Source organism: Elephas maximus, chromosome 26 (genome assembly GCF_024166365.1).
Source record: "Elephas maximus indicus isolate mEleMax1 chromosome 26, mEleMax1 primary haplotype, whole genome shotgun sequence".
NCBI lineage: Eukaryota > Metazoa > Chordata > Mammalia > Proboscidea > Elephantidae > Elephas > Elephas maximus.
In genome coordinates, this window is record NC_064844.1 from 28220559 (window position 1) to 28797274 (window position 576716).

The 576716-nt window shown below is 39.2% G+C and overlaps 1 long non-coding RNA gene across 1 annotated transcript; it reads left to right on the top strand.

The window, feature by feature from the left end:
* Positions 1 to 714: 714 nt before the first annotated feature.
* LOC126068081 (uncharacterized) lies at positions 715 to 282606 on the top strand. Its single transcript, XR_007515541.1, has 3 exons — positions 715 to 777; positions 279654 to 280076; positions 282524 to 282606. It is a non-coding gene; the product is annotated as an uncharacterized LOC126068081 (long non-coding RNA).
* Positions 282607 to 576716: the final 294110 nt, after the last annotated feature.

Consider the following 576716-nt stretch of genomic DNA (forward strand, 5'->3'; position numbering starts at 1 on the left):
AGAGAGATTTATAAACAATTCCAATTGTCTGTTAAACGCATTGAGGGAAGTGCTATACATACAGTATGCTACAGGGATTGAAGTGATGCATGGCTGAAATGTTTGTTTTTCTGTGGGGAGGAACACTGAATGTATCACAGAAGAGGTAGCGACTGGGCTAGGATATTGTTAGATGGGCAAGGAAATTTTGTTAGCATGAAAGAGATCACTGCCTATTGTATTTGCTTCAAGAATCCATGTGAAAGGGCAGTGTTTGGAATTTTCAGAGCTGGTTCCTCTACCTATGTATTTTTTTTCTTGGAAGGAACATGGGCTAGAAGAGGGAGTTGAGCAACATTGGAAGGTGTTTAGTTCTAACTCTACTGTTATAAAATTCCCCATCCCAAACTTAACATACTAGGTCCATATGCAGGTGTGTATCTATGTATGTGTGTTTGTGTACATGCAGGGTAATGCTATCCAGCTATATGCATCCCCTCCCTCATAGAATCAGCTTTGTTCTTCCCCGAAGCATGCTGGGGATGAATTCAGAATCGACTTGGGCTAAGGTACAAGGCCACAAGTGGCATGACTGGGCCAGTGGCCTTAGCAACAAGAAGGAAAACATCTGGGCCTGAATGTGAAGTCCCTGGGAACACTGACTGCCCAAGGACGTGGGAGAAAAACGATGAGCCTTGGTCCCAGCTGGGATGGTATATAAGCTTGGGTCCTCTGCTAGGTGGTTGCAGAAAATACTCCAGCCGGCCGCCACTGGAGAGCAGCTGCTTGCCCGTGTCAGTAAGTTTTCCCAAATAAACTCATGAATCTGGAAAGGGCTACATGTTAGTCCTTCAGATTAACTGCCAGGACACACAGTGAGGGTCTTCTGTTGCTGGGGCTGTCCCTCGACAAGTGGCATGATCGGCAGGATTCTGGGGAGCACACCCGGCCTTCCCAGATGGGTGGGGAAAAGCGGGCTCCGCTGGCGGAAATCCCAGGGTGGCCAGGGACGCATTCCCTGGGACCACTAGCCCAGATTGTTGATGTCTGGGGACCTGTGCGTGAGTACTGGAACTCCCCGAAAACGCCACAGGGATTGCTGCATTACTACAGTCTTTGCATGTTGAGAAAGAAAAGAAGGTTGTTCCTGTTTTGGTTGCGGGAGCTGTGTGGCCGCTGCTGCGGGCATGGCGATATTCATGGGAGGCCCCAAAGCAAAAGCCAGATTGCGGTGCTGAGGCGGCTTGTGTGGGGTGGCTTCTACTGGCAGCATTGAGAGGGGCGTCCGATGCGGAGCCAGCTGCTAGGGCCCTAATTAGGCAGCTGGAAGCAGAGCGGCAGCTGGAGGATTTGCGCGCAGCATATTCCTCCTCCACTGAAACATTGGTACCCCGTTTGCGGAAGCAAGAGCCATCTTAGGGGGAAATCCCGGGGTGGCCAGCGACCTCTACGTGGGGTGGCCTGGCCCATATGCTTTTCTGTGGGAGAAATCCCAGGGTGGCCAGGGAAGCCTGGCTAGCTCAGTCAGCAGAGCATGGGACTGGAGCTAGTTGGAGGGGATAAATAGGTCCCTGGTGCTGAGAACACCCTGTAACACCCGGTGCAAAGCAAGAGTTAAAACAGCAGGGAAAAAAGAAATGAAAAGAAAAAAAAAAAAGGAATAAAAAGCCCTTCAAGATAGTTTGTGTTGAGCGACCTTGAAGAGACCTCAGAATCTCTGATAGCTGCCCTGGCCAAGATAACTGAACAGCAGTCTAGCTGCAGCTGCAATGGTAAGGGGAAAACTAAAAGAGGGGGGCCCACCTCCAGGTTACCAGGCAACTGGGCTGGACACATGCTTGTGCTTGGTGTGGTGGAGGCATGACTCCACAAATGAGTGAGGGCTCTGCCAACTTTTCCCAGATCTTTCAGAAATAATTAAGATTGAGGATTAAGCCTATTTTCTCTGTCAGCACAGAGGAGCAAAGGCCATGTGTTACAATTAAAGTCCAATGAGGTATACTTTGGGTCTGAGGTCACCATCATTGAGACACTTGCCCCAGCCTGACTACGGATAAGTCCCTTGGGGCCCCTACAAATCCTTATTGTATGTACTAATGATGTTGATGTATTAATGCACACCTTTGTCAACTTTTGCCTCCAAGTCCTGATGGGAATTGCTGCAGTTAGGGCCATTTTTAGAGGGGCTCAAGGAAATTGTGATGCAGGCTTATAGCTAATAGCCTGGCCACTCAATCTGGCCACTGACAACCCTCAGACTGATATATAAAGCAAGCCCCTATAGAAATGAGACATCTGGACAAAAAAAAAAAAAAAAAAAAAAAAAAATCAGCTCTGCTCCTGAGAAGCTTTTGTTACTTGTGTGCATCAAAATCAAACCAAACCCAGTGCCGTCAAGTTGATTCCAACTCATAGCAACCCTATAGGACAGAGTAGAACTGCCCCATAGAGTTTCCAAAGAGCACCTGGCAGGTTCAAACTGCTGACCCTTTGGTTAGCAGCCCTAGCACTTAACCACTACGCCACTAGGGTTTCCTTTTGTGTGGATAGTCATCAGAAAAGCCCCTATGCTGAGAGTAGAAAACAGCCAACGAACAGACCAGTCTTACCAGCTGACTGCAGAGGCTGAAGCATTGTCTGCTCCAGAGCAAAGAGATGTGCAATCGACCACCTCCTGGGTTTAAGAGAGGACTGTCCAGGGAGATTCACATGCTATCCTAGACTGGGCCTACATGCGTGGACTGCCACTGTCATCAGAAAATGCTGGATGGCACAGGAAAGCTGACCCGCCTATGAGACCCTGGCCAAGGCTAAAACCTGTGCAGGGACAGATTCCCGAGCCAACAGGCCAGAGTGTTCTCGGCAGGTAAATCGTATCAGGGTTTTTTTATCCTATACAGAGGCTTCCACTGGATCTTCAATGAACTCTTCACACTCTTTATCACCCCAAGACCTAGGAGCAATTGAGCACTTCAGTGGACAGGTTTAAATGACTGATGGGAGGGCACGAGACAAGACCAGCCTGGACCATGCATCTCAGACAAGCAGTCTGGGGTCTCAATGCAGCAGTTCCCTGCAAGGGCATTTCTTATTTGTGCCATATGTTTGATCAAGCTGTCTATTCTATAAAATATGTTTCTTTGATGTAGAATTTTTCCTAACAATAGACCTGGGTTCCACAAAGGCACTGACCTGAGCCCACAAGAGGAGGCCAAGCCTATGGCTCCCTCGCTGAGGGGTGGGAGTGTCCCTCACCCCTCAACTAAGGGGTGTGGCCAAGGTGCACAATAGGTGCAGAAAGCCCTCGGCTGGGTAACAGGGGACCGGAGGCCACACACTAAAATGATCATACACTGGACCCCCACTAACAACTATTGATGGGTACAGGGGTGGGGCCATCAGGGTGTGCCAAATCAAACTAGTGCTGCGGATTGGAAGGCTATCCCCAAAGGCCTACCAAAGTATACCTTGCCTCGATACTGGAATACATTCTGGGCAGAGATATCTTGTTGGGGCTGGAGATGCAGACCTCCAGTGAGTTCCGACTGCAGGTGAAAGCCATAAAAACTGTAGTACAAGGTAATGCTGAATGGTCCTCTGTGCAGTTCACTTCCCCAGCTCAGGTCATGGCCCTTAAGCAGTACTGCCTCCCTGGCGGGCACCAAGAAATCACTGAGGGTGTGCAGGAGATACACCAAGTGGGGATTCTATGACTGGCCAAGAGCCCCTTCAATAGTCCTGAATGGCCAATGTGCAAACCGGATGGCTCCTGGAGAATGATGGTAGAGTACTGGGAATTGACTAAGGTGACTCCCCCCTTGTTTGCAGCTGTACCCAACATCGTGCCGATGATGGGGCAAATGGGGGAGGCATTGGGCACTTACCACTTGGCTAATGCTTTCTTTAGCATCCCTCTACACTCAGACAGCTAGGACCAGTTTGCCTTCAGTTGGGAGGTGAGGCAGTGGACTTTCACTGTGCTCCCACAAGGGTACCTGCATAGCCCCACCATATGCCATGGCATGGTTGCTACTGACCTCAAGTGGTGGATTCCCCCTGCTGAGGTGGCCATATTCCACAATGTTGATGGTGTCATGCTGACCTCTGACTCGTTTGCTTCTATGCAGACTGCAGCTGGTGAGGTAGCATGCACCTCCAGTCACGGGGATGGGCAGTGAATGGGGGAAAAATGCAGGGGCCTGGTTTGTTGGTCAAGTACTTGGTTGTTATCTGGTTGGGTAAGATCCAAGTGATGCCTGAAGTGGTGATAGATAAAGTCCAAGCCTACTCCCGAGCAGAAACTGTGAAGCAACTACAGGCAATTGTCAGGCTCCTGGGGTACTAGCACCCCTTCATACCCCATGTAGCCCACACCCTATAGCCCCTATATAAGTTAGTGAAGAAAGGAGGTGAGACTGAAGGAGAGAGAAACAAAAAGATTAGATGAGAAAGTGATACAGGGGGCTAGAGGGGAAGAGAATGGGTGAGAGAGAGAGAGAGACAGGTGAAACTGGGGAGAGTTCTAGAAAGTGAGGGTATAAGAAGAGAGACAGAATGAGAAAAAAGGAGCAGTGTGGGACTGAGAGGCAAAGGAAGAGGAGGCCTTCCAGCAGAGAAGGTAGCTGTAAAACAAATAACGGGCTTTAAGAGTGTTAATACAAGGTCAGCCGTGCCAATTGGACATAGCCTGTTACCCCGAGGGGTACGGGTGAGGCCTGTGGCCACAGCAAAGCAACGAGAGATTGCCACTGGGATTTTGGTCCCAGTTGTGGCAAGGAACAAAAGAGAGGTACAGCATGTTGGAGAAAGTCATGCACAGTGTATAATGCCCGACTGCAAGTGAAAGCAAGTTCTTATTAAGGGCCAAGTCCCCTTTTACTGGGAGCGTCGGAACAGAACTAATACCTCTTGTCCCCTCAGAGTGATGGGTTGGACCCCCAACAACAGCGTGCTAGGACACTGCTAGTTGTTGCCAATAGTTGGTTAGGGAAGCAAAAGCAAAGCCTATGGGCAGGGGCATACCCATCACCCAATGGGTGGCTTTGGACATGTGGTTTGCATGGGTGGCCAGCTGGGTGGGGCACTGCACCTGGGGGTGGCTGTACATAGTGGCTAATATTTACACCACCCTCCCCAGTGTTCCCAGCAATTGGTAAAGTGTAACAGCCCAGCACAGATACCAGCGCACATCATGGTGGTTTTGCTCCTTGTCTCTGTTTTTGCCCCAGGCCACCACTATAGATGTGGAGTGGCAGGTAAAGGCGCTAGCCAGACACACCACAGCTGCCCTTAACAACCCCAGGTGGGCTATCACCCTTCTGAATGGGGAGACTCAACAAATACGGAAGGTTGTCCTTCAGAGTAGGATGGCCCTTGACATCCTAACCGCCACCCAGGGTGGCATCTGTGTCATGATAAAAACTGAATATTGCATGTGTAGCCCTGATGCCTCTAAAAATGTGTCTTTGGCTCTGCGGGACTTGCAGCAACACATCACTGCTATCAAACATGATGCCGCTGACCCTGTCTCCAGCTGGCTGCAATCCCTCCCATCTGCCTGGCAGACAGGCTTCTGGGTGATATTGGGGCTCTTCTTACTATGTCTTTTCCTGTGTTGCTAGTTATACTGAGTATGTGGTCTGGTTTTGCAATGCTCCTCTGCATACCAAGTCCGAGGGCTATCACGGAAGAGGGGGCGGTAAGATTTTAAGGCCATTAGGAGAGTATGCAGAGGTGGACTGTAGGGTAATGCTATTCAGCTATATGCATCCCCTCCCTAATAGAATACGCTTTTCTCTTCCCCGAAGCACGCTGGGGATGGATTTGGGATGGACTTGGGCTAAGGTACAAGGCCACAAGTGGCATGACTGGGCCAGTGGCCAAGGCCAAAGAATGCCTTAGCAACAAGAAGGAAAATATCTGGGCTTGGATGTGAAGTCCCTGGGAACACTGACTGCCCAAGGACGTGGGGGAAAAACGATGAGCCTTGGTCCCAGCTGGGATGGTATATAAGCTGGGGTCCTTTGTTAGGTGGTTGCGGAAAATACTCTAGCCAGCCGCCACTGGAGAGCAGCTGCTTGCCCGTATCAGTAAGTTTTCCTGTACTTATGATTCTGGGAAGGGCTATGTGTCAGTTCTTCGGATTATCTGCCAGGATGCACAGTGAGGGTCTTTCCTTGCTGGGGCTGTCCCCTGACAGTGTATGTCTGTCTAGATCAGGGGTATATGACCCAATAAGCAAGATAAGCATGGGCTTAGCGCTTACCTTGCTGATTGGGTAATCCACCCTGTCAGGGATTGTAAATTTGAAAAGAGACTTTGATTCTGTAGGAAGGTGCTGTGGGTTTGGGAGATAGACAAATGCCAGCCATACCTAAAAGCAGAATTTTGATGTGGTGAAAAATATGTGAAATTGTTCACTACAGATGGCCTGGTAAGCTAGGTAAGAACCGTGCTTAGGTTGCCTATTGGATAATCCGCCCCTGGTCTAGATTCATCTTGTTTGGGCTTTTCTTCGGTCTGCTATTGGAAGAGCAGTCACTGTGACACTGTATAATCTGATAAGGCACCTATTATACTTCTGATTGTATTTTTTATTTTCTTGTCTCAATAATGAGCATTACATTAGTATCACATGATGTGTGAGGTACTTTTATACATACATCTTTGTTTACATGTTTAGCTTCTGTACTAGCTGTGTGTTCTTTGAAAATGCATTGTTCACTTTTTTGTTGTTGAATTATTGTGGGACAATTGGTTGTTGAACAATTGTTTTCAGATAGAAACAGACACCATCAAAACACTTTATTAGAAATTTTAATTTGGTTGTGGATTTCACTAATCAGTAAAGGATCAATTAATATTTGACAATTTAACAGTAATTGTGTAATTGCACTGAAACGCTCGGAAATATTGTGTTGATACTATTAGCGCTCCAATAGTAACAATATATTATTGTCTATTTAGACATGGAGCTGTTAAGTGGCGTAAAATATCTAGAACAATGGCATAAACTTTGTGAACACTCAGATTTTCCAGGTCAGGGAGAGCATCCCCTGAAATATTGATTTAACATGATGTATTTTAATAAATACAGTAACAATTGGTGACTGAAGAGCAAGTGGATTGATTTGTCCATTTGTCCAACACATCATGGGGCAGACTACTAAATGCATATAGATCACGCATTGACAGAGACAGGGTGCTCTTTCAATGTAAAGTTATATGTGTTTTGGCCGGTATACTCACATTGGGAACTGTACTCTGAAAAGATAACTGAAGTCATTGGGAAATGTTATTAGTTTTTTTTAAGTAATCAATTTACATAAAGTCTCAGGAAAATACTGAATACCTAATGCTAAATCAAAGCGGAAGTGATGTTAAATGTGAACAGCCTCTGGTAACTCAGTTCACAATAAGTTAAACCTTTGATGCAAAAAAGACATCAGGAAAACCCTATGACTCTAATTTTAGATCATAAAGGAATACAAACTTTAATTGGTAAATAAAAGGAAGATCTGGGGACACCTCATGGTCATTCCAGTCATTCTGTGAAGAGCTGGTTATGTCAGAAGTCTTCCATTTCCTTAGAGCACTGTGATAAAGAAGAAGGCATTACAACACATTTAGAACTTAGCGGATTTTATTTCATCCCACATCAACGAGAAGTGGTTACTGGCTTAGTATCTATCTACCTGGGTTGACACTGTCAGTGGGTGATACTGGATTAGTACTTAATTTTTTTATTGCTAACTTGAATAATGCAATTATGGACATTATCAATTTTGCAGACAGCGCCAAGATAAAAGGGCTTAACACCTCGAGCTCACACACAAAGAAAACTGCCTAATCTTTTGAGTCAAAAAGCTTGAGAGCAATTCCAAATCCTCTTCAATGACCTGACGGTGGTCTGTGGCTTATCATTAAAATGAGTTAGTACCTTCTGTAGGGCCTGTTGAGTTGTGAGAATTAACTGGATATTGTTCCGACTCGACAGCTTTGCTCTAGCTAACGTAAGAGACAATAAAGCATTGTCAAAAACTCTTGGACTGGCTGTATGATCTCGGCTGTGTTCTGGTCGGCCTATGAAGATCTTTTTATCACTATTCATTTTCTTCAAAGCACTTTGTCTTAATTACTACAGTCATGCGTTGCTTAACTTCCATGATACGTTCTATGAAATAAGACATTATATCATTTGGAAGTTGTGCGAACATCATATTATATACTTAGCAAAGCTATAAGGGGTATCTTTTTTTTTTATTGTACTTCAGATGAAGGTTTACAGAACAAACTAGTTTCTCCTTAAACAGTATACTTATTGTTTTATGACATCGGTTACTAACCCCAGGGCATGTCAACACTCCCTTCTTAACCTTGGGTTCCCTATCACCAGCTTTCCCATTCCCTCCTGGCTTCTAGTCCTTGCCCCTGGGCCCTGTTAGTATCATTTTATTTTATGGGCCTGTCTAACGACGGCACTGGTTTTTTTTTTTTTTTTTTAAATATTTGCCTAAAGGGAGAACCTTGGGAGTGACTTCATTCCTGAGCTAAAACTGTGTTCAGGGGCCATATTCTTGGGTTTCTCCAGCCTCTGTCAGGCCAGTAAGTCTGGTCTTTTTTTGTGAGTTAGAATTTTGTTCTACATTTTTCTTCAGCCCTGTCCAGGATTCTTTATTGTGATTCCTGTCAGAGCAGTCAGTAGTGGTAGCCAGTTGGATAGCCTTTCTTGGGAATAGGCATAAATATGGATCTCTTCCAGTCAGTTGGCCAGGAGGCTGTCTTTCAAATTTCTTGGCATAGACTAGTAAGTACTTCCAGCACTGCATCCATTTGTTGAACCAGCTCAATTGGTGTTTCCTTCAATTCTTGGAGCCTTGTTTTTTGCCAATGCCTTCAGTGCAGCTTGGACTTCTTCCTTCGGCAACATCAGTTCCTGATCATATGCTACCTCTTGAAATGGTTGAAAGTTGACCAATTCTTTTTGGTATAATGACTCTGTGTATTCCTTCCATCTTCTTTTGATGCTTCCTACATCGTTTAATATTTTCCCCACAGAATCCTTCACTATTGCAACTTGAAGCTTGAATTTTTTCTTCAGTTCTTTCAGCTTGAGAAATGCCAAGCATGTTCTTCCATTTTGGTTTTCTATCTCCAGCTCTTTGCACATGTCATTATAATACTTTACTTTGTCTTCTCGAGCAGCCCTTTGAAATGTTCTGTTTAGTTCTTTTACTTCATCATTTCTTCCTTTTGCTTTAGTGGCTCGACATTCAAGAGCAAATTTCAGAGTATCTTCTGACATCTATTTTGGTCTTTTCTGTCTTTCCTGCCTTTTTAATGACTTCTTGCTTTTTTCATGTATAATGTCCTTGATGTCATTCCACAACTTGTCTGGTCTTTGGTCATTTGTGTTCCATGAGTCATACCTATTCCTGAGAAGGTCTCTAAAATCAGGTGGGATATACTCAAGGTCGTACATTCCCTCTCATCGACTTGTTCTAATTTTCTGCTTCTGTGATACTACCTGTACTCACAGATTAATGCGGCCTGGAGAGGCTTAGGTTACGTTACATACCTTGCTAGTGCATTGTTTGGCAACCCTTAGTTAATATGGCCAACTGACATCATTGATTGGTTCTAGTTGTGTCTCAAATATGTACTTCTGATCAAAAAAATTTCTGGGCTGGAAACTGCATGAATCAAAGCAAATCCATTCGTAACTCTCCATGTACATGTCCTGAAAGGAGAATCAGTGGTCTTCCCTTCTTATGCAAAGAGACCGTAGATTCTGAGTGTGAACTCCTATCCTAGCTGGGAATCTCTAGGAGGGCAAGGTTTGCATTTTATTCATTTCTGTGTTCTCTATACCTAGCCTCATGCCTGGCACAGAGGAGATGCTCAGAAAACATTTGTTGAATAAAGTTTTATTTGACTTAACAACCAGCACAGAGCACAGTACATGTAAGTTGAATGTTCAAAGAAAATAATTATTTTCATGAAAATAGAGAAAGAAAAAGCAAGTGAGGGATTTAATAGATCCCACAATGCAAGGTTTCCGAGTCCTTAAAAAAAAAAAAAAAATTCCTGCCTCTCTTCTCTTTCTAACAGCTGCTTCTCTGACTTCCTCTTATCTATGACTTTGAAGACTCCATGCTACCCGTTAGCTGGGGTTGTGTCATCAGGCAATGCAGCCCATGCAGGGAACATTCCAAAACGTGTTCCATGCCTTCTACCTCTAAGCGCCATTCCTTATATGGAGTTATTTTATGTTTAAATTGAATTGTGTAGGACATAACTCATTGAGATTTGTAGACAGATATTCCTGGCTAGGAGGTGGGAATAACCCCTAATACTACCTATCTTCCCTCTGCACCCTTCCCATCTGCTCTCAATAGGGACCTCTTGGTCTGCCTGATTCTAACTGATCCTGTGACCTGTAATTAAGATAATAATTGCTGGAAAGAGTAAGGCCTGAAATAACTACACAAAGAACTCCTTAGGTTCTTGTGCCCTTGTTGAGCCTCTAGTATCAGAATAAGAAAGGTGTCAGTCTCCTGCCAAAATTGTAACAGTGTCATTCTGCCAACGATTTTTGTCAATGGGAAGGACAACCTAGGCTGTATGCTCCATTGGAATGGAGCACACTTAGGCAGTCCTTCCAGAAGGAAAACACCATTGGAGGTTGACCCAGAAATCAGTGATGGACTAGGAACCAGTTTTATTTTCTTCTCAAAGATGTTATCAGTATCCAGGCAGTACCAAGTTACAGGTGTCAAGCCTCACTCTGAGCCAAAGCTTTGATGAAGACTTTTTTTTTACCCTCAGTGTTACAGTTTCCTGGTTTATTTAAATTGAAAGTTCCTTGTTACATTTTTAATTCTATTTATGTTTTAACTAAGAATTCCATCAAGTAAGAAGGTCCTTGACCAAGATATTTAAATTAATCCAACATATCATTTGTCCAGTCCACATAGTTTTTGAGTGCCTCTATGTGACAGGCCCTCTTCTAGAAGAGCCCTGGGAGTACATGGTTGAATAGGTCTTTTAATAGTTCAGAGTTCTTCAATTCAGGCTTTATTTCATGAATGTTAAGTTCCCACTATTTTAAGGTTATGGAAGCTCTAAGATGGCAGGATCTTATATTGTAGTGGGGTTTTTGGTTTTGTTTTTTTATTGTTTGCTGTTCCTGTAGGCAGTTCTACTCTGTCCTGTAGGGTCGCTATGAGTCAGAATTGACTCAGCATCAATGGGTTTGGTTTCTTTTGGTTTTGTTCCTGTAGGAGCATCAACTCAATTATTTCTCAAGGTTTCTCCTCTCCTCTCCTCTTTTATTCTTTCCTTTCTCTCTCTCTCTTTCACTTTCTGTCTCACTTGCTTTCTTTCTGGCAATTCTAGTCTAAATGTTACAAACGAATAAAAGACCAAGTGAGCAACAATATAATAACAGAAAATTAAGACCTTGGGATGTCACTAGGAAGGAGAAAAAGAGGAAGCTAAAGCCACAAATGCACCACTGTCTAAGAGAGAGCTCTACCTACATCCACCTGCACTTGTTACTTTTTTTTTTTTCCAGCAGTTTGGTGACCTGTACATTCAGAAAGCATTAGGGATATGCTTATTATATTAGCTAAATGACAAATGGTCTCGGTGATGAGGTAGCCATTAAGTGAAAGGGCCATCAGATGCTTCCTTTCTGAGATTCTCCTATCTTAAATCTAACTGTCAATTAACATCTACAGACACATGCATCTGTCTTGACAGAGAGCATGTTATATGGGAGACAGCTTGACAGCGACCTGGCCTGACTTTATTTATAGATGTCACTTTTGTGTAGACCTCTCCTGAGGTAGGCGGAAGCAGCACTGCAACAATTTACAGTATCTATTGACTCTGAGAAACCACTAAACCATTCCTGACTACACCGGTGGCATGCAAAAACATTTTGTCTTGATTTCTAATTCCAAGACGTCATCCTTTTCCACTCAAAACACATTCATTTGGTTTCCTTATTACCTCTGAAGTCCATCCACAAGACCGGTCAATTGCTTTGGAGGAGGATGAGCTGCAGGATGCGAGGTCATGGTGTTTGGCTTCTTAGGAGATGTGGCCTGTGAAGGAAAAGGGTCCTGACAGGAATGAGTTCAACTGCACTGTTGGCCCAGAAGGATCCAGAAGCTCTGCCTGCTCTGCTTGCAAGACCTTGTCCAGATCCACATCTCCCATGCTATCTCTCCTAACTTGAGTTTTGGAGGCCCTGTGACAACATCAGCTCAGCAGAAATGAAGCAGGATTTGCGTACACTATTTGTGATTCTTGGCTATTTTTATATTCCTTTATGATCATATATTTCTTTTGTACCTGTCTTCTTTTGTCCCCATTTAGTTTGTATGCTACTTCAGCTTTGGGGCTGTATTTTTAAAATTTTTATTGTGCTTTAGGTGAAAGTTTACAGCTAAGTTAGTTTCTCATACAAAAATTTATATACATATTATTATGTGACCCTAGTTGCAATCCCTACAATGTGACAGCACATGCTCCCTTTCTGTCCTGGGTTTCCTGTGTCCATTAAACCGGCTCCTATCCCTTTCTACCTGCTCATCCCACCTCTGGACAGGAGCTACCCATTTAGTCTCATGTATCTACTTGAACTAAGAAGCACACTCTTCACAAATATTATTTTATGTTTTATATTTCAGTCTGATCTTTGTCTGAAGACTTGGCTTCAGGAATGATTTTAGTTCTGGGTTAACAGAGAGTCTAGGGACCAAGTCTTCCGTGGTTCATCTAGTCTCAGTCAGACTATTAAGTCTGTTTTTTTTTTTTTTTATGTGAATTTGAGATCTGCACCACAGTTTTCTCCTGCTCCATCAGGGACTGTCTGTTGTGTTCCCTGTCAGGGTGGTCACTGGTGGTAGCCAGGCACCATCCAGTTCTTCTGGTCTCAGGTCGATGGAGTCTCTGGTTTATGTGGTCCTTTTGTCTCTTGAGCTAATATTTTCCTCGTGTCTTTGGTGTTCTTCATTCTACTTTGCTCCAAATGGGTTGGGACCAATTGATGCATCTTAGATGGCTGCTTGCAAGCTTTTGAGAACTCAGACACCACACGCCAAGGATGCAGAACATTTTCTTAAAAAACTTTGTTATGCCAGTTGACCCCCCACATGTCTGTCGGTTTGTCGTACTGTGGGGGATTGTGTGTTGCAGTGATGCTGGAAGCTATGCTGCCGGCATGCAGATTCCAGCAGGGTCATCAATGGAGGACAGGTTTCACCTGAGCTTCCAGGCTGAGATAGACTAGGAAGAAGGACCCAGCAGTCTACATCTGAAAAGCATTAGCCAGTGAAAACCTTATGAATAGCAGTGGAACATTGTCTGATATAGTGCTGGAAGATGAGCCCCCCAGGTTGGAAGGCACTCAAAAGATGACTGGGTAAGAGCTGTCTCCTCAAAGTAGAGTCAACCTTAATCATGCGGATGTAGTAAAGCTTTCGGGACCTTCATTTGCTGATGTAGCATGACTCAAAATGAGAAGAAACAGCTACAAATATCCATTAATAATCAGAACCTGGAATGTATGAAGCATGAATCTAGGAAAACTGGAAATTGTCAAAAATGAAATGGAACGCATGAACTTTGATATCCTAGGCATTAGTGAGCTGAAATGGACTGGTACTGGCCATTTTGAATCAGACAATCATATAGTCTACTATGCTGGGAATGACAACTTGAAAAGGAATGGTGTTGCATTCATCTTCAAAAAGAACGTTTCAAGATCTATCCTGAAGTACAATGCTGTTAGTGATAGGATAATTTCCATACGCCTACAAGGAAGGCCAGTTAATACGACTATTATTCAAATTTACGCACCAACCACTGGGGCCAAAAATGAAGAAATAGAAGATTTTTAGCAGCTGCTGCAGTCTGAAATTGATCAAACATACAATCAAGATGCATTGATAATTACTGGTGATTGGAATGTGAAAGTTGGAAACAAAGAAGAAGGATCGGTAGTTGGAAAATATGGCCTTGGTGATAGAAACAATGCCGGAGATAGAATGATAGAATTTTGCAAGACCAACGACTTCTTCATTGCAAATACCTTCTTTCACCAACATAAATGGTGACTATGCACATGGACCTCATCAGATGGAACGCACAGAAATCAAATTGACTACATCTGTGGAAAGAGACAATGGAAAAGCTCAATATCATCAGTCAGAACAAGGCCAGGGGCTGACTGGAACAGACCATCATTTGCTCATATGCAAGTTCAAACTGAAACTGAAGAAAATCAGAGCAAATCCACGAGAGCCAAAATATGACCTTGAGTATTTCCCACCTGAATTTAGAGACCATCTGAAGAATAGATTTGACGCATGGAACACTAGTGACCGAAGACCAGATGAGTCGTGGAATGACATCAAGGGCACCATACATGAAGAAAGCAAGAGGTCATTGAAAAGACAGGAAAGAAAGAAAAGACCAAGATGGATGTTGGAGGAGACTCTGAAACCTGCTCTTGAATGTCGAGCAGCTAAAGCAAAAGGAAGAGTTGATGAAGTAAAAGAACTGAACAGAAGATTTCAATGGGTTAGAGAAGACAAATTAAAGTATTATAATGACATTTGCAAAGAGCTGGAGATGGAAAACCAAAAGGGAAGAACATGCTTGGCATTCCTCAAGCTGAAAGAAATGAAGAAAAAATTCAAGCCTCGAATTGCAATAGTGAAGGATTCTGTGGGAAAATATTAAACGACTCAGGAAACATCAAAAGATGGAAGGAATACACAGAGTTGTTATACCGAAAAGAATTAGTCAATGTTCAACCATTTCAAGAGGTAGCATATGATCAGGAACCAATGGTACTGAAGGAAGAAGTCCAAGCTGTTCTGAAGGCATTGGCGAAAAACAAGGCTCCAGGAATTGATGGAATATCAACTGAGATGGTTCAACAAACAGATGCAGCACTGGAGGTGCTCACTAGTCTATGCCAAGAAATATGGAAGACAGCTTCCTGGCCAACTGACTGGAAGAGATCCATATTTATGCCTATTCCCAAGAAAGGTGATTCAGCCAAATGTGGAAATTATAGAACAATATCATTAATATCACACGCAAGCAAAATTTTGCTGAAGATCATTCAAAAACAGCTGCAGCAGTATATGGAAAGGGAACTGCCAGAAATTCAGGCTGGTTTCAGAAGGCATGGAACCAGGGATATCATTGCTGATGTCAGATGGATCCTGGCTGAAAGCAGAGAATACCAGAAGGATGTTTACCTGTGTTTTATTGACTATGCAAAGGCATTCGACTGTGTGGATCATAACAAATTATGGATAACTTTGCGACGAATGGGAATTCCAGAACACTTAATTGTGCTCGTGAGGAACCTCTACATAGATCAAGAAGCAGTTGTTTGGACAGAACAAGGAGATACTGATTGGTTTAAAGTAAGAAAAGGTGCACATCAGGGTTGTATTCTTTCACCATACTTATTCAATCTGTATGCTGAGCAAATAATCCAAGAAGCTGGAGTATATGAAGAAGAACAGGGCATCAGGATTGGAGGAAGACTCATTAAGAACTTGCGTTATGCAGATGACACAACCTTGCTTGCTGAAAGTGAAGAGGACTTGAAGCCCTTACTCATGAAGATCAAAGACCACAGCCTTCAGTATGGATTGCACCTCAACATAAAGAAAACAAAAATCCTCACAACTGGACCAATGAGCAACATCATAATAAATGGAGAAAAGATTGAAGTTGTCAAGGATTTCATTTTACTTGGATTCGCAATCAACAGCCATGGAAGTAGCAGTCAAGAAATCAAAAGACGCATTGCATTGGGTAAATCTGCTGCAAAGGACCTCTTTGAAGTGTTGAAGAGCAAAGATGTCACCTTCAAGACCAACGTGCGCCTGACCCAAGTCATGGTATTTTGAATCGGATCATATGCATGTGAATGCTGGACAATGAATAAAGAAGACCAAAGAAGAATTGACGCCTTTGAGTTGTGGTGTTGGCGAAGAATATTGAATATCCCATGGACTGCCAAAAGAACGAACAAATCTCCTTAGAGGAAGTACAACCAGAATGCTCCTTAGAAGCAAGGGTGGCGAGACTGCATCTTACATACTTTGGACATGTTGTCAGGAGGGATGAGTCCCTGGAGAAGGACATCATGCTTGTCAGAGTACAGGGTTGGTGGAAAAGAGGAAGATCCTCAACGAGGTGGATTGACACAGTGGCTGCAACAATAAGCTCAAGCATAACAACGGTTGTAAGGATGGCTCAGGACCGGGCAGTGTTTTGTTCTGTTGTGTATAGGGTCGCTATGAGTCAGAACCAACTTGACAGCACGTAACAACAACAACAACACGCCAGTTGACCTAGATGTCCCCTGAAACCATGATTCTTAGCCCCACGCCCCTGCTGTTCTGTCCCTTGAAGTGTTTGGTTGTGTTCGGGAAACTTCTTAGCTTTTGGCTTAGTCCAATTGTGCTGACTTCTCCTGTATTGTATGTTATCCTTCCCTTCACCTAGATAGTTCTTGTCTACTATCTAGTTAGTGAATTCTCCTCTCCCTCCTTCCCCACCCTCGTAACCATCAAGGAATACTTTCTCCTGTATTTAAACCTTTTCTTGAGTTCGTATAACAGTGATTTCATACAATATTTGTCCTTTTGTGACTGACTAATTTCACTCAGCCTAATGCCTTCCAGATTTATCCATGTTGTGAGATGTTCCAAAGATTCCTCATTGTTTTTTATCGTTGTGTAGTATTCCATTGTGTGAATATACCATAATTTGTTTATCTATTCGTCTCTTGACAGGCACCTAAAAACCAAACCAAACCCACCGCCATCGAGTCAATTCCAACTCATAGCGACAGGCACCTAGGTTGTTCCTATCTTTTTGCTATTGTGAACAGTGCTACAGTGAACATGGGTATGCATATATCTATTTGTGTGACAGCTCTTGTTTCTTTAGGATATATTGCAAGGAGTGGGATTGCTGGATAACATGGTACTTCTATTTCTGGCTTTTTAAGGAAGTGCCAAATTGATTTCCTAACTGCTTGTACCATTTTACATTCCCACCATCAGTGTATAAGTGTTCCAGTCTCTCCACAACCTCTCCAACATTTATTATTTTGTGTTTTTTTGGGTTAATTCTAGCCTTATTGGGGCGAGAGAGTATCTCGTTGCGGTTTTGATTAGCATTTCTCTAATGGCTAATGATCATGAGCATTTCCTCAGGTATCTGTTAGCTACCTGAATGTCTTCTTTGGTGAAGTGCCTGTTCATATCCTTTGCCCATTTTCTTAATTGGGTTGTCTTTTTGTTGTTGAAGTTTTGCAGTATCTTGTAGTACCTTGATCAGATATGTCACAGCCAAAAATTTGTTCCCAGTCTGTAGGTTGTCTTTTTACTCTTTTGGTGAATTCTTTTGATGAGCATAACTGTTTGTTATCTAGTTTCTCTTCTAGTATTTGTGCATTGTTAGTTATGTTTCGTATTCTGTTTATGCCATGTATTTGTTTAGCCTTGTCCCTATTTTTCCTTCCATGATCTTTATCACTTTCTATTTTATAATTAGGTCTTTGATCCATTTTGAGTTGGTTTTTGTGTATGGTGGGAGGTATGGATCTTGTTTTATTTTTTTGCAGATGGATATCCGGTTATGCCAGTACCATTTGTTATAGAGACTGTCTTTTCCCCATTTAACAGACTTTGGGCCTTTGTCAAACAACAGCTGCTCATAGGTGGATGAGTTTACGTCTGTATTCTCAATCCTGTTCCATTGGTCTATGTATCTGTTGTTACACGAGTATCAGGCTGTTTTGACTACTGTGACAGTATAATAGTTTCTAAAATCAGGTATTCTGAGGCCTCCCACTTTGTTCTTCTTCAGTAATGCTTCACTTATCTGGGGCCTCTTTCCTTTCCATATGAAGTTGGTAATCTGTTTCACCACCTTGTTAAAAAATGTCATTGGAATTTGGATTGGGATTGCATTGTATCTGTAGATTGTTTTGGGTAGAACTGAGGTTTTCACAATATTGATACTTCCTAAACACGAGCAAAGTATATTTTTCCACTTATATAGGTCTCTTATGATTCTTTGCAGTAGTGTCTTTTAGTTTTCTTTGTAGAGGTCTTTTACGTCTCTGGTTAGATTTATTCCTAAGTATTTTATCTTCTTGGGAGCTATTGTAAATGCTATTGATTTGGTGATTTTCTCTTCAAAGTTCTCTTTATTGGTGTAGAAGAATCCAACTTATTATTGTATATTTATCTTGTATTCTGATGCATTACTGAAATCTTCTATTAGTTCCAGTAGTTTTCTTGTGGATTCTTTGGAGTTTTCTGTGCATATGATCATATCATCTGCACATAGGGGTACTTTTACTTCTTCCTTACCAATTTGGATGCCTTACTCTTTCTAGCCTAATTGCTCTGGCTAGGACCTCTAACACAATGTTGAATAAGAGTAGTAATAGAAGGCATCCTTGTCTGGTTCCCATTCTCAAGGGAAATGCTTTCAGACTATCTCCATTTAGGATGATAACGGCTGTTGGTTTTTGTATAAATGCCCTTTATTACGTTGAGGAATTTCCCTTCTATTCCTATTTTGCTGAGAGTTTTTATCATGAATGGGTGTAGGACTTTGTCAAATGCCTTTTCTGCATCAATTGATAAGATCATGTGATTCTTTTATTTATGTGATGGATTACATTGATTGTTTTTCTAACGTTGAATCATCCCTGAATAAATCATCCCTGAATACCTGGTATGAATTCCACTTGCCCATGGTGAATTATTTTTTCGATATATTGTTGAGTTCTATTGGCTAGAATTTTGTTGAAGATTTTTATGTCTATGTTCATGAGGGATATTGGTCTGTAATTTTCTTTTTTTGTGGTGTCTTTACCTGGTTTTGATATCATGGTTATGCTGGCTTGATAGAATGAGTTCAGGAGTACTCCATCCCTTTCTATTCTCTGAAATACCTTTAGTAGTACAAGTGTCAACTCTTCTCTGAAAGTTTGGTAGAATTTTCCAGTGAAGTCGTTAAGGCCATGTTTTTTTTTTTTCCTTTGGAGTTTTTTAAAATTACCTCTTCAATCTCTTCTTTTGTTATAGGTTTATTTTGTTGTTCTACCTCTATTTGTGTCAGTTTAGGTAGGTACTGTGTTTCTAGAAATTTGGCCATTTCCTCTAGGTTTTCAAATTTGTTGGAGTACAATTTTTCAAAGTATTCTGTTATGATTCTTCAGTTTCAGTTGGGTCTGTTGTGATATCACCCATCTCATTTCTTATTTGGGTTATTTGCTTCCTCTCCTGTTTTTCTTTCGTCAGTTTGGCCAATGGTTGATTAATTTTGTTAATCTTTTCAAAGAACCATGTGTTGGTCTTGTTAACTCTTTCAATTGTTTTTCTATTCTCTATTTCTTTTATTTCTGCTCTAATTTTTATTATTTCCTTTCTTCTGGTGTGCTTTTGCAGCTTTCTTACTATTTGTTCAAGTTGTAGGATTAATGTTTTGATTTTCACCGTTTCTTCTCTTTGGATGTGTGCATTTATTTCTATAAATTGACCTCTGAGCAATGTTTTTGCTGTGTCCCAGAGATTCTGGTGGGGTGCGTTTTCATTCTCATTTGATTCTATGAATTTTATTCTATTCTTAATTTCTTCTATAACCCAGTTGTTTTTGAGGAAGGCATTGTGCGGTTTCCATGTATTTGATTTTTTTTTTTTCTTGCTTCTTCTGTTATTGATCTCTACTTCTATGGCTTCATGGTCAGAAAAGATGCTTTGTAATATTTTGATCTTTTGGATTCTGTTAAGACTTGCTTTGTGGCCTAAAATGTGGTCTATTTTGGAGAATGTTCTATGTGCATTGGGAAAGAAAGTATACTTGGCTTCTGTTTGGTGGATGTTTTGTTTATGTCTATGAGGTCAAGTTGGTTGATTGTGGCTTTTAGGTCTTCCATGTCTTTATTGAGCTTTCTTTACTGAAAGTGGTGTGTTATAAAGTCTCCTACTATTATTGTGGAGCTGTCTATCTCTCTTTCAATGCTGTTTGTTTTATGTATTTTGGAGCCCTGTCATTGGGTGTGTAAATATTTATTATGGTTATGTCCTCCTGGTGTATTGACCCTTTAACTTTTATACAGTGTCCTTCCTTATCCTTTGTGGTGGATTTTGCTTTAAAGTCTATTTTGTCAGAGATTAATATTGCCAATCCTGCTCTTTTTTGATTGTTGTTTGCTTGATATATTTTTTCCATCCTTTGAGTTTTAGTTTGTTTGGGTCTTCGAGTCTCTTTTAGGCAGCATATACAGATAGTATATTTTTTTTATCCATTCCACCACTCTCTGTCTCTTTATTGGTACAGTTAGTCCATTTGTATTCAACGTAATTATTGATAGGTATGAGTTTAGTGCTGTGATTTTGATATCTTTTGTGTTGTTGACAGTTTCTTTGTTCCACTTAATTTTCTGTGCTGAATGATTTTTCTTTATGTATTTTCTTTGCATCCTTTTCATCATTGTTGATTTTGTATTTGCCGATTTTTTATGTTTTTCTTGTTCCTTAGTTTGATGGGTAGTTTTCTTTGTGGTTACCTTCGTTATTTACCTCCATTTTTCTAGGTTTAAACCAATCTTCTGTTTTCTGATGTCGACTTGACTTCTCCATATGAAAGTTCTACATTATTTAGTCCCTGTTTTTGTTTTAATGTTGTCATCTTTTACATATTGATGTCTCTGTTTTCCTATTTTCAGTGTATTAGCTTAGATTTATTTTTGTGACTTCCGTATGTGGGTTGATATTCTGTTGTTCTGTCCTGTGTTCTAGCCTTTGGTTGTTACCTGATGTTATCGATTTTCTAACTGGAGGACTCCCTTTAGTATTTCTTTGTTATTTTGGTTTGGTTTTTACAAATTCCCTTAACTTCTGTTTATCTTGAAATGCCCTAATTTCACCATCGTATTTGAGAGACAGTTTTTATGTGTGTGTGTGTGTTTAATTGATTAATTAATTAGTTGTGCTTTAAGTGAAAGTTTACAAATCAAGTCAGTCTCTCATACAAAAAGCTATACACACCTGCTATGTACTCCTAGCGGCTTCCCTCCTAATGAGTCAGCAGATTCCTTCTCTCTACCCTGTATGCCCCGTGTCCATTCAACCAGCTCCTGTCCTCCTCTTCCTTCTCATCTCACCTCCAGACAGGAGTTGGCCACATAGTCTCATGTGTCTACTTAAACCAAGAAGCTCACTCCTCACCAGAATCATTACCTATCTTATAGTCCAGTCCAATCACTGGACTTGGCTTCAGGAATGGTTCCAATCTTGGGCTAACAAAGGGTCCGGGGACCATGACCTCTAGGGTCCCTCTAGTGGAGAAGCAATTTTGCTGCATATATAATTCTTGGCTGGCAATTTTTTCCCTTCAAGTCTTTATTTGTGTCATCCTATTGCCTTCTTGCCTGCATGATTTCGGCTGAGTAGTCAGAGCTTAAATGTCTTAGGCTGGGTTCTCTAGAGAAGCAAAACCTATAATACCTATAAATATATATATAGCAAGAGGTTCATATCAAGGAAATGGTTTATGCAGTGTAGACCCTGGAATGTCCCAAGTCTGTGGGTCATGATGGAAGCTTCTTCTGATTCAGGTAGCTGCAGGGCCTACCAAACCCAAGATTGGCAGGTCAGAGAGCAGGGCTCTTTGAAACAGGCTGTGAAGATTGATGAGCCTCAAGATTGACAGGCAAGACTGCAAGTAAGCTGCTATCTCAAGTCCCAAGAACCAGAGGTCAGGCAAACAAGAGCCAGCTGCAGGCTCCAGCATGAGCAAAAAGCACCCAAGCCTTGCCAGACTATCCACTTATATTCAATGCAGGCCACACGCTCAAGGAAACTCCCTTTCAACTGATTGGCTACTCACAGCAGATCCCGTCATGGAGGTGATCACATAATATCAAATCTCTTCACAGAAGTTACTTACCATATGACTGCCAAACCACTGAGAACCATGGCCCAACCAAGTTGACACAGAATCTTAACCATCACATTAGTCTTATGGACTTTCCTTTGTAGAGGACTTTTTGTTTATCACCAGCTGCTCTTAAAATTCTCTCTTTATCTTTGGTTTTGGCAAATTTGATTATAATGTGTCTTGGTGACTTTCTTTTGGGATCTACCGTGTGTGTGGTTTGGTGAGCTTCTTGGATGGGTATCTTCTCGTCTTTCATGATATCAGGAACGTTTTCTGCCAACAAATCTTTGACAATTCTCTCTGTATTTTCTGTTATCCACCTCCCCATTTTGGTACTCCAATCACTCACAGGTTATTCCTCTTGATAGAATCCTACATAATACTTAGGGTTTCTTCATTTTTTAAAACCTTTTATTTGATTTTTCCTTTAATAAATTGGTGTCAAGAGCTTTATACAACCTCATTAATTCTGACTTCCATTTTGTCAGTTCTGCTCCTCTGACTTCTATTGTCTAATTCTGAAATTTTATTATTAGTCTTTTGGGTTTGTTTGCTGTCTCTCTATGGATTCTTGAAGCCTGTTAAATTTGTCATTATGCTGTTATATAACCTTCTTAAGTTCCTCTCTTGCTTTGTCTGTGTGTTCCTTGACTTGGTCTGCGTTTTGCCTGTTCTCCTTCCTGATCTCTTGAAGAACTCTGTATATTAATCTTTTGAATTCCACCTCCAGAAATTCCAAGACATTCTCTTCCTCCGGGAGGGTTGTTGGTTCTTTGTTTTGGTCACTTGCTGGAGCCATCATGGTCTGCCTCTTTATGTTATTTGATATTGACTGTTGTCTCTGAACCATAAATAAGTTATCATATTTATTTATTTTATGTTTGCTTACTGTGTCCCAGCTTTTTTTTTTTTTTTGATATGCCCAAATAGGTTGGTCACACAAGCTACTTTGATTATTGGTGTCTTTGAAGCTCTCATGTCCTGTCACCAGGTGTTTAGAGCTGTTACTAGGTATGTGAGCCCAGGAGTCTGTTTACTTTTCTTGTATGGATTCAGCTCAGGTGTCCAGGTAGTTGGTCATTGAGTGTGTGGTGCATGCTCCCACCTACAGTCCTAGATGGGCAGGGGTGATTGGAGTAGGCACAGGTATCTGGCTGCAGTAGGAGGTTATATGCAGAGCAAGGTAAGGGGCTGAGGCTGCCGCTGAGTGGCTGGGTGGAAGGTGTGTCCCTGTTCCCTAGAGTACATAGGCGGGTGGGTTTTATGGCTGGACTTTGGGCACTCAGTGCTGTTGGCTGTAAGGACTGGGAGTACCACTTATTCTTGGACCCCTGTCATGGTGGGCTAGGTGGAGTGGGTGGAGCCACCAAACCTCAGGATCCTGATGTGGGTAGGTGAGGACCCTGGATAATGGGCAGGACAGTGTCAAATATCACAAATATGCCACTCCCCCTTAGCTGTTGCAGTTGAATATAGGCTTCATGTCTATACCCTGTTGTACTGTTCTAATGAGGGTCTATGCTGTTGAAATGGGCCCACACAGGTCTATGCAGGAGTGAAAAGCGTTCAAAGTCAGTGCCTAGGCAAAGGGGCTGTGCCTGCCCTGAATTTCTGGCTTTGGGGAGCTGGCAGGTTATTTTTCCCCATTTGTTAATTTGTTCCCTCTGCAAAGCCAGAAGAGTGGTTTGGTGCACATGATGGGTCCTACTTCCATCCCAGTGGTGCAGCAATCACTGAAGCCAGACTGGGACCCAAAGCAGAGCAGGGGTAGGAGGCAGATAAATGGGAGAGAAGTATTTCACAGAGGGGGGAAGGGTTTCTTTTTCTAATTCGTTTGGTACATCAGATGCTTGTACTTAAATTTGCCAGTTTGATGCTGCTTTTTTTTCTCCCTGGTTCTGGAGGCTGGAGCAGGCTCTCCACCTCTCAGTTTCTCCCCGTGTGGAAAACTCATCCCGAGTGCTACTGCTTGCCTCAACCCATGCACGCTAGTGGATCCAGGCTGCAGAGTGCCGGCAGGCAGTTTTGGCAAATTCTCACTGCTTCTGAACTGTCTCTCCCTCCCCTTGCTGCTCAGTCTGACTCCTCAACTTTGTCTTTAATGTTCAGGGCTCCTAGGTTGTCATATGTAATCGATTCACTTGTTTTTTTTTTCGTTCTTTGTTGTAAGAGGGACTGCAGGAAGCATCTGACTACTCCACCATATTGGCCATGCCTCCTGTCTTATGTTTTGATATTTTAATAAAAAAAACTAAACATTTACCAAGTGTCAGGCTCAAGGGGAAAAACGAATCAGTTCCTGAATTTACTTGTTCATTTGTCAATCATTAAGTCAACAAGTATTTATTGGACACCTACTGTATGCCACATGTTTTAGGCATGGAAATATAGCGTCGAACAAAATACAAAACCTTTCTTGTTTTGATATTCTAGAAAGGGGAGATAAACAACAAACAAACACATGAGATGTCATGTAGTGATAAGTACTTTGGAGAAAAATACTGTGGGAATGGCAAGGTTGCAATTTTAAATAAGGCGATCAGAGAAGGTGATATTTGTGCTTAAAAGTTGAATAAATAACTACATTATTTTTATTTCTCCTTCTGCCTGGAATGTCCTTGCCTCCAACCTCCATAGCAATTCACATCCTACCCTCCTTACAAAACCAAGCCTAACAGTTGCCAGATTCAGCAAATAAAAATACTGCATGAGGCATTCTTGTACTAAAAATAACTGGTTGTTTATCTGAAATTCAAATTTGTTTGGGAATTCTGTGTTTCATTGGGCAACTCTAGCACCCCAATGGCACCTCCCTCAAGCTGGAAACATTCCATCTCTCTCTCTTTTTAATTATGGTAAATATATATGTAACCAAACATTTACCATTTCAACATTCGTCACTGCCAGGCCACCCTCTTCCTCTCCTAAGGCACCAGTCTCATTGTTATGTAGAGACATAACTATATAGTATCGCCCCTTCTATATGGTAAGCACAATGAAGTCAAACCTTACCTGATGCATCTCTTTTTCTTCACAACACGTAGCAAAGAACTGGCACTAAGTAGCTGCACAGATATTTGTTAAATAGATGTAGAGTATGTTTATATCAACCTTGAGATGAGAACGTCTTCCAAGATAGGCAGGGTCTTCAGGGCTACAGACTTTTACCTGAAGACAGAATTATCTGCCACCAAAATTTGTTTCCCACTATACTAAATAGGCTCTTAAGTGTCTCAATCATCTGTTTTAATATTCTCTTGTATTGGAGCATAAGTTACGCTTGCTTGGTCCATAGTTTTTAGGCTGTTCTTGCACACAGTGGACACTAACGTAGTCACTCACTCACTCCCAATGCTGGATGCAACTAGATACCCAGATGGATGCTCTGTGATTGATATGCATCCCCCGGGTACTCTGAAAATGGCAGCCTTTAGGGCCTCTTTGCAAACCACAAGGATCTTGACCTGGTTGTAATTAGACAGTTCTTTAAAAATCATTTTGTGCTCAACTACTACCTGAAAGGTTGACCATTTGAACCCACCCAGAGGAGCCTCTAAAGAAAGGCCTGGGTATCTGCTTCTCACGGGGTTGCCATGAGTCAGAATTGACTCAATGGGAACTGGTTTGATTTTTGGTTTTAAGGGTCATTAAGTGCAAAATTCTCACCATTTGCTGGGCTCCCCTCTATATTGTCTTTATCTAGTTCTCAGTTAGCTAGCAGATGCCAAGTATTTCTCATGATTTGAGCCACTTGACTTTCCCACTATTCCTTATACACAGTTTTCAGTTCCTTTCCCCAAACCCTCCACAGTTCTCATCTTCTCTGAGTGCTGAGTCTCCGGAGGGCTCTACCGGGTGGGCCAGATTAGGTTTCCACCCTAGTCCCTTCTGCAATTGTTCCTAGGGCAACTTCCTCTGCTCCATGGTAGCCACCAGTCACCACTCCATCTACTTTCTGTGTCGTGGAAATTGGTTAAAATCTGTCCTCCTCTGATGGCTTTCATTCCCTTGTTTCTTGCTGTGGGATTATACTTAAAAAAAAAAAAAAAAACTTTTATTTTTTAAGGTGCTCCTTGGAGGGAGAAGAGTTAAGCATGCAAATCCTGTCTGCCAACTTTCAGAAGTCCTCACTGCATTCTTAAATATTCCGTAAGACCCCTTTTGCTCTAAAATATTTCTTAAACCAACCAAACCCAGTTGTGATATTCTGACTCTTTGGGCCTAATGATACTTCTTTAGCAAAGCATTGTAAATTATATAATATTCAGGGCTGTGTAGGACTTTGGTCATACCAGTTCACAAAGGCTGATTCTGGGCATCTCTTCCCCACTCTGCCCTGTTGGTTGCATGAAGTTGGCCATGGTGGGAGTATTTACTCCATAGAAATTGGCAGGTGCTACAAATCAGGACATTTTTTTCTTCTGGAGAACTGGCCTGAATATATTTTGTGGGAAGAGGGTAAGTTTGAGATTAAGCCCTTTTCCAGTAACACTTGGGCATTCATTATACCTCAGCAGAATTACTTCATCAGCCTAGCTGAGCTTTCCATTGAAAACAGGGATTCTAACCAGTTTGGTTGTGTCCTATCTCCTCCTAAGAATTTGCATTTCTAACAAGTTCCCAGGTGATGCTAATATTGTTGGTTAGGGACCAGTTCTGAGAACCACTAGTACAGCAGAGGTTCTCAAACTTTATCATACATAAGAATCACCTGAGGCTTTTGTTAAACAGTAGATTCTGATTCAGTATATCTGCGGTGGAAATGCAAATTCTCAGCAAGGGTTCAGACGGGAACGAACAGGTTAGAAGCTGTGCTTGAAAGTCAGGGAACAGGGTCTGAAATAGCATGGCAAGATTCAAGACAGGAGTTTTCAATTGTAGAGAGTCAGGTCATAAAGGCCCAGAGCACAGCAAAGTCCAGATGAGCTGTTTGGAGAGAGCCCATTGCTAAACGGGAGCAGGAGAGAGTGCCAAAGGCAACTTGAAAATGAGCTGGCGGTTTAGAGAATGAACAATGATAGTGCTTGATGCAGAGACGGAAAGTTTGCTTTTCTTTCTGGAAGAAGCTGACTTTACTGGAGCTGGGGTGAAGCATTTATTTCACCCACTTTCTCCCCCCGACAGGGACTTGACACATATGCTCAAATACCAGGAACAGCAGCAAGTGCAAACACCTGCTGGCACTGCTAATTACCAAACGTCCCCCAGGATGAGAGCCATGGTTTAACACCTGGGCAGAGGTAGCTGACTCTGTTAGAACTGGGGAATGTTGGCTTTGTAGTTATTGCACATACCTGGATCATTAATCAGAAAAATCGTTTTCGGTACCTGGGAAGCAGGACCAGAGAGTCTTTTACTTGCAATTAGCGGGTGTTTGTTACAAAAAGAGGATAAATAAATTCCTTAGCTTTTCTGCTGCAGAGAACCTTGACACACTGAAGAAACCCGATGTGAACTCGTTTGTATTTAGGTAAAATTCGTTGTCTGAAACGTTAATAAAAGATATACTCACCAGGCTGCGTCCTCTATGAATGACTTTAGTACTTCTATATGATCAGATTGTGCATCCATTTATTTTAAATCCAGGCTATTTGATAATGTGGTCAATATAGTAACTGTTAACATGCTCTTGGGGAACACTAACAATTTCCCTTTCCTTCTTACTATGCCCTGCAGCCTTTTTAATATTTCTAACTTATTTATTGTTGGAGGAATAGTAATGACAAATGCTTTTTGAGTATTTTTTAAATATTGTTGAGCTACACAACGTGTTAAGGGCTCCATAAAAATTCTCTCATTTAATTCTTTTAACAACTCTATGAGGAAGGACATTCCTCTCACCTTCCTCCATATACATACATCAGCTTTATAGATAAGAAAACTGAGGCTTAAAAGGTTATGATATTTGACTAAGGTCTTGCCTCTTTTCACCTGTCTGGCCTGCCTGCCTATTTTGAGGTTATGCCGAGGTAACTTGCACGATGGGAGCTCTCTTGGCACTTATCTCAGGGTGAAGGTATCCTGACGTTCCTCCAGTTTTGACTGTCTGTAACCCCTCAAGTTCTTTTGTCACTCACCTGACTTATGACCAGGGTCTCCTGTGTTTTCTTGGGGCTATGGGTCAGGCACGTGGTCTATGTATGTCTCTTAGGATGAGAACAAACGTTTAGTTCCCTGGAGCAAACATTATCAACATGCACAGGGAAATCATGTCAAAGTTGGGTTTGGATTTAGAGACTAAACGAAGTCATGGTTCTTCTGCTTTCATGCATATATTCATTTATTATGCTCATTTTTTTTTTTAATAGGGTCACTATCAGTCGAAACCAACTTGACGGCAATGGGCTTAGTTTTTTTGGTTTTGGTGTTTTAAGTGTTAATAATTTTCTATTTGAACTGCAGATGCTTAGGGGATTTTTTAAGTTATTTTTAGAATAAAGAACAATAGGAAAATCTGTTTCTTCCATTCATGAACCTGAATATAATTTCCACTTTCAAGATAATGTAAAAGGAAGTATATTTCATCTAGACACCATGGCTAGAAAACAAAAAGCAACAACAGCAGCCCATTAAAAACAATTAATCTTCCTTTGAGTAGTGTCTCTACTGCAGATACAATCCAAAAGGAACCTTGGTTATTTATCTGCTGCCATTTGGGGGGATAACAAAAGTTAAGATTTCTTTAGAACAAGTGCTAATCACACAATTTTAAATTTATTCAAAAATTTAAAACTCAACATAGAACTTTCATTTTAGGAAATATTTGGGACTTATTTAAACCTCTTAATATTCACTAGGGTTGAAGAGATTTAAAACCAAGGTGAGACAAATTGTACTGAGCAGTGCTTCCCAAAATGTTGGCTAAGACCACCTGTTTTAGAATCACATGGGCTGTCTGTTATCAGCGCAGATTTCTAGGTGTCAGGCTTGACACAGTGGCTGCAACATTGGGCTCAAGCATAGCAACGGTTGTGAAGATGGCGCAGGACCAGGCAGTTTTCGTTCTGCTGTGCATTGGGTCGCTACGAGTTGGAACTGACTCAACAGCACCTACCAACAACAACAAGGCCTCAGTCAGGCCTAGTGAATCTGAATCTTTGTTTTTAAGGCTCAGGAATATGAATTTTAAAATGTTTTTCGGATTTTTTTTTTTCTTAATTAACACACACCTTTGGGTTTTTTAATGTTTGAGGGCTACTGGAGTAGAGAAGGAAACCCTGGTGGCATAGTGGTTAAGTGCTATGGCTGCTAACCAAAAGGTCGGCAGTTCAAATCCACCAGGCACTCCTTACAAGCTCTATGGGCAATTCTACTCTGTTCTATAGGGTTGCTATGAGTTGGAATTGACTTGATGGCACTGGGTTTGTTTTTTTTGGGGTTTGGAGTAGAGAAAAAGGCTTTATTGTCTGACAAGCTTGAATTTGGCTCTGTCATTTCCTTGTTGTATGTCCTTGAGCAAATTGCCTCACTTCTTCATGTTCTAGTTTCCTCATCTATAAAATGGGAATGATACTATTTCCCTGAAAAGGGTAGATGTCATGTATAAAACCACTGGTACAGTACCTGCCGTATGGAAAACTCCTAACACATAACAGCTATTATTATTATTTATACTTCATCATGGTGAAATAGTCTCTCCTATGCCAGCAGAACTGGAAGTCACATAATCTATCGTTTAATGCTTTCTGTCAATTAACTTTTCAAAGGGTTACTGGAAATGGAAGGAAGAAACTGATTGGATGAATGAGTCACTTGGGAAAGGTCTTCTTTGAGACTGTAGTCACCTCTGGCTTGAGAGGCGCTCTATCCCAGGGCAGTGGTCACTAAACCTCAGAAACTCATGGCATTCTTGTTATACGTACAGATGTTGTGGCTCCAGACCGTGCTAGTCTAATCATATCTTTGGTGCAGGGAACAATAACCTGTATATACAATAAGCTCCTAAGCTGATTTTTAAGGCGCCCTGGTGACAAAGTGGTTAAGCTCTCAGCTGCTAACCAAAAGGTCAGTGGTTTGAACCCACCATCCACTCCCCGGGAGAAAGATGTGGCAGTCTGCTTGCATAAAGATTACAGGCTTGGAAACCTCCTGGGGCAGTTCTACTCTGTCCAGTTAGGGTTGTTATGAGCCGGAATCGACTTGATGGTAATGGGTTTGGATTTGGGTGGCGTAGTGATTAAGAGTTCGGCTGCTAATCGTAAGGTTGGCACTTTGAATCCACCAGGCACTCCTTGAGAACCCTATGGGGCAGTCCTACCCTGTCCTACACGGTCGCTATGAATTGGAATCGACAGCAATGTGTTCAGTTTTGGTTAGGTATTCTTAGGAAGTGAACCAGACTATTGATCGTAGACCAACTTTGGGGACAAAAGCCCAGACAGCCTAAGTGTTTGGTCTTCCTCATATTGTATCTATCACTCCTTTCTTCCTTCCAATCCGAACACTGAACCCAGGGAATATGATTTCTATTGAACATGGCAATACTAGTAGTAATAATAACAGTAGTAGTAGTAATAGTAATTAAAAAAAAAAAATCTATTGCCATGGATTTGATTCCAACTCTTGGCAACCCCATGAATTACAGACTGGGACTGCTCCATAGGGTTTTCTTGGCTGTAATCTTTAAGGAAGCAGATATCCAGGCCTTTATTCTGTGGTTCTGCTGGGTGGGTTCAAATCTCCAACCTTTAGATTAGTAAAAAAAAATTAGTAGTTGAGTGCAAACGGTGCCACCCAACAGCTAATATTTATTGAGCGCTTTCTGTGAGCCACTGTTCTAAACTTTAAATGCATTAACTCTTTAATCCTCACAGCAATTCTCAAATATTATAAGTAGCTAAATTTACACATGCAGAAACTGGGGAGACTGTGTTCTTATCTACTAGTCAATACTGCATCTCTCCACACACTTAAAGAGAAGGTGAGTTTGAAAGTGGATGAAAACATAATTTAAAAATTATTCACTATGCATCTCCAAAATGAGAGGGCTTTACCTCTTCAGTTTAAATAAGCCTCAGATTTTGCTATTTGGGAGGAGGAGGCAGTATCTAGCACTAGGTCGGGCCCTGGGAAGGTTGGTGAGGGCGTGAGAGGCCCAGCAAACTGCACTTGTGTCCCAGATACATCCCCTCAGGTCGATTGCCCTGGATGGCAGTTAGACAGAGGCCCTCTCCCCAGCTCCCTGTGACGTGCTGGTACAGAGCAGGAATGCCATGGTGACATCTAGTCTACACTGCGTTTGGTCCCTAAGCATGACTGTGAGCTGAGAGAAGATAGTCTCCAAGGCCATGCACCTACTCCTGTTAGGGAAGGCAAAGGTCTTTCTGCTGGGAATTCCCCGGGGCTCACCCAGGAGGCCTTCTTTACTCCAGGGCCCATGGCTTCATTCTGATTTCCAATTTTTTTTTCTTTTAAGTGTCTCTCCCTTCAAGACTGACTAGTATTTCTACCTTCAGTGTCCCTGAAGATAAGCATGCAAGCTGTTTTCATTATAACAGTTTTATTAATAACTGCTAGGGGCAACTAAGAAATGGCAACATCCAAACCTTAGGAACAAAGCAACATCACAAACGGGATGAGATTCTCAGTGTTTTCAACACAGTTGCTGTACCTAGGACTGTTCCCAGTTCCCTTTATCATATGCTCCCCAAATCAAGCTCTCCTTTTTTTATCTGTTTATTCATCAAATCCATCAGTCTTCAGATGCTTTGGGAAAGTGGCTTTCCAACTTGAGTGTGCAACAGGCTCTTAGGGAGGGCTCATTATAGCAGATTGCCGAGCCAACCTCCAGGGAGGGGGTCTGAGGTGGGAACGAGAACTATCATTCCTCACAACCGCCCAGACAATGCTGATGTTGCTGGTCCAAGAGCCACACTTTGAGAACTACTGCTTGGGCAAACCCAGACCTAAAGATGTAACTCACACTGAAACAGTAGTTGTTTCAAGGTGGGGTTGCCAGATAAAATACAGAATGAGCAGTTAAATTTGAATTTCAGATAAACAACAAATAACTTTTTCGTATGTCCCATGTAATATTTGGTACATACCTATATTAAAAAATTATTTGTTGTTTATCTGAAATTCAAATTTATCAAGGTATTTGGGTGTCCTGTATTTTTTGCCTGCTAAATCTGGCAATTTATTTTAATGGCATATTTGGGAGCCTTTGACAGAATAAGATCTATCACAGTGACTCAGGCTATCTCCTCAGATATTTTCCTTCTACTACCTACCTCTCCGGCTTCCGTCAGGGATTTTCCAGCTCTGATATGGGTCCTCTATGCCCCAAACATCTACTGAGACACACTTCTGGAACCTACCTGCTTGTTTAGTGTTCTAGGACTTACTCTCTACCTTAGTCCTCTGTAGCTCACTATTGTCAAACATCCCTAGCAGAACATTCGTGTTGTATCTGAGTCTTTGAATAAGCTGTAAAAATGGGGGATTTCAGGCCAAGGCAGAGCAGAAGATAGAACCCATAAAGGAAACAGCTTCTTAACTTTGCTGGTGATAAGACTGGCCAAGCTGGTACATTAGGGAGGACTCTGAAGCAAGCTCAGAGAAGGGCATTGTGTCTACCTGCTGAGCAAGCAATCCTGGAGACTTTACTGTGGGAAATAAATGTTACTAATAGTGTTTAGTGAAGGTTGTTTCTAGACAAGTAAAGGATTGTAATTTGTGTTCAATTTTTAAGCCTGGTTATTTCTACTGCAGATGCATTTCTGAAGTTTGACAAGTTCATGTGCTAGAATGCATCAAATTCAGAATGTATACTTGTTCCTAAAAGTAGCAGGAGGTTACTTTGACACTGACTATAATTCTAACAATAATGAGGCAGCGAAATTATAGAATGGACATCAAGTTTATGAGTTTAGCTAGAGTTTAATGTCCCAGAGTTTGTCCAAAAGGAGCATTGTATTGGAACTCACAACTCAGCATCATTGTAAAGACTGCAGGGTTTGGCTCTTGTAATTTTCTGCAAATTTCTGGAGTGAATATTTAGAAGGACAACATGATTCTTTTCCTTCAGATACTAATGATTCTGTTTCAAAGAGCAGTAATTCAAAGCATTTTTCCAGTAATGCAGTCCTATTTCTGGATACTAGTAAAGCTAATTGAAACGTTCAGCCTTTTTGCCCCCCTCTGAGGAATACAGTTCTGTTAAGTATTTATATTACCATTCTAAAACCAATCCCTCTTTGAGAGGCAGATGTTAGAAGAGAATGCAATCAAAAGAAAGAAGAAATGTCTGTAGCTGGGAACAAAGTGCTGTATTTATTTTTGCATGTGATGGCCATCTATCCAGTGGCTTTCCATAATAATTCATCGATGAATGAAGAGTCAAATAATAAATGTGTCTGTTGTTTGTGCACAACAATGTTATTACTAACCCGCCATCAGAAGTGGCATGCATTTTGAGTGTTTCCACTAGTCCTGATGTATTCGGGCAATGTCACTTGTAGGCTTTTGCCTGATCACACTGGTAATCAGTAGCAGGCATCTGCAAAGGAGATGGCCAAGATTTTCTGCTGTTTTCTGTGGTCAAGGAAAAGGGCCAAGTTTCTATTCCTAAGAAGAAGTGAGTCAAGTTCCCACCCCAATAACATTGTGCTTTTGAACCACACAGTGTATGGCTGCAAGGCCATATGGCAGTAGATGTGGATGGAGCAGATTTGAAGGGGTCAATAAAAGTCAAAGTTGAAAGGTAACATACGTTTTCCTACCAGGAAAGCTAATTGATCCTATTCTAGCCATATACTCTATGTGCTAACTAAAGGCCAAAGCTTGTAGCAGGAAAACACAGAAGTTGGCTAATGATTTCCCTGTTTACACTCCAAACAAATAAGCTAATTTCTTATTTGTTTATTTGGCTTAACAGATGGTGTTTTCATTACAAGTCATTTAGCCAGTCATTAATAAATGAAATAGTTTGGATTTCATGAATATTTGTGAATATCACACAACTTATTTAACATTTTAATATACAGAAATAATGTTTTAGGTGAAATATGTGATATAATTAAGATCAAGTTTTCTGTAGATAGTTCAGCCTTTCTGGACCAGCAGAGCAGTTAAGGGGTACCGGGCAGGAGGCGGGGGGACTGGAGCCTGACTGCTTTCATTCAGCTCCTGACTCTGCCACTTACTAGTGTGTGATCTTGGGAAACTCCTTAGTTCTTCATGCCTCAGTTTCTTCATTTGTCAAATGGAGGCATTGGTATTACTAACCTCCATAGGGTTGTTTCCAGCATTAAATGAGATACTGCATGTCAAGTGACTAGCACTGAGCGAACACTCAAGAAATATTAGGTAAAAATAGCATAAAGTCAAGTAAGATTTAAATTCTGTCCTTAGCTATGCCTAGATGGATCTCTTACTAAATTTTGCAGTTATCCCATGAAGTGGAGACTATATTGGCTCTCTAATGAAATTCAAACAATAAATATTCCAGTTTTGGAATAAATACAACTTTTATACTGATTAGAGATTCACTGGCTAGCAGCAGTAATGTATTAATGGTGTATATACCTTTCTTCTTGTAAAAGCTCCTGTAAGTCCGGCCCTCTTCTACTGTGTCCTTCAGTGTCAAGAGCATCAGCCCACTGACTATAACACTGGGAATTTTCATAGTCATTTTTCACCCCTGGCACATGGTACTTCATGCAGCGTTTCAAAGTTATTCTTTTTCTTGACATATAGTTTCTAGATCTATGGTTTTGGGACTTGGGTTATAACAGATAAGCCACTGGAAAACCAGTGAACGGAAACAGTGCTTTCGTCAAAGATGTGGTTTCTGTGGTCTTGGCTCTTCCATTGCAGCAGTCATAATGTGGTGGAGAGGGAAGGAGCAAAGGAAGGGAGTCAGCAATGTAGGTGAGGTGGCCTCAGTGGTTATCTGGGTGGTTAGACCACTCAAAACGTAAACACTTAGCATCAGGATTCCCTGGCTGCAAATATTTTCTTTGCTGTGGTCCCTAATTTCCATGACTAGAGGCCCTAGAATCAACAGAATGGGGTGCTGGTAAGGAAGGGTGTAAGCTATGGGCACATGCAGAGCAGTGAGTCTTCTCTGTGCCCTATTGACTGTCCTGCTTTGCTCTAGGGGAGTCCCGGGTGGTGGAAACGGTTAATGCGCTGGGCTGCTAACAAAAGGTTAGCAGTTCGAGTCCACACAGTGGCTCCTAGGAAGAAAGGCTTGTCGGTGTACTTCTGAAAAATCAGCCACCTAAACCTTATTTTTAAACCTTATGGAGCACAGTTCTACTCTGACACATATTGGGTCACCATGACTTGGAGTTGACTCAGTGGCAACTGGTTTTTTCTCTAGAAATGGGGGCTGTTTTTGTTTTGTTTTGGGCTTTGCTTGTTAACTGTTTCGATGTTGCTAATTAGAACAGGCACTCATCCTCTCTGATCATAGATGAAGACCATGCCTTAATGGCTACTGCTTCCATGAGGGACTCTGCACAAGATATGAATGTTCTCTGCCAAAGCAGAATGCACGTTTGCTGGTTCAATTATTCTGTGAATTGATTTGATAAAATTGATAAAATGTTTTGTACAAGCTAGAAGAAGGGGCTGAGAAGCATTCCGTCACACCCAGCACACAGATTTGGGGTTCCCCCCATATTCCTGAAGGCACCGGTTTATTGTAAAAAAAGGTTTATTGTGGCTCATATTAACTCACCTTGTCTCTTTTTGTTCAATTAATTGTTGATGTTATCTCTTTTTGACTCTTCCAGAAAGGATAACTAGGCTTGCTTTGTTTATTTTTTTTTAATATACAAGCATGTATCAAGTCATATTTGACAGAACAATCTTAAGCCACCACCTGTCTGTCAGCTTGTGATACTGTGATGGCTTGCATATTGCTGTGATGCTGGACTCTATGCCATTGGTATTTCAAATACCAGTGGGGTCACACATGGTGGACAGGTTTCAACAGAGATTCCAGAGTAAGACAGGCTAGAAGGACAGGCTTGGTGATCTACTTCTGAAAATTAGCCAATGAAAACCTTATGGATCACAACAGAACATAGTCCAACTTGCTTGTTTTGGACACATCATCAGAAGGGAGGAGAATATCATGCTTGGTGAAGTAGAGGGACAGTGAGGGCGAGGGAAACCCTCGGTGAGATGGATTGGCACAATAGCCACAACAATGGACTTGAGCTTGTTGGCAATTGTGAATATGATGCAGGACTGGGCAACATTTCATTCTGTCCTAGATAAGGTCACCAGTCTACTTGATAGCAGCTACCTACCAATATAGAGTATAGAGCACCTCCATATATGCTGTATATGCTGAGCCCTATTTGTGATGCCACATATATGCTACCTCATTTTGGTCTCACCTCAGTGCTGCAAGGTAGAGATTCCTTCCATTCACAATTGGAGAGTCTGAAGCTCAGAAAGTTTAAATAATGTGCTCAAGGTTAAATGTCTAGTGAATGATAGGACACATACTCAAAACTTAGTTCAACTCCAAAGTCCATGCTCCTTCACTAGGTGACAAAGATCTTTACCTTTTGAGTTCTGGATTATTTCATATCAAACTGAACACTGTTTCTACAGTATTTATTTGTCTTTCCAGACAATGTTATCTTTCCTACACTCTCAATTACAACATTCCTCAGCCTCCTGCACAAATTGAGATTCTTTTTTCTATAAAAAAAAAAAAAAAAATTTTTTTTTTTTTTTATATAATATATAGTGTTGAAGCATACTATCTTCAGCACAGTGCAGGGCACTGCAAGGAGTACAAAAAATAGATGAGACATTACAGATAACCTTAGGAGCTTCCATTTTAATGGGAAAAAGGATGAACATGATAAGTCCTGCTATGCCTAGATGGATATATCCATAATTCGAAGCAGACTAGAAGCACTGTTATTGAGACGCAGCACACAACAGGAATTTACAAGAAAAAGAAGGCAAGCACAGAAGACCCTTTTCTTTGGATCTTGGTTTAAATTTGATGTTTTTGCTGAGGTGTTATGGGACGGGGAAGCAGAGAGAAAGGCTGCTGGCCACAATTGTATGGTTCGGGATCAATGACTACCAGTTCGTACAAATAGCTTATTTATTTTTCAAACAGCTTATTTTTGTTGTTGATTTTGTGTTTGGTTTGTGACTTTGGAGGCTAATGAATTACAGGGTTTTCTTGGCTATAAGTAGATCTTCAGGCCTGTTTCTTCTACTGGAGGGCTCAGGAATGACTGCATGAAAAAAAAAATTTTTTTTTTTTGAGGTGGTAATTAGTATTAAGAGGTAAATAGCCTCTAATAATTGCTAACCAGGTACTGGCTTAGTATTGTCTTAAGCATGTATAGACTTACTTAATTTTTACAAAAACCCTATGAGGTAGATACTATTATCTCCAGCCCCGTTTTTCTAGAAGGGGAAACCAAGGCATAGAGAGGTTAAATAACTTGCTAATAAGTGGCTTGCAGTTTGGCTCCAGAATCTGGCCATTTAAACCCGCCACCCCCCAAAACAAAAACAAAAATATCAAGCTCATTGCTGATGAGTTGATTCCTGCCACACAGCTCTATTTTTACCAGGCTGGGCCATGAAGGCTGGATAGAGGTGAGTTTCCTACAGAGTTAACAGGACAACTAAAGAGACAGCGGCAGGAAAGAGTGAGAAGAGCATGGAGAGTAAGACCATGACATTCAGGAAGGCTGGAGCGTGAAGAAACAATACTGTAAATAATGAAAGGGAAGGTTAAAATGGCATGTTAAAGTCTGGCCAGGGAGGGCATTCAGTAGCTGTCTAAAGGCGTTGTACTTTGCTTTTTATCATTTACAGTTTTTGCAAAGCCTCATCATACGGCATAGGTGGGCTGCAGAAGAACTAACTGGAGAGCCATGTACAAGATGAATACGAAGGTTATCTAGGGGCAGGAAGACCATTTAGGAGGTTATGATCAATAACAGGTGGGGCATGAATTAGGGAGACCGAAGTGAGGGTGACAATGAAGAATAGCAAAATTGGAAGTGAGGGGTTACACATGGAAGGAACGGAAGTGCGGAAATTGTGAGGTAGCTCTTAAGGCATGAGAAAGAGAGGAGTCAAAAGATATGCTTGAGTTTGAGTCAGAGTTATTGTAAGGATAGCACAGCTTTGAAACATGGGGGTTAAGAGATTTGGTAGAAAATGGTGGACTTAATTGTGTATATAGAGTCATATCAGTGAAGTTGTCAGCTGGTTAACTGAGTGACACCAAGTCTGATAATAAGTGGATGTTTGACTTTGTTCTACAGGGTTTAACCTTTTTCCTCCAAGCCAAAGCCTGGGGTTCATAGGGAAAGAGTGTACACTGAGATTTGGAATGGGTATCTACGTAGATGCGTGAGACCTGTTGCTGTCGAGTGGATTCCGACTCACAGTGACCCTATAGGACAGAGTATAACTGGCCCATAGGTTTCTAAGGAATGATTGGTAGGTTTGAACTGCCAACCTTTATAGTTAGCAGCTGTAGTTCTTAACCACTAGGCCACCAGGAGCTTCTTTAATTGCCAGATTTCCCTGACCCTCTGGGCCTTCCTCATTTTTGAATTAAAAAAAAAAAAAATCCAAACCCGTTGTCATTGAGTCAATTCCAACCAATAGTGACCCTAGAGGACAGAGTAGCACTGCTCTATAGGGTTTCCCAGGAGTGGCTTGTGGATTTGAACTGCTAACCTTTTGGTTAACAGCAGTATTCCTTAACCAATGCACCACCAGGGCTCTTTTTGGGTAATAGAGCCCTCCAATCCCTTTACGTAAAGATGCAGAAGCCGAAAATCAAGTAGGCTCTTTACAAGACAATGTTGACTTCCTCAAGATCTGCTCCACCTCTGTCCTGGTCTTTCAACCAATTATTAGGGCCATATCTCAGCTGGATCCAACTGGGACGCCACTGGGATTATAAAGGGAGTAAAGAAATCATATGTCAAAGGAGTTACATGACCAGGTTAACCTGTATCAACTGGTACCAGGGAATATTCCTGGGAGTGGATCCTAAGAGTGCTGCATCAAGGGGTGGAGTATGAAGCTGGATAAGAGAAGTTGTCAAAATGGTGGCACTCTCTCAAGATAGAAGACTTAACCCCCTGGCAAGTGACCCAGGAGATGGTTTCTAATATGCTGCTGGGATAGCTCTTAGAAGCTTGAAAAAAGTGATGATCCACAGTACATGAAGTAGAGATGCCAGAAGAGCCATGGTGGAGTGTGGATGAAAGGATCAATGCCCCCAGAGAAGTGAGCATACTAGAATGACTCTAATTTTAAAGACTAGAAAACTCATCAGCTGTCTATGTTCCTTGGGAGGGTCTGGAGGACTCTCTACAAGGTGATAAGGAATGCATGAGTGCAGGGGTAACATCAGCATTGTTAAGAAGCTTATACAGGCTGGACTGACTGTAGGAAATGCTCTTACAGAACTTAGCAGAACCAGTGCAAAGTGAAAATGCAGGGTTTTTGTAAAAAAAAAAAAAAGCAGAATAAAAACTTTTTTTGTTCCTTCCATGGTCTATTTCTTGACCTGCCATATTTTTTTTAATTTGTTAATGTTGCTCTCCCTTGGGCACTGGATACTTGTAGAGGAAAGGAGACCCTTACAGGTGCATGGGGGAGTGTGACCAACACTGAGCCCCATCCCTGTGCTCAGGTCCCTGCTGGGGGTGGAAGGTGGTAGTGGCCACTGGGTGGGGAAAGAGGAGTGGGCAGTCAAGAACTTGTTCCAGGATGGGAGAACCAGAGGGAGGTGGGGCCACACACGAGCTAAAGTTCCAATTCCCGGGTTCATGTTCCATTGTCTCATTGTACTTCACTTACGAAACACAAAGATAAAATTATTAAGAATTTCAAGATGGTGACCACAGAGCATTAAACCCAAGTGTGGGGACCCTTCTGAGCACAGAACCCTGTGTGACTGTACTGGTCACATACCCATGGAGTTGGCTGTATGTAGTAGTAACGGAGATGACAGAAGCCCAGAATAGCAGAGGCCAGATAGCAGTACTTAACTCTGAGAAGGAAGGTGGGCTTAATTGCCATAATAGATAATAAAGTTGGAATGGCAGACAAAATGCCTGACCCAAAAGGATCTATTGAGATGGTTAATAGAGCTTGGTATCTATAGGGAAAAAATAGATAGGCAGGCAAAAGGAATACTGCTTAATATACAGTCAGAAGAGATAAAGAAAGGATGAGCAGAAGGCAGGGTCAGTCACCTCAGTGAAAAAGTCACAATCCCTTGTCCTTCCCAGACCTAAGCCAAGTCTCAGATCCAGAATTCATCTACCAAAACATGGAGTGAGTTCTCATGATGAAGGGCTCTGTATTTGCTATTGATTCCCCGATTAGTTGGAATTGGCTCGATGGCAACACAAATGTTTGAGGTGTATATGTGTGTGTGTGTATTGATTCCCATAATCCTTCCCTAAAGAGACTTATGACCATTTACTCTGGTAACCATGCACCAGGGAAAGGTGAGTACCCAAATCTTTGCAGGGTTTCTAGATCCAGAGTTCGAGTTGATGTTGATAGTTTAGAAAAGCGTCATTATGGTTCCACTCTTAGAATAAAGGCGTCTAGGAGTGAGGCCATGGAGTTCTGGCCCAGTTCATTTCTCAGTGGGTCCACTGGGTCTTTGGATCCACCTGGTCATCATTTCCCCAGTTCCCAAATATGTCATTAGAATGGACATAATTATTAGTTGCAGTAGCTGCATGTGCTATTTGCCCATTTATTCAACAACCTGGCCCCTGCTAAAACCAAATAGATCGTGGTGGATGAGAGTGGCCTACTATAAACTTAACAAAGTAGTGAGTACATTTGCATTTTATTTGTGCTAGATGTGCTATTTTTTCTAGAGCAGATTAACAGAACCTTGCATACATAACATGTAGTCATTGATCTGGCAGATGTGTTTCCTATACTGATCAGGATGACTTATGAGAAGCAATTCACATTTATAACATTATACCATCAGGATCTTGCCCCTGGGCTTTATGAATTCTTCTATCATAATATGGTCCAAAGAGACCTGGACCATTTGGACATTTCATAGAAAAATCACGTGGTTCCTTTATATTGATGACATCATATAAATCACATGTGGGGAGCTAAAAGTGGCAAGAACTCTGGAAACCTTAGGAAGAGATGTATGTGCCAGAGAGAGGAAGATAAACTCTATAGATTCAGGAGGCCACCGCGTGACTAAGGAAGGAGTATAAAACTTGGTGAGCATCCTCAGGTTTTGGAGGCAGCATACTCTGTACTTGGAGATACTACTCCATCAATTTAGTAGGTGATGTGAAAGGCTGCTAATTTTGAGTGGGGCCTAAAGCTGAGTGCCTGACTCATCAACGTGGAACCTGGCAAAATATCACCTTAGACAAAGGACCCACTTTACAGCAACAGACCAGCATTGAGGCTGTGGTACAAGCAGTTCTGTTGCTTGAACTAGATGATCTGGTAGACCCCACAGTACTAGATGTACCTGTGGGAGTAAAGGATGCTGTATTAGAGCTCATGCCAAACCCTAAAAGGAGAGTCTTCAAGTTGACCCCTTGGATTCTGGTGCAAAGGCATGTCACCTGCAGCAGAGAACTAAATAGCACTTGAAAAACTGATCTTGTCATCTTACTGATTCTAGTAGAGGATGTTAAGTGACACCCAGAACTGCACATCATGAGCTAGGTACTGTCAGACTCGCTATTGTTGGGCTCATCAAAAGCCCATAGTAAGAGGAAAGTAGTACATCTGAGACTGAGTTTGAGCAGGCCCAGAGGCTACATACAGGTAAACTGCATGAACAGGAAGCCCAAATTCCCATGTCACCCACTATAGTTGCAACAACACCTCTCCCTCGACTCACGTCTAGGTCTTATGGGGAATTCTCTATGACCAACTGACAGAAGAGGGAAAAAACTCAAGCCTGGTTTGTGAGTGGGCTGGCTTGGTATGCTCGTAAAAGCCAAAGTGGACTGCTGCTGCACTATAGCTTGGTTCTGGGTGGCCCTGAGAGACAGTGGGGAGAAGAAATTCTCACAGTGGGCATACCTTTGGGCATTGTACTTGATAGTCCATTTTGTGTAAAGAGACAATTTGTCTGAGATAAGAATAAATGTAAACTGATGAACAGTGGCAAAATGGCTTAGCTGGTTGATCATGTCCTGTAGGGAACAAGATTAGCAGATTGGAGACAAAGAGGCTGATCTGGGTACTTCTGTTGCTGAATGCTGACTATATCAGCAAATAAAATTTATGCTGACCTCTCTGATAAGTTATGATCCCTCATAAAGACCACCTAGTCACTTTGTGGGTTTTATCAGACCTCCTTTATCTTAGAAAGTCATGATTCATCCCGATCATGACTGGTAGATGCTCCAGGTTTAGGTTTGCCTTTTCTCTCTGCAAGGCCTCAGCCAATGCTACCATGTGAGATCTCCCTGAGTGCCTGACTCGTCAAAGTGGAACCTGGCAATGTATTGCCTTAGACAAAAGAGCCACTTGACAGCAACAGAACAGCTTTCATAGGCACGTAATCAAAAGATCTACAGTTCCAACTGTATTCCATGCCATTCAGAAGCTGCTGGCTTGATAGAGTGGTAGGAAGGCCTCTTGATGATGAGGTTGAAGTGCCAGTTTGGAGATGACACCTACATGGATGGAGCACTATCCTTTAGGATGCTGTATACTCTCTCAATCAATGATTGTCATATGGTGCTGTGCCCCAAAAGGCATAGGAGCTAGGAGTGGAAGTAGACGTGGTCACAATTACTATAACTTCCAATGTCCAAAAGGGAATTTTTGATTTCTGTTCTCACAGTTTCAGACTCTTTTTGTTTGGCAGTCCTAGTTCCCAGAGAAGGGGCACTTCCGGCAAGGACACTAAAAAAGTCCCATTAAGCTTGAAGCTATGCCAGGTAATACTCACCTTGTTCTGCTTGCACCAACTGGCAAATAAGCACAGAAAAGAATTATTAAATGATAGGAGTAATTCACACAGTTCATCACACAGATGTAGGAGTGCTGCTATGTAGTGGGGCCAGAAAGAATATGTTTGGCTCTCAGGTGTTCCCTGGGGTTTCTCTGCTATGCCTGTGCCCAGTTTTAACTATAAATAGGCAAGTCCCACAACCACACCCTGATAAAGACATAGTAACCAGGGCCTCAGGCAGCTTATGGATCTTTGTCACCCCACCAGGCAAGTCACCCAGAGGAAAGAGAGGTGAGTATTAATGATGGTTTCAGGACCAACTAAAGCAGTAAGGACAGTCTTTTCACTAAACCTTCTATTATAAGTTTTCCCAGGGATTATGACCTAAGAATTTTGGAGTAACTGTGTCTGGATAAAGTGAATTTAATATAGGAAGGAAGTGAATCTGTGTAGTGCAAGGAGTGGACTACAGTAGATGCTGCAGTGCCCCATTTAGATCTCCTTTACCAGGCCGGCACACCCACCCTCCAGCTGCTGGGGATGTTGACTGCTAATGATTCTTCTCAGAGGTTTCTCTCTCCAGTGAATTGCTCTCTGTTTCTGGGAGCCATCTTGACCAGAAAGTTACACCTCATCAGGGGTTGCTTATGATCGAGGACTTATAAGAGAACACAAAAACTGGACCCCTTATCTTATCTTCATGAGGAACCCCTTTGCAGTGTGTTTTATGCTCCAGAACTCTTCTGTGGGTCAGACTAAGGCTAGGTATTAACCACAGATCTCATCTTTGCTGGTTGTTTCTTCTTCCTTCTTCAGCCTTACTACTTCTTCTTCTTCTTTTTTTTTTTTGCTTAAGAGAACTCCCTTAATAAGTAATGTACATCCAAATCTTTGTCTCAGGCTCTGCTTCTAGTGAACCTGACCTAAGACAAGAGGCTACTTAATAATTGGTGTGAGAGATGACATAGAGTCGAACTAACCAGCATGATAAAATAGAGGTAGTGAGAAAACGTCTGATTTGGGACATATATTTTGAAGTTAGAGCCAAAAGAATTCCCTGAGGGACTGGACATAGGCTATGATAGAAAGAGAGGAATTAAGGATGACTCCAAAGTTCTGGCCTTGTATGACGAGTTATGGCTTTTGAGTCGTGAGAAAACTGTCATTTCTGTCCTGAAGCTTTTAATTTGTGGCACAGGACCCTCTAATGCTCTCTCTTCCTTTGCTGTAGTGAGCATGGAAGCGTGTGTGGAGAGGAGGGTGCCTCAAAATGGAAGTAGTCAGATTGCTGAGCCATGACTGAAGACTAGCAGCCCTGGATTTTGCCTGAACATGCACATTTTGTGTTAAACAACTGAAATTTTGGTATTGCTGGTTATTGAATTATAACATAATCTATCCTGTTGTTGGTAGACCTGTGACAGGGGTTTGTGGAAAGAAGCAGCTGACCCTTAGAGTAGAAGGTGTGGTAAGAAGAGGAAGAGTCTAAGCATCATAATTTTTCTCAAAGATATCTTCTCTCCCATAAATGTGCTATTATTTTCAAATTTTATTTTGGTTTATATATTGTTTCTCAATTATATCTCTCTCCATTATTTTCCTGTATGCTGCTGTAGAGAGCCATAAGGCTTATTTTGTTGACAATAAATCTATACATATTTACAACCAGCCTTCACCAGTTTTAATCAGCTGGGTGATTAGAGGAGACTCCTAAGTTCTTTAAAGATACCACTCAGAGTGAAGGTTAGCCTACTGAACAATTAAACCACAGATGGTTAATGGGATTTCCAGTGTACCTAACTAATGTTTATTAATGAAAATAATAGAGTTGTGAGTTTATAGCTTGTCAATTAGATTTAAAATATACCACACACATCTCTGTCTCAGTCCTTTTTGCCCTTGATGGGCCAGGCCTGAGAATAAAAATTTGTATGCATTTGGTGGAAGGAATAATTTTATGATACATGGCTTCACTCGTGTGGTAATTTATGCTCATTTGTCATTTGTCTTTCTGTAATGTTGTAGGGGGAGTATACCACTGAGGCTTAGGCTAAATAAGTTAAAATACAACACTTTGTGGAGCTCTTATTTGATGCATGGTGAATATTGGTCTGAGTCCCATCCATATAAAAGCTCAGCAAAAACAATAAAACAAACAACAACCACAACAAAATGCAACCACAAAAAATCCACTTAACACGTTTTTAAATGAAAAAGAATTTTGGCACTAAGTTAAAGACTGAAACAATATCATCTGCATTTGCTAATATTTCAACATTAATAGCTACATTTTCTTTGAAATCTATGAAATTGGCCAATTGATAATTAAAGAAAGTTCATTGCCAAACAAATTTTAAAAAAGCTATTCACCTTTGAAAGATAGCATTTTCATTACAGAAACAGCAGAAAAGGACTTAGGAAAGTAATGAAAGAACATAAAAATGCAAATGACTGCAGCTAATTGGTTGTGTCTTCAAACACATTCTGAATTATTAATTTATAAAAAAAAAGTAGATCTCTTCCTTTAAATATAAGATAAAGAAAATGGTATTTCTCCCCCAACCCCTGGTTAGCACTAAAATGATAATGTCTCACTCTTTTTGTAATTGTATAAAATTTTGTTGAGGGGACATAGAGGAGAACAAAAGAGTTCCAATTTTTTCCCAACGTTCTAAACTCTTTGTTGAGTAGTTACTTACATGTAAATTATCAGTTTCTGTATGCAGTTAATAAAGAACCAAGCTGAGGACAAATTTTTATTAGACTGTAAACTCCAAGAAGGCGGGTGTTATCACATCTGCTTTGTTCACTGCACATACCAAGCATTTTTCAGAGTATCTGTCACAGAGCCATTCAAACAGCTCCTATTGAAGTAATCAATGATTTCTGTCTTGACAAATCAGTGGTAAGACCTCCCCCTACATGATATTTGACACAGTAGATCATTCTTTGCTTTTTGAAATGCCATCTCCTCTTGACTTCTGTGTTATCACTTATTTTCTTCTTACTTCACTATTTTTTCTCAATCTCCTGCCTCCTCTACCTTTTTCCAATATTTACAGGGCTTGGTTCTTCACGCTCCTCTTTGGTGGTATCATCTAATCCCATGATTTTAAATACCATCTAGAGTTCAAAATTTTTTCTCCAGACCTAGATCTTTCCCTTGGGCTCCAGACTTGTATATCCAACTGCTGAGTCAACATTGGCTGTTAGATGTACAATGGGATTTCAAAGTCAACCTGACCAAAATAGAACATGGACATAGCTGCACACAACTGTTCCTTTCTCAGTCTTGTCCATCCCATTTATCTCATGTATGCTCTTGAAGAGATTAAAAAAAAAAAAAAAAATCCTGTGACTCATTCTTGGTCCCCAATCCACTCCACCAGTGGCCTTATTGGTAATATTTCTAGAAGGTACTTCAAATCTGACCTCTTCTTACTATCTCCACATAATCTCACTTTCTAATAGCTAACTAATGGGACTTCTATTTTTCACATAGTTACTAGAATAGTCTTCTAAAAATATGAATTAGATCATGTAACTCTCTGGCTTAAAAGCCCTTCAATGAAGTTGAACTTCTGTTTAGATAATATAAAGCCACGGAGAACATCGCTTCCACCCCACAAAACAGAACAACCTGATAATTCACAAAATAATTTCTTTAAGCTGTCAGAGAGCTAGAGTCACAACGAAAGTAGGTAAACTGAATTCCAGTGAGTAATGAGCCTTATCCCTCTCTACTCCTGCCCCCCCCCGCCAAAAAAAAAAAGAGAGAAAGTGAGACTAGAGACAAGAACTTTGGCAGAGCATGGGAGGAAGATGTAAAAAAAAAAAAAAAAAAACTGATAAGAAAAAAACTGTTGATATTTTTAATAAATTCTAAAGATCAAGTGTGAGCTAGCGTGACAATTTAGAATCTCTGAATTCCTGAACATAGGGTTCCAACCACAGGCCAGTCATTTCACATGGGCCTCAATGAGTGTCCTCAAGAATGGTCAGGGACAGGGTAGGAGGCCTGAAAGAGGTCATCCACACCACGCCCCACCCCTTTGGTGCAGGAGGCCTGCAGAGGTTGCTAAGTTTGAGAGTGTTGCAGGAGAACTTGGAGAAGGCTCCATCCTTGTTCTGGGACCTGCCACTGGGGTACAGGCAGAAAATCCACCTCTGACCTGGGTCCTCCTCTGATATAAGGTGTGGTGCAGAATTTTGGCTCCCAAGATCATGTGTTACTCTCATGAATATGTTATGTCACATGGCGTATGTAATTAGGCTGTTAATCAGGTGACCTTAAAATCGCAAGATTATCATGGATTGAATGGGTGGCTTGATGTAATCACATGAGCCCTTAAAAGCAGAGCTTTGTCCCACCTGAGACCAGAGGAGGACTTCAGAGAGATGCAGAGGGATTTAGAGCATGAGAAAGACTCGTTGCACCACTGTTGACTTCCAACCAAGATGAATGGGGCCATGAGTTAAGTAATGTGGGTGGCCACAGATAACAAAGAAATGGGGCTTAGCCCTGTAACTGCAAGGAGCTGGATTCTGCTAATAACCTGAATGAGCTCAGGAGAGGAGTCTTCCCAGAACCTACTGTTAAGAGGCCAGCTGGCTAACACCTTGATTTTGGCCTTGTGAGATTCTAAGCAGAGAACCAAGCCAGGCACAGCCCAGATTTCTGAACTACAGAACTGTTAAATGATAAAATGAGTCTTGTTTTAAGGCACTAAATTTGAGGTGATTTGTTACAACAGCAATAGAAAATTACTACACAAGGCAAAAAACGTCTGCCACCGAAGGAGGGGCAGGAAAACCACACACACTTTGAACTCTGTTCTGATACCAGGCAGAGGTTAGTTGCCCATGGGGGAGGGGATCAGAATTGCCTGTTCTGAAACCTTCACAGACTTTAGGAAAATGATGTATGTTTCTGGGAGAAGGCAGGAAGTCATCTCATGCCCAAGACTTCCACCAATGTAAGGTAGAAATTGGCTTTCAGTGAGGGAAAGACAGGAAGTTGGCTTGTGGCCATGTCCCTGCAGTGAGGTCTGTAGCCACTGGGGGAGGGGCAGGAAATCTGTTTGTGCTCTAGACTTTGAATTGAGTAATAGGCAGAAATTGTTTGCCATTATGGAAAAGGGAGGACATGCTGTGAAAATCCACAAGAGGCATATGTGCACAGGGCTCACACAAGACTAAGGAAAGAGTAGGACAACCAAGAAACACTCCCAAATCCCACCATGAACCTTGCTGCTGTTGTTAGTTGCCGTACAGATGGGTCCAGCTCAGGGCAATCTTACGTACAACAGAACTGAATGTTACCTAGTCTTGAGCCATCCTTAAATTCATTGCTATGTTTAACCCCATTGCTGCACCACCATGTCAATCCATCTTACAAAAGGTTTCCCTCGTTTTCTCTGACCCTCTACTTTACCGAACATGATATCCTTTTTTAGCAATTCGTCTTTCCTGGTGACGTGTTCAAAGTAAGCAAGTAGTCTTGCCCTCTTTGTTTCTAAGGAACATTCTGGCTATATTTCCTCCAAGACAGATTTGTTTGTTCTTCTGGCAGTCCATCATATATTCAATATTCTTCACCAACACCACAATTTGAATGGGTCAATTCTTCTTTCATTGTCCAGCTATTGCATGCCTATGACACAACTGAAAATACCGTGGCTTGAGTCAGGAATATCTTAGTCATCAAAGTGATAGCTTTGCTTTTTAAAACTTCAAGAGGTCTTTTGCAGCAGATTTGCCCAACGTAATACATCATTTGATTTCTTGACTACTGTTTCCATGGCATTGATTGTTGATCCAGAAAGAATGAAATCCTTGACAACTTCAGTTTCTTCGCCATATGATCATGATGCTGTCCAGTTGTAAGGATTTTCATTTACTTTATGTTCAGGTGCAATCCATACTGAGGGCTGCAGCCTTTGATTTTCATCAGTAAGTGCTTCAATTCCTCTTCACTTTTGGCAAGCAAGGTTGTGTCATCTGCATATCTCAGGTTGTTAATGAGTCTTCCTCCGATCCTGATGCCTTAGTCTTCTTCATATAGCTCAGCTTTCAGGTTATTTGTTCAGCATAGAGATTCAATAAGGTGAAATAATACCCTGCCACACTCCTTTTCCAATATTAAACCACATATTATCCCCTGTGCTCTTTGAAGGACTGCCTCTTGATCCATGTACAGGTCCCACATGTGCACAATAAAGTGTTTTGAATTTTCATTCTTTGTGATGCTATCTGTAATTTATTCTGATCCACACAGTCGAATGCCTTCATGTAGTCGATACAACATAGGTAAATATCTTTCTGGTACTCTCTGCTTAAGGCCAAGATTCATCTAACATCAGCAATGATATCTCATTCCATGTACTCTTCTGAATCTGGCTTGAACTTCTGTCAGTTCCATGTCAATGTACTACATCTGTTTTTGAATTATTTTTAGCAAAATTTTATCAGTGTGTGATATTAATGACATTGTTTGATAATTTCCCAATTCTTTTTGATCATCTTTCTTTGGTATTGGCAGGAATACGGATTTTGTTCAGACAGTTGACCAGGTAGCTGTCTTCCAAATTTCTTTTTTTTAAATTGTTTTTTAGCTAAAATTAGTTTTCCATCCAAAATTTTATACACAAATTATTTTGTGACATTGATCGCAATCCCCACAATATGTCAGCACTCTCCCCCTTCTCCTTTTCACCCTGGGTCCTCCATGTCCGTTCATCCACTTTTCCTGTTCCTTCCTGCCTTCTCATCTTTGCTTTTGGGCAGGTGTTGCCCATTTGATCTCATATACTTTGTTGAACTAAGTATGTTCCTCATGTGTGTTATTTTTTGTTTTATAGGCCTGTCTAATCTTTGGCTGAAAGGTGGATTTCAGAAGTGGTTTCAGTTCTGAGTTAGCAGGTGTTGGGGGACCATAGTCTCTTGGTTTCCTCCAGTCTCTGTTAGACCACTAAGTGTAGCCTTTTTGTGTGTGTGTGAATTTGAGTTTTGCTCTGCATTTTTCTCCCTCTCTGTCTGGGATTCTCTATTGTGATCCCTGCCAGAGCGGCTGCTGGTGGTAGCCGAGCACCATCTAGTTCTTCTGGGCTCAGGCTGGTGGAGGCTGTGTTTCATTAGTCCTCTGGACTAATGTTTTCCTGTGTCTTTTGTTTTTGTCATTTTCCTGTACTCCAAACGTGATGGGGGCAATACATGCATCTTAGATGGCCACTCCCAAGCTTTTAAGATCCCAGATGCTAGTCACCAAAGTAGGATGTAGAACATTTTCTTTATGAACTATGTTATGCCAGTTGACCTAGATGTCCCCTGAAACCATGGTCCCCAGCCCTCAGCTCCAGTAACTAGGTCTCTCAAGGTGTTTGGATGCGTCTGGTAAGCTTCCATGACTTTGCATTTGTCAAGTTGTGCGGATTTCCCCTATATTGTGTGCTGTCTTTCACTTCACCAGAGTTAACACTTTTCTAGCCAGTCAGTGATTCCTCTTCCCCACCTCCCCTGCCCCTCCCACGCTTGTAACCTTCAAAAAATTTTTTCTGTGTGTAAACCTTTTCTTGGGTTTTTATAATAGTGGTCTTATACAATATTTGTCCATTCGTGATTGACTTATTTCACTCAGCATAATGCCCTCCAGATTTGTCTATGTTGTGACAAGTTTCATGGATTCATCATTGTTATTTATCATTATATAGTATTCCATTGTGTGTATGTACCATAATTTATCTATTCATCTATTGATGGGCACTTAGGTGGTTTCCTTCTTTTTCTGTTGTGAATAATTTGTTGCAATGAACATGGGTGTGCACATGTCTATTTGTGTGATGGCTTTTATTTCTCTAGGATATAGTCCTAGAGCTGGGATTGCTGGATCATATGGTATGTCTATTTCTAGCTTTTAAGGAGGTGTCATATAATTTTCCATAGTGGTTGTACCATTTTCCATTCCCACCAGCAGTGCATATGAGTTTCAGTCTCCCTCCAACCTCTTCAAAACTTGTTATTTTCTGTTTTTTGAATTCACACCAGTAAAGTTGGAGTGAGACGGCTGCTCATTATAGTTTTGATTTGCATTTCTCTAATGGCTGATGAATTGGAATAGACACCACAGCAATGGATATGGTTTTGGTTTTAATGGCTAATGATTCTGAGCATTTCCTCAGGGGTCTGTTAGCCATCTGAACACCTTGTTTGGTGAAGTGTCTCTTCATATCTTTGCCCATTTTTAAATTAAACTATCTGTCTTTTTGTTAATGACATGTTGAAGTATTCTATAGATTTTAAAGATTAGACCCTTGCAGAATATGTCAAAGCCAAAAATTTTTTTTTCCAGTTTGTTGGTTCTCTTTTTACACTTTTGGTAAAGTCTTTTGATGAGAAGTGTTTAATTTTTAGAAGATCCCAGTTATCTAGCTTATCTGGTAGTGTTTGTATACTGCTAATTATGGTTTGTATCCTATTTATGCCATATGTTAAGGCATCTAATATTGACCCTATTTTTTCTTCCATGATCTTTATAGTTTTTGGTTTTATTTTTACGTCTTCGATCCATTTTGAATTAGTTTTTGTGTATGGTGTGAGGTATGGATCCTGTTTTATTTTTTGCAGAGGGACATTCAGTTTTGCCATGGCCATTTGTTAAAAAGACTGTCCTCTCCCCATTTAATGGACTTTTGGACTTTTTCGAAGATCAGGTGACCATAGGTGTATGGATTTACATCTGGGTTCTTGATTCTGTTCCATTGGTCAATGTGTCTGTTGTTGTACAAGTATCAGGCTGTTTTGATTACCATGGCTGTATAGTAGGTTCTGAGATCAGGTGGTGTGAAGCCTCCTACTTTGTTCTTCTTCTTGGATAGTACTTACTTATCTGGGGCCTCTTTCCTTCCCATATAAAGTTAATAATTAGTTTTCCCATGTTGTTAAAGAATGCTGTTGGTATTTGGATTGGGATTGCATTGTATTTGTAGATTGCTTTGAGTAAAATTAACATTTTCACAATGTTGAGTCTACCTGTCCATGAGCATGGTATGTTTTTCCATTTATGTATCTCCCTTTTGGTATCTTGCTGTAGTTTTTTGTAGTTTTCTTTGTATCCATCTTTTATGTCCATGGTTAGATTTATTCTTAAGTATTTTATTCTTTAAATAGGGGTTATTATAAATGGTATTGCTTTCCTGATTTTCTTTTCATAGTTCTTTCTATTGGTGTATAGGAATTCAACTTATTTTTGTATGTTTATCTTGTATCTTGCTAATCTGCTGAATCTTTCTATTAGTTCCAGTAATTTTCTTGTGGAGTCTTTCAGGTTCTCAATGTATAGTATCATATCAACCATGAATAAGGATAGTTTTACTTCTTCCTTAACAATTTGGATGCACTTTATTTCTTTTTTTGCCTTATTGCTCTAGCTAGGACTTCCAGCACAATGTTAAATAGGAGTGGTGCTAAAGGGCATCCTTGTCTTGATCCTGTTCCCAGCAGGAATGCTTTCAGCCTCTCTCCACTGAGAATGAAGTTGGCTGTTGGTTTTGTATAGATGCCCTTTATTACATTGAGGAATTTCCCTTCTATTCTTATTTTGGTGAGAGTTTTTATCAGGAATGGGCATTGAACTTTATTAAGTGTCTTTTCTGTGTCAACTGAAATGATTATGTGAGTTTTTTGCTAACTTATGTGGTGGATTACATTGATTTTCTAATATTGACAATCCTTGAATACCTGGAATGAATAGCACTTGGCTGTGGTGTATTATTTTTTGGTATAATGCTGAATTCTATTGGCTAGAGTTTTGTTGAGAATTTTTGTCATCTATATTCATGAGGGAAACCCTGGTGGCGTAGTGGTTAAGTGTTATGGCTGCTAACCAAGAGGTCGGCAGTTTGAATCTGCCAGGTGCTCCTCAGTAACTCTATGGGGCAGTTCTACTCTGTCCTATAGGGTTGCTATGAGTCAGAATCGACTAGACAGCAGTGGGTTTGGTTTGGGTTATATTCATGAGAAATATTGGTCTGTAATTTTCTTTTTTCATCAATTCTTTTTTTGTCAATTTTTTGCCTGACTTTGGGATCATGGTTTTGTTGGCTTCCTAGAATGAATTTGGAAGTATTCCTTCTTTTTCTATGCTCTGAAATCTTTTGAGTAGTACTGGCATTAGTTCTTCTCTGAATGTTTGGTAGAATTCTCCAGCGAAGTCATTCAGGCCAGTGTTTTTTTGTTGGGAGTTTTTTTTTTTTTAATCTCTCCAATCTCTTCTCTTATTATGCGTCTGTTTGGATTTTCTATTTCAATTTGTGTTAATTTATACAGGTAGTGTGTTTCTAGAAATTTGTCCATTTCCTCTGTTTGTTGTCATTGTCGTTGTTAGGGGTTGTCAAGTTAGTTCTGACTCATAGCGACCCCATGTACAATAGAATGAAATGCTTCCTGGTCCTGTACCATCTTCACAATTATTGTTATGCTTAAGCCCATTGTTGCAGTCACTGTGTGAATCCATCTCATTGAGGGTCTTCCTCTTTTTCATTGACCCTCTATTTTACCAAGCATGATGTCCTTCTCCAGGGACTGATCCCTCCTGATAACACGTTCAAAGTATGTGAGACGTACTCTTGCCATCCTTGCTTCTAATGAGTATTCTGGTTGTACTTCTTCCAGGACAGATTTCTTTGTTCTTTTGGCAGTCCATGGTATATTCGATATTCTTTGCCAATACCACAATTCTAGGGTGTCAATTCTTCTTTGGTCTTCCTTATTCATTGTCCAGATTTCACATGCATGTGAGGTGATTGAAAATGCTATGACTTGGAACAGGCGCAACTTAGTCTTAAGGTGACATCTTTGCTTTTCAACACTTTAAAGTGGTCCTTTGCAGCAGATTTTTCCAATGCAATGTGTATTTTCATTGCTTGACTGCTGTTTCCCTGGGTATTGATTGTGGATCCAAGCAAAATGAAATCCTGGACAACGTCAATCTTTTTGCTATTTACTATGCTCTTACTTATTGGTCCAGTTCTGAGGATTTTTGTTTTCTTTGTGTTGAGGTGTAATTCATACTAAAGGCTGTGGCCTCTGATCTTCATCAGTAGGGGCTTCAAATTCTCTTCACTTTTCAGCAAGTAAGGTTGTGTCACCTGCATAACGCAGATTGTTAATAAGTTTTCCTCCAATTCTGATGTCCTGTTCTTCTTCTTATAGTCCAACTTCTTGGATTATTTGCTCAGCATACAGATTAAATAAGTATAGTAAAAAGATACAACCCTGTCGCACACCTTTCCTAACTTTAAACCATGCAGTATCACCTTGTTCTGTTCAAACACTGCCTGTCGATCTATGTACAGTTTCCTCATGAGCACAGTTAAGTGTTCTGGAATTCCCATTCTATGCAATGTTATCCATAATTTGTTCTGATTCACACAGTAGAATGCCTTTGCATAGTCAATAAAACACAGATAAATATCTTTCTGGCAGTCTCTGCTTTCAGCTAGGATCCATCTGACATCAGCAATGATATCCCTGGTTCCACGCCCTCTTCTGCATCTGGCTTGAATTTCTGACAGTTCCCTGTTTATGTACCACTGCAGCTACTTTTGAATGATCTTCATCAAAATTTTAATTGTGTGTGGTGTTAATAATATTGTTCAATAATTTCTGCATTCTGTTGGACCTCCTTTCTTCAGAATAAGCATAAATATGGATGTCTTCCAGTTGGTTGGCCAGGTAGCTGTCTTCCAAATTTCTTGGCATAGAAGAGCAATATCTATTTGTTGGAACATCTCAATTGGTATTCTGTCAATTCCTGGAGCCTTGTTTTTCGCCAATGCCTTCAGTGCAGCTTGGACTACTTCCTTCAGTTCCATTCGTTCCTGTTCATTTGCTACCTCCTGAAATGGCTGAACATCAGCCAATTCTTTTTTGTATAGTGATTCTGTGTATTCCCTCCATCTTCTTTTGATGCGTCCTGCATCGTTTAATATTTTCCCCGTAGAATCCTTCAATATTGCAACTCAAGGCTTGAATTTTTCTTTAGTTCTTTCAGCTTGAGACATGCTGAGTGTGTTCTTTGCTTTTGGTTTTCTATCTCCAAATCTTTGCACATGTCACCATAATACTGTAGTGTGTCTTCTCAAGCCAGCCTTTGAAATCTTTGTTCAGCTCTTTTACTTCTTCATTTCTTCTTTCATTTTAGGTACTCGACATTCAAGAGCAAGTGTCAGAATCTCTTGTGACATCCATTTTGTTTTTTTCTTTCTTTCCTGTCTTTGTAAAGACCTCTTGCTTTCTTTATATATGATATCCTTGGCGTCACTCCACAACTTGTCTGGTCTTCAGTCATTAGTGTTCAGTGGGTCAAATCTATTCTTGAGATGGTCTCTAAATTTACGTGGAATATACTCAAGGTTGTATTTTGGCTCTCATGTGGACTTGTTCTAATTTTCTTCAGGCTAATCTTGAACTTGCATAGGAGCAACTGACGGTCTCTTCCACCATCAGCCCCTGACCTTGTTCTGACTGATGATACTGAGCTTTTCCAGAGTCTCTTTGCACAGATGTCAGTTTGATTCCTGTGTATTCCATCTGCCAAGGTCCATATGTATAGTCTCCATTTATTTTGTTGAAAAAATGTATTTGCAATGAAGAAGTCATTGGTCTCAGAAAATTCTATCACCAAGGGCATATTTTCCAACTACCAATCCTTCTTCTTTGTTTCCGACTTTTGCATTCTAGTCACTGGTAATTATCAATGCATTCCGATTGCATGTTTGATCAATTTCAAACTGCATAAGTTGGTAAAATCTTCATTTTCTTCATCTTTGGCCTTAGTGGTTGGTGCGTAAATTTGAATAATAGTCGTGTTAACTTGTCTTCCTTGTAGGGGTATGGATATTATCCTATCACTGACAGCATTGGACTTCAGGATAGATTTTGAAATTTTTTTTAGCAATGAATGCAATGCCATTCCTCTTTATGTTGTCATTCCTGGCATAGTAGGCCATGTGAGTGTCTGATTCAAAATGGCCAATACCAATCCGTTTCAGCTCACTAATATCTAGGATGTCAATGTTTATGTGTTCCATTTCATTTTTGACAATTTCCAATTTTCCTAGATTCATACTTCATTCATTTCCAGACTATTAATGGATGTTTGCAGCTGTTTCTTCTCATTCTGAGTCACACTACATCAGCAAATGAAAATTCGGAAAGCTTGACTCCACTGATGTCATTAAGGTCCAGTCTGCTTTGAGGAGGCAGCTCTTTCCTGGTCATATTTTGAGTTCCTTCCAACCTGAGGGGCTCATTTTCTGGTACTATATATCAAACAATGTTCCATTGCTATTCATAAGGTTTTTCACTGGCTAAATCTTTTCAGAAGTCAACTGCCAGGTCCTTCTTCCTAGTCTGTCTTAGTCTGAAGTGGCAGTGTGTTGGAGGCTCTCTAGCCGTGGCAGCACAATAGCCTGTGGGAACAGGTGGAGGTGGAGTACTGGGATAAGTAGGAGGGAAAAAGAAAGGGAAAAAAGGAAAAAGAAAAAACATGGCATGGTAGCAGCCGTTGGATGGGGTGGACGTAGGGTGGCAGCAAACCAAAGTGTCTTTAGCTGTGGCTGCATCAAGGGGTCCAGCAGCCTGGGGATGAGGTGGTATACTGGGTTAGGTGGGAGTGAGAAAGTGAAGGAAGAAAGAAAAATGAAAATATAAAAAATAGTAAAAAAACTGGTGGTGTGTTGGGGGCCAGCGAGTGGTGGTGGGGTGGACTAGAGGGCCGATTAGAAGGGAGGGAAGGTGATATATGGAAGAGAAAGAAAGAAAGCTAAAAAAAGCAGGATTGCAGGAGCTGGTGAGAAGGAAGAAAGTTGTCGTATAGGGCTGATTGGGAGGGAGAAAGAGAAGGAAGAAAGCAAAAAAAATTAAAAAAAAATGGCATGACAGGAGCTAGCAGGCAAGGGTGAGGTAGACCCAGGGCAACAGTGGGCTGGTTGGTGGTTCTGTAGCTGTGATTGTTTGGTGTGGCCTGGTGGGAAGGGGGGCAGGTAGCATATGGGGCTAGGTGGGTGGGAGAAAGAAAAGAAGGAAAGGAAAAAGAGAAACAAAAATGGCATGGTGGGAGTCACTGTGTGGGGGCAGAGTGGACCTGAGGTAGTGTTGGACTGGTGGCTTTCAGATACAGTTGTGTGGTGTGGCCTGCTGGAATGGGGAGGTGGCATATGGGACTAGACAAGAAGGAGAACAAAAATGGAAAAAATGGCATGGTAGGAGCAGGCAGGTGGGGGGCAGGCAGATCTTGGGTGGCAGTGGTCTGGTGACTCTCTACCTGCAGTGATGTGGCATGGCCTGGCAGGAGGAGGTAGAGGTGGTGTATGGGGCTAGGTGGGAGAGAGAAAGAAAAGGAAGAAAGGAAAAATATTAAAAAAATGGCATGGTGGGAGCTGGTGGGACGGGGCAGGGGAACCTGAGGTGGTGACAGGCTGGTGGCTCTCTACCTGAAGTGGTGCAGCACGGCCTGGTAGGAAGGGGTAGAGGGGGCATATAGGGCTATGTAGGAGGGAGAAAGAAAAGAAGGAATGGGGAAAAGATGGCGTGGCAGGAACTGGCAGGTGGGGGTCGGGCAGACTCAGGCTGGTGTAGGCCGGTGGCTCTCTAGCCAAGGTAATTCAAATGGCCCAGCAGGAAGGGGTAGAGGTAGTGTATGGGGTAGAAGGGTGAGGGATTGGAAAACATGTTTCTTTGGTTGCTGCGTGCTCTGTTTCCTGTTGGGAGCCTTCCTGTACTCACTGTCCAGGGTCATTGCTGGATGTGCTCCAAGACGGTAATGCTGTGCCGTGTTAGTTGGCAGGGAACCTCCACTCCATATCTCTCCTTGTTCTCTGTTTTTCATCTGTTTTTTTCTCCCATTCACTGTTTGATCTAGTTCTTTACCCCTTCATTTGGTGCCTAGGTTTCTAGGATTGACATTTGTATCTGTTTTACTTGGTTTTTCGAGTCCTTGCTGCAGGGGGATGCCATAATGGATATGTCTAGGGTGCCATGTTGGTTCTGCCCCCCAAATTTCTTGACAGAGATGAGGAAGTGCTTCCAACATTGCATCTTATCACTACCTTGGTGATAGGAATGATGCTGAAGATCACATGATAGAGTTCTTCCAAGCGCAGTGAATGGTAGGATGGGAGAAACTGGCATATACAGTTGTAAGATTCTTAGAGTGCATTTGAAGAGGCATAACATTATTTGAAGATATACTTTGATAAGTTAAAATGTATATTTAAAACCTTATGAAAAAAATAAAAGAGGTTTAGCTAATTAACTAATACCCAAACCAGCCAGCTTCCCAGAATTGATTCTGACTCACAGCTGCTACATATGTTGCAGAGTAGAATTGTGCTCATAGGGTTTTTATTGCTGTGACCTTTTGGAAGCAGATTGCCAGGACTTTCTTCTGAGGCACCTCTGAGTGAGTTCCAACTGTCTATCTTTTGGTTAATAGTAGAGAAGTAGATGTTGTCATGGATTGAACTGTGTCCCCCCAAAATATGTGTTGACTTGGTTAGGCTGTGATTCCCAGTATTGTGTGATTGTCTTCCAGTTTGTGATTGTAATTTTATGTTAAAGAAGATTAGAGTGTAATTGTAACACCACACTTACCCAGGTTGCCTCCCTGATCCAAGGTAAAGGGAGCTTCCCTGGACCACCTTTTATCTCTCAAGAGAGAAAAGGAAAGGGAAGCAAGCAGAGAGTTGGGGACCTCACACCACCAAGAAAGAAGCACTGGGAGCAGAGCGTGTCCTTTGGACATGGGGTCTCTGGGTGAAGAAACCCCTAGTCCAGAGGAACGTTGATGAGAAGGCTGACAGAGAGAGAACATCTTCCCCTGGAGCTGATGCCCTGAATTTGGACTTTTAGCCCAATTTACTGTGAAGAAATAAATTTCTCTTTGTTAAAGCCATCCACTTGTGTTAAGAACAGCACTAGATAACTAAGACAGATATATAATAGAATTATAAAAATCTCAGTTAACCCAAGAAACACAGAAAAGGATGAAAAAGGAACAAATGAGACACATAGAAAACAAATATTAGAATGGTAGATCTAAATGTTACTACATCTAGAATTTTATTAAATGTACCTGGTCAATAATGACTTTAAATGAAAGATTGGATGATAAAAGCAAGGACCAACTATATGCTGTCTACAAGAAACACCCTTTAAATATAATTACAAAGTGAAAGGATGGAGAAAGCATCAACCAAAGTAAACTGGAGTAGGTATATTATCCAGACAAAGTACATTTCAGAACAGGGAATATCATCATGGGTAAAGAGATAAAGATGGGCAATTCATAATGAGAAAGGGATCAGTCCATTGAGAAGGCTAATGATCCTAAAAGAGCATAAAAGAGCTTCAAAATACACCAAAGAAAACCTCGTAGAAATTAAAGAAGAAATTGAAAAATCTGCAATTATAGCTGAAGATTTTAATAATCTTTTCTAAGTAATTGACAGAGCATGTAGACAAAATTTAGTAAGAGTATAGAAAACTTAAACAACACTATCAGTCAACTTTCCCCAAATGACATTTATAGACCCACCCACTGCAAAACAGCAGAACACACATTCTTTTCAAGTGCAAAGGGAACAACCACCAAGATAAGTTATTTTCTGGGCTCTGAATCACTTCTTAATGTATTTCAAAGGATTGATATCATACAAAGTATTTTCACTGACCACTAGAAATTAATCATAGAAAGATATCTGGAAAATCCCCAAATATTTTGAGATTAAACAAAATACTTCCACTTTCTAATGGGCAAGAGAATAAAACACAAAAAAGTAGAAAATATTTTGAACTGACTGAAAACACAATATAAAAAAATTGGAGGGTGTAGCTAAAGCAGTGCTTTGAGAAAAATTTATAGCATTTAAGACTTAGAAAAGAAGAAAGGTATATAAACAACAATCTAAGTTTTCAGCTTAAGAAAGCAGGAAAAGAAAAACAAACTCGATGCAAGCATATGGAAGGAAATAATAAAGAACAGGAATTAATGAAACAGAAAATGAACAAAATTGATAAACTTCTAGCCGAATTGATTAAGAAAAAAATGGACAAGATGCAAATTATCAATATGAGGGATGAAAGAGGATATATACACCATACATATCCTAGAGACACTGTAAGCATATTAAGGAAATGTTATGAACAACTTGCTGCCAATAAATTTGACATCTTAGATGAAGCAGACCAATCTCTGGAGACACACAAAATAGCAAAGATTATTCAAGAAGAAATACATGGTTTAAGAGCCTTGTATTTGCAAGCTGACTTATATTAAAAACTTTGTTGTAAGGACACTCCAGACCCGGATGTATTCACTGGTATTTTCTAAAAAACAAACAAACAAACAAACAGACAGACAACAGAAACAAAAAACCCTCAAGGAAGAAGTATTTTCAGTCCTACACAAGCTGTATAGGAAAATAGAAGAGGATGGAATACTTTACCATTCATTTTATGAAGTCATTATTGCCTTGATACTAAAACTAGATAAATACATTAAAATAAAAAATTTAAAAACTTATGCTCTCAAAATGGCAATTGTTAAAAAAAATGAAATTAGAAGCCACAAACAGGGAGAAAGTATCTGCAAAACATGTATGAAAAACAATTTCTGCCTTGAGTATATAAAGTACTCGTACAATTCCATAACAAGACAAGCTAATAAAAAAAAGGACTTGAACAGACATGCCACTAAAGAAGTTATAGAATAACCAATAAGCCTATGAAAAAATGCTTACCGTTTTTAATCGTCATGGAAATGCAAATTAAAATCACAGTGAGGTAGATACCATTACACATCCAGGAGAATGGCTAAAATTTAAAAATGACTGACAATACCAAATATTGGGGAGGGCATAGAAAAACTGGAGTTCTGTTACATTGCTGGTGGGGGTACAAAATGGGACAGCCACTTTGGAGAACAGCTCGGATGTTTCTTTTAACGTTACACATTGATGTATAATTAGACCAAGCAATGCCACTCTTAGGTATTTACCCAATAGAAGTCGCCCCCATGAAGACCTATATGTGAATGTTCATTGCAATTTTTCCCTAAAACTGGAAACACTAAAATGTTCATCAGTTGTTGAATGGATATCTATACTGTATTAAGAAACAATGGAATACTGTCATTGTTGTTAGGTGCCATCAAGTCGGTTCCGACCCATAGTGACCCTATGTAGAACAGAACAAAACACTGCCCTATCCTACACCATCCTCACAATTATTGTTTTGCTCGAGCCCATTGTTCCAGCCACTGTGTCAAACCATCTTGTTGAGGGCCTTCCTCTTTTTCGATGACCCTCTACTTTACCAAGCATAATGTCCTTCTTCAGTGACTGATCCCTCCTCATAACATGTCCAAGATATGTGAGACCTAATCTTGCCATCCTTGTTTCTAAGGAGCATTCTGGCTGTACTTCTTCAGAGACAGATTTGTTTGTTTTTTTGGCAGTCCATGGTATATTCGATATTCTTCACCAACACTACAATTCAAAGGCAGCAATTCTTTGGTCTTTCTTATTCATTGTCCAGCTTTTGCATACGTATGAGGCTATTGAAAATGCCATGGCCTTGGTCAGGTGCACCTTAGTCTTTAAGATGGCATCTTTGCTTTTCAACACTTGAAAGAGGTCTTTTGCAGCAGATTTGCCCAATGCAATGAATCTTTTGATTTCTTGACTGCTGTTTCCACGGGTGTTGATTGTGGATCCAAGTAAAATGAAATCCTTGACAACTTCAATCTTTTCTCCATTTATCATGATGTTGCTTATTGGTCCAGTTGTGAGGATTTTTGTTTTCTTTATGTTGAGATGTAATCCAAACTGAAAGCTGTGGTCTTTGATCTTCATCAGTAAGTGCTTCAAGTCATTTTTACTTTCAGCAAGCAAAGTGGTGTCATCTGCATAATGCAGGTTGTTAGTCTTCCTCCAATCCTGATGCCCCGTTCTTCTTCATATAGTGTAGCTTCTTGGATTGTTTGCTCAGCATACAGATTAAATAAGTATGGTGAAAGGATACAACCTTGACGCACAAGTTTCTTGACTTTAAACCATGCAGTATCCCCTTGGTCTGTTCGAAAGACTGCCTCTTGATCTATGTACAGGTTCCTCATGAGCATGACTAAATGTTCTGGAACACCTGTTCTTCACAATGTTACCTACAATTTGTTATGACCCACACAGTCGAATGCCTTTGCATACTCAAGAAAACTCAGGTAAACATCTTTCTGGTATTCTCTGCTTTCAGCCAGGACCCATCTGACGTCAGCAATGATATTCCTTCTTTCATGTCCTGGTTCTGAATCCTGCTTGAATTTCTGGCAGTTGTCTGTCGATGTACTGTTGCAGCTGCTTTTGAATGATCTTCAGCAAAATATTACTTGTGTGTGGTATTAATGATATTGCTTGATACTTTCCATGTTCAGTTGGATCACATTTCTTTGGAATAGGCATAAATATGGATCTCTTCCAGTCAGTTGGCCAGGCAGCTGTCTTCCTTTCTTGGCGCAGACAAGTGAGCACTTTCAGGGCAGCATCCATTTGTTGAAGCATCTCAGTTGGTATTCTGTCAATTCCTGGAGACTTGTTTTTTGCCAGAGCCCTCAGTTCAGCTTGGACTTCTTCCTTCAGTACCATGGATTCCTGATCATATGCTACCTCCTGAAATGGTTGAAGGTGGACCAATTCTTTTTGGTATAGTGACTCTGTGTATTCCTTCCATCTTCTTTTGATGCTTCCTGTGTCTTTTAATATTTTCCCCATAGAATCCTTCAATATTGCAACTTCGGGCTTGAATTTTTTCTTTGGTTCTTTCAGCTTGAGAAATGCTGAGCGTGTTCTTCCTTTTTGGCTTTCTATCTTTATGTCCTTTCACATCCCATTATAATACTTTGTTTTCTTACGCCGTCCTTTGAAATCTTCTGTTCAACTCTTTTGCTTCATCATTTCTTCTTTTCGCTTTAGTGACTTGACATACAAGAGCAAGTTTCAGATTCTCTTCTGACATCCATTTTGGTTTTTGCATTCTTTCCTGTCTTTAAATGACTTTGTGCTTTCTTCATGTGTGATGTCTTTGATGTCATTCCACAACTGGTCTGGTCTTCGGTCAGTAGTGTTCAAAGGGTCATATCTGTTCTTGAGATGGTCTCTAAATTCAGGTGGGATATACTCAAGGTTGTACTTTGGCTCTCATGAACTTGTTCTAATTTTCTTCAGCTTCAGCTTAACTTGCGTATGAGCAATTGATGGTCTGTTCCACATTTGGCCCTGGCCTTGTTCTGACTGATAATATTGAGCTTTTTCAGAGTCTTTTTACACAGATATAGTAGATTTGATTCCTGTGTATTCCATCTGGCAAGGTCCATGTGTATAGTTGCCATTTATATTGTTGAATAACTTATTAGCAATGAAGAAGTCATTGGCCTTGAAAAATTCTATCCTCTCTGGCATCATTTCTATCACCACCGCCATATTTTCCAACTACCAATCCTTCTATGTTTCCAACTTTCACATTGCAATTCCCAGTAATTATCAATGCATCCTGATTGCATGTTCGACTAATTTCAGAAGCAGAAGTTGGTAAAAATCTTCCATTTCTTCTTTGTTGGCCTTAGTGGTTGGTGCATAAATCTGAATAATAGTCATATTAACTGGTCTTCCATGTAGGCACATGGATATTTTCCTATCCCTGACAACGCTGTGCTTCAGAATAGATCTTGAAATGTTCTTTTTGACGATGAATGAAACGCCATTCCTCTTCAAGTCATCATTCCCAGCATAGTAGACCATATGATTCAAAATGGAAAACCAATTCATTTCAGCCCACTAATATCTAGGATATCATTGTTTATGTGTTCCATCTCATTTTTGATGATTCCTAATTTCCCTAGATTCATGCTTCATACATTTCATGTTCCAATTATTAATGGGTGTTTCAGCTGTGTCTTCTCATTTTGAGTCATGCCACATCAGCAAATGAAGATCCCCAAAGCTGAACTCCACCCATGTCACTAAGGTCAACTCTGCTTTGAGGTGGCCCCTCTTTCCTGGTCATATTTTGAGTTCTTTCCAACCTGAGGGGCTCATTTTCTGGCACTGTATATCAAATAATGTTCCTTTGCTATTCATAAGGTTTTCACTGGCTAAATCTTTTCAGAAGTTGACTGCCGGGTTTTTCTTCCACTGAAACCTGTCTGCTGTGGGTGACCCTGCTGGTATTTGAATACTGGTGGCATAGCTTCCATCATCACAGCAACACGTAAGCCCCCACAGTACGACCAAATGACAGACACTTGGAGGAAATACTATGCAGCAATAAACATGCAACCACATGGGTGGATTTCAAAAACATTATGCTAAGTGAAAAAACCAGAAACAAAAAATTGCAAACTCTATGATTTTTTTTTTATTTGACATTATGTCTGAGTCCATTCATATGACATCCCTGGGTGGTGGGTGGCAAACAGTTTGCACTTGACTACTAATGTAAAGGTTGGCAGCTTGAACCCACCCAACAATGCCATGGAAAAAAGTCATTGTAATTTGCTTCTATAAAGATTATAGCCAAGAAAACAATATGGAGCAGTTCTACTCTGAAGCACATGGGGTCATTGTGAGTTGGAATTGACTGGATGACAATGGGTTTGGTTTGTTGTGATTCCTAGTGGCTCATGGTGGGGGAGGGGATTGACTACAAATGGGTCTGGGGCAACTTTTTGAAGTGATGGAAATAGTCTATACTTTGATTATGGTGCTGGAGTAGTGGTTACATGACTCATGTATTTGACAAAACTCATTGAACTGTACACTTAAAATGGGTGAACTTTTATGGGTACAAATTATTCTTCAATTAACCTGATTAAAAATCTTGCTCAGATGTCTGTCATTGCATTAGGATAAAATTAAAATACCTATCATTCTTCTTCAGCCATATTGGCCTCAAAGTACCTAAGCTCATTCCCACTCTCCTGCCTTTTCCCTGTCTGCCTGGAAATTTCTTTGCCAGATATTTGAGGAGGTAACTCCATTTATTTCAGAAACTGACCTTTCAGAGACTTTTATCTTCAGTGTTGAAAGTTGGTCTTTCCTCTCTCTCTCCCAAATTAAACTCTACCGTATGTTTCCTTCATAGCACTTAATGTTACTTGAAATGTCTTATTTATACAGTTATTTGCTTTCTTGTTTATTTTCTCTTTTTCCTCACTCGTCTGCAAATTTCTGGAGGAAATGGAAACTGTCAATTGGATTCATTGCTAAATCTCCCAAGCCAAAGGCAGTGCCTAGCTAGCATGTTTTAGGCTTTCAATAAATATTTGTTGAATGAATGAACAAATAAATGAATAGCAGAAACTTAGTTTCATGTTTGTTGACTGGATGACTGAACATTAAGCCCCAGTTGTAAAACATGGGCACTTTATGTTTAACTGAAGCATTAAGATGTATAGAATGTGGATCAATTATCTTGATGTACTTAAAACATACACATTCATCAACAGGCATTTATTAAGGACTTTCCGTGTGAGTGGCACTTATTTTGAAGTAAACATTCTGTCAATCATTTTCACTCAATTGTTCAAATTTTCTCAACTAAATAATTTTTAGGGAAAGTTTGTTTACTTCTAACTTCTCCAAGAAACCTGTGGGAAGTATGAAAATAAGTTATTTTAATCAAATAATTATTTTTTTTTTGGTTTGCTTGTGTGTAGAATTTTTTTCTTAAACCAGGTGTTTGGATTATTTTATAGATATCTTTGTTAGATTTGAGAAACTCTTATCCAAGTATTATTTTCTCTAACAAATCACTCTTGGTATAATAAAAACATACTTCCTTTTTGTAAATAGGTATATTCTAAAAAACAATAATGTATTTAATTCTATTTTTAGGAACATAGAGGGTGGGCCCACCTTGATGTCTGAAAGCCATGAGCAATCACTCCACTGGCACTTATGTGGGCTATCATATCAATAATGCTTATTATAATATATCACGAATTACTATGTACACATGTTTTATGTTTAAACAAATTATAACCCAGAGTAGATAACTCTGTGGGAACATAACTGAATGAGCAGTACTTAAAGACAGAGGAAATACACACACACACACGCATGCATGCACACACACACACGTACACGGTGGAAAACTGAACTCTTTTTTATGGATACCTGTGGTTTAGTATTGATTCTAGGACCTTATGTTGTTTCTTTGTTCTTTTTCTTTTGATAGGCATATTCAGTATTTGGCCGAACAAATCAATAAGGAAAATGGGTCTTCACAGAGTTAGGGGTTGTGCTACATGGAGCCCAAACGATTCACTGCAGCGACATCACTCCTTTCTGGAAGGACAGTGTGGGGCGGAGGCAGGTGACAGCACAGTGTAGGGGACAGGGGTTCACTGAAGCTTACTGTCTGTCATCCCTGCTCCAGATCCCCTGACTCCTCTTCTCAAAATGCAGCAACTCTATGTACCTGGCTGGTGCAAATGGTTAAGCTCTTGGCTACTAACCAAAAGGTTGGCAATTTGAACCCATCCAGAGGTGCCTAGGAAGACAGGTCTGGCGATCTACTTCCAAAAAGTCAGCCATGAAAACCCTATGGCGTACAGTTTTACTCTACAACACACAGGTCTCCATGAGTCAAAATTGACTTGATGGCAACTGGTATAATATGGTATATGTACCAAAAGATAGCGTGTCAATTAAAGACCTGAAGCGTCAAACCCTAATCTTAAATGTTTTGCTATAATTTCATATTATACTGTTTTCCTACAGTATCCAGGATTTAGCTTCATTTAGTACCATTTGAAGAGAAACAACTGTGTGGTTTAATTAAACAATTAACATTGGGTTATTTGGGAATTGGTTAATACGTATCATTTTCTTTTTAAATAACAAAATGCCATGTGTTGACTCTATGCTTTATGCTGAACCCTTTATGAGGGGACAGCTTTAACATACTGATGCTCAATGCTCTTGGATCTAAAATTTGTAGTAACAGAGAAATACTTTTTCTACTTTTTCAAGCAATCTTCTCTTGCCTCCTTAACTCTTAGAATTATCAACACCCAATATAAAACAAATCATTATAAAAATTCCTGCCATTATTTTATATAACGCCCCAAAACTAAGTGGGCACCGTTCATCCATTTTGCTTCATGACCTTGATTGCAGGAGTTCCTTTAGCTGGATTTATGAAGAAAACATAAGCATTATTTGAAAGTAACTGAAGTCACACTACAGAATAAGAACCAAGAACAGTTGTCCTACTCATTTGACTTAAAAAAAGAACAATACCTAGAACAATGACAGCAAGAAGAACAATAACAAAATTAGTTACTACTTGTTGTGCACCTGCAACCTATCAGTTACCAGAACAGGTGCTTTGAAATAATCTCCTGTAATTTTCATAATGGAGTTCCTTGGTGGTGCAAATGGTGCTAACTACGGGCTGGTGGTTCAAGTTGACCCAGAAGCACCTTGGAAGGAAGGCCCGGAGATGTACTTCCTAAAAATTAGCCATTGAAAACACTATGGAGCGCAGTTCTACTCTGATACACATGGGGTTGCTATGAATTGAAATCGACTTGATCGAAATTGCTCTGGTTAAGTTTCACAACAGCATTCAAAATGCTACTGAGACCCAGAATGGCTAGTTTCATGTTCCCAGGATCAAATAGTTAGAACGTGCTGGAGCCGGGAACTGAGCCAAGTTTGTCTGCTCAGTCTACTGTACTACAATACTTCAGCTTCAGAATACTTATGTATGGTGTACAATGGTACTCTTGTCCTAATACCCTCATCTGTTTTCTGGTCGGCTCAGATTTGTGTCTCTGTTTTAGCTGATCTGGCTCTTAGGATTGTCTTCAGCCATTCCATCTTTCGTATTAGGGCTCTTATTATTAATTAAGGAAACCTGGTGGTCCAGTGGTTGAGGGCTCAGCTGCTAACTAAAAGGTTGGTGGTTTGAGCCCATCAACCACTCTGCTGCTGAAAGATATGGCAATCTCCTTCTGTAAAGATTTACAGCCTTGGAAATCTTATGAGGCTGTTCTATTCTGTCCTAAAGGGTCGCTATGAGTAGAAATCAACCTTGACAGCAGTGGGTTTTTTTTTTGCTACTAATTGCAGAAAATTATTAGCTTATGGATCTGCAATAGCTTAAAATTCAGATTGTAAATGTATTGCTTACCAATCTGTTTGAAGGGCACACTTGCTGGCCCCAACTTACTTACCACCATGGGAGTGACTTCTCCTCTGGGTTCAAGGCTCTGGAGTTGTCTGTGCTTCTGAGCACCCCACTTGCTGTCCTTGGATTCTTTGTGGTCAGCACTGCCTGACAGGAGAGCTGGGAAGGATTTTTTGAAGACAGAGGCACTTCTATGTTGGGTTAGAGCTGAAATGAATGGTTGCCATTTTGTCTGTTGTGTGATGCAGTTAAATTCCCTGACTGGATATAGCAGCTCTTGGTTCTATGCTTCAGTCATTTTATGCCCACTACTTATGTGATCTGCACAATGAATGTTGTTGTTTTTAAAATGCAGACCACCCAAAATGGGCTGGCTATAATTTTTAATAAAGTGTCCTTATTACTTAATATTTCTGTTTTCTTAGGGTTGATAACTAAAAATTAAAAGCCCTGAGATCTATTCTATAATGAAAATAAATACCTAAGGCATCATCTGACTAACCAAGATTAAATTTAAGCTGCTATAGTATATCGAATTTTACTTTTCTGAGAATTAGATTTCCTGAAAGGCATTTTTGATAACTTTCATCTGATTTTTTAATAGTCAAAATTTAATTTAACAAATATTTTAAGACTATCTGCTATCCACTTTGCTCTGCATGGAAACTAGCATATGCAAAATAAGTATACAAATTGTTTCTCCACTGGGGGAATTTAGAATCTAATTAGAACGTACTTTTTTTAACATATAGGTGTATGTATGTGTGCATGTGTGTGAAACAATTAGATAAAATTCAGGATAAAATATGTTTATGTTTTATAATAAAATGTTTAGACAACAAGTGCAATCGGAGCTCCTAATAGTGATAGCATTTTGAGCAGTTTCTTCAATGTGCTAACCCTTCTTTTATCCTTTTTTCTCAGCTTTGAGGCTTTGACTACGTTCATAAAAAAAAAAAAAAAATCCTCAACAAAACAATTTTAAACCTACAGCTTCTTGGTATCCTCTATTATTTCTTTTCTGTCCATGTAATAAAGGGGCAATGTGTTCCTTTATTCTCCTCTTGCTGTGGAGTTGCTAAGCCACTTTTTTACTGTCTTTTCTGTCTTCTTGCTAGTTCCATCTCATTTCTTATTTTGTGTTTCCTGGCTGTATTCCAAAAGACTGACCTAAAGTCAAGTCATCTAGTGTCCTGGGAAAAGTGGTTTCTTTCCTACTCTGGTCATTTGTTTTCCAGATTTAAGTTTAATTTTTAATTCACTAATTTGTATGTTAGGAGCCCTAGTGGCACAGTGGTTAAGAGCTCAGCTGCTATCCAAAAGGTCGGCAGTTTGCATTTACTAGCCGCTCCTTGGAAACCCTATGGGGCAGTTCTACTCTGCCCTGTAGGGTCTCTGTGACTCTGAATCAACTCAATGGTAATAAGTTTGGTTTGGATTTTGGGGCTGCACAACGGTTAAGTGTTCAGCTGCTAAGGTCTCCATTCGAACCCACCCAGAGGGTCCCGGTGAGAAAAGATCTGCCTATATGCTCCTGAAAAATTACAGCCTTGGAAATCTTATGGGGCAGTTCTACTCTGTCACATAAGGTGGCTATGAGCTGGAATCTACTTGATGACACTCAACAACCACAATGTTTGCATTTTCCCATCATGTCCCCACTTAAGGAAGGAACAATGTAGCACATACATCTTTTCTTCAAAAATATCTTTTTCATTTCATAAGTTTAGAATTGTAAGCTGCCAATATTACTGTGTTACAAATTTCTTTAAAATAAAACACACATAAGGAAATTTGACACAAATCTACAAATACAACATTCAAAACATATACTATAATAAAAACGGAAACTACATCTTCAGCTGAAAATTGTTATTTTTTTAAAGTCACTAAACTCCATCTCATGCTGTATTTAATGTTTTTGTGAAGAGTAAACTTTGGATAAAGAATCTGAAAATGTGCTTAGCTGAAATAATGGGAAAGGAGTATGGTATATCATGAATCAATATAAACTTATTTTGGGGGAAAGCAAAATGACTGGCATGGACAATGAAATGTTTCAAGCACTATAAAATGTATTGAGTTCCAGAAACCAGATGATTTTTTGTAAAATGCCTGTCAGATCCATTTTCTCCATGATGATAAACAGTAGAAAAATGTACTAAAAATACAGAAAAAACTATATTCTGAGAAGCATATTAAATCAGAGAAATGATAGTGCCATAATTGATTCCATTAACAAAACAAAACAAAACAAACAAACCAACACCCTCAGGAAAGTAAACTTGACACAGCTAGTATAAAGACTAAAATGACGGTGGAAGAGAAACAACTGAAAATTTGCATCAGGAAGTCTGGAGAAAAACTTCTAAATACAACTCCTAAAAACAAAGCCCCAAACCACACTGGATTATGTGATTAAGATGAGCGTTCACACTGCATGTCCTTATTTTTCTGATAAGGTGCCTGCTGATGGTCCAGATATCCTTTGTGGCTTGGCTCAAAAGAGCCCGTTAAGAAGCCTACAAGCTTCTACTTTTCACCCAAGTTTTGATCTTTTATTCTAATTTAGATGTTCTTGACCTTGATATTTTAAAAAAAAAAATTGATATATTAAAATTATTGGTATTTTTTCCTGAAAGCTGTTTTAAATCTTTGCAGAATAAGGCAAATATGTATGAATAAATTTTAACATACATAATTTATACAGGTTAATTAGTCTGAGGATGATGATGTAGGGATTATGGTCTAAAGGGTAAGAGAGATCTATGCCATTCAAGTTGTGCCTTATCTAGCAAAATAAACTTCTAATTCAAAATTATAAGATTAAAACAACTAATAATTATACCCAAGCTATTAATTTAGAATATGATTTGAAATATTTACAGACTAAAACCCCAAAAAACTAACCCATTGCTGTCCAGTTGAGTCTGACTCATAGCGACCCCATAGGTCAGAGGAGAACTTCCCCATTGGGTTTCCAAGGAGTGGCTGGTGGATTCAAACCGTGGACCTTTTTGTTAGCAGTCATAGCTCTTAACCACTGTGCCACCAGGGCGATGTACAGACTAACAGATTCCAGTTTGAATCAATTAACCTAAGAACCTAAGGTAATAATTCTGAGGTTAGGTTTAAAAGTTTTATTTGGAAATTTTGTCTCTATTTGAAGGGTGGTTTGTCCACGTGTTAGTTTTGTGCAATTATTTAATCCATGACTAATTTTTACTCATCTGAAAAATGGGGAAATAATCGTGTCTACCTCATGGAATTGTTATGAGGGATAAATGAGTTAATTTTTTAAAAGTACTTAGAATAGTAAGCAAGTACTTAAACATTACTGAAGTGTTTGCATGTTATTATTCATTTGTAATTCATTAATTGGCTCTCCACCTATGTCAAATATGCTGTTAAACACACTAAGTTTTAGATTTTGATGATTAACTTTTTCATTTATAGAAATTTTATTTACTTATTTTCAAATCCCTTTAGTCACTTTTTTCTTTTTGCTCATATTTGCAAAATTAAAATAATTTCTTAGCTATATTAAGCAAAATTATTTTACATTCCATGTTCACAAAAATCCTCAAGTCTGAGCCCACTTGAGTTTAAATTCTTGGCTTGATAATTTTTGGATCGTCTAGGAAGAATGAATATAGCCCGGGGTCTCTTCCAGGGGCTAAATATTGGTTGAGGACTTGGAAGCAAAATTTTCTTTCTACATATTCCTTTCCACCCAGTACCAAGGTTCGAGGTTGGAGGTTTAACTCGCTGTCATTTGGAGCTGGGGGCAGGCGTAGATTTATTTTTACTTCACACTTTCTCTAAGGTTTGAGGCTATAGTTCCTTATACAGGGTCTCCTATTAGAAATCCCCTCCCTTTGGGTTGGCTTCATCTCCCCTCAGCTCTGGGAGGCCTTGAAAACAATCAGAGCTCAAGCCCTCCTGGATTCACCGTATGCTCTCAGAGTTTCAGCTGGCTTTAGTATTTTACTTACCTCTCCAGGTTCCTGCTCTTGCCTAGTTTTCAACTCAGAGGAATCCTTACTTTCTTGCTACTTCAGTAAGAATTTAAAACAAATGTATTTGATAACTTATCTAGCATTTTTATTGTTTTAAGCGGGAGAGTTGGCCAGGATATCTACCCCGTCATATTGCTGGAAATGAGTCTATTCACTCTTTAATACTTTTAATGAAACTAACGTGAGCAGAATTGGGTTAATTCTAATTCTTGGTTCATGGGAAAGGCATTAGTGGCTCATGCATTGTTCTCTTTTGGCTTAGGTATTTATTCATTCACTGTTCCATGTACTTATTTTTAAATGATAAAAAACAAAAAACAAACCCATTGCCATTGAGTTAATTATGACTCATGGTGATCCCATGTGTTATAGAGTGGAACTTTTCCATAGGATTTTCTTGGCTGTAATCTTTATGGAAGCAGATTGCCACGTGAAATCCTGTGGCTGCCACTTTGTGGGTTCGAACTGCCAACTTTTGGGTTAGTAGTAGAGAGCAAACCATTTGTGCCACCAGGGACTAATGATACAATAAAGAGCTGTTAATTCTTCCTCCAACATGAGGACTAGAACACTGACCCAAATTTACTTATCTCATGGCACAGACTCTTTTTGTTTTATTGCTCGCTTTTTTTTTTGTTTTATATTCTTTCACGTATATAGATACATGAAATATATGTATGTATGTATTTTTTTCTAACTGCTTTAGACACATACATTAAATTCATTCTTTTTAAAGTGTACGAATCAATGATTTTTGAGATATTCACAGAGTTGTGCAACAGTCTAATTTCAGAACATTTCATCATCTCAAAAGTAAACCCTGTACCTGTATCCATTAACACTCGCTGCCATTCTCCCTCCCTCAGTCCCTGGCAACTACTAATTCACTGTCTGTCTCTATGAAGTCTATTCTGGCCATTTCATAGAAATGAAATCATGCAATATGTGGACTTTTCTGAACGGCTTCTTTCACTTAGCATAATGTTTTCAAAGTTTTTCCTTGTCGTTGCGTGTATCAGTATTTCATTCTTTTTTATTGCCAAATAATATTCCATTGTACTGATATTTGACATTTTATATTTATCCACTGATAGGCATTTTGATTGTTTTCACTCTTTCGGCTATTAGGTATTACGATGCTATGACCTTTCTTGTACATGTTTTTTGTGTTGACATATGTTTTCATTTCTCTTGCATGTATAGCTGGGAGTAGAACTGAGGGGTCATATGGTAAATTTTGAGGAACTGCCGAACTGTTTTTCCTGAAGTAGCTTCGCTATTTCACAATCCCATCAGCAATGTAGGGGTGTTCTAATTTTACACACTCCTACTTCTTATTGTTTACTTTTGATTTTTGTCATCCTGGTGGATATGAGGCTGTATAACATCTTGGTTCTGATCTGTATATTCCTCGTGACTAATGATGTTGACATCTTTCACATGCTTGTTAGATATTTGCATATTTTCTTTGGAGAAGTGATTATTCAAATCCTTTGCTGATTTTAAAATTGTGTTGTCTTTTATTGTTGAGTTGTAGGAGTTCTTCAGACATTCTGGATTAAAACAACAACAAAAGAAAACCTGTTGCCCTCGAGTCAATTCTAACTTAGAGTGACTCCATAAGATCCTTATTAGATACATGATTTGCAAATATTTTCTCACATTCTGTGGGGTGTCTTTAAATGCACAAAGTTTTTCATTTTGATGAAGTCCAATTTACCTGATTTTCTTTTATCAAGTGTGCTTTTATCATTTGTCACTGTTCTTTTGGCCTAAATGTCCAAGTCCTGGCTCGTGGCTTTTCTTCTTTTAGTGAACGGGCAACTATGGAATGTCTCTTTTCTTTATGTATTTTTTTTTTATCTTTTTCATTGTTGTTGATTTTGTATTTGCTCAGTCTTTACGTTTTTCTTTTTTTATTTTGAGGTGTAGGATTGTTAGTTTCCCTTGTGGTTACCTTAATATTTACCTCTGTTTTTCTTAAGTTTAAACCAATCTTTTATTTCTTTATATCACCTTGGCTTCCTCTCCATATGAAAGATCTATGACTATATTACTTAGTCCCTCTTTTTTGTTCTCATGTTGTCATCTTTTACATACTGACATCTCTGTTTCCCTATTTTTGGTGTTCTAGCCTTGATTTATTTATAACTTCCCTATCTGGGTTTATATCTGGTTGCTCTGTCCTGTGCTCTAGTCTTGAGTTGTTATCTGATGTTACTGATTTTCTACCTGGGGGACTTCCTTTAGTATTTCTTCTAATTTTGGTTTGGTTTTTGCAAATTCCCTAAACTTCTGTTTATCTGGAAATGCCCTAATTTTGCTATCATATTTGAGCAATTTTTTTCCTTCAAGACTTTATATATGTCATCCCATTGCCTTCTTGCCTGCATGGTTTCTGCTGAGTAGTCTGAGTTTAGTCTTATTGGCTCTTCTTTGTAGATGGCTTTTTGTTTACCCCTAGCCGCTCTTAAAATTCTCTATCTTTGATTTTGGCAAGTTTGATTATAATATGCCTTGGTGACTTTCTTTTGGGATCTACCTTGTGTAGGGTTTGATGAGCATGCTGGATAGATACCTTCTCATCATTCACAATATCAGGGAAGTTTTCACCCAACAAATCTACAACAATTCTCTCTGTATTTTCTATTATACTCCCCTTTTCTGGTATTTCAATCACTCATAGGTTATTCCTCTTGATAGAGTCCCACATAATTCTTTGGGTTTCTTCATTTTTAGAAAAATTCTTCTATTTGATTTTTCCTCAGATAAGTTGGTGTCAAGTTCCTTATCTTTAATCTCACTAATTCTGACTTCCACTGCCTCAATTCCACTCCTATGACTTTTTATTGAGTTGTATAATTCTGAAATTTATTTGTTAATCTTTTTGATTTCTGTTTGCAGTCTCTCTATGGATTGTTGCAGCCTGTTAAATCTGTCATTATGCTCTTCTATAACCTTCTTAAGTTCCTCTATTACTTTGTCTCTGTGTTCCTTGGCTTGTTCTGTGTTTTGCCTGATTCCTGAAGAGCTCTGCATATTAATCTTTTGAATTCTACCACCAGTAATTCTAAGATTTATCTTCCTCTGGAAGGTTTCTTGATTCTTTGTATGGTCACTTGATGAAGCAATCATGGTCTGCCTCTTTATGTGATTTAATATTGACTGTTATCTCTGAGCCATCAATAAGTTATTATATCTATTTATTTTATGTTTGCTTACTGTGTCCTAGCTTCTTGTTTTGTTTAGATATGCTCAAATAGGCTGCTTGTATGAGCTAGCTTGATTATTGGTAACTTTGAAGCTCTAACATCCTGTCACCAGGTGGTTAGAGCTGTTACTAGGTATGTAAGCCCAGGAGTCAGCTTACTTTTCTTGTATGGGTTGAGTTCAGGTGTCCAGGTAGTCAGTCACCAAGTGTGTGGTGCAGGCTCTCACCTACAGTCCTAGATGGGCAGGGGTGATTGGGCTACGGGTATCTGGCTGCAGTAAGGGGTCATGTGCGGAGCAAGGCTGGGGCCTGATGGCTGCCCCTGTCTGTGAGGAAAGTATGTCCCTGTTCCCTACTGTGCGTAGGTGGGTGGGTTTTGCAGCTGGACTATGGGCACCCAATGCCGTTGGCTATAAGGACTGGGAGGCAGCACTTATTCTTGGACCCCTGTCACAGGTGGCTGGGTGGTGTGGGTGGAGCCACCAGTCCTCAGGCTCCTGATGTGTGTAGGTAAGGACCCTGCTTAATGGGCAGAGCACCGTCAAATGTCATGAATGTGCCACTTCACCTTATAGCTGATACAGTTGAAAATAGGCCTCAGGTATATACCCTGTTGTACTGTGCTAATGAGGGCCTATGCTGTTGAAATAGGCCCAAATAGTTCTATGCAAAGGTGTAAGGCCTTCAGTGTCCATGGACCCCTTATGCCTGTGTCTAGACAAAGGGGCTATTCCTGCCCTGAGTTCCAGGCTAGGGAAGCTGTAGATTATTTTTTCCTGTTTGTTAATTTTCCCCTCTCCAAAGCTGGGAGAGTGGCTCAGGACGTGCAATGGATCCTATTTCTAGCCCAGGAAACATGGCGATCTCTGAAGCTGACCTGGGACCTGTGGCAGAGTGGGGAGGGGGCAGGTAAATGGGAGAGAGATTCTTCCTAAATGGGGTGTTTTTTTGATCTGTGCAGTAGGTTAGACACGTTACTTATCTTTTGCTAATTGAGTGCCACTTTTTGCTCGTTCTGAAGACTTAAACAGACTCTTCATCATTCAGCCTCTCCTGATGTTGAAAACACATCCCAGGCACCACTGCTTGCCTAACCGCATACGCCAGCTGATCCAGTCTGTAGGCTGACGGTTCCTGCTGGGTCAGGTCTGGCAACTCCTAGCTGCTCCTGAACTGTCTCTCCCTCCCACTGCCACTCAGTCCAATTTCTCAACTTTGCCTTTGATGTTCAGGGCTCCTAGATTGTCATATATAATTGATTCACTTGTTTTTTCAGGTCTTTGTTGTAAAAGGGATTACAAGAAGTGTCTGACTACTCTGCCATCTTGACTCCACCTCTAGGAATGTCTCTTCTCTATATTTAATTTTTATTCTTCTCTCTTGCCATTGACAGATTTTCCCACATGTGTGGAAATATGGTGCTGATAGTTTCTATCTCCTGAAGTGCCTCTGCTCTCTCTCCCGTTCGAAGTTCAAACATCCAGGGAAAGAATTCATTGGCCCAACTGGCTCAGGTAGCTATCCTTGAGCTAATCAATAATGGCCAACAGAGTTGTGTAAGCACACAGACACTCTTGTGGGAACCATGTGAATTCAGGGGGTGAGGAGAATTAGGAGGTCATAACACATTCTATAGTAGGTATCTACCATATGGGCACTGGAAAAAGGAGAAAAGAAAATCACTCTCCACAGACCAGCGCTATTTGGTGATGTTCACTTGATCATGTTTTGGGTGGAGCATATACACTCATAAAACTTAACTTAATACTATAAAGTACTAGGGAGTGCTTGCCTTAGCACTTTCAAGAGCCATAAAGTACCCTTTTTGTGTACTGAAGTCTGGGATGAATTGTATTTTCCAAGTTAAGGCACATAAAATATTTTATTTTCCTACATTATGATTGTCCTGTATTCTTCGCCCTTAATTTTTGATATATAAAACCAACAAAAAATGAAACTCAGATATAAGTTAATATGGTAAAATGCCATCTTGCCACAGCAGGAAATTGTCAGTTTGCTCTATAGAATATGGATTTTATATACTTCCCATTACTTATATGAGGAACCCCAGGGTGCTCCACATCCCTCGTTCCAGTATTATGTGCCCGTCATTACCCCCTCCTCTAAAATCTTATTCATTTTACTTCAGGGAATGTTAGATAATTTTTTTGATCCAGGACTCAGCTGTGCATTGATTCACTTGGGTTCTCATCCCACCATTCCACCAGGATTAAATGAGTATAAAGATGATGATGACACTTAAGAAGGAAAATGAAAAGATAAATTGGTTATGACTAAGAAAAAAAAATTGAAACACAATTGCTTGAGTATAGATGATTTAGGGAAAGCCAATTATCCTATTTTGAAAGATTATGGGAAGATTTTTAAAAGCTCTTCTATTTGCATAATCATTTTGCATTAGTGTAGAATGGTTTCTCTCTTTACATGCTCATATTGATAAATTTTATGTATTTGATATCATTGTATTTCCTACAATACTGACACATATGAAATATCTTTCTTTTTCAAGTAAACAGTGTTTTATAACTTTTAAAAAGGTTAAAAGGGTTAGTTATATAATCTTTTGCTTTGATTTTTAATTACATGTTTAACTCATGTTTCTATTGAGTTATGTCGTCTTTGTGAAAATCAAGGTGATATTTGATATATAGGAATATTGAAACCAAAGAGATAAAAAATATCTTGTGGTTTAGAAAAATAGAGTGGTAGAATAGGTATTTTAAGCCCTTTGAGCTATTTTGTTCTAAATTATAACAACTCTTAACTAGACATATGATATGTTGTAATAATGCTGAATCACAAAAGAAAGGAAAACCATTAGGTAGGATTACTTTGGTACTCTCATTTCATCTAGATATTTTCAAATACCAGATTTCAGTAAGATAAGCCATAGCTCACATGTCTCTATCACTCTCCTACTTTTCATTCACTGTAGTTACAGGGACATTTTGAGCCACTATTCTCCTAAACATTTTTTTTTTTTAAATTATCTCAAGTTAGAAGCAATATTTAGGCTGAGGAGAAACTTGTAGACTCTGCTATTACTGTCCTTTCATAGGTGCTGAGAAGAAGATGATAATCTCAAGAGGAGAGTTTCAATGAGAGGAGAGAGTCATTATATATATATTTCTGACTCTTCATGCTTTAATTCTACCACTCATTCATTTGTTCATTCTTCAGCAATTATTGAGCATATATTATGTTTCAAGGACTGAGAGAATACAAGGAAATATAATCATCATCCTTATGGAATTTCTAGTAATTATGAAGGAAAGATATGTAAGCCAGGTATTACAATGTAGTCCATGGGGTAGAATGTCAAGGCAGAGCAGGGGCTTGTAAGCATTCTGGGGGATGAGGAGATAAGAGTCGAGGGGAGTATCTTGGGAAAAGTATCACCGGAACTTAACATTGAGGGATGAGTTGCTATTTGAGTGTGTGAAAAGGGCATGGGGTCATGTAAGACCTCCTCTTACTTCACAAGGGGGAAGGAGAATCAAGATCAACAGCCCAAGGGTGATTCCTATGAGGTGGAGGTCAGACATGCCTACTCTCTCCACCATCTTTAGCAATTCTAATACCAACCATCCCTCCCCGACACTCCACTTCTCTGCTGGGTTCGATAGTTTGTTGCAATAACCACACGAAATTCACAGACAATACTCACGATTATAGGATTCATTAGGGAAGTAACAGGTTATAATTCAGGCTCAGGAACACTCAGGATACAGTTCTTCCATCAGGATAGCCTCTTTTCAGCAGTTTTTGCAGGTACATCTCTCTCCGGCTCAAGGCCTCTGCCCTACTCAGGGAAGTGTTACAAAGCTCCTTTAGCCTCTGCCAATAAGTTCCCAGAGGCACCCCACTCTGCTGTGTGGTCTCCTGCTGGTCTCTCCTGCCACAGTTTCTCTGCCACCACTTCTTGCTGTCTTCAGGTCTATAGCTCTCTTTCTGTCTCCTGGGTCCAGGAGCTTCTCAGTGCAGAGATCCTGGGTTCAAAAGACGTGCTGTCTATTCCGGGCCATTCTTCCTTGGTGGTGGTGGTGGTGGAACCCTCCCTCTGTTCTGGAATCGGCTCTCTTTTAATGCAAAACTGATCAATCCCCCTGGCAGGCCACAGTTGCCTTATATGCGCAGTCCCACCCAATCACTTGGATAGTTGCGGCAAGACTGTGGCTGGACAGGCCACACAAAAGCGATCCATTGGACCACAGAGTGAAACAAGGAGAAAGGGTATTTCAAGAGGAATAGCATGTACACAGGCATGGAACATCTAGGCTTATTAGAAGCAACATGCAAAGCTTTCTGTGGCTAGATCCCTGGGTGCCTGTAAAGGGGTAGCCAGTGACACTGGAGAGGAAGGCAGCAGCCCCAGAGTGATTCTGAAGATTATGGGGAACAGCCTTTCTGCCCTTACCATGAATGCTATTTTTATTCATTTCTTAATTCTGTGAAATCTTCCCCAAAGCAATTGCTACCTTGAAACTCATCATAAGCTAAATCTGTGAAGCTTTGATTGTCTCTATTAATGATCAGCTCTCCATTTCACTTTGCAATGTATAGGCTAGGCCCAAGTTTCATAACTATTTCTTTACGTTGATAAGCCAAATATAACTCCTTTTCTTTAGACTTGAGTATCAGACTGGGCTGTTGTGAATTGATGAACCCGTTATTTATGAAATTACCTTTATTGTTACAGTCTGACAAATTACTAACAGATACACATCACAAAAATGCCAGGCACTTCGGCTCATTTAACTGCTTTCTTTGGCATTTTATTCTTTCCCCTCCATGATTACCATCATTTTTTTTTTTTTTTTAGCTCTGGCTTAAATCACCATCGAATTATGCATCATCACAGCAACTCATAACATTTGAGCATGTCTCAGTCCTAAATTCTAAAAGCAGCTCTGTTGAGCCAGGCTCATGATGAGAGTGTTGTCACTTCTCTTGACCTTGCTTTATCTGCTGAGTGTTTGGGAATTTTGAATTCCTTGAATATGGTGAGAACCAGCTCAGAAAGAACAATGAACCTTGGAAAAATTCATTGGTCACCTGGGTAAGATAAGGAATAAAGAGCAAAGAAGAAACCATCTTCTAGTTGGTTCATTGCCAAATTCAGATGACCTGATTTATTTTTCACTTCTAGCATACATTTCTAATAAAAAGGCATTGACATCTGATGGAAAATTGTCAATGAATTTTGAGGTTTTGGCCAATTATGATCATTTGTGTCAAAATGCTCAGTACAGTTAAGTGTCAATTACTCTGTTTCTTTACCTGTCAAATGAGCAAATCCCACCTTCCTATCTCATAAAGATGCATAAGAATAAAATATCCTAAGTTGTTTCTACCTGTTAGAGATAAGACTGTTCAACTTCACTTTCATGGAATGGTGTCTTTTCTTAATTATAAGTAGTTACAATTGGAATTTAAGTCTTAGAAATTGCTCTGTTGCTACTCATTAGGAAAATTTCAGGTGGTAACTTTAGGGAGTCCTGCAGAAAGAGTACTGGTTTTGGTCTGGTGGAATCCCACTTAGAATGTGGAATCTAAGTTGAATGGGGCATGTGAATGAGTCACTCCACCTTCCATGGTCCCAAGGTGTTCCAGGGCCTCTATGGCCTCCTTTTTTATTTCTCATATATTTTTATTTTATTTTTTTTTTATAAGAATATACAAGAATTTCAATAGGTTCATTCGTAACCACAGTCTCTTCTGGGATCATCACCTGTTCCCATTTATCAGCATTGCCAAGGCAAATTGCTACATTTTTACTTGTATTTAATGAAGTACCAGCTGCTTTAACAGATGTTTCATAAATTTGGAAGATGCCCTGAACTTCTTCATCAGTGAAAGCACACCTAAATGCTCTCTGCATATGCAACATCTGACATTAGTGCTTTGCTTTGTTGACCATTAAATTCCTCGGAATAAATAAATTTCAAATTACTCCACATCCCAAATCAGTAATCAGTATACAATGACAGGCTATATGGGTATATATGCCTCTTCCTTTGCGTTTTATCTTGAAGACCATTATTCAAAAAGAAAAGGTTCTAATGTATGGTAGTTGTTGCTTCCGTAGGCTAGCTTAATCTGCAAGCCATTAATACAAGTGTTCTTTTCTTCATTTAAAGACTCAGAGATGGTAAGAAAATTGTCTAAGGCCATTCATCTAGAAATAACAGAGTCAAGGTTCAAACTCAGGTCTCTATGACTTCTAACACGTTCTCTTTTCATCCCCATTTACTATGCCAGCCAGGCATAGTTTCATGCACATTTTCTAGTGACTGCACACAAGAAATATGTTGCTGTTGTTAGGTGCCTTCAAATCAGTATGGACTTATAGTGACCCCACGTGATAGAGTAGAACTGCCTCAGAGGGTTTTTCTAAGTTGTAATCTTTATGGGTGCAGATTGCCAGGTCTTTTTCCCATGGAGCTGCTGGGTAGATTTGAACTGTCAACCTTTCAGTAAGCAGTCAAGTGCTGCTACAAGAAATATCTCTTTGCAATTCTCTGGAGATAGGCCATTTAAGGGAAGTCCCTCTTAATAACCTCAGGATATTGGCATTGATTAGAAAAAGGAAAGAATTAGGGCTTATACAGAGAGAAGCAAAGTGGATTTTAGACTGTAATGTAGTCTTAGGAAAGGTAGTACGGAGTCAGAACACATTCTCCTACCCACTGTATCTTTTTTTATATACTTTTAGTATTCCTCTGTATTTCTTCGACATGTATCATTTTTTCTTTTAAGGAGGAAGAACATGAAATGAACTGGTTGGGGTGACCAAGTAGTACCAGAGTGTTCTGCCATATTCTAGAATGATTGCCCATGGATTTGAAACATTATCCAAGATGCCTATGGAAATATCTCCCCTTATTAGAAGAGTTCACTATGCTAAAGTTTAGACCTTGATTTTTTTTTATCCAAGTCTTCCAAGTCACTCCGCATCTCTTAAGCAATGACTATACTGGGAGCTGTGAGTTTAGCACATGGTTTACAATTTAATTTCAGAAACTTTGCCAGTAAGCCTGACACAGACACTTGTTTTATTCAAGCAATATGAGTGGGTTTTTTTTTTTTTTTATGAGAAGGGAAGCTTTTGTTGATGCATCATACATTCTAATTAATTTTATTCTCTTGAAATTAGTTAGAAAAGAAACAAAATATGATTTGCAATTGTTTCCCTGGATGAGGTTTTTTTTTTCCTGTCAAAGTCGAGTTACTTTTCTGCTGCTGCTGTGATCATTCCTCAGAACCTTGTTTTCCCATTTGTACCCCTCACCTATTTGACACCTGGAAAGTATCTGTTGTCAGTTGCCACAGGGCTGATTCTGACTCATGGCAACCCCATGTGTGTGGAGTAGAATTGCTCCATAGGGGCTGTGACCTTTTGGAAGCAGATTGCCAGGCTTGTCTTCTGAGGCACCTCCCTCTGGGTGGGTTCGAACCACCATTTCTGCTAGTGGTTGAGCTGAGCACTTACATGTTTGCCAGGAATACCCTGGCAAGTATCTAGTCACTTAATTTTCCTCTTTCCATCCATCTATCCATCCATCAACTAAATGCATCCAACTACTTGTTTATTCATCAATTCTATCATTTATCATTGAACTCTCACTTCTCTTTTGCTCATTGTACTTATACTTTATTGGCTTATTTTTTGTGTGTATATGTTTCTTTTATTGTAATAATAGGATATTACAGGAAATTCATAATATACAGGTATACACACACACACACACACACACACACACACACACACCTTGAGAGTGTAAATTGATGCAAACTCCTAAAAAGCAATTTGGTTATGTCTTCACAATTTCAGAAGTATATACTCTTTGACCCAGCAAATTTGCACTCAGTAATTTCATTCTACATTTGCAAGCACATATAGGCAAAGATACGAATAAAGTTGGAAATAGAAAAGTTGTTAACTTACATGTAAGCTAAATATCCACCAATAGAAGTCTGCTTAAAAATAGCTACTTATGTTCTTTCAAAATACATTTAAATACTTTTAAATCTTTCCCCTGTCTTGCCCTTTCAATAGTTGTGTAGGTGAATTAAATCTAACAATAAATAATGATAATAGCAATGACTTCTCATATTTGATAATCAATTCTACTCTTTCCAAACAGAATGCCTTTCGGCTTACTCTTAACACAAATTCATATATCAATTTAATGCTTACTATGTGGCAGCCAATGTTTTAGATGCTTGAAGATAAAAATTCCTTCCCTCATGGAACTTACATTATAAGAAATGTGGACATAAATTTTGCAACAAACATAATAAGCAAGCAAATTATGTAGAAGATAATAAGTGGTTTGCAAAAAAAAAAAAAAGAGCAAGGCCAAGTGTATCTGGAACACTGGGGTAGGAGGTAGATTGCAGTTTTAAATAGAATTGTCAGGTAGGTTTCATTGAGAAGATGATATTTGAGCAAGATTTAAAGAGAAGGAGTTAGTTAAGTAGACATCTGTAGTGTGTGAAGTCAGCGTGGCTAGACTGGAAGGACGAGTGAGGAATAAGAAGATATGAAGTCAGATGACTAATGGAAAGCTAGATCATATGGGGCCTTATAGAACATTAGAAGGACTTTGGCTTTTGTTTGAGTGAACAGAGGAAGGACACAATCTGACTAATATGTTAAATGGGGGCTGTGTTGAAAAGAAATTATAGTAGGAAATCCAGTTAGAAGTTGATTGCAGTCATCCAGGTCAGAGATGGTAGTAGCTTGAATGAGTGTAGTCTGAAGATGGTAAGAAGATAATGTAGAAATTGGAGGTGCTGTATCTGCTAACAGATAAGATGTGGGATTTAAAAGAGAGGAGTCAAGGGTGATTTTCCATTACCTGAGGTGAGAAAGACTATGAGTAGAGCAGTTTGGGAAGAAAGATTAGTAGTTCAGTTTCGGACATATTAAGTTTGAGATGTCTATTAGATGTCCAGGTCCCTTGGTAGCACAAGTGGTTTGTGCTTGACTACTAAAACGTTAGTAGTCAACCTATCCAGTGGTGCTGCAAAAGAAAGGCCTGGCAATCTTCCATAAAGATCACAGCCAAGAAAACCCTATGGAGTAGTTCTACTCTGTAACACATAGGATGGCTGTGAATCGGAATTTACTCAATGGCAACAGGTTATTACATTCCAACTGGAGATACTAGCTAGGCAGTTAGATATACCAATCCGGAGTTCAGAAGAGAGGTCTGGGCTGGAGATTTAAATCTGAAATCATTAGATAATCAAAGCCATGATACCAGATGAGGAGTGGGTGTAGGTATTCCGACAGTGGACATGTAGAACTAGCAAATAGCATGACGATCCACTAGTGAAGGAGGAAGAGAACAAATGAGTATATCCTGGAATCTGAGTAAGGAAAATGTTTTAAGGAGGAGGGAGAGAGAAACTTTACCAAATGCTGTTGATCAGTCAAGTAAGTTAAGGACTGAGAAGTCATTGATAACCTTGCAAAGAGTAAAATGCTGCAATCATTAATGCTGATTATGAAATAGCTTTTGTTTTAAATTTGAAATTGAGAAATGTATGGCTAAAGCAAGTATTAAAGAGAATGTATTAGCAGGATGTCTTAGTCATCTAGTGCTGCTATAACAGAAATACCACAAGTGGATGTCTTTAACAAAGAGAAATATATTCTCTCACAGTCTAATAGGCTAGAAGTCTGAATTCGCGGCGCCTGCTCCAAGGCAGGATTTCTTTCTCTCTGTCAGCTCTGGAGGAAGGCCCTTGTCATTAATCTTCCTCTGGTCAAGGATCTTCTCAGTGCAGGAACCTTGGGTTCAAAGGACGTGCTCTGTTCTTGGCATTGCCTTCTTGGTGATATTAGGTCCCATGTCTCTCTGCTGGCTTCTTTTATATCTCAAAAGAGATTGGCCTTAGACACTATCTAATCTTGTAGATCTCATCCATATAACTGCCACTAATCCATCTCATTGCACCATAGTGGTAGGATTTGCAACATTTAGGGAAATCACATCAGATGACAAAATGGTAGACAAATCATACAATACTGGGAATCATGACCTAGCAAAGATGACAGATACTTTTGGGGGACAGAATTCAATTCATGACACGGGATACTTTTAGGAAAAAAAACTTTAGAGCCCTTCTGAGCCAACAGATGTTTAAAAACTTTCAAATAATAAAACAAATCAGAATAACATAGATTATATTATGTCATAATTCCTTTTTTAATTTTAATTGTTTAAAAAGAACATACCATGCTTAGAATTAAAAACTATATAAAAAGATCTACTTTTTAGCACATTCTTTTTTTTAATATAAAGACCTATTTAGCACATTCCCCTATGTGCTGTATATTTTTTGCATATACTTTTAGTGTTTCTTATAGCAGATATTAGCAAATGAAAATATATATTCTTACCTTCCCTAAGTTTTTACTCAAAGGGTAAAAAAAAAAAAAACAAAAAACCTGTTGCCATCAAGTCCATTCCAACTTATAGCAACCCTATAGGACAGAGTAGAACTGCCCTATAGGGTTTCCAAGGAGCCACTGATAAATTCAAGCTGCCAACCTTTTGGTTAGCGGCTGCCTCTTAACCGCTGTACCACTAGGGGATAAAAAAAAAAAAAAAATACCATTGCTACCTGCCTTACTCCCATCCTCTCTTCCTTTCTATCTACTAGACATTATTATATGGAGGTCTTTCTATAAAAATCTAAACAGAGCACTCTCATACCTTTTTTATGTTGGATAGTGTTTCCCTGAGTAGATACATCATATTGTTAGGTGGCGTCAAGTTGGTTCCGACTCATAGCGACTCTATAGTACAGAGTAGAACTGCCCTCATAGAGTTTCCAAGGAGCGGTTGGTGGATTTGAACTGCTGATCTTTTGGTTAGCAGCCAAGCTCTTAACCACTATGCCGCCGGGCTCCAGATACATCATAGTTTATTTAAATAGTTTTCTTCTGATGGGGACTTAGATTTTTTTCCCCTAACTTCCCTAAGTAGACACTGCTATAACTTTACACATTTCATATGTGTCCATGCATAACTATAGGATACATTCCCAAAAGTGTGATTGCCTGGTCAATATCTTTTTGGAAAACTTATATGCACTGTCAAGTTTCCCTCCATTGAGACTGTACTATTTCGCTCTCCCACTAGCGAGACACGAGAGCACCCATTTTCTAACATAATATGTTGTTAAATTTTTGACAGTATTATAGACAGTGTCGGATTACCCAATAAGCAAGGTAAGCACGGGTTTACTTGTTCTTACTTGCTAATCTGTAGTGAACAATTTCACCACATCAAACATTCTGCTTCTAGATATGGCTGGCATCTGTCTCTCTCCCAAGCCCACAGCACCTTCTTACAGAATCAAAGCCTTTTTTTTTTTTTTTTTTTACAAATTTACAATCCCTGACAGGGATGGAGTACCTGCTTACTTGTGCTTACTTACTAATTTGTAGTGAACAGTTTCACGTTTGATGTGGTGAAACCCGCATGAAATTGTTCACTACAGATTTGTAAGTAAGAACAAGTAAGCCCGTGCTTACCTTGCTTATTGGGTAATCCACCCTGATTTTAGACAAAAAATGCTATTTCTTATGGTTGAGGTGGAGCACATTTGTATATGTTTAAGGACCATTTGTATTTTTTTTTTTTCCTGTGAGCCTGCCAATCATATCTTTTACCCATTTTCCATTGGAGTTTTGATGTTTTTCTTCTAGATTTTTTTTTAAAGGCTTCTAGATTTTAAGTCATAGTTAGAAAAATCTTCCCTGTCTCAACATCGAAAAGGGATTTGATATGTTTTCTTCTAGTACATCTTTGATCCATTAGAGTTTTCCCTGGTGTGTCATGTAGGGTGTGGAAATAATCTGATCTTTTACCAGATGGTTATCCAGATGTCCCAACTCCATTTGTTAAAAAGTTCATGTTTACTCCCATTGATTTGGGATTCTACCTTTAGCACACATCAAATTCCCTTATGTATTTGGGTCTATATTTCAACTTTCTATTGTATTCTGGTGGTCTGTCTACATAGCCCTCTGCTACTATCCCACTGTTTTAATTATTGAGACTTTAGGGTATATTTTAATTTCTGGTAGTACCAGTTCATCTTCATTTGTCTTCCAGGCTTTTCATGACTGTATGCCATAATTTGAATATTGTGAAATCATTTGATGTACCAGCATTCATATCATTAAACCAAATAAGCTTTAAGAGCTGTTTTTAGTTGGTAGTTATTTAAATCTGTTTAGTCTATCATTTATTCCATGAATATTCATTGAGCACCTATTATGTGTTCAGCACTTTCCTAGGTATTTGGGAAACGATGAACAAAACAAATTTCTGTTCTCTTGTAGTTTTCTAGTCACATACATTAGTCCTGAGTCTTTCAAGAAAATATTTCATTTGATTATTCTTTACATCTTCTGAGATTGAATTAAAGCAGAATGTCAACTTTACCATCTCAATATTTTATGAGGAAAAACCTTTAAAATCTTGTGCAACATCTATAATAAATCATCTTTGATCTAGACTCATAAGGAATATAAAGTATAAAGAAGAAAATGCTAGAGAAAATTGAGATACCCAAGAAATGTCTTGTTCTTTCACTTATCCCAGCTGAAATTAAGCATCCATTTAGTATCATAAATTTTCAGTACAGTGACCACAGGAACTTTTCAGCAGTTAACAAGGCTAAGAAATTATTGTTACTGTACTATATCAAGTTTATAAAATTTGAATCCTAAACCATTAATAAAAAAATTGAAATAATTTTTTTTTGTTAAAATTCAAGATTTATTTTTCAATCCAGAAGCTATGATCAGATATTTGACATCAGCCTCAGCTTTGGCTTAATATTGCTTTTAGCACTTGCCCATTTAGTATTACATAAAAAATTATATTCGATTATGTGAGTGAAATAAGCCAATCACGAAAAGACAACTATTGTATGAGACCACTATTATAAACAGTCAAGAAAATGTTTACACACAGAAAGAAATATTTTTGATGGTTACCAGGGATAAAGATGAAGAGGGAGAGAAAATCACCAACTAGAAAGTAGATGTGTGTTAACTTTGGTGAAGGGAAAGGCAGTACTCAATATGGGGGAAGTCAGTACAACATAACAAAGGCAAGGGAAGACACTGAAAGGTACACAAGAATAAAAGGCAATGGAGATAAATACTACAACATACACAATTCTGCAACAACAGTAATAACAAATAATAATTCATGAGTGGTTACATAAAAAACAAACAAAAATGAGTCAATTCTGACTTATCATAGTGACAGTACAGGACAAGAGTAGAACCACCCCAAAGGGTTTCCAAGGAGCGGCTGGTGGATTCAAATGTCAGCCTTTAGGTTAACAGCTGTAGCTTGCTGTAGCTCTTAACTACTGCACCACCAGGGCCCTGAGTGAGTACATAGGTAGATATACATGCTGAATAGGTGTAGGGGGCATAGAGGAGTACCCCAGAAACCCAGTGCCGTCGAGTCGATTCCAACTCATAGCGACCCTGTAGGACCGAGTACACCTACGTGTATATGTAGGTTTGACTCCGGCTAGTTCTACATACATACTTGTATGTGCTGTTATGTATATTCTGATACATAATAGAGCACACAGGGGGCACAGTCATGGAAACAGCCTAGAAAAAACCAAACACCTCACAGGACTGAGTTTTTGGGCTTGAGGGCTAAGGATCATAGTCCCGGGGACATCTAGGTCAATTAGCACAATAGTTCATAAAGACAACATTCTACATCCTACTTTGGTGAGAAGTGTCTGGTCATAAAAGCTTATGAGTGGCCATCTATGATACAACTTTTGGACTCTTTCCATCCAGAGCAAAGAAGAGTGAAGAAAACCAAAGACTCAAGGAAACAATTAGTCCAAAGGACTAGCGGACCACAGGAACCATAGCCTCCACCAGCGTGAGCCCAGAAGAACTAGATGGTGCCCGGCTTCCGCTATCAACTGCTTTGACTGAGGTCACAGTAGAAGGTCCTGGTTACAGTTGGGAAAAAAAAAATGTAGAACAAAATTCAAATTCATAAAAAAACCCCAAAACAAAAACAAGTTTACTGTTCTGAGAGAGACTGGAGGAACCCCTGAGACTAAAGCCTTAGACACCCTTCTAACCTGGAACTGAAGCCATACCCAGAGATCGACCTTCAGATAGACAGTCCTATAAATAAACAGTAACACACATGAGGAAAATGCTCCTTAGAATAATCATCTACATGAGACCAAAAGGGCAACATACACCCCAAAACAAAAATGAGAACGCAGGAAGGGGCAGGAAAACTGGACGAATGGAAATGGGGAGCTCAGGGTGGTAATGGCAAGAGTGCTGACTCATTGCGGGGAGTGCAACCAATGTCATGGAAAAATTTGTGTATAAACTATTGAATGGGAAACTAATTTGCTCTGTAAACCATTATCTAAAGCACAATTATATATCTCTATCTCTCTTTTTTTTTTTTTTCTATCATCTGGAAACCCTGGTGGCGTAGTGGTTAAATGCTACAGCTGCTAACCAAAAGGTCAGCAGTTCTAATCCGCCAGGTGCTCCTTGGAAACTCTATGGTGCAGTTCTACTCGGCCCTGTAGGGTTGCTGTGAGTTGGAATCAACTCGACGGCAGCGAGTGTGGGTTTTGGAGCATTGTGACCACCTCACAGTGCTTGTATTAATACCCCAAAACCAAACCCATTGCCATAGAGTCAATTTCTACTCATACAGAAACAACAAGACGGAGTAGGACTGCCCTCATGGGGTTTCCAAGAGTGTAATCTCTATGGAAGCAGAATGCCACGTCTTTCTTTAGTGATGCATCTGGTGGATTAGAACCCCTAACCTTTCAGTTAGCAGCCAAGCGCTTAACTACTGCAGCCAAAGAGTTCCTTTGTATTAACACAGTTGTTTCTCAAATTTAGCATCCATCAAAATCACCTGGAAGGGTTGTTAAGACATAGATTGACATTTGTGATTGAGTAGGTTCAGGGCAAGGTCCAGAAATTTGCATTTCTAACAAGTTCCCAGGTGATACTGATGCTGCTGGTCCAGGACATACTTTCAAGGCTACTGATAAATTATTGTAATAATGGTTTAACTTTCTATGTCTCCATTTGACTATGAGTTCATTGATAGCTGATCATATTCAATTTCATGTCAATATTTGTTGTTGTTGTTAGATGCCATTGAGTAGATTCTGACTTATAGCATCCTTATGTACAACAGAATGAAACACTGCCTGGTCCAGTGCCATCCTCAAGATTGTTGTTATGCTTGAGCCCATTGTTGCAGCCACTGTGTAAACACATCTCATTGAGGGTCTTCCTTTTTTTCGCTGACCCTCTACTGTACCAAGGATGATGTCTTTTTCCAGGGGCCGGTCCTTCCTGATAACATGTCCAAAGTATGTGAGACAAAGTCTAACCACCCTTGCTTTTAACGAACATGCTGGCTGTACTCATAGGACAGATTTATATGTTCTTTTGGCAGTCCATGATAAACTCAATATCCTTCACCAACCTCGCAATTCAAAGGCATCAATTCTTTGGTCTTCCTTATTCATTGTCCTGCTTTCATATGCATATAAGGCTATTGAAAACACCATGGCTTGGGTCAGGGGCACCTTAGTCCTTAAAGTGACATCTTTACTTTTCACTTTAAAAAGCTGTTTTGCAGCAGATTTGCCCAATGCAATGCATTGTTTGATTTTTTGACTGCTGGTTCTATGGGTGTTGATTGTACATCCAAACAAAATGAAATTCTTGATGACTTCAATCTGTTCTCTGTTTATCATGATGTTGCTTATTGGCCCTGTTGTGAGGATTTTTGTTTTCTTTATGTCGAGGGGAAACCCTGGTGGCGTAGTGGTTAAGTGCTACAGCTGTTAACCAAGAGGTCAGCAGTTCGAATCCACCAGGAGCTCCCTGGAAACTCTACGGGGCAGTTCTACTCTGTCCCATAGGGTCGCTATGAGTTGGAATCAACTCGACGGCAGTGGGTTTGGTTTTTTTGGGTTTATGTTGAGGTATAATCCATACTGAAGGCTGTGGTCTTTGGTCTTCATCAGTAAGAGCTTCAGGTCCTCTTCACTTTCAGCAAGGAAGGTTGTGTGATCTGTATATTGCAGGTTGTTAATGAGTCTTCCTCCAATCCTGATGTGGCATTCTTCTTCATATATTTCAGATTCTAGGATTATTTGCTCAGTATACAGTTTGAATAAGTGTGGTGAAATGATACAACCCTGATACACACCTTTCCTGACTTTAAATCACAAAATATCCCCTTGTTCTGTTCGAATGGCTTCCCCTTGGTCTATGTACAGGTTCCTCACGAGCACAATTAAGTGTTCGGGAATTCCCATTCTTCACAATGTTATCCATAATTTGTTATGATCCACACAGCCCAATGCCTTTGCATAGGTGATAAAATACAGGTGAACATCTTCCTGGTATTCTCTGCTTTCATCCAGGATCCATCTGACATCAGCAATGATATATCTTGTTCCATGCCCTCTTCAGAATCGGGCTTAAATTTCTGGCAATCCCCTGTCAATGTACTGTTACAGCAGCTTTTGAACGATCTTCAGCAAAATTTTACTTGTGTGACATAAATGATATTGTTCTATAATTTCTGAATTCTGTTGGATTCCTTTCTTTGGAATGGGTACAAATATGGATCTCTTCCAGTTGGTTGGCCAGGTAGCTATCTTCCAAATTTCTTGGCATAGATGAAGGTACACTTCCAGTGCTGCATCTGTGTGTTGAAATATCTCAATTGGTATTCTGTCAATTCCTGAAGACTTGTTTTTCACCAATACCTTCAGTGAGCTTGGACCTCCTCCTTCAGTACCATAGGTTCTTGATCATACGCTACCTCCTGAAATGGCTGAACACCAACCAATTCTTTTTGGTACGGTGACTCTGTGTATTCCTCCCATCTTCTTTTGATGCTTCCTGAATCATTTAGGATTTTTCTTGTAGAATCCTTCAATATTGCAACTCGAGACTTCAATTTTTTTTTTTTTTTTAGTTCTTGTTTGGTTTTCTAACTCCAGGTATTTGCACATGTCATTATAATACTTTGTCTTCTGGAGCCACCCTTTGAAATCTTCTGTTCAGTTCTTTTACTTCATCATTTCTTCCTTTTGCTTTAGCTACTCTATATTCAAAAGCAAGTTTCAGAGTCTCGTCTGACATCCATTTTGGTCTTTTATTTCTTTCCTGTCTTTTTAATGACCTCTTGCTTTCTTCATGTATGATGTCCTAGATGTCATTCCACAACTCATCTGGTCTTTGGTCATTAGTGTTCAATGGGTCAAATCTATTTTTGGGATGGTCTCTAAATTCAGGTTGGATATACTCAAGGATGTACTTTGGTTCTCATGGACTTGTTTGAATTTTCTTCAACTTCAACTTCAACTTGCATAGGAGCAATTGATGGTCTGTTCCACAGTCAGCCCTTGGCTTTGTTCTGTCTGATGATATTGAGCAAGAAGTAGCTGGCAGATAGAAAAGATGTTCAATATATTGTTGTTCATTAAATGCTTAGAGAGCTATGATCAATAATACTAGTTTAATTGTATATACTCCCACAATTTTTGTACTTGTAAACTACTTTTATTTCTGATGGCCACCAGCTACTTTCTGGAAAACTAAAATTTCAAAAGTTGCTGATATCTTAAATATAAAATCTAAAGTACTTACGAAGGAAATTTTGGGTTATTTAGTTTTTAATCCTTTTAATCATTAAAATCATTTAGCTAATATCAAAGATAGTTTTAAATTAGTGTTTTATTTATAAAAAAAAGTAGAAGTAATTTTTTTCATTAGTGTCTTGACCTTGAAGATACTCTTAAAAGAAAATTCAGATGATAACAATTAATTTTACCATTGCCTTAAATTGAAGTTGAATAGAATGCCTGAATAATACTACTCCTTGATGCCAAGTACTGAAAACCTAATGTATTGTTACTATGGGAAAATGATCAAGTGATTTAAAAAAAAAAAAAAAAGAGTTCCTTAAATAGAAATAATAAAGGATAAACATGTAAGTAGTTCAAGTAGACAAATATTATCAGTTTTTGAAATTGCCACTGACAACCAAAACCCTCCAAAAGGAAAGTCATATGAATCTAAACAGAAAAAAAAAAAAAAAACTAGTACATTTTTTATAAATTTTACATGGAGGAGACTGAAGGAGAGGAATACTCAGCAGAGTGATGACATGAACATATGTCACAATAGACAATTTTATGTCATCTAAAAGCAGCACACTGCTTTGGTATTGGTTAGCAGAGTCATAAGGCCCCAGCTGATGTCTCCCACTCCCACCCCAAGGCAACCTGAATCTCAGCCATCTTTTCTGGCTTAGGTCTTCCTTCCTGAGGTAGGTTGACTCCAAAGTTCCCTTTCCCAAGTGGAAGTGAAAAGAAGCTGAGGGTAAATAAGGCTGTGTGAAAATGTGGCCTATTGTCCACTGGGTCAAAATACGCCTTGGGAAACAAGATGCTCACCACAAATATGTTGAAATAAATCTGAAAGCTAAGGTTAAAAACATTCATAGCAACTTAAGGCTTTAGCTTTACTATTTCCATTTCCTGTTTTAAAAATTGTCCTATTCTCTGCCCAGATATTTGTTAACTTGGAGGCTGATGAAAGGACAAAGATTAAATAAACCTTTTTCTGTGACCTTACTCTTTGGCTTATGTTCATTAAAATGATAAAAATGAATGGGGTAATTTTTATTCTTTTAATTTATTTTTTACTCTATGTTCTACTTTCAGATTGCTCTTTCCCTTCTAGCCACCTTACTTCCCTAGATGCATCTTCTATTGTTAGCACTATCTGTAGTTCACAAGTCTTTTCATATGTAAAATTCTCTGCATTTATTGTCTGTTTTTTTTTATTTTTTTAATGTCCTTTCTTTTCTACTACACCTACTACTTGCATTTTTCTTTTCCGTGAATTTGATCTCCTTGGCAGCTGGCATTGTCTCCATTATTTCATCCTGCTCACATAAATATTGTCAGAGAACTCACCCATATTCTACCTCAGAGAAGGATCTAGTGGATAAAGAATATGGTTATGCTACCCCTTTTCTTTCTTTCAAAGAACAGAAAACTGTTTCTCATGAGACGTCTTCCTTGTAAATTTCTTTGTATTTCCCTTTAATAAATAACCCAGTCTTTTTTATTTTTAAAAAGCAGCGTCATCATCTTCTAAAGATTTAGTTCTAAATTGGAATCTAATGAATTCTTACCACCTATAAAAACCAAAAACCAAACCCGTTGTTGTCGAGTCGATTCCGACTCAGAATTAGGGCATTTATATAAGATTTTAAATCTTATACAATTTTCCTAAATAAAAGAAGAAACGTAATAGGTTAAACGGTGTTCTCTTCCTCACTTTCTGTGTTTTTTCACTTCTTATTATTTTCCTTTCCTGTGGGTAGTAGTGAGTTATCTATATCTACCTATCCACCTGTCTATCTACCTGTCTGTCTGTCTGTCTATCTGTCTATCATCTCTCTCTCTCTCTCTCATCTCTCTCTCTCTCTCTGTCTGTCTATCTGTCTGTCTCTCTATTTCTCTTTCTCTCTCTCTCTATCACCTCTCTCTCTCTCTCATCTATCTATCACCTATGTATGTATCTACCTGTCTGTTTATCTATCCACTGAACTACCTATCTACCTATCCCTCTATCTCTGCATTTAACACTAGGTACCTGAGCCCAACTCTCAGAAATTTGACCTCGATTATTCAAAGATGGGGCCCAGGAATGAATATTTTTTTAATTTTCTGAGAGTTGGGGCCAGTGACTTATAATGAGTTTGATAAACTGTGGATATGCATACCAGTCTGAGGGCATCTTCACGGCACCAGGGAAAACATGATCTCTCAACATGTGTCCTTCTTTTGGTATTTCCCTTGGAGTCTTAAAAGATGGCTTAAACCCTGGTCCTGCAATGGCTAAGTTGTCCTCTGCTTTTTCTTTTGCAGAGTTAGTATATGCCATTCTTTCAAGAATAAAAGTAAATGTCCAAATTATTGCTAAAAATCAGAGTAAGGGATTAAAGAGTGGGAAATACTGAGCATTCTTTACAATGTGGGAACAGTGAAAGAAAGCACATGTACTTTTGTTTCTAGATCGGGCAAAGTGTGCCACTAATCTAGTTTTATCCATCACGTCAACCTTAGCTACAAACTTATTGTTTTCCGTCTATAGAGATGTGACATTAAGTAGCCCATATACTGTGTTATTTATTTGTTTATAGGTTAATTCTTCAGAATATTGATCTCATGGGCTCATTGCCCATTCTTTCTCAAACACCCTTTCAAATCAACAAACATAAAACAGGACAGATTCTTCCACACAAGGGACTGTTAAATGATGCAGATTCTTTCCATTTGGTGCCTTAAAATAAAAAAAAAAAAAATTACTCTTGCAAGAAAGTATAGATATTGCTGCCACTTTAGAAATGAATGCAAGGGATTAGGCTCCTACTTTTAGAGGGATCCAAGAAGCTGATTAGGATGCACTAAAGTTTTGATCACTTGTCCTTCTGGTTAACTTAGCAGTGAGTATATGTAGAGGCCTTTAAAATTCTATAAATTTGAATTCAGGACAATTACTTAAAGATGAGTTTCTCAGCTACGTCAGAGCTGCTTATATTAAAATATTCTGCCTGAAAAGATACAATGAAAAATAAAAATATGAAAGCTGAATTCTGAGTGGTGGGAACACAGTCTGTCAGCTACACCATTTTCTACTTCAAATAGTGGCAATTACACAGTAACCTCTGCTTTAATTTAGCACTGCACTCATTTTCTAATTAATGAGAAGTGAATTTAAAGCCTGCTTTTTGACTATGGAGTGGATATGTGAAGAGAAGCTGGGCCAAGGGCTCAGCAAGGGAATTTTAATTCCCTTGGTGGGTTGCATGTAAACTACTGGGAGACTCAAGAGGCTGAAGCTTAAAGCACTGTGAGAAGGCAGCACCCCAGGCAGAACCAGGAGGGAGTCTATCTTTCGGTTTCTGGTTTAAAAGAACTGGGGTGGGAACCAGGCGTCTCTGTTTTGAACAACTCCTGGTGACTTTGTTTTGAACAACCACTCCTGGTGACTTTGGTGCTTAGCCATACATTAAAAGCCCTTCATGAGACTGTCATTCCTGTAGCATGACCAGCTCCAGGACCCTTTATTGGGGAGAGAATGGACTGGAGGAGTGGCTGGAGAAGGCTGCCTCACATCTCAGGAATGCACTGGAAAATTTTAAGTTACCTGCACATTTAAGTCCAGTCCTTGATCTGGAGCACCTTTTAAGACAGAGGAGAACTGAGATCGTGAGAACCTCCAAATTTTGAGTCAAATTCACCATTATTTAACAAAAGAGGTCTTTAATCTCTTGTGTTCAGTAAGTGGTAGTTATATACTAAAGGGAGTGTTGCTTTTTTTTTCTTTCCTCATTCAGAAAGATTGTTTTTTATTTCCACCGAGGAAAGAAAAAGAGAGGATGTGGTTAGGTTATATGACAGAAAGAGTTTTCTTCTGGCTAAGATTTCTTTTGTGGTTTTGAAGTCTCTTTTCCACAAGGGAAGTGGTTTTCAGAGTGTAGAAGCAACTACACTCTTCCTCCAGGTGATCTAAATGCTGTTTTATATGTAATATGAATGTTTCTTGGGTTCAGCTATGTGTTTATAATCTAGTTACAACTTTTCAAATTTATAACTCTGGAAAAATTTTGGTAGGGGATAGATAACCTATAGGGCCTTTGAGATCTTTGATGACTTTAATGAGGCCATAGTCCAAAATATGATGAGGAATATTTCCTTGAAGTGTTTCAAATTTCTGCCTCAAAGTGAGATTATAAAATGGATTTTACATAGGCTAAATTCTTTGTAGAAAATTCAATAAACAATAAAGCTGTACATAGTACACGTAAGAGTTAGTAAAAATTTTGTTCCAGAAATCACATGATTCTCCATGCTGGGGCCGAGGACTGGAGTTCACTAGGAACTCAATTTCTTCAAGTGCTATGTGTCCCACTGTATCAGTCATGATTCTCCGCAGAAACAGAACCAATAGGGTATAAATATACATACAGTCAGCCCTCCATATCCACGGGTTCTGCATCCATGGGTTCAACCAACTGCAGATGAAAATATTGGTAAGAGGGATTTCCAAAAATCAAAAAGCTGAACTTGCTGTACACCAAGCACTACACTGAACCATCCTGAATGAAATGATGTGTGGGCATACCCTGCTGTAGCCTCCCACCACTTCACAGACCCTCAGTCTCTCTCCAGCACTCTTTGTGTAAGCATTTTTCGCCTAGTGTCTTGCCATTATTCCCTGAACAATACAGTGCTGTATGACAACTATTTACATAGCATTTATGTTGTAATAGGTATTATAAAAAAATATAGGCAATTTAATGTATACGGGAGGATGCGGGTATGTTATATGCAAAAACGACATTATTTAAAAAAAGGGACTTGAGCATTGGTGAACTTTGGTATCCGATGGGGGTCCTGGAAGAAATCCCCCGGAGACACTAAGGGATGACTGTATCTATCTTTATCTCTGTCTCTATCTATCTATCTAAACAGAGAGAGAAAAATATTTATAAAGATTTATTTTAAAGACTGTTGTGGGGGCTGGCAAATCTAAAATCCATAGAGCAGAGAGAGAGACTAGAAACTCAGGTAGGTATTGATGCTGTAATCTTGAGGCAGAATTTCTTCTTCTCCAGGAAATTTTGGTATTTACCCTTCAGGCCTTCAACTGATCAAATGAGGCCCACCCACATTGTCGAGGGTAATATCTGTTACACAAAGGCAAATAATTATAGATGTTAACCACAGCTACAAAATACCTTCACAGCAACACCTAGACTGTTGTGCTATCAAGTCGGTTCTGACTCATAGTGAGAAAACAAAACACTGCCCAGTCCTGTACCATCCTCACAATTATTGATATGTTTGGACCTATTGTTGCAGCTACTCTATCAATCCATCATGTTGAAGGTCTTCCTCTCTTTTGCTGACCCTCTACTTTAAAAAGCATGATGTCCTTTTCCAGTGACTTGTCACTCTTGATAACACATGTCCAAAGTATGTGAGGTGAAATCTCAGCATCCTTGCTTCTAAGGAGCATTCTGGCTATACTTCTTCCAACACAGATTTGTTAGTTCTTCTGACAGTCCCTGGTATATTCAATATTCTTTACCAATATTCTTTACCAATAAAAGTCATCAATTCTTTGGCCTCAATCATTGTCCAGCTTTCACATCCATATGAGGCAATTGAAAATACCATGGCTTGGGTCAGGTGCATCTTAGTACTCAAAGTGACAGCTTTGCTTTTAACACTTTAAAGAGGTCTTTTTGCAGCAGATTTGCCCAACACAATGTGTCTTTGATATCTTGACTGCTGTTTCCATGGGCATTGATTTGTGGATCCAAGTAAAATGAAATCCTTGATAACTTCAATGTTTTCTCCGTTTATTATGATTTTGCTTATTGGTCCAGTTGTGCGGATTTTTGTTTTCTTAATGTTGAGTTGTAATCCATACTGAAGGCTGTCACTGTTCATCTTCATCGGTAAGTGCTTCAAGCCCTCTTCACTTTCAACAAGCAAGGTTGTGCCGTCTGCAACACCTAGATTAGTGTTTAGTTGAATAACTGGGTACTAGAGCCAAGTCAAACTCAATGGCAATGGGTTTTAGAGCCTAGTCAAATTGCCACATAAAACTAACCATCACACCCAACTTGCTAGAAAAAAACTGAGTGGCTGTTGACCCAAGGGTAGCTCATCTTGGCTTGGCTGTTTTCACATGGCCTGGAGCAAAAACATCAACCACTATAATCCTCTCACTTGTTTATATGAACTAAGAGATGTGAAGGGAAGTGGCCAGTTAGTGGTGGCACCCGAGGTCAGAATCAGGATACTGGGAATGGTAGGAAACTGATGAAACTGTATAACCCATTGTCTTAGTTATCTGGTGTTGCTATAACATAAACACCACAAGTAAATGGCTTAAACAAAGAGAAATTTATTTTCTCACAGTCTAGTAGGCTAGAAGTCCAAATTCAGAGCACCAGCTACAGGCGAAGGCTTTCTCTTTCTGTTGTCCCCGGAGGAAGATCCTTCTCATCAATCTTTCCCTTAACTAGGAGCTTCTCTGTGCAGGAAACCCAGGTTCAAAGGACACACTCTGCTCCTGGCACTGCTTTCTTGGTGGTATGAGGTCCCCTTGTCTCTCTGCTCGATTATCTTTTATATCTCAAAAAGAGATTGCCTCAAGACACAATCCAATCTTGTAGATTGAGTCCTGCCTCTCTAAAAGAACCGCTGCCTATCCCACCTCATTAGCGTCACAGAGGTAGGATTTACAACACATAGGAAAATCACATCAGATGACAAAATGGTGGACAATCACACAATACTGGGAATCATGGCCTAGCTAAACTGATACACATATTTTTGGGGGGCACAATTCAATCCATGACAACCATGGAAGCTTAAGATGCTCTTCAGTGAAGAGCCAAGATTGAACCAAGCATTGGGAGAGAAATTGGGATGCTCTGAAAGAGAGAGCATAGGGCTTCTCTGCTTCTAGTTTCTTGAAGTCTCTTGAAAACACATCTCCAGTTCTGAGATTTAAGATGCCTATTGTATCCTTAAAATACATTCTATTTTACTAGAGATTTTATTTATTCTCTCCTTGCAGACAAACTAGCCATACTAAAGCAATAATAAACACAAATAATTTTTGTAGGGATGTGGTCAAGGAGCAGTATTTTTCAAATTATTTATTTCATTGCTTCATTTCACTTCTTCAGCAAATATATATTTTTCTGAACTGCTGTATTTATTATTGATGTGAATAATTTTAAGGATATGTTAGTAACATTTTTGGAAATTAAAAATGAAATAGATTTGAATATTTTGATCCAAACTGATTAACTAAAATAAATTTTTTAATTTTAGTGACTCCAACATATGCTGTGTGCTTTTTTAATGAGTTACAATAAGTTGTATTCAATGTATAACACAGTAATGATGACTAACAATTTAATCAAAGGGGAAATATGCCAACTAACTATATGGAAGTAACCAGACATTTGATGCAAATTTTTAGTTTCTGTGTATAGGTATTTTGCTGAGTTGCTGCTGTTAGATGCCACTGAGTCTATTTTCAACTCATAGCAGGCCCAGGTGTCAGAGTAGAACTGCCTCATAGGGTTTCCTAGGCTAAAGTGTTCATGGGAGCAGATAGTCAGGTCTTTCTCTGAACCGCCAATCTTTTGGTTAGCAGTTGAGTTCTTAACTGTTGCGCCATGGGCTCCTTGTCTTGTTCTGTTAATGATCTCAGTTTAAGGCTTAAATGTGTTTATTTTTACTTTATTCTTACTCTTGATCCAATCCCATCTCCTTCCCCCCAGCTGTGGCCATGGCAGAGGTATGTGAATGAGGCGGGAAGAGGTCTGGTTCTGAGACTCCCTATTTCCTAGGCATTGACTTCTTTGGTGTTGTGAACAAGGAGGAAGCATATGGTGAGGCAGAATCATTTTATGTGACTTCCCATCTGTCAGCTCTGGGTTCCTTTAGATCCAAACTGGTTCTAGCTGATGCTCGTGGTCTCTGCTAGCAGACAGGTTTCCATTCAGATGGTGTGCTTGGTTTTCTTTGGACAGCGTTTACCTTTACCCAGCCCTCTTTGCCATTGAGGCATCCCATTAGAGGAGCAGATGTGTCTCCCCTTATTTCCCCGTCAGTACCTACCCCAGCTCCTTTGCTGGATTGGCCATAGCAGTGATTGGTCTAGAAACTGCCTGGGCTTTCTTAGCACATCTCTATATTCTTTTCTGTGGAGATGGGATGATTGTCTACATTCTGAGGGCTGTGGAGATCTGGGATAGGGTGCCCTAACACCTCACTTTTTTTTTTTTTAATATTTTTATTGTGGTTTAAGTGAAAGTTTACAAATCAAGTCAGTCTCTCACACAAAACCTTATATACACTTTGCTATACAATCCTAGTTACTCTCCCTTAATGAGATAACATACTCCTTCTCTCCACCCTGTGTTTCCATGTCCACTAAGCCAGCCTCTGTACCCCTCAGCCTTCACATCTCCCCTCCAGACAGAAGCTGGACACGTAGTCTCATGTGTCTACTTGATCCAAGAAGCATGCTCCTCACCAGTATCATTTTCTAATTCTATAGTCTAGTCCAACCCCTGTCTGAAGAGTTGGCTTCGGGAATGTTTCCTGTCTTGGGCTAACAGAAGGTCTAGGGACCACGACCTCTGGGGTCCCTCTAGTCTCCATTAGACCATTAAGTCTGGTCTTTTTTACAAGAATTTGGGGTCTGCATCCCACTGCTCTCCTGCTCCCCCAGGGGTTCTCTGTTGTGTTCCCTGTCAGGGCAGTCATCGGTTATAGCCAGGTACCATCTAGTTCTTCTGGTCTCAGGCTGATGTAGTCTTTGATTTATGTGGCCCATTCTGACTCTTGGGCTCATACTTACCTTAACGCCACACTCTTTAAACTTCTCTGGCAGGGCTGCTCCAGGGATGTCCATTCTTCATAAATTTATAGGTCAGAAGCAAGCACTGTACTCTGTTCAAAAATGAATTTTAAGGGAAACCTGTCAAGCACCTGCTTCATCCTCTCCATAGTGGGGGAAACAGACCAAAAAATGAAAATACAACATACCTTCATTGTCCCAGAACTCTCCCCAAGAATCTTTTCTTATATTCCTCAAAGTGTATCATTAGTGTGTGTCAGAGGGTTCTGCAGCTCAGTAAGCCCCTAGTCAGGGAGACATATATCTATTAGTAATTCTATCTTTCTAGAACCTCTAGTCTTCACAAAGATTTATCTGTGGCTTCAAGTAGGGGAAGCATGCTCTATCCCTTATGTCTTAGTTATCTAGTGCTGCTGTAACAGAAATACCACAAGTGAATAGCTTTAACAAAGAGAAATATATTCCCTCACAGTCTAGGAGGCTAGAAGTCTGAATTCAAGGTGCCAGCTCCAGGGGAAGGCTTTCTCTTTCTGCAAACTCTGTAGGAAGGTCCTTCTCATTAATCTTCTCCAGCCCAGGAGCTTCTCACCCCAGGACCTGGGTCCAGTGGATGCGCTATTTTCCTGGCTCCTGTTTCTTGGTAGTATGAGGTCCCCATGTCTCTCTGTTCACTTCTCTCTTTTATATCTCAAAAGAGATTGGCTCAAAACACAATCCAATCTTGTAGATTGAGTCCTGCCTTATTAACATAACTGTCACTAATCCCATCTCATGAACATCATAGAGACAGTATTTACAACACAGAGGAAAATCACATCAGATGACAAAATGGTGAACAATCACAAAATACTGGGAATCATGGCCTAGCCAAATTGATACACATATTTTTGGGGGACACAATTCAATCATGATACCTTATCTTCACAAATGCTACAGTACCACCTGATCTGGCTCCTTCCTCATCTTTTTGGATGGGGGGATGAGTGAGAATTGGCCAGTTGGTGGAAATTCTGCACTGTCTTTTTTAACAAGTTCTGCAGGGAGGTGCTGGCACCAGTTCCAACCAAGGCAGTTTCATGTCAATGTGGGATAACTTGGGCCTTGTGTCCTCAGGTTCTGGCCTCATTTCTAATTGCAAAATAAAGAGAATCCCACTTTGCCTATAAATCAGGCACTATATTGTTGCCACCTCCCAATGCTTTATTCAGTGCTTTTCATATTAGTAGGAACTCAATAAACAATTATTAAAGAATAAAGGTAAGAACAATTTGGATAAACTTAACTTTAATTTCAAGAAAAAATTTGAGAAGCTTCCAAGGGAGGTGGAAAATGCCTGATAGAATGAAAGGCTATATAGAGGTTAGAATGGATTTACGAGAAGAATCAAGTCCAAGTAAACTGACATAATTCCCTGCTGACATTCTCTAATGGAAATTAATGATTGGAAGATGATGCACTAAGATATTGCATGCGATTTAACTCAGGCAGAGTTGTACATTTTATAAAATAGTAGAGAAAAGAGATTTGAGATTGAGTATTAAAGCAAACAGCTTATTAATAGAAATAAATATTGTATTTTAGGCTGTGCTTATAGGGAATGAAGATATCAACTTTTTTTTTTTTTTAACCTATTTGTCTTGTTATTTGACTAACTTGATCAAGTTGATTTGCTGTTTTGAAGCCATGGAAACAGAGTTGTAACGTGCTATTGGGTGAGAGAAAATAAACACAGATGGGCTTGAGTGTTTATGAATTTTTTTTAATGTTTCGTATGGCTATTTGTGGGATTGACTTCTGTAATACCTCTACTAGCTCACATTTTTCTTAAAGTTTCTCCCACTCTTTTTTTCAATACCCCACCTACCCCAGTGCCCTCACTTATATTTGGAGCAGGGCAGATTTTAGGCAACTTTGGGAAAGAGTTATCACTTTTAGCTTACTGTAGATACTCATGCCCTCCAAAATCCAGGGAGATCCTCACTCCTTTTCAGAAGCATTCCCTGCTGAAATTCATCACATTGACTCTACTATCTCTCTCACTAGGCTTGGCAAACTACTTAAACGTTACATCTTGTTTATCTTTGTATTACCGGCAACTGTCACACAGCCTGGTATACGTTGTTGTTGTTGTTAGGTGCCGTCGAGTCGATTCCAATTCATAGGGACCCTATGCAAAACAGAACAAAACACTGCCCAGTCCTGCACCATCCTTACAATCATTGTTACGCTTGAGCTCATTGTTGCAGCCACTGTGTCAATCCACCTCGTTGAGGGTCTTCCTCTTTTCTGCTGACCCTGTACTCTGCCAAGCATGACGTCCTTCTGCAGGGACTGATCCCTCCTGACAACATGACCAAAGTATGTAAGACGCAGTGTCGCCATCCTTGCCTCTAAGGAGCTTTCTGGCCTGACTTCTTCCAAGGCAGATTTGTTGGTTCTTTTGGCAGTCCATGGTTTTTCAATACTCTTTGCCAACACCACAATTCAAATGCGTCAATTCTTCTTTGGTCTTCCTTATTCACTGTACAGCTTTCACATGCATATGATGTGATTGAAAATACCATGGCTTGGGTCAGGCGCACCTTAGTCTTCAGGGTGACATCTTTGCTCTTCAACACTTTGAAGAGGTCCTTTGCAGCAGATTTGCCCAATGCAATGCGTCTTTTGATTTCTTAACTGCTGCTTCCATGGCTGTTGACTGTGGATCCAAGTCAAATGAAATCTTGACAACTTCAATCTTTTCTCTGTTTATCATGATGGCAACATTGGTCCATTTGTGAGGGTTTTTGTTTTCTTTATGTTGAGGTGTAATCCATACTGAAGGCTGTGGTCTTTGATCTTCATTAGTAAGTGCTTCAAGTCCTCTTCACTTTCAGCAAGCAAGGTTGTGTCATCTGCATAAAGCAGGTTGTTAATGAGTCTTCCTCCAAACCTGATGCCCCGTTCTTCTTCATATAGTCCAGCTTCTCGGATTTTTTGTTCAGCATACAGATTAAATAGGTATGGTGAAAGAATACAACCCTGACGCACACCTTTTCTGACTTTAAACCAATCAGTATCCCCTTGTTCTGTCCGAACAACTGCCTCTTGATCTATGTATAGGTTCCTCACGAACACAATTAAGTGTTCGGGAATTTCCATTCTTCGCAGTGTTATCCATAGTTTGTTATGATGAACATAGTCGAATGCCTTTGCGTGGTCAATAAAACACAGGTAAACAACCTTCTGGTATTCTCTGCTTTCAGCCAGGATCCATCTGACATCGGCAGTGATATCCCTGGTTCCACATCCTCTTCTGAAACTGGCCTGGATTTCTGGCAGTTCCCTGTCGATATACTGCTGCAGCCGTTTTTGAATGATCTTCAGCCGAATTTTGCTTGCACGTGATATTAATGATATTGTTTCATAGTTTCCACATTTGGTTGGATCACCTTTCTTGGGAATAGGCATAAATATGGATCTCTTCCAGTCAGTTGGCCAGGAAGCTGTCTTCCATATTTCTTGGCATAGATGAGTGAGCACCTCCAGTACTGCATCTGTTTGTTGAAACATCTCAATTGATATTCCATCAATTCCTGGAGCCTTGTTTTTCACCAATGCCTTCAGAGCAGCTTGGACTTCTTCCTTCAGTACCATCAGTTCCTGATCATATGCCATCTCCTGAAATGGTTGAATATCAACTAATTCTTTTTGGTATAATGACTCTGTGTATTCCTTCCATCTTCTTTTGATGCTTCCTGCATTGTTTAATATTTTCCCCATGGAATCCTTCACTATTGCAACTCGAGGTTTGAATTTTTTCTTCAGTTCTTTCAGCTTGAGAAACGCTGAGTGCGTTCTTCCCTTTTGGTTTTCCATCTCCAGCTTTTTGCGCATGTCATTATAATACTTTACTTTGTCTTCTCGAGCGGCCCTTTGAAATCTTCTGTTCAGTTCTTTTACTTCATGAATTCTTCTTTTGCTTTAGCTGCTCAACGCTCAAGAGCAAGTTTCAGAGTCTCTTCTGACATCCATCTTGGTCTTTCCTTTCTTTCCTGTCTTTTCAGTGACCTCTTGCTTTCTTCATGGGTGATATTCTTCATGTCATTCCACAACTCATCTGGTCTGCGGTCACTAGTGTTCAACGGGTCAAATCTATCCTTGAGATGGTCTCTAAATTCAGGTGGGATATACTCAAGGTCATATTTTGGCTCTTGTGGAGTTGCTCTGATTTTCTTCAGTTTCAGCTTGAACTTGCATATGAGCAATTGTTGGTCTGTTCCACAGTCGGCCCCTGGCCTTGTTCTGACTGATGATATTGAGCTTTTCCATCGTCTCTCTCCACAGATGCAGTCAATTTGACTTCTGCGTGTTCCACTGGCGAGGTCCATGTGTATGGTCGCCATTTATGTTGGTGAAAGAAGGTATTTGCAACGAAGAAGTCGTTGGTCTTGCAAAATGCTATCCTTCGATCTCCGGCATTGTTTCTATCACCAAGGCCATATTTTCCAACTACTGATCCTTTTTCTTTGTTTCCAACTTTTGCATTCCAATCGCCAGTAATTATCAATGCATCTTGATTGCATGTTCAATCAAGTTCAGACTGCAGCAGCTGATAAAAATCTTCTATTTCTTCATCTTTGGCCCTAGTGGTTGGTGCGTAAATATGAATAATAGTCGTATTAACTGGTCTTCTTTGTAGGCCTATGGATATTATCTTATCACTGACAGCGTTGTAGTTCCGGATAGATCTTGAAACGTTCTTTTCAAAGATGAATGTAACACCATTCCTTTTCAAGTTGTCATTCCCAGCATAGTAGACTATATGATTTTCCAATTCAACATGGCCAATACCAGTCCATTTGAGCTCACTAATGCCTAGGATATCGATGTTTATGCATTCCATTTCATTTTTGATGATTTCCAATTTCCTAGATTCGTACTTCGTACGTTCCAGGTTCCGATTATTAATGGATGTTTGTAGCTGTTTCTTCTCATTTTGAGTCGTGCCACATCAGCAAATGAAGGTCCCAAAAGCTTTACTCCATCCACGTCATCATGTCTGTCAGTTTGTTATACTGTGGTGTCTTGTGTGTTGCTGTGATTCTGGAAGCTATGCCACCGGTATTCAGATACCAGCAGGGTCACCCATGGAGGACAGGTTTCAGCTGAGCTTCCAGACTAAGACAGACTAGGAAGAAGGACCAGGCAGCCTACTTCTGAAAAGCATTAGCCAGTGAAAACCTTATGAATAGCAGTGGAACATTGTCTGATATACTGCTGGAAGATGAGTCCCCCATGCTAGAAGGCACTCAAAAGATGACTGGGGAACAGCTGCCTCCTCAAAGTAGAGTCGACTTTAAAAAGCCTGGTATATAGTAGGCACAAAATAATGGCTGAATGCATAAAGACTAATTATTAAGTGCCTGCATCAGTCCTACAACCGTAATTCTGGTACTTGACATATTAGAGTGGGTTCCCAGTTACCCATATGCTCCTGAAATTGCTGATTTTTCTTTCCCCTAGCCCCTTATGAGAATACTGAGTACATTGGATTGAGAACCTACTCTAGTGCCTGATTGATGGACTAGTTCCTAATAGGACTTAGAATACTCTCTTGAAATACATATTTATTATCGGAGCATTGGTAACTTCCCAGGCCTTGCCAGCCCAAAACCCACAAAATAAGTCTTATCACCACACATAGACACCTCCCACTAGCCCCCAAATGTGGAACCACTTCAAACTGAACATGTCTCCTGGGAACCATCGTAAAAAGTTTCAATGTGACTGTGACCACTGTCTTTTCATGTTTGTGTCTGGAACCTCAACCAATTCAGAATCTTTGAATATTAATGTCAACTCAAAATTGGTTCAGTCTTTCATGCTGCATTGAGTACTGTGATTTTTACTGCTGGGCTCAATTTCGGATTGTAGGAGGCTAGTCCTTAGTTCGGTTGGTCCTGTGGTTCCAGAGCAACTTGTTTCTGGGATCCTCCCTTTCCCACAAGCAGACGGGCAGATGAAATAATGTTCAAGCTACACTGAAGCTGAGGCCGCTCTGGGGTAGGATAGCCCTTCCTACCCTGCTCTTATCCTTAAGCCACCCTTTTTGTCCACCAAGAACTTGCATATCAAGCTGGTCTCAGGAGGCTGAGTGACCTCTAATGTTCACTAGTCTTGTTGCCCTATTTACTAGAGTCTTCCTCTCAGATCCATTATCTGCCTCTAACTCATCCGCTAAGGAACATGCCCTCTACTACTTGAGTCAATCAGGTAAATTGAATAATGTGATCATTAAAATTTTGTGTCAACTTGACTGGGCTGTGATTCTCGGTGGTTTGACAGCCATGATGTAGTTTGGCAGTTGTGTAATGGTATGATCAGTTCCGTGATAAGAATTGATATAATGTGATCACCTCCATGAGAGGATCTGCTGTGAGTAGCCAAGTAGCTGAAGAGGAGTTTCCTTGAGGGTGTGGCCTGCATCCAATATAGGTGGACTCTCTGGCAAGGCTTCTGGGCTTTTGCTTGTTCTGGATCCTGCAGCTGGCTTTTGTTCATCTGACTTCCAGTTCTTGGGACTTGAGCTAGTAGCTTATCTGCCATCTTATTTGCTGATTGTGGAATTCGTTGGTCTTCGCAGTCTGTGAGCCAAAGCCCTGCTGTCTGACTTGCAGGTCTTGAGTTTGATTTTGAGTTCTCTCTATATATTTATATGGACTTCAAAAGAATCAACAAACCTGTTTTGGAAGAAGTACAGCCAGAATGCTCCTTAGAAGCAAGGATAGTGAGACTTTGTCTCACATACTTTGGACACGTTATCAGACGGGATTGATCCCTAGAGAAGGACATAATGCTTGGTAAAATAGAGGGTGATCAAAAAAGAAGATGGGTGTCAATGAGGTGGACTAACACAGTTGCTACAGCAATGGGCTCAAGCATAAAAACAATCATGAGGATGGTGCAGTACTGGGCAGTGTTTCATTCTATTGTACATAGGGTTGCTATGAATTGGAGCTGATTTGACAGTACCTAACAACATATATGTTTATACACTTTACTGGTTTTTCTTCTCTAAAGAATCCAGCCTAAGACAGACAATAAATGATTGTATTGTATTGAACTGTATCCCCCCCAAAACGTGTGTCAACTTGGCTAGGCCATGATTCCCAGTATTGTGTGGTGTCCACCATTTTATGATCTGATGTAATTATCTTATGTGTTGTAAATCCTAACCTCTATGATGTTAATTAGGCAGAATTAGATGCAGTTATGTAAATGAGGCAGGATGCAATCTACAGGATTAGGTTGTATCTTGAGTCAATCTCTTTGGAGATATAAAAGAGAGAAGTGAGCAGAGAGGAGAGGGACCTCATACCACCAAGGAAGAAGAGCCAGGACTGGAGCATGTCCTTTGGACCTGAGGTCCCTGTGCTGAGAAGCTCCTAGACCCGGGGAAGATTGATGACAAGGACCTTCCCCCAGAGCGGAGAGAGAGAAAAATTCTTCCCCGGAGCTGGCACCCTAAATTCACACTTCTAAACTCCTAAACTGTGAGAGAATAAATATCTGTTTTTTACAGCCATCCACTTGTGGCATTTCTGTTATAGCAACACTAGATACTAAGACAATGATTAATAAGCATTGTAAATTTTGCAGGTATCATATAGTATAATGTATTGGAACATTCCCAGGATCAATAAATACAGTCCCAGAAATTACTGATGTGAATGGAATTCTTCTGACTAAAATACACAGCAACAAGAACAAATAAAAAAAGTTTGGCTTCGCATAATTGATGAAATCCATTGGCTCATCTGTGTGAAATGGTTGATAACTTGTGATGAAGCACACACATCTATTATGGGAAATGTTTAAAAAATGAAAGTCAACCTGTTTACTTGAGAAAGAAAAGGGGTAGTAGAGGGCTTAGGGTAACTTTAAAAATGTGTGTTTATCTCCTAGTGAGGACTTCGTGGTCATCTCTGGATAATGTGAGATCTTTGAAAGTAAAAAGATATTATAAGTTTGATGAAATTAATGTTTCTACATCCAAACCGTCCTATCCCTGCCCATTCATCTATGTTATACTCACATCAGTGGTTTGGTGGCTACCAAAAATATCACCTGCTGCTACTGACTTATTTTATTTTCTGATTGTGTTTCCTATGATGGTTGTCTCAAACTTTCCCCATTTTATTTACTACTTCAAACACACTTTACTTACATCATTAAATCATATATTACTGAAATGATTATGATCATTTGATGAACTATATATCAATAGTTCTTCACATTTATACCAAAATTTCCTGTTTACTTAAGGTTTTGGAGGAAGAAATATCTTTTATTGGCAAGACTAATCCTCTATTTGTGCACAGAATCTCACCCCCCCAACTTCCAATGAGACAGACCTACATCTCAGGTGCTATATCATTACATACATCATGGGGTCTCTTGTAAAAATAATTACTCGTTTGCCCCCTTTATCATTTAAAACTGTAGTCTTATACCTCTTCTCTTTCATTGTAAAACTCAGTAGGATAGCTTTTGATTATCGCTTGCCATTCCTTACAACTTAAACCTAACTATTCCTTAACAAATTGCCATTAGTCTAGGAGGCTCACCCTTCCACTGAAACTGTTTTCTTTTTTTATCTCCAGGATTAATAATGATCTCTTAATTAGCTCTATGCTTTCTTCTTAGGCCTCATCTTCTTCGACTTCATTGCAACACATGGTGCAGTTAACCTACTTTCTTTTCTAGAATATCTCTCTTTACTATGTTTTGTTTTGTTAATAGCTTTACTGGGATATAAATCACATACCATATGAATTAGTTCTCGCCAATGGAATGTAAGTGGAAGTTGTGCATGCCATTCTAGGCTGCTCCATAAACACTGGCAAAGCTGTTTTCTATGTTATTTTCCATTTTGGCTTGATGAGGCTTGGTAAGTCACATGTTAAAGATGGTGGAGATACCAGATAGAACGAAAAGGGGAAGGCGTCTGGGTCTCTGAATTATTGTTTGGAGAAGAGCCTACTGCCCATCAGGAACACTTCCTAGGACTTAATATGGGCAAGAAATACACTTATTCATGTTTAAGCCATTGTTCATGTTTAGATTTTTTGTAATAGCAGCTAGTTTACTTATGTTTGTACCAACTTATACACCCTCTACCAACCTATGAGAGTCAGCTGTGCCAACATTGAATATTATTAATATTTTATTTGCCAAATTCACCACTGGAAAACAATCTTTCTTCAATTTTCATTACTAGTGTGACTAAATGCTTTTCATATATTTGCTAAGCATTTGTCTTTTTTTTTTTTTGTAAATTGCCTAATTGCTTTTTTGTTAATGTTTCTCTGAAGGTATTTGGATTATCCTTTTAGATCTGAAAGTGCTCTTTGCATTTTAAGGACATAACTTGGCAAGAACTTTTTCATAATTTTGTACTTTGTTGCAATTTTTTTTTTGCTGCATAGAAATTTAATAATTTTATATAGAAAATACTACGGATATTTTCCTTTATGGTTTCTATCTTTAGTGTCATTTTTAAAAAGCCCTTCCTCACCCTGGGATTATATTTTAGCATTTTCATGAATTTTTTAAACATCTAAATCTTTAATCATTTTAGGATTTAATTTAGTATAAAATTCCTTTTTGTCTCTAATATTCAGTCTAAAATTTTACTCATAAAAAAAATAGCAGGTGCTTAATAAGTATTTGTTAAATATAATTAAATATCCATTTAAAAAATTAGGATTGGATTAGATCAGCCATTCTCACAGTGTGGTTCCTGGACCAACAATATCAGCTTCACCAGGAGACTTGCCAGAAATGCGAACTCTTGTGTTTCATCTGAGACAAACTGAATCAGACGTGCTCAGGGTAGGGCCCAGCGGTCTGTGTTTTAAAATGCCCTCGAGGTAATTCTGATGAAGGTCAAAGTTTGACAACCCCTGGGCTAGATAATAGCGAAGGCTACTTCCAGCCAAAATCTCTTAGGAATACATGGTTTTTCATGCTAACAAACCCCATTGCTGTTGAAATATGATTCTGCCTTTATTTTTAGTCAAGAAAAAATTAAGAAGAACATATGCAAGCCTAGCCTTACTCACACAAAATCCTGACTGCGATGAAAGTACATTTATTTCTTGGGCCTCAGCCTTCCCTCTCTGTCCATCTACACAAGGCTGTTTGTCTTTCACTCGGATGTCCTGATTTCTCAGGGAGCTTCCTCTAGAACATCCCAGCAAACCTTTTCTTCCCATGTAAAGAATTGCTATGAATGTTTTCCAGTCCTCCTTCTCCATCAAAGCTCCTTGCCTCCAGCATCCTGGTCCCAATCTAGGATCATAGAAGAAAGAGTGCCGACTTCCCTAGGGCTTTTGGTACAGGTGTGCCACACGAAGACTGGACAACTCTGAATGACTGGCCAGGTCTCTGCTCTCTCTCTGGGCATTCACACAGTGCCCCTCGCAGCAGTCCTTTCTCAGTCCTCTTGTCCTTCTACTGGCGCCCTTGGGACCTGGAGCTGCAACTCCCTGAGGTTAAAAAAAAAACCCTTTTAATCATGTTCCAGTGATATTAGACCTCTTACAGTCGAAGTGTCATAGGTTGAATTATGTCCCCCCAAAATATGTGTTGTAAATCCTAACCTCTATGCCAGTGGTTATAACCCCACTTGTGAGTGGATTGTCTTTGTTATGTTAATGAGGGAGGATTAGTGTATCTTCAGTCAATCTCTTTTGTGATATGAGGGAGGTCAAACAAACAAGTGAGCAGAGATGGGGGAAAAGAGATGCTAAGCAACATGAAGATCGCCCAGGAGTAGAAATTAAAAAAAGACAAGGACCTTCCTCCAGAATCGACAGAGAGAGAAAGACTTGCCCTAGAACCGGCACCCAGAATTCAGACTTCTAGTCTCCTAAACTGTGAGAATATAATTTCCTGTTTGTTAAAGCCACCCACTTGCGATATTTCTATTATAGTACTAAGACACTAAACAAGTACCCTTCATTTACTTTCCTCCAATTCCTCCCTGCATTTATCCACCAATGTAAAAATATTATTCTTTCCTTTTTCCATTGTATCCCTGGAAGACCCATCAGGAAGGGTTTAATAGACTCAGACTGGAATTCCTGCGTGATGCAAATGATTAAGTATTCAGCTGCTACCAAAAGGTTGGTGGTTTGAGTTCACCCAGGGGCACATCAGGAGAAACTCCTGTTGATCTTCTTCTGAAAAATCAGCCACTGAAAACACAGTGGGGCACAGTTCTATTCTGACACACATGGGGTCACCATAAGTCAGAATCCACTCAACGGCAATTTAAGAATTTAAGAAGAAGGAGAGACAGTATTTATTCTGTCCACCTCAAGGTTAAAGACAATCAGTTTTTAGAAAGGTCTCTTAGTTTTCCACCTCCTTTCTAGCAGTTGGGGAGATATCTCAATCCCATCCTGGGGAAGTGGGAGGGTGGGGGTGCTTGCGGGTCACATTTCTTGAAGCATGGGCTAAGGAGCTTCTTACGCAAAAAAAAAAAAAAAAAGAATTCTCATCAAAAACAGGAGGGTTGACTTATTTCATTGAGCATAACGTCTTCAAGCTCTATCCACACTGTAGCATTTATCAAGACTTCGTTTCTCTTACTGGCCGAATTGTCTTCCATTGTATGTACGTACCACATTCTGTATATCCATTCATCTGTTGATGGGCATTTAGGTTGCTAACGCCTTTTGGCTATCGTGTATTTTGCTGCAATGAACATTGGTGTACAAGTATTTCTTCGAGTTTCTGCTTTCAAGTCTATTGGGTGTATACCTAGAAGTTGAATTGCTGAGTCATATGGTCATTCTAAATTTAGTTTTTTGAGGAACCACGACACTGCTTTCCACAAGGCTGTATTATTTTGTATTCCCACCAGCAATGGAGAAGCATTCCAATTTTCCCACATCTTTGCCAACATTTTTTTTTTTTAAATCTTGGCTATCCTAGTGGGAGTGAAATGGTATCCTATTGTAGTTTTGATTTGCATCTCTCTGATGGCTAAAGACATTGAGCATATTTTCATGTGTTTGGTGGTCATTTGAATGTCCTCTTTGGCGAAATCTCTGTTCATGTCCTTTGCCCATTTTATGATTGAGTTTTTTGTCTTTTTGTTGTTAAGTAGTCAAAGTTATATACACTTTTGTTATTAGGTTCTTATTGAATATGTGGTTTCCAAAGATATTCTCCCAGTCAGCAGCTTGTCTTTCACTTTTTTGGGAAAGATTTTGATAAATGAATGTTTTTAATTTTTATGAGATCCCATTTTTTAAAATTTTGTCTTTTGCTATTTGTGTTTTTGTTATTAGATAATCCATTGTTAAAAGCTAGGCTTGACATTTAGGGCTTTAATCCATTTAGAATTTTTTTTTTTTTCCTATGTGGTGTGATGCATGTATCTTTTTCCATTTTTCTGTATGTGAAAATCTAGTTTTCCCAACACCATTTATTGATAAGCCAATCACAAGAGGACAAATATGACCTCAATTATATAAAAAGACAAGAACAGGCAAATGTAGAGAGACTAAAGCTTAATAGTGGTTACCAGGGATGAGAGAGAAGGAGGAAGGGGGAGTTATTGCTCATGGAGTACTGAGTTTCAGTTTATAGTGATGGAAAAATTGCAAATTGATTAAGGGTAAGATTGCAGAACCAATTAATGTAATTGTAAAACTTGTAAAAAATTGAATTGTCAAAAGTGTGACGGATATATCTACAAAAAAAAAAAAAAAAGAGTAGCTGCTGAGACTGCTTTTGTACGACCAAACACTTCCTGGAATTTGGTTCCTTTTTTGGAGGTTTAGAGTCACGGCTTCATGGGACATATTAGATAATTGACTTAATAATGGCGTTAGTGCTTCTGTTCTACCTCTTAGTTCGTTGTGTAGTGTCTGGGGTCTTCAAAGCTTGCAAGTAGACATCTAAGGTAGAAGAGTTGATTTCTATTTTCCTGTAGCAGCAACAGAAGAAGGAGAGTTAGGAATAGAAGGAGAACATGGAATGTGTGGCTAATTGCCTCCATGAACAACTGCTTCCTTTGCCATGAGACCAGAAGAATTGGGTGGTACCTGGTTACCATTGCTGATTCTTTTGAACAAAGATTCTATAGAAGAATCCTGATCTAAGTTGGGGCAGGAGGATACAGAAAAAAAATTCAAATTTTCATGGAATCCAGATTTTTGGAGCCGTGGAGTCTTGATGAACCCCTGAAACTATTGCCCTGAGATAATCTTCAAACTTTAAACCAAAATATTCCTTGTGTCTTCTTAAAACCAATAAAGAGTTTAGCTTAACTAGTGAAGAATGTCTGCCTTGAGTATTGTGCTCTTTTAAGAACTATCCATGTGGGAGCTAAGTGATAACAGCAACTCAAAAGATAGGAAACTTAAGTGGCAGTGAGTTTATTTTAATGGGGGAGGAACAACTCAGAAAGGAGGGAGAGAATGTTTGTACAACTAGAAAAGTGTAATCAATGCCACTGAATTGTACATGTAGAATTGTTGAATTGGTGTATGTTCTGCTGTGCGTATTCTCAACAACAGTTACATACATATGAGTTGGTTCTGACTCGTAGCAACCCTATAGTGACCCTATAGGACAGAGTAGAACTGCTCCACAGGGTTTCCAAGGAGCGGCTCGTGAATTCAAACTGCCAATCTTTTTTTTTTTAATCTTTTGGTTAGCAGCCAAGCTCTTAACCACTACGCCACCAGGGCTCCATATACATATGTATAAGTGAGAGTTGAAGCTTTTTCAACAAAAGTCATGCTGATCCTGGGCACATATTCCTGTGATATCAAAACTGATATTAACCATGTCAAAGATATTAAGTGGGTTTGTATGGAGGGACATTGTGAGTGAGGTTTGGGTAATAGGTGCAGGGATTCAGTCAAGAGAAAGAAGAGAATACCATTCAACCCATAAATCAGGCCTAGTTATTTCCCACGTGTATGTGTGTGTATTCATTCTTTGACTGTCCCAGGATGGCTTATTGGGAAACCAGAAATGCCAAGCCCATTTCTTGAGCACAGGACACTGCTGCAGAGTTGCTGGCCATGGAGAATATTGTGGCCCAGGAGACAGCAGGGGCAGTGCATTGGGTCTGGTTTGAAATCCAAGCTCACATTTGGAAAGTAACGTTGGATTTCAACCTGACATCACGCGCACTGCTGCAATTTCTGGCACTGTTAACATTAAGGAACTTGTGTTTTGGGGGTGGGGGTGGACAGGGAAGAAGATAATTGACAGGCCAAATATGCTGATCACACTCATCTCTGGCGTCCTTTGCGGCAGCTTGGTTTGCTGATGCGCGCTGTCTGCTGCACGTCTGCTGCACATGTCAAAGCTACGTTGCACAGGCAGCGGCGCTCCCCTCCTTGACATCTCATTCCTCATCCTTCCTCAGATCTAGTCAATCTACACGGTCTGCTCCACCAGCAGCTAATAGCCAAGCAACTGCAGGACAGGCAATGACAGGAATAGCTGTTTGGCATTTATTATACGTTTGGTTTTTGCTGTACAGAAAATGCCAGGACTGATGAAGTTTGAGCTGTGGAGGAGACAGAGAAAGAAGAAAGTGCACTGGGTTTGGAGGAAGGAGGAAGTCTCTGAAATTTACTCTCTCTCCTCCTACAATTCAATGTCATTTGGGCAAAGCGATCTCTGGGGGTGATTTAATGCCTTCTTTGTTTGGACCTTTGTCCATTACCATAGCAGGGTTGACAGTGTGAATCGTGATTTGTCTACAGTCACTAAAGCTCAGAGATGATATATTTCTGTTTCCCGCACATCATTCCCAAGACCTTTCATAAATTCAGGAGCAAAACAGGGAGCTGGGCTCCTATCATCCACTCTATTCCGGCTTCTTCACTTTTCTCTTTGCCAAAATGAAAATCCTGTAGCACCTGCTCACACAGCCCAATGCTAAACAAGGAGGACCACATAGCAACATATGCTGTCCTGTTCTCCAGAAGCTTGCAGTCCAAGACATACGCCCAGGGAAAGACAAATGTGATTTCTGTATCCTTTTCTTCTCTGTTACCTGGCATGCAGCTTGTCATAATGGAGGGGATGGATGGACTTTATACTCAGACCTAGGTCCCAGTTCTGTGTGACTTTGGGGAACTCATTTAAGTCTCCCAAGTCTCAACTTCCTTGTCCATAAAATGGGTACAACAAAGCCTATGTTATGAGATTGTTAATTGGAATTAGCTTTAGTGTTTATAAACTAAGCTGGTCTATAATGAGTGTTCTCTTCCTGGTTGATATTTTGGAAAATGAATATAAGGATATGTGTGTGGAAATGACATTTCCTGTGATGTGTTTGGGTGGAATCAGGGCCCTGAATGAATAAAAAATGTTAAATTCTTGATATTTATTTCTTCATATTAGCCATCCTCTCTTCTTACTGCCTTATCTATATTCCTTCTGCCATGGAGTCAAGCTATAGAGTTAGCATGAAATGCTTACCGATTTATCCTCATAGATATAAAGGCATCTGAATAGGTTAGTAAGGATACAACATCTCAACTAACCAAATTCTGCTGCTGCGTGATTGGCAGGATAGTGGCCTTTTAATTGATTGCCCTAACTGGGGTTAGTAATTGCTGCAGTTATTGCGTTGATATAGCCCATCGAGAAGGTTCCATATGGATACCCTTCTCTATTAACAAATGCTGTGGCTTAACTATCATGTTGTTTGGTGCATTTATGTATGTAATAATTTAAGTTGATAATTTGTTCATATATACTAGGATCATCCATTATAATTAAATTGAAGAACACTGTTAGGGATTACATGATAATTATGTTTAATCAGGAGCTCTGGTGGCACGGTGGTTAAAGTGCTCAGCTGCTAACTGAAAGGTTGGTACTTTGAACCCACTAGGCGCTCTGTGGAAGAAAGATAAGGCAATTGGCTTTCATAAAGATTTATAGCCTTGGAAACCCTATGGGGCAGTTCTACTCTGTCCTGTAGGGTTGCTCTGAGACATAATTGACTCAATGGCAGTGGGTTTGGTTTGGTTTGGGTATGTGATCATTTTGCTTAACCAGTTAGTAGTGGTTATGCTATCAGGCTGCTCTAAGTCAGAATTGACTCAATAGCAATGGTTTGGGTAGTTGTTTTTTTTTTTTTTTTTGGATGCTTATACTAGGTGTAGTTCAAATAGAATGATCGATGAGTGAGATTAGATTTTTTTTTTCATATCAAATGTTTCACCAATCTTGTAACTCTATAGTGCAGTTTTCCATTGCAGGCTTGGGTAGGTGCTCCTCTGATTTTTTTCTGAGCAAGGACATGAGCCTTCTGATGTTGCCCTGGCATTATTGCCTTCAGACCTAACAGCCTCTTATACTTGTATAGCTCTTTGGACTTTTCAAACTCCTTTCAACTGAAGTTCATGATAGTGACCGCCATTTCTAGTTTCTACCTCCTTACCTCCATATATGAAGAAAGATGCCAGCTACACAATGATGTGATGAAAAAGTGGGGATAATTCTTTAGAATGTTAAGCATTTTTCCTTGAGTTTGAAGGTCCAGTGTATTGTGAAAGTATAGAGCCATTTTTGGAAGAAGAGAGGGAAGATGGAATTCATAGTCTTGGCATTCTTTCACATTCCAGAGGCTGAACTGTGTGTGTGTGTGTGTGCGCGCGCGCGTGTGTGAGGGTGGGGATTTCTTGGTTATATTAATCATATTCTATCTTCTTGTGTTGTTTGCTAATTAATTTATAAGTTACTGCAATAAGATTATAAGTAACCTGAGGCACAAGAATCTTTTTTAGAGCTTTATTTTCCTCAAAATGCTTAGCACAGTGTAGGAAAGTTGTAGGTACGCAGCAAATTCCTGATGAATGCAATTAAGAGGTGCTTTCTACTCCTCACGGTTTACCTAACATTAGGTGCATGAAGCTGGCTCATGGGAGCTTATTTGTCATACCTGCTCCATGTAGAGTAAGGAAATGCTTACTGCAAGGAGTGTCAATGAGATACGAATAAATTCAGATTGGGATGAATGAAGCATGTCCTTTTTGATACCTAGTGACTTCAAATTAGCTTTAGTTTTGGGAGCCCATTAGCTTTTTCACAAAGTGGTAATGTGAAAGCTGCTCCAAATATGTGAATTACTTAAAGATGGTGGTTCACAGAAGTTAAACTGAAAACATGGAACATTCCTTATTCAGAACTGATGTTTGTTTGTAGTATCATGGGCCAGTCAGGAACTATTTCAGGAATGGAGACCCTCCTTACAAGAGCTAGGGTTGGGAATAAGTAGAATTGGCAGTTACCCATGTATATGCCTGAGAAACATGCTTTGACACTGGGAGTTCGGAATATTTATTGGAGCCCTGCTATTGTTAAGGTTACTACATAACTGGTTTAATTAAAGGGTGCTGATAAGCAAGGGACTATGGGGAAACACTGTGTTTTTTAAAATAAACACAATATCCCATTACTAAATATATTATATCCCTATTTGTTGGGCCAAATTCTCCTCTTTAATCCAGGGAAAATCAAGGACATTACGGTTCCTCTTAAGTCCAGGTGATTTATTTCTACTGTGCTGCTTCAGTTTCTCTCAGGTAGTCTGGGATAAATCTCATCACCTGCTGGAATTTGCTAGAAGCAGCTGTTGCCTTAGTCATGGAGTGAATGAGGAAAATGACAATTTGTTGTCTGTTTCAGTGGGCTTGGCACAAGATCATTAAAGGACTGTGATCCTTGATTCTACCTCTTTTGATGCTTTGTTCATGCTAGGATCCTGGGAGTCTGTTTTTCTGGTGCCACTCACCATGACCATGGAGTCTCTGGTTGGCCCAATGGTTAAGCACTTGACTATTAACCAAAATGTTGGTGGTTTGGCTCCACCCAGAGGCACTGCAGGAGGAAGTTCTGGTAACCTACTTCCAAAAGATCACCAAACCCACTAAAAAAACCCCACTGCCATCGAGTCGATTCCGAGTCATAGCGACCCCATAGGACAGAGTAGAACTGCCACATAGAGTTTCCAAGGAGCGCCTGGCCATTGAAAATCCTATGGAGCACCATTCTAGTCTGACACACATGTGGTTGCCATGGGTTGGAGTCGACTCCATGGCGACCGGTTTCTGTTTATTTCACCACCACCTAACTGCAGTGGACTCTTATCTTCTAGTGAAGGCAAAGGCAGAGAAATTCTCCCCCTGTACGAGGAATGAGGATGCTTATGGAGATTTGTGGGAAACTCTGAAATGTCACATGTTAATTACTAAAAATCCCATGCTGGCAAAATTATCTCCAGAATGGGAAAGTTTTATTTTATAATTTTCATAACTCAGAAGACTTGGTAATTTTTACTGTAAGTTCTATTTTATTTTACTCTATACCTGCTTGTGAAATGCTAACCTTCTGAGAAGTATACTTTGATGCCTACAGACAGGTAAAAAATAGAATTTATAATTTTCTAAATGAAAAAAAAAAAAAACCCAAACCAGTTGCCATTGAGTCAATTCTGACTCACGGAGACCCTGGTGGTGTAGTGGTTAAGTGCTATGGCTGCTAACCAAAGGGTTAGCAGTTCAAATCTGCAGCAACCTTATAAGACAGAGCAGAGCTGTCCCATAGAGTTTCCAAGGAGCACCTGGTGGATTCTAACTGCCAACCTTTTGGTTAGCAGCCATAGCTTTTAACCACTATGCCACCAGAATCTTAAAAATCCTATATTTATACAAGGTTATAAAGGAACAATATACCAAAGTACCAAGAACCTGGTGACTTCATAAGTGGGGGATATAAGTGATGGTTTAGGAGCCCTATAAAATCAGGGCCTTATGTTGGGGTCCCTTGAATTTGCTGGTATATTTGTGTGGTATATTTCACATATTTGGCAAAATTTGCCTGTTTGGTTTAAATATTGTCTCAACATATATATATATTTTTAATTGTGTACACCTGATATTGGAACCTGATTATAAGTTTTAACTTTTGACTAGAAAATAACATTCACTAAAAAGATAATGGTTTCAAAATTATTAAATCTAAAATACCTCCCCTCACATTTAACAACTTTCTTAAAAAATTTAAACTTTTAAACATATAAAGCCAACTTAAAAATTCTGTTTAGAGGATCTAGGTACCAGATTCTGTAATTAATTTTGCTTATAAAACTTCGATAAGATATTTTGAAATGTTTCTCTTCAAAATATTTTAAATGAATTAGACTTATTATCTAATTTTCTTAACTTAAAAAGCTTGTATTTTTAATCTTTAATATTCCACACTAATAAGCCATTAGTCAAAACTCTCATTTTCTGGAAAAATCCTAACAACAGTCAAGTAGGAGGAGACACAGTTGGAGATTTGTACTATGGCTAGCGGGTTTGTTTAGTTTACCAATAAATTTATTAGATTGACTGTAATTTTGTCATACTCTTTATTGTGATTATTTTCTACTAATTCTTATTAAAAAAATTTTTTTGAATGCCAGATTCCATGATATCTTGGCCATTTCTTATAAATTTTCAAAACACAGAAATATGAACTGATTTATAAATGTTAAGCAGTAAAGTCATGCATGTAAATATAAAAATAAACCCTGATCTCTAAAGTTGCACAGTATTAATATGTTTGGCCTCAAGAATTTCAGATTTCTGCAAGGACTCTGTGGGGTAATAGGTGTTAACCCAATAGCAAGCCTATTGTTGGAAAGGCCCCCAGCAGACATGGGCACAGGTACGTCTTTGAGGATCTAAGACACTCCTCTCTGTGGACGATTTGCTCCGTTTTTACTTTCTTCTTTCCGAAGTTTTCCCATCACTCCTTAACTTCACTCCTGTACCTCTGACCTTGGCTTGGTGACCTGACTCACACTTCCTAGGTGCCAGGACTAGCCTTTGAGCTACTGCGTCCACCACACCCTGAGATCCTGAAGGCCAGGTTTTCCAAGTCAGGAGGTAACTTACCCTGAACTCTTTATTGCCTCTGCTCGACTTGATTGAACTTGAAGTTTGAATCTGGTCTGAGTCCTAATTTCACTAAATTCCATGAAAGCAGGGTCTGACCCCTTTCCAGTAGTAGTCTAGCACTTTCATATATGAGCTATGGAAACCAGAGCAGGGAGGTTCCCAAGTGAAAACTTTAGCTTAGAGTGAAAACTTGAGTATAGTTAATAACACCTCAATTTTCTCATTCCTCAATATAAATATTTTCTACTGGGTTTACTTAAAGAGAGTCATAACTTCTTTCCCAATTTTCTTCTAGGACTCAATTTGCAGGATGTAATAAGACATTCTTGCTTTTAAACTTTTTTGGAAAGAATGGAATACAGAGGTTGAATGAAAAAAAAAATCGTTGCGAGGTAACTTGATGATTTGAATTCATAGAGCTTTGATCGAGCCTGGCTTGAAACAGAGTGACTTACCAAGTACTATAGGCAAATCAAACTAGTGGGCATTTCATTAATTTGGTTCATAAAAAGGAATCAATCAGTATCCCATCTCAGGGAATATTCACCTAAAATCAGGCAGAAAATGACTAATTAAAAGGAATTTCCAAGAGTAACTTGGCAAATTCCGAATTAAAGAGCAATGCACCCAAGGAGCTAGAAGCAATAAGAGAAGCTTAGAGGTTTGTTAGGAGAAAGCTATGGCTAGCACCTGAAGAGACTTGGGGAATGAGACTCAGGACCAGAGAGTAGAAGCAGGAAAAAAATAGATGAGTTTCACTAGTCCCAAAGGAAAAGTCTTGAAGAATTCCACTGCCAACAAGTTGATTCCAACTCCTAATGATGCTGTAGGACATTAGAAGCAAGGGTGGCAAGACTTTGTCTCATATTCTTGGGACTTGTTATCAGAAGGGACCAGTCCCTGGAGAAGGATATCATGCTTGGTAAAGGAGAAGGTCAGCCAAAAAGAGGAAAACCCTCAATGACATTTATTGACACAGTGACTGCAACAATGGGCTTAAGTATAACAACGATCATGAGAATGGTGCAGCACTAGGCAGTGTTTTGTTCTGTTGCATATAGGGTTGCCATGAGTCGGAACCAACTTGATAGTACCTAACAACAAGGAGAGGGTAGAACTGCCCCATAGGGCTTCCAAGGTTGTAATCTTTAAGGAAGCAGACTGCTACATCTTTCTTCTGCAGAGCGGCCGGTGGGTTTGAACTGTTGACCTTTCAATTAGCAGCCAAGTGCTTAACCAGTGAGCTATCAGGGCACCTTTCTCAAAGAATACAGGCTCAAAATCAAGACGAATAAGAAAAAGATGTACGAAGAGTGCCCTACGAGTCTGAGTTCTGCTCTCAAAGATGACGAGGTGGGAGCTACCTGAGGGTAGAATATGGGAGAGGAGGACCTGGAAGCCACAGAAGTCCAGGAAAGGAGGGAGAGGGAAAATTGCAGCCAGGAGAAGATTCTAGTTTGAAAGCTAAGAGGAGTTGGATTAGGTGGCAAGCTGACAGCACTAGGAGATATAAACAGTCGTTGAGTAGTGATGTTAATAGTCAAAGGATTTGACAAATGTAGGGTAAGGTTTGAGTGAACTCTGAGATGAATCTTGAAGGAAACATCAGAACAGAAACTGAAAATGAGTGAAGAGTATGAGTGAAAACTATAAGTAAAGAGCAAATTACTGGTTCTGTTTGGAGCATCTACCATGTGATCCACTCTATATTTGACATTCTAGGGGAACACAGAGGTAAATGAATCACGTCTTTTGTTCCTAATTTAGTCAATATGGTCAAGGTATAGCCTGGTACCTAAGACATATTTTCAATTGTCTTCTTTTGTGTATTGGTCAAGATGGAATGCCAGAACCAGCTCATATTGGCCACAAGAGCCATTTGTTAGCATCTTTTCCCAGCTCAGTGCTCAGTGAAATCATGTCAAAAGCTTGAAATCAGCCATCGTGGGAGTATTTATTTCACAGAATTCGGAAAACATTACAAATCGGGACTCCTCCTGTTCTCCTACTCTCCATCTGTTAAACTTTTACCAGCTTACTGGTACTGGATCAATTTAATCTTTCAGTTTAGTTCAACAAACATTAATCGAGGACTTCATAAGTGTAAATTCCTGTGCTGGGTTATAAGTTAAAAAATATTTTGGAAATTCGCCATTTATAAACAACTTAATTATTTAGGTGTTTTGAAGCTTTCCTTACTTAATCAGTTCCATATTTTAGATTGATGATTTGCCTTCACTTACCTATGGAATGAGAATGTCAAGCCTACTAAAGTTGGTGAGTTTTCTTTCTGCATTTGGAGTGTTAGCAATACATCCTATGGATGTGCAAGGGTTTCTCCTATTCCCTGCTAGAGATTCAGCTCCTAGTAGGAATGTGCTGTTGTTGTTGGGTGCTTCAAGCCAATTCCAACTCATAGTGACCCCCTGCGACAGAGTAGAACTTCCCCATAGTATTTTCTAGGGTGTAATCTTTATGAGAGCAGAACACCAGGTCTTTCTCCCACGGAACCTTTAGGTGGGTTTGAACCCTCAACCTTTGATTAGCAGCCAAGCCTTAACCATTGTGCCAACAGGACTCCTTGGTAGGGATGTATTTACCTTAAAAATGCTGAGAAATACTGTTCTTTGATTGGAAATTCTGACAATGATGCAAGATGGAAATTTGGGATCAGTGGTTATCTAGGAGTTAGGGACGGACATTTCATTATATTTCCTCTGAGAAGTGAAAGAATTGTGTTTCTTTCCATCCATAGTAAACTTATAAAGAATTTCCTTCATGCATCTATGCAAGCTGGGCCTCAGCCTCACCACTTGTCAGGTTAGACACTCAGGGCCATTTTATAGCTGTAAATTTAGATATACTAAGTCACTAACGTTGAGATTAGAGTGGGAATTGACTCTGAACTCTATTAATGCCAATTACCTCTGAAACAGCCAGCCTAGAGATAGATGAGTCCCCTGATGACTGATTAAAATATGGTAACCTGAAAATTAAGTGTCTAGTTTTAAGTGCATACGTAGCACAAAGATTTATCTGAATTGACTCAGATTGAACGCTAATATTGTGAAAACTCACTAGGAATAATGTTTAAATGTTGTATTTCCCTAGTAGGAGTAAAAAGGGGAGAACTTCACACTTGTGGGGAGTCTTAAAGTTGGGAAAATTGGGATAGAAATCTTTTATGGTAAGCTTTTAAGTCATAAAGTCTACTAATGTGGAGGCAGAAGTCGAAATAGCAGAACTAGGGATGATATAAAAATGTCAGTGATGATACACCCTTAGTTTAATTTTACCATTTGATCTGTGCTTTTCGAATTATGTTATATATAACTCAAAAATTTCCTAAGAGAGCAAGAGGGCTTTCTGTGGTAGGATCCTTTCATTCTGGCCTATGCTTCTATCTCCTGGTACCATGCAGAATTTGAAGAATGACCTCTTTTTGAAGAGTAAAATTGAAGAAGATTTCAGAAATGAAAAAAATAATTGGTCAAATGGAACTGGTTTCAGACTTGGAGGCAGGCTTTAAAAGTTCCAAAATCTATTTTAATTAATGAAAAATCAGAATATGGATGATGTTGAGGAATGAAATGAAAGAAGCTGGAAAGGCGTTTTAAATTGCCATTTGTTTATTGCTTCTAGCTCTTTGAATGCGTTGCTCAATCAGAGATGATAAATGTAGAAAATATCTGTATTCCTGGAAGGTTAGGATGATATCAATGCATTTATTTACTTTTTAAAATTAAAGCAGTATTATATTTTAAATTTGTTGTTGTTAGTTGCCATGGTAGCTCCTACTCATGGTGACCTTATTTGTAACAGAACAAAATGTTGCTCAGTTCTGTGCCATCTTCATAATTTTGAGTCTATTATTGTGGCTACTGTGTCATCCCATCTTATTGAGGGTTTCGTTTGTTTTCCTTGGCCTGCCCTCAACTTTTCCAAGCCTGATGTCCTTTTCTAGTGATTGGTCTTTCCTGATGATGTGTACAAAGTAAGCAAGTCAAAGTCTCATCATCCTCACTTCTAAGGAGCATTCGGGTTGTATTTTTGCTAAAACTGATTTATTTATGCTTTTGGCACTCCATGATATATTCAACATTCTTTGTGAACACATTAATTTTTCTTTTGTCTTCCTTTTTCATTACAGAGCTTTTGCATACATGTGTGGTGATTGCAAAGACCATGGCTTGAGCTAGGCTACCTCTGCTTTCTTCTGGTCCAGGAACTCTGCGGAATCAAAGATTCAGTCCTTATTGTTTAGTGTTTTGGGCTTTTTCCTGGGCACTCTTCTTCTATCTCTGTTATCTTCCTTTCTCTGTATGTGTGTATATATACTCACTATGAATGAGGGTGTGTATGTCTATATAACCAGATGTACACGAACAGTGATACAGTATTGTTTTGATCTTTTTTCATTTTCTCTTTAAAATTTTATATGCAATCAATCATATAAATAAAACAAAAGATAAGAACCACATAATCTTATCAATTGATGCAGAAAAGGCATTTGACAAAGTTCAACACTGATTCATGATAAAAACTCTCAGCAAAATAGGAATAGAAGTAAAATTCCTCAACATAGTAAAGGGCATTTATACGAAGCCAAGAGCCAACATCACCCTAAATGGAGAGAATCTAAAAGCATTCCCCTTGAGATCAGGAACCAGGCAAGGATGCCCTTTATCACCGCTCTTATTCAACATTGTGCTGGAGGTCCTAGCCAGAGCAATTAGGCCAGATAAAGAAATAAAGGGCATTCATATTGGTAAAGAAGAAGTAAAAGTATCTCTATTTGCAGATGACAGGATCTTATACACAGAAAACCCTAAAGAATCCTCAAGAAAACTACTGGAACTAACAGAAGAGTTCAGCAGAGTATCAGGATACAAGATAAACATACAAAAATCACTTGGATTCCTCTACACCAACAAAAAAAACACTGAAGAAGAAATCACCAAATCAATACCATTTACAGTAACCCCCAAGAAGATAAAATACTTAGGAATAATCTTACCAGAGACATAAAATATCTATAGAAAGAAAACTACAAGACACTACTGCAAGAAACCGAAAGAGACCTACATAAGTGGAAAAACTTACCTTGCTCATGGATAAAATAGCTCATGGATAGGGAGACTTAATATTGTAAAAATGTCTATTCTACTGAAAGCCATCTATAGAAACAATGCAGTTCCAGTCCAAATTCCAAGGACAAATTACAAGAGAAAGAGGCCCTGAATAAGTAAAGCATTACTGAAAAAGAAGAACAAAGTGGGAGGCCTCACTCTACCTGATTTTAGAACCTATTATACTGCCACAGTAGTCAAAATATCCTGGTACTGGTACAACAACAGATACGTAGGCTGATGGAACAGAATTGAGAATCCAGACATAAATCTATCCACGTATGAGCAGCTGATATTTGACAAAGGCCCAAAGTCAGTTAAATGGGGAAAAGGCAGTCTCTTTAACAAATGGTGCTGGCATAACTGGATATCCATCTGAAAAAAATGAAACAAGACCCATACCTCACACCATGCACGAAAATGAACTCAGAATGGATCAAAGGCCTAAGTATAAAATCTAAAATGATAAAGATCATGGAAGAAAAAATAGGGACAATGTTAGGATCCCTAATACACGGTGTAAACATTATACAAAACATTACTAACAACACAGAAGAGAAACCAGATAACTGGGAGTTCCTAAAAATCAAACACCTATGCTCAGCCAAAGACTTCACCAAAAGAGTGAAAAGATTACCTACAGACTGAGAAAAAGTTTTTAGCTATGACATTTCTGGTCAGTGTCTGATCTCTAAAACCTACATGATACTGCAAAACTCAACTACAAAAAGACTAATAACCCAATTAAAAAATGGGCAAAGGATATGAACAGGCACTTTGCTAAAGAAGACATTCAGGTAGCTAACAGATACATGAGGAAATCCTCACAGTCATTAGCCTTTAGAGAAACGCACAGCAAAACTACAATGAGGTTCCATCTCACTCCAACAAGGCTGGTATTAGCCCAAAAAACACAAAATAATAAATGTTGGAGAGGTTGTAGAGAGACTGGAACACTTATACTCTGCTGGTGGGAATGTAAAACAGTACAACCACTTTGGAGATCGATTTGGCGCTTCCTTAAGAAGCTAGAAATAGAACTACCATACAATCCAAGAATCCCACTCCTTGGAATATATCCTAGAGAAAAAAGAGCCTTTACAGGAACAGATATATGCACACCCATGTTTATTGCAGCATTGTTTACAATAGCAAAAAGATGGAAGCAACCAAGGTGCTCATCGATAGATGAATGGATAAATAAATTATGGTATAGTCACACAATGGAATACTACACATCGATAAAGAACAATAATGAATCTGTGAAACATTTTATAACATGGAGGAATCTGGAAGGCAGTATGCTGATTGAAATTAGTCATTTGCAAAAGAAGAAATATTGTATGAGACCACTATTATAAGAACTCTTAATTTAAACAGAGAAGAAAATATTCTTTGATGGTTACGAGAGGGGGGAGGGAGGGAGGGAGGGAGAGCGGTTCTCACGAATTAGATAGTAGATAAGAACTATTTTAGGTGAAGGGAGACAACACACAGTACAGGAGAGGTCAGCATAACTGGGCTATACCAAAAGGAAAGAAGTTTCCTGAATAAACTGTAAGCTTCGAAGGCCAGCGTAGCAGTGGTGGGGGTTTGGGGACCATGATTTCAGCAGACATCTAAGTCCATTGGCATAATTAAATTTATTAAGAAAACATTCTGCATCCCACTTTGGAGAGTGGCACCTGGGGTCTTAAACGGTAGCAATCGGCCATCTAAGATGCATCAATTGGTCTCAACCCACCTGGAGCAAAGGAGGATGAAGAACACCAAAGACACAAGGTAAGTGTGAGCCCAAGAGTCAGAAAGGGCCACATAAACCAGAGACTACATCATCCTGAGACCAGAAGTACTAGATGGTGCCTGGCTACAACTGATGACTGCCCTGACAGGGAACACAACAGAGAACCCCTGAGGGAGCAGGAGAGCAGTGGGATGCAGACCCCAAATTCTCACAAAAAGACCAGACTTAATGATCTAACCAATGATCTATAAAGACCCCAGAGGTCATGGTCCCCAGACCTTCCGTTAGCCCAGGACAGGAACCATTCCCAAAGCTAACTCTTCAGACAGGGATTGGACTGGACTATGGGATAGAAAATGATACTGGTGAAGAGTGACCTCCTTGGATCAAGTAGACACTTGAGACTAGGTGGGCAGCTCCTATCTGGAGGGGAGATGATAGGGCAGAGGGGGCAGAAACTGGTTGAATGGACATGAAAATAGAGAGTGAGGGAAGGAGTGTGCTATCTCATTAGAGGGAGAGCAACTAGGAGTATATAAAATATAGTAAGGTGTATATAAGTTTTTGTATGAGAGATAGATTTGGTTTGTAAGTTTTCACTTAAAGCATAATAATAATAATAATAAAACTATTTTTTGACATCAGTCTCTTTGCCCAGTTTTGACTTTTAACTCCTAAAGGTTAGGATCTCATGAGTTAAATTCACTCATCTATGAACTTTGAGCACATAGGTCTTAACAGAGCGCGTGGAGTCAAGTAGCCATATATCAAATATTTATGGGTCTGAGACTGACTGCATGTATTATAATCCCATTTACTTACTTATCACAGTAAAATTTTTACACTATTATAATGTTTTCCTGAAAGAGTGTTTTCTTTGTTAGGCACTGTAATCCTGTGTTCCACTAAAATTATACTAAAGCAAATTTAATTTAATGAAGATAAATTTACGTTGGCAATCCAAACTCCATGCTTTGGCTTCAAGTGAATTAAAATGGTTGTGCCAGATTTTCAGGATTCTAAACAGAGTCTGAAAGAACCAATAAAGATAGTAAAGAGCATACTTGTAGGATAAAATTTCGTTTTGGGGAAACATGAAAATATATTTGTTTAGGGAATCTTTTTAATGAGTTTACACTAATGTGTTCATAGCTAGCAACCATTTTCCTGGATATCTCAAAAATATGGAAAAACAACAATTAATTTACAAGAAAAATAAAGGGAATGATGTCAGAAAAGGAAAATTATATTTTTGAAGCCATGAATTTTACCCTACGCATATTTTTTATAGTAGGTAGCATTACTTATTTTTGCATATTGATTTAAAAGTAAATTTAGTTTTTACTTTGAGCATATGGACCTTTATATTTAATAAGTTTCCAGAAAAAATTAGAAGAATTGAGGACAAGAAGATGGTGAGGGTCACAGGTAAGCTCATTAAGATACCACAACTCTCCAATAATTAGTGGTGCATGAGTTTATGAGTGAGTTCAAGTAACATGTTTATCAGTAACACTGTCAGAAAAAGAACAGATATTTCCACTATAATCATAAATACAGAATATTTTGTAGCCAATTAGAAACTCTCCACATGCTAAGAGCTATGAAGAAATCGTTGTATGAAAACCAAGTAAAATATTTAACTTTCTATTCAAATCTTTAAAAAGATTGTTAAATATAATCCAAAATGCTATACTCACTATGCAGGTAAGTGTAATGCATTAAAAGGATACTCTCCTCAAAACAGCTAAGATTTCAAAGAAAAAGAACTTTATTAAGAGTTGCTGACAAGTAGAAAAATCACTTTCATGGAATAGTCATTTCTCAGTGAGGCAAAATTAAATGCAATGTTAGCATATTAAAAAAATCACTCTGAGTTTTATTTGGGAATGTTTTAGAAAACTCTTTCATTTATGGATTTATTGACAGATTTGTGAAGATTACAATAGAAAAGAATTTTCCCTTGGTTAAAGGAAAACATGTAATTTAGATAGAGGTATATTCTATACCATACAGAGCAGTTGCCTCACTTAAATGAAAAAGTAATTACTTTTCCTGGGAATCACCCCAGCCCTCGATAATTTGCTGCAGTGAGATGCCAGGCAATGGCTGTTTTTAGAGATATGGCCAAACTCACATCTATAAGCATAAATAGGTTGTTTCTAGGCACTAGTTTTAATTACAAAGAAAGTGAACTAATGTTAATATACAGATTCTCAGACATATATCATGCATGGCACCACAAACTCTATACCAGGGCATTTAAGAACATAAAAATTAAAGTTAAAAAATTCACAGATGGTCCCTTGTCTTGCCCTTTGCTTCAGAAAAATCAATGCTTGCCCCATACTTCATCCTACTGCAGACCTTGAGCTCTTCTACGTCTTCTATCTGCAATGCTTCCACATTTCCCTTCCATTTCCTATCCATGCGATCCTTCCATTTATCTTCAGAAACATGGGTACAGGACGGGGTTTCAAGTACAGCAAGAACTGTACTGGGTTGAAGAATGTCTCTGAAAAGTCAAGTCCACCTGGAACCTCAGAATGTGAATTTATTTGGAAATAGGGTCCTTACAGATGTAGTTAAGATGAGGCAAAAATACTGAATCAAAAATACTGAATTAAGCTGGGCTTTAATCAAATGACTGGTGTGCTTGCAATAAGAGAAAACAGAGATACAGTCACACACAGAAGAAGGCCATTTGAAGATGGAGGCAAAGATTGGAGTGATGCATCTACAAACCGAAGAACACCAATGATTGCCGGAAACTGCCAGAAGATAGAAGAGGCATACAAGGATTCATCCCTAGAAATTTCAGTGGGAGCATGTTCCTGCAGATACCTTGATTTTGGACTTCCAGCCTCCAGAGCCGTGAGAGAATCCGTTTTTGTTGTTTTAAGCCATCAAGCATGTAATACAGGCCTAGGAAGCCCCAGGAAGCTAATATAGAATATGATCGTGGTAATTTGAATCCATAAAGAAAGTGGACCCCAAATAAAATTTACTAGAGAAAGGAGACTAGCCATTATATAGTTAGTACAACCCCAAAGCACACAAATTCTTTTTTATAGCATTTCTGTCTAATGGTCATCTAGCTCCATCCAGAAACGGGGAGTTGATTGCCCTACAGTGAAGCACACTGCATTTTGGAGGCAGCACTAATTGTTAGAATTTTGGATAAAATCCATTGCCGTCAAGTCAATTCCGACTCATAGCGACCCTATAGGACAGAGTAGAGCTGCCCCTTAGAGTTTACAAGGAGTGGCTGGTGGATTTGAACTGCTGACCTTTCGGTTAACAGCCAAGATCGTTAACCACTTCACCACCAGGGCTCCAGAATTTGCAATAGTAACCTAAAATCTACCTCCCTGAAGGTTTTGCTGATTCTAGTTTTGCCCTCTAGTTAAGATTTTTGACCCCTTTGTTTGGTGACACTTAAAATATTTGCCAAGTCTTAATCACCTCTCACTTTGGTCTTCTCTGTGACAATCAGTTCCATTTCTTCCAGTATGTGAAATGGATTCCAAGCCCCTAACCATTACTGTTTTCCTCCTTGTATGCATGCGCTCTATTTTGGCAAACGTTCTTCTGAGGATCAAATACATTTTTCCTGACGATGTTTGACCAGCCCAGAGAATAATGGGACTGATTCTTCCTGTAACTTGGGCACAAGTTTTAAGATTTTATCTTGAAGTCTAGGTGAAAGTCAAGGTTCTTAGCATGCACTTTATATACTTAATTGATTAATTTTTCATTATAGAATAAACACACGAAAAATTCTTTCTGTCAAAGTTTCATGCCATATATAAATATGTACATAGTAAAGTAAGAGATTTCTTCATCTCATCCTACTTTCCTAAATGCTCCTCCTAGAGTTAAGCACTTAACAATTTAGTGTTTATCTTTTTGCATTTAAATACACATATAAGCACCCACAGCCTTGAAGACTAAGGTGTGCCTGACCCAAGCCATGGTGTTTTTAATTGCCTCATATGCATGTGAAAGCTGGACAATGAATAAGGAAGACTGAAGAAGAATTGACACCTTTGAATTGTGGTGTTGGAGAAGAATATTGAATATACCATGGACCGCCAAAAGAATAAACAAATGTATCTTGGAGGAAGTACGTCCAGAATGCTCCTTGGAAGCAAGAGTGGAGACACTACGCCTCACATACTCTTGGACATGTTATCAGAAAGGATCAGTCCCTGGAGAAGGATATCATGCTTGGTAAAGTAGAGAGCGAAAAAGAAGACCCTTAACAAGATAGATTAACACAGTGGCTGTAACAATGGGCTTAAGCATGACAGTGATTGTAAGGATGGTGCAGGACCAGGTAGTGTTTAGTTTTGTTGTACGTAGCGTCACTATGAGTCGGAACCAACTTGACAGCACCTAACAACAACAGTCTTTTATAAAAATAAATTGTTGTTTATTTATTTATTGTTGCAATATTGAAGGATTCTACTGGGAAAATATTAAAAATATTAAATATTTTTGAAAAAATATTAAAAAATAAATAGGGTATTGCTTTATATGTTCTTTGCATTTCAGTTAGTTCCTTTATACTTTGATCAGTTAGATGGTTTACCTTGAGCATTTTAAAATCACATGTATCGCCATTGGAGTTTTGATCCTAAATTCAAGATTTTGTTACTGAATTTAGGAAAACTTAAAATCTTAACTTTTTGTGTTTGTATTCTGCATTATTTAAGACCATTTCCAATTTTAACTCTTTTGTCTGACATATCGATTATCTCTTTCAGTTTTATGCCTCTTAAATTTAAAATGCATGATTCCTACATCTTCCTACATGTAGGAAGACCATCTGGTTGAGGGTCTTCCTCTTTTTCTCTGACTCTCTACCAAGCATATCCTTCTCCAGGGCCTGATCCCTTCTGATAACATGTCCAAAGTACGTGAGACATAGTCTTGCCATCCTTGCTTCTAAAGAGGATTCTGGTCATACTTCCTCCAAGATTCATTTATTCTTTTGGCAGTTCATGATGCATTCAATATTCTTCACCAAAACCACAATTCAAAGGCACCAATTCTTCGGTCTTCCTTATTTTAGGTCACTGAAAAAAAATACTGAACAGGATCTGACCGAGGAAAGTGACCTTGTTAGAGATTTATTTCTAGGTAGCACTGCACCGTGCACCATTAGTCAAGATTACTAGCATATAATTACTTAAGTAGTACCAAATCCAGGTAACATGCAGTTAGTTGTGTCAACTAAGGTTCTTGAGACAATGCGATTTTGTGTTTCTGGGCTCTGGCCTATGGAGTACTGCAGAAAGAGGTCTGTTTCTGTCCCTCCTTCTCTGTACATGGATAGAAGACCTGGGCCATAAAAGCACTTACTCAAATGCCACATTGAATTGTGAAATGCCTAGTCAGTCACTTTCACAGTATTTACCTGTGACTTGCTAAAGTCAAATTAGGTAGAAAGCAAGGGCAAACTGTATTAAATTTTTAGTTTATAAGAAATGTTTAAAAATTAAAAAAATCAGGTATGTTCTGAATAACCTAATATTTCTGGGAAAATCTCTCAGTAATATTGCCTCAAAAACTGCTTCTTGAACCACTGAAAAAGGCAATTTGATACCTACCTTCTGGAGCATTTTTTTAGAGGGGGAAAGTTAAATGATAATTTTATATGTTTGTTTCCAACAACGAATGGTGTCTTCATCCTAAGTTTTGCTGCCAAATTGGTTTATTTTCTAAAGAAAAAACTTTCTGTATCAGTTGAGGTTCCTGGTTGAAAGCAACTAAATCAGACCTTGACTGGGAAATTTACTGGAAGGATATATGTGGGATAGGGAATACTTACAACAAAGGGAGGAAGTGACAGATGAGGAAGCTTGTCTACAGAGTCAGGATGCATAGTGGGCTGTTCATAAGGATCATAACCTGACCGGAAGGCTGAGGCTACTTCCACCACTGTAACAGCCATGAATGGCCTCCAACTGTCCTCTGGCTTTCCTCCCCGAGATGTCAGCTCTTGACAGTGGACTTCTGATTGGCTGAACTTAGACTATGTGCCTGCCTTTCAGCTATACTAGGGCTGTGAGGGAAAGGTCTATTCCTCTCTTTCTTCACAGTGAGAAATAGAAATACTGACACAATACCATGCACAGGAGAGGTGATCTCCCCAAAGAAAAACTGGGGTATTCTTACAAACAGGAATGGATTCTGGGCAGCTAAAAGTGATAAATTTCACTCTACTTTTATAGACAGTTAAAGTGGAGTTCTGCCACTTAAATCTATCTTCAAGAAAGAATTTTCCATTCAGCTGCAAGGAGCGGTTAGCTGACCATTTCTTGCTGTTAGCACCTTCAGGATCCACCTCAGCTTTGAGTCATGATCATACTCTCTTTGGGTAGTGTCTTAGTCATCTAGAGCTGCCATAACAGAAATACCACAAGTGGATGGCTTTAACAAAGAGAACTCTCTGCTTGCTTCTCTTTCCTCTTGAGAGATAAAAGGTGGTGCAGGCCACACCTCAGGGAAAATCCCTTTACATTGGATCAGGGAGGTGACCTGAGTAAGTGTGGTGTTACAATCAGAACTGTAAAACCACTGAGAACCATGGCCCAGCCAAGTTGAGACACAACCTTAATGATCACAGCAAACTTATGAGCAAAGGAAGATGTGCAATGAGAAAGAATAATCAAGCAGATAGAGAAAAACAAAAATGAGTAACTGAGAGAGAGCTAGAATTTGTTTTTAATTTCTTAGCAAAGGACTATTTGGGCCAGTCTGTTTTGGGAGAACACTCCAGTTCCCAGCTCCTTTCCTGAGATTGGGTTGAACCTTTTGCTCTGAGTTTGGTGTAACCGTTCGGACGCCTTCCAATGAATTCCCTTAAAATTTCTTATATTAATTTAAGTTCGGTTCTCATTATTTACAGCTCAGAAAGTTCTCACCGTCACAGCACATAAAGCATTTGGTACAGCATAGTAGGGATTCAGAAAATTTATTAAAATCTGCATCTTGTTAAATGTTTTAGGTGTCTTTTAACTGTTTCTTCTCAGTGGTTATAAGACCTCTTTTATTGTTTGAATTTGCCATGGAGTGCCAAAAGCAAAAATAAATCAGTTTTAGCAAAAATACAACCAGAGTGTTCCTTAGAAGCGAAGATGATGAGACTTTGACTTGCTTACTTTGTACACTTTATCAGGAGAGACCAATCACAAAACAGGCCATAATTGTTGTTCTTTTTCAGGTGCCATTGAGTCAGTTCTGCCTCACAGTGACCCTATGTGCAAAGAACAAAACATTGCCCTGTCCTGCACCATCCTCATAATCGTTGTTATGCTTGAGCCCATTGTTGCAGCCACTGTGTCAATTACTCTTATTGAAGGCCTTCCTCTTTTTCACTGACCCTCCTCTTTACTGAGCATGATGTCCTTCTCCAGGGATTGGTGTCTCCTAATAACACATCCAAGATGAAGTCTCACATACTTTGGACATGTCTGTCTTCTTCCAAGGCATATTTGTTCATTCTTCTGGCAGTTCATGGTGTATTCTATATTCTTTGCCAACATAATTCAAAGGCGTCAATTCTTTGGTCTTACTTGTTCATTGTCTAGCTTTCACACGCATATGGAGTGATTGAAAACATCATGGCTTGGGTCAGGTGCACCTTAGTATCCATGAATAATACTAGAAGCAAATTTCATAAGAATTAAAACTGGTAGATATGGATGAATCCCTTCTAAAAATAATCTAAGGGCTCAAATATACAAAGCAAACCTGGACCCCTGAGGATAAAAGGGCTTAGTTTGACCTCAGACACCATGACGGTAACTTACGTCCTAGGCAGCAATCCAGGGTATCTTTCCTCCCATAGCTGATACACGCTTGATTTCCTTTTAAGTAAGAGACATGCTTTGATTTTTGCCTTACATTTTCCATGTGTCTCATACTCTTTAGCCAGCCTGGGGCCTTCATGTGGGCCTCATCTCCACCTGGACTAGGATTGAAGGAAGCCTATGTTCTGACCATATGTCTTGGGGTCACCTTCCAAGTTCTTGGGGATAGTTCCTTTTCTTGGCAGCAAGGCTTTTGTTGTTGCTGTTAGTTACTGTTGAGTCAATTTTTGACTCATGGTGACTCCACGTGTTGGAGCAGAGCTGCCCCATAGGTTTTTCTAGGCTATAATCTTTACGGGAACAGGTCTCCAGGTCTTTCTCCCTTGGGCCACTGGGTGGGTTCAAACTGCCAACCTTTTGGTTAGCAGCTGAGGTCTTAACTGTTTCCCCACCAGGGCTTCTTAGCTAGGTCTTATCCTTTGTTAATCTTGTCATGCTGTGGGATAGGGCATCTCAGAAAATTGGTCTTATGATCATTTTGTTGCCATTTGGAAATAAGTGAGTTTCCCTTTTTGGCCCTTTTCTTTTATCGTTTTTAATGATTCCAGACTTTCTCTCTGATTTGGAGCCCTTGAGTGGAAAATGTTAAGAGGACAGGGAACATAAGTTGCAGGTGTTTTCCAACTGTGCATACATCCTGGACTATATTTCTTCTATTAATTCATGATGATGGTGCCCACAAAGTCCAGAAGGTCTTCACATCATCACCAGGCCTTATAAGAAGAGCTGACAAAAAAACAGACTTTGTAAAGAACAAGGAAGATGTTGTTAGTTGCTGTCAAGTCAATTTTCACTCATGGTGACCCCACGTGTGTAGAGTAGACCTGTTCCATAGAGTTTCCAAGGCTGTGGCCTTTCAGAAACAGGTCACAAGGTTTATCTTTCAAGGTGCCTCTGGGTAGGTTCGAACTGCCAGCTTTTCTGCTAATAGTCCAGTGCTTAACCATTTAAACACCCAGGAACTCCTAACAAAGAAAATACGGCTTTCCATACACAGCTGGCTAAGCAGCTGAAACACAAGGGCCCATGAGATTTTTGTTGGATTAATCTTAGTTTTTATATTGAAGGCACAGTGTTAACGCTGTCACTGGGCCATCAATAGAAAAATGTATATTGATTGGACTCCTAAGTGTAATGTCTGTTGTTGTTTGGTGCCGTTGAGTCAACTCTGACTCATAGGGGCACTATGCACAACAGAGCAAAACACTGCCAGGTCCTGCCCCATCCTCGCAATTGTTGCTATGCTTGAACCCATTGTTGCAGCCACTGTATCAATCCATCTTGTTGAGGGTCTTTCTCTTTTTCGATGACCCTCTACTTTACCAAGCCTGACGTCTGTCTCCAGGGACTGATCCCTTCTGATAACATGTATAATGTCTAGGACAAGATAATTGCAAGGAAATCTTACTGATTCTTGATTACCTATTAATGAAACAGAACAAATAGTTGACTTATTTTGGAAAAAAAAAGTGAGTAATGCAGCATCTTGCAGTGCCAAAATCTCACAGAAGCCAGTGGAGAATAGTGGCAGACACTGAACTTTGGGGTTTCTTTCATCTGGACCCTAGATCCTGTTCTGTCCCTTTCTGGTTGTGTGATTTTGAGCAAGTTACTTAACCTTTCAAAACTTTTAATTATAATACTGCCTGGTAAGGCTTTTTTTAAAAATTAAATGTGATAATCTTTTTAATATTTTTAATGCTACCTTATAAGTATAAAACATTAAGCATAATGTTTGGCACCTTATAGAGGTTCATTTATTCACATGTACTTCTTGAACACCTAGTATATGCAGACACTATGCTAGGTGATAGGGATAAAAGGACGGGTAAGTCAAAGTTCTTCTTTCAAGGGAATTAAATATAGTGGAAGAAATAGGAATAAAAATAAATGTTTTTAATGCAATGCGGTTAAGGGCAATTACAGAGAGAAGCGTAAGAAAGTATAGAAGCACAGCGGAGAGACACAGAACGAGCCAGGAGTGCTAATGAGTGGGATCAGTGGGATCAGGGAAGGCTTATGGGAATAGATTATACCCAGGCTGAGAATGAGCTGGAAAAGAATGAATAAAAATATGTGATGCATACATTTTCAAGATAATGTGACTTTCAATATATATGCATTTGCTTTACTTATTCTTTTCTTTAACTCACGTTGAGTTTCCAATGATTTTTTTATGTTCTTGGTCAGTTATTGGTGGTTTCAGGATTCAATTTGTTGGTGGTTGGAAAGGAGGAACCAAATTTATGGACCATTGTTGGTTTATAATTGCTTATTAATATTCCTCAGATTGGCTGCTAAAAGGCTAAGAAAGCAAATAAATAAGACTAGGAAGACATTAAAAGTGGGAAATATCAGTGTTATAGAATTATGTTCTGAGAAGTGTAAAATAGAGGGAAAATTAAGGCAGTAAATATTACTGACGTGTCCACATGTTTTAACTCTTGCTTTCCTGAGGTGGAAACTTGCTAGCAACAGAGCCTGCATTGGGCCCACTCCCCATCGACTCTCAGCTCTGCAGGGTGTGGAGGAGGTGAGATCAGGGGTTATGGCTCAGGAGGGCCCCAGTTTAGAGCAGTTTAGGGATCAGGATATTAAGTCTCTGAAAGTCCTGAGACTGGCTGGGCCTAGAAGGCTTGAGGCAGAGCTCTGAGGGTCCATTAATAACATGCAGCTATGTTGCCAGTTTAATAGATTTTTGTGGGCTGGTCTGGGAACTTTATCATCTTTTATAATCTTGTGCTAATGAGTAAGTTTATTCTACCTATCAACTGGGCATTCATAACGCAATTCACCCATAAGATAGAGTAACTCCACCACGTCTTGTTCAGGCCGTGAGTGAGGTGACTATGTGGAAGTCTGGAGTCTGTAGTAGAAAGGATAAGTGCCCTTTAGTGGATATTTGTTCATTTTTGTCCTAGCATCTCTAGAATCCTTTCAATGCCTTTTTAATTAACATTGTGGCTGGATAACAAATCAAGTAGCATTTATAAGATTAAGTGCATAGGGCATGTTGCCGAGTAGGTTTTTGATGCAGGGTTCTGAATTTCAAGATGCTCACACTGTAATGTTTTTCCAAGAACAAACCAACATTGGGCTGGGCCTCCAGGAAATCTAAACATCTGGATTTTAAAAATGACAGGAACAATCAATCATCCAGTTTTGTCAAAATCATGCCAAATACCTAGATAGTTGGAAAGGTTTCTAACCAGGTGTTATACATCCTGGGGATGTATTTAAAATAAAAACTGCCCAAACACTGACCAAGGAATAAAATGCATCAACAGTTTTGCATTTGAGTCTCTTATATGTATTTTTGGTTTTCGAATAGCTACAAGCAGGAAATAAGTTCAGAGTCTGTGCAAATAATGGAGGTTTTCTCCTTAGAGTAACCTGGTAAGACAACCATTAAAAAATGACTAAAGAATGACTAAAGATAGCATATTGAAAACATACTAGGTGCTAGCAGAAAGCTATGCAGAATTTTGTTGACTCTGTAGTATAGCCCACTTATTTGGGATCTTGCAAACTAAGAAGCATTCAGTCTTTTCATGTAAATCAGATTCAATTTTTTATTATCCTAGTTAAACAAATTCCTACTTTTGAAATGTTGTTTAATAAACTTATATTACTTCTGTAATAAAGAAAAATAAGTATATGCACTAACAGATAGGTAAATAGGTAGCTGCCATTGAGTTGATTCCAATTCATGACAACCCATGTACGACAGAATGAAAACTCGGCCAGTCCTGTGTCACCTTCACACTTGCCAGCATATTCAAATCCACTTTTGTGGCTGTTGTGCCAATCCATCTCACTGAGGGTCTCCCTCACCGTTGCTGCCCCTTTACTTCACCAAACATGCTGTTCTCCTCTACTGATTGATCCCTCTTGATGACATGTCCAAAACAAGTGAGACATTCTCTTTGGGTCCATAGGTTTTTGTTGGCTGATTTTTGGAAGTAGATCATCAGGCCTTTCTTCCTAGTCTGTATTAGCCTGGAAGCTCCACTGAAACCTGTCCACCATGGGAGACCCCCCCAATATTTGAAATACCAATGGCATAGTGTCCAGCATCACAACAACAAGCAAGCCACCACAGTGTGACAAATTGACAGATGAGTGCTAATAAAACAAACAGAAAAACTCATTGCTGTTGAGTCGATTCTGACTCATAGTGACCCTATAAGAAAAGAACTGTCCCATAGGGTTTCTAAGGAACGGTTGGTGAATTTGAACTACTGACTGCTGACCTTTTGATTAGCAGCTGCAGTTCGCTGTAGCTCTTAACCACTGCACCATCAGGGCTTTAAGTGTTAATTGTTGTTGTCGTTGTTAGGTGCCTTCGAGTCAGTTCTGACTCATAGTGACCCCATGCACAGCAGAACGAAACACTGCCCGGTCCTGAGCCATCCTTACAATCGTTATGCTTGAGCTCATTGTTGCAGCCACTGTGTCAATCCACTTCATTGAGGGTCTTCCTCTTTTGCACTGACCCTGTACTCTGCCAGGCATGATGTCCTTCTCCAGGGACTGACCCTTCCTAACAACATGTCCAAAGTATGTAAGATGCAGTCTCGCCATCCTTGCTTCTAAGGAGCATTCTGCTTGTACTTCTTCTAAGACAGATTTGTTCGTTCTTTTGGCTGTCCATGGTATATTCAATATTCTTTGCCAACACCACAATTCAAAGGCGTCAATTCTTCTTCAATCTTCCTTATTCGTTTTCCAGCTTCCACATGCATATGATGCTATTGAAAATACCATGGCGTAGGTCAGGCACACCTTAGTCTTCAGGGTGACATCTTTGCTCTTCAACACTTTGAAGAGGTCTTTTGCAGCAGATTTACCCAATGCAATGCATCTTTTGATTTCTTGACTGCTGCTTCCATGGCTGTTGACTGTGGATCCAAGTCAAATGAAATCCTTGACAACTTCAGTCTTTTCTCTGTTTATCATGATGTTGCTCATTGGTCCAGTTGTGAGGATTTTTGTTTTCTTTATGTTGAGGTGCAATCCATACTGAAGGCTGTGGTCTTTGATCTTCATTAGTAAGTGCTTCAAGTCCTCTTCACTTTCAGCAAGCAAGGTTGTGTCATCTGCATAATGCAGGTTGTTAATGAGTCTTCCTCCAACCCTGATATCCCATTCTTCTTCATATAGTCCAGCTTCTCGTATTAATAGAGCACTTACTAAATACATTTATTGAGCATTTACTAAGTGGCTGGCACTGTACCAAATACATTTCCTGTACTAATTCACAGAAACCCAGTGAAGTAGATAATCTTGTTTTCCTTCTTTTGAAGATTAAAAAATTTAGACACTGAGAGGCTTAACAATTTACTCAAGATTTCACAACTCATAAGTGCAGGGTTGGGATTTGAAGCCAGGCTGCCCATCTCCAGCGCCTGACTTATCCACTCAGCTAGACTGTTCCCATTATGGGAGCCCTGCCCTGGGGACCAGAGGCAAATCTGAAATAGGTTAAGAAGACCTTCAGTAAAACAACCATAACAGGTAACAACAATAATGGTAACCATAATGGCTAATAAATATTGAGGATTTAATTATTTTCACTTGTAATTTTCAAAACTCTATTGTGTTAATGCATTGTACAGATGCAGTGACTGTGGTTTGGAGAGGTTAAGTAATGATCAGCATCACAAAGCTTGTCACTAGTACAGCCAGGAGTCACTCCCCATCTGCGGTTAGATCATTCCAATACTAGATTCACCCACCTCTTGCCTTCCTTCCCTGAAACCCTCACCAGTCTCTTGGGGTCCCTTGTGGCCTAGGCACTCAAGGGGCATCCTGGGCCTCTCTTTCTGGGCTCTTCTCAGCCCTCCTGCACCTCATTTTTCCAGATCTTTCTCTGACCACATTCACATTCCAATTTGTAGGAATGCCTTATCCCACTTTCTCAAGGCTCTGTTCTTGAGAACACAACTGTCGTAGCCTTGCAGATGCTGGGTTTGGATTTGCTTCCAGAAAGAACTTACCATTCAGTTGTCAGGAGTGCAGTTAGCTGACAACTTCCAGCTGTTAGTGCCTTCAAGATCTGCCTCAGTTTCCCAGCTGAGACCATGCTCTTCCTGGGCAATAATCAGCCAATGACTGAGCACAATGAATGGCACTAGGGCCTGGCCATCTCAGCTCAATAAATGATTGCTCCAGCTCCCCATTGGGTTGGCAGAGACTTTGTCAGATCAACATGGTGGTCTGGTTCTCTTCTTGTCCAATCCTGCTTCCTTGCCCTTTTTGTCTTTCACAAGCATTACCCCCACCCCATACATCTCTTGCATGCTGAACTCCATCTCATTGTCTGCTTCCAGAGAACCTAAAAGACACCACAACTAAGCAATTAAGCTACCCAAAGCTGACGATGGGCTTAAGAAGCTTGTGTACTCCTCACCTCTGGTAACATTACTGTTTGATAGGAGGGTTTTTTTTTTTTTTTTTTGGTGGTTAAGAATAGAGTAGGAAATATGAATGGAAACCTTAGAAACCATGTTAGGAGAAAGAAAGAAAGAAAGAGAAAGTGGGGAGGGGTGGCAATAAAAAAGTACCACAAATTCCCTGGCTTTAAACAACAGAAATTCAGGTATTCATTGTCTCACAGTTCTAGAAGTCCAAATCAGGGTACCATCTCTGTTGACTCCTTCTGAGTGGCCTGAGAAAGAACTGTTCCTTGCCTTTCTCCTAGCTTTTGGTAGCTCCAGCTGTTCCTTGGCTTGCAGCTGCAGCCTTCCATGGTATCCTTCCTCTGTCTCTCTGTTTCTGTGCCCCTTCTCTGTTTTTGTAAAGACATCAGTCATATAGGATTAGAACCTGCTCTTTTCCAGTATGGCCTCATGTTAACCTAACTGGTAACATCTTCAAAGACCCTCTTTCCAAATAGGGTCATGTTTAGAAATACAAGGGTTAGGACTCCAACATGCTTTTTCGGGGGACACAATTCAGTCTAAAACAGGAAGGATGGGAAGCTAAAAGGAACACTTTTATGTAGCTATCTAATCTATTCTACTTATTCATTGGTCTGTCATGTAACATTAAAGGCAATAACTTTAAAGAATATTGTAGCGTATTGATTAAATAGACAAAAATACATTAAAATACATATGAACAATTTTACTGATTTCTGTCATTTTACTATCATTATACAGTGAATTTTTAGTTATTCAAAAAGTATGTTAAACGATACCTGACATACAGTAGTGAACGCTCAATATTTGTTGAATGAATAAAATTAAAAATTTTTTTTAGCACGTTATTACTTTGAAGCGGTAGAAAACAGTTTTCCACTGAAACGCATTCCAACATGGCTAATCATGATGGCTAGCAATGGATAGAAATGTTTCAGGCTGCATAACACAAAACATTTTTATTTTTACACAAAACTATTGGTTTATCCTAGCGAGCCAACATGCCCCAGGTAGTTTAACAGCTGTAAGCCTGTATAACAGAAGTGGACTCAATTCCTGCCCTTGCACCCTTCCACTGTAACAGGAATTTCTGTTCAAATAAAAAGTCAAGCCACTGTTGCAGCCAAGGAACCAAGAGGTGGCTTATGAGGTGGGGCATCTATAACCCAATTCAAATACTCATACAATCTAACAAAAGGAGAAATCTTGCTAGGTATACCAGCCTAAAGTCCCTTTTCTGCCGCCAGAAACTTCTCCTATTTAGAAAATCTGGAAATGACACTGCATTCTTCTAAAAATTGCATGTAACCTGGATGGGTCAGAGGTTGTGCTGGTAGATTAGAGGACGGACAAGGAAGTACCCTGGATTATCAAGGGGAGGCAGTTATGGGATTACGAGGGAAGAGCTCTGATGAGCTCGATTGGGAGATTCAGAGGGTGCTGGACTAAGTTCTGAGTCATGGCAGTTATTAATGCCCCTCCTAAATTATAATTGGCATAGGAGCAAGAAGCCTTTTCTGCTTCTGCTACTGCCAAATTTCATATATAATCCTATTTTCATATTGATGTTTTGTGATGTAACTTGGTGATGCAGTAGAAGATATAACATCCTAATTAAGACATAATTTTGGATAAAAAAATCAATTTTGCTAAAAATTGGAGCAAATTGCTGCCAGAGGATACCAATGTAATTCACATAGGGAGTAAAAGATGTTGCTGTTGTTGTCATGTGCCACTGAGTCGATTTCAACTAATAGTGACACTATATGACACAGTAGAACTGCCCCATAGGGTTTTCTAGACTATACTCTTCAGGGGAACAGATTGCCAGGTCTTCTCTCCCACAGAGCCGTTGGTGAGTTCCAACCACCAACCTTTTGGTTAGCAGCCTAGCACTTAACCATTGTACTACCAGGGCTTCTGGAGAAAAGATAATGGTGAGTAAAATAAAATGGAACAAATTTTTCACTACAAAGTACTATTTTCCCTTCTATAATTAAATACAATACCTTTATGCTAACTTATTAAATTGCATTACCTGCAATCATGAAGATGGCACAAGACAAGGCAACTTTTATTTCTATTATGCATAAGGTTACCTTAAGTTGGAATCAACTTGATGGCAACTAAAAACAACAACTAATTGCAAGATGACTTTATTTTATGTAGTTTGAATAAAAGTGAAAGGTTTCATCATTGAGAAAAAATGGAGTGTTTCAATGGAAAAAAATTGGCTAAAGAATGTATAAAAAGGACTTGTGAAAGGTAAGAAGGTGGGAATAGTTAACTATGGCAAATATTTCATCCCAATGTAATATAGCAAAATCAATTCAAAAGAAATTGATATGGACAAAACACATTTGGATCTCAAACATCAATTTTTAAACACTGTAATTTTCAAAGTAATGCCAACTAAATCATTCGTTACTGTTGTCAGAACACTCAGGTATTTGGGGAAAAATGCTGTTTTAAAAATTAAGCTTCTACCACGTACTGGCTATGAATTATTCAGTAAGTATACGGGGGTAATATTGTTGACAACACATTTTCTGCCAACTTCTGTTTTTCACTAAATGTTTAAAAAGAAAAAAAAAAAAACTTGTGGCCATTTTACCATCTAACTGGTAATAGAAGCAGGTGGCACTTCTTTGATCCTTTATTTTAGCTTGTAGGCATTTGCAATCAGTTATATACAAGATATGGGGACAGACAATATACATTAAAATTAGCCCCATCTTTTTTAGCTGTCCAAAAGTAGACTTGGTCATAAAATTTGAAAGTAAAGAACCTGAGAGATCATCTAGTCCAATTCTGGTGTTTTACAGGTGAGAAAACTCTTGGTCAGAGAGGCAGTAAATTGACCAGCTCAGGGTCACATAGGAAGTAACTGGGACCCTTGACCCTCTGCTTCCATTCACAGCATGAAGGCTATCTTTCTTTTTGGAAAGATTAGAATATTTATAGATTATTTAAAACTATGAAACATTTCAAGCATCCTGAAAATTAATGAGAATAATATAAATCTGGAGTACCTTTCTCTCTCTGACAAAATTTAAAAGATTGCCATATTTACATCAGATTTAGTTTAAAAAATTGCAATGCAGTTAAAGTCTTCTTTAATAGTTCAGAATCATTACATTCAATTTACACTGGATTGTGGATTCATTTACAACTCTAAGTCGATTACATGAATACTCCCAATACCTTGAAAACAACAACAATAATAAAATATTGCCACCAGTAAAAACAAGTAGCCATCATTGTGCCTACTATATGACGTGACATTTTTTTGTTGTTGTTGCATGTTTTGTATTATACAATATCATGCTTTGTTATTGTACGAGAGTTCAACTCATTTTCTTTGAACAAAACTATCTCTATTTTGCCATTATTCTTTTTGGCTGAAATAGTAATGTGTTACATAGGCCTTTTTTTTTTTTCCCTTTATGGTGGGCCAAAAGACCTCTAACAGCCTAAACCATTTCTTTGCACGGAAAAATAGATGCTTGTTTTCTTTGGGCTAGATGCCACCTCCTGTTAGGCTCTACAACTTTACAAGCAGAGCTGGTGCTGGGTTTCAGTCTCGACTTGTCCCTGCCATTGGCACCCCTGTTTAGGGCCAACCCACAGACCTCATTCAGGTGGCCCTGATGACCAAAAAGAGATAACCGTCAAGTCCAAATGAGTGAATGAGATCAACACATGGCCAATCTAAAATGAGGAATAGTATAAAAATATTTGAATTTGGACTTTGATGAGTTTATTGAACTTATGACTGAATACTGTTTATACTTGATATTCTGAAAATTCTTACCAAACAGAATGAAGGAAACCACACTGTGAAGGGAGCCTGGACTGAGGAGAAGCTGGAACCCATCTAGGTATTCCTCCCAGAAATTAAACTTTCTTTGGAAAAAGATCCTAAATTGAAATGATTGAATTTCAAAGCACATTCCTTCGGAGAAAGAGATGGACTGCGAAGCTCAAGATGCTGACGGGGAAAGGAGTGTGAATTGAGGTACAATATAAAGGTCCTACTTGCTTCCAACCATTTCTACATTATTGCTCTCCCTGATCTGAAATTTCTCCCACTGAGTAAAATAAAGATGGAGAGTTTGTTATCTCCCTACCCACCCACCTTATGTTCCTCCCACCTTGCTTTTCTTAAGTTTCTCCAAGAGGGTGGAGATCTTTCACAGTTCAGGATGTTTATTCATGCCATTTATGTCTTTACCCTGGAATTACCTTCCCTTCCTCTACCTGAAAACTTCCACTATAAACAAGTTTCAGGAAACACATTTCAGGAAAATGGGTAGTTAAAAATAGGTACAAATCTGAACAGATGAACATAAATACATACTTAAACTATCAAAAGTTGCATAAAATCTCAAAACTTTGAAGCTGAAACATTATCTGGCATACAGCATGTACTCAGGAAATATTAGTTGAATGAACGAAGTAGATAATTTTGTGTATGTTTAAGGGTCTTGATGATTTTGTTGGACTGGAAGGCCTTCTTCAGCAGTACTTTGTCTGCAGTTAGGTCCTTATATGTAACTCCAGCCAGAAACTCTTGAGATGTTGTGCTCAGTGTCTTATATGAAGCAAGATTTATGGACCTGTGGAATCACAGAGGACTGGCATGCCTGGGAGGAGCCTTTCTTTACTCCTAGGGGGCTTATTTATTCCTATGATGTGGCCTCAGCCTCTGTTTCTTCCTTTAGCATTTTAGCCCCTGGCTTGAATTGGGAATCTTCTTTGAATCTCAAAATCCCTACCTGGGGCCTGGGCACATTTGATTTTGTCTTGCTGTCTGGAGGGAGCAGAGATCCTGGCCTTTCTACCCAGCCATTAGCTAAAGATCCTGCTCATACAGACTGGCCACTTACTATTGTGATGCTCATGCCTTCTCTGATGTGGAATGTCCCTGTCCTGCACCATAGGCCAGTGGCTGAGGGCATGGACCCTGAAGTCAAATAGACCTGGATTGGGTTACAGTTCCTTTGTACCTAACCTGGTCAAGATTATCAAGCTCTTCATTTGTAAACTGGAGCTAACAATAAATCCAATGAGGATTAGGTAATAATGTGGACAATACAATATGGTGCACATGTTGTTGTTAGGTGTCCTTGAGTCAGTCCTGATTTGTAATGACCCTATATACAAAAGAACGAAACACTGCCTGGTCCTGCGCTATCCCCCCACATGCCTGTCAGTTTGTTGTACTGTGGGGTCTTGCCTGTTGCCTTGATGCTGGAAGCTATGCCACTGGTATTCAAATACCAGCAGGGTCACCCATGGTGGATAGGTTTCAGCTGAACTTCCTAACTAAGACAGACCAGGAAGAAAGAGCTGGCAGTCTACTTCTGAAAAGAATTAAGCAATGAAAACCTTATGAATAGCAGTGGAACATTGTCTGATATAGTGCCAGAAGGTGAGCCCCTCAGGTTGGAAGACACTCAAAAGATGACTGGGGAAGAGCTGCCCCCTCAAAGTAGAGTTGTCCTTAATTATGTGAATGGATTTGAGCTTTTAGAACCTTCATTTGCTCATGTGGCATGACTAAAAATGATAAGAAACAGCTACAAACATCTATTAATAATTGGAACATGGAATGTACAAAGTATAAATTTAGGAAAATTGGAAATCAGCAAAAATGAAATGGAATGCATAAACATTAATATCCTACGCATTAGTGAGCAGAAATGGATGGTATTGGCCATTCTGAATCAGACAATCGTATAGTCTACTATGCCAGGAATGACAACACCTTAAAGAGGAATGGCATTACATTCGTCATTAAGAAGTACATTTCAAGATCTATCCTGACGTAGAAAGCTGTCAGTGATAGGATAATATCCATACACCTACAAGGAGGAGCAGTTAACATGCCTACGCATGAACCACTAAGATCAAAGATGAAGAAATTGAAGATTTCAACCAACTTCTGCAGTCTGAAATTGATCACACATGCAGTCAAGATGCATTGATAATTACTGGTGATTGGAAAAGCTGGAAACAAAGAAGAAGGGCTGGTATTTGGAAAATACGGCCTTGGTGATAGAAAGGATGCCTGAGATGGCATGATAGAATTTTGCAAGACCAACGACTTCTTCATTGCAGATACCTTTTTTTCAACAACATAAATGGCAAGTATACATGTGGACCTCTTCAGATGGAATGGTGCGTATAGAACTGCTTAATACTTCTTTAACTACTGAGGATAAGAACAGTGGTCCAAAGCCAAGAGAACACTGGCTATTAGACTGAATATATTGGCCTGCTTGGAGTCTGGTTATTAACCCTTGGGGGTCAGACTTAGTGCTGAGTGAGCAACTTTCCTCCTAATCTTTCTTCCCTTTGTTCTTCTGTTTCCCTCTAGCCAGATTCTAACAAAGATGGAATGGGAGGAACATGAAAACATCTATCTGTCTCATAATTTTTCCTTAGTGTAGGCCTTGGTAAGACAAAAGAGATTGATTATTTCAGGACACAATAATTAAGTACGAAGAATAAAAACTGCCAATATCAACAAAGCAATTCATTAACCAAAGCAGGTGCTGTTGGTTAATAAACTGACTTTAAACAAAAGTTTGCCAATGGTAAGCCAAAATTATGCAAAATTCACATAAAAAAGGAGCGTTGGCTATTTTTCAAGTGTTTTTAGATACCACTCAGAGATGCACATGGAATATTCTTGGAAATGAATCAAGGTATTTCTCTAGAACCTTGACCATTAAAATGATGCTCAAATTCTAGTAAGATTGCACTTTGTTCAACATATTTCATTGTCTCATTCCAGTGATGTGGTAAAATAAGCATAGACTTTGGAGTTAGACAGACATAGTTTTGAATTCCACTCTAATATTTACTTAATGTCACTGAGCTTTAGTTTTCTCTTAGGTGAAATAGCCTTAGTTTTAAGATGGCTATAAGGATTAAATATGATAATGTATGTCAGGTTCCCTGTGTCATGAAAGGTCAGTTTCTACCCTTAGCTTTATCTTCTAAACCTATGTGGGGGACACCCTTCTATTGAATGAACTGAGTGAGAATGCATATTTTCTCATCTGAAAACTACTCTGTCTTCATTCCCTCATATAATAAATGTCAAAATGATCAAATGTTCTAAGGTAGTACTTGCCAACTTTCTGGTTTTTTCCTCCTCTTTTGGGCAGTGCGGCTCAGATTTTGAATAAGGAAGAGGATAGGAGAAATGAAGTGATTAAATTCATTGACCTGGATATATGTGAAAAGGAGCATTACTGAGCAGGTGTTATTCTGAGTAAGGTTATGACTTTACACTATTCATTCCACAAATAATTGTTCAATGTCTCGTACACACTGGGCACTGTGTATGGTACTGAGATTATAACAGTGAACAAGATAGGTAAAACCTTTGTCCTCATGCAACCTAAGCGCTAATGAGAGGATACAAAAAATAATTAAAATAATTAGTACTATAGACAGTGATCATGATGTTAAGAAAAATAAAACACAAGACACAAGAAGTTTTGGGGTGGGACTTTGATTTCTATCTTATACAGAGAGGCCAGGGAAAGACATTTCAGCAGGGACCTCACATTTGATCAGGGACCTGAAGGCAGTGAAGGAGAATTTGGAGCTATTAAGGGAAAAGTATTCCATGCAGAGAAACAATAAGTTACAAAGGCTCTGGAGGAAAGATGGAACATGGACTATTTAAAAACACCAAGGAGATTAGTGTGATTGGAGCAAACATAAGAGTTTAAAAGACAAGATCAAAGAAATAAGGCATGAGTGGACTGTTGTTCCAAGGTGGGAAATTTGTAAATTTACAGGTGTTTTTGGTATTATGGGAGGAGGCCAGGGTTGCTAGATGTGTTGCAATAGATGGGATAGTCGTGCACAATGAATTGCCCTACATTCCACACAAACTTTCAAAAGATCTGGATGGAATTTGAATTGGTAGCATGTCCACATATAGTTGTGCAGGTTGTGGGCTGCAGAATCTTTGGAAGTACCATTGATGTGGACTTTCTGGGCATGGTGGTCCCAGAGAATTTTGTTGTACATATTCTGTACAGTTTTAAGTGGCATCCCTGATTAGAGTAATCTGAGTTTAGGACATAACACCATTTTTCACATAGGCACAAAGATTTTTTTCCCCTCACTGTTTTTTAATCACTAAATTTCTTAGAAATGCAACTACTATGTAAATGAGAGAAAATTGCTTTCCTTTGTCAGGAACTTTACCAGTAGTTGTTCACCATTGTATCAAGTCAGGGTTCAATCAGCAGAGAGAGATGACACTGTAATTTGAACAGGGAAAGTTTAATATAAGACATTATTAACTATAAGCGACAATTAGAATAATGAGGGATTAGCTAGTAAGAAGTAAAGAGAATATTAAAGAAAACAGGAATGACATATATGAAGATCAGGACTTCCCTTAGAGCTAAGAAAGAGCATACGAGAAAGAACTACGGCTTCTGGGATGGGGGCTTGTGGTCTTTAAGGTTGTGTGTCAACTTGGCTGAGCCATGATTATCATTGGCTTGGCAGTTACAGTGTAGTTTGGTAGCTATGTAACCATGTAATCACCTCCATAGTAAGATCTGATATAGTGTAATCACCTCAATGATGAGATCTGCTATGAACAGCCAATCATTTGAAAGTAAGTTTCCTTATGGGTGTGGCCTGCATCCAACATATGTGGACTTTCTGGCAAGGCTCCAGGGCTTTTGCTCTCTCTGGATCCTGCATCTGACTTCCAGTTCTTGGAACTTGAGCTGGTAGCTCAGCTGCCTATCTTCAGTTTGGCAGCCCCTGCAGCTATGTGAGTCAGGAAAAGCCTCCAGGCTGACTCATGGACTTGAGACTGTCCTGCCTCTCTCTACAACTCTGTGAGCCATTTCCTTCATGTAAATCTGTCTCTTTCTTTACACATATATATGTATATATATAAAACCAAACCAAACCTAATGCCATCGAGTTGATTCCAACTCATAGTGACCCTATAGGACAGAGTAAAACTGCCCCATAGAGTCTCCAAGGAGTGCCTGGCAGATTCAAACTGCCGACTCTTTGGTTAGTAGCTGTAGCACTTAACCACTATGCCACCAGCGTTTCCATGTATATATATACACACAAAAACAAAACAAAAACAGACCCGTTGCCGTTGAGTTGATTCTGACTCATAACAACCGTATAGGATAGAGTAGAACTGCTCCATAGGGTTTCCAAGAAGCAGCTGGTGGATTTGAACTGCCAACCTCTTGGTTAGCAACTGTAGCTCACCATAGCTCTTAACCACTGCTCCACCAGGGCTCCGTATATATACATACCAGTGAAGTGTGTGTGTATATACATATATATATACCACTGATTTTGCTTCTCTAGAGAACCCAGCCTAAGACATTTGGTACCAAGAGTGGTTCTAGACAAACAAAATTGTAATAATGAGTTTTCTAAATTTGTCCTCAAGTCTGGTTAGTCTTAAAGATTTTGATGACTTTGCTTCTAGTAGTAAAGACAGCACTGCTAATCCATGGTGTGAGATGGCAATAGAAATATGCAAAATATCACCACCAATAGATAAGGTATTGTGAGAGGTGAGGCTCTGGGTGATCGCATGTTTGATACCTTTCTGCGGTTTTGTCAGAATGAGAAGTGTAAGGAAGCTGTTTGGTTGGTCCTACTTTTGCTAGACAAAGTGGTGAAAGAAAGAGATGATCTCAGGACTTCAGAGTCACAGCTCAAGTGCAGCATAAATGACCTCAAAGTTTCCACTTGTGCCTTGAAAGAAAGCCTTATTTCTTGTAGTAACAGAGCTGATATTGCCTAAAACCAAACCCAGAGTCTTACTGTATGAGTGGCTAAATTACAACACCACTTGAATTCCCAACCTCGAATGGTGTCTGAAATTAAAGTGAGGGCACTGATTGGGATGAAATAGGATCCTGAAACTTGGGATGCAGGCATGCGGGCAGATAATCAGGAATCTGGGGTCACTGAGCCTCTAAATTCCATTGAATCACTCCTATCAACAGAACCAGCCCTCTCACTCCCACCTGAAGAGATTACCCCATCTTTGTCTGCTAAGCTACCTTCCCCAGTAAAATCATTAGTCCCACACACCCATCTGATGAGATTAACCCAGCTAAGTCTGACGAGCCTTTGTCTAAGTCATCCACTGGGAAGGCATCTGAATCATTGCCTGGGGCATCTCCTGAGGGAGATGCCTTATGAAACATTGCTGAATATTTTCGGAACACATTCTGACCACCAATTTTTGCTTCTGGGCCTATAGTTAGACTTAAGCTGCAGAGAATGCCAGAAGTTGAAGTAAAAAGAGTGACTCAGGAGGAGGTACACTACACTCCAAAAGAATTGATTGAGTTTTCTAATATGTTTTGATGGTTAACGTTGTGTGTCAACTTGGCTGCCATAATTCTAAGTGGTTTGGCAGTTATGATATAATTTGGCAGCAAAGGCATTCAACTGTGTGGATCATAACAAATTATGGACAACATTGTGAAGAATGGGAATTCCAGAACACTTAATTGTGCTCATGAGGAACCTGTACATAGATAAAGAGGCAGTCATTTGAGTAGAACAATGGGATAATGCACAGCGTAAAGTTAGGAAAAGTGTGAGTCAGGGTTGTATCTTCTCACCATACCTATTCAATCTTCATGCTGAGCAAATATTCCAAGAAGCTGGACTAAATGAAGAAGAACAGGGCTCAGGTTTGAGGAAGACTCGTTAAAAACCTGCATTATGGAGATGACACAATCTTGCTTGCTGAAAGTGAAGAGGACTTGAAGCACTTACTGATGAAGATTAAAGACCACAGACTTCAGTACGGATTACACCTCAACGTAAAGAAAAGAAAAATCGTCACAACTAGACCAATAAGCAACATCATGATAACCCAAAACCAAACCCACTACCGCCAAATCGATTCTGACTTGTAGCGACCCTGTAGAACAGAGTAGAACTGCCCCATAGAGTTTCCAAGGGGTGCCTGGTGGATTCAAACTTCTGAACTCTTGGTTAGCAGCTGTAGCACTTAACCACTATGCCACCAGGGTTTCCAACATCATGATAAACGAGAAAAGATTGAAGTTGTCAAAGATTTCATTTTACTTGGATCCACAATCAATACCCGTGGAAGCAGCAGTCAAGAAATCAAAAGACGCATTGCATTGGAAAAATCTGCTGCAAAAGACCTCTTTAAAGTGTTGAAAAGCACAGATGTCATCTTGAAGACTAAGGTGCACCTCACTCAAGCCATGGTGTTTTCAATCACCTCATACACATGTGAAAGCTGGACTATGAATAAGGAAGACCAAAGAAGAGCTGACGCCTTTGAATTGTGGTGTTGGTGAAGAATGTTGAATATACCATGGACTGCCAAAAGAATGAACAAATCTGTCTTGGAAGAAGTGCGGCCAGAATGCTCCTTAGAAGCAAGGATGATGAGGCTACGTTTCACATACTTTGGACATGTTATCAGAGGGATCAGTCCTTGGAGAAGGATATTGTGCTTGCCTCATGATCTTGGGATTTGTCAGTCTTTGTCTGTGAGCAAGAGCCCTAGTGTGTGACCTGCTGGTCTTGAGTTCCCTAGCCCCTGTAGCTATGTGAATCGGGAGAAGCCTTCAGCCTGATTCAGTGTTCCAGCCTCTCCAACTGCGTAAGTCATTTCCTTGATGTAAATCTCTCTCTCTCTCTATATATACTTATATGCTTTCCTGGTTTTGTTTCTCTAGAGAATCCAGCCTAGGACACAGCATTAGGTAACTAAGACATATATATGTACAAACAGAAACCTGGGGAATATGTGTGGAAATGGCTATTAAGTGTGGTGCAAGGAACATAAAGTTGAATCAGTCTGAGCTTATTTATATGGGCCCACTATGCACAGATTCTTCACTCAATGTTTCAGCTCAAGAGGTTGGGAAAGGATCTGATGGTTTATTTGGTTGGTTTGCTGAAGCATGGATTATGCAGAGGCCTACACTAAATTAAGTTGAAGTACCAGACCTGCCTTTGTATGTTATAGAAGAAGGAACCCAAAAGCTTAGGGAAATTGGCATGTCAGAGTGGGTTTATCAAGTTAGCGCACAGATCCACACATGAAGTTGCACAGAGGACGCACCACAACTCAAACCCCGTTGCCGTCAAGTTGATTTGTCAAGGGAGTCCCAGCATCCTAAAGGCGGCTGTGATTGCTATTTTATGTAAGTCAGGTTTGGCAGTGGAAAATGCCCAAATTGAATTAAGTGGGAAATGCATCTAAGTACAATGGGGCCAGTTGGACCTTATGGTGGTAGGAGCCAAGTGGCAGCACTCAGTCAACAAACACAAGGTGGGTGTGGTTGCTGTAAAAGACAGCAGTGTCAAAGCAATAATCAGAACCGTCTTAACTTGCATGGACTTAGGGCTTTGTAAAAACAGCTTGGGGGCAGCGTTTGACTTCCCCTAACTTCAGAAGAGGAAAGGAGAATCAAGACCAACAGCCCAAGGCTGATTCCTGTGAGGTGGAGGTCCGATATGCTTCCTCTCTCTACCATCTTTAGCAATTCTGACACCAATCATCCTTCCCATGGCACTCTCTGCTTCTCTGCTGGGTTTGACAATTCATTGCAATAGCCACGCAGAAGTCACAGACAACACTCACAATTATGCGGTTTATTAGGGAAGTAACAGGTACAATTCAGGCTCAGGAGCACTGAGGATACAGTTCTTCCATCAGGACAGCCTCTTCCCAGCCATATACACACATATATATACACGGAAACCCTGGTGGCGTAGTGGTTAAGTGCTACGGCTGTTAACAAAAGGGTTGGCAGTTTGAATCCACCAGGTGCTTCTTGGAAACTCTATGGGGCAGTTCTACTCTGTCCTATAGGGTTGCTATGAGTTGGAATCGACTCAACAGCACTGGGTTTGTTTTTTTTTTGGTTTTATATATACACATATATATACACATATGTATACACACATATATATACACACACATATATACACATATATATATGCACCAGGGAGAGGTATGTGTGTGCGGTTTTATATATACACATATATATATACACACATATGTATACACACACATACCTCTCCCTGGTCCATGGCCTCTGCTCAAAGTCACATAGCTTTCTATCTCTGTAGGCCGGGAGTCTCACCACGCTGTCTCCTGCTACCAGGCCACTGCTGCTGGATCGATGCTACCACCACTTCTAACTGTCTTTAGGGTTACAACTCGCTCTCTCTCTTGGTTTCCTGCTTCCGGGAGCCTCTGAGCACAGGGATCCCAGGTCCAAAAGATGTGCTGGCTCCTTGCTCTTCTTCCTTGATGGCAGTCAGATCTTCTCATTCCTGCCTCTGGGGTGGCTCATTTCAAGCCCAGCAGGCTGATAAAGCTGACCAATCCTTTTGGTGGGCTACAGTTACACTATCATACAGTCCTGCCCAATCACCTGGGTGGGAGTTACAAGACAATGGCGAGAAAGACCACATTAAGGAATTCATTACACCTTAGGTATTGACTACTTAGTCGTGGTGTTCCTAGGAATGAAATAGATAGGAAATCTACTAAATATTTACTTGATCTGTACAAGTGGAAGAACTGTAGTTCAAGGGAACAGCAGTCTAACATGAATTGCCAGCAGAGAGTCATGGCCCCTTAATCAATTCCCAGACTTGAGCCAGTTTACAGACCCCCAACCCACTGAATGAAGGGGAGGCTGGGTCAACATGAGGAAGGACCCCACTATACTGCCAAAAATTTATATTGTTAATCTTTTTCCCAGCCTTCCCCAAAGTGATTTACATCCTTTTATGAGAGTGACTGCCCACTAGGGAAAAGGAAATAATCAGAATTTTGGGGGATTACTGGGTACAGGCTTTGAACTGACACTAATTCCAGAAGACTCAAAATGTCATCGTGGCACACCAGTCAGAGTGGGAGCGTATGGAGGTCAGATTATTAATGGAGTATTAGCTCAGTTTCAGCTTATAATGGGTCCAGTGGGTCCCCAAACCCATCCTGTAGAGATTTCCCTAGTTCCAGAAAGCATAATTGGTAGGTATACCCAGCAATTGGCAGAACCCCCACATGGAATCTCTGACAAGTAGAATAATGGTTATTATGGTAGGAAAAGCCAAGTGGAAGCCATTAGAACTGCCAATACCTAGGAAAACAGTAAGCCAAAAACAATACTGCATTCCTGGAGGGATTACAGAGATCAGTGCCACCATCAAGGCTTGAAGGATGCAGGAATGGTGATTCCCACGACATCTCCATTCAACTTGTGTATTTGACCTGTGCCAAAAACAAATGGATCTTGGAGAATGACAGTGGATTATAAAAAAAAAAACAGTTGCAGCTGCTGTTCCAGATGTGATTTTTTGCTTGAGAAAATTAATACATCTCCCGGTACCTGGTAGGCAGCTATTGATCTGGTTAATGCCTTTTTCTCCATACCTGTTTTGAAGAACCACCAGAAGAAGTTTGCCTTCAGCTGGCAAGGCCAGAAATACACCTTCACTGTCCTATCTCAGAGGCTTATCAACTCTTCAGCCTTATGTCACAATTTAGTCAACAGAGACCTTGACTATCTTTCCCTTCCATAAGACATCACACTGGTCCATTACATTGATGACATTATGCTACTTGGACCTAGTAAGGAAGAAGTGTCAATGACTGTGGACTTATTGGTAAAACATTTGCATGCTAGGGAGTGGGAAATTAATCTGACCAAAATTCAGGTGCCTTCCACCTTAGTGAAATTTCTAGAAACCTAGTGGTAATGTGGTGCTGTAGTTAAGAGCTATGGCTGCTAACCAGTCAGCAGTTCAAATCCACCAGCTTCTCTTTGGAAACCCTGTGTGACAGTTCTGCTATGTCCTATAGGGTCACTATGAGCTGGAATCAACTCAACAGCAAAGGGTTTGGTTTTTTTCAGTGGTAATGTGGGGGCATGTCGAGATATTCCTTTTAAAGTGAAGTGTAAGTTATTGCACCTGGCCCCTTCCACAACTAAAAAGAGGCACAACACCTGGTAGTCCTCTTTGGATTTTGGAGGGAACATTTCCAGGATTTGGGTGTGCTATTCTGGCCTATTTATCGAGTGACTGGAAAAGCTGCTAGTTTTCAGTGGGGCTCAGACCAAGACGAGGCTCTGGAGCAGGTTCAGGCTGCCATGCAAGCTGCTGTGCCACTTGAGCCATATGGCCTGGCTGATCCAATGGTGCTTGAAGTGTCAGTGACAGACAGAGATGCTGTTTGGAGTATTTGTCAGTCCCTTATTTGTGAATCACACTGCAGACCCTTAGAATTTAGGAGCAAATCTCTGCTGTCCTCTGCAGATAACTACTGTCCTTTTAGAAACTGCTTTTTGCCTGTTACTGGGCCTTAGTAAAGGCTGAATGCTTAACCATGGACCACAAAGTCACCATGCAGTCTGAGCTGCCCACCATGAACTGGATGTTTTCTGGCCAACAGAGTCATAAAGTCAGACATGAACAGCAGCACTCCATCATTAAATGGATGCGGTATGTAAAAGATCAATCAGGTCTGAGCAGGATCTGAAGACACAAGTAAGTTGCATGAGGAAGTGGACCAAATGCTCACGGTCTCCACTCCTGTCACATTAACTGCCTTCTCCCCGTCTTCACCTATGGCCTCGTGGGGAGTTCCTTATAATCAGTTGACTGAGGAAGAGAAAATTCACGACTGATTTACAGTTGGTTCTCTGTGATACGCAGGCACAACTTAAAAGTGGACAGCGGCAGCACTACAACCCCTTTCTGGGAAGTCCCTGAAGGATAGTGGTGAAGAGAAATCTTTCTAATGGGCAGAACTTTGAGCAGTACACCTGATTGTTCACTTTGCTTGGAAGGAGAAATGGCCAGATATGCAAATGTATACTGATTTATGGGCTGTGGCCAATGATCTGGCTGGATTGTCAGGGACTTGGAAGGAACATGTTGAAAAAATTGGAGCCAAGGAGGTATGGGGAAGAGGTATATGCATAAACTTCTCTGAATGGGCCAAAGAAGTGAAGATATTTGTGTCTCATGTGAATGCTTACCTAAGGGTGAACTTGGCAGAGGAGGATTTTAACAATTAAGTGAATAGGATGACACATTCTGTGGAAGTTAGTCATCCTCTTTCACAGCCATTCCTCTCATTGCCCAATGGGGTCATTGACAAAGTGACTATGATGTCATGGATGGAAGTTATGCGTGGGCTCAGCAACATGGACTTCCACTCACCAAGGCTGACTTGGCTACAGTCACTGCCGAGTGCCCAATCTGCCAGCACCAGAGACTAACACAGAGTCCCCAATATGGCAACATTCCTCAAGGTGATCAGCTAGCTAGCTGATGGCAGCTTGATTACATTGGACTGCTTTCATCATGAAGAGGGCAGCATTTCATTCTTACTGGAATAGACACTCTAGATATGGATTCACCTTCCCTGCATGCAATTCTTCTGCCAAAACTACCATCCGTGGACTTACAGAATGCTTTAATCCACTGTGATGGTATCTCACACAGCATCACCTCAGATGAAGGGACTCACTTCACAGCAAATGAAGTGTGGTAATGGGCCCATGTTCATGGAATTCACTGATCTTACCACATTCCTCATCATCTGAAATAGCTGGCTTGATAGAACAATGGAATGGCCTTCTAAAGACATAATTACAGTGTTATTTAGGTGGCAGTACCTTGCAGGGTTGGTGCAAAGTTCTGCAGGAGGCTATATATTCTCTAAATAAGCAACCAATATATGGTGCTGTTTCTGCCATATCCAGGATTTATGGGTCCAAGAACCAAGGGGTGAAAATGGGAGTGGCATCCCACTCACAAAATTTTTCCTTCCTGTTCCTGTGACCCTAGGCTCTGTGGGTTTAGAGGTCTTAGTTCCAAAGGGAGGAATGTTCCCACCTGGAATCACAACACCGATTACATTGAACTGGAAGTTAAGAATGCCACCTGGCCACTTTTTTTTTTTTTTTTAATAACTTTTATTAAGCTTCAAGTGAACGTTTACAAATCCAATCAGTCTGTCACATATAAGGTTACATACATCTCACTCCCTACTCCCACTTGCTCTCCTCCTCTTGAGTCAGCCCTTTCAGTCTCTCCTTTCTTGACAATTTTGCCTGCTTCCCTCTCTCTCTATCCTCCCATCCCCCCTCCAGACAAGAGTTGCCAACACAATCTCAAGTGTCCACCTGATATAATTAGCTCACTCTTCATCAGCGTCTCTCTCCCACCCGCTGACCAGTCCCTTTCATTTCTGATGAGTTGTCTTCGGGGATGGTTCCTGTCCTGGGTCAACAGAAGGTCTGGGGAGCATGGCCGCCGGGATTCCCCCAGTCTCAGTCAGACCTTTAAGTTTGGTCTTTTTATGAGAATTTGGGGTCTGCATCCCACTGATCTCCTGCTCCCTCAGGGGTCCTCTGCTGTGCTCCCTGTCAGGGCAGTCATCGATTGTGGCCGGGCACCAACTAGTTCTTCTGGTCTCAGGATGATGTAGGTCTCTGGTTCATGTGGCCCTTTCTGTCTCTTGGGCTCTTAGTTGTCGTGTGGCCTTGGTGTTCTTCATTTTCCTTTGCTCCAGGTGGGTTGAGACCAATTGCTGCATCTTAGATGGCCGCTTGTTAGCATTTAAGACCCCAGACGCCACATTTCAAAGTGGGATGCAGAATGATTTCATAATAGAATTATTTTGCCAATTGACTTAGAAGTCCCCGCAAACCATGTTCCCCAGACCCCCGCGCTTGCTCCGCTGACCTTTGAAGCATTCGTTTTATCCCGGAAACTTCTTTGCTTTTGGTCCAGTCCAATTGAGCTGACCTTCCATGTATTGAGTGTTGTCTTTCCCTTCACCTAAAGCAGTTCTTATCTACTGATTAATCAATAAAAAACCCTCTCCCACCCTCCCTCCCTCACCCCCTCGTAACCACAAAAGTATGTGTTCTTCTCAGGTTTACTATTTCTCAAGATCTTATAATAGTGGTCTTATACAATATTTGTCCTTTTGCCTCTGACTAATTTCACTCAGCATAATGCCTTCCAGGTTCCTCCATGTTATGAAATGTTTCAGAGATTCGTCACTGTTCTTTATCGATGCGTAGTATTCCATTGTGTGAATATACCACAATTTATTTACCCATTCATCCATTGATGGACACCTTGGTTGCTTCCAACTTTTTGCTATTGTAAACAGAGCTGCAATAAACATGGGTGTGCATATATCTGTTTGTATGAAGGCTCTTGTATCTCTAGGGTATATTCCTAGGAGTGGGATTTCTGGGTTGTATGGTAGTTCTATTTCTAACTGTTTAAGATAACGCCAGATAGATTTCCAAAGTGGTTGTACCATTTTACATTCCCACCAGCAGTGTATGAGAGTTCCAATCTCTCCGCAGCCTCTCCAACATTTATTATTTTGTGTTTTTTGGATTAATGCCAGCCTTGCTGGTGTGAGATGGAATCTCATCGTAGTTTTAATTTGCATTTCTCTAATGGCTAATGATCGAGAGCATTTTCTCATGTATCTGTTGGCTGCCTGAATATCTTCTTTAGTGAAATGTGTGTTCATATCCTTTGCCCACTTCTTGATTGGGTTGTTTGTCTTTTTGTGGTTGAGTTTTGACAGAATCATGTAGATTTTAGAGATCAGGCGCTGGTCGGAGATGTCATAGCTAAAAATTCTTTCCCAATGTGTAGGTGGTCTTTTTACTCTTTTGGTGAAGTCTTTAGATGAGCATAGGTGTTTGATTTTTAGGAGCTCCCAGTTATCGGGTTTCTCTTCATCATTTTTGGTAATGTTTTGTATTCTGTTTATACCTTGTACTAGGGCTCCTAGGGTTGTCCCAATTTTTTCTTCCATGATCTTTATCGTTTTAGTCTTTATGTTTAGGTCTTTGATCCACTTGGAGTTAGTTTTTGTGCATGGTGTGAGGTATGGGTCCTGTTTCCTTTTTTTGCAAATGATATCCAGTTATGCCAGCACCATTTGTTAAAAAGGCTATCTTTTCCCCAGTTAATTGACACTGGTCCTTTGTCAAATATCAGCTGCTCATACGTGGATGGATCTATGTCTGGGTTCTCAATTCTATTCCATTGGTCTATGTGTCTGTTGTTGTACCAATACCGGGCTGTTTTGACTACTGTGGCTGTATAATAGGTTCTGAAGTCAGGTAAGGTGAGGCCTCCCACTTTCTTCTTCTTTTTCAGTAGTGCTTTGCTTATCCGGGGCTTCTTTCCCTTCCATATGAAATTGGTCATTTGTTTCTCTATCCGCTTAAAATATGACATTGGAATTTGGATCGGAAGTGCGTTAAATGTATAGATGGCTTTTGGTAGAATAGACATTTTTACTATGTTAAGTCTTCCTATCCATGAGCAAGGTATGTTTTTCCACTGAAGTATGTCCTTTTGAATTTCTTGTAGTAGAGCTTTGTAGTTTTCTTTGTATAGGTCTTTTACATCCTTGGTAAGATTTATTCCTAAGTATCTTATCTTCTTGGGGGCTACTGTGAATGGTATTGATTTGGTTATTTCCTCTTCGGTGTTCTTTTTGCTGATGTAGAGGAATCCAAGTGATTTTTGTATGTTTATTTTATAACCTGAGACTCTGCCAAACTCTTCTATTAGTTTCAGTAGTTTTCTGGAGGATTCCTTAGGGTTTTCTGTGTATATAATCATGTCATCTGCAAATAGTGATAACTTTACTTCTTCCTTGCCAATCCGGATACCTTTTATTTCTTTGTCTAGCCTAATTGCCCTGGCTAAGACTTCCAACACGATGTTGAATAAGAGCGGTGATAAAGGGCATCCTTGTCTGGTTCCCGTTCTCAAGGGAAATGCTTTCAGGTTCTCTCCATTTAGAGTGATATTGGCTGTTGGCTTTGCATAGATGCCCTTTATTATGTTGAGGAATTTTCCTTCAATTCCTATTTTGGTAAGAGTTTTTATCATGAATGGGTGTTGGACTTTGTCAAATGCCTTTTCTGCATCAATTGATAAGATCATGTGGTTTTTGTCTTTTGTTTTATTTATGTGATGGATTACATTAATGGTTTTTCTGATATTAAACCAGCCTTGCATACCTGGTATAAATCCCACTTGATCAGGGTGAATTATTTTTTTGATGTGTTGTTGGATTCTATTGGCTAGAATTTTGTTGAGGATTTTTGCATCAATGTTCATGAGGGATATAGGTCTATAATTTTCTTTTTTTGTAATGTCTTTACCTGGTATTGGTATCAGGGAGATGGTGGCTTCATAGAATGAGTTGGGTAGTATTCCGTCATTTTCTATGCTTTGGAATACCTTTAGTAGTAGTGGTGTTAACTCTTCTCTGAAAGTTTGGTAGAACTCTGCAGTGAAGCCGTCTGGGCCAGGGCTTTTTTTTGTTGGGAGTTTTTTGATTACCGTTTCAATCTCTTTTTTTGTTATGGGTCTATTTAGTTGTTCTACTTCTGAATGTGTTAGTTTAGGTAGGTAGTGTTTTTCCAGGAATTCATCCATTTCTTCTAGGTTTTCAAATTTGTTAGAGTACAGTATTTCATAATAATCTGAAATGATTCTTTTAATTTCATTTGGTTCTGTTGTGATGTGCTCCTTCTCATTTCTTATTCGGGTTATTTGTTTCCTTTCCTGTATTTCTTTAGTCAGTCTAGCCAATGGTTTATCAATTTTGTTAATTTTTTCAAAGAACCAGCTTTTGGCTTTGTTAATTCTTTCAATTGTTTTTCTGTTCTCTAATTCATTTAGTTCAGCTCTAATTTTTATTATTTGTTTTCTTCTAGTACCTGATGGATTCTTTTGTTGCTCAGTTTCTATTTGTTCAAGTTGTAGGGACAGTTCTCTGCTTTTGGCTCTTTCTTCTTTTTGTATGTGTGCATTTATTGATATAAATTGGCCTCTGAGCACTGCTTTTGCTGTGTCCCAGAGGTTTTGATAGGAAGTATTTTCATTCTCGTTGCTTTCTATGAATTTCCTTATTCCCTCCTTGATGTCTTCTATAACCCAGTCTTTTTTCAGGAGGGTATTGTTCATTTTCCAAGTATTTGATTTCTTTTCCCTAGTTTTTCTGTTATTGATCTCTAGTTTTGTTGCCTTGTGGTCTGAGAAGATGCTTTGTAATATTTCGATGTTTTGGACTCTGCAAAGGTTTGTTTTATGACCTAATATGTGGTCTATTCTAGAGAATGTTCCATGTGTGCTAGAAAAGAAAGTATATTTTGCAGCAGTTGGGTGGAGAGTTCTGTATAAGTCAATGAGGTCAAGTTGGTTGATTGTTGTAATTAGGTCTTCCGTGTCTCTGTTGAGCTTCTTACTGGATGTCCTGTCCTTCTCCGAAAGTGGTGTGTTGAAGTCTCATACTATAATTGTGGAGGTATCTATCTCACTTTTCAATTCTGTTAAAATTTGATTTATGTATCTTGCAGCCCTGTCATTGGGTGCGTAAATATTTAATATGGTTATGTCTTCCTGATCAATTGTCCCTTTTATCATTATATAGTGTCCTTCTTTATCCTTTGTGGTGGATTTAAGTCTAAAGTCTATTTTGTCAGAAATTTTAATATTGCTACTCCTCTTCTTTTTTGCTTATTGTTTGCTTGATATACTTTTTTCCATCCTTTGAGTTTTAGTTTGTTTGTGTCTCTAAGTCTAAGGTGTGTCTCTTGTAGGCAGCATATAGATGGATCATGTTTCTTTATCCAGTCTGTGACTCTCTGTCTCTTTATTGGTGCATTTAGTCCATTTACATTCAGGGTAATTATAGATAAATACGTTTTTAGTGCTGTCATTTTGATGCCTTTTTATGTGTGTTGTTGACAATTTCATTTTTCCACATACTTTTTTGTGCTGAGGCGTTTTTCTTAGTAAATTGCGAGATCCTCATTTTCATAGTGCTTGAGTTTATGTTAGTTGAGTCGTTACGTTTTTCTTGGTTTTTATCTTGAGTTATAGAGTTGTTATACCTTTTTGTGGTTACCTTATTATTTACCCCTATTTTTCTAAGTAAAAACCTAACTTGTATTGTTCTATATCGCCTTGTATCACTCTCCATATGGCAGTTCAATGCCTCCTGTATTTAGTCCCTCTTTTTGATTATTGTGATCTTTTACCTATTGACTTCCATGATTCCCTGTTATGTGTATTTTTTTTTTAATTAATCTTAATTTGTTTGTTTTTGTGATTTCCCTATTTGAGCTGATATCAGGATGTTCTGTTTTGTGACCTTGTGTTGTGCTGATATCTGATATTATTGGTTCTCTGACCAAACAATATCCTTTAGTATTTCTTGAAGCTTTGGTTTGGTTTTTGCAAATTCTCTAAACTTGTGTTTGTCTGTAAATATCTTAATTTTGCCTTCATATTTCAGAGAGAGTTTTGCTGGATATATGATCCTTGGCTGGCAGTTTTTCTCCTTCAGTGTTCTGTATATGTCGTACCATTCCCTTCTTGCCTGCATGGTTTCTGCTGAGTAGTCAGAACATATTCTTATTGATTCTCCCTTGAAGGAAACCTTTGTTTTCTCCCTGGCTGCTTTTAAAATTTTCTGTTTATCTTTGGTTTTGGTGAGTTTGATGATAATGTGTCTTGGTGTTTTTCTTTTTGGATCAATCTTAAATGGGGTTCGATGAGCATCTTGGATAGCTATCCTTTCGTCTTTCATGATGTCAGGGAAGTTTTCTGTCAGGAGTTCTTCAACTATTTTCTCTGTGTTTTCTGTCTCCTCTCCCTGTTCTGGGACTCCAATCACCCGCAGGTTATCCTTCTTGATAGAGTCCCACATAATTCTTAGGGTTTCTTCATTTTTTTTAATTCTTTTATCTGATTTTTTTTTCAGCTATGTTGGTGTTGATTCCCTGGTCCTCCAGATGTCCCAGTCTGCATTCTAATTGCTCGAGTCTGCTCCTCTGACTTCCTAGTGCGTTGTCTAATTCTGTTATTTTATTGTTAATCTTTTGGATTTCTACATGTTGTCTCTCTATGGATTCTTGCAACTTATTAATTTTTCCAGTATGTTCTTGAATAATCTTTTTGAGTTCTTCAACAGTTTTATCAGTGTGTTCCTTGGCTTTTTCTGCAGTTTTCCTAATTTCATTTGTGATTTCATTAAGCATTCTGTAAATTAGTTTTTTATATTCTGTATCTGATAATTCCAAGATTGTATCTTCATTCGGGAAAGGTTTTGATTCTTTTGTTTGGGGGGTTGGAGAAGCTGTCTCGGTCTGCTTCTTTAAGTGGTTTGATATGGATTGTTGTCTCCGAGCCATCACTGGGAAACTAGTTTTTCCAGAAAATCCGCTAAAAAAAAAATGCAGTCAGATCCCTATCAGAGTTCTCCCTCTGGCTCAGGCTATTCAGATGTTAATGAAGCTGTCTGGGGAGGGTGGGGGACGGAATAGAGAGATAGGAGAGTAGCACCTCAGAATATAGCCAGAGTTGCTTGTCTTGCTTGGAATGACTATTATATCTGAGATTCCCGCGGGGCTTGTCGCCTATGTGTGCTGGCTGTGTGGAGATTGCCCCTGGCGGGTCTGGCCCGCTGGAGTCACGGTCAGAGCCTCCGCTTCCAGCCCCATGCCCAGCGTCAAGGCTCCCCTACTGGGACGGTGCACTCTCGACTCCAAAATCAGTCGCTGCCTCCTGGGGACTTCTCGTCCCTCTAGCCACGTGGCCGTGCCGCCCCCGAGAACCAGGTGGGCCTCCTCCCGGGGTTAGTTCAGATGGGTGGAGCAATTCCCCATGCTTGTGCCGTGACCGAGTGTCCCGGCTGGGACGCTGTTCTCCCCGCTCCAATACCAGTCGCTGCCTCCCGGGGACTTCTCCTACCGGCTGAGTCCCACGCCGCCCGCGCGACCCGGCTGGTCCCCTTCCCGGGGTTAGTTCAGGGGGGTGGAGCAACTCTCCGTGTTTATGGCGTACCTGCATCCAGACCAAATCCCTGCGGGACGGTTCCCCGGCTCGGATGCTGCTCTTTCTGCTCCAAGACCAGTCACTGCCTCCCGGGGACTTCTCCTACCGGCTGCGTCCCACGCCGCCTGTGGAACCGGCTGGTCCCCCTCCCGGGGTTAGTTCAGGGGGGTGGAGCAGCTCTCTGTGCTTGTGCCGTACCTGACTGGTACGCTGGCTCCAGGCTCTGGAAATAATCGATGCTTCCCCGTATTAGTTCGTTCTCCGTCTCTAAATCTGTGTTTGTTGTTCAGGGTTCATAGATTGTTATGTATGTGATCGATTCACTTGTTTTTCCGTGTCTTTGTTGTAAGAGGGATCCGAGGTAGCGTCTGCCTAGTCCGCCATCTTGGCTCCGCCTCCACCTGGCCACTTTTGGCTCCTCATGCTTCTGGATCAACAGGCAAAGAAAGGAGTTATTATATTTACTGATGTCTTAGGCTGGGTTCTCTAGAGAAGCAAAACCAGTAAGGTGTGTATGTATATATATATATATATATATATATATATATATATACACACACACATACATATACACACACACACATATATATATATTTATATCAAGGAAATGGCTCATGTGATTATAGAGGTTGAAACATCCCAAGTCCGTGTATCAGGATAGAGGCTTCTCTCAATTCATGTAGCCACAGAGGCTGTTGAACCCAAGATTGACAGGTTGGAGAGCGGGGCTTCTGCTCTCAGGCTGTGAAGATCGATGAATTCCAGGATCTGCAGATAAGCTGATAGCTCAAGTCCCAAGAGCCAGAGGTCAGATGAACAGGAGGCAGTGCAGGATCCAGAAAGAGCAAAAAAGCCAGAACATCTGCTTATATTTGGATGCAGGTCACGCCCCCAAGGAAACTCCCTTTTAACAGATTGGCTACTCACAGCAGATTCAATTACGGAAGTGATCACATATAAACACTGAGAATCATGGTCCAACCAAGTTAACACACAATCTTAACCATCACAGCTGGTGTGATTGATCCTGATTACCAAGAGGAAATCAGATCGATATTACATAATGGAGGTAAAGAAGAGTATGTACAGAGTACAAGAGGTCTCTATGACATCTCTTAATAATACCATTCCCTGTGATTAATGTCAATGGACATGACTATTAAGTCAATTCTGACATGACTATTAATGGCCCAGACTCTTCTGTCATGAAGGTTTGGGTGACCCCACCAGGCAAAGAACCACAACCAGCTGAGGTGCTGGCTGAGGGTAAAGGGAATACGGAATGGGTGGTGGAAGAATGTAGTTGTAAATACTAGCTATGACCACGTGACCACTTGAAGAAATGAGGACTGTAATTGTTATGAGTATTTCTTCCTTGTATGTGTGCATTAACTATTTTTGTTTTCTTCACTTATGCAATATAAGACGTAAACAAGGCTAGCCCATTTTCAGTTGTACAGATGTCGTACCATGTCAGGCAGAAGTATGGCTTTATAATTTTCTTTGTTTAGAGATTATGTATGGTTTAGGGAGATGTGTACTGGTGTTAATTTGACAGTGGGTGGGTTGTGATAGTTAAGGTTGTATGTCAAGTTGGCTGGGACATAGTTCTCGGTTGTTTGGCAGTTATGATGTAATCCCTTCCATAATGAGATCTGATATAATGTAATCACCACCATGATGAGATCTGCTATGAGCAGCCAACCAGTTGAAAGTGAGTTTCCTTACAGGTGAGGCCTGCATCTGATATATGTGGACTTTCTGGCAAGGCTCCCGGGCATTTGTTCCCTCTGGATCCTGCATCAGGCCTGCAGTTCTTGGGGCTGAAGCTAGCTGCTTACCTGCAGATCTTTGGAGTCATCAGCCTCCACAGCCTGTAAACCAGTGGCCTGCTGTCTTACTTGTTGATATCGAGATTTGTCAGCCTCCACAGCCTGTGAGCCAAAAGCCTGATGTCTTACCTGCTGATCTTGGGTTCGTCAGCCCCTGCAGTTATGTGAGTTAGGAGAAGCCTCCATCCTGGCCCACGGACTTGGGACTGTCCAACCTCAGCAACTGTGTAAACCATTTCCTTGACATAAATCTCTCTCTCTCTATATATATGTACATGTTGTTGTTGTTAGGTGCCATCCAGCCAGGTATGACTCACAGTGACCTATTTACAACAGAATAAAACACTACCTGGTCCTGTGCAATCCTCAAATCCTTGTTATGCTTCAGCCCATTGTTAGAACCACTGTGTCAATCCATCTTGTTGAAGGTCTGCCTCTTTTTCACTGACACTCGACTTTACCAAGTGTGATGTCTTTCTACAGGGACTGATTCCTCCTGATAACATGTCCAAAGTATGTGAAACGTAGTCTTGCCATCCTTGTTTCTAAGGAGCATTCAGACTGTATATCTTCCAATGGATTTGTTCATTCTTTTGGCAGTCCATAGTATATTCAATATGCTCCGCCAACACCATAATTCAAAGGCATCGACTCTTTTCCCATCTTCCTTAATCATTGTACAGCTTTCACGTGAATATTAGGCAATTGAAAACACCATGGCTTGGGTCAGGTGTACCTTAGTCGTCAAGGTGACGTCTTTGCTTTTTAACACTTTAAAGAGGTCTTTTGCAGCAGATTTGCCCAATGCAATGTGTCATTTGATTTCTTGACCGTTGCTTCCATAGGTGTTGATTGTGGGTCCCAGTAAAATGAAATCCTTGACAACTTCAGTCTTTTCTCCGTGTATCATGATGTTGCTTATTGGTCCAGTTGTGATGATTTTTGTTTTCTTTTTTGTTGAGCTGTAATCCATACTGAAGGCTGTGGTCTTTGATCTTCATCAGCAAGTGCTTCAAGTCCTCTTCACTTTCATTGAGCAGGGTTGTGTCATCTGCATAACGCAGGTTGTTAATGAGTCTTCCTCCAATCCTGATGCTCCCTGTTCTTCTTCATATAGTCCAGCTTCTCGGATTATTTAGTCAGCATACAGTTTGAATAAGTATGGTGTGAGGATACAACACTGACACACACCTTTCTTGATTTTAAATCACACAGTATCCCCTTGTTTGTTCGAACAACTGCCTCTTGATCTATGCACAGGTTTCTCATAAACACAATTAAGTGTTCTGAAAGTCCCATTCTTCATAATCTTATAGATGATTTGTTACGATCCACACAGCAAATGCATTTGTGTAGTCAATAAAACACATTGTGCATTGCTGGAGCTGGGCACTGGAGAAGCTGTTTGCACTGCAGGACTCTGGTGTTGAAAATCTTCCTGGTTGCAGAAGCCTGGTGCTGGAGGACCTGCAAATGCTGCAGGAGTTGGGTGCCAGATAAACTGCATGCACCTCGGTAGCTGGACACTGGAGAAGTCACACACACTGTAAAAGCTGGGTGCTGTAAAAGCAGTCCATGCTGTAGGATCCTGGCACTGAACGAGCTGCCCACGCTGCGAGAACTGTGTGCTGTAAAAGCCAAACACACACAGCGGAAAGGAGCACATTGGATCCAGGAAGGAAATCTTTCTTCCTGATATATATCTCTAGCAAAGACAAAGGTTAACGTTGTGCAAAGGAAAATTATTTAAAAGACCCAGCTCCATTATTGCAAAACAGACAGTAAAGGTTAGATTTGGAGCTGAGAGACAGTAAGGTGATAACTGGCACAACCATTTTGGAAAAGCGTATCACTAATGGCAATGCATTTGTGTTATTTGAGTCATCAATTTAATATATCTGCCTTTGTGCTTGCTGCTTCCAGTGAAAGATGCAAGCATTTACCCTCTTCATTATGTCTTCTAGTATAAGTATGGTCATGCCTTAGTATTTTGATCCTGAAATTTACATTATTTTATTATTAATACTTTCTTTTTACTTCTCAGCTAAATCATTATATAAATATTTTTTGAAATTTTGTATTTAGGTAGGTTGTATTATGTGTGGTTTCTTTTCGTGATAATTAAAACCATGTGCTATATAAAACTGTGGTTGATTTGATAGGGTGAGTTAGGGGCCTTGTAAGTCACTGTAAGGACCCTTGGTGAGATGGTAAGCCACTGGAGTGTTTTGAGCACAAGAGTGATGCTATGTAACTTATGTTTTAAAAGGATCACTATGGGGGGTGAGGAGACAAGAGTATAAGCAAGGAAACAGTCTATCAGCCAGGAGTCCAAAAAGAAACAGAAAGTACACTCAGTTGGTGTTTAAAAGAGAATTTATCGAAGGAGCTATTTGCCGAGGTTTTCAAAGGGCTTAGAGAACTAACAAGGAAGATTGAAGCACCTAGAGAATAGCAGTAGCAATAAATAGTTACCACCCTTGGGCCTAAAAGATCAGGGAGAGGGCTTTTTATTACTGGGAACAGGAACTAACTGAAGCCTTGGAAGAAGAACTGCCTTGTAGGGTCTATCACAGCCTCTACTGGAATTATGTTGCAAAACAGGGAAAATAAGTAACCCAATCTCATCTCTCCTGTCCTCTTCTCTTTTGTGAGTGCCTTCCATTGGCCAAATCTAACCAGAAGCCAGAGGACAGAGAGCCATAGAAGTCAGCCTCCTGAGACACAGATCAGAGCAGAAAAGACCCTGGAATGAGTATGGATGGGAAGCAAATGAAGAATACAGACTCGGATCAATTTGCAGCAATTGCCTTTCTTTTAGAACAGAGTTTTAGTTGGTTTGTTATTGTATTTGAAATAACCTAACAATGTGGCTGATCTATTCCAGAAGACATTTTTGAAAGGTGTCATCGTTCTGACCTTTGTAGTCATGAAGACAATTCAGTGGTTAACAGCAACTCTAGCGTGCCTCCTTTATGAGCTGCCCCACATTTTCTGTTCTTGGGATCTTTGTGCTCCCCCTTCTCTCATTAACCTGGAAATTGCATTGTGGTAATTCTTACTGGGGCCTATCATATCTGGGAACTGTCCAGGCTTTCTTCTCTTCCATTCACTTGATCAAAAGCATCTTATTATTCTAAGGTATACATGAATTATATTCACATTTATGCTCCAATCACTAAGACCAAAGATGAAGAAATAGAAGATTTTTATCAGCTGCTGCAGTCTGAATTTGATCAAACATGCAATCAGGATGCATTGAGAATTACTGGTGATTGGAATGAAAAAGTTGGAAACAATGAAGAAGGATCGGTAGTTGGAAAACATGGCCTTGGTGATAGAAACAATGCTGGAGATTGAATGATAGAATTTTGCAAGACCATCGACTTCATTGCAAATACAGTCTTTCACCAACATAAACGGTGACTATACACATGTACCTCACCCGATGGAACACACAGGAATCATATTGACTACATCTTTGGAAAGAGACGATGGAAGAGCTCAATATCATCAGTCAGAACAAGGCCAGGGGCCAACTGTGGAACAGACCATCAATTGCTCATACACAAGTTCAAGCTGAAACTGAAGAAAATCAGAGCAAGTGCACAAGAGCCAAAATATGACCTTGAGTATATCCCACCTGAATTTAGAGACAATCTCAGGAATAGATTTGACGCATTGAACAGTGGTGACTAAAGACCTGATGAGTTGTTGAATGACATCAAGGACATCATACATGAAGAAAGCAAGAAGCCATTGAAAAGACAGGAAAGAAAGAAAAGACCAAGATGGATGTCAGAGGAGACTCTGAAACTTGCTCTCTCACGTCAAGGAGCCAAAACAAAAGGAAGAATTGATAAAGTGAAAGAACTGAGGATTTCAAAGGGTGGCTCGAGAAGACAAAGTAAAGTATTATGATGACGTGTGCAAAGAGTTGGAGATAGAAAACGAAAAGGGGAGAACACGTTCAGTGTTTCTCAAGCTGAAGGAACTGAATAAAAAAAAAAATCAAACCTCGAGTAGCAATAGTGAAGGATTCTATGGGGAAAATATTAAATGACGCAGGAAGCATCAAAAGAAGATGGAAGGAATACACAGAGTCATTATACCAAAAAGAATTATTCGATGTTCCACCATTTCAAGAGATGGCATATGATCAGGAACCAACAGTGCTGAAGGAAGAAGTCCAAACTGCTCTGAAGGCATTGGTGAAAAACAAGGCTCCAGGAATTGAATGAATATCAACTGAGATGTTTCAGCAAACAGATGCAGCGCTGGAGGTGCTCACTTGCCTATGCCAAGAAATATGGAAGGCAGCTTCCTGGCCAACTGACTGGAAGAGATCCATATTTATGGCTATTCCCAAGAAATGTGATCCAGCCGAATGTGGAAATTATAGAACAATATCATACCCAAGTAAAATTTCGCTGAAGATCATTCAAAAGCGGCTGCAGCAGTATATCGACGGAACTGCCAGAAATTCAGGCTTCTTTCGGAAGAGGTCGTGGAACCAGGGATATCTTTGCTGATGTTAGATGGATCCTGGCTGTAAGCCGAGAATACCAGAAGGCTGTTTACCTGTGTTTTATTGACTATGCAAAGGCATTCGACTGTGTGGATCATAACAAATTATGGATAACATTGTAAAGAATGAGAATTCCAGAACACTTAATTGTGCTCTTCATGAACCTGTACATTGATCAAAAGGCAGTTGTTCAGACAGAACAAGGGCATACTGATCGGCTTAAAGTCAGGAAAGATGTGTGTCAGGGTTGTATCCTTTCACCAAATCTACTCAATCTGTTGTTGTTGTTGTCGTTAGGTGCTGTTGAGCCAGTTCCGACTCATACCGACCCTATGCACACAGAACAAAACACTGCCCGGTCCTGCGCCATCTTTACAGTCGTTGTTATGCTTGAGCTCATTGTTGCAGCCACTGCGTCAATCCACTTCATTGAGGGTCTTCCTCTTTTCCGCTGACCCTGCACTCTGCCAAGCATGATATCCTTCTCCAGAGACTAATCCCTCCTGACAACATGTCCAAAGCAGGTAAGACGTAGTCTCGCCATCCTTGCCTCTAAGGAGTATTCTGGCTGCACTTCTTCCAAGACAGATTTGTTCGTTCTTCTGGCAGCCCACGGTATATTCAATATTCTTCACCAACACCACAATTCAAAGGGATCAATTCTTCTTCTGTCTTCCTTATTCACTGTCCAGCTTCCACATGCATATGATGAGATTGAAAATACCATGGCTTGGGTCAGGCACACCTTAGTCTTGAAGGGGACACCTTTGCTTTCCAACACTTTGAAGAGGTCCTTTGCAGCAAATTTACCCAATGCAATGCATCTTTTGATTTCTTGACTCTGCTTCCATGGCTGTTGATTGTGAATCCAAGTAAAATGAAATCCTTGACAACTTCAATCTTTTCTCCGTTTATCCTGATGTTGCTCATTGGTCCAGTTGTGAGGATTTTTGTTTTCTTTATGTTGAGGTGCAATCCATACTGAAGGCTGTGGTCTTTGATCTTCATTAGTAAGTGCTTCAAGTCCTTTTCACTTTCAGCAAGCAAGGTTGTGTCATCTGCATAACACAGGTTGTTAATGAGTCTTCCTCCAATCTTGATGCCCATTCTTCATATAGTCCAGCTTCTTGCATTATTTGCTCAGCATACAGATTGAATAGGTATGGTGAAAGAATACAACCCTGGCACACACCTTTCTTGACTTTAAACCATGCGGTATCCCCTTGTTCTGTTTGAACAATTGCCTCTTGATCTATGTAAAGGTCCCTCAAGAGCACAATTAAGTGTTTTGGAATTCCCATTCTTCGCGATGTTATCCATAATTTGCTATGATCCACACAGTCGAATGCTTTTGCATAGTCAATAAAACACAGGTAAGCATCCTTCTGGTATCCTCTGCTTTCAGCCAGGATCCATCTGACATCAGCAGTGATGTCTCTGGTTCCATGTCCTCTTCTGAAACCGGCCTGAATTTCTGGCAGTTCCCTGTCGATATACTGCTGCAGCCGTTTTTGAATGATCTTCGGCAAAATTTTGCTTGTGTGTGATATTAATGATATTGTTCTATAATTTCCACATTTGGCTGGATCTCATTTCTTGGGAATAGGCATAAACATGGATCTCTTCCAGTCAGTTGGCCAGGAAGCTGTCTTCCATATTTCTTGGCGTAGACGAGTGAGCACCTCCAGCACTGCATCTGTTTGTTGAAACATCTCAATTGATATTCCATCAATTCCGGAAGCCTTGTTTTTCACCAATGCCTTCAGAGCAGCTTGGACTTCTTCCTTCAGTACCATCGGTTCCTAATCATATGCCATCTCTTGAAATGGTGGAACATCGACTAATTCTTTTTGGTGTAATGACTGTGTATTCCTTCCATCTTCTTTTGATGCTTCCTGCGTCATTTAATATTTTCGCCATGGAATCCTTCAGTATTGCAACTCAAGGCTTGAATTTTTTCTTCAGTTCTTTCAGCTTGAGAAACACTGAGTGTGTTCTTCCCTTTTGGTTTTCCATTTTCAGCTCTTTGCACATGTCATTATAATACTTTACTTTGTCTTCTTGAGCTGCCCTTTGAAATCTTCTGTTAAGTTCTTTTACTTCATCAATTCTTCCTTTTGCTTTCGCTGCTCGACATTCGAGAGGAAGTTTCAGAGTCTCCTCTGACATCCATCTTGGTCTTTTCTTTCTTTCCTATCTTTTCAATGACTTCTTGCTCTCTCATGTATGATGTCCTTGATGTCATTCCACAACTCATCCGGTCTTCGGTCACCAGTGTTCAATGCATCAAATCTATTCTTCAGATGGTCTCTAAATTTAGGTGGGATATACTCAAGGTCATATTTTGGCTCTTGTGGACTTACTCTGATTTTCTTCAGTTTCAGCTTGAACTTGCATATGAGCAATTGATGGTCTGTTCCATAGTTGGCCCCTGGCCTTGTTCTGACTGATGAAATTGAGCTTTTCCATCGTCTCTTTCCACAGATGCAGTCAATTTGATTTCTGTGTGTTCCATCTGGCGAGGAGTATGTGTGTGGTCGCCGTTTATGTTGCTGAAAGAAGGTATTTGCAATGAAGAAGTCGTTAGTCTTGCAAAATTCTATCCTTCACTCTCCGGCATTGTTTCTATCCCCAAGGCCATATTTTCCAACTACTGATCCTTCTTCTTTGTTTCCAACTTTTGCATTCCAATCGCCAGTAATTATCAATGCATCTTGATTGCATGTTTGATCAATTTCAGACTGCAGCAGCTGATAAAAATCTTCTATTTCTTTATCTTTGGGCCTAGTGGTTGGTGTGTATATTTGAATAATGGTCATATTAACTGGTATTCCTTGTATGCGTATGGATATTATCCTATTACTGACAGCATTGTACTTCCAGATAGATCTTGAAATGTTCTTTTTGACGATGAATGCAACACCATTCCTCTTCAAGTTGTCATTCCCAGCATAGTAGACTATATGATTGTCTGATTCAAAATGGCCAATATCAGTCCGTTTCAGCTCACTAATGCCTAGGATATCCATGTTTATGTGTTCCATTTCATTTTTCATGATTTCCAATTTTCCTAGATTCATACTTCGTGCATTCCAGGTTCCGATTATTAATGGATGTTTGCATCTGTTTCTTCTCATTTTGAGTCGTGCCACATCAGCAAATGAAGGTCCCGAAAGCTTTACTCCATCCACATCATTAAGGTCGACTCTACTTTGAGGAGGCAGCTCTTCCCCAGTCATCTTTTGAGTGCCTTCCAACCTGGGGGGCTCATCTTCCAGCACTATATCAGAAAATGTTCTGCTGTTATTCATAAGGTTTTCACTGACTAATGCTTTTCAGAAGTAGACTGCCAGGTCCTTCTTCCTAGTCTGTCTTAGTCTGGAAGCTCAGCTGAAACCTGCCCTCCATTGGTGACCCTGCTGGTGTCTGAACACCGGTGGCATAGTTTCTAGCACCACAGCAACATGCAAGTCCCCACAGTATGACAAATTGACAGAAATGTGGGGGATTCAGTCTGTATGCTGAGCAAATAATCCGAGACACTGGACTAGATGAGGAAGAATGGGAAATCAGGATTGGAGGAAGACTCATTAACAACCTGTGTTATGCAGATGACACAACCTTGCTTGCTGAAAGTGAAGAGGATTTGATGCGTTTACTAATGAAGATCAAAGACCACAGCCTTCAGTATGGATTGCACCTCAACATAAAGAAAACAAAAATCCTCACAACTGGACCAATGAGCAACATCAGGATAAATGGAGAAAAGATTGAAGTTGTCAAGGATTTCATTTTACTTGGATTCACAATCAACAGCCATGGAAGCAGAGTCAAGAAATCAAAAGACTCATTGCATTGGGTGAATCTGCTGCATAGGACCTCTTTAAAGTGTTGAAAAGCAAAGGTGTCCCCTTGAAGACTAAGGTTGCCTGATCGAAGCCATGGTATTTTCAATGGCATCACATGCATGTGAATGCTGGACAGTGAATAAGGAAGACTGATGAAGAATTGACGCCTTTGAATTGTGGTGTTGGCAAAGAATATTGAATATACCATGGACTGCCAGAAGAACGAACAAATCTGTCTTGGAAGAAGTGCAGCCAGAATGCTCCTTAGAGGCACGGATGGTGAAACTGTATCTTATATACTTTGGACATGTTGTCAGGAGGGATCAGTTCCTGGAGAAGGACATCATGCTTGGCAAAGTACAGGGTCAGTGGAAAAGAGGAAGATGCTCAACAAAGTGAATTGACACAGTGGCTGTAACAATGAGCTCAAGGATAACAACGATTGTAAAGACGGAGCAGGACTGGGCAGTGTTTTGTTCTGTTGTGCGTAGGTTCACTGAGTTGGAACTGACTCTACAGCACCTAACAACAACAATATCATACATGAATTAATCTGAGAAAGAGATTTCTGCCAAGTCTCTTGTGTGTTTTAGCTGTAGTTTCTGAGGGAAACACTTTTGTTTTTAAATCTTATAAATGTTTTTAAGTATTTCAAGGCCTATCATTTAACAATGGGATTGGACGTGTTCTTTAAATTCTTAGTCATCCCCAGGGGTAGCAAAGGACCTATGAATGGTAACCATGAAGAGGATAAATCAATTTTTCTTATACTGATCTGAGGCCTTCTAGTTGTTCAAAGATGGAAACGCTGTCTTGAGAGGTAGTGCATCTCCTATTACCAGAGGTGTTTGGCATAAAAACAACAACAAAAAGTTGTAGAGTTGTGAGTTTTGGGTGTGTGGTTGAGGTGTTACCCTCTTAAGATCCCTTCCAATAATAAAAGTATGTAATGCTTTGCAGTTGAAGCTGTTTGAAATCATTGTAGCAGCTTGCATAGCTGTAGCTTTTGCTCCTGGGTTCAAGCAGAATTAAAAGATGTTGGAGCTGAGAGAGGAGAGAATGTGGAAAACGGGAAAGTTATGAGGAAGACAAGAAAGAAGAAACTCATGTTTTATTGGGCATGTGGTATGTTTTACTCTTTCAGACATAATTAAGAAACAGGACTGAGTTCTTTTAATAGGAGTACCTTTTGAGCTGGGGCTGCCTGCCCTCCCAGGTCAATAGGCTTGGAGTCCTGTTGATGGAATTCATCTCCATCATGCACAGTTTTTTGCTTCCTGCCATCTAACCCTGCCCATTCCAAACCCTAACTGTCATCTGAGACCTTACATCCCATATCATAACTTCTGGAATTTTTTTTTTTAAGTTTCCTGTTGCTGATCTTACAAATTACCACAAATTTAGTGGCCTGAAACAATACACAACTATTCTCCTACAGTTCTGAAGTTCAGAAGTCCGGAACGGTTTAACTGGACTATAATCAAGGTGTCAGCAGGGCTTCATTCCTCCTGGATGTTCTAGTAGAGAATCTGTTTCCTTGAATATGCCAGCTGTTAGAGATGATCTTCATTTTTTGACTTGTGGCCTCTTCCTCTATCTTTAAAGTCAGCAGCACAGCACAGTCTTGAAATCACTATCTTACTCTTACTCTCTCATCACATCGTCTCTGACTGACACTTTTGTCTCTCTTGTGATTCCATTGGGCCCCCATGCGTAACCCGGGATAATCTCCCCATTTCATAATCCTTAACTTGATTGTACCTTTAAAGTCCCTTTGCCGTATCAGGTAACATATTCACATGTTCTGGTGATTAAGACATGGGCATCTTTGTTGTTGTTGTGAGGTGCTACTGAGTCAATGCCCACTCATATCACCTATCGAAGACACTGACACCTAAAAATTATGCTGAGGTCAAGGTGAAGACTGTAATTTCCTTCTCACAATGATACTACCCCCTGGTGCTCTATTCATCAAGGAAATCTTGATCCTAAGATGACCCATCTACTTAAATCCAAATATGGAAGATACTGTTCATCTATGTTTCCACCTACCTTTCCAATATTTGCACTCTGGTGGCCAAAAGGAGCATATCACTCTGGTCTGAGAGGAATACATTCATTACTATATCTTTTAAAGGTCACACAATGGGTCCACTCACCAGCCACTGCTTTTCTCCCCCCAGAACATTCCCTTCTATTTCCTTTCTGCACCTCCTGGTACCAGCATCATGCTGACAGTTATTAAAAAAAAATTCATCTAACACTAAAGACCTCTGTGACCCTCTTCTGACATGTGGGCACCACCTGCCTGGGCTGAGAACAGTTGGGATGTGCCTGTGACAGTTGACTCTATCTGTCTTCCTCCACATGTGTCCATCTTGCCTTTCACTGGATCCCTAGTGGCACAATGGTTAAGCATGCGGATGTCAACCAAGAGGTTGGCAGTTCAAATCTACCAGCTGCTCCTTGGAAACCCAATGAGGCAGTTCTACTCTGTCCTATAGGGTCGCTATGAGTTGGAATTGACTCAACGGTAACAGGTTTGGTTTGATTTTTTTTTTTTGGTCATTCGTCAGTGTCTGCCGAAATTCTACCAACTGCAACAGAGCCCAATAATTAGAACAGATTTCCCTGAGTCTGAATATGTTTGAATGAGTTCCTCAGCATCCATTCACCCATTACCAGGACCAAATACAGCCTGAAGAACAGTCATGGGAATGTACCTTCTGACTTAGCAGTGTACCAGCCTGGGTAAACTCAGAGCCTGCTTGCTAGGGGAGGGTCTTCAAGTGGTAAGGTCACATCCATCCATGGACCTTTAAATAAATACAGCCCATCCATGTAATTTCCCAAACACCATCCGGCTCATCTATTTATTTCTCTTACACTCACTAGCTCTCTCTTCTTTCCAGGTCTTGTTTCCTACTTCAGAATCTCCTTACCTCCATAACCCGTTCAGAGGCATCACTCTGGTTCTGACCTGAGCCATTCTCCTTAGAATCTGAGATTATACTAGCCCTCTGGCTCATGCATCTTCAGTTTTAGGTGAGAGGGGCTTCTGCTGCCAGCTTTTACCCTGGGAAACCCCTCTCTGCAGACAGCTCTCGTGATCACCTTGTCCTTGTACAAAACCAACTAGTGCCAATCTCTGAACTCAAACACTCTTCTCAGCGGTGTCAGATCTCATCAGTGGAAAATAATATGATGAGATTGAAATTCTCAGCTTTTTATGTTAGCTTGATATGAAGTCAAGAGTTCAGACATGTAGTGGAGCTTATGCTCTGAACTGTTAGCTTTGAAAGGTACCTGCTCTTTCCAAGGAAAACACCTCAGGGTGAAAGGGGCAGGGTGGTGAGACTAATACCTACAGAGAACATTTCAGGTTAGGATGTTCATGTTCTAAATCATATCGGGACAGACAAGATTTTTACAAACTAATGGCTAAGAAATTGCCCTGCTCTTCAATGACTTTTCAGTGTCTTTCTGCGGCCAAACGCACAGAGGTAATCACAAGCAGATGTGAGCCCACAGGCACAATTATGCATTTGCTCATTTATTATAGAGTAAGGAGGAGGAAATGCAAGCAGGGAGAAAAGGGCAGCTCTCCTGTCCTCGTGATGCTACCAACAAATTGGATATAATTATAGTTTGGACAGTCGGGAAATGAACCAGAAAAGTTCACCCTCAAATAATAAACTTTAAGGTGATTTCCAGTCATGTGGCAGGATAGAAAGAGGACATTTTAGAGACGTGGTTAGAGAGGAATACTGGTATGAGGTTTTCTAGAGTATCTTCTTTACCTGAGAACCTTCTAAGAAACAGCAGGATGCCTTCAACAAGTGTTGTTTTATTTTCTCCAGTTCTTATTTTCTCTGAAATTTACTCCACTAAGGCTTTAAAACAGAAATGCAGGGAATGAGAAATATATTTTTTTCTTCATTTTTAATTATTGAGAGAGGAAAATTCAGATTTAAGTAATTTTACATCTTAAAATCTGTAAATTCAAAAAATAATTTTGTTAGACTCTGACTACAGAAAAACAATAAAATAACAAAATAAGTTAAAATTTCATTGACAGCCTCTCAACTCTTATTTTATCTGGTTATTTGTCTGGATTCCAGCACACTTTTTTTTTGTGTGTGTGTTGATCCAGCCTAATTGTTCAAGTGTTGTTAGATTGACTCAAGGCTTATGAAGCTATTTCCATTTAAAATGTGAGAAAAAGGAACAACCTAAACAGTATGAGGAGGGTTGTAAACTCCATAACAGGAAGCAATTTCTGACAACATAAATAAGATGGTACATTTTCCTTTAATTTAAAGCAAAAAGTTAAAACTGATTTAATTCAGTTTACTCATCTCTTCCCTATGTGGTGTGTAACAAAACAAATAAATGTGAGATGCTCTATTAAATGGCTGTTTGGGCAAATTTAACTTCCGATATTTCCAACGAATTCATTTGTATTTGTGTTTACAGAATTCAGTGACTTTGTACCATGTGACCATGATGACACCATCACCGTCACATCCCCAATTAATCAACAAGATGTATTTCATATTGATAACAGCTTCAGGTCTAATGGAAAGAAGTGTTTATCCAATAAATCACAGCATATCAGGATTGGTAAAAGAGTAATGAGGATTTGTAAAGAGCCCTCACAGACTTGAACTCAGGAATTGTGGGGTCAAGTCCCAGTTCTGGCATTCACTACTGCTAACCTTGTACAAGTCAACAAGACTTTTGAGACCCAGTTTCTTTATTAGCAAAGAAAAGTAGATAACATTTGTTGTATCTTCTCCTGCTTCCTAATTGGTTCAGTCTCTCACCCTTGCCTTGTTTTCTGTGCTTGCCCTTCCATCCACTTAGAATGTCCTCACCCGCCTCATCCCTCCTCCTGCCTACTTCTGCCCACAGAGCTCATTAGCAACCTTCAGCCCCCTGTGGAACAAGTCCTCCTTCACCTCATCTTCCCAAGTAGATCGATTGTGCTCCTCTCAGAGGCACTAAGGTACTCAGCCTATTCTTTGATTGTAGAGAGTTCCCAACACCCTGCAACTCCTCTGCTAACCCTCACTTCCAGGAGGCTCAGGATCACACTGTCCTCTTTTCTGACCACAACGCCCATTGAGGTGCCTGGCCCTCAGTGGCACTTGATAAAAGCTTGTGGATTGAATTATGTACAACCCGATGCTGTTGGTTGCTTTGGAAATTATATGAAGAGAGATAAAGTTAGATATTTACAGAAATAATAGTAACACTTCTAAAATATCTTTGTTGGTTCTGAATTTCTTTCTGCTTGCACAACTGTATTGATGGGGTGTGGCAAGTTTCAGCATTTTTAAGTTTCAGATACATGAATCTGGTGCACTCATGTAGCTTTTTCCTTCAGGTTAAATAACCCCCAATTCCTCTAGTCATGATTTATAGGCTCTATTTTCCAACTCTTTTATCGTTTTTCTCTGGAACATCTCCAAGTTCTCCCTTCACGTGTGTTTCAGGCTCCAGACTGGACCTGGTATTGAAATACTGAGTAAAAGAATTATCTTCATGTTCCCATACTCAATATTCTTATTTACACATAAGTGCTTTTTTCTCTAATCAGTCTGCAAATATTAACCAGGCACTTATGCTATACCTAGCACTGGACTTCAAAGCTTTTGGCAATTCCAGGAAATATGATTCCTCTCTGTGATGCAGGCTTTTTTTTGGGGTAGTATGACATGAAAAACAATATAAGCATCTGTAGAGTAGTCTGCTTATGTAAAGTGAAGTGTCTTCCCATGTCAACAAACAATGCTGCCTCTTACCGTGTTTGGTTACCTGAAATTAACTTAATAGTTTATCTGCTCCATGAACGTAACACTTTTGCATCTAATTCCACATTATGTTGTATATGAAAGAAAAAGCAGAAAATGATATTTTAATAGGCTCAGAGTTTATTCTAACCATTAGATTTCATTGTAGTTCAGCTTCACATAAGTTTTTCTTCATAGTGTCACTGGAGAGATTTCAGTAAATCCTAAAATATTAATAACATTCATTTACTTAAATGCAGTAAAATTATATCACTACTGTATGCTGCTTTATCTTTGAAACTATTTTCAATGTCTTGTATCTCATTTGATCCTCCTAAAAATCTTCTCAGTAAAGGAGAGTAGGGGTGATCACCATCGATGTCCATTGGATAACCCCAAGGTAAAAGCAGAGTTAAGGATCAACCAAGGTTACATAAGCTAATTGAGAAATAAATATTCTGCTTTTGGGTCCAAGTTTTTCCACCATAGTTTTTCCAAGTTTGACAGAAAATTGGACCATTATGATTTAAACTTATAGAAAAACAAAATAAGTTTATACAAATTGTGGTATATTACATTATTTTAATGATATATATTTTTTAACATACCTATAACACTATGTGATTATGTTATCAACAATATGATTATAGGATTGATAACAAAATTTCTTCATAGACCATTGTAGGGGTTGTGGTCCAGCAAAAGAGCACAAAATTTAAGATGTGTGATGAGTATCTCTAAATCCTAATGGTGAGGCTACGTAGCTCACGTGTACAAGCTTATTTGGATGTAATGTCAAAATTCTCATTTTGAGGCCGTCTAAGAACATGAATCACGAGCCAAATGTCTTTTCTGGCCTTCTACTACGAAAGGCCCTGATTATGCCAACTGATTTATTTCTCAAGATGGGGTTTTAAGAAATTTACAGGAAGGCTGACAAAAGCCAAGCATTGTTGTTGGACTGCTGTTTGCTGGCGTCATTGTAGAATCAATTTTCTCAGAATAATACATAATTCTTTTCACTCGCTCCATCAGTTTAAACACACAAGAAATGAAAATCAAAGTATTACTTTGTAGTCCGCTCGCAAAAGATTGAACCAAATCTATATGTCTTTCTCTATTCTTCTGCAAAATTGCTTTGGTTCCAGGTGCACATTTTGTCTGCTTCTGTGGGCAAATGTTATTAAGCTGTATAAAGAAAATATTTACATTCCTATGTTATTATTAATTTTTTGAAAATAAATATTTTACTTTGGAATTCCAAGTTGCTTTTTAAAATGGCTTCAAGATATAATTCACATACCATACAATTCACTCAAAGTGTACAATTCAATGGTTTTTAGAATATTCACAGGTTGTATAACTGTCACCACAATTAGTTCTAAAACATTTTTATCAGGCCAAAGAAGAATCCCCATTTCCCTAACAAAGTCACTGCTCATTTTCCTCCAACCACCCAACACTAAGCAATCACTAATCTATTTTCTATCTTTCTACAGGAAATTTCTCTCTTCTGAACATGTTATATAATTGGAATCATACAACATGTTGTCTTTTCTAATTGGCTTATTTAACTTAGTATAATGTTTTCAAGGTTCTTTCTTGTTGTAGCACAGTTTTTATTGTTGAATAACTTTTTTTTTTATTTGAACTTTAGATGAAGGTTTACAGAACAAACTAGTTTCTCATCAGTTAGTACACACATTGTTGTATGACACTGGTTAACAACCCTGCGACATGTCAACACTCTCCCTTCTCAACCCTAGGTCTATTACCAACTTTCCTGTTCCCTCCTGCCTTCCAGTCCCTGCCCCAGGACTGGTGCAATTCTTTAGTCTTGTTTTGTTCCATGGGTCTGTTCAGTCTTTAGCTGAAGGGTGAACCTCAGGAGTGGCCTCATTATTGAGCTGAGAGGGTGTCCGGGGCCATACTCTCAGGGTTTCTCCAGTGTCTGTCAGGCCAGCAAGTCTGGTCTTTCTTTTTGAGTGAGAATTTTGTTCTACATTTTTCTCCAGCTCTGTCTGTAACCCTTTATTGTGATCCATGTCAGAGCAGTCAGTGGTGGTAGCTGGGCACCATCTAGTTGTACTGGACTCAGCCTGGTGGAGGCCATGGTAGATGTGGTCCGTTAGTCATTTGGACTAATCTTTCCCTTGTGTCTTTAGTTTTCTTCATTCCTCCTTGATCCCAAAGGGGTGAGACCAGTGGAGTATCCTAGATGGCTGCCCACAGGCTTTTAAGACCCCAGACGCTACTCACCAAAGTCGAATGTAGAACATTTTCTTTATAAACTCTGCTATGCCAATTGAGCTAGATGTTCCCTGAGAACATGGTCCCCGCAGCCCTCAGCCCAGCAATTCAGTCCCTAAGGGTGTTTGGAGTTGTCTAAGTTGCTACTGTGGCCTTGCCTTGTACAAGTTGTGCTGGCTCCCCCAGTATTGTGTACTGTCTTATCCTTCACCAAAGTTACTGCTTATCTTTTGTCTACTGTTTTTCCATCCCCACCCCTCCCGTCCCTCATAACATTCAAATACTGTTTCTTTTTGTATGTAAACCTTTTCATGAGTTTTTACGGCAGTGGTCTCATACAATATTTGTTCTTTTGTGATTGAATTATTTCACTCAGCATAAAGTCTTCCAGACGCATCCATGTTATGAGATGCTCCACAGATTTATCTAATGTTTCTTTGTTCCTCTTACTCTCCTGTGCTGAGTTCCTTTTGTTGGTAGAGTTCTTTTTCATTTCTTTTTGTAGATTTTGTTTTTTATTGAGACTTTATGTTTTTCTTCTTTATTTTGATGAGTAGGTTTGTTAACTTTCTTTGTAGTTACCTTGAAATTTACCCTTATCTTCCTAGGTTTGGCCCAGTCCATTATTACTTGGTATCACCTTGCCTTCCTCTCCATTAGAAAGTTCTATACCTATACCATTTATTCCCTCTTTTATTGTTCTGATGTTGTCATTTACAGATTAACCTCTCTGGTTCCCTTTTGCAATTCTTTTGGTTTTGGACAGTCCTTGAGAGTTCATTTCTTAGGCTGGTTTCTGGTTGGTACAATCTTGTATCCTAGATTTAGGCTGTGGTCTGATGTTTGTTCTCAGACCAAAGGACTCCCTTTAATAATTCTTGAAGGTTTGGTTTGGTTTTTACACATTCCCTTAATTTCTGTTTATCTGGAAATGTCCTAATTTCACCATCATATTTGAACAAAAGTTTTTCAGGATATATTTTTCTTGGTTGGCAATTTTTTTCTTTCAAGTTTTGTGTATATCTCCCATTGCCTTCTTGCCTGCATGGTTTCTGCTGAATAATCAGAGTTTAGTCTTATTGTTTCTCTTTTGTATGTGATTTTTTGTTTTTCTTGAGCTACTTGCAGGATTTTTTCTTTGTTTTTGGTTTTAGTGAGTGTGATTATGATATGCCTTGGTGTTTTTCTTTTGGGGTCTCTCCTATATGGGGTTCTTTGAGCTTCTTGGATAGTCACCTTTTCATTATTCATGATATTAGGGAAGTTTTCTGTCAGCAATTCTTCAATGATCCTTTCTGTGTTTTTCGTTTTCTTTCCCTGCTCTGGAACTCTGATCACTCGCAAATTTTTGCTTTTGATTTTATCCCACATAGTTCCCAGGGTTTCTTCATTCTTTTTTCTGATTTTTCCTCAAACAGAGTTGTATCCAAGTGTTTGTCTTCAATTTTACTGATTCTATCTTCCATAGTTTCAAACCTACTCCTCAGCCCTTCTATGACACTGTCCATTTCTGAAATCTTGATGCTTTTCTTTTGGATTTATAACTGTTGTTTTTGTATGATTTCTAGTCATGAGCTTGTTTTGGCATTTAGTTCCTGTGTCACTTTCTTGAATTGTTCCATTTTTTTGTCTGTATCTTCCATAAGTTTGCCTGCCTTTTCCAAAAATTTGCCTGTTCTTTCCCTCATTTTTGTCTGCTTTTTGCTTCAACTCTTGGATTGCTCTGAATATTAGAGATTTGAATTCCCTGTCAGGTAGTTCTAGTGCCTTTTCTTCTACTGGAAAGTCATCTGCTGTTTTATTTTGGATGCCTACTGGACCCATCCTGTCTTGTTTTTTAAAATATGTTTTGATATCATCTGCTGTCATTGGGACATTCAGTAGTTATTTTCTTTGTTTCTTGATTGTAGATTTGTTTCATCCTGCTTTTTTGTTTTATTTGGTTATATCTGAGCAAGTGGGCTGTGCATTCTTTGTTGTTTGTTTGTCTGTAGTCATGATACTTTTGACCTCCTTGTCCAATAGGCAAGGCCAGTTATTCAGCTATGGTGCAGCAGGGAAGGTCCAGCTGAAGGGGAGGGGCTGGGATGGGTTGTTTGTGGCATGTACTAGGCCAAGAGGGTGGGCCAGAAATCAGTGCTGGCCAGGTTCCAGTAGGCCATGCTGGTGCTGCTCGGGGCTGTGATGTTCAGTGCATGGTGCAGGTAGGCAGGAAAGAGGGGGGAGGTTGTGATGTGTGCGGCAAATAGGGATACGGGAGAGAGGAGAGAAAAACAGGAGCCAAAACAAATAAAGATAACTAGATAAAAATTTGGGGGGAAAAAAAGAAAAAGAAAAAAAAAAAGACCTCAGGAGTCCCAGAGTCCCACTGGTGGGGCTGCTAAGACCAGGGAAGTGGCTCCCTGGTTGCTCAGTATAGCCTGGCTAGAGGGGGTGAAGATGTCACACAGCACCAGTTATTCAGGAGACAGAAAAAGAAAAGAGTAGAGAGACGAGAATGGAGAAATGAAGACAGAGAGGGAAAAGAGAGAGAAAAGGAAAAAAAAAAAGAAAAGAAAGAAAAAAAAAAAAGAGAGATGCCTGCAGGGATCTCATCTGTGTGGCTGCACAGATTGGGGGAGTGCCTCTAAGCCATGCAGTGCAGCCTAGCTAGAAGGGGCTCCCAAGCTGCGAAAAGAAAAAGAAAACAAAGAAAACAGAACAAAACAAAACAAGGGGGAAAACAAGCCCCAGGGATCCCACCAGAGTGGTGTCACAGACTGGGGGAATGGTTCCCCAGTAGAGCGTGGCTTCATAGCCTTTCAAGAAGAAGCAAAGATGGCGTAGGGAGCCATGTGTTCCAGAGAAAGGAGGGGGAGGTGGTAGGAGGCACAGAAGAAACCAAAAGAGATGGAAAGAACCAACACCAGCTCAGTGGCCTGGCAAATGTGGGCAGGGCAAATCTAAGCAGCCTGAGGCCAAAGCAGTTGCTTCCCGGCCAAGAGACTGTGGCTGGTGGGAAGCAGAGGAGGCCAAAGTGGGGGGTGGGGAGGAAGGCAGGGCCCTAGAAGAGTGTATATCTCTTGTTACTGGGTGCTCTGTCTCCTGCTGAGAGTTCCGCAAAGCTGCTTTCCCATGCTCCTTGTCTGCTGATCCCCAACTGGAGTCCAAGATGCTGGATCCATGCTGTGTTAGCTGATGGGGCCCTCCGCACGTATCCCTCCTCACTCTCCTCTGTCAGTTTCTTATTTCATTTGGTACTTGGCTGAGTTCTCTATTTCTTCATTTGGTACTTCATGTTCCAGGAATGACATTCGTCTCTGTTTTACTTAGTTTTTCAGGTCGTTGCTGTGGAGGGATGGCATGGTGCTTCTGTCTATGGTGCCATGTTGGCTGGAAGTCTGCAATGAATCACTTTTCTGTTGAATAATATTTCTATGGTATGGATATGCAATTTATTTATCCATTCATCAGTTGACAGATATTGGGCTTGTCTCCACTTTTGGGTTATTATGAATAGTGTTGCTATGAACATTTGTGTACAAGTTTTGCATGGAGGTATGCTTCCATTTCTCTTAGGTATATACATAGAATTGGTATATGGTAATTCCATGTTTAACACTTTGAGGAACTGCCGAACTGTTTCCCAAAATGTCTGCACCATTTTAGATTCCAGCAGCAATGCATGAGGGTTCCAATTTCTCCACATCCTCTTCAAAAGTTATTATTATCTGTCTTTTTGATTATAACATCCTGTTGTTATTGTTAGGTGCTGTTGAATCAGTTCCAACTCATAGTGACCCCATAAGACAGAGTAGAACTTCCCCATAGGGTTTTCGAGGAGTGGCTGGTGGATTTGAACTGCTGACCTTTTGGTTAGCAGCTGAGATCTTAACCACTACGCCACTAGGGCTCCTGTAACATTCTAGTAGGCTTGAATTTTTCTTCAGTTCTTTCTCCTTGAGAAATCCTGAGTACGTTCCTCCCTTTTGGTTTTTTAACTCCAGATCTTCACACATTTCATTATAACACTTTGCCTTCTTGAGATGCCCTTCTATATCTTCTGTTCAGATCTTTTATTTCATCATTTCTTTCGTTTGCTTTAGCTACTGTACATTCAAGAGCATGTTTCAGAATCTCTTCCTACATCCGTTTTGGCCTTTTCTTTCTTCCCTGTCTTTTTAATGACCCTTTTCTTTCTTCATGTATGATGTCCTTTATGTCATCCCACAACTTGCCTGGACTTCAGTCCTTAGTGTTCAATGAGTCAAATCTATTCTTGAGATAGTCTCTAAATTCAGGTAAGATATACTCAGGGTCATATTTTGTTTTAATTTTCTTTAGCTTCAACTTGAACTTGCATAGGAGCAATTGATGGTCTGTTCTGCAATTGGCCCCTGGCCTTGTTCTGACTGATGATATTGAGCTTCTCATTGTCTCTTTCCACAGATGTAGTCATTTTCATTCCTGTGTATTTCACCTGGCAAGGTCCATGTGTATAGTGGCCATATATGTTGTTGAAAAGGAGATATTTGCAATGAGGAAGTCATTGGTCTTGCAAAATTCTATTGTGTGATCTCCCACTTCGTGTCTATCACCAAGGCTTTATTTTCCAACTACTGATCCTTCTTTGTTTCCAACTTTTGCATTCCAATTACCAGTAATTATCAATGCATCCTGATTGCATGATAATTTCAGTCAGTGTTAGTTTGTCATACTGTGGTGGCCGGCGTGTTGCTGTGATGCTGGAAGCTATGTCAACAGTATTTCAAATACCAGCAGAGTCACCCATGGTGGACAATTTTCAGCAAGCTCCCAGGCTAAGACAGACTGAGAAGAAGAACATGGCAATCTATTTCTGAAAACATTGGCCAGTGAAAACCTTATGAATAGCAGCAGAACATTGTCAGATAGAAATAGTGCCAGAAGATGAGCCCCTCAGGTTGGAAGGCATTAAAATACAACTGGGGAGGAGCCACCTCCTCAAGTAGAGTCAATGTTAATGACATGGGTAGAATAAAGCTTTCAGGATCTTCATTTGCTGATGTGGCACGACTCAAAATGAGAAGAAATAGCTGCAAACTTCCATTAATAATTAGAACATGGACTGTACCAACTATTAATCAAGGAAAATTGAGAGTTGTCAGAAATGAAAAGAAACACTTGAAGATAGATATCCTAGAACTAATGAGCTGAAATGAACTGGTATTGGCCATTTTGAATTGGACAGTCATATGGTCTACTATGCCTGGAATGAAAAATTGAAGAGGAAAGGTGTCACATTCATTGTCAAAAAGAACATTTTAAGACTACCCTGAAATACAACACTGTCAGTGATAGGATAATACCCATAAGCCTACAAGGAGGACCAGTTTCTTAGAAAGAACCCATAGAATTTGAGCCTTACAAGAAAAAAAAAAAAAAGGATAAATTGAACTTCATCAAAAATTTAGCTCTTTGGACATATTTAAAATAACTAAAACCAAACCAAACCTATTGCTGTCGAGTTGATTCCGATACGTAGTGATCATGTAGTATAGGCTAGAAATGCCCCATAGGATTTCTAAAACTGTAATCTTTACAGGAGCAGACCGCCACATCTTTCTCCCATGAAGTGGCTGCTGGGTTTGAACTGCTGACCTTTCAGTTAGCAGCCAAGTGCTTAACTACTGCTCTTCTAGGGCTCTTTATATTTAAAATAGCTCCATTGAAATCTGTGTCTTCTCACTGTTACATATGGGTCCTTTCAAAGGCAATTTCTATTGTCCATTCCTCACTCCCTACCCCCAGTGAATGGGTCATTCTTTCATTTTTCTTTGCATGTCTTATTTTTTGTTGTTGAAAAATAGAAATTTTAAATAATATACTGTAGCAAATCTGGAGACTGATTTGCCTCCCTCCCCGGAGTCTTGTTATTGTTTGCTTGTTTATTTGTTTAGTGACTTGGCGAAAATATTGTGGTGAAATCTATTTCCTCTTTATTGTGTAGCTTCTGATGTCACTCCTCAGAAGGCACTGTCTTGGCCACTGGGATGACAGTGGTGTTAGCAGGGCTGTCTTTGATTGTCTTTTCCCATGATCTCACTGTTAATCTTCTAGCAGATCTGTCTTGACTGGTATCACATCTATGTTTGGATGCACTAATTGCTGCCTGATTGCCCTGGGGCATAAACTACTCCACAGTGTGATCCAATTAAATATGATCAAATTAATTGGGTTATATTGTACAGCAAAGACTACGGGGCAGTCTTTGAGGTCAGTCTTGTGCCTTGTTCTGACCCAGGAGGGCTCTTCTTACTTGTACCTTTTCCTAGTTCTCCCTATTAAACTTCTAGCTGGTCTAAAGTTTGGCTTGTTGCTACCATGCAACTACTAGTCTCTTCTTAATTGCTTGCAACCAAAATCTCCATTGTTTTTGAGTCATCCTTAGACTTGAACTTCCTCATGCTCTGTTACAAGTAGTCAGTCCTAGCTATAAAACTCTCTGTTCTCAAGGTTTTTGTACCACTGCTCCAGAGATGGGGGGTGGGGGGGTGGGCACAGTGGCCTGATTTTTTCAGAGCGATGCCCCTGCATTACAAGAGTGACATTGGATGAGGGCAGTAGCATTTGGTCTTAGCTTTAGCGTCCTGGAGTGGAATCTCTGCCCTATGAACGAGGTAAGGTGAGAGGTATCAAGGCCCAGTATTCTCAGAATGCCATGCCTTGGGTACAGATTCCACCTTATTAATGGGGGCTTGGGAGAATTTAGAGAGAAAAGAGACCCCCTCCTGGATAGTACAAAGCTCAGGTCTTTCTGGATGCGATAGGAATGGTGTAAGTTTGCAGCACTGTGCAACTGAACTTTCTTCCATAATGAAAATGTTCAATAACTGAGCTGTTCAATACTGAAACCACTAGCTTTGTATAGTTTGACTGAGGAACTGAATTTTTAACTTTAATTACATTTGATCAATTTAAATTTAAAGTTACAGGGCTAGTGGCTAGTGTAATGGGCAGTGCAGATCTACGGGATCTTTTTCTTTGTGTGCATGTGGCAGGGTGTATGTCTGGATTGCTGAGAAAATATCTAGTTAAGAATTTCTCTCAGGCAACTCCATACCCAGTGTATTAAAATAGGTTCTAGAGGATGTTTTTTTTTTTTTTAAAGTAAGAGCATTTTAACAAATATTCCAAATAATTTCAAAAGTACAGGTTCTTGTAAACCTGCAAACAGATTTATGTGTCTTAATCTAATCATCAGTCCTTAAAATAAGTGAGCATAGAATTAAATTTATTTAAATTAAATCAACTTGAGTTTCAGGTATATTACTTGTGAGAAAAGGATGAAAGTCTGAAATATTTTCCTTCTTATTAACATTAGAGTAGGTAATCTTTAATGCTCATTTTATTTTCCCCTTTGCCTTAAGAAAACAATGTATATAAAGTTTGCCTTTAAAACTACTTGATGGTCTTTCAGTACATTTCAGATAAAATTTTGGGGGATTTCATATAAAGGGTCTTAGTAAAAGTAACCATTATGAGTTGATTTTCTTCCCATGTTTGAATCCCCTTGAGCATCTAAGGAACATTGCTTGAGAAATGGCTTTCTTAGAGATGGTTCTTTAGTCATTGGCCAATGTGAAGAATTAACTGCCTTCCTGGCTTTGGCAGTACAAGGCTGCAACTTTGTCTGATTCTACTGTTCTTTGATTTCATCAAAAGGCATATTAGTATATGGACTGATAAGGCACCTTGGCACCAGAGTCCTGGATTTCATACATGCACAGATTTGGCACAGGACTGATGAAAACTCAATTATGATTTATGTCTATGCAACAGAGTTTCCTGTTGATTACCTGCCAAAACAATGATAAAGCGATGTTAGGCCCAAAGCCAATCCTTCCCAGCTATAATCTCCCCTCAGGTTTTATATTGTGTGCCCTCATTGAAGTTTTTTGAACATTCTTGAACAATAATGTTTCAAAAAACTGATCCTTGGATATGCAAATTTGTCTTCAATAAAGGATTCTCTTCTCAGTGCCTAAATTTAGTTTGTATTTACCTTCCAATCACTTGGGATTCATCCACTGCATTACACTGCTCTAAGTTTTATAGGATGTAGAAGAAATAGAAAACATGGCTCATATTTTGAGAAATTTGTCTACAGTTACCTGGAGGAGACAAGGTATCCTGAGATGAAGATAGCAGTCCTAGAAGCAATTTTGTACTTATATTGGTATGCTGGTCAAATTGAGCAAAATGAGGCCATGATCGGAATGAACTAGAACTAGACTCAGAGACTTCTAGGCTATGATTCTGAATTGAGGAAGGGTATAAAGAATCCAAGGAATCACAAATGGGTAGTACTGCTATAACAGAAATGCCACAAGGGGGTAAATTTAACAAACAGAAATTTATTTTCTCACAGTTTAGAAGACTAGCAGTACAAAGTCAGGACACCGCCTCTAGGGGAAGGTTTTCTCTCTCTATTGATTCTGGGGAAAGTCCTGTTTCTTTTCAGCTTCTGTTCCTTGGCTCCTTAGCAATCTTCATGTGGCATGGCACATATCTTCCCCTATCTCTGCTTGCTTGCGTAATCTGCTTTATATCTCAAAAGAGATTGATTGAAGACACACATTACAGAAATACCACCTCATTAACATAACAAAGAAAACCCATTCACGAATGAGATTATACCCACAGGAATAACCCATAGCAACCCTACAGGACAGAGTAGAACTTCCCCATAGGGTTTCCAAGGCTGTAATCTTTATTGAAAGAACTGACACAACTTTCTCCCGTGGACTGGCTGGTGGATTTGAATGGCTGACCTTTTGGTTAGCAGCTGAGCACTTAACCACTGTACCACTAGGGCTCCAATAACCGCACGTATAGGGGTTAGGTTTTACAATACATATTTTTGCATGACACAATTCAATCCATAACAGTCATTAAGGGGGGGTTCTTGGTGTAATCTAGTTTCTCTGATAATCAGTCTCTGGTTGAGATGGTGATCATTATTCCTCATCCTTCATAATTATAACAAAATATCTAACATTAACATAAGGATACTGTGTGCCAGGCCCTGTTCTTAGAGCTTTATGCACAAGCTGTTGTTGTGTGGTGTCAAGCCAATTCCGACTCAATGCGACCCTATAGGACAGAGTAGAACTGCCGCATAGGGTTTCTGAGGAGCAGCTGGTGGATTCAAACTGCTGACCTTTTGGTTAGCAGCCTGAGCTCTTAATCACTTCGCCACCAGTGCTCCTTTATGCAGATAGGCTCATTTAAATCTCACAACTTCCCTGTAAGTTCCATTATTATCTCCATTTTACAGACTAGGTAACTGTACATCAGAGAAGATTAAAGACTCGCTAAGGTGGCTTCCAAGTCTGGGCAGTTAATACGTCTCCCAAATGGCCTCTCATCTATGGAGAAGAACAAAGGGGAATACACCATTATTTATGTCTTGTCTCCACAAGGAGTGCCAGAGCTGTCCCTTTTTCATGGGGAAGAGGGGAACAGAGGGGTCACTGTTCTTTGGTTTCAGGATCACTCACAGTTGAATAGTCTCCTCATTGTGGCTTCTGGCAGCCAGTTCTGAAGATCCTTCCTCAATCCTGCAGGATTGGCCACCTTGGACTGAAAAGGGTTTTCAAGGATATGAGGTAGTTCTTATTAACTGGAGACTATTTAAATGCTGAAGAGGGCTCCTTCTTTCCACATGTCATCAGAGAGTAGAACAACTTAAAATTTTCCACAGTGAGGTTCATGAGATTTCTCATGAAACAAAAATCTCATGGGACCACTTGGGATCTTACACAATTGAAAACTTATTATAAATGAGCATTACCTAAAAAAACTTACCTACAAACATAATTTCTATCAGAAGCTGAGTTAGACCACTGTATCAGGCAATGTGGTTAGATCCTAAGGAAGAATATTTTCCTGTAAATCTATTCAGGAACCTCTCTTACCAACTTTTCCACCATTATTTATACTGAGGCTCAGGCCTGTGTGGTTGGATGAATAATATAATTTATTCCATATTCTAATAGGACAATATTTCCTATCCCAAATCATAGCAAAAAACCCCAAAACAAAACAAAACCAAGCCAGTTGCTGTTGAGTTGATTCAGGCTCATGGCCACCCCACGTGTGTCAGAATAGAACTGTGCTCCTTAGGGTTTTCAGTGGCTGACTTTTATAGTCTTCTTTATTGGACAATGGCTGTAAATTGTGTGCGAGGTATTAGATTGTCGAATTACAAATCTAATTTTCATAGGTCAGGCTTTTATATGAGCAATAGAAAGCACTAACCAAAGCTTATTCCTTCATAGATCGCTGATATCCTTTTTGTCTTCTACAGAAACACATCAGAGAGAGAAAATTTTGCTGCATTTATTGACAATTCCTTGGTCTTTATCCTTGTGCACAGGATTTGGATATTTATAGAGCATAAGCTCAATCTAGACAGAGCCCCAGGTACAGATGCTTTCACAAAACTGGTCCTATTATGGTTCTGCTCAGATCAGAGCCAATGGGAATGGTCTTTCGACAGAGCAGACCACTGCCTTTGGGGTTACAAAGGTTTGTGTTTGGGTTTTCCTTCTTTAAAACTTGGTTTTTAATGATCTGGATGAACTAACTTCAACCCTCCCTCTCCTAGCTATGGAAAAAGATAAAACAAATGTTCATTTATTATGGCCCTGTTATTTCAATCAAGGCTTCTCCTGAATAGACCTCTGACCCTGCTAGCCAATTATTGTCTGAAGGAAAGGCTACTGGTAAGCTTTTCAGTTTTTTCTTCTTCCTCTTTTTTTTTTTTTTAATTCCTAACAAGTTATTGTCTTTGCTAGATAGTCCCATCTTTTAGGCTTACAGATAAATAACAATCCCACACAACTTGTTACCCTTCTCTTGATGTGCATTTCACAATGGCTTATCTTGGAACACATTAGAAAGTATTATGCTGAAAGCTAACTACGCTTTTAATCAGTGTTATGTTGCAGCTTTATTTTGTCTGAGGGGATATCTGGCTACATTTGGCTCAAAGAAAAAAATTCTGGCTAATACTATTTTGGCCATGCTAAATGGAGTAGAATTTTGGAGACTTAACTGCCTGTTCATCAAGGTCTTCAGTCAGTTGAAAATAATTTTCTAAGAATAACTCTGATCTTTCCTGCCAGCATTACCTAATATGGAGGTGGCCTGGCTCTCCACCCAGATATGTAACTTGATGGACTACACAGCTTCTGAAAAAGGCTATGAACACTTACCCTGGCTCTCAGGTCTCAGGGGCACTGGGAACAGCTGCTCTCAGGCATTTGTCATATTCAGTTGCAAGCTCCTTTCCATACCACATTGACCAAAAGGTAGGAAGAATATTTAATGTAGGTAGTAAATTTCATCCACACCTCCAGATATTCTAAAATAAACTCCCAGATCAAAGCTGATCAGCAGAGGTCTGGGACACTGCTTTTGTTGTATCACCTTGTCCCTAGCTTCTCTTTCACCCTCTCCAGAGGTCCTTTCTTAGGAGCATGTCTGCATGTGCTACCAACCTACATCAAGAGCCATTTTAAGAGGAAGTCTTCTGCATCTTGTACAGATTTTCAAGAAGCCATGATGGCTGTTCATTATATTGCCTATGAATGAAGACTCCAGGGAAGGTTCCTGTCTGATCTGAATACCGAGAGTAGTTAGATCTCCTCTGAATATTTGGATTTTTTGTATCTCAACGACACTGTGGATTGTGTGACTGATAAGGTTTCTTTTTTTTATGTTGCCTGCCAGAAGAGTGAGTGCCAAATTTTTGGCCCACCCATAACACATGTGTGTTATTATGATAGGCATTTTCAGATGAGTTCCTGGCTCTGCTTCATCTCTGCCCCTGTTTTACTTTCTTCTCTTGCCCCACTTTTAGCTGATGCTATTTGGACATCTTTTATGTGTCTTGCTGTAGGATGCTTTAAAACACATGCACATAAATGAAATAATCTTGAAGAGAGTTTTGAAGGATGTGTTGCAGATTGGTTGGTGCAGAGAAAATAGGGGCTTCTAGATGCAGGGCCCAACAGAAGCAGTCAAGGGCTTGTTTAGCTGATCACTGCTATAGCGCCAGGATTCAGTCTATTGCCCCTCACATGGTAGGCAATCAGCAAGTACTTGTTGAATTAATAAATGAATGAATGAAATGAATGGTAGTTAGGAAATATACTTGTACTATCAAAATGAAATTGGTTTGAACTTGGGGAGTCAATGACAGTAACTTTTCTTAAGCTCCATTTAGGGAATATTGGCTAAGATAAAATTTCTTTTAGGGTCAAAATCCCAGATAGTTTGTTAACCAGTTGCTTTGAATTGTCCAGGGGCCTAACTATGGAAAATAGTGCCTAGGGCAATTAGTGTTAAATTGCTTAGTGACCTCTCACAGCTGGCAATGGAAACTGTGATGGCCAATAGAAACTGCTCATTGGTACCCCCCTCAAGTGGCACCCAGGGCATGAACATGATGCCCAGGGCACCTACCTGCCTTCCCCCAGGTAGGCTTCTGGAGTTGTTTCCAACTCATGGCGACCCCATGCGTGTCAGAGTAGAACTGTGTTCCATAGGATTTTCAGGGGATGATATTTTGGAAGTAGATCACCAGGGCTTTCTTTTTTCTGAGGGTGGACTTGAACCTCCAACCTTTATGTTAGCAGTAGAGCGTGTTAACTGTACCACCCAGGGACTCCAAGTAGCTATTTAACTGTTATCATTTCTACGGATCATTTCGAAGTCCTTCTTTTTCTCCCCACTGATGAGCCAACCCCAAGATTACTGTTATGTCAAAAAATCATCCCCCTGTTTGTGTTAGGAGCCCTGGTGGCGTAGTGGTTAAGAGCTTGGCTGCTAACCAAAAGACTGGAAGTTCAAATCTACCAGCTGCTTCTTGGAAACCCTGTGGGGCAGTTCTGCTCTGCCCTATAGGGCCGCTATGAGTTGGAACTCGTCAGCACCTAAAAACAACAAGGACATTTGTGTTAGAATAACGAGTGCTGGTGCTGGGTGAGCCTTAAACACCATCAGATTCTCCTGACAGAGCCAGTGATGGGGAGATGTTATCACCTGACTAAAATCACTTGGCTATACCCTGGAAGGCTGTATGGCACAGCAGTTACATGCACTCACTATGGAGACAGACAAGTCCAGGTGAGGGCTCTGACTAAAAGCCTTAATGACTGAGTGACCTTGACAAATTACAAAATGACTCCGAGTCCAAATTTCCTCATCTATAAAATGAGGATAAGTGTTCCTACTTCATAGGGTTGTTTGGAGAATATAATGAAATAATGAATGTAAAGTATTTAGAAGAGTGCTTGGCACTATTTAAATTAAACAGTTTTAAATTATTACTAGAAAGTAAAGGGCGATTAGTTTGACAGTTCAAAAGTCATCTTTCCATATTAAAATTTCCCTGTCTTCCAGGCAGAATGGATTGCTTTCATCTCTAAAACTCCCATACAGTGTTTTATATGCCTCTTACTCCCCGCCTCTCCAGTGGTAACCATCATAAAGGCAGGGCCTGCCTGTGTGTTTGGAACTTAAAAATGTATGCTAATTTTACTTGAATAATTATTAATAATATCCTTCAGTGAAATCAATCCAGTGGTCTGAGACCAAGGCATTATAAACACAGATGCCTTTAACCATCAGTCCAATTATTCCAACTATGAATCTTTTGACTTTGCCCAACTGTTTCAAAGAGGAATAATGTAGTTACACTGGTTATTTGCCTATATCGAAGTTTTTCAACCACAGCACTATTGACATTTTGGGTTGAATAATTTTTTTTTTTTTAATTCTTTGTTATATTGGGGGGAGGGGAGCTGTCCTGTGCATTACAGGAATTTTAGCAACAGCCGTAAGGTTCCTGGGTGGCACAAATCGTTTGCACTTACTACTAACCTAAAGATTGGTGGTTCAAACCCACATAGAGGTGCCATGGAAGAAAGACCTGGAGATCTGCTTCCACAAACATTAGAGCCAAGAAAGCCCTATAGAGCAGTTCTACTCTGTAACACATGAGGTCGCCATGAGTTGCTATTGACTTGATGGCAATGTTTTTTCTTTTCTTTTCTTTGAGCAAATACCTCTGGTCTCAACCCACCAGATCTAATCCCATGGCAGCTATAACAACAACAACAAAAAGTCTCCAGACACTGCCATATGTTCCCTGGGGAACAAAATCATCCCCACTTGAGAAACATTGGGGTACATTATATCAAATACTCACTTCTTCCTATTATATTTTATAATAAATTTCCTGTTACATTTTATAATAAATCTCTGGAATATGCCTTGAGATAAGATCATGGAGTCTTTTTTTTTTTTTTTTTCCTGAGGCCATTTAAAAGCAGAGGATGGTAATTCTCTGTTATGCAGGTTCAGAAAGTTGGATCAAATGACCTTTGGAGGTACCTCTTAGTTCTCTGCATTGAAGATACAGAAATCCCACATGTGTCCTTGGGGCTACCTCCTCTTTGCATGAATATATAAATACTTACATATGTCTTAGTTACCTAGTGCTGCCATAACAAAAATACCATAAGTGGGTGACTTTAAAGAACAGAAATTTATTTTCTCACTGTTCAGGAGGCTAGAAGTCAGGGCATGGCTCTAGTGGAAATCCTTCTTTGTCTATTCCAGCTTTCAGTGGTTGGCAATTCTTGGAGTTCCTGGGCTTGTAGCTGTATATACTATGTGTGTCGGTCTCCATATGGCATCTTCCCCTGTGTGTATCTCTGTGTCTATTCTGCTGTTTTTGTAACTCAGAAGTGATTAGGTTTAGGACCCATCCAACATGGGTTTGACCTAATTAACATAACAAGGAAAACACTATTTCCAAACAGGGTCACATCCACAGGTATAGGGACTAGGACTTCAACACACATTTTTGGGGGGCACAGTTAAATCCATAACAGCATACAATCTTCATGCTTGCACTTCTGTGATGGTATCGGGATCTTCTAGTCATAATTACTGGGAAATAGTCACAAATCTTGCCTCCTTCAAAATATTTTTGCTTTGCTTATCAGTTTCCAACTTACCAAATTTTCCTTGTCCTTCCCAGCTGCACAAAGTATTCTGGGTAGTTTTCTAGGTCTATGACTATTGTGGGACACGAGGTTTGTGGTGACTGTGGCTATACACAGATTTCAGAGGCTATGATGTGAGTTTCCAAGGAGCCTCACATCGCCTCACATCAGAGTGGCTAATGCACACGGTGTTTGGGCTATATCCTAGCATGGCTGCAAATTCCCAGCACCCACTCCAACTCTCTCTAGCTGCCCCACCCCACAGGCAATAAGGTCATTATGCAGAACAGTCTCAGGGCTGTTCACAGACCATAGCTCAAGGGCCCAGGGATTGCTGTTTATTTGCAGTACTATATCAAAAATGAAATGGCAGTAGCTTTATAGATGTGCTTAGTAAAGACTTATACCAACATCACCCAAGGCTTTGGCCCTTTCTCATTGCTCCTACTGTCACCGAAAATAATGCCATATGTATCTGAGGAGTAAAAGTATCCTGGGAAAGCATGCATTAGGAACATATCCAAGCTCACAGTGGCCTCTGGGCCTGTTGGCCCATCCCTTGGCATTCCCTTGTCTCAGGTATGCCATCTCACACACATGTGAGAGAAGGTCAAGGTTGTGCATGCTTTGTTAGGTGGATATTGGGCTTCCGAGGGGTCAGGGCAGGGGTGGGGCTTGGAGGGAGAACATGAGGAAGTTAAGATAGTTCTAAAATGACCTGAGGCTTGTTGTCTCCAGAGAATGCCCCCCAGCTCCATATGAAACAAGTTTGAATGAAGGCTCTTCCCACACTCTGATCATCCTTTAATTATCCATATGGTCAAATTAAGACAAGTCACTCTTAGGTGGTGAGATGCAAGGGGATAAAACTTCAGAATGTCCACAACTTCATAAAGTGGGAAAATGCTTGTGACAGGGAAGACTGGCTGAAGGAAAAGGTGACAAATAAATGAACCCATAACTTTTTTACAGGTTTATGGTTATGACTCAAACTGAGATAAAAGAAAATTGTGAAAAAGAACTAAACTTAGAAAGAGCTCACAAAGAAAGGGTCCCTATTTTTTTTAAGTTTTCCTTAGCACTAATTTTATGTGAAGCACGGAAGAGAATTTATCTTGAATGTAGTGACTTGTGTTGACACAATGTTGTTATTGACTATTATTCCAAGCTATGTTTTTTTTTTTTTTTAATGGGTTTTATATTTTCCTGTTCTCTTTGACTGATATTTAATGAGTACATTCTAAAGGACATTTTTTGCTATTTTACAGCTATGGTTCTAACTCTAACAACTGAAAATTTGTAAAACTGTACAATATAGCCCTTGCAACATGGTTCCATCAGTTATACGCCAATAAATAACAGTGATTTCAAGGATGATTAATCATAATCATTATAAAGCACTTTGGCCAAACCAACATCTGTTTCCATGGATACAGCAGCAGGCCATCACGGTTTTGTAATTTATATGTTTTAGTTATTGTTCCCAGATGACTCTGAGGACCATACTACACAATATGACCTTTTAACTTTAGGCCTCAATGGGCTCTGTGGTTTACATGCAGCCTGTAGTCTTTTGGAGAGGTTTTTGTCGAAAATTTGTGGAGCTCTGTGGAAATGAAGCAGGATTTCAAAGGTCCTGCCATCATTGCTTCCTTGGAGAAGCAAAGTGAAGAAAAGTACAGTGGTGGCAATGTCAGTAAAAGCAATGAACAGATATTGTCATCAAACCAGAGCTCTAAAGACTCATGAGGCCCCATCTCCTGATTTTACAAGGGGGAATCTGAGGAGCAGGTGGCTGGAATGGCTCCCTTCAGGTCATACTGAAATTAAGTGAGAAGATGGTTCATATCTAGATCTCCTGACCCTCAGGCTAGGGATAATTTTTCCTCAGTTGTTTTAGATACATATATTTTATTCAGTTTTTCACAGAATGAATGTTGAACCTAGCTAAACACTGAGCTCAGAACGGGGGATTCAGTGGAACCACAAAACCTATCCCAGTTTCTGACCTGTGGCTTGTGCAGCTTAGCAAGGAGACTCCCAAGAGAGTAAATAATCACACAGGTCAATGGACAGTTAATCTGTGACAAGTGTTGAGTGGGAGCAGTCTACTGTACCCTGAGGACCTGTCATCAGGCATTAGGTATATATAGTCCCAGAGGTAAGAAAAGGCTTCTTTGGGGCAATGTCATCTGTGCTGAGATGTCAAGAAGGAATTAACTATGTGAAGAGTAGAGACAACAGCATGTTAGAGGACAGGATGTGCAAACGACCTGTGGCAAGACACTAGCATGGAAAGGTGTGACAGTAGCAGAAACACGGGACCATATAATCAAGGGCCCGATTATGCGGGACCTTTTAGTCCACATTGAAAAATTTTGTCTCTATAACCAGGGCTCCTTTTTTCTGAGGTAGATGGCATTGATGCTTTTGTTTTCCACTGAGCACTGCCTGTGAGCACACCCACCCTGGCTAATGGGTGGTCACTTGCCCCTCTCTAAGCCAACCTGACAAGCTTGTGTCCTCACTCCCCCAGCAGGAGCAGCAGTGCTACGTTATGCCACAAGCACCTGAGTGAGACAAATCATCTCATGTCATGTGGTAGTATTAAGTTTTTTATTGCATGGAGCCCTAGTGGCACAGTGGTTAAGAGCTTGGCTGCTGACCTGAAGGCTGGCAGTTCAAATCCACCAGCCACTCCTTGGAAACCCTATGGGGCAGTTCTATTCTGTCCTACAGGGTCACTATGAATCGGAATCAACTTGACGGCAAGGGCATTTTTTTTTTTAATCGCATGTTTAAAAGTTTTTATTGTAGAAGTGTTCAAACATACATCGAAGTAGAGAGAATTCTATAGGTTTTATTGTATTATTGGTAATTCAGGCTTGTCACTGTTGTTAGTTGTCACTGAGTCACCTCCAACTCAAGGCAACCTTATGTATAACAGAACAAAACCTTCCCTGGTCCAGCACCCCCTTCTTGATTGTTGGTATGCTCGAGTCCATTGTTTCCACTGTTGTGTCAATCCATCTCATGGAGGATTGCCTTTGTTTTTGCTCACTCTTTACTAATCATGATGTCCTTTTCTAGCAATTGGTCTTTATTGATGATGTATTCAAAATAAGTGAGCCAAAGTCTCACTATCCTTATTTCTAAGGATCACTCTGATTGTATTTCTTCTAAGGCTGACTTGTTCATGCTTCTGGCAGTCCATAGTGTATTCAGTATACTTTGCCAACACCACAGTTTGAATGCATCAATTCTTCTTCTGTCTTCCTTTTTCATTGTCCAGATTTTGCATGCATATGAGGTGATTGAAAAGACCATGGCTTGGGTCAGACACATCTTGGTGATCAGTGTGACATCTTTGCTTTTTAGAACTTTAAAGAGGTCTTTTGCAGCAGATTTGCCTAATGCAATATGTCATTTGATTTCTTGACTGCTGCTGTCATGGGACTGATTGTTGATCCAAGTAGAATGAACGCAATGATAACATTAACTTTTTTCCACATTTATCATGATGTTATTTATCGGTCTAGTTGTGAGGATTTTCATTGTCTTCACATTCAGGTGTAATCCATACTGAAACAAGCCTGTAGTCAGTTATACATGAGCATGATTAAGTGTTCATAATGTTACTCACAATGTTATTCACAATTTTTTATGATTCATACAGTTGAATACCTTCAAGTAGTCAATATAACATGGGTTATATCTTTCTGGTATTCTCTGCTTTCAGCTAAGATCCATCTGACATCAGCAATGATACTCCTTGTTCCATGTTCTCTCTGAGTCCACCCTGAACTTCTGGTAGTTCCCTGTTGATAATGGCTGCAATCATTTTGAATTATCTTCAGCAAAATTTTGCTAGTATGTGATATTAATGATTTTGTTAAATAATTTTCACATTCGTTGGATCACTTTCTGGAATGGACACAAATATGGATTGCTTCCAAATAGTTGGCCACGTAGCTGACTTCCAAATTTCTTGATATAGGTAAGTAAACTCTTCTAGTGGTGCAACCTTTTTGCCGAAGTATCTCAATTGATACTCCATCAGTTCTTGGAGGCTTGTTTTTCACCAATGCCTTTAGTGAAGCTTGAACTTCTTCCTTTGGTACCAGTGGTTGGTTGAACATTGGTCAATTTTTTTTTTGGTACAGGGAATCTGTATATTCAGATTTTTACCCATAACACAACTTCAGTAACACACTGAACTTCAGTAACACACTAAACTTCAGTAACACAACTCAAAGCTTAAATTTTTCTTCAGTTCTTTCTGCTTGAGAAATGTTGAGTGTGTTCTTGCCTTTTGGTTTTCTAACATCAGGTCTTTGCACATTTCATCATAATACTTTACTCTGTCTTCTCAAACTGCCCTTTGGAATTATCTGTTCACCTCTTTAACTTCATCATTTCTTCCACTTGCTTTAGTTACTCTACGTTCAAGAGTAAGTTTCAAAATCTCTTCTGACATCCATTTTGGTCTTTTCTTTCTTTCCTGTCTTTTTAATGACCTCTAGCTTTCTTCATGTGTGATGTCCTTGATGTCACCCCACAACTCGTCTGGTCTTCAGTCATTAGCGTTCAATGCATCAAATCTATTCTTGAGATGGTTTCTAAATTCTGGCGTGATATATCAAAGTCATACTTTGGCTGTCTTGGGCTTGTTTCAATTTTCTTCGGCTTCAATTTGGACTTCCATATGCAGCCCCTGGCCTTGTTCTGACTGATGATATTGAGCTTCTCCATTGCCTCTTTCCACAGTTATAACTGATTTAATTCCTGTATAATCCTTCTGATGAGGTCCACATGTATAGTCATCAATAGAGTTGTTGAAAAAAAGTATTTCCAATGATTAAGTCATTGGTCTTGCAGAATTCTATTATGTGACCTCTGGCATTATTTCTATCACCAAAGCCATATCTTCCAACTTCTGCTCCTTCTTTGTTCCTTGCTTTCACATTTCAATCAATAGTAATTATTAACGTAACTTTATTACATGCTTGATCAATTTCAGATTATAGCGGGTCATAAACATCTTTAGTTTCATCATCTTTGGCATATGTGGTTGGTGTGTAAATCTGAATAACGGTTGCAGTAACTGGTCTTTCTTATAGGTGTATGGATGTAAACCTATCACTGATCATCTTGCATTTTAGGATAGATCTAAAACTATTATTGTTAATGATGAATGCAATGCTGCTCCTCTTCAGTTTTTTATTCCCTCATGGTAGACCATATGATTGTCCAATTCAAAATGGCCAGTACCAATCAATTTCAACTCACTAATACCTAAAGCCTCTCATTTAATTTTTGATGACTTCCAGTTTTCCTTTTTCATACTTTATACATTCCAAATTCTGATTACTAATGAATGTTTGCAGCTGTTACTTCTCATTTTGAGTCATGCCACATCAGCAAATGAAGGTCCCAAAGGTTTTACTCCATCTGTGTCATCAAGGTTGACTCTACTTTAAGGAGGCAGCTCTTTCCCAGTCTTATTTTGAGCACATTCCAACCTAAGGGGCTCATCATCCAGCACTATATCAGGCAAGTTCTGTTGCTATCCATAAGCTTTTCATAGGCTAATTTTCAAAAGTAGATCATCGGGCCTTTATTCCTACTCTGTATTAGTCAGGAGGCTCTGCTGAAACCTGTACACCATGGATGACTCTGCTGGTATTTGAAATACCTGGGACCAGCTTCCAGCATCATAGTGATACACAAGTCACCACAGTACAACAAACTGACAGGTTTACTGAGGTATAATTTACATAAAGTAAAATTCATGCCTTTTGAGTGCACAGTTCTATGAATTTCAACTTGTGTAACCACTACCACAACCAAGGTATAGAACATTCCCATTACCTCCAATAGTCCCCTTGTGCCTCTTTGTATCATTCCCTCCACTCCTACCCCTACGCCAGGCTCTGACAGCAAATGATCTGTTCTCTGTCACTATAGTAGGAATCCTTTTGTGTATGGCTTTTTTTTTTTTTTAAAAACCTAACACAATACCTTTCAGATTTATCCAAGTTGTGTGCATCAATAGTTCATTTCAGTTGCTAAGCAGCATTCCATTGTATGAATATATTACAGTTCTTTTTTCCATTAAATGGTTGCATTGTTTCCAGTTTGGAGCAATTAAAAATAAACCTGCTGTAAACATTGACATAAAGGTTTTTGTGCAGACATGTTTCCATTCCTCCTGGATAAATAGCTGGGGCATTATTAATATCAAAGCGATCTTTTTTAGGCCAAATTGTAAAATACCATATACCAGAAATACCTGTGACATGTTGAAGAGATGGCATGTGGAGGAGTGCAACAAGAGATGGTCAGTTTCCCTAGGTGACATTGGCACAAGCCCTTCCAGGCATCAGTGCAGCTATTGCCTTATAATTCTTCATCAAGAACTACTTGTAAAGAACAATCTCTATGGTCCTTTGGGATACAGTCAACTCACTCTCTTTCCAGTGGCAGAACTAGAATAAGGAAGAGAGGGAGTTACTAGTGGATTAGCCCTTGACTAGACAGATTAAGCTCAAGGTCATATTCCATTTCTAGGGTGCCCTCTAGACTTGTAGATTTACCACTGTTCTGTCTTTAGTACCGAATCCTCTGGAATGACAAGTACACCATTTCCCACCATGTGTGCTTTGAAGACCCCTTCCTGAAGAACCTGAGAAGGTTTTTTTTTTTCCCTCCCTTGGAAAAACTCCTGTTAGCCACTAATACCTTGATCTCTGTTTCTATTATAGACTGAAATTCTCTTGCTAGAATAGCTGATATAACAAAGCTCCACTGCTTCTCTCCATGTAGCTTCTGCTTCAGCAGTGCTCACCACTTGTAGTCCCTTGAATATGCTCTGTCCTTTCCTGCCTCAGTGCCTTTGCACATGTCCTTTCTTGCCTTAGTGCCCTGCTCCCTGTGCTTTTCTGTTGTTGTCAAACTGGTGAGCCCTACTGTTTCTTTGTGAAGTAAAGTTGCTGCACTCATATGGTGTTCTGAAAATACTCCTGTGACTGATTTATCACATTAATTTACCCAGATTATAAGTCTGTTTTCTTGGGTTGTCTCTTCCTCTCTACTGAAGCTTGGGTCTTTTTTATGCTTTGTATCTTTGTATTTCAAGGACCTAGCCTAACCTGGCTTGCTGAAAGTGAAGAGGGCTTAAAGCACTTATTGATGAAGATCAAAGACCATAGCTTTCAGTATGGATTACACCTCAACATAAAGAAAACAAAAATCATCACAACTGGTCCAATTAGCAACATCACGATAAACAGAAAAAAGATTGAAGTTGTCAAGGATTTTGTTTTACTTGGATTCACAATCAACACTGATGGAAGCAGCAGTCAAGAAATCAAAAGAGCATTGCACTGGGCAAACCTGCTGCAAAAGTTAAAATGCGAAGATGTCATCTTGAAGACTAAGCTGTGCCTGACCCAAGCCATGGTGTTTTCAATCGCCTCATGCAATCGAAAGTTGGACAATAAATAAGGAAGACCGAAGAAGAATTGGTGCCTTTAAGTTATGGCGTTGGTGAAGAATATTGAATATACCACGGACTGCCAAAAGAACAAACAAATCTGTCTTGGAAGAAGCACAACCAGAATGCTCTTTAGAAGCAAGGATGGTAAGACTATGTCTCACATACTTTGGACATCATATCAGGAGGGATCAGTCCTTGGAGAGGACATCAAGCTTGGTAAAGTAGAGGGTCAGCAAAAAACAGGAAAGCCTTCAATGAGATGGATTGACACAGTGGCTGCAACAATGGACTCAAGCATAACAATGATGGCGCCAGACTGGGCAGTGTTTTGTTCCATACATAGGGCTGCTATGAGTCAAAACCAACTTGAAGGCACCTAAAGACAAAAACAGCAGCCTAGTTCCTTGGGAAATGAGTGACCGATGGAGCATCAACTGCTGTGGTTTTTGGGGACTGGTGGGGAGGGCTTTTGAGATTTTCTCTAGTTCACCCTGCTTCCCCCAAAAGGAAATCAGCAATTAGGTAGGTAGACTGACACCAATGAAGGGACAGAGGGCTGGCTCCAAAGGCAGAAGAAGACGGGTTTGCGGGGTGGAAAGGGCACTGGCTTAGTTGGAGCTCTGGCTCTGATCTCTTAGATAGGCCATCCACCTACCGTGGGATGTGCTAATACAACGAAACAAGCAACTTGGATGAGGCGATCTCTCCGTCTCTAGAACAGTTGTGTGCATATGTGGGTGCGTGCGTGTGTGTGTGTGTGTGTGTATGTGAGAGAGAGAGAAAGGTGGAGCTCTGACAGGGCTAAGCTGGCTTCAAATCCTAGATTATGCCCTTTGGCATCACTTTGTGATTCTATAAAAAAGACAAAACTCATTAGAAAAATGACTTGCCCAAGGTGTTGGATTATTTAGTTCCCCAACAGTGCTGGCCCCAGAGCTGACATCTTCTGATTTCTGGTTAGAGCTTTATGACTTTGAATTGTTGAGCTAAGGAGGGAGGTTTCAGGATGCTTTAAGGAATGTAAGGAAAGACGAGAAAAGGGGAAAACCAAACCCACTGCTGTCAAGTCAATTCAGACTCATAGCAACTCTGTAGAACAGAGTAGAACTGCCCCATAGGGTTTCCAAGGCTATAAATCTTTACAGAAGTAGACTGCCACATCTTTCTCCCGTGGAGCAGCTGGTGGGTTTGTACTATCGAACCTTTGGTTAGCAGCCGAGCGCTTTAACCACTGTGCTACAAGGGCTCCTTTTAGAGAAAGGAGAGAGATATTTAGAGGGAAATTACAAAGTCTAATTGTAGACTAGGCCCATTCCAAACTGTTTCTTCAGTGATGCACAATGGTACCTTACTGTTTTGAGCAGAAAATTTCTGTTTTTTTAAAATGTGATTATTGGGAAGAAACTCTTATTCATAATTAGGCTGCTCTCCACTTTACCACTTCATGCAGAAGGAAGGAGCTTCTTGCTTCGTATTTTTATGCAGTACTGAAAGGCTTGCAAGACATGATAAATCATGCAGGACTTTTTGGAGGCTGATGATATCATGTTGGCACCTCTTCGAGCCTTATAAGTGCTGGTATGCAATCTTACCAGGAAACAAGTCCCGGCCACAGAAATGCATGCTGACAACGTTATCATCTCCTTAAATTCCGAGGTCACCACCTTCAACCTGTCACAAAAAAACCCCAAAACAAAGCCATTGCTGTCAATTCTGACTCATATTGATCCTATATGACAGAGTAGAACTGGCCCATAGGGTTTCCAAGGAGCAGATGGTAGATTTGAACTGCCAAATTTCTGATTAGAAGCCTGAGTTCTTAACCACTGTGCCAACAGGTCTCCCAACATGTCACGGAGGGAAGAAATCCATGAAGCCTTACTAGTAATGTCGGAGATACAAAAGTTATTTATCCAACAGAAATGAAAGCATTTGTCTACACATACAAAAGCTGCAGGTCAATGTTTAGAGTGGCTTTACCTGTAATTGCCCCAAACTGGAAACAACCCAACTGCTTGATGAAAAAAAGAACTGTGGTATATCCATACAATGGAGTTGGTCACAGTTTTAAAAGAAAAGAAAAAAACCTAAAATAGCAAATGGGATATAAATGACACAGCCACTTTGGAGAACAATTTGACAGTTTCCAAAAACAAAAACAACAAGAAACCTGAAAGTAGACACCTCCTGAAATTTCACTTCTAAATCTGTAGCCTAGAGAAACTCTCCCAAGTGCACAAGCAAACATGCACAAAGCTGATTCTCAGTCAGTATTGTTTGTGAAAGTAAAGTATTTGGAACCACCGAAATGAAAAAATATAATGAAATACCCGAAAGGAATAAATATAATGGGGTTTACCCATACAATGGAACACAGTCCAGAGGCAAAAAGGAATTAATACAATTTCTCTTCATAAACTAATAGAACTGAAAAACATAATATTAAGAGAAAATATTGCAGAAAATATGATTTTATGATATAATTTATTTAACTGTAAACCAAAACCCACTGCTGTCAAGTCGATTCCAACTCATAGCAACTCTATACGACAGAGTGGAACTGCCCCATAGAGTTTCCAGGGAACACCTGGCAGATTTGAACTGCCGACCTCTTGGTTAGCAGCTGTAGCACTTAACCACTACACCACAAGGTTTCCTTAACTGTAAAAGGCAACACAAAATTACAGTATATATTATTTATGGATACATGTATATACATCCAAGTATAAGAATGGACTGGAAGATTATACGGCAAAATGTGGGAAAGGGTTGCTCCTCAGAAGGGTAAAAGAAACTGGATCTAGGATAGATGGATGACTAAGGGGACTTGAACTAGTGCAGTGTGATGAATTACATAGTACAGCCTTTTTTGGCACAGTCTTGTAATTCCCACCCAGGTGATTGGGCAGGGCTGTGCAAATAAAATAACTGTGGCCCACCAAGGGGATTGGACAGTTTTGCCTTAAAAGAGAGCCAATTCCTTAAGACCAGACTTAATGGTCTGACTGAGACTGGAAGGACCCCGGTGGTCATGGCTCTTAGACCTTCTGCTGGCCCAGGACAGAAACCATTCCTGAAGCCAATTCTTCAGACATGGATTGGACTGGACAATGGGTTGGAGAGGAATGCTGGTGAGGAGTGAGCTTCTTGGATCAGGTGGACACTTGAGACTATGTTGGCATCTCCTGCCTGGAGAAAGAGATGAGAGGGTGGAAGGGGTTAGAAGTTGGTGAAATGGACACAAAAAGAGAGAGTGGAGGGAGAGAGTGGGCTGTCTGATTAAAAAAAAAAATTGGTAGCAAGGTGTATATGGGTTTTTGTGTGAGAGACTGACTTGATTTGTAAACTTTCACTTCAAGTGCAATAAAAATTATTAAAAAAAGAGAGAGAGAGCCAGTTCCAGAGCAGAGAGGAAAGCCCACCACCACCAAGGAAGGGGATACCCACAGGAGACAGTGCATTAGGTTTCCGGGCCCAAGGAGTGAGAAAGCTGAGCCCTGTGGGCAGAGACTGAGGACCAGGGAGAAGCCTGTGCCTGACCCACTGATTCGGGACTTGCCAGCCTCCACAACTGCATGAGCCATTTCCTGTATATGGTTCCTGCGTTCTGTGAGACCTTGCAGCGAATTAGGGACCTTAAAGATGGGAGGGATAGTACTGAGGGGAGGAGGAGTAGTCGATGTTAGAGACGATGGAGTGGTACAGCAGCTTGGAAAAGCTGGACATTTGGGACGTCTTTAACCTCTACCTCATAGGAACCAGCTTTGTGCTGATCCTTGTAGAAGAAATTATTTTAGCTAGAAATATGATATTTTATTTCTTTTCCAAATTAATTAAACAAAAATTTAAAAATGTTAATAGTTGTTCATTTTGTGAGGCATGAAAATGTGAGGCAGGCTTTTTAAAAAAAAATTCTGATTTTTTTTAAGCTCTCAAAAATTTCATTAATAAAGATCATCATTTCTTATTAACTGTTGGAATTTGAAATGTTGAGTTCCTACCTTCCTCTATGTGATATGGCAAGGGTTAGCCTGAGCTGAAAAAAGTTTGAGAAGGTTAGTTACGTTTAGCAGAATTTAGGACGAGGGGACGCAACAGTCTACAGGATATGGCTATAAATTGGTAACAGCATCCAGAAATGTCCCATTGCCCTTTACACATATAGAAACCCACTGCCGTCGAGTTGATTCTGACTCATAGCGACCCTATAGGACAGAGTAGAACTGCCCCATAAAGTTTCCAAGGAGCACCTGGCGGATTCAAACTGCTGACCTTTTGGTTAGCAGCCGTAGCACTTAACCACTATGTCACTAGCATTTCCTTTGCACATATGTTCAAAGAAATTTAGAAGTATAAGGATTAAAAAACAATGCACCCAAAGTAAAACAAAACAACAAAAAGCAAACAAACCAACCAGTTGCTGTTGAGTGAATTCTGACTCATGGTAACTCCATGTGTTGCAGAGTAGAACTGACTTCCATAGAGTTTTCATGGCTGTGACCTTTTGGAAGCAGATCACCAGGACTTTTCTTTCTGGTCACCTCCGGGTGGGTTCAAACCACCAACCTTTTGGTTAGAAGTTGAGTGCTTAACCGCTTGTGCCACCAAAAGACCCATCCAAAGTCAGCTTTAAGTGAAAACTTAAATTGGATATTTTAATTGCATATACATGACAATCACAGCTAATTGCATTTTCAAAAGAAGTATTTGATGTCTAGGAAAAGGAAATGGAAAAGCAGGAAATATATTACTTTTTTACAGTAGGTCTGAATTCAGATTGGTCCTGATCATGCTGGTAATCACCTTTTTGGAGACTTTTCTGTTGTTCAGATGGGTGGCCATGGAGAAAAGCACTTAGTGAGTTAGAGGGGAACCAATACACTTATAATTTTGCAAGCGAAAGCAGAATCTGCAGAAGTTAACATTTCCACTCAATAATGATCAGAAAACCAGAACCCTTGCTGCTTTGATCAGCAGACTGAAAAATCCAAAGACTGCTGGAATCATCTTTGATTTCTTCCAAGTGGAAGTGATTGCAATAGTTAAACTATGATGGGATCGCAGATTTCCGTATCTTGAAAACTGTTGCTGTTGCACATCATTAAATGTGTCATTAGTAAATTATTCCAGTGGTTATTAGTAGTGATTCTTCGTGTGATTCTGCATGCCACGTACATAATAGGTAAAGAATTAACACTTGCTGTTCAGTAAAAAAAAAAAAAAAAAGGAGATGTTAAATACTTTCCAATGGAAAATCGCATTAGCCTTTTCACTCATTTTCCAATTACCTCTTTCTCACCAGCTCCAATCTATCACTCATTTTAGTGCCAGACAAAACTTTGTGAGGAATCTCTGATGCCATTTCTTCCTTTTTTGGAAATATTCAAGGATACCTCACTTTCCACTGAATTAAGAACAAACTTCTCAGCCTTTGCCATGTTTTTCTCAAGTATTATTTCCCACCATTCTCCAGCATGCAAGGACGAGTGGTTTACCTTTGAGCTCTTTCTTATTTCCCACATTTGCTCATTCTTTCTCCCTTACCTGTCATGCTTGTCCAATTTATTTTATGTGCCAATATCCAAAAATCATCTCAAAATTCATGGCCCGTATGAAGCCTTCCTTAATTTCACCCAATGGAATCACTCCTACTTCCGATACTGCATTCAAAGATTGGGTTATCTGCATAATATATATGGGCTTTTAAATATTAGTATAGCCATCTTCAAGGAGCCCTAGTGGCTTAAACTCATCAGCTGCTCCGAGGTAGAAAGAGGTGGAAGTCTGCCTCCATAAAGATTCCAGTCTTGGAATCTCTATGAGGCAGTTCTAACACTGTCCTACAGGGTCTCTGTGAGTCAGAATCGATTCTGCAGCAACAGGTTTGGTATTTTGGTTTATAGCTTTCCTCATTCTATTGTATGATTTTCAAGTACTGGACTTATGACATATTCATATTTATGTCCCGTAAGACAGCTAGCATTGCACCTTACAAATAATAGATGCTTAATAAATGTTTGTTACCTGACGAATTGCAGAGTTGTTATGAAAGGCTGGCCCCAGACAGCTATTAACCGACCAGAATGTAATCATCAACTTTCCAATTGTGCTACTGAACTGAAAAATAAGCAGGTAACTTTATGATCTGGGATGTATGTTCTACACAGCAACTTCCCTGGAACAGGCTCAGGTAAAAAAATACACTTGTTTTCTTCCTACTGTACATGGGAGATCTCTTCAATGGAGCAGTGAAGCCAGAGCTGAACAACCTCCAAGAATGCTCACGGTGTGGGATTCTGCCAGTTTCCTTGGGAGAAAAAGAATTTTCTTTCAGCCAATGTTCCCAACTCCTCTAAGTCTGGAGTATTTAATAGAGGTTTTGTACAAGTTCAGATTTGCTGTGACTAGTGAACACCGCATAGAATCAGGACTGGCGTGCTGGAACTGGCAGGTCTAGTAAAGGGTGAGTGGCCTTAGCACTCAGGTCCTTAGAATACTTTAGGAGATCTAACTTTTGCCTCATAAGATGTAATTTGGACCCTTATTTCATTCAATAACTTAGTTGCCATATCTATTCTTTGATTGTTCCATAACTCACTTTAAATTGCTTACAACCAAAATATATGACAAAAAGGCAAAAAATCAATAGGAGAGAAAAATGTTAAGACTAGGGCAAATATAAATTAGAGTCAGAGGAAAACTAAGGCAGGGGTTGGAGAATAGCAGGAAGGGAAAAACCACAAGTAGCTATACTTACAAATCTTTGTAGTTGTTAGAGAGGAACAACAAATTGGATTTTAAGCTTCCTGTCTAAAACCAAAAAAACCAAACCTGTCGCTGTTGAGTCAATTCTGACTCATAGTGACCCTATAGGACAGAGTTGAACTGCCCCATAGAGTTTCGAAGAGTGACTGCTAGATTTGAACTGCTGAACTTTTGATTAGCAGCTGCAGCTCTTAACCACTATGCCACCAGGGTTTCCTGTCAGGCAAAGTGAAAACAAAAGCTGGCCTAGGACATAGTTTTTAATGTCTAAGAAGAATAATCATACCAGTTTTCCATGAGAAACAAATACCTCCCTAGGCTAAAATCTAAGATAAATTATTCATGTAGTAGCGCTTTCCCTAAGGGCAGTGGAGGACCACAGGCAGCTGGGTGACTCTGGAAGTGTTCCTCAGTAAATGACAGGCACAATTCTATTCAAGACCCATTCCAATGGCCAATATAACCCAGGACAAGCGTGTATGCACTTTTGAGGAATTGGCTTGATTTGAGAATAAAACCTGAAGTGCTAAAAAGAATGGAAACTGTATCTCTGAAAATTCTCCATAAATAACTCCATCTTCAAGCAGGCTTTGGATACAAGATGTAAAATGTACAGTTCATGATTAAATTTCTATGAGTCCATGAAGGATTCTTAATTATTAATTTAAGGTACATTATTATTAATTGGCTGTTACTCACATGGTATGCTGAATCATCTTCATCATCACCACTACTACCATCCTCACGTTCATCATCCTTATAAGTTATCTATTTAATGCTGGACTGACATACAGATAGTTGATGATTAATGAACATGAGTTGAATCAACTGTGCTAGGACTCAGTTGGAGGTAAGCCCTAAACTTATTTCTGTTTGGAAGTTGACCATTAAGTAAGTGCTAAAGATGTATTCAGAAACAAACAGAATACTTCATGATCAAATGCATCAGCATAAAATGCCTAGTTTGCAAGCCTAGTTTGCAAAATGGTCCTAAGAATTGTATTCATGAAGTAGAACTTGAGAAAGTTTTAAGATGACAGGATGAAATGATGGACAGAAAAATGCATTCTAGACAAAAGAGTAGTGCTTGGGAGAAGACTTGGTAGGAAGAGCATTTTTAACCTTCATATTCAAAGAAGTCCAATCCTACAAAAACAATAAACATGGACTTTTCTACAAGTGTTTCATTTTATCCTGTCCATATGTGGGGCTAATTTTACTCAAAGAATTTGGCCTTTGACCTTGGTTCCTGGGAGATAACTTCTAAAACCTTGGAATATCCTTAGTAGTCATAAGTGTCCTTGATAAGGGCACAAGACCACACTTACCTAACAGGTTATGCTAATGAGTTGACTCTTGGGTGGAGGCTGGCCAGGTCAGCAAGACCCATCTCAAGATATCAACCTGCTGATATTGAATGACCTCAGGAGGATGGGGTGGGGGCTTGAATTACAGAATGAGACCACCAGTAAAAGCTCTGGACATGGGAGCACCGTGGGTTTCCTGGTTGGTGAAAACATCTGTGCGTGTGGGAGGGTAGCATGCCTTTTGGGACGTGGAAGCTCCATATTGAGAACCCTCCCATACTTCACCCTATGTGTCTCTTTGTTTACATCCTTTTTGTTAGAATAAAATTATAATAGCAAGTATAGCTCTTTCCTGAGTTCTGTAAGTTGTTCTAAAAAATTATCAAATTTATGGGAGTAGTGGGAGCCAGCAGATCATAAGTGAGGTGGGCTGGGCACTCCTGAGTTTATGGCTGGTATCCTGAGAGGGTAGAGGAATCCATAAACTTGTAGCCAGAAAATCATAAGCGAAGGGAGCCCTTGGTTTCCTGATCTTACATTGGCATCCTGAAATGGTAGTAAGAAACCCCTGAATTTGTATCCAACAGGTCTAAGGGTTTCATGGGGACCCAAAAGCTTATAGCTGGCATCTGAGGTCTTGGACAGATATGGCAATCTGGAGGGCTATGTCCTTTAACTTGTGAGGTCTGATCTAGCTCCAGGTGACTAGGGTCAAAGGAAGAAATGCTGCGTGGGCAGCTGGTGTCAGCAAACAGGGAAACAGAATTGATAATAAATTGATTTGGATTGATTACAATTTGGTGTCAGAGAAATGGAATTTTGACTTTTCCCCTCACCATGTTATAGAGATTGTTATGTTATTTACATGGAAAGCATCTAAGAGTCTGTTTTAGGGTGGGTTCTCTGGAGAAGCAAAACCAGAAAATTGTATAAATATATACAGATATATATATATAGAGAGAGAGAGGCTTATATCAACGAAATGGCTCACATGGTTGCAGAATCTGTACTGTGGGGGCTTGTGTGATGCTGTGATGCTGGAAGCTATGCCACTGGTATTCAAATACCAGCAGGATCACCTGTGGTGGACAGGTTTTAGCTGAGCTTCCAGGCTAAGACAGACTAGGAAGAAGGACCCGCAGTCTACTTCTGAAAAGGTTTAGCCTGTGAAAACCTTATGAATAGCAGTGGAACATTGTTAGATATAGTGCTGGAAGATGAGCCCCTCAGGTTGGAAAACACTCAAAAGACATCTGGGGAAGAGCTGCTTCCTCAAAGTAGAGTTGACCTTAGTGACGTGGACGGAGTCAGGCTTTTGGGACCTTCATTTGTGATATGTTATGACTCAAAATGAGAAGAAACAGCTGTAAACATCCATTAATAATTGGAAAATGGAATGTACGAATTATGAATCTAGGAAAATCTAAAATTGTCAAAAATCAAATGGAATGCATAAATATTGGTATCCTTTTTTTTTAGGCATTAGTGAGCTGAAATGGACTGACATTGGCCATTCTGAATCAGACAATCATATGGTCTACTATGCTGAGAATGATAACTAGAGAAGCAAAACCAGAAAAGTGTATGTATAAATAAATATAAACATAAACATCAATATAAATATATATATTAATATCAAGGAAATGGCTTATGTGGTTGTAGAAGCTGGAACGTCCCAAGTCTGTGGACCAGAATAAAGGCTTCTCCTGATTCGCATAGTCGCAGAGGCTGGCGAATCCAAGATAGGCAGGTAAGCTGCTAGCTCAAATCCCAAGAACCAGAGGTCAGACAAAGAGAAGCCAGCTGTAGGATTCAGAGGGAGCAAAAGCCATAACGTCTGCTTATATCTGGATGCAGGCCAAATGACCAAGGAAGCTCCCTTTCAACTGATTGGCTATTCACAGCAGATCCCATCATGGAAGTGATCACATATAAAACTGAGAGTCATGGCCCAGCCAAATTGACACACAGTCTTAACCGCCGCAGTGTCTAAGAATGGCTACGGGGAGACTCCGAGGTTACAGAGCCCGAAATAAGAATGGTTCAGATTCAAAGCTGTAAGAAGCCTCTCCTCCCACTCTCATGTCTCCTAATGACATATTTAAAATCTGATGAAATTAGACAGGGAAGGGCAGACCATCCACTTGCCATCCCTCCTCCTCATCACCACCAATCCATAAAAGCAGAACACAGGACAGGGCATCTAGTGTTTTTTGGCACTTGAGGATTGATTAATTTTTTCAATTGGGTATGAGGTGAAGAAACTTACTCTCTGAAGAATGTTCCAACTATTCCTAACAAAGAATGAAAGAGCTTATACTTGATAAATCAGTTGGGGTTTGGATTCAACTGTAAGTATTAAATACCAGAAACAATTGTGTCTTAACCAAGATAGAAGTGTCTTCTTTCTCATGTACAGTGGATGTCCAAGAATAGGCCATCCAAGTCTTGTAGAGCAGGTCCTTGGTATCATCAGAGTCCTAGTATTCTCTCAGCTTCACCAGTCTTACTACTGGCCGATAGGCACTACATCAACCCATGAACTGAGATGGCTCTTAGAACTCCAGCCATCACATCCCATTCAGGTAGGTAGCAGCAGGAACTGGGGGAGGGTGAAATGCTACTCACCTCTCTTTTATAGGAAACTTTTCCAGTTGAGTCATATAAGTCTTTGATTTACATCGCATTGTCCAGGAGCTTAGGAGATGTGGTGATGCAGCGGTTAAGCTCTTGGCTGTTAACCGAAAGGTTCCTGATTTAAACCTACTAGCTGCTCTGCAGGAGAAAGATGTGGCAGTCTGCTCCAGTATAGATTACAGCCTTGGAAATCATATGGCGAAGTTTTACTCTGTCTTACAAGGTTGCTATGAATCAGAATCGATTCAAGGGCAGTGGGTTTGGGTCCAGAGCTTGACCACAAGGCTGCAACCTATTGCTGTCAAGTTGACTCTGACTCATTGCAACCCTACAGGACAGAGTAGAACTGCCCCATAGAATTTCCAAGGAGTGGCTGGTAGGTTCGAACTGCCAACCTTTTGGTTAGCAGACAAGACTGCAAGGAAGACTGAGAAACCATACTTTTTTCTAGCAGCAGCGCCTGGCTAAAAATGGGGGTTCTGGTATTGAAGAAGAAGGGGAGAATGGATATGGATAATCCACAAGAAGTCTTACCGCAAACAATTTGGAATAAATGATTGTAATTAGGATTTCTACTTTCTGACTATCTGCAGAGCAATGGATCACTTTTGTCTGGCCTTTCTTGCCACGGTCTTGTAAGTCCCACCCAAGTGATTGGGTGGGGCTCTGCAAATAAGGCAATTGTGGCCCACAAAGGAGATTGAGAGGTTAAAAGAGAGCCAATTCCAGAGCAGAGAGAGGATCCCAACAGCACCAAGGAAGAACAGCCAGGAGCACAGATTGTGTCCTTTGAACCTGGCATTCCCATGCTGAGAAGCTTCCAGAACAAGGAGAAAGAGAGAGAGAGAGAGAGAGAGAGAGAAATAGCTTGAGAAGAAGTGGCAGAGAAAAGACTGCAGGAGACAGCAAGAAACAGCATGCTGGGCTTCCTGGCCCATGGAGTGAGAAAGCTGAGTGCTTTTTGGCCAAGGCTTACTGGTGGAGTGAGGTGACTTTGGGCACTTATTAAACCTCAAACCATTGCTGTCAAGTCGATTCTGACTTATAATGACCCTATAGGGCAGTGTAGCAGTTCCCCATAGGGTTTCCTAGGAGCGGCTGGTGGATTCAAACAGCTGACCTTTCGGTTAGCAGCTGAGCTTTTAACCATTGTGCCCGCAGGGCTCCCGGAACTTACTGGCAGGGGCTAAAAAGAGATTTGTAATACTTGCCTGAGCAGGACAAGGGCCTAGGGCCAGAAAGAGTAAGTGTGCCTGCGAACACAGCTGAAAAGAGGTTGTCCTTATGGAAGGATTGTATCCTGAATGTTCCTGAGCCTGAATTGTAACCTGTTTCTTCCCTGATAAACCCCATAATTGTGAATATTGTCTGTAAGTTCTATGTGGCCAATGCAACGAATTATTGAACCCAGCAGAGAAGTAGAGAGTGCCATGGCAGAGACTGTTGGCGTCAGAATTGGTAATGGAAGAGAGAGGAGGTGTGTCTGACCTCCGCCTCATAGGAATCAGCGTTGGGCAGCTGATCTTGATTCTCCTTCCCAACTTCTGAAGAGAAATGAGGTCAGACTCCACATTTACACCATTTTTACACTGATCTAAGACATATTTTTTCCAACTTGCTCTTCTTCATAGATAGCTTAAATTGTTCTTTCACTTAGGTTATTCTTTCTGGATTGCATTTACTCTTTTGTTTTTTTAATTTTTATTCTGCTTTAAGTGAAAGCTTACAAATCAAGTCAGTCTCTCACACAAAAACTTATATACACCTTGCTAAAAACCAAACCCAGTGTGTCGAGCCGATTCCAACTCAGAGCGACCCTATAGGACAGAGAAGAACTGCCCCAGAGAGTTTCCAAGGAGCTCCTGGTGGATTTGAACTGCCGACCCTTTGGTTAGCAGCAGTAGCACTTAACCACTGTGCCACCAGGGTTTCCTACACCTTCCTATATACTCCCAATTTCCCTTCCCCTAATAAGACAGCCTGTTCCCTCCCTCTACTATCTCTTGTCCATTCTGCCAGCTTCTTATCGCCTCTGCCCTCTCATCTCCCCTCCAGACAGGAGATGCCAACATAGTCTCAAGTGTCCACCTGATCCAAGAAGCTTACTCCTCACCAGCATCCCTCTCCATTCCACTGTCCAGTCCAATCCCTGTCTGAAGAGCTGGCTTTGGGAATGGTTCATGTCCTAGACCAACAGAAGGTCCGGGGACCATGACCACTGGGGTCCTTCTAGTCTCAGCCAGACCATTAAGTCTGGTCTTTTTACGAGAATTGAGGGTCTGCATCCCACTGTTCTCCTGCCCCCTCAGGGGTTCTCTGTTGTGTTCCCTGTCAGGGCAGTCATCGGTTGTAGCCGGGTACCATCTAGTTCTTCTGGTCTCAGGCTGATGTAGTCTCTGGTTTATATGGCCTTTTCTGCCTCTTGGGCTCATAATTACCTTGTGTCCTTGGTGTTATTCATTCTCCTTTGATCCAGGTGGGTCGAGACCAAATGATACATCTTAGATGGCCAGTAGCTAGCATTTAAGACCCCAGACACCACTCTCCAAAGTGGGATGCAGGATACTTTCTTAATAGATCTCATTATGCCAATTGACTTAGATGTCCCCTGAAACCATGATCCCCAAACCTGCACCCCTGCTACACTGGCCTTCAAAGCATTCAGTTTGTTCAGGAAACTTCTCTGCTTTTGGTTTAGTCCAGTCGTGCTGACCTCGCCTGTATTGTGTGTTGTCTTTCCCTTCCCCTAAAGTAGTTCTTATCTACTATCTAATTAGTGAATACCCCTGTTCCACCCTTCCTCTGTCTCCCCTCTCCTAACCATCAAAGAATATTTTCTTCTGTGTTTAAACTATTTCTAGAATTCTTATAATAGTGGTCTTATGCAAAGGACTAATTTCACTCAGCATAATGCCCTCCAGGTTCCTCCATGTTATGAAATGTCTCACAGATTCCTCACTGTTCTTTATCGGTGTGTAGTATTCCACTGTGTGAACATACCGTAATTTATTTATCCATCCATCCATTGATGGGCACCTTGGTTGCTTCCATCTTTTTTGCTACTGTAAACAGTGCTGCAATGAACATGGGTGTGCATACATCTGTTCATGTAAAGGCTCTTATTTCTCCATATATTCCAAGAAGTGGGATTGCTGGATCATATGGTACTTTTATTTCTAGCTTTAAAAAAAAAAAAAAAATAAGCGCTAAATCAACTTCCAAAGTGGTTGTGCTGTTTTACATTCCCACCAGCAGCGCGTAACTGTTCAGTCTCTCTGCAACCTCTCCAACATTTACTATTTTGTGTTTTTTGGATTAACGTCAGCCTTGTTGGAGTGAGATGAAATCTCATTGTAGTTTTGATTAGCATTTCTCTAATGGCTAATGATCGTGAGCATTTCCTGTATCTGTTAGCTACCTGAAGTCTTCTTTAGAGAAGTACCTGTTCGTATCTTTTGCCCATTTTTTAATTGGGTTATTTATCTTTTTGTAGTTAAGTTTTTGTAGTTTCATGTAGATTTTAGAGATCAGATGCTGGTCAGAAATGTCATAGCTAAAAACTTTTCCCAGTCTGTAGGTAGTCTTTTTACTCTTTTGGTGAAGCCCTTGGATGAGCATAGGTGTTTGATTTTTAGGAGCTCCCAGTTATCTAGTTTTTCTTCTGCATTGTTAGTAATGTTTTGTATACTGTTTATGCCATGTATTAGGGCTCCTAACGTTGTCTCTGTTTTTTCTCCCAGATCTTTATCGTTTTAGATTTTATATTTAGGTCTTTGATCCATTTGAGTTCATTTTTATGCATGGTGTCAGGTATGGGTTTTGTTTCATTTTTTTTTTCAGATGGATATCCAGTTATGCCCGCACCATTTGTTGAAAACACTGTCTTTTCCCCATTTAACTGTTTTGGGGCCTTTGTCAAATATCAACTGCTCATAGGTGGACGGATTTATGTCTGGATTCCCAATTCTGTTCCATTGGCCTATGTATCTGTTGTTGTACCAGCACCAGGCTGTTTTGACTACTGTGGCAGTTGCATTTACTCTTAATCTTCCTCACTTAGATTTAAATAAATTTCATTTCACATGTTCTTATAGGGAAAATAAAAAGAAAGGGTTGTCATTGCATTTCTTTTGTTCACTCTAACTATAATTGATTGAAACTCTTTCTCAAAGAGCTTGTGATGAATTTGGCTTTTAAATATCCTGATATTTGTTGCTTATCTAATGTTCCTATTTTGCATTCATAGTCTTCACCATTGACTTTTATTTTGAAAATCGAGCATTGTTTTTATGCTGACATGAATTTATATCATTGTTTTCTTGTTTCTGGCAGGGATTTTTGTGTAGGATTAAAACTACTTAGCTTCAAATGCCAAATTTAATTATGTCTTAATTCAGAACCACTTTTAATGAAAGATGATAAGAAAGACAACCAACTTGGTTATTTTCAGTCTAAATTTTTCCCTGTGGCACAAGATTCTTGATCCTTTTTAAGTTAGACAGAAAAGAAAACTGCATCCCACAAATTATAAACCAGATTAGAAACTGTTTTGAAACATTTTCCCCCTTCATTCTTTTTTCTTGTTATTCCTTCTTTCAGAATTCCTTCCATACTCTTGCTCCCCTTAAAGAAGGCTTACTCACGGCACATGACAATCCATTATAGATGCATTGATGTCTAGAATTTTCTACCATCCATGAAAGACATTTAACTCCATTTATTATTCTTTTAAAGTCATTAGTGAAAAATGGTTAATTTTGAATGCCTTGTTGTTATTAGGTGCTGTCAAGTAAGTTCTGACTCATAGCGACCTTGTGTACAGCAGAACGAAACACTGCCTGGTCCTGCACCATTCTTAAAATTATTATGCTTGAGCCTGTTGTTTCAGCCTCTGTGTCAATCCGCCTCATTGAGAGGCTTCCTCTTTTTCACTGACCATCTACTTTGCCAAGCATAATGTCCTTTTCCAGGGAATGGTTCCTCCTGATAACAATGCCAAAGTATATAAGAGGAAGTCTCACCATCCTTGTTTCTAAGGAGCATTCTGGCTGTACTTCCTCCAAAAGAAATTTGTTTTGTTCTTCTGACAGTGCATGGTACATTCAATATTCTTCATCAACATAATTCAAAGGCATCAAGTCTTTTTTTGGTCTTCCTTATACATTGTCCGGTTTTCAAATGCATATAAGGCAATTGAAAAAACCATGGTTTTTATCAGGCACACTTTAGTCCTCAAAGTGTCATTTTTGCTTTTCAACACTTTAAAGAGGTCTTTTGCAGCAGATTTGCCCAATGCGATGTGTCATTTCATTTCTTGACTGCTGCTTCCATGGGCGTTGATTGTGCAACCAAGTAAAATGAAATCCTTGACAACTTCAATCTTTTCTCCATTTATAGTGATATCGCTTACTAGTCCAGTTTTGAGAATTTTTGTTTTCTTTATGTTGAAGTGTAATCCATATTGAAGTCTGTGGTCTTTGATCTTCATCAGTAAGTGCTTTAAGTTCTCTTCCCTTTCAGCAAGCAAGGTTGTCTTATATGAATATTGCTGGTTCTTAATGAGTGTTCCTCCAAACCTGATGTCACGTTCTTCTTCATATACTCCAGATTCTCTGATTATTTGCTCTGCATACAGATTGAATAAGTATGGTGAAAGAATACAACCCTGGTGCACACCTTTCATGACTTTAAACCACTCAGTATCCTCTTGTTCTGTTTGAATGACTGCCTCTTTGTCTATGTACAGGTTCCTCATGAGCACAATTAAGTGTTCTGGAATTCTCATTCTTCACAATGTTATCAATAATTTGTTATGATCCATACAGTCAAATGCCTTTGTATAGTCAATAAAACACAGGTAAACATCTTTCTGGTATGTTCTGCTTTCAGCTAAGATCCATCTGACATCAGCAATGACATCTCTCGTTCCATGTCTTCTTCTGAACCCTGTTTGAACTTCTGGCAGTTCTCTGTCAATGTACTGCTGTAATCGCTTTTGAATGATCTTCAGCAAAATTTTATTGTGTGTGATAAAATTAATGATATTGTTTGATAATTTCTGAATTTTGTTGGATCACCTTTCTTTGGAATAGGCACAAATATAGATCTCTTCTAGTCAGTTGACCATGTAGCTGCCTTCTAAATTTCTTGGCATAGACAAGTAAGCATTTCCAGTGCTGCATCCATTTGTTGAAACATGCCAATTGGTACTCCATCAATTCTGGAGCCTTGTTTTTCTCCAGTGTGTTCAGTACACCCATCTTGGACTTCTTCCTTCAGTACCATCAGTTCTTGATCATATGTTACCTCTGAAATGGTTAAATGTTGACCAATGTTTTCTGTACAGAAACTGTGTGTATTCCTTCCAACTTCTTTTTTTTTAATTAAAAAAATTTTTTTTATTGTGATTTAAGTGAAAGTTTACAAATCAAATCAGACTCTCGTACAAAAATTTATAAACACCTTTCTATATACTCCTAACTGCTCTCCCCCTAATGAGACTGCACACTCCTTCCCTTATCTATTTCTTTTCGTGTGCATTTGGCCAGCTTCTGACCCTCTCTACCCTCTCTTCTCTGCTTCAGACAGGAGATGCCAACATAGTCTGGTGAAGCTCATTCTTCACTAGTATCATTGTTTATCCCATAGTCTAGTCCAATCCTGGTCTGAAGAGTTAGCTTTAGGAATTGTTCCTGTCTTGGGCAAACAGAAGTTCTGGGGACCATGACCTCCGGCGTCATTCTAGTCTCAGTCAGACTGTTAAGTCTGGTCACTTTATGAGAATTTGGGGTCTGCATCCCACTCTCCTACTGCCTCAGGGGTTCTGTTTTGTGTTCCTATCAGGGCAGTCATTGGTTGTAGCCAGGCACCATCTAGTTCTTCTGGTCTCAGGCTGATGTAGTCTCTGGTATATGTGGCCCTTTCTGTCTCTTGGGCTCATAATTACCTTGTGTCTTTGGTGTTCTTCACTCTCCTTTGGTCCAGGTGGGTTGAGACCAATTGATGCATCTTAGATGGCTGCTTGCTAGCGTTTAAGACCCCAGGTGCTTCTCCCTGAGAAAACTGCAGCTGAACGCTACCACCAGCTGGCCACTGCTTCAGGGAATGGTGCCTGAGGGCTCTCTGTGATTCAGGTCCAGCAACTCCTCTCTGCCTCTGAACGGTCTCACTCTCCCCCTGCCACTTAGTCCATTTTCTAACTTTGCCTTTGATGTTCAGTGCTCCTACCCAAACCGTACACTGCTGTCGAGTGGATTCCAACTCATAATGACCCTATAGGACAGAGTAGAACTGTCTCATAGAGTTTCCAAGGAGTGCCTGGTGGATTCTAACTGCTGACCTGTTAAGTGCCATAGCACTTAACCACTATACCACCAGGGTTTCCTCAGGGTTCCTTGTCATAAATATAATCATTTTACTTGATTTTTTTGGGTCTTTGTTGTAAGAGGGATCGCTGGAAGCATCTGGCTATTCCGCCATCTCAGCTGCACCTCCCTTCTATCTTCTTTTAATGCTTTCTGCATCGTTTAATATTTTTCTGGTAGAATCTTTCAATATTACAATTCAAAGCTTGAATTTTTTCTGCAGTTCTTTCAGCTTGAGAAATGCCGGGTGTGTCCTTCCCTTTTGATTTTCTAATTTCAGGTCTTTGCACATTTCGTTATAATACTTTGTCTTCTTGAGCCACCCTCTGAAGTAATCTATGCAGTTCTTTTATGTGATCATTTCTTCCATTCACTTTCACTGCTGTATGTTCAAGAAAGTTTCAGAGTCTCTTCTGACATCCATTTTGGTCTTTTCTTTCCTTCCTGTCTTTTTAGTGACCTTTTGCTTTTTTTATGAATGATGCCCTTGATGTTATTCCACAACTTGTCTGGTCTTTGGTCATTAGTATTCAGTGCGTCAAATCTGGTCTTGAGATGGTCTCTAAATTCAGGTGGTATATACTCAAGGTTGTACTTTGGCTCTGGTGGACTTTATCTAATTATCTTCAGCTTCAACTTGAACTTACATATGAGCAACTGATGGTCTGTTCCATAGTCGGCCCTTGGTCTTGTTCTGACTGAGGATATTGAGCGTTTCCATTTTCCACAGACGTAGTCGATTTGATTCCCGTGTATTCTAGCTGGTGAGGTCCAAGTGTATATTTGCCATTTACGTTGTTGAAAAAAGGTATTTGCAATGAAGAAGTTGTTGGTCTTGCAAAATTCTGTCATGCAATCTCTGGCATTGTTTCTATCACCAAGGCCATATTTTCCAACTACGAATCCTTCTTTTTCATTTCCAACTTTCACATTCCAATCACCAGTAATTAACAATGCATGTTGATTGTATGTTTGATCAATTTCAGACTGCAAAAGTTGATAAAAATCTTCAATTTCTTCAACTTTGGTCTTTGTGGTTGGTGCGTAAATTTGAATAATATTTGTATTAACTGGTTTTCCTTGTAAGTGTATGGATATTATCCTATCACTGAGAGTGTTGTACTTCAGGATAGATCTTGAAATGTTCTTTTGACAAAGAATGCCATGTCATTCCTCTTCAAGTTGTCGTTCCCGGCATAGTAGACCACATGATTGTCTGACTCGAAATTGCCAATACCAGTCCATTTCAGCTTACTAAAGCCTAGGATATTGACTGAATATAGATAAAACCCAGAATCTCTCAAACCTAACACATCAGTTTCATTTTTGCATATTTTCTCCTAGTATCACATTTTATTGACTCTAAGATACATCATTATTTTAAGAAAGAAAAAGAGTCCTTGGATGGGGCAAACAATTAACACACTTGGCTGCTACTGAAAGGTTGGAGGCTCCAGTCCTCCCAGAGGTGCCTTGGAAGAAAGGCCTGGCAATCTACTTAAAAAAAATTAGCCATTGAATATTTACAGAGCACAGTTTTACTCCGACACACTTGGGGTCACCATGAGTTGAATTCAACTCCATGGCAATTGATTTATAAGAAAGAAAAAAAAGAAAAGGTGCTTTCAATTAAAACGTGAGCCAATATTGATTGTAAGATGCATCCTGATTTCATAAGTGTTGACATGTTAAAAATATGTCTTTTAGAATTAAGAAAATTTGGTTTTTGTTTACACAAATGCATATTTTTACAGTTATAGTCACAGAATACAGTCCTCTCTTTATTCCTTTTTTCTTCAAACTGTAGGCTATAAACATTTCCCTTACTTCTACATTTACTTCATAGTTACCATTTTAAATGGCTGCATTGTTTTCCATCACATTGATATACTATGGCTTACTATATAATTTTACTTCTGTGCATTTAGGGTGTTTCTACATTTCTGATGATAAATATCTTATGTACATAGATTTTTTTGCTATTGATGAATAATTAATTTTTCTCAATTCCCAGGAGAACAATTTTCTGGATCAAATGATTCCTGAAAATTTGTATGGCTCTTGCTTTTTTTCCATTGCATTCTAAAAAGATCGTACCAATTTCCAATGGCGCCAGCAATAAATGAGTATCTCATTTCCACAAGGATTACACTAATGTTGAGAGTTATTAAAAAATAAAACAAAATAAAACAGTTTATTCTTTTTCTAAAATGCTTCCTGATTGTTGCTTTAATTTACATTTATTTGAACTAATAAGGGTCAATGTTTTTCCTTGTCCTTGCTTATTAAATTTTTCCTTATTTACCAATCACTTATAGTTTTGAATTCTATCACTCCCATTTGACACTGGGACAGTTTTGAAAAATAGTTGCTTTGTTGGTTTGATAGGAAAAGAAAATCTAATCTTTATTTTAAGTAAGATCCAAAATGAGTTTTAAGAAAAGCACATTACTGGCCAATAAGCACGTGAAAGATGTACAACATCATTAACAATTACGGAGATGCAATTAAAACCACAATGAGACATTACCTCACCTCCATTAGAATGGCAATAAATAAAAAGAACCAAAAAACAAAAAACCAAACATACCACCACCAACATCAACAACAACAAAATGGAAAACAACAGGTGAAGTGACGTTGTGGAGAAACTGGAACTTCATCCATTGCTGGTGAGATTGTAAAATGATACAGAAACTGTGGAAAACAGTTTGGCAGTTCCTCTAAAAGCTGAGCACATGACTACCATATGACCCAGCAATCCCAATCCAGAAGAAGTGAAGGCAGGAACACAAATTGAAACTTGTACAACAGTGTTCACTGCAGCACTTTTCATAGTAGCCAAAGGTGAATGTCCATCAATGGATGGATAAACAGCATGTGATACACGCATACAATGGAATATTACTCAGCTATACAGAGAAATGAAATCCTGATGCAAGTCACAATATGGATGAACCTTGAAAACATCATGCCAAGCAAAACAAATCAGATATAAAAGGACAAATTCTGTATTATCTCACTATATGAAATAAGCAAATATACTTTGGGCATGTTACAGGAAGGATCAGTCCCTGAAACAGGATATCATGTTTGGCAAAGCAGAGGGTGAATGAAAAAGAGGTGGACCCTCAACAAGATGGATTGACACAGTGGCTGCAAAAATGGGCTAATGCATAGCAATGACTGTGAGGATGGTGCAGGACCGGGCAGCGCTTCATTATGTTGTACATGGGGTTGCTATGAGTTGGAAGTAACTCGACAGCACCTAACAACAACATCATAGAAATCAAAGATTATTAGTGGTTATCGGGGGTGAGAGGGAGTGGAACGAGGGAATATTTGTACAGGGGGCATTGTGTTTATATAAACGATGGTGGAATTAGTTGGAAACAGAGTGAGAATGGTTGCAAAACATGAAGAATGTAATCAGTGTTGCTCAATTTTATGTGTAGAAATTATCAGGAAAAAAAAATACCTCTGATATAGGTAATGGTGGCAGAGTGGGGTGGTGTGGAGGAGAGGTGCTGGAACTCCTAGTTTAGTGGGAAGACTGAGAATTTCCTGAACCCGTGATTTCAGCATCTTTATATGGAGCCCTGGTGGCACGGTGGTTAAAGGATACGGCTGCTAACCAAAAGGCTGGCAGTTTGAATTCACCAGTTGCTGCCTGAAAACCTTATGTGGCAGTTCTACTCTGTCCTACAGGGTCACTATAAGTCAGAATCAACTCAACAGCAATGTGTTTGGTTTTTCTTTAGTAGTCTTTGCTTTCTCTCCTCCTTGAAGAGTGTAGATGAGTGCTGCAGAAATAGTCATTGTAGAATGAATACTTTGGTGTTAGGTTTATTGAGTTTTAATTCTAGTTCTGACACATAGTAGCTGTGTAACATTTGACAAAAAGTCTCACCTAAATTAAATTTGTTTTTGTTAGGTGCTGTTGAGCCAGCTCCAACTCTATGTACAACAGAACAAAACACTGCCTGGTCTGGCACCATTCTCACAATTGTTATGCTTGAGCCCATTGTTGCAGCCATCGTGTCAATCTGTCTACAGAGCATCAGGATTGAAGGAAGACTTATTAACAACCTGCATTATGCAGATGATACAATCTTGCTTGCTGAAAGTGAAGAGGACTTGAAGAACTTACTGATGAAGATGAAAGTCTACAGCCTTCGGTATAGAATACACCTCAACATAAAGAAAACAAAAATTGTCACAACTGGGTCAATAAGCAACATCATGATAAACAGAGAAAAGACTAATATGGCCAAGGATTTCATTTTACTTGAATCCATAATCAACATCCATGGAACCAGCAGCCAAGAAATCAAAAGACACATTGCATTGGGCAAATCTGCTGCACAAGACCTCTTTAAAGTGTTAAAAAGCAAATTAAGTAGGGATGTTATATTTGCCTAACAGGGCACTAAGAGCATTGAATGAGTTAATGTATGAAAAATAACTAACGTGAGGCCTGGTATGTAGTAAAATCATATGACTTACGGTGACCCACGGGTGTCAGAGTAGAATTGTGCTCCATAGGGTTTTCAATGACTAATTTTTGGGCGGTAGGATAGCAGACCTTTCTTCCAAGATGCCTCTGGGTGGACTCGAACCTCTAACCTTTTGTTTAGCAGCCAAGTTGTACCACCCGGGGACTACTTCTATAGGTAGTAGTCCACTTAATTGTCTTCTGGGATACCATGGATGCCAGTGCAGCTCACACATTGCATGAGGACACCACATCTTGTGGGATGTCATTTGTATAATAGTCATTATGAATTTATTGCAATATAGTTGACATTGTAGATTTTTATTCATTACTCTCCTGTTCTAACTAAATGAGTATATTATGACAAATTTTGTCAGATGGAAGTGAAATTTCTTAAGGAAAGGGCACTTTTTCCAGTTTTCAGGGCAAACTAAAGTCACTGGCTTGACGAACACTTTACGAGTGAGTCACTTATTGATACTCGTTTGTCTTGTTACAAAATAATTCAGATTTGTAGCAGGCAGAATAAAGAACCCTTCAAAGGTGCTCATATCCCCAGAAACTGCAACTATGTTACCTTACATAGCAAAGAGGAGTTAAGGTTGCCGATGGAATTAAGGTTACCAATCAGCTGACCTTAAAATAGATTATCCTGGATTATCTGAGTGAGCCCAATGTAATCACAAAGGTCCTTAAAACTGGAAGTGGGAAGTAGAAGAGGAAGTCTGAGTGATGCAATATGGGAAGAATTCTCCCCACTATAGCTGGATTTGAAGGTGAAGGAAGGGTACTATGAGCCAAGGAATGTGGACATTCTCCAGAAGCTAGAGAGGGCAAGAAAATAGATTCTCTCCTAGAGTCTTCAGCAAGATGCACAGCCCTGCCGGCATCTTGGTTTTAGCCCACAGCGAGACTCATTTAAGACTTCAAAACTATAGATTTGTTAAGATATGTATTAGTGTTGTTTTAAGCCATTAAGTTTGTAGTAATTCATTACAACAGCAATGGAGAATTAGTACAAAATTCATTGCAGGAAATTTGGCAAATATGGACAAGAAAAAAGAAGAAAATAAAAACCACCCATAATAGTTCCTAGCTCTGTCTGCCTAGTGGGTTTAGAGAAAGGGGCACCCAGATAGAAATGAGCATGCCTGTCCCCAGATCTTGGTGTGGAAGAAGCAAAGATAGGAGCTTTACAGCTGAGAAACCTAAGACACCACCTTAACCAAGTGATCAAGGTTACTAGTATTCTTCTCAAAAACCTACAACCCCAGCCTAATCATTGGAAAAACACTGGACAAACCCAGATTGCATCCCTGGGTAGTGCAAGCTGTTTGTGATTTGTGCTCGACTACTAACCTGAAGGTTGGTGGTTCAAACCCAGCTAGTGGCACTGTGGAAAAAAGGCCTGGTGGTCATCTCCCATAAAGATTACAGAAAATCTTAAGGAGCCGACCTACACTGTGACACGTGGGGTCACCATGAGTCAGAATCAATTCAATAGCAATGCATTTGGGTTTTGGTTTTCACAAAATACCTGATCAATATGCTTCAAAGATATCAATGTCATGGATAACAAAGACTACGAAACTGTCGTAGGCCAGAGGAGACTAAGGAGACATGATGACTAAGAGCAGACCAAGGACATCAGTGGAAAAACTGGTGGAATCCAAATACAGTCTGGAGCTCAGTTAATAGTAATGTATCAATATTAATCTCTTAGTTTAAATAAATGTACTAAAGTTATGTAAGATGTTAACATCAGGGAAAATTGGATGAGGGTGTATGTATGGGAACACTCTATTATCTCTACAATTTTCTATAAATCTAAAATTATTCCCAAATTAAAAAAAAATCTTTAAAAATCACTTGTCACACATCACTCAAAAATTGCTGCTAATGTTTTATAAAAATGAGGTCAAATGCTATAATTTTTGCTATCCTTTTTTGCTTCCAGCATATTTGAATATTATCACAGTGTTAGAACCAGCAAGAGATATCTTCCCCTTTTTTTTTTTTTAATTTTTATTGTGCTTTAAGTGAAAGCTTACAAACCAAGTCAGTCTCTCACACAAAAATTTCTATACACCTGGCTACAGACTCCCAATTGCTCTCCCTCCCTCCACTCTCTATTTTCATGTCCATTTCACCAGCTTCTAAGCCCGTCTATCCTCTCGTCTCCCCTCCAGGCAGGAAATGCCAGAATAGTCTCAAGTGTCCACCTGATTCAAAAGCTCACTCTTCACCAGTGTACCTCTCCATCCCACTGTCCAGTCCAATTCCTGTTTGAAGAGTTGGCTTCGGGAATGGTTCTTGTCCTGGGCTAACAGAAGGTCTGGGGGTCATGACAACAGGGGTCCTTCTAGTCTCAGTCAGACCATTAAGTCTGGTCTTTTTACAAGAATTTGGGGTCTGCATCCCACTGCTCTCCTGCTCCCTCAGAGCTTCTCTGTTTCTGTTCCCTGTCAGGACAGTCATCTGTTGCAGCCAGGCACCATCTAGTTCTTCTGGTCTCAGGCTGATGTAGTTTCTGGTTTACGTGGCCTTTTCTGCCTCTTGGGCTTGTAATTACCTTGTGTTCTTGGTGTTATTCATTCTCCTTTGGTCTAGGTGGGTTGACATCAACTGATACATCTTAGACAGCCACTTGTTAGCTTTTAAGACCCCAGATTCCACTCTCCAAAGTGGGATGCAGGATGTTTTCTTAATAGATTTTATTATGCCAATCAACTTAGATGTCCCGTGAAATCATGGTCCCCAAACCTTTGCCCCTGCTACGCTGGCCTTCAAAGCATTCAGTTTATTCAGAAAACTTCTTTGCTTTTGGTTTAGTCCAGTTATGCTGACCTTGTCTGTATTGTGTATTGTCTTTCCCTTCACCTAAAGTAGTTCTTATCTACTATCTAATTGGTGAATACCCCTCTCCTACTCTTCCTCTGTCTCCCCTCTCCTAACCATCAAAGAATAATTTCTTCTCTGTTTAAACTATTTCTCGAGTTCTTATAACAGTGGTCTCATACAATATTTCTCCTTTTGCAAATGACTAATTTCACTCAGCATAATGCCTTCCAGATTCCTCCATGTTATGAAATGTTTCACGAATTCACCACTGTTCTTTATCAATGCATAGTATTCCATTGTGTGAATATACCATAATTTATTTATCCATTCATCCATTGATGGGCACCATGGTTGCTTCTATCTTTTTGCTGTTGTAAACAGTGCTGCAGTGAACATGGGTGTGCATATATCTGTTCGTGTAAAGGCTCTTATTTCTCTAGGATATATTCCAAGGACTGGGATTGCTGGATCGTATGGTAGTTCTGTTTCTAGTTTTTTAAGAAAGCACCAAATCAATTTCCAAAGTGGTTGTACCATTTTACATTCACACCAGCAGTGTACAAGTGTTCCAATCTCTCCACAGCCTCTCCTACATTTATTGTTTCGTGTTTTTTGGATTAATGTCAGCCTTGTTGGAGTGAGATGAAATCTCATTGTAGTGTTGATTTGCATTTCTCTAATGGCTGATGATTGTGAGCATTTCCTCATCTATCTGTTAGCTACCTGAATGTCTTCTTTAGTGAAGTATCTGATCATATATTTTGCCCATTTTTTAGTTGGGTTATTTGTCTTTTTGTAGTTGAGCTTCTGCAGTATCATGTAGATTTTAGAGATCAGGTGCTGATCAGAAATGTCATAGCTAAAAACTTTTTCCCAGTCTGTGGGTAACCCTTTTTACTCTTTTCGTGAAGTCTTTGGATGAGCATAGGTGTTTGATTTTTAGGAGCTCCCAGTTATCTAGTTTTTCTTCTGCATTCTTAATAATGTTTTGTATACGGTTTATGCCATGTGTTAGGGCTCCTAACATTGTCCCTATTTTCTCTTCCATGATCTTTATCGTTTTAGATTTTATATTTAGGTCTTTGATCCATTTTGAGTTAGTTTTTGTGCATGGAGTGAGGTATGGGTCTTGTTTCATTTTTTTTTTTTTTTCAGATGGATTCCAGTTATGCCAGCACCATTTGTTTAAAAGACTGCCTTTTCCCTGTAACTGTTTTGGGGCCTTTGTCAAATATCAACTGCTCATATGTGTATGGATTTATGTCTGGATTCTCAATTCTGTTCCATTGGTCTATGCATCTGTTGTACCAGTACCAGGCTGTTTTGACTACTGTGACAGTATAATAGATTCTAAAATCAGGTAGAGTAAGGCCTCCCACTTTGTTCGTCTTTTTTAGTAATGCTTCACTTACCTAGGGCCTCTTTCTCTTCCATATGAAGTTGGTGATTTGTTTCTCCAACTCATTAAAAAATGTCCTTGAACTTTGGATTGGAATTTCGTTAAATGTATAGATTGCTTTTGGTAGAATAGACATTTTTAAAATGTTAAATCTATCCATGAGCAAGGTATGTTTTCCCACTTAGGTAGGTCTCTTTTGGTTTCTTGCAGAAGTGTTTTGTAGTTTTCTTTGTATAAGTCTTTTACATCCCTGCTAAGATTTATTCCTAAATATTTTATCTTCTCAGGGGCTACGTAAATGGTATTGATTTGGTGATTTCCTCCTCAATGTTTTTTTTGTTGGTGTAGAGGAATCCAACTGATTTTTGTATATGTATCTTGTATCCCAATACTGTGCTGAAGTATTAGTTTCAGTAGTTTTCTTGAAGGTTCCTTAGGATTTTCTGTGCGGAAGTAGAAGATCATGTCTGCAAATAGAGATAATTTTACTTCTTCCTTGCCAATCTGGATGCCCTTTATTTCTTTATGTAACCTGATGGCTCTGGCTAGGACCTCCAGCACAATGTTGAATAAGAGTGGTGATAAAGGACATCCTTGTCTTCTTTCCGATCTCGAGGGAAATGCTTTCAGGCTCTCTCTATTTAAGATGATGATGGCTGTTGGCTTTATATCAATACTCTTTATTATGTTGAGGAATTTTCCTTCTATTCCTATTTTGCTGAGAGTTTTTATCATGAGTGGGTGTTGAGCTTTGTCAAATGCCTTTTCTGCATCAGTTGATAAAATCATGTGGTTCTTGTCTTTTATTTATGTCATTAAAAAAATGGATTTTATTAATTGTTTTCTTAATGTTGAACCATCCCTGCATACCTGGTATGAATCCCACTTTGTCATGGTGAATATTTTTTTGATATGTTGTTGAATTCTATTGGCTAGAATTTTGTTGAGGATTTTTGCATGAGGGATACTAGGTCTGTAATTTTCTTTTTTGTGGTGTCTTTACCTGGTTTTGGTATCAGGGATATGCTGGCTTCATAGAATGAGTTTGGAAGTATCCTGTCCTTTTCTATGATTTGAAATACCTTTAGTAGTACTGTTGTTAACTCTTCTCTGAAAGTTTGGTAGAACTCTGCAGTGAAGCCAGTCTGGGCCAGGGCTTTTTTGGGGGGGAGTTTTTTGATTACCTTTTCAATCTTTTCTTTTGTTACGCGTCTATTTAGTTGTTCTACCTCTGTTTGTGTTAGTTTAGGTAGGTAGTGTGTTTCTAGGAATTCATCCATTTCTTCTAGGTTTTCAGATTTGTTAGAGTTCAGTTTTTCATAGTAATCTGATATGAGTCCTTTAATTTCAGTTGGGTCTGTTGTAATATTGCCCATCTCATTTCTTATTCAGGTTATTCGCTTTCTCTTCTGTTTTTCTTTTGTCAGTTTGGCCAGTGGGCTATCAATTTTGCTGATTTTTTTCAAAGAAGCAGCTTTTGGTCTTGTTAATTCTTTCAATTGTTTTCCTGTTTTCTATTTCATTTAGTTCTGCTCTAATTTTTATTATTTGTTTTCTTCTGGTGCCTGAGGGTTTCTTTTGTTGCTCTATTTGTTCAAGTTGTAGGGATAATTCTTTGATTTTGGCCCTTTCTTGTTTTTGTGTGTTTGCATTTATTGATATAAATTGGCCTCTGAGCACCACTTTTGCTGTGTTCAAAGGTTCTGATAGGAAGTGTTTTCATTCTCATTGAATTCTCTGAATTTCTTTATTCCATCCTTAATGTCTTCTATAATCCAGTCTTTTATGAGCAGAATATTGTTTAGTTTCCAAGTGTTTGATTTCTTTTCTTTGTTTTTCCTGATATTGATTTCCACTCTTATGGCCTATGGTCAGAGAAGATGTGTTGTAATATTTCACGTTTTGGATTCTGCTAAGGCTTACTTTTTGACCTAATATGTGGTCTATTCTAGGGAATGTTCCATGCACACTAGACAAGAAAGTATACTTGGTTGCTGTTGGGTGTTCTGTATATGTCTATGAGGTCAAGTTGGTATATTGCGACATTTAGATCTTCCGTGTCTTTATTGAGCTTCTTTCTGGGTGTCGTGTCCTTCACCGTAAGCAGAGTGTTGAAGACTCCTATTATTGTGGAGCTATCTCACTTTTTCAATGCTGATAGAGTTTGTTTTATGTATCTTGCAGCCCTGTCATTGGGTGCATAAATATTTAATATGGTTATATCTTCTTGTTATATTGTCCCTTTAATCATTATATAGTGTCCTTCCTTACCCTTTCTGATGGATTTAACTTTAAAGTCTGTTTGGTCAGAAATTAATATTGCCACTCCTGCTCTTTTTGGATTGTTGTTTGCTTGATATATATTTTTTCCATCCTTCAAGTTTTAGTTTGTGTCTCTAATTGTAAGGTATGTCTCTTGTAGGCAACATATAGACGGATCTTGTTTTTTAATCCATTCTGCCACTCTCTGTCTCTTTATTGGTGCATTTAATCCATTTACATTCAGCATAATTATGGATAGGTATGAATTTAATGCTATCGTTTTGATGTCTTTTTTTGTGTGTTGTTGACAGTTTCTTTTTCCCATTTAATTTTATATGCTGAGTAGATTATCTTTATATATTGTCCTTTCCTCATATTCATTGTTGTTGATTTTGTTTCTGCTGAGTCTGTATTTTTTTCTTGTATTTTATTTTGATGTGTAGGATAGTTTGTCTCCTTTGTGGTTACCTTTTTATTTACCCCTGTTTTTCTAAATTTAAACCTAACTTTTAGTTCTTTGTATCGCCATATCTTCCTCTGAATATGGAAGATCTATGACTATATTTCTTAGCCCCTCTTTATTATTTTAATGTTGTCTTCTTTCACATAATATCATCACTGTTATCCTGTTTTGAGCATTTAAAAAAAATCTTGCTTTGTTTTCTTGATCTCCCTGTCTGGGTTCACTTCTGATTTCTCTGCCCAGTATTCCAGTCTTGGGTTGATAACTAATATTAATGATTTTCTAACCAAAGAACTCCCTTTAGTATTTCTGTTCGTTTTGTTTTGGTTTTGACAAATTCCCTAAACTTGTGTTATCTGGAAATGTTTTTTTTTGTCCTAATCTCACCTTCATATTTAAGAGATATTTTTGCTGGATATATGATTCTTGGCTGTCAATTTTTCCTTCAGTTTTTTCAATAAGTCATCCCATTTGCCTTCTTGCCTGCATGGTTTCTGCCGAGGAGTCCGAGCTTATTCTTATTGGCTCTCCTTTGTAGGTGACTTTTCGTTTATCCCTAGCTGCTCTTAAAATTCTCTCTTTATCTTTGGCTTTGGCAAGTTTGATTATAATATGTCTTGGTGACTTTCTTTTAACACCTACCTTACGTGGAGTTCGATGAGCATCTTGGATAGATATCTTCTCATCTTTCATGATATCAGGAAAGTTTTCTGTCAACAAATCTTCAACAATTCTCTCTGTATTTTCTGTTATCCCTCCCTGTTCTGGCACTCCAGTCACTCATAGGTTATTTCTCTTGATAGTGTCCAACAGTTCTTAAGTTTTCTAATTTTTAAAAAATTCTTTTATCTGCTTTTTCTTCAAATATATTAGTGCCATGTGATTTATCTTCAAGTTCAGAATTCTGCCTTCCACTTGCTCAGTTCTGCTCCTCTGACTTTCTATTGAGTTGTCTACTTCTGTACTTTTATTGTTAATCTTCTGAATTTCTGATTGCTGTCTGTCTATGGATTTTTCCAGCTTATTAAGCTTTTCATTATGTTCCTGAATAATCTTTTTAATTTCTTCAATTGCTTCAACTGTGTGTTCCTTGGCTTGTTCTGCATATTGCCTCATTTCCTTCCTGGTGTCTTGAAGGGTTCTGTATATTAATCTTTTGTATTCTGCCTCTGGTAATTCCAAGAATGCACTTTCATGTAGAAGATCCCTGGATTCTTTGTTTTGAGAGCTTTGTTGAGGTGATCATGGTCTGTTTCTTTATGTGACTTGATATTGACTGTTATCTCTGAGTTATCTATAAGTTATTGTATTAGTTTATGTTTGCTTACTGTGTCATAGCTTCTTGCTTTGTTTTGTTTTGATATGCCCAGATGGGTTGCTTGAGTCAGCTAGCTTGATTATTTTCACCTTTGGAGCTCTGACGTCCTGTCCCCAGATAGCTAGAGGTGTTATTAGGTATATCAGCCTAGGAGTCCATTCACTTTTCTTGTACAAATTCAGCTCAGGTGTCCAGGTAGCTGATCAACAAGTGTGTGGTACAGGCTCTGTCCTACAGTCTTAGAGGGCCAGAGGTGATGGTGATTGGTGTGGGTACCGGTATCTGGTTGTAGGAGAGGGTCACATTCTGAACAAGGCAGGGGGCTGAGAATCATCTCCCATGTGTCTGTGAGGAAAGTGTGTCCCTGTTCCCTAGAGCATACAGGTGGGTGGGTTCTGCAGATGGACCATGGGCACCCAATGTTTTGGTTGTATGGACTGGGAGGTACTAGTTATCCCTGGACTCCTGCCGTGGGTGGCTGGGTGACCTGAGTGGAGCTACCAGTCCTTAGACCCTTGATGTGGGTAGGTGAGGACCCTGTTTAATATGCAAAGCAATGTCAAACATCAAACACCCACCTCTCCGCCGCACAGCTGAAATGGTTGGAGTCTGCGAAGAAGGGTCTATTCTCCTGAAGTAGGCCCACACAGGTCCATGCAGATGGGAAGGTGCTCAAAGTCCACGGACGATTTGTGCCTGGACAGGAGCTGCTTCTGTCTTGAGCTCCCCAATTTAGTGGAGCCGGCAAATGATCTTTCCCCCCAATTGCAAATTTTTTCCTTCTTCAAGTCCAGGAGGATGGCTCTAGGCACTCAACAGGTCCTATCTCAGGCCCAGGGAATTCCACCACTGAAGCTGGCTTGGGGGCAGGGGCCGCGGTAAAATATACGCAAGTACTTAGCTTTTGCTGAAAGCACTGTTCTTCTTTGGCTCAGGATGTGTGAACAGGTTGTGTGGCTGGCTGCTTCTCCCTGAGGAAACTGCGGTGGAACACTAGTACCAGCCTGCCGCTGCTGCTCTGGGAATGATGCCTGAGTGCTCCCCACAATTCAGGTGCGGTAACTCCTGTCCGCTTTTGAACCGTCTCTTCCTCCCCCACCCCTCAGTTCATTTTCTAAGATTGCCTTTGATGCTCAGAGCTCCTAGCTTGTCATGAATATACTCATTTCACTTGTTTTTTTTGGGTCTTTGTTGTAAAGAGGGCTTGCTGGAGCATTTGTCTATTCTACCATCTTGGCTCCATCATATCTTCCTCTTTCTAGTTACTGTGATTCTTAAAGGAAGATAGTGACTGGCTGCAGAAGCTTAGATTGTACTGGCCATATGATATCCACCATACCATGGGAGGCATAACCTGCCTGGACTCAGGTTAGCGCAAACCTCACTCCAAGAGAGAAGCTTTCATAGGCTTTAATATTCATTATGCTTTAATATATTCTCCACTCTTCGCACACTTGTGCCCCCTACTAACACTCGTAGAACAAGAAAAACACAGGAAAGGTTCTTGCTTTAACACAAAAATGTTGTCTTCCTTCTTAATCCATGATTTAAGGTGCCACCAATAGATTTGACATTGTATTTTGAAAGAAAACAAAAAACAAATACCTACTATTTGCCAGTTACTAAATGCTTACATTATCTTATTTAATCCTCAAGGCAATCCTCTGAGATAGGAAATAGTCTCATTCAGACTTCATACATACAGAGAGGTTAAGTAACTTCCCCAAGGTCACAAAGCTAGTAAGTAGCAGATCTAAGTGTCAACCCAGGTAGCCTGGCTCTAGAGCTAGAACTTTGGATCACTGTACTCTGCTGTCTCCTTGAGGAACAGTTACCTAAATTAGGAATTTGAGGAGAAATCACTCAGGGAAATTCTAAGGCAATTAACTAGTTTAAAACGGTGAAACAACAAAACGCAAACATCCTTTTGCAGTTATCTTGCCCTCGTCCTACTGAGCCATTCTGCCTGGAGGAGATAATGCCAGGTAGATTGCAGGATGCCAAAAGGAGTAAACTAGAAAGTCCTCTGCTACTCTAAGTGTTTTTCTTACTCTATTTAATAGTAAACCTCACATAATTGATATTATTATTCAATAGTAAATATTTTCCTACATCATTTTTGAGGACATCAAAATGCTCCATCACATCAATGTAATAGACCCTAAATTTTTTGAAAGTTCAGGAAAGGGTTGTGGCAATCCCTTTAAAATGTTTTATAAACTGTAAAATATGAAATATTATATTTAAAAATTAGAATTATTTAATACAAATATTCATATCCATCCACATAGTTATTTAATGCTAAAGCTAAACAAAACTTAAATGCAATTTTCTCTTATCTTTGTTTCTGTCTTGCACATTTCTTTGTGAGTAGAATTAAATTACAACCAAAAATAGAAATACATTTGTTAGCACCTGGTACCATTGTTCTGAAAGAAAGATATATATTTTTTCATGACGGCAAACTTTCCCCACACTGAGTATTATATAATTGCATCGCGTGTTAAAAAATGTGTGCACTGCTTTTTTATAATTAAAGATAAGATTAGCCTGTGTGTCAAAATTTTCTCCAACAACAACTTGAAACATTTTCATGTTAATTTTACTGAAAACAAGGTGAGAGTAATGGGTAATTATTTTCTGCTGACATCCTCTCCCACTAGATTGAATGTGCATTTTGGGACTTAGCTGTCAGTTTTGATTTCAACCTCGTTTTCACGTAGAGTTGATGCATTGAGATTATTTTCCCATTATTGTTTAATAAGTGCTTTTTATAGGAGTAGAAGCAATTTTGGGCCATCCTGTCAATCATTTCCTCATAGTTTGTACACGTATATGAGAAAGAGGGAAGAAGAGTCTTGAGCCATGTGTTTCAAACAGTCTAACTTATTTACATATGCAAAAACCTTGGTTTTGGACCTTTGTTAGGACTGACCATGAATTAAGTTAAATAATTAAATGAAAATCTATATAGTGCTAATGTCACGGACAAAAAGTCATTTTATTTGTTTATGCAAATGAATTTTGTTCATTCATTTTTAATGCCATGCTCCTATGTACATTGCATTTACTGAATGGTATTTATCTTGGTAGCTCGGAATAAAATTTCAGCTGATCTGATCTTTTCTTAAACTTCTTAAAGATTTGAGATTGGGAGCACATGAAGAAATTCTGATTAATGTAGATTAATGTAATTATTAATTCATAAGGGGAATTTTTTCTATTTTCATTTTATACATCAATGATTAAATAAAAATGTTTTCTATTCATTATTTATTCTCCAAGTATTTAGTATGTGCCTACTATATATAATCACTCTGTTAGGTGGGAAGTGAGGTACTAAGATGTATAATCTATGGTCTCTGAGCTTCAGGCACCAACAATTCAAATAGCCTGTAAAGGTGTGTTTGGCCATTGTTTGATAAAGTTTGGGGAGCCAATGAATGCTTTTGATCAGGGACATCTCTTGATCATCAACATGGTGATATAAGGAATTTATTTATTTATTTTTTGTAATTGCAATTATTTTTATTATTAACAAATTTCTAAGGTTTCTAACTTTTTGGACTGAGTTGTAATGCCGTGAATATTCATCTATGTATCCTGTACAGGCCTACCGCTGTGCCTTGCAGTTCAGAGGCACTCCATAAATGTTTATCACGTGGAACACAATTGGATCTCTGTTGAACTTCTCAAAGTTCTTCCCTATCCTCTGATTCTACCTGTCTACAACCTTCTAGCTCATTTTTTATTTTAGGGCATTCTACTGGATTTATCAGAAACCACAAAGTTTGGGAGCCATGCTAAAATGCATTCTGACAAGAGAAGAAGAAGGACTAAAGAAGTTCATGTTTAAGCATCAGTCTGCTTTTTTTTTTTTTTTAACTTTATGAGGTAGGATGGGGATGGGGGTATATTTAAGCAAAGATAGCATCATAAATATTTAAAATAAAAAGCATTTGATAAATTCCGATATCTTTTCTTTCTTTTTTTTAATTGTGCTTTAGGCGAAAGCTTACAGCTCAAGTTAATTTCTCATTCAAAAATTTATACACATATTGTTTTGCGACATTAGTTGCAATCCCTACAATGTGACAGCACACTCCGCCTTTCCACCCCAGGTTTCCTGTGTCCATTCGACCAGTTTCTGTCCCTTTCTGCCTTCTTATCCTACTTTAAGATAAGAGCTGCCCATTTGGTCTCGTATATCTGATTGAACTAAGAAGCACATTCCTTGTTACAAAACCCTAGAAGGTGAGTCCTTGTCCGGTGTGCTCAGACTTGCCAGTTATCTGGATGCTGGTCTTTGAGAAAGTAACTTTATTGCAATGCGAAAAGCAGGAAGCCAGGAGGAAGTTCCTCAGATCTGGCTCCCTGAGCTACAGGGAAGCAGGGCTTATATGTGTTTTGAGCAGCAAATGGTGGGCATGCAGGCGTACTGGGGAGGGAAAATTCTAGAAGGTGGCTAGCCAGAAAACAGGAGGTGAAGTTGTTCTTGTCGGACCTCTTGCTTTGGCACAGGGTCTAGATGATGATTCATTCCTCCTCTTGCTGCGTCCTCTGTTGAGGTCAATTAGTGGTCACACCTGGCCCTTCTACACATGCAGGGCAGACCAAATCTGGCTTGGGCTAGTTTAGGGACTAATAGAAATTTACTGGCATTGTGTATTATTTTTTGTTTTATAGTCCTGTCTAATCTTTGTCTGAAGAGTGAGCTTCACCAGTAATGTCAGGGTGAGATGGTATCTTATTGTAGTTTTGATCTGCATTTCTCTAATAGCTAATGATTGTGAGCTTTTCCTCACGTATCTGTTAGCCACCTGAATGTCTTCTTTGGTGAAGTGTCTGTTCGTATCCTTTGCCCATTTTTTAATTGGATTATTTGTCTTTTTGTTATTGAGGTGTTGCAGTATTTTGTAGATTTATAGAGATTAGACCCTTACTGGATATGTCTTAGCAAAAATTTTTTTCCCAGTCTGTAAGTTCTCTTTTTACTCACTTAGTGAAGTCTTTTGATGAGCATAAGTGTTTGATTTTCAGGAGCTCCTACTTGTCTAGTTTCCCTTCTGGTATTTGTGCATCGTTAGTTATGGTTTGTATACTATTTATGCCATGTGTTAGGGCCCCTAGCATTGTCCCTATTTTTCCTTCTATGATCTTTATCATTTTAGATTTTATATTTAGGCTTTTGATCTATTTCAAGTTAGTTTTTTTACATGGTATGAGGTATGAATCCCGTTTAATTTTTTTTATAGATAGATATCCAGTTATGCCAGCACCATTTATTAAAGAGACTGTCTTTTCCCCATTTAATGGACTTTGGGACTTTGTCAAATATCAGCTGCTCATAGGTGGATGGATTTACATCTGGGTTCTCAATTCTGTTCCACTGGTCTATGTATCTGTTGTTGTACCAGTACCAGGCTGTTTTGACTACTGTGGCAGTATAATAAGCTCTAAAATCAGGTAATGTGAGGCTTCCCACCTTTTTCTTCTTCTTCAGTAATGCTTTACTTATCCAGGGCCTCTTCCCTTTCCATATAAAGCTGGTGATTTGTTTCTCCATCTCATTAAAAAGTGCCGTTGGAATTTGGATCAGGATTGGATTGTATCTGCAGATTGCTTTGGGTAGGATTGACATTTTCACAATGTTGAGTCTTCCTATCCATGAGCATGGTATATTTTTCCACTTATGTATGTCTCTCTTAGTTTCTTGAAGTAGTGTCTTGTAGTTTTCTTCCTATAGGTCTTTTACATCTCTGGTTAGATTTATTCTTAAGTACTTTATCTTCTTGTGGGCTATTCTAAATAGTATTGTTTCAGTGATTTCTTTCTCAAAATTCTCATTGTTGGTGTAGAGGAATCTGATTTTTGTATGTTTATCTTGTATCCTGATACTTTGCCAAAGTATCAGGCTGTACTAGTGAAGAGGTCATAGGTTGGGACACCTAGTATGAGGTTATGACAGCAGTCCTGGGGGTAAATTAAGGTGGTGACATTGAGATGGGTGAACAAAAGAGGAACAGATGTAGCTGAGGAGAATCTAAACATCCTGGCAGCTGACTGGCTGACTCTGAATGTTTGCATCTGAGTCAATAGATGAATTACTTTAGAGACGTGGTCAAGTCAAAAGGAGGCTTTGGGGTGAAGGTGGTAATTATTCTGAGCAGCTTGAATTTAGGAGTTGGTGGGATAGTCAGGAAACAAGTGGGAACACATTCTGGAATATGGAGAGAGGATGGGGAGGAGACACAGGTTCTGGAATCAGTTTCTTATAAGAAGAATTTAGAATTCAGTAGCTGTCTTTCTCACACTAATTCTGCCGTCATTCTGAGTAACACAAATATGCATATAAACAATGCATTCCTATACTCTGACTTTCCAGTTCCTTCATTTTCTTTAAGTATCTTACTTCCACCCTATATCAGACAGTCACTACCATTGTCATACTTAGTCTCTTTTATCAAGCCTGCATTCCCTTTGACTCATCCTCTTAGCTGATGATATTGAATCTTATTTTAGGTATACACATTGAAGCTATTTGTAGAGAACTTCCACATATTTTATTATCTCATTTTCCAACCCACCCACATTTTTGCCCATCTTCCACTTGCCACAATGGACTCTTACTGCCATTCTCTAAGGCCCACCTGATGCACTGAATATGTGCTCTCTCACCTACTCAAGACATTTCTTCTAAGATTATACCCTGCCTCATTACTTACATTACAGTTCCCATACTTACAGTTCCCATTGTTTACATTAGCATACAAACATGCTGAATATCTCTTATCTTAAAAAAATAAAATTTCTACTTCCTTAATAGAAGAACCAAATAAAATCAAACCCAGTACCATCGAGTTGATTCCAACTCATAGCAATAGATTGGTCAATATTTTTCATCTTTACTTCATAATTTCCTATTTTCTCTTCAATTCAATCAGGGTTTCTTACCCACCCCTGCACTGAAACTGTTCTTGGCAACATTAATAGCAGCTTCCATCTTGCTAAATCCATTAGTCAATTTTGAGTTCTCTGTTTACTAACTTCCAAAAGACTTTTACATAGTTAATTTCTATCTTCTTCTGGAAGCACTTTTTTCACTTGGCTTCTGGGTTACACAATATTCTGGTTGTCCTTCTCTCTCACTGGAAAGTTTTTTTCAGACTTTTTGCTGAATCTTCCTCTTCTCCAGACCTCTAAACATTGAAGTGCTCCAGGGCTCACTCACTGAACCTCTTCTCTTCTCTATATTCTATATTGGGCTGTCTCACTAATCTTCTGGCTTTAAATGTCAATTAAATGCCAATAATATTCAATTTTATACTTTTAGATTCACCTTCTTCCCTTAGGTCTGGACATCTATATTGCGCTTTAGATTTTTAATAGTCATGTTAAACTTAAAAAGTCCAAATAAGTACTATTTACTTTTTCCCTCTTCTACCTGCCCTTCCCTCAGTTTTCCAATATTAATACATGGCAACACTATAAAATAAGTGCTTCAGCCCTAAAAGCTAAGAGTTACTTTTATATCTCCTTTTCCCTAATGCCCTAACTGTTCTACTTGCAAGTTCTATTAGTGACACTTCCAAAATTTATCCTGAATCCAAGTACTTTTCACCATCTCCACAGCAACTATAGTCTGAGATACCATCATCTCTCGACTGAACCACTGCTTTGGCTGGCCAAACTGCCTTCCTGCTTCCACTCTTGGCTTTATTTATTTATTTTATTGTATTTAGATGAAGGTTTACAAAGCAAATTAGTTTCTCATTAAACAACTAATACACATATTGTTTTGTGACATTGGCTGCCAGCCCCATGACATGTCAACACTCTCCCCTTCTCTACCTTGGGGTCCCCATTACCAGCTTTCCTGCCCCTCTTGCCTTTTTATCCTTGTCCCTGGGCTGGTGTGCCCATTTAGTCTTGTTTTGTTTTATGGGCCTGTCTAATCTTTGGTTGAAGGGTAAACTTCAGGAGTGATTCAATACTGAGTTAAAAGGGTATCTGGGGCTCATACTGTTGGGGTTTCTCCAATCTCTGTCAGATCAGTAAGTCTGGCCTATTTTCATGAGTTAGAATTTTGTTCTACATTTTTCTTATGCTGTGTCCAGGACTCTCTATTGTCAGAGCTGGGCACCATCTAGATGTGCTGGACTGAGTCTGGTGGGGGCTTTGATAGTTGTGGTCCGTTAGTCCTTTGGACTACTCTTTCCCTTGTGTCTTTGGTTTTCTTCCTTCTCCCTTGCTCCAGACAGGGTGGGACCAGTGGAGTATCTTAGATGGTGGCTCATGAGCTTTTAAGCTACCCATCAAAGTAGGATGCAGAACATTTTCTTTATCAACTATGTTATGCCAATTGAGCTGAATGTTCCTCAAGATTCTCGGCCCTTTAAAGTCTGATATCCATGTGACAGGCAGCCAGAATGATCCTTTACATGTTTAATCAAGTCACTTCTTTTCTCTGCTCAAACCAATAAAGGTTTCCCATTATAATTGGAACTAAATTCCAAAATAAATTTCCCTGGCAAGACTAGCCCTCCATGATCCTTATTTCTCACTATCCTTTCCTCCCTTCCTCTGTTGTTCCCCAAACACGACATGCTCATTCTGGGCCTTTACACTTATTGTTACCTTGTTGGGAAATTTTTCCTCCAGATCCCCATTTCTGTCTAGTCTCTGCCCAAAGATAATCTGCTGAGAAAGTCCCTTTGTTGAAAAGCATATCTAAATAGAACCCTCTCACACCTCCTGCCATTGTTTTTTATCTATTTAACTTGATTCTGTTTTCTTTGGGATACTTATTTGCTCCTGAAACTGTAGAATATATCATTAGTATAATCATTTTCTCCCTCTTTTTTTCCCCCACTGTCTACCAGAAAATAAAATTCTTTGATAAAGGTAAGAGCTTTATCTGTCTAGTTTATCTGTATCTGTAAAAAAAAGCAAAAAACAAAAAACCAAACCTGTTGCCGTTGAATTGTTTCTGACTCTCATAACGACCCTATAGGACAGAGTAGAACTGCCTCATAGTGTTTCCAAGGAGTGCCTGGTGGATTCGAACTTCTGACCTTTTGGTTAGCAGCCAGTCTCTTACCCATTGTGCCACCAGGGCTCTAAAATGAAAACAACTTAATTTTCACTAGGGAGTATCAAAACATTATAGGTCCCTGGATGGCACAAACGGTTTGCACTAATCTATTAAAGTAAAAACTGGCAGATTGAACTCACCCAGTGCAGCACTCAGTGCTACAGAAGAAAGACCTGAAAATCTTATGGAGCAGTTCTACTCTGTAACACATGGGTCAGAATCTACTTGATGGCAATGGATTTGGTTTATCTATACATTGGAGCCTTGTCATAGTTTGGTGTTCCCAGTAAGATCCTTCCATTCTGCTTATTTTTAAAGGGAATGCTCCTTTCTAACAATACCCAGAGCACGTCTATAAGTCTACTTCATCTACAGTGAGACCACCAAGGCCAATCTTACAGCAAAGTCCATTTGTGGGCATTTGGGAAAAATTTCGACTATTACTATTTTTAGTGTTGTGCATTGTATTACTTTCAAATGAACAGAAAGATGAATTGCACCAAATAAGTACAGGTTCACATCCTGTCACTGAGCTCCGTCATTGAGTGGCCTGAGATTGCTCAAGTTTTTCCAGCAGGGATAATAGAAAGAAGGTCAGCAGGCAAGGAAATATGGTCTCTAATCCTAGTATTTTTTGTAAACAGTAGTAGGAACATGACATCATAATCCTCATCTAACATCATAATCCTCGATACTCTAGTTCCCTTTTCAGAAGAACTAGGAATTGCTGCAGAGGCTGGACAATGCCTCTAGCCCCTTCCTGCTCTAATATTATATGGTTCTTCTGTCTACCAAGCCCGTTGCCGTTGAGTTGATTCCGACTCATAGTGACCCTATCGGACAGAGTAGAACTGCCTCCTAGAGTTTCCAAGGAGCGCCTGGTGGATTTGAACTGCTGACCTTTTGGTTAGCAGTCGTAGCACTCAACCACTACGCCACCAGGGTTTCCTTCTGTCTACCAAGATCCTCTAAAATGAGCCTTAGCCATTATGGTCAGGTATTTTATTCTGCTACTTTATGTATAATGGAAACACAGGCAAATTAGTTCCCTGTGAAACATTTAGCTTCTTCTTAGGGAGAGTAATGTGCAGCAGACACACTGGTGGAGCAATCCCACACTTCTGGGTTTAGGAGCTGTGGGTTTGTCAGGGCTGATGCCTGGGAGTTAGATGTGAGCATCTCTTCCCAGCTCGTTGTTCAGTCACAACGCTCCATGTTGGTAGCTCTGGCCATGGAGGGAGTACCGACACCGTGGAAATGCTACAAGCCAGGGCTTCTCTCTCCCCTCCCCTAACAACTAGTTGTTAACCACTTACCAGCACAACATTTGATAAATGTGAATGAGTAGTCATGCCCATTATTAGATAAATAAACCAAAAAAATCTATGATTCATAGAAAATCCATATATATAACCACCACCACCACCACTACTGTCTTAACAAACTTGATTCAAAAGTTATTTACTAAGACACAGTTATTTACTTAGTAAATAACACAGTTATTTACTTAGTAAATAACACAGTTATTTACTTTACATAACTTGTTTAATATGGATTACTTTACATAGCTTATTTAATACGGACAGCAGGTCATGAAGGTATTATTATTGATTCCATTTTTATAGACAAGAAAACAAAAACAGTGAGAGATTAAATAACCTACCCTAGATCCTACAGCAGCAAGCATGGCAAGACTTTGTCTTATTTTGGATACGTCATCAGGAAAGACCAATTGCTAGAAAAAGACGTCAGGTTTAGTAAAGTGGAGGCTCAGAGAAAATGAGGGGAATCCTCCATAAGACGGATTGACACAATAGCTGCAATAATGGGCTCAAGTATACAAATGATTGTGAGGATGGTGCAGGACCAGGCAGTGTTTTGTTCTGTTTTACAAAATGCAGCCATGAGTTGGGGCTGACTTAATGGCACCTAAAAATCACAGATCGCACCACTGTTAAGTGACAGAACTTGGACTCATACTCAGGTTTTTCTGATTCCAGCTGTGAGGCTACGCTGCCTACCATTTCCCAATGTATAATACATGCACAGACACATTGAAACTGTACGTTCATTTATGGGTTTTAGAAAACTTTTCTTCTCCCATCTGGTAATTGTTTATCTCTTTCTTTACAAAGTGAAAAAATGTAATAAATGCAAATATCACATTAGAGAATTGTTTGGTCCCTGAAACATTTAGAAATTCTTTAGGGACTGTTTGAAAATGAGATTAAGGATCTTGCTGAGTCAAAATCATCAGTAAGGTCCAGTAAGATGGAAGATGCAAATACTTTTGTTCTTAGAAAGCTTTATCTCTTCTCGCTAGTAAAATATCTGAAAAGGAAACTGCTTAACCTAACATAGAGCACTTTGCCCTCAAAATAAATTGCTTCTAAAAAAAGTGGTTACATAGCCTTTGAATTAAAGTTCCAAATCCACAGAGAAAAACGTTACTAGCACTGTGTTAGGCTTAGAGGAAAGCATCCATTAGCTCTCCGAACATGCTAAGGAAGCTAATCTAGGGATAGGATGAAAGTCACAGGGATATAACCACTATGCCTTTGATTCACTACCCATATGGTATTCTTGACAGCATTATGTTAATGACCTTTAAGAAGTATTTTGGAGTATACAAACTCAAAAACATTTATAGACTTCCAAATCTGCGTATCTAATCAGGTCAAAGGTTTCCACAAGGCAGTAGCACTTGAACCAGCTGTAATAAATGTGGTGTCTAAGGGTTTTTTAAGAAAGAAAATATTCTAATCCATCAGGCTGCTGCTCTACTGGAAATATTCCTCAGCCGTCTGCACCACAATGCAAGATAGAGGAAAGTCATTTTCAGCATGATCTTGAGTTGTTTATAGACTTTTTCAAAATGGAATGAGATTTCTGATTCTGGGGGTCTGAGGTGGGGCAAATTACAGAATTTGCATTTCTGACAAGTTCCCAGGTTGTGCCGATGCTGTTGGTCCAGAGAGGAAAAGTTTGAGAACCACTGGTCTATGGTTTTTCTACGCCAGCTTCACGTTAATATCACTTGGGATTAAAAGAAGAAAGAAAGGGGTAAAAGTTCCAAAGCCTTTAACCTACCTCAGATCAATGGAGTCCGAGTCTCTGGGGTGGGGCCAGAGCACCACTGCTTTTTACCAGCTCCCCAGGTGGTTCTAATATGCAGCCAGCATTGAAACTACTGATCTTGGTCCACCTTTTCATTTTACAAGTGGAGAAACTCATACTTAGAGATGTGATTAGCCCAAGGCTACACTTAATTTCGTTCAATTCAGGAAATGCTTATTCAGTCCCATCTATCAGATGGACAATGGCTAAGAGCTCAGGGGTATAAAGATGAAGGTGTTGCTTACAAGGAAAGGAGGAGGTTTGTGCTTACCCAACTTGGCACTTCCTGAACTCCTCTGACGGCTCGGTAAGATATTTTCATTATGTCAAAAAAACCTATAGGAGACTCTACGTTTACCCATGATAAGTTTTTATAGACTAACTACATCATATAATTTATTTGCTGTCTGTAGGGATTCTGTTAACTACATATGTGGTAACGCTGGTGATCTCAAACTAACAAAAAGCTCTGATTCTGGGAGCACTTAAACACTAGGCCACCATGGTTTCCAAGATATAATATATATAGTGGTTATAAGCATTGACTTCTAAAGTCTAATTGCCTAGTCAAATACCGACTTTCTTGACTTACTAGCTATTCTACCATGGCCAAGTAATTTTACTTCTCTGTGCCTCAGTTTCCTCATGCGTAAATGAGGATGACCATAGCTTCTTAGTCATAGGGTTGTTTTGAAAATATTTGTAAAGTGCTCATGTTGTTGTCAGGTGCTGTCGAGTCAGTTCCAACTCATAGCAACCCCATGTACAATAGAACGAATCACTGCCCAGTCCTGTACCGGACTTATGATTGTTGTTATGCCTGAGCCTATTGTTGTAGCCACTGTGTCAATCCATCTTTTTCAGAGTCTTCCTCTTTTTTACTGATGCTCCACTTTCCCAAGCATGGTGTCCTTCTCCAGGGACTGGTTCCTTCTGATAACACGTTGAAAGTACATGAGACAAAGCCTCACCCTCCTCAATTCTAAGGAATATTCTGGCTGTACTTCTTCCAAGACAGGCTTGTTCGTTCTCCTGGTAGTCCATGGTATATTCAATATTCTTTGCCAACACCGTATTTCAAAGATGTCAATTCTTCTTTAGTCTTCCTTATTCATTGTCCAGCTTTCACATGCATGTGAGGTAATTGAAAATACCTTAGTTTGGGTCAGGTGCATCTTAGCCCTTAAAGTGACAGCTTTGCTTTTTAAGACTTTAAAGAGGTCTTTTACAGCAGATTTGCCCAAAGCAATGCATCTTTGATTTCTTGACTGCTGCTTCCATGGGTGGTGATTGTGGATCCAAGTAAAATGAAATCCTTGACAACTTCAATCTTTTTTGTATTTATTGTGATGTTGCTTATTGGTCCAAAGTGCCTATATAATCAGGAAAATAACACACTGTGTCAGCTATTGTTACTAGTATATATTCATTTTTTTCATTCCTTTCTTCTATAAGCTTCTACTAAACTCTGTATTGTCTCTAATGGTAAGGACTGAATCAGATTGCCAATCACTCTATATTCCTAACTTTCAATACTGATAATTATTAAGGTGAACTAGGAAAATAAGAGCCATGAATTGTATTCCTTCTCTTTGTTGAAACCAGTCAATTGGCTGAAATACCAGGGACTTTGCATTGCCCAGGCAGACCTGCGTGGGGCTGGGGAGGAAAGGTAGACTTGGAGAAAGATTCCGTAGCAGAAGCAGAGGATTTGAGAGCACTAAAAGTGAACTCCTTTCCTTACTTCAAAGAAACAACTGGTAATAGACAACATTAACGAATGTAATTAGCACAAATGAAAACTGGTACAATAAGCTGTCATCTTCATTATTGTCCCCATATATTAAGCAATATTTTAAAAAAAATATTACTTAGATTTTTGCAACTAAGAGAAGAAACTTGGTAAAAAGGTTAACAAGGATCAGGCTGTTTTGAGCAAGTTTTGTTTCTGTGCTGATCATTTTTAGAAATGACATTAAAAGCAAACAATAAGCAAAATATTCTAATCTCAAATATTCTTCATCAATAATTGGTGATTACACCTCAGGGTAGGGCAATATAGTCTCTGGTGAGAAAATTTTTTTTGTGTGTGTGTACTGTGTGTATGCATGTGTCTTTGTAGAAGAACCTAAATTCTCTCTCTCTCGTAGAATCCATACAGTAGTAAATTATTAACCTTTTTTTTTTTTTTCTGGATGTCTTTGATAATCTTGTGAAAGTCATAGACCATATTTCCAGAAAAATGGAGTTCTAGATGTACGTGAAAGATTTTGTATGCCTTTATAGACATTTCTTAGGTAAAACACTAACCTGCTGAAATTTATTCTGATATACAATCAAAAAACAGGACTGGACATTTATGAAATGAGAACCTATCTGTGGAACTTCAGGAACCCTGTGCCCTCAGCTTCTCTGAAGTCTTGAGGCAGGTGGTGTATAGGCATTCCTTTTTTATAGTTACCATGGCAGCCAAGAAGAGCTGTTCTGAACCATACCTCCTCCCCTACAAAATAATTTATTGACACTAAAACTGAAGATATAGTCAATGCTTGACAATGGACAGAGAACTGTGGGTACATTCCCTAGAAATTTAACTTTTGTTATTTTGGGGTAGCTTACCAACCCAACATAGGCTGCTGAAGCCAAACTTGGCGATACCACAGGCAAAACTGGCTATGAATTTTGCAGGGCCCTGTGCAAACTGAAAATGCTGAGTATCTTGTTAAGAAAAGTTCAGAATTGCAAGGTAGAGGCAGCAGAGCATTAAACTGGATGTGGGGGTGGGGCTTTCAATCATGCGGTCCTGTGTGGCTGCTCAGGCAAGATGCCCATGAAACTAGCCCTGACCACAGGTGACATAGAGACATCGATGGGTCTCAGTAACTAATAAATAAATGAAATTTGAGAGAAAGAGAAGATTAGTCTCATTTTTGGTTCGGGCATAGAGGCAGAAACAGAAAGAATGGGTGGGAGAGAGCTTTATTATACTTTTTTCTTTCCCCCACATTTTCCTGGGTAGGCTTGAAACTGGAAGTTCAGTGTGGGGAGTCATAGTAGTTTACCACCCCTTCTCATATTGCCCAAGTCAACTACCACAGACACTTGTAAAGGTGGGTGGAAAGGAGACTTTGTGGGGTGGTGAGCCAATGGTCAAAGGGACAGGTGGGTGATCTGGCCTCTGTCAGTGCCCTCCATTTCTTCTCCACCCTCCTACATGAGAAAATTCACAAGGGTTGTCTGCCCCACTGCTGACAAGAGCAGTGCCCAGGGCAGAGGAGCTAGAAATTTGGGGATAGCCAGGGAACTTGGGTAGGGGCACAGGGATGGATAAGTCCAGACTGTAGCTCTACAGGTATTTTCCCCCACCTTCACTCCCTGAGGAATACAAACTAAAGCCAAGACAACTGCCCCAAAGAAATAAAAGGTGAGCTGTACTCCCCCACCCAAATTTGTTAGATATCTAAGGAACATAAGCTCTAAACAAGAAAGACAACTGAAAGTATAAGTTTTTCCAGAGGTAGCAGAACTAATGAAACATACATGAATTTAAAATGGACCTAATAAATATTCTCAGAAGGATTAGGAAAGCTTTTGAAATCATATAGCGAGAAAAAGAACTAATTAAAAAATTTGGGTATGAAAATATAATGTTTGAGAAAAAAACAGCAACAGCAACAAAACTAGAAGGATAATTTGAATTGCAGAATGGGGACAGCTCAAGTACAAATGAGTGAGCTGAAAGATTGGGTTGCAAAATTTTTCTAGAAGACATCAGGGAGGGAAGACATTCAGAAGAGATGGAACATTGAAAAATATTGAGGGCCATGAAACCCAGAAATAAAAGTGTCAAAATCTATAAAATAGGAGCCCAAAAGGTGAGAAAAGAACAATCAGAGAGAAGGAAATAATGAACAAGAGTTTCCCAGGATTAAAGAAAGATCTAAGAGCACAGGATTAAAGGCTAGTGCTGAATAAGATAAATAAGAAAGATAAAATCAATATCCAAACACATTATAGTGAAACTTAAGAATAAAGACAAAGAGAAAAATTTAAAATCTTCCAGTCCAGAGTAAAAGAAAAGACCTGAACCAGTTCAGATTTATGGCAGGTTTTACAGCAACACTGGATAACATCCTCAAAACATTGAAGGAAAAGACCTTTGGATTTCAAATTTTATATCCAGATAAACTATCATTTTAATAAAGAAATTCTTAGATCTACAAAGTTGTAGAAAGTTTACTACTCATAGATCCTCTTTGAAAAACTCTTGGGAGCAGTACGCTGCCAAAAAGAAATATCAATATGGTGTAAGAAATGGATCTGGGCAGTAAAGCATTTACAAAGAAATTAATCAAGTTTATTAATGTCAACAAAAGCAATGATTAAAAAAAAAAGTCATATAGTTTTAACAATTAAGAATTAAAACTCTAGATGATATCACCAAAGAGACAGCTAAGAGGATGTGAGGAAAATTGTGCTCAAATTTTTATCTTGTTTGGGAGACATGGCTATCAATAAACAGAAACATCCAGTCCGCTCTGACTCATAGTGACCCTATGGGACAGAGTAGAACAGTCCCACGGGGTTTCCAAGGAGCGGCTGGTGGATTTGAACTCTGGACCTTTTAGTTAGCAGCCATAGCTCTTAACACATAACAATGGATCTTAATCAATTAGGAATAGTCCCCAGAAGAAAAAAGTCAGGTGTGGAATGTTCAAATGGCAGAAGATTTTATATAAACAGCAGCTTGCTCTATGTCATGGAGGTTAAAGCAGAGGCTTAGAGGTAAAAACGCCTAGGGTCATATGCTGATTGAGCCACTAATTGTGTGACAATAGGCAAATAACTTTTGTGAATCCTGGCTTTGTATTTGTGAAACTGCAATGACAATGTCTACTGTGAAGGATTTTAGTGGGAATGAAATTGGATACTATTAATATTGGGTTTAATGGAAGATAGTAAGTGCTCAATAAATGGCAGCTAGTCCAGGTTGGAAGGAGCTCTGGTGGTACAGTGGTTAGAACACCCAGTTGCTAACCAAAAGGTTGGTGGTTCAAACCTACCAGCTGCTCCATGGGAGAAAGATGTGGCAGTCTCCTTCCATAAAGATTATAGCCTTGGAAACCCTTGGAGAAGTTCTAAAGGGTCTCTATCAGTTGGAATCAACTCAATATCAATGGATTTAATCCAGCCTGGGTTCATACCCCAGCCCTAATTTAGTACTGCCCTGTCTTTGGCACTTAGGGCACTGAGATTATTACTGAAGCCTTTCCCCTGTGACATCCTGGCTCCCCTACTTAGGAACTACCTCTCACCTTCCTTAGTTGTGACATGGAACTAAAAATGCCACTACTTCAGAAGGTTTTTGTGAGGATTAAATAAATTAATATATAAGAAGTGCTTAGCAACTAGTAACTGCTTTACATGTTAATTACTATGATTATTTTTTATGCTTAGTCTTAGGCTAACACTTTGAGAACATACCATCTGCTCCTTGGAAAATTCTCTTAATGTGGCTACAGTACAGATGTTACCAATCTTAAAACATGTAAGATACACTGGCAGTAACCCTCTCTAGAACACATACCTAGTGCAGTCTCTGTGACAAGGAAGTCATTCATCAAAGAAACAACTGCAAGGTCTACTTGTGTAAAGAAGAATTCTTGGTCTTGAACCCTGGTGTATGCTTCATTGGGCAGAAGAATAAAATAGCCTTAAGAAAGATGGTTACCAGCTGGTTATTACTTACAAATTCCCAAGTGTCTGTCTTGCATAGTACATAAAAACAAACCAGGATTCTTCATAATTGCTTAGCTGAAGTAGTGTTGTACCTGATATTTACATGCTGTCTTCCACGGATTAAAAATGTTTCTATTGACCTGCCATCAGTAAGCATGTGCTTTATGTACTTTTCACAGGAACAGTAAATCCATACCCCCCCTCACAAAGACACATGATATAACCTGGTGGTTAATGTGGGTGTTGATCCAATCTGACCTTGTTTTACACTCCAGTTCACTGACATTGGCAAAGTCATATAGTTTTAATAAGCCTGTGTACTATGGCCCTGGTGGCACAGTAGTTAAGAGCTTGGCTGCTAACCAAAAGGTCGGCAGTTTGAATCCACCAGCTACTCCTTGGAAACCCTATGGGGCAGTTCTACTCTGTCCGGTAGGGTTGTTGTGAGTCAGAATTGACTCGAAGGCAGTGGGTTTGGTTTTTTGGTTTGGTGTACTGTGGCAATAAGAGTCCTGGCAGGTGTAAACAGTTAAGAGCTCAGCTACTAACTGAAGGTTGGCAGTTCGAGTCTACGCAGAGGCATCTCAGAAGAAAGGGTTGGTGATCTACTACTGAAAGGTCATAGCCATTGAAAACCCTACTCTGACACACATGGGGTTACCATGAGTCAGAATTGACTCCATGCCAATTTTTTTTTTTTTTACTATGACACTACTTACAGAACTTACCTCAAAGTTTATTTTGAGGATTAAACATGTAAAATACCAGAAGCATAGTAAATGCTTAGCAACTGTTAGCATTGAAGTCAATTAAGAAGCTGTTAATGATAGCCACGAAGGCAGGGCGTGGCTGTGGGGATGTTTCTACTCTAGCGTTCCCAAAATTCTTGAATTGTTGTGTGCCGTCGAGTTGATTCTGACTCATAACAACCCTATACGGCAGAGCTAGATGTTGAAATTGAACCAAAATGTCCTAATCCACTTATCTAAATCAAACAAATGCTTAAATGTTTTTGTTTCCTTCCTTCCTCTAATAATAATTCATATAAATAATTTCAACTTCATAATGCTATCCGGAGATTAGGGCAGGTATTATTTTTACTTTTAGATGGAGTGAGGTGCTGTGTCCAAGGACACAATACACAGGAAGCGTCAAGGTCATGTTCCTTGTGAAACCTGGAAAACACATTTTTTTTTCCCTGTGGTTTCATTGACAAAATGTGGCTCCATGCCAGTTTCCATGCAAGATTTATTAAATTGTCACTGAGAGTCATGCATATTCTAGCAGAAGATACTAATGATGATTCTAAAGATGCATTCTTTTGTAACCTTTGGGCAGTAATAGACTAGACACCAGTGCCTGACATGAAACTCCCAAGAAGATATGACGAGACAGAGTAATGTGTCACTAAACGTGAAGTTGAAGATTCATTTTGGAATTGCTACTTAACACTTTATTATATGGAAGCAACACTGAATAATCAAAGGGGAACTCAGCGTATTTGGCCAGAGGTAAGTTTACGAAAATACTGAAAATAAAAACGAACCAGAGTATGAAGAATAATGGAGAGAACAAAATGTCTAGGCAATCATCGGAACCTAAAATAACCAGTCACATCAGTACAGAGCACTTAGATGGAAAGGTGGTGACCTAACAGTCAGGAAGCAACATGTTAATGAGTAGGCAAGATTAGAAAGCAAAACTCCTGATCTGTTTTCATGGAAAAAACGAAACAAAACAAAAAAACGCAGTTTTCATTGAGTTGATTTCAACTACATGTGTGTCAGAGTAGAACTGTGCTCCATAGGGTTTTCAATGGTTGACTTTTCAGATGTACATCGTCAGGACTTTCCTTCGAGGTACCTCTTGGTAGACTCAAACCTCCAAACTTTTGCTAAGCAGCCAAGTGTGTTAACTGTACCACCTGGAGACTCAGAAAAGGGTTATTATTAAATGAGCCAATATGTAAGTAAGAGCTATAAATCTGTGTCAGACTCGCCATACTTAGATTATATCTATAAACTCATTTTATTCTACATAGTCCTATGCTTTTCAATTATTGGTGCCATTTAGTAGATGAGGAAAGTTAAGCAATTTTCCAAAGTAACCTGTTTTGGAAATAAAAGTTCTGGGATTTGAACCCAGGTCTGATTCTGTAGCTGGGAAGTGATGACCTTTCAAAGCCAGTGGGGGTAGCTGCAGAGCCCTTGTGTGCAACCTCCATGCTACACTGCTTCCAGCTATGGCAGGTAAACGGTCATATTTTGTGAGTCTCCCAAAGGAAATGAACATCCTATGGAAGATTTTTATAATATCTGAGATAGAGGAGCACACAGCTGTTTTAAATTCCCAAGTGTTATCATATGTCTCAGTTTGTCCAAAACAGCCCTGGTTTATGCCTGCTGATGAGGCATAATCAATAATAGCGCTGTAAAAAGTACCCCAATTTGGAAGATAAAGTAGATAGGCATGGGGACAGTCCAATGGTTAATCCATGGCCAAGACAAAACCCACTTGAAAGGTAAAGTGCTATGCTAATAATGTCTTATACACACACATGCACACACACACACACACAATGTATGGGGTTGAGGAGAACCTGTTCTTTAGCAGGAATGCTGAGAAAGTAACACCCCTCACTTTCAGGAAAATAAAACAAAAACCAAATAGGCAACAGCAGGATCCTCAAACTAGGCAGCATAATTAGATTTAGTAAAAACTACTCCAAAGAGCGCAATTTTATTGAGCTTACTCTGCAGAAGGCATAGCTAGAATAAAAGACTGATTTCCTCAGAGAAATTCTGAGGTGAATCCCAGTTAATTCAGGTCTGGGTTGTTTTATTCTTCATCCAGCCATTAGGACCCAGACTAAATATTAGGAATTAGGGGTAAGGTATGGAGTTAATTTATTACAGCTTGTTCACAGCTTATTGTAGTGGCCCTGAACCCATTTTGCCAATATCAGTGTGTTAATGCTCAGAGGAAGTTCACACGTGGGTCTGATCATCAATGAATGAGTGCATAACAGCTATTACATTAAAGAATTGATGATTAAATTACTTCTGGGGGAGAACAGGGAGTTAGTCCTTCCTCATTCATGTCTGCCTCTGCGTTTTTCCTGAAATATGAGTTGTGCTTACTCTTTTCAGATTTAAAACAACTAAAAACAGGGTATTTTACGCAAATAGTGTGTACCTTCTACATTTGTTTGTCAACCGCACCTGCCCCATTAGGTATTTTTGTTAAGTGCTGCTATGGCAATTTTTTTCACAAGTTGCTGTAAAAAAAAAAAAAAAAAATTAGCACAGCACGTTTTTGAAAATAAGGTGCACATTATTTGCATAAAAATATAGTATATAGTGAAGACATTGAGTCCTCTTCTATATTAGTGAGCCATGTTACAGCTTCACCTTTTTTAGCCAGTTCCCTGGATGCCAGACCAGAAGAGGCAGGAAGCCACATACTTCCTAACATAACTTGCCACAGTGAATATGGTAACATTTCTCTGCAAGCTCACTAAAAACTGCTTAATTAGAGTTTGCAAGATGCGGAGCTACTAAATGTGAGAACTAAAGTCAGATGAGAAGATTTTCATCAATCCATTCTTTTTACCAGATAAACCAGCCATGAGTTCTTGTGGCCAGAGTAGGAGGCCTGTGTCCCTGAGCTGTTCTTGAGAAGACAGATGGAGAGAAGGAAGCCTGTGTGGAACTCTGTGTTTTCTATACAATAAAACTTCACAGAAATAGATTTTCTACAATTAAGTCTCAGTATATACTGAAAGTGTGAAAATAACATACTCAGTGAGATATAAAATGTTGAGTTTTGATCACAAAAATCAGGGTCCCTTTGTTAATATAGCAGAATGGGATTTTTTATGGGATATATTGCAATAGAAAGGCACACCCTTATGGTAAGTGACGAGCTTTTTATAATCCATTCCTTTACAATTACTAGGTAGATAATTCCTTCAATAACTACAGAAACCTGGTCTAGTAAGACTGTTTGTTTTTCACGAAGTGTGATTATGCTTTATTCCCCACCTAACTTTTCATTGGTAAAGTTGGTGCTGAGAAAAAAGGATTTTTGTGCTAGTAATATACACCACGGTCTAGTTTAAGAATACTCTAAATAATTGCTCTTATATTGGCTCAAAACGGTGAAGTAGCAGCCTCTGGGGAACTTCCATTTGATCTGGACTGTTTTCAAGCTTACCACTTCTGCCACTATTTCTAGTAGAATTGTATGATCCCCTCTCACTCTTTTTTCAGGTTGTGACAACTTTGTAGAAAAACAGGTGCAGGGTATAGCTATATAGTTCTTGCAAACCAAATAGCTCCCTGTAGTGACATGCTGTTTATCATCCTCTTCCTCTTCTCCATCTCCGAAGGCATTTAGGTCCCCATCTGCATATGGGACTGTGCTAGGCCCTAGACAAGCAACTTAATGGAAACAAATCTTGCCTTCTGGGAATTTCCCTTCTATTTTGGTCAGGAGAACCTGATAGCTATAACAAACAACCCCCAAATCTCCGTGGAATAGCAGAATAGAGGCACATTTCTCATTCCCATCTCAGTCCAGCAAAGATTGGCAGGGGCCATGGTCTATGCAGTCATTTAGGGACCCAAGTTTCTCCCATCTAGTGCCTCCTTCATCCCATAGGGCCTCAGAGGCCTCCATTGCAACCCCTTACTCTAAGGGACAAGGAAAGGATCAGCATGGAGGAAGCACACAGGAGAGTTTTAGAGGGCAGGCCTGGAATTCATGGTCCCATTAACTGTAAGAGGCTGAAAAATTTGGTGTCCCTGTGTGCCAAGGAGGAAAAACAAAACAAAATCCATCACTGGAGATACATCCTTACGTTAAACAACGTGGGTGCTATGTAGCATTATTTCTTTCGTTTCTTCCTTCCTTCCTTTTTTTTTTTTTTTTTAATGGTCTAAAGATTATTCCATTGGTAAAGTTGGTGCTGAGATAAATGAGCTTTTGTGCTATTAATACACACCATAGTTCAGCTTCGAAAATATTCTAAATAATCACTCCTATATTGGCTTAATATTTGTTCTTACCTCTTACTGGTAGACATATGGCATATCTGGAATTTGGTGAAGTACCAAGAGTATATACAAGCTGAGTAGTTGAAGCCAAATATTTATTTTGTCATGGTAGGTGATTAAGGAACTCAGAAAAATATATTATAGACATTCTGGGTATTATGGTATTGGTGAAGAATACTGAATATACCATGGACTGCCAGAAGAATAAACAAACCTGTCTTGGAAGAAGTACAGCCACAACGCTCCTTAGAAGCCAAGATAGCACGACTTTGTCTCATGTATGTCGGACATGTTATCAGGAAGGACCAGTCCCAGGAGAAGGACATCATGCTTGGTAAAGTAGAGGGTCGGTGAAAAAGAAGGAGACTCTCAAGGACATGGATTGACACAGTGGCTGCAACAATGGCCTCAAACATAGAAATGATTATGAGGATGGTGCAGGACTGAGTAGTGTTTCATTCTGTTGTACATAGGGCCCCTATGAGTCAGAGCCGACTTGACTCATAGCACCTAATAACAACAAAAACAAAAACATGGGTACATACCTGCTCTATGGAGGGTTTTCTTTCCTTGCCTTAAAGCTCCATCCATATAGCTTACAATTAAAAAAAAAAAAAATCCAAACCCATTCCCATTGAGTTGATTCTGACTCATAGCGACCCTATAGGACAAAGTAGAACTATCCAACTATCCTATGCAGTTTCCAAGGAGTGGCTGGTGAATTCAAACTGCTGGCCTTTTGGTTAGCAGCTGAGCTCTTAACCAAATTGTTCAGTACAGCTTTTTCCAGTATGTGGAACTTTATTCCCCTCTTCTGGCATGTGAGCTGGACTTAACGACTTGCTTCAAAGGAATAGAGTATGTAAAGGAAAAATAATAACCTTGCAGTGGAGAAACCTGACAGACACCACCTTAACCAGGTGATCAGGTTTGACATCAGTAATAAGCACGGGTGGATTAACTAGTAAGCAAGGTATGCACAGGCTTAATTGTGTTTACTTACTAATCCGTAGTGAAGAATTTCACATAGGCTTCACCACACCTTTGCTGTTGTGAAAACAGGTGGAATTGCGCAGTACAGATTAGTAAGTAAGTACAAGTAAGCCCCTGTGTACCTTGCTTCTTGGGTAATCTGTGCCTGGTAATAAGTCACGCTGGTGACATGCACCTTCCGGTCTGATGCAATGGCAAGGGTACATCACCTCATCTCATAACCTCAATCTTTTCATGAGAAAATATCAGACAGACCTCAGTTGAGAGACATTCTACAAAATACCTGACCAATATTCCTCAAAAAATGTTGCAGTGGTGAGAGACAAAGGATGTCAGGAAAACTGTTACAAATTGAAGGAGACTAAAAGGACATGACAAATAAATGCAAGGTGGGATTCTGGATTGGATCCTGGAAACGAAAAAGGACATTAGTGGAAAAAACTAGAAAAATTGAAATAAAATCTATGTGTTAATTTCTGTTTTGATGAATGTACCATGGAAATGTAAGGTGTTAACATTAGGGAAAGCTAGTGGAGAATATACAGAAACTCTAGATACTATTTTTGTAAAATTTTCTCTAAATCTAAAATTATTTAAATATTAATAGTTAAAAACAAAAGGGAAAAAAAAGAAGTGATTAGCCAGAGAGGGAAAATGAAGTTGACAGAGACAGAATTTCAAGGGTTGAAGAGACATTTTAGATCATTCTAATTTATCTAATCATCTTACAAAAGTGGGAAGTTAGGTTCGGAGAGACAAAACAAGCAGCTGAAGACTTCAGAAGAAATAATCAGTAGCCAAAGGAAAAACAAACAAAATAAAAATAGTTGGTATTCAGTCAGTGCTGACTCATGGTGGCCCAGGGTGTTTTAGAGTAGAACTGTGCTCCATAGACTTTTCAATGGCTATGATTTTTCAGAAGGATCCCTGGTGGCATATTGATTAAGCACTTGGCTGCTAACTGAAAGGTTGGCAGTTCTAATTCAACAACCTTTTTTCCTTGGTATCCAAGCCACCTAGGGATCCTAAATAAGCAGTAAAACCAAACCAAAAAACAAACCTATTGTTGTCGAGTAGATTCAGATAAATAGTGACCCTATAGGACAGAGGAGAATTGCCCCCTAGAGTTTCCAAGGAGCACCTGGTGGATTTGAACTGCCAACGTTTAGTTAGCAGCCATAGCACTTAACCACTACGCCACCAGGGTTTCCAAATAAGCAGTACTTAACCTCAAAATGGGAGTCCTGGTGACGCAGTGGTTGAGAGCTCGGATTCTAACCCAAAGTTAGGCAGTTCCAATCAAGGGTTTTTGACTCTTAATCTAGTACTCTTGACTCAAAAATTTTCTGGGATGTTGGTTGAGGGGGCGGGGACAGAAACAACTCTGGCACAGATGCAGCAATAACATAACAATAAACAAAATCTATTATTTATGTAGCACATACTAGGGCTATTAATTTAAAAATGTTCTGGCTAATTGCTAATCCTTTATCAACCTCCCTTATAAACCCTAACACTGGATCTGCTACCCACAGCCCTACAAGGCAAATTTTTTATTCTTGGTTTGCAGATGGGTAAAATAGGACTCAGATATATTAAGTAACCTGCCAAGGTTTCATGGGGAGTAATTGGCAAAGTCTGCATTGAAACCTCAATCTGTACAATACCACAGCTCAAGCTCTTTCCATTATACTATGGTGCTTCCTTCATTGAGAAGAGAAGTAGGAAAGCCCCTGGAAAAGACGAGAGAAGGAAGATTAAGAAGCAGTCAGCTGGATGTGTGGCAAGGGTTTCTTTTAAAATATTTCTTGGGGCAAGAAAATTGTAACTGATGCCTCTAAAACTCTGAGAAGCTGTAGTTCTTAAATGAGTGAGTGAACCTGAGGCTAAGAGGCTCGTTGCCTATGGTTTTAGGGGCTCTCCTTTGAGAACAGATTCATATGGTTTATTTGATTCCTTGAGTAACTTTTCCCATGATCAAAATATTTAGCTAAATGGTATGTTAAAATAAGCTGGTGAGTCAATAATACTCTATCCTCCTTTAACCCTGAATTTATATAATAATAACATTGGCCATGAACTGAACCCTTCCTCTGTACCTGGCACCATAATATATTACATTTAATATTTATATTTTACACCACAACTCTAGAAGGGAAATATTATCTCCCTTTTACAAAAGAGGATACTGAGGCCCTTTTACTCCATCTGCCCCTGACACGTGCCAAATATAAAACTAATAAAATGTCTATGAAGCAGTTTGTAAAAAAGGTGTTTTTATTAAAGAGCACTGCTAAAGGCAGAACATGCCTCTTCTAATAGATTTCTACCACCAATCCCTTATATACATGTGTGCAGCCATTTCCAGGTATTGCCTGATGAAACCTCTATTAAGCTAGGAACTATTTCAACAACGTATTTAATTGCTGGAAACTTAGTTTCCAGAGTACAAGTATAAGGAAGGCACCAAATAAAATAATTGCCAGTAACTTGAGTCTGACTCATGGTGATCCCACATGTATCAGAATAGAAATGTGCTTCAGAGGGTTTTCAATGGCTGATCTTTTGGAAGCAGACCACGAGGCCTTTCTGCCAAGTTACTGCTCATTAGCAGTTGAGTACATTAACCATTTGTACCCTCCGGAACTCTAAAAACACTTGCCATTGAGTAGATTCTGACTCACAAAGGCAATGGACTGAAATTCAGCCTATGGAATTCTTCACCTCTCTGTTCCTCGTGCTCAACCTCCTCTTGATGTTGAAGGCTGTGAGTTCTTGGTTCTCTTAGTGTCTCTGGGGGTGCCCCTCTACCCCTGCCCCCCACCGTGGGCCCTAGTGATATGTAGAGTCTTCACAGGATGAGGCTGAGGCAACGACTTCTTCACTTCCTGGTGAGATCGCTAGAAACACTCAGCTGGATCCAGGCTTTTGGTTCTTCAGCAATTAGTTTGGCCCGGAGACATTATCTTTGCCTTCGCCTCACCAACCGGAACTCTACCAGCCATCAGTGGAGCTGAATGGAAATCACAGCTGATACCTAACTCTTCCACCAGGGCTATGTTGTTAAAAGGACCCAGGATTCTTGTTAATTCATAGATACCTACATGATACACTACTGTTAGTGTATCATTTGACAGGGTTTCCCAGATAATTATTTTTATTATTATTTTGAATGATGCTCTTTATACAGTCATGTGCCACATAACGTCTGTTCGGGTAATACCCGACTGCATATGAGTCCATGGTACCATAAGTTCAGAAATCCCAATGGGAGAACGGAACATAGCAGATGTAACCAGACATAGTCAGAAGGGAGCCACCACCTTTGTGCCTTGGACCAGCTCTTGCCTGGGGAACCTACCCTGGGCTTGCCTTGTGCCCCTAGACCTTATTCTCAGTGAACTGGGCCTGTAGAGCTGTCTGGGCCTCCAAAGGGCTTAATGCCTCCCTGAATACCCCAGGGCCTCACCTAAAGGCCCAGTTCCTGGGCTCTGCCAGCTCAGAGAGTGCCCTTGCCAAGCCCGTGCTCCTCTGGGATGCAGCCATTGGCCCAGGCACCGACAGCAGTGAGCAGAGCTCTGGACCCTCCCTGACTCTTGGAAAAGAACACTCCCACTATCTCAAAGTTGCCGTGGGAAAATAATATGATGTTTGCACAATGTCCAAATCACATAATGTCCTATTGCATAGAACATATCATAGACATTAAGCAATGCATGACTGTACTCATATGGATATCACTGTTCTATACTACAGGGAAGTAATAAAAGAAAGTCTGTTTAAGTCAAGTGTTGAATAGAAATGACACAATCTATTCTAATCAAATGCAGATCTTATTTTCTTTTGCCTTCTGGTTGAGTGTTCAACTTGAGTTAATGTCTTGCTGATAACCAAGTTGGTCATTTCAAATGCTTTAATGAAAGTGTATAATAAGTGTAAGTTGAAATCAAGATCTGGACAGTAGTTAGTCACATGCATTCTATTTTAAAAGAGCTATTTAGCAAAGAACAAGGCATAGTTAAGAAAAATATATTGGCTGCCCCATTTAGTGACCAACATTTTTCTTCATTCCCCACAATGTGGCTCATGCTTATGAATGTCAAAAAAATATATAGTATAATCAACTATAATTAACCAGCATGTATTCAGCTAGGCTAAGAGTTAGAGAGATGAACTAGGCACAGTTCCTGCCCTTCTTAGGAGCAAGAGCAAGGATAGAGACTTGGAATGAAACATTGCTGAAGAGTTTAGCAGAGACTAGATCATGAACAGCCAGTCAGAATTCCTTCAGTACTTAGCATTATGTTAGGCACTATGTGGGATACAAAAGACTGCTTAGGCCCTTTTGCCGTCCTTAAAGCATTTAAGATCAAGTGGAGAAGAGAAGCCAACATACATGAGGCAACTAGAACACCATCAAGAAATCTAAGAAGCCACTGATGCAGTATTGACGCTAAGTGCAGTTGGAATTCAAAAAAGATACAGAAATCACTGTAGCATTGAACAATCAAATAATTAAAAAGAAGCTTGAATTTCAGCTGCCCTGGGAAGTACTGGAAGGTTAGATCAGTAGTTCATGACCAGGACCAGTACTGCTCCCTAGAGAGCTTTTGGAACTATGTGGGTTTATTTTTAAATATAATAATGGGAAGAAGCTCATTTTTAAACATCCCATTGGCTGGGAATGGCAAATACCTTGCAATGCACAGGAGAGGTCTACTCAGTGAAGAATTGCCCTTCTTAAAATTCTAATAATGGCCCATTCAGAAACACTAATTAGATAAGATGAGGGCAGGGAGAGTAGATTCCAGACGGTGAGAACAAAACAAATGTAAGATTTATCGGTACACATCACTCTTGGTCATTAACAAGATTTAATTTCATGATACAGAAATGAATTCTATTCTAGTTTTTAAACTTATTAACTTTCTCCATTTCTTTTAGAAATTATATGATTAAATAACCCTTGTTACAGGATTGCAATCTCATGTACTATCAGGGCTTAGAGAGAGGACATAAATATGTAAATTGAAGATTAACCAGCACCCCTCACCCCTGCCAATGCTACAAGTTTATTTGGGATTCAGAGCGGCTCAGCATTGTAGTGTCTTATCCTTTCACAAAGCAGTATACACCATTCTCCTGCCTCTGACCACCCATCACTGGGTGACTCAGACTCTGTCTCTGCTTTACCTGCTCCTGCTATTTATTCTTCTACAGGCTCCTGCTAGCTCTTGGCTTCTGTTAACTGCCCTTCCTGAGTCTCTCAGTCCCTGGGTAGTGCAAATAGTTAAGTGCTGGGCTACTAACTGAAAGGTTGGAATTTTGAGTCCACCCAGAGGTGGCATAGAAAAAAGTCCTGACAATCTGTTTCTGAAAAATCACAGCCTTGGAAAACCATATGGAGTGTACTTCTGGTCTGAAACACATGGGGTTTCCATGAGTTGAAATTGACTCAATGGCAACTGGTTTGGTTTTGGTTCAGAGTCTCTCAGTTTCTTCCCCCCTCACCAGCTACTGAATCTCTACATCTCACTTTCAGGCTTCCAAGATTATATATCTATGAGTTTGGCCCATGGCTACTTTTCCCAATGTGTAAAGCCCTACTGACAGCCCACCCTATGGAGCAGTTCTACTCTGCACACAAGGGGCTGCCATGAATTAGAATAGACTTGACAATGATAACCAGCAACAATAACAACAACAACGACATAGAACTAATAATTAAGAGGAATACATTATGGCCGTGAATTGCAAGTATCCTAGGCCCCACTTGCTAGAACGCTCCAGAGTCAAGCTTGATGGAGAGAAATATCTTAGCAACCATATAAAACAAGGTTTATAATTTGGTGGCCTGCCTGCCAAATTGGGCCCAAGAATGTTTTTCATTTTGGCCAGCATTGTGTTTTGTAAATATTTGAACTTATCTACAGATAGGGCACATGATGTAAAGATTTCAAAGGTCTCTACTGGTCCAGAGGGGCCTAGTCAAAGAAGCAACCATGGATGAGTACCACCTCACAGGAGACAAAGTGCAAGTCACCAGGCAAGAGTAAAGTGATGAGTTCAGGTGGACCATGTTTTGTTTGGTGTACAAGTTTAAAGTTTCACTTTCAGTACATTTCTTTTAAGGTGATCATGCTCTTTCACCTGCATGTAGGCCTAGTCTAATGGGAAAAATAAATGTGCACTTAGAAGTCTAATTAAAATACATACTGTCAGCAACTCCGTGCTGAAAGCCCCATTAAGCACCTTATGAATGCCCAAGAGCACCCTGGCCCATGTTTGGAGTGACACATTTTGGCTCTGTTAGTGACAATTAGGATGAGACCCAGGATACTACAGAATATGTGCTGCATCCCATATGGCCTAGTGTGTAGGTGGATTGTTCCCCGGATGGCTGAAACTCAATGAAAAAGCTCTGGGTAGGAATTAGATGAAAATGATGGAGAATGCAAATTAGCACACTATGGATGGATCTGTACCATGTATGGCCGCATTATGGATTGGATTCAACTGTCAGATGGTTATGTATTATTCATGATTGAATTCAGGGTAAAGATACCAGATGGCAAAGGCATATTCATGGTCAGATCATAGTTGTTAGATTAATTATAAATCTGCATAAGAATTGGATAATAATAATTTAGATTGTTCTCAAAAGGATACTCTGTGGATCAGCTAAGTGAAAATATTTTAAAAATAAGGTGTATAGGTTATTAGGTGACAATAAACCTTTTATGTTGCAATAAGTTATTTCCCAAACAGACGCTCTAGTAATATCAGCAGTTTCTCAGATTTCACTAACCTGCGGCTTTGGTCTGAATGTCTGATAAAGCTGGTGGTGACAGTGCCATTTCTTTAAAGGGATTGCAGTGATTTATACTAAACAGAATGCCAAGGGACCAACAAAACTCTGTTAGGCAATAACAAGGTTTTTGCTGGTATCACTACAACTCATCCAGTTCAAAAGGGCTCCCTGATCCCAGGTTCTACCTAAATGTCATGGGCATCCCTGTGCACTGATTATCTTCTGAAGGCCCCTCCTTCCCCACCTGCATTGTGCTCTGTGGGGATAACCTGTAAAGGCTACAACAGTGAGCTCCCTTGTCCACTGGATTCCAGCTGGTTGGAATACCAGGAGCATCAGAAGAAGATCGGGGAGGAGAGAGTGAATATTTATTCCCTTGAGTCTCTCCCTGCAGGGTCTCTTCAGGTTAGCTGTCTTCCACCACCAAGGCCACTGCTCCTGCTTGGCAGTCCTCTCCACATGGCTGTCTCTCTGGGTTCTAGAAACCTCATGGATGGTTGTAGCTTTCTGTTGTTCCTAGCCCTAGTTCCACACCATCCTACATGGTTTCCCTATGCCCTGCCCACACCTTTGTAAATAGTCCTTCTATTAAATTCTCCTCAAATACCGCTTGGATCGTGCCATCTCTTTTCTGCTGGGAACTCGGCTGAAACACTCCCTGAGCACAGAATCATAGAATATGTTAGCTAATATGGACCTTATTAACGATCTCTCCCACCACCTGTCTGTCAGTTTGTCATAGTAAGGTGGCTTGCATGTTGCTGTGATGCTGGAAGTTATACCTCAGGTATTTCAAATACCAGTAGGGTCATCCATGGTGGACAGGTTTCAGCAGAGCTTCCAGGCTAAGACAGGCTAGGAAAAACGATCTGGTGATCTACTTCCTAAAACTACCCAGTGAAAACCTTATATACAACAGAAATTGCCCAATATAGTGCTGGAAGGTGAGCCTTTCCTAGGTTGGAAGGCACTCAGAATATGACTGGGGAAGGGCTGCTTCCTCAAAGTAAATAGGCCTTAATGATGGGGGTGGAGTAAAGCCTTGAGGACATTCATTTGTTGATGTGGCATGATCAAAATGAGAAGTAACAGCTGTAAGCATCCATTAGTAATTGAATGAATGATTGTGAAGACAGCACAGGACTGGGCAATATTTTGTTCTGTTGTAGATGAGGTCCCCATGAGTCAGAGCAGACATGTCAGCAACTAACAACTACAGCAGTGATCTAGTCAATCTTTCTCATTTTACAGAAGAGGAAACTGAGGCAGAGAGATGTTAAGGGACTAGTCCAAAGTCACCAGATAATATATGACAGATGGGGATCAGAACCTGGATCTTCTGGGTCTTGTTAATCTGTTTTCCACTACAGAATCCTCCACAGCAGGACTTGGGTAGCCACAGCACATATCCACTGAAGGTGTCCACCCAGGGCCAGTTAGCCCTGAGGGACTGGCCAATGAGGAGATTTTCTACATACAGCAGTTTCTCCTCAGGATGTGATAAGCAGCTCCAGAGAGGGACTCAGTAAAGAGAGTGGTGGCATTCAAAATCTGGAGGTCCAAACAACAGTTTGGGGAATAGTTTCTAAAAATCATGGCTAATTTTACCCCTGCCAGTGAGCTGATAAAAGGGGAAATGCATGAAGGAAAGCCTTCAGCTTTCAGTGCCAGGGTGTTCTCTGCTGACAGGCGGAGGGGATGGGCAGGAGGATCATTGCAACTAAGGGAGACAGGTGTCACTGTATAGGCAAAAGGGAACAGAGACAAGGATTAAATAATTACCTCGAATTGAATGCCTACATGCCAGGAACTACACAGAAGGTTTTGCATTCATTATTTAATGTAGTCCTAACCTTCATTATAAAAAATATACAGATGAGCAAAATCAAAAAGTAAAAAGAAATTATACTTTTTTGAGCGGGAAGCAGGGCAACCCTGGAGGACCCTAGAGTCCAATATACATTGAGGGCTTAGAAACAGTGGCAACAAAGATGGTACAATGTTTATTACTGCTGGTCTCTGAGTCAGATCCTAGGGATGAAATAGAAAGGATGGTCAAGATGCACTAGATCAGAATGGACTAGAAAGACCTAGTTGCTGCCACCACGTGCCCTGTGGGGTGGTGGGCAGAGGAAAGTAAACAGATGAATAGAATATAGCTTGAAATGAGTTATGACCTGGAAGGGCAGGATATCACAGGGGACACAGAGGAGGGGCAAGCAACACAGGCAAGGGAGGGGGACTGATAAAATGAAGGGGGAAGTGACACCTGAATTAAGAACTGAAGGATGAATAGGAGTTGCTGGGTGAAGTGGAAAGGAAATGCATTTCAGGCAGAAGGAACAGCATGTGAAAAGAAAGGCCTAAAGGGAAGAGGACTGGCAAATTGGAGATGCTGAAATAAATTCATTGGAGCTGATGGTAGAGGTGAGAAGGAAGTGGAAGGTGAAGAGGCCAGAAAGCTATTCAGAGACAGATTAGGTTGAGCCTGTAGGTCATGTTAAGGAATTTGGATTTTTCCTAAAAGTGTGAATGTTTCAAAGTCTGTTGAAGGGAGCAGTTCCATTCAGCATTATTGTGGATTACATCTTAGTCCTGAAAATAAGTGAATAAACAGAGGCTTGAGAATTTTTTATGTGTGCCATGATAGAAGTATAAAAAAACTTTTTCAGCCCCAGCTGGTATGAAATAAAACTACGGAAATGATAAGACTCTGAGAAGAGGCCTGGAAAACTAAAAGTAAGAAGATAAACTTAGATGGGACAGGCTAGCACAAAGACATGTCTTAACTCTTCTGGGCTAAGAGGTTTTCCCCTGTTCCTTGGAGAAGGAAGAATTAGAAATTGATATCAGAATCTCAATATGTAAAGCTCGTTATGTGCAGTCATACATTAAATCAGTAAACTCTGTATGTTTCTCCTTCCACACTGTAGACTCAGTCTTTCTCATCAAACCATTTGTGTGGCTTTCTATGGTGAGCTTTGGCTGCTAACCAAAAAAGGTCAGCAGTTTGAATTCACCAACCGCTCATTGGAAACCCTATGGGGCAGTTCTACTCTGTCCTATATAGTTGCTATGAGTAGGAATTGACTCAATGGCAATTTTTTTTTTTTTCATGATCCAAGTCATAAGTCTATCACAAACCTATTCTCAGCTAGTGCTACCTTCGTTCTACCTGCCGCCAAGTATAGTTCTTTTATTGGTTTTTCAGTAAATTGAAAAAAAAAATATATATATATATATATATTTATGGATTTCCACGTATTGTTGGTAAATTTATCCTGTTGTGCATTGGGGCACTAGAAGTTGATTTTTTAACATCTTATGAGAATAAAAAGGAAACAAGACTGGAACACTTCAATTGAATACATTAAATTTTGGGATGCTTCATGTTCTTGTAGAGATTCTGTGAGATACTCAGCCTGAGTATAAGGAGGAGATGGGGAGGGGTGTGAACCAACATGTTTTGAAAGTCCACCATCTTCCAGGGGCTTCATACACATCATTTCATCTAATTCTCATGGCCAACATTTTGTTTGGGTATTCTCAGCTCCATTTTAACAGAAGGAGAAACTGAGGTCCATGGAGGTGTACTATTTTTTCTATGACAATATAAATTATAGAAGTAGGATTTGAGCCTAGTGAATTCTATCTCTAAAGTTCATGTTCTTTCCACTACTCCATGCAGCCTTCCAACCTTCAAAAAGCTTACAATTCAAATGGGGAGTATTTCACATGCAAAAATAACATACATTATGAAGTAAAAAATGTTTAATGTCCAAAAATGAGTGGACAACTTTGTTGAAATAAGATTGGACAGGTAATCCAGGGCTGATCTCAAAAATCAATCTCATCCAGTTCCAGCCCATAGATGTAGAGATCTAGAAAAAGTGTCTCTTGTTCTTACAATGAAAAACAAACAGCAAGTTCATGATTTCCTTGAACATATCAGACAACCAGGGTCACAGGTAACCAAATGGCTGCAAATATAAGGAGAGACAGGCACTGCAGGGTGAAACAAGGCACAAGCTCCAACTTACCTAGGGCAGACTCCACTGGGCACTGGTAAGAATAGTTCCATGAGAGTGGTGGGAGAATTTGTCAGCATTCAGTAGCCACATAAATTGGCTGAATCTGCAATCTTTAGTTTTTTTTTTTTTTTTTTCTCAATAATACCCTGTGAGCTCTCACAGAAAAGGTGAGAGAAAGTCCTGGGAAAGTGTCATTCAAAGGAAGATAGGGGGAAAGGAAAGAGCAGCTGCTGAAGGAAGGGCATAGAACTGGACTTTTCTCCCCTATTTCTGTCATGGAACAAAAGCTTTAATCTGTTGGAGGAAGGGCAACAAGCACAGTTGCTTACCAGAGACTTGGAAAAAAACATTGTAGCTGGGGGAAGGGAACAGAGAGGAAAAACAAACAACCCCTCCCCAAAAAAAAACAAAAAGAAAAAACACTCTGTCTCTAGGTGAGAGTCAGGAATAAGTGCTGAGCTCAGAATTATAGCCAGGGAGAAGCAGAAGCATTAAGAAAAATCACATGTTCAAGAAGCTTGAGTCAAACTGACCTCCACTTTTCATACAGTGTCTGGAGGAAATTCTGAGTGTGTAGTAATGCATGTGGTGGTAAAGATCTCCCAGCAGTATAGGCTGGCTAGGCTAATTTTAGAGATCAATCCTGATCTATGGATGCAGATGCAGTTTTATACAGCATAGCATAGTAGTTAATGGATACTTGTCACCCGGGTTTTTGAGCAAGTCAGTTAACCTTCCTCTGCGTCAGTTTTCTCGTGTATAGATAGCGGAGCTAGAGATAATAAAAGTATCTGCCTTATAGTGTTGTTTTGGAGGCTAAATGAAATTATACATGCAAAGTCATTACAAGAGTGCTTGAAGCATATTATATATTAATCCATTTTAACCATTATTGTTTTCTGTGGAAGCCACCTGGTACCCATCAATAAGTGTTTGCATTTCTTCTAATAGGCCTCTTTTCCTCTATTTCATGTCTTATTGCATTGTCAAGTATTTCAAGAACAATGTTAAAATAATAACAGAGAGAGTATATAACCTTGATTTTAAAAGTTTTAACAAATAAAAAAAAGGGATCATTAAATATTATGTTGGATATTAATATGAAAAAGGCATTTTTAAATCATGTGAATAGAAGTCTTTTGTTTAAGTCTTCTAAGATACCAAGAAGTATGAAATTTTTCTATATGACATTTTGATACCTTTTAAGATGATCACATGTTTTCCTTCACTGTATTAGTGTGGTGACTTATCTTAATAGGTTTCTTAAATAATAAATGACTATTTATTCCTGGAAACTTCTTTATCTTCTAAGATGAATAAGGTAAACCCACTATTTTCAGATGCAGTACTTCTAGCAAATGTCACAATACATGAACTCTCTAAAACAACTGTTTCTTCCTGCTTAAAAAAAAATGACAAAATGGAGAGGAATGGCATCACGTTCATCGTCGAAAGAACATTTCAAGATCTATACTGAAGTACTATGTTTTCAGTGATAGGATAATATCCGTACACCTACTTTCTTATGCACCAACCACTAAAGCCAAAGATGAGGAAATTGAAGATTTTTACCAATTTCCGAAGTCTGAAATTGATCAACCATGCCATCAAGATGCGTTGGTAATTACTAGTGATTAGAATTCAAAAGTTGGAAACAAAGAGGGAACAGTAGTTGGAAAACATGGCCTTGGTGATAGAAACAATGCAAGAAATCACATGATAAAGTTTTGCAAGACCAACAACTTCTTCATTGCAAACACCTTTTTTCAACAGCATAAACAGTGACTATACACACAGACCTTTCCAGATGGAATACACAGGAATCAAATCGACCACATCTGTGGAAAGATATGATGGAGAAGCTCAATACTGTCAGTCAGAACAAGGTCAGGGGATGACTGCAGAACACATCATCAATTGCTCATATGCAAGTTCAAGTTGAAGCTGAAGAAAATTAGAAAAAGTCCATGAGAAACAAAGTATATCCCACCTGAATTTAGAGACCATCTCAAGAATAGATTTGACGCACTGAACACAAATAACCGAAGACCAGACAAGTTGGGAAGTATAGCAAGGGCATCTTTCATGAAGAAAGCAAAAGGTCACTAAAAAGACAGGAAAGAAAGAAAAGACCAAAAAATGGATGTCAGAATATACTCTGAAACTTACTCTTGAACATAGAGTAGTTAAAGCAAATGGAAGAAATGATCACAGAAAATAACTGAACAGATGAATTCAAAGGGCGGCTCATGTAGACAAAGTGAAGTATTATCATGAAATGTGCAAAGACCTGGAGTTAGAAAGCCAAAAGGGAAGAACACACCTGGCATATCTCAAGCTGAAAGAACTGAAGAAAAAAATTCAAGCTTTCAGTTGCAATATTGAAGGATTCTGTGGGCAAAATGAATGACTCAGGAAGCATCAAAAGATGGAAGGAATACACAGTACCAAAAAGAATGAATTGACTTGCAACAATTTCAGGAGGTAGCATACGATCAAGAACCAATGGTGCTGAAGGAAGAAGTCCAAGCTGTGCTGAAGGAGGAATGGCAAAAAATAAGGCTCCAGAAATTGACAAAATACCAACTGAGATGTTTCAACAAACAGATACAGCTCTGGAGGTGCTCAAGGAGGTCAAGAAATTTGAAAGATAGTTATCTGGCCAACTGACTGGAGGAGATCCATATTTGTGCCTATTCCAAAGAAAGGTGATCAAACAGAATGTGGAAATTATCGAACAATGTCATTAATATCACACACAAGCAAAATTTTGCTGAAGATCGTTCAAAAGCAATTGCAGCAGTACATTGACAGGGGATTGCCAGAAGTTCAAGTGTGATTCAGAAGAAGAGGTAGAACTAGGGATATCATTGCTGATGTCACAGGGATCTTGGCTGAAAGCAGGGAACACCAGAAAGATGTTTACCTATGTTTTGTTGACTATGCAAAGGCATTCAACTGTGTGGATCATAACAAATTTTGGATAACATTGTGAAGAAAGAGAACCCCAGCACATTTAATTGTGCTCATGAGGAATCTGTAAACAGACCAAGAGGCAGTCGTTGGAACAGAACAAGGGGATACTGAGTGGTTTTAAAATCAGAAAAGGTGTTTGTCACGGCTGTATTCTTTCACGATACTTATTCAATCTCCATGCTGAGCAAATAGTACAAGAATCTGGACTATATGAAGAAGAACGAAGCATCAGGATTGAAGGAAGACTCATTAACAACTTTCGATATGCAGATGACACAACCTTGGTTGCTGAAAGGGAAGAGGACTTAAAGGGCTTACTGATGAAGATCAAAGACTACAGCCTTCCGTATGGATTGCACCTCAACATAAAGAAAACAAAAATTTTCACAACTGGCCCAATAAGCAACATCATGATAAATGGAGAAAAGATTGAAGCTGTCAATGATTTCATTTTACTTGGGTCCACACTCAATGCCCATGGAAGCAGCAGTCAAGGAATCAAATGACATATTGCATTGGGCAAATCTGCTACAAAAGACCTCTAAAGTGTTAGAAAGCAAAGATGTCACTTTAAGGACAAACGTGTGCCTGACTCAAGCCATGGTATTTTCAATCACCTCATACGCGTGAGAAAGCTGGGCAATGGATTAAGAAGACTGAAGAAGAATTAACGCCTTTGAATTATGGTGTGGGCGAAGAATATTGAGTACATCACGGACTGTCAAAAGAATGAACAAATCCATCTTGGAAGAAGTACAGCCAGAATCCTTCTTAGAAGTAAGGATGGCGAGACTTTGTCTCAGATACTTTGGACATGTTATCAGAAGGGATCGGTCCCTGAAGAAGGGCATCATGCTTGGTAAAGTAGAAGGTCATCGAAAACGTAGACCCTCAAGCAGATGGACTGACACAGTGGCTGTGCCAATGTGCTCAAGCATAACAAGAATTGTGAAGATGGTGCAGGACCAGGATATGTTCCATTCTGTTGTACATAGGGTCACTGTGAGTCACAACTGACTCGATGGCATCTAACAACAACAACATATTGCTTTTCTACTTACCCTTTAATTTAAAGCATTTAAAATGACAGTAGACACCACCTATCTGTTAGTTTGCTCTACTGTGGTAGCTTGCCTGTGGGTATGATGCTAGAAGCTATACCACTGGTATTTCAAATACTGTCACAGTCACCTGTGATAGGCAGGTTTCACCAAACCTTCTAGACTAAGACAGACTGGGAAGAAAAGGCTGGCAATCTACTTCCAAAAATCAGCCAAAAAAAAAACTCTGTGGATCACAACAGAATATTGTCTGATATAGTGCTGGAAGATGAGATCACTAAATTGGAAGCCACTAAACAAGAGCCACAATAGTGGACTCAAACATGCCAACGATCATGGAGATGCTGCAGGACTGGGCATGTTTCGTTCTGTTATACACAAGGTTGTTGTGAGTTGGAGCTGACTCATCAGCAACTAACCACAACAACAAAATAGCATTAAAATTTTTCAAGAACGTCATTTATGGCTGAATATACGCTTCAAATAATTTTTGGAACTGAAAAAAATTTTTTTTACTTTGAAAGAGGGTCCTCTATATATTCTTTTGGTTCTGTCTTTAACCCAAGAGTGGAAACTTTGTTTGGAAGCACAAATGGAATCAAAGACAAAGTCATGCCAGTGCCAAATAAAGATGGAGCTGACGTGCTACATAGAAGTTGTCTTTGAAAGTAATGTCACTGGAGGATTTTTAATGGAACAACATGATGTAGTGCACTCATCTTGCATCTTCTTCCTCTTATAAAACCTTAAAATTCTTTACTATTTTGACCAGAACCATAAATATACAAAATTATACATGTATAAATATATGGTATAAATTATGTTTTATTTTGTCTTGTCTATTTGCCTGAACCGACTAATTTGTTTAAAATCTGTGTAAATGAATTGAGATATATTACCGTTCACCACCAGTTATTTTGTAAGCAAACATACAAAACCTAAACCATTTTAAGGAAATGATGATCAATATTTTTTTCTTAGAGTAATTATATCCCATGCAGTATTTCAGGCATACTTATATAAAAACCTTAATTGTTTTTCTGAAATTTAAATGTAACTGGCTGTGTTTGTATTTGCTGCATCTGGCAGCCCTAGGAGACATTGAAGAAGTATGTTGAGTAACGTGCCATCCCTTACTCATTAGGGACAGAATGAAAGACGTACTAGGCTAGTTTGCAATAATCAGGTACTGTAGAAGCTAGACATTTTGCCAATAGCATGTCCTAAATGACTCAGGAATCTCCCAACTCATGAGTATGGAAATATTTACCCAGGCTCCTGGCTTTCTTCCAAATCGCATGTATATCTTGAGTCATGCATAAGCTGTGCACATTCTCACATTGCAAAAAAGCTCACTCACCAGCTAAGTGACTTATTCTTACCAGTTTTTCAATGCAAGGTTCAAATTAATACATTAGAAACATGACAAATTATTACTTGCCATAAACCTTTCCGGTGAGTCACAAGCTGTTGAAATCATAAAAGTGAAAAAGGGCATCATCACAGCGATGCTCTTCACACTGCGCTTTGTTGAGTCCTAGGGTTCCTTGGAGCTGTTTCTAAGGCTACCATCAGGGCAACGTCCTTAATCCCTGACTGAAGCCAGGCAGCTCAGTTCTTATCCATTGTATGTATTTTGGCTCTATAAAATATTTCATTTGAAAAAAAAAAGTTCGGCTGCTAATAAATAATTTGAAAACCAATAATTTGTAAACATACAGATTTTGGTTTGAGAAAAACTTGTATTTGCCCTGGTTGTGGTACTTACCTTCTATGTAAACTTAGATTGGATTCTTAACCTTTCTAAACATCCTTTTTCTCAAATAAGAAAAAGATAATTAAGAAATTTCTTTGTCAGTTTGTTGTGAGTAAAACGTGAGATAATTAGTTAATATAAAATGTTTAATCTAGCAATTGGTCCCATAATGACATGTGGAAAGACCTGGACATAGATAACCAAAAGGGAAAAACACACTCAACACCGTGAAGACTAAGGTGTGCCTGACCCAAGCAGTGGTGTTTTTAATTGCCTTATATGCTTTTTTTTTTTTATATGCAGGCGAAAGCTGGACAGTGACTAAGAAAGGCCAAAGAAAAATTGAAACCTTTGAACTGTGGTGTTGGTGAAGAATATTGAATATAGCATGGACTGCCAAAAGAATGAACAAACCTGTCTCATAAAAAGTACAACCAGAATGCTCCTAGAAGCAAGGATGGCGAGACTATGTCTCGTCACATACTTTGGACATGTTATCAGGAGGCATCAGTTCCTGGCAAAGGACATCAAGTGTGGTAGAGTGTCAGTGAAAAAGTGGAAGACCCTCAATAAGATGGATTGACACAGTGGCTGCAACAATGGGCTCAAGCATAACGATGATTGTGAGGGTGGCACAGGACTGGGCAGTGTTTCATTCTGTTGTACATAGGATAGCTATGAGTCGGAACTGACTTGATGGCACCTAACAATGACAGCAACTCTAAGGTCACTATGAGTCAGAATCTACTTAATGGTACACAACAACAATGATAACAACAACCGTAATTATAAACAGATTTTAGTGGAGTTTGCAACCTAAGACAGTATGAAGAAAGGCCTGGCAATCTGCTTCTTAAAATCAGTCAGTAAAACCCTGTGGCTCACAACAGTTTGATCTGCAAAAGATCATGGGGATGGTGTTTTTTCCATTGTGCATGGGGTCACCATGTATCAGGGGGCCAACTCGATGGCCGCTAACAATAACAACAATTATAATATTATTCATTTGATGTTAAAATTAATCTCCAATTCATTTAACAATCAGTTGGATTAGTATATTCATAGCTTCAATTCTGAAGCAGCAATGAACACACTTTATCTCATTTAATCTTTACAACAACGTGCTAAGCTCCGTGTTATTCTACAGATGAGGAAGGTGAGACTCTGGCAGGTTGGCAAGTAGCAGTGGTTACTGGAGTGTCCTTGGCAGAGTAGAGATGTGGACACGGGTGTCCTGAGTCCAAGCATAATATTCTTTCTATTAAACCTGAACTCTCTCCTTCGGCTTTAATAGGAGCACACTGGTGATGATTTACAATATCATTTAACATTTTGGATCAGTGGATTTTTGTAGTTCTGCAGAAAAGTTGAGTTATTAAATAATTTGCAGTGTCTTCTCTCTGAGAGTCGATGTTAATGTGAGTAATCGGGGGAGTTTTTAAGGGTCTTTGTTTCAGGTGCTCTCATAATCTTACTTCTGGACTCCAGAGGACTGTTGTTTGCTGCATTCATCTATGTAGCCTTCAGGAAGTGAAGAAAAATCCCTTGCCACCTCATGCTTTGAATAGTTTTGAATTACTTTCCTATAATCATTCCCTGTGTTAATGACATCAAAGAGCATTCTGCAGCAGATAAAGCGAACTCTTTCAATAAATATGTGATTATAGCAAACCATAGCAAGTAAGGCTTCTTTTCTACGCTGCTGAAATACACAAATGGCTTACTTTCTTCTAGCGTTAAAATATTTTATAATTAACACACCAAAATCCCCAAGTCACTGGGAATAAAAGAAAGGGAATAGAAACATAGAATAACATCTCTAAGAGTTTTTACTCTGCTTGGTGACTTGACATAAATTTGAAATATTTTTTCTTGGATTAAATTTCTATTTTAATATTTCCCAATGAAATATCACTGGAATATTTGTGTTGCTGTTTATAAAACACAATTTTATGTCAGACACTTTACACATATGATTTCACTTAACCTTTATAACAATTGGCAATGCAGGTCTTATTCCATCTTATGGATGAGCAAACAGAAGACAAGAGAGATAAAACAGCTCATCTAATTTTTCACTACCTGCAAATGAAGAAGCTGGAAATGATTCCCAGGTTTTGGTAACTCTAAAGCTGAAGCTCTTCCCCACTTAAATGCAAGTAAATGAAAAATCTCAAACAATTCCACAAACAATGTACAGGATTACAAGTATATAGAAAAGCACCACTTAGAGTGCAGAGGAAATTACTGTGATAAATATAGCAACTGTTGTTGTTGTTAGCTGCCGTCGAACTTGCCTGCAACTCACGGTGGCCCCATGCTATACACAGGGTTTTCATTGGCTGATATTTTGGAAGTAGATTGCCAGGCCTTTCTTCCAAACCAGTTGCTGTCCAGTTGAGCTAGCATTTACTGAGGGAATAGGCATTGTGTAACATTTTCCAAATATGACCAACTTAACAATATGCACAAAAACAAGTATATTTTATACCCAAATTACAGATGAGGAGACTGAGGTGTAGATAATTAAGTCATTCATGAACGTTCTGCAAGTAAGTACAGGAGCCTGGTTTTTGACCAGATTCTGTGTGGCCAAAGGCCTCCTCTTCCCCCCAGGTAATGCAGAGATTTTGGCTTTAGTCATCATTTTTTTGTTTATTAACCTGCCGTCTTCTGATTTCGTGCGACATGTTGGATGCTGGTAGAAATTTTGTCCTGATTTAGTCAAGTGGGCTTGATATCTGGTTTCTCAGTTAGACTCTCCTCATACCTTCTGGAACTAAGGAAGACTGTCTTCCACAGTAATTCTCTATTAAACTGGCAAATTTGCTGCACAAGGTTGTAAATAATGCTTAGTTTTAGTTTAGTAATACATTTTCCATCATTTGAAACAAATAATCTTGATTCCGTTTTTACAAATATTTACTATTTTCTACATACTTTTCAGTTTTATTTGTGTATAATAGTTACAGATCTGTTAAACCTTTCTGGTTGTAGAAAAACTTCTTTTACATTTTAAAAGCAAGTTTTTATCATAAAATCACAAATCGTTAAATTCTTATTTGACAGTATTATAAGCCTATTTTCCACTACTTTCTAAATCTTATATTTCAATTTCTTTTTGTTTGATCATTAAAAATATTAAATATCTTTTATTTATTTATCCTTTAAAGATTGTGCCAGGTATTTTCGGATGAACTTTTAACAATATGCTCCCCATCTGATGCGCCCACTCTGCTGTGACTGTCCTCATCTGGAGATCAATGTGACGTTAAAGGAGAACAGGTTGTAGAACAACCAATCCATAAAAGCACTTTTGTGCCTGAGTCGCCAGCTTTCTCCATTACCCCTCCTCCTGTGACGTAAGTGCCATCCAGAACAAATGTGACACTTTGGGAGGAGCTGTGTGGGGCCTGAAGCAGTCCATGATCCTCACACTGAGTGGGGTCTCAGTGTGTAAGTGGAGCCATGGTGAATCATTGGGAGGCCCCTGCAAGGGGTGGGGGGCAAAGTGTCTGGATGCAGATGCAGAATGGACGTGATGTATGTAAAACGTGGAGAGGCTCCCTCTGCTAGGCTGCCCATTAATACTTAGCCCCTATTGAGGGTAACTTTGATACTGACACTATCGAGCCCCTATGGAGATAGAAAGGAGGTGTTCTTCATAGTCACGTCCAGGCAGTAGGCTTAAGCTAAAATATCCTGGGCCCCTTACTGAAAATGAACTTATGCACTATTTTGTCCCTTTCCTGAAATTTCTATCTTTTGAATATATTTCTAATGCTCAAGGGAGTTTGTCAGGACAATAGTTTGTTTAAATGAAAATATCACAAAATAACCATATAGTGTCCACTGCAGGTTTGCCAGGTCCTTTTCTACGTGATTTACACACATTGACTCATTTAATCCTTAAGACAGCATAGTGGGTAATATGGGGAAATAGAGGCACAGGGAAGGTAGTGGCTTCCCAAGGCACACAGTAGCTGCCCACAGAGGAGAACCTGGGATCTGAAGAAAGGTAGGCTTCTCTGTACTTTGACCTCAACCATTATACCGTATAGCGTTAGATATTAATCTATCAACACTAACTAAACTAGAAGCATTAAAATCAGTTTATGATGTTTCAGATTATAAACGGGTAAAATTAAAGGGCCTAGCTTATTAATGGAAACCCTGGTGGCGTAGTGGTTAAGTACTACAACGGCTAACCAAAGGGTCAGCAGTTCGAATCCGCCAGGCGCTCCTTAGAAACTCTACGGGGCAGTTCTACTCTGTCCTGTGGGGTCACTATGAGTCGGAATCGACTCAACGGCGCTGGGTTTTTAGCTTATTATTACAGCAACAATAATTCATTCATCCATTTTGCAAATATTTATTGTGCTCTTGCTGTGCATTTGCCACTGTGTGAAGCATAGATGGTGTAAAACAGATAAGATCCCTGGCTTCATGGAATATTTAGTCTATTTGGGAACACAGACCTTAAATGAATAATTACAGTGGAGCAAGCATTCCTTATACTACAGGGATGTCACAGTGAGCAGAGAAACTAACCATGTCTCTGCATCAGGGAGAACCTCTTGGAGCAGGTGACATTCATCCTGAGATTTGAAAGATGAATAGAAGCTTATCAGACAAAGGACAAAAGGAGAGCTGATTCTAGATGGAGGCGACAGTGGATACAGGAAGACTGTAGGCCAGAGAGAACTGTCTAGACCACCCAGACCCTGCAGAGGAAGGTTCAATGTGCAGAAACAGTATATGTGAGGCTGAAGAGCTAAGCAGGCCAGATCACCGACAGCCTTGAGGTTGTGTTAAATTTTTTCTTTTATCTAAAAGGCCAAGGGAACCCATCTTAAAGGTATAAAAGCAGGGGAGTGCCATAATTAAATTTTTCATTTTAGAAAGAATACCCTAGCCACCATGTGGAGAACAGATTGAAATTTGTGTGTGTCAAGGGACAGGTCTGGATACAGGGAGGGTAGTTAGGAGGCTGTAGTCTAGATGAGAAACAATGGCAACCAGATCTAAAGAGTTAGGGAAGATGGAGAGAACTGCACAGGTTTAAGAGGTATTTAAAAGGTAGAATCAGTAGGATTCAATGATTGATTGGATGTGGGGAGGTGGAGTAAGTGCCAGAAGTTTCTGGCCCAGGCGGTGAGGGAGATGATTATGCCATTTACTGAGACGGAGCTTGCTGGAACTGTGTGTAAAAAGGGAGGAGGTGGACACAACGACATTATCTTGTGTGTGCTAAAGTTTGAGGTGCCTTTGAGACATCTAAATCAAGATGTTAAGAGCTTAGAAAAATGCGTAGCACATAGTAGGTGCTCAGTAAAAATAGTTGAGTTGAAGGAATGTACAATAGACAGTGGGATATATGTGTATGGTGTTCAAGAGGCAGGTTTGCAGAGATGGAGATAAAGATTTCTACAATATTGGCATAGAGATGACAATTAGAGCTAAGACAGTACATGAGATAGACTGTGGGAGTATGAAGAGCAGAAGGCCCAAGACTGAACCTTGGTAAGTGCCAATGTTTAAACTATGGGAAAGGAAAGAGAAAGACTACAGGAGACTGAGAAGCAGCAGCCGGAGAGGTGGGAAGAATATCACAAGTGTGCTGTGTCATGGAAGCTAAGGGAATAGGTTGTTTTCAGAGGCCAGGGTATCAAATGCCTCAAACACATCAAGCAACATAAGGACTGAAAAGCACCGCCTGGATTTAGAAATAAGTCATTTATCTGTATACTGAGCAAATAATCCAAGAAGCTGGACTATATGAAGAACAGGACATCAGGATTGGAGGAAGACTCATTAACAACCTATGATATTTAGATGACAAGGCCTAAGAGGACTTGAAGCACTTACTGGTGAAGATCAAAGGCACATACTTTGGACATGTTAACAGGAGGGGAAGTCCCTGGAGAGGGGCATCACGCTTGGTAAAGTAGAGAGTCATTGAAAAAGAGGAAGATTCTCAAGGAAATGGATTGACACAGTGGCTGCAACAATGGGTTTATGCATAACGATGATTGAGAGGATGGTGCAGGACTGGGCAGTGTTTCTTTCTGTTGTACATAGGGCCACTATGAGTCAGAACTGACTCGACGGCACCTAATAACAACAACAAAGTCACTGGGTAGGGAAAAGCAAGAGAGGCATTTACATGGAGGGCTGGCCTGGAGCAGAATGTTGGAGGCCAAGCAGGATGAAGAGTATGTTCACATGTGGGAGGGCCCAGCTTGGGCCTTGAAGAAGGAATCAGGACAACAGTTTGGAGGAATGGGCCAGCATCGGTTGTTGGAGCCAGAGCAGGGTTAGGAGGGCTTCCATATATGAGGCGGACTGGTTGGAATTTCAGAGTCCAAGTGGGGTGAGGAAGAACCAAAATGAGTAAGAAGAGCATCCACGTCTCAGGATAGCCCAGCATGGGTGTCACAGTGTGGCGAAGGGGAGGAAGGCAACACACATAGCAGCCTAGAGGTGGGTATCAGAGCCCTAGCAGGCAAAGAGGCCACCCATGTAGAGGGGTAGCTTGATGAGGGGTGTCAGAGCCCAAGAGGGGTGATGGGGGTTTCTGGCAGGTGGCATCAGAGCCCTAGTGGGGTGAGCAGAGTATCATGGAGCATGGAACATGGGAACTCAAAAGGAGTGAAGAGAGCATCCACATGTACAGGTGACCTGGTGTGAAGGGTGGGGGCAGAGCAAAGCAAGGAGAACATCACCTGTGGGGGCAGCCTGAGCTGGGTGAGGAGGGCATCCACAGAGGGGAGATAGTGGTGGTTGCGACGTGTGATTGGTTACATACAAGGGGACTGACCAAATACATTAAGGATAATGGGAGCCAGATTTTAGGGAAAAAAAAAGAGGAAGGGAAAGAGAAAAAACCCTGTGGTTTTAGACAGAAATTAGAGGTATCGGTCTAAATTCACGGGTTTCAAAAAATGTACATAAATATAGGGAAAAATGTAAGTGTGTGTGTATGTGTATGTTTATACATAGATACATTCTCTAGCTCTCTCTAATGAGAAGATCTTGAGACAGCGACTCCCACAATAGCAAGAAGTACATCTAGAGTTCACATGTCTTCCAAATACCATTCTTTTGTGATGTTGGTAAAGAATATTGACTATACCATGGACTGCCAGAATAATGAACAAATCTGGGTAGGAGGAGGTACAGCTAGAATGCTCCTAGAAGGGAGGATGGTGAGACTTGGTCTCACTTATTTTGGACCTGTCATCAGGAGGGACCAATCACTGCAGAAAGACATCATGGCTGCTAAAGAAGAGGGTCAGCAAAAAAGAGGGAGACCCTCAATAAGATGGATTGGCACAATGGCTGTAACAATGGGCTCACACATAGCAACAGTTGTGAGGATGGCATACAACCAGGTAACGTTTCACTCTGTTATAAAAAAGGTGTCTATGAGTCAGAGCCAATTCTACAACACCTAACAACACCAACAATAACTATAACAACAAGAACTAAAAGGTCTAAAAGGAACCATACATATCTCCCTGGAAAAATGGCTGATTCCAGGGCTGGGCAAGAAAAGTACAAGAAAAGCCTAGAACAGTTTTCTCTCTCTTTTTTTTTTTAATGCCATAAAGTAAGGAAGTGCGCAAAGAAGAAAGGACATCTCAAAATGACATATATTTGGCTGTCACTGGCCAAATCTAGAATTATTTGAGATTCAGAATAAATAATGACCCATTGAATAAAACAAGAAATCAAGGGCCCATACTGACGTAAATAAATGAATGAATGAATTGAAAGCTTGATGAGAAAAGATATTAATACCGTTTCAAAATATCTCTTCCACAAAATACTTTCCCCACAAAATATTAATGGAAAAAATGTAAGTTTATAGAAGAGAAGCCTGGTAGACACCACCATAACCAAGTAATCAAAGTTAGCATCATCAATCATGAGGCAAATCAAAACCATGCATCATCAAAGAGGATGCAATGAGAAGACTGCAGCATCACTTCTGTGATGTGTCTGCCAAAGATTCATAATCTAATCCTGGGAAACAATAGACAAACTGATGAACAAACAAATTGATGAACAGTTCACAAAATCACTGTCGTTTAATCTTCAAATGTGTCAACGTCATCTAAATTGAAGAAAGGCCAAGGAACTGTCTCAGACTGAAGGAGATTAAAGAAACATGACAACTAAACGTAATGAGTGATTCTGAACTGGGTCCTTTTGGTATGAAGGGCATTATTGAGACATCTGGAAATCCCTGAATGTGGTCTAATCCTTGAGGATTAGGTGGAAGTAGTATATCAATGCTAATTTTCTGATTTCGTTGATTGTATTGTTGTTATGTTGGAGAACGTCCTTTTTTTGTAGGAACTATACACTTGATCTTTGTGTGTGCATGTGTGTGTGCATATATATATGCTGTTTCTGTTGTTAGCTCCCATAAAGTTGGCCCCTGACTCATGGCAACCCTATGAACAACAGAATAAAGCAATGACCAGTCCTGTGCCATCCGCATGACTGGTTGTGAGATGGACCATTTTGATCCATAGGTTTTTCACTGGCTGATTTTTGGAAGCAGATTGCCAGGGCTTTCTTCCTAGTTCATCTTAATCTGGAAGCTCTGCTAAAATCAGTTCAGCATCATAGCAACCCACAAGCCCCCACTTACAGACTGGTAATGGCTACATATGAGGTACTTTGGACAGGAATCAAACTCGGGTCTTCCACATGGAAGGTGAGAATTCTACCACTGAACCACAACTATATATGTGTGTGTGTGTGTACACACACACACACATATATATATTACAATCAACATGTGAGTGGCTCTTTAGAGTTTTCAACATGACTTCATGTATAACATATTAGTTAATTCTTTTGTAATTTTTATAAGAATACTGTGAAGTATGAGAATGGTATTATTACTTATATATTATAAATGAGGGAGCATTGTCCAAAGAAGTGACGTTAAATACCACTTAGCACTTACTAAGTGGTCAAGCATGGACTTGATGGAAGGGGAGGAGAGGCAAGGTCCTGGGCATACTGGCCTCTCTAGGGAAAACAGGTGTAGATGAGGGTATTATGATAAGAGTGGGGAAGGGGGAGCTTGACAGTATCAGGATAGAAGGAAAGGTAGATATATTTCCAAGGGGAATAGCTGGAAAGTGAAAAATTCACCAGCTCAGAGAAGTTAAATAACTTATTGAAGATCACATAACTAGAAAGGGATTTAGCTGCAGCTCAAGCAGAGATTTGATTCGATTCCACAATTCACAACATTCAGCTTATCTATTAGAGGCCTTGGTGATCTGAAAAAGCAGTGCAGTAGAACGATGGAAACCTGATTACAGTGGCTAACAGGAAAGAGGTTGGTGGAAAGATGCGGAATGGGAGGGTCATTTTCTCTTATGTGGAAAGATGTAAAATGAGGAAGTAAGACAGGAACCTGGATGGGTGGCAGGGTTGAAAGAAGGTCTTTTTCTCAGAAGAGTAGAATTCTGAGTAGATTTGCACATGAAAAGCAAAGACCAGTGAAAGAGGGAAACCTGAAGACGCAAGGGAGAAGTAGGTGGGGGTTACATCAGAAAGGGGAGTGTCCTTCTGGGGAGCCTGGATTTCACTCTGTGAGTGATTGGCAGCCATTTTAAACAGAAGGACAAGATCAGGTGGTGTAGTGAGGTGTTGGAGAGCTTGGGCTCTGGAGCCAGACTGTCTGAATTCATATTTTGATTCTCTCATGTTTCTTTGTGTGACATTGAATGTTACTTAATTTTTTTGCCTCCATTTCTTTATCTTTAAAATGGGGGACAATAAAGTGAGTTATGAATTGAATTGATTAAATGAATTAATATACGTAGAAAGCCTGGAAAGTGTCTGGTACATGATGCAAAACCAAAAGTGTTGCCATGATAAGCACTCAATAAACATCATTATTTTTATTATAACTGCTATTATTCTATCTGTATGCTGAGAAACTAATCCGAGAAGCTGGACTACATGAAGAAGAACGGGACATCAGGACTGGAGGAAGACTCATTAACAACCTGCATCACGCAGATGACACAACCTTGCTTGCTGAAAGTGAACAAGACTTGAAGAACTTACTAATGAAGATAAAAGATCACAGCCTTCAGTATGGATTACACCTCAACATAAAGAAAACAAAAATCCTCACAACTGGACCAATAAGCAACATCATGAGAAACGGAGAAAAGATTGAGGTTGTCAAGGATTTCATTTTACTTGCATCCATGATCAACACCCATGGAACCAGCAGTCGAGAAATCGAAAAACACATTGCATTGGACAAATCAGCTGCAAGAGATCTCTTTGAAATGTTAAAAAACAAAGATGTCACCTTGAGGACTAAGGTACCCCTGACCCAAGCTGTGGTGTTTTCAATCGCCTCACATGCATGGGAAAGCTAGGCAATGAACAAGGAAGACTGAAGAAGAACTGAAGCCTTTGAATTGTGGTGTTGGCAAAGAATATTGAATGTACTTCAATATTTGGCATGGACTGCCAAAAGAAAGAACAAATGTGTCTTGGAAGAAGTATAACCAGAATGCTCCTTGGCAACTAGGATGGCAAGACTGTGTGAATACTTTGGACATGTTGTCAGGAGGGATCAGTCCCTGGAGAAGGACATCATGCTTGGTAAAGTAGAAGGTCATCAAAAAAGAGGAAGACCTTCAATGAGATGGATTGACACAGTGGCTGCAACAATGGGCTCAAGCATAGCAACAATTGTGAGGATGGTGCAGGACTGGGCAGTGTTTTTGTCTGTTGTGCATAGGGTTCCTATGAGTTGGAACCAACTTGACGGCACCTAACAGTAACAACAACAATTATTATTATAGATGGTCTAAAGTGTGGAGGCCTGAAAATTTTTTCTGATAGCTGAAGAGAGATAACAAGCCCTTAAACCAAGGTTGTAGTAGAAGTATTGCAAGGAGGGGCTAAAATTGAGACATACGAGAAGCTAAATACGTCAGGACTTGGTAGTAAGGGAGAGGGTATTGGGTATTGGTTGGATGATGTAGTATTCATTAAGATGGAGGATGGCGAATTCAATTTCGGATGCATTAAGATTTAGTTGCCTGAGTAAATCAGGCCCTGCAGACTAAAATAAAAAATTGAAACCCATTGCCATCAAGTCAATGCTGACTCATCGCGACCCTACGGAACAGAGGAGAACTGCCCGACAGGATTTCCAAGGAGTGCGCGGTGGATTTGAATTGCCGACCTTTTGGTTAGCAGCCTGAACTCTTAACCACTGAGCTACCAGGGCTCCAACTGGGTATAAGAGCCTGCATTACTGGAGAAAAGTAATCAGCTATAGAGTATAGCTAGACCATGTGGCTGCATGAGAGAGTAGGGTGGAAGGTGGGGCTGAAGGCTTGAGTAATGTGGGATGGGTTTGGCACAAATCCTATTAAAATTTAGTTAAGAATATACTACAGAAAACCAAGTAGGTAGCAGTTGTGGGCCAGGATGAGGTGTAACTCTAATTCAGGTTGAGGGAAAGACATTGGGTTCCAATTGAAGGTGGTGAGGTTGCCTCTGGGAGTGAAAACGAAGGTCATCATAACATGGTGAGAGTTTTTAGGAAAGCTAGATACAACTTCCATCAGGTTGACCCAAACACTAAGCCTTTGTAACTGATTATCTTTACACATAACGGCCATGATATTGCCTATTGAAACATTATGTCCCAAGTTAAACAGAAAGTCTGACTGGGCAGAATTGCTGCAATCAGCGTGGTTTATGTTTGATCCCTTATGCAGTTGACTGTTAGGCCTCAAAAGTCTTGGCGAGCCACTTCTATGTGGCATTGTGCCTCTCTAACAGATGGGAATGAGAACAGTTATTCAACGATTTGGTATGCGAATCGATTTTAATGATCAAAGCAGGATTTTCTGTGCAGAATGTCTAGGCATGAGGTTAAAAGAATAAAATGCCATTGCATCTCCAATTTGGAAATGGGTTAATGTTAAAAACTTAAAAATTGCTTATGCAAGTTAAAAGTTTGTGAAATTTCACTCTGGATTTGTGTTCATCTGGGAACTTACGATAATGAAGGCTTTCAGTCCCTTTCTGCTCTCTAGAGAAAAAACACAAGCAAATCCATTTAATAACCCAGACTGACTTTCATCTCTGAACAGATGAATCAGGTGCAAAAAATGGAATGTAGATCTTTGTGTGTGCCTCGCATCACATTTCTTTTGTAGAGGCCATCACAGTTTTGGAGTTTCTCTATAAGTAAGGGGAAATGTAAAATGAACAGAAGTGTATCAACAACCTTAATATATATGTTGTTTTAGTTTCAGGTGTATAAGCAGTAATAGGATTTTGATCACAGAACTAGAATAGTATGGCTATATTTACATATTTAAGGTGGAAATGAGAACTCATGGAAATTCCCAGATAATTACAGAAAGAAATATTTTACTCAATTACCTTGATTTTTGATTAAAAAGTAATTTCGGCATAGGATTTCAAGTTTTAATATATCTGCATATGTATTTCAGTACATCTACATATCTCTATTTATACCTGAGTGGTGGTGGTTCAGTGGTAGAATTCTTGTCCTCCACGTGGGAGACCCAGGTTAGATTCCCGGCCAAAGCACTTCATGCGCAGCCACCACACATCTGTCAGTGGAGGCGTGTGTGTGCTATGATGCTGAACAGGTTACAGTGGAGATTCCAGAATAAGACAAGTTAGAAGGAAAGCCTGGTGATCTACGTAATGAAAATCAGCCAAAGAAAACCCTATGGACCACAACAGTCCAATTCTATAGTGCATGGGGTCACCATTAGTCAGGGGCTGACTAGACGGCAACTAACAACAACATTGGATAGATAGATAGATAGATAGATAGATAGATAGATAGATAGATAGATAGATAGATAGATAGATAGATAGATAGATAGATAGATAGATAGATAGATAGATAGATAGATGATAGATAGATAGATAGATAGATGATAGATAGATAGATAGATAGATAGATAGATAGATAGATAGATAGATAGATAGATAGATAGATAGATAGATAGATAGATGATAGATAGACAGATGATAGTTGATAGATGATAGATGATAGAGAGAGATGACAGAGACAGATGATAGATAGATAGGTAGATAGATGATAGATTGATAGATGATAGAGAGAGAGATAGACAGAGAGAGAGACGATAGAGATGATAGAGATAGATAGATGATAGAGAGAGAGAGATAGATGATAGAGAGAGAGAGAGAGATACACAGATACAAATAGTTATATAGTTCGAATTATGTATGGTAGCATATTTTAGTTATTTAATACTCTGTAACAAACTACCCCAACACTTAGGACTTGAAATAATCATTTATTTTGCTCATGATGTGATAGGTCAAGAATTCAGGAAGGACTTTGCTGGGTTATTTTTTTATCGTTTCTGCTGCATCTAGTGTCCGCTAGGGGGTCTGGGGCTAGAGGACCCACTTCCAAGGTGGCATCTTTACTTTTGTCTGGTGCTTTCATGTTCTGCCTCAACTCTCTCTTGCTCCACATGGTTACCCATCCTTCAGGGCCTTTCCACATGGCTTGGCCTTCTCACAGCATGGTGATTTCAGGGTAGTCTCTTGGTCTATAAGAGGCAGAAAGCAATGATTTCAGGCTAATCAAGGGTTATGTGTGCAACTGGCACAGCATCAGTTCTGCTGTAGTCTTTTGGTCAAAATAATCACGGGCCTGCAAGATTCAGTGACATGGAGAAATAAACTTCTATCTCTTGATGGAGTTGTGGCAAGAGAAGAGCATGTGTGAGTGGTATTGTGCCACCATCTTTGGAATATGCAATTGGCCACATAACAGAACCAGGGAAATAGTGATTCCCAAAGAATTTCAGTGCTTCCCAAATGTGACCTGCAGACTTCCTGCATTAGAATCATCTGCGGATGGGGTCCTTCTTAAAATGTGTATTGTTCAGCCTTACAATATAGACTTCCTGGTTCAGAATCAAAATCTCTGTAAGTGGAAATCTACGGCTTTAACAAGGTCTCCTGGTGCACTAAAGGTAGAAAAGAGTATTTGTAGGCATGGCTCTTGAGTCAGAAAAACCTGAATTCAAATCTGAATGAGCCACCAACTAGCCATATGGTCTTGGGTGACTTCATTTTCGGAGCAAAAGTTTCTCATCTGTAAATTGTGCCCAGTAATAGTATCCACTTCATCATGTTGTTTCTGCAAATAAAATGTACACCACATGCAAAACCTATGGCACAGTGTCTGGCACATTGTCAGCAACATTAACAATGACGATTTTGTGAGTTAGTGGGTCTCATTCAGGAAACACGTGATGATTTTTGAGTGTGCAGTGACAGCTTTATCCACTGGTGTGACTTGGATCTGAATTGTGGTCATATTTAAATTTGCCAGTGTGGCATTCTGCCAATAATGTATGCACATTTTCTCACTAGAAACCACCAGATGAGCAAGTCCAGACCCTTCTATGAGATTAGGGAGTAGCAGTGATTCATGTATAATGGAGAGATATTTTATTGAGGAGTAAGCAGCACACTAACTGAAAATAACCTTGAAATTGTTTGAAAAACTGTTCACCCAGATGGTGGGGACAGCTTAGTCAGTAAGGCATTCCTGGTGATCCATTACTCAGTGAATTAATTTCAAGAAGATGTTGATACAGCCTCAACGAAATTAAGGCCTGATATCATATGGCAGTAGGACTGAGGCATTTATTGGGGAAATTAAAAGGTTGGTCTAGTTATTAGCTAAGTAATCAAAAGGCTCATTACCATGTATTTATTAACATCTTTGTTACACTAATAGAATTATAATTTAAAACATTAAATGTGTAGAGTTATGACTAAAAAGCTATGAGAAGCCTAAACTGTTCTTGAAAAGCTTCATGCTTAGAATTTCAACACAAGTCACAGAAAAGACTCCTATATTAGGGTATTTGATTCTGTTCTATATGTCAGCTGCTTCGGATATGAGACATTAGCCTCTGAAAAATGGGGTCTGTGTGTTTGTGGGAGCCCTGGTGGTGCAGTGGTTAAAGCACTGGGCTGTTAACCAAACAGTCGGTGGTTCAAACCCACCAGCCACTCTGAAGGAGAAAAATGGGGCAATAGGGTCCATAAAGATTTACAACCTTAGAAACCCTATGGGGGCAGTTCTACTCTGTCCTATAGGGTTGCTAGGTGTCAGAACCAAGTCCTTGGCAATGGGTTTTCATTGGTGTGTTTGTGACAATGAAAGAAGAGAAGGGTGTTCAGAAGATGAAAAGCACCCAGGTTCTGTTTCTGATCTTGCCGTGCTCCCTGAAGAGCTTCTGAAGTGAGGTTCTCCTTTAAAAGTGAGCAGACTGCCTTGCAGCATGGCCAAACCACAGCAGTTCCCTTAGGGTTCCTGAGCCAGGAGAGTAGAGCCCATTTTTCCTTTGGTTGTGAGAACTAAGGCTGCACCCACTCCTTCACCTTCAAGGTAGAGGAAGAGGATGATGCTAAGGGTCCAAGGATGAGTGTAAAGTGGTGGAAGTTGTGTGGAGCCATGACCAACAAGAGATTGCAGTCCCTGTGGCCAACATCAAGCTGTCCAGCCAACCCATGCTGTGATGGTTAAGGTTGTGTGTCAACTTGGCTGGGCCATGATTCTCAGTGGTTTAACAGTCATATGATTTTGTGATCACTTCCATGATGAAATTTGATATGATGTGATCACCTCCATGATGGGATCTGCTGTAAGTAGCTAATCAACTGAAATGGAGTTTCCTTGGGCATGTGGCCTGCACTGAATATAAGTGGATATTCTGGCAAGGCTAGTGGGCTTTTGTTCGTTCTGGATCCTGCAGCTGGCTCCTGCTCATCTGACCTCTGGTTCTTGGGACTTGAACTAGCGGCTTACCTGCAGTCTTGCCTGCCAATCTTGGGATTCGTCAATCTTCACAGCCTGTGAGCAAAAGCCCTGCTTTCTGACTTGCTGATCTTGGGTTCCCCAGCCCCTGCAGCTATGTGAATCAGGAGAAATCTCTACCCTAACTCACAGCCTTGTGATGTTCCAGCCTCTACAACCATGTGAACCATTTCCTTGGTATAAATCTCTGTCTATATATTTATATCCTTTACCGGTTTTGCTTCTCTAGAGAACCTAGCCTAAGATATTTGGTACTGAGCGCAGTTCTAGAGATGAGTTTTCTAAATTGATTCTCAAGTCTAGTTAGTCTTAAAGATGTTGATAACTCTGCTTCCAGCAGTAAAGAGGGCACTGCTAATCCATGGTGTGAGGTGGCAATTCAAATACAAAAAAATCACCACCAGTAGATCAGATATCGGTGAAAGACTAGGCTCTGGGTGATTGCATGTGTGATACCTTTGTATAATTTTGTCATAATGAGAATTATAAGGAAGCTGGTTGGTTGGTCCTACTTTTGCTAGACAAACTGGTGAAAGAAAGAGATGGTCTTAGGGCTTCTGAGTCAAAGCTCAAGTGCCTCATAAACAACCTCAAAGTTTCCAATTGTGCCTTGAAAGGAAGCCTTATTTCTTGTAGTAATAGAGCTGATATTGCCGAAAAGCAAACCCAGAGTGTTACTGTAGTGTGTGAAAAAAAGTTTTTTTTTTTCCACACACTGTCATAGGGGCTGAATAACAATGCCAGCTGAATTACCAACCTCGAGAGGTGTCTGAATTAAAGTGAGGGCACTGATTAGGAAGAAATGGGATCCTGAAACTTGGGATGGTGACATATGGGCAGGTAATCAGGAAGCTGAAGACACTGAGCCCCCAAATTCTGTTGAATCACTCCTGCCCACAGAACCAGCAGTGTCACTCCCATATGAAGAGATTATTCCATCTTTTTCTGCTAAATCACCTTGCCCAGTAAAACCATTAGCCCCTCCACTTCCATCTAATGAGATTAACACAGCTTTGTCTAAAGCTCCTTTGTCCGAGCCATTGCCTGGGGCATCACCTGAGGCAGATACTCTATATAAGACAATGCTGAATGTTTTCAGAACATTTGCCCACTGATTTTGGCTTCTAAATCTATAACTAGACTTGAGTTCAGTGAGCCTGAAAAGGTAAAGTACAAATTGTGACCCAGGAGGAGGTACATTACACTCCAAAAGAACTGCTTGACTTTTCTAATATGTACAAACAGAAACCTGACGAATATGTGTGGGAATGGCTATTAGGAATGTGGGAGAATGGTGCAAGGGACATAAAGATGGATCAGTCTGAGTTTTTTGATATGGGGCCACTAAGCACAGATTCTTGATTCAGTGTTTCAGCTTAAGAAGTTAGGAAAGGATCTAATAGTTTATTTGTGTTGAGTTGCTGAAGCATGGATTACTAGGTGGCCTACACTAAAACAAGTTGAAGTACCAGATTTGCCTTGGTATACTGTAGGAGAAGGTATCAAAAAGTTTAGGGAAATTGGCAAGCTACAATGGATCTTTCAGGTTAGAATCACAGGTCCACACATGGAGTACCCAAAGGACACAACACTGAGGAACAAAGTTGTGAAGGGAGCCCCAGCTTCCTTGAAGACTGCTGTGATTGCTATTTTGTGTAAGTCATATTTGACAGTGGGAACTGTCCTAACTGAATTAAGACACCTAACTACAATGGGGCTGATGGACCCCATGGTAGTAGGGGCCAAGTGTCTAAACTCAATTGACAAAAACAAGATGGGTGTGGTTACAGTAATGGACAGTGGAGTCAAAGCAGTAATCGGAATAGTCTGACTTGTACGGACTTATGGAGTTGGCTGTTTAGTCATGGTGTCCCCAGAAGTGAAATAGATAGGAGATCTACTGAATATTTACTTGATATGTACAAGTGGAAGAATTCTAGGTCAAGTGAACAGCTGTCTAACTTGAATCACCAGAATAGAGAGTTATAGCCCCTCAATCAATTTCTAGACTTCAGCAAGTTTAGAGACCCACAACCCCTTAATTGAAGGGGAAGCTTCCCTATGAGGAAGAACTCCAATACACTGCCAAAAACTTATACTTTTAATTTTTCTCCCATCCTTCCCCAAAGTGATCAACAGCCTTTTACGAGAGTTACTGTTCATTGGGGAAAAAGAATTAATCAGAGTTTTCAGGGACTACTAGATATTGGCTCTGAACTGACGCTAATTCCAGGAGACCCAAAAGGTCGCTGTGGCCCACCAGTCAGAGTGGAGACATATGGAGGCCAGGTTATTAATGGAGTCTTAGCTCATGTCTGTCTCATAGTAGGTCCATTGTGTCCCCCAACCCATCCTGCAGTGATTTCCCCAGTTCAGGAAAGTATAATTGGGGAGATATACTCAGCAACTGGCAGAACTCTTACATTGGATTCCTTACAAATGGAGTAAGGGCTATTACGGTAGGAAAACCCAAGTGGGAGCCATTAGAACTGTCCCTACCTAGGAAAATAGTAAACCAAAAGCAATATTGCATTTCTGGAGGGATTGCAGAGATTATTGCCACCATCAAGGACTTGAAGGATTCAGGGGTTCTGATTCTCACCACATCCCCATTCAACTCACTTATTTGGCCTGTGTAAAAAACAGATGGATCTTGGAAAATGACAGTGGATATTAAAAAGTTAACCAGGTAGTGGCTTCAACTGCAGCTGGTGTTCCAGATGTAGTTTCATTGTTTGAGCAAATTTAATACATCTCCTGGTACCTGGTATGCAGCTATTGATCTAGCTAATTCCTTTTTCTCCATACCTGTTTCAAAGAACCATCAGAAGGAGTTTGCTTTCAGCTGACAAGTTCAGCAATATACTTTCAGTTGCCTACCTCAGAGCTAATCAACTCTCCAGCCCTATGTCATAATTTAGTTCACAGGAAACTTGATTACCTTTCCCTTCCACAAGATATCACACTGGTCCATTACATTGATGACATTATGCTGATTGGACCTAGTAAGGAAAAAGTGTCAATGACCCTGGACTTATTGGTAAAACATTTGTGTGCTAGAGATTGGGAAATTAATCCCATGAAAATTCAGGCACCTTCCATCTCCGTGAAATTTCTAGGGGTCCAGGTATTCCCTCTAAAATGAAGGATAAGTTATTGCATCTGGCTCCTCCCACAACTGAAAAGGAGGCATAACGCCTAGTAGACCTTTTTCACTTTTAGAGACAACAAATTTGTCATTTGGGTGTGCTACTCTGGCCTATATATCAAATGACTCAAAAAGCTGCTAGCTTTGAGTGGGGTCCAGAACAAGAGAAGGCTCTGCAATAGGTTCCGGTTGCCGTGCAACCTGCTTTGCCCTTTGGGCCGTACGATCTGGCTGATACAATGGTGTTTGAATTGTCCATGGCAGATAGAGATGTTGTTTGGAGTCTTTAGGAGGCCCCTATTGGTGAATCACAGTGAAGACCCTCAGGAATTTGGAGCAAAGCCCTGCCATCCTCTGCAGTTAACTACTTTCCTTTCGAGAAACAGCTTTTGGCTTGTTACTGGGCCTTAGTAGAGACTGAACTCTTAACCACGGGACACCAAGTCACCATGTGGCTTGAGCTGCCCATCATGAACTGGGTGTTGTCTGACTCACAGAATCATAAAGTTGGACATGCACATCAGCACTCCATCATTAAATGGAAGTGGTATAGATGAGACTGGGCCTAAGCAGGACCTGAAGGCATAAGTAAGTTGTTTGAAGAAGTGGCCCAAATGCCCATGGTCTCCTCTCCTGTGACATTATCTTCCATCTCCCAGTCTGCACCTATGGCCTCATGGGGAGTTCTTATGATCAGTTGACTGAGGGAAACAAAACTCATGCCTGGTTTACAGATAATACTGTGCGATATGCAGGCACCACTCAAAAGTGGACAGCAGCAGCACTTCAGCTCCTTTCTGGGACCTCCCTGAAGGACAGTGGTGAAGGGAAATCCTCCCAATGGGCAGAACTTTAAGCAGTACACCTGTTTTTTCACTTTGCTTGGAAAAAGAAATGGCCAGATGTGCGATTATATACTGTTTCACGGGCTGTGGCCAATGGTTAGCTTGGATGGTCAGTGTTATGGATTGAACTGTGTCTCCCAAAAACATGTGTATCAATTTGGCTAGCCATGATTCCCAGTATTGTGTGGTTGTCTACCATTTTGTCATCTGATGTGATTTTCCTTTATGTTATAAATCCTATCTCTATGATGTTAATGAGATGGGATTAGTGGCAGTTATGTTAATGAGGCAGGACTCAATTTACAAAACTAGATTGTATCTTAAGCCAATGTTTTTTGAGATATAAAAGAGAGAAGTGAGCAGAAAGATGTGGGGACCTCATACCACCAAGAAAACAATGCTGGGAAGAGAATGTGTCATTTGGACCTGAAGTTCCTGTGCTGAGAAGCTCCTAAACCAAGGGAAAATTGATGACAAGGGCCTTCCTCCAGAGCTGTCAGAGAAAGAAAGCCATCCCCTGGAGCTGGCACCCGGAATTCTGACTTCTAGCCTCCTAGACTGTGAGAGAATAAATTTCTCTTTGTTAAAGCTATCCACTTGTGGTATTTCTGTTATAACAGCACTAGTTAACTAAGATAGAATTTGGTTTTGGGAGTAGGGTGATACTCTAACAGTTGCCTAAAATGTGGAAATGGTTTTAAAATTGTGAAAGGATAGAGGACTCAGAAGGAAATGAGGAGCACTGTTACACCAGAGACAGTGCAGATGGTAAGAAGCAGCAGCAGAGAACTGGCAGTAGCAGAACCAGGAAACTAGCCCAAGACAGCACAGGAGCTGACTTAGGGAGCAAGAGACCTGAGTGTCTCTGCTGAGGAGGCTTCTTGGAGGAGTGGGGTGCCTCCAGACACTTATGGGTGGAGCTATAGAGCTTTGGGACACTTGCCTGAGCAGGGCAGACATTGGTGGTGAGGCCCAAGGAGCCTAGAGGCCAAGGAACAAGGAAGCAGAAGCTGAAGAGACAAAGAACACAGGAAGCAGAGCTGCCTCAGCCTCAAAGGGTGGATTAAGTCATGACTCAGATGGACTAGGAGAATGGGGCTGCCCAAAGCCAAGTGAGCAGAGTTGCCATTCCAGTGGGCCTGGGAGGCAGAGCTGAAGGCCGGGGGCAAGGAGCCTCAACCCAGAATAAGGAGAGTGCAGCCAACATCCAGAGTCTGGGCCATTGCCTAAGTGGTATCAGAAAACAGAGGATTATTTTCAAGCCTTGAGGGCTAATCTAATGTGTTCTGCTAACTTGCTTGGTGCTTGTTATGCCTTCATTCCCTTCAATTTCTCCCATTTGTAATAGAAATGTCTAGCTTGTGCCTGTTCTTCCAATGCACTTTGAAAGTAGATAATTTGTATTTTAGATTTCACAGATGAAGAGTAAGTTTTGGGTTTTGGACTTGGAGTTGATTTAAGGCTTTTGCTATGATATGACAAAGTGAATGTGTTTTACATGTGGCAAGGATATGAATTTTGAGGGACCGAAGGGTGGAATGTTATGGATTGAATTGTCCTCAAAATTATGTGTATCAATTTTGGCTAGGCCATGATTCCCAGTACTGTGTGATTTTCCACCATTTTGTCATCTGATGTGATTTTCCTATGTGTTGTAAATTCTATCTCCCCAATATGGCACCATTCCACCAGGTGATCAGCTAGTCACCTAGTGGCAGATTGATTACATTTGACTGCTTCTATCACGGAAAGGGCACCATTTTTTTTCTTACTGAAATGGACACTTACTCTGGATTTGGATTTGCCTTCCCTGCATGCAATGCTTCTGCCAAAACTTCCATCCACGGGCTTACAAAATGCCTTATCCACTGTCACGTTATGTCACATAGCATTGCCTCAAATCAAGGAACTCACTTCATAGCAAATGGAGTGTGGCAATGAGCCCATGCTTGTGGAATTCACTGGTCTTACCATGTTCCCCTTCATCCTGAAGCAGCTGGCTTGATAAAAAGATGGAATGACCTTCTAAAGACACAATTACAGCTCTAGCTAGGTTAGCTAGGTGGCAATACCTTGCAGAGTTGGGGCAATGTTCTCTAGGTGGCTGTATATACTCTAAACCAGCATCCAATATATGGTGCTATTTCTCCCATAGCCAGGATTCATGGGTCCAGGAATCAAGGGGTGGAAATGGGAGTGGCACCACTCACTATTACCCTCAGTGAACCACTCTCAAGATTTTTGCTTCCTGTCCTCACGAACTTATGCTCTGCAAGTCTAGAGGTCCAAAGGGAGGAATGCTCCCACCTGGAGACATATCACTGATTCCATTGGACTGCAAGTTCAGAGTGTCGCCTGACCACTTTGGGCTCTTTATGCCTCTAGATCAACAGGCAAAGAAGGAAGTTGCCATACTGGTTAGTGTGACTGATCATGATTACCAAGAGGAAATCAGATTGATATTACATAATGGAGGTAAAGAAGAGTGTATCTTCAATACAGGAGATCCCTTAGGGCACCTTTTAGTACTACCATGCCCTGTGATTAAAGTTAATGGAAAACTGCAGCAACCCAATTTTGACATGGCTACTAATGGCCCAGACCCTTCAGGTGAAGTTTTGGGTCACCCTACCAGGCAAAGAACCACAATCAGCTGAAGTGCTTGCTGAGGGCAAAGAAAATACAGAATGGGTGGTGGAAGAAGGTAGTTCTAAATACCAGTTATGACCACTTGACCAGTTGCAGAAGCAAGGACTGTAATTGTAATATTTCTGCTTTGTATGTGTGTTCATTGTATCATGTTAGGCACAAGTATGACTTTATAATTGTCTTTATTCAAGGATTATGTATGGTTTAAGGAGATGTGTACAGGTGCCAAGTTGACAAGGGGTGGACTGTGATGGTTAAGGCTGTGTGTCAACTTGGGTGGGCCAGTGGTTTGAAAGTTGTATGATTTTGTTATCACTTCCGTGATGATATGATGTGATCTGCTGTGAGTTGCCAATCAGTTGAAAGGGAGTTTCCTTGAGCATGTGGCCTACATTGAATATAAGTGGATATTCTGGCAAGGCTTGTGGGCTTTTGCTCATTCTTGATCCTGCAGCAGGCTCCTTGTTCATCTGACCTCTGGTTCTTGGGACTTGAGCTAATGCCTTACCTGCAGTCTTGCCTGCCAATCTTGGGATTCTTTGATCTTCACAGGCTTTCAGCAAGAGCCCTGCTCTCCAATTTGCTGATCTAGTATTAGCCAGCCCCTGCACCTATATGAATCAGGAGATATCTCTATTTAACCCAGGAACTGGGCATGTTCCAGTCTCTACAACCACATAACCCATTTCCTTGATATAAATCTCTCTGTACAGATATATATGTTTTACTGGTTTTACTTCTCTAGAGAACCCAACCTAAGACACATGCTCAGACTCAATGACTTCCAGTTCCAACCACCTGGAACCTTCCACCTGAAGTCAGGCTCTGTCCTCATGTGGACCACTGGGGGCACCAGATTTTTACTATAAGCAATGGCATTTCTGAGGAGGAGAGCAAGAAAAAGGACAGCGGGAAGGATGAAACTGAGTTTTGCCCTGCCCTGCCTGCCAAGAAGCAGGGGGCACACCCCAGCCTTTCTTGAGTTCGGGGAGAGCAGAGTGGTATGGGTTGGGGGTGGAGGCAAGAGGAGCAGGTAAGTGTCTAAACGCTGAGCCTTTGTCTGCTCTCTTCAGGTCAGCTAGCAGCCTGTGACTTGTGCCATGAGCCATGTTTCTGGACAAGTCTCAAGAATTTGACATGTTCATTCTCCATTGAAGAGGAGGGTTTGGGGCAGGGGGTGGGGAGACTTGGGCTGGTGCTAGGAGAAAAGGTGGCCCATTCTCTACAGGGCCCTGTTGTTCTAGGCCCAACCATGTCTGGGTCTTTCCTTTTTCTAGGGGTGGGAGAAATGCTGAACTTCTGTCCTGACCCTCTCCCCGCTACCTTCCCACAAGGATTGAAGGTCAGTAGTTGAAGCACAGGGCTACACTTTTCATTCTGTTTTTACATTTTTGGATAAAGATTGAAATAAAATGGCATGCATTTTTTCTTTTTTGGGGGGAAAAAAAAAGTTAACATACTTGAAGCCCTGCACTTAAATGCGTCCTGCATGGCTCAGAATGAAATGAGAAACAGGCACCCAGAGAGGTCTCTTTAGAGTGATAGATTGAATTTCCACATATCCTGTGAATTTTCCATACGTTGCCCCTTTAGAAACAAAAAATAACCTCTTATTTATGCAATAAATGTTCTTCGGACGCATGCTGGACTCTGTGGAAGACATTAATCTTTATTTGCCTATGTAATAAAGTTCCCAATCGTCCCTAAATACCTAATTTCTATTTCTTTATGTTCTCTTATCTTTTTACCTTCTCCTCTTTTTCTAATTTCCTAAAATCTCTCCTTATGTTTGTCTATTTCTCTTGTTTTTTAAATCCATTTTGACCTCCACCCATCTAACATATCTACTTTTTACCCCTTGTAATGATGACAGCCCAACAAGAACCACAACAATAACAATAAAAGCAGTTACCATTTGTTGAGCACTTACCATGCATCAGGTAGATTACTTCTTTTCTTCCTCCTCTCCCACCTGTGCTTTTCCTCCTGGACAGAACTTTTTTTTTCCCAATTATGGACATAAATGTGTCTCCTTTCATGATATGTTATGCTCTCATCAGAGTCAAGGTTGGAGGTTTGAGTCCACCCAAAGTCACCTTGGGAGAAAGGCCTGGCAATCTGTTTCTGACAAATCAGCAATTGCAAGCATTGTGGAGCACAGTTCTATTCTCACAAACATGGGTCGCCATGAGTCAGAGTCGACTCAGTGGCAACCTCTTCATCAAAACCATGAACACAAACCATGAGTACCTTCTCATTCTATTCTACCATTCAAAATGTAGGAGGAAGAAGTCATCTTGTAGCAAAGGACAAATTCAATTACTGTGTATACACCTTATTCTAGGCAATATCTAACAAAGTTTATTAAGTCATTGTTTCATTTCATTGTTCATATCTTGTGACCAAGAAGGGAAAACATTTTTTTTTTTCTCTTTCCTTCTGCATAATTAAGGGATCAGAATAGTTAACTAGAGGGCTCCAGATGATACATTTTCAGACTTAGCTGGGGCTGAGATAAGTTCATTCTGTGTGCTTCCTCCTGAAAAAGTGGAGATCCAAGAAGTTATGGGGCAGAGAGTCTCGATGAACTCCTGAGACAACTCCTCACAGCCTGCCAGGCCGGGAACTTGTGGGTGGAGCAGCCAGGCAGGAAACGGCCTTCCTTTTGTGGTGTGACTGAGTGTTTTCATTCCTAAAAATCAGGTACAGCATCCTCAGCGTCCTTCTATATACAGGTGGAGGTGTCAGGTAGAGATCTGGATGTTTAAATCTAATCCTTTTTAGGTTAAATTAAAAAAATTTCAATGCCTCCCTTTTTCATTTGTGGGAACCTCTACTCTGGAGAGAAAGGGAAACTGCAGGATTAGAATCTTCAGTGCACAAGCTTGGTAGAGAAGAACTACAATTCAAATTCCACCTGAAATGACATACCTATGTAACTTCACTTGTGATCTCTTCTGATTCTATTCATAAAGCAAGCAAGTAGGAGTGATGCCCATGGGATGTGTGAGCAGTTCACGTTATTACAACTGAGTGGGCTTTGCATAGTTTAAGAAGCTGGTGTCAAGAAGCTTCCCAGGTAAGCAGAAAACTACTCCCCTGAAACAAAGATATTGTGGAGAAGGAGGCTTTGATATACCCACGTTTGTTTAGTACCTTGATAACTTTTATGAAATGTGCTGAGTAGATTTTTTTAAAATAATGAAAATCACAATTTGTGTTGAAAAATTGGAAGTTGCAGAATAAATATAAAAAAGAAACAAAAATCACTTGCAATCTAACCGAGCAGAGATAACCCTATTAACAGTAGGATCGCTATGAGTTGGGATTGACTCGACAGTAGTGTTTTTTTTTTTTTCTTTTTTTAATATATATGCACAGATACCCATCGCTGTCAAGTTGATTCTGACTCATAGTGACCCTATAGGACAGAGTAGAACTCCCCGATAGGGTTTCCAAGGCTGTAATCTTTATGGAAGCAGGCTGCCACATCCTTTTCGTGTGGAGCAGCTGGTGAGTTTGAACCACCGAACTTTTGGTTAGCAGCTGACTGCTTAGCCACTGTGCCACCAGGGCTCCTTGGGTACTATATAGGTGGCATTCTTTCCCTGTGCTTGGAATGCCATTGGCATCATCCTGTATAAATATAAAGTTTTGTAACTTGTCATTTTCCTAAAGGTATACAAGAATATTTTTCCAGGTCAAGAAGTGTTTCTCTCTTAGCAATAACTAAAGGAGAATATGAGGGCAGCTTACTTCCTATATGGGCAACTGAGGGCAAAATGGTAATCATAATTTGGATATTTAATGAAAATTTTACCTTATTATAAAATCACAGGCTGGAACATGCCAGTTACACTGCTATGAAAGTATTGTGAGAACGTGGTGCCCTAGACAGATGCATCACGATGTCCCTCTGCAGCAAAGATCCAAAAAACTAAGTAAAACAGACACAAATGTCAATCCTGGAAATCTAAGCACCAAAGGAAGGGATAAAGCACTGAATGGAAGAAGAAGCTGATGGAAAACATAGAATGAGGAGAGATGTGGAGTGGAGATCCCTTGCCAACTAACAGAGCACAGCATTGTCATCTGGAAACACAGCCAACAAGGACCTTGGGCGTGGAGTATGGGAAGGCAACTTTATGAAACTCCCAACAAGAAACAGAGCACCTGATAATCAGAGAAATATGCTTTCCCACCCCTCACCCTTTTGGTGAGTCCCAGCAGGCCCCAGTGACAAGTCTATAATATGAGCCCCTTGCCCACCCAGCCCACTCCCACCCACGGATTTTTTTCTTTCTTTCTTCCTTTTCTTTCTCCTTCCCACCTAGCCCTATATGTTATACCCCATCCCTACTGGCTTTCATCACACTGCCATTTTTTTCTTTATCATTTTTCTCTAATATTTCTCTCTCCCACCCAGCCCCGTATGCCAACTCCTTTCCTCACCAGCTCCCAGTTCCAGCCCACCCTCACTCTGTGGCCCCCACCATGCTGAATTTTTTTTCTCTTTATTCCTTTTCTTTCTCCCTCCTACCTAATCTGTATGCTATCTTCCCCCTTCCCATCATCCTCTGCAGTGCTGACAGGGTTAGAATGCCACTGGTGCACTGGCCTGCCACTGCTACAGGTCTGCCCCACCCTAAACCACTGACCCCAATGCACTGTCATTTATATATTTTATTTTTCTTTCCTTATTTTCTTCATCCCTCCCACATATCCCCATACACCACCCCCCCTTCCTGCCATCACTAAAGCTCATCTCACTTCAACCCACTGGCTCCTACCATATCACATTTTTTTCCCTTTATTTCTCTCTCTTTTATTTTCTTTATCCCTCCCACATAGCCCCATATGTCACCTCCCTATCGTCCCACTGGTCCCTGCTGCACCACCATGGCTGGAATGCCCTGGGACTCAGGCCCAATGCCTCACCGAGCCCACATTGCTCCCCCCTCCTGCCATACAACCAGATCCTAAATGGTGGAAAATGAGCCCATATCACATACCACTTCCCAGCCAACAACCCCGCTTATCTGGTGAGGGGCTGTGAACAATCTCACACTGCTGGACCAACATCATGAGGCAAACAGTGCCTGCCCAGTCTGCTCCCAGCTGCCTCATCAAACTAGTATACAGCAAAGTGGGCTCACCCTGCTTGCTGCTGCCCTACCCACTTGGATAAGGTGTTGAGAGCTATCATGCCCACAGAGAAGCAAGTAGCAAAGCATGTCCTGCACACCTGTCCTGATATAACAAAAAAAAAAAGAACACACAGTCAATCAAGAAAATAATACCTTAATGCCTCAGAGACAGTAGACAATACCAAAACATATAAAATAGCTGGACAAAATGGCTCTAACATAACCAAAATAAAAAAAAATCACATAACCTTCTGGTAAAACAAAAATCACTGGGACTAGTCAATATGGAATTCAAAAGACTAATATTTAGGGATCTCCAAGCAATTACGAAAGAAAGCAAATAGACAAAAGCAAAGGAAAAAATAGACAAAATCATGGAAAACACAGACGAAACCAACAAAAACAGTCAAAACCAAGGAAAACACAGGCAAAGCAATAGAAGAATCCAGGAAAATAATACAAGAACACAATGTCAAAAGAAATTAACAATTATACAAAAACAACAGCTAGAAATCCAAAAGAAAAAACAAAATTTCAGAAATGGACAATTGAATAGGAGGTCTTAGGAGCAAAACTGAAACAATGGAAGACAGAATTAGTGATATTGAAGACAAACCCATGGATGTCACTTTGAGGAAAAATCAGAGAAAAGAATGAAGAAAAATGAAGGAAACCTAAGAATTATGTGGGGCACAATCAAGAACAAAAATTCGTGTGTGATTGAAGTTTCAGAACAGGTGGAGAAAATGGAAAACGTAGAGAAGATTATTGAAGATTTGCTGGCAGAGAATGCCCCAAATATGACAAAAGAAGAGAAACTGGCCATTCAAGAATCTCATTGAACCCCGTATAGTCTAGACTCCCAAAGAAAGTCACCAAGACATAACATAAAACCAAAGACAAAGAAAGAATCCTGAGATCCACTCTAGGAAAATGAAAAGTAATTTAAAAGGGGGAAACAATAAAACTAAACTCTGATTCCTCGGAAGAAACTATGCAGGCAAGAAGGCAATGGGATGACATACATTAAAAACAAAAGAAAAAAGCTGCCAACCAAGAATAATATATCTTGCAAAACTCTCAAACATGATGGTGAAATACGGCACTTCCAGATAAACAAAAATAAAGGGGATTCTTAAAAACCAAACCAAACTTACAAATATTAAAGGGAGTCCTTCAGTTACAGAACCAACAACATAAGACAACAACCTGAGTCTAGGACAAAGGACAGCATCAAACAGATACCAACCTAGGTAAAGAACTCTCAATAATAAAACAAAGTTGAAAGAATTAAAATAGGGAAACAGAGACATCAGTCTGTAAATGACAACCATGTTAAAACAATAAAAGTAGACTAGATGGGTTAGATGGGTTAGGTGTAGAACTTTCAGAAGAAGAGGAAGAAAAGGTGATATCAAGGAATAAAAGGCTGCTTCAAACTTAGAAACATAAGGATTAGCTTTAAGGTAATCACAAAGAAATTTAACAAACATACCCATCAAAATAAAAAAGAAAAACATACTCAGTAAACACAAAATTTGTAGTAAAGAAAGAAAAGAAGAAAATCCACAAACAAAAGGAACTCAGCATAGGAAAGTAAGAGGAACAATGAAAATGTTAGCATCACACACACAAAATCAAACAAACAAACAAAAATGACAGGAATAAACTCATACCTATTGATAATCACACTGAATGTAAATGGCTTAAATGCACCCATGAAGAGACAGTGGCAAAAGAGATTAAAAAACATGACCTATTGATACACTATCTACAAGAGATACACCTTAGACACAAAGATATAAATATATTAAAAATCAAAAGATGGAGAAAATATATCAAGCAAACTACAACCAATAAAGAGAAGGAATGGCAAAACTAATCTCAGATAAATTATACTTTAAGGTAATATCTACCATAAAGACAAGGACAATATATAATGATTAAAAGGATAATTCACCAAGAAGACATAACCCAAATAAATATCTATGCACCCAAGAACAGGGCTCTAAAATATATAAAACAAACTCTGATAGCACTGAAAAGAGAAACAGACATTTCCACAATAATAGCAACACACCACTCTTGGTAAAGGATAGATCATCTAGACAGAAACTCAACAAAGATACAGAAGATCTAAAGGCCACAATCAACCAACTCGACCTCATAAACGTATATAGAACACTGCACCTAATAGCAGCAAATCATACATTCTTTTCCAATGCACATGAAACAGTCTTCAGAATAGACCGTATTTTAGGCCTCAAAGCAACTCTCTACAAAAACAAGAACATTGAAATAATACAAAACATTCTTTCTGATCACACCATAAAAGTAGAAATCAATAATAGGAAGAACAAAGAAAAATATCAAATACTTGGAAACTGAATAACACCTGGCTTGAAAACAACAGAATAATGGGAGAAATCAAAGAAGCAATACAAAATTTCCCAGAATCAAATGAAAATGAAAACACACCATACCAAAGCCTTTGAGACACAACAAAGGCAGTGCTCAGGGGTCAATTTATAAAAATACATGCACACATCAAAAAAGAAGAATGGGCCAAAATCAAAATGTTAGCCCTACAACACAAAATAAGTAGAAACAGAGCACAAGAGAAGCCCACAGGTACCAGAAGGAAGGAAATAATAAAGATTAGAGCAGAAATAAATGAAATAGAGAACAGTAAAATAATAGAAAGAATCAACAAAACCAAAAGCTGGTTCTTTGAAAAGATCAGCAAGATCAACAAACTATTAGCCAAAATGACAAAACAAAAACTGAAAAGGAAACAAATAACTCCACTAAGAAATGGGGGACATTACTACAGACTTAGCTAAAATGAAAAGGATCATAACAGAATACTATAAAAAATTGTACTCCAACAAATTTGAGAACCTAGAGAAAATGTACAAATTTCCAGAAACACAGTATGCATCTGAACACACAAACTGAGATAGACAATCCAAACAGACCCATAACAAGAGAGGAGATTGAAGATAAGAAAGTAATTAGGAAAAAAAAAAAACTTCCAACAACACAAAAAAGCCCTGGCCCAGAGGGCTTCACTGGAGAATTCTACTAAACATTCAGAGAAGAGCTCATACCAGTATTACTCAAACTATTTCAGAACATAGAAAAAGAAGGCATATTTCTGAATTCATCCTATGAGCCCAGCATAACCATGATATCAAGGCCAAAGACACCCAAAAACGAAATTACGGACCAATATCTCTCATGAATATAGATGCAAAAATTCTCAACAAAATTCTAGCCAATAGAATTCAGCAATATAAAAAAAAATACACAGCGATCAAGTGGGATTCATATCAGGTATGCAAGGCAAGGATGGTTCAACATTGGAAAACCAATCAATGTAATCCACCACATTAATAGAACAAAAGAAAAAAATCACATGATCATCTCAATTGGTGCAGAAAAGGCATTTGATAAAGTACAACACTCATTCCTGATAAAAGCTCTCATTAAATAGGAACAGAAGGGAAATTTCTCAACATAATAAAGGACATTTATATAAAACCACAGCCAGCATAATTCTCAATGGAGAGAAGCTGAAAGCATTCCCCTGAGAACAGGAATAAGACAAGGATGCCCTTTATCACTGTGCTGGAATTCCTAGCTAGAGCAATGAGGCAAGAAAAAGAAATAAAGTCTGTCAAAACTGAAAAGAAAGAAGTAAAACTACCCTTATTCACAGATGCTATAATCCCATACGCAGAGAACCTTAAAGATCCCACAAGAAACTAATAGAAACATTCAGCAAAGAAGCAGAATACAAGGGCAACATTAAAAAAAAAAAAAAAAAAACACAGTTGAATTCTTATACACCAACAAAGAGAACTTCGACAAGGAAATCAGGAAAACTATACTGTCTTTATAAAAAAAAAATAACCCCTAAAAAGTTAAAATACTTAGGAATAAATCTAACCAGGGATGGAAAAGACCTATACAAAGAAAACTACAAAGCACTACTGCAAGAAACCAAAGAAGACCCAGATAAATGGAAAAACATACCATGCTCATGGATAGGAAGACCCAACATTGTAAAAATGTCAATTCTACCCAAAGTGATCTATAGATAGAATGCAATTCCAACCCAAATATCAACAGCATTCTTTAACGAGAAGGAAAAACTAATTGCCAATTTTACATGGAAAGGAAAGAGGCCCCGGATAAGCAAAGCATTATTGAAGAAAAAGAACAAAGTAGGAGGCCTCACACTGTTTGATCTCAGAGCCTACTATACAGCCAGCCATGGTAGTCAAAATAGCTGGTTTTGGTACAAGGATAGGCATATAGACCAATTGAACAGAACTGAGAACCCAGATGTAAATCCATCCACCTATGGTCAGCTATCTTTGACAAAAGACCACAGCCCATTAAATGGGGAAAAGACAGCCTTTTTAACAAATGATGCTGGCAAAATTGGACGTCCATCTGTAAAAAATGAAACAGAACCTGCACCTCATACCATACACAAAAACTACTCAAAATGAATCAAAGACCTAAATATAAAACCTAAAATGATAAAGGTCATGGAAGAAAAAATAGGGACAATGCTAGGGGTCCTAACATATGGCATAAATACAATACAAACCATAACTAACAATGCACAAACACCAGAAGATAAACTACATAATTGGGAGCTCCCCAAAATTAAACACTTATGCTCACCAGAAGAGTAAAAAGAGAACCTACATGCTGGAAAAAAATTTTTGGCTACAAACTTATCTGACAAGAATCTAATCTATAAAATACTCCAACACCTTAACAACAAAAAGACAAATAATCCATTTAAAAAACGGGCAAAGGATATGAATAGAAACTTCATTAAAGAAGACATTCAGGCAGCTAGCAGACACATGAGGAAATGCTCACGATGATTAGCCATTAGAGAAATGCAAATCAAAACTACAATGAGATACCTTCTCACCCCGACATTACTGGCTCTAATAAAAAAACAAAATAACAATGTTGGAGAGGTTGTGGCGAGATTGGAATTCTTATGCATTGCTGGTGGGAACATAATATAATGGCACAACCATTATAGAAAACTTTATGGCACCACCTTAAAAAGCTAGAAATAGAATTACCATACGATCCAGCAACCCCACTCGTTGGAATATATCCTAGAGGAATAAAAGCTGTCACAGGAATAGATACATCACACCCATGTTCATTGCCTCATTATTCACAATAGCAAAAAGATGGAAATAACCTAAGTGCCCATCAACAGATGAATGAATAAACAAGTTATGGTACATACGCATAATGGAATACTACGCAACAATAAAAAACAATGATGAATCCGTGAATATCTGACCACATGGAAGAATCTGGAGGACATTATGTTGAGTGAAATAACTCAATCACAAAAGGACAATTATTGTATGAGACCGCTATTATAAAAACCCAAGAAAAGGTTTACCTACAGGAAAACTGGATGAATGGCCACAGGGAGCCGAGAGTAGATACGGGGAGAGTGCTGACACAATGCCAGGATTGCAGCCAACGTCACAAAACAACTTGTGTATGAATTTTGAGTGAGAAATTAATTTTCACTGTAACCTTTCATCTAAAGCACAATAAAATTTTTTAAAATGCTGTGAAAAAAATACATTCTCTTATATATTTATTTGCTTCATTAGGATGAATTCCTAGATGTAGAATTTCTGGGTCAAAATGTATCAAATAATTTTAAAGGTGTTAATGTATATTTCCAAACCGTTCCTGAGGCAGTTTCTATAGTTTACATTCCCCTGTGTCCTATGTGCAGGTCTATCTTGGAATTTGGAGGAAAATTACTTAATGGATTGCTAGATTAGCAAGTTTATGGATGTGCAGTGGCACAGGAATGTATTAAGCATCAGGGCTGGCTGTTTGCTGTAAATGGATGTATATTGTCACTTTCCTTGATATTTTGAAATATTTAAGTAGGCACTTAATAGATAACAAATAGCAGGCATCATATTCTTTGATTAAACATAAAACATTTTTTCTAACTTCTGAAGGTATTGGAAAACTCAGCAAAGCGTATGAAAATACTTAATCTGGCTAGTTACACATTTATAATGTAAAAGGTATTTTCATGTGTTTATTGAAGTGGAATCAGATTGCAGGATTCTCAGTAATTTAAATAAAATGTTCCCATGGAAGGCACCATATGCTGCCATCGGAATTTGGTATGTTTTATTAATTCAGGAGGGGGAAAAAAAAATCCTAAGAGCTACAGACAAAGCGCAGTCAAGTTTAACCAAAGCATTTATATTGTTGAGTCATTTCAATGAATATGTCCTTATGAGTGCAAAATAAATACTGTAGAATTAAGACTTTAAATCCATAAGGGGCCCAAAAGGGCAAGATGCACTTTCCAAGCAGGAAAAGAAATGTAAAGACAACTCACTCTCTTTCTAGAAAATAGATTCTATGGGCATTTGACTAACTCTTAGAAGTTCTTTTTTTTTTTTTTTTTGGTGTGGTATTAGCAGACTGGTCCGTTTGTCAAAAATACCTCATGATTAAATCAATCAATTTGTTCAGTGACACAACAGGTTGCCACCACTCAAGGATCATGGCCACACAGGAAATTCCTAGATTAACTGAGGGAGCAAAGGAATACTTTCCTTCTTTCCACGAGAAACATTTGGCAATAGAATTTCTGGGAGTAGTGGTCAAGAGCAGGGAGCTCTTTTGCTTAACTACTGGATTTTAAACATCTAGCATATGTCTATTAGTTGGTGGACTGAATTTTAGTAAATGTGCCTTTGAGGGCCTTTAGAATATGGGCTCGAATATACCCATGATTATGAAGATGGTACAGGACCAGGCATCGGTTTGTTCTCATATATAGGGTCTCCATGAGTCAGAACTGACTCAATGGCAGCTGACAACAACAGCAAAGAGAATATGAAGCACATTTGAAAACTGGCTTCACATCGTTATTGAGAAGGAAAATGGAGTGACTGAATACTCATAAAACTTTTTGAGCTGTGCCTGCGTATTGTGAGCAGTCAGTAAACATGAACTGTTTTTATTTAACAATAACGGCACTCATTGCTAGTGCTGCTACAGCTGTTATTATTAGTACAATTGGGAAAGTAAAGTCAGTTTTCTCTCCCACCTTTCAGAGAACTACTGTTGATTGAAGCTCCTGCAGGTCAGGGAACTTCAGAGCAGGTCAGGGGAAGAGTACCTGTTGAGCGTTGTTCTCGGAAATTTCATCATGTCGAGATTCACAGAATTGGACCTCTTCCCTTTCACTCCTCAAAACAAAACAAAATAAGCAAACTGCCTCTGATGCTGATTCCTGCACTAGCTGTTGGAGACACAGGTGATGTTTCTCCAAGATGGCGTGACCGAGGAGGCTTCACACTATCTCTTCTAGCCCATCTTTCTGGAACTGAGATCAAGCAGAGTAGCCCAGTCCCCCCTAGTCTTTCCCTGACCCTGCTTTAACCTCCTGACAAGATAAAGCTGGGTTCACCAAGGCAGGACTTAGAAACATAGCTGCATTGTGTTGTCTCTGAAAGCTGCTCAAATGTCTTCCTTCCTTCGAAATTTTAAATTATATTAAATATGGAAATGCCTAGTCTTTAACACCACATCTGTTGGAGTTGCCTTGCTGTTTAAAGAGTAAAACAGTCTTTGGTACAAGGTGACTTTTACAACGAATGCTAAAAGGACATCTATGATATGGTCTCTCCAGGAACTCCCCCATTCGCCCTAAGATTTCCAGGTGGTTATCTTGGGGGCTGTCGTTTTCCATTTTTATACATGACAGTAGTCCTGGCCATGTTGGTTGATCCAGAGTAGGTGTCCGCTGCAAGTTGGGCCAGTTGTAGACCTTGCCCAGGACTTTTTAATTTGAAATTGAGGTGAAGTGTTAATTCTCCTCTGGTGGCAGAGGCTGAAAGGAATAAATAAATCTCAGAAGCTGTAGGCCATAAAATTTCCTGATATTTGGAGAAAGTTGGTCTGTGGTGGGAAAGAAGGAAGCCACAATGAGAAAAACACAAAGACAAGAGAGAAAGTGAGACAGAGAGAAAACATTCAAGACCCTGGTCTTTGTTTCTGAAGCCCAAATATATCCTTTTCCTTCCTATTTTTGATGATTCAACTCTAGATTTCCTGAGCCAACCAACTTCCTTTTGATGTTTAAGCTGGTTTGGGATTGCCTTGGGTTTCTAGCATTGTAACAAAATGAGTTCTGATTTCTCACTGTCATTGTCCTCTGACTTCTCCTTGTCATTCAGATTCGAACTCTCCAGAGACACAGAATTGCCTGTTAACACGGGTTGTACTTAGACTCTGCCAAGCATTAGATCCCACAGCCTCAGCCTCAGCATTGTTTGTTACAATGTCAGATGTATATTATTGATCGGTTCAGCTCTTGGTGCTGGTAGACTTAAGTGCCCTAATTCAAACAACATTACTTATACAAAAGAGAAGGCACCTTCTAGTCTATATTTTGAAAGCTCAAAAGCTACAAGTGCTAGCAAATGATTATATGTGAGACGTGCCCTGCTCATTTCTGCCAGTTCTCCCACTTACTACTCTCTTCCGTTTCTCACGTGGCAGTAGTGCTGAGCGGTTTTTCTCCTTCTAAAGCAATTATGGCTTCCATATTTTAGATGACATATTGTACTTCAAATTAAATTTAAAACCCAAAGGCAAGGTATTGAAAGTTGGAAGCATTTTAAAATAAATCGGCTGGAGGTGTTGCGAATACTTTGGGTTTGGAATCACTTAACATAGCAGAGTTAACTACATATTTTTTCATAGTTCTTAGTCACAGGCAGCCCGTCTCTGTTTCGCTAACACCATTCAGTATGCCTTACTTTATCACGTACTGATAAATTCAGTTCGAGATTTATTTTGTATAGGTGTACTTGTTACCTAGTTATCTGAATGATGGGCTCCCCCATTCCTTATACTTTGACCTGCATTATGAATAAATCAGGCACCATAGTCAAAATTATTAAATTGGTTGAAATGCAGGGCTGGGTTTAAGGTGAAGCAAGTGAGCCAACTTGTGCAACATTTAAGGAGGCACTCAGTCTCAGGGTCATGCAAGGTATCACCTTCATCCTGGCCCTGTTGAAGTGTTACAAGCTGGCATAGGAGATGTTCACATGTGTCAACTAGAAAATCAGACAGCAAAGCATAGTCTATGTGCTCAACGTGGGACTAAGAAAAGGTCAGAAAAAATGTAAGAGCTTATCTTTTAGCAGAGCTGTCAGCTTCTCCTTCTCTTCTCCCTCAGGAAGGGCATCATCACAGCTTTCAGCTCAGGCCTGTCCCAGGAAGCATCATGTGACATTAGGAACAGCACGAACCTGGAATTTAACGCATGTCTTTGTCTTGAGTCTACAAAATTAAAGTATCCAGGGGATGGTCATGGCCCCTTTCAGCCAGGTGGTTCTGGATCTATGATACTTCCTCACTGGTAATCACTCAGTAGGCTGTTGTAGGTCTCCAACATTTATTTTGTGTTTTTTTGATTAATGCTAGCCTTGTCGGGGTGAGGTGGTATCTCATTTTAGTTTTGATTTGCATTTCTCTAATGGCTAATGATCATGAACTTTTCCTCATGTATCTGCTAGCCACCTCAATTTCTTTTGTGAAGTTCCTGTTCATATCCTTCGTCCATTTTTTAGTTGGTTTATTTGTCTTTTTTTGTTGAAGTTTTGCAGTATCTTGCACATTTTAGAGATTGGATTTGTTGTAGCCAAAAGTTTTTTCCCAATCTGTAGGTTGTCTTTTTACTCTTTTGGTGAAGTCTTTGGATGAGCATAGGTGTTTGATTTTGAGGAGCTCCCAGTTATCTAGTTTCTCTTCTGGAGTTTGTGCATTGTTAGTTGTGGTTTGTGTTCTGCTTGTGCCATGTAGTAGGGCTCCTGGCGTTGTCCCTGTTTTTTCTTCTATAATCTTTATTGTCTTAAATTTTGTATTTAAGTCTTTGATCTATTTTTGAATTAGTTTTTGTGCACGATGTGAGGTACGGGTCTCGTTTCATTTTTTTGCAGATGGATATCCAGTTATGCCAGCACCATTTGTTAAACAGACTGTCTTTTCCCCAATTAACGGACTTTGGACCTTTGTCAAATATCAGCTGCTCATAAGTGATGAGTTTATGTTTAGATTCTCAATCCTGTTCCACTGGTCTATGTATCTGTTATTGTACTAGTACCAGGCTGTTTCGACTACCATGGCAGTATAATAGATTCTAAAATCAGGTAGTGTGAGGCCTCCCATTTTGTTCTTCTTCAGTAATGCTTTACTTATGCCGGGCCTCTTTCCCTTCCATATGAATTTGGTGATTTGTTTCTCCATCTCATTAAAAAAATGCCGTGGGAATCCGGATCAGGATTGCATTATACCTGTAGACTGATAGATATTATTTTCACAATATTGAGTCTTCCTGTCCCTGAGCAAGGTAAGTTTTTCCACTTATGTAGGTCTCCTTTGGTTTCTTGCCATAGTGTCTTGTAGTTTTCTTTGCATAGGCCTTTTACGTCTCTGGTTAGATTTATTCCTAAGTATTTTATTTTCTTGGGGGCTGTTGTAAATGGTGTTGATTTGGTGGTTTCCTCTTCAATGCTCTCTTTGTTGGTGTAGAGGAATCCAACCGATTTTTGTGTGTTTATCTTGTATCCTGATGCTCTGCTGAACTCTTCTATTAGTTTTAGTAGTTTTCTTGAGGATTCTTTAGGGTTTTCTGTGTATAAATTCATATTATCCACAAACAGAGATATCTTTACTTCTTCCTTACCAATTTGGATGTCCTTTAGTTCCATTTCTGACCTAACTGCCCTGGCTGGGACCTCCAACACAATGCTGAAAAAGAGCAGTGATAAAGGGCATCCTTGCCTGGTTCCCATTCTAAAGGGGAATGCTTTCAGGCTCTCTCCATTTAGGATGATGTTGGCTGTTGACTTTGTATAAATGCCTTTTATTATGTTGTGGAATTTCCCTTCTATTCCTATTTTGCTGAGAGCTTTTATCATGAATGGGTGTTGGACTTCGTCAAATGCCTTTTCTGCATCAATTGATAAGATCATGTGGTTCTTTTGTTTTATTTATGTGATAGATTACATTGATTGTTTTTCTGATGTTGAACCACCCCTGCATACCTGGTATGAATCTCACTTGGTTATGGTGAATTATTTTTTTGATACGTGGTTGAATTCTATTGGCTAGAATTTTGTTGAGGATTTTGTATCTATGTTCATAAAGGATATTGGTCTGTGATTTTCTTTTTTTGTGATGTCTTTACCTGGTTTTGGTGTCAGGGTTATGCTGGCTTCACAGAATGAGTTTGGGAGTATTCCATCCTTTTCTATGCTGTGAAATACCTTTAGTAGTAGTGGTATTAACTCTTTTCTGAAAATTTGGTAGAATTCTCCAGTGAAGCCATCAGAGCCAGGGCAGTTTTTCGTTGAGAGTTTTTTAATTACCGTTTCAATCTCTTCTTTTGTTATAAGTGTATTTAGTTGTTATACCTTTGTGTTAGTTTCAGTAGGTAGTTTGTTTCTAGACATTTGTCCATTTCCTCTAGGTTTTCAAATTTGTTAGAGTACAATTTTTCGTAGTAGTCAGAGACGATTCTTTTAATTTCATTTGGGTCTGTTGTGACCTATCTCATTTCTTATTAGGGTTATTTGCTTCCTCTCCTGCTTTTCTTTTGTCAGTTTGGCCAATGGTTTATCGATTTTTGTTGATCTTTTCAAAGAACCGTGTTTTGGTTTTGTTAACTCTTTCAATTGTTTTTCTATTCTCTTTGTCTTTTAATTCTGCTCTAATTTTTATTGTTTCCTTTCTTTTGTTACCTGAGGGCATCTTGTGCTGCTCTCTATTTGTTCGAGTTTTAGGGTTAAGGGTTTGATTTTGGCCCTTTCTTCTTTTTGGATGTGTGCTTTTATTGCTATAAATTGATCTCTGAGCTCTGCTTTTGCTGTGTCCCAAAGGTTCTGGCAGAATGTGTCTTAATTCTCGTTTGATTCTATGAGTTTCTTTGTTCCATTCTTAATTTATTCTATAACCCAGTAGCTTTTGAACAAGGTTTTGTTCTGTTTCCTTGTGTCTGATTTTTTTTTTTTCCTTGCTTTTTCTGTTATTGATTTCTACTTTTATGGCTTTATGGTCAGAAAAGATGCTTTGTAATATTTTGATGTTTTGGATTCTGTTAAGGCTTGCTTTATGGCCTAATATATGGTCTTTCTGGAGAATGTTCCATGTGCATTGGAAAAGAAAGTATACTTGGCTGCTGTTGGGTGGAGCTTTCTGTATATGTCTATGAGGTCATAAGTTGGCTGATTGTGACATTTCGATCTTGTGTCTTGTCTTTATTGAGCTTCTTCCTGGATGTTCTGCTCTTCACCCAAAGTGGTGTGTTGAAGCTTCCTACTATTACCATAACTATTACCATGGAGCTGTTAATCTCTCTTTTCAATGCTGTTACAGTTTGTTTTATGTATTTTGGAGCCCTGTTGTTGAGTGCATAAATATTTATTACAGTTATGGTGTGTCCTTCCTTATCCTTTGTGGTGGATTTTACTTTAAAGTCTTTTGTGTCAGAAATTAATATTGCCTATCTTGCTTTTTTTTGATTGTTGTTTGCTTGACATATTTTTATCCATCCTTTGAGTTTTAGTTTGTTTGTGTCTTTAAGTCTGAGGTGTGTCTCTTGTAGATGGTATATAGATGAACTGTGTTTTTTTTATCCATTCTGCCACTCTCTGTCTTTTTATTGGTGCATTTAGTCTGTTTGTATTCAGCCTAATTATTGATTTTATGAGTTTAGTGCTGTCTTTTTGATGTCTTTTTTTGTGTGTGTGTGTTGTTGACAGTTTCTTATTTCCACTTAATTTTCTGTGCTGTCATTTTTCTTTATATATTTTCTTTTCCTCTTTTTCATTGTTTTTGCTTTTGTATTTGCTGAGTAGTTATGTTTTTCTTGTTTTTTATTTTGATGTGTAAAGTTGTTAGTTTTCTTTGTGATTACCTTAATATTTACCCCTATTTTTCCAAGTTTAAATCAATCTTTTATTTTTTTATATTTCCTTGACTTTCCCTCCATATGAAAGATTTTTGACTACATTTTTTTGTCCTTTTTTTTTAATGATGTCATCTATTACTTAATATCTTCTCTGTTTCCCTGATTTCACCATTTTAGCTTTGATATTTTTGTGATTTCCGTATCTGAGTTTATCTCTGGTTGCTCTGTCCCATGTTCTAGTCTTGGTTGTTATCTGGTGTTATTGATTTTCTAACTAGAGGGCTTCTGCTAGTATTTCTTGTAATTTTTGTTTGGTTTTTGCAAATTCCCTAAAATTCTGTTTATTTGGAAATGTCCTAATTTCCCCATCATATTTAAGAGACAGTTTGCTGGATATATAATTCTTGGTTGGCAATTTTTTTTCCTTCAAGACTTTATATATATCTTTTTTGAGTCCCATCGCCTTCTTGCCTACATGATTTCTGCTGAGTAGTCTAGGCTTAGCCTTATTGACTCTCCTTTGTAGGTTACTTTTGGTTTATTCCTAGCCACTCTTAAAGTTCCCTCTTTATATTTGGTTTTGGCAAGTTAGATTATAATATGTCTTGGTGACTTTCTTTTGGGATCTACCTTGTTTGGGTTTTGATCATCATTTTGGATAAACATTTTCTCATCTTGCATTATATCAGGGAAATTTTCTGCCAACAAATCTTCAACAATTCCCTCTGTATTTTGTGTTATCCCCCATGTTCTGATATTCCAATCACTCGTAGGTTATTCATCTTGATAGAGTCTCACATAATTCTTAGGGTTTCTTCAATTTTTTAAAATTCTTTTATCTGATTTTTTCCTCAAAAGTGTTGGTGTCAAGTGCTTTATCTTCAGTCTCGCTAATCCTGACTTCCATTTCCTCAATTCTGCCCCTATGACTTTCTACTGAGTTGTCTAATTCTGAAATTTTATTGTTAATTTTCTGGATTTCTGTTTGCTGTCTATGGATTCTTGCAACTTATTAAATTTGTTATTATGCTCTTCTATAATCTTCTTAAGTTCCTCTATTGCTTTGTCTGTGTGCTCCTTGGCTTGTTCTGCATTTTGCCTGATCTCTTGAAGAATTCTGTATATTAACGTTTTGCATTCTACCTCTTGTAATTCCAGGCAGTTGTCTGCACCTGGAAGATTTCTTGATTCTTTTGTTTTGGGAGCTTGCTGAAGCCATCCTGTCTGCCTCTTTATGTGATTGAATATTGTCTGTTGTCTCTGAGCCATCAATAAGTTATCATATTTATTTATTTTATGTTGGAAACCCTGGTGGCATAGTGGGTAAGTACTATGGCTGCTAACCAAGAGGTCAGCAGTTTGAATCTGCCAGGCACTCCTTGGAAACTCTATCAGGCAGTTCTACTCTGTCCTATAGGGTCGCTATGAGTCAGAATTGACTCGACAGCAGTGGGTGTGGTTTTGTGGGTTTATTTTATGTTAATTTACTGTGTCTCAGCTTCTTGTTCTGTTTTGATATGCTCAGACAGGCTCTTCGAGGGAGCTAGTTTGATTATTGCTGCCTTTGAAGCTCTAACATCCTGTCACCAGGTTGTTAGAGCTAATACTAGGTACGTGAGCCCAGCAATTCACTTACTTTTCTTGAATGGATTCAGCTCAGGTGTCCAGGTTGTCAGTCACCAAGTGTGTGGTGCAGGCTCTCACCTACAGTCCTAGATGAACAGGGGTGATTGGCATAGGTACAGGTATATGGCTCAGTAGAGGGCCACACACTGAACAAGACAGGGGACAGACAACCACCTCTGAGTGTCTGTGAGGAAAGCATGTCCCTGTTCCCTAGAGCACACAGGTGAGTGGGTTTTGCAGCCAGACTATGGGTACCCAATGCTGTTGGCTGTAAGGACTGAGAGGCACCACTTATTCTTGGACCCTTGTCACAGTTGGCTAGGTGGCATGGGTGAAGCCACCAGTCCTCCGACCCCTGATGTGGGTAAATGAGGACCCTGTTTAATAGGCAGAGCGGAGTCAAATATCATATACATGCCTCTCCACCATATAGCTGAAACAGTTGAAGTTAGACTTTAGGTATATACCCTGCTGTACTGTGCTAATGAGCACCTACACTGTTGAAACAGGCCCATACAGGTCTATGCAGGGGTGAAAGGCATTCAAAGTCTGTGGACCCCTTTGCCTATGCCTAGGCAAAGGAGCTGTTTCTGCCCTGAGTTACTGGCTTAGAGGAGTCAGAAGATTATTTTTTCCCTGTTTGTTAATTTATTTACTCTCCGAGGTCAGGAAAATGGCTCAGAGCACGTGGTGGGTCCTACTTCTTGGCCAGGGAATGCAGCAATCTCTGAAGCTGGCTTGGAAACACTGCAGAGTGGGAAGGGGCAGGTAAATGGGAGAGAGGTTTTTTCCAAAGGGGTGTTTTTTATCCACTCAGTAGGTTAGATGCATGTACTTGTCTTTTGCTGATTGAGCACCACTTTTCACTGATTCTGGAGGTGTGAGTAGACTCTTCGCCTCTCAGTCTCTCCTGATGTGGAAAACGTGTTGCAAATGCAACTGCTTGCCTCACTGCTGGTGCTGGCAGATCCTAGCCTACAGGATGCCAGTTCCCTCCAGATCAGGTCTGGCAACTCCTTGCTGTTCTGAACTGTCTCTCCTGCTCCTGCCGGTTGGTCTGATTCCTCAACTTTGCCTTTGATGTCCAGGGCTCCTAGATTGTCATATATAATTGATTCACTTGTTTTTTCAGGTGTTTGTTGTAAGAGGGACCACAGAAAGCGTCTGACTACTTTGCTATCTTGACCCCACCTCCCAACTAAGATTATAAGCAACTTGAGGTCAGATATCCCTCCTCTTTCCTGGCAGAGTGCTAAGAAGGTAGCTTGTTGTTGTCGTGTACCATCAAGTGGATTCTGACTCAGAACAACCATGTTGGACAGAGTAGAATTTTCCCATAGTGTTTCCAAGGCTATAATGTTTACAGGAGCAGATTGCCAGGTCTTTTCTCCCTCGGAGTGGCTGGTGAGTTTGAACCACCAACCTTCTGGTTAGCAGCTGAGCACTTAACCATTGTGTGCCATCAGGGCTCCTTGACAGGGAGTTAGCAGGTCGTCAATATTTGCTCACTTGAATTTTATCACACATAAGGTTTATCTTTCTCACATAGATATGGTACCCTCACATAGTATAATATTCATGTTGTTCCTATTAATAAAGATCATAATATCCTTTTCTTAGCATTTATTTTCTTTGAATGAAGTTATATTTGAATCTGTCTCTTTTTCCTTTTTTTCTTTATCAGTATGGAAAGCACTCTTCCTGCTCTTCTGTTCTGTGTGGTTTTAGTTAATAATCCAGAGACTTCATTCTCTATCTTGAGACAATCTAAGGTGTCTTTCCCAGTCCATTCTACCTACATTTGCTGACATGGGATTTATTTTTTTAACAGCAAATCTGAGTCTTTTGGGGCAGACTTTAGCCATCACCATGAGCTGGCAGTTCAGTTATCAGTAGGTGATTCTTAATAACTTTCCCAGCCACACCCTTCTCTGGCCAAAGCAAAACAAAAAAAAAGAGCACAAATAAAAGCCTCTCCTAACTGAAGGCTTTCGTCATTGCTTCAGTACCACGTGGAGATAATATAGCCACATGACCAAATGTTCCCTCCAGGAAAGGACCTGCAGCAGAATTGAGTTCTGTTTGTTTTAGCTATGCAGTGCATATGCCGTCTGGTATAGTTGCATAAAAATGAAACTGCTTTCATGGCTGAGTAGATGTCACAATGGAATTGCATAACAGTAATAAGGCCTTTCCTGGTTCATGAATATACCTTAGGTGCTGTTTCAATCATGAAACCATATATGATGCTAAAATAGTCATCTTTTCTCTCTTCGGAGGTGAAGGATATACTAAGAGCCAAGTCGCTCACTTCTAGCAGCTTCGGTCCTAGACAGGATAATTAATGTGGAGAAGAATATTCACAAATTCTTTGTCTATGGTTTTTGAAATGCAGCCCAAGGTTTTAGTTTGACTCTGGGTTTATGCTTTTCCAAAGCAGCTGTGTAGTGGGGAAAATAAAAAATGCAGACTATAAGCTGGATTTTTTGCCTTCATAGTGAAAAACAAGCAAACAAATAAAAAAAAACAGTTTCTAAATGGCTAGAAGTTTGGTGTTTCTAGGCTATTTCTAGTACATGGGTGATTGACAGAATTTTGTACTTTTTCTCTATTACTTTAATGTCATTCTGCTAAATCCCAAGCCATGTCCCCTTTCCTACATTCCCTAAGTGCCCTATAAAAGTTAGCCAGTTGCTGTTGAGTTGATTCCTACTCATGGCAACCCCTTGTGTGTCAGAGTAGAGCTGTGCTGCTTAGGGTTTTCAAAGGCTGATTTTTTTGAAGTAGAATGTCAGGCCTGTCTTCTCAGACACCTCTGGGTGGACTCGAACCACCAGCCTTTCAGTTAGCATCCAAGTGCTTAACCACTGCACCACCAGGACTCCTTAGGAGGCTAATGTAAGCTGTGTCAATTGTATCAAGTCCAGTTAATCATATCATATTTGTTGAAGAGGTGCTAGAGGATGGGTAGGGCTAATCCTTAATGGTTAAAAGCACTTGTAGAAAATTTTGTGGGTCTCTGCCATGTTGTACAGCCTAATAGTATATTCTCCTCTGTCTCTAATAATTTGTTTTCTGTCAAATTTGAGACCTCAAATTTCTCATGTTTGATATTCCTCTTTACACTAATGTGTTCTCTTAATAGAGCTTTATGCATCTCATACATATTTGTATTTCTTTCCAGCATAATTTTAGGCCTAGTAGAGTTCAGTGATAAATCTTTCCCTCTGCTATCAGGTTCAATATCTATAGCATCTAAGCAATTTTCAAATCTTTCAAGTCACTTATTCCAAGAGCTTGCAACAGTACAAGCATAAGTACAATAAACAATGGGGCACCCATGTACCTTTCTCGTCAAACATGGCTCCGATGCATTCTCTTTCCCTGTGTGTGCAGTTATGAAGCCATTAATATCTCAAACAGCACACTGTTATAACACATGATGGAACTTTTTATGATCCAACTATAAGAGAAGCTTGAAAACTTCTGCTTGCAAACCAGGTTTCTTATTTGCTTCTTAACCTAGCACTGGGAAGCTGGTTGAAATAGTGCCCCACAACAATTAACAGTCTTCTTCAAGAGGGGATATTTCACTCCAGTGCCTGAAGGTATTGCCTGACATCCATTGCTGGAGAAGGTTCTTTATGTAGGTTCTCTTCTGCACTCTTCCACATAAGGTTTGTAACTGTAGTTGTTATTAGCTAAATACAAATGTACTGAGGCTTCCTTTCACTTGCAATCAAAATTCATACTTTGTGAGGAACTGTGCTGTATAGATAGGTTGTGGTTGTTGTTAGGTGCCATGGAGTTGATCTTGACTCATAGCAACCCCATGTGACAGAGTAGAATGGCCCCAAAGGGTTTTATTTGCTGTAATCTTTGTGGAAACAGATCCCCATGCAGAGTCACTGACAGGATTTGAACCCCCAACGTTTCAGTAGCAGTTAAGTGCTTTACCATTGAACCACCAGGGCTCCTTTTTATGTAGATGGGTAAGGTGTTAGAATTTAGTAAAGGTTCTCCAGACAGCAGTGGGTTTGATTTTGTTGTTGTTCTCCAGGAATTGATTTAACTCTCAGACTCTTGGTCTTTAGAATATTTGCTCCTTCTTCCAAAACATTCTATGCAGGAAGAAAAAAAAAAAAAAATGGAGGACGCAGATAGCATTATTCTGCTCGCAACACCTAGGAAAGAGTGAAATGATGTGTAAGGTTTCTTGCATAGGCTTTTATAGCCTGGGGATGAAGGCTTACAACAATACTAACATTTTAGTAATTTAGTTATGAGCTTGTCATTCATTTGAACTTCTGGTTGTCACCCTGAGTTATGTTTGCTATGGTTAGGTCCTGTTGTGTCACTTCTGACTCATAGAGACCCTATGTATAACAGAACAAAACACTGCCTGATCCTGCACCATCCCCACAGTTGTTGCATTGTGGACAGGGGAGTATGCATGTAATGTGTGCAAACCAAATAAAAAACAAAAAAAGCAAACCCATTGTCATCAAGTCTGTACTGACAGCAACTCTATAGGACAGTAGAACTGCCCCATAGCATTGTTAAAGCTGTAATCTTTACAAAAACAAACTGCCACATCTTTCTCTTGCGGAACGGCTGGTGTGTTTGAATGGCCGACCTCTCAGTTAGCAGTCAAGCGCTTCACCACTGCGCTACCACGGTTCCATAATGTGTGCAATGTGGCCCAACCAGAAATTTAATGGTAAACTATCCTGTGCTTATTTTTTCTCGAACCACCTCCTCGACTCATACGATAAATTAAAGACAAGTTTGAATTTTTTATCTGCTGAAATTGATAAGGAGTTTGTAATTCTGATGACTCCGTCAGATCCCAATGACTGACATTGAAAATTTTTTGATCTCATATTTTAAAATGTGCAGGGACTGTGGGGGATGGAGCAGAGATTATTGTGGCGGAATATTGCTTGGGGTTTGTGAGCACCAAAACTCAAACACCAAACCCACTGCTATGGAGTTGATTCTAACACACAGCAGCCCTGTAGGACAGAGCAGAACTTCCCCATAGAGTTTCCAAGGCAGTAAACCTTCATGGAAGCAGACTGCTACATCTTTCTCCCACGGAGCAGCTAGCAGGTTTAACTGCCAGCCTTTCGTTTAGCAGCCGAGTGCTTCCAATAGCATGAGAAGGGAGAACCACTGTCAACCCTTCTATGTAGTACAGAAATACAAACCTCTCTTCATATGGCAGTGTATGGGCTCTTGACATTGGGCATAAATACTTTTTTCTAATGGGCTAACCTTTTCACTTACCGCTCTGGATGTTTTAGAGATGTGCAATACCAGAGTTGGACAAAAGTCTCCAAACAGCAATGCGAGATTTATACCAAATATTATGAAATAAACCATGCATTCATTCCTTTATTCATTCAGTTAATGATGTGTATTGAGCTCTTACCATGGTCTTTTTCAAATGCTGGACATTTACTTGGGGATAAGTCACACTGGGTCTCTTCTCTCTGGAGCCTTCACTCCTCTCTGAACAGAAGGAGGCTGCAGGGAGAATTTCTGTCCTGAGAGGATGCTCGATTCACTTACCTATAGGGATACATTCTTCTCTAACACTGGCAGTACTCAGGGGCAGCAAGTTTTATATGCATAACTCTACCTACTCTTAACTTTTGTCAAGTGCTTATATTTGGTTGACAAAGTACTTTTACATGTTTTCCCACTGTGTCTAGTGTCCTGTTTAATTTATTTGTTGACTTTCTAATTTCATTTTTTCAAAAATTCTGTAAGCTCTATTTAGTTCTTTTCCAGATACATCTTATCATTTTAACAGTCTCCTTTATCCATTTCTTTACTTTAGATCCCAGTGCTGTCGAGTCGATTCCAACTCATAGCGACCCTATAGGAGGTAATTTTATTTCTTTAACCATATTAAGTGTAAATGTTTCAGACTGTACATGTGATAATTCCAATATTTGCAGTCTTTCTGGGCCTGATTCTGTTTGTTATTTCATCTAATTCTCACTTATGGTATCATGCTTGGTGATTTTTTTTTTATTGTGAGCATGTGTTTTATGGAACATAATTTATGGAAATTTTTTTGAAACCAGTTTTCTCTAACATGCTTTTGCCTAAAGAGTATTTGCATTTGTTTCTGAAAAGCATATACTCTTTTTAAACTGAATTTTAAGCTCCCTCTTCCTCCCTATATGAGAAGTATAAGTTCTGCTATAACCCATGAGAGTGTAGGCTGGCAAATACAAATTCTCAGGGAAACATTTCCACATCTCATTTCCCCTCCAAAGCTAAGATGAGACAGCCAAGTATCTTCATTTTCTCTTTTGCCAGAGAAGTTTTGTCTCCAGTTTATCTCTTGCACTGAAGATATCACCTTTTCAGGTCCTGGCTTTCTCTAAAGATATAACGTCCCTCACTCTTTGTGCAGGTCCCAGGTCTTGACCCCTCTCCCTGGACTCCAAGCTTCATGCTTTTCTGCCTTGTTAACTTCCTAGATTCATATTTTCTTGGTATTTATGCTCTCTGAAATTTTCCCTTTTTGTTGACAGACCAGCTGTGCATTTAAGGGGACTTTAGAATATTTTAATCAGCATTTTTAGACATTATGTATCCGGAGGGTTTTTCTGGATATCTAGATGGCTGTATGGGCAGAAATGGAACCCTCTGACCTTGAATTCTTTCTCTCTGAACAGTATGCTTCTTAAAGGTAGGGTCTATGATCTGGGGATTCGTTGGATCTCTATGGTCTAAGATAGTACCTGGTGCTCAGTAAATATTTGATGACTAATCGTAAGTAAATCTCCAATTCCTTTGCATCCCTGGAGATAACCTCTTGGAAGAGTTAGTGGTTTAGAAATGCCACACCATTTGCACAGTTTTTTTACTGAGTTGAGGATAAATCTTGAGCTGGTTACAATTAGTTCCACCCAGATTCTTGTGCTGGGCTTTCTCTTCTGCATCACTCTAATCATCTCTCCGATTGGAGAACAGCTCATGAATGTCTTGGTCTATTAGGGAAGGCTGTTAAGCACACAGAGTAGTTATGATGGGGCTGAGCAGATTTTTGAGGCATGAATGCATCACCTTGCTGGTGGACAACCAGTGGGTGATGAACAGGCAGCGGTGCATGGGAAGCCCTCACTGGAAGGCAGTGAACAGGGCCGCTAACATGGCTGTTGGCATTAGCTAGGCTTCCATGTGCCTCTCTGGTCCTCAAATGGGCAGTGCTTGCTTAGATTGTCTCTACAATGTAAAAACCTCCCTTAGCTTGTACCACCATCTTACTGTCCAAAAATTTTTAGTTTTGAATTGTTAGGGATGTTCTTCTTCTTTTTTTTTTTTTTTTGTCAGTGCTTACTCCTACAAAAACAAAATTTTCTAAGTTATTTATAAACTTTTACATTCCAATGCTTATTACTTACTCTTGCGTACATTACTTTTTTTTTTTGTTGGAGGACTTTCTTCAAGAAATTTAAAATTCACCTTTTTTAGAGTATAATTCAAGGGAACTTTAAAAGAGTGTCTTTGGTAGATTTTCTGAAACTGAGTATGTCTGAGATAATATTTATTTTCCCCTCACATATAAATGATAGTTTAGCTGGACATAACAGTCTGTATTCAAGTCTTTTACTTCCATACTTTGAAGATATATCCAAAATATTCTTATATCCATGTTGGTGCTGAGAAGATAGGAGTTCGTACAAGTGTTGATCCTTTCTAAGATAATTTACTTTTAAATCAAAAGTAGCCTTTAGAATTTTCTCTATATTTTTGATGTTTGTAGGCTTCATTTAATGTGGTTGGAAGAGCATTTCCTTTCTTCTTCTTTTTTTTATTCCATCTCATACACTGTTAGTTCTTTACTCTGAAAAGTTATTTTTTTCTTAAATCTGGGAATTCTTTGCACATTATTTCTTCAGGTATTGCTCTTCTGAATTTTTCTTTTCCTCTCATGGTCTTTGTTATACCTATGCTGGCACTTCTAATTCTCTTTTCCTTATGTCTTATCTCTTTCTCACTTTTACATGTTTATATGTCTTCTTGACATCTTCTGGCAGAGCACCGTGACTCAGTCTTCCAGCTCAGTAGATTTGAACCAAATCTACTCAGTCAATTCTTTTTTTGAGTTCTTTATTCTGAAAATTATATTTTTCATACCTAGTATTTCCAAATTGTGTTTTTTTTCTGTGACTGTTTTCTCCTGCTTCAGGTTTCTGACATCCCCCCTTGTGTATCTGAAGATAGTTTTTGTGCTTATTTTAAGTTCTCAATCTGCATATTTTATGAATACTGCATACTCTAATATAGTTTCTCCACTTAAAAATGTTCTTTTTTATAATACTTATACTCCTCAGATGGATTGTGATTTCCCATTTTGAAGTCATCTTTTATTGTGCTGGGATTATCAACTGCCGTGGTAGAAATGTTTACATTGGAGTACATCTGAAAGCCTAGGTCCTATCTTGGTGTTCCTCAGATGAGTTTACTGCTAGGCCTCATCTCAGATTTTATAGACTTGAATTCTTCAATATGAACTTTGTCTTGTCTGTTCTTCCCTTCCAGATATCCTTTGCTGCCAGGTAACCTCCCAGTATCGCTGCGCCAGACATTGCTCTTATCTCAGAGGATTTGTCTGCTATTAGATTTTCCTAGGCCACAGAGCAGAGAGCTCACAAAGCAATGCTCCAGCCAGGAAGTCACCTGTAGTCTCTGCAATAGGCTCCGCAGCCAGGATCCAGCTCTGCCCTGATGTGTTCTTGCCTCCTATGGCTGGCCTTGGAGCTCTGGTGGCACAGTGGTTAAGAACTCAGGCTGCTAGTCTAAAGGTCGGTAGTTGGAATCCATGGGCTGCTCCTTGGAAACCCTGTGGGGCAGCTCTGCGCTGGGCTAGAGAGTGGCTATAAATCTGAATTGACTCGACAGCAATGGGTTTGATTTATGGTTTGCCTTACGGTGTCTCAGTTAGCATTGGAATGAGCAGTGATCTACCAGGCAAACAAGCCAAGTGAAAAGCACACAACCAGAAGATGATTCTCAGTTCATCCCCTCTTTGTAATTCCTGACCCTTTTCTGCCCTGTTTTTTCTCTCACCCTGGGACCTAACCTTCTCATGCTTATCATGCCTCAAACTCCTTGTCACAATTTGAGGACTATTTTCTGTGTTCCATTTTTATCATGGGCCTGCCTTCTTCTGTGACAATTCAGGTTGGCGTTTGAGGAAGTCAGGAGTCATGCCAATTTTCTATTTTGTTTCAGAAGTTTCCGTGATGACTTTTCTCTCCACAGGTCCTAATCTATGTCAAGGGTCACACTGACCTCCTAGGTCATGTCCAGTTCATCCTTCTCCTCCCTCCCAACCTGGGCATTACCAATCTAGTCTGTGGAAGTGGAAAAGTCTGGATTTTAATCTAGTCCCATATTCTTTCTCACCTCTTGTTTGTGGAACAAACTGTATGCTCTCTTCCTTCAAGGTTTAGCCTGTTTTAATTCTTAAAAGAACTGTTCTTTTCTCAAAATGCCGGGGTTTGCCAATAAGATTATTTGATTTCCAAACTATATGCTAGGAATACATTGCTTAAAACTCTTTAAAAACTTGGTTTTATATGAGAATAAAATTTAAATTCCTTCCCATGGCCCGCCTTTGCAACCTCACCTTATATCACTATCTTATTCTGTGCTTTTTCCCTTCTCTTTCCCCACTCAATTTACTCTGCTCCAACCACACCGGCCTTCTTTCCCTTCCTCAGATATGCCAGGTGCACCCCATCTGTCTTTGCTCTGCCCTCACTGATGCTTTTGTTTGCTGTGTTAGTGTCCTTATGCCTCAGTTCAGATGTTACCTCTTCAAAGAGTCCTTCCCTGTACTTCTGGAAGAAGACTTCCTGGTCTTTATATCCTTATCAATGCCTGAAACTAGTTATCTAGTTTATTAATGATTCTACTTGTTCTCATCTTTTTCATTTGAGACAACTGCACAATTGTGGGAGCTTCCTGCTTTATTGCTGCAGCCAGCCCGAATGCTGAGGATGGTGTCTGGCCCAATGTGGGCCCTACAAGAATTTATGTTGAATGAGTAAATGTTGAAATGAGTAGAAAAAATGTGTCAATGTAAGTATCATACCACTTGTTACACGATATTAATTTTCTTCTGGTCTTCACACCCAGCTTGGTTTAAAAAAATGCGGAGGCAGGGCATAGGACACAGTCAAAATAACTGTTGTGCTTTGTATTCATTTAGTTAGATTTAGCTGGCCCTTTCCTCTCCTCCTTTACTTCAGTCTGGAGATTTCTTCACATCTAAGCTGGACTGTGGGTAGAACGGCAGGCTGAGTGTGGGCTGAGATTCTGGCTTGGCTGTACTATGAATTGAATCCCTTCATGCTTGTCAAAAGGCCCTGCTGCCAGACTCACATCCTTGAGGAGTTGGGGGCAGGATGTGGTGCTAAGTCCCCATTTGGCCTTAAGCCTTGGCTTGTGCTTAGTTCTCTTCATCTACAGTCAGAGAATCAGAGGACTCTGTTAGTCACATATGAGATGTCTTAGATAAGCCAGGGCCTTGACTCCTATTCCATTCCTCTTTTTCTGACCTTCAAACTGGGTTTCTGTTCATCTTTCCATTTATAGGTGGACTAATCCTAATTCTTAACTTTGAGCTGTAACAATAAACTTAAAGCTATACCTGGTTGATTTCTTACCTCTTTATGGCAACTTTCTCATCTCATCCCAGGCCCCCAACTCAAATTTCTACTTCTGATTTTTCACCTCTACTATGCTTTGCCTCTGTCCTCTTTCATTCTAAGGAAAAACATAAATTTGGAAAAAAAAAAATCAGCCCTCTTGTTAAATAATATAAAATATAAGAATACTCATTATTAAAATAACATAACCTAATTAGCGCAAATATTGTAAAACAGCAAAATCAAAACTGCTCTGCCATTGAGTCAATTCTGACTCAGCAATCCTATAGGACAAGGTAGAACTGCCCCATAAGATTTCCAAGGCTGTAACCTTTAAGGAAGCAGACTGCCACATCTTTCTCCCTTGGAGTCACTGTTGGGTTCGAACTGTTGACTTTTTTGGTTAGCAACCAAGTGCTTAACCACTGCACCACGAAGGACACCATTGTAAGCCAGCTACCTAGTGATAATTATGGTATATTTTTAAAATCTTTTCGTACATGCTTAATCTTATTTTTTCCCTATGTACAATTATACTGTACATGCAATTTTGAACACTTGTTTCAATTATTATTATTATTATATCTTTAAAAACACTTTTAAACATAGCCTGGGTTTTTTTTTTTTTTTGTAATGGCAGCATAACATTCCAGCTAAAGGATATACACTAGTTTTACTCTGAGCGTTTTCACTATTTTAATTGCCTTACTTTAGTAATAATGCTGTGATAAAACTTTTCTGCGTATACATTTTTCTTTGTTTAATATTATTCTCATAAGATGGAGTCCCAGAGAGAGAATTACTTGGCTATATTCATTGCCTTCTCCAAACTGCTTGTCATGTTTAGATTCGGGTACTAATTGAGAATTCTCTAAGCTCATTATTAAACTGAGACTGCTTTTTTGAGGGGAGAACTAGGATATTAGTGGGCACAAGTCACATGTTCATATAAATGTTTATAAATATATTAAAAATAAATATATTACATAATATGTATTACCTATTATGTCAGATCTCACTCCTGGGAAATGAATCTCCCCAGCAAAACTCATAACTAGCTGAGGCCAGAGTTGGCTGAGAGGCTGTAAGGAGCCGTGTTCTCTATTGGGTCACATCCTGCGAGGCAGACTGAGCACTGAGAGGGCAGTGTACCCTGGGCTGGGCTGTGCGTATGCAAGAACGTGCACAGATCCTGGAAGGCTTCCTTTATAGAGACTCATTTGAGGGACGCAACCTCAAAGGAATCCATTCTTTGGTGCAAGGGAAACACATATCTAACTATATTTTTTTAAGTAAAATTTTGTAGTTCAAGAAACTTCTAAAATTTCAATTTACTACAATGTAAAATGGAAATAAAAGTAATTGAAAATTCCTTTTATACCACTTATAATATCTAAAAACCCAGTGCCATCCATTTCGACTCATAATATCTACAAGTGATATCCAGTTTTGGAAACTTGTGAAGTAAAGTAATATTTTAAAGTGATGTTACTTCTGTGTTAGGGATGTCATTATTGCTTTGGTGTTCATAAAAAAAGTAAAGATTTATGATTTTTAAAAGTGTGAGATCAGATTTGGCTCCAATCCTCCTTATATGATGCATACATTTAGAGATGGATTGCAAGCTTGAAAGTAAATAGCTTCATGGGACACACATTTAGGTTAGTAAAAGTAAGATTAGATTAGTTTACCTTAGGGATGTTCTTAAAGGCGCCCTTCGTAAAGAACGATTAAAAAGAAAAAAAAAATAGGGTTTCTCTGTGAAACTTATGCTAGAGAAGAAAATAGAAAAAAAATCTATAGGGGGCAATGATCTGGTCTTGAGGGAGAAAAGGAATACAGCTATGTTTTATGAAATGTATTTGCTATACTGACATGGAAGTGACATCATGTTCCTTTTAAAATATCCTTCTGGAGTGGTATAAATGAAAACATATTTACCTCTGACTTCCTTCCTCCTAACTGCTATTCTCTCTGTCTTTGGTCTTTCTGCTCTTGTCTGCCATTTCTTTTGTCCCTTCTCCTCCCCTACTTCCTATCACTTTGATCTGCACTTCCTTACAGTTTGCACTCCATTCTTCTTTAATTTGAAACTTCCTTCTTACCTTCTCTAACATCCTTTCCCTACTGCACTTGAATCCTTGAGTCACATTGATTGTGAAAAAGGAAAACAGTGTCAGATGTTGCCCTCTGCCCGTAAGTAAAAAAAAAAAAAAAAACATAGATATAAGAATTAGAATGGTTTTCTCAGTTTAAGAAGAGTTCTTGTTGAATGCCTTTGATCTGTGCGGCTTTACCATAAGCTATCTACTTTTGGAGAATAAGAAAGATGATACATAGTACTGTTTGCACTTATTGATTGATATTTTTATTCAATCAGCTTCTCCTTGCGTGAGTAAGCTTATAGGACTGACTTGTCTATCAAAACAAGGAAGCACACTGGTTAGGTTCAATCAGTGGAGGAAGGAGATGGCACCTGGACTGGTCCCTTGAAAGATAATAAATAATACTTTGTACCAGGAATGGCATTTATATGTTACTTATGCTCCCCCCCTTGTACTTGGCTCTCCTGGCAGACATCACTAATCAACCACAGAAGACTTTTTGGCTGAACACAGTTGAGGCCCTACACTCCTTCTCAATATAAGGTTATAGATATCACCGTAACTGAACTAGACCTGCCACTTGAGTTGAAAGTTACTTGCCCTGTCTCCCTTAGACTCTATGCCTAATAGCCTTCCATCTTACAAGTGCTACAACACATCTAACTTACAAAGTAGGTATTGTTTTAAGAATTTTACAGGAGGACATATTGCAACTCACAAGGATTTAAGTAACTCACCAAGATCATACTTCTGGTAAGAGGAGTAATGCAGGTCTTCTGATGGCAAGATCTGTGTTTTGTTCTATAAAGCATGTCCACAGTTAGTTCTTTGTTGCTTAAAGAACTGACTGTGGAGGTGTCCTCAGAAGTCTCTTAAAGAAACAGCCTTGCTGTTGTTGTCAGTTGCCGCCAAGCTGGCTCCAACTCATAGCGACCTTACATATAACAGAATGAAATGTTGCCCAGTCCTGTGCTATCTTCAAGGTTGTTGGTATGCTTTAGTCTATTGGTATGGCCATTGTGTAGTGCTCTCCAACCTAGGGGGCTCATCTTTCAGCATTATATTAGAAAATACTCTGTTGTGATATATGAGGTTTTTATTGGCTAATTTTTAGAAATAGATTTCTGGACTGTTCTCCCTAGTCTGTCTTAGTCTGGAAGCTCCTCTGAAACCTGTCCACTACCAGTGACCCTGCTGGTATTTGAAACACTGGTGGCATAGCTTTCAGCATCATAGCAATACCCAAGCTACCACAGTACGACAAACTGGCAAACGAGTGGTGGAAAGAAATAGCTATCAACTGGTTAAAAAAAAAAGTTTCTGAAGTTGTAACACTACAGTGGTTATGTAAGAAAATATTCTTATTCCTTGGAAACATACACTGGAGTATTTAGGGATAACTTACTCTCAAATGGCTCAGAAAAAAATATGCAAACACACAGAGAGAACAAATGGGATTCTACTATTTTGTACTATTTTTGGTACTATTTTTATTTTTGCAACTCTTTACAAATTTAAAATTGTTTTGAAATAAAAAGTAAAATAAAAGCATGCTGATGGAAAAAAGAAGGTTCTAATTATGTTGGTGGAATTTTTGTTCAAGGTCAAAACCAGGTGGCATTAAGGATCCGTATTTTAGGCCACCATCTACTGGGATGGTGTAGGAAATGCCAAAAACAGAACCTACTATTCCCTTAATGTCCATCCACATTAACATCTCCATGCAGACACACCTCTCTTCCATAATGTCTGGAATCTCACCATTATCTCCTTAGATTCAGGGAGTTCTTTAAAAAAGAAGAAGAAGAAGAAGAAGAAAGCTAGTCTCCAGTGATAAATAAAGAAATGAATTAGTAACTCTTTAGTTGGAAATAGGTTTATCCTTTTCGCTGCACCAGAAATTCACAACAGTGCCTTAAGAGTACAAAAGGATAGAGAGAAGACACTGTTTTAAAGGAAGAAGGGAGGCTCAGATGTGAGTGATTCCCAAAATTTCACTGGAGTGCACCTTTCCATGGAATTTTAAAGGAGACTGGCGCTGCAGCATGCCTGGGAGGATGGCCCACTCTTGACCTTCTCCTTCTCTTCCATTTCCCTACTCACTTCCACCTTTTCCACATAGTTAGTGAGCTGCAAAAGGATATTGCTTTTTTCTGAACAATCTGGGGTGTGATTTCCCCCAGTATTTTAGATTAGACTTACATTCCTTAAAATATTTTAATAGTTCTTTCATAGTTTCTCGCATTGGAGAAAAATGATAAAACACATTCCTTAGGTATTTTCTTTAACAAGCTAAAAATGCCATACAAACATCAAGTGAAATCAGCAAAAGGCTATATCACACATATTGTCTCAGTTGATCTTCACCAGTCCCAAGTGCTTTTTTGCTCCATTGCCACAAATCAAAATAACAATGTCTTGGAATAAATATCATATTTCAAGAGGCATTCCATTCTTCATATCAGAACACACTTCTTTCTCTTGCTGTTTTCTTAATATGAACTCTAACTGAGGAAGAAGTGCTTTCTGCACTGAGGCCAGAGGTGATTATCTATGGCCCCATTCTCTTAAAGCTCCTGCAGAGATTTGGGAAAATGTTTATTGGATTGAGCAGTTACTTGACTCTACAATTGTATGAGGAGCTTGCATTAAAAAAAAATTGTGACTTAAAGACAATCATCCTTACATAAGAGTGAAAAATATCATATAAACTATTTTTATGTTGATGAGTCTGTGTTATTCACATACAATCTTTTCCCAAAGAATTCCTTATAGAAATGGGGAGTTTAAAAATCAGTTATGAGAAAATTAAGGCCCTATCTGTATACCACTCTACTCAAAATCAACAAATTTGAAAATTAATATCTGTATCAGTTATCATCTTCTCTTATAGAGATGGAAACTGAAATTTAATTTTTTAAAGATGAGATTTGCTTATTGATCTCTTAAGTGAACTATTGAGAAAATGTGAGTATAAATAGATTAAAAAATAATTTATGTTGTAATACAAATTTATAAAATGAATATTACCTAAGAATCTACTATATATTTTAAGAACTTACGCTATTCATTCTTATGGCTTTTAAGCTCTCTTTTCAAAGTAAAAATCATTTTTTTATGTAAATGTGAGCATTGGATTTAAATTGTTCTTTTGGAAATAAATAATTGTTAGGCTTTTCCAGGCACAGAAATTCTAATACCAGGAAGTATAATCCAAGGTTTTGCATGCTCTTAAGTACATACTCCCAGTTGCAGTGGAGTTCAATCTGACTCATGGTGACCCCGTATGTTTCAGAGTAGAACTGGCTCCTTAGAGTTTTCTATGGCTGATTTTTTGAAAGTAGATTACCAGGCCTTTCTTCTGAAGTGTTTCTGGGTGGACTCAAGCTTCCAACCATTTATTAGTAGTCAAATGCTTAACTATTTGTACCACTCAGGGACTCCTCATGAGTGCATATAAGTATTTAATTTCTGGGAGAGTAAACTATGGCTGAACACAAGATTTCAAAGGGAGGCTGGAGAAGACAGAGTATTATAATGACATGTGCAAAGACTGGGAGTTAGAAAGCCAAAAGCGAAGAACATGCTCAGCATTTCTCAAGCTGAAAGAACTGAAGAAAAAATTCAAGTTGCACTGAAGGCATTGGTGAAGAAACAAGGCTCTGGGGATTGATGACTACCAATTGAGATGTTTCAACAAACGGATGAAGCACTGGAAGTGCTCATTAGTCTATGCCAAGAAATTTGGAAGACAGTTACCTGGCCAACCAATTGGAAGAGATACACATTTATGCCCGTTCCAAAGAACGGTGATACATCCAAATGTGGTATTTATCGAACGATGTCATTAATATCACAGTAAAATTTTGTTGAACATCATTCAAAACCCATTGCAGCAGTACATCAATAGGGAACTATCAGAAATTCAAGCTAAACTCAGAAGAGGACATGGAACAAGGGATATTATTGGTGACGTCAGATGCATCTTGGCTGAAAGCAGAGAATACCACAAAGATGTTTACCTGTGTTTTATTGACTATGCAAAGGCATTCGACTGTGTGCATCATAACGAATTATGGATAACATTGTGAAGAATGGGAATTCCATAATGCTTAATTGTGCTCATGAGGAACCTGTACATAGATCAAGAGGCAGTCATTTGAACAGAACAAGGGGTTACTGTGTGGTTTGAAACCAGGAAAGATGTGCGTCAGGGTTGTATCCTTTCACCATACTTATTCAATTCTGTATGTTGAGCAAATGATCTGAAAAGCTAGACTCTATGAAGAAGAACAGGGCATCAGGGTTTGAGGCAGACTCATTAATGACCTGCATTATGCAGATGACACAATTTTGCTTGCTGAAAGTGAAAAGGACTTGAAACACTTATTGATGAAGATCAAAGATCATAGCCTTCAGTATGGAATACACTTCAACATAAAGAAAACAAACACCCTTACAACTGTACCAAATAAGCAACATCATGATAAACAGAGAAAAGATTGAAGTTGTCAAAAATTTCGTTTTACTTGGATCTACAAGTAACATCGATGGAAGCAGCAGTCAAGAAATCAGTTCATTGCATTGGGCAAATCTTCTGCAAAAGACATCTTTAAAGTGTTAAAAAGCAAAGATGTCATTCTAAAGACTAAGGTGCGCCTGACCCAAGCCACAGTGTTTTCAATCACCTCATATGCATATGAAAGCTGGGTAGTGAATAAGGACCGAAGAAGAAAAATTGATGCCTTTGAATTATGGTGTCAGGGAGGAATATTGAATATACCATGAACTGCCTGAAAAATGAATGGTCCTTAGAAGCAATGACGGCGAGACTATGCCTTACATACATTAGACATGTCATCAGGAGGGTTCAGTCCCTGGGGAAGGACATCATGCTTGGTAAAGTAGAGGGTCAGTGAAAAAGTGGAAGGCTCTCAACGAGATGGGTTGACACAATGGTTGCAACAGTGGGCTCAAGCACAACAATAATTGTGAGAATGGCACAGGACCAGGACTGTTTTGTTCTGTTGCATACAGAGTTGCTATGAATCAAAACTGACCTGATGGCTGCCTTAGGCTGGGTTCACTAGAGAAGCAAAACCAATAAATCGTATAAATATATATAGAAAGAGATTTATATCAAGGAAACGGCTCAGGCGATTGTACAGGCTGGAACGTTCCAAGCCTGAGGATCAGGACAGAGACTTCTCTTGATTCATGCAGCCACAGGCGATGGTGAGCCCAAGGTTGGTAGGTTGGAGAGTAGCGCTTTTGCTCACAGGCTGTGAAGACTGACGAATCCCAGAATCAGGAGATAAGATGATAGCTCAAGTCCCGAGAACTGGAGGTCAGATGAACTGGAGACAGCTGCAGGATCCAGTGAGCAAAAAAGTCAAAATGTCTACTTATGTGTGGATGCAGGTTGCAGTCTCAAGGAAGCTCCCTTTCAACTGATTGGCTACTCACAGCAGATTCGATCATGGGAGTGATCACATATAAATACGGAGAATCATGGCCCAGCCAAATTGACACACAATCTTAACCATCACAACGGCACCTAATGACAACATCCACAAACAATGGCATGTGATAGGCCAAAAGTGAAGAAATGTTTATTATGTTCTTGCAGGGTCTGTGGGTGGGGAGTTGGCACATATGCCTCAGATTCAGAAAGAGCCTCATGTCTTCCTTAAAGGAGCTTCTAGTTCTTAAAGAGCAGAGATGAAAGAAGTACATCTGTAGCAGAAGTAATCAGGGAGCTGCAAAATGATGTTTTGGACAACAGAGAAATCAGCAAATGTTTCTTGCTGAAGATTAGATCAGCTTTTCTCTTTACTTTCTCGATCCATTGACAAAACCCATACCCAAGTTAACGCTGCTTGAGTCTCATCGTCTTCTTGATGCAATTAAGAGTTTGTATCTTTACTTTCAAGATTCTGTAGCATTCTATTCTAATGTACCACTTTGTGGATCTATAAAGCAGGTGTTCTTCTGGTATAAATCCATGGACTTGGATTTATTTTACCTCCTCTCAGTACGTCATCCCTGTCCACTCCCTTTCTGACCCTCTGGAGAATGTCGTGAACATGGTTGACCACTATACATTTGGGAAGCGGATATGGCAGCAATAGGGCATTTTTTTTTTTTTTCAGTTCAGTAGCCTCTGTAGCACCACCCACATCTTTGAACATTGAAGTCAAAGTTAAACTAATAAAAATTTATTCTTTCACAGTTAAAAATGAAAAGAAGAAGGAGGAGGAGGAGGAAGAGGGGGAGAAGGAGGAGGAGAAGGATGAGGAGGAGGAGGAGAAGAAAAAGAAGGGCCTTGAGATGCTAAATGACTTAAGAGAGGTACCTAGTGCATAATCCACAACTGGCTTGTTTTTAACCAGCAGCTGCTTGCCTGCCTCTCTCTGTACCTCACAGGCACTTCTAGCAGAAAGGGTGTGTATTTGTTTTCTAGGGCCACTGTGGCAAAAATAGCACAAATGGGTGGCTTTAAAAGACACAAATATATTTTCTCACAGTTCTAGAGGCTAGGAAGGCAAATTAGGGTCTTGGCTGTGTCAGTTCTTTCTTCGTAGATAGTGCTGGGCATTCCTTGGTTCCTTGGCTTGTAAACGATCCTCAAGTGGCATTTGTTTTCCTGTGTTTGTGTGTGTATCTATGCTGCTCTTTATATAAGTCAGAAGTAATTAGTTTAGGTTCCACACTACATTATTATAAAATAATTAACATAACAAAATCCCTATTTTCTAGAGTCTCGATACATGCTACAACATAGATGAATATTGAAAACATTATGCTGAGTAAAATAAGTCTGCCAGAAAAGGACAAATGTGTTATGATCCCACTTATATGAGATATAAAGCAAGTGTATAGAGACCAAAGTTTATTAGTCATTACCAAGAGTGGAGAGAAGGGAGAGGGAAGGAAGACACAATGCTTAAGGGACACTTGGCTTCTGCTAAAGGTGATGGAAAAACTTGGAAACAGCAGTGGTGGTGGTAGAACAACAACGAACATATTTAATGTCTCTGAACTATACATGTGAAGATTGTGAACTGGTGTCTTAGTTATCTAGTGCTGCTATATAACGGAAATACCACAAGTGGATGGCTTTAACAGAGATTTATTCTCTCACAGTCTAGGAGGGCTAGAAGTCTGAATTCAGGGTGCCAGCTCCAGGGGATGTCTTTCTCTGTCTGTTGGCTCTGAGGGAAGGTACTTGTCATCAATCTTCCCCTAATAATAGGAGCTTCTCAGTGCAGGAATCCTGGGTCCAAAGGATGTGCTCACTCCTGACTCGTTTCTTGGTGGTATGAGCCAAACTGAACCCATTGTCTTCAAGTCAATTCCAACTCATAGCGAACCTATAGGGCAGAGTAGAACTGCCCCATAGGGTTTCCAAGGAGCACCTGGTGGATTTGAACTGCTGACCTTTTGGGTAGAAGCCATAGCTCTTGACCGCTACTCCACTAGGGTTTCCACCTGGTGGTATGAGGTCCCCTTTATTTAGTTTGTCTTTCACCGTTTGTGCTTTTGTTATTATATTAGATACTTCATTGTTAAACCTAGGCCTGATAGCATTGCCCCTGCTTTTTCCTCCAAGAATTTTATCTTTTCAGTTTGCACATTTAGGTCTTTAATGCATTTTGTATTTGTTTTTTGTATGGTGTGAGGCATGGATTGTTTCAATTTTTGGCATGTAGATGTCATATTTTCCCAGTGCCGTTTATTGAAGAGACTTCGTTCCCTATCGAATGGAATTAGTACTCTTGTCAAAAACCAGTTAACCATAGATGTGTGGGTTTATTTCTGGACTTTCCATTCTATTCCATTGGCCTATGTGTCTGTTGCTATACCAGTACTAGGCTATTTTGATTACTATAGCTATATAGTATGTTTTTAAGTCAGAAAGTGTGAGTTCTCCCCTACTTTGTTCTTCTCTTTCAATATTGTTTCAACTATTCGAGCCTTCTTGCCATTCTGTATAAAGTCGAGAATTGGTTTTTCTATTTCTGTAAAGAAGGCCGTGGGTAGTGACTTAGATTGGGTTCTGTAGAGAAGCAAAACCAGTAAAGTGTATAAATACATATGGAGATTTTTATCAGGAAAATGGCTTACACGGTTACAGAGGCTGGAATGTCCCCAGTCTGTGGGTCAGGCTAGGGGCTTCTCCTGATTCACATAGCCACAGGAACTGGAGAACCCAAGATCAGCAGGTCAGACAGTAGGGCTCTTGTTCACATGCTGTGAAGGCCGATGACTCCCATGATTGGCAGGCAAGATGACAGGTAAGTTGCTAGCTCAAGTTCCAAGACCTGGAGTTCAGATGAACAGGAGCCAGCTGCAGGATCCAGAGTGAGCAAAAGCCCATGAGCCTTGCCAGAAAGTCTGCTTATATTTGATGCAGGCCACATGCCCAAGGAAACTCCCTTTCAACTGATTGTCTACTCACAGCCAATCCCATCATCGGGTGATCACATTATATCAAATCTCATCACGGAAGCAATCACATCATCATATGACTGCCAAGCTACATCATAACTGCCAAACCACTGAGATCCATGGCCAAGCCAAGTTGACACACAACCTTAACAATCACAAATGGCACATGTTTTTTTACCTATATATTTACCACAATAAAACAAAATCCCTATTTTCAAACAGGATTATATCCCACATCCACAGGTTGGGATTATAGATACAGGTTAGGATTCCAACACATATTTTAGAGGACACAGTTTAATCCATAACAGGATGTGTGCTCACAGCTGCCATCATTCCCCTCATATAAGGGGGTTGATCAAGAAAGAACACCTTGCCCACCCCTTGTCTTGTACTACCAGCAGCTTCTCCATCCATTTGTCCTCACTACCACCTCAGTCCCATGTAACCCAATTCTTCAAGGAATTTCCCTTTAGAGAATGGAGTGTGGATTGTCTGCTGAAAAATTTTAGAACTTATGCGGGGAAAGGTACTATCTATATAGCCAGATACAGTTGTCCCTTGTTAGAAAATTACCTGACTCTTAATTTTACTTTCTCAGTGTGGCTGTTGCCACTGTCTGCCGGGTGCCCTGGAAAACCTAATTAGACACACAGGGGTGAACATTTTTCTTTCAGTCAAGGGAATATTCCTCCTGGATAAATCCCTGTGGGACCCTGAAAAATAATTGTGTTTGACTGGCATGATTTTAAAAGAACTGAATAAGGTCTTGGATTGTTTGTCTTTATTTGATGCTTTGACACAGGACAAAATCTACTAGATACATGGATGGGAAATCTTTCTTGGGGCAATTTTCAAACAAGTGTTCTAAACAGCAAGGCTCTGTTTGACCAAAATTAGAGTGCAACTATGGATCCTATCCCAATTTTCTGTAGTTCCCTCTCTACGATGAAAGAAATCATATTTTCCCCCTTCCCTTTTTATAAGACTGAATGTTTTGCAGATGCATTTTTTTTTTTTATTATCTTTTCAGCAAAAAAGACTCAGGATACTTATTATTTGAAAGGCTAGATTGTATCTTTTTTTGAACAAATAAATCAGTCTTAGAAGAAATACAACCAGAATGCTCCTTAGAAGCATGGATGGTGAGACTTCAGCTCACTTACTTTGTACACATCTTCAGGAAAATCTAATCACTAGGAAAGGGCATCATACATGGTAAAGAAGAGGGTCAGCAAAAGAGAGAAACTTTCAGTGAGATGGATTGACTCATGTCTAAAACAATGGACTCAAAGATGAAGATGGTGCACGACCAGGCAACATTTCCTTCTGTTATATATAAAATCTCCATGAGTCAGAGCCAACTTGATTACAATTAATCAGACATCTTTGTTTACTTAAATCATACTGCAAATTCATTTCCTGTAGGTCTCTTCCATATGAGTGGGTACTTGGGACAGCTGTAGCTGTGGGATGGCCACAGAAGCACTCTAGCTCACCATGTTTGCTTGGAATCCACCTTTCTCTTTTGTGGCTGCAAACCCTGTTGGCCAGTCCCTGGACCCTCTAGCCTTGTTCATCTGTGAGCTGATAAGTCCCTTTCCTTAGGCTTGGCCATATCCAGCTCTTGATCTAGTCCTGAGTAGACCAAAGAGCACAGAGGAGTCTCTTTTCCAGTAATGCGTGTCATCCAGAGTTAGATAAGTTCATGTAGCCTGATGTTGAGTGATATGGAAGTAAGCTTACAGATACATCTTCACCATCTCAGCCTTTCTCTACTTCCTGCCTTGTTGGTCTGCCCTCATGTTTTGGTTTAGTATTCCAATTCTTATGTATATATCGGCAGCATGGTTGAACCCTAACTTGCTTAAATGGAGCTCTCACTTTCTTTGATGCCTGATGATCTTCTCCTGAACAGCCTGGACTCTTGCCTCAGCATGTTCTAGTCCTGATCTCATCTAATTAATCTCTACATTGTGTTTGGCCTGCATTGAATCACAATGTTTTCATTCATTCCAATTGCCTTCAAATATTGCTAGGAACCCATATTCATAACTTCAAATCTTGTGCAACAAATTGAATCGACCTGAATTTTGATGCCAAACTTTATTATGCCCAAGCTCACTCATTATCAGGCAAGTGTGCTCAGATACTGGATAACCCCCATAGGGGTCATCTCTTCAGGTTGGTCGCATATGGCTTGCTGTCTTCTTTTCGACTCTTGAGGTCCTAGTGTGCCTGGAGGTCAAATCCTCCTAGCATTATACATTTTTAAATATTTTTATGTCAACACTTCTGACATTGCCCCAGCATCTAGGATGGGATCATTGGTGGGCTGGCAGATGTCGATAAGGGAGAAAGAGGAAGGGATGAAATAAATTATTTTTTCTCAAGAGCATCTCCGTGAAATTAATAGAAGTGGATTCTTATCCCATGTCTTGTACTTAATAATTAGTGACTCTGAGCACAGAGTGGGATGGGTGTCCCTCTACTGGGCTGGCCTTACCAAACATAATTCCTGTATAATTGCTTTATCATCTTCGGAGACAGTGTCAAACATGATGATTTTGTTTTGTAGTATTATTCAGGCCACAACAACAACAACAAAAGGAAAAGGTGTGCTGCAGGGCTTTTTCCTTTTGTCTTACTTATTCAATACGTATGTTGCAAAAATCATCTGAGAAACTGGACAAACGTAGAAGACCATGGTATCAGGATTGTAGGAAGGCTCATTAACAACCTGCAATATGCAGATGACACAACCCTGCTTGCTGAAAGTGAAGATGACTTGAAGCACTTACTGATGAAAGTAAAAGACCACAGTCTTCAGTATGGATTACACCTGAACGTTAATAAAATGGAAATTCTCACAACTCGACCAATAAACATCATGATAAACATAGAAAAAATTTAATGCTGTCAATGAGTTCATTCTACTTGAATCAGCGATCAGTGCCCATGAAAGCATCAGTGAAGAAATCAGACATGTTGCAGTGGGTAAATCTGCTACAAAAGACCTATTTAAAGTGATAAAAAACAAAGATGTAACTTTGAAGTCTAAAGTACACCTGACCCAAGCCATGGTTTCTTCAATTGCTCCATATACATGTGAAAGCTAGACAGTAAAAAAGGAAGACAGAAGAATTTACGCATTTGAATTGTTGTGTTAGTGAAGAATAGTGAATATACCATAAACTTCTAGAAAAAATAAACAAATCAGTCTTAAAAAAAAAAAATACAGCCAGAATGCTCCTGAGAAGTGAGGATGCGAGACTTCTTTTGGATACGACATCAGGAAAGATCAGTCACTAGAAAAGCAAGTCGTGTTTGATAGAGGATCAGCAAAAATGAGGAAAACCCTCACTGAGATGGGCTGACACAATAGCCTCTACAATGGGCTCGGCCATATTAAAGATCATGGAGATGGTGCAGGGCCTGGGAACATTGTTATACATGAGGTTGCCATGAGCTGGAACCAACTTTATGGCAAATAACAACAACTATTCAAGCAATACTATGCCATGAGTATATTATGTGTTAAAGACTTAAAGAATACTGTCTTTTGAGTTCCATCAACTGAGTTACAAACCAAACCATTCCTGACACAAAGATATTGTGCTGGGCATTGCAGGTAGGCAGCTGACTGATCTAAATCATTTATCAGCTGAGTCATGTCCCAGCTGCCGAGCACTTCCTTAGGCATACCTGACACTGTTTTTCCCACTTGCATGCTATGCGCAGTTTTTTTTTTTTTTTTTTTTTTTCCAGTTGATTAGTTATTTCTCTGCTCCCAGGGAAATTTTCTTGCTTTAAAGGCACAAGTAAAACTCACTCATATATTGTAAAGTAAATGCGCCTGCTTTCAACCTCTTTCTATCCAGCATTCTCCTGCAACTTCCAGCCAGAGGTGACTTCACCTTCCTCTGAATTACCGTTGCACGTCATCAGCATTTTAAACTGTATAGGGTTCTCCGTGTACTTTATTCATTTTTGTGTACTCAACACCTGGCACTGTAGCTTGGACCATATAAACACTCAATAAATGCCTGTTAAATGAATAAATGAATTTTGATTTTTTTAACAGACTTGGTGCCTTAGGATAAAAAACCAATTCCCATATACCCAACAGTTTCTTCTATTGTTAACATCTTATATTAAAATGGTATAGTTGTCACATTTAATGGCCAATATTAATACATTGCTATTAACTAATGCCCATTGCCACTGAGTTGATTCCTACTCATAGAGACCCTAGAGGGCAGAGTAGAACTGCCCCATATGGTTTCCAAGGAGCTGCTGGTGGATTCAAACAGCTGACCTTTTGGTTAGTAGTAGAGCTCTTAACCAAAGTCCATATTTAAGATTTCCTTAGTTTTTACCTGATGTCTTTTTATGTTCCAAGATCCCATCCATGATACCACATTACATTTAATCATTATGTCTTAGGCTTCTTTTGTCTGTGGCAATTTCTCAGACTTTTCTGGTTTTTGATGACCTTGACAGTTTTGAGGAGTACTGGTGTCAGCTATTTTATAAAATGCCCCTCAATTTGAATTTCTATGATGTTTTTCTCATGATTAGACTGGAGATCTGAGTTTTGAAGAGGAAGATTGCAGATGTAAAGTGCCATTTTAATCACATCATATCAAGGGTACATCGTGTCAACATGACTTACCACTACTGATTTTAATCTTGATCATCTAGTTGAGGTAGTATTTGTCAAGTTTCTCCACGTGAAGTTACTCTTCTTTTTCTTTCCTTTTATACTGTATTTTTTGGAAGTAAGTGTCTATGTGTAGCCTGTACTTAAGGGGTGGCGGAGCTTAAGGGCAAGTATCTAAACAAATCATTGGGAATTCATCCACATGGGAGATATATTTATCCTCTTCATTTAATTATTTATTCAGTAATGTTTTTATATTGGTATGAACTTACAGTTATTTATTTTGCACTTTGGGTATTTATCCAATCTATATTTTTTTTTCCAAAACTGGATTGGAAGCTCCTAAAGAGTTAGAATTGATTCCTGCTTTTGTCTTTCTAATCAGAAAATAGATGCACCAAAAATAGACACTTTTTGATTGCTGGAACTAAAAGAAGCATTAAGCTACAATATCTATAATGATATCCTAAAGCAGCCAAAGTGGTCTGTTGACATGATATTGTTATATTTAACTGCCCTTCTGGAAAAGATGTCAGAAGTTGGAAGACCCTTAGAAATCACTAATTCAACCCTTTCATTTACGTACGGTGAAACTTAGGTCTGGAGAAGTAATTTATGTGTCTGTCAGCTTGTTGTACTGTGGGAACTTGCGTATTGCCGTGATGCTGGAAGCTATGCCACTGGTATTCAGATACCAGCAGGGTCACCCATGGCAAACAGGTTTCAGCTGAGCTTCCAGATTAAGACAGACTAGGAAGAAGGACCTGGCAGTCTACTTCTGAAAAGAATTGGACAGTGAAAACCTTATGAATAGCAGTGGAGCATTGTCTGATATAGTCCTGGAAGATGAGCCCCCTACGATGGAAGGCACTCAAAAGACAACTAGGGAAGAGCTGCCTCCTCAAAGTAGAGTCGACCTTAATAACATGGATGGAGTCAAGCTTTCAGAGCCTTCATTTGCTGATGTGGCACAACTCAAAAGAAAAGAAACAGCTGCAAACATCCATTCATAATTGGAACTTGGAATGCATGAAGTATGAATCTAGGAAAACTGGAAACTGTCAAAAATAAAATAGAATGCATAAACATTGATATCCTAGGCATTAGTGAGCTGAAATAGACCAGTATTGACCATTTTGAATTGGACAATTGTGGTCTACTATGCTGGGAATGACAACTTGAAGAGGAATGGCATTGCCATTCATCATCAAAAAGAACACTTCAAGCTCTATCCTGAGGAGGTGGGGCCAAGATGGTGAAATAGACGCTTCTGGCAAACCCTCTTACAACCAACCCCCCCCCAAAAGTGAAACTAGTATATTTATGACAAGCTAGGAGCCCTGAACAACAAAGGCAGTTAGAAAATGAACTGAGCAGCAGGGGGAGGAAGAGGCAGTTCAGAAGCTGAGAGGAGTTACTGAACCTAAATCACTGGGAGCCCTCAGGCACCATTCCCAGGAGTGGCTATGGAGGGGTGATACTAACGTTCGGCCACAGATTCCTCAGGGAGAAGTAGCTGGCCACACAGCCTACTCACACCTCCTAAACCAGAGAAGAACAGCGATCTCAGCAAAAGCTAAGTACTCGCATACATTTTACTACACCCCCAGCCCCTAAACTGGCTTCAGCGGCTGTTGATTTCCATGGGCCTAAGATAAGCCCTATTGTGTGCCTAGAGCCATTCTACCGGAATTGGAAAAGCAATACATTCTCAATTGTAGGAAAAGATAATTCGCCAGCTCCACTAACCAGGGGAGCTCAGGACAGAAGTGGCTCCTGTCCAGGCATAAACAGTCTGTGGACTTGCATACCTTCCCCCCCGCATGGACCTGTGTGGGCCTATTTCAGGAGAATAGGCCCTTGTTGGCAGACTACAACTGTTTCAGCTGTGCAGTGGAAAGGTGAGTATTTGATGTTTGACACCACTTTGCCTAACAAACAGGGTCTTCATCTACCCATGTCAGGGGCCTAAGGACTGGTAGCTCCACTCAGGTCACCAAGCCACCTGTGCAAGTGGTCCAGGGATAACTGGTACTTCCCAGTCCTTACAACCAAAAACATTGGGTGCCCATGGTCTGTCTGCAGAACCCACCTACTTGTATGTTCTAGGGAAGAGGGACATGCTTTCCTTAGAGACACTTGGGGATTATTCTCAGCCACCTGCCTTGTTCAGAGGATGATCCCTTGCTGCAACCAGATACTGGTGCCAACACCAATCACCTCTGCCCCTTTAAGACTGTAGGACAGAGCTTGTACCACACACTTGTTGATCAGCTACCTGGATGCCTGAGGTGAATTTATACAAGAAAAGTGAATGGACTCCTAGAGTGCTATGTCTGATAACAGCTCTAACCATCTGGGGACAGGACGTCAGAGGTCCAAAGGTGAAAATAATCAGGATAGCTCACTCAAACAACCCATTTGGAAATATCAAAACAAAACAAAGCAAGAAGCTACGATAGAGTAAGTAAACATAAAATAAACTAATACAGTAACTTATAGATGGCTTGGAGGCAACAACCAATATCAAGTCACATAAAGAAACAGACCAAGATTGCCTCAACAAGCTCTCAAAACAAAGAATCAAGGGATCTTCTAGATGAAAGTGCCTTCCTGGGATTGCCGGATGCAGAATACAAAAGATTAATACACAGAACCCTTCAAGATATCAGGAAGGAAATCAGGCAATATGCAGAACAAGCCAAGGAACACGCAGATAAAGGAGTTGAAGAAATTGAAAAGGTTATTCAGGAACATAATGAAAAATTTAATAAGATGGAAAAATCCATAGACAGAAGATTAAGAATAAAATTATAGAATTAGACAATTCAGTAGAAAGAGGAGCAGAATTGAGCAAGTGGAAGGCAGACTTTGTGAACTTGAAGATAATGTACTTGGTACCAATATATTTGAGGAAAAATCAGATAAAAGAATTTAAAAAAATGAAGAAATCTTAAAAATTATGTGGGACTCTATCAAGAGAAATAACCTAAGAGTGATTGGAGTACCAGATCAGGGAGGGATAACAGAAAATACAGAGAGAATTCTTTAAAGTTTGTTCACAGAAAACTTCCCTGATAGCGTGAAAGATGAGAGGATATCAATCCAAGATGTTCATCAAACTCCACATGAGGTAGATTTTAAAAGAAAGTCACCAAGACATATTATAACCAAACTTGCCAAAACCAAAGATAAAGAGATTTTTCAGAGCAGATAGGGATAAATGAAAAGTCACCTACAAAGGAGAGTCAATAAGAATAAGCTCAGACTACTCAGCAGAAACCAAGCAGGCAAGAAGGGAATGGGATTACTTACATAAAAAATTGAAGGAAAAAAATTGCCAGCCAAGAATCATATATCCAGCAAAACTGTCTCTCAAATGTGATGGTGAAATTAGGACATTTCCAGATAAACAGAAGTTTAGGGAATTTGTAAAAACCAAACCAAAACTACAAGAAATACTAAATGGAGTTCTTTGGTTAGAAAATCAATAATATCAGGTATCAACCCAAGACTAGAACACTGGACAGAGCAATCAGATGTCAGCACAGATGGGGAAATCACCAAAATAAATCAAGATAAAAAACGCTCAAAACAGCAAACCAATGATGTTAATATGTAAAAGAAGACAACATCAAAACAATAAAGAAGGACTAAGAAATGTAGTCATAGATCTTTCATATGGAGAGGAAAACAAGGTGATACAAAGAAATAAAAGTTAGATTTCATTTAGAAAAATAGGGATAAATATTAAGGTAAACACAAAGGAGACAAACTACCCTACCAAAACCAAAAAGCCTAACCTAGTGCCATCGACTCAATTTTGACTCATAGTGACCCTATATTTATCTTTGTATATTGTCTTTTCTTCCTATTAATTGTTGTTGATTTTGTTTCTGCTGTCTATTTTTTTCTTGCATTTTTTTTTTTTTGATGTGTAGGGTAGTTTCTCATACCCTACACATCAAAATAAAATGCAAAAAAATTGACACTCAGCAGAAACAAAATCAACAACAACGAATATGAAGAAAAGACAATATATCAACTACACAGCACAAAAAATTAGTGGGAAAAAGAAACAGTAAACAACACACACACAAAAACACGTCAAAATGATAGAACTAAATTCAAAACTATCCATAATTACTCTGAATATAAATGGACTAAATGCACCAATAAAGAGACAGAGAGCAGCAAAATGGATTAAAAAACACAATCTGTCTATACGCTGCCTTAAAGACATACATTAGATGTAGAGACACAAACTAAAACTTAAAAGATGGCAGAAATTTATCAAGCAAACAACAATCAAAAAAGAGCAGGAGTGGCAATATTAATTTCTTACAAAATAGTCTTTAAAGTTAAATCCTTCATAATCCATCATAAAGGATAAGGAAGGACACTATGTAATGATTAAAGAGACAATATACCAGGAGGATATAATCATATTGAATATTTATGCACCCAATGACAGGGCTGGAAGATACATAAAACAAAATCTATCAGCATTTAGAAGTGAGATAGACAGCTCCACAATAATAGTAGGAGACTTCAACTCACCAATTTTGGTGAAGGACAGGACATCCAGAAAGAAGCTCAATAAAGACATGGAAGATCTAAATGCCACAATCAACCAACTTGACCTCATAGACATATACAGAACACTCCACCCAACTGCAGCGAAGTATACTTTCTTTTCTAGTGCACATGGAACATTCTCTAGAATAGACCACATATTAGGTCATAGACCAAGCCTTAGCAGAATCCAAAACACTGAAATATTACAAAGCATCTTCCCTGACCATAAGCCCATAAAACTAGAAATCAATAACCAAAAAAGCTTGGAAAAGAAATCAAACACTTGGAAACTGAACAATACCCTGCTCAAAAAAAGACTGGGTTATAGAAGACATTAAGGATGAAATAAAGAAACTCATGGAATTCAATGAGAATGAAAACATTTCCTATCAGAACCTTTGGGACACAGTGAAAGCAGTGCTCAGAGGTCGATTTATATCAATAAATGCACACATCCAAAAAGAAGAAAGGGCCAAAATCAAATAATTATCCCTACAACATGAACAAATAGAAAGAGAGCAACAAAAGAAACCCTCAGGAACCAGAAGAAATCAAATAATAAAAATTACAGCAGAATTAAATGAGATAGAAAACAAAAATAATCGAAAGAATTAATAAGACCAAAAGCTGCTTCTTTGAAAAAAATCAACAAAATTGATAAACTATTGGCCAAAGTGACAAAAGAAAAACAGGAGAGGAAGCAAATAATCTTAATAAGAAATGAGATGGGCTATATTACAACAGACCCAACTGAGATTAAAAGAATCATATCAGATTATTATGAAAAATTGTACTCTATCAAATTTGAAAACCTAGAAGAAATGGATGAATACCTGGAAAAACACTACCTACCTAAACTAACACAAACAGAGGTAGAACAAGTAAATAGACCCATAACAAAAGAAGAAATTGAAAAGGTAATAAAAAATTTCCCAAAAAAAGCCCTGGCCAGGGCAGCGTCACTTTAGAGTTCTACTAAACTTTCAGAGAAGAGTTAACCCCACTACTACTAAAGGTATTTCAGAGCATGGAAAAGGAAGGAATACTCCCAAACTCATTCTATGAATCCAGCATATCCCTGATACCAAAACGAGGTAAAGACACCATAAAAAAAAAATTACACACCTATATCCCTCATGAACTTAGATGCAAAAATCTTCAACAAAATTCTAGTCAATAGAATTCAACAACATATCAAAAAAATAATTTACCAAGACAAAGTAGGATTCACAACAGGTATGCAGGGATGGTTCAACATTAGAAAAAAAATTAATGTAATCCATTATATAAATAAAACAAAAGATAAGACACATGATTTTATCATTTATGCAGAAAAGGCATTTGACAAAGTTCAACGCCCATTCATGGTAAAAACTCTCAGCAAAATAGGAATAGAAGGAAAATTCCTCAACATAATAAAGGGCATTTATACAAAGGCAATAGCCAACATTATCCTAAATGGAGAGAGCCCGAAAGCACTCCCACTGAGATCGGGAACCAGACAAGGATGCCCTTTATCACCACTCTTATTCAACATTGTGCTGGAGGTCCTAGCCAGAGCATTAGGCTAGATAAAGAAATAAAGCGCATCTAGATTTGCAAGGAAGAAGTAAAAGTATCTCTATTTTTAGATAACATGATCTTGTACACAGAAAACCCTAAGGAATCCTAGAGAAAACTACTGAAACTAATATAAGAGTTCAGCAGAACATCAGGATACAAGATAAACATACAAAAATCAGTTGGATTCCTCTACACCAACAAAAAGAACACTGAAGAGGACATCACCAATTCAATACCATGTGTAGTAGCTCCCAAGAAGATAAAATACTTAGGAATAAATCTTAGCAGAGAGGAAAAAGACTTACACAAAGAAAACTACCTTACACTTCTGCAAGAATCCAAAAGAGACCTACATAAGTGGAAAAACATACCTTGCTCATGGATAGGAAGACTTAACATTGTAAAAATTTCTATTCTACCAAAAGCAATCTATAGATTTAATGCAATTCCAATCCAAATTCCAACAGGACTCTTTAATGAGATAGAGAAACAAATCACCAACTTCATGTGGAAGGGAAAGAGACCCCAGATAAGTAAAACATTACGGAAAAAGAATAACAAAGGGGGAGGCCTCACTCTACTTGATTTTAGAACCTATTATATTGCCATTGTAGTCAAAACAGCCTGGTACTGGTACAACAACAGATACAGAGACCAATGGAACAGGATTGAGAATCTAGACATAAATTCATCCACATACGAGCATCTGATATTTGACAAAGGCCCAAAGTTAGTTAAATGGGGGAAAGATAGTCTGTTTAACAAATGGTGCTGGCATAACTGGATATCCATCTGCAAAAGAAGGAAACAAGACCCATACCTTACATTATGCACAAAAACTAACTCAAAATGGATCAAAGATGTAAATAAAAATATAAAATGATCATGGAAAAGAGGGACAATGTTAGGAGCCCTAACACCTGGCATAAAACAGCACACAAAACATTATTAACAATGCAGAATAAAAACTAGATAACTGGGAGCTCCTAAAAATCAAACACCTTTGCTCATCCAGAGACTTCACCAAAAGAGTAAAAAAGAGACTGGGAAAGCATTTTCTGCTATGACATTTCCGATCAGCGCCTGATCTCTAATATCTACATGACACTGCAAAGACAAATAGCCCAGTTAAAAAATGTGCAAAAGATATGAACAGACACTTTGCTAAAGAAGACATTCAGGTAGCTAACAGATACATGAGGAAATGCTCACAATCATTAGCCATTAGAGAAATGTAAATCAATACTACAATGAGATTTCATCTCACTCTAACAAAAAAAACGAAAAAACAAGGCTGGCATTAATCCAAAAAATACAAAACAGTAAATGTGGGAGAGGTTGTGGAGAGACTGGACACTTATACACTGCTGGTGGGGATGTAAAATGGTACAACCACTTTGGAAATCGATTTGGTAGTTCCTTAAAAAGCTAGAAATAGTACTACCATACAATCCAGCAATCCCACTCCTTGGAATATATTCTAGAGAAATAAGAGCCTTTACACGATCAGATACATGCACACCCATGTCATTGCAGCGCTGTTTACAATAGCAAAAACGATGGAAGCAACCAAGGTGCCCATCAACAGATGAATGGATGAATAAATAATGGTATATTCACACAATGGAATACTACGCATCTATAAAGAGCAGTGATGGCTCTGTGAAACATTTCATAACATGGAGGAATCTAGAAGGCATTATGCTGAGTGAAATTAGTCAGAGGCAAAAGAACAAATATTGTATAAGACCACTATTATAAGAACTTGAGAAATACTTTAAACAGAGAAGAAAATATTATTTGATGTTTACGAGAGGGGGGAGGGAGGGAGGGAGGGAGAGGAGTATTCACTAATTAGATGGTAAGTAAGAACTACTTTAGGTGAAAGGAAGGACAACACACAATACAGAAGAGGTCAGCACAACTGGACTAAACCAAAAGCAAAGAAGTTTCCTGGATAAACTGAGAGCTTCTAAGATGCATAAGTTGGTCTCAACCCACCTGGACCAAAGAAGAATGAAGAACACCAAGGACACAAGGTAATCATGAGCCCAAGAGACAGAAAGGGCCACATACACCAGAGACTACATCAGCCTGAGACCAGAAGAACTAGGTGGTGCCCGGCTACAATAGATGGCTGCCCTGTCAGGGAACACAACAGAGAACCCCTGAAGAAGCAGGAGAGCAGTGGGATGCAGATCCCAAATTCTTGTAGAAAGACCAGACTTAATGGTCTGACTGAGTCTAGAAGGACCCCAGTGTTCATGACCCCAGACCTTCTGTTGGCCCAAGACAGGAACCATTCCCATAGTCAACTCTTCAGCCAGCGATTGGACTGGAGAATGGGATAGAAAAAGATGTTGGTGAAGAATGAGCTTCTTGCATCAAGTAGACACTTAAGACTATGTTGGCATCTCCTATCAGGTGGGGAGATGAGAGGGCAGAGGGGGTCAGAAGCTGGCAGAATGGACATGAAATGAGAGAGTGGAGGGAAGGAGGGTGCTGTCTCATTTGGGGGAGAGCAATTAGGAGTATACAGAAAGGAGTATATAAATTTTTGTATGACAGACTGACCTGATTTTGTAAACTTTCACTTAAAGCACAATAAAAAAGAAAGATCTATCCTGAAGTACAACACTGTTAGTGATAGGCTAATATTCATATCCCTACATGGAAGATTAGTTAATACAACTATTGTTCAAATTTATGCACCAACCTCTAAGGTCAAAGGTGAAGAAATTGAAGACTTTTACCAACTTCTGCAATCTGAAATTGATCAAACATACAATCAAGATACATGATAATTAATGGTGATTGGAATGTGAAATTTGGAAACAAAGAAGAAGGATTGGTAGTTGGAAAATATGGCCTTGGTCATAGACATTATGTCAGCGATCCCATGATAGAATTTTGCAAGACCAATGACTTTTTCATTGCAAATAGTTTGTTCACCAACATAAACAGTGACTATACACATGGACCTCGCCAGACAGAATACACAGGAATCAAATCGACTACATCTGTGGAAAGAGCTGATGGAAAAGCTCAATATTATCAGTCAGAACAAGGCTGGGGGCCGACTGTGGAACATACCATCAGTTGCTTATATGTAAGTTCATTTGAAACTGAAGAAAATTAGAACAAGTCCATGAGAACCAAAGTACAACCTTGATTATATCCCACCTGAATTTAGAGACCATCTCAATGATAGACTTGACACGTCGAACATTAATGACCGTAGACCAGAGGAGTTGTGGAATGACATGAAGGACATCATACATGGAGAAAGCAAGAGGTCATTAAAAAGACAGAAAACAAAGAAAAGACCAAAATGGATGCCAGAAGAAACTCTGAAACCTGCTCTCGAACATTGAGTATCTAAAGCTAAAATAAGAAATAATGAAGTAAAAGAACTGAAGATTTCAAAGCGCTGCTTGAGAAGATAAAGTATTATAATGACATGTACAAAGTGCTGGGAATAGAAAGCCAAAAGGAAAGAACACGCTTGACATTTCTGAAGTTGAAAGAACTGAAGAAAAAATTCAGGCCTCAAGTTGCAATAGTGAAGGATTCTATGGGGGAAAATATTAAACATTGACCCTGGTGGCTCAGCGATTAAGAGCTCGGCAGCCAACCAAAATTTTGGCAACTCGAATCCAGAAGCTGTTCCTTGGAAACCCTATGGGGCAGTTTTACTCTGTCCTATAGGGTCACTATGATTCAGAATAAACTCCACAGCAACAGGTAAGGATTTACTCTACTTTTTCTTCCATGATCTTCATAGTTTTAGGTTTTATATGTAGGTCTTTGACCCATTTTGAATTAGTTTTTGTGCATAGTGTGAGGTATGGATCCTGTTTCATTTTTTTACACATGGACATCCAGTTTTGCCATCACCATTTGTTAAAAAGAGTGTGTTTTCCCCATTTAATGGACTTTGGGCCTTTGCCAAAGATTGGGTGACCCAAGGTGAATGGATTTACATCTCTTGGTTCTATTCCATTGGCCAACATGTCTGTTGTTGTACCAGTACCAGGCTGTTTTGACTACTGTAGCTGTATAGTAAATTCTGAGGTCAGGTAGCGTGAGGCCTCCCACTTTGTTATTCTTCTTCAATAGAGCTTTACTTATCCGGGGCCTCTTTCCTTCCCATGTGAAGTTAGTGATTAGTTTTTCTATCTCCTTAAAGAATGCTGTTGGTATTTGAATTGGGATTGCATTCTATTTGTATTTGATTGGTTTGGGTAGAATTGACAATTTCACAATCTTGAGCCTACCTATCCATGAGAACGATACGTTTTTCCATTTCTTTTGGTTTCTTACAGTAGTGCTTTATAGTTTTATTTTCCATTCCTGGTTAGATTTATTCTTATTTTATTTTCTTTAGGGGCTATTATAAATGCTATTGCTTTTCTGATATCCTTTTCATAGTTCTCTTGATTGGTGTACAGGAATCCAACTGATTTTTGTATGTTTATCTTGTTTCCTGCAACTCTGCTGAACCTTTCTGTTCATCCAGGAGTTTTCTTGTGAAGTCTTAAGGATTCTCTATGTGTAGTATCATATCGACTGCAAATAGGGATATTTTACTTCTTCTTTACTAATTTGAATGACCTTTATTTCTTTTTCTTGGCGTATTGCTCTAGCTAGGACTTCCAGCACCGTGTTAAATAGGGCTGATGATAAAGGGCATCCTGGTCTTGTTCCCATTCTCAAGGGAAATGCTTTCAGCCTCTCCGTTGAGAATGATGTTGGCTGTTGGTTTTGTATGGATGTCCTTTATTATATTGAGACATTTCCCTTCTATTCCTATTTTATTGACAGTTTTTATCAGGAATATTGCTGGACTTTATCAAATGCCTCTTCCTTGTCAATTGAGATGGTCATGTGATTCTTTTCTTCTGTTTTACTTACTTGGATTATGTTGATTGATTTTCTAATATTGAACCATCCTTGCATACCTGATATGAATCCCACTTGGTCATGGTGTATTATTTTTTGAATGCTATGAAGCTGAATTCTATTGGTTAGAATTTTGTTGGAAATTTTTGCATCTTTATTCATGAGAGATATTGGTCTGTGATTTCTTTTTTTTGTGGTGGCTTTGCCTGGTTTCGATATGAGGGTTAGGCTGGCTTCATAGAATGAATTTTGAAATATCCATTCGTTTTCTATGTCCTGAAATATATTGAGTAGTACTGGTGTGAGCGCTTCTTTGAATGTTTGGTAGAATTCTCCAGTGAAGCCATCTGTGCCAGGGCTTTTTTTTGTTGTTAGTAGTTTTTTTTGTTTGTTTGTTTAATTACCTTTTCAATCTCTTCTCTTCTTATGGGTCTCTTCAGACTTTCTACCTCATTTTGTGTTAGTTTAGGTAGGTAATGTGTTTATAGAAATTTGTCCATTTCCTCTGGGTTTTCAAATTTGTTGGAGTAAGTTTTTCATGGTAATCTGTTATGATCCTTTTTATTTCAGTTGAGTCTGTTGTAATGTCCCCCATTTCATCTCTTTTTTGGGTTATTTGCTTCCTCTCCTGTTTTTCTTTTGTCAGTTTGGCCAAAGGTTTGTCAATTTTGTTGATGCTTTCAAACGCTTTTTGATTCTTCCTATTTTTTTTTTTTTTTAGTTCTCTATTTCATTTATTTCTGCTCTGATCTTTATTATTTCCTTTCTTCTTGTGGCTGTGGACTTCTTTTGCTGTTCTCTGAGTTGTAAAGCTAATGTTTTTATTTTATTCCTTTCTTCTTTTTTGATGCAAGCATTTGTTAGTATAAATGGACCTCTGAGCACTGCCTTTGCTGTGTCTCAAAGGTTTTGGTATGATATATTTTCATTCTTGTTTGGCTCTAGGAATTTTTTGATTCCATCTTAGATTTCTTGTATTATCCAGTAGTTTTTAAGCAAGGTGTTATTTAGTTTCCATCTTTTTAATTTTTTTCCTTGCTGTTCCTGTTATTAATTTCTATTTTTATGGCATTGTGATTAGAGAAAATGGTTAGTATTATCTCAGTGTTTTGGATTTTGTTGAGGGTTGCTTTGCAGCCTAAGATGTGGTCTATTCTGGAGAATGTTCCATGTGTGTTGGAAAAGAATGTGTACTTTGCTGCTGTTGGGTGGAGTGTTCTGTATATGTCTATGAGATCAAGTTGGTTGATTGTGGCCTTTAGATCTTCTATATCTTTGTTGAGTTTCTTTTTAGATGTCCTGTCCTTTAGCAAAACTAGTGTGTTGAACTCTCCTACTATTATTGTGGAACTGTCAGTTTCTTTTTTCAATGCTGTCAGAGTTAGTTTTATGTATCTTGGAACCTGTTGTTTGTTGCGTAGTATATTTATTAAGATTATTTCATCTTTGTGGATTGACTCTTTAATCACTTTATAATGTCCTTCCTTGTCTTTTCTGATGGATTTTGCCTTAAAGTCTATTTTATCTAAGATTAGTATTGCCACTTCTGCTATGTTTTGGTTGCTGTGTCTTTGATATGTTTTTTCCATCCTTTGATTTTTATTATATTTATGTCTTTTTCTTCTAAGATGTGTCTCTTGTAGACAGCATATTGATGGGTCCTGTTTTTTTTAATCCATTCTGTCACTCTCTGTCTGTTTATGGATGCATTTAAGCCATTCACATTCAGTGTGATTATCAATAGATGTGTTTATTGCTTTTTTTTTGTGGTGCTGGTGTTTTCTTTGTTCCTCTTACTCTCCTTTGTTGAGTTCCTTTTTGTTTGTGCAATTTGTTTTTGTTTCTTTCATTTTTGTAGATTTTGTGTTTAGTGAGGCTTTATGTTTTTCTACTTGATTTTGATGAGTAAGTTTTTAAGTTTCTTTGTGGTTACCTTGAAATTTACCCCTACTTTCCTAAGTTTTAACCAGTTTTTTATTACTTGATACTGCTTTGACTTCCTCTTCATTTGAAAGTTCTATAACCACACCATTTATTCCCTCTTTTATTGTTCTATTGTTATTGTCATTTACAAATTGATGTCTATGGTTCCCTGCTGTAAATCTTTTAGTTTTGTTTTGTCCTTGACAGTTCATCATCTTGGATGGTATCTGGCTCATACTGTCCTGTGTCCTAGATTCTGGTTGATGTCTGATGTTTTTGTTTCTCTAACCGGAGGACTCCATTTAATATTCTTGTAAGTTTGGCTTGGTTTTTATTATTCCCTTAATTTATATTTATCTGGAAATGTCCTAATTTCACCATCATATTTTAGTGAGAATTTTGCAGTATATATTATTCTTGGTTGGCATTTTTTTTTTTCTTTTGACATTTTATATGTTATCCCATTTGCCTCCTTGCCAGTATGGTTTCTGCTGAGTATTCAGAGCTTAGTCTTGTTGGTTCCCCCTTGTAAGTGACTTTTTGTTTTTATCTTGCTGCTCTCAGGATTCTTTCTTTGTCTTTGGTTTTGGCCAGTGTAGTTATATGTCTTGGTAACTTTCTTTTGGGGTCTATCCTATATGGGATTCATTGAGCTTTTTGGACAGTCAGCTTTTCATCTTTTATGATATTGGTGAAGTTTTCTGTCAGCAAATCTTCAATGATTCTCTCTGTGTTTTCCATTTTCTTTCTCTGTTCTGGAACTCTGATTATACACAAATTTTTGTTCTTGATTGTATTCCACATAGTTCTGAGGCTTTCTTAATGTTTTAAAATTCTTTTCTCTGATTTTTCCTCAAACAAAGTGGTATACAAGGATTTGTCTTCAATTTCACTGATCCTGTTTTCTGTTGTTTCACATTTGCTCTTAAACTTTCTATTGCACTATTTCTGAAATCTTGTTGTTTATCTTTCAGATATCTAATTGCTTTTTTGGTATGATTTCTAATAGTTTATTTTGACATTTTTTTCTTGTATTTTTTTTCCTGAATTTTCCGTTTGTATGTGTTTTCCCTGATTTCAACCTTTTTTTTTTTTCCATGATATTATCTATTTTTTCCTTAGTTTTGTCTGTGTTTTTCTCGATCTCTTTCTTAATCTCTTGGAGAACACTGAATATTAGACTTTTGAATTCCCTATCACATAGTTCCAGTGCCTTTTCTTCTACCAGAAGGTCATCTGCTGTTTTATTTTGTTTGCTTAGTGGGGCATCCTATCCTGTTTTTTAATATGTTCTGATATCATCTGCTGTCTCTGAGACATTCAGGAATTATTTTCTTCATTTGTTATTTTTAGGTTTGTTTGTTTTGTGCTCATTTTTTTGTTTGATTTGGTTATATCTGGGAGGGTGGACTGGGCTTGTTCTGTTGCTTGCTTATCTATGTGCATGGCAGTTCTCACCACCCTTTCCAGGTGAGCAGGGCTGGTCACTCAGCTATGGTGCAGCAGGGCAGGTCCAACAGGGAGTGAGAGGGGCAGGGGTGGGTTGTTTTTGGCATGAACTGGGACTGGTGGGGCAGGCCTAGGGGCAGCACAGTGGGGCAGGCTGGGGGTCCAGTGGTCTGCACTGGTCCCTCTTGGGGATGCAGCACTCAGTGGGGCTGGGGGCAGCACAGGGTGGGGGCTGTGGGTCCAAGGGTCTATACCAGTCCTGCTTAGGATCATGGCACTGAGCAGTGTGGGTCAGAAGTTTATATGTGGGAAGGGGGTCAGGGGTCTGGCAGTCCACACCAGTGCTGCTTGGGGGCACTGCATTTGGTGGGGCATGGCCAGGGTCAGTATGGGGGTCTGGCACTCAGCAGGGTGATGCTAGGGCATGGCATGGGGTGGGTTCTGGAGATCTGGAGAGGGTTGCAGAGCGGAGTTCAGAGTTCCATGCTGTTGCCACTTTGGGGCATGACACTCAGCAGGCTGTACAGAGAGGCAGGAAGGCAGGGAGAGGATGTGATGTGTGGAGCTAGGTGAAAGGGAAAAAGAAAAGAAAGAAGAGAGAGAAACACAAGCAAAAATATAAATAAATAAGAATGATGACATGACAAGAGCCAGCTGGTGGGGGCAGGGCAGACCTGGGAGACCTTGTGCTGGTGGCTCTCTAGCTGAGGAGCGTAGCATGGCCTATGGAGAAGGGACAGAGGTGGTGCACTGGGCTAGGTGGGTGTGGGAAGGAAAAGGAAGAAAGGGAAAGAGACACGAGAAACAAACAAAAATAATAAAGCAAAAAAATGGCATTGAGGAAACAGCCATTGAGGTCAGGCAGAACCGGGTTGGCAGCAAGCTGGCGTCTCTCTTTGCTGTGTGGCGTGGCACAGCCTGTCAGGAAGGGGCAGAGGCAACACGGGGGCTAGGTAGAAGAGAGAATGGAAAGGGAAAAAGGGAAGGAGAAAAAAAAATATGGTGCTGAGGTAGCTGGGCTGTGGGCTGGGGCAGATCTGGAGTGGCAGGGAACTGTCTCTCCGACTGAGTGACCATGGCTGGTTGGAAAGCAGTGGAGGGAGTGTACAGGGCAGAAGGGTGAAAGGTGGGAAAGGATGTATCTCTGGTTACTGGGAGCTCTGTCTCCTGTTCAGAGCTCTGCGAAGCTGCCTTCCCATCTTCCCTGTCTGGAGTTGTTGCTGGCTGTGCTCCAAGATGGTGACGCTATGCCACATTAGCTGACAGGTGACCTCTACTCCTCAGCTCTTCTTATTCTCTATTTTTTGTCAGTTTCTTCTTCCATGTGGTGCTTGATCTGGTTCTTTATCCCTTCATTTGATGCTAGGGTTCCAGGATTGGCATTTGTTTTATTTAGTTTTTCAGGTCTTTGCTGCAGAGGGCAGAATGGTGCTCTTGTCTGTAGAGCCATGTTGGCTCCCCTGGCCAAGAAGCACAGTGCACAGAACAAGAAGTGTAGGCTAGGAATCTGGCCTTCAGGTGTGAACTTTCACCCACCTACCTCCAGCCCTTTCATTGGGAACAGTCTGGCTTACTGACTTTGCACTTATAAAAGATCTCTGAAACAAAAATACAAGAAGGAAAGTAAACAGGTATAAGAATGATGATGAGAGGGCCAGCTGTTGAAGTAGACCACATGAAAAACTTTGAAGGTATGAGCCAAACCAGTGACAGTAGGAAAGGAGAAGAACAGATGTAGTGAGGGGCATTTTAGGAGTAGAATCAGTATAATTTGATTACCAGTTAAGGCGGAGGATAATGAAGTAGGAGATGCTGAATATAAGCCTGATGTTTATTGCTTGGACAACCAGATGGAAGGTGAAATCAAGATATAGCAGGTTTGGAAGGGAAGATGAGCTTTTTAGATGTGAAACATCTGTTAGTCTCCTGGTACTTCAAATGGGCAGTAGGAAAGATGTGTAAAGCTTAGAAGAGAAGTTAAAGCTCAAGGTATCGGTCTAAGACTTAACATAAATTGGCTGATGAAGTCATTGAAGTTTGTGATATTGCCTAAGAAAAGTAAACCCTGAGGACTGAACACTTGAGTTCACTAGGAAGAGAGGACAGAAGAAGCAAAGGAAGTAAGAAGAAACTATCAGAAAACAAAATGTGGTGAAGGGTGGGGAAGCTAGGACAGGAAGGATGGTGAATTGGGCTAAATTCTACAGTGAGGTCAAATAAGATGAAACTTTGAAAGAGGCTGTTGGGATGGTAGTACTCAGGTCATGGGTAGCCTTAGCAAGTGTGATTCCAGTAGAGAGGGGAGGGGTTTATGTAAAAGAGCAAGACACTGCAGAAATAGAGAACTAGATTGATACACAGGATTATTATTATTGTTTGTGCTGGCTCAAATTTCCTTCATTTCCAAGGTCTACAGACAATTTCATGAGAAAGGATTTAAGCTAAATAAATAGAAGAATGTCTTAATTGGTATTATGAGACATAGGAATAGGTTAATGGGTTTTGAATCTCACATTTGGGAGAGTTTCAAAGCTAAAGATGTGGGAATTTTAGACTGGAGTAGCGTCATCAACATGAAAAACTCCCCTTTAAGTTTTGGCTCTTATTTTACAAGGCTGAACATATAAGTTTACAAAGAAAGAGTTTTTATTTTTGCAGTGTACTTATAGGATAAATTTTGCCCTGTCAGAAAATATTGAATTTGGTAAGTAGTTGATTTATTCAGAGGCCTTTGAATATTTCAGAACGCAATCAATTGTACTTTTAATAAACCATAAACCATGTTTACTGCCTTATTTATTGAATTTAATCCAAGGGACTTGATGGCTAACTAGTACAGTGCCCTCGACAGGCCCCAGACACGAGGTCTAATTACTGGAGACAACAATACAGCAAAATGATAGGAGGATTTATATTCTTCCAAAATGGAACAAAACAGAGCAAAAGAAAAGATTTTGTTTGTTTGTTTTGAGGCAGAGTTTGTCTGGAAGATAGAAGGCCAGCATTTTGAAAACTTTCCCGTGGCTCTCCCTGTCTTTCCAGCAGGTGCAGGCAACACAAGACTCCTATTAAAGAGAAGCCTTCACAGCTCCTCACAGCCTTACTGCTGTTTCTGCCCAGAAGTGTAAATAGATTCAAAGGTCATCTGCTTCTTATTATCCCATGTCTCTCCTTTTGGAGTGGTTTCAGTCTCAGTTAGAGGTATTAAGACGAGGCAGTTTCCCAGTCAATCTGAGAGAATCAAAAGAGCTGTTATGCCCCCTAAAGAGCCTTTTGCAACCTTCTGGATCATAACACTCCAAATGATTTGATTATGTTTGGTTATAGTCACAATATTGATTGGAGTTAGAGGTGGCCTGGAAGGGTCGAACTGTGCTTTATGTTTCCTTGTAGTCACATAGATCAGAGTTTGTTATTTCCACATCATCTACAGGAAAGTATCACCACCATCTTTCTGAGAACAAAATGCACTGCAAAAAACTAATATAGACCTAAAGAGAGCCTTGAAAAACTAGTTGGCACAGTAATAATTTGGTTTCCATGAAGCAGTTTTCTTTGGTGAGTAAATAGTGTTGTTTTACATGCAGAATGAAGATCACTGAAAAGCCCTACATTTGGTCTTGACAAGTTCACAGAAAAATTGACAAAAGAAGCATTGATTTTAGACAGTGCTGGTCAACTTGATAAAGATCCTGGAGAACTAAATCTTTGGGTTTTATTTCAAATATGACATGGGCCCCAAAGCTGGGTGTTGTTTTCTGTCCTTCTTTATGTTTACACATAAAACATCCATAGATGGATTGCTCTTTAAAACATGTAACACATGGGTTAGTGAAGACTCTAGCATGAAGGACCCAGGTGGTATTTTGAGGGTATTGCATTTTACACTTGGCTTGAGCCATCAATAAAACAAAACAAAACAAAAACAACCCACTGCCGTCAAGTTTCTTCTGACTCATGGTGACCCCATGTGTTTTACAGAGTAAAACTGTGTTCCATAGGGTTTCCTTGGCTGTAATCTTTACAGAAATAGGTCTTCAGGCATTTCTTCTGTGGTCACTGGGTAGGTTTTAACTACCAACCTTTAGGTTAGTAGATAAGTGCAAACTATTTGGGTCACCCAGGAACCTGAACCATCAATCCAAAACCAAGCCCACTGCTGTGGAATTAATTGAATTGTGTCTCCCCAAAACCCAGTGCTGTCAAGTTGATTCTGATTCATAGTGACCCCACAGGACAGAGTAGAACTGCTCCATAGGGTTTCCAAGCCTGAAATTTTTAGAGAAGCAGACTGCCACATCTTTTGCCTGTGGAGCAGCTGGTGAGTTTGAACCGCAGACCTTTCGGTTCCCAGCCACGTACTTTTACCAGTGTACCACCAGGGCTCCTGAGCCATCAATACCAGGCAAAAATACACCGTAGTGAATAGCCTAGCACTGCTTCACTTCCACATTGCAAACACTCAATGTACTGTATTTGAAAGAAGTTCAATTCAAGTTACGTAATAGAGAGCATATATGTGGATGTGATGATTAAGTATCTCACAGTTTTTCCATTTCTTGGGATCTTACAATGTACAACATCCCCAGATCACTCCCTCTCCCTGGAGAAGGAGCAGGAGACATTCCTGTCCCTCAGTCAGGTGATTTCTGGCAGGAGCATTCCACGACTATATTGCCTCTGTTTTTGACCAGGGCCTCCATGGCAGCTTTTGGCGTGTATGTGTTTCCGAATAGGAAAGGGCGAGACAAGCAAGGGGCCCTAAGAAAAATTAAAAAGAAAAAAAAAAAAAAAGAAGTTCAGCACTCTGCTGGAAGATCCACACTTTCTTAGGAAAAAGGGAAAGAGAAAATGAGTTTTATGTCATTTTATTCTGAAATTCATTTTATTTATATTTACTAACTTGTATGCTAATATAACTTTGACATAGACAGTTATATCACAGAAAAGCAAATGTGATTTAACTAAAATGGCATTACTTTGACATAGACAGTTATATCACAGAAAAGCAAATGTGATTTAACTAAAATGGCACTGCACTAGCTTTAAACAAAGCAAACATTTGACAAAAGATGCAGGAAAGAGAAGCCCCCCCTTTTTTGCCCTATGTAAATCATAACACGCCAGAAATAGAAAACATATTTCATGAGAGAGGAATGAGCTAACAAATGGGAAAAAAAAAATTCCCTTTGAACAGTAAGCTCTTTTACGAGTACAAGAGCTCCAAGGACGGGAATTATGTCTGAAACCTTCTTATTTTCCACAGAGCCTAGTATGGGGGTATGCTCAATAAATACTTTTTGAATGAATAAATTGTATTCCAGAAAGTATTAATGATAGCTACTTTGTTTACGCGCACTTTTTCAAAACAAATGACTTTCATACATTGAAAGGAATACTGGGAACCAGATGATAGGCTGCAATGGAACTGAGGTCATAAAAGGAGGCAGGTCCAGGGCAGGGAGAGTACAGGCAGCCGGATGTTGTTTCATTGGTGGGTTGGCTCCAGGGTACATGATGCCAGCACCCCAGAATCCCCAGCAAATAGAAGGCCTTTTGGCCTTACTTCATCCTGAATCTCCCTCCCCCAGTCTAAGCGGTGCTTTCTGCTGGCGAAGACCAGTTTTGGGATCCTGCCTAATCCTTCATCTCCTAAAAACAGGGAATTTTCCAACATCATCCACAACCCCTTTTGTAATTTTTTTTTAGATTTTTAAAAGAAAATTTTTGTAATTGAGATTATACATGGCAAAACATACATCAATTCAACCATTTCTACATGTACGACTCAGTGACACTGAATACATTCTTCGAGTTGTGCAACCATTCTCACCCTCCTTTTCTGAGTTGTTCCTCCTCATTTTTTTTAAACCTGCTTTCTGGTGTTTAAGTTTTATTCATAGAGGATGTCATTGAAGTTAAAGATCTGGCAAAACAAACTTGCCTGCGTGGAGTGAAGTCTGTGTTCCTTCATTGCAGGCACATGCATAAATGATGTTTCAGAGAAAGTTTGCAGGTTTAATAAGGAAGTGTGTACAGAAACCTGGGGATTATTTGATCAGTGAAGAAAGAGCTTTGAGGAATCAGAAAATCTGAAGCTTTAAAAGGCTTACAGAGATCTTACCATAAATATAGTTTCCTAGGGTGGCCATAACAAAGTGTCACAAAGTGGGTAGCTTAAAATCGCAGAGATTTATTGCCTCCCATTTCTGGAGACTAGAAGTCCGAACTCATGGTGTCATCAGTACCACACTCTCTCCAAAGACTTTAAGAGAAGATAATTTCTTGTCTCTCCTGGCTTTGGTGCCCCAAAGCATTCCGTGACTTGAAGCTGCAGCATAACTCATTTGTCACTCCATGTCTCTCTTTTTATCAGAACATCACTCATATTGGATTAGGATCCACTCTACTCCAGTATGACTTCATGTTAACTGATAACATCTTCAAAGACCCTATTTCCAAATAAGGTCACATTTATGGAAGATTTTAGGAGGACAAAGGAGCCCTGGTGGTGCAATGATTAAGCACTCTGCTGCTAACTGAAATGTCAGAAGTTCGAACCCATCATCTACTTTGTGGGAGAAAGGTGTGGCAGTTTGCTTTTGTAAAGATTTACAGCCTTGGAAACCCTATAGGGCAGTTCTATTCTGTCCTACGGGGTTGCTAGGAATCAGAATCGACTTGACAGCAATGGGCTTTGGGGGGACACAATTCAATCCATAACAAGTACTGAGACAGATGACAAGACAGACCATGAAGAGGCATTTATGTCTGTACACGCAGCTAAATGAAATCTTCCTTTACACTAGTGTGTTCCAACTTTCTTAAAACCCCAATAACCTAGTCAAGAAATGAAAGTGCTTTATTCTTCAGGTGGGTATTTGTAAAAAGGTGAAAAGACTCTTCATGCCTGTTGTCATGGATTGAATTGTGTCGCCCCAAAATATGTGTCAACTTGGTTAGGCCATAATTCTAAGTATTGTGTGATTGTCCACCATTTTGTGATTTGATGAGATTTTCCTGTGTGTTGTAAATCCTATCACTATGATGTTAATGAGATGGATTTTAGGTAGTTATATTGATGAAATCTACAAGATTAGATAGTATCCTAAGCTGATCTCCTTTGAGATATAAAATAGAGAAACAAGCAGAGAGACATGGGGGATCTTATACCACCAAGAAAGCAGCGCTGGGGGCAATGTACGTCCTTTGGATCTGAGGTTCCTGTGCTGAAAGGCTCCCAGACCAATGGAAGACCGGTGACAAGGACTTCCTCCAAAGCCAACAGAGAAAGAAAGCCTTGCCCTGAAGCTGGAGCCCTGAATTTGGACTTCTAGCCTACTGGACTGTGAGAGAATAAACTTCTCTGTCATAAAGCCATCCATTTGTGGTATTTCTGTTATAGCAGCACTAGATGACTAAGACACATGTCTTCTAGCTATGTAACCTTAGTTTCTTGCCTCTCTCCTTCATTCCTTATCTCCCTTTCTTCTTTCCTGTCTTCCACCCATTCTAAAACAGGTTCTAAGCACCTGCTGTGCAGATGGTAGATAGTTTGAAGTATATAGACACAAATAATGCCTTCATGGAAATCAGCATGCAAATAAATATTCCAGCTATGCCTGTACATGTTTTGTATATCCTTCATTCATAGCAGGTGTACAGAGGGGCAGTGGAGGGAAGGAGCACCTAACCTGTAGGATGGGTAGGAATTTGGCATGTATGTAGTATTGGGAAGAGGTAGGTGGATGCTTTCTGTGCATGAGGTAGGCATTCTTACAAAGAAATCAAAAGAAACACTAAGTCCCAACTCTGGTATCCTTTATGAACTATGAAATCTTAGGTTGAATATATTTCAGAGGGAAAGAAGCTCAACATAAAAAGGAGGGGCAATTAATATTGTCCAAAGGCTGTGAAAATCTCATCTTCATTGTTTCAATTAGTTCTTGCAATAATCCTAAAAGGCATGCATTTTCCCCATTTCTTTTTGGTTGTAGAAATTAAGGTTTAGAGAGAGATTCATGAATTCTATCAGTTAAAACTGTGACATAACACCAAGTCTTACATTTCTTTGAGATTGGGGGGTTACAAAAGGTGATAGGGAAAACCTGAAAAAATAAATAAATAAAAATAAAAAACATTAGATAAGAATCTGGATTGGGCATGTTTTAGATACCTAGTGCTGCTATAACAGAAATACCATAAGTGGATGACTTTAAAAAATGGAACTTTATTTTCTCACTATTTAGGAGGCTAGATGTCTGAATTCAGTGCACCAATTCTAGGGGAAAGCTCTCTCTTTGTTGGCTCTGGAGGAAAGTCCTTGTCTCTTCTGAGCTTCTGCTCCTGGGTGGTCTTCCTGTGGCTTGGTATCTCTATTCCCCCCTTTCTTCTACTCCACTTGCTTGTTTAATCTTGTTTATATCTCAAATGAGATTGACTCAAAATGCACCCTATACTAATCCTGTCTCATTAACATAACAAATGGGATTATAACCACAGGCATAAAACCAAAAGAGGTTAGGATTTCATACACATATTTTGGGGGGACAAAATTCAATCCATAACAGGTATCTCCTCACAATGCTAGGAATCTAATAGAGATGGACTTCTTATTTCCAGTGCTCTATTGCATACAACAAATCCCATTATAATGAAAATTGGACAACTATTTTTTTAGCATTGTTTACAGTAGTCAAATAGTTAATTTTCCCTAGCACTCCTCAAGTTTATACAAATCTCAACCATTCCAGACCAGATTCAGCTATAGCTAGATATTCCCCAAATGGAACCAGTCTAAGGAACATAGTTATAAATCCAATCTAAATCAAATTTCCCTTATGCCTTTTACCAGTAAATAAGGTGAGCCATTTACTAACTTCCCAAATGGATAATTGAATATTTTAGAAGGATTTTTAATTGCAATGTCATTGTCTTGCCATTCCTTAGTTCTTAGTCCTCTAATTTGAGATCTACTGGAGGGCAACATTTGCAAATTAGAAACATAATTGAAATCTACTGCTGAAGAAATTGATGTTTACTGCTACATAAAATTAGTGCAATTGTTTTAAATGGCATAGAATCTATTTTCTTTTCACTCCACTGGCTTCTTGTTTTCTTTGACAGAATCGTAGTTGAAAATGACCCTCAGAAAAAGCAAGTTTCTCCTTTGTATGCCCCCAAATGAGCAATAGGAGGAAGAAATGGCAATATTTTTGAGGACTCACAGGATGCTGTGGTCTCTGAAAATGGTGGGTCTTCCTCACTTTCCTGAATTTTGAACCAAACTGTGTTAAAGATGTTGCTGGAAGACTAACTCCTTTGGCAAGAGACTTTTCAAAACTGAATAATTGAAAGATATTGTCAGAGATTAAATTGTATCCCCCCAAATATGTGTCATCTTGGCTAGGCCATGAGTCTCAGTATTGTGTAATTGTCCTCCATTTAGTGGTCTCATGTAATTGTCCTCCATTTTGTAGTACTGTAATTATCCTCCATTTTATGTATTGTAAATCTTAAACCTTTATATGTTAATGAGGCTGGATTAGTGTGGGGTGTGTCTTGAGTCACTCCCTTATTAAAGGAGGTGACTCAAGTCACAGTCTTACTCAAGTCACACTCTTGCTTGAGTCCCACCTTCTTATCTTACAAAGGGTAAAAGGAGAGAAGTGAGAAGAGAGAAGAGGGACCTCACTAATCCCAAGAAAGAAGAGTCAGGAGCCAAGCATGTCCTTTGAATCTGGGGTCCCTGCACTGAGAACCTCCTAGACCCAGGGGAAGATTGATGCCAAGACACATGGAGATCTCCAAGGAATGCTGGGCCCACAGATGTTGAAAGGAGACAAGGACCTTCCCCCAGAGCCAACAGAGAGAGAAACCTTCCCCTAGACCTGGCACCCTGAATTCAGACTTTTAGCCTCCTGAATGGTGAAAGAATAAATTTATGTTTGTTAAAGCCACCCAATTACATATTTCTGTTATAGCAGCCCTAGATAACTAAGACAGATGTGAAGAAAAATTATATTTACACTTCTTGTTGTTAGCTGCCATCAAGTTTCCCCCCGACTCATGGTGACACCATGCACAATGGTCCTGCACCATCCTCGTGAATGGTTGTGACTCAGACCATTGTGATCCATACAGATTTCACTGGCTTGTTTTCAGAAGTAGATTTCCAAGCATTTTTTCCTAGGTCGACTTAGTCTGGAAGATCCTCTGAGACATATTCAGCATCAAAGCAACATGCAAGCCTCCACTGGTAGACAGGCGGTGGCTTTGGAAAGGTGGATTGGCCAGGAATCAAACCACGGTCTCCTGCATGGAATGTGAAAATCCTACCACTTAAAACCAGTTTCCCCATTATTTACACTTAGGTGGAGTTTATTGGCACTGAATTATTGATTGAATTCAATGTTTTAAAAACAAATGAACTCTGCAAAACACAGTGTTAAGAGAATGAAAAGACAAACCATTGACCGGGAGACAATATTTGCAAATAACATATCTGATTAATATCTATTCTATCCATCATATACATGTCCAGAACATACAAAAAACTCTTAAACCAAGCAAAAAGAAAACAACTATCTGAATAAAAACTGGACAAGGTTTGAATAGGCGCCTCACCAAAGAAGATACTCAGATAGAAAATAAGCATATGAGAAGATGCTCAACATCATTTGCCATTAGGGAATTTCAGATCAAACCAACAATGAGATGCCACTACACACCTATTCGAATGGCCAAAATCCAAAAATCTGACAATACCAATTGCTAATGAGTGTGCAGAGAAACAGAAAATCTCATTCATTGCCTGTGGAAATGCACAATGGAAAGCCACTTTTGAATACAGTTTGGCAGTTTTTGCCAAAACTAAACATAGTCTTACCATGTGACTCAGCAATCAAACTACTAGGTATTTATCCAACTGACTTGAAAAATTATGCTCAGAGAAAAACCTGCACAGAAGTGTGTATAGTGGCTTTATTCACAATTACCCCAAACTGGAAGTAACCAATATGTCCTTCAATAGGTGAGTGGATAAATAAACTGATATGTCCATAGATTGGAGTATGGGTTAGTGATAAAAAGATGCAAACTATCAAGCTAGGAAAGGATACGGATGAATGTTAAATACATATAGTTAAGTAAAAGAAATATTTTGAAAATTCTGTATTTATATTCTGGAAAAGGCAAAACTATAGCCACATAAAGCCAGTCAGTACTTGCCAGGAGTTTAGGGAGTGGTTAGATTTAAATAGGCAAAACACGGAGGATTTCATTCAAGTCTTTGAAACTATTCTGTATGTTACTATAAGGGTGGACACATGACACAGTGTATTTGCCAAAACCCATAGGACTTTACAGAGCAAAGAGTGAACCATAATATATACAAAAGAAAAAAAAATTCAATTGGGAGATAGGACATCCTAGGTTGGAATGCAGACTGTGACAAAGGAATCTAACTGTATTACCAATGTGTGATGTAAACTTACTGAAACAGTTGTGGAAAATGTGCTGATGTAAGTAACTTTGGAAATGAGTAAAGACTGTTAGACTAAAGACAAAAGAAACTATATCTAAGCACTGTACTCTACTTGAGAAGGTTTTTTCTAATATGGGTACAGGTTAACAATTCTGAAACCACTATGCATGGATACAAGCATTAAACAAAGAAATAAACGGATGTCTTGATAGTGGGGTCCAGGTTTCTTACAGTTGAAGTGGGAAGTTACAAATAAGCAAAAGGTGAAGGCTAGAATGAAACATTTAGTAATGGATTATATTTGGAGACATCAATTTGAACTCATGTTTAGCTTACTATAGATGCAGATGAATAAATACAAAAAAGAATTCTAGATATGTGTATATAGGTCACTATGTTGCTGTTGTTGGGTGCCATCGAGTCACTTCCAACTCATAGCTACCCTATACATCAATTCTTCTTAGGTCTTTCTTACTCATTGTCCAGGTTTCAAATACATATGAAGTGATTGAAAATATCACGGCTTGGGTCAGGTGCACCTTAGTCCTCAAAGTGACTTCTTTGGTTCTTAATACTTTTTTTCTTCTAAATTTTATTTTGTTTTTGTTATTGAGAATATACACAGCAAAACATACACCAATACAATAGTTTCTACATGTACAATTTAGTGACATTGATTATGTTCTTCAAGTTGTACAATTCTCACCCTCCTTTTCTGAATTGTTCCGACATCATTAATGTAAACTCATGGCCCCTTAACATTTAATCTTTCGAGTTGCTGTTGTCAATTTGATCCTATATACATAAAAACCCAGAAAAAAAAAAATTCTCAAGGCAGGCCTTTTTTACTACTTAAGCTAAAATATTGTTCAGCTTTAAGATGACTTCAGGGGATATTTTTGGTTTATGGTTTAAAGATTATCTTAGGGCAATAGTTTCAGGTGCCGTTCAACACTTTAAAGAGGTCCTTGGCAGCAGATTGCCCAATACATCATTTGATTTCTTCACTGTTGATTCCATGAGCACTAATTGTGGTTTGAAGTAAAATGTAATCATTGACAAATGGAATATTTTCTTTGTTTATCATGATGCTACTAATTGGTCTAGTTGTGAGGATGTTTTCTTTATGTTGAGGTGTAATCCACATTAAAGGCTGTAGACCTTGATCTTCATTAGTAAGTGCTTCAAGTCTTCATTTTCAGCAAGGAAAGTTCTATCACATGCATATCCCAGATTTTTAATGAGTCTTCCTCCAATCCTGATACCTTGTTTTTCTTCACATAGCCGAGGCTTTTAGATTATAGCACATACATTGAATAATTACGGTGAAAGGATAAAACCCTCACCTACACCTTTCCTGATTTCAGACCATGCGGTATCTCCTTGCTCTGTTTGAATGACTGTCTCTTGGTCTGTGCACAGGTGACACGTGAACACAATTAAGTGTTCTGGAACTCCCATTCTTCATAGTATTAGCCACAATTTGATATGATTGATGCAATCAAATGCCTCTGCATAGTCAATAAAATAGAGGTAAACATCTTTCTGGTATTCTCTGCTTTGAGCCAAGATCCATCTGACATTGGCAGCAACAACCTCATTCCACAACCTGTTTTGAGTCCAGCTTGAGTTTTTGAGAGTTTTCTGTTGATGTACTGCTGCAAATGCTTTTGAATGATCTTCAGCAAAATTTACTTGCATGTGATATTAATGATGTTGTTTTATAACTTCCACATCCTGTTGGATCACCTTTCTTTGGAATGAGCACCTATATGGATTGCTCCCAGTTGGTTGGCCAGGTAGCTGTCTTCCATATTTCTTGGCATAGACAGGGAGCCCTTCCAGCATTGCATTCATTTGTAGAAACATCTCAATTGGTTTTGCATCAATTCCTGGAGGCTTGCTTTTCTCCAATGCTTTCAATGCAGCTTGGACTTATACCTTCAGTGCCATCTGTTCTTGATCATATGCTATATCCTGAGATGGATGAATGTTGACCAATTCTTTTTGGTACAGTGACTCTGTGTATTCCTTCCATCTTCTTTTGATGCTTTCTGCATCATTAAATATTTTTCCCATAATATTCTTCAAAATTGCAACTCTAGGCTGGAATTTTTCCTTCAGTTCTTTCAGCTTGAGAAATACTGAGTGCGTTCTTCCCTTTTGATTTTTTAACTCCAGGTCTTTGTACATTTCATTATAATACTTTACTTTGTCTTCTCAAGGCACCTTTTGAAATCTTCTGTTCAGCTTTTTTACTTCATCAAGTCTTCCGTTTGCTTTAGTGACTCTATGTTCAAGAGCAAGTTTCAGATTCTCTTGTAACATCCATTTTGATGTTTTCTTTCTTTTTAATGGCCTTTTGCTTTCTTCATGTATGATGTTCTTGATGTCATTCCACAACTCAACTGTCTTCAGTCATTAGTGTTCAAGGGGTCATATCTATCCTTGAGATGGTCTCCAAATTCAGGTGGGATATACCAAGATTGTACTTTGGCTGTCATGGACTTTTTAAAATTTCCTTCATCTTCAACTTGAATTTGCATGTGAGTAATTGATAGTCTATTCTGCAGTCGGTCCCTGACCTTGTCTGACTGATCATGTTGAGCTTCTCCATCATCTCTTTCCACTGATATTGTCCATTTGATTCCTGTGTATTCCATCTGGGAAGGTCCATATATATATAGTAGCCATTTATGTTGTTGAAAAAAAGGTATTTCCAAGGAGTAGGTTGCTGGTCTTGCAAAATTCTGTCATATGATCTCCAGCATCGTTCCTATAACCAATGTCATATTTTCCGACTACTGTTCCTTCTTTGTTTCCAACTTTTGAGTTCTGATCACCTGTAATTATAAATGTATCTTGATTGCATGCTTGATCAATTTCAGACTGCAGAAGTTGGTAAAAATCTTCAGTTTCTTCATCTTTGGCCTTAGTGGCTGGTATGTGAATTTCAGTAATTGTTGTATTAGCTGTCTTCCTTTTAGGTGTATGGATATTGTCCTATCACTGACCACATTGTACTTCAAGATAGATGTTGAAATGTTCTTTTTGACAATGAATGCTATGCCGTTCCTCTTCAATTTGTCACTCCCAGCATAGCATACCACATAATTGTCTGATCCAAAATGGCCAATACCAGTTCGTTTTAGCTCACTAATGCCTAGATATAGATCTTTATGTGTTCCTTTTCATTTTTGACAACTTCCTATTTTTCTAGATTCTTACTTCATACATTCCGTGTCTTGGTAACTAATGGATGTTTGCAGCTTTCTTCTCATTTTGAGTCATGTCACATCAGCAAATGAAGGTCCCGAAAGCTTGACTCCGTCTACGTCATTAAAGTCAACTCCTCTTTGAGGAGGCATCTCTTTCCTAGTTGTATATTGAGTGCCTTCCAACCTGAGGGACTCATCTTCCAACACTGTATCAAACAATTTTCCACTGCTATTCATAAGGTTTTCACTGGCCAATTTTCTAAGAAGTAGATTGCCAGGTCCTTCTTCCTAGTTTGTCTTAGTGTGGAAGCTCCACTGAAACTTGTGCACCATGGGTGACTCTACTGGTATTTGAAACACCAGTAGTATAACTTCCAGCATCACAGTGGCATACAATCAAGCCACCACAGTTCAACAAAGTAACAGATGATTGTTGGACACAGATTTGTATACCTACATAAGTTTCTAAGCTGTGTTTGCTGAGAGGACCTAGAAGCAATGACACTCTGATAGCAACGAGCACACTAGTGGCCAGATCTTGTTTTCTAATGCTATTCTCTAATAAAAGAAATCAGGACTCCTTGGAGAAATGTCTAATTCTAGAGTAGGGGCAGGAAAAACACAAGATGAGCTCGGATCATCTTATACTACTAGAAATTAAGGAAGTGCTCAAAAAACAATATGATGGGGATGACAATATCAAAGCGATGCAGAAACTAACTGAAAAAGCTCCCAGTGGCTAAAGCTAGAATGATTTCAGGAACAAAATAAATATTATAATATTAGATTGTAATCTAAAGTATGAAATAATTTCCCATGAGTTCATACTGACATAAATAAATGATTGAATGAATAAATAAATGAGGGATAATAGACAAATCCCTCATGCTGAATTCCAAATAATTTATGTAGATACTTCAGTTTCAAGGAGATGGAGCATAATTCCCTATACTTATATGTGTTCTACACATAGTTACTTCCTTCCAAAGAGAAGAGTATGACAAATAACTGTGCAGTAGAGAAATCTACAAAATACATTCTCAACCATGTGATCAAGGTCACATCAACAGTGATTAATCATGTTAACACTATGTACCTTTGATAGATCAGAATGGCACTTTACCTTTGTGGTCTTCCTCCCCAAAGACCCATAACTCCAGTCTAACCAGGGGAAAAACATCAGATTAACTCTAATTGAGGGGAATTCTACAAGATATTGACCATTATTATTCAAAGTCATAAAATAAGGAAAGTCTGAGAAATTGACACAATCTAGAGGACCCCAAGGAGACATGACAACTAAATGTAATGTGGTATCCTAAATGGGATCCTGGAATATTAAAAGGACTTTAGGTAAAAAGCTAAATGAATCTGAATAAATTATGAACTTTAGTTAGTAATAATATTAGTATCAGTATTGGTTTATTAGTTATGACAAATATAATGCAATATAAGATCTTAACAACAAGGGAAATTAGGTGGGGGTACATGGGAATTTTCTGTACTATTTCTGCAATTTTTCTGTAAGTCTAAAACTATTCTAAAATAGTTTATTTTTTAAAAAAGAAGGATGTGAACATAAGTATAAACCGAATCTTGAACATTAAATGCTTAGGAAGTAATTGTGCTAGCATCAACATGAAGGTAAAGCAAGCAGAAAAATATCAGAATGACAGTATTTACAGAATTTTGGAATTACTGCATAATTTTGGTTTTACATTTGTTTGGGGGTGTACTACAAGTTTGGTAATTGTTAATTGCTTTTCTTATGTTCATTTTTTCTTTTGATTTTTACCACTATTGTCCTGTTTCGGGGCTTTTTTTACCTTACATGTTCCAAACTTACCTTTCCATTCTTGTCTTTCACCTGTCTAAACCAACCTGATCTCCAGACAACTGGTCCATTCACTATCTGTTAAAAACGTGCTGAACGTCCTCATGCTCCAGCCATTCTCTTCACTGGAATGCACCCTCCTCTGGCAATACCAATCATCCATCCTGAAGTTCTAACTATCCAAAATGGATTTTTTTGGCTTTCTCTGATTTCCTCAGCTGAAACAGATCCCACTCTTATCGGACTCACAAAGCCACTCTGTACATCTCAGGTGCCTCATATACTGCTTTATGTGATGAAATTTTGTATGCAGCTACCCAGTTGGCTATTAAATACTTCGAGGATCCAAACTGGACCCATTGCCATTGAGTCAATTCCTACTCATAGGAACCATAGAGGAGAGAGTAGAACTGCCCCCTAGGATTTCCAAGGCTATAAATCTTTTCATAAGCCGACTGCCACATCTTTCTCCTGAGGAGCAGCTGGTGGATTTGAACCACTGTGCCACAAAGGGTCCTATTTTGAGAATGGGGCCCTGATTTGCATATATATCTTCGCATTCAACATTCAACATGGCACTGTATCAGTCAGGGTTCTCCAGTGAAACAGAACCAGTAAGATATATACAGTTTATTTTAAAGAATTGGCTCAGGTGATTTTGTGGGTTGGCAAGTCCAAAATTTGTAGGGCACGCAAGCTGGCAATTAAGGTAATTGTTGATATTGCAGTCTTGAGGCAGAATTTCTTTCTTTCCTGGAAACCTCAATTTTTGTTATTGAGGCCTTTAACTGATTGGAAGAGGCCCAACCATATTATCTAGGGTAATCCCCTTTACTTAAAGTCGGGTCACTGTAAGTGTTAACCACATCTGCAGAATACCTTTACAGCAACACCTAGGTTAGCATTTGACTAAATAACTGGGCACTTTTTTTTATAGTCTAGCCAAACTGACACAAAATTGATCATCACGGAAACCTTTATAGGTATTTACAAAAGGTTGGTTTAACAAATGTTATCTAATGTTGGACAGCCATTTTCGGTTAAAGGAAAGACTTGAAACCAAACTTTATTGGATGGATTTTAAAATTTTAATTATTCGTAACAGAAGTCATTTGATGGAAAGGGACTGCTACTTTTTTTCCACCTCTGTTATTATTGTGGTCTCTCCACCTGCTGTTGGTAACATACAGAGTCAATGAGTGTCAGGTAATGCCTCTTGTGTTGGAGACATTATTACAATAATTAATAATGATGACAGCTCACTTGATAGGAACTTGGCAATGTGTGTATTCTTATCTTCAAAGTGCCAAATGGTTTGGAATTTGGCTCCTCGTGAAACCATTTAATAGAAGTGTGTGTTTAGAATCTGTTCCCAGCTCAAAAACTGACCCTTATCTCTAACATCCGTAATGAGAAAACACCTGACAAATAGACTGCCACGTCCACTCCTCTGTGTAATCTCCCTTCCTGCCAAGTGAATTTCTTGCAGTATCCACTTCTAACATAGAACGTGTTGAATGATGAACAGTTTGAGGCCAGTGTCTGAAGCTTTGGAAGATATTTTTCAAAAGGTGATTTCACAAAGTAAAATTAACTTATTGAGAAGTTAATCCATCTTTTTCCCCCCATTATGCCAATTAATTATTTGATGAGTTTTGCTTGACTGGATTGACTGATGGTTTTAGTACTCCACAGCTGCCCAAGGAGGAATGGCATGATGACTTCAGGGGAGTTCTTTAGTTTAATGAAACATAGTCCTATAGAACACTGCAAATAAACAAAAATAAAAAGTATTATCAATATTTATAAGTATTATTTGAGTCTATTCATTAAGCTTCCTAAATAGAGTTTATTATTAATTTATTTAATAATTGACAAATATTCAGTAAACACCTAAAGTGGGTAGGATTAATATGTTGTTGTGGTTGCTAGATGCTGTAGAGTCAGTTCCAACTCACAGCTGCCCTGTGTACAATAGAAGGAAACACTGCCCGGTCCTGTGCCATCATCACAATCATTAAGCTTGAGCCAATTGTGCAGCCAATGTGTCAATCCATCTCATTGAGGGTCTTCCCTTTTTTCACTGACCCTCTGCTTTACCAAGCATGATGTCCTTCTCCAGGGGCTTGTCCCTCCTGATAATATATCCAAAGCATGTGGGATGAAGTCTTGCTGTCCTTGTTTCTAATGAGGGTTCTGCCTGTACTTCCTGCAAGACAGATTTGTTTGTTCTTCTGGCAGTCAATGCTATATTGAATATATTTACCCAACACCATAATTCAAAGGCATCGATTCTTCTTCGGTCGTCTTTACTCATTGCCCAGCTCTTACATGCATTTGAGGTGGTTCAAGCAGCATGGCTTGTATCAGATGCATCTTAGTTCTTAAAGTGACATCTTTGCTTTTTCACACTTTAAAGAGATCTTTTGCCACAGATCTGCTAAATGCAGTGAGGCATTTGATTTCCTGACTGCTCCTTCCGTGGGTGTTGATTGTGGCTCCAAATAAAATGAAATCTTGACAACTTCAGTATTTTCTCCATTTATCATGATGACGTTTATCGGTCCAGTTGTGAGGATTTTTGTTTTCTTTGTGTTGAGGTGTAATCCGTACTGTGGTCTTTGATCTTCATCAGTAAGTGTTTCAAGTCCTCTTCACTTTCAGCCAGAAAGATTGTGTCATCTGGAGGTGGGGCCAAGACGGCAGAGTAGTCAGACGCTTCCAGTGGTCCCTTTTACAACTAAGACCCAAAAAATAAACACAAGTGAATCAATTGTATATATGACAAGGTAGGAGCCCTGAACATCAAAGGCAAAGTTAAGAAATTGGACTGAGTGGTGGGGGGTGGGTGGGAGGAGAGAGACAGTTCAGAAGCAGCGATGAGCTGCCAGACCTGACTTGGCAGGAACCGGTGCCTCTAAGCCTCAAACCCCTGGAACAACCATGGCAGGGCTGGTGGTAGCGTGCTTGATGCAGTTTTCTCAGCCACAGAAAGTGAGCAGCAGAATCTACTCATGCCTCACGAATCAGTGAAGAACAGTGCCCTCTGCAAAAGTTAAATATTTGTGTCTAATTTACCACACAGATCTAAAAACACTCTTGTTAAAAGAACTCTCTTCCATTTATCTGATCCCTCCACTCTCTGCTCCAGGCTTTGAGCCAGCTTCAATGACAGTCGACTTCCCTGGGTCTGAGATAGGTCCTGCTGTGTTCCCTGAGCCATTCTCGTGGCCTTGGAGAAGGAACGAATTAACAAATGGGGAAAATAATATGCTGGCTCCCCTGAGCTGGCAACTTAGGGCAGAAATAACTCCTGTCCAAACACAAATTGTTCAGGGACTTTGAATGCCTTTCACCCCTGCATGGACCTGTGTGGCCCCATTTCAGTAGCTGGGCTTTGTTGTTGCAGTGCAAAGGCATATGTGCCTGAGATCTGACTTTAACAGTTTCATCCATGTGGTGGAGAGATAGGTTTTTGGTGTTTGATACCACTCTGCCCATTAAGCAGGGTTCTCACCTACCCTCATCAGGGGCCTGATGACTGGTGGCTCTACCCACGCCACCTAGCCCCCATGACAGGGGTCCAAGGATAAGTGGTGCCTCCCAGTCCTTACAGTTAAAAGCACTGGGTAGCTATGGCACAGCTGCAGAGCCCACCCACCTTTGAATTCTAGAGAACAGGGATCTGCCTTCTTCACAGATACTTGCTCAGAGTGTGACCCCCTGCTGCAACCAGAAACCTGCACATACACCATTCACCACTGCTCCTCTAAGGCCATAGGTGAGAGCCTGAACCACACACCTGGTGATTGATTACCTGGACACCTGAGCTGAATCCATACAAGGAAAGTGAATGAACTCTTAGGCCCATGTACTTATAGATGGCTCAGAGACAGCAGTCAATATCAAATCACATGAAGAAACAGACCATGATCACTTCAATAAGCTCCCAAAACAAAGAATAAAGGAATCTTCCAGATGAAGACATATTCCTGGAATTACTGGAGGTAGAACAAAAAAGATTAATATATAAAACTCTTTAAGAGATCAGGAAGGAGATCAAGCAAAATGCAGAACAAGCCAGGGAACGCACGTATAATGCAGTTGGGAAAATTAGTAAGGCTATTCAAGAGCATAATGAAAAATTTAATAAGTGTCAAGAATCCATAAAGAGACAGCGATCAGAAATTCAGAAGGTTAATAATAAAATTTCAAAATTAGACAACTGAGTGGAAAGTCTACGGGAGCAGAATGAGGAAATGGAAGGCAGAATTAGTGAGATTGAAAATAAAACACTTGACACCAACATATTTGAAGAAAAATCAGATAAAAGAATTAAAAAACTTGAAGAAAACCTAAGAATCATGTGAGGCTCTATCCAAAGAAATAACCTATGAGTGATTGGAGTACCAGAACAGGAAGGGGTAACAGAAAATACAGAAAGAATTTTTGAAAGATTTGTCGGGAGAAAACTTAACTGATATTGTGAAGGACTACAAGGTATCTATCCAAGATGCTCATCGAACCCCATACAAGGTAAATACCAAAAGAAAGTCACCAAGTCATCATAATCAAACTTGCCAAAACCAAAGATAGAGAATTTTAAGAATGGCTAGGGATAAATGAAAAATCACCTACAAAGGAGAGTAAATAAGAATTAGCTCAGACTACTTAGCAGAAACCATGCAGGCAAGAAGGCAATGGATGACATATATAAAGCACTGAAGGAAAAAAAAAACTTCCAGTCAAGAATCATATAATCAGCAAAACTGTCTCTTAAATATGAAGGCAGAATTAGGACATTTCCAGATAAACAGAAGTTTAGGGATTTTTCAAAAACCAAACCAAAACTGCAAGAAATACTAAAAGGAGTCCTCTGGTTAGAAAATCAATAACATCAGATAAAAACACAAGATCAGAACACAGGATGGAGAAACCAGATATCCACTCAGATAGGGAAATCACAAAAATAAATGAAAATAAAAATCACTCAAAACAGGGAACAGAGATATCTTTAAGTAAAAGATGACAACATTAAATCAATAAATAGGGACTAAAAAATGTAGTCATAGATCTTTCATACAGAGAGCAAGTCAAGGGGATATAGAGAGATAAAAGTTTGGTTTAAACTTAGAAAAATCACCTGGCCAACATGGTGCCATAGACAGAAACACCACACTGTCCATCCACAGCAAAGACATGAAAAACTACATAAAACTGAGACAAATGTCATTCCTGGAACCCGAAGTGTCAAGTGAAGAGATAAAGAACTCAGCTAAACACCAAACAAAATAAGAAACCGACAGAGGACTAACATTGAGGAGAGATACTTGGTGAAGGTGCTGAAGTTCCTTATCAGTTAATGTCGCACGGATTCACCATCTTGGGCTCCTGTCGGAGATTTACTCACAGGGAGCAGCTTCACGGAGATCCCAGAAGGAGACAGAGCACCTGGCAACCAGAGATACGCACTCTTCCACTCCTGCCCCATCCTCCTTCTGCTGCTCTACCTCCAAGCTTCCTGGCTGGCTGCGGTGGCTTGGCCGGCCAGGAAGTGCAGCTTGGATTCACCCCACCCACATTGCAGATAGGTGGACAGGAGTACGGGAAAGCAGCTTCTCAAAGTTCCCAGCAGGAGACAGAGTAATGAGTGATATATGCTTTTCTAATTCCCACCTTCCTTCCCCTCCCATTTCAACCTCCTCTGCTTCCCGCCAGCTGCAGTGTCTTGGTCAGGAGGCAACTGCTTCCACCCCAGGCTACTGGGATTTGACCCGTTCATACTGGCTGGGTCCCTGGGCTGGTGTAGCTTCTTTCCATCTCTTTTGGTTTCTTCCATGCCTCCCAGCACCTCCCTCTCCTTTCTCTCTAACACCTGGCTCCATGTGCCATCTTTGCTTCTTTTTGAAAGGCTGTGCAGCTACTCTCGACTGGGGATCCACTCCCCCAGCCTGTGACACCACACTGGTGGGATCCCTGGGGCTTTATTATTATTATTATTATTGTTTTGCATTGTTCTCTTTTGTTTGTTTTCTTTCTCTTTTCACACTTGGGAGCCCCTTCTAGCCGGGCTGCACTGCACAGCCTAGGAGCCACTCTCCCAATCTGTGCAGTTGTGTAGGCAGGATCCCTGGTGGCATTTTTTTTCTTTCTTCCTTCTCTATTTTCTCTTTCTTCATTTCTCAGTTCTTGTTGTGTATGCTTACCTTCTTTTCCAGTCTCCTGGTGCTGTATTACATCCATACCCCTTCTAGCCAGGCTATACTGCACAACCTGGGAGACTTCCCTGGTCTTCATGGCCACACTGGTGGGACCCCTAGGGGCTTTTGTTTTCTACTTTTTTTTTCTTTTCCAAATTTTTATCTAGTTAATTTTTTTTCTTTTACTTTTGGTTTCTCTCCTTATCTTGGGCTTTCATGTCTCCACTCCAATGGCAAGCTCCATTTGCACTATTTTTTTTTAGGGGGGGCTGTCAGTTTTTTTTTCTTTGTTTTTGGCTCCTGTTTCTCTCTCATCTTTCCCATACCCATACTAGCTCCATACGTCACAACCTCCCCCCTCATTCCTGCCTGCTTGCACCATGAACTGAACATCACACCTCTGAGCAGCACAGGCACAGCCTACTGTAACCTGCCTGGCATTGATTACTACCCTGCGCCATCGACCTTACTATGTGCCAGAAACAACCCACCCAGCCCCTCCCCTTCAGCTGGACCTGTGCCGCTGCACCATAGCTGAGTGACTGCCCCCCCCTCCACTGGACAAGGAAGTGAAAAGTATTGTGACTATAGATGAGCAAATGACAAAGAACATTCAGCCCACCTGTTCAGATGTAACCAAATAAAACAAAAAAACAGGATGAAACAAACCCATCTACTATCAAGAAATGAAGAAATAACTACTGAATGTTCTGAAGTCAGCAGACAATACAAAACATATTAAAAAACAAGAGAGAATAGTTCTAGTAGGCATCCAAAATAAAACATCGAATGACTTTTCAGTAGAAGAAAAGGTACTAGAACTACCTAACAGAGAATTTAAATCTGCAATATTCAGAGCTATCCAATAGTTGAAGCAAAAAGCAGACAAAAATGAGGGAAAAACAGACAACTTTATGGAAAAGGCAGACAAATTCAGAACCTACTATACAGCCTAGTCAAAACAGCCTGGTACTGGTACAATGACAGATACGTTGACCAATGGAACAAAATTGAGAACCCAGGTGTAAATCCATCCACTTATGGTCACCTGATCTTCGATGAGGGCCCAAAGTCCATCATATGGGGAAAATACAGTCTTTTTAACAAATGATGCTGGCATAACTGGATATCCATCTGCAAAAAAAATGAAACAGGACCCATATCTCACGCCGTATACAAAAACTAACTCAAAATGGATCAAAGGCCTAAATATAAGGCCAAAAACCATGAAGTTCCTAGAAGAAAAAATAGGATCAATGCTAGAGGCCCTAATACATGAAATTAACAGGATACAAACCACAACCAACAACACATAAGCTCCAGAGAATAAGCTAGATAACTGGGATCTTCTAAAAATTAAACACTTATGCTCATCAAAAGACTTCACCAAAAGAATAAAAAGAGAACCTATAGACTGGGAAAAAAAATTTGGCTATTACAAATCAGGCAAAGGTCTAAACTCTAAAATTTACAAGAAAATCCAACACCTCTACAACAAAAAGACAAATAATCCAATTAAAAAATAGGCAAAGGAAATGAACAGACACTTCACTAAAGAAGACATTCAAGTGGCCAATAGACATACAAAGCAATGCTCATGATCTCTAGCCATTAAAAAAAAAATTTTTTTTTTTTTTAATCAAAACCACAATGAGATATAATCTCACCCCTGCATTACTGGCACGAATCAATAAAACAGGAAATAACAAATGTTGGAGAGGCTACAGGGATATTGGAGCTCTTATGCACTGTTGGTGGAAATCCAAACTGATACAACTATTTTGGAAAATGACATGGTGCTTCCTTAGAAAGCTAGAAATAGAAATACCATATGATCCAGCAATCCCAGTCTTAGAAATATATCCTAGAGAAATAAGAGTTGTCACATGGACAGACATATGCATACCCGTGTTCATTGCTGCATTGTTCACAATAGCAAAAAGGTAGAAACAACCTAGATGCCCATCAACAGATGAATGGATAAACAAACTTTGGTACATACATACAGTGAAGTATCACACAAAGTTGAGAACAAAGATGAATCTGTGAAGCATCTCATAACAAGGAGGGCATTACGCTGAGTGAAAAAACCCAAACCCAGTGCCGTGAAAAACAAAAGGAAAAATATCATATGAGACCACTACTGTAAATACTCATGGAAAGGTTTACATACAAAAAGAAACAATCTTTGATGGTTACAAGGGAAGGGAGGGGTGGGGATGGAAGAACACTTAATAGACAATATATATAAGTGGAAACTTTGGTGAAGGGTAAGACAGTACACAATACTATGGAAGCCAGCACACAAGACTATGGAAGCCAGCACAACTTGTACAAGGCAAGGTCATGGTAGCTCCATAGATGCATCCAAACTCCCTGAAGGACCAAATTGCTGGGCTGAGCACTGTGGGACCATGATCTCGGGGGAATATCTAGTTCAGTTGGCAAAACATAATTTATAAAGAGTATGTTCTACATTCTACTTTGGTGAGTAGTGTCTGGGATCTTAAAAGCCTGTGATTGGCTGTTTGCATACTCCACTGGTCTCACCCCTTCGGGAACAAGGAAGAATGAAGAAAACTAAAGATACAAGGGAAAGATTAGTCCATAGGACTAATGGACCACATCTACCACGACCTCCACCAGACTGAGTCCAGTACAATTAGATGGTACCCAGCTACCACCACTGATTGCTCTGACAGGGATCACAGTAGAGGGTCCTGGACAGAGCTGGAGAGAAATGTAGAACAAATTCTAACTCAAAAAGAAAGATCAGACTTGCTGGTGTGACAGAGACTGGAGAAGAACTGAGAGTGTGGCCCCTGACACACTTTCAGCTCAGTAATGAAGTCACTCCTGAGGTTCACCTTTCTGCCAAGGATTGAACAGGCCCATGGAACAAAACAAGACTTAAGGGGCATTCCAGCCCTGGGGTAGGGACAGGAAGGTGGGGGGCAGGGGGACAGGAAAGCTGGAAATAGGGAACCCAGGGTTGAGAAGAGTGTTGACATGTTGTGGGGTTGTTAACCAATGTCATAGAACAAGGTGTGTACTAACTATCTGATGAGAAATTGGTTTGTCCTGTAAAACTTCATCTGAAGTACAATAAAAAAAAAGATTTTAAAAAATTAGAAAAATAGGGGTAAAGAAAGAGGTAACCACAAAGGAGACTAACAATCCTACACATCAAAATAAAATACAAGAAAAAGATAAAGCCTTAGCAAAAACAAAATCAACAACAATGAAAAAGAGGAAAAAACAATTTATAAAGGAAAACTACTCAGCACCAAAAATTAAGGGGAAAAAAGAAACTGTCAACAATACACAAAAAAAGATAACAAAAAACATAGCACTAAACTCATACCTATCCAAAATTATACTGAATATATATGGACTAAATGCACCATTAAAGAGTCAGAGAGTGGCAGAATGGATAAAAAAAAAAAAAAAATGGTCCACCTATATGCTGTCTACAAGAGACACATCTTAGACTTATAGACACAAACAAACTAAAACTCAAAGGATGGAAAAAATATATTGAGCAAACAACAATCAAAAAAGATCAGGAGTGGCAATACTAATTTCTGACAAAATAGACTTTAAATTTAAATCCACCACAAAGGATACAGAAGGACACTATATAATGATTAAATGGACAATATACCAGGAGGATATTACCATATTAAATATTTATGCACCCAATAACAGGGCTTCAAGATACAGAAAACAAACCCTACCAGCGTTGAAAAGTGAGAATAACAGCTCCACAATAGTAGCAGGAGACTTCAACACACCCCTTTCAGTGAAGGACAGAATGTCTAGAAAGAAGCTCAATAAAGACATGGAAGATCTAAATGCCACAAAAGACCAACTTGACCTCACAGACATATACAGAACACTCCCCCCCAAACAGCAGACAAGTTTACTTTATTTTCCACCACTCTTGGTACATTCTCTAGAATAGACCATGTATTAGGTCATAAAGCAAGGCTTAACAGAATCTAAGACATCAAAATATTAGAAAGTATCTTCTCTGACCATAAAGCCCTAAAAGTAGAAATCAATAACAAAAAAAGAGGGGAAAAGAAATCAAACACATGGAAACTGAACAACACCTGCCTCAGAAACTGCTGGATTATAGAAGAAATTAAGAACAGAATAAAGAAATTCATAGAATCCAATGAGAATGAAAACACTTCCTATCAGAATCTTTGGGACACAGTTAAAGCAGTCCTCAAAGGTTTATTTATAGGAATAAATGCACACACCCAAAAAGAAGAAAGGGCCAAAGTCAAAGAACTATCCCTACGACTTGAACAAACAGAGCAACAACAACAAAAAAACCTCTCAGGAACCAGAAAAAAGCTAATAATAAAAATTTGAACAGAATTAAATGAAATAGAGAATAGGAAAATAATTGAAAGAGTTAACAAGACCAAATCTGGTTCTTTGAAAAGATTAACAAAATTGATAAACCATTAGCCAGACTGACAAAAGAAAACAGGACATGAAGCAAATAACAAGAATAAGAAATGAAATGGGAAATATCACAACAGATACAACTGAAATTAAAAGAATCATATCAAATTACTATGAAAAATTGTATTCCAACAATTTCAAAAACCTAGAAGAAAGGACAAATTTCTGGAAACACACTACCTACTTAAACTAACACAAACAAATGTAGAACAACTAAATAAACCCATAACTAAAGAAGACATTGAAAAGGTAATTAAAAACTCTCAAAGAAAAAAAAGCCCTGGCCCTGATGGCTTCCCTGGAGAATTTTACTAAACTTTCAGAGAAGCGTTAACACTACTACTACTAAAGGTATTTCAGAGCAAAGAAAAGGTTGTAATACTCCCAAACATTCTATGAAGCCAGCAAAACCCTGAAACCAAAAACAGGTAAAGACACCACACACAAAAAAATTACACACATATATCCTTCATGAACTTAGCCACAAAATCCTCAACAAAATTCTAGCCAGTAGAATTCAACAACATATCAGAAAAAAAGTTCATACCAGGTATACAGGGATGATTCAGCATTAGAAAAACAATCAATGTAATCCACCATATAAATAAAACAAAAGACAAGAACTACATGATCTTACCAATTGATGCAGAAAAGGCATTTGACAAAGTTCAACACCAATTCATGATAAAAAACTCTCAGCAAAATAGGAATAGGAGGGAAATTCCTCAACATAAGAAAGAGCATTTACACAAAGCCAACAACCAGCATCATCCTAAATGGAGAGATTCTGAAAGCATTCCCCTAGAGAACAGGAACCATACAAGGATGTCCTTTATCATCACTTTCATTCAACATTGTGCTGGAGGTCCTAGCCAGAGCAATTAGGCTAGATAAAGAAATAAAGGGCATCCAAATTGGCAAAGAAGAAGTAAAAGTATCTCTATTTGCATATGACATGATCTTATACACAGAAAACCGTAAAAAGTCCTCAAGAAAACTACTGAAACTAATAGAGTTCAGCAGAGGATCAGGATACAAGATAAGCATACAAAAATCAGTTGGATCCCTCTACACCAACAAAGAGAACTTTGAAGAGGAAATCACCAAATAACATTTAGAATTCCCCTGAAGAAGATAAAATACTTAAGAATAAATCTCACCAAAGATGTAAAAGACCTATACAAAAATACTACAAGACACTACTGCAAGAAATCACAAGAGACCTACATAAGTAGGAAAACATACCTTGCTCATGGATAGGAAGAATCAACATTGTAAAAATGTCTACTCTACCCGAAGCCATCTATAGATACAATGCAATCCCGATCCAAATACCAATGACATTTTTTAATGAAATGGAGAAAAAAATTACCAACTTCATATGGAAGGGAAAGAGGCCCCAGATAAGTAAAGCATTACTGAAGAAGAAGTAAAAGGTGGGAGGCCTCACATTACCTCATTTTAGAACATATGATACCTCCACAGTAGTCAAAACAACCTGGTACTGGTACAACAGATACATAGACCAATGGAACAGAATTGAGAATTCAGACATAAATCCACTCACATATGAGCAGGTGATATTTGACAAAGGCCCAAAGTCTGTTAAGTGGGAAAAAGACAGTCTCTTTAACAAATGGTGCAGGCATAACTAGATATCCATCTGCAAAAAAAAGTGAAACAAGACCCATAACTCACACCGTGCACAAAAACTAACTCAAAATGGAGCAAAGACCTAAATATAAAATCTAAAACGATAAAGATCATGGAACAAAATATAGGGACACTGCTAGGAGCCCTAATGCATGGTATAAACAGTATACAAAACACTACTAACAATGCAAAAACACCAGAAGAGAAAAATAGATAACTGGGAGTTCCTAAAAATCAAATGCCTAAGCTCAGCCAAAGACTTCACCAAAAGAGTAAAAAGATTACCTACAGACTAGGAAAAAGTTCTTGGCTAAGACAATTCCGATCAGAGTCTGATCTCTATAATCTACAAGGTACTGCAAAAACTCAACAACAAAAAGACAAATGACCCAATTAAAAAATGGGCAAAGGATATGAACAAGCACTTCACCAAAGAAGACATTCAGGTGGCGAACAGATACACGAGGAAATCCTCAAGATCATTAGCCACTAGAGAAATGCAAATCAAAAGTACAATGAGATACAATCCCACCTCAGGAACTCAGGCATTAGTCCAAAAAACACAAAATAATAAATGTTGGAGAGGTTTTGGAGAGACTGGAACACTTATACACTGCTGGTGGGAATGTAAAATGGCACAGCTACTTTAAAAATCGATTTGGCACTTTTTTTAGTAAGCTAGAAATAGAACTACCATACGATCCAGCAATCCCACTCCTTGGAATATATCCTAGAGAAATAAGAGCCTTTACAGGAACAACAATGCGCACACCCACGTTCATTCCAGCACTGTTTCCAATAGCAAGAAGATGGAAGTAACCAAGGTGCCCATCAGCAAGTGAATGGGTAAATAAATTATGGTATGTTCACTCAATAGAATACTACACATCAATGAAGAACAATGAAGAATCCGTGAAATATTTCGTTAACATGGAGGAATCTGGAAGGCATTATGCTGAGTGACATTAGTCAGTTGCAAAAGGACAAATATTGTATGAGACCACTATTTTAAGAACTCAAGAAATAGTTTAAACAGAGAAGAAAATATTCTTTGATGGTTATGAGAGTGGGGAGGGAGGGAGGGGGTATTCGCTAATTAGATAGTAGACAAGGACTATTTTAGGTGAAGGGAAAGACAACACAATATACAGGAGAGGTCAGTACAACTGAAATGAATCATTTTATTCAACACGTGTTCAGGAAGTTTTTTATTTTAGAAAAATGCTCAGAATATATTAATTAAAATGGTTAAGAATGTAATGGAAAATTAAGAATTGAGAAATATGAGATGGAACTACTCTTTTGAGAAACTTGGCTGAAAAGAATGATATCACCAGGTGAGTATCCAAATAGGATCACAGAGTAAAGAAACAAAATTATAGGACAAACCTGATTGTTTTAACGATTTGCAGAAAAAGTGCCAGTATCTGAGAAAAGATTGAGAATTAGGAGAGAGAAGAAGTAATTGATCAGAATAGAAGGTATCAAGAGCAAAGATGGACAACTTGTTCTTCAATAAAATGATTCTTTTTTACCCTTAGAAATAGGAAGGAAGCGGAAAAGATAGAAACACGGATAACCTTAAAGGTTAAGAGGTTGAGGAGATGGGAAAACTTGGAATAAAGGTGATCAAAATGGGAGGGAAGATAACTAAGGATCAATAAATATAGTGTTAAGCAGGATTGGGGGCCCCCATGCATTATACCAAAACCAAACCAAACCCATTGCTGTCGAGTTGATTCCGACTCATAGCGACCCTATAGGACAGAGTAGAACTGCCCCATAGAGTTTCCAAGGTGTGTCTGGTGGATTTGAACTGCTGACCTCTTGGTTAGCAGCTGTAGCACTTAACCACTATGCCACCAGGGTTTCCCATGCATTATAGAGGTACTCTTATGTATGGGGGAATTCAACTTTTTGGATCATAACAAATTATGGATAACATTGTGAAGAATGGGAATTCCAGAACACTTAATAGTGCTCATGAGGAACCTGTACGTAGATCAAGAGGCAGTTATTCAGACAGAACAAGAGGATGCCACATAAAGTCAAGAAAGGTGTGCATCAGGGTTATATCCTTTCACCATACCTATTCAGTCTGTATGCTGAGCAAATAATCAGAGAAGGTGGACTATATGAAGAAGAATGGGGTATCAGGATTGGAGGAAGACTCATTAACAATATGCAGATGACACAACCTTGCTTGCTGAAAGTGAAGAGGACTTGAAGCACTTACTGATGAAGATCAGAGACTACAGCCTTCAGTATGGATTATACATCAACATAAAGAAAACAAAAATCCTCACAACTGGACCAATAAGCAACATCATGACAAACGGAGAAAAGATTGAAGTTGTTAAGGATTTCATTTTACTTGGATCCACAATCAACACAAAGCATCAGTCGAGAAATCAAGAGATGCACTGCTTTGGGCAAATCTATTACAAAGGACCTCTTTAAAGTGTTGAAAAGCATAGATGTCACCTTGAAGATTAAGGTTCACCTGACCCAAACCAGGGTATTTTCAATTGCATAATATGCATGTGAAAGCTGGACAATGAATAAGGAAGACTGAAGAAGGATCGTTGTTGTCATTAGGTGCTGTCGAGTTGGTTCCGACTCATAGCGACCCTATGCACAACAGAATGAAACCCCGCCGGTCCTGCGCCATCCTTACAATCGTTGTTATGCTTGAGCTCATTGTTGCAGCCACTGTGTCAATCCACCTTGTTGAGGGTCTTCCTCTTTTCTGCTGGCCCTGTACTCTGCCAAGCATGATGTCCTTCTCCAGGGACTCATCCTTCCTGACAACATGTCCAAAGTATGTAAGATGCAGTCTTGCCATCCTTGCCTCTAAGGAGCATCCTGGCCGCACTTCTTCCAAGACAGATTTGTTCGTTCTTTTGGCAGTCCATGGTATATGCAATATTCTTCACCAACACCACAACTCAAAGGTGTCAATTCTTCTTCCGTCTTCCTTATTCATTATTCCTTATTCAAGAAGGATTAAAGCCTTTGAATTGTGGTGTTGGTGAAGAATATTGAATATACCATGGACAGCCAAAAGAATGAACAAATCTGTCTTGGAAGAAGTACAACCAGAGTGCTCCTTAGAGGCAAGGATGGCGAGACTGTGTCTTACATACTTTGGACATGTTGTCAGGAGGGATCAGTGCCTGGAGAAGGACATCATGCTTGGCAGAGTACAGGGCCAGCAGAAAGGGGAAGACCCTCAAAAAGATGGGTTGGCACATTGACTGCAACAATGGGCTCCAACATAACAATGATTTGAGCATGGTGCAGGACCAGGCAGTGCTTCGTTTTGTGGTACATAGGGTCTCCATGAGTAGGAACCAACTCCACGGCACCTAACAACAACAACAGTATGTATGAGAGGAGCCCTAGTGGCACAGTGGTTAAGTACTCAGCTGCTAAACAAATGATGGGAGTTTCGAACCCACCAGCAGCTCTGCAAGAGAAAGATGTGACAGTCTACTTCTGTAGATTACAGCCTTGGAAACACTGGGGAGCAGATCTACTCTGTCCTGTAGGGTCGCTATGAGTCAGAACTGACTGGAGGGCAGCAAGTTTTTGTTATATGTATAGGAGTTCTTGGGTGGTAAAAATATTAACAGACTTGGCTGCTCACCAACAGGTTAGTGGTTCAAGTCTACTCAGAGGCAATCTACTTTTGAATAATTAGCCATTGAAAACCCTATAGAACACAGTTCTACTCTGACACATAGGGGGTTGCCATGAGCCACAATTGACTCCATGGCAATTTTTTTTTTTTAATTAGTATATATAGTTGTTTTGTGATATTCTTTACTGGGCTTAACAATCTGGTATCATAATGGTAATAGTAACTTAATGTGACAAACACTTTACTTAGATTAGCTCTTTTATTCCTCACAAGAAGCTCTTGAAATTAGCACAATTATTATTTCCATTATACCATTGAGGAAACTGAGGCTTTGAGGTTAAAAAATCAGCCCAAAGATATAACTGATAAGCATTAAAATCAGTATTTGAACCCAGGCTGAGAAACTTAGAGATTGGGTTACTCTGGGTGCTTAGGGTTAGAGATATATTGTTTTAAATCATGTACTTTTACAGTTAAAGATCAAATATATATATGAAGGTTCAGTAACGCAAGGGATTGAGCTGTTCTGCTGGGCCATAGAGCTGTTCAGAAGAACGACCACATAGACCAGACTGAACAAGGAGGTGAGGCCATCTGGTAACCTGGAGGAATAAAAGGCTGGAAGTCTCGGAGTCTGGAGAGCTCATGGAAGGAGATGAAGGCATAAAATCTCTACTTGGAGAGATTACAGGCAGAGGATGGGATGCTGGAGGTTTCTGATGTAGGACATTTATGGGTGATAACAGAGTTCAGGTTGTGGTCATGGGTGTAAATAGCTGGAATGGACAAAGTAGAGAGGAAGTGAAGGATTCAGGAAGATTTGAGGAGTTGAAGTGCAGCAGATTCCTATTTATGAAGGATATCTGTTAAGGTATATCTATTTCTGAAAGATAATTTTCACTCAGCTGATATATTTATTGAGTACCTGTTGCAAGCCAGGGGGAGTTCCAAAGAAAGTAGATGAAACAAAGTTGCTTCCTTCATGGGGTATACATTCATTGTATATATATATATATATCATGTAATGATAAGTGCCTAGGAGAAAAATAAAGCAGGGAAGGAGAACATGGAGTGCCAGGACAAGGGTGTGCCTGCTCTAGAGAGTGATCAGGAAAACAACATCTGAACAGGAGCCAGTGAGGGAACAGTGTGGCCAAAATATTGAGTGATCACTTACAGAGATGGGGAAAAGTGTGTAGGTGGTGGCAGTTTTGTTGGAGTCTGAGAATAAGGAGTTTCATTTTGGACCGGTTAGTTTTGAAATCTTGTTAGTCATACATGAAAGATGTTGAATATTATGTAAGATGTTGTATATAAAATTCTGGATTTCACAAATGCAGCAATTTGGGCTACAGATATAAATTTGGAAATTGTTTTCAGTTAGTGTTTAAAGGCATAAAATGAATGAGATCACAGAGGAAGAGAGAGTTGGTGGTGGTGTTTGTTGTTGTTAGGTACACTTGAGTTGGTTCCAACTTGTAGCGACACTGTGTACAACAGAACAAAACGCTGCCCAGTCTTGTGCCATCCTCAAAATCGTTGTTATGCTTGAGCACATTATTGCAGCTACTGTGTCAATCCATCTCATTAGGGTCTTCCTCTTTTTCACCAACCGTGTACTTTACCAAGCATGATGTCCTTCTCCAGGGACTGGTCCCTTCTGATAGCATGTCCAAAGTATGTGAGACAAAGTCTCACTATCCTTGCTCCTAAGGAGCATTCTGGCTGTATTTCTTCCAAGACAGATTTGTTCATTCTTCTGGCACTCCATGAATTATTCAATACTCTTCACCGACATCATAATTCAAAGGCATTAATTCTTGTTTGGTCTACCTTACTCATTGTCCAGGTTTCCCATGCGTATGAGGCAATTGATAATACCATGGTTTGGGTCAGGCACACCTTAGTCCTCAAAGTGACATCTTTGCTTTTCGACACTTTAAAGGGGTCTTTTGCAGCAGATTTGCCCAATGCAATGTGTCATTTGATTTTTTTTTTTAATTTTTATTGTGCTTTAAGAGAAAGTTTACAAATAAAGTCAGTCTCTCACACAAAAACTTACATACACATTACTACATACTCCCAATTGCTATTCCCCTAATGAGACAGTCCGCTCCCTCCCACCATTCTCTCTTTTCATGTCCATTCCACCAACTTCTAACCCCCTCTACCCTCTCATCTTGCCTCTGGACAGGAGGTGCCAACATAGTCTCAAGTGTCCTCCTCACCAGCATCTCTGTCTATCCCACTGTCCAGTCCAATCCAAGTCTGAAGAGTTGGCTTTGGGAATGGTTCCTGTCCTGGGCCAACAGATGGGGGCCATGACCACCACGGTCCTTCTAGTCTCAGTCAGACCGTTAAGTCTGGTCTTTTTACAAGAATTTGGGGTCTGCATCCCACTGCTCTCCTGCTCTCTCAGGAGTCCTCTGTTGCGTTCCCTGTCAGAGCCATCAGCAGTTGTAGGCGGGTACCATCTAGTTCTTCTGGGCTCAGGCTGATGTAGTCTCTGGGTTGTGTGGCCCTTTCTGTCTCTTGGGCTTGTAATTACCTTGTGTCCTTGGTGTTCTTCATTCTCCTTTGGTCTAGGTCAGTTGAGACCAACTGATGCGTCTCAGATGGCCGCTTGATAGCGTTTAAGACCCCAGACACCGCTCTTCAAAGTGGGATGCAGAATGTTTTCTTAATAGATTTTATTATGCCAATTGACTTAGATGTCCCCTGAAACTATGATCCCCAAACCCCTGCCCCTGCTACACTGGCCTTCAAAGCATTCAGTTTCTTCTGGAAACTTCTTTGCTTTTGGTTTAGTCCAGTTGTGCTGACCTCCCCTGTACTGTGTGCTGTCTTTCCCTCCACCTAAGATAGTTCTTATCTACCAACTAATTAGTGAATACTCCTCTCTCGCCCTCCCACCCTCCCTCCTCTCATAACCACAAAAGAATGTTTTCTTCTCAGTTTAAACTATTTCTCAAGTTCTTATAATAGTGGTCTTATACAATATTTGTCCTTTTGCAACTGACTAATTTCACTCAGCATGATGCCTTCCAGGTTCCTCCATGTTATGAAATGTTTCACAGATTCCTCAGCGTTCTTTATCGGTGTGTAGTGTTCCACTGTGTGAATATACCGTAATTTATTTATCCATTCATCCATTGATGGGCACCTTGGTTACTTCCATCTTTTTGCTATTGTAAACAGTGCTGCAATAAACATGGGTGTGCATGTATCTGTTTGTGTAAAGGCTCTTATTTCTCTAGGATATATTCTGAGGAGTGGGATTGCTGGATCCAATGGTAGTTCTATTTCTAGCTTTTTAAGGAACTGCCAAATTGATTTCCAAAGGATTGTACCATCCGACAGTCTCACCAGCAGTGTATAAGTGTTCCAATCTCTCCACAGCCTCTCCAACATTTATTATTTTGTGTTTTTTGGATTAATGCCAGCCTTGTTGGAGTAAGATGAAATCTCATTGTAGTTTTGATCTGCTTTTCTCTAATGGCAAATGGTCGTGAACATTTCCTCATATATCTGTTAGCTACCTGAATGTCTTCTTTAGTGCAGTGTCTATTCATATCTTTTGCCCATTTTTTAATTGGGTTATTTCTTTTATTGTAGCTGAGTTTTTGCAGTACCATGTAGATTTTAGAGATCAGATGCTGATCGGAAATGTCATAGCTAAAAACTTTTTCCCAGCCTGTAGGTGGTCTTTTTACTCTTTTGGTGAAGTCTTTGGATGAGCATAGGTGTTTGATTTTTAGGAGCTCCCAGTTATCTAGTTTTTCTTCTGCGTTCTTAATAATATTTCGTATACTCTTTATGCCATGTATTAGGGCTCCTAACGTTGTCCCTATTTTTTTCTTCCATGATCTTTATCGTTTTAGATTTTATATTTAAGTCTTTGATCAATTTTGAGCTCATTTTTGTGCATGGAGTGAGGTATGGGTCTTGTTTCATTTTTTTGCTGATGGATATCCAGTTATGCCAGCACCATTTGTTAAAAAGACTGTCTTTTCCTCTTTTAACTGTTTTAGGGCCTTTGTCAAATATCAACTGCTCATATGTGGATGGATTTATGTCTGGATTCTCAATTCTATTCCATTGGTCTATGTATCTGTTGTTGTGCCAGTAACAGGCTGTTTTGACTACTGTGGCAGTATAATAGTTTCTAAAATCAGGTAAAGTAAGGGCTCCCACTTTGTTCTTCTTTTTCAGTATGCCGTATTTATCCGGGGCCCCTTTCACTTCCGTATGAAGTTGGTGATTTGTTTCTCCATCTCATTAAAGAATGTTGTTGGGTTTTGGATCGGAAGTGCATTAAATGTATAGATCAATTTCGGTAGAATAGACATTTTTATAATGTTAAGTCTCCCTATCCATGAGCAAGGCATGTTTTTCCACTTATGTAAGTCTCTTTTGGTTTCTTGCAGAAGTGTACTGTAGTTTTCTTTGTGTAAGTCTTTTACATCTCTGGTAAGATTTATTCCTATGTATTTTATCTTCTTGGGGGCTACTGTAAATGGCATTGATTTGGTGATTTCCTCTTTGATGTTCTTTTTGTTGGTGTAGAGGAATCCAACTGATTTTTGTATGTTTATCTTGTATCCCGATACTCTGCTGAACTCTTCTATTAGTTTCAGTAGTTTTCTGGAGGATTCCTTAGGATTTTCTATGTATAAGATCTGCAAATAGAGATACTTTGACTTCTTCCTTGCCAATCTGGATGAACTTTATTTCTGTATCTAGCCTAATTGCTCTGGCTGGGATTTCCAGCACAATGTTGAATAAGAGCGGCGATAAAGGGCATCCTTGTCTGGTACCTGATCTCAATGGGAATGCTTTCAGGCTCTCTCCATTTAGGATGATGTTGGCTATGGGCTTTATATAAACGTCCTTGATTATGTTGAGGAATTTCACTTCTATTCCTATTTTCGTGAGAGTTTTTGTCATAAATGTGTGTTGAACTTTGTCAAATGCCTTTTCTACATGGATTGTGAAGATCATGTGATTCTTGTCTTTTGTTTTATTTATATAATGGATTACATTAATTGTTTTTCTTATGTTGAACCATCCTTGCTTACTGGGTATGAATCCCACTTGAGCATGGTTATTTTTTTGATATGTTGTTGAATTCTGTTGGCTGGAATTTTTTGAAGATTTTTTCATCTGTGTTCATGAGGGATATAGGTATGTAATTTTCTTTTTTTGTGGCGTCTTTACCTGGTTTTGGTATCAAGGATATGCTCACTTCACAGAATGAATTTGGGAGGATTTCATTCTTTTCTATGCTCTAAAAAACTTTAGTAGTAGTGGTGTTAACTCTTCTCTGAAAGTTTGGTAGAACTCTGCAGTGAAGCTGTCTGGCCAGGGTTTTTTTTCGTTGGGAGTTTTTTGATTACCTTTTCAACCTCTTCTTTCGTTATGGGTCTATTTAGTTGTTCTACCTCTGTTTGTGTTAGTTCAGGTAGGTAATGTGTTTCTAGGAATTCATGCATTCCCTCTAGGTTTTCAAATTTGAGTATAGTTTTTCATAGTCATCTGATATGAATGACTCTCGTAATTTCAGTTGGGTCTGTTGTAATATCGCCCATCTCATTTCTTATTTGTGTTATTTGCTTCCTCTCCTGTTTTTCTTTTGTCAGTTTGGCCAATGGTTTATCAATTTTGTTGATTTTTTCCAAGAACCAGCTTTTGGTCTTTTTAATTCTATCAGTTGTTTTTCTGTTTTATATTTTATTTAATTCTGCTTAAATTTTTATTATTTGCTTTCTTCTGGTGCCTGAGGGTTTCTTTTGCTGCTCTCTTCCTATTTGTTCAAGTTGTAGGGATCATTCTTTGATTTTGGCCCTTTTTCTTTTTGGATGTATGCATTTATTGATATAAATTGACCTCTTAGCACTGCTTTCACTGTGTCCCAAAAGTTCTGATGCAAAGTGTTCTCATTCTCATTGGATTCTATGAATTTTTTTGTTCCATCTTTAATGTCTTCTATAATCCAGTCTTTTTTGAGCAGGGTATTGTTCAGTTTCCAAGTGTTTGATTTCTTTTCCTGCTTTTTCTGTTGATTTCCACTTTTATGGCCTTATGGTCAGAGAAGATGTTTGTAATATTTCAATGTTTTAGATTCTGCTAAGGCTTGCTTTATGACGTAATATGTGGTCTATTCTAGAGAACATTCCATGTTGACCAGAAAAGAAAGTATACTTGGCTGCTGTTGGGTGGAGTTTCTGTATATGTCTATGAGGTCAAGTTGGTTTATTGTGGCATTTAGATCTTTTGTGTCTTTATTGAGCTTCTTTCTGGATGTCCGTCCTTCACCGAAAGTGGTGTGTTGAAATCTCCTACTATTGTTATGTAGGTGTCTATCTCACTTTTCATTGCTGATAGAGTTTGTTTTATGTATCTTGCAACCCTGTCATTGGGTGCATAAATATTTAATATGGTTATATCTTCTTGGTATATTGTTCCTTTAATCATTATATAGTGTCCTTCCTTATTCATTATGATGGATTTAACTTTAAAGCCTATTTTGTCAGAAATTAATATTGCCACTGCTGCTCTTTTTTTGATTGTTGCTTGCTTGATGTATTTTTTTCCATCCTTTTAGTTTGTTTGTTTAAGTCTAAGGTATGTCTCTTGTAGGCAGCATATAGATGGATCGTGTTTTTTAATCAATTCTAGCCACTCTGTCTCTGTGTTAGTACATTTAGCCCATTTACATTCAGCATAATTATGGATAGGTATGAATTTAGTGGTACCATTTTGATGCCTTTTTGTGAGTTGTTGACTGTTTCTTTTTCCGACTTAATTTTATGTGCTGAGTAGATTATATATTGTCCTTTTCTTATATTTGTTGTTATTGATTTTGTTTCTGCTGAGTCTCTATTTTTTTTCTTGTATTTTATTTTGATGTGTAGGGTAGTTTGTCTCCTTTGTAGCTACCTTATTATTTACTCCTATTTTTCTAAATTTAAACCTAACTTTTATTTCTTTTTATCGCCTTATCTTCTTCTCCACATGGAATATCTACGACTACATTTCTTAGTCCCTCTTTGTTGTTTTAATTTTGTCTTCTTTCACAATAACATCTCTGTTACCCTTCTTTGAGCATTTTATTATCTTGATTTATTTTTTTGATTTCCCTGTCTGGGCTGACTTCTGATTGCCCTCCCCAGTGGTCTAGTCTTGGGTTGATACCTGATAATATTAATTTTCTAACCAAAGAACTCCATTTAGAATTTCTTGCAGTTTTGTTTTGGTTTTGATGAAATCCCTAAACTTCTGTTTATCTGGAAATATCCTAATTTCACATTCATATATGAGAGATAGTTTTGCTGTATATATGATTCTTGGCTTCCAATTTTTTCCCTTCAATTTTTTATATAAGTCATACCATTGCCTTCTTGCCTGCATGGTTTCTGCTGAGTAGTCCAAGCTTATTCTTATTTGCTCTCCTTTTTCGGTGACTTTTCATTTATCTCTAGCTGCTCTTAAAATTCTCTTTATCTTTGGTTTTGCCAAGTTTGATTATAACATGTCTTGGTGACTTTCTCTTAACATTTGTCTTATATGGAGTTCGATGAGCATCTTGGATAGATATCTTCTCATCTTTCACTATAACAGGGAGGTTTTCTGCCAAAAAATCTTCAACAATTCTCTCTGTATTTTCTGTTATCCCTACCTGTTCTGGTACTCCAGTCAGTTGTAGGTTATTTCTCTTGATAGAGTCCTACATGATTCTTACGGTTTCTTTCTTTTTTTTTTTTTTAATTCTTTTATCTGTTTTTTCTTCTAATATATTAGTGCCAAGTGCTTTATCTTCAAGTTCAGAAATTCTGCCTTCCACTTGCTCAAATCTGCTTCTCTGACTTTCTATTGAGTTGTCTACTTCTGTAATTTTATTTTTAATCCTCTGAATTTCTGATTGCTGTCTGTCCATGGATTTTTCCAGCTCACTAAATTTTTCATTATGTTCCTGAATAATCTTTTTTAATTTCTTCAATTGCTTTATCCTTGTGTTCCTTGTCTTGTTCTGCATATTACCTCATTTCCTTCCTGATGTCTGAATGGTTCTGTATATTAATCTTTTGTATTCTGCCTCTGGTAATTCCAGGAATGCACTTTTATGTAGAAGATCCCTGGATTCTTTGTTTTGAGAGCTTGTTGAGGCTATCATGGCCTGTTTCTTTATGTGACTTGATATTGACTGTTGTCTCCGAGCCACCTATAAGTTATTACATTAGTTTATTTTATGTTTGCTTACTGTGTCATAGCTTCTTGCTTTGTTTTGTTTTGATATGCCCAAATGGGTTGCTTGAGTCAGCTAGCTTGATTGTTTTCACTTTTGGAGCTCTGACATCCTGTCCCCAGATGGCTAGAGGTGTTATTAGGTGTATCAGTCTAGGAGTCCATTCACTTTTCTTGTGTGAATTCAGCACAGGTGTCCAGTTAGCTGATTATCAAGTGTGTGGTACAGGCTCTGTCCTACAGTCTTAAAGGGGCAGAGGTGATTGGTGTAGTTATTGGTATCTGGTTGCAGCAGGGGGTCATGCTCTGAACAAGGCAGAGGGTGGAGAATCATCCCCCATGTGTCTCTCAGGAAAGCATTTCCCTGTTCCTTAGAGTGTACAGGTGGGTGTGTTCTGCAGACAGACCATAGGCACCCAATGTTTTTGGTTATAAGGACTGGGAGGTACCAGTTATCCTTGGACTTCTATCACAGGTGGCTGGGTAACCTGTGTGGAGCTACCAGTCCTTAGGCCCCTGATGTGGGTAGGTAAGGACCCTGTTTAATAGGCAAAGCTATGTCAAGCATCAAACACCCACCTCTCCACCACACAGCTGAAACAGTTGGAGTCTGCCAAAGAGGGCTTATGCACCTGAAGTAGGCCCACATAGGTCCATGCAGAGGGGCAAGGTACTCAAAGTCCATGGACCGTTTATGCCTGGATAGGAGCTGCTTCTGTCCTGAGCTCCCCAAGTTAGTGGAGCTGGCAAATTATCTTTTCCCCCAATTGGCAATTTATTACCTCTCCAGGGCCTGGAGGATGGCTCTTGGCACTCAACAGTGCCTATCTCAGGCCCAGGGAAATCAACAGCCCCTGAAGCCAGCTCGGGGTGTGGGGTGTGTTAAAATATATGCAAGTACTTAGCTTTTGCCGAGAGTGCCATTCTTCTCTGATTAGGGAGGTGTGAGTAGGCTGTGTGGCTGGCTGTTTCTTCCTAAGGAAACTGCAGCTGAACGCTAGTACCAGCCTGCCACCGCTGCTCCCAGGAATGGTGCCTGAGGGCTCTCGGTAATTCAGGTGTGGTAACTCCTCTCCGCTTCTGAACCATCTCTTCTCCCCTGCCCCTCGGTTTGTTTTCTAACACTGCCTTTGATGTTCAGGGCTCCTAGCTTGTCATAAATATACTCATTTCACTTGTTTTTTCAGATTTTTGTTGTAAGAGGGCTTGCCGGAAGATCTGCCATTGTGGGCCCGTCTCTCATCATTTGATTTCTTGATTCCTCCTCCCAAGGGCAATGATTGTGAATTGAAGTAAGATGAAATTCTTGATAACTTCAATCTTTTCTCTGTTTATCATGATGTTGCTTATTGGTCCAGTTGTGAGATTGTTGTTTTCTTTATGTTTAAGTGCAATCCATACCAAAGGCTGTAGTCTTTGGTCTTCATTGTTAAGTGCCTCAAGTCCTTTTCACTTTCAGCAAGCAAGGTTGTGTCATCTGTATATGACAGGTTGTTAATGAATCTCCCTCTTGTCTTGAGGCCATGTTCTTCTTTATATAGTCCAGCTTCTCAGATTATTTGCTCAGCATGCAAATTGGACAAGTACGGTCAAAGGATATAACCCTGACCTACAAATTTCCTGACTTTAAACCATGCAGTTTCCTCTTGTTCTGTTAGAAAGACTGCCTCTTGATCTATGTACAGCTCCGCTTGAGCACAATGGGATTTTCATTCTTCACAATGCTATCCATAATTTTTTATGATGCACACAGTAGAATGTCTTTCCATAGTTAATAAAACACAGGTAAACATCTTTCTGGTATTCTCTGCTTTCAGCTAAGATCCATCTGACATTAGCAATGATATCCCTTGTTCCATATCCTCTTCTGAATCCAGCCGAATTTCTGGCAGCTCCTTGTCGATGTACTGTTGTAACCACTGTTGAATGATCTTCAGCAAAATCTTACTTCCATGTGATATTAATGATGTTGTTCAATGATTTCTGCATTCTTTTGGATCACTTTCTTTGGAATGAGCACAGATATGGATGTCTTCCAGTTCGTTGGCTGGAAAGCTGTCTTCCAAATTTCTTGACATAGACAATTGAGCATCTGCTGCACTGCATCCATTTTTTGAAACATCTCAATTGGTATTCCATTGATTACTAGAGCTTTGTTTTTCATCAATCCCTCCAGTATGGCTTGGCAGAGACGTGAAATACTTAGGTGGGTGTATTACAATTTACAGATATAAAAAGGATCCAACAGAGAGACTGAGAAAGAGTAACCAGAGAGAAATCAGGAAACTCAAAAGAATGATGTCCTAGAAGCTATGTAAAGAATGTATTTCAGCATGGAATGGTCATCAGTTGAGTCAAATACTGCTGAGAAGTAGAGAAAAATGAAGACTGAGATTTTACCACAGAATTAGCAATAAGGAGGTCATTAGTGGCAGGAGCCACTTCTGTCCTGAGCTTCCCCAGTTAGTGGAGCTGGCAAATTATATTTTCCCCCAGTTGCAAACTTATTCCTTCTCCAGGGCCTGGAGGATGGCTCTAGGTGCTCAACAGGGCCTATCTAAGGCCCAGGGAAATCAACAGCCTCTGAAGCCAGCTTGGGGGTGGGGGGTGTGGAAGAGCAGCCTGATTGGCAATGGGTCAATAGAGAAGGGAGGAAATAAAATGGAGACAGTGAGCATTGACAGGTAGTTTTCTATCAAGCAGAAAAGAGAAATAGAGATACAGTAGTTGGGGAGGTATGTGAAATCAAAGAAATGTTTTCATGTCTAAGATGGGAAATATTACAGTGTGTTTTTAGGTTGATGAGAAGAAACCAGTGGAGAAGGAGTCATTGCAGATGTATGAGAGAGACAATTGTTGGAGCATTGCTCAAACATACCTGCAAGGAGATGGTGAGTACAACAATCCATCCCTACTTGCAACTCTATTGTTAAGAGGTTAGGATGGTAGCTGATTGGTGGCAGGTATACTACTTCTGGATTTCCATACACTGAATCCATACACCAAATCCCAGTAAGTAATGGTTAATGAAGTTGAACATGGAGATCTTAAGCAGTGAAAGTATATTTCTGCTGTCAAGGAGAAAACAACTAAATATGAGCAATGCTAATAAACTGTGACAATTAAAATATCTGTGTGGCAACCTGACAAAATGGATATTTAGTGTTACTTTCACCTTTAGATGTGAAATTCCTTACCTGAAAACTACAATCTGTGAAATGGGGGTTATTTTCCTCCTCCCAGCCTCCATCTCCTACTAAAGAAAAAGCTCTGTTTTTCACCCACATTGGTATTCTACTAATTATACTTCATGATTGTTTAAAATTTCTCAATTATACCTTATTTCAGTAAATTGGACCTACATTTGCAAGCAGAAGGAAACTATTTATTCTTTTAAATCCATTACCATCTAGTTGATTCCAATTCGTAGCAGCCCTGTAGGACAGGGTAGAACTTCCTCATAGGGTTTCCAAGGCTGTAAATATTTACAGAAGCAGACTGCCACATCTTTCTCCTGCAGAGCAGCTGGTGGGGTCAAACAGCAGACCTTTCCATTAGCAGTGGAGCACTTTAAACATGGAGCCACCAGGGCTCCTTTCTTTTCAGAAAATAAAATCTTTAGAGCAGAAGAATATCTGAAATGGGGATCAGGACACTGTTTCTTGCCCTGGCTGTGCTACTAACTCACTGTGAATTGGTTTCCTCTCTGGAAAATGAAGGACTTGGTCCTGAAGATCCATAGTCCTGTCTGGATGCAAGTAGTGAAATCATAATAACAACCTAAATAATTCAGACATTCACAGCTGATGCCCTTTATTTTTATATGCTCATAATATTCTATGTCAAGATAAGACACATTTATAATGTTGAGAGGTTACCAATCACCCATGAATTAATACCTTACAGGGTTATTATGAAGATTAAAAGAGAAAATCTGAATGAAATGAAAAATTGTAAAGTGAAATACTGTCAGTCATTAATAGCACATAGGCACTGAAATAGTACATTCACTATTATTATTCAGAATCTTCTTTTATTATATGGCTTTTGGGACATCAAGTAATGTCAAAACCCAAGGAATGCAAGTGTGGAAGGGGGTTTTATTTGACTAAAGCCTACACTTGCCTATTTTATCTTCTTGTTGTTGAAAAACAGTCTTAAAGTCCTGCAAACAGAAAGTGATTTTAAGACCAAGGAAAAGGCATTGAGATAAGCGTGAGGGCCAGGTGCAGTCCTATTAATTTACATCAAACATTATGTATACAACAGAGCAACAGGGTAGCATGGAAAGAATTAGCGTCAGGTTTTATAAAATGCCCAGAGCTATTTGAAAAACAAAGCAAAAACTAAGTTAATTGAAAATTATAATTGATTAATAGGATAATTTTAAGTTTAATGGTTATATCAACAATCTATCTTCACCAGAATTATGTGAAAAACAAAAATTATACTTAAGAAAATTTAAAGTCATAACTGATTAATGTGATAATTTTAAGTTTTACAATTAAATCTACAATCTACCTTAACTCTAATCTATTTTCATAATTATATTTTTACTTCCTTCCAAGGTTTTTATGCTTGGTTGGTTTCTCATTCTTCTGTATGTTTCTATGATGATTTCAAATCCCATAAGTTAATAAATCACTATTGTGCTTTCAAAGTACTTATGTATAAGCACTCATAATATGAGCTTAAAAATAGATGTATGTCTACCTTTGTGAGGTTCCCTGACATTAACTATAAGCCGTTAGAAACCTTTAAGTCGCAAGAAAGTTACTTAGAAAATTTCTGAACCTAGACATAGAAACATAAAAGTATGTGAAGAACATGGTAAACAACCTTCAAGTTAAGTTGACTTTGACCTGATATGCTATGAAAAAAGGAGACATAACATAGTTAATCTTTGTAAACCAGCATTGAGACATGAGTCTAAACAGCCTCCCTAATCTCTAACCTTGAAGAAAAGATGCCTCATTTGGCTCATCTTAAACCCAGGAGAAAATACATAACGTACTAGTCTTTGACGTCACACTGGCATTTATTATGTGAAGCCACGGTGAGTATTTCACATATAAATCCTGAATTTCTGCTCACTTATTGAGAGAGGCAGAGACAAATGGAATTTTTTCTACTCTCTTACTGTGAAGACTAAGCCTGTTAAGACTCTGCCCACCACTGCTGACCTTGGACACCTAGATATGAGGGACCTCTGATTAAAGGTAAGAGCCTGAAGTCTAAAGATTTGAACTCTAACCATTAAACTAACATTGTACTTGTTCTTTCTGATTGTTTCTAAATGACTGTTGTGAGTTCTTACTTGCATGCCTTGCCATGACTACTTTGCATAAATGAAATGAGTTGATGCTTCTTAAACCTGAGTATCTATCTCTCTATTAATTATCTAAGATAAAATCCTCATGCACTGAATTTGTTGGTTTGTGTTTATTCCTTTAGTCATTTATAGGAAGAATATTTAATAATGGGCAAATGTGTGGCAATCTGATTGCTTTATTTTAGCAAGAATTGTAGCTTTTTGCAGGATAAATTATTAGGGTGAATACAATACCAGTAATAATGATAACCTACTTTAGATTTGTATAACACTTAATTTTTTAAAAACAGCTTCACAATTATCTCATTTTATCACCCCTATAGGGTCACTATGAGTCAGAATCGACTTGACGGCAGAGGGTTTTGGGCATCACAGCAATGCTACTTATTAGCCAGACAAGTCATTCAACCTCTCTGATTTATCTGTAAAATGGTGGTAATATTATTAATATATCACTCAAAGAGTTCTGTGAAGATTAAATGAGTCAATTTATATAAAAAATTTAGGACAGTGCCTGGCATGTACTAAACACTCAATAAATGTTGCCATTTATTATTACCATTATTATTATTACTACCAATCAACAGTTTGGGGATTAGAAATATTAGACCCTAGTGCCATTTTACAGCAGTCCCAATGATTCAACCTTCCACCCAAACGAAGCCCATTGCTGTCAAGTCAGTTCTGACTCATAGTGACCTGATAGGACAGAGGAGAACTGCCCCGTAGGCTTTTCAAGGCTGTGATCTTTCCAGAAGCAGACTGCCACATCTTTCTCCAGTGGAGCGTTTGGTGGGTTTGAACTGCCAACCTTTTAGTTAGCAACCAAGCACTTAACCACTGTACCACCAGGTCTCCCTTTACCAACCTTAGGTGTTATAAACTCGAATGTCTGAACGTGCCTAGCAGTAATGTAAATAATTAAAACATGTGATGGATGATTGTGGCAAATTGAACAGGCTGTGCCTCTAAAACTCCATTCAGGCCCAGGCAATGTTGCCATATAGAACTACAGTCCTACTTTTGTAATACCATTTAATTCCTCAAGAAGGGAGACATTTAGATTTTTATTTAATCTCCTAATTTAAAAAAAGATGGCAACTATTTTAGTTTCCTAGGGCTTCCATAACAAAATATCACAAAGTGTTTGGGTTAAAACAACAGAAATGTATTCTCTCATCATACTGGAGGCTAGAAGTTCAAATCAACATATCTGCAAGACCATTATCCTGCCAAAATCTCTAGGAGAATATCCTTTCTCGTCTCTTTCAGCCTCTGGTAGCCCCAGGTGTTCCTTGCCTTGCAGCTGCAACATAACTCCAATCTCTGCCTTTGTCTGCACATAACCGTCTTCCTTCTGTGTGTGCATTGAATTCTCTTCTTTCTTCTATAGGGACACCACTCACATTGGATTAGAACCCACCTTTCTCCAGTATGACCTCATGTTAACTGATTACATCTTTAAAGACCCTGTTTCCAAACAAGGTCACATTTACAAGTACCAGGGGTTACGGCTTCAACTTATCTTTTTGAGGGGAGACAATTCAATCCATAACAGCAACTTAATTAATTAATTAATTTTTGTAAAACATGGTAGGGACCAAACACACATCTGTGGATGGGTTTTGAAACATTTGTGGTTTGTTTATGGGCTCTCACCAACCCAACTGTTCTCACCATCACTTCAGTGTATGCAGTAGGCCTTTGATACAATCATTATTGACTATAAAAATTGGGGAATTATCATCAATTGGAGGATTAAGACAACATTAAAAATAGGTATGTGAGCTTCTCAATGAGTGTTGACAATAGGTAGATTGGAAAATTTAAAATTATAGATGGAGATCAAAGAGGCACTGTCTGGATTCCAAGGGACGCCATCCCCAGAGGGCTCCTGTGATGCAGTGAACTACCTCCTTGTACATTCTCTCGATTCTTTGGGAGAAAGAATAATGAGCAAGGAAGTAGAAAGAAAAACAGGTAAGGCAAGAGGAAAAAAAAAAAACCAGGTCTTCCAGTCCATGCTTTCCCATTTTACCAGGCTGCTTCTAAATTAAAGTAATACTTGTTCAGCTCTTTACAATTTATAGAACATTAGCAGAGCCTTGCTTGGGGTTCCAATATAGTATCTAGCCATGTTTCAAGTCCAGGTGCTGATGATTGATGTTCTGCATGTGTTTAGGGAGGTACATTCTGAAGGTACAGCTTCAGAGCCAGATAACTGTGGCTCTCTGACCCCATAGGCAGAGAAGAAAAAGCTTGTCAGTGATGTAGACAAATGACTCACCTTCAACGTGATTCAACTTTACAAAACCCACGGTTCTTTATGACTTTTTAAAAAACATTTCAAATCAGTTAAGTCCCAGTTCTTTGATGATTCCTTTATCACAGAGGGAGCCTCTTAGATAATTGAAAAGGGATGAGTCATAATGAGTTTTCACCAATGCATGTTGCCTCTCATCACTAATTCCACTGATATCCCATAGGGACCATAAAGAGCCTCTCATCTTGCTGATTTGATGGCATGAAAAGGCCTACATCTGACACCAAGTGCTTGATTCTGCCCTTTCTGAACTGGATGGGATTGCTTAGAGACAGAAGGGGGAAAGGCTTTGTTCCCTGATCCCTCCTCCCTACAAAAGCTCTAATCCAGTCCATTTTATTCCTGATGGATTGGCGAATACCCAGTTACCATCCCTCAGGATATTTGTCCCACATTTGCACCTGCTGCCAGTTGCTATTCCATTGGGACTGTGAGAAAGCTGAGATAAACATGGTGTAATCCCACATTTACTGAAAAGGTCTCTTTGTTCTTGAAATATTAGCTATGCCATCATTAGTTCACCTACTATTTAATCTAATCATAAAACAGAGTTTTGCATTTCAATCCCACAGGCAATTGAGAAATGCATGTTTAAAAATATTGTAAACAACATGGGTATCTTTTCTTTTTCTACCAATTTTTGCATCCTCAAAGCCTATATTGCCTGATGACTATAAAGTGCTTAATAAATGTTTACTAAACTAAATCAAAATCTTAAGCATTTGGCATTCCAGAAATATTTGTACACATTTGTGAGTTTTAAAGACATGTTTGTATTTAGATAACCATATGGATTCTAGGGAATCTAGCTAGCATATTGTTGAATTAATATAATACTCCGTTGATATGGCATAGAGAATTTAGGCAAATACAAACATCTGGAGCATAACCAGAACTCCACAAGTAAGTGAGCAAAGGCTCCCAAATAACAGAAGCGGAAAAAAACCATCACAAATCCTATACACCTTATAGGGTAGGTTGTTCTTGTTAGGTGCCTTGGAGTTGGCTTGGATTCACAGCAACATTATGTATAACAGAATGAAATGTTGGCCAGTCCTGCTCGATCCTTACAACCATTGCTATGTTTGAGCCCATTGTTGAGCCACTGTGTCATTCCATCTCACTGAGGGTCTCCCTCTTTTTCACTGGCCCTCTAACTTACCAAGCATGATGTCTTTCTCCAGCAATTGGTCTCACCCGCTGATGTGTCCAAAGTAAATGAGACAAAGTCAAGCCTAGCTTCTAAGAATTCTGGCTGTATTTCTTCTAAGATTGATTTGTTTTTCTCCTGGCAGTCCAGGGTGTAGTCAATATTCTTCACTAACTCCACAATTTGAATACATTAATTCTTCTTTCGTCTTCCTTTTACGTTGTCCAGCTTTTGCATACATACGAGGTGATTGAAAATACCACAGCTTGGGTCAGTCTCACCTTACCCATCAAAGTGACATCTCTGCTTTTTAACACTTAAAGAGGTCTTTTGCAGTTGATTTTCCGAAATGAAATGTGTCATTTGATTTCTCGATTGCTGCTTCCATGGGCATCGATTGTTGACTCAAGAAGAATGAAATCCTTGATGATATTCATTTTTTTTGTCACTTATTATGATATTGTTTACTTGTCCAGTTGTGAGGATTTTTGTTTTCTTTATGTCCAGGTGTAGTTCATACTGAATGAAGGCTATAGTCTTTGACCTTCATCAGTAAGTGCTTCAAGTTGTCTTCACTTTCAGCAAGCAATACTGTATGATCTGCATCCTGAAGGTTGTTAATGAGTCTTTCCTCCAAACCTGATGCCATGTTCTTCTTCTTATAGCCCAGTTTCTGAGATTATTTGTTCAGCATATAGATTGAATAAGTAAGGTGAAAGATTACAATGCTGCTGTATACATTTTCCAATTTTACTATGCTGTATCTCCTTGTTCGGTTTGAAAGACTGCCTCTGGATTCATGTACAGGTTCCATGTGAGCACAATTTAGTGTTTTGGAATTCCCATTCTTCATAATGTCATCCATAATTTGTTATGATCCACACAGTACAATGTCTTTGCGTAGCCAAAAAAAAAAAAGGTAAACATCTTTCTGGTATTCTCTGCTTTCAGCCGGTATCCATCTGGCATCAACAATGATATCCCTTGTTCCACATCATTTCCTGAACTTCTGGTAGTTCCCTGTGGATGTACAGCTGCAGCCACTTTTGAGTCATCTTCAGCAAAATTTTACATGTGTGTGATATTAATGCCATTGTTTGATAATTTCTGCATTCAGCTGATTGCTTATCTTTGAAATGGGTATGGATATAGGTCTCTTTCAGTTAGTTGGACAGGTAGCTGACTTCCAAATTTCTTGGCATAGACAAGTGAGCACTCCCAGCATTGCATCTGTTTGTTGAAACACCTCATTCGGTATTTGGTCAATTCCTGGAGCCTTGTTTTTCACCAATGCTTTCAGTGCACCTTGGGCTTCCTTCAGTACCATCAGCTCTTGATCATATGTTACCTCCTAAAATGGTTGAAGGTCAACTAATTCTTTTTGGTACACTGACTATATATATTCCTTCCATCTTCTTTTGATGCTTCTCATGTGTTATGGGTTGAATTTTGCCCCTCCAAAATATGTGTTGTAAATCCTAACCCACATACCTGTGGTTTGGAGCCCTGGTGTTGCAGTGGTTAAGAGATCGGCTACTAACCAAAAGGTCAGTAGTTCAAATTAACCAGCCATTCCTTGGAAACCCTATGTGATGATTTTACTCTGTCCTACAGGGTTGCTATGAGTCGGAATAGACTCAACGGCAACAGGTTTGGTTTTTGGGTTTTTATACCTGTGGTTATAGTCCCATTTTGGAATGGGTTTTCTCTTTGTTATGTTAATGAGGCAATATTAGTGTAGAAGTGTAGGGTGTGTCTTAAATCAATCTCTTTTGAGATATAAAAGAGGAAATTGAGCAAGCAAGCAAAGGTGGGGAAAATAGTTGCCAACAAACATGGAGATATCCAGGAACCAGGAAGCAGAAGCTGAAGAGACAAGGACCTTCCTACAGAACTGTCAGAGAAAGAAAGCCTTCCCCTAAAGCCAGAGTCCTGAATTTGGACTTCTAGCCTCCTAAAATGTGAGAAAAAAGATTTCTGTTTGTTAAAGCCATCCACTTGTTGTGTTTCTGTTACAGCAGCACTAGATAACTAAGACATTGCATCATTCAATTTTTTTCCCATAGAATCCTTTAATACTGCAATACCTTGTTCTTAAATTTTGTAATAGTATGGTTTAAAAAATATTTCTTTAAAATATTATTTATCTTGATTACTGAGTCTTTTGATTCCCCCTTAAATTTTGTGTCTCACTATCCTAGTCCTGCCCTGGATATGATCATAGGAATGCTTATTGTCTAGCTGGTATATTTTAGAAAAATGTTAATTTCACATTCTAATGTGATATCGAATCAGAAAGGAAAAATGTAAAAAAAAAAAATCCAATATATTGTAAGTAAAGGAGAAAAATGTGTCATATTTCAGAAATATTTCTACAAGATATGACTAAAATTACAGAGTATATTAGTTTGCAATGCTTTCAGCTATGCTGTTGTTTTTAGGTGTCCTTGAGTTGATTCTGACTTATAGTGACCCAATGTACAACAGAATGAAACACTGCCTGGTCCTGTGCCATCCTCACAATCATTGTTATGTTTGAGCCCATTGTTGCAGCCGCTGTGTCAGTTCATCTTGTTGAGGGTCATGCTCTTTTCGTTGACCCTCTACGTTACCAAGCATGATGTCCTTTTCCAGGGACTGACCCTTCCTGATAACATGTCCAAAGTATGTGAGACATAGCCTCACCATCTTTGCTTCTAAGGCACATTCTGGCTGCACTTCTTCCAAGACAGATTTGTTCCTTCTTTGGGCCCACAGTCCATGCTATATTCAATATTCTTCGCTAACACCACAATTCAAAGGTGTCAATTCTTATATCTTCCTTAATCATTGTCCAGCTTTCACATGCATGATGGAAACATCATGGCTTGGGTCAGGCATACCTTAGCCTTCAAGGTGACTTCCTTGCTTTTCAACACTTCAAAGAGGTCTTTTGCAACAGATTTCCCCAGTGTAATGTGTCTTTTGATTTCTTGACTGCTGCTTCCATGTGTGTTGATTGTGGGTCCAAGTGAAATGAAATCCTTGACAATTTCAACCATTTCTCCATTTATCAGATGTTGCTTGTTGGTCCAGTAGTGAGAATTTTTGTTTCCTTTATGTTGAGATGTAATCCATACTGAAGGCTGTGGTCTTTGATCTTCATCAATAAGTGCTTCAAGTCCTCTTCACTTCCAGCAAGCAAGATTATGTCTTCTGCATAACGCATGTTGTTAATGAGTCTTCCTCCAATCCTGATGCCCCATTCTTCTTCATATAGTCCAGCTTCTTGGATTATTTGCTCAACATACAGATTTAATGGGTGTGGTAAAAGGATACAAACCTGACGCATACCCTTCCTGACTTTAAACCACACAGTATCCACTTGTTCTGTCCAAAAGACTGCCTCTTGATCTATATACAGGTTCCTCATAAGCACAGTGAAGAATTCTGGAATTCCCATTCTTTGCAATGTTATCCATAATTTATTATGATCCACACAGTCAAATGCCTTTGTGTAGTCAATAAAACAGAGGTAAACATCTCTCTGGTACTCTCTGCTTTCAGCCAGGATCCATCTGACATCACCAGTGATATCCTTCATACATATCTTCTGAATCTGGCTTGAAATTCTGGCAGTTCCCTGCTGATATACTGCTGCAGCAGGTTTTGAATGATCTTCAGCAAAATTTTACTTGTGTTGATATTAATGATATTGTTTGATAATTTCCACATTTGGATGGATCACCTTTCTTGAGAATAGGCATAAATATGGATCTCTTCCAGTCGTTTGGCCACGTAGCTGTCTTCCAAATTTCTTGGTGAGTGAGCATTTCCAGTGCTGCATAGTTTGTTGAAACATCCCAGTTGGTATTCAGTCAGTTCCTGAAGCCTTGTTTTCTGCCAATGCTTTCAGTGCAGCTTGGACTTCTTCCTTCAGTACCATCAGTTCCTGATCATATGCTACCTCTTGAAATGGATGAGTGTCAACTAATTCTTTTTGGTATAGTGATTGTGTATTCCTTCCATCTCCTTTTGATGTTTCCTGTGTCATTCAATATCTTCCCTGTAGAATAATTCATACTGCAACTCGAGGCTTGAATTTTTTCTTTCGTTCTTCCAGCTTGAGAAATGCCAAGAATGTTCTTCCCTTTTGGTCTTCTGTGTCCACCTCTTTGCACATATCATTATAATACTTTACTTTGCCTTCTCAAGCTGCCCTTTGAAATCTTCTGTTCAGCTCTTTTACTTAATCATTTCTTCCTTTTGCTTTAGCTACTCATTGTCCAAGAGCAAATTTCAGTCTCTTCTGACATCCACTTTGGTCTTTTCTTTCTTTCATGTCTTCTTATTGATCTCTTGCTTTCTTCGTGTATGATGTTCTTGACGTCATTCCACAACTTGTCCGTTCTTCAGTCATTAGTGTTCAATACATTAAATCTATTCTTGAGATGGTCTCTGAATTCAGGTGGAATATGCTCAAGGTCGTATTTTGGCTCTTGTGGACTTGTTCTAATTTTCTTCATTTTCAACTTGAACTTGCATATGAGCAATGGATGGTCTGTTCCACAGTAGGCTCCTGGCCTTGTTCTGACTGATGATATTGAGCTTTTCCATTGTGTTTTTCCACAGATGTAGTTGATTTTATTCTTGTGTATTCCATCTGGCTTATATACTCGCTGTTTATGTTAGTGAAAAAAAGGTATCTGCAATGAAGAAGTCGTTGGTCTTGCAAAATTCTATCATGTGATCTCAGGCCTCGTTTCTGTCACCAAGGCCATGTTTTCCAGTTACCAATCTTCTTTATTTCCAACTTTTGCATTCCAATCACCAGTAATTTTCACTGTATCCTGATTGCATGTTTGATCAACTTCAGACTGCAAAAGTTGGTAAAAACCTTCAGTTTCTTCATCTTTGACCTTAGTGGTTGGCATGTAAATTTGAATAATAGTTGTATTAACTGGTCTTCCTTGTAGAAGTGTGGATATTATCCTATTACTGACAGCATTGTACTTCAGAATAGATCTTGAAGTGTTCTTTTTTGATGATTAGTGCAATGCCATTCCTCTTCAATGTCATTGCTGGCATTGTAGACCATAAGATTGTTAGATTCAAAATGGCCAATACCAGTACATTTAAGCTCACTAATGCCTAGGATGTCAATGTTTATATGTTCCATTTCATTTTTGATAATTTCCAATTTTCCTAGATTCATACTTCATACATTCCACATTCCAATTATTAATGGGTGTTTGCAGCTGTTTCTTCTCATTTTGAATCATACCACATCAGCAAATGAAGGTCCTGGAAGCTTGACTCCACCTACCTCAGTAGGGTTGATTCTACTTTGAGGAGACAGCTCTTCCCCAGTCATATTTTTAGTGCCTTCCAACCCGAGTCTCAAAAGGAACTCATAGCAATCCTATAGGACAGAGTAGAGCTCTGCCATAGGGTTTCCAAGGGGCACCTGGTGGATTTGAACTGCCAACCATAGCTCTTATCCACTACGCCACCAGGGTTTTGCTATGAGGTAGCAGCCGTAGCTCTTATCTACTACGCCACCAGGGTTTTGCTATGAGTTGGAACTGACTTGATGTCAATAGGTTTGGTTTTGGTTTTCCAGCCTGAGGAGTTCATCTTCCAACACTATATCAGACAGTGTTCCACTGCTATTCATAAGATTTTCACAGGCTAATTCTTTTCAGAAGTAGACCACTGGTTCCTTCTTCCTAGTCCATCTTAGTCTGGAAGCTCAGCTGACACCTGTCCGCCGTGGGTGACCCTGTTGGTAAATTGGAATACCAGTGCCACAGCTTCCAACATCACAACAACAGCAAGCCCCCACAGTATATAAACTGACAGACATGTGGGGATTATGACTAAAATTATAGAGTATATTAGTTTGAAATGCTTTCAGCTAAAAGTAATGGCATATTCAACCTACAGTGGCTTAAAAATTAGGGACTTCTTTTCCTCACATAAAAAGTGGGTTGGAGGTAGGTAGTTGTGAGATTGCTTTCTCTGGTCTTCTTTCAATAACTGTTGCCTCATGGTTGCAAAATATCTTCCCTGATTCTAGTAATTACATGCTTTTCAATGCAATAAAAGGGTGAAAGAGCCTTGCTAATAATACTTCTCACCTTATCAGAAATGCCCATGCTTTCTCAGAGGCCACCAACAGATTTTGGCTTATATCCCATTTCAGAATAATGTCACAGACCAATCCTAGCACCTAAAAAGTTTGGGAAAGCTAGGCTGTCATGTGGACCTAGTCACACTTCTGTCCAGAATCAAATCAGGGTCTTGATAGTAAGCAAGAAGGAAGCAGATACTTGTATGGAAGCTATGAGTATCTATGACAGGATCCTAATATGCGTAAGCTTCTACAGAATTCAATTGTGTGTATGATGTGCTAACTTCCTGACGATACTTGACAGATGATCTGCTGTTGTGTTTATAAACTCATATGCAAGAATGACATTCTTGAAACTGGTTATTTTTAGTGACTTTGCTATTTTTGGAGTCCCTGCATGGTGCGCATGGTTAACATGTTCAGCTTCAAATCAAAAGTTTGGATGTTTAAGTCCAACCACAAGGATGTCAGAAGAAAGTCCTTGTGATCTAATTCCAAAGAAACAGCCATTGAAAACCATAAGGAGCACAGGTCTACTCTGACATATATGGGGTTGCCATGAGTTGGAATCAACTTGATGGTAATTTTTTTTTCCATTTTCATTATTTTTTACTTAGGAATAAGCACCCAGTGCCATCCCTTCAACATTCCCACTGCTAAATCTTAAAACTTAAGTAACAACAAATTGTCAGCATCTTTAAATATTTATTTCTACGAGGTGGATTTTATTTTGTTATCTAAATGTGCTTTTTAGCTCTCGTTATCCATCAGGTTTGCAGTTAGTATCATTCATTAACCTTCATTTTCAACTAAACCCAAAAATATATTACTTTGGTGTCTTCAGACCACTATCTCATGTTGTTTTTAAGCAAATTGTTTGCTGCCAGAAAACAATAGAGGTATAATATATTTAGTTACTCCAACTGAATTTTACAAATTATTATTTAGTTCATAGAAGATTTTTACCTTTTAAATTGTAAACACCTCAGGATACTCTTTAACAATTATGTGATATTCAGCCATTTAGCTTCATGAGTGAATGTCCTGAAAGTTCATAGAATAGGATTATATTTCTTTTCTCTTTCCTAGACTCTGAGTCATAGAGATGTACCTGCAACACTTCAACGCTGGTTTTAGGGAGTTCAGGAATTAAGTTCAGGGAGCAAAAGCAATCACTGGCAACTTGATTAGGTAAATTTCAGAGATCTTCCTGACAAAGAGTGTAGGATATTAAATAGGCATAACTCACAATAACTAACAGAGTGGCTTTTGATTTCATTTCTTGGTTTGTTTGCTTTTTCTTAGGGTTACTTTTGCACACGAAGAGAACACTCTACCATTCATTGGCCAGTTTGTCATATATGGTGGCTTCTGTGTTACTGTGATGCTGGAAAGTATGCTGCCAATATTTCAAATACCAGCAGGGTCACCCATGGTGCACAAGTTTCAGCAGAGCTTCCGGGCTAAGACAGACTAGGAAGAAGAACCTCGTGATCTATTTCTAAAAAAATTGGCCAGTGAAAACTTTATGAATAGCATTGAGACATTGTCTGACATAGTGCCGAAAGAAGAGCCCCTTAGATTGTGAGGCAATGACTCTTAAGGAAGAGCTGTCACCTCAAAGTAGAATCAACCTTAATGACATAAATGCAGTAAAGCTTTTGAGACTTTCATTTGCTGATGTGGCACAACTCAAAATGAGAAGAAACAACTGCAAACATCCATTAATAATCAGGACATGGAATGTATGAAGTATGAATCTAGGAAAATAAGAAGTTGTCAAAAATGAAATGGAACACATAAAGATCTATGTCCTAGGCATTAGTTAGCTGAAATGAACTGGTATTGGCCATTTTTAAAGGGACTGTCATATGGCCTATTATGCCGGGAATGACAAATTGAAGAGGAATGGTCTTGCATTCATTGTCAAAAAGAACATTTCAAAATCTATCCTTTAATACAAAACTGTCGGTGATAGGACAATATCCATACAGTACAAGGAAGACCAGTTAATATGACTATTATTCAAATTTACACACCAATGACTAATGCCAAGGTGAAGAAACTGAAGTTTTTACCAACTTCTGCAGTCTAAAACTGATCAAATATGCAATCAAAATACATTGACAATTACTGGTGATTGGAAAGCAAAAATCGGAAGCAAAGAATAAGGATCAGTAGTTGGAAATTATGGCCTTAATGATAAAAATGATGCTGGAGATCACATGATAGAATTTTGCAAGACCATTGTCTTTGTCATCTAGTGCTGCTATAACAGAAATAACACAAGTGGATGGCTTTAACAAAGAGAAGTTTATTTTCTCAGGCTTTCTCTCTCTGTTGGCTCTGGAGGAAGGTCTTTGTGATGTATCAGTTTTCCTTTGGTCTGGGAGCATCTCAGCCCAGGAACCTCAGATCCAAAGGACACGCTCTGCTCCTGGCACTGCTTTCTTGATGATATTAGGTCCCCAATTTTCTGCTTGCTTCCCTTTCCTTTTATCTCTTGAGAGATTGCCCCAGGGATCAGGGAGGTGACCTGAGTAAGAGTGGTGTTACAATCCCACCCTAATCCTTTTAACCACAGGCAGAGATTATGATTTATAACACATAGGAAAATCACAAAATGGCCTAACCAAGTTGAAACATATTTTTGGGGGAGACAGTTCAATGCATTACATCCAATGACTTTTTCATTGCAAATACATTTTTTCAACAACATAAAGATGACTACACATGGGCTTTCAAATCAATGACATCTGTGGAAATGACAATTGAGAAACTCAATATCATCAGTCAGAACAGGGCCAGGGGCTGACTGCAGAGCAGACAGACCATCAATTGCTCATATGCAAGTTCAAGTTAAAGATAAAAAAGTTAAAACAAGTCCATGAGAGCCAAAGTATGAACTTAAGCAGATCTCACCTGAATTTAGAGACTATCTCAAGAATAGATTTGACGCATTGAAAGCTAATGACTGAAGAACAGGCAAGTTGTGGAATGACATCAAGGACATCATACCTGAAGAAATCAAAAGGTCATTAAAAAGACAGGGAAAGAAAGAAAATACCAAAATGGATGTCAGAAGAGACTCTGACACTTGCTCTTGAATGTCGAGCAGCTAAAGTGAAAGAAGAAGTGATAAAGTAAAAGAGCTGAACAGAAGGTTTCAAAGGGCAGCTCGAGAAGACAAAGTTAAGTATTATAATGAAATATGCAAAGACCTGGAATTAGAAAACCAGAAGGGAAGAACACCCTTAGTATGTCTCAAGCTGAAAGGACTGAAGAAAAATTCAAGCCTCAAGTTACAATATTGAAGTGAAAATATTGAAGGACACAGGAAGCATGAAAGGAAGATGGAAGGAATACACAGAGTCACTGCACCAAAAAAAGATTGGTTGACATTCAACCATTTCAGGAGATAGCATATGACCAAGAACTGATAGTAATGAAGGAAGAAGTCCAAGCTGCACTGAAGGCATTGATGAAAAACAAGCCTCCAGGAATTGACAGAATACCAGTTAAGATATTTCAACAAATAGATGCAATACTGGAAGTGTTCACTTGTCTATGCCAAAAAAATTTGGAAGATGGCTACCTGGCCAACAGACTTGAAGAGATCCATATTTGTCACCATTCCAAAGAAAAGTGCAACAGAATGCAGAAAATATCAAACAACATCTTTAAAGTCATATGCAAGTAAAATTCGCTGAAGATAATTAAAAAAACTGTTGCAGCAGTACACTGGCAGAGAGCTGCCCAGAAGGTCAAGCCAGATTCAGAAGCGGAAATGGAATGAGGGATTTCATTGCTGATGTCAGATGGATCTTTGCTGAAAGCAGGGAATACCAGAAAGATTTTTACCTGTGTTTTATTGACTATGCAAAGGCATTTGATTGTGTGGATAATAAGAAATTATAGATAACATTGGGAAGAACAGGAATTCCAGAACACTTAATGGTGCTCATGTGCAACCTGTACATAGACCAAAAAGCAGTTGTTCATACAGAACAAGGAGTTACTGCATGGTAAAATCCGGAAAGGTGTGTGTTAGGATTTTATCTTTACACCATACTTACTCAATCTTTACGTTGAACAAGCAAGTAACCTAAGAAACTGGGCTATATGAAAAAGAATGTGGTATTAGCACTGGAGGAAGACTCATTAGCAACCTGCAATATGCAGATGATGAAATCTCACCTGATAAAAGCAAAGAGGACTTAAAGCAGTTACTGATGAAGATCAAAGACCACAACCTTCAGTATGGATTACAACTCAACATAAAGAATACAAAAATCCTCAGAATTGCAATACAAGGGAAGTCAGCACAACTGGACTAAACCAAAAGCTAAGATATTTTCTGAATACCACCAAACACTTCAAGGGACAGAGTAGCAGAGGGAGGGGCCTGGGGACCGTGGTCTCAGGAGACATCTAGGTCAATTAGCATAACAAAGTTTATTAAGAAAAATGTTCTGAATCCCACTTTGGTGAGTGGCATCTGGGGTCTTAAAAGCTAGCAAGCAGCCATCTAAGATGCATCAACTGGTCCCAACCCACGTGGAGCAAAAGAGAATGAAGAACACCAAAGACATAAGGAAAATATGAACCCAAGAGACAGAAAGGGCCACATGAACTGGAGACTCCATCAGCCTGAGACTGGAAGAACTAGATGGTGCCCAGCTACCACCAATGACTGCCCTGACAGGGAACAAAACAGAGAGTCCCTGATGGAGTGGGAAAAAAGTGGGGTGCAGAACTCAAATTCTATTAAAAAGACCAGACTTGATGGTCTGACTGAGACTACAGGGACCCCAGAAGACATGGCCCCCAGACTCTTTGTTAGCCCAGAACTAAAACAATCCTGAAGCCAACTCTTCAGACAAAGATTAGGCTGGACTATAACACAAAAAATGATACTGGTGAAGAGTGTGTTCCTTGGCTCAAGTAGACAAAAAAAAAAAAAAAAATTTTTTTTTTTTTTTTTTACAGGAGACTAAATGGGCAGCTGATGTCTGGAGGCGAGATGAGAAGGCAGAATGGGAAAGGAGTTGGTTGAATAGACAAGGGAAATACAGGGTGGAGAGGAGTGTGCTGCCACATTGTAGGGAAAGCAACTGGGATCACATAACAACGTGTGTATAAGTTTTTGTATGAGAAACTGACTTGAACTATAAACTTTCAGTCACAGCACAATAAAAAAACAAAAACAAAACCCCTCAGAATTGGACCAATAAGCGACATCATAACAAATGGAGAAAATAATTGACATTGTAAAGGATTTCGTTTTAATTGGACCCACAATCAACACCCATGGAAGCAGCAGTCAAGAAATCAAACGACATATTGCATAGGGCAAATCTGCTGCCAAAGACTTCTTTAAATATGTCACTTTGAGGACTAAGGTGAACATGACCCAAATAGTGGTGTTTTCCATCACCTCTTATGCATGCAAAAACTTGACAATGAGTAAGAAAAATCAAAGAAAAATTGATGCATTTGAATTATGGTGTTACGAAGAATATCGAATATACCATGGACTGGTAAAAGAAGGAACTAATCTGTCTTGTAAGAAGTACAGCCAGAATGCTGCTTAGAAGTAAGCAAGGCAAGCCTTAGTCTCAAGTACTTTGAACATGTTATCAGGAGGGACCAGCCCCTGGAGAATAACATCATGCTTGGTATAGTAGAGGGTACGCAAAAATAGGAAGACCCTCAAAGAGATGGATTGACAGAGTAGTTGCAATAATGCACTCAAACATAGTAAAGATTGTGAAGATGGTGCAGGCCCAGGAAATATTTCTTTCTGTTGTATATAGGATTGCTGTGAGTTGGAGCCATCTTGACTTCACCTAACAACAACAATACAGAAACATAATTTGAGTGATCAGTGTTGTAGTAGAAAAAGAGATTTACTGGGGACTACAAAAAACTCATTGCAGGTCCCGTTATAATGACACGTGCGGAGAGCTGGAGATAGAAAACCAAAAGGGAAGAACCTGCTCGGCATTTCTCAAGCTGAAAGAGCTGAAGAAAAAATTGAAGCCTCGCGTTGCAATAGTGAAGGATTCTACGGGGAAAATATTAAACGATGCAGGGAGCATCAAAAGAAGATGGAAGGAATACACAGAGTCATTATACCAAAAAGGATTATTCAATGTTCAACTATTTCAAGAGATGGCATATTATCAGGAACAGGTGGTAATGGAGGAAGAATTCCAAGCTGCACTGAGGGCATTGGTGAAAACCAAGGCTCCAGGAAATGATGGAATATCAATTGAGATGTTTCAACAACAAAACAGATGCAGCGCTGGAAGTGCTCACTTGTCTATGCCAAGAAATTTGGAACACAGGTACCTGGCCAACCGACTGGAAGAGATCCATATTTATGCCTGTTCCCAAGAAAGGTGATCCAACTGAATGTGGGAATTATCGAACAATATCATTAATATCACACGCAAGCAAAATTTTGCCGAAGATCATTCAAAAGTGGCTGCAGCAGTGTATTGACAGGGAACTGCTAGAAATTCAGGCCAGATTCAAAAGAGGACGTGGAACCAGGGATATCATTGCTTATGTCAGATGGATCCTGGCTAAAAGCAGAGAATACCAGAAGGATGCTTACCTGTGTTTTATTAACTATGCAAAGTCATTCAACTGTGTGGATCATAACAAATTATGGATAACATTGCAAAGAATGGGAACTCCAGAACAATTAATTGTGCTCATGAGGAACCTGTACAGACATAGACCAAGAGGCAGTCATTCAAATAGAAAAGGAATAATCTGAGGAGGTGGACTATGTGAAGAAGGATGCAGCATCCGGACGGGAGAAAGACTTATTAACACCTGCAATATGCAGACGACAACCTTGCTTGCTGAAAGTGAAAAGGACTTGAAGCACTTACTGATGAAGATCAAAGACCACAGCCTTCAGTATGGTTACACCTCAACATAAAGAAAACAAAAATCCTCACAACTGGACCAATAAGCCACATCATGATAAACAGAGAAAAGATTGAAGTTGTCAAAGATTTCATTTTACTTGGATCCACAATCAACAGCTATGAAAGCAGCAGTTGAGAAATCAAACGATGCATTGCATTAGACAAACCTGCTGCAAAGGACCTCTTTAAAGTGTTCAAAAGCAAAGATGTCACGTTGAAGACTAAGGTGCACCTGTCCCAAGCCATGGTATTTTCAATTGCATCATATGCATGTGAAAGCTGGACAATGAATAAGGAAGACTGAAGAAGAGTTGATGCCTTTGAATTGTGGTGTTGGTGAAGAATATTGGATATACCATGGACTGCCAAAAGAACGAACAAATCTGTCTTGGAAGAAGTACAACCAAAATGCTCCTTAGAGGCAAGGATGGCAAGACTGCATCTTACATACTTTGGACATGTTGTTAGGAGGGATCAGTCTGTGGAGAAGGACATCATGCTTGGTAACGTGCAGGGTCAGTGGAAAGAGGAAGATCCTCAATGAGGTGGAGTGACACAGTGGCTGCAACAATGAGCTCAAGCATAACAATGATTGTAAGGGTGGTGCAGGACCGGGCAGTGTTTTGTTCTTTGGTATATAGGGTCACTATGAGTCAGAACCTACTCAACTGCACCTAACAACAACAACAACCAAAGACCTGGTTTAGCCAGATGACTCTGCCAGTATCTATTTATCATGTCCTTCAGTTAGTTAAAAACTAGTTTTTTTTTTCAGTTACTCACTCCATCCTTTGGACCTTGGGTCCTTATGTGAAATTAATATATGTATTTTATCTTTTAATAAAAATCTCTTTCTTCAAATCCAATCTTACAGAAAAAACTCAATATATTTATAGAGATGAAAGCAGAGGTGCTCTTCTTGAAGTCAGGCAGGGGGCCATCCCCAAACTCTGACCGCCAAGTCCTCCTCTTGTATCCTGTCTTAGTTCTTGAGGTGCGTACAACATCCTTGTGCCTCCGGGGGAGCCTGCCCTCAGACACTCCTGAGAGAGAGGGAAGAATGAAAGCTGTATCTAAGGGATAAATAAAAACAGATCCTATTTCCCCTTTTATTTTCCTGCCTTTTTTTTGTTTTGGTTCCTTAGAAGTCCTGGGAAATTACCTTTGTACTCCATGTTATAATTGCTTTAATTAACCTGTTTGGGAGTGTATAATTATCTAAAAAATAATTCTAATTCTTTTTCTCTGCATGTCACATCCATTCGCTTTCATTCACATGTACATGCAACATCTGCAACAGCAATTTTTTTATTTTAATATTATGACCTCCTTTATTATGCCTGGGTAAACACTGATGGCTTAGCAGTTAAGAGTTTGGCTGCTAACTGAAAGGTCGGCAGTTTGAATCCACCAGGTGCTCCTTGGAGACCCTATGCGTAGTTTGAATCCACCAGGTGCTCCTTGGAGACCCTATGCGTAGTTTTACTCTGTCCTATAGGGTTGCTATGAGTCAGAATCGACTTGACAGGAATGGGTTTGATTTTTTTTTTTTATTATTATGCCTGGAGTAAAAATGTACAGCTCAATGGTTTTTGTCACAAAGCAAACTTCCATGTTACCAGTATATGGGTCAAAAAGTAGAACATTGCCAGGATTCCAGAAGGGAAGTTTGACCCCCTCCCCTTCTCTATGCCCTCATAAATACTTCCTCCCTTTACCATCAGGACCAGCAATGGTAATGACACATCACTTTTTCCATCTCTGGATGCTTCTTCATTCCCTTGTCGGCTCCTCTAACCTTGCCCATGCCTCTGCCTTAAACTCTCTTCAAGTAAACTGTTGGTGCACGTGATATTTTCTGTTACTAATCTGAATGATATAGGAATCCTATAGAATTAAGAAGAGAACTGGTGTTCACAGTCTCGGTGCTTTTTATGGTTCATCATTGTGATGCTTGCTGCAGGGATTTTTTTTTTTTCTTAATAGGCATAATTTATCAGATTAAGACCATTCCCTTTATTACTAAATTGCTATATGTATTTTTATCATTAATGGGTAGATAATTTTAGGAAACTATTTTTCTGCATCTATTGATACAATCATGTGATTTCTCTCTTTGAATCTGTTGATATTTGAATTACATTGATTTAGAATGCTTAATGTTTTTTAAATTTTTTAATTTTTATTATGCTTTAAGTGAAAGTTTACAAATCAAGTCAGTCTCTCATACAAAAATTTATATACAGCTTTTTTTTTGCTATGTACTCCTAGTTGCTCTCCTCCTAATGAGACAGCACACTCCTCTCCACCCTGTATTCCCCATGCGCATTTGGACAGTTTCTGTCTCCCTCCCTCTGCCTTCTCATCTCCCCTCCAGACAGGACCTGCCCACATAGTCTCATATGTCTACTTGAGCCAAAAGGCTCACTCCTCACCAGTATCATTTTCTATCTATAACCCAGTGCTGTCGAGTCAATTCTGGCTCATAGCAACCCTATTGGACAGAGTAGAACTGCCCCATTCTATCTATAGTCCAGTCCAATTCCTGTCTGAAGAGTTGGCTTTGGGAATGCTTGCAGTATTTGGGTAACAGAAGGTCTGGGGACAATGATCTCCTGGTTCCTTCTAGTTTCAGTCAGACCATTAAGTCTGGTTTCTAAGAGAATTTGAGGTCTGCATCCCACTGCTCTCCTGCTCCCTCAGGGATTCTCGGTTATGTTCTCTGTCAGGGCAATCATCAATTGTAGCTGGGCACCATCTAGTTCTTCTGGTCTCAGGCCCTTCTGTCTCTTGGGCTCATAATTACCTTGTGTCTTTGGTGTTCTTCATTCTCCTTTGCTCCAGGTAGGTTGAGACAAATTGATGCATCTTAGATGGCCTCTTGCTAGTATTTAAGACCTCAGACGCCACTCAGCAAGGTGGAATGTGGAACGTTTTCTTATTTTGAATTGAACTACATGTCCCCTGAAACTATGGCTTAGATAGGCAGTGTGTTTTTAGAAATTCTTCCATTTCTTCTAGGTTTTCAAATTTGTTAGAGTACAATTTTTCATAGTAGTCAGACATGATTCTTTTAATTTCAGTTGGGCGTATTGTGATATCACCCATCTTGTTTCTTTTTTGGGTTATTTGCTTCCTCTTCTGTTTTTCTTTTGTCATTTTGGCCAATGGTTTATCAATTTTATTAATTTTTTCAGAGAACCAGTTTTTGGTCTTGTTAACTCTTTCAGATGTTTTTTCTGTTCTCTATTTCATTAAATTCTGCTCTAATTTTTATTATTTACTTTCTTCCGGTGCCTGAGGGTTTCTTTTGTTGCTCTCTTTCTATTTGTTCAAGTTGTAGGAATAATTCTTTGATTTTGGCCCTTTTCTCTTTTTGGATGTGTGCATTTATTGCCATAAATTGACCTCTGAGCACAGCTTTACCTATGTCCCGAGAGCTCTGATAGGAAGTGTTTTCATTCTCACTGAATTCTATGAATTTCGTTAATCCATCCTTAATTTAGTCTATAATTCTGTCTTTTTTGAGTGGGATATTATTTAGTTTCCAAGTGTTTGATTTCTTTACCCTGCTTTTTCTGTTATTGATTTTTACTTTATGGTCAGAGGAGATGCTTTGTAAAATTTCAAATGATTTGGATTTATAGCCTAGTATGTGGTCTATTCTAGAGAATGTTCCATGTGCTTGTAAAGGAAAGTATATATGGCTGCTGTTGGGTAGAGTTTCTGTATATGTTTATGTTGTCAAGTTGGTTGATTGCAGCATTTAGATCTTCAGTGTCTTTACTGAGCTTCTTCTGAATGCTCTGTCCTTCACCAGAAATGGTGTGTTGCAGTCTCTGACTATTATTGTGCAGTTGTCAATCTCACTTTCCAGTGCTGTTAGAGTTTGTTTTATGTGTCCTGAAGGTCTGTCATTGGGTGCGTAAATATTTAATATGATTATATCCTCCTGGTATATTCTCCCTTTAATCATTTTATAGTGTCCTTCCTTATCTTTTGTGGTGGATTTAACTTTAAAGTCTATTTTGTCAGAAATTAATACTGTCACTCCTGCTCTTTTTTGTTTGTTGTTTGCTTCACATATTTTTTCCATCCTTTCAGTTTTAGTTTGCTTTTGTCTTTAAGTCAAAGGTGTGTCTCTTGTAGGCAGCATATAGATGGACCACTTTTTTTTATCCATTCTGCCACTCTCTGTCTCTTTATTGGTTTATTTAGTCCATTTATATTCAGTATAATTATGGATATCTATGAGTTTTTTTTTTTTTAATGAGTTTAGTGGTGTTATTTTGATGTCTTTTTTTGTGTGTTGTTAGCAGTTTCTTTTTTCCACTTAATTTTTTGTGCTAAGTACTTTATATATTATCTTTTCCTCTAATTCATTTTTGTTGATTTTGTTTATGCTGAGTATTTATGTTTTTCTTGTACTTTATTTTGGTATGTTGGATTGTTAGACTCCTTTGTGGTTATCTTTATACCCCTATTTTTCTAAGTTTAAACCTAACTTTTTTCTATGTTTTTTTTAATAATTTTATTGTGCTTTAAGTGCAAGTTTACAAATCAAGTCAGTCTCTCACATATAAACTTATACACACCTTACTACATGCTCCCAATTACTCTCCGCCCAATAAGACAGCCTGCTCCCTCCTTCCAGTCTCTCTTTTCATGACCATTTTGCCAGCTTCTAATCCCCCCTAACCTCTCATCTCCCCTCCAGACAGGAGATGCCAACATAGTCTCAAGTGTCAACCAGATGCAAGTAGCTCAGCATCTCTCTCCAACCCATTGTCCAGTCCAATCCATGTCTGAAGAGTTGGCTTCAGGAATGGTTCCTGTCCTGGGCCAACAGAAGGTTTGGGGACCATGACCACTGGGATTCTTCTAGTCTCAGTCAGACCATTAAGTCTGGTCTTTTTATGAGAATTTGGGGTCAGCATCCCACTATTCTCCTGCTCCCTCAGGGGTTCTCTGTTGTGCTCCCTGTCAGGGCAGTCATCGGTTGTGGCCGGGCACCATCTAGTTCTTCTGGTCTCAGGATGATGTAAGTCTCTGGTTCATGTGGCCCTTTCTGTCTCTTGGGCTCATAATTATCTTGTGACCTTGGTGTTCATCATTCTCCTTTGATCCAGGTGGGTTGAGACCAATTGATGCATCTTAGATGGCCGCTTGTTAGTATTTAAGACCCCAGATGCCACATTTCAAAGTGGGATGCAGAATGTTTTCATAATAGAATTATTTTGCCAATTGACTTAGAAGTCCCCTTAAGCCATAGTCCCCAAACCCCCGCCCTTGCTCCGCTGACCTTTGAAGCATTCAGTTTATCCCGGAAACTTCTTTGCTTGGGGTAGTGTGGCAAGATAGACAAAGTTACTTATCTTGTTTGGTGATGACTGTTTTATCTGAGATTCCAGGAGGGCATGTAGCCTGTGTGCGTTGGCTGGGTTGAGATTTTCCCGAAGATTAGGGCTGCGTCCCACGCTTGCACAGTCTCAGGAAGCCGTGATCAGCTCCTCCATGCTTAGTCCAATGCCCATTGCCAAGGTTTTCTGGCTGGTATGCTGTGCTCCAGGCTCAGAAACCAGTCACTGCTTCCCCGTGGTTTCTCATTCTCCTGTCAGCCACATCAGCGTGCAGCCTGGGTGCGCTGGGTAGGTCCCTGCCGAAGTTACTCCAGGGGGTTAGGGCTGCATCTTGTGCTTGCCCCATCTCAGTAAGCTGCGATCAGCCCCAGCACTCTCGCTCCAGGGAACTGCAAGGGCTTATGCCTGTGGCACAGCACGCTGGCTCCGGAAGCAGTTGCTTCTTCAGCTCACGGCTTTTTGCTCCCCTGTCACTCAGGTCAACTCCTTAGTTCTGTATTTGATGGTCAGGGTTTGTAGACTGTCATGTATGTAATCGATTCACTCATTTTTTCAAGTCTTTGTTGCAAAAGGGATCAGCGGAAGCTTCTACCTAGTCAGCCATCTTGGTCCCACCTCCTAAACCTAACTTTTATTTCTTTATATCACATTGACTTCCTCTCCATATGAACGATCTATGACTATATTTTTTAATCCTTCTTTATTGTTTTAATGCTTTCATCTTTTACATAATAACATCACCATTTCCCTGTTTTGAGTGTTTTTTATCTTGATTTATTTTTGTGATTTTGCTATCTGTGTTGAAATCCGGTTGCTCTGTCCCTATGTTCTAGTCTTGGATTGGTGTCTGGTATTGTTGATTTTCTAACCAGAGAACTCCCTTTAGTATTGTAGGTTTGGTTTTTACAAATTCCCTAAACTTCTATTTATCTGGAAATGTCCTAGTTTGTCTTCATATCTGAGAGACAGTTTTGCTGGATATACGGTTCTTGCTGGCAATTTTTTTCCTTCAATGCTTTATATATGTCATCCCATTGCCTTCTTGCCTGCATGGTTTCTGCTAAGTAGTACCAAGCTTATTCTTATTGACCCTCCTTTGTAGGTAACTTTTTGTTTATCCCTAGCTGCTCTCAAAATTCTCTCTTAATCTTTGGTTTTGGCAAGTTTGATTATAATATGTCTTGGTGATTTTCTTTTGAGATCTACCTTATATGGAGTCTGATGAGCATCTTTAGTAGATATCTTCTCATCTTTTTTGATATCAAGGAAGTTTTCTGCCAACAAAGCTTAAACAATTCTCTCAGTATTTTCTGTTATCCCTCCCTGTTCTGATACTCCAAGCACTCATAGGTTATTTCTCTTGATAGAGTCTCATATGATTCTTATGGTTTCTTCATTTTTTTCAATTCTTTTACCCGATTTTTCTTTGACTATATTAGTGCTAAGTGTTTTATCTTCAATCTCACTAATCCTCCCTTACATTTCCTTAATTCTTCTCCTTTGACCTTCTATTGAGTTGTCTAATTCTTAAATTTTTTTGTTAATGTTCTGAACTTCTGATTGCTGTCTCTCTATGGATTCTTGCAGCCTATTAAATTTTTCATTATGTTCTTGAGTAACCTTTTTAGTTTCTTTAACTGCTTTATCTTTGTGTTCGTTGGTTTTTTCTGCATTATGCCTGATCTCATTCTGGATCTCTTGAAGAGTCCTGTATATTAATCTTTTGTATTCTACATCTGGTAATTCTAGGAATACATTTTCATCAGGTAGATTCCTTGAGTCTTTGTTTTGAGAGCTTGTTGAAGTGATCGTGGTCTGCTTCTTTATGTGATTTGTTTTTGACTGTTGTCTCCAAGCCATCTATAAGTTACTATGTCAATTAATTTTATGTTTGCTTACTGTATCTTAGCTTCTTGCTTTGTTTTGTTTTGATATGCCCAAATGGGTTGCTTGAGTGAGCTAGCTTGATTACTTGTGCCTTTGAAGCTCTAACTTCCTGTCACTCGATGGCTAGAACTGTTACCAAGTATATGAGCCTAGGAGTCCATTCACTTTTCATGTATGGATTCAGCTCAGGTGTCCAGGTGGTTGGTCATCAAGTGTGTGGTACAGGCTCTGTCCCACAGTCTTAGAGGGGCAGGGTGATTTGTGTAGGCACAGGTATCTTTTTTCAGCAGGGGGTCATGCTCTGAACAAGTCAGAGAGTTGACAACCTTCCCCCAAGTTTCTGTGAGAAAAGTGTGTCCCTGTTCCCTAGAGCACACAGGTGGGTGGGTTCTGCAGCTAGACCATGGGCACCCAATGCTTTTGATTGTACGGACTGGGAGGCAACACTTATTCTTTGTCCACTGTTGTGGGTGGCTAGGTGATGCAGATGGAGCCACCAGTCCTCAGGCCCCTGATGTGAGTAGGTAAGGGCCCTAAACAGGGGCCTACTAAACAGTAGGCAAAGTGATGTTAAACGTCAAAAATCCGCCTCTGCACTGCACAGCTGAAATAGTTGAAGTCAGTTCTCAAGCACATACACTGTCGCAGGCTGCCAGCAAGGGACTAATCTCCTGAAATTGGCCCACACATGTCCTTGCAGGGGTGAAAGGTATTCAAGATCCATGGACCGTTTGTGCCTGGACAGGAGCAACTTCTGTCCTGAGCTCCCCAGTGTAGTGGAAGTGGCAGATTATGTTTTCTCTCAATTGTTAATTTATTCCTTCTCCAAGGCTGGAAGAATGGCCCAGAGTGTGCAGCAGGCCTATCTCAGGCCCAGGGAAATCGACAGCCACTGAAGCTGGCTTGGGGCCTAGGGGTGCAGTAAAATAAATGCAAGTACTTAGCTTTTGCCAAGGGTGCTGTTCTTCTCTGGTACTGGAGGTGTGAGTAGACGGTGCGGCTCACTGTGTCTCCCTGAGCAAAGTGTGTCCCGAACGCTACTGCCAGCCCTGCACCGTCACTCCAGGGGAACTTGCCTGAGGGGCGCTGGTTCCTCCTGAGTCATGTCTGGCAACTCGTCACTGCTTCTGAACCATCTTTCCCTCCCCCTACTGCTCAGTCTGATTTCCTAAGTTTGCCTTTGATATTTGGGGCTCCTAGCTTGTCATATATATAATGGTTTCACTTTTTTTTTCTGGCCTTTGTTGTAAGAGGGATCACTGGCTCTGCCACTAATGCTTAATCAATGTTGAGTTTCTAAAATAGACCAGTTTGGTTTGGTATATTATTTACTTTTTAACTATTATTGAACTTGGTTTGTATATATCTCTTTTAGGATCTTTCCATCTATATTTTGACTGAAATTTGCTGGTAGACATAACCTAACATGGTCTCTTTCCCTGTGTGTGTGTGTCTGAATTTATTCTGCTCTTATATTTATAAGGAAAACCCTGGTAACATAACGATTAAGAACTATGGCTGTTAACCAAACATCGGCAGTTCGAATCCACCAGGTGCTCATTGGAAACTGTATAGGGCAATTCTACTCTGTCCTACAGGGTGGCTATGAGTCGGAATCAACTTAATGGCAATGGGTTTGGTTTGGTTTTGGTATATTTATAAGACACTACTCAGAAGCAATTAGGGTTAGGACCCACCCAACTCTGGTATGACCTCATTACATAACAAAAGAAAACCTCTATTTCCAAATAGCATCCTATTTGCAGGTATAGGGGTTAGGACATCCATATCTCTTCTGGAAATATAATTACACAATTTATTCACATAGAAAAAGTTAGTTATGGAAAAAAGTTGCATAGGCTGCCTTTAGACACTGAGAATTCCTGGGTAAACTGAGAATTTAAATACAGCTTGTCTTACCCTGAAATGATTATGTGGGCTCTCCTGAACTGTTCTGCAAAAATATGAGGTACAGCCTATTCCTGTTTTCAGACTGCTTGTCCTCCCAAATTTCCCAGAGTCCTGTTGTCTGCACTGGCTCTGTTTCCTTCAAGGGGCACTTAGCAGCTCTTTTTTAGGGCCAGCTTTCACATATGTAATAAATCTTAGGGAGAAAAATCCACTGAAATGTATTCTAGCCAAAGTTATCTTTCCCTTTTTTACTATCACTGGTTGTAATCCTCCAGTGACTTGTAGAACTATCACTTTATCTTTTTGTATTTCAGGGGTCATGGATAACATAATAGCCACTGTATGCCCATCTAGTTTGGAAGAAGCCACGAACCTCCTTTTTAATTTTACCAGAAGAGAGGGCAACAATTTCTTTTGCTGCCTTCACCACCTTGTTTCTCTCTCCTCTGTGACTTTTCCTTTGTCTTAGAAAGACTCATTTCTTGTCCCCAGTGTCATCTTTATCTTTTTATTTTTTGGCCAGTTCTCTGAGGCCTTCTCTTCTAAAATTACTGTGAAACTGACTTTTTATTAACTGGAGAAGAAAAAAATTACAGCCATGCTCCTTTGTTTTTCTCCATATGTTTTCAGCCAGTGCCAAAGCATTGCAAAGAAGCCCAGGCATTCAGCTGTTCAGTATATTCTCACCCTGGGAGATTTTACCACTGCTGTTAACATCAAATACCGCCTATGTGCCAATGATTGACATTTATAGATCCAGCTAAGACCTCTCCTCTGAACTCTAGACCTGTATATCCAACTACTCTTTGACATATCCTTTAGATATTCCATAGCACCTTTAGCTCCACATTTCTGAAATAAAAATAATAATCTTTTCCCAGACGTGACTCTTCCAGTCATCCTAATTTCACTGAATATCATGACTATCAATCCACTTTTAGAAACCAGAATCTTCAGCCCACTTTGACTCTTACCTTTTGCTTAGCTCCTATATTCAGTCCTTTCCACATATCTTTCTGCTTCATTTACGTCTATCTTCATTACTTCTACTTTAGTACAAACTATCAACACCTCGAAATCTCTTTGCTATTCTTTTAGTTGTTAGTTGCTATCTAGTCGATTCTGACTCATGGTGACCCTGTCTGTGCAGAGTAGAACTTCCCCACAGGGTTTTCAAGACTGTGACCTTTTAGAAGCAGATTGCTAGGCCTTTATTCCAACGCACTTCTGGGAGGATTCGAACCATCAACGTTTTGGCTAATACTCAAGTGCTTGACCATTTGTGCCACCTTCAAATTTTCTTTTGCTTCCTAAATCCTGTAATCAAATCGATCTGTTCAAAAGGCAAATCTAATCCTGTAACTTCATCCCCAAACACTAGCTGAAAACTTAATAGTTTTGCATTGTGCTTAAGATAAAGTTCAAAATTTTTGTCACGATCTATAATTTTCTGCATGGCTGCCCCCCTCCTACTTCTTCAAATGCCTCTGGAAACCTGCTGCTCGTTTTTCACTCTCTGTACTGATATTCCTCATCCCACTTGGAGCCTTGAAAGCACCATCTTCTGATATTCTTGTCTTTTGCCATTACGCTCTTCATCCCCACCTTAAGCCACTCTGTCCTACCCCCTTTGCCTATTTATTCCTGATCATCATTCTCCTCTAAGCCTAAATACTACTTCTGAGGAAACACTCCCTTGAACTCACCAGATAGGTGGGTTCTCTTATTAAACTCACATATCATCTACCTTTTGCTCAAAGCTTATATGAAGGATGTAACATTTGTGTGATAATTATTTAGTTAATTATTGTCTCTACATTAGACTCTGAACTCAACAAAGGATAAGAACTGTATATTTGTTTACCTATTTATTTCTTTTAAATAAGTGCATCCTCAGTAAGCAACACACTGCCTATCACCAAGTAAGTGCCTCGTAAAAAGGCAAATGAATTCTTTGTCCTAACTGATAATGAGATTGATTACACAGAAATTGAAATTTAGGGGCCTGCATGGGCTATACACTTAGAGAGGTCCAGGTGGCAATTGGCTGTAAGACGAAAGATAAAAAGAGAAGGAAAATAAAAATAAATTTTAGAAGTATGACTTTTTTCCCTCTTTTCACATCTAAGGAACCTGAGGGGGAGGTGACAGCTACTTAGAGAAGCTTCAGGTATCTTAACAAAAATCACCTTTTTTTTTTTTTTTTTTTTAATCAAACAGCTGCTTTTCTTCCCCCTGATAACCATCCCTAAAACTTCCTCCAGAAATTTTTAGTTTTTCTGTTTGGATGATATACAAAATCTGTGGCTTTTATTGGCTTTGTCCACATGCATTAATGCCTCCTGAATCATGATGCTTCTCCAGTTGTATTATTTCCAAGTTAATACAACACAAGTGTATGTATGTCTACGGCCCAATGGGTTACAAGAACATAATAGAAAACAGTCCAATGTCACCCTTTCAAGCCCACTCCCAGATGTCTTTTCTGTGCATTCAGGTTATTTGCATGTGCTGAGATTCTGGCTAAACCTCTGACCACGTTGTACCTTCAGAGAATTTTTCACTCTTATTAAAGAATCTGCATTTTCTTGGAGATCTGCAAAGTAGCCAGGGGTGGCCCCTGTGCCTTGAGGTATCTTGTGAATTATTAATTAAGGCAGTGGGAAAGAAGTGTGCTTTTGGATGTTTCTTGTCATTTAGGAATCATCATGAAGCCATTTGATATGTACCCTTGAGCTCTGAGAAAGGTAGAGTCTCTGGTAAGGTTGACTTAGCCTGAAGCTGTACATTCATACTCAAGGTTCATTTCACTGTCTGAAAAAGGTGGGGATAAACCAGGTTCACAGAGTTACTGACAAAGACTTTTGGGAAGATCTGTTGTTTATTTTAGTGGAGGCTGGCATTCACTCAGCCATCCATTTGTCCATTCACTGCAATATTTCTAAAATATTTTTGGTCACCAAATACATGCAATGCATAGAACTATGGACATAAAACTGTAAGGACATAAAAACTATTTATTTAACTTTTAAATTATAGAGATGTCATGTGTAGTGAGATTGAGTTTAGACTATGCCCTGGGGTTAGACAACATAGGTCCTTATAATTTGGCCCTCATTTTACCTTTTTGATATTATTTTCTGTTTTTCTCTTGCCAGGGGATTTTCCAGTTTTACTGATAGTATTCAGGGAGACAACTCTGGAACTATGGGAAGAGAGTTGTCAGGGAGGCAACTCAGCAGGTCCAATCTTTCATGCTCCTCCCCCTTTATCTCAGTAGCTCCAGTTTTGTTTGTTTTACATATTGAACTCTGGCATCTGATTTCATTTGAAGGAGTTAATGACTAATACATCTTGAAAATTATAGTTCTAGGGTCAACCAACCATCCTTTCTAGTCAGACTGCTCACTTCATTGTCTCCACCCTTCAACATTGCACATGTTACAATTGTTTCCATGCCTTTGCTCCTCATTTCTCTTTCCTTCTTCCACTTTGGAAAGCCCTTCCCATTCTATGTGTCTGTGTATCTACCCACTGATCCTTCTTCCAAGGCCCAGTTCCATGGAGGTTTCCTTAATAAGTTTCACCTGGGTCTGGATCTTGTTTTCTTTTGAAAACCAAAATGTTGACCACAACTCTAGGCTCATATCTTGTCCTCAGTAGACACTTACTGGTTTCTTAAGTATGTAAAATAATAAAATAGATAGTGAACTGAGATATTATCTGAAGGACAATCCCTGTGAGTTCAGCTGTAGGATAAATACAGATTTTCATTTTTAGTCTGATTTTTGGAGGGTTTATACAACTCTATTTTTTAGGTAAAAGAATAATTTCCATTTTTTAACTAAAGTGATAAAACAAGAGCAGGAGAGGGAGTATAAGAAACACTAAATAGTTTTCCTCAGTGTGAAGAAATTTTAATCCCCAAGAGCTATGTTGCACTTACAACTCCTGAGCATCTGTTTAGCTTTAAAAAAGGCCATTAATTCACCACTTTGATCAGTCTGGCAAATCTCAGAGCTCTTCCAAGAACCTTACAGTTTCTATGTTATAATTTAGTTCCTTTTATTTCAACAATTGAGTAAACCTTTACTGTGCATCTACCTACTCTGAGGACTGCAGGGGCTGTGAAGTTGAATAAAACATGGTTTCTGCCCTCTGAAAATTCACAATTTAGTGGAAAGACAGTCTCAAACAGAAATACTGTAGCCTGTGGTAAGAGTTAGAGCAGAGGTAGAAAGTACAGGAGTAAATAGAAAGGGGAGAGATTAATTTTGCCTGAGAGGGGTCCATAGCAGACCTGATTGCTTCAGTACCGTGTAGAAATTCAATAGAGGGAAATGAGGTCAGAGGGTTGCAGGCTCAGGGGACATCATGATAAAAGGACTTTTATGGATGAAATTGTGTCCCCCCAAAAGATGTATTATTAAGCTTAACTCCTACAGTGGTTATAATCCCATTTGGGATGGGTTTTCTTTGCTACGTTAATGTGACTATTAATAAAGGGTATGTCTTAAGTCAATCTCTTTTGAGATATAAAAGAGATTAAACAAGAAAACAAGCAAGCACATATTGGGGGGAATAGATGCAAAGCCACATAAAGATCAGCAAGGAACTGAGAATCAGAAGCTGAAAACAGACAAGGACCTTCCCCCAGAGTCGACAGAGAGAGAAAGCCTCCTTTAGAGCTGGCACCCTGAATTTGGACTTCTAGCCTCCTAAACTATGAGAAAATAAATTTCTGTTTGTTAAAGTCACCCACTTGTGACATTTTTGTTATACCAGCACTGTTGTTAGGTACCGTTGAGTTGGTTCCAACTCACAGAGACCCTATGCACAACAGAACAAAACACTGCCCGGTCCTGAGCCATTCTTACAATTGTTGTTAAGCTTGAACTCATTGTTGCAGCCACTGCGTCAATCCACCTCATGGAGGGTCTTCCTCTTTCTACTGACCCTGTACTCTGCCAAGCATGATGTCCTTCCCCAGGGACTGATCCCTCCTGACAACATGTCCAAAGTATGTAAGATGCAGTCTCACCATCCTTGCTTCTAAGGAGCATGCTGGTTGTACTTCCTCCAAGACAGATGTGTTCATTCTTTTGGCAGTCCGTGGTATATTCAATATTCTTCGCCAGCATCACAATTCAAAGGTGTCAGTTCTTCTTCGGTCTTCCTTATTCATTCTCCAGCTTTCACAAGCACATGATGCGATTGAAAATACCATGGCTTGGATCAGATGCACCTTAGTCTTCAAGATGACATCTTTGCTCTTCAACACTTTAAAGAGGTCCTTTGTAGCAGATTTACCCAATGCAATGCATCTTTTGATTTCTTGACTGCTGCTTCCATGGGTGTTGATTGTGGATCCAAGTAAAATGAAATCCTTGACAATTTCAGTCTTTTCTCTATTTGTCATGATGTTGCTCATTGGTCCAGTGTGAAGATTTTTGTTTTCTTTATGTTGAGGTGCAATCCATACTGAAGGCTGTGGTCTTTGATCTTCATTAGTAAGTGCTTCAAGTCCTCTTCACTTTCAGCAAGGAAGGTTGTGTCATCTGCATAACACAGGTTGTTAATGAGTCTTCCTCCAACTCTGATGTCCCGTTCTTTTTCATATAGTCCAGCTTCTTGTATTATTTGCTCAGCATACAGATTAAATAGGTATGGTGAAAGAATACAACCCTGATGCACACCTTTCCTGATTTTAAACCAATCAATATCCCCTTGTTCTTACCGAACAATTGCCTCTTGATCTATGTAAAGGTTCCTCATGAGCACAATTAAGTATTCTGGAATTCCTATTCTTCACAATGTTATCCATAATTTGTTATGATCTGCATAGTCAAATGCCTTTGCATAGTCAATAAAACACAGGCAAACATCCTTCTGATATTCTCTGCTTTCAGCCAGGATCCATCTGACATCAGCAATGATATCCCTGGTTCCACGTCCTCTTCTAAAACCGGCCTGAATTTCTGGAAGTTCCCTGTCAATATACTGCTGCAGCTGTTTTTGAAAGACCTTCAGCAAAATTTTGCTTGCGTGTGATATTAATGATATTGTTATATAATTTCCACATTCGGTTGGATCGCCCCTCGTGGGAATAGGCATAAATATGGGTCTCTTCCGGTCAGTTGACCAGGAAGCCTTCAGAGCGGCTTGGACTTTTTCCTTCAGTACCATCGGTTCCTGATCATATGCCACCTCTTGAAATGGTTGAACATTGTCTAATTCTTTTTGGTATAATGACTCTGTGTATTCCTTTCATCTTCTTTTAATGCTTCCTGTGTCCTTTAATATTTTCCCCATAGTGAAAGGTACCAGCACTAGGTAACTAAAATAGTCACTGAGCCAGGACATTGTAAGAAATGTTCATGACCAGTGAAGTCCACGTGTGACCAGAGTACCGGTTACAATGGGGATGACATAATAAGAGGCAACATGGGACAATCTGCTATAGCCAGTTCACGTGTAGTATTTGATTTTATTTCAGGTGTCATCGGGGGAAATTGAATCTTTTGAGATGTGGAGTGATAAGGAATGATCAGGCTTGAGTTTGCAAAGTTAACTTTGGTGACAGGATGGAAGAGGAGAGACCACTTAGAAAACAGTTGGAATGAGCCTGAAAAGCCTTTATGATGGCTAGACTTGGGGCAATGGTGAGGAGAGCCTACTGAAGGGATTAGCAACATCTTTAAGACTCAACTGATAGAACTTGCTACCCCTTGGACAGGTAGAGAAAGAAAGTACTTAAGAGAAAGATAAAGTACTTGAAGATGTCTGTGAAGTGTTAAGCCCATAATACTGGGAGGACGGTGATTCTATTTATTGAGATCCAGAATATAACACATAGAGGAAGTTTGGGGGTGGGGATGAAGAACTAGTGGAGGAAGATGGCGTATTTAGTTGAGTATATATTAAATTCCAAATGCCTATTGGTTATCCATGAAAGGATGTTCCACAAGTGATTAAAGATCATTGGTATGGAGTAGTAATAAAGACAGGGGAAATGGAAAACAAAGAGAGGGCCTAGAACACTGAAGGATACCTGGAAAGTTTGGCTGAAGAACAGATGTTGGCTAAGGTGACTGAGAAGGCCTATCATGAAACTAGGAAAATGCCATATCAAGGAACCCTAGGGAGGAAGTTATTTAAATAAATAAACAAAAACTAGGAGTCAATGAATATCACACAGAATAAGTACATGAAAAATGAGAAGAAACCTTGAATTTGCTGATTAGGTAGTTTTTGTTTTGCTTTTTTTCAGTTTCCACAGAGTCAACAATGGCGATCCCATGTGTATCAGAATAGAACTGTGCTCCACAAGGTTTTCAATGGCTGATTTTTCAGAAGTAGATCACCAGCTTTTCTTCTGAGGAGCTTCTGGGTAGACTCAATTTTTTGGTCAGCTGCTGAGTGCATTAACCATTACCCCAGCACTCCAGGTAGATATTAATGATCTAGAAAAGCAATTTCCCTAGAAAGATAAGGGTGGAACTCACATTGAATGGGAGTTGAGGAGTTAATGATAGGGGAGAGGTGAAATCAGAGCTTGAGAAGGAAGCCTGTCAGAGGAATGCCTCTTGGAATGTGTTTGTAGGTTAAGAAAGGAGTTGAGAGGGTCATCACAGAGAATAAACTACGTGTAAGATTAATTTCAATCATCTGGAGAAATAAGTACACGTAAGCAAAGAGTTCTCCTGAGAAACACACCCAAAGAATAAGAAAGTGGAAACAGGTCAGTTTAATAACAGTGGGCACCAGAGAGCTCTACTGGAAAAGAATATCTGGCTTTTTAGTAATTTTATTCACAACAGTTTTGCTAACATATGGCGTGCACACACTTGGAGGGAAACCAACTAACAAGACGGTTATCTCCAAGGAAGGACTAAGGAGCTACTAAACAAGGAAGCCTGGGCACCAGCCCCTCCCTAGATGGTGATGACATGATAATGACAGGAAATGTGGGCCTGATATGGTTCCAGCCCGCAACCTGAGGGAAGTCCTGGGCAGGAGCCTGGATAGAGTAAAGAGGGAACAAAGAAGGGAAGGTCTTGGAGTTTAGCAAAAACAAATAAATCCACATTTTTATTCTGAGATTATCTAGCTACTACAGGCTGTTACTTCACTCTCTGACTTTATTCAAAATCAGTAATAAGTTAGAAATCATGTACTTGAGAAGACAAGTCGCTCACCTGTTTTATTAGTCACGCTATTAATTATTGACTCTTGAACCAGGGAATGGAAAATGTGGCTGTCCTGGAAGCTTACACAGGGAACCTGTGATCAGATCAGCTAAGGGCATTAACTGCTTAGATCACTCTCGCTGCCCTGATTCAGAGTCCAGGGGGATTGGGACTTACCCAGTTGAAGAGGCCGTGGAAGAGGGAGTCAATATACAGGGAGAAGTTGACATTCTGAGAAACTGAGGTGAGATGATTGATTAAGCAAAGCCACTGAGAATAAAGAATGAGATTGAGTCCAAAGTATAGGTGAAGTGAAAGTCATTGGATTTGGAGTGAGGCAGAAAAAAATGGAGAGAAAACTAAGCAGTGAAGGAATTACTTAGAAAATCATTGAGGTTGAGAGGCAGGGAGTTAAGAGATCAATTGGCCTAGAATTTCCCTCAAAGTGTTGATGTGGGTAACGCTTCGGGAACTTGAGAAAAACTAAAAAAGGCTTTGAACAGAGCCTGTGGGGGGAATTTAAGATAGAATTTATTAGTGAGCTAATAGGATTAATAAGCAAGGGTCTAGGAATCTAAAATGGTAGTGAGGGGAGCTGAGAGGTTCATGTAGGCCAGGGCAGGGTCAGAGACAGTGACAAAAAGGTCTGGAGGCTGAAGGATGGGCTCAGTAGTGGTCAGAGGGTGGGACAACAATGGAAGGAAACAAGGGCTGCATTCCACTGTTTATGTCACCAGTATCAATATTATGCTGTGCTTCTTCAACCTGGCAAAGAGCTCCCTATATGATGTCACTGTCTCCTGCCATCAAAAGGAAATGTAATCAGATGGAAATAGAAATTACAACCCCCAACACAGCTGTCCAATAAAAATATAATGTGGTCAAATTAAAAAAAGACTATGTCATATCTTCAGTTAGTTGTACTGTGGTGGCTTGCTATTGTGATGTTCGAAGCTGTGCCACCAGTATTTCAAATACCAGCAGGGTCACCCATTGTGGGCAGGTTTCAGTGGAACTTTCAGACTAAGGCAGACTAATAAGAAACGCCTGGTGATCCACTTCCAAAAATTAGTCAGTGAAAACCCTATGGATTACAACAGAATATTGTCTAACATAGTGATAGACCCTCCTAGGTTGTTGTTGTTGTTAGGTGCTGTCGAATCGGTTCCGACTCATAGCGACCCTATGCACAAGAGAATGAAACCCTGCCCGGTCCTGCGCCATCCTCACAACCCTTGTTATGCTTGAGCTCATTGTTGCAGCCACCGTGTCAATCCACCTCATTGAGGGTCTTCCTCTTTTCCTCTGACCCTGTACTCTGCCAAGCATGATGTCCTTCTCCAGGGACTCATCCCTCCTGACAACATGTTCAAAGTATGTAAGACGCAGTCTCGCCATCCTTGCCTCTAAGGATCATTCTGGCCACACTTCTCCCAAGACAGATTTGTTCGTTCTTTTGGCAGTCCATGATATATTCAATATTATTCGCCAACATCACAATTCAAAGGCGTCAGCTCTTCTTCTGTCTTCCTTATTCATTGTCCAGCTTTCACATGCATATGATGTGACTGAAAATACCATGGCTGGGTCAGGCACACCTTAGTCCTGGGGGTGACATCTTTGCTCTTCCGCACTTTGAAGAGGTCCTTTGCAGCAGATTTGCCCAATGCAATGCGTCTTTTGATTTCTTGACTGCTGTTTCCATGGCTGCTGATTGTGGATCCAAGTAAAATGAAATCCTTGACAACTTCAGTCTTTTCTCTGTTCATCATGATGTTGCTCATTGGTCCAGTTGTGAGGATTTTTGTTTTCTTTATGTTGAGGTGTAACCCATACTGAAGGCTGTGGTCTGTGATCTTCATTAGTAAGTGCTTCAAGTCCTCTTCACTTTCAGCAAGCAAGGTTGTGTCATCTGCATAAAGCAGGTTATTAATGAGTCTTCCTCCAACCCTGATGCCCTGTTCTTCTTCATATAGTCCAGCTTCTTGTATTATTTGTTCAGCATACAGATTAAATAGGTATGGTGAAAGAATACAAGCCTGGTGGACACCTTTCCTGACTTTAAACCAATCAGTATCCCCTTGTTCTTACCGAACAATTGCCTCTTGATCCATGTAAAGGTTCCTCATGAGCACAATTAAGTGTTCTGGAATTCCCATTCTCCGCAGTGTTATCCACAGTTTGTTGTGATCCACACAGTCGAATGCCTTTGCATAGTCAATAAAACACAGGTAAACATCCTTTTGGTATTTTCTGCTTTCAGCCAGGATCCATCTGACATCAGCAATGATATCCCTGGTTCCACATCCTCTTCTGAAACCAGCCTGAATTTCTGGCAGTTCCCTGTCGATATACTGTTGCAGCCGTTTTTGAATGATCTTCGGCAAAATTTTGCTTGCGTGTGATATTAATCGTATTGTTCTATAATTTCCACATTTGGTTGGATCACCTTTCTTGGGAATAGGCATAAATATGGATCTCTTCCAGTCAGTTGGCCAGGAAGTTGTCTTCCATATTTCTTGGCATAGACAAGTGAGCACCTCCAGTACTGCATCTGTTTGTTGAAACATCTCAAATGATATTCCATCAATTCCTGGAGCCTTGTTTTTCACCAATTCCTTCAGAGCAGCTTGGACTTCTTCCTTGAGTACCATCAGTTCCTGATCATATGCCACCCCTTGAAATGGTTGAATATTGACTAACTCTTTTTGGTATAATGACTCTGTGTATTCCTTCCATCTTCTTTTGATGCTTCCTGCATCATTTAATATTTTTCCCATGGAATCCTTCACTATTGCAACTTGAGGCTTGAATTTTTTCTTCAGTTCTTTCAGCTTGAGAAATTTCAAGCTTCTTCTTCCCCTTTGGTTTTCCATCTCCAGCTCTTTGCACATGTCATTATAATATTTTACTTTGTCTTCTCGAGAGGACCTTTGAAATCTTCTGTTCAATTCTTTTACTTCATCAATTCTTCCTTTTGCTTTAGCTGCTCGACACTCAAAATCAAGTTTCAGAGTCTCCTCTGACATCCATCTTGGTCTTTTCTTTCTTTCCTGTCTTTTCAGTGACCTCTTGCTTTCTTCATGGATGATGTCCTTGATGTCATTCCACAACTCGTCTCATCTGCGGTCACTAGCATTCAATGCATCAAATCTATTCTTCAGATGGTCTCTAAATTCAGGTGGGATATACTCAAGGTCATATTTTAGCTCTCGTGGACTTGCTCTGATTTTCTTCAGTTTCATCTTGAACTGGCATATGAGCAATTGATGGTCTGTTCCACAGTCAGCCCTTGGCCTTGTTCTGACTGATGATACTGAGCTTTTCCATTGTCTCTTTCCACAGATGTAGTCAACTTGATTTCTGTGTGTTCCATCTGGCAAGGTGCACGTGTATAGTCGCCGTTTATGTTGGTGAAAGAAGGTATTTGCAACGAAGTCGTTGGTCTTGCAAAATTTTATGATTCGATCTCTGGCATTGTCTCTATCACCAAGGCCATATTTTACAACTACTGATCCTTCTCTTTTGTTTCCAACTTTTGCATTCCAACCGCCAGTAATTATCAATGCATCTTGATTGCATGTTTGATCAATTTCAGACTGTAGCAGCTGATAAAAACTTCTATTTCTTGATCTTTGGCCCTAGCGGTTGGTGCGTAAATTTGAATAATAGTCATATTAACTGGCCTTCCTTGTAGGAGCATGGAAATTATCCTATCACTGACAGCATTGTACTTCAGGATAGATCTTGAAATGTTCTTTTTGACGATGAGTGCAGCACCATTCCTCTTCAAGTTGTCATTCCCAGCGTAGTAGACTATATGATTGTCCAATTCAAAATGGCCAATACCAGTCCATTTCAGCTCAGTAATGCCTAGGATATTGATGTTTATGCGTTCCATTTCATTTTTGATGATTTCCAATTTCCCTAGATTCATAGTTTGTACATTCCAAGTTCCAATTATTAATGGATGTTTGCAGCTGTTTCTTCTCATTTTGAGTCGTGCCACATCAGCCAATGAAGGTCCCAGGACCTCCTAGGTTAGACCTCAAAATACACAGTGGCCACAACAATGGACTCGGACATATCAATGATCATGAAGCTGGCACAGGACTACGCAACATTTCATTCTGTTGTACGTGGAGTCACCATGAGTTGGAGCTGGCTTGACAACAACTAAGAACAATAACAATGACACATTAAAAAAAAAAGAAGTTTAAACAGGTGGCAGTAATTTTAACAATATATTTTATTTAACCCAATATATCCAAAACATTATCACTTCAATTTGTAATCAATATAAACCTATTAGTAAGATATTTTACATTCATTTTTTTTTACTAAGTCTTTCAAGTCCTATATGTAGTATGTACTTCCAGCATATATCAATTTGGATGGTAAAGTTTTATCAGAGATGCTTGATCTGTATTTAGATTTCATATAATTTGTTGTCAAAAAATTAGATTCACATATCCACATTGTTCCAAACATAATTAAATGTTTTCAAATAAGTTAACTGAGTATCTATTTTTAACTTTAAAATTATGCGAATTTAAATAAAATAATTCAGTTCCTCAGTTACACTAAGCATTCCAAGTGCTCACGTGGCCATACGTGGCCAGTAGCCGGCACATTACTCAGCACAGCTCCAGCATACTGGGTAATGGCTAACATTGTTAAAGAGTTATTGACCATTATTGAGGTTTATGTAGTATTTTATTGAGATTAAGAGGTGAGAGTTGGACTCTGTCCTTTGGAAAATAAAACCATGAAGGCATGAGAGCAGGGACATCTAGTTCTAGGAAGCGCCAGAAGACGTATACACACAAGCACTGCCATAGCCTGCTTGGAAGAAATTCCCTGTGTTTTTGTCTCATGTTCAGATAACTTATAAAGCATTCTCCTCTTCTAAGAGTGCAGCCCTGCCTTAAGCATTAAAGTGTGAATAATGATAACTATATTATCAAATTATTCCCTTTATTCTCCAGCTGTCTTTTACTAGACTGTGGGCTGTTGATAAGAGGCTTCTTAGAATTATCTTCCATTTTCATCAATTTTTAAAGCATTTAGCTCTTGTTCTTGCACCAATTAGTTAGCTTGGATAAAAGGAATTGGTGGAAAGAAGAGAGAACAGCATTGTTGTTAGTGTGATTTATACTGCCTGCTCTGTTTCACCTGTATATAGCTCATAATCAATTTGCACATAAAGTTGATTGAGCTCTATGGGAATATTTAGATGAAAGAAACTCTGTAAATGCCAGGTATTTATTATCTTCATTACGGTTATATAATTTGGTAATAACAGAAATGTTACAATTATTTAATGGAGCTCTGTAATTTGAAGCAAGCCTTTAGAGTTATTCTTAAGAACTCATTTCTTGAAATTTTTTTATTATTTTATGCATGTTGTTTTACTGTGAACGTTCTTGTGTTGACCAGAAGGTAAGCCGACCTAGTTTCCTTCTGAGGTAGTATTAACAGTGTTCTACACATACTGCTTTACAGTGTACAAAGAATGATTGCCTACTTGTTATCAGTTACCTGGAAAGTAGGGGTCCCTGGGTGGTGCAGAAGGTTAACACATTTGACGGCTAACCTAAAGGCTGAAGGTTCATGTCCACCCAGAAGAAAGGTCTGGTGACTTACTTCCAAAAAATCAGTGATTAAAAGCTCTATGGAGCACAGTTCTACTCTGACACACATGGAGTTGTTGTGAGTCTGAATCGACTGGACTGCAACTGGTTTTAAAGTAGGTTAGGTTGGTTGATTGGTCCTATTTTAGAGATGAAAAAAGTAAGACCTAGAGATATGCAGTTTACATTTGCATTTATGCTTCATTTACAGTTAGTAAATGGCTGTGCAAAGACCCAGTAATCATCCCTTTTAAGCATGGATTCCCAATTTCTAAAATATGTGCTGATGAATAATACTCCAGGGAAGCAATATAAAACAGTGGTTGAAAGCACAGGCTTTGAGTTATTAACGGCACCAGTTCAAATTCCACTGTGGCATTTATTGGCGGTGTGAATTTGGCGAAGGTACTCTCTAGCTACAGCTTCTTACTTATAAAATGGGGAAATAATAATTACTAAATGAGGCCTTTTCTAAATAAAGCTAAAAGTATTGAACAATCTTGGTTTGCAGTTGAAAAATGTTGATATTTACAAGTACACCACAGTAAGTAAATAACTGGAGAAATAAACATTAGGTATAAGCACCACCATGGCCTGGATGATTTTGTACCATCTGGGCATTTATTTTTTCTGGGGGGCATTTATTATTTCTCCCAAACTCACCTGAAGACTCTCTGTCTCTTACCCACTACCGCTAAACCCCATAGCCTCTTTTCAAAGCCTTGAACTTGCTACCCTTCTTCCCTCCCTAGAGTCTCTGTGGAGGTTAGTCTTTCCTGGGTTCCTTCCTTCCTTCTGGTGTCAGAGAGGCCTTTCATGACCCTCTCATCTAAAGAGACTTTCTTCATCTACAAATTATTTCCTATTACCAGTCCCTGCTTTTTCATAGTCAATATCTCAATTTGTTATTAAAATTTTATTGCTGACTGAATTCAGCTCAATGCCTACTTGTCCACATAAAATTTTCTCAGCAATATTCTGGATACTGTAGATAGTGTGTGTTCATGCCTGAGTATATGTATATCCAGTTTTGAATTCTGCTTTAATATCTAGTATTTTATTGTGGGTGTTTTCCTGTCATTAAAAATACATTTATAACATAACCATGTAATGTTGTTGTCAGGTGCTGTCGAGTCGGTTCCAACTCATAGGGGCCCTATGCACAACAGAATGAAACACTGCCCGGTTCTGCGCCATCCTTACAGTTGTTATTATGCTTGAGTTTGTAGTAGCAGCCACTGTGTCAATCCACCTTGTTGAGGCTCTTTCTCTTTTCCGCTGACCCTGTACTCTGCCAAGCATGATGTCCTTCTCCAGGGACTGATCCCTCCTGACAACATATCCAAAGTATATAAGATGCAGTCTCGCCATCCTTGCCTCCAAGGAGCACTCTGGCCGCACTTCTTCCAAGACAGATTTGTTCGTTCTTTTGGCAGTCCATGGTATATTCAATATTATTCGCCAACATCACAATTCAAAGGCGTCAACTCTTCTTCGGTCTTCCTTATTCATTGTCCAGCTTTCACATGTATATGATGTGATTGAAAATACCATGGCTTGGGACAGGCGCACCTTAGTCTTCAGGGTGACATCTTTGCTCTTCAACACTTTGAAGAGGTCCTTTGCAGCAGATTTGCCCAATGCAACGTGTCTTTTGATTTCTTGACTGCTGCTTCTGTGGCTGTTGATTGCGGATCCAAGTAAAATGAAATCCTTGACAACCTCAATCTTTTCTCTGTTTATCATGATGTTGCTCATTGGTCCAGTTGTGAGGATTTTTGTTTTCTTTATGTTGAGGTGTAATCCATACTGAAGGCTGTGGTCTGTGATCTTCATTAGTAAGTGCTTCAAGTCCTCTTCACTTTCAGCAGGCAAGGTTGTGTCATCTGCATAATGCATGTTGTTAATGAGTCTTCCTCCAATCCTGATGCCCCGTTCTTCTTCATATAGTCCAGCTTCTTGTATTATTTGTTCAGCATACAGATTAAATAGGTATGGTGAAAGAATATAAGCCTGGTGGACACCTTTCCTGACTTTAAACCAATCAGTATCCCCTTGTTCTTACCGAACAACTGCCTCGTGATCCATGTAAAGGTTCCTCATGAGCAAAATTAAGTTGTTCTGGAATTCCCATTCTTTGCAGTGTTATCCATAGTTTGTTATGATCCACACAGTCGAATGCCTTTGCATAGTCAATAAAACACAGATAAACATCCTTTTGGTATTCTCTGCTTTCAGCCAGGATCCATCTGACATCAGCAATGATATCCCTGGTTCCACATCCTCTTCTGAAACCAGCCTGAATTTCTGGCAGTTCCCTGTCGATATACTGCTGCAACCATTTTTTAATGATCTTCAGCAAAATTTTGCTTGCGTGTGATATTAGCCATATTGTTCTATAATTTCTGCATTTGGTTGGATCACCTTTCTTGGGAATAGGCATAAATATGGATCTCTTCCAGTCAGTTGGCCAGGAAGCTGTCTTCCATATTTCTTGGCATAGACAAGTGAGCACCTCCAGTACTGCATCTGTTTGTTGAAACATCTCAATTGATATTCCATCAATTCCTGGAGTCTTGTTTTAGCAGCTTGGACTTCTTCCTTCAGTACCATCAGTTCCTGATCATATGCCACCCATTGAAATGGTTGATTCAATATCAACTAATTCTTTTTGGTATAATGACTCTGTTTATTCCTTCCATCTTCTTTTGATGTTTCCTGCATCATTTAATATTTTTCCCATGGAATCCTTCACTATTGCAACTTGAGGCTTGATTTTTTTCTTCAGTTCTTTCAGCTCGAGAAATGCTGAGCTCGTTCTTCCCTTTTGGTTTTCCTTCTCCAGCAAAGCAAAAGGAAGATTTGAACTCTGTAATATTTGGATATTATTTAGTCACATAGTTCACACTGGATTATTTAATCACTACTGTTTTGTTGTATATCTTCTTATAGTTAAAAAATATTTTAAGAAACACTGTTATGAACATGTTTGTACATAATGATGTCCTGTAGTATATGCTAAAGAAATAATAGAGTGTATACATTATTTCTTTAACATATAGTACAGGACATCATACTTTGGTTCTTGTAGATTTGTTTTAATTTTCTTCAGCTTCAACTTGAACTTGCATATGAGCAATTGATGATCTGCTTGATCTTGAGTATATCCCACCTGAATTTAGAGACCACCTCAAGAATAAAATTGACACATTGAACACTAATGACCAAAGACCAGACAAGTTATAGGATGACATCAAGGATATCATCATACATGAAGAAAACAAAGGGTCATTATAAAAACAGGAAAGAAAGAAAACACCAAAATGGATGTCAGAAGACTCTGAAACTTGCCCTTGAACAAAGAGCAGCTAAAACAAATGGAAGAATTGATGAAGTAGAAGAGCCAAAAAGATTTCAAAGGACTGCTCAAGAAGACATAGTAAAGTATTATAATGAAATGTGCAAAGACCAGGAGTTAGAAAATCAAAAGGCAAAAAACACACTCAACTTCTTAAGCTGAAAGAACTGAAGAAAAAATTCATGCCCCAAGTTGCAATACTGAAGGTCTATGGGCAAAATATTGAATGACACAGGGAGCATCAAAATAAGATGGAAGGAATACACAGTCACTGTAATGAAAAGAGTTGATTGACATTCACCCATTTCAGGAGGAAGCATATGATCGAGAACAGATGGTAATGAAGGAAGAAGTGAAAGCTGCACTGAAGTCATTGGTGGCAAACAAGATTCCAGGAATTGACAGAATACCAGCTGAGATGTTTCAACAAATGGATGCAATGCTGGAAGTGCTCACTCGTCTATACCAAGAAATGTGGATGACAGCTACCTAGCCAACTAGCTGGAAGAGGTATTTGTACCCGGTCCAAAGAAAGGTGATCAATCTGGTAGAATGCAGAAATTATTGAACAACATCATTAATATCACATGCAAGTAAAATTTTGTTGAAGATCATTCAAAAACAGCTGCAGCAGTACATCAACAGGGAACTGCCAGAAAGTTAAGCCCGGTTCAAAAGAGGATGTGGAACCAGGGATATCATTGCTGATGTCAGATGGATATTAGTTGAAAGCAGAGAATACCAGAAAATTGTTTATCTGTGTTTTATTGACTATGCAAAGGCATTCAACTGTGTGGATCATAATAAATTATGGATAACATTGTTAAGAATGGGAATTCCAGAACACTTAATTGTGCTCATGAGGAACCTATATATAGATCAAGAGGTAGCTGTTTGGACAGAACAAAGGGACACTGCATGGTTTAAAGTCAGGAAAGGTGTGCATCAGGTTTGTAGCCTTTCACCATACTTATTCAATCTGAATGCTGAGCAAATAATCGTAGAAGCCAGACTATATGAAGAACACTGCATCAGGATTGGAGGAAGTCTCAATAACAACCTGCGATACACAGATGATACAATCTTGCTTGTGGAAAGTGAAGAGGAAATGAAGCACCTACTGATGAAGATTAGACTACAGCCTGCGGTTTGGATTGCACCTCAACTTAAAGAGAACAAAACTTCTCACATCTAGACCAAAAGCAACATCATGATAAATGGAGAAATTATTGAAGTTGTCAAGGATTTCAGTTTACTTGGATCCACCATCAATCTCCATGGAAGCAGCAGTCAAGAAATCAAACGACATATTGCAAAGGGCAAATCTGCTGCCAGACATCTCTTTAAAGTGTCAGGAAGCAATAACATCACTTCAAGAACTAAGGTGCACCTGACCCAAGCCATGGTGTTTTCCATAGCCTCATATGCATACGAAAGCTTCACAATGAATAAGGAAGACCGAAGAAAGTTGATGCATTTGAAATATGGCACTGGCAAAGAATATTGAGTATACCTTGGATTGCCACAAAACAAACAAATCTGTCTTGAAGAAGTCCAGCCAGAATTCTTCTTAGGAGCTAAGATGGTGAGATTTTGTCTCTTGTACTTTGAGCATGCTACTAGGAAGGACCAGTCCCTTGAGAAGGACATCATGCATGGTAAAGTAGAGCATCAGCAAAAAAGAGGAAGTCCTTTGACCAGATGAATTGACACAGTGTCTGTAACAATGAGCTCAAACATACCAAATGTTATGAGATGGCACAGAACCAGGCAACTTTCCTTTCTGTTATGCATAAGGTGACTATGAGTCGGGACCAACTCAATGGCACCTAACAACACAAACAGCAACAACAACAGGTCATAGAATTACAGGACTAAAGAGAATATGCTTTTATTTTTTTAAAGATTTTTGTTATATATTGCTAAATTTCTTTCTAGAGATGTAAGAATTTTTTAAATAATTTTATTGTGCTTTAAGTGAAAGTTTACAAATCAAGTCAGTCTCTCACATAAAAACTTATATACACCTTGCTACATACTCCCAATTACTCTCCCCATAATAAGACAGCCTACTCTCTTCCTCCACTCTCTCTTTTTGTGTCCATCGTCCAGTCCAATCCATGTCTGAAGAGTTGGCTTTGGGAATGGTTCCTGTATTGGGGCAACAGAAGGTCTGGCGGCCATGACCACCGGGGTCCTTCTAGTCTCAGTCAGACCATTAAGTCTGGTCTTTTTATGAGAATTTGGGGTCTGCATCCCACTGCTCTCTTACTCCCTCAGGGGTTCTCTGTTGAGTTCTCTGTCAGGGCAGTCATGGGTTGCAGCTGGGCACCATCTAGTTCTTCTAGTCTCAGGATGATGTAGTCTCTGGTTCATGTGGCCCTTTCTGTCTCTTGGGCTCGTAATTACCTTGTGTCCTTGGTGTTCTTCATTCTCCTTTGATCCAGGTGGGTTGAGACCAATTGATGCATCTTAGATGGCTGCTTGCTAGCATTTAAGGCCCAGAAGCCACTCTTCAAAGTGGGGTGCAGAATGTTTTCTTAATAGATTTTATTATGCCAATTGACTTAGATGTCTCCTGAAATCATGGTCCCCAAACCCCTGCCCCTGCTACACTGGCCTTCGAAGCATTCACTTTATTCAGGAAACTTCTTTGCTTTTGGTTTATTCCAGTTGTGCTGACCTCGACTGTATTGTCTTGTCTTTCCCGTCACCTAAAGTAGTTTTTATCTACTATCTAATTAGTGAAAACCCCTCTCCCAAACTCCCTCCCTCCCCCATCTGTAACCATCAAAGAACATTTTCTTCTATGTTTAAATTATGTCATGAGTTCTTATAATAGTGGTCTTATACAATATTTGTGCTTCTGCAACTGACTAATTTCACTGAGCATAATGCCTTCCAGGTTCCTCCATGTTATGAAATGTCTCACAGATTCCTTACTGTTCTTTATCAATGCGTAGTATTCCACTGTGTGAATATACAATAATTTATTTATCCATTCATTCATTGATGGGCACCTTGGTTGCATCCATGTTTTTGCTGTTGTAAACAGCGCTGCAAGAAACACGGGTGTGCATATATCTGTTCGTATAAAGGCTCTTATTTCTCTAGGATATATTCCAAGGAGTGGGATTGCTGGATCGTATGGTAGTTCTATTTCTAGCTTTGTAAGGAAGTGCCAAATCAATTTCCAAAGTGGTTGTACCATTTGACATTCCCACCAGCAGTGTTTAAGTGTTCCAATCTCTCCACAGCCTCTCCAACATTTATTATTTTGTGTTTTCTGGATTAATGCCAGCCTTGTTGGAGCAAGATGAAATCTCATTGTAGTCTTGATCTGCATTTCTCTAATGGCTAATGATCGTGAACATTTCCTCATACATCTGTTACCTACCTGAATGTCCTCTTTAGTGAAGCGTCTATTCATATCTTTTGCCCATTTCTTAATTGGGTTATTTGTCTTTTTGTAGTTGAGTTTTTGCAGTATCATGCAGATTTTAGAGATCAGGTGCTGATCAGAAATGTCATAGCTAAAAACTTTTTCCCAGCCTGTAGGTAGTCTTTTTACTCTTTTGGTGAAGCCTTTGGATGAGCATAGGTGTTTGATTTTTAGGAGCTCCCAGTTATCTAGTTTTTCTTTGGCATTCTTTTTTTTTTTTCTTTGTTTAATTAACTTTTATTGAGCTTCAAGTGAACGTTTACAAATCAAGTCAGACTGTCACATATAAGTTTATATACACCTTACTCTGTACTCCCACTTGCTATCCCCCTAATGAGTCAGCCCTTCCAGTCTCTCCTTTCGTGACGATTTTGCCAGCTTCCAACTCTCTCTATCCTCCCATCCCCCCTCCAGACAGGAGATGCCAACACAGTCTCAAGTGTCCACCTGATATAAATAGCTCACTCTTCCTCAGCATCTCTCTCCTACCCACTGTCCAGTCCCTTTCATGTCTGCTGAGTTGTCTTTGGGAATGGTTCCTGTCCTGGGCCAACAGAAGGTTTGGGGACCATGACCACTGGGATTCCTCCAGTCTCAGTCAGACCATTAAGTATGGTCTTTTTGTGAGAATTTGGGGTCTGCATCCCACTGATCTCCTGCTCCTTCAGGGGTTCTCTGTTGTGCTCCCTGTCAGAGCAGTCATCGGTTGTGGCCAGGCACCAACTAGTTCTTCTGGTCTCAGGATGATGTAGGTCTCTAGTTCATGTGGCCCTTTCTGTCTCTTGGGCTCTTAGTTATCGTGTGACCTTGGTGTTCTTCATTCTCCTTTGATCCAGACGGGTTGAGACCAATTGATGCATCTTAGATGGCCGCTTGTTAGCATTTAAGACCCCAGATGCCACATTTCAAAGTGGGATGCAGAATGTTTTCATAATAGAATTATTTTGCCAATTGACTTGGACGTCCCCTTAAACCATGGTCCCCAAACCCCTGCCCTTGCTCTACTGACCTATGAAGCATTCAGTTTATCCAGGAAACTTCTTTGCTTTTGGTCCTGTCCAGTTGAGCTGACCTTCCATGTATTGAGTATTGTCCTTCCCTTCACCTAAAGCAGTTCTTGTCTACTAACTAATCAGTAAAAAACCCTCTCCCACCCTCCCTCCCTCCCCCCCCCCGTAACCACAATAGTATGTGTTCTTCTCAGTTTATTCTATTTCTCAAGATCTTATAATAGTGGTCTTATACAATATTTGTCCTTTTGCTAATTTCACTCAGCATAATGCCTTCCAGGTTCCTCTATGTTATGAAATGTTTCACAGATTCGTCACTGTTCTTTATCGATGCGTAGTATTCCATTGTGTGAATATACCACAATTTATTTAACCATTCATCCGTTGATGGACACCTTGGTTGCTTCCAGCTTTTTGCTATTGTAAACAGAGCTGCAATAAACATGGGTGTGCATATATCTGTTCGTGTGAAGGCTCTTATTTCTCTAGGGTGTATTCTGAGGAGTTGGATTTCTGGGATGTATGATAGTTTCATTTCTAACTTTTTAAGAAAATGCCAGATATATTTCCACAGTGGTTGTACCATTTTACATTCCCACCAGCAGTGTATAAGAGTTCCAATCTCTCTGCAGCCTCTCTAACATTTTTTATTATTTTGCGTTTTTTGGATTAATGCCAGCCTCATTGGAGTGAGATGGAATCTCATCGTAGTTTTAATTTGCGTTTCTCTAATGGCTAATGAGCGAGAGCATTTTCTCATGTATCTCTTTAGCGGCCTGAATATCTTCTTTAGTGAAGTGCGTGTTCATATCCTTTGCCCACTTCTTGATTGGGTTGTTTGTCTTTTTGTGGTTGAGTTTGGACAGAATTATATAGATTTTAGAGATCAGGTGCTGATCGGAGACGTCATAGCTGAAAATTCTTTCCCAGTCTGTAGGTGGTCTTTTTACTCTTTTGGTGAAGTCTTTAGATGAGCATAGGTGTTTGATTTTTAGGAGCTCCCAGTTATCTAGTTTTTCTTCTGCATTCTTAATAATATTTTGTATACTCTTTATGTCATATATTAGGGCTCCTAACATTGTCCCTATTTTTCTTCTATGATCTTTATCATTTTAGATTTTGTATTTAGGTCTTTGATCCATTTTGAGCTCGTTTTTGTGAATGGAGCGAGGTATGGGTCTTGGTTCATTTTTTTTCAGTTGGATATCCGGTTATGCCAGCACCATTTGTTAAAAAGACTGTCTTTTCCCCTTTTAACTGTTTTAGGGCCTTTGTCAAATATCAACGGCTCATATGTGGATGGATTTATGTCTGGATCCTCAATTCTGTTCCATTGGTCTATGTATCTGTTCGTGTGCTGGTACCAGGCTGTTTTGACTACTGTGGCAGCATAATAGGTTCTAAAATAGGAAAAGTAAGGCCTCCCACTTTGTTCTTCTTTTTCTGGGGCCTCTTTCCCTTCCATATGAAGTTGGCAATTTGTTTCTCCATCTCCTTAAAGAATGTCCTTGGGATTTGGATCAGAATTGCCTTAAATGTATAGATCGCTTTTGGTAGAATAGACACATTTATAATGTTAAGTCTTCCTATCCATGAGCAAGGTCCGTTTTTCCACTTATGTAAGTCTGTTTTGGTTTCTTGCAGAAGTGTACTGTAGTTTTCTTTGTATAAGTCTTTTACATCTCTGGTAAGATTTATTCCTAAGTATTTTATCTTCTTGGGGGCTACTGTAAATGGCACTTATTTGGTGATTTCCTCTTTGATGTTCTTTTTGTTGGTGTAGAGGAATCCAACTGATTTTTGTATGTTTATCTTGTATCCCAATACTCTGTTGAACTTTTCTATCAGTTTCAGTAGTTTTCTGGAGGATTCCTTAGGGTTTTCTGTGTATAAAATCATGTCATCTGCAAATAGAGATACTTTGACTTCTTCCTTGCCAATCTCGATGCCCTTTATTTCTGTATCTAGCCTAATTGTTCTGGCTAGGACTTCCAGCACAATGTTGAATAAGAGTGGTGATAAAGGGCATCCTTGTGGGGTTCCCAGTCTCAATGGGATTGCTTTCAGGATCTCTCCATTTAGGGTGATGTTGGCTGTTGCCTTTGTATAAAAGCCCTTTATTATGTTGAGGAATTTTCTTTCTATTCCTATTTTGCTGAGAGTTTTTTTTTTTTTTTATCATGAATGGGTATTGAACTTTGTCAAATGCCTTTTCTGCATCAATTGATAAAATCACGTGATTCTTATCTTTTGTTTTATTTATATGGTTGATTACATTAATTGTTTTCTAATGTTGAACCATCCCTGCATACCTGGTATGAATCCCACTTGGTCTTGGTGGATTATTTTTTTGATATATTTTTGAATTCTATTGGCTAGAATTTTTTTTGAGGATTTTTGCAGCTACATTCATGAGGGATATAGGTTTATAATTTTCTTTTCTTGTGGTGTCTTTACCTGGTTTTGGTATCAGGGATATGGTGGCTTCATAGAATGAGTTTGGTAGTATACCATCCTTTTCCATGCTCTGAAATACCTTTAGTAGTAGTGGTGTTAACTCTTCTCTGAAAGTTTGGTAGAACTCTGCAGTGAAGCCGTCCGGACCAGGGCTTTTTTTTTTTTGGGAGTTTTTTGATTACCTTTTCAATCTCTTCTTTTGTTATGGGTCTATTTAGTTGTTCTACCTCTATTTGTGTTAGTTTAGGTAGGTAGCGTGTTTCTAGGAATTCATCCATTTCTTCTAGGTTTTCAAATTTGTTAGAGTGCAATTTTTCATAGTAATCTGATATGATTCTTTTAATTTCAGTTGGGTCTGTTGTAATATCGCCCATCTCATTTCTTTTTTGGGTTATTTGCTTCTCCTGTTTTTCTTTTGTCAGTTTGGCCAATGGTTTATCAATTTTGTTGATTTTTTTCAAAAAGCCAACTTTTGGTGTTGTTAATTCTTTCAATTGTTTTTCTGTTTTCTATTTCATTTAGTTCAGCTCTAATTTTTATTATTTGTTTTCTTCTGGTGCCTGTGGGTTTCTTTTGTTGCTCTCTTTCTATTTGTTCAAGTTATAGGGATAATTCTTTGATTTTGGCCGTTTCTTCTTTTTGGATGTGTGCTTTTATTGATATGAATTGGCCTCTGAGCACCGCTTTTGCTGTGTCCCAAAGGTTCTGATTGGAAGCTTTTTCGTTCTCAGGGATTCTCTGAATATCTTTATTCTATCCTTAATATCTTCTATAATCCAGTCTTTTTTGATCAGGGTATTGTTCAGTTTCTAAGTGTCTGATTTTTTTTCCCTGCTTTTCCTATTATTGATTTCCACTTTTATGGCCTTATGGTCAGAGAAGATGCTTTGTAATATTTGAATGTTTTGGATTCTGCTAAGGCTTGCTTTATGACCTAATATGTGGTCTATTCTAGAGAATGTTCCAAGTGCAGTAGAAAAGAAAGTATACTTGGTTGCTCTTGGGTGGAGTGTTCTGTATATGTCTACGAGGTCAAGTTGGTTGATTGTGGCATTTAGATCTGCCGTGTCTTTATTGGGCTTCTTTCTGGATGTCTTGTCCTTCACCGAAAGTGTTGTGTTGAAATCTCCTACTATTATTGTGGAAATCTTCTACTATTACTGTCTATTTCACTTTTCACTGCTGATAGATTTTATGTGTAATGCAGCCCTGCCATTGGGTGCATAAATATTTAATATGGTTATATCTTCTTGGTGTATTGTCCCTTTAATCATTATATAATGTCCTTCCTTATCCTTTCTGATGGATTTAACTTTAAAGTCTATTTTGTCAGAAATTAATAGTGCCCCTCTGCTCTTTTTTGATTGTTGTTTGCTTGATAACAACAATCAAAAAAAGGCTGCTATTTGCTTGATATATTTTTTTCTATCCTTAGAGTGTTAGTTTCTTTGTGTCTCTAAGTCTAAGGTGTGTCTCTTGTAGATAGCATATAGACATACCTTGTTTTATAATCCATTCTGTCTCTTTATTAGTACATTTAGTCCATTTACATTCAGGGTAATTATGGATAGGTATGAATTTAGTGCTATCATTTTGATGTCTTTTTTTGTGTGTTGTTGACAGTTTCTTTTTCCCACTTAATTTTATGTGCTGAGTTGATTATCTTCATATATTGTTCTTTCCTCATATTTGTTGTTGTTGATTTTGTTTCTGCTGAGCCTCTATTTTTTTTCTCGTATTTCATTTTGATGAGTAGGATAGTTTGTCTTCTTTGTGGTTATCTTATTATTTACCCCTATTTTTCTAAATTTAAATCTAACTTTTATTTCTTTGTATCAGTCTATCTTCCTCCCCATATGGAAGGTGTATGATTACATTTCTTAATCCGTCTTTATTATTCTAATGTTGTCTTCTTTTATATAATAACATTGCTGTTATCCTGTTCTGAGCTTTTTTTAATGATCTTGCTTTGTTTTATTTTTTTTTTTGATTTCTCTGTCTGAGTTGACTTCTGGTTGCTCTGTCCAGTGTTCTAGTTTTGGATTGATACCTGATATTATCGATTTTCGAACTAAAGATCTCCCTTTAGTATTGCTTGTAGTTTTGGTTTCGTTTTTACAAATTCCCTAAACTTGTGTTTATCTGGAAATGTCCTAATTTCACCTTCATATTTAAGAGACAGTTTTGCTGGATATGTGATTCTTGGCAGGTAATTTTTTTCCTTCAATTTTTTATATAAGTCATCCCATTGTCTTCTTGCCTGCGTGGTTTCTGCCGAGTAGTCCGAGCTTATTCTTATTGGCTCTCCTTTGTAGGTGGCTTTTCATTTATCCCTCACTGTTTATAATTCTCTCTTTATGCTTAGTTTTGGCAAGTTTGATTATAATATGTCTTGGTGACTTTCTTTTAACATCTACCTTATGTGGAGTTTGATGAGCATCTTGGATAGATATCTTCTCATATTTCACGGTATCAGGGAAGAATTCTGCCAACAAATCTTCAACAATTTTCTCTGTATTTTCTGTTATCCCTCCCTGTTCTGGTATTCCAATCACTCATAGGTTATTTCTCTTGATAGAGTCCAACATGATACTTGAGGTTTCTTCATTTTTTTTTAATTCTTTCATCTGATTTTTCTCCAAATATATTAGTGCCAAGCGATTTTTCTTCAAGTTCAGAAATTCTAGCTTCTACTTGCTCAATTCTGCTCCTCTGACTTTCTGTTGAGTTGTCTACTTCTGTAATTTTATTGTTAATCTTCTGAATTTCTGATTGCTGCCTGTCTATGGATTTTTCCAGCTTATTAAACTTTTCATTATGTTCCTGAATAATCTTTCTAATTTCTTCAATTGCTTTATCTGTGTGTTCCTCGGCTTTTTCTGTGTATTGTCTCATTTCCTTCCTGATGTCTTGAAGGGTTCTGTATATTAAATGTTTGTATTCTGCATCTCGTAATTCCAGGAATGCACTTTCATCTAGAAGATCCCTGGATTCTTTGTTTTGAGAGCTTGTGGAGGTGATTATGGTCTGTTTCTTTATGTGACTTGATATTGACTGTTGTCTCTGAGCCATCTATAAGTTATTGCATTAGTTTATGCTTTCTTACTGTGTCGTAGCTGCTTGCTCTGTTTTGTTTTGGTATACCCCTATGGGTTGCTGGAGTGAGCTGGCTTGATTATTTTCACCTTTGGAGGTCTGGTGTCCTGTCCTCAGCTGGCTAGAGCTGTTATCAGGTATATCAGTCTAGGAGTCCATTCAGTTTTCTTGTACGAATTCAGCTCATGTTTCCAGGTAGCTGATTATCAAGTGTGTGGTGCAGGCTCTGTCCTACAGTCTTAGACGGGCAGGGCTGATTGGCTTATATACTGGTATCTGATTGCAGCTGGGGGTCACACTCTGAACAAGGCAGGGGGCTGAGAACCGACCCCCGAGTGTATCTGAGGAAAGCGCGTCCCTGTTGCCTAGAGCATGCAGGTGGGTGGGTTCTGCAGACGGACCATGTGCACCCAAAATTTTTGGTTGTAAGGGCTGGGAGGTACGGGTTATCTTTAGACCCCTGTCACGGTTGGCTAAGTGATCTGAGTGGAGGTACCAGTCCTTAGGTCCCCGATGTGGGTAGGTGGACCTTGTTTAATATGCAAAGCAATGTCAAACATCAAACACCCACCTCTCCACCAGATAGCTGAAATGGTTGGAGTCTGCCAACAAGGGCCTATTCTCCTGAAATAGGCCCACACAGGTCCATGCAGAAGGGAAAGTTGCTCAAAGCCCATGCATGGTTTATGCCTGTACAGGACCTGCTTCTGTCCTGAGCTCCCCTGGTTAGCGGAGCTAGCAAATTATCTTTTCACCCAAATGCAAATATTTTCCTTCCCCAAGGTGGGGAGGATGGCTCTAGGTGCTCAACTGTGCCTATCTCAGGTCCAGGGAATTCAGCCACTGAAGCCGGTTTGCGGGTGGTGGGACACGTTAAAATGTATGCAAGTACTTAGCTTTTGCCGAGAGCGCTACTCTCCTCAGGTTCCAGAGGTGTGAGTGATCTGTGTGGCTGACTGCTTCTCCCTGAGGAAACTGCAGCCGAACACTAGTACCAGCCCACCGCCACCACGACCGCTTCAGGAACGGTGCTTCTGGGCTCCCCATGATTCAGGTCCAGTAACTCCTTTCTGCTTCTGAACAGTCTCTTCCTCCCTCTACCCCTCAGTTCGTTTTCTAAGCTTGCCTTTGAAGCTCAGGGCTCCCAGCTTGTCACAAATATACTCATTTCACTTGTTTTTTCAGGTCTTTGTTGTAAAGTGGGCTCGCCGGAAGCATCTGTCTATTCCACCATCTTGGCTCTGCTGACATGTAAGAATTTATATTCCTGTGACTAGTGCTTAAGAATTCCTGTTTCATATATTATGGGCAGCATTGTGTATTATTATTCATAAATAATGCAATTTGATAGGCAACAAATGGTATTTCCTTACTATAAATTGCATTTATTTGAGGAGTCAAAACTAATCATATTTTCATTCTTTAATTTTTTTAAATTGTACTTTAGATGAAGATTTACATAGCAAACAAGTATCTCATTAAACAATGAAACACACTTTGTTTTGGGACATTGGTTGCCAATTCCATGACATGTCAATATTCTCCCCCTCTTGACCTTGGGTTCTCAGTTACCAGCTTTTCTGTCCCCTCCTGCCTTCTCGTTCTTGCCCCTGGGCTGGTATGCCCATTTAGGCTCATTTTGTTTTGTGGGCCTGTCTAATCTTTAGCTGTAGGGTGAACTTCAGGAGTGACTTCATTACTGAGCTATAAGGGTGTCTGGAGGCCATACTCTAGGGGTTTCTCCAGTCTCTGTCAGGCCAATGAATCTGGTCTTTTTTTGTAAGTTAGAATATTGTTCTACATTTTTCTTCAGCTTTGTCCAGGACTTTCTAATGTGATCCTTGTCAGAGCAGTTGGCGGTGGTAGCCGGGCACCACCAAATTGTACTGGACTCAGTCTGGAAGAGGCAGTGGTAGTTGTGTGGTCCATTAGTCCTTTCAACTAATCTTTCCCTTGAGTCATCGGTTTTCTTCATTTTCCCTTGCTTCAGACAGGGTAAGACCATTGGAGTATTTTAGATGGCTACTCACAGGCATTTAAGAACCCAGACGCTACTCTCCAAAGTAGAATATAGAACATTTTCTTCATAAACTATGTTATGCCAGTTGAGCTAGACGTTCCCCGAGTCCATGGTCCCCACAGCCCTCAGCCCAGTAATTTGGTTCCTCAGCGAGTTTGGGTGTGTCTATGGAGTTTCCATGACCTTGCCTTGGACAAGCTCTGGTGGCTTCCCCAGTATTGTGTACTGTCTTACCCTTCACCAAAAAAAAACCCCCACCACTTATTTATTGTCTCTTTAGTGTTTTTCCCTCCCATGCACTCCCTCCTTCATAACAAAGATTGTTTCTTTTTGTGTGTAAACCTTTTCATGAGTTTCATACAATATTTGTCCTTTTGTGATTGGCTTATTTCACTCACAATAATACCCTCCATATTCATCCATGTTGTGAGATGCTTTTCAGACTCATCATTGTTTTTTGTCCTTGTGTAGTATTCCATGTGTGTATGTGCCATAGTTTGTTTATCCATTCATCTGTTGATGGGCACCTAGGTTGGTCCATCTTTTTGGTATTGCGAATAATGCTGCAATGAACATGGATGTGCATATGTCTATTCATGTGTCCACTCTTATTTCTCTAGGATATATTCCTAGGACTAGGATTGCTGGATCATATGGTATTTCTAGTTCTTTCTTTTTAAGGAAGCACCACATCATTTCCCAAAATGGTTGTACCACTTTGCAGTCCCACCAGGAGTGCATAAGAGTTCCAATCTCCCCCAGCCTCTTCGACATTTGTTATATCCTGTTTTTTGTTTTTTTTATATTAGTGTCAGTAATGTCAGGGTGAGGTGGTATTTCATCAATGTTTGATTTGCATTTCTCTAATGGGTAGTGATCACGAGTATTTCCTCATGTGTCTGTTAGCTGCTTACATGTCTCCTTTGGTGAAGTGTTTGTTAATATCTTTTGCCCATTTTTTTCATTGGATTATTTGTCTTTTTGTTGTAGAGGTGTTGGATTTTCCTGTAGATTTTAGAGATTAGGCCTTTGTTGTATTTGTCATAGCCAAATTTTTTTCCCAGTCTCTAGGTTCTCTTTTTACTCTTTTGGTGAAGTCTTTTGATGAGCAAAAGTGTTTAATTTTTAGACAATCACAGTTATTTAGCTTGTCTTCTAATATTTGTGTATCGTTAGTTATGGTTTGTACCCTTTTAATGCTGTGTATTAGGGCCTCTAGCATTTACTCTATTTTTTCTTCTATGACCTTTATAGTTTTTGGTTATATTTAGGTCTTTGATCCATTTTGAATTAGTTTTTGTGTATGCTATGAGGTATGGGTCCTGTTTCATTTTTTTGCAGATGGACATCCAGTTTTGGCACCACCATTTGTTAATATGACTGCCTTTTCCCCATTTGATGGGCTTTGGGCCTTTATCGAAGATCAGGTGACCTTGGGTGGATGAATTTAAATCTGGGTTCTCAACTCTGTTCCATTGGTCAATCTATTTTTTCTTCAGGTATTGGGCTTTTTTAATGGTTTTTCCCATTTTGCTTTTTGTTTTTCTTATTAATGTGTAAGACCACTTTTATGTTAAGAATGCTAATTGTCTACAACATTTTGATAAATATTTTCCAATTTATTGTTTTGTTTTTAATATTTTATATTTTTAAGGTGTATATTTTTAAAATTTTTATACACTCAATTTGACTGAGGTTCAGGTTTATGTTTTTTTCCCCCCACTGCCTTTATGTTTAGAAAGTATTTACATATCCCTTATTGTTGTTGTTGTTGTTAGTGCCTTTGAGGGGGCTCTGACTCATAGTGACCTTATGTCAACAGAACTAAACACTGCCTGATCCTGTGCCATTCTCACAGTTTGCTGTGTTTGAGAACATTGTTTCAGGCACTGTATCAATTCATCTCCTTGAGGGTCTTCCTCATTTTCACTGAGTCTCTACTTTACCAAACATAAGGTCCTTCTTCAGGGACTGATTCCCCCGGTAGCATGTCCAATGTACGTGAGACAAATTCTTGCCATCCTCTCTTCTAAGGAGTACTCTGGCTATACTTCTTCCAATACAGATTTGTTTGTTTCCTGGCAGTTCATGGTATATTCAATATTCTTCACTAGAACCCTAAATCAAATGCATCAGTTCTTTTTTGTTTCCTTATTCACTGTCCAGCTTTTATATGCATACGAGGTGATTGAAAATACCATGCCTTGAGTCAGGAGCACCATAGACTTCAAAGTGACATCTTTGCTTTTTAACACTTTAAAGGGATCTTTTGCAGCAGATTCGCCAATGCAATACATTGTTTGATTTCCTGACTGCTCCTTCATGGAGGCTGATTGTGGATCCAAGTAAAATGAAATCCTTGACAACTGCAATATTTTCTGTTTATCACAATGTTGCTTATTGGTCCAGTTGTAAGGATTTTTGTTTTCTTTATGTTGAGGTGCAATCCATACTGAAGGCTATGGACTTTGATCTTTATCAGCAAGTGCTTCAAGTCTTCTTCACTTTCTATAAGCAAAGTTATGTCATCTGCTTAAGGCAGGTTACTAATGAGTCTTCCTTGAATCCTGATGCCACGTTATTCTTCATATAGTCCAGCTTCTTGGGTCATTCGCTCAACATTCAGATTGAAGCTGTTACCCTAAAGGTAGGTAGTTCAAGCCCACCAGCTGCTCCATGGGAGGAAGTTGTGTCAGTCTGCTTTCATAAAGATTACAGCCTTGGAAACTCCATGGGTCAGTTCTACTCTGCCCTATATTGTCGTTATGAGTTGGAATCGACTCAATGGCAATGAGCTTTTATTTTACTGTTTAGACCTTCTAAAATATACTTTGATGTATGGTGTCACATGATACATTCTACTTTGTATTTTTCTTTATTACAGAAAATAATTTAATATTTACTGAAAAATCCATCTCTTCATTGGTTTATGATATTTTCTTTATCACATACCCGTTTCTGGTTTATACAAGAAGGCTACCTGGAAATCCACACTGGACCACATTTCTGAAATTATTGTTGATTTAAACTATATTTTAATACCTACTATGATAATTTCCCCTCCTTGCCTTTCTTGTTAAGAAGTATTTTCATCTATTATTGCTTGTTTCCACCATGCATCTCTCAGTTTGTCATACTTTTTTGGCTTTGATACTGGAAGTTATGCCACCAATATTTCAAATACCAGCAGGGTCACCCTTGGTGGAAAGGTTTCAGCAGAGCTTTCAGACTAAAACAGACTAGGAAGAAGGACCTGGCAGTCTACTTCTGAAAAAACTGCCCAGTGAAAACCTTACAAATAGCAATGGAATGTTGTCTGATATAGTGTTGGAAGATGAGCTCCTCAGGTTGGAAGATACTGAAAAGATGACTTGGGAAGTGCTACCTCCTCAAAGTAGAGTTGACCTTAATGATGTGGATAGAGTCAAGATTTTGGGACCTTTATTTACTGATGTAGCATGACTCAAAATGAGAAGAAACAGCTGCAATCATGCATTAATAATTGGAACGTGGAATATAAGAAATATGAATCTAGAAAAATTGGAAGTGGTAAAAAATGGAATGGAATGTATAAAGATCAAGAGCCTACATATTAGTGAGCTAAAAAGGACGCTATTGGCCATTTTGAGTCAGAGAATTAATATGGTCTACTGTGCCAAGAACAACAAATTGAAGAGGGATGGCTTAGAGTTCTTCGTCAAAAAGGAACATTTCAAGATCGGTCCTGAAGTACAAAGCTGTCTGTAATAGGATAATATCCATGTGCCTACAAGGAAGACCAGTTAATATGACTATGATTCAAATGTATGCACCAACCACTAATGCCAAAGATAAGGAAATTAAAAATTTTTACCAACTTATGCAGTCTGAAGTTGATCAAAAATGCGTTCAAAATGCATTGATAACTACTGAAATTGGAATGCGAACGTTGGAAACAAAAAAGAAGAATCTGTAGTTGGAAAATATGGCCACAGTGATGGAAACAATACTGGAGATCACATGATAGAATTTTGCAAGACCAATGACTTCTTCATTGCAAATACCTTTTTTCAACGACATAAATGGTGACTACACACATGGACCTTGCCAGATGGAATACACTGAATCAAATGGACTACATCTGTGGAAAGAAAGGATGGAAAAGCTCAATATCATTAGTCAGAACAAAGCCAGGGGCCAACATCAGAACAGACCATCAATGGATCATATGCAAGTTCAAGTTGAAACTGAAGAAAATTAAAACAAATCCACAAGAACCAAAATATGAATTTTGGTTCTCATCTGAGTATATCTCATCTGAATTTGGAGACCACCTCAAGAATAGAGTTGACACATGGAACACTAATGACCAAAGACCGGTGAATTGTGGGAAGACATCAAGGACATCATATATGAAGAAAGCAAAAGGTCATTAAAAAGAACGGAAAGAAAGAAAGGACCAAATTGAATGCAGAAGAGACTTTGAAACTTGCTCTTCAACACAGAGTAGCTAAACCAAATGGAAGAAATGATCGCCTAAAACAGGCGAACAAAATATTTCAAAGGGCAGCTTTGGCAGGCAAAGTAAAATATTATAATGACATCTGCAAAACCTGGATCTACAAAACCAAATAGGAGGAATATGCTTGACATTTTTCAAGCTGAAAGAACTGAAGAAAAAATTCAAGCTTCAAGTTGCAATTTTCAAGGTTTCTATGAACCCTGGTGGCACAGTGGTTAAGCATTAGGTTGCTAACCAAAAGGTCTGCAGTTTGAATCCACCAACCCTATGGGGCAATACTACTCTGTCTCATAGGGTCACTATGAGTCATAATCAACTCAGTGGCAATGTTTTTGTCTTTTTTAAACAGGCAAAATATTAAACAATGTGGGAAGCATCAAAAGAAGATGGAATGAATACACATTGCCACTGTACCAAAAAGAATTGGTCGATGTTCAACCATTTCAGAAGGTAGCATATGGTCAAGAACTGATGGTAGTAAAGGAACAAGTCTAATCTACACTGAAGACATTGGTGAAATACTAGGCTCCAGGAATTGAGATGTTTCAACAAATGGATGCAGTGCTGGAGGTGTTCCCTCGTCTATGCCAGGAAATTTGGAAGATGGCTACCTGACCAACCAATTGGAAGAGATCCATTTTTGTGCCCATTTCAAAGAAAGGCGATTCAACAAATGTGGAAATTATAGAACAAAATCATTAATATCACATCCAAGTAAAATTTTGCTGAAGACCATTCAACAGTAGTTGCAGCAGTACATCAACAGGGAACTGTCAGTTCAAGCCAGATTCAGAAAAGGAAATGGAATGAGGGATATCATTGTTAATGTCAGATGGATCTTGGCTGAAAGCAGAGAATACCAGAAAGATGTTTACTTGTGTTTTGTTGACTATGCAAAGGCATTCGACTGTCAACTGTGTGGATCATAACAAATTATGAATAACATTGCAAAGAATGGGAATTCCAGAACACTTAATTGTGCTCATGTGGAACCTGTACACAGACAAATAGGCAGTCATTCAAACAAAGCAAGGGGATACTGCATGGTTTAAAATCAAGAAAGGCATGCATTGCAACCTTTTACCATACTTATTCAATCTGTAAACTGAGCAAGTATTCTGAGAAGCAGGGTTATATGAAGAAGAATGTGGTATCAGGATTGGTGGAAGGCTTCTTAATTACCTGGGATATGCAGATGACACAACCTTGCTTGCTGAAAACAAGGAAGATCTGAAGCAATTACTGATGAAGATCAAAGACTACAGCTTTCGGTATGGATTGCACCTCAGCATCAAGAAAACAAAAGTCCTCACAACTGGACTGATATGCAACATCATGTAAATGGAGAAAAGATTGACATGTCAAGGATTTCATTTTACTTAGATTCACAATCAACCCCTATGGAACCAGCAGTCAGGAAGTCAAAGGACATATTGCATTAGGCAAATGTGCTGCAAAAGGCCCCTTTTGTAGTGTTAAAAAACAAAGATGTCACTTTGAGGACTAAGGTGCACCTGACCCAAGTTATGGTATTTTCAACCACCTCATATGCATACAAAAGCTGGACAATGAGTAAGAAAGACCGAAGAAGAATTGATGTCTTTGAACTATAGTGTTGGCAAAGAATATTGAATATACCATGAATTGTCAGAATAATGAACAAGTTTGTCTTGGAAGAAATACAGCCAGAGTGCGCCTTGGAAGCGAGGATGGTGAGACTTCACCTCATGTAATTTGGACATGTTATCAGGGGATCCAGTCCCCAGAGAAAGGCATCATGCTTGGTAAAGTAGAGGGTCAGCAAAAAAAAAAAGGAAAGTCCTCAAAGAGGTTGACTGACACAGTGGCTGCAACAATGGGCTCAAACATAACAATGATTGTGAGGATGGTGCAGGACCGGGCAGTGTTTCGTTCTGTTGTACAGAGGGTTGCCTTGAGTCGGAACCAACTTGACGGCACCTAACAACAAATTGCTTGTTTATAATTTCAGATAAATAAAGCGCCATTTTATCTTGTGCTAAACTGAATAACGACCCACAACGACATCCAGGTCCTAATCCTTGGAACCTTTATAGAGAAAATGCCCTTGCAGATGTGATTAAATTAATGATCTTGTGATGTGCAGATTATTGCCAATTACATGGTTAGGCCCTAAATGTAATTATGAGGTTTAACTACAGAGGAGAAGGTTCTGTGAAGATAAAGCAGAGAGGGATTTGAAGATGCTAAACCTGAAGATGGAGGAAGGGGTTTTGAGCCAAGAAATGAAAGGAATACAGCTCTAGAAGTTGGAAAAGGCAAAGAAACAGATTGTCTCCTAGACACTCAAGGGTGCATGGCCCCGACGACCTCTTGATTTCAGCCCAGTGAAACTGATTTCAGACCTCTGGTCTCCAGAACTGAGAGAGAATAAATGTGTGTTGATTTAAGCCCCCAAGTTTGTAGTAATTTTCTACAGCAGCCACAGGAAGCTAAAACATCAATAAAAAATGCTTATGATATATATGTTTGAATTTTCATTAATGTCATCCACTAGAATCTGAATTTATGTAATTAAATATTCAGTAGTCCCTTTCAAGAAAATATAATTCTTCTTTCTAAGTTTCAAGCCCTTTGAGAAATTTCTTGTTATTAATATATTTATATTAATATAATATTAATGAAAGATGTTTTCATTTTTCAGAGAATCAGCAGCATTTTTTAAAATCAGTTTTCTTGTGGATAAACATAGAGGGAATATGAGTGTTCTTAGGATTGACAGGAACTGGGCATTTAACAGGTCAATTTCTGCAATATTATATAAGAAGCAACTATTTGTTCTATTAAAGAGGTTAGTTTAAAGAAATAATTCAAGGTTTCCCCCAAATTATCTTATTCTTTTGAAATGCTTTTCAGTGAGTGAATTTTATTCACTATATGATTACAGATGATGAATAAATGGAAATATAATGCTATCTTACCTCTCTCAAATACTACATTTTTCTGCAACACCAGATCAGGGTATATCCAAAACAATTCTGGAAGACGGAAATCATGATTTTCATGAAGGCTTTATAACTTTGAGGTTTCTTGGCATTTTATAAATATTCATCTTCTCTGGTTAATATTTGATATTTAATTGTCCTTATAATTGGAAACCCTGGTGGCGTAGTGGTTAAGTGCTACAGCTGCTAACCAAAGGGTCGGCAGTTCGAATCCACCAAGCGCTCCTTGGAAACTCCATGGGGCAGTTCTACTCTGTCCTATAGGGTCGCTATGAGTCAGAATCGACTTGACGGCACTGGGTTTTTGGTTTGGTTTATTTTGATAATCAAGTAACTATTTCAATGCTTACATTAAACATTAAATCCCTTTCCCTAGCAGTGTTTCTCAGAGATTTCTTCTGTATAGTGAATCTTATTAAGGGTTGGAAAGGGCAATTTAAAATATTTAATCTAATTTTACTTTATTTTATAGGGAAACTTTTATTGTAGTGCAGCATTTGTGAGGTGAGAATCAAAAAGTTCTCAGGTATATCTCTTTCAAATGTCAAGGGTATATTGTATCTAGTTTATACTAATATTACAAATATAAGTGTGATAGAAAAATAGAAAATATTTTCAACAAATATAGCAATTTTGAGGGAAGGAGGTATGCCATCTTTTCTTTCTGACTTTCTAACCTGAAATCTTCTTCAAGGAACTGCTTGACCTCAACCTTCTCCTTAAAGACTTCTAACATACTCAAGTTTCATGATAATTTCTCCTGTTATGATTATGAGACATTTACAATTAGTTTGGGCCTGAATATTATGATTTCTGTTGTAATTCAAGAGGTCCCTGGGTGACACAAGTGGTTTACAATAAGCCACTAAACTAATGGTTGGCAGTTCAAACCCATCCAGCAGCCCTGAGGAAGAAAGGCCCAACAATCTGTGTCTGTAAAGATTACCCAAAACCAAAAACAAAACCTGTTGCTATTGAGTCAATTCCAACTCATGGCAACCCCATGTATTACAAAGTAGAACTGCCCTGTAGGGTTTTTTTTGGCTATAATCTTTACAGAAGCAGATCACCAGGATTTTCTTCCTCGGTGCCACTGAGTGGTTTTGAACAACTAACCCTTAGCTTAGTAGTTGAGCTCAAACCATCTGCACCATCTGGAAAATCGTATGGAGCAATCCTACTCCATAACACATAGGGTTGCAATGAGTCAGAATTAACTTGAAGGCAAGGTTTTTTTTTTTTCTATTGTTATTCAATTATTTCATGTTTTATTTTTCTCAACAAGTCTACAAAGCTCTTCAGAACTGAGATCTTTAGTACTCCATGCAGTGCTGGGAATACTGTCAAGCATATCTTAAGTGCATGAAATTATATATTGGACTGAAGGAAGTAAAAACCTTTCTTAACAAACCTGATTTATCAGTTTCACCTAGGCAAAATGTCATTTACCTATCTTTTTTTACTTTATAGTTAGAAAATTTAGGAAGAATAAAGAAAGCCAACACTTGATTCATACAATTGGTCCTCAAAATACGATTGCCATTTTGATGGCTTGTGTAACTGTATTTTTCTATAGTAATTAATTTTAAAGGCCCCTGTACTCTTCTGTAAACAGCAAAACCAAACTTTCAGTTAGAGCATTCTTCTGGTGTGTATGTATCTATTTTTATGTCTGTGGCCTATTTATATGTGTGCGAGGAGGTGGGCGGAGAGCCTTTCTTAACTATAATCATCAGAGCAATAACAACGTGGGAAACATACAGCAGGTACATGATTCAAGACTATTTAAATCCATGTATGAGAGGCTTTGCTTGATGCAGCCATAAGGCATCAACCACGTGAATGATTTCTTGGCAATGCCGGCAGAATTGAATATTTATCATAAACACAGTCAGAGTTCGTAGGAAAAATTGCATCATAAATGCTCTCTTCTGCTTTTATGAAAGTGAAATTAAAACGTCTTTACGGAATACAACACTCTTCTCATTAAACTTCATAGAAGGGCTAAAACAGGCTTTCCCCACGAGTTCCCTTTCCCTTATCTTTCTTTCCAGCTGCTCTGATCCTCCTAAAAATTGACGTCTCTTGGTGGTTTGTGTTAAGGAGTAATAAGACCAGTGATTTAAATCACTGATTACTCACTTTTGGCTTTCAAACTACCTAGTATTCTTCTAGTTAGAATAGTGATTGCAGCGATAAGTCAAGTGAGAGAATGGTAATTTTACACATTAGTGCTCATTGAGCTTTTTAGAGTTACATTAGCTCTTGCAATAATAAAAAAATGTTAATAGTGGAAGGAATATTTATGAATGAAATACATATGTGCTGTTTAACAAGGTTAGAGGTCTACATAGGGCTTGTTGGGATTCGTTTTGCTATAACAAAACATGTATTTCCAGTACTGGCAATCAATGCTCTTAGAATACCAGGGTGTTCACGTATTCGCATCTCAAAATACTGCCTTGACCAGGCCTCTTAGCTGTGCCTTTAGAGTAGTTCAAGGGAAATTCACCCAGATTTATAAGACAAACTTTAAAAATAATTAGAAGCCCCTCCTCCTCCTCCATTTTTCCTTCCACAGCTGTTGCAAACACATACAAACACACGAACCCTTACTACTTCCATTCACAGAGTCTAAGTGATCTGGTGACTTGCTCTGACATGCCTGGTAACAACTATGACATAGATGAAGATGCATACTTTTTAATTGGGAACAGCTAGGTTTTCAAATTAAGTCACTTTTGAATCAATTAAATATGAACATTTGTCAAATCAGTATTCATAGGAAAGCACGTAGGTGATTAAAGATCCTTGGCCTCTAAATATTTGATGACTTACCAGCATCAGCCATTTAGGATGACTTATTAGCTGTTTTATACTTCCAGGGATGGCAGCACAAAAAAGTAAAGCAAAATTAGAGGAAAAGTAAGTGCCTCCAAATAAGCGTTCCCTCTAATTTTTTTTTTTTTTCCTACGTTGGCATACCTTGTTCTATTCTAAGGCTCTACCATTCTCTCTTCCTCCCATACCTCCTGCTGCTAATTTCTGGGCCTCCCCAAGCTCTCTGCTTCTATATCATAGTATCTTATTTTTTTTTTTATCATAACCAAGTAAGATAAAAATAAATGAATAAAAGAGTTTTTCATCATCCAAGTGGGTTGGGCTGAAATACTGATTATTGATACAGTAAATGGAGCAAATTTTAGCACATTTAATATTGCAGGAAGAGCCTTTAATTTAAACAATTAAACTTTGAAAACGTGGGAGCACATGGAAACAATGCATATGTGAATGGCATTAGTTTTAAGTGATAATTCATTATGATGCTAATTGTGATGTTTTTATTAGGTGTTATTGACTAGGTTCTAATTCATAGTGACCCTATGCACAACAGAACAAAACACTACCCAATCCTGAGGCACCCTCACAATCGTTGTTATGCTTGAGCCCATTGTTGTAGCCACTGTGTCAATCCATTTCATTGAGGGTCTTCCTTTCTTTTGTTGACCCTGTACTTTACCAAGCATGACTGGACCCTCCCGATAACATGTCCAAAGTCCATGAGATGAAGTCTTCCCATCCTTACCTCTAAGGCACATCCTGGCTGTACTTCTTCCAAGACAGATTTGTTCATTCTTTTGGCAGTCCATGGTATATTCAATATTCTTTGCCAACACCATAATTCAAAGGCATCAATTCTTTTTCAGTCTTCCTTATTCATTGTTCAGCTTTCACATGCATATGTGGCAATTGAAAAATTTCTGGCTTGGATCAGGGCCACCTTAGTCCACAAAGTGACGTCTTTGCTTTTTAACACTTTTTAAAGAGGTCTTGCAAAAGATTTGCCCAATGCACTGTCGTTTGATTTCTTGAATGCTGCTTCCATTGTAATAAAAAAATAGCTACTATTTATTGAAGGAGCCCTGGTGGCACAGTAGTTAAAGCAGTTGGCTGCTAACTGCAAGTTTGGTGGTTTGAACCTGGCAGCCACTCTGCTGGAGAAAGATGTGGCGGTTTGCTTCTGTAATGATTTATAGCCTTGGAAACCCTATGCGGCAGTTCTATTCTGTCCTATAGGGTAGGTTGCAGTGAGTCGGATTGGCCACGATGGCAGTGGGTGGATAAGGTACTATTTATTGAAGGCATCATGCCAGGCACTCTGCTGAGCCATTTGGTACACATTACCTCCTCATAACAACAATGCTATGAGGTAGGTATTCACATCCCTCTTTTGTATATGAGAAAACTGAGGCTCAGAGAAATAATCTAAGTGATTACATAGGTAATTTGCAATAGGCTGTACAGTGTGAAAATGACCATGCTGACATTAGAATCCAGGATTGCCTAACTTGAAAGCATTTTTTCTTTTTTTTACCACTAAGCTCAGCCATCATCTCCTCACTCAGAGTCCCTAAGGATCTACAAAGAGATTTCTTTAGGAGCTGTTCAAGGCATGAGTGAATAACTATTTTTTGCCTAGATATCATTGAAGAGTTAAAAGTTTTATGAAGAATATCTTTTGCTGAAACTGTTTATATTTCAGAATTTTACCAGCTCAAATGGAATGTTCATACTGAACACCTGATGCTTTAGCGGAATCCAGTCCATTAATATTTAAAAATTATAATATATTGTCTGTATATTCACAAAGACCTATGACCAAAACATTTACTGGCACTTTATTTTGATCATCAATGTCATGTAAAAGTATTTCACATCGTACATGTCCTAGTTTTAAAGGAGTAACCATAGTCTTAATAAATTGAAATAAGTGATGATAAAAATGAGATACTTTTTCCTTTAACAGCATAATAATGGCAATTGACAGTCATTAAAACCAAACCTGTTACCATCGAGCGGATTCTGACTCATAGCAACCTTATAGGACAGAGTAGAACTGCCTCATAGGGTTTCCAAGGAGTGGCTGGTGGATTCGAACTGCCAACCATTTGGTTAGCAGCCCGAGACAGTCATTATCCCATTGCCATGCAGTCGACTCCAACTCCCAGCAACCTATTGGACAGAATAGAACTGTCACCTGCAGTTTCCAAAGAGCACCTGGTGGATTCCAGCTGCTGACCTTTTGGTTTGGACCCACAGCCCTTAATCACTATGCCTCCGGGGTTTCTGAGACAGTCATTAGTGAGTGGCTAATGGCCACTCAGAGCCCTAGTGGTGCAGTGGTAAAGAGCTCGTCTGCTAACCAAAAGGTTGGCAGTTTGAATCCACCCGCTGCTTCTTGGAAACCCTATGGGGCAGTTCTACTCTGTTCTATTGGGTTGCTATAAGTCAGAATGGAATTGACAGCAACGAGTTTTAATGACTAGAAGGAAACAGGAAAAAATTATTATCCGATTGAAAAATTGATTCATAGTAAAAAAGAGTGATACACAGCAGCAAAAATAAAAAATGCGCTTTGATGTATTTGAAAAGAATGAATGCCATTCCTTCCGGGTTTATGCTTCTACTATTTTTTCCCCTTCTACCTAGTGACTATTTTTTAATGCTATAAAAATTATTTTCATCTCAAAGCATATAAAATCTACATGCTCGTTAATCTATGGCTCAGGCTTAATGAGGGCTGAGATTTGGGGTTTTGCTGCTGTTCGTGAAGCCCTCCCATTGTCTCAGCTTTAAATCACTGCTAATAACACACAACCTTGTCAAGAGTGTTATGCTAGGTATTAGTAAACACTGAGAGTTCTATTCCTGGACTTTAACTCAATACTTTCTGAAGCTTTATTTCAATCTGCAATATGAAGAAGCTCAGTATGTTAGGTACAGTGTCGGCTAATATCTTTCATAATTTTTTCTCCGCTTCCTCCTCTCAAGGTGCCCTTTGTTTCTATTTCATGCCTTCTAGGTCAGGCACACATGCTAAACTATCATGTAGTTTAATCCCCTGGGACCCTAATACATTGCTACTTGGGGACTCACATGGCATCTGACCATTTCATTGAGTCCAGGTGGAGAAGAGAAAAATCTTCCTCTGAGATGAGATACAAACAGAAAGAAAATGTTTTGGGTCAGTCAGAGGTTGCAGTAAGGCAAGATGAGGAGAATTCTGCTCAAATGTTTCTATTTCCTCTGAGGAGTACAAAACAATATTATGACTTCCGGTGAAGATCTGGGAAAACAAGCATAAAAGGGATCCAAATATCTTAGCACAGCTGCCACAGGGAATGGGAAGGGGCTGACTAGAGACAAGGTAATCCATATAAAGGACCCTCAAACCCCCAGACCCATAGCACCTGTGCATGTTTCCAATATGATCCAGGATGTAATTTCAGGATGATGCTGCTAAAGCCACCTCTAGGCTACCAGTGCTTACATATCTCCAGATATCAATTTGGAAGGCTAAAAAAGTGCCATTTTTCTCTTTTGCATTTTTCTATTAAGTTTTATATGTATAGTTTGGTGTGATGGCATGGTAGTTAAAGAACTGGTTGCTAACCAAAAGGTTGGCAGTTTGAATCCACCAGCTACTCCTTCGAAACCTATGAGGCAGTTGTACTCTGTCCTATAAGGTCACTGTGAGTTGGAATTGACTCGATGGCAATGGGTTTAGTTTTTTGGCTTTCTGGTGGAACATGGTTAAATGCTCGGTTACTAACCAAAAGATCAGTGGTTTGAACCCATGGGAGAAATGACCTGATAAATCTACTCCTATAGGAACCCTATGGGGCAGCTGTACTCTGTCCCATAGGGTAGCTACGAGTTGGAATCAACTTGATGCCACACAACAACAACGGCAAGATTATTTTCCCACAAGACTATAAAAAAATTGTTAATTTTAAATTTTAAAATAATGTGAAACAAATAATGGCGTATCAATTTAACTGAACACTCTGCATGTCGAAGGAATACAATAGGACTACATGTGCTTTGATTTTTTTAATATGTATTTACGGAGTCCCTGGGTGGTGTAAATAATCAAGTGCTTGATTACTAACTGAAAGGTTGGTGGACCAAATCGAACCAAATGTGCCTCAGGAGAAAGGCCTGGCAATCTACTTCCAAAAGATCACAGTAATTTTAAGAACGCTATGGAGCACAGTTCTACTCTGATACACATGGGGTTGCCATGAGTCAGCATCTACTCAACAGAAAAACTGATTTTATATGTACCTACGTAAGAAGATTTCCAATCAGTTGCTGTTGAGTTGCCCCCGACTCATGGCAACTCCATGTATGTCACAGCAGAACTGTGCTCCACAGGGTTTTCAGTGGCTGAGTTTTTGGAGGTAGATCACCAGGCTTGTTTTCCAAGGTACCTCTGGGTGGACTTGAACTCCAAACTTTCAATTAGCAGTTAAGCACGTTAACCATTATCACCGTCCAAGAACTTCACAGAGACATTAAATCAAATTACAAAATATGTGTAATGTGATCCCCTTGTTGTAAATGGGCTGTGGTTAAAACACACTGCTGAAACTTTGTAGGTATTAGATAAAAGTTTGCAATGTCAAGCTTTAAAAATTGAACATGGCTTCAAAACAGCATGTGCCTTTGTATCTGTGGCTGGATGCCTAACCTCACATAAAAAATATATGATAAGGTGGGAGACTGCCCATCTAAACTATATCATGTGTCGGTAGAACTCTCGATGGAGCCATTTGACAGTGTGTGGAGTGCAGCTTAGAGGTCCAACTAGAGCAGGTCAGAGCCTTACTGGAAAAAATCATACTGTACCAGAAAAAGGAGCCCCCCAAGTTCTCAATATTAGTGAAAGCTCATTGGACAAGGGAGAGGGAGGCTTCATTGGTTACTTTGTGGATCATAGCTGAGTAGTGGGTTTGGTGTTTGAACCTTCACTCAAGTACCTGAAGCAGTACAGATGTGATTCATCCCTCTGAGGTTAGTGGCCACACTCCAATTCATGGCAACACCATGTGTGTTGGGGTAGAACTATGCTTCATAGTGTTCTCAATTGCTGTTTTTTTCAGAGGTAGATTACCAGGCCTTTCTTTCAAGGCATCTCTGGGTGAACTTGAACCTCCAATCTTTAGGTTAACAGCTGAGTGTGTTAACTTTTTCACTACCCAGGGACTCCAATAGGCAGGAACTCCATCTCACTTAGGAAGCGTTCACATCCAGCCCAGGGCTTGGGGTGGGGCCCACAATATTCCTTTGATTCTAGGATGGTGATTTTGTCAACAACAAAACCCCTGAGCTCATCTAGATAGCAAATCTTCAAAGTCTTGTAGAACACAGTATGGGACGGTTCAGAAATAAATCAGAGCACTTTTGTTTCTAGATATGTCAAACCTCTCCCTGAGCTCAACTAGATAATAGATAAAATATATCTCAAAAATCTCCTTAAAGGTAGTAAGAGATTAAAAAAACAAAACAATCAAAAAACTAATGATGAGTCACCAAACCATGGACATGTCAAGAGGCTGACTAGCCCTTTTAAAAAAGATAACTGTAGAGATGTTAGATAAAATACAAGATGCCCAGGCAAATTTGAATTTCAGGTAAACGATGAATAATTTTTTAGTCTAAGTATGTATCACGCAATATTTGGTTTAAGGTGGGTGAATGAAAAGCTAACATTTGGGTGACAAAATAAAAATTGAAACGGTAAAATGTAGACGTGATTTATTGATATGTAAGGTATTATTTTGTGATAGACTAATACTTTGATACTAATAATTTGTGACAATTACATGTTTTGTTCTTCTTTCCTATGTGAAAGGGAAAACATTTTCAAAGCTTAAAAAGATGGCTGAGTTTGACAGAAAGGAGGAGGATTGTGGCATAAAAAGATTGTTTAGTGGGTTGCTCTTTCCTTCCTTCCATTCCCCTAACACACACACACACACACACACACACACACACACACACACACAATGGGAGTGGGGGAGAGAAGAAAACCAGATTTCCCCTTATCGTTTGGGAAGATCTAAGAGAAGGGAAGCCTGTATAACTCTCCAAGTGGGAATCTAGTTGAAGTACTCAGGTATGAAACAGCAGAAGAAACGGCTGTGTGGCACGTGGGGACAAGAGAAGGAAGAGATAGAAGAAAGTTTCCTCTGGCTTCCAAAAGGAGTAGAGAAGGCCAACTTGTCCCTGAACAGGATGAAGAAGTGGAGTTCTTGGGTAGTACCAAACTGTTAATGCACTTGGCTGCTAACTAAAAGTTTTGAGGTTTGAGTCCACCCAGAGGCACATCAGAAGAAAGTCCTGGCGATTTACTTCCAAAAAATCAGCCACTGAAAAGCCTACAGAGTATAGTTCTACTTTGACACACGTAGGGTCACCATGAGTTGGAACTGAACTGATGGCAACTAGTTTGGGTGTAGAAGTAGCTGAGAGGAAGGACCAGGAAGCCAGCCACGGATTTGCAGTAGTGAAAAAAAAAAAAGAAAAAAACATTGCCCTCAAGTCAATTCTAACTCATAGCAACCCTATAGGACAGAGTAGAACTGCCCCATAATGTTTCCAAGGAGCAGCTGGTGGATTCAAACTGCCAACCTTTTGGTTAGCAGCCTCAGCACTTCACCACAGCACCACCAGGGCTCCTCAGTAGTGTAGGGACAGGGGAAAATGACAACTATGTAGTAACAATGAGTAGTGTGCAGTCCACATCAAGGATAGTCAGCATATGTGATAGAAATCTCTGTGTAGCCCTATTCCCAGAATACAAGTTGAGATGAAAGCGAAGGAAGCTCTAGGAAGTGTGAGAACAGATGGGAAGGGCATATCTTCAGGGTCCTTTTGCTTAACACTGGCCCAAGCCTAAAAATGGTTATCTTTCTTCTTACTAACCCTACTGGGCAGCAGGTTTGAAAACTCATAAGTCAGAGAGCAACTGGAAGTAGAGGAAACACCAGGGAATGAGTATTAAGCTAGGCTGTGAAATCAGTATATTGTGTTGAGAGTGAAATGTTCATTTTAGGTAGGCTTCAGAGCCAGGCATGAATTGATTATGAAAATGAAGAGAGCTTTCTGGGGGGGGTAAATTTAGGATTTTGATTATAAGCTTCATAGTTACCATATTGTATATGCATAGAAAGAAAACTGGAAGAAAAATTCTACAGAATTGCTAAGGGTGATTTGGGGCTGGAGTGGGGTGAAACAGAATGGAGATGTGAGACTGTAGCAATATTTCCTTAGTAATTACATATTTCTGAATTGTTTTCATTTTGTATAATAAGAATAATTTCCTTTGTAGTGAGAAATAAACGCTCACAGACACAATAAAGATTAACACCAGCATGAGAAAATGGCCCAAGCATATACCGTCATGACCTTCCTGTCCTTTTCAAGCTTCTATTGGGGCATTGAACAGGCAGGCTAAGCCCAGTCAAGAACTGGAAAATTTGGAGGAGATTCCCAAATGTTACACCTGAGGCCTCACATAATTTAATGAGAAGATGCAAGTCTAGGGCACTACCGTTTTCAGTGCTGAGAGGACTGAGGACCCAGAAGTTCATGCGTGACTCTGCCTCTCTAGCAAAATTGCTGACTCATGGCTAACTTAGAGCACCTCAGCTACCACAAGAAAAAGAACTGACCTCTCTGCTTGCTACATGTATCCTCAGGAGAAACACTCTTCCTGTTGAGGCAAATGACCGGGCACGGAGGAACTGCTGCTCCTTTTCCCTATAACTTGGAAAGAACAGTTCTCTGCACTGGAGAATAATCCTTCCATCTACCCCCTAAGCTACAGAAGAGTAGTCTTGATTCAGCCCTGTCACCTCCCATCTTCTGGTGAAGACAATCTTACCCTATCTTTCCTTCACTACCAATTCACCGCTGCTGAAGAGCTGGGGTGAAAACTTATGCTGAGAAGAACCTCTCTTTCTAACAGGAGCAGGCAAAGAAAGCTCAGGAAGGAGACAAAGCTGAAAATCTGAAAGAGGGGGCTACAACTGGGGACGTTGCACAATTAAAAGTGAAATATAGAATCGATACAGCTGAAAACTGAGTTTGTGATCAGAAGATTAAATAAAAGCTATCTTTCAACACAAAGAAGGAATAGTAAGAAATGTAAATCATAACTGAAAAGATGAGAGACATGGAGGATAGCCCTAGGAGAAATGATATGTAGATTATCAACATTCCAGAAGGAGAACAAGGAGAAGATGGAAGCGGAATCAATAATCAAAGCAATAATCTTCAGCCTCCCCATCTGAAAAAAAAGACCAAAAGGGCTTACCAAGAACCAGGTTGAAATGATTAAAAAAGGTCTTACATCTAAACATACCTTTGTGAAATTTCTGGCTTCTATGGAGAGAGAGAGAGGAAACCCTGGTGGTGGTCAACTGCTACGTCTGCTAACCAAAGTGTCGGCAGTTTGAATCCGCCAGGCGCTCCTTGGAAACTCGATGGGGCGGTTCTACCCTGTCCTATAGGGTTGCTATGAGTCGGAATTGGCTTGACGGCACTGGGTTTGATTTTGGTTTCATGGAGAGAGAAAATATCCGTTTTCAGAAAGATAGAACAATTCACATATTTAAAAAAAAAAGGAATCAGTTAGACTTTGACTTTTTATATAAAATACTAGTAGCTAGGGGAATAATGTTTGCTCACTTTTGAAGGAGAAAGAATTGTGATATAAAAATTCTACTCCCCAAAACTGTTATTCAAATGATACCAAAAGAAGGAATTGTTTTTGATACATAGGAATTCAAAGTATACTATTCATGTTCCCATTCAATGTTACTTAAGGAAGTTCTCACAGACGGATTAACCAGTAAGCAAGGTAGGCAACGGCTTGTGTTAAGCAAGGTACGTACGTACTGGCTTAATTGTATTTATTTGCTAATCAGTGGTGAACAATTTCACATGGTTTCACCACATCTTTGCTGTGGTGAGAGACAGGTGAAATTGTGCACTGCAGATTGGTGGGAAGGCACAATTGGGCCTGTGCATATCTTGCTTGTTGGATAACCCGGCCTTGGATGTACTTCAGCATAAATCATAGTAAAATTGAATAAAGATATAAAACAAGAGAAAAATAAAGAAAAAAATAAACAATAGTGAGCAATGAACCTAGTAAAATATGTAGTTAACCCTACTCGTTAAGAATAAAGTTATTGCAAATTATAGTATCAGTGTTAAATATGTACATTAAGAAGAGAAGCATACTCTAAGGAAAAACTGAAAAATGATATGGAATTAATTTCTTAGGTAGTTCAGCAAAATCTAGGATCGGAAAATGGTAGAAAGAAAGTGGGAGAATAAAATATTTGAAAGGCTCTGTCTTTGTGGAGAATGGTTAAAGTACCATTTTAGTAAAATAGAAGAGAATCATAGATTTTCATATTATTGTTAAAAATATGAAATATAATGGAGGAGGAAAACAAAGGTAAGAATAGTTGCTCAAAGAATGTAATCACTAAATGGTACATATAGAAACAGTTGAATTGGTGTATGTTTTGCTGTGTATATTCTCAACAACAAAATAAAATTAAAAAAAAAACAAATAAATAAACAAAAATCATTCTGAATCCTGCTACCCAGAGATGCCTACTTTAACATTACATGTATCCTTTCAGTATTTTTTTCTAAGTCAATGTTATAAGAAGAAGGGGGTGGGGAGAAGGATAGAAGGAGGAGGAGACTGGGTAAGACTTAACGACTGCCTATTATATTTATTTCTATATTATATTCCAAGGGGTCCATGGGTGGTGTAAACAGTTAAATACTTGGCTGCTAATTGAAAGATTGGAGGTTTGAATCCAACCAAAGTCACCTTGGAAGAAAGGTCTGGAGATCTACTTCCAAAAAATCAGCCATTAAAAACCCTATGGAGTGCAGTATTACTCTGACACACATGGGGTTGCTATGAGTATGAATCAACTCAGTAGTACCTGGCTTGGTTTTGATTGTGTTCCAAGCACTATTCTAAGTCCTTGTCATGTATAAACTAATTTATTCTTTGCAACAACTGCAAGAGATAGGTACTACTATCCTTTTTTGTAGATGGAGAAACTGGGTCCTAGAGAGCTTAAGTGACCTGCCCAAAGTAACACAGCTAGTAAGGGGTAGAGTCAGTCTCTGAACCAAGGCAACCTAATCCCAGACCCATGATCTCAACAACCATGTGCTTCTTGCCCTTTGTGCTTATATATATATATAAAAATAAGTCCCATATTCATTCATTCATCCATTCTTTCACTAGTCTCCATAAGAACAACAGAATTCCTTAGGAAAAGTCTACTAAAGAGACCACAAACTGGGATCTCCCTTTAAAAGAGTTATTTTCCCAGGGCTTTGAACTTATTTGTTCTGGTTTGAACCCTGCTGATAATTTGCATTTTTAACAATTCCCTGCTGAGAATTTGCATTTCTAACAATTCCCTGCTGAGAATTTGCATTTCTAACAAGTTCCCAGGAAGTTTTACATAAGAATTACCTATGTATCTTGTTAAAATGTAGATTTTGATTCCTATACCTAGGGTGGAAATGCAAATTCTAAGCAGGGGACTTGTTAGAAATGCAAATTCTCGGTAGGGGTTTGAACCAGAATGAATTGATTAGAAGCCCTGATTTTCCCAATAGCTGCTCTTCCTTTAATCTCTTGATATTTCTACAGTTTACAGAAACTAATGTCAGGATAAGCTACTTTGTGCAGTACTAACAAGTAACCCCAAAAATCTGAGGTTTATAGCCACAAAGGTTTATTCCTTGCTCACAATTCAAAATCCAGCCACCATCATCTGGGGCCCTGATTCATGACTTCAGACTCCAGACCCCAGGTCGATGGTGCAGCACCAGAATGTTGCCACCACTGTGGCAGAGGAAAAAAGTGCTCTGGAGGGTCTCATCCTGGCAGTTAAGTGCTCTGGCCTAGAAGTGGTACATGTCACTACTTACAACTCATTGGTCAGAACTGGTCATGTGGCTCCACCCAACTACAACAGGACCAGGAAGTACAATTCTACTGGGGCCCAGACTGGAGGACAACCTATACCTATGAGCATCTTTGACTTTGCATTCCAAAATCAATCAAACTTTTTGCCTTTGAGTCAATTGCAATTCATAGAAAACTTACAGGACAGGGTGAACTGCCCCATAGGGTTTCCAAAGCTATAATCTTTACAGAAGCCAACAGTCACATTTTTCTCCTGTGGAGCTGCTGGTGGATTTAACCTCTGACCTTTCAGTTAATAGCTGAGTGAGTACTTTAATCACTGCACCACCAGGGCTCCTTGACTTCATGTTACCTGTTTGCAATTCATACCCTGAGTCCCTGAAATTATACAGTCCAAGCTACACCTTAACTAGGATTCCATTGCTAACATTCCTTTAAGGCAAAAACTGTCACATCATAGATCCTTGAATTAGTAGAGCTATAAAGATCTCAAGGAATATTTGGGTGCCTTCTACAGTTGAAGAAAACGAAGCCCAGAGACCACTTGTCCAAAGTAACCACAGTTTTATTATTCCCCAACAATTCCTTGAAAAGCACACAAGAGAAAGATAAATTTCAACTGTTGTGAGAGTTACCGTTTGTATTCAAATCAACTATAAGTTTCATTAAAATTGAAATCTATGTTAAAAAATATGAGATGATGAGCTAGCAAATAGAGAAACATATTACTACTTCCAAATTATTGTGGAGGATGCAATTAAAATATAAAACAAAATAAAAAAGCACAGAAAGGACTTGTTCAAATTTGTTACACTAGAAAAACCTAGGAATAGAAAAAGTTAAATGAAAAATTAACATAAAATTAGATGGAAATCAGAGCAAACATACCACTTTTCACAATAAATGTAAACAGATTGAATTCTCTAATGCTGTGGATTGAATGGTATCCCCAAAATTTGAGTTGAAACACTAACCCCTGTATCTGTAAATATACCCTGTTTGGAAATAAGATGTTTCTTTTGTATGTTAATGAAGTCATATCAGAATAGAGTGGGTCCTAAACCTATTCACTTTTGATTTACAAAAGGAGTAGAATAGGCACAGAGACACATGCAAGGGAAAGAGAGAGACAGAGGAAGGAAACAGATACACCTACAAGCCCAGTAACGCCCCCAGTAGCAAGACAGGATTTGGCCCTAGAGCCACGTACTGAATTTGGGCTTACAACTTTCTGGACTGTGAGAAAATAAATGTCTGCTTTCTAAAGCCACTCACTTCTGATATTTCTGTTACAGCAGCCCTAGGAAAGAAGACAGCTACTGCATTTTTACGCTAATAACATACCTTCTACATTCGTTTGCCAACCACGCCCTCTGCCCTTGAGGTATTTTCGGAAGTGTGCTGTGCTAATGTTTTCTACAGCAACACGTTTAAAAAATGTCATAGCAGCACTTATGAAATTACTTCATGGGGGGAGGGTGAGGCTGGCAAACAAATGTAGAAGGTGCACATTATTTGGGTAAAAATACTGTAATTAAAAGAAAAATTCCAGTTATATGCTTTTCACAAGAAAAGCAACCAAAATAAAAAGGCACAACAGAAGGACAAAAATGTATCTAGCAAATACACACCAAAAAGGGAAATTCAAGTTTAAGAAAGAAAAAGCACTAAATGTATCAGAGATATGCCATGTAATGACAAATTTTTAGAGAGAGCAAAAACTACCTGACAGCAGTCAGGGTCCAGTCGGGAGACACAAACCACACAGAAATTTGGACAGGGGAAGTTTAATACATAAAGAATTATATTAAATTATATACATTTTTGGAGCCCTGATGGCACAGGAAACCCTGTGGCATATCAGGCAACCCTGGTGGTGTAGTGGTTAAGAGCTACAGCTGCTAACCAAAAGGTCAGCAGTTCAAATCCACCAGGTGCTCCTTGGAAACCCTATGGGGTCAGTTCTACTCTGTCGTATAGGGCTGCTATGAGTCAGAATCAACTGACTGGAATGAGTTTTTTTGAGTTTGTGGTGGCACAATGGGTAAGAGCTTGGCTGCTAACCAAATGGTTGGCAGTTCAAATCTACCAGTTGCTCCCTGAAACCCTGTGGGGGAAGTTCTAGTCTGTCCTTTAGGGTTGCTATGACTCAGAATTGATTCAACAGCAACAAGTTTTTTAATTTTTTTATATATATACATGTAAACTAAAAAAGAAAAACTAGCAGGGGATTAATACTAAAGAATATATAAATAGCTGTAGAGGACTGAGGCAGAATAGCCTAGGGAAAAACAAGTTTGGAAAAGCCCCGTCCCCTACAAGGCTGAGATTTGGACTTGATTGAAAAGCACGTGACTGAAGCCTGTTGGCTGGTGAAATTCACCAACGTGCTGCACATCAAGGTAGGAAACTGTCTCCTTGTGTGGCAATGAAAATTACTAGGATGCTGCCAATGGGGTGCTGCTAATTTTGCTTGGAAGCTGTTTAGGGCACTCATGAAACTCACATGGAAGTCAGTTGGGGCATCTGTGAAAAACTCAGGGAAAGCCGTCCGCAGAAGTGCTGCTGAAATTTGCTAAGAGCGACACCACTGGGTATCCTGAGTGACTGCACAGTGCCAGAGGAGCAAGAAGAAAGGGAAGCACACCGAAACCAGGAAAAGAAGTCCCTTCCTCCCACAGTGTCCCCCTAACACCCTCTATTGGCAAACCTTGACATTGTGCCGGATGCCAAAGCAGGAATGTTTATAGGATCTAGCTCTAATATCACAAAGGAGCAAAGAAGAGTGGATTTGAAACTAAGGGACAATAACTTGATAACTGATGCAGTATTCAAGGAGAACTTGTTTTAAAAAATACTGCAATAGTAGAATTCAATACCTTTCTTCGGAAATTGATAGGTTAACTGAAAAAATTAATGTAGTTAAAAAGAAAATACAGATTTCATATAGAAAATATGGAATAACCAAAAAAGATCATATACTAAAAATCCCCAAATGTAGCAATTTTAAAGTCCTCATTATTTGATCACAAAAAATAAAAACAAAACCAAATAAAACTTAACCTCAATCTTAAAATTAAAAAAAATTAAATGATAATTAAGAAAAGTTCTAAAAAATAATTTCTGGATCAATGAGAAAAACAAAAGTGAAATTATAAATAAACTAGAAGTTAACAAAAATAAGAACAGTCATCCAAATCTATGGGTTGTAGCTTAAATACCCACACACACACAAAAATTGTAATTGAATAGCTTTAATATTTAGCAAAAATGAAAGAAAATATGCTTTTTGTTCAATGTAAGAAAAAAAGTAAAAGGAACTAAATATGATAATAAAATTAATAGTTCAAAGCTAAAACTAAAGGATTTAAATAGCAGACAACAAATAAAAACTAGAGTAGAACAATAAATAAAACAAAAGCAGTTATGGAGAAATAAATTATTTTTAGCAATTTGTAAATTAAAAAAAAATTACTCAGGAAAAGAAGAGTATTTGAACTGACCAATAACTATTTGTGTATATGTGTACTCTGTGTGTGTGTGTAAAATCTTATTAAGAGCCTGCCACTAAAATGTTCAGGAATCAAGTGGTTTTATAGTTATGTTCTAACTAACTTTCAAGAAAAAAGACATTCTTATATATTCAAACTATTCCAGAGCATGGAAAAAAATAAAGCTTTGAAAATGTATTTTATAAAGCAAACATAACCTCTTACACAAAAATCTGAAAGAACATGGCAATAATTAGTCCTGATCGCTTATGAATACAGACATACATATCCTAATCATGATTTTTAGCAAACAGAATACAGCAACGTATTACAATAGTAATAATATGTTATGACCAAATCAAGTTTGTTCCAAGGAATATGGCAGAAATATTTCAAAATTAAGATGTAGCTACACAATTTATAATATTAAATTATAGGAGAAAACCACCAGAATTAGTCAATATTGAGAAATAATTAGGTTAAAATAACTGATTTAAAGTTAAAAAATGTAACGCTTCCTAAAAATGGGGAAAATTGTTTTCCAGAAAAAACGAAGATAAATTCTAATGGGTGATGAAATACTAAAGTCATTGATGTTAAAATCAAATAAAAGAGAATAATAAAATATAAGAGAATAATAAATCATTATTATTAAATCTTATTTTGCATTTCTAGCTCATTCGACATAACACGGTAATAAATTAAGTGGTATCAATATTTGCAAACAAGAAATAAAATTATTATTTTCATATGATTTGTTTGTATAGCAAGAAAATCTCATGTGTCAGAAACAAATGATTATAAATAATAGGTGAATAACGATAATAAATTACCTAAATACATGTCAAATATACAGTTTAATGATTTTTCCTTTCTATCAAGTGTCTGTTAATTTGTCATACTGTGGTGGCTTGAGTGTTACTGTGATGCTGGAAGCTATGCCACTGGTATTTCAAATACCAGCAGGGGCACCCATGGTGGACAGATTTTAGCAAAGCTTCCAGACTAAGACAGACTAGGAAAGAAGGATCTGGAGGCCTACATCTGAAAAAAATTGTAAAAACCACATGAATAGCAATGAAACATTGATACAGTGCCAGAAGATGAGCCCCTCAGGTTGGAAGACAAAATACGACTAGGGAAGAGCTATCTCTTCATGTGGGTGGAATCAAGCTTTCGGAACCTTCATTTGCTAAGTGGGATGTGACTCAAAATGAGAAGAAACAGCTGCAAACATGCATTAATAATCGGAGCATGGAAAGTATGCAGTAGGAATCCAGGAAAATTGGAAATTCTAAAAAATGAAACAGAACACATAATGATTGATATCCTAGGCATTAGTGAGCTGAAGTGGACTGGTATTGGCAATTTAGAGACAATCATATAGTCCACTATGATGGGAATGACAAATTGAAGAGAAATGGGATAGCATTCATTGTCAAAAAGAACATATCAAGATATATCCCGAAGTACAACGCTGTCAGTGATATGATAATATCCATTATCCTACAAGGAAGACCAGTTAATATGACTATTATTCAAATTTATGCACCAACTACTAAGAGCAAAGACGAGGAAATTGAAGATTTTTACCAACTTATCCTGCCTGAAATTGATCAAACACGCAATCAAGATGCACTGATAATTACTGATGAATGGAATGTGAAAGTTGGAAATGATAAAGAAGATACTTAGTTACAAAATATGGCCTTGGTGATGCCAGAGATTGCATGAGAGAATTTTGCAAGACCAAGGACTTCTTCACTGCAAATATCTTTTTTTGACAACATTAATGGTGGCTATCCACGTGGGCCTCACCAGATGGAATGCACAGGAATCAAATCGACTACATCTGAGGAAAGAAACAATGGAAAAGCTCAATGTCATCAGTCAGAACAAGACCAGGAACCAACTGCAGAACAAACCATGAATTGCTTATATGTAAGTACAAGCTTTTTTTTTTTTTTTTTAAGTACAAGCTGAAGCTGAAGAAAATTAAAACAAGTCCACAAGAACCAAAATACAACCTTGAGTATAATTTGGAGACCATCTCAAGAATAGACCTGAAGCATTGAACGCTAATGACTGAAGACCAGACAAGTTGTAGAATGACATCAAGGACATCATACGTGAAGAAAGCAAAAGGTCATTAAAATGGCATGAAAGGAAGAAAAGACCAACAAGGATGTCAGAAGAGACTTTGAAACTTGCTCTTGAATGTAGAGTAGCTAAAGCAAAAGGAAGAAACGATCAAGTAAAAGACTGAACAGAAGATTTCAAAGGGAGGTTCAAGAAGACAAAGTAAAGTTTTATAATGTAATGTCAAAGACCTGGACTTAGAAAGCCGAAAGGGAAAAACGTTCAGTATTTCTCAAGCTGAAAAAACTGAAGAAAAAATTCAAGCCTCAAGTTGCAATATTGAAGGATTCTGTGGGCAAAATATTGAGCGATGCAGGAAGCATCATAGGAAGATGGAAGGAATACATAGACTCTAAGTACCAAAAATAATTGGTTGATGTTCAAACATTTCAGGAGGTATCATATGGTCAAGAACCTATGGTATTGAAGGAAGAAGCCCAAGGTGCACTGAAGGCACTGGTTAAAAAAAAAAAAAAAAAGGCTAAAGGAATTGACAGAATACCAATGGAGATTTTTCAGCAAATGGATGCAATGCCAGAAGTGCCACTTGTCCATGTCAAGAAATTTGGAAGACAGCTATCTGGCCACCTGACTGGAATTTGTGCCCATTTCAAAGAAAGGTGATCCAAGAGAATACTGAAATTATTGAACAATATCATTAATAGCACATATAAGTAAGATTTTGCTGAAGATAATTAAAGAACGGTTATAGCAGTACATCCATAGGGAAATGCCAGAAACTCAAGCTGGATTCAGAAGAGGACACGGAATGAGGAATATCATTGCTAATGTCAGATGGATTTTGGCTGAAAGCAAAGAATACCAGAAAAAAAAAAATGCTTACCTGTGTTTTATTGACTATGCAAAGGTATTTGTGTGTATCATAAAAAATTATGGATAACATTGTGAAGTATCTGAATTCCAGAACACTTAATTGTGCTCATTCGGAACTGGTACATAGACAAAAAGGCAGTCTTTGGAACAGAATAATGGGATACTGTCGTTGTTGTTGCTAGATGCCATCAAGTCGGTTCCAACTCATACGGACCCTATGGACCACAGGATGAAACAGTGCCTGGTCCTGCACCATCCTCACAATGGTTGTTAAGCTTGAGCCCACTGTTGCAGCCACTGTGTCAATCCATCTTGTTGAGGGTTTTCTCTTTTCTGCTGACCCTCTACTTTACCAAGCATGATGTCCTTCTTCAGGGACTGATCCCTCCTGACAACACGTCCAAAGTATGTAAGACGCAGTCTCGCCATCCTTGCTTCTAAGGAGCATTCTCATTGTACTTCTTCCAAGAGATACGTTCGTTCTTTTGGCAGTCCATTGTATATTCAATATTCTCCTTCAACACCACAATTCAAAGGCTTTAATTCTTCAGTCTTCCTTATTCATTGTCCAGCTTTCACACGCGTATGATGCGATTGAAAATACCATGGCTTGGGTCAGGAGCACCTTAGTCTTCAAGGTGACATCTTTGCTTTTCAACACTTGAAAGAGGTCCTTTGCAGCAGATTTGTCCAATGCAATGCATCTTTTGATTTCTTGACTGCTGTTTCCATGGCTGTTGATTGTGGATCCAAGTAAAATGAAATCCTTGACAACTTCAATCTTTTCTCTGTTTATCATGACGTGGCTTATTGGTCCAGTTGTGAGGATTTTTGTTTTCTTTATGTTGAGGTGTAATTCATACTGAAGGCTGTGGTCTTTGATCTTCATTAGTGCTTCAAGTCCTCTTCACTTTCAGAAAGGAAGGTTGTGTCATCTGCATAACGCACATTGTTAATGAGTCTTCCTCTAATCCTGATGCTCCTTTCTTCTTCATGTAGTCCAGCTTCTCAGATTATTTGTTCAGCATACAGATTGAATAAATACGGTGAAAGGATACAACCCTGATGCACACCTTTCCTGACTTTAAACCAATCAGTATCCAGTTGTTCTGTCTGAACAACTGCCTCTTGATCTATGTACATGTTCCTCATGAGCACAATTAAGTGCTCTGGAATTCCCATTCTTCACAATGTTATTCATAATTTGTTATGATCCACACAGTCGAATGCCTTTGCATAATCAATAAAACACAGGTAAACGTCCTTCTGGTATTCTCTACTTTCAGCCAGGATCCATCTGACATCAGCAATGATATCCCTGGTGCCACATCCTCTTCTGAATTCAGCCTGAGTTTCTGAGAGTTCCCTGTCAATATTCCGCTGTAGCTGCTTTTGAATGATCTTCAGCAAAATTTTGCTTGCATGTGATATTAATGATATTATTCAATAATTTCTGCATTTGGATGGATCACCTTTCTTGGGAATAGCCATAAATATGGATCTTTTCCAATCGGTTGGCCAGGTAGCTGTCTTCCAAATTTCTTGGCATAGACGAGTGAGCCCTTCCAGCACTGCCTCCGTTTGTTGAAACATCTCAATTGATATTCCATCAGTTCCTGGAGTCTTGTTTTTTTCCAATGCCTTCAGTGCAGCTTGAACTTGTTCCTTCAGTACCATAGGTTCCTGATCATATGCTATGTCTTGAAATGGTTGAACATTGGCTAATTCTTTTTGGTACAATGACTGTGTATTCCTTCCATCTTCCTTTGATGCTTCCTGTATCATTTCATATTTTCCCCATAAAACCCTTCGATATTGCAGCTCAGGGTTTGAATTTTTTCCTCAGGTCTTTCAGCTTGAGAAAAGCTAAGTGTGTTCTTCCCTTTTGGTTTTCTATCTCCAGCTCTTTTCACATGTCGTTATAGTACTTTACTTTGTTGTCTCGAGCTGTCTTTTGAAACTTTCCGTTCAGTTCTTTTACTTCATCATTTCTTCCTTTTGCTTTAGCTGTTCAACATTCGAGAGCAAGTTTGAAAGTCTTCTTTGACATCCATCTTGGTCTTTTCTTTCCTGTCTTTTCAATGACCTCCTGCTTTCTTCATGTATGATGTCCTTGATGTCATTCCACAACTTGTCTGGTTTGGCCATTAGCGTTCAATGCGTCAAATCTATTCTTGTGACGGTCTCTAAATTCGGGTGGGATATACTCAAGGTTGTATTTTGGCTCTCATGGACTTGCTCTGATTTTCTTCAGTTTCAAAGTGAGCTTGAGTATGAGCAATTGATGCTCTGTTCCACAGCCGGCCCCTGGCCTTGCTCTGACTGATGATATTGAGCTTTTACAGTATCTCTTTCCACAGATGTAGTCAATGTGATCCCTGTGTTTTCCATCTGGTGAGGTCCATGTGTATGTATAGTCACCGTTTTTGTTTGTGAAAAAAGTTATTTGCAATGAAGAAGTCGTTGGTCTTGCAAAATTCTATCATTTGATCTCCGGCGTTGTTTCTATTGCCAAAACCATATTTCCCAACTACTGATCCTTCTTTGTTTCCAACTTTCACGTTCCAATCACCAATAATTATGAATGCATCCTAAATTTCATGTTTGATCAATACTGAGTGGTTTAAAATCAGGAAAGGTGTATTTCAGGGTTTTATCCTTTCACCATACTTAATCAAACTGTACTCTGAGCAAATAATCAGAGAAGCTGGACTTTATGACAAAGTTCCTTTGCATATCATTAGTTTCTTGGTAGAAAGCAGATGACACATTCAAGTGGAGATATTGTGGGAAGTTTTATGAAGAGATGATTTACAAAGATTTGGGTAGGATGAAGATGAGCCAACAGTAGCTGGTGAAGCACCCTGGGACTCACATTACCATCCCCAGATCTAAAGGGGAAAGAGAGGGAGTAATAGCCACAGAGTTCCAGCTATAGCTGTAGGTGAGGACTGCTCAATTAGAACTGCCTGCAGGAAGGAAGCCCTAAGGATGGTAGTCCTGCAGGGAAGGAGCTGAGGGAACAAATGTATTTGTCCTTCAGTCTCCTGTTGGTGCCTCTCATTGGCCAAACACAAATGGAAACAAGAAGATAAGAGATTCAGGGTGAATTAGTCCATAGATGTCAGCATCCCAAAATACAGAGCAGGGTGACAAAGTGTTATGGATTGAATTGGGACCCGTAAAATATTTTGATATCCTAACCGTAGTAGCTGTGAGTATGACCTTGTTTAGAAATAGGCTCTTTGAAGATGTTATCAGTTAACATGAGGTCATATCATGGCGGGGTGGGGGGTATGTATTCCCGTCTAAGTGCTATCTTTATGAAAAAGGAGAAGAGACAGAAAGAGAAGACTGCCATGTGAGGACAAAGTTATACTGAAGCTGCAAGCCAAGGAACACCTGGGGCTACCAGAGCCTGGAGAGCTAAGAAAGGATCTTTCCCTAGAGCCTTCAAGAAAACATGCCTCACCAACACCCTGAATTTGGACTTCTAGAATCCAGAACAGTGATACAGTGAATTTCTGTTCTTATAAGCTATCCAGTGTGTGGTACTTTTTTATGGCAGCTAAGAAACTTTTTTTTTTTTTTTAAGAAACTAAGACATGAAGGGAGGAAATGAAACTGGAAAGACAAACCTGGATATCCAGCACCCTATTAAAGAACCATATATAATGTTGCTAAGAACATTTTGAAAAAAACCTATAATAGAAGCAGACTTATCCTAACCCAGATACCAAAATGTTCACTAAAGCTCTTGATAAAACAGGAAGAAGCAAGTAAATCAACAAAGTTGTACAGAGTGTGACCCTAATACTCCCCAACATGTTTTCTCCTTTTCAAAATGGGTGACTGAGAGCTTGACATAACTAATGCCATGATGAACCTGTAAGTTTTTCTCCTTCTTCTGCCTGCCTTCTCCTTTCCACATACCTTTGTTAATGACTTTGTTTTGATCTGATGCAAATAACTTTGTTCTTTGTTTTGATCGGATGCTAATAACTTCGTTTTGTTTAGTCTGACCACCTGTGACTTACACCCCCTCCCCCAGCAGGGAGATTAGAACCCAGGTGTCTGACATGTATATCTTTAGCCTGATAAGATGTCTGGCATGTGTCTCTTTAGTCTGATAGAGTCTCTTGTCATTACCTTGTAATGAATAACTCCTCCGGCCATGCCATCTGCAGGCTACAAAGACACTTCTAACCCTTGAAAAAATCATATACAAGCTCTAATGTAAAATTGCCTTTTGAGATTCTATAGAGACAGCCTGCGTTGTTGTCAGATTCCTATTGGTGGACACCTCCTAAAAAACTTTCTCACTCTTTCTGTCTTGGAATATGTTTCATTGGCTCAAGTGCTCAAGGGCATGGACCCTAATCGGGCAACAAGAGGACAAAAAATATGTCTGAGTACATAAGACACTTCAACAAATCTTAGAGATTCTATTTTACTATGTAGAGGGAAAAATGGCTTATTTAACTTCTATTGTTTTGAAAGAAAATAAAGTTTGATTTTCAACTTATAAAAAATAAATTGCAGATGAATTTAAAAGTGTAAAATAAAATTATTTAAAAAAATTAAAAGCAGAAAATAAAATTATAAGATATTTGAAGAAGCTATAGAAGAATATGTATATATATTTAATAGTTTTTGAGTTTAATTGCATATCCTAAATATGACAGAGCATGGCATAAGGGAAATATCTAACAGATTTTAGTAAGACAAAGTTTGAATTGTAAGAGACAGCATAAGCAAAACAAACACACATGACAATAAGAAAATATCTGCCATAAAATAACACACAAGAAGTCAATCCCTACATATTAAATAAAGTTATCCTCTAAAAATGAGAAGTCATACCACCAAATAGAGAAATTGGAAAATTGCATGTATAGGCAATTCCTGAAGGGGAAATTTAAATGATAAGTATATGATGAAATGTTAACCCTGACTAATAGAAAAATTTATATCTTGAAAACACATATCATCATCAGAATGGATAAATTTTACAATATTGGTAACATTCAGTTACCATCAGAATCAGGTAGTGTTTGTTCTGTAGTGTTATACATAGGGTTGTTATGAGTTGTGACCAACTTGACGGCACCTAACATCAAGTTACCAGTAACGTCCAACATCATCTGCACACCAGATGATGAAGGTGTGCAAAAACAAGTACTTTCCTACTGTTGGTAGGAATGAAACTGCTACACATTTTCAGAAATTACTTTGAAAATATCTATTAAAATTAAAATGTAAATATAATTTGTCCCAGCAATCTATTTAGGAATCTATCCTATAGGAATAAAATCATTATATTATGAAGAATATATTCTCCTCTCCTTCCTTCCCCTCCCTTCCTGCCTCCCCTCTCCTTTCCTTCCTTCCTCCCGTTTCCTTCATTCCAACAAAATTTTGAAAAGAAACAACTAAATGCCCTTCAAAAATGGAATATTATACAGCAGAACCTGCTAGTGCTCTCAATTATCCATATTCTTCTCTACATTACCCAAGCTCTTTTGCAATTAGGTTGGGGTCACATGACTACTTCTGGCCAGTGAGTGTAAGCACAAATGAAGTGTGGAGGCAGTTTGAGCAGTGTGTCTCCTCCCACCCTTCTCTTCCTCTGCAGGCAGTGTTGGAGGCCATGTGTCCCAGATGGCATCGTTGCAATATAGCAGAGGGCTATCCCATTCACATCAGAGTTACATGAAGGAGAAATTAGCATTTATTTTGTTACGACCTGAGGTTATTTAATTTATCTGTTATGAGAGCAAAACCTAGCCTACCTTGACAGTCACATATTCAATAAACGATAGCATGTACCTGCTATGAACACGATGCAGCCATTAAATAACCAAGGTAGATTGTATTAACCAGCATTCTCCAGACAGAGCAAATAGGATACATGTATGTGTGTGTATGTGTGTATGTACATATATATATATATATAAAATCATATTCTATATTATTTTCCTATTTTTGTGTATTGGTACATAAGTGATTATTAAATCCAAAGGGTAAGGATAACAGCCTGGAAACTCAGCAGACTTTGATACTGCAGTCTTCAGGCAGAATTTATTCTTCTTCAGGAAACCTCAGTCTTTGCTCTTAAGCCCTTCAACTGACTGGTTGAGGCCCACCTACATTATCAAAGATAAACTCCTGATTGTAAATTCTAACCACATTCACAAAATACCAGTATAGCAATAGCTAGATTAGTGTTTGATTAAATAGCTGGGTACTACACCAAAAAAAGACTCATGTCTGTCGAGTTGATTCTGACTCATAGCAATCCTGTGGGACACAATGGAACTGACTCATAAGGTTCCCAAAACTGTAAATCTTTATGGAAGCAGATTGCCCCATCTTTCTCCCATGGAGTCGCTGGTGGTTTCGAACAACTGACCTTTTTAGTTTTAGCCACTGCATCACCAGGGTTCCTACTGGGTACTATAGCTTAGCCCAATAGACACAAAAAAATTAACGATCCACATAGATCTAAGTGGGCCGACTTAAGAAATCATCATATTGCTAAAGTAAAAGAGAAAATTGCCAACAAATTGCAGAGAATGTGAGGCAGATCCTTTGGATTGCCTTGTTCAACATCTAACTTTCTTTTAGCATGCCTCCGTGTACTTCTGAGACTGGAAAGGAAGAAACTGTGTTTCCCAGGACGCCTTGCAGCTAGGTTGTGGCAAGGTTCTCCCAGGCTGACACAATGAGATGAGGACATACGCAAGGTGAGACACAGCTGTAGATGGTGATCTAGGTTGCCGGCTGGTGGTGGCAACTCTGGTCTAGGTTCAAGTGTCAAGTCCCAGTGCCCTGGCTGCCCAGTAGTGTAATGTCTCACCACTACATTTTCTGCTAGAATAGCCTGTAGTACAGACGTGCCTTTCTCCTGACTGCTTTTATTTTGGACTGCGATTAATACAAATCTGCCTCCGTGGCTTTGCCAGAAATTCTGTATGCTGCTTAATGCTCTCTAATAAATCCCTTTCTGCTTAAACCAGCAATATTTGATACTGTTTTCAGTTACTAAGAACCCTAGTCAATAATGTATGATCTACTGCTGTAAAAATAAATAGTTTCTCCTTTTCTTTTATAGATACATAAAATTTTAGATATCCGTAAGTAAACTGATTTAAAAAATAAGAAGATACAGACCAAATTGTTATATGGGTAGCATGGGCATGGCAGAGGGAGGAAATTTCTCTCTGTATCAGAATCTAAGCTGATCAGGAAAAATTCACACCACTCAAGGCTGGAGCTGCCCTTACCTGCAGAACGTATTATGATTTTTGGTATATTTTTATTTTTTGTTTAATTATTTTGAGTTGAGCTTCCTAACACTTGAAAAAATAAATTTTATACATTTATCATTATACTTTTTTTTTAATCCATATTCAAAACCCTTTAAGGTTATGTCAAGTGCAACCAGTCTAGATACTACTACACGTTTATTTAAGTTGCTGCTGATAAAATATAGGCATACTAGGCTCCCTTTGAGGCAAGTGTCCCAAGCTTAATTAAAGCATGATGTGCCTGTGCCGAAATGAAAAGACGATCCTCATAAGTAACTCATTGTATTTCCTTTATTTCACATTTGTTGTATTTGTTTCCCTATATCAGATTTGTTACCAATTATTTGGTTATGTAATCATATATACTTACAGGGTCACTATGAGTTGGAAGGGACTCAACCGCACCTAACAACAACAACACATATTTTTAAAGGAGCCTGGGTGGCCCAAGCAGTTTGCTCTCAGCTACTAACCTAAAGGTTGGCGGTTCGAATACACCCAGGGGCTCTGGGAAAGAAAGTCCTGTCAAACTGCTTCCATTAAGATTACAGTCAAGAAAACCCAGTGGAGCAGTTCTACTCTGTAAGACACAGGGTTGCCATGAGTCAGGGAGAAGCAACTCCATGGCAACAGGTTTGGTTTTGATTTTGATATACTTTTAAAGCCTTGAAAAACTATCATATCCCCTGAAGCTAAAGAAATGGCTGCTGAATGGGGTCTTCTTCTCCCTGTTCCCCTAATGTAAGCCCATAAAAAAGTACACTTAATGCTTGATTTGCTCAGCACCCCATCCACTCTCCTCACTGAGGTGCCCTCCTTCTCCTGCCCCCCTCCAGGCCTGGAACAGGAGCTGCTGGGTCTCACAGATTCCAGGCCCACCCTCCTCTCATGATTCACACTGGTCCTGTGGAGGGAGTTTTGAAGTAGGAACTAGAGAAAGTAGGCCAGTTCTTCTCTGCTGATGAGGCTCTGAATTTTCTTACCAAGTCCATCATCCATCTGAGAAAATGAAGTTGTTTTGCAGACGAAAGTGGAAACAAGGGATGGTGATTGAGAATGCTGGTAAGATTTCTGGTTATCTGAGCCTTTTTGCTTAACACACAATGGAAATACGAGATTTGGTCACTTGTAACACAAAGAGACATGAGTAATGGAATCTCCACAGTTTTGCTCTGGATTCAAATTTTGGAGAAAACAGTTGTGTACCCTGAAGGATTTAGTAAAGTACTGCCCAGCAGCCCTGAATTGTCCGTGGTGGTGGTGATTAAAGTTTAAGGTGCTATCTGGAAGCAAATTATCCATAGGTTAGCAAGAGAAGGTTCTTTACCCAAAGACAAGCAAACACTGAGTCCATGCCACTCACCAGCTCCTAGATAAATGCTCTCCTCCCTTAGCTCCCTTCTGGGATTCCTCAACCCCCTGGTCTTCATTGCTACTCTCCTTCACTGCTGCCTGTACCAGCCATGCCACCTCCCCATCTCCACTCTTACCTGGTTTGGGGGAGCAGAAGACCTCTGAAAGTATTAAGAAGCAGTGTGACCATTAGCAAGCTGCCCCACTTCATCCAGGCCTGAGTTTCCTAATTTATAAAATGGAAGTGGTTGCCAAGATAACTTCTAATAGTCTTTTTAGCCTGAAAAATATGATTCTATGCATGATTATGAGGAGTGGACGATGATTTAGAATGGAAAAAAATAAATAAAGTACTTTAAAAATGAAAGCATTTGTTAAAAACTGGAGTCATTTGTCTTAAAATAAAGCAGGAAGGGGATTAGTGGAGCCAGGGCAACTTGAGGTTGTGGAAAGAGAACTCAAGGCTAGAAGCAGCAAGAAGATAAATGTGGCTGCTGTGATATGAATGGGTCAGGGCTGTAGAGATGAAAGATGACAGAAGGCTTCTTTACTCCCTCATGGTTCTGGCAGGTGAAATAGATTTGTTATGCAAAAGAAAAAAAAAAAAAAAAGAAAGAAACCTAGAAATTACACATAAATAAAATATCTTCTTTACAGAGAAAGTCCCAATTACCCGACATTTAGAATCAGAATCTTTCAACATGCACTAACCAATTATACAAACTCTCATTATCCAAGTAAATGTAAATTTTGTGACAGTATTTGAACAATTTCGAAAATAACAGAAAAATACCAACTTTTTTGTGACAGTATTTGAACAGTTTAGAAAATAATAGAGAAAAAATTATAACCATACTCATCCATAAATAACTGTTGTGACATAAACCTCAGGTAGACCGTGGAGAAATTTCTAGAAAGAAGAAGTTTTCTAAGAGAAAACAGGAGACATATGAAGCAACCAGAAAGAGCAATAGGAGAGGCTTGCTTGGAATAGAGTGAAAATATTATAAATTGAAAGGTAATTTGATGTTTTCTTTTTTTTTTAACCTCACAATTTTCTGAGGATAAAAGTCATACATTTATCATTCCACTGACATATTTTCTACCGGACTAAATGCCTAAAATTTACATACTTAGAAGTTTTTCTTCTTTACTGGTTACAAAAAAACCAGAATGTGTGGTATGTTTTCTGAGACTGGGACTGCAGATTAAGCAGTCTGGATAGGTGAAGGAAATGCTGGAGGACCCAGGACAATTGAGGCACCTTGAGTTGCCTTAAAATATTAAAGATACAATGTGTGGCAAGCACTGTTGGTTGCCTATACAACAGCCATTTATCCTTCCTTCCCTACTAAGAGGGTCCCTACTAATAGAGTGATTTTGTTCAGGATTAGGGTGGGATGCAATGTATCCAGGGGACCTTGGGTGGTACAAATGGCTAACAAGCTTGGCTGCTTAACCAAAAGTTTGGAGGTATGAGTTCATCCAGAGGTAGTCTGGAAGAAAGACCTGGCTATCTACTTCCAAATTATCAGCCATTGAAAACCTTATGGAACACAATTCTCTGATACACATGGGCTTGCCATGAGCCAAGTTGTTCCTCCACTCAGTGGTTGTGATCTTTCAGAAGCAGATCTCCAGGCCTGTCTTCTGATGTACCTCTGGGTGGACTCAAGCCATCAGCCTTTCAGATAGTAACCATTTGTGCCATCCAGGAACTCAGCAACTGGTTTTATTTTGGCAATGTACCCAGGAAAGATGGGCTTCTCCTCACTCCATGGGATGAATCAATATCAGACTAAATGAAACATGATAGTCCTATTCCCCTTTGCCAATGATTGATTAAAGGGGCCCATGCAACCCAATTCTGACCCATGAATTAGAGGGGGTTGTCTGCTGGGGATTCTGGAAAAATTTCTTCTCCTTGTTAGAAAAGAGAGATACTTCTTCTCCTTGTTAGAAAACAGAGATACTTCTTCTCCTTGATAGAAAAGAGAGATACTTCTTCTCCTTGTTAGAAAAGAGAGACATGTAGGAAGAGACACCCTCTCCATTTCTTTTCTGCTTTTGGATGGTTGTCATATAAAGAAATGATGTTTGGCAATATGGCCACAATTTTATTATAATTCTAAGGGAAAGACAAGCAAATCTCAGAGAATGTGAAGCAGAGCCCTGACATTGGAGAACTCATGATTTAACTAACCCTAATTTTTTTTTATCAAGGAGCCCTGGTGGTATAGTGTTTAAGACCTCAGCTGCTGACCCCACCTGCTGCTCCTTGGAAACCCTATGGGACAGTTCTACTCTGTCCTATAGGGTCACTATGAGTCAAAATCAATCAATCAATGATAACAATGTTTTGTTTTGTTTTGTTTTGGTTTGGTGACATCAAACTCTAGTCTTGTTATTTTAAATAGTTTATCATACTTATTTAAGATATTTTGTTATTTGCAGGCAAAACCATGCCATCTGATTAAAAATTAATATAATGTTGTTTAAAATCAAACTCTCCTGAAACTAAAGCTCAGATTCATCAATTAATATCTGTATGACCTTTTATCTGAGTTAGCCTTCTAAGCTTCAGTTTCCTCATCTCTAAAATGGGGATAATAATGGACCCGAACACACTGGATTGTTGAGGGGATTAAGTAGCATACTGTATTCACAGCAGTTGACAAAGTATGGGCAACATGGTGAACATACAGTGGCAGCTAGCTTTTTTTTTTTTATAATTTTTATCGTGCTTCAAGTGAAAGATTACAAATCAAGTGAGTCTCTCACACAAAACCCCGTATACACCTTACTACACACTCCCAATTACTCTCTCCCTCCACTCTCTCTTTTTGTGTCCATTTCACCAGCTTCTAACCCCCTCCACCCTCTCATCTCCCCTCCATGCAGAAGATGCCAACATAGACTCAAGTGTCCACCTGATCCAAGAAACTCATTCATCACCAGCATTCCTCTCCAACCCATTGTCTAGGCCAATCCATGTCTGAAGAGTTGGCTTCGGGAGTGGTTCCTGTCCTGGGGCAACAGAAGGTCTGGGGGCCATGACCACCGGGGTCCTTCTAGTCTCAGTCAGACCATTAAGTCTGGTCTTATGAGAATTTGAGGTCTGCATCCCACTGCTCACTTGCTCCGTCAGGGCTTCTCTGTTGTGTTCCCTGTCAGGGCAGGCATCGGTTGTAGCTGGGCACCATCTAGTTCTTCTGGTCTCAGGATGATATAGTCCCTGGTTCCTGTGGCCCTTTCTGTCTTTTGGGCTCATAATTGCCTCCTGTCCTTTGTGTTCTTCATTCTCCTCTGATCCAGGTGGGTTGAGACTCATTGATGCATCTTAGATGGCTGCTTGCTGGCATTTAAGACCCCAGATGCCACTCACCGAAGTGGGATGCAGAATGTTTTCTTAATAGATTTTATTATGCCAATTGACTTAGATGTCCCCAGAAACCATGGTCCCCAGACTCCTGCTCCTGCTACACTGGGTTTCGAAGCATTCAGTTTATACAGGAAACTTCTTTGCTTGGGTTTAGTCCAACTGTGCTGACCTCCCCTGTATTGTGTGCTGTTTTCCCCTTCACCTAAAGTAGTTCTTATCTACTATCTAATTAGTGAATGCCCTTCTCCCACCCTCCCTCCCTCCCCGCTCTCGTAACCACAAAAGAATGTTTTTCTCAGTTTAAACTATTTCTCAAGTTCTTATAATAGTTGTCTTATACAATATTTGTCCTTTTGCAGCTAATTTCACTCAGCATAATACCTTCCAGTTTCCTCTATGTTATGAAATGTTTCACAGATTCCTCACTGTTCTTTATCAATGCATAGTATTCCATTGTGTGAATATACCATAATTTATTTATTCATTCATCCATTGATGGGCACCTTGGTTGCATCCATGTTTTTGCTATTGTAACCAGTACTGCAATAAACCTGGGTGTGCATACATCTGTTCGTGTAAAGGCTCTTATTTCTCTAGGATATATTCCAAGGAGTGGGATTGCTGGATCCAATGGTAACTCTATTTCTAGCTTTTTTTTTTTTTTTAATAACTTTTATTAAGCTTCAAGTGAACATTTACAAATCCAATCAGTCTGTCACATATAAGTTTACATACATCTCACTCCCTACTCCCACGTGCTCTCCCCCTCTTGAGTCAGCCCTTTCAGTCTCTCCTTTCTTGACAATTTTGCCTGCTTCCCTCTCTCTCTGTCCTCCCATCCCCACTCCAGACAAGAGTTGCCAACACAGTCTCAAGTGTCCACCTGATATAATTAGCTCACTCTTCATCAGCGTCTCTCTCCCACCCGCTGACCAGTCCCTTTCATTTCTGATGAGTTGTCTTCGGGGATGGTTCCTGTCCTGTGTCAACTGAAGGTCTGGGGAGCATGGCCGCCGGGATTCCTCTAGTCTCAGTCAGACCATTAAGTTTGGTCTTTTTATGAGAATTTGGGGTCTGTATCCCACTGATCTCCTGCTCCCTCAGGGGTCCTCTGCTGTGCTCCCTGTCAGGGCAGTCATCGATTGTGGCCGGGCACCAACTAGTTCTTCTGGTCTCAGGATGATGTAGATCTCTGGTTCATGTGGCCCTTTCTGTCTTTGGGCTCTTAGTTGTCGTGTGGCCTTGGTGTTCTTCATTTTCCTTTGCTCCAGGTGGGTTGAGACCAATTCCTGCATCTTAGATGGCCGCTTGTTAGCATTTAAAACCTCAGACGCCACATTTCAAAGTGGGATGCAGAATGATTTCATAATAGAATTATTTTGCCAATTGACTTAGAAGTCCCCGCAAACCATGTTCCCCAGACCCCCGCACTTGCTCCCCTGACCTTTGAAGCATTCATTTTATCCCGGAAACTTCTTTGCTTTTGGTCCAGTCCAATTGAGCTGACCTTCCATGTATTGAGTGTTGTCTTTCCCTTCACCTAAAGCAGTTCTTATCTACTGATTAATCAATAAAAAACCCTCTCCCACCCTCCCTCCCTCACCCCCTCGTAACCACAAAAGTATGTGTTCTTCTCAGGTTTACTATTTCTCAAGATCTTATAATAGTGGTCTTATACAATATTTGTCCTTTTGCCTCTGACTCATTTCGCTCAGCATAATACCTTCCAGGTTCCTCCATGTTATGAAATGTTTCAGAGATTCGTCACTGTTCTTTATCGATGCGTAGTATTCCATTGTGTGAATATACCACAATTTATTTACCCATTCATCCGTTGATGGACACCTTGGTTGCTTCCAACTTTTTGCTATTGTAAACAGAGCTGCAATAAACATGGGTGTGCATATATCTGTTTGTATGAAGGCTCTTGTATCTCTAGGGTATATTCCTAGAAGTGGGATTTCTGGGTTGTATGGTAGTTCTATTTCTAACTGTTTAAGATAACGCCAGATAGATTTCCAAAGTGGTTGTACCATTTTACATTCCCACCAGCAGTGTATGAGAGTTCCAATCTCTCCGCAGCCTCTCCAACATTTATTATTTTGTGTTTTTTGGATTAATGCCAGCCTTGCTGGTGTGAGATGGAATCTCATCGTAGTTTTAATTTGCATTTCTCTAATGGCTAATGATCGAGAGCATTTTCTCATGTATCTGTTGGCTGCCTGAATATCTTCCTTAGTGAAATGTGTGTTCATATCCTTTGCCCACTTCTTGATTGGGTTGTTTGTCTTTTTGTGGTTGAGTTTTGACAGAATCATGTAGATTTTAGAGATCAGGCGCTGGTCGGAGATGTCATAGCTGAAAATTCTTTCCCAATCTGTAGGTGGTCTTTTTACTCTTTTGGTGAAGTCTTTAGATGAGCATAGGTGTTTGATTTTTAGGAGCTCCCAGTTATCGGGTTTCTCTTCATCATTTTTGGTAATGTTTTGTATTCTGTTTATACCTTGTATTAGGGCTCCTAGGGTTGTCCCAGTTTTTTCTTCCATGATCTTTATCGTTTTAGTCTTTATGTTTAGGTCTTTGATCCACTTGGAGTTAGTTTTTGTGCATGGTGTGAGGTATGGGTCCTGTTTCATTTTTTTGCAAATGGATATCCAGTTATGCCAGCACCATTTGTTAAAAAGGCTATCTTTTCCCCAGTTAATTGACACTGGTCCTTTGTCAAATATCAGCTGCTCATACGTGGATGGATCTATGTCTGGGTTCTCAATTCTGTTCCATTGGTCTATGTGTCTGTTGTTGTACCAATACCAGGCTGTTTTGACTACTGTGGCTGTATAATAGGTTCTGAAGTCAGGTAAGGTGAGGCCTCCCACTTTCTTCTTCTTTTTCAGTAGTGCTTTGCTTATCCGGGGCTTCTTTCCCTTCCATATGAAATTGGTGATTTGTTTCTCTATCCCCTTAAAATATGACATTGGAATTTGGATCGGAAGTGCGTTAAATGTATAGATGGCTTTTGGTAGAATAGACATTTTTACTATGTTAAGTCTTCCTATCCATGAGCAAGGTATGTTTTTCCACTTAAGTATGTCCTTTTGAATTTCTTGTAGTAGAGCTTTGTAGTTTTCTTTGTATAGGTCTTTTACATCCTTGGTAAGATTTATTCCTAAGTATCTTATCTTCTTGGGGGCTACTGTGAATGGTATTGATTTGGTTATTTCCTCTTCGGTGTTCTTTTTGTTGATGTACAGGAATCCAAGTGATTTTTGTATGTTTATTTTATAACCTGAGACTCTGCCAAACTCTTCTATTAGTTTCAGTAGTTTTCTGGAGGATTCCTTAGGGTTTTCTGTGTATATAATCATGTCATCTGCAAATAGTGATAACTTTACTTCTTCCTTGCCAATCCGGATACCCTTTATTTCTTTGTCTAGCCTAATTGCCCTGGCTAAGACTTCCAACACGATGTTGAATAAGAGTGGTGATAAAGGGCATCCTTGTCTGGTTCCCGTTCTCAAGGGAAATGCTTTCAGGTTCTCTCCATTTAGAGTGATATTGGCTGTTGGCTTTGCATAGATGCCCTTTATTATGTTGAGGAATTTTCCTTCAATTCCTATTTTGGTAAGAGTTTTTATCATGAATGGGTGTTGGACTTTGTCAAATGCCTTTTCTGCATCAATTGATAAGATCATGTGGTTTTTCTCTTTTGTTTTATTTATGTGATGGATTACATTAATGGTTTTTCTGATATTAAACCAGCCTTGCATACCTGGTATAAATCCCACTTGATCAGGGTGAATTATTTTTTTGATGTGTTGTTGGATTCTATTGGCTAGAATTTTGTTGAGGATTTTTGCATCAATGTTCATGAGGGATATAGGTCTAAAATTTTCTTTTTTTGTAATGTCTTTACCTGGTTTTAGTATCAGGGAGATGGTAGCTTCATAGAATGAGTTGGGTAGTATTCCGTCCTTTTCTATGCTTTGAAATACCTTCAGTAGTAGTGGTGTTAACTCTTCTCTGAAAGTTTGGTAGAAGTCTGCAGTGAAGCCGTCCGGGCCAGGGCTTTTTTTTGTTGGGAGTTTTTTGATTACCGTTTCAATCTCTTTTTTTGTTATGGGTCTATTTAGTTGTTCTACTTCTGAATGTGTTAGTTTAGGTAGGTAGTGTTTTTCCAGGAATTCGTCCATTTCTTCTAGGTTTTCAAATTTGTTAGAGTACAATTTTTCGTAATAATCTGAAATGATTCTTCTAATTTCATTTGGTTCTGTTGTGATGTGGTCCTTCTCATTTCTTATTCGGGTTATTTGTTTCCTTTCCTGTATTTCTTTAGTCAGTCTAGCCAATGGTTTATCAATTTTGTTAATTTTTTCAAAGAACCAGCTTTTGGCTTTGTTAATTCTTTCGATTGTTTTTCTGTTCTCTAATTCATTTAGTTCAGCTCTAATTTTTATTATTTGTTTTCTTCTGGTGCCTGATGAATTCTTTTGTTGCTCACTTTCTATTTGTTCAAGTTGCAGGAACAGTTCTCTGATTTTGGCTCTTTCTTCTTTTTGTATGTGTGCATTAATTGATATAAATTGGCCTCTGAGCACTGCTTTTGCTGTGTCCCAGAGGTTTTGATAGGAAGTATTTTCATTCTCGTTGCATTCTATGAATTTCCTTATTCCCTCCTTGATGTCTTCTATAACCCAGTCTTTTTTCAGGAGGGTATTGTTCATTTTCCAAGTATTTGATTTCTTTTCCCTCGTTTTTCTGTTATTGATCTCTAGTTTTATTGCCTTGTGGTCTGAGAAGATGCTTTGTAATATTTCGATGTTTTGGACTCTGCAAAGGTTTGTTTTATGACCTAATATGTGGTCTATTCTAGAGAATGTTCCATGTGCGCTAGAAAAAAAAGTATACTTTGCAGCAGTTGGGTGGAGAGTTCTGTATAAGTCAATGAGGTCAAGTTGGTTGATTGTTGTAATTAGATCTTCCGTGTCTCTGTTGAGCTTCTTACTGGATGTCCTGTCCTTCTCCGAAAGTGGTGTGTTGAAGTCTCCTACTATAATTGTGGCGGTATCTATCTCGCTTTTCAATTCTGTTAAAATTTGATTTATGTATCTTGCAGCCCTGTCATTGGGTGTGTAAATATTTAATATGGTTATGTCTTCCTGATCAATTGTCCCTTTTATCATTATATAGTGTCCTTCTTTATCCTTTGTGGTGGGTTTAAGTCTAAAGTCTATTTTGTCAGAAATTAATATTGCTACTCCTCTTCTTTTTTGCTTATTGTTTGCTTGATATACTTTTTTCCATCCTTTGAGTTTTAGTTTGTTTGTGTCTCTAAGTCTAAGGTGTGTCTCTTGTAGGCAGCATATAGATGGATCGTGTTTCTTTATCCAGTCTGTGACTCTCTGTCTCTTTATTGGTGCATTTAGTCCATTTACATTCAGGGTAATTATAGATAAATAAGTTTTTAGTGCTGTCATTTTGATGCCTTTTTATGTGTGTTGTTGACAATTTCATTTTTCCACATACTTTTTTGTGCTGAGGTGTTTTTCTTAGTAAATTGTGAGATCCTCATTTTCATAGTGCTTGACTTTATGTTAGTTGAGTCGTTACGTTTTTCTTGGTTTTTATCTTGAGTTATAGAGTTGTTATACCTTTTTGTGGTTACCTTATTATTTACCCCTATTTTTCTAAGTAAAAACCTAACTTGTATTGTTCTATATCGCCTTGTATCCCTCTCCATAAGGCAGTTCAATGCCTCCTGTATTTAGTCCCTCTTGTTGATTATTGTGATCTTTTACCTATTGACTTCCATAATTCCCTGTTATGTGTATTTTTTTTTTAATTAATCTTAATTTGTTTGTTTTTGTGATTTCCCTATTTGAATTGATATCAGGACGATCTGTTTTGTGACCTTGTGTTGTGCTGATATCTGATATTATTGGTTCTCTGACCAAACAATATCCTTTAGTATTTCTTGTAGCTTTGGTTTGGTTTTTGCAAATTCTCTAAACTTGTGTTTGTCTGTAAATATCTTAATTTCACCTTCATATTTCAGAGAGAGTTTTGCTGGATATATGATCCTTGGCTGGCAGTTTTTCTCCTTCAGTTTTCTGTATATGTCGTCCCATTCCCTTCTTGCCTGCATGGTTTCTGCTGAGTAGTCAGAACATATTCTTATTGATTTTCCCTTGAAGGAAACCTTTCTTTTCTCCCTGGCAGCTTTTAAAATTTTCTGTTTGTCTTTGGTTTTGGCGAGTTTGATGATAATATGTCTTGGTGTTTTTCTTTTTGTATCAATCTTAAATGGGGTTCGATGAGCATCTTGGATAGCTATCCTTTCGTCTTTCATGATGTCAGGGAAGTTTTCTGTCAGGAGTTCTTCAACTATTTTCTCTGTGTTTTCTGTCCCCCCTCCCTGTTCTGGGACTCCAATCACCCGCAGGTTACCCTTCTTGATAGAGTCCCACATAATTCTTAGGGTTTCTTCATTTTTTTTAATTCTTTTATCTGATTTTTTTTCAGCTATGTTGGTGTTGATTCCCTGGTCCTCCAGATGTCCCAGTCTGCATTCTAATTGCTCGAGTCTGCTCCTCTGACTTCCTAGTGTGTTGTCTAATTCTGTTATTTTATTGTTAATCTTTTGGATTTCTACATGTTGTCTCTCTATGGATTCTTGCAACTTATTAATTTTTCCAGTATGTTCTTGAATAATCTTTTTGAGTTCTTCAACAGTTTTATCAGTGTGTTCCTTGGCTTTTTCTGCAGATATCCTAATTTCATTTGTGATATCATTAAGCATTCTGTAAATTAGTTTTTTATATTCTGTAGCTGATAATTCCAAGATTGTATCTTCATTTGGGAAAGATTTTGATTCTTTTGTTTGGGGGGTTGTAGAAGCTGTCATGGTCTGCTTCTTTAAGTGGTTTGATATGGATTGTTGTCTCTGAGCCATCACTGGGAAACTAGTTTTTCCAGAAAATCCACTAAAAAAAAACTGCAGTCAGATCCCTATCAGAGTTCTCCCTCTGGCTCAGGCTATTCAGATGTTAATGAAGCCGCCTGGGGAGGGTGGGGGAGGGAACAGAGAGATAGGAGAGTAGCACCTCAGAATATAGCCAGAGTTGCTTGTCTTGCTTGGAATGACTATTATATCTGAGATTCCCGTGGGGCGAGTCGCCTATGTGTGCTGGCTGTGTGGAGATTGCCCCCGGGGGGTCTGGCCTGCTGGAGTCACGGTCAGATCCTCCGCTTCCAGCCCCACGCCAAGCGTCAAGGCTCCCCTACTGGGACGGTGCACTCTCGAGTCCAAAATCAGTCGCTGCCTCCCGGGGACTTCTCGTCCCTCTAGCCACGTGGCCGTGCCGCCCCCAAGAACTAGTTGGGCCTCCTCCCGGGGTTAGTTCAGATGGGTGGAGTAGCTCCCCGTGCTTGTGCCGTGACCGAGTGTCCCGGCTGGGACGCTGTTCTCCCCGCTCCACTACCAGTCGCTGCCTCCCGGGGACTTCTCCTACCGGCTGCGTCCCACGCCGCCCGCGCGACCCGGCTGGTCCCCTTCCTGGGGTTAGTTCAGGGGGGTGGAGCAACTCTCTGTGTTTATGGTGTACCTGCGTCCAGTCCAAATCCCTGTGGGACGGTTCCCCGGCTCGGGTGCTGCTCTTTCTGCTCCAAGATCAGTCACTGCCTCCCCGGGACTTCTCCTACCGGCTGCGTCCCACGCCGCCCGTGGAACCGGCTGGTCCCCCTCCCGGGGTTAGTTCAGGGGGGTGGAGCAGGTCTCTGTGCTTGTGCCGTACCTGACTGGTACGCTGGCTCCAGGCTCTGGAAACAATCGCTGCTTCCCCGTATTAGTTCGTTCTCCGTCTTTAAATCTGTGTTTGTTGTTCAGGGTTCGTAGATTGTTATGTATGTGATCATTTCACTTGTTTTTCCGTGTCTTTGTTGTAAGAGGGATCCGAGGTAGCGTCTGCCTAGTCCGCCATCTTGGCTCCGCCCTATTTCTAGCTTTTTAAGGAAGCGCCAAATCAATTTCCAAAGTGGTTGTACCATTTGACATTCCCACCAGCAGTGTATGTGTTCCAATCTCTCCACAGCCTGTCCAACATTTATTATTTTGTGTTTTTTGGATTAATGCCAGCCTTGTTGGAGTGAGATGAAATCTCATTGTAGTTTGGATCTGCATTTCTCTAATGGCTAATGATCGGGAACATTTCCTCACATATCTCTTAGCTATCTGAATGTCTTCTTTAGTGAAGTGTCTATTCGTACCTTTTGCCCATTTTTTAATTGAGTTGTTTGTCTTTTTGCAGTTGAGTTTTTACAGTATCATGTAGATTTTAGAGATCAGGCACTGATCAGAAATGTCATAGCTAAAAACTTTTTCCCAATCTGTAGGTAGTCTTTTTACTCTTTTGATGAAGTCTTTGGATGAGCATAAGTGTTTGATTTTTAGGAGCTCCCAGTTATCTAGTTTTTCTTCTAGATTCTTTGTGTTTTGTATACTGTTTATGCCATGTATTAGGGCTCTTACCTTGTCCCTATTTTTTCTTCCATGATCTTTATCGTTTTAGATTTTATATTTAGGTCTTTGATCCATTTTGAGTTAGTTTTTGTGCATGGAGTGAGGTATGGGTCTTGTTTCATTTTTTTGCAGGTGGATATCCAGTTATGCTAGCACCATTTGTTAAAAAGACTGACTTCCCCATTTAAGTGTTTTGGGGCCTTTGTCAAATATCAACTGCTCATATGTGGATGGATTTATGTCTGGATTCTCAATTCTGTTCCATTGGTCTATGCATCTGTTGTTGTACCAGTACCAGGCTGTTTTGACTACTGTGGCAGCATAATAGGTTCTAAAATAGGTAAAGTAAGGCCTCCCACTTTGTTCTTCTTTTTCAGTAATGCCTTATTTATCTGGGGCCTCTTTCCCTTCCATATGAAGTTGGTGATTTGTTTCTCCATCTCATTAAAGAATGTTGTTGGGATTTGGATCAGAATTGCATTAAATGTATAGATTGCTTTTGGCAGAATAGTTATTTTTATAATGTTAAGTCTTCCTATCCATGAGCAAGGTATATTCTTTCACTTACGTAAGTCTCTTTTGGTGTCTTGCAGAAGTGTACTGTAGTTTTCTTTGTATAAGTCTTTCACATCTCTGGTAAGATTTATTCTTAAGTGTTTTATCTTCTTGGGGGCTACTGTAAATGGTATTGATTTCGTGATTTCCTCTTCCATGTTCTTTTTGTTGATGTAGAGGAATCCAACTGATTTTTGTATGTTTATCTTGTATCCCGATACTCTGCTGAACTCTTCTATTAGTTTCAGTAGTTTTCCGGAGGGTTCCTTAGGGTTTTCTGTGTATAAAATCATGTCATCTGCAAATAGAGATACTTTGACTTCTTCCTTGCCAATCTGGATGCCCTTTATTTCTTTATCTAGCCTAATTGTTCTGGCTAGGACTTTCAGCACAATGGTGAATAAGAGTGGTAATCAAGGGCATCCTTGTCTGGTACCTGATCTCAATGGGAATGTTTTCAGACTCTCTCCATTTAGGGTGATGTTGGCTGTTGGCTTTGTATAAATTCCCCTTATTATGCTGAGGAATTTTCCTTCTATTTCTATTTTGCTGAGAGTTTTTATCATGAAGGAGTGTTGAACTTTGTCAAATGCCTTTTCTGCATCAATTGATAAAATCATGTGATTCTTGTCTTTTGTTTTATTTATGTGGTGGATTACATTAATTGTTTTCTAATGTTGAACCATCCCTGCATACCTGGTATGAACCCTGCTTGGTCATGGTGAATTATTTTTTTTGATATTTTGTTGAATTCTATTGGCCAGAACTTTTTTGAGGATTTTTGCAGCTACATTCATGAGGGATATAGGTCTATAATTTTCTTTTCTTGTGGTGTCTTTACCTGGTTTTGGTATTAGGGATATGGTGGCTTCGTAGAATGAGTTTGGTAGTATTCCGTCTTTTTCTATGCTCTGAAGTACCTTTAGTAGTAGTGGTGTTAACTCTGAAAGATTGGTAGAACTCTGAAGTGAAGCTGACAGGACCAGGGCTTTTTTTTGTTGGGAGTTTTTTGATTACCTTTTCAATCTCTTTTTTTTTTTTTTTTTTATGGGTCTATTTAGTTGTTCTACCTGTGTTTGTCTTAGTTTAGGTAGGTAGTGTGTTTCTAGGAATTCATCCATTTCTTCTAGGTTTTCAAATTTGTTTGAGTATTATTTTTCATAGTAATCTGATATGGTTCTTTTAATTTCAATTGGGTCTGTTGTAATAACTCCCATCTCATTTCTTATTTGGGTTATTTGCTTCCTCTCCTGTTTTTCTTTTGTCAGTTTGGCCAGTGGTTTATCAATTTTGTTGAGTTTTTCAAAAAAACAGCTTTTGGTCTTGTTAAGTCTTTCAATTGTTTTTGTGTTTTCTATTTCATTTAGTTCAGCTCTAATTTTTATCATTTGTTTTCTTCTGGTGCCTGTGGGTTTCTTTTGTTGCTCTCTTTCTATTTGTTCAACTTGTAGGGATAATTCTTTGATTTTGGCCCTTTCTTCTTTTTGGATGTGTGCATTTATTGATATAAATTGGCCCCTGAGCACCGCTTTTGCTGTATCCCAAAGGTTCTGATAGGAAGTGTTTTCATTCTCATTGGATTCTCTGAATTTCTTTATTCCATCCTTAATGTCTTCTATAACCCAGTCTTTTTTAAGCAGGGTATTGTTCAGTTTCCAAGTGTTTGATTTTTTTCCCCTGCTTTTCCTACTATTGATTTCCACTTTTATGTCCTTATGGTCAGAGAAGATGCTTTGTAATATTTCAATGTTTTGGATTCTGCTAAGGCTTGCTTTATGACCGAATATGCAGTCTATTCTAGAGAATGTTCCATGTGCACTAGAAAAGAAAGTATACTTGGTTGCTCTTGGGTGGAGTGTTCTGTATACGTCTACGAGGTCAAGTTGGTTGATTGTAGCATTTAGATTTTTCCTGTCTTTATTGAGCTTTTTTCTAGATGTCCTGTCCTTCACTGAAAGTGGTGTTTTGAAGTCTCCTACTATTATTGTGGAGCTGTGTATCTCACTTTTCAATGCTGATAGAGTTCGTTTTATGTATCTTGCAGCCCTGTTATTGGGTGCATAAATATTTAATATGGTTATATCTTCTTGGTGTATTGTCCCTTTAATCATTATATACTGTCCTTCCTTTTCCTTTCTGATGGATTTAACTTTAAAGTCTACTTTGTCAGAAATTAATATTGCCACTCCTGCTCTTTTTTGATTGTTGTTTGATATATTTTTTTCCATCCTTTGAGTTTGGTTTGTTTGTGTCTAAGTCTAAGATGTGTCTCTTGTAGGCAGCATATAGACAGATCTTGTTCTTTAATCCATTCTGCTACTCCCTGTCTCTTTATTGGTACATTTAGTCTGTTTACATTCAGGGTAATTATGGATAATTATGATTTTAGTGCTATCATTTTGATGTCTTTTTTTGTTTATTGACAGTTTCTTTTTCCCACTTAATTTTATGTGCTGAGTAGATTTTCTTTATATATTGCCCTTTCCTCAAAATTATTGTTGTGGGTTTTGTTTCTGCTGAGTCTGTATTTTTCCCTTGTATTTTATTTTGATAAGTAGGTTAGTTTGTCTCCTTTGTGGTTACCTTATTATTTACCCCTATTTTTCTAAATTTAAACCTAACTTTTACTTCTTTGTCTCACAGTATCTTCCTCTCCATACGGAAGGTATATGATTAAATTCCTTAGTCCTTCTTTATTATTTTAATGTTGACTTCTTTTATGTAATAACATCACTGTTACCCTGTTTTGGGCTTTTTTTTTTTTTTATAATCTTGATTTGTTTTTTTGATTTCCCCGTCTGGGTTGACTTCTGGTTGCTCTGCGCAGTGTTCTAGACTTGGGTTGATACCTGATATTATTGATTTTCTAACCAAGAACTCCCTTTAGTATTTCTTGTAGTTTTGGTTTGGCTTTTACGAATTCCCTCAACTTGTTTTTATCTGGAAATGTCTTAATTTCACCTTCATATTTAAGAGATAGTTGTAATGGATATATGATTCTTGGCAGGTAATTTTTTTCCTTCAATTTTTTAAATACGTCATCCCATTGCCTTCTTGCCTGCATGGTTTCTGCCGAGTAGTCTGAGCTTTTTCTTATTGGCTCTCCTTTGTAGGTGACTTTTCATTTATCCCTCGTTGCCCTGATAATTTTCTCTTTATCTTTGGTTTTGACAAGCTTGATTATAATATGTCTTGGTGACTTTCTTTGAAAATATACCCTATGTGGAATTCGATGAGTATCTTGGAGAGATATCTTCTCATCTTTCACTCTATCAGGGAAGTTTTCTGCCAACAAATCTTCAACAATTATCTCTGTATTTCCTGTTATCCCTCCCTGCTCTGGTACTCCAATCACTTTTAGATTATTTCTCTTGATAGAGTCCCACATGTGTCTTAAGGTTTATATTTTTTAATTCTTTTATCTGATTTTCTTCAAATATATTAGTGCCAAGTGATTCATCTTTGAGTTCAGAAATTCTAGCTTCTGTTTGCTCAATTCTGCACCCCTGACTTTCTATTGAGTTATCTAATTCTGTAATTTTATTGTTAATCTTCTGAATTTCTGATTGCTGTCTGTCTATAGATTTTTCCAGCTAATTAAACTTTTCATTATGTTCCTGAATAATCTTTCTAATTTCTTCAGTTGCTTTATCTGTGTGTTCCTTGGCTTGTTCTGTGTATTGCTTCATTTCTTTCCTGATGTCTTGAAGGGTTCTATATATTAAACTTTTGTATTCTGCATCTGGTAATTCCAGGAATGCACTTTCATTTAGAAGATCCCTGGATTCTTTGTTTTGAGAGCCTGTGGAGGTGATTATGGTCTGTTTCTTTATGTGACTTGATATTGACTGTTGTCTCCGAGCCATCTATAAGTTATTGTATTAGTTTGTGCTTGCTTACTGTATCATAGCTGCTGGCTTTGTTTTGTTTTGGTATACCCCTATGTTTGCTTGAATGAGCTAGCTTGATTATTTTCACCTTTGGAGCTCTGGTGTCCTGTCCCCAGCTGGCTAGAGCTGTTATCAGGTATATCAGTCTAGGAGGCCATTTAGTTTTCTTGTATGAATTCAGCTCATGTTTCCAGGTAGCTGATATCAAGTGTGTGGTACAGACTCTGTCCTACAGTCTTAGAGGGGGCAGGGCTGATTGGCGTATACACTGGTATCTGATTGCAGCAGGGGTCATCCTCTGAGCAAGGCAGGGGGCTGAGAACTGACCCCCAATTGTTTCTGAAGAAAACGTGTCTCTGTTCTCCAGAGCTTGCTGGTGGGTGGGTTCTGCAGAGGCACCACAGGCACCCAAAGTTTTTGGTTGTAAGGACTGGGAGGTACCTGTTTTCTTTGGACCCCTGTTGAGGGTTGCTGGGTGACCTAAGTGGAGCTACCAGTCCTTAGGTCCCTGATGTGGGTAGGTGAGGACCTTGTTTAGTACACAAAGTGGTATCAAATGTCAATCACCCACCTCTACACCACACAGCTGAAATGGTTGGAGTTTGCCAACAAGGGCTTATTCTCCCAAAATAGACCCACACAGGTCCATGCAGAAGGGAAAGGTGCTCAAGGTCCACAGACGGTTTATGCCTGGACAGGAGCTGCTTCTGTCCTGAGCTCCCCCAGTTAATGGAGCTAGCAAATTATCTTTTCCCCCCAGTTGCAAATTTTTTCCTTCCCCAAGGCCGGGAGGATGGCTCTAGGTGCTCACCAGGGTCTATCTCAGGCCCAGAGATTCAGGCGCTGAAGCTGGCTTGGGGGTGGGGGGCACGGTAAAATATATGCAAGTACTTAGCTTTTGCCGGGAGCGCTATTCTCCTCAGGTTCCAGAGGTGTGAGTGGGCTGTGTGGCTGGCTGCTTCTCCCTGAGGAAACTGTGGCCGAACGCTAGGACCAGCCTGCGGTCGCCGCTCCAGGAATGGTGCCTGAGGGCTCCCTGCAATTCAGGTCGGGTAACTCTTCTCCACTTCTGAATGGCCTCTTCCTCCCCTGCCCCTCTGTTTGTTATCTAAGCTTGCCTTTGATGCTCAGGGCTCCCAGCTTGTCACAAATATACTCGTTTCTCTTGTTTTTTTGGGTCTTTGTTGTAAAGAGCACTCGACGGAAGCATCTGTCTATTCCGCCATCTTGGCTCACAGCTAGCTATTTTTAATTAAAGTTTACTTCTGTTACTTTTAAGACGTTTGCAACTGTAATGTATGCAACTCAAGAACAGCTGTATCAAAGCAAGTAAGAAACAATTAAATACTCTCTTCTGGCTTGTTTGCCTCCGATCAGCACTATTCCACTCACAGAAATGTTCCTTTTGTTCCTCCCTTAATTGAAGCAGGAGAGAGAAGAACAAAAGCGGGCTGGGAGCCTGCTGTTCCTTGGAGAAGAGGAACAGTGTAAAGGCAGTGTAAAGTAACTGTGGGGGGTTGTGCGTGTTGGGGGAGTTAATAAAATGGGGATTGTGGGTGTTTATGGAGCTGAGTGTGATATGAGGACATCTGGGGGTTATCTGGAGATTAAGCCTTTGAGAGAGTCAGAAGACTAAAAAGAATGAGTTAGAAGAGTATTTGAGGGATTGACTGAAAACTAAGGGGATCAAAGTAAGCCCTGGCAGTTGGGAGAAGTAAGGGAGGCCATTTCCATGTTATTTAACTACCCAAATTGTTTAGTTTTGGAAGCTGTGTATGTCTTCCCTGCTTTCACTTTTGAATTCAGACCAGGGTAAATAGCTAGAAGTGGAATGATACAAGGAGGATTTTGAAAAACAGACCTTTCTTTCATCTCTAGGCTCCTGAAAGCTTTTTTCTCATAAACTCTTGAAATAATGTTGACCTCCAACAGTCTCTTGGTTTGAAAAGCTTACACTGCTAAACCTGCTGCAAGGAACCTAGGGGTATGAGAAAGTGTAAGTGGGAACTCTTCAGCCTACAGCATTTACCTCAAGTGGGATTTAGTCGGTGACTCTAAGAGTCGTGTGGTTGCAGGGAACCATCTCAGCACCTGTCTCCACGTGCATAGGCCCTCTGCTCTAAAGGTTGTATAGGAGCTATTAGTTTGGCTGATCAATCTCTGACAGTCTGATATGGAGCCTTGTGACTTCATGAACTCCGTTACAAAATCTAGCTTCAGACATACAAGTCTCCTTCAGAATCCACAAGAATCACCTGGTGTGTTTATAACAATGCAGATTTGAGGGCAGTTAAGTTCAGAACATTTGTGTGGGGCTTAGGAATGTGCACTTTTTAAGGATTGTCCTCAATGATTCTCATGCAGGTGGTCCACGAACCACATTTTTAAAAATGTGCTCTAAGTAACATGACTGCCTTCGGAATTTCTTTCTCTTTCTCTCTTCTTTCCCTCCCCAAGATATACAGCAATATCAGATACTACTTTTGAATAGCTACTTAGAACTTCTCTTTAAAAATAAACTTAACCAGGCAATGTTCTGAAATTAGAATTTTGCCTTAAAAGGCTGGACTACCATTAGAAGGAAAACACTTCTCCTGGGAAAAGCCAACTTCGCTGAAAGGCTCAAAACTCACTTACTCTGCCTCTTTAACCTATGGTGCTTATTCAAGAAAATTACCCTCTTTTTTTTTAACATTAAAAAATACATTTAAAAAATTGACGTAAATATATTTACCTAAAAAAAAAAAAAATGTGTATAAGACAGTGAAAACTGTGAGCTGGAACTCGATGGAATAGCCTTGCTTTTCCAGGTCTTGAAAGTTTCTGCCTTTGACAGGATGCAATCTTACCACTTTTCTCTCATTTTAGTGGAAAATATTTGTTTCCTTTTGTGACAGGTTTCCACCTTACACAAGTTTCAGCTTTCACAGGTTTGCTATCTATCTATCAATAAATATGTACATAGATAGATAGATGATAGATACAAAACATTTGCCATTTCAACACTTTTGCATGTGCAATTCCATGACATTAATTACATTCATCATATTGTACAAGCACTGTCATTATTTTGTTTCCAGAATTGCCCATCACCCTTAACAGAATTTCAATGTCCCTTAAGCAATGACTTTCCCTAATAACCACGTGGGATCTTTGAGGCAAGGGGGTCGAATTTAGACATACTGATTTATTCATGATATCTTATAATGATTTATTTAGGGATAGATAAAATTGTACTGACACAGTCAAGAAACAGATCTGTGTTTTCCCCCTGCATCAGGGTCTGATCATAGCATTGAGGCTGGAAGCAGTTTGTGGGAAGACTTGTGACTGATTGACACTTGATGTATGTTGCTAAAGGAGGCCTGGTGGCACGATGGTGAAGCACTCAGCTGCTAGCCGAAAGGCAGTAGTTCGAACCCACTAGGCGCTCCACAGGAGAAAGATGGGGCAGTTTGCTTCCATAAAAATTTACAGCCTTGGATACACTTTGGCACAGTTCTTCTCCGTACTTTAAGGTCACTGAGTTGTAACTGATTTGATGGCAATGATTTGGCTTTTGGTATATGGTGCTAAAAGTGCTAGGAAGGAAGGTAGGAGAGAAGAATAGGCTTCCACTCTATAGCACCAGGACCATACACACTTGTAGGAAGCTTTCGTCTACAGATTTTATCATACAAGTCATGAAATGGGTTAAATTGGTATCAGAAGAAGTTTTTAACCTTTTTTCTGACATAGATTCATTTTATTGAAGTTACAGATTATCTATCCAAGAAGAATGCAAGTAAGCACACACATGCAAAATTTCCTTGCAATAGCAAGGGTTCATGGAACTCCTGAAACTCATCTGTAGACCTTAGGCAAAGAATGTCAACTCTAGAATAAATACTGAGGAGCTGGAGATGTGAACCAGAGGTAGGGAAGTCCAATTCAAAGAGATTGGCTGAGCAGAGCATTGACTTCACTACAACCTCTTTCTCAAGCTAGACTACTTGGCTGGAGTCCTGGCTCTACCACCCGTACCTGTAGAACATGACACGATCTACTCCACTCCCTGTGTCAAAGTTTGTTCATCTCTATCTGGGGATGATGATACAGATATGGTTACTGTGAGAAATAAGTGAGTAGATATGTGTAAAAACCTTATCTGGCACATAAATATTTGCTGGCACTATTATTGTACTCCCTATCATAATGAATGGTGCCAGTCTTATTAGAAAGCTTAGAGTTTTCATTTAAATTCTTCCTGCTCCACAACCCCTGTATTTTTTCAAATAGAATAAAAGCTCCATGAGGATTGATTTTACCATTTTACCCCCTGTGCTTTGTTAAGTATCTACTTAGCAAAAATATGCTGAATGAATACATTTTTTGGAATGAATTTTAGTAAGCTTCTTCAAATGGCCCTCAATCTTCCCATTCTTTTAAACGTTAATTGCTACTGCTTTAATTCAGAACTTCCTTATTACCTACCAGGACTGTCATACAGCTGCTGTCTAGCAGAGCATTTCTGGCACCTGCCTATATATTAGAATCCCTTGGGGGATTTTAAATACAGGTTCCTGGGCCCTATGAGATGTGTAGAACCAGCATCTCTGGAGTGATATTTTTCACGTAGATGGAATCTGTATTTTTCAAAAGTTTCTCAGATGATTCTTAGGTAATGCTAGTTTTTGGAACAACTTGGTTTGCATAAAAAAGTCCCAATTCCTAATCCTTTCATGATAGATCTGTTATTATCTGCTGGCTTGTCTATATTCCCCAAATACTGCTAATCCTCCCTTATTGACTATCTTGTTATCAAACACTGCATTTATGACAATAGTAACAAATTTACTGTTCGATTATTTTGCACATTAAGGATGTATGTCAGGCAGTAATGAATGCCTAGGTGCAAAGCAAGAGTAATGCTGGCTGTGATGATTACGGTCATGTGTCAACTTGGCTGGGCCATGATTCTTAGTGGTTTGGCAGTTATGTGATAAAGTAATTTGACAGTTATATAGTGATGTAATCATCTTCTTTTGTCATGTTATGTGGTCATCCTCCATTTTCACATAATGCCTATTTTCACATAATAACCTGGTCTTTGGAACCTAATCTTGTCAATAAGTGAGGAGTGGATGTGCTGTATACCACTGGCCCATATCTACTGTAGATTCCAGCCATACAAAACAACTTCCCTATTTCCTAGTTCCCCATTTTCTTATGGATATTCCCTCTGCCTGGTGCACTCTTGACCTCTGAAAGTAGAAGCTAATTTTTTGTTTGTTTTCATTAAAAACTAGATGCTAAAACTACAGTGAAACCTGTGAAAGCCAGAACCTGTGTAAGGTGAAATCTGTCAAAGAAGGAAAGCTCAAATATTTTCCACTAAAGTGAATGATAGGAAAGTGGTAAGAATGCAGTCTGCCAAAGGTGGAAAACTTTCAAAACCCAGAAAAATAAGGCAGTCCTATGGAGTTCCAGCTCATGGGTTTCACTGTATTTTATTTCTCAGATCTCTCTACCCCCTTAGGATACAAAGTCCCAGTTTCTGGTCTTAAATCCATGGCTGATTGGTGGAACAAAGATGATGATCACGCCAAGAGCCAGATGAACCAAGGGCTTTCAAAAAATTGAGATATAATTCACAAACCATGAGATTCACCATTTTAAAGCACACTATTCAGTGGTTTTTAGTGTATTCACAAAGATATGCAATTATCCCAACCCAACCCAGTGCCGTCGAGTCGATTCTGACTCATAGCGACCCTATCACCACTATCTAATTCCAGAACATTTCATCATACCAAAAATAAACTCCTTACCTTTTAGCAGCCACACCTCATCTCCCGCTTCCTGCTAGCCCCTGGAAACTACTAATCTACTTTCTTTCTCTATGGATTTTCCCATTCTGCACATTTTAGAAGAATGGAATCATACACTGTGTAGTCTTTTGTGACTAGCTTCTTTCACTTGGTATAAGTTCTACAAGCTTCATCCATGTGGTAACATATATTAGTTTTTCAATCCTTTTGTTGCTGAATATTCTATTGTACGAAGATTCCACTTTTTTTAAAATCCATTCGACAGTTGATGGGTTATTTCTACTTTTTGACTATTATGAATACTGTTGCTATGAACATTGTGTACAAGTTCGTGTGCACTTGTGTTTTCAGTTCTCTTGGGTATATACCTAGGAGTACAATTGCTGCATCATATACTAACTCTGTATTTAACTTTCTGAGGAACCAACAAACGGTTCTTCACAGCGGTTGCACCATTTTACATTTATCACCAGCAATTATAAGGATTCTAATTTATCTACATGCTGTCTAGTACTTGCTATTGTCTGCCTTTTTTATTATAGCCATCCTAGTGAAAGTGACCAAACCCATCGTTGTTGAGCAGATTCTGACTCAGCAACACTAAAGGACAGAGTAGAACTGCCCCATAGGGTTTACAAGGAGCACCTGGTGGAATCCAACTGCTGACCTTTTGCTTAGCAGCCGTAGCTTTTAATCACTGCACCACCAGGGCTCCAGTGGAAGTGAAGAGGTATCTTATTGAGGTTTTGATTTCAACTTCTTTAATGACCAATCATGTTGAGTATCTTTTCATGTACTTATGGGCCATTTGTGTATATTCTTTGGAGTAATGTTTATTAAAATCATTTGCCTATTTTTAAAATTAAGCTATTTGCCTTTTATTCAATTGTAAAAGTTTTTTATATTCCAAATACAAGCCCCCTTTCAAGTATATGATTTGCAGATATTCTCTCTGATTCTGTGTGTTGTCTTTTCACTTTCTTGATAGTATCCTTTAAAGCACAAATTTTTTTAATTTTGGTGAAGTTCAATTTATCTGCTTTTCCTTTTGTTTCTTATGCTTTTGGTGTCATACCCAAGAAACCATTGTCTAATCTAAGGTCAGAAAGATTTATGCCTATGTTTTCTCCTAAGAATTTTATAGTTTTGGTTCTTACTATAGGACTTTGCTCCATTTTGAGTTAAATTTTGTACATGATGTAAGGTAGGGGTCCAGCTTTACTCTTTTGCATGTGGATATCCAGTGTTCCAGCACTATTTGTTGAAAGCTGTTCTTTCCCCATTGAATTGCCTTAGTACACTTGTTGAAAATAAATTGACCGTAAATGTGAGGGTTTATTTTTTGGACTCTCTATACTATTACATGGAAACCCTGATAGCATAGTGGTTAAGTGTTATGGCTGCGAATCCACAAGGCACTACTTGGAAACTCTATGAGGCAGTTCTACTCTGTTCTATAGGGTCGCTATGAGTTGGAATCAACTCGACAGCAATGGGTTTTTTTTTTTTTTAGGGCATACTATTACATTGTCTATATCTAAACTTACGCTAATACTACACTGTCTTGATTACTGCAGCTTTGTAGTAAGTTTTGAAATCCTGAAGCTTGAATTCTTCAACTTTGTCCCCCTTTTCAAGATTGTATTTGCTATTCTGAGTTCTTTACATTTCCATAGGAATTATAGGATCAGTTTGTCAATTTCTGCACACACACACAAAAAAGACATTTTGGTAGGAATTGTCTTCTATCTGTAGAAAAATTTCTGGAATATCCCCTAAACCAAATTAAACCCACTGCTTTGTGGAGTCAATTCTGACTCATAGCGACCCTATAGAACACAATCGAACTGTCCCATAGTGTTTCCAAGGCTGTAATATTCACAGACGCAGATTTCCTCATCTTTCTTCCATGGAGTAGCTAGTGGGTTTGAATCACCAACCTTTCATTTCATAGCAAGCGCTTAACCACTGCACCACTAGGTCCCCTTTGAGGAGCATACCCAGACCCAGTGCCGTCGAGTAGATTCTGACTCGTAGCAACCCCGTAGGACAGAGTAGAACTGCCACATAGAGTTTCCAAGGAGCGCCTGGCGGATTTGAACTGCCCACCCTTTGGTTAGCAGCTGTAGCACTTAAGCACTAAGCCACCACGGTTTCCTTGAGGAGTATAGCCATCTTAAAAGCATTAAGTTTTCCAATCCATGAACACGACATATCTTCCCATTGATTTAAGTCTTCTTCACTTTCAATGTTTTATTCTTCAGTTTCTTTCAATGTTTTAGAGTTTTCAGTGTACAAGACTTGGGCTACTTTTGCCAAATTTATTCCTAAATATTTTATTCTTTTTGATGCCATTGTAAATGCAATGGTTTTCTTAATTTACCGTTATAGATTTTTCATTGAAATTGACTCAATAGCAATGGGTTTTTGTTTGTTTGGTTTTTAGTTTAGTGTTTACAAATACTTTTTTTTTTTGGCACTTTGATATATTCTACAACCTTGTGGAGCTCATTTATTAGTGAATTCCTTAGGATTTCCTAAACAGAGATCATATCATCTGTGAAACTTGGGCTTTTAATTCACATGGAATTTGACTAACATGTACCCCATATCATTTACCACTTTATTATCTTGATCAAATTGGTTAACTTTTATGAGGATAATTTTCCTTACCTGTAAAAAAAGAGATAATAATTCTAAAACCCAGAGTTGCTGTAGGAGCCCAGATGGTGCAGTGGTTAAGAGCTCAGCTGCTAACTGAAAGGTCAGCAGTTGGAATACACCTGGCACCCTTGGAAACCCTATGGTGAAGCTCTATTCTCTCCTATAGGGTTACTATGAGTCGGAATTGATTCAACGGTAGTGGGTATAGTAGAGTTGCTGTGAGGGTTACATGCGATGATGCTGGTTCAAAAACCATTAGTTGAGTGATTAAATACAGAAATCATAAAAGCTAATCATTTTTACCTAAGACTGAATGAATCATTTTCTGAGTAATTTTCTCAACTCTTTTCACTTTTGGGATATTCTAATTAGACGTGGGTCTGAAAAAGAGTACATTTAGGAATGTTAACTCTTTTAGGGTGATTGGAACACCAGGCTCATGGTTGAGAACAATAACCAAAAAAACCAAACCTATTGCTGTCGAGTCAATTCTGACTCATAGTGACCCTATAGGGGCCCTATTGAGAACAATAGGAAAAGAAATTTTAAAGGTAGATTGAAATTCTGTTTAAATACTTTAGGAGCTATGATAGACATTATTCTATGACAACAAAGAAATTATTGAAGGGTTTTCTAAAATCAACCAGAGGATATATTAAAAAAGTGAGAAATTAGTGGTTGGAGGAGCAGGTAGGATGCTATTAGAGGTTAGTAAAGAATTAATGAGAACTGTAACTAAGGCATTATCTAAGGAAAGATGGGGAGAAAAATAACGTACTTTCAAAATATTTAGTATCTTTTAGTTGGAGGAGAAGAAGCATAATTTCCAGAATTCTGGATTGTAAACCATTCATTGAAATAGGGGTTATGAGAGGAAAAAGATTGTTTGGGGACAAAGGTGATGGTTTCCTTTTTGGAAATGTTGCTTAAAGTACCTGCAGAATATCTAGGTGGACATGCCAATAGGAAGACAAAGAATCCATGTGGAATTTGAGAAAGATTTGAGGACTGTAGACAGAGATTTTTTTTTTCGCTTCCTGTCTTTACTTCCATCCTTTCTCAGCATAGATTCCATGGTCAATAATGATCATAAACCCTTTGTAAATACCCTCAGCTTCTCTCTCTCTCCCCTTCCCTCTCAGTCTCTTTCCTTTCTTTCTCTCTCTGTTTCTCCCTCTCTCTAACTTACTTATCCCGCAAAACCCCTATCCCAGTAAAACATAACTCTGCATTCCCCTCATCTGTGCTGGAGTCTCCCTTCTCCTAATACCTTTCTTTTGCTCTGGTCTGGGCTGACGATTCTTCAGGGCTATAGCACAGCTGTTGCCTTGGAACTACTATTTGCTTTTTTCCTTTTTGGATCTCCTATTTTGTGGATCATATACTATACTTTTATGAAAATGATGTGTACCTTCTATGTTTGTTTGCCAACTAAGCCCTCCCCCCTACAAGGTATTTTCGTAAGTACCACTAAGTCATTTTTTTTTACATTTTGCTGTAAAAAAAAATTAGTGTAGCACACTTCTGAAAATACCTTATTGGGGGAGGGCATGGTTGGCAAACAAACATAGAAGGCATGCATTATTTGTGTAAAAATACTGTGTATTCTTTCTTCATTTAAGATAGCATGGAAAGTACATTTAAAATTTTTTTCTTGTGTGAAAATGACTTTATTTTAACATCACAATTGATAGTTTGTCTGGGTTTAGAATATGTCTTATTTTCCTGGTGCTGCCCTAACAGAAATACTGTAAGTGGGTGTCTTTAAGAACAGACATTTATTTTCTCACAGTTCAGGAGTCCACATTCAGGGTGTGGCTCTAGGGGAAGGCCCCTCTTTATCTATTTCAGCTCCTGGTAGCTGCTTGCAACCCTTGGAGATCCTGTTTGTAGGTGCATCTGCCTCCATAGTCAGGTATCGCCTGTCTTCCTCAGGTGTCTGTATACATATCTCTGTGTTTATACTGCTCTTTATATAACTCGGAAATAATTAGGTTAAGGATCTACCTTACACTGGAAGGATCTCAAGTGATTGATATATTAGATTGCATTATGGAAGGTCATTACATTATATAAAATTAGATTGAGTCCACAGGTATGGGAGTTAGAATTCCAACACATATTTCAAGAAGACACAATTCAATTTGTAACAGAATTCTAAGCTGAAAATTAGACTCCCTCAGAAGAATCCAGTATCACAGTTGTGAAAACTGTCATCCTTCTAAAATCTTCTTAAAATCTTCTTAGCTGTTTGCAAATGGTCTGTTTTAAGATCTTAGAATCTTCCCTTTATTCCTTGCATTCTGAAATTTTCCAAGAACATATGGGTCTTTTAGATTTTTTTCTGTTGAGCAGTTCACGGCCTTTTCAAACTGGAGACCCATTTCCAACAGTTTTGAGAAATTGTTCTATACATTGATTTGGTAATGCCTTTACTTCCATTTTCACATTTTTTTTTTTCCTGAAGTGCCTATAATGTGGGGAAAAAAAGTCTTCTTAAAAGATCTTATAATTCTCTTATCTTTCCTCTTCTATTGTCTTTTGTTACAATACCTGAATTATTTCTTTGGCTTTATCTTCTTCTCATTTAGTTAACATTTTCTATTCAATTACTTTTACTGTTTTGACTACTCTGTTTAATTTCAAAAGCTCTTTCATGTTTTTAAAAATTTTTAATAGCGTTTTGTTCTTTTCTATGGATAAAATACTTTTATTTCAATTTTTGTTAGAGTTTTTAAAAGTGATACTTTTTTCTGTTTGTTTACTAATCTCTGAATTTTTACTGAGTCTAGTACTCAGTTTTGTTTGGCTAGTAGGCTATTTATAAAACACCAGCTTTTACATTAAAAAACCAATAATTTTGGTTTCCTTTGAAAGCTGGAAAGATCTGACAATACTAGAGTCACATTTTTTCTGGTGGGTAGTGTCTGCTCATTTTAGATAGGACTCAAGTTCTATTGTTATCATCCTTCATTAATTTATTTGCCAGGCCCTATAGGCATATGAGGTAGGCCACTTTCCTTGTGTTCTTCTTTCACTCATATTTCTCCAGTCCACTCAGAAATCCCCTGACTTCCATACTTCTGGAAACATAGCTTATCTTTGAAGTACTAATGCCTGCTCTGTTTTTCTTTCATAAAATCCTCTCCTGTCATCAAATCCTTTAGTAATATAGTAGTTCCTTTAACAAGACAGTGAAAACAAGTTTTATGGCCATTGAAATCCACCAAAGACAGGTTATTATTTTGATATGCTACGAAGACACTCATTAGTAAGAATTTAGAGTGTTCAAACTCATAAATCTACTGTTGTACAAATTAAATAAAATTTAAAGCTTTGTGCTTTGCATGTATTGTTTTGTGAGGTTTGAGTCAATTAACAATACCTAGAGATTGGGTTTTCTTTTTATGTGTAGATATTGGGATTTAATTAAATGTTGAGAACTTACTGCTTATTTATAATATGGTGAATGAAATTTTTCTTTAGTTTTTTTCATGCAAAGGATTAATGTGATTCAGTAAATTCTCATTATGGATAAATGAAAAAATATACCAATTCTTATGGAAAAACCACTTGGCTCAAAGTCATGGAACCTAGATTTTAGTTCATTGATTCCATTTCAAACCACAGATATTTACTGAGCTCCTATTAAGTGCCGGGCACCCTTCAAGATGCTGTAATAATCAAACAACCAAATAAAAAAATTCCTGTTCTCAGAGAACTTTTAACATAGTGGGGGAAAAATAGACAGTAAAAACAAACAAATATGTTAACTTATCTTAGCCACATGGCTTTGGGAAAATCCTTTTATGCTTTTGAGACTCAGTTTCTCCACATGTAAAGTTAGAAGGATGAATTCTAATTTTTCCCATACCTACAAATTAATGTTCTGTTTTAGAGTTTAATATTTTTTAACCATTTAAGAAAGAATCTTGACAGAAGGTGGCTGCTTCATGAAGGTTATATAAAAGTAAACAACGTCAACAACAGAATCTCTTCTTGTGGTTTTCCAGAGAAAAGGAACAGAAGAATCTCATAGGGACGTTTAAATTGTCTGAGGCAGTATGATGGAAATAGCTTTGTCTTTCTCTAACAATATTCTTTGCTTAACAAATATCGGAAAGAGCCATGGGTGTGTTCATTTTAACAGGGCTATGTGCCATTTATTCAACCATTCAATACATATATTTTGAGCACCTCTATGTGCTGGATATTGTGAATAAGGTTAAGTAAGAGACAAAGTCTCTGTCCTCATGAAACTTATATTTTAGATAGAATGATTTTCCATATATGTAAATAAGCAAATAACATTTCAGATAGTGAGAAGTGCTATGAAAACAAAAAAAAACAAAAACAAAAACAAAAACAAAGCAGGGTAAGAAAGTCCTGGCACAGGAAGGGTCTTACTTTAGGTAGGGTAGTCAAGGATGTCTTTTCTGAGGAGTTGATTGTAAGGTTGCCAAATAAAATGGAGGATGTCCAGTTAAATTTGAATTTCAGATAAATGAATAACTTTGCAGTATAAGCATGTCCCATGCAATATTTGAGAGATATTAAAGTATAAAGTTATTCATTGTTTATCTGAAATTCAAATTTAACTGATATTTGTTTGACAAATATCTAAATATCTTTATTTTTAAAATCTGAAAACTTTACATTTGAGGCAAGACCTGAAAAAAAATGAGAAAACTGTTCATATATTGAATCTGCAGGGACAGATTTCAAGATAGAAGAAACAGGAAGTGCAAAGTCTTGAGGTGAGTTTGGGGAGGACTATTTAAGGAACAGCTGGAAAGCCAATACGGCTGGTTTGAATTGAGGGATGAGGTGAATGGCTGTGGATGTTGGAGATACAGATCTTATCTTGGAGATTCACTAACCCAATGTAAAGAATTTGAATTTCAATTGATTGAAAGCTTTGTCCAGGTGAATGATGAGATCTTATTTAAGTTTAAGAGACCACTCTGGCTGCTATATGAACAGACTATATGAGCACAAAAATGAAGCAGGGAATCTTGTTGGGAAGCTAGTAAAATAGACCAGGCTAGAGATGATGGTGTAGAATAGTGGTGAGGATGGTGCACAGTGGACTGAACTGGATTATATTTTAAAGGAAGAGCTGTAGGACAGGCTGGTGAATTAGTTACAGGGTGCATGAAAAACAGAAATCGGGGATGCCTTCTTCATCTTTGGTTTGAGCAAAATGATAATTGATCATGCTATTTGGTAAGAAAAAAACTGGGGTGTAGGACAAGACTTTATTTAGACATATTAAATTTGAGAAATCTATCAAATACCCAACTGAGTAAATTAAGAAGCAGTTCAAAATACATTTTTTGAGCTTAGAGAAGTCTGAATGGGATATACACATTTGGGAATCATCGGTATAAGTAGAATTTAGAGCTTTGTGATTGGATAAAATAAAACCTAGCAAATGAGTGTGGGTGGAGGAGAGACTAGAGGGCATGCTGATATTTACAGGGATTTAGAACAGGAGGTATTTGACAGTGTGGATCATAAGAAATTATGGATAACATTGTGAAGAATGGGAATCCCAGAACACTTAATCGTGTTCGTGAGGAACCTGTACAAAGATCAAGAAGCAATCGTTCAAACAAAACAAGGGGATACTGCATGATTTAAGCTCAGGAAAGGCATGTGTCATGGTTGTATCCTTTCACCATATTATTCAATCTGTATGATGAGCAAATAATCTGAGAAGCTGGACAATATAAGGAAGAATGGGGCATCTGGATTGAAAGAAGGCTCATTAACAACCTGTGATATGCATATGACACAACCTACTTGCTGAAATTGAAGACCATTTGAAGCACCTGCTGATGAAGATCAGAGACTACAGCCTTCAGTGTGGATTACAACTTAACATAGAGAAAACAAAAATCCTCACAACTGGACCAATAAGCAACAACATGATAAACAGAGAAAATACTGAAGTTGTCAAGGATTTCACTTTACTTGGATCCACAATCAACACCCATGGAAGAAGCAGTCCAGAATTCAAATGACACATTGCATCAGGAAAATCTGCTATAAAAGACCTCTTTCAAGTGTTAAAAAGCAAAGATGTCACTTTGAGGACTAAGGTGCAACTGACCCAACCCATGGTGTTTTCAATCGCCTCGTATGCAAAAGCTGGGCAACAAATAAGGAAGATTGAAGAAGAATTAACACCTTTGAATTATTGTATTGGTTCAGAATGAACAAGTCTGTCTTCAGAGAAGTACTGCCAGAAAGCTCCATAGAAGCAAGGGTGGTGAGGCTTTCTCTTACATACTTTGGACATGTTATCAGGAGGGACCAGTCCCTGGAGAAGGAAATCATGCTTGGTAAAGAAGACGGTCATCGAAAAAAAGGTAGACCTTCAACAAGATGGACTGACACAATGATTACAACAATGAGCTCAAGCATGACAATTAACATGAGGGTGGCACAGGGCCGGGCAATGTTTTGTTCTCTTGTACATAGGGCTGCTATGAGTCAGAACCAATCTGATGGCACCTAACAACAACAATAACAAGAATAGGAGGCATTTTTGCAGAACTTCTTGAGAACTAATGGTGTCATTGCAGGTCATGAAAACTCTTCCTGATAAACGAAATGTGAGCATTCTAAACAGAAGAAACTTGCCACTAGTTATTGGATACTGCTAATTTAGAAATAAGTTCTATCATAGTATAATAAGAACTGAAGGTATGATGTCCGTTCATGTGCAGTATTTCCTCAGGGTGACTCACTCTGCTTATCATTTGACTCCAAGGATTGTCCTCTTTACTTTTCGAAATATAATGTTCATTATATTTTTTCTATCATTAAAAAAAAAAAATTAGATCTTCTCAAATCATCAAATATTTTCAATAAGGAGTTCTTTCAGTAGCCAAGCTTTATGACAAAGCAAAGAGGATTAAATTTGCTTAGAAACTGTTTACTGAAACACATACACATATACACAAGTGGGCACAAATCTTATTCATTTCATGACAGAGTGATCATATCAAGTTCCAGATCATTATCATTATCATCAACATCATTGTTTTTGTGTACTTATTATGCCAGTCCACATTACTAGCCCATTATATCTATTAAATAAAAAAAAACCAAACCTGTTGCCATAGAGTTGATTCTGAGCCATAGTGACCCTACTGGGCAGAGTAGAACTGCCCTATAGGGTTTCCAGCGAGCACCTGGTAGATTTGAACTGCCATCCTTTTGGTTAGCAGCAATAGTTCTTAACCACTACACCACCAGGGTTTCCATTAGTTCAGTTAATTCTCACAATAAGCCTATACGTAGTATTACTGTAACTATCCCCATATTACGTATGGGAGCCCTGGGTGTGTACTGGTTAAAAGCTCAGGCTGCTAATCAAAAGGTCAGTGGTTCAAATCCATCAGCCACTCCTTGTAAACCTATGGGGCAGTTCTACTCTGTCCTATAGGGTTGCTATGAGTTAGAAACGACTCGATGGCACACAACAACAACAACATATTACAGATGAGCAAATGAAGCCCAGAGAGATTAAGTAAGTTGCCCAAGTCAAACAGCTAGTAAATGGCTAAATCTGGATCTAAAGTTAGGTTGGCAGACTCCAACTAAGTTACGTAAGGAGCCCTGGTGGCACAGTGATTAAGAGCCACAGCTACAAAGCAAAAGGTTGGCAGCTGGATTCCACCAGTTGCACCCTGGAAGCCCTGTGAGGAAGCTCTACTCTGTCCTATAGGGTCACTATGAGTTGGAATAGACCCAACCGCACGGGTTTGGTTTTTGGGTTTTAAGTTACGCAAAAACAAAGAAAAATGGTGTTTTGTACCAATCTGAATATATACAAGAATATTTATTTAACTCTAAGACTCCTACTTAATGATTCAGAAAAACAAACAAAATTAAAAATCTTAAAAAGAGGGGCCAAGATAGCTGACTACATAGAAGCTACCACAGATCCCTCCTGCAGCAAAGACTCGGAAAAACAAGTGAATCGATCACATACATGATAATCTATGAACCCTGACCATCAAACACAGAATGAAAGAGTTGACCTGACTGACAGGGGAGTGAAAAGCTGCGCCCTGAAGCAGCGACTGCTTCTGGAGCTGGCTTCCCGCGCCTTGAGCCCTTGTGGTTCCCTGGTGCCAGAGTGGTGGGGCTGATTGTGGCTTACTGAGATGGGGCAAGCATGGGACACACCCCGAACCCCTAACCGCCTGGAGTAACTTCAGTAGAGACTCAGGCAGTGCAAGCAGGCTGCACACTCATGTGGCTCACAAGAGAATGAGCAACTATGGGGAAGCAGCAACTGTTTTCGGAGCCTGGAGCCAGCGTCGCAGTCAGAAAACCTTGGCGCCAGGCTTTGGGTTAAGCGCAGAGGAGCTGAGTATAGCTTCCTGAGACAGCACAAGCACGGGGCGCAGCCCTAGCCCCCTGAAGTAACCTCAGGGGAAACCCAGCCAGTGCACACAGGCTGCACAACGACGCGGCTGTCAGGAGAAATCACCCGGAAGCAGCAACTGGTTTTGGAGCCTGGAGTGCAGTGTCCCAGCCAGAAAAAGTTGGTGCTGGGCTTTGGACTAGGAGCGGAGGAGCTGATCATAACTTCCCAAGATGGCACAAGCACGGGATGCAGGCTTGACCCTCGGGGGCAATCTCGACCCAGCCAGCATACACAGGCTACATGCCCCTCTGGAATCTCAGAAAAAACAGTCATCAACAAGCACGGTAAGTAACTTTGTCTATATTGCTGCACTCTCTCCTATCTATCCGATCCCTCCCCTCCCTGCCCCAGACAGCTTCATTAACATTGGAATTTCCTGGGCCAGGGAGTGAAATGCTCTGCAGGATTTTTTTTTTTCCTAACCCATTCTCCTGGGCTGATAGAAGTAGCAACTAACAATCCGGGGGAAAAAAATCCTTCCCTGACTTCCCTAAACTGGAATAAAAATATAGAACCAGCTCCAGCCAAGCATATGAGATCCACAGTCTTTGGCTTTCATCCCTATGGGGAACAAGGTGGCTATTATAATGCAAAGGCAATTCTGATACAGATCTGACTGTAATTGTTTTAGCAAACCGGTGAAAGACAAGTTTTCGAGGTCTGATACCTCTTTACCTATTAAACAGAGCCCTCCCTGAGCCACAGAGGGGAACTGAGAGCTGAAGCTCCATCCAAACCACCTAGCCACCTGCTAAAGAGGTCTGAGGATAGTGAGGCCTACCAATCTTTAGAGGTACAAGCATTCGGTGCCTTAGGTACAGCTGCAGACCCCACCCACCAAAGTGCTCTAGGAATAGAGGCACACCTACCTCACTGGCATGTGGGGGAAGGTTGTCAGCATCCTGCCCTCCTTGGAGTGTGACCTCCTGCCTCTACTAGAATCTGGTGCACACAACCATCACAACTACTCCTCTAAGTTAATAGGTGACAGTCTACACCACACACTTGGTGACACAAAATCAGAACACCTAAGCTGATTCTATTCAAGAATAGTGAATGGACTCTTAGGCTTTTATATCTGGTAACAGCTCAAACCAGCTGGTAATAGGTCTTAAGTGATTTAAAGGCTACAACAATCAAGACAACACAATCTAGTAGCCCGTCTGGGTATATTGAAACAAAACAAGAAGACAAGACTCAGTGAGCAAATATAAGATAAATCATTACAATATCTTATAGATGGCTCATAGACAGCAGTCAATATCAAATCACATAAAGAAGCAGACCATGATTGCTTCTACAAATCCCCAAATTAAAGAATCAAAATCTTTCCCAAATGAAGATACAATCCTGGAATTGCCAGATGCAGAATATAAAAAACTAATATACAGAATGCTTCAAGACATCAGGGATGACCTCAGAAATGAAATAAGGCAATCTACACAAAAAGCCAAGGAAAACACTGATAAAGCAGTTGAAGAAATAAAAAAGATTATTCAAGAATATAGTGGAAAATTAATAAGCTGCAAGAATCCATAAGAAAAAAGTTTTTTTTTTTCAAGAATCCATAGAGAGACAGAATTCAGAAATCCAAAAGATTAACAGGAAAATTACAGAATTAGACAACTCAATAGGAAGTCAGAGGTGCAGAATTGAGGAATTGGAATACAGAGTGCGGAAGTGGGAGGAAAAGGCAATTGACACCAATATAATTGAAGACAAATCAGATAAAAGAATTTTAAAAAATAAATAAACCCTAAGAATCATGTGGGACTCTATCAAGAAGAAGAAGTTGCATATGATTGAAGTTCCAGAACAGGGAGGGATAACAGAAAATACAGAGAGAATAGTTGAGATCTGTTGATAGAAAACTTCCCTGGCATCAAGAGAGATGAAAAGATATCTATCCAAGATGCTCATCGAACCCCATACAAGACTGATCCAAAAAGAAAATCACCAAGGTATATTATCATCAAACTTGCCAAAACCAAGGATAAAGAGAAAATTTTAAAAGCAGCCAGGGATAAAGGAAAGTCATCTACAAATGAGAATCAATAAGAATAAGTTCAGACTACTCAGCAGCAACCATGCAGGCAAGAAGGCAATGGGATGACATATATAGAGCACTGAAGGAGAAAAACTGCCAACCAAGAATCATATATCCAGCAAAACTCTCTCTCAAATATGAAGGTGAAATTAAAACATTTACAAAAAACCCAAGCTTAGAGAATTTGCAAAAACCAAACCAAAGCTACAAGAATTACTAAAGGAAATTCTTTGGTCAGAAAGTCAGTAATACCAGCTCCACCAACACAACACAAGGTCCCAGAACAGAACAACTCGATATCAACTCAAATAGGGAAATCACAAAAACAAAATAAGATTAATTTAAAAAAGAAAAAAAATACCCAAAGGAGAGAATTTGAAGTCATTATGTAAAACATTACGATAATCACAAAAGAGGGACTAAATACAGGAGGCATAGATCTTCCATATGGAGAGGAAAACAAGACGATATAGGACGATACAAGTTAGGTATTTACTTAGAAATATAGGGGTAAAGATTAAGGTAACCACAAAAAAGTCTAACAATTTCATACTTCAAAATAAAAACCAAGCAAAACATAATAACTCAGCAAACATAAATTCGACTACTATGAAAATGAGGAACACACAATTTACAAAGAAAAACTTCTGAGCACAAAAAAGTAAGTGGAAAAATGAAATTGCCAACAACACACACAAAAAGACATCAAAATGACAGTACTAAACTCATACTTATCTATAATTATGCTGAATGTAAATGGACTAAATGCACCAATAAAGAGATAGAGTCTCAGACTGGATAAAAAAACACGATCCGTCTATATGCTAACTATAAGAGACATACCTTAGACTTAGAGACACAAACAAACAAAAACTCAAAGGATGGAAAAAATATATACCAAGCAAACAACAATCAAAAAAGAGCAGGGGTGGCAATATTAATTTCTGACAAAATAGACTAAAGTTAAATCCACCTCAAAGGATAAAGAAGGACACTACATAATGATTAAAGGGACAATTTACCAGGAAGACATAACCATATTAAATATTTATGCACCCAATGATAGGGCTGCAAGACACATAAAACATGTGTTAACAGAATTGAAAAGTGAGATAGACACCTCCACAATTATAGTAGGAGACTTCAACACACCACTTTCAGAGAAGGATAGGACTTCCAGTAAGAAGTTCAATAGAGACATGGAAGATCTAATTGCTACAGTTAACCAACTTGACCTCATTGACTTATACAGAACTCTCCACCCGACAGCTGCAAAGTACACTGTTTTTTCTAGTGCACATGGAACATTCTCTAGAATAGATCACATATTAGGTCATAAAACAAAACTTTGCAGAAGCCAAAACATCAAAATATTACAAAGCATCTTCTCAGACCATAAGGCCATAAAAAAAGTAGAAATCAATAACAGAAAAATCAGGGAAAAGAAATCAAATGTTTGGAAACTGAACAATACCCTGCTCAAAAAAGACCGGGTTATAGAAGACATTAAGGAGGGAATAAAGAAATTTATAGAATGCAAAGAGAATGAAAACACTTCCTATCAAAACCTCTGGGACACAGCAAAAGCAGTGCTCAGAGGTCAATTTATATCGATAATTGCACACATATGTAAAGAAGAAAGAGCCAAAATCAGAGAACAGTCCCTACAACTTGAACAAATAGAAAGCGAGCAACAAAAGAATCCGTCACGCACCAGAAGAATACAAATAATAAAAATTAGAGCAGAATTAAATGAATTAGAGAACAGAAAAACTATTGAAAGAATTAACAAAGCCAAAAGTTGGTTCTTAGAAAAATTTTTAAAAATTGACAAACCATTGGCCAGACTAACTAAAGAAATACAAGAAAGGAAACAACCTGAATAAGAAATGAGATGGGCCATATCACAACAGACCCAAATGAAATTAAAAGAATCATATCATATTCTTATGAAAAATTGTACTCTAACAACTAGAAGAAAACCTAGAAGAAATGGATGAATTCCTAGGAACACACTACCTACCTAAACTAACACAATCAGAAGTAGAACAACTAAATAGACCCATTAAAAAAAAGATATTGAAAATGTAATCAAAAAACTCCCAACCAAAAAAAGCCGTGGCCCGGATGGCTTAACTACAGAGTTCTACCAAACTTTCAGAGAAGAGTTAACACCACTGCTACTAAAGGTATTTCAAAGTGTAGAAAAAGATGGAATACTCCGTAACTCATTCTATGAAGCCAGCATATCCCTGATACCAAAACCAGGTTAAAAAAAAAAAAAAAAAAAAGACACCACAAAAAAAGAAAATTACAGACCTATGGCCCTCATGAACATGGATGCAAAAATCCTCAACAAAATTCTAGCCAAGAGAATTCAACAACATATCAAAAAAATAATCCACCATGACCAAGTGGGATTTCTACCAGGTATGGAAGTTTGGTTCAATATTAGAAAGACAATTAATGTAATCCACCATATAAATGAAACAAAAGACAAAAACCACATGATCTTATCAATGATTCAGAAAAGGCATTTGACAAAGTTCAACACCCATTCATGAATGATAAAAACTCTCAGCAAAATAGGAATAGAAGGAAAATTCCTCAACATAATAAAGGGCGTTTATGCAAAGCCAACAGCCAACATCATCCTAAATGGAGAGAGCCTGAAAGCATTTCCCTTGAGAACGGGAACCAGACAAGGATGCCCTTTATCACCGCTCTTATTCAACATTGTACTGGAGGTCCTAGCCAGAGCAATTAGGCTAGACAAAGAAATAAAGGGCATCCGGAATGACAAGGAACAAGTAAAATTATCTCTATTTGCAGATGACATGATCTTATACACAGAAAACCTTAAGGAATCCTCCAGAAAACTACTGAAGCTAATAGAAGAGTTCGGCAGAGTTTCAGGTTACAAGATAAACATACAAAAATCACTTGGTTTCCTGTACATCAACAAAAAGAGCATCGAAGAGGAAATCACCAAATCAATATCATTAACAATAGCCCCCAAGAAGATAAAATACTTAGGAATAAATCTCACCAAAGATGTAAAAGACCTATACAAAGAAAACTACAAAGTACTACTGCAAGAAACTGAAAGGGACCCACAAATGGAAAAACATACCTTGCTTATGGATAGGAAGACTTAACATAGTAAAAACGTCTATTCTACCAAAAGCCATCTATATACATAATGCACTTCCGATCCAAATTCCAACGACATTTTTAATGTGATGGAGAAAGGAATCACCAACTTCATATGGAAAGGAAAGAAGCCCCAAACAAGTAAAGCATTATTGAAAAAAAAAAAAACAAAGTGGGAGGCCTCACTCTACCTGATTTTAGAACATATTATACAGCTACAGTAGTCAAAACAGCCTGGTGCTGGTACAACAACAGACACATAGACCAATGGAACAGAATTGAGAACCCAGATATAAATCCATCCACATATGAGCAGCTGATATTTGACAAAGGCCCAGTGTCAGTTAATTGGGGAAAAGAGGGTCTTTTTAACAAATGGTGCTGGCATAACTGAATATCCATCTGCAGAAGAATGAAACAGAATCCATACCTCACACCATGCACAAAAACTAACTCCAAATGGATCAAAGACCTAAACATAAAGACTAAAATGATAAACATCACGGAAGAAAAAATAGGGACAATGTTGGAAACCCTAATACAAGGCATAAAAAAAAAAAACAGAATACAAAACATTACTGAAAATGACAAAGAGAAACCAGATAACTGGGAGCTCCTAAAAATCAAACACCTATGCTCATCTAAAAAAAATGCTCATCTAAAGACGTCAAAAAAAGAGTAAAAAGACCACCTACAGACTGGGAAAAATGTTCAGCTATGAGATCTCCGACCAGCGCGTGATCTCTTAAAATCTATATGATTCTGTTAAAACTCAACCACAAAAAGACAAACAACCCAATTAAAAAATGGGCAAAGGATATGAACATACACTTCACTAAAGAAGATATTCAGGTGGCTAACAGATATGTGAGGAAATGCTCTTGATGATTAGCCACTAGAGAAAAGCAAATTAAAACTACGATGAGATTCCATCTCACTCCAACAAGGCTGGCATTAATCCAAAAAACACAAAATAATAAATGTTGGAGAGGTTGTGGAGAGATTGGAATACTTATACATGGCTGGTGGGAATGTCAAATGTACAACCACTTTGGAAATCGATTTGGCGTTCCCTTAAAAAGCTAGAAATAGAACTACCATACCATCCAGAAATCCCACTCCTTGGAATATATCCTAGAGAAATAAGAGCCTTTACAGGAACAGATATATGCACACCCATGTTTATTGCAGCACTGTTTACAATAGCAAAAACTATTGTAAGGTGTCCATCAACGGACGAATGGATAAATTATGGTGTGTTCACGCAATGGAATACTATGCATTGATAAAGAACGATGATGAATTTGTGAAACATTTCATAACACGGAGGAACCTAGAAGGCATTACGCTGAGTGAAATTAGTCAGATGCAAAAGGGCAAATATTGTATAATACCACTATTATAAGATCTTGAGGATTCATTTAAACTGAGAAGAACACATTCTTTTGTGGTTATGAGAGGGGGGAGGGAGGAAAGTTGGGAGAGGGTTATTTACTGATTAAAAATCCCATTGCCATCGAGTCGATGATTAGACAGTAGATAAGAACTACTTTAGGTGAAGGGAAGGACAACACTCAATACAGGGGAGGTCAGCTCAACTGGACTGGACCAAAAGCGAAGAAGTTTCCTGAATAAACTGAATGCTTCGAAGGTCAGTGGAGCAAGGGCAGGGGTCTGGGGACCATGATTTCAGGAGACATCTAAATCAATTGGCATAATAAATTCTATTAAGAAAACATTTTGCATCCCAATTTGAAGTGTGGCATCTGAGGTCTTAAATGCTTACAAGCAGCCATCTAAGATGCATCAATGAGACTCAACCCACCTGGATCAAAGGAAAATGAAGAACACCAAGGTCACCAGGTAATTATGAGCCCAAGAGACAGAAAGGGCTACAAGAATCATAGACTACATCATCCTGAGACCAGAAGAACTAGACGGTGCCCGGCCACAACCGATGACTCCTCTGACAGGGAGCACAACAGGGAATGCCTGAGGGTACAGGAGAACATGGAATGCAATCCCCAAATTCTCATAAAAAGACCAGACTTAATAGTCTGACTAAGACTAGAAGAATCTGGGTGGTCATGGTCCCCAAACCTTCTCTTGTCCCAGGACAGGAACCATTCCCGTAGCCAACTCATCAGACATTGATTGGACTGGACAATGGGTTGGAGAGAGATCCTGATGAGGAGTGAGCTACTTGCATCAGGTGGACACTTGAGACTATGTTGGCATCTCCTGTCTGGAGGGGAGATGGGAGGGTAGAGGGGGTTAGAAACTGGCAAAATGGTCACGAAAGGAGAGACTGGAAGGAGGGAGCAGGCTGACTCATTGGGGGAGAGTAAGTGGGAGTATCTCAGTAAGGAGTATATAAATTTATATGTGAGAGACTGACTTGATTTGTAAACTTTCACTTAAAGCACAATAAAAATCATTTTAAAAAATCTTAAAAAGGAAAGTGAGGAAAAAATATGAAAAACAAAACCACTAAGTTTGCTAGGGGACAAGTTGATTTTTGACTCATAGCAGCTCCATGCGACAGAGTAGAATTGCCCCATAGGGCTTTCTTGACTGTAATCTTTAAGGAAGCAGATCACCAGGCCTTCTTCCTGCAGGGTATTATATATATAGTCACTTGTGTTATTTTAATAAATTGTGACAATAAAGCACAATATAATTTTATCAAGAATAAAAAGAGAAAACACAACTATATAACACAAGATATAAAAATAATCTGAGAAACAATGGTAATTAAAAGATTTGTAAAAGACTACATATTTCTTTTCTCCAATCTATTCACATATATCTGAAAATGCTGCTTATATGGAAAGATTTCCAAGATATATGTTTAGTGATAAAAAACTAGGTGAGGAACAGTGAGTATAATATAATTTAGTTTATGTAAAATGGAAGAAAACAAGATTATATATTCATATTCACTTGCATCTGCATAAAGAAACTCTGAAAAGATATACAAGAAACGTATAAAAGTTATACCTGGGTGCAGGTGGGCTGACTTTTCACTGTATTGGTTTCATTCTAAGCAAAGTGAATCTATTGCCAATTCAAAAGACATTTTAAATAATATTAACTTGCTATGTTTTGGAAACTGAAAGGCAATTACTTCTGTGGTGAAAAAAAGCGTGCTTTGAGCATTGACCATGTACAATTTGACTAGTTTTACTACATAGCTGCCATGGTTGGAAAACCATATGTTTTTGATCAAATAAATCTCTGGATGATTTTCATAAGTCTTTCATCACCTATTGATTCTGAAAAAAGAAATCCTTTGACATTATAGTCTATGTTTGGTCCAATTCCATATTACTAGCTTGATTTCCTTTCTCATAGTCTCTGAAGCAATTTGCTTCCATGATTGAGAAGTGTTTCAGAGATAAAATAGAAAAATTATGAACTAAATCGGATGCATTATTTACTCTGTTCTGCTTCTTACTCTCTGGATCTACAGTTCTGTATTCCATTTATTCAAAAACAGAATATAAATATTTCTAAGCTTAATACTTTGAACACTGGGTTTTTGTGAAGGCTTCATGTGCTTAATCATCTTTTCTATTCCATAAGGATCTGAAAACTTGATCAGTTCTTCAGACGTTTTATATTTTGCATAATTCTCTGTGTAATTCTGACACCTAATACTGTAATTTATTAAGAAAGGTTTTCCTTTCATGTATTTCTATTAATAATATAATTTTAATCATATCCTCTCATTTTTATTTGTCAATACTTTATTTAACAGGATTTGGAGAGTATATAATTCAGCATCTTTTGTTTTCTATTTAATAAAATTTAATAGTTTTGGAGATTATTGTTATTATTTTTAATCTTTTGCAACATTACACCATCACCATTAGAGTTGTTTCTTTCCCTGAAGAACAGAAAGGCCATTCTTTATTGTGTTCCAAATCCTTGTTTCCTACAGAAATTCTTTTTCTTCAACTTCATTTCCAACATGGTAGTTCATAATACTTCTAAATTTCACCTGGGAGTAACATGCCCTTCACTTTCTGAAAGCTGATAACATTTGTGGGGCATGGGGAAATAAAAAAATCACTAAAGAGCTGATTAAATGGATTTAAGGAACTATTTTTATTAAGAAAGTGAATTCTATGGTTCATTTCAAATATTGATTGAGGGTCTTCTCTGCTTAATATTAGGAATACACTGAAATTGTTTTTAGGTGTTCTAACAAAATGCTGTAATGAGACCTCTCTTTGCTGTGGAAAATACAAGATCCTAGGGGCTTTCATCCCACAAATATCCTATAAGGATTAATATGAAATAATGCTTTGCTAATTATGATTTTCTAAGAAGTTTGTCTCTAAGGAAAGAAATACTCAGGGTGTTTGAATTCAAACAATACAACAACAACAAAAAAAAGAAAACTAAACTCACTGTAGTCAAGTTGATTCTGAGTCATAGTGACCCTAGAGGACACAATAGAACTACCCTATAGGGTTTTCAAGGCTGTACCTCCTTATGGAAGCAGACTGTCACATCTTACTCCCAGGAAGTGACTGGTGGGTATTTCAAATACCAGCAGGGTCACCCATAGTGGACAGGTTTTAGTGGAGCTTGCAGACTAAGACGGACTAGGAACACGGGCCTGGTCATCTACTTCTGAAAAAATTGGTCAGTAAAAATAGCAGAGGAACATTGTCTGATGTTGTGCCGGAAGAAGAGCCCCTCAGGTTAGAAGTCACTCAAAATATGACTGAGGAGGAGATGGAATTCCCAAAATAGAATTGATCTTAGTGATTTAGATAGAGCAAAGCTTTCAGGACCTTCGTTTGCTGATGTGATGTGACTCTAAATGAGAAGAAACAGCTGCAAGCAACCACTGATAATCTAAATGTGGAATGTACGAAGTAAGAATCTAGGAGAATTGGAAGTTGTCAAAAAGGAAATGAAACACTTAAAGACCAATATCCTAGGCATTGTTTTTGTTGTTAGGTGCCATGGAGTCAGCTTAACAGAAAGAAGCACTGCGTGGTCTGGCACCATCCTTAAAATCGTTGTTATACTTCAGCCCATTGTTGCAGCCATTGTGTTAACCCATTTCATTGAGAGTCTTCCTCTTTTTTGTTGACCTTCTGCTTTACTAAGTATTATGTCCTTCTTCAGGCATTGGTCCCTCCTGATAACATGTCCAAGAGTGTGAGACAAGTCTCACCATCCCTGCTTCTAAGGAGCATTCTAGCTCTACTTCTTCCAAGACAGATTTGTTTGATCATCTGGCAGTCCATGGTATATTTTGTATTCTTCCCCATTACCAGAATTCAAAGGTATCGATTCCTCTTTTGTCTTCATTATTCATTGCCCAGCTTTTGTATGCATATGAAGCTATTGAAAACACCTTGGCTTGGGTCAGGTGCATCTCAATCCTTAAAGTGACCTCTTTGTTTTTTAACACTTTAAAGAGGACTTTTACAGCAGATTTGCCTAAGGTAATGCATCATTTGCTTTCTTCACTACTGTTTCCATGGGTATTGATTGTGAATCCAAGTAAAAGGAAATCCTTGCCAACTTCAAATTTTTCTCCTTTTATCATGATGTTGCTCATCAGTCTAGTTGTGAAGATTTTTATTTTCTTTATGTTGTGTAATCCATACTGAAGGATGTGGTCTTTGATCTTCATCAGTAAGTGCTTCAAGTCCTCATCATTTTCAGCAAGCAAGGTTGTGTCATCTACATATCGCAGGTTGTTAATCAGTCTTCCTTCAGTCCTGATGCTACATTCTTCTTCATACAGTTTTCTTCACACAGTCCACCTTCTAAACATACAGATTGAATAAGTATGGTGAAAGGACACAACCCTGGCCTACACTTTTCTTAACATTAAACCACACAGTATCCCCTTGTTCTGTTTGAAAAATTGCTTCTTGGTCTAAGTACAGGTTCCTCATGAGCACAATTAAGTGGTCTGGAATTCCCACTCTTTGCAATGTTATCCATAATTCATTAAGATGGACATAGTCAAATTTCTTTGCATTGCCAATAAAACACAGGTAAACATCTTTCTAGTATTCTCTGCTTTCAGCTATGACCCATCTGACATCAGCAGTGATATCCCTTGTTCCATGTCTTCTTCTGAATCTGGCTTGAATCAATCATATAACCTACTGTATTAAGAATGGCAGATTGAAGAGGAATGGCTTCACATTCATTGTCAAAAAGAACATTTCGAGATTTATTCTGAAGTACAATGCTGACAGTAACAGGATAATATCCACACGTCTACAAGGAAGACCTGTTAATACAATTACTATTCAAATTTATGCAACAACCACAGGTTCCAAAGGTGAAGAAATTGAAGTTTTTACCAACTTTGCAGTCTGAAATTGATCAAATGTGGTCAAGATGCATTGATAATTACTGATAACTGCAATGCAAAAGTTGGAAATGAAACAGAAGGATCTATAGTTGGAAAATATGCCCTTGGTGGCAGAAAGGACATTGGAGATCATGTGATAGAGTTTGGCATGAACAATGATTTATTCACTCCAAATACCTTTTGTCAACAACATGAATGGCAACTATACACGTGGACCTTACAAGATGAAATACATAGGAATCAAATCAACTAGATCTGTGGAGAAAGACGATGGAAAAGCTTAATATCATCAGTCAGAACAAGGCCAGGGGACTATGGCGGAACGCACCATCAATTGATCATATACAAGTTCAAGATGAAGCTGAAGAAAATTAAAACTAAAACACCAGAGCCAAAATACTACCTTGAGTATATCCTACCTGAATTTAGAGATCATCTCAAGGATAGATTTGACCCCGCTGAACAGTAATGATTGATGACCAGATGATTTGTGGGGTGATATCAAGGACATCACACATGAAGAAAGCAAAAGGTCATTAAAAAGGCAGGAAAGAAAGAAAAGACCAAAATGGATGTCAAAGAAACTCTGAAACTTGCTTTTGAACATAGAGTAGCTGAAGTGCATGGAAGAAATGATGACGTAAAAGAGCTGAATAGAAGATTTCAAAGGGTGGCTTACGAAGACAAAGTAAAGTATTATAATGAAATGTGCAAAGACTTGGAGTTAGAAAACCAAAAGGGAAGAACATACTTGACATTCTCAAGCTGGAAGAACTGAAGAAAAAATTCAAACTTTGAATACAATATTGAATGATTCTATGAGCAAAATATTGAACAACGCAAGAAGCATAAAAGAAGACGGAAAGAGTCAATCTGTAAAAAAAAAAAATGAAGCAAAATTAGTATCTCACACCATATACAAAAACTACCTCAAAATGGATCAAAGATCTGAACATAAAATCTAAAATGATAAAGACCAAGAAAAAAAATAAGAACAACACTAAAGCACTACCAACAAAAAGAACAACACTAGGGGCCCTAATATATGGCACAAATAGGATATGAACAATAACTAAACACCGGAAGATAAACTAGATAACTGGGAGCTCTTTAAAATTAAACATTTAAATTCATTGAAAGACTTCACCAAGAGATTAAAAAGGGAAACTACGGACTAGGATAAAATTTTTGGCCATGATATACTCGACAAAGGTCTAATCTCTAAAATCTGCTAAATACTGCAATACCTCAACAACAAAAAGACAAATAATCCAATTAAAAAAATGGGCAAAGGGCATGAACAGACACTTCACCAAAGAAGACATTCAGGTGGTTAACAGACACATGAGGAAATGCACACTACCATTAACCATTAGAGAAATGCAAATCAAAACTACATTGAGATACCATCTCAGCCCAACAATGCTGGCACTAATCAAAAAACAAAAACAAACAAACAAAAACCAGGAAACAACAATTATCGGAGAGGTTGTGGGGAGATTGGAACTTTTATGCACTGCTGATGGGAATGTAAAATGGTAAAGCCACTTTGGAAAATGATATGGCACTTCCTTAAAAAGCTAGAAATAGAAATACCAAATGATCCAGCAATCCCACTCCTAGGAATATATCACGTGAATAGACACATGCTCCCCCATGTTCATTGCAGCAGCATTCAGAATAGCAGATAGATGGAAGCAATCTAAATGCCCATCAACAGATGAATGGATAAACGAATTATGGTACATGCACACAGGCCTATAAAACAAAAAATACCACATGAGGAACATGCTTTTTAGTTCAATCAAATATACGAGGCCAACTGGGCAACTCCTGTCCAACAGCAAGACTACAAGGTAGGAAGGGACAGCAACTGGATGCATGGGTACAGGTAACCTGGTGTGGAAAGGAGGAGCAAGCTGTCACATTATGTGTATAAAGTTTGAATGAGAAATTAACTTGAGCTGTAAACTTTCACCTAAAAAAAAAAAAAAGCACAATAAAGTAAATGAATAAATAAAGATGGAAGAAATACAGAGTCACCGTGTCATAAAGAGCTGGTTAACGTTCAATCATTTCAGGAGGTAGCATATGATCAAGAACTGATGGTAATGAAGGAAGAAGTCCAAGTTGCACTGAACGCATTGACAAAAAACAAGGCTTCAGGAATTGATGGAATACCAATTGAGATGTTTCAACAAATGCATGCAGACTTGGAGGTGCTCACTAGTCTATGCCAAGAAATTTGTAAGACAGATACCTGGCCAGCTGACTGGCAGAGATCAATATATGTACCCATTCCAAAGAAAGGTGATCCAACAGAAAGTGTAAAGTATCGAGCAATATCATTAATATCACATGCAAGTAAAATTTTGCTGAAAATAATTCAAAAACGGTTGTGGCAGTACATTGACAGAGAACAGGCAGAAAGTCAAGCCAGATTCAGAAAAGGATGTGGAAGGAGGGATATCATTGCTGATGTTAGATGGATCCTGGCTGAAAGCAGAGAAAACCAGAAAGATATTTGCTTGTGTTTTATTGACTATGCAAAGGCATTCAACTGTGTAGGTTATAACAAATTTCGGATAATACTGCAAAGAAAGGGAATTTTAGAACACTGAATTGTGCTCATGAGGAACCTATACACAGACCCAGAGGCAGTCGTTTGACCAGAACAAGGGGATAGTATGTGGCTTATAATCAGGAAAGTTGTGCGTGAGGATTGTATCCTTTCACCATACTTATTCAATCTGTGTGCTGAAAAAATAATCTGAGAAGCTGGACCATATGAAGAAGGATGTGGCATTAGGTTTGGAGGAATACTCATTTACAACCTGAGATATGCAGCTGATACATCCTTGCTTGCTGAAAGGGAAGAGGACTTGAAGCACTTAGCAATGAAGATCAAAGACTAAAGCCCTCAGTGGGGACTATACTTCAACATACAGAAAACAAAGGCCTTCACAACTGGACCAGCAAGCAACATCATGATAAAGGGAGAAAATATTGATGTTGTCAAGGATTTCGTTTTACTTGGATCCACAATCAACACCCATGGAGGGAGCAGTCAAGAAATCAAATGATTTGGCAAATCTGGCATTTGGCAAATCTGCTGCAAAAGACTTCTATAAAGTGTTAAAAAGCATAGATGTCACTTTGAGGACTAAGTTGGGCCTGACCCAAACATGGTATTTTCAATTGCCTCATATCCATGTGAAACCTTGACAATGAATAAGAAGTCCAAAGAAGAATTGATGCAGTTCAATTGTGATGTTGGTGAAGAATATTGAATATACCACGGACTGCCAGAAGAAAGAACAAATCCATCTTGAGGAAGTGCAGCCAGAATACTCCTTAAAGTGAAGGATGGCTAGGCTTTGTCTCACATACTTTGGGCATGTTATTGGGAGGGACCAGTCCCTGGAGAACAGATATCGTGCTTGGTAGAGCAAATGGTGCAGGACCAGGCAGTGTTTTGTTCTGTTGTGCATAGGGTCTCTATGAGAACCGACTCGACGGCACTTAACAACAACAACAAACAAGAGAGCAAATGGTCAGCAAAAAAGAGGAAGGCCCTCAAGAAGAGAGATTGATGCAGCGGCTACAACGATGGGCTCAAACACACAGCAATGATTGTGAGGATGGCATAGGACCAGGCAGTAATTTGTTCTGTTGCACATCGGTTTGTTATGAGTTGGAACCTAGTCAAAGGCACTTAACAACATCAATGACAACAACAACACAAAATGAGCATTAGAAGCATCTCTGCTATGTTAGAGAAGGCTTCTAAGATAAGGTAACCCGAGGGGACAATGAAAAGGTATGGAGGAGTTTTCCCAGTTGATAAGATGTGATAAGACATGAAGAACTATGTATACAGTGGAAAGCATTGTGTATAAAAACATGGAAGCATGAAACAATCTGTTACATTTGGACAACTGGGTGGAAGTAAGTTGAGATGCTAGGAGAGTGACTGAAGATGAAGAAATTTAGCCACAGAAGAGACAACTCAACCAAGTTCTCGTCATCCATCCTAAGGAACACCTAATTTGGTAATGGAATCTGCTGTGTAGACAGTGAAGAGAAAGTATGAATAACCAACTGGAAGAGTTATCTCCGCTTTCTCAACTTCCATTCACTCCTCCATTAACTATAATTTGACTTCTGTCTCCACTCCAAAATCATGTTGATCACCAACAGCTTTCTTTTCTAAATTAAATACACACATTTCAGTTGTGTACTTGTTTAGCCACTTGGGAGCATTTAATTTTTTTTTCTTTTACCTCACTATTCTGTTTCTCTGGTCCATCGTTTCAATCTCCTTTGAAAGCTCCTGTTCTATCTGCCCTTTAAATTTTGGTACTTCTTGGTTCTAGGTCTTTTTCTATTTTCACTGTACCTTCTCTCTCTCTTTTTTAAAGTGAGTTCATTTATTCTTGATTTCAATTACACTTAATACTTATATGCAGGCGATTTCCAAATGTTTATCTCCACCAAAAATTTCTTTATTGAGACTCAGATTAGCATATTCTTTTGAACATCTCTGCTTGGATATCCAATACTTCAGACTCAACATGACCAAACCTGAAGCCATCATCTTCTTACGCATATCTGTTCCTCTTGTTTTTGTCTTGATCAATCATATGTTTGCCCATTTAGTTATTCGAGCCTAAAAAACGCATGCCATTTGCAATTCCCTCTGCCTCATCCCCCAGCTAGACCTATTTATTGAACTTCCTAAATATTTATCTATTCCCCTTTCCTTTCTCCATCTCCACTGCCATTACCCAAGTCCAAGTCATAAAAAGTCCTAGCCTGGGTTATTGCGTTAGTTTCCCTAGCCCAAGCCATAAAATCCATGGTGATTTTCAAAATATTCAACCTGATCATGTCACTCTTATGGTTTGTTCCAATTTTTTGTCTTAGTTATCTAGTGCTGCTATAACAGAAATACCTAAAAGTTCAAAAGCGGTTTCTAAAATCTAAGCCTTTTGTTTAACCAAAACCAAACCCAGTGCCGTCAAGTCGATTCTGACTCATAGCGACCCTATAGGACAAAGTAGAACTGCCCCATAGAGTTTCCAAGGAGCACCTGGTGGATTCGAACTGCTGACCTTTTGGTTAGCAGCCGTAGCACTTAACCACTACGCCACCTATAGTTACATATGGATTTTCAGGTGTTGCTTTATTATGTGGACTATTAATATAGTAAAATACATCCTAATGTATGGAATGTGATATAGTCTTATGTGTATGTATAAAAAACTCAAAACCTGTTGCCATTGAGTCAATTCTGACTCATAGTGACCCTAGAAGACAGAGTAGAACTGCCCCATAGAGTTTCCAAGTAGAAGCTGGTGCATATGAACTGTCGACTTTTAGTTAGCAGCTGAGCTCTTAACTACTGCGCCAAAAGGGCTATTTGTGTGTATGTATATATTATTATATATTCTGGTACATTCAAGAATTTATTTTTTCTAAATAGAGATCAGAAAAATGCTGTTTGGAACAGGTATAAGCCATGGATGATAATGTTCTTTTATGGTGTCCCAGGATGCTAAATGGATTGTACAGTAATGTGGAAGTGTCAATCCTATATTTAAGGCTGAAAAAGTTATTTCCATTTAAAACTTCTATTTTCTTTTCTTCGTAATTTTTTTTAAGTCATGTCTGTTGAAATTTCTCATGCTTTATCTCAATTTCAGCCCCATATTGTGAGGTTCTACAAAAATTCATTTGACCAGTTCCAAAGCATGTGAATGTGAAAGGGTACTTGTCAGTTAGAGGGCTTTTTTGAAATAAATTAATTTTAAGATTTGATCATTCACAACGACTTGGCCTTTAAGTAATCCTTTTACTTGACTCGAACTAATTGGTAAGAGCGAATGTGTGGCCTTTTAAAGGGGATGCACTGATCATGGGGATGAATTTTGGCTTATGCATGGTACAATTTGCATGGACTCCCTGGTACCTCTTCCAGGAAGACCCATCAGAAACCCTGAAATGCTATTCACAGGAAAATAGCAGCTCAGGAGAGGTCAGCTGAGGGGGCGGGAGTGGGGAGAGTTGGCAAGCAAAGTAGCTCAGTTCTTCTCTCTCTCACATACTCAGGGCTTTCTAAAGTGTATTCAATCCTCTCCATTTTCATCTATGGCAATAGTACTCAGTAACAATTCTCAATATAACATATGGACAATTTTGTTGAGTTATCCTGTGGCAATTAAGGCATGTACTCACACACACATGCACTCACATTCATGACCATGATACTTAGGGTCTTCCAGGTGCTGTAGGTCAAAGGCTATGATGTAAGCATTACCCCAAGTGACAGGGAAACACATATCCAAATCCTGGTGGACTTGTTAGGGTTGAGGTGGGCAAAGCACTTCCCAAATAATTTCCAATTGACAGGCGCCCACAGAGGACTTGGTATTGTACCAGATGCAATTTGCGTATTCACATCTATACATGTTAATGTGCTCACTCCTGTTTACTCTCCTGTGCTTGCTCTCTTTTTTGCACACATGTGCTTTCTCACTTGTTTTTGCTTTCTTTCCTGTTGTCTTTTTTTTTCTTTAAGAAAAGTTATACATATTTGTAATAGTAAATGCTGTGAAAATGCAGAATATAAGGTAGAAAATACACCATTCCTGTATCTCTCTCTCTGTATCTTATAAAATGAGTTATACTATTTATATAGTTTTATAGTCTACTCTTGGAAACCCTGGTGGTGTAGCAGTTAAGTGCTATGGCTGCTAACAAAAAGGTCGGCAGTTCAAATCCACCAGGCACTCCTTGGAAACTCTATGCGGCAGTTCTACTCTGTCCTATAGGGTCACTATGATTCGGAATCGACTCTATGGCAGTGGGTTTGGTTTTTGAGTTTTATAGTCTTCTTTTCTAAAATATATAATGTCATGAACCATTTTACCATTTTATTAAATATTCTTTAAGAACTGAGTAATTATTGACTATATACTATTGCGGAGCCCTGGGGGCATAGTAGCAGTGCTATGGCTGTTAACCAAAAGGTCAGCAGTTCAAACCCACCAGTCACTCCTTGGAAACCTTGTGGGGCAGTTCTACTCTGTCCTATAGGGTCACTATGAGTCGGGGTCTACTCAATGGCAACGGGTTTAGTTTATATACTCTTGCATTTATTAATTTTTGCTTTTAAATAGTTAAGTTGTTTCCATTTTGTTTAGTTTCATTTTGCTATTATAATTAACTCTGTGACGAATATACCCATTACAGTTCAAGTCCACCCAGAGGTGTCTTGGAAGAAAGGCCTGGCAATCTCTTCCAAAAAATCAGCCATCGAGATCTTATGGTGCTCAGTTCTTCTCTGAAACACATGGGATCATGAGCCAGAGTCCACTTACAACTGCCTTGTTTTTTTGGTTTTAGCAATGTCATTAAGTGCCTGGGAAATTGGTTCTTCCAGGGCCGTGTTTGAACAATGAGTGGCAGGTGTCCGGATGTGACTATGCAGGAACTTTGATTCCGGTGGGGCAACTCTGAGGTATGGCTTACATGCCAGAGTTTCCCTGAGAGAGCAGTTGAAGCTCATCTCCATAGCACTTTGCCAGACATCACTCCTGCTTGGCTTCCTCTTTTCCTGCTCCTGCTTCCTCCAGTTGTTTACCGCTTTCCTCTGGAAGCACTTCCTTAATAAACCACTTGCCCTGAATCTTTGTTTCAGGGTTTGCTTCTGAGCAACCTGGCCTAAGCCACTTTTTCATAAATTTTTGTTTGTTTTCATAGGATAATATCTCAGAATTATTTAGTCACAGTGTATATACCTTATTAAGGTGTTTGACAAATCCTGGTAATTTGCTTTCTACAAAAGTTGTACAGATTTAAGTTCCTAGTATCAATGTATGTTTATGTCCTGTGTTGCACCCTCTGGAATATTATCAACTGAATAAATCATTGTCTAGTTGGTAGGTAAAAAATATTTCATTACCAGAATTATTTAGAGGTTCTTTTGGTGAAAAGCTTCTAAATGGCATTATTCAAACTTTTTTATAATTGCTTATGGCCCCACGTCTGATGATACCATACAGTGCTGTGGTTCAGACCATTCCTCAGGGCTGTAAGCGTGGAGTTGGTTCCCCTTCTCACAACAGTTTCACCTCTCTGTAGGTAGAAGTGGGCCTCTAGTGGTCATATCTGTGCTGTGTTGAGATCTTGGCCCCCATCCACAGCTGATGGAACTTGGAGTAGATATCTGACTGATTTGGGCTAATCAATTTCTCTCTCTATCATGAATCTGAAACTGGGATTAAAAGACTTAGAGACTAAAAAAATCTAGGGAGTGGAACTATGTTCATAGCAGCACCCTAAAAGGAGGTTCACTAGCTCAGTTAGAAACAACTAGGACAATGGAATAGAATAATGGAATTAGAAGTTCACTCACGTCTATATGTAGAAATCTGATAATCAAAGGAGCCGGTATTGCATAACAGAGGGAGTAAGAAAGGATAATTCAATAAATGATGCTGAGAAAACTGTTTACCCAGATGAAAAAAAAGGAAAATGAATCTCTATCATACATCGTATGTAAAAACCAAATCCAGATGGAACAAGGACATAAATGAGAAAGGCAAAATGGTAGAACTTTTAGAAGAAAACGTGGCTGAAGAAACTTAGACCCTTGGGGTATGGAGAGTTTTGTTTTCTTAACAAGATGCAAAAAGTTCTTACCATAAAGGAAAAGATTGAGGAATTTGATTACATGAAAACTAACATCTACTCATCAAAAGCCACCACCATAAGAAAAGTAAAAGATAAGGCACAAACTACAAGAAGGTATTTGATAAACATAATAACCAAGAAATTGTCAGTATTCATACTATATAAAAATGGTTATACATCAATAAAAAGATGACATAATAGAGATGGGCACTACATTTGTACAGACGTTTCACGGTAGGGGAAATATGAATGGCCCACAAACATAGAAAAATGTAATCAACATCATTAAATAATTAGAGAACGGCAAAATAAGCATAATGAAATAACATCTCAGCCACCAGAATGACTAAAATTTATAGGCCTCGTAATACTGAGTTGGAATCAACTTGACAACAATGCGTAGTACTAAATTATTAACAAGTGTATTGCACAATGGAAACCCTGGTGGCATAGTGGTTAAGTGCTATGGCTGCTAACCTAAAGGATGGCAGTTCAAATCCACCAGGCACTCCTTGGAAACTCTATGGGCAGTTCTACTCTGTTCTATAGGGTCACTATGAGTCAGAATCGACTCGACGGCAACGGGTTTTAACGGATTGCACAATGGGAACTCTTATGTAGTACATTTTAGCATATATATTGGAACAAACTCTTTGGAAAACTATTTGAAATTATCTTTTAAATTTAAATATTTGCATACCAAAGATTCAAGAATTCTAATTCTAGGTATAAAACAAACAAACAAACAAAAACCAAACCCAGTGCCATCGGGTCGATTCCGACTCATCGTATATATATATATATATCCTATAGAAACTTGGGCACATGTATGTATCTGGAGGTATGTATAAGAATATCCATGGCAGAATTGTTTGTAATAGCAAAAAGGTGGAAGGAGCCCAAAATTTCATCAACTGTAAAATAGAGAACTGTATTATAGTGTATTCATATGTTGATATATTATGGAAAACGAAATCATAGCTACAGGTATCAGTATGAATGGATCTCAAAAATAATGTTGACTAGAAAGAGAAAGTCATAGACTACATACAGTAAATACATATGTTCAAAAATGAAAAAAAATACATATGTGTTTATGTATAATCCATACTAAAAAAAAAAATCAAAAGGGTGACATGAAAATCAGAATTAGAGTTAGGTCTACCCAGGGGAGCAGAAAAGTGATGAAATCAGGGATGGCAATACAGGAGTCTTCGAAGCTAATGGTAACATATGGTTTTGGTTTTATAAGTCTGCTGCCAGGTTCGTAGCCTTTATTTCTTTATTATTCTTGAAGCTGTCCAAAAATATTATATATGCTCATATTTATGAATGGGAGGTGTAGCCCAAGCAGAACAGTTAGTGGAAAAACATTATAATAGCATAATAGACACACAAATATATCTCCAATCCCATGGTAGCTAAAAATTACATTGTTTAAATTACTTTTAGGGATATATTTTTGTATTCTGCCTTTTAACTTAAGCGTATTTTTCCTTTCTGCTATAAAGTCTTCATACTTTTATTTTTACTGCTTACATTGTATTTCATCAAGCCAATATAATACAATACAATACAATACAATACAATACAATACAATACAATACAATACAATACAATACAATACAATACAATACAATACAATACAATACAATACAATACAATACAATACAATACAATACAATACAATACAATACAATACAATACAATACAATACAATACAATACAATATAATACAATGCATTTAAACAGTTCTTCTCTGTTAAACATTAACTCTGGCTTCCTTTTTTGCCATCATGTATAATTCAATAATTTAAATACTCTCTTTTCACATAATTTCTTTAGTATTATTAAGATGAACTCTCAAGAATGGAATTACTGAGTCAAAGGGTATGGACATTTTAATGATTCTTGATTATTACCAAAATTATTTCTAAATGGGTTGCAATTGTTTCTGAACTGTCCTATCCCTTTCTTTATTTTCTTTTAAATAAGATCGTATTATGTTTTTGGTGAGAATTTAGACGGCAAATAAGGTTCTCATTTAACAATTTCTACACGAATTATTCAATGACATTGGTTACATTTTTCATAATCTGTCAGCATTTTCATTAATTCTGTTCTGTTTCCACAAATAATAGGCACCTCCTATGTTTGTTTCCGACTCATAAAAAAAGGCGGAAACAAACACAGGAGGTGCTTATTACTGTAGGGTCACTATGAGTCGGAATCGACTCCACGGCACTGGGTTTGGTTTTTGGTTTTATGTTTGTTTGCCAGCCACACCCTCCCCCAGTGAGGTATTTTCTTAAGCACCACTATATCAACTTTTTCTTACATGTTACTATTAAATAAAATTAGCCTAGCGTGCTTATGAAAATACCTGGCAGGGGGAGGGCGCAGTTGGCAAACAAGCTTAGAATGTACTTGTTATTTGAGTAAAAATTTGATAGTTTCCCTGCCCGCTTATCCTCTAAACTTTGCCTTAAGGTAATACCATATTTTTACCAAATAATGCATACCTTCTGTGTTTGTTTGCCAGCTTCACCCTCCTCCCCACAAGGCCCCCTCACAAGGCCACCACACTGATTTTCTTCCACATGTTGCTGTAAAAAAAGAATTAACATAGTGTGCCTACAAAAATACTTCGCAGAAGAGGGCACAGCCAGCAAACAAACACAGAAGGCGTGCATTATTATTTGCATAAAAAATAAGGTAATTGACCACTTGATCTCACACAGATGGTTTTTTTAAAGGCGGGCAGTACTCATGGGTGATATTCTTAGTTTTATGAACCTCTCAGTTATTTAGTGGAAAGGTAACCTCAAGGACTAATTTTGGTTCAAGGTGTAAAGAGTATCTCATGGCAATAGTTCAGGAATTCCTCTATTTTCAACTGGTCCAGTAATTCTGAGATTTTTAAGAATGTGGGTTCTGTTCCACATTTTTCTCCTCATCTGTCTAGATCCATCTGTTGTGGCCTTGCTCAAAATGGCCCTGCTCAAAATGGTTGGTCGTGGTAGTTCTATTGATTTCAGCGTAGATGAGGCCATGGTTCATGTAGACTATTAGTCCTGTAGACTAGTGTCTTCTCTGGATTTTTGGTTTCCTTCTTTCTCTTTTACTCCAGATGAGTAGAGACCAATATTTGTATCTTAGATGGTTGCTCACAAGCTTTTAATGCCCCAGATACTACTCACCAAACTAAGGTGTAGAACATAAACCTTATGAACTATATCATGCCAGTTGACTGATTTGTCCAACGAAATTATGGTCCTAAGCCTTCAAACTCAGAAAACCAAACTCACTAGGTGTTTAGTTAAGTTTAAGAAGTATCTGGAAATGTGTCCTTATGTAGTTTATTATATATACAAATAAACATGCATACAGGCATGTAGCTGTGCATACACATAGATACATCTATACGTGTATACGTTTGCACACACACACACACATATATATACTCATACACATGTATTTATAGAACATTTCAAGATCTATCATGAAATACAGTGCTGTCAGTGATAGGATGATATCCATACGCCTACACGGAAGACCAGTTAATACGACCATTATTAAATTTATGCACCAACCACTAATGCCAAAGACAAGGAAATTGAAGATTTTTACCAACTTCTGCAGTCTGAAATTGATTAAACATTAAATCAAGATGCATTGATAATTACTAGTAATTGGAATGCGAAGGTTGGAAACAAAGAATTGGTAGCTGGAAAACATGGCCTTGGTGACAAAAATGATGCCAGAGGTCAAATGATAGAATTTTGCAAGATCAATGACTTCTTCAATGCAAATACCATTTTTTGGCAACATAAAGGATGACTATACACATGAACCTTACCAAATAGAATACACAGGAATCAAATCAACTACATTAGTGGAAAGAAACAATAAAGAAGCTTAATATCAATAGTCAGAAAAAGGCCAGGGGCCAACTGTGGAATAGACCATTAATTGCTCGTATGCAAGTTCAAGTTGAAGCTGAGGAAAATTACAGCAAGTCCATGAAAATCAAAATATGGCCTTAACTAAATCCCACCTGAATTTAGAGATCATCTCAAGAATAGATATAATGCATTGAACACTAATGACTGAAGACCAAACAACTTGTGGAATGAAATCAAGGACATCATACATGAAGGGTGCAAAAGGTCATTAAAAAGAGAGCAAAGAAAGAAAAGACCAAAATGGATGTCAGAAGAGACCCTGAAACTTGCTCTTGATTGTAAAGTAGCTGCAGTGAATGGAAGAAATAATGAAATAAAAGAGGTGAACAGAAGATTTCAAAGGACAGCTGGAGGAGACAAAGAAAGGTATGGTAATGAAATGTGCCAAGACCTGGAGTTAGAAAACCAAAAAGAAAGAACACACTTGGCATTTCTCAAGCTAAAAGGAATGAAGAAAAAACACAAACCTTGAGTTGCAGTATTGAAGAATTCTATAGACAATATATTTAATGATGCAGGGAGCAACAAAAGAAGATGAAAGAAATATACAGCGTCACCGTACCAAAAACAGTCACTGTACAGTGACCAAAAGTGACTGTATCTTCACCCATTTCAGGAGGAAGCATATGATTAAGAACCAATGGTCCTGAATGAAGAAACCCAAGCTGCACTGAAGAGAATGGTGAAAAACAAGGCTCCAGGAATTGATGGAATACCAATTGAGGTGTTTCAACAAACAGATGGAGCACTGGAGGTGCTTACTCATTTATGTCAAGAAATTTAAAAGACAGCTTCCTGGGCAACCAACAGGAAGAGATCCATAATTGTGCTCATTCCAAAGAAAAGTAATCCAACAGAATGTGGAAATTATTGAACAACATCATTAATATCACACGCAAATAAAATTATAGTGAAGATCACTCAAAAGTGATTGCAGCAGTATATCGACAGGGAACTGCCAGAAGTTAAAGATTCAGAAGAGGATGTGGAACGAAGGATAACATTTTTGATGTCAACAGGATCTTAGCTGGAAGCAGAGAATACCAGAAAGATGTTTACCTCTGTTTTATTGACTATGCAAAGGCATTAGATTGTGTGGATCATAACAAATTATGAATAATACTGCAAAGAATGGGAATTCCAGGGCAGTTAATTGTGCTGACAAGGAACCTGTACATAGACCAAGAGGAAGTCATTCAAACAGAGCAAGGTGATACTGCATGGCTTAAAGTCAGGAAAGGTGTGTGTCAGGGTTGATCCTTTCACCATACCTATTCACTCTGTATGTTGAGCAAATAATCTGAGAAGCTGACTATATGAAGAAGAACGGGGCATCAGGGTTGGAGGAAGACTCATGAATGACCTGCGATATGCAGATGATACAACCTTGCTTGCTGAAAGTGAAGAGGACTTACTGATGAAGATCAAAGATCACATCCTTCAGTATGGATTACACCTCAACATAAAGAAAACAAAAATCCTCACAACTGGACCAATGAGCAACATCATGATGAATGGAGAAAAGGTTGAAGTTGTCAAAGATTTCATTTTACTTGGATCCACAATCAACACCCATGGAAGCAGCAGTTAAGAAATCAAAAGATGCATTACATTGGGCAAATCTGCTGCAAAGGACCTCTTTTAAAGTGTTGAAAAGCAAAGATATCACCTTGAATACTAAGGTGAGCCTGACCCAAGTCATGGTGTTTTCAATCACATCATATGCATGTGAAAGCTGGACAATGAATAAGGAAGACCGAAGAAGAATTGACACCTTTGAATTGTGGTGTTGGTGAAGAATATTGAATATACTATGGACTGCCAAAAGAATGAATAAACCTATCTTGGAAGAAGTACAACCAGAATGCTCCTTAGAAGCAAGGGTGGTGAGACAACATCTTACATACCTTGGACATGTTTTCAGGAGGGATCCGTCTCTGGAAAAGGACATCATGCTTGGTAAAGTACAGCGTCAGCAGAAAAGAGAAAGACTCTCAATGAGATGGGTTGATACAGTGGCTGCAACAATGGGCTCAAACATAACAATGATTGTGAGGATGGCGCAGGTTTGGGCAGTGTTTCATTCTTTGGTACATACGGTCGCTATGAGTCGGAACTGACTTGATGGCACCTAACAACAAAGACTACAGCAACAGAGAGTCTGGGTACAATGTCTTCTGGGGTCCCTATAGTCACTTTCAAACCATTAAGTGTGATCTTTTTACTAGAATTTGAGTTCCACACCCCAGTTTCCTCCTGCTCTGTCAGGGACTCTGTATTATTCCCTGTCATGGTGGTCATTGGTGGTAGTCAAGCACCATCTAGTTCTTCTGGTGTCAGCCTGATGGATCTCTGGTTTATGTGGCCCTTTGTGTCTCTTGGGCTGGTATTTTGCTTGTGTCTTTGGTGTTCTTCATTCTCCTTTGTCCCAGGTGGGTTGAGGCCAATTGATGCATCTTAGATGGCCACTTGCTAGATTTTAAAACCCCAGACACCACTCACCAAAGTGGCATGCAGAACATTTTCTTAATAAAGCTTGTTATGCCAATTGACCTTGATGTCCCCTGAAACCATGGTCCGCACCACTCAATCCTGATACTCTGTACTTTGAAATGCTTGCTAGTATTCAGGAAACTTCTTAGCTTTTGGTTTAGTCCAGTTATGCTGACTTCCTCTGTATTGTGTGTTGTCCTGCCCTTCATCTAAGATACTTGTCTACTATCTAGTTAGTGAAGACCTCTCTCTGTCCCTCCCCACCCTGGTAACCACCAAAGAATGTTTTCTTCTGTGTTTAAACCTTTTCTTAAGCTCTTGTAATAGTGGTCTCATAAAATATTTGTCCTTTTGCAACTGACTAATTCCACTTAGCATAATGCCTTCCAGATTCATCCATGTTATGAGATGTTTCTCAGATTCATCATTGTTCTTCATCATTGTGAAGTATTCCATTGTGTGAATAAACCATAACTTCTTTACCAGTTCATCCATTGATGGGCACCTGCATTGTTTCCATCTTTTTGCTGTTGTGAACAGTGCTGCAATAAATATGAATGTGCATATTTCTATTCATGTCGAAGCTCTTATTTCACTAGGATATATTCTAAGTAGTGGGATTGCTGGATCGTATGGTACTTCTATTTCCAGCTTTTTAAGGAAGCGCCAAATCTATTTCCAAAGTGGTTGTATAGTTCTGTATTCCCACCAGCAGTGTATAACTTATCCCAATCTCTCTACAACCTCTCCAACATTTATTATTTTGTGCTTTTTTTTTTGGGGGGGGTTAATGCTAGCCTGTTGAGGCGAGATAGTATCTCATTGTAGTTTTGATTTGCATTTCTCTAATTTCCCAATTTTCTCTGATTTCTTCTCTTCTTCCTGAGACCAGAGTATGCTCTGTTTACTTATTTGAGCCCAAAACTTTTCACAATGGTACATTAAAGGAGCTCTCATCCACATGGCCTACACTAAGCTTCTGAACTTTAGAAGAGAATTCGTATTAACCATATTTCTAGAGATCTCACCATCTTGGGCTTTATAGCAGAGAACTTAAAAAACAGTCCTACCTTCCTATAGAATACTTTATGAAAAATTTGCCCTGTTTTTCTTCCTTCCTCTCTCCTTTTCTTCCTTCCTTCTTCCCACCCTACCTCCCTCCCTTTCTTCTGTCCTTCCTTCTCTTTTCATAATGCAAGCAATGCAGTTTGTTTTTGAAGGATTATTCTTTCCTGCTCTTTCTCTGGCTGTAAATTGAAAAAAGTTGCCCTCATTTCCTCTGAAATCTTTGGACAGTAAACATACCCCTTGGAATGAAACTCTGAATGTTGTATTTTAACTCTTATGTAAGCCACTTCCACCACAAGGAGACAGCAGAGAAGGAAAGCTAAGGCCAGGGAAGTATCTTTTAACAACTTTGGGAGTAGAGGGTATTCTTTCTCACAATTAGGGATTTTGGGCACTTGCCTGCAAGCGTACTATATATTATAGAGTTCCCCGGTTGTCATCGAACTGACTTTGACTCATGGTGACCCCATGAGTGTGTCAGAGTAGAACTATGCTCATAGGATTTTCAATAGCTGATTTTTTTAAAGTAAATTGCCAAGCCTTTCTTCCAAGGCACTAGTGGGTATACTCGAACTTCCATCCTTTTGGTTAGCAGCCGAAATGTTAATGATTTGTACTACCCAGGGACACCATAGTAGAGTTGCTTCTGAACAAGGCCAACCTGTTGCAGTTGGAGAATAAGAAACGGGCTTTGTGTGTGCCAATTCCACTGTTAGTGGTAAACAGCCCATTCTTGGAAAGGCCTGTGGAATCTATGAGAGGCTGAATTAGAAGGAAGAACTTGGGATGCACAGTCAGGACCTGATTCTTTTCTCAGTTTTCAGCTAAAAGTACGGCTGCTGCTGTTGTTGTTAGTTGCTGTCAAATTCATTCCAACTCATGGCAGACTCGTGCATGCAGAGAAGAACTACTCTATAGGATTTTCAAGGCCGTGAACTTTCATAAGCAGGTCACGAGGCCTGTATTCTAAAGCCTCTCTTGGGTTCAAACCACCAAAGTTTTGGTTAGTAGTTGACCACTTAACTGGTTGTGCCACCCAGGGACTAAGGGTGTGGCAGGGTCTATGTAAAGTGAATCCTTATAGGACCACCATTTAATAAATATATCCAAGAATAGCTTCACCTTTTCCACAGTTTCTATAAACATTGACTCCATGATATTTCCATAGACTGGTCATAGGACTTTCTTTTTTTTCCTCTCTCCAGCAAGATTTAAACCCTAAGTCACAGCTCTCCCCAGACAAAACCAGCAGGGATTGAACTAGACCTAGAGTTAGAGATTAAAATGAGAGGGGAGGACATGGAAAAAGTAAGAGGGAGTGATAAGATTAAAAATTAACACCTGTGATGGTTAAGGTGTGTCAACCTGGCTGGACCACGATTCTCAGTGGTTTGGCCGTTATGTAATGATGCATAATTGCATAATGGAAGTTATGAAATGATTTGGCAGTTATGTAATGATGTGCTTATCCTCCATTTTGTGATATAATGTAATCGCTTCCATGATGCAATTTGATGTAATCAGCCAATCAATCATGAGGAGGGTGTCCTTGGGGCTGTGGCCTGATTCCAAAGTTCACTGGCTATTGCTTGCTCTGGATCCTGCATCTGGCTCATCATCATCAGATCTCTGGTTCTTGGAACTTGAGCCAATGGCCCGCAGTATTGCCTGGTGATCTTGGGATTCATTGGCCTCAGCCTGTGAGCCAGTAGCCTACCATCTGACCTGCCAGTCTTGGGATAGTCAGCCCCTGCAGCTACATGAGTCACACCATTTGAGCCATTTCTTTGAGAAAAATGTGCTTCTCTCTCTCTCTGAATGTGTATATATATATTTATATATATACACATATATACTTTTATGTGTGTGTATATATATGTATATACATATATTTACCAAACAAAGTACCCATTGCTATTGAGTTGATTCCAACTCAAAGTGACCGTATAAGACATAAGACAGAGTAGAACTGTTCCATAAAGTTTCCAAGGAGCAGCTGGTGGATTTGAACTGCTGATCTTTTAGTTAGCTGCCTAGCTCTTAACCACTGTGTTACCGGGGCTTATATATATATATATATCCCACTGCCATTGAGTCAATTCCGACTCATAGCAACCCTATAGGACAGAGTAGAACTGCCCCATAGAGTTTCCAAGAAGCGCCTGGCAGATTTGAACTGCCGACCTCTTGGTTAGCAGCTGTAGCACATATATATATATACCACCAAGTGTCTGTCAATTTGTAGTTGCTGTGATACTGGAAGGTTTGCCACCAGCAGGGTCACACTTGGTGGACAGGTTTCAGAGGAGCTTCCAGACTAACACAGACTGAGAAGGACCTGGCAGTCTAATTCTGAAAAAAAATAGGCCAGTGAAAACTGTATGAATAGCAATAGAACATTGCCTGATATAGTGCCAGAAGATGAGTCCCTCAGGTTGGAACACACTCAAAATATGACTGGGGAAGAGCTGCCTCCTCACAGTAGAGCCAACCTTACTGAGGTAGATGGAGTCAAGCTTCCAGGACCTTCATTTTCTGATGTGGCATGACTCAAAATGAGAAAAAACTGTGCAAACATGCATTAATAATCAGAACATGGAATGTATGAAGTATGAATTTAGGAAAATTGGAAGTTGTCAAAAATGAAATGGAATGTATAAATATCAGTGTCCTAGGCATGAGTGAACTGAAATGCACTGGTATCGGCCATGTAGAATCAGGCAATCATGTGGTTTACTCTGCAGGAAATGACAAATTGAAGAGGAATGGCATGCGTTCACAATCAAAAAGAACATTTCAGAATCTATCCTGAAGTACAGCTCTGTTAGTGGTAAGATAATATCCATATGCCTATAAGGAAGACCAGTTAATACGACTACTATTCAAATTTATGCACCAACCACTGAGGCCAAAGATGAGGAAATTGAAGGTTTTTACCAACTTCTGCAGTCTGAAATTGATCAAACATGCAATCAAGATGCATTGATAACTGCTACTGATTGGAATGTAAAGGTTGGAAACAAAAAAAGATGGAAAATATGGCCTCAATGATAGAAACATTGGAGATGGGCATGATAGAGTTTGCAAGATCAAGGACTTCTTCATTGCAAATACGTTTTTTTCGACAACATAAATGGTGACTATACACGTAGACCTCACCAGAAGGAATACACAGGAATAAAATTGACTATATCTGTGGAAAGAAACAATGGAAAAGATCAAGTATCCTCAGTCAGAGAAAGGCCGGGGGTGGCTGACAAACAGACCATCAAATGCTCATATGAAAGTTCAAGTTGAAGCTGAAGAAAATCACAGCAAGTCCATGAGAGCCCGATATCCCACCTGAATTTAGAGACCATCTCAAGAATAGATTTGAATACTTATGAACAAATACCAGATGAGTTGTGGGATCACATCAAAGATATCATATATGAAGAAAGCATGAGGTCATTAAAAAGACAGGAAAGAAAGACCAAAGTAGATGTCAGAAAAGACTCTGAAAGTTGCTCTTGAATGTAGAGTTGCTGAAGACAAAGAAAGAAATGATGAAGTAAAAGAGCTGAACAGAAAATTTCAAAAGGCAACTCAAGAAGACAAAGTAAAATGTGCAAAGGCCTGGAGATAGAAAACCATAAGGGAAGAACATGCTAAGCATTTCTCAAACTGAAAAAACTAAAGAAAACATTCAAGCCTGGAGTTACAATTCTGAAGGATTCTAAGGGAAAAATATTAAATGGCACAGGAAGCATCAAAAGAAGTTGGAAGGAATACAGAGTCACTGTACCAAAAAGAATTATCAACATTAAACCATTTCAGGAGGCAGCATATGATCAAGACCTGATGGTAACGAAGGAAGAGGTCTGAGCTACACCGAAGGCATTGGCAAAAAATAACGCTCTGGGAATTGACGGAATACCAGTTGAGATATTTGGACACCAGTCTATGACAGGGAATACGGAAAACAGCTACCTGGCCAACTGAAAAGATGCACATTGGAACCCATTCCAAAGAAAGATGATCCAACAGAATGTGGAAATTATAGAATGGTATCATTAATATCATACACAAAATTTTGCTGAAGATCATTGAAAAGTGGTTATAGATCACTTAAACATGGTTGTAGCTGTGCATTGACAGAGAACTGTCAGAAAGTCAAGCTGGATTCAGAAGAGGGTGTGGAACGAGGGATATCATTGCTGATGTCATATGAATCATGGCTGAAAACAGAACACCACGAAGATATTTGCCTGTGTTTTATTGACTATGCAAAGGCATTTGATTGCATGCATCTTAACAAATTATGGATAACACTGAGAAGAATGGGAATTCCAGAACACTTAATTGTACTCATCAGGAACCTGTTCTTAGACCAAGAGGCAGTCGTTTGAACAGAACAAGAGGATACTGGTGTGGTTTCAAGTTAAGAAAGGTGTGCATCAAGGTTGTATCCTCTCACCATGCTTTTTCAGTGTGCGTGCTGAGCAAAAAATCAGAGAAGCTGGACTATATGAAGAAGAATGGGGCATCAGGATTAGAGGAAGACTCATTAACAACCTGTGATATGCAGATGACAGAACGTTGCTTGCTGAAAGTGAAGAGGACTTGAATCACTAACCTGTGAAGATCAAAGACTACAGCCTTCAGTATGGATTGCACCTCAACATAACAATGATTATGAGGATGGTGCAAGGACCGGGCAGTGTTTCCTTCTATTGTACATAGGGTTGCTATGAGTGGGGACTGACTAGATGGCACTTAACAACAACATATATATATTAATATGCTTCACTGGTTTTGCTTCTGTAGAGAGCCCAGCCTAAGACAACACCCTATGCAAAAAAGGAAAAAGCCTGGAGCAAATGGGACCAGGGTCGCCTAGGTTTCCTGCACCTTCCTCATCACACCAGGGGCTGTTTCCTGCAATCCACCCACCAGCTCTGTGTGGCTGAGCAGTTCTCTCTGAACTAAAATCTTTGCATTTAAGAACGACTCTTCGAACCATAATATAAGCTTTTTTTTTTTTTTTAAAGTTATATTGTTCCATTTATGTGACAGGGAACTGAGTGTCATCAATTCATTCATAGATACAAGAGTTATTAATACTGAATGTGATTCTGGCCTTTTATTTATGACCACTTTTATTTTAACTCCACACGAGAGTTAATTCAGCACCGTATTTCAGGTATGGATTTGGATCTGAAAGTTTAATTTATTACCTTCATCGGAATCTGCAGTATTTAGATAGCATTTGCCTTTCCCCTGTGGAATGTCACCATGTGACTGTCCTCTGCCATCTCTCTTCTTTTTCTTTGCTTGGCTTTCTTTGGGTTTCTAACAGCTCCCTCAGGGCTTTGGCAATTATTTATAACATACTTCTCCTTGTAAGATCTAGTTGGAAAACCTGTTCCTATGGAAACTGCTGTTTTCAAACAGGATGGTTCCAACTTCAAAACAATATCATCAAATATGCAAGAGCACATACATCTTTCAGTGGCAAGCATATGCTAATGATTTGTAAAACCAAATCTGAAAAACCCGAACATTAAAAAAAAAAAAAGAAGAAGAAGAAACACACTGATTGAGTGGGAGATGAGGTGATTACCAGGAGAAAACTTCTGGGAATTAGTCTGACCTCATATATTTGGGAAAGTCTGATGAGCAGAGAGCATAGACTTCAAAATTACAGCAGAGACCTGTGACTATACTGTCGTGAACTGGACTTAACAGAGACCGAATAAAACTCAGTTTTTAACCATTTCTCTGTTTTTAGTCTACGTTTTGATATTAAACCTCTACTGAAATCTGTTCGTTTAAAACCCAGTCACTGGCAACACAGCACCAAATGCTACATTTTATAACCAGAGTATTTATTAGCTTATTACCCAGTAATAGTTTGTTTTCTTTGTCCTACTGTTTATTCATTTCAACACCAAGAAAATGAAGGGCATAATACCACTGAGTGATACTTTTTACAGAGAGCTCTGTTAATCAGGTTACTGAGGCAAAATCCCCCTATATCCTTGACTGATATTTTTTCTTTTGTTTGTTGAGAGACAGTCATTTTCTCCCATGAGAGACAGTCATTTTCTCCCACTGCATTCAAGATCAAATTTTGCTAGTTACCATGGCAATATTTTTGAAGTCAATATCATTCTAATGTTCCATCATGACCTATTATGATATAGCTTGGATTTGTTGTAGACTTCATTTGTCCATCAATCATACTGGAGAATGATAAGGGAAGAGAATGAAGGGAAGGAGGGAGAGATAAAGAGAGACAGAATGAATCATATTACTGCATAAAAATGACCCTAGATAATTTTAGGGTAGCATGTTTTGTCGAGGAGGACAAATCATTTTCCTAATCCTCATTCAATGGTAATACAATATAAATTCAAGCACAGATTATTAATTAAGTTGACTGTCAGGGATACGTCTGTGCCTTGATTTTAAGCCGAGGGACTACCTGAGATGTGTATAAATACCGAGGAAAAAAATCAGAATGTTCGGATTAAAGATGAGCTGTTAGAGTCCTTGCTGAGAGGTCCACACTTAGTGCCTTTAGCTTGCTCACTCCAGGACCTGATTCAGGACTGGAAGCCTCTCCTTTAATGTTTATCATTTCTGAGTGAGATATGGAAGCATGAGGCCCGTGGGAAGTAAATGGTAAAAAATGGAAAGGAATACTGTTCACCCATACCCTGATTCCTGCTCAAAAGGCGGCATCCAGGTTTAGAATAGAAAGTCTATTTATGGTCAGAATAAGTTTCTTTTTTTTTTTTTTTTTGTCCTGATCCTAAAGCTTTCGCTATCAATCACCTCCAGGAGGTCCATGGAGCACCTCACCTCCCTCAAGACTAAAACAGCATTTGTGATGGTTTGAAAAACTTAGGAAATTAAATAATTATAATATTTTTATCTGGATAGGCATTTAGAGCCCTGGATGCACAGTGGTTAAATGCTCAGCTGCTAACTGAAAGGTAGGCAGTTCAAACCTACCAGCCGCTCCAAGGGAGAAAGATGTGGCAGTCTGCTTCCATAAACAGTACAGCCTTGGAAACCCTATGGGGCAGTTCTACTCTGTCCTGTAGGGTCACTATGAGTCGGAATCGACTCCATGGTAACAGGTTTGTTTTTTTTGGTTTTGGATATACATTAACTAACTAGTGCATGCTTTTTCAAATGAGGGCAATATTGGTTCTTGAGAGATGAAAAAAATCTTACTCTTTTTATATATAAAACATAAAGATACATTACATAAACACATATACACTATATGTGTGGTATTGAAATTTTGTGGGTGAGTGATTATTTTTTTTTAAAAGTGTCTAAAAAGACTCCTTAAACCAGTTCCCATCGAGTTGATTCCAGTTCATGGTGACCCCATGTGACAGAGAAGAACTGTGCTCCACAGGGTTTTCAAGGCTATGATCTTTTGGAAGCAGATTGCCAAGCCTTTCTTCAGCTGCAGCTCTGGATGGGTTTGAACTATCAACCTTTTGGTTAGTAGCCAAACATTTAACTGTTTGTGCCACCCACAGACTCTAAAAAAGCTTTTTAAAAAGGCTTCTTAAACCCACTGCCGTCGAGTCAGTTCTGACTCATAGCAACCCTATAGGACAGAGTAGAACTGCCACATAGAGTTTCCAGGGGCGCCTGGAGGATTTCAGCTGCTGACCTCTTGGTTAGCAGCCATAGCACTTAACCACTATGCCACCAGGGTTCCCAAAAAGGCTTCTTAGGGGGATGATAATGAAAAAAGGCTTGAGGAAATCTTGATTTAGTGCAAACCCCTAATGTAACAGTCCCAGGTAGGTTAACTGACGTGACTGATTTTCACAGGTAGATTGTGGTACAAAAACCTCTAGGTCTCAAATCTCACAACTTCCTCACAAAATCTCTACACTTATTCATGAAACACTTAATGTGTGTCTGCTGAGCTCAAAATTTGAGATACTAACACAAAAATGACATAGTCCCTGACATCAAGGAGGCTGAAGACAATCTGATGATTATAGTAAAATGGGATACGGTATTGACAACAATAAAACATCATGTAGATTCCCTACTCTACTGAGTACTTTGACGTTCATGTAGAACAGCTCACTTGACTTTGATTTGTCATACATCAGCCATGGAAATAATATCATGGCTGGAGTCTAAATGAAAGTCAGGAAGAACTAATTAAATTCATAAGTTGATTAACTTATATTTCTATGAACTTGACATTAGTTTTCTCATATCAACTTGTTTTTTGGGAAATATGCTACGTACTTCATTAAGGTTTGATAGAAAGAGCACTAGACTTAGAATCAGACAAACTGGGTTTGAATCCCTGGTTTTTGTCCTTCTTAGTCACCAAGATAATTTTCAGCTTGCCTTGGACTGCTCATGTCTCTGAACTTTGGTTTTTTTAATCTATTGGCCTTACAGGATTTCTCTGAGAATCAAATCTCGCAAAAGCTCTATTCAAACCTAAAAAGATGTTCAGGTATTCTTCTGGCCAGCTAAAATGTGGACTATTGTTGGGTGTCCTCAGCTAAATTTCTTTGCCACCTACTTGTGCTCTGGTGCTTGAGGCCTTCTCCCTGGAGTTGAATTTTTTAACTCAAGGGAACCTTCAACACAAACTTTGCTAATTGGGGTGATGAAGAAAGCATTACAGGTTATTCCCTGGCTTCTGGGGAGGCCCAGTCAGGAGGAACGTGGCTTGCCCCTGCTGAGTGTGTCAAGTCAATGAAAGCTGGAAGGACAAGAGAAACAAGGTGCTCATATTTGAGTGACCTTTTCAGTGAGTGGCTCTCTAGAAGTGACTGGGGACACTGGCTTTTGCCAAAGGCGAAGGCTTTGTCATATGGAAATAAATAAAAAACACCCAAATGAGAATAAGCAAAGGCTATTTATTCAGAGTTTGCTATGTAAGGAAGTTAGCCGTCATCACTTGGCAATTTGGTAGAGACCCAAAGAAATACAGAGGAGTGGGAAAACTTTACAGTTTTTTTTTTTTTTTTTAAAAAGGAAGACATTAGATATGCTCTGATTAGGGGTTGTTGGAATGAGGAAAGAAGAGGTGGACTGACCAGAAGCGTCCTATGTGATTGGTTTAGAGAGCATATTTGGCTTTTTCTGGTTGGTCCTGAATTGGAAACTGCAGGAAAAATTAAGGAAGCTTGTAGTCACTGACCAAGTCCTGACCGTTATGGGACAATTGCTGCAAAGGTTGTGGTTTGTCTTCCTTGGGTCGTTGATCAGATTTGTAAGTTTGAGCTCAATTGTCATAAATGGTCTGTTTGTATATTCAGCCTCTCAGTTGATATGCATATTACCCCGTGATAGGTGACATGCTAAGCTGTTATCAGTCACTTTTTTTTTTAATATGCGTAAAACTTCCTTGGACATTTTTAAGAAATGAGTCAGGCCAGGCTAAATAAAAGAGGCTGGGCCTGGATATTTCCATAAATCTGGGAATTACTATGATGAATTTCCTGAGCTATCTGGAACTTGTACAACTTTCTCACATCGCTTTTCCCCACGGTGATTAGAACTAAAAGTTTAAAAAGAAAAGATCTCACGTACTTATTTCCCCGCAACAGCCAGCAAAGGAGCAGCTGGGAGGGTTGTGTCATTGTTTACAGCAGGCCTGGGAAGCAGGGAGGTGGATAGAGGGAATTTTGGGTTGGATTTAAAAACTGGCTGAGTCTTTGGAGCCTAGGTCTAGAAATTAGGGAAGGAGTGGAAGAAAATTAGTATCGTTGAAGGCCTGTTTTATGTCAGGTACTGTGCCAGAACTTAACAAATATTTTGTTTAGTTCTCACAAACAAACTGCAAGGTAAATATGACTCCCATTTTATAGATGGGAAAAATGAGACACAGAGGGGTAAATGATTTGCCAGATTACAGAGATTGTCAATGCAGATACTGAGATTTTTGATAGTTATTGTCAAGTTAGCTCCAACTCATGGTGACCCCTTATACAACAGAATGAAACATTGCCTGGTCCTTCATGATCCCCACAACCACTTGCATGCTTGAGTCTATTGTTGTGGCTACTGTGTAGCATCTTCCAACCTATGGGGGGTCATCTTCCAGCACTACATCAGGCAATAATTTGTTGTGATCCACAGGGTTTTTGTTGACTAATGTTTGGAAGGAGATGGCCAGACCTTTCTTCCTAGTCTTTCCTGGTCTGAAAACTCTGCTGAAACCTACCCACCATGAGTGACCCACTGGCATTTGAAATTCCAACAGCATAGCTTCTAGTACTATAGCAACACACAAGCCACTACCTTTCGACAAACTGAAACATGGGTGGTGGCTACCACTGCTAATGTCTACATTAACATGCCTTTACTCAAAAGACTCTTGTCTAGAAAGAGAAAAATTGCAAAGAAATTTTTTACTCATTCTAGGAATTTTCTGAAAGAGTCACTATTTAATAAACATATCAGCAGACTGTGCCCTAAGATCCTTTCTACTCCTCACCCCAAAATTCTCACCTTTTTCCACCAATCCTAAACTATTGCACTAAGATCATTAATTAATCCTAATCGAGCTTCCCCATTGAAAGACTTGCTTTAAACCAGACTTCAAAATCTCAATAAGTCAGATCTTGCTCTTCTCCCTTTGAGATTCTTGCTCAGCTGAGTTAGTAGTCTCCTTTACCGTAGTGAACAACAAATTCCACTTTGTCTTACCTGGTTTTTTCTGGAGAGTTGGCATTTAACACTCACCTAACATGTTTGTGGGTCTAAATCGTATGTGTCCTCTCCTGTTCATTCTTTATCGATACGATTTCTTTGTGCTACCATTGCCTTTGTCATTTGGATCCATTTAGTTGTGCCCACAGAGACAGACAAGCAGGAATACACACATACATACCCGTACACACAAAGCAAAACCATTATCTGCATCTCACTGAAACTTCAAAAAGGAAGATCTCATCTCAATGATTTCTCCTCTTCTGGTTGTGTAGGTAAAGTCTTAAATAGCAATTTAGTCAATTTGCTTTACAATGATCCATCTGAGAAGAGGATTATTAAAAACTATATGTAATATATAGTTTGATGTCTCTTATGGGACAGAACACTACAACACTACAACATAGGGACATCCAGATTGTAGAGTGGTATATCGATTAGATGGATTCACACAGCAGCCACAGCAATGGATTCAAACATACCAACCATCATGAAGATAACACCAGACTGAGCAATATTTCCTTCTGTTATATATAAGGTCACCATGAATCAGAGCCTACTTGATGGCAACTAACAACATTAACACACATCTGGTCTTATTATAAGAAGCCCTGGTGGCACAGTGTTTAAACACTGGAACCCATCGGCCGCTCTGCAGGAGAAAACATTTAGCAGTCTGCTTCTGTAGGGTTGACTGCCTTGGAAAACTTTTGGGGCAGTTCTACTCTGTCCTATATGGCTGCTTTGAGTTAGAATCAACTTGCCAGCAATGGGTTCGGTTTTTGTTTTAGTCTGATTATTCATCCTGGGGATAAAATAAATGTATGGACTGAGGTAGGTAGAGGAGGGGAGTGGTAGGAGCAGCGAGTCTTAATGAGCAAACACCAGTTGAATGTAAAGGGCCTTTCAACATAGCTCATGAATGACCACTTGAAGGCCAGGTCAGGCAGGGTAGAAAGGGAATAGAAGGCAACTGAGGAAGAAAAAAATGACACATTTTTCATCCTAATCTTTGGTATTTTATAAAGTAGGCGAAACAGCTTCAGTTGCTATTGTCTGGAATCCTTACACTCCGTAACAAGGAGTGACAGAGGTATGGTAAGCGAGAAGCCATTGACAAATATAGATGGAAACCGTGAAAATACTGGGGGTGGGGTGGGGGGAGGGTGGCTGAAAGGCTAAAGGTGCTTTTTGAGGAAATTGAATGTGTAAACCAAAGTAAACATTTCTGTATTTCGATACAATCTGTAATGCCGCTGGCTGCATATCTTCGCAAAATCAGACAATTCAGACATAGCCCTCAGGCAACAGTTGTTTACAGTTTGCAAGAGGGAAACAGATTTTTTATCTCTCTAGAGGCTGCCCTAAAGAGCCATCGTGAATCAGAATAACCAAATCTGAGTTATAACCAATTCCGCAGTGTGTATGTAGACACGGTTGTAAAGGGCGGTTTGTTTATGCCGAGAAATTAAGGACATAAAATTATATTTTAGATGGAAGGAAATCAGTGGTAAATATCAGGTGTTGAGAGCCTAATCTCACAACATTTCAAGGTGGTTTTAAAATCTATTGTGGGCAATGCATAATCCAAACAGGAAGCCCAGAGTTCAGTTGTTCTGAGGTAGAGCATTTATTTCCCTTTGTGTTTTGCTGTGGAGGTGGGGGAGCAGCCTTCGCCAATTTGCAGTTGGAGAGTACTTCTTTCCTCAGAGTGATGAAGCCAGGAACTGAACAGTAAATGACAATCCAAATGTCAAACAGAATTGCACAGCTTTGAATCCCCTAGTATTTTAATCCTTAGAAATTGCAGGATTCTGAACTCAGAGTAAGTCATGGCATCAAATTCTCATCTACTCAATTCCTGCTTTTAGCATGAAATGATGCAGTTTGTTTGGAAAATTAGGACATTTTTCCTTTGCATTTTTCAGCTTGATATTAAAATACAATGTTGAATATTGTGGGTCTGAGGATGAGATAAATATTTTACACTGTTGTAATTTTTATTGTGATTATTATGCATTTTTTTTTTGCAGCTCTACATACTCTGTCCTAGCCCATCCCAGCCTTTTCAAAGTCAGTATTTTATGAGAAAGATAAACCAGCAGGCCAAAATGTACCTGCTAATAATCAAACAGGAGTGCCATTTGACAAAAACGATGTCATGTTAAAATAGTCATTTTAATAAGTAAAATAATTTAAGAACATATGCTTCATTTATATTCAGACTATTCCAGTCAGATGTGTGATTTCCTCATGACAGGACTACTAGTCTTAAACTATTATACCCATTTTTATTTTATTTTTTCCTTTATTCTCATTTTAAATAATGAAAATTAATTATATTATTCAGCAACCCAAGAAAACTTCCCGTAGACACAGCCTGGGTATTTCATGAAAATGTGGCTTTCCTTTAGGATTATAAAAAAGGAAGAACGTACTTTTAAAGTTGACCCATATTTCTAAAGTTTCTGTGAAAAAAGAGAGGTTTTTTTTTTTTTTTTTTTTTTACTAAATGCAATTAAAGAATTTCCCATCTAAAAGTACAACATGTACTTTTCTTGGATTTTCTTTGGTACTTTTAGAGTTTATGGTTGACTTGGACATATAAATGGAGGTGGCAATTATAAATCCAATGTCACATCCCATAATTTCCTTCAACAAAGAAATGGAAGCAAGCTGGGGAAATATTGCTTCACACCCAAGAGACTTTCTTTAGTATTCAATATCTACACTCCCAGAGGAAAGGGAAAAGGAAGTCAATCAGAGAGAACGTAACAATTCAGTTCAGCAATTCTACGTACAATTACTGAGGTGAAATCAATTCAAAGCATTGTGAAAAGAAGGAAAATGAGTTTGGTCAGTGCTCTCAAGGACCCTCACTCCTTTTCTCTTTTCTAATAAGAAGCAGATTTTCCTTTGGAGACTCTCCCCTCTTTCATGACCTAGCAGCCATATGCTTTGGAACTGACTCCAACTCCGCTTTCGAAGATAGGCCCAAATTGGTCTAACCCAGGGACAGGCAAACAGTTTCTGTAAAAGGGCTGGCTAGTAAATATTTTAGGCTTTGTGGGCCTTACAGTCTCTGCCTTTCAGCAGCCATAGGACAGTGCTGATCCCTAGTCTAAACTGAACTCTGTGCCGTGGTAATTGGTTCAGGCCTAAACCAATTAATGCATGGCCTTCCCCTAGTTAAAGGGATCCTTGGGAAAGGGGGCTAGTCCGCAGGAAGCTCAAGGTTTCTATTTCAATTATTGTAAGATATTACATTCTGTATCCCCCAGATGTGAAGGACAAAATTATGGTCGTTGCTAGCAGACAACTTAAAACCATGAGGAAAGCCAGCTCTGAGGATGAAGTCAATACCTGGAGAAGAGATAAGTGAAAAGAATCGAAGAGTCACAGATATTCGGAACTCAAATCCTGCTTTAACCATGAAGAAAGTCTGTTTCACTTTTGGACTTTTCAGTTAGTTTTGTTTTAGCCAGCTTGAGTGGGTTTTATGTTATTTGTCACTGAATGATCACGACTAATGCAGATCTCTGTAGAAATGAGTCCCTCGGTGGTGCAAAATGTTAATGTGCTAGGCTGCTAACCAAAAGGTTGGAAGTTCAGAAGGTGCCTCAGAAGAAAGTTCTAGAAATCTACTTCTGAAAAATCAGTCATTGAAAACCCTATGGAGCACAGGTCTGCTCTGACACACATGGGGTTGCCGTGAGTTGGAATCAACTCAATGAGAACTGGTTTTTGGTTAATTTCAAGAAAAAAAAATACTAAGACACATACCCATTGCTGTTGAGTCAATTCCAACTCATTGCAACCCTATAGGACAGAGTAGAGCCGCACTGTAGAGTTTCCAAGGCTGTAATCTTTACGGAAGCCGACTGTCACCTTTTTGCATCAGAGCGGCTGGTGGATTCAAACCTCTGACTGTTTGTTTGGTTAGCAGCAGGCACTTAACCACTGAGCCACCAGGGCTCCTTGCTAAGACATGTACGTGGGATAAAATAGTGTAAGTGCTGCAAAAGAATTGCCAGATAGAGGCTCAGAGAAGAGAGAATCATAATTGATTTGAAGTTCTAGAAAAGTTTTACTAAAAGATGGCATTTGAAGCAAGCTTTTAGATTCGATTTTTTTTTTGTAGCAGAGATGGAAGATAGGAACCAGCATGATAACATGTTCACAGGTGGCAAATAGTGGATTGTATTTGTGGGCAGTCAAATATTATAGTACGACAGAGGCATAGAGTTTCTAAGGAAGAACAGTGGGGAATTATACTGGAGTCAGCGAGAAGTGTTAAGTAATTTGCCTCAGAGTGGAAGACTGGAAGGTGAGTAAGAGCACCTGGCAATAGAATTGGGATTGTCACTAGGAACCAGGAAGTATCTGAGGCGCTGCCATGTACCCTGGTGCTTCTGACAGTTAATCTGGAAAATAAACTGGGTTCAGGGATATGCCAGCCACAGAATATCAACATTTGCAGGACATATACAGCCCTGGAAAAGCAAGGAAATGTAAAACAGTTCTCACATTTTATTTTCTAGGATCCTTTTGAGGGAAAATACTGATGATTTAGTGAGAATATTGGTAAAACACTTGAGAGTGCAGGAAGTGACTCCTTACAGTAACAAGCTTAAGTGACAATAGATTGTAACTAAAATTATTTTGCATAGGGTGGGTTAGTTAACTGCAGGGCATTTGCTTTGCCAAACACTATGCCAGTTTGGGTCCAGAGGTGATGCATTAATGCACTAGAAGAGAGCTAGGTAACTACCAGCAGCGCTTCTTTTTCCTTCCCCAACGGAGAATTTTGTCTCTCTTCTAAACAATCTTCAGCCAATATTTAAAGCGAATATCAGTTTTAAGGAGGGTCGAATTATTAGCCAGTCCCGAGTGCCCACATCTCCATCCAGCCTTGTTTGGGTGTGGCTACTTAAAATATGCTGGTTTTCAGGAAGAAAACCCTCTAAAATCTAGATCCATTGGACAAACCTAGACAAAAGAAGTCCATTACTTTAGATTACAGTAGCTATCGTTAATCTGTTATGTGCAGATACTCACTGTGTTAAAACAAATAAACAAACCCAGTGCCATCAAATCGATTCTGACTCACAGCGACCCTAGAGGACAGAGCAGAACTGCCCCATAGAGTTTCCAAAGAGAGCCTGGCAGATTCCAACTGACGACCCTTTGGTTGGCAGCCATCACACTTAACCGCTACGCCACCAGGGTTTGGTTTAGGTGACAGAAATCCAAAGATGAACAAAGCCCAGTCCCTGCTGTCAGGAGCTGTGGTAGCTCCCTTTTGATGCCACCCACCCACCTCCCAACACACCTCAGTCTCATTCTCCTCAGCCTTCTGCAATCTGCCACTTTATGTATTAGCACCAGACTGTGACCTCAAGAAATGCAGAGAGACAAAGCCAGGGGTTGATTCTCCATTTCAGTTTTCTTGATCAGCCGCTAATTAAACATGTTGTTAGAAAACCATCTTTAATAAGCAACTAAAAAAAAACCTAACCCAGTGCTCTCGAGTTGATCCCGAC